A 471,012-nucleotide genomic window follows, 5' to 3' on the forward strand; every position below is an offset into this window, starting at 1 on the left:
TCTCCCTCCTTCCTTCCCTTCCTCCCTTCCTCCCTCCCTCCCTCCCTCCCTTCCTTCCTTCCTTCCTTCCTTCCTTCCTTCCTTCCTTCCTTCCTTCTCTGTGCTCAGGATTCACTCCTGGCAGTGCCGAGGATGCATATGTGATGCTGGGCATAGAGAGATTGAACCCAGGCCTGCCACATGCAAGGCAAGTGCCTGTCCCCTGTCCCATCTCTCTGAGCCGCTGACCATCTTTTTTTTTTATCAGCTTCTCTCCAGCAGTGCTTCAGGAAGGGAACCAACTCCTAGCACTGCTCGGCCTGGCAATGAAACCCAGCAGCTTCCTGCTCAGATCCTGTGGTGCCTTATTGACAGAGATGGGGTGGGGGGGGGGGGGGGCGTTGGGGAGAGAAAGAGGGTCCAGGGGGTTGGGGGGGCGGAGGTGGACATGCCTCAAGCATCTCTCATGCAAGGCGCTCCAGCCCTGGGCACTATCTCCCGGGCCCCGACGTTTACTTAGAGATAAATGTAGAGACAAGTGTGAACCACGTGGAACCCAGGTGCTCCCATCCAAGCGTCCACTTCACTCGCAACGGGTGTATCCACACAATCCTCATCACCATCTGTCTCCAGAGCCCCCTTAACACATCCACGCTCCACCTCGGCTCGTCCCTGCCCTGTCTCATCCATACCACTGCTCATAAGCAGAATCATAAGCACACGGTTCGCCCTGCAGAGAGACTCTTTGGATCCAGTGCTCCGAGGGACCAGAGGCTCGGGGACCCGGCGCTCATCTGTGCATCCATCCCGCATCGTGTCCTCCTGTGCCTCGAGCCCCAGCTGGCTGAGTGTGGTGTCACGCTCCTGGCTGAACCCCAGAGACCCCAGCCTGCCCAGCCCTGCCCCTCACACATGTCCCCATCCACTGGGTCACCCCCCGACCTTGGCACATGCCCAACCATGGTCCTTCACAGCCCAGGGAGCCTGCCCCTCCCCCCGAGTCCCCTCCCACGGCTTCCCTTGGCCACCGTTACCCTCTCCTGGGAAGCCCCTGTGGGTGCCCTGTCTCCAGAGAGACACGAGGAGATGCAGGCATCAGCAGTAGGTTTCTGGGAGCAGTCCAGGGAGCCCGCAGCACCCCACAGGTGGGGCCCAGCCTCTCACCAGCCCTGCACTGCCCCCCAGTCGGAAGGAACGAGGAGAGGACCCCAGGGGCTGGAGTCCTCACCCTCCTCTAACACCCAGGAAGTCCCTCTGGAGTCCCATCCCACCCGGCATGGCCCAGAGGTGGCCCAGCCACTGGCCAGTGCCCAGCACATGTAACAGCTGTGGCCACTACGCTGGGGCAGTGCTGAGGCCTGAGAGCAGAGGGGCCAGGAGCCTCACAGGGATGAGTGGGACGGGAGATGGGAGTAGCCTGGGGGTGGGGTCAGTGCCAGGGTTGCTCGCCCTGCACAAGCCTCCGTTCCCCAAAGCCAGCTGCTGCCGCTGCCGCTGCTCTGCCTCCGTGGGTGCCCCAGTGCAGCAGGAAGGTGCCTCTGTGGGGGCGTCACCAGCCAGGCCGCCCCTGTTTTGCGCTCTTTGCATTTGTCTTGGCTGGACTCAGAGGCACACGCCCAGCACCCAGCCAGACCCCAGAGCAGAGCGCAGGCCGCGCGTGACGCAGAAGGGAAGCGGTCTGGCCAGGCCTGAGCAGGCGGGCTCCTCCCTGCTGCGGGGCTCCTGAGGGCTCTTGCCCTTGCTGCCCGATGCATGGAACCACCCGCTGGCTTTATTTCCTTAAACTTGAATCGATTTGGAAGGATGACGTTTGAGGAAGCCTGATCGCGGCTCTTCCTGTCTGCACCTCCCACCGGCTCGCAGCTGGGCACTGAAGCGCTCCGAGAGCTGGACCGCCCAAGACCTGGTCCATAACGGGGCAGCAGTGGCCCGGCAGAGCCAAGGCGGAGCGTGGAGAGTGGGCCAGACCACGGCTTGGGGCAGCTCCCAGCATCCCACTCAGACCTCACAGATGCCCACGGCCACAGGAGACCCCAGGGCGCCTCTCTGCACCCTCGGTGACACCCAGGAAGGATGAGTCTGGAGGCTACCCCACTCCTGCGGCTGGGGGAAGGGAGGGGGCGTCTAACTGCAAATCTCTCCCTGGGAGGTTGGGGGACAGTCTTCAAGGTCAAGGGCTGGGGTGCCTAACTCAGCCCCAGGGCCCCTGCAGTGTGGAGACCCCCCTTTTCACCCTCATTTCCAGCCAGGAGAGAGCTGCTGGCAGATGCAGGCAGCCGACAAGGTGGCCCATGGGCACGTCCGCCCCCTTGTTTGGGACGCTCAAGAGGACTGCAGGGGTGGGGGCAGAAGAGATAGTACAGCGGGTAGGGCATTTGCCTTGCGCACGGCAGACCCGGGTTCGATGCCCAGCATCCCATATGGTCCCCAAGCACCTCCAGGAGTAATTCCTGAGTGCAGAGCCAGGAGGAACCCCTGAGCATCACTTGGCTGTGGGGAAGGAAGGAAGGAAGGAAGGGAGGGAGGGAGGGAGGGAGGGAGGGAAGGAAGGAAGGAAGGAAGGAAGGAAGGAAGGAAGGAAGGAGAGAGGACTGCAGGGGAAGGGGGGTCTCATATTGCCCCCCACCCCCACATCCACCCAGCTTCTGCTCCAAAAGCGGGAGAAGTCAAGGAGGGCGGTCCTGGGACCCGGAACGCGCCGCTGGTGGGGACGCAGCTCCGAGGACCAGAGGGTCTGTCCTTCGAGAAGCCCGTGTGTCCTCCCAGAGGGGCCTGCAAGCGAAAATCGATTCTGCTTGTTTGTTTAACGTAAGATGATTCACCCGGCTCGTGCTCGTGCAATGTGACACGTTTCTATTCCTGACCCACAATCGCTCCTTCACATTCCGGCCTCGTCTGCGTCAGCCGTGGGAGCCGCTGCAGCGGGGCGGAGAGGGGGCGCGGGGACTGGCCCGGGGGCCGCCTGGCCCGGCCTCCGCCCTACCGGCCAGCCCTGGGCGGTGCCACGGCCCGTCCCAGGGAGGTCACGGCCCACGGTCGGGCCCCGCTTACACAGAAGGGCCGGGCCGGGGAGGGGCCGGGGTCCGGCGACTGGAAGACCTGAGCCCGCGGCCGCGCGGAAGGGCCGGCTCGGCAGGGAGCGTCCTTGAGGAAGCAGCCCCCTCTACCGGCCACCCCAGAGAGTGCAGTCGGGAATTGCAGCCCTGCTCCTCCTTCGTCGGGGGTGTCAGGCCCAGAGCCATCATCGTCTTCCTCCTCCCCCTCCTCCCCCTCCCCCTCCTCCCCCCTCACCCTCCTCCTCCTCCTCCTCCTCGCAACCCTTGCTCCTCCTTAGTCGGGGGTGTCAGGCCCAGAGCCATCATCGTCTTCCTCCTCCCCTCCTCCCCCTCCCCCTCCTTCCCCCTCACCCTCCTCCTCCTCCTCCTCCTCCTCCTCCTCGCAACCCTTGCTCCTCCTTCGTCCGGGGGTGTCAGGCCCAGAGCCATCATCGTCTTCCTCCTCCCCCTCCTCCTCCTCCCCCTCCTCCCCCCTCCTCCTCCTCGCAACCCTTGCTCCTCCTTCGTCGGGGGTGTCAGGCCCAGAGCCATCATCGTCTTCCTCCTCCCCCTCCTCCTCCTCCCCCTCCTCCCCCTCCTCCTCCTCCTCCTCCTCCTCCTCGCAACCCTTGCTCCTCCTTAGTCCGGGGGTGTCAGGCTTAGAGCCATCATCATCATCTTCCTCCCCCTCCCCCTCCTCCCCCCTCCTCCTCCTCCTCCTCGCAACCTTGCTCCTCCTTAGTCCGGGGGGCGTCAGGCCCAGAGCCATCATCGTCATCTTCCTCCTCCCCCTCCTCCTCCTCCCCCTCCTCCCCCCTCCTCCTCCTCCTCCTCCTCCTCCTCGCAACCCTTGCTCCTCCTTCGTCCGGGGGTGTCAGGCCCAGAGCCATCATCGTCTTCCTCCTCCCCCTCCTCCTCCTCCCCCTCCTCCCCCTTCCTCCTCCTCCTCCTCCTCGCAACCCTTGCTCCTCCTTAGTCCGGGGGTGTCAGGCTTAGAGCCATCATCATCATCTTCCTCCCCCTCCCCCTCCTCCCCCCCTCCTCCTCCTCCTCCTCCTCGCAACCCTTGCTCCTCCTTCGTCCGGGGGTGTCAGGCTTAGAGCCATCATCATCATCTTCCTCCTCCTCCTCCTCCTCCTCCTCCTCCTTCTTCCTCCTCCTTCTTCCACCACCATCTCCTTCTCCTATTTTTGGGGTCATACCCTGCGGCTCTCAGGGCTTACTCCTAACTGCACTCAGGGATCACTCAGTGAACCATATGTGATACACTGGGGATTGAATCTAGATCAGCCGCATGCGAGGCACATACCCTGCCCACTGTACTATCTCTCTAGTCCTTGGACCCACCTTCTTTATTTTCCTATCTTTTTTTTAAATTAAAGCACTGTGATTTACAAAGTTATTCATAGTTGAGTTTTAGACATACAGTATTGCAGCACCGATCCTAACACCAGTGTCCGACCCATTTCTTTAAGGAATAATGTAGCTGATTAGCCAAGAGAATCACTATTGGGGCCACAAGATTCCCTGAGCATCACTTGGGAGGCCCCTAAAAAATAAATAAAGTAAATGTGACCAAGAGAGCTAGCTCAAAGGCCTAGAGCAAATTGTTCGCATAAGGAAAGCCCAGATTAGATCCATGGCACCAGAGGGTCCCCCAGGAATGAGCCTGGAGCACTGAGCTGGGGGTAGCCATAGGGCGTGACTCTCTAAACCAAATATATGATAATAATAGTAATAGAAAAGCAAATACAAGAGCCCCTATAGTCCTGCCTTTGATGTAGGAGGGGTCAGGAAAGGAAAGAGAGAGACATGTCTCAGTTCTAGTGCGCAGGAGACAGACGAGCCTAAAATGAGTGAGGTCGGCTCTCTGCGGGCAGGGGTGACCACAGAGCCCCTGACCTTCAGATTCACGTTCATGTCACCTTTCCTGAAAACAGTGTCAAACCGGCAGGATGGGAGGAAAGTCAACAAGGAAGAAAACGAGAAAGAAATGAGGAAATGAATATTCACAACTGAATCCCAGCCTTTCGTGGAACTAGAGGGAGGGAACAGCTACACTAAGACACTCTGGGAAACAGTTTTAATTTTTTAATTTTATAAAGTAGTTCACAATATTTGATTCCATTTAATATTCAAGCACCAATCCCACCATCATTACACCTTCCCACCACCATATTTCGGGTGTTTTCATCCTGAACCCCAATCCCTGCCCCAACGCAGAACTGAAATAACACACTTCCCTCTAAGATTCAGTTGCCTCCTACTTTGAATCCATCAAATGTGGTGAGGAACTCTTGGAATATGGCTAGGGCGTGTCCTATGAAGCCTTGCGTGGAAGCATTTGCAAGAAAATGTTCACTCATGGGTCAGGCTCGGCTCGAGAGAGAGCGGCCGTGAGCATGGCGGCGGTTGAGTTCTGGAGGTTTTCGGCTGCCAGGACTGGGTCCCTTGGGGCAGAGAGGGACCTCTCGTCCACCCCGCTCCTGGGCGCCCCGAGTGAAACAGCCTGGCGTGGGGTCCAGTGGCATGGCTATGGCAAGCGCCGTGTTGCTCCCTTCTGTGAAAGAAGAACATACGATCTGGATGGTGGCCGGTGACGAGATTCAGCCTCTAAGGCCCCGCACACAGGCTGGTCAGTTCACCAACCTTTGCAAACTGCGGGTCTTTCCCGCAGGCCCTGGGAGAGCAATTCTGAAACTACTGTGAGGAACTCCTTGATCAAGGCAAATGATGATGTGACCAAGTTAGCCCAAACTGGAGAGCAGATTTTCGAATGAAGGATGGGAGAAGCTAGACAGGACCTGTGGTGTGGGGTTGGGCTGGAGGCACCCCTGAACCCACAACAGCCAGACCAGGCCACCCACACAACCCAGCATGTCCCGCTCTGTTGGCTGAGCAGGCCTGGGAGCACTGAGCCACCAGCACCCACCTCTTGGTTTCACTGAGTTAGCCTTCATGCATAAAGTACCCAGGCCTACTTTTGAGAAATGGCTCAAGGCTGGGAGGCTAGAACACCTGGAATTAACCTGAGAGTCTGAGAACAGATGGATGGATAAAGAAACTATGGCCCATCTACAGGACAGAATACTATGCAGCAGTTAGGAAAAATGCAGTCGTGAAATTTGCCTATAAATGGATGAACACGGAGAGTAGCATGCTGAATAAAAGGAGTCAGAAGGAGAGGAGACACAGAATGGCCGCATTCATTTGTGGTATATAAAAATATAGAATAGAAGACTAATATCCAAGGCCAGGGAAAACAAGGGCTGGGAAGACTGGTCAATGGTTGGAATGAAACACAAGTGTGTGGGGGACTGAGGGTAGGAGTAGGGGTTGATGGGAGGGAAACAGGGACCCTGGTGCTGGGAAATGCACACTGATGGAGGGGTGGGTGTTGGAACAGTGTAGAACTAAAACCTAATCATAAAAGCTTTGAGAGGGTCTGTCTCGCAGTGATTCAATAATTTTTTAAAGAGGGAGGCTAAGGGCTGGAGCAATAGCACAGTGGGTAGGACACGTGGCTCACCTAGGTTCGATTCCCAGTATCCCATATGGTCCCCCAAGCACTACCAGGAATGATTCCTGAGTACAGAGCCAGGAATAACCCCTGAGCATCTCCAGGTGTGACCCAAAAAGCAAAAAAAAAAAAAAAAAAAAAGAAAAGGGAGGCTAGAACATCCTGTAATGTAGCCAGGGTGAGCTCCCCCAAAGACAAGAACTTGTCAAGGTCTTCGGAGGCAGTGAAGTGCCCCCTGGCCAAGCCGGGGTGACCAGAACAGCCAAACACATCACCACTGTCATGGAGAAACTCGAATGAGAGTCTAGGAGTTCACATGACAGAAATGGGTCAGTAATAAAGACCTAGACATGGAGGTAAGAAGTGCTACTCCCAGTAGTGTGCAGGCATTAACCTGTAGGGGAGAATGGTGGGGAGGAGGTGGGGGGTTCTCGAACACATGCATCTAGGGCACACGTCCTAGTGGCACTTGGCCACGTTGGCCAGATGTTCAACGCAAGAGTCTGAGGATGAACTGCTGTTCAGCCCTGAGTGCCAGGGGCTACTCAAGCAACCTTGGCGAGGCTTAGGAAGCCTTGTGGAGCCGGGGTTCAGATCCATATATATGGAACTCACGGCTGCGTCTCCTGGAAGGGAATATAACATGAGGCCTCCATAACCATGCCACCGGACTCTGCTCCAGGCTGTTTTTGTTTGGGGCACCCCAGAGGGGGGTGGGTGAGAGCCCTCCCCACCTCAAGGGACCCAGCCCTGGCCGCCAAACTCCACTGCCCAACCACTGCCACGCTCCAGGCCACTTTCCACATGCTCGGGCTGAGCCTCACGCATGAGTCAAGTTCCACAGAACCGAGGTATTGCAGAACTTTGTGACCTTGGACTCTGGATTCAACGGGACCCGGGAGCAGAGATCCTCTACCTGCTTCCTCCAGTCTCCGGCAACCCAGGGGTCACACTCATAAGCCACCTCCTGCCAGCGCCAGAAAATCTCCTCATTGGCTACCCTCCAGAACTCATGGCTGCTTCTCCCAGAAAGGAGCATAAAATGAGGCCCCCATAACCATGCCACTGAACTCTGCCCCAAGCTGTTTTCACTCAGGGCGCCCCAAGGGACCCTGCCCCAGCAGCCAACCTCCACTACCCAACCGCTGCCATGCTCCAGACCGCTTTCTACATGCTCGGACTGAGCCTCACATATGAGTGAACATATTCCTAGACACATCATAAGACACTCCCTACTCATTTTCCATAATTACCACACCATATTTGACGGGGTTCAGACAGTAGGCAACAAATCATAGAGGTAAATATATATATATATATATATATATATACACACACATATATATATACACATATATGAGCCTGGCAAGCTACTGAGAGTATCCCGCCCACATGGCAGAGCCTGGCAAGCTACCCTAGGTGTCCTCAATATGCCATAAACAGTAACAACAAGAGGTCTCATTCCCCTGACACCGATAGAGCCTCCAATATGACAGCACTGGGAAAGACAAGTAAGGAGAGGCTGCTAAAAATCACAGGGCTGGGACGAATGGAGATTTAACTGGCGCCCACTCGAGTAAATCAATGAACAATGGGATGACAGTGATGCAGTGATACATGGATAAAGCAGCACTGCACTGTATCACTGTCCTCCCGTTGTTCATTGATTTGCTCAAGTGGGCCCAGTAACGTCTCCATCGTGAGACTTGTTGTTACTGTGTTTGGCGTATCGAATACGTCACGGGGAGCTTGCCAGGCTTTGCTGTGCAGGTGAGATACTCTCGGTAGCTTGCCGGGCTCTTCGAGAGGGTGGAGGAATCAAACTCGGGTTGGCCGGGTCAGCCGTGTGAAAGGCAAACGCCCACCCGCTGTGCTATCACTCCAGCCCATGGATAAAGGTAAGAGTCAGGAATGGATCCAGTCCAAAGGGAACAAGCAAATTGACAGGATGAAAATAAGAAGTGGGGGTCACTCCATGGCGCTGTAAGCGTGCTGAGCTCCCCACTTTAGTGATTAGTCTGGAGACTCAGGATGAAGAAAGGTTGGAAATATAAGCATTTGCAGCTTTTCTGTATCTGGAATTGTTCTAACATGGGAAAGCTCAAAAGAGAGAAAGTGGAGGCCTCTGAATTACTTCCTCTGCCCCTCTGACACCTCTTCCTCAGGGCTGAACCCCTGGTGCCCCCACCCTCCACCCACATAAAGCTGCAGGGAGAGCTTGTGGCTACCAAGGAGGACAGAAGCAGGACGTCAGAGTGAGGGGCACAGACAATGAACAAGACCACGCTCTCCCTCCACCCTTCCCTCACCGCCCTTCCTTCCTCTTCCTCCTTTCTCTCCCTCTCCTTCTCTTTCTCAGTCTCTCCCTTCTCTCCCCCACACCCCTCACCACACACACACACACACACACACACACACACACACAAACACTCTGAGGCCAGTGATAAATGCAGAATCAACTGCAGTGAGGTCCTGCCTTTGGGGGACCAGATAAGGGATGATAAGGGATCAAAATTAATCTGAGTGATGCCAAATAGGAAGCCATGGTCCTTCCCTGCTTCCCTGCATTTGCACTGAGAAACGATGAAAGGTAGCAGGTGTCTGCAAGGCACAGAAAGAGGGACTCCCTATGGGACCAGCTCAGAGTTAGAACAGGGACAAGCAGGAGCCGGGAGATTCAGGTCACTCGGGGACCCAACGTCTGCTCACTCCATCAGGTGGATCCCCAGGGCCGGTGTGACTGGCTTGTTTTTCACCCTTCTCATGCATCATTTCTTTTTTCTTGTCACCCAATGTGGTGTTCGAGTGGGATAGTGGGGCTGGATAAGAAACGTTGGATGGTGAAGAGAAGAATCCGTAATGGATATACCCAGCCTTAGAAATGAACTCTCACAAAGCATGTCTTCTTTCCCCAGTCTGCAGCTTGACCATTGCAGGTGGCTCCCAAGAGCTCATCTTGTGCTGTGCCGGGCTCTTCCTAGGTGAGCGCAAACACAGCTGAGTCCAAGGAGAAGGGCTGACTCTCTCATCCCTGGACCTTCCTCCCTGAGGTCCAGACCACACACTTGGTTTCTTCAGGAAAGCGCTTCAGAGGCTCAGGTGTCTCAAATGCGGCATCGGGGCGCCACCTGGTGGTCAACGTGCATATTACAGATTACCATTCCACATACACCATCTGCCAGTGTGTGTGTGTGTGTGTGTGTGTGTGTGTGTGAGAGAGAGAGAGAGAGAGAGAGAGAGAGAGAGAGAGAGAGAGACAGAGAGAGACAGAGAGACAGAGAGAGACAGAGAGACAGAGAGAGAGAGCCCACAACACAAGGGGAGGATAATTCAGAGTAGTTTGGGAAAGAGCAGATTTTTCTTTCTTTTTATATTTATTTTTTCGGTAGTGTAGGTTGGACCTCAACCAGGTGGGGGTTGGACCTCATCCATCATTGTTCAGGGGTTACTCCTGGCTCTGCACTCAGGAATTGCTCCTGACAGTTACTCAGGGGACCATACGGAGATTCCAGGGATTGAACCTGGGTTGGCCACGTGCAGGTCAAACCCCCTACCCTGTTACTATCGCCCGGGCCAGGAGCAGATTTTACTGTCAAATCCAAGCGCTGGATGCGGAGGCTATCGGAAGGGCTGGAGCACATGCTTTGCAAGCTGGAGCTCATGCAAGCTGGTGTTTCATCCCTGGCACCAAATGGTCCCCAAGCACCGTTGGGATCCACCCCCAAGCACTGAACCAATAGCATGGTACTCGAGTACTACCAGGGATGGCCCCAAACATCAAACCCCAATTCTACTATTTACATCGTCAATGATCTTTAGCAAGTCGCTTCAATGCAACGAGCTTGTCACTTCATCAGGAAAGTGGGAGGAATATTCTCCCACCCCGTGTAGGACAGCTGAATAACAGGTACCTGTGGAGTCCAGGAGGCTGGGACCCTTGGTTCTGTGATGCTTGGTGAGCAGAAAAACATCGCACATGCCAGAAGCACCCTTCCACAAGCCAGCAGCAGTGCTGGTGCTGCCAAGAGGAATTCCCGAGGGCTCAGGGCCCCGTGAGTGTCTGCTCAGGGGTCAGCCCACACCCATGTGCCTCCTGAGCTGGGTCTGGTGTTTCCTTTGTTCTTTTTTCGGAGGGAGGGGGCGACAGAACTTGGTAAAGTCACACCCAATATGCTCAGAGGTTATTCCTGGCTCTGTACTCAGGAGTTACTCCTCGAAGTGTTCGAGGGACCATATGGGATGCCAGGGATCCAACCCAGATCGGTCACATGCAAGGCAAACACACTAACCACTATCCTATCTCTCTGGCCCCTGCCAATACACCAGGAATAAGAACAGGAAACAGTCCCCGCTGCTTTAGGAAGAGTCAGACTTGGGGTCTTATCTGTATGCAGCCTCATTTCCTCACCTGAGGCGGATGCATTTGTCTTTATTTGTATTCGTCCCTTTGACGAATCACATATGTGGCTGTGGTATTGAGGCCACTGGTGTCTGTGCTATGTGGCCGCACGCTCCAGAATCATGCTCTGCATGTGGGGAGGCGCCAGGGATCAAACTCAAGGCCTCGTGCCGGCCAGGCTGGCCAGCTCTACCCCGAGCCCTGCTCGGACCCCAACCCCAGTTTCTCATCCTCAGAACTGAAATCTAAGGAAGTCCTCAAGCATTTTGTTGTTGGAGTTTCTTTTGGGTAGATTTGTTTGCTTGTTTTGCTTTTGCATTTGGGCTTGGGGCCACACTAGCTGTGCTTGGGCCTTACTCCAGCTCTATGCTCAGGAATCACTCCTAGCGGTACTCGAGGAACAAAATATGGTGTCAGGGATCAAACCTGGGGTGACCGTGTGCAAGAGCCTTAGAGATCAGTGGAGTGTTGGGGCGGGGGAAGGGAACAACAACAACAAAATGACAAAGGCTTTAGCCCCTATACTAAATCTCTGGTCCCACCCTGGATTGGGGGCCATACCTGGCAGTGCTCAGGGCTTACTCCTGCCTGACTCTGCGCTCAGGAATCGCTCCAGGACGAAGACTCGGGGGACCAAATGGGATGCCGGGGATAAAACTCAGGCTGGCTGCATGCGAGGCAAGCACCCCCGCCCACTGTGCTATCACCCCTGCCCCATTGGCTGCTTTTTTGTTGTTGTCGTTGTTAATTTTTTCCCTTTGAATTTTCAAGTTTCTTTTTTATATTTTTTTTTTCTTTTTGGGTCACACTCGGTGATGCACAGGGGTTGCTCCTGGCTCTGAACTCAGGAATTACTCCTGGCGGTGCTCAGGGGACCACATGGGATGCTGGGAATCAAACCGGGGTCGGCCACATGCAAGGCAAACGCCCTACAGGCTCTGCTATCGCTCCAGTCCCCTGGCTGCTTTTTTAAGTGACCATGCCACAAATGGAGGTGTGTCATTCATTTGGTCCTTGAGTCACTTGTCTTGCATATGGCTGGCCCACCAGCATCAATTCCCAGCACCCCATCTGGTCCCTGGAGCCCTGCAAGGAGTGAATCCTGAATGCAGGAGTGATTGAGGTTGCTCCCAACCTGGAATGTTCCCTTCGACAGGCACCATGGGCCGGTGTGTGCAGTTCCAGGTCACTGCAACAACAGGTGATGGTGGGGCCAGTGTGTGCAGTTCTATGTTGCTGCAACAACAGGCGAGGGTTGGAGCAGGGACAAAGGGGTGGGGAGACAGCTCAGAGTTAGGGCCTGTGTCTGAAGCGCATAAGGTCCCGATGCTGGCCCGGAATCCCAGGTCCCAGCACCTCTGTGTCCTCGGGCCCAGGCACAGAACCCACAGGTCTGCAAAGACAGACCAGGTAGAGCTAGGGGTGGCCCCAGTGCCCCTGAGCACAGCTTGGAAGCCTCCCACCCCCAAATAATCCAAATTCAAGAACAGTAAGTTTTAAAAAAAATCTACTAAATCAATTTCTAAATCAAATGGAGCCTGGAACATAGGATGAGCTCAAGGTTGGCAAACACTTGGGGGTACACAAGGGTCAATGCAGAGCCTGACCCCAGCTGCAGCCACCCCTATTGGCTCCCCTGCACACAGCCTCTTCTTTCCACACTCTCTGGGTTCAGGTCATTTGTCGGTCTGTGTCCCTGGGTCCCCTGAGCATTGCTGGCCCGAGCATACCAGGTAGGGTCCCCCTCACATTCATGGCAATAAAGTAACTGCATCTTGGGCTGAAGGTGGACATCTGGGGTGGAACAGAGATCTTGGATATGTAAGCTTCACATACAGGGGCAAATGGTGTTTTGGGGGAGGTCACACCCAGTGATACTCAGGGGTTACTCCTGACTCTGAGCTCAGGAATTACTCCTGGTGGTGCTTGGGGGACCATATGAGATGCCGGGGATTGAACCCGGGTCGGCTACGTGCAAGGCAAATGCCCTATCTGCTGTAACTACCGCTCTGTTAAATGATTTTTTTTTTTTTGACAGAAGCGGTGAAATCACTCCGGAAAGGCAAAATCTTTCCAAGGAAGGGGGCAGAAATCAGAACATGGCTCACAGAGAAAGAGCCTGTCCCTTCCCTCACTCTCCAGACCTCTTGGGGGTCTTTCCTAGCATGGATGATGCAGTCTCCTGGTGGCAGGGGAGGAGGGCGCTGGAAAACTTGGTGTGTGTGTGTGCTGGCGAGGGGCGGTAGTAGTGGCCTCGTATGCAATTGAGGACCCTTTTGATTTCGTTTGGGGAGCCGTAACCAATGTTGCTCAGGACTTACTCCTGGCTCTGCACTCAGGAATTACTCCTGGCAGTGCTCAGGGGACCATATGGGGTGCTGGGGGTAGAACCTGAGTCGGCCGCCTGCAAGACAAATGCACTGCCTGCTCTACTATCACTCCAGCCCCTGGGGACCCTTTCTGTTTGTTCGCTTCTAGAAGGTAGATTTTCAGGGGTGCTGAATGATCTTTTTCTCTGAAAAGTGACAGTAGGTCAAGTATATTTGGGGACCACTGCAAATGAACAGAACAGGGTCACAGCTCAGCAGTAGGGCACTGGCCTTATTTGCGTGTGGTCCTGAGTTCTAGCCCTGGCATCACAAAAGCAAAAGCAACAACTAAATAACCCAAACAGATAAAGATCAGAACATAAGAAGCAAAATTCTTCGAGTAGGACATGTAGAAAAGCTCCGTAATATAGGACTTGGCACTAACTTCTTGAATCTGACACTAAAAAGTATAGGCAACAAAATTAAAAGGGGCTAATTGGACTAAAAACAAAGAAAGAAATTGGGCTTACAGAAAATTATTTTAATTTTGTTCATTGAAAGATAACATAAACGCAGAGAAAAAAATTACCTCAAGGATGGGAGAAGATATTTGTAAACCTTGTATTTGATAAGGAATTAATATATATTAGATTAGATAGACATTAGTAGCACTGCACTGCCCTCCCATTGTTCACCGATTTGCTCGAGCGGGCACCAGTAACATCTCCATTGTGAGACTTGCTGTTACTGTTGTTGTCATATTGAATACGTCACGGGTGGCTTGCCAGGCTTTGCCGTGCAGGCAAAATACTCTCGGTAGCTTGACAGGCTCTCTGAGAGGGGTGGATAGACATTAGTACCCTAGATTAATATCTATATAGAAGATTCCTAAAGCTTATCACTACCACCAACAAAATGACCCAGCCCAAAATTGTGCTCCAACATTGAGATAGACTCTCTCCAAAGATACATCATCCAAAACCCAGGAGAGCAAGTTTAATTTCACCCGTCATACAGAAAGGCAAACCAAAACTATAATGAGGGACTGGAGCAATAGTGCCGCGGGTAGGTCACTTGCTTTGCACACAGCTGACCCAGGTTCCATCCCCGGCACCCCATAGGGTCCCCCCCAGCCCCAGAAACAATCCCTGAGCACAAAGCCAGAGTAAGCCCTGAGCCCCCCAAACCAAAATAGATAAATAGATAAAATAAGGTCAGTGAGAAATCAAGAGAAAGAATATTCTGGTACACACAGGCCATGATACAGATGAGGCTTGAGAATGAGTTGAGTGAAACCAGCAGGTGACAGAGAAGCGCAAGACTCTGTACCCACCCCAAGACAGGAAGCCCTGGGGGTCCCAGGGGCGGTGGGAGGCGGGGCTCGCTGACTGAAATTTTCCTTTACCGCAGGAAGAGCGGGAGGGAGGGGGTCAGGGTGGCGATGGTGGTTGGCACCAGACACAGGTTTCTGTTCTGTCTGTTTGATCACAGCCAAGGGCGAAGGGCCAGGGAAGCCTGGGGGTCTCGTGAGCGCTGAAGGGGAGAGCCCTTGCTCTGGGGCCTGGCGCCTGTTCCCTGAGTCTCCCCTGCAGCATGACCCAGGTTCCATCCTGGCCGTGCAGCATGACCCAGGCTCCCTCCTGGCTCTCTCGTCGCCTGTCCTCGCCTCACCTTGATTGGGCCCACATAGGGGAGGAGCAAGGAAGAGCACATTTGGAGCGCCCCTCTGGGCCAGGCCCAGGTGGGAGGCTCTCATGACCTCCTTGCTGCAGACCCTCCTCTGGACCCATTCTCTGCCCTCAGCCCCTCACCACCAGGGACGGGAAGGAAGTGATGCGGCCTGGGTCGAAACATGGGTCCACAGCCCATCCTGAGTCCCGGTTGCCAAGGCCGCCTTCCCAGAGCCCAGGCCTCTGCTTGCCCACCCAGCCCAGTAGGACACTTTTTTTTTTCAAGCACAACAGATTTTATTTGGAGAATTTTAGGAAGGGAAGGGGAGAGAAAGAGAGAAACAGAGACAGCGACAGAAACAGAGAGACAGAGAGATAGAGACAGAGGCAGAGAAAGAGAGCGGGGAGGAGAGAAGAGGAGAGGGGAGGGGAGGAGAGGGAAGGAGAGGAGAGGGGAGGAGAGGAGAGGAGAGGGGAAGAGAGGAGAGGAGAGGAGAGGAGAGGGGAGGGGAGGGGAGGGGAGGGGAAGGGAGGGGAGGGGAGGATAGAGGAGGAGAAGAGAGGATAGGGGAGGAGAGGGAAGGAGAGGAGAGGGGACGGGAGGGGAGGGAAGGAGCAGGGAGGGGAGGGAGGGGAGGAGAGGGGAAGAGAGGGGAGCACTCAAGAGAGAACCGGGCTTCTCAAAGGGTGGCAAGAACCCCTACACACATCCCACCATTAGAGAGGAAAGTACACACCCCAAGAAGGGAGATGCAAGTGACACATGTGTTCGGGGGCCACATGTGTTCAGCCACCTGGGCACAAGCAGCACAAGGGCTTGGGCAGCATATGCACGCCTTGGTTTGGTTTTGAGTCATATCTGGCAGTGCTCAGGGCTAACTCTGGCTATACGCTCAGGGATCACTGTGATGGGCTTGCAAGACTCTATGGGATGCCGGGGATCAAACTCAGGCCGGCTGCTTGCAAGGCACGTGCCCCACCCGCTGTATTATCTCTGCAGCCCCCAAATCAAAAGGCTCTTTGATGGCTTTATCTAGAGGCCAGGGCACCCGCTCAGAGGGCTGGAAGTCTATTGCTTGCTTTGGCTGCAGATGGCCCTGGCTTGGGTACCCAGCACCACGGGAGCACTGCCAGGAGGGACTCCCAAGCACCAAACAGGCAGACAGGCATCGACTGAGCCACCACCAGGTATGACCCCCCCAAGCCCAAAAATAAAATCAATAATACACCTCTCCAGAGGCCAGAGACATAGCCTTGCTAGGGGTGGCCTGGAGCTTGGTCCCCAGCATGGCTGAGTGGCCGCCGAGTGTGGCACAGAGCAGTCCTGGTGTCCCCAGCAGCACCAGGCTAAGCAGGACTACACCTTGGGGCTGGATAGCACCAGGAATGGTCCCCTGGCCCCCTGCCCCGCTGAGCACTGCTGGGGAGGCTGAAAGAGAAGAGAAAGAAGTGCCCATCGGATGGATGGCTCAAGGGGCGGGAGCACGAGCTTATAGGAGGGTGTCCCAGGTCCTCCCCCTGGCACTGCAGGGTTTTCCCAAGCACGCCCTGGGGGACCCCTGCCCACCATGGGAGTGGCCTTCAGCATAGCCTGTGTATGACCCCCAAAACAAACAAAACTGAAAGTGTTGCTTTGCTGGCATTGTCAAACATAAAAATGTCTGTCTCACCATTTACATAGGATCCCATGGACTTCAATCACAGTTCATTGGAGGACAGTGGGGGATGGGGTTTCCCTTTCACAGACCCCTCCCCACGTCCTCCGTGTCCCTCCCTCCTCTGTTCCCCAGCAGGGAGGGCGACTGTGGTGGATGTGATGTCTATTAGGAAGCAGATTGTGGAGGTCTTGGTGGGAGCTACCCACCAAGCATTCAGGCCAATTATTTTTCACTCTGAAATTTTTCACATAGTTCAGATCCACACACCCGGTTTGTTTTGGTTTCTTTACTCCAAAGCTGGGGTGGGCTGGCATCCAATTCTTTGCTTTTTGTCTGTATTGACCAATCAGCTGCATCTGACTTTTTTTTTATAGTCCAGAAGTTTCTTTATTTTTAAACAACACTTCTCGTGCCATGAATTCATAAGGAATGGGCTCCAGCAGCTCAGGTTCCTTTCCATTGGTTCTTCCAAAGTGTGCTTCTCTGGGTGGAGCAGGCTGGCGCTTCAGTTGAACCCAAGTTCCTTTCTCTTTGGCTTCCTTCTTTTTCTGATCATTTTCCTTCACCCGTTTCAGGAAGCTGCCTCGACTTTTAGAGTGCTTAATATGCTCAATGCGGACATTGATTCTCTTGGCAAGAATCTTGCCCTGGACTTGTTTGTTCACAACAATGCCAACGTCATGCTGGGTAACATTGTAGACTCTTCCAGTTTTGCCATGATAACATTTGTGGGGCATTCCTTTTTGGACAGTGCCCATTCCCTTTATGTCTACGATATCACCTTTCTTGTATATACGCATGTACGTGGCCAAAGGAACAACGCCATGTTTTCTGAAAGGTCTGGAGAACATATAGCGGGTGCCCCTCCGCTTTCCCTTTGTGTTGGTCATTTTTGCGATTTACTTTACTGAACGCTGGCGGTTCCGGCCGAAAGGGTGGCTGCATCTGACTTAATGTCACATTACCTTATAGGCAGCTCACTCAGATTCCATCCCCGGCACCCCTCAGGGTTCCCTGAACACTGTCAGGAGTGATCCCTAAGCACAGAGCAAGGAGTAAGCTCTGAGCATCACTGGATGTGACCCTCCAAACCAAAATAAATAGTTAAAATAAGATAAATGAGAATCAAGAGAATGAATATTCTGCTACACACAGGCCACAATATATGTGATTTTCTTGATCTTGATAGATTTGACAGGCTCACATGCACACGTGTGTGTAGGTATATGTGTGCAAGTGTGAATATATATGTGTTGTGTGCACATTTGGGTTGTTTGTGTGTATGTGTGTATACATGTGGGTGTATGTGTACTGAGCGTGAATGTGTGTGCAACACGTGTGTGCATGTGCATGCATATGTGTGGGCACGTGCATATGTGCATATGTGTATGTATTGTGTATCTGGATGTGTATGTATGTGCCTGTGTAGGTAATTGTGTGAATGTGTGTAGGTGTATCTATTATATGTCTCTGAATGTGTGCATGTGCATGTGCATGTTGTGTGTGTCTAAGTGTGTGTGTGTGTGTGTGTGTGTGTGTGTGTGTGTTCTCCCCAGCAGAGGACCAAGGGCCAATCCAGTGCCACTCTGGCTATTGATGCACAGTCAGTGATCCAGTGCTGCCGGGTGCGGTGTGTGTGGTGCTGTGGACGGGGAGGGAAACAGTCCTGGGGACCCAACTGGGCCATCACAAGTGCAAGACTTGCTCTGCACTGCACGCCCCTTTGCGCGGTCTCCCTGGATGCCATCTTTCAAGGGGCTGTGAGCTGAAAGGTCTTGATGTCCTCAATTTTGCAGAGCCTGGTTAGCAGACACACAAGACAGCAGGAGGCCAGCGCCCCTGCTCCCTGTGTCCTCCGAGAGATACTTTCTAAGACCGTTTTAAAGAATTAAGCGTTTGGGACCAGGAGACGAAACCCTTGCTGCTAGAGCGAGAGCCAGGACTTGCCATGAGGGCCCTTGTTAGGGTAGGGCCGGCCACCGCGGAGTCCAGACTGATCTGCCTCTGCTGAACGAATAGTGAAGGTCTCACCCTTCATCGAGACCCTGGGCCAGTTGCCTCTGAGAGGGACCCGGGAGAGAAGGGCTGGACCAAGTCTGCTTTCGCACTGACTCCGATTCAAGAGGCCTTTTCAGATGCTCTTGACATTGGCCCTCAGCCCCGACCATGCAGGTCAGAACTGCGCCACGAGGTGGCGCTGCGGAACTAGGAACCGAGGAGTTTCGGGTGGGGTTTACCCAGAGGCTGAAGCATCCCTCCTCAGAGGGGGCCCGCGAGGGGGACTTGTGACGGGGAGACAGGCTGGCAGAAGGCGGCAGGCAGGAGAGGGTTGAGTGAGTACTGGTGTCAGCTTAGAAAGATGAAGAGTTCCACTGACAGTGCGAAATGGACTTGGTGCCACTGAGCCTGGGGGCAGACAGTGAACTTCGGGGTCCCTATATTTGCCCCCTTGGCATGCTCTGAGTGCCTCTGGATGGTCTCTATGGAAACCTGCCCAGCGCCACAGAGCCTCCGGGCCTTCTTGCTTCTTCCGCAGGGGTCACTGGTTGGCATGCGATGGAGGATGGCATGAGTGAGGCAAAGTCTCCTAAGCGCCTGCACCTTCTCTCATCCCCACCACTTTTTTTGGTCACACTCAGCATTGCACAGCAGTTACTCCTGGCTCTGCACTCAGGAATTACTCCTGGCGGTAATTCGGGGACCATATGGGATGCTGGGAATCGAACTCAGGTCGGCCGCGTGCAAGGCAAACACCTTACTCGCTGTACTATCACTCCAGCCCCCTACCACTTATTAGAGGAACAGAAGATGGCTTTGGCGTTGGATTAGAACCTGGTTTAAAAAATTTTTTTAAATAGAATCACTATGAGATATACCTTTACCTAGTTATTCATGATTAGGTTTCGGTCATACAGTGTTCCAGCCAACATCCATTCCCCCACCAGTGTACATTTCCCAGCACTAGTATGTAATAGAAGACTAATATCCAAAACCAGGGAAAATAGGGTCTAGGAGGACTAGTTGATGGTTGGAACCAACCACAAGTGTGTGAGGGGAGGAGGGTAGGTAAGATAGAAAAGAGACCAGTAGGACAATAATAGCAGGGAATGATCACACTGGACAAGATCTGAGTGTTAAAATTAGGTAGAGGAATGTTCCTGATGGCCTTCCAGTATTTGTACTGCAAATCACAATGTCCAAAAGGGGGGGGGGAGAGAGAGAGAGAGAGAGAGAGAGAATAAAAGTGCCTGCCATAGAGGCAGGAGGGGGTAGGATGGGAGGTGATGAGAGGTAAACTGAGGACACTGGTGTTGGGAAAAAAGAATCTGGCTCCTTTTAGGAGGTTGGAGTGATAGTAACGTGGTTAAGGCACTTGTCTTGCATGTGGCCAACTTGCGTTTAATCCTTGGCATCCCACATGGGCCCCCCGAGCACCGCCAGGGGAGTGATTCCTGAGTGCAGAGCCAGGAGTTATCCCTGAGTAACCATGGGTGTGGTCTCTCCACCCCCCACCCCCCAAAAAAAGAAAAGAATCTGGCTCTTTAGAATTCAGGATTCACTGCTGGCATTTGGATAATGTGATTTAGTTTGTCTTTTTGTTTTGTTTTGTTTTGTTTTAGGGGGGTACACCCAGCAATACTTAGGGACCACTCCCTACTCAGTACTCTGAGGTGACTCCCAGCTTATTAAGCTCAAGACACTGAGTGATACTAGAGATGGAACTCAGGACTTCCTCCTGCATGTACATGCCCACTAAGCTGAACCACCACCCAGGGACTATGAGGGAGGTCCCTCATTGGATGTGGGAAGACAGCATCCTTGTCCCCTATTCATGAGATGCCACTAACTTCCTTCCTCTGAGTGAGCTAGCCGAAAACATCCCCCAGGGCTGAGAAGATTGCCCAAAGAGGCAGAATACATGTCTGCCATGCACTCACCCCAATTTTGCACAAACTTCCTGGACCCTCAGGCCCAAGCACCCAAATATCAGGTCTGCCCCACTGGGTCAAGAATCTCTGGGAGAGAGAGAGGAAGGGATATGGAGAGGGAAGAAGAAGAAGAAGAAGAAGAAGAAGAAGAAGAAGAAGAAGAAGAAGAAGAAGAAGAAGAAGAAGAAGAAGAAGAAGAAGAAGAGAAAGAAGAAGAAGAAAAAGAAGAGAAGGAGGAGGAGGAGGAGGACAAGGTGGGAGGAGGATGAGGACAAGGTGGGAGGAGGATGAGGACAAGGTGGGGAGGAGGACGAGGAGGATGAGGATGACAAAGAGGAGGAGAACAAGGAGGAGAGAAGAAGAAGAAGAAGAAGAAGAAGAAGAAGAAGAAGAAGAAGAAGAAGAAGAAGAAGAAGAAGAAGAAGAGGAGGAGGAGGAGGAGGACAAGGTGGGAGGAGGACGAGGAGGAGGAGGACGACAAAGAGGAAGAGAACAAGAGGAGAGAAGAAGAAGAAGAAGAAGAAGAAGAAGAAGAAGAAGAAGAAGAAGAAGAAGAAGAAGAAGAAGAAGAGGAGGAGGAGGAGGAGGAGGAGAAGGAGGAGGAGGAGGAGGAGGAGGAGGAGGAGGAGGAGGAGGAGGGAGAAAGAGAAGAAGACCTGCCATGGAGGCTAAGCTGGAGGGGCCGGAGGGGGGTCAAGCTAGGGGTTGGTGGTAGGGAAACTGTGGACGTTGGACTAAGAACTGTACACTGGTGGACGGATGGACGTTGGAACGCTGTATGATTGAAACTCAATCATGAATAGGGTTTTTAATGATCTATCTCACAGTGATTCAAAAAATAAATTTAAAAAAAGAATCTCTGGGCATGGTGCCCAGGGAGAGGGGTGGGGAGTGGCCCCTATTTAAAAAACAGAAAGGAAAAGAAGGAAAGGAAGGAAGGAAAAGTCTCCAGATACTGCCCATTTTCTCGGGTCGGGATGGGACACAGGCGCTTGGACCGAGCAACGGTCTCGGTGTGACGGCCAGCCTGAGCGGGAAGACAGCGCCGGCTTCCGAGGGACAGAAGAGGCCGGCAGAGGGGAGAGCTCTCAGTTATTCAGGGAATTCAGCATTTCCAGACCTGAACACTGTTTGGCATTTGGATGACGTGATTCTTTTAGTTCGTTTTGTTTGTTTTGTTTTGTTTTGTTTTGTTTTAGGGGGGCCACACCCAGCAACGCTCAGGGGTTACTCCCCACTCAATCCTCTGCAGTCAGTGAGATAGCACCCTGCCCCCTCGAATTAACTGCTTAGTCAAAACGCGTCCTCGTCCCCTGTCCCCTGTCAAGACCCTGGGCAGGACACATCTGGGGGAGTGAAAGGGGACTGTACCCATCCAGCAGTGCTCAGGAGTCACTATGAGTCAGGAAAGCACATGCCCCAGTCATTGGGCCATTCTCTGGGCACCCCCAAGGTGTTTAATGGGCAGTGGGCAGGATGTGAAGGGCCTATCACAAGGGCAGACGCTGCCTGGGGCTGGGGGATGAGGACAGCAGCTGTTATGGACCCACTTCGAGGGCTGGGTCCAGACCTGACTTACTTGGGGCCAGGTGGCCTGCCCCTGCTGGTGTGACCTTCCAGGGGAAAAGGCACCAACCCCGGGGGCACCAGACAGAGTCCCCTGAGTTTCTACTCCAACCCGCCCATCACAGATCTGCCCCCCCCCCCCCCGTCCTCTCTGTCTCTGCCCCAGGGAGAAATGGCTCACGAGCACCCACCCCAAATTCCCAGGCGCCCACTTTCTGCAGGTGGGGCTGTAACCGTCAGAGGGTCACTGCGGAGAGTGTGACCAGACCCCCCACCCAGGCCTGCTCCACTTCAGGTGCGTGAGGGACGGCTCCTTCCTCGCCTAACAATTCACAGAGTAATGACCTAACATTGTTCCTCTGGGAACAGGTCCTAAGAAATATATTTTTGCTGGTAACGGCAACTGAGAGCCAACTCGGCAGCGGCGAGGACAGAATAAATCTCTGTGTCCTGGGAGAGCGCAAACGCCTTGACACAAGCCACGTCTAAGCGCCAGGCTGAGTCCGAGGGGGTCCGGAGGAGGAATGGGATTCACAGCCACCTTCGAGAGTCCGGAGGAACACAAAGGAACAGAAACCTCCCCACAGCTACCTCAGAACGGCAGAAGGGTCCCTTTCATGGGTCTAAGCCCTGACTGAAGGTGGGGGTCTCTGAAACAGCAGACCCCTGTGATGTGCGTGGGAACTGGGGCGGGCAGCAGAGGAAGCTCCAACGTCACTGGCAACAAACAAACTCCTCTTCATCCCTCAAAACCTGCACCTGCTCCTCCCAGCCTCCCTGAGCCTGGCCTTCCCTGTTCACAAGGGTCTGTCCCAATTCTCCTTTGGCTTCAGGAAGGGGAAAGATGCCTTCCTGACAATGAGCAAACCGCCCTGGCCGAGGCCTGGCAGGACCTCTCTGCCTGAGTATTTCTGAGGATGCTGTCAGTCTTTACGTGTCCAGCCCAGGCACCAACACCACTACCACCCTGCCACACGGTCCCGGAGACATCCTTCAAACAATTTTTTTTATTTAATTTTAATTTCTTTTCTTTGAATCACAGTGAGATACACCATTACAAGGTTGTTCATGATTGGGTTAGTCAGAATGTATCCCCAGTCGCCTGCTGGGACTTAAGACAGCAAGAGCCCAGGCAGAACAGATCTGGGGGAATGAAGGGGGCCGAGCCCATCAAGGGGTCACTCTGTCCCTTCATCAGTGCACATTTCCCACCAGCAATGTTCTCAGTTTCTCTTCCACACCCCACCTCCACCCCCACTTGTCTCTGTGGCAGGCACTTTTCTTCTCTCTCTCTCTCTCTGTTGTTGTTCGTTATTATTATTATTATTATTATTATTATTATTATTATTATTATTGGGCTGGAGCAATAGCCCAGCGGGTAGGGGCAATTGCCTTGCACACGGCTGGCTCGAATTTGGTTCCTCAGCCTCTCTCGGAGAGCCCGGCAAGCTACCGAGAGGATCTCGCCCGCACGGCAGGGCCTGGCAAGCTCCCCGTGACGTATTCGATATGCCAGGCACAGTAACAACAAAGTCTCCAATGGAGACGTTACTGGGCCCCGCTCGAGCAAATCGACGATTAACGGGAGGACAGTGCTACAGTGCGGTGCTATTATTATTATTATTATTTCACAGTCACAGGCCTCTGGGGTGCCTCCAAAGATGACTGGGGCCAGAAATCAACTTTCCCAGAAGGGTTTGCGTGTGGCAGAAAGAAAGGGCGATGCAGACTGGAGCAGCTTCCTTTGGGCAGGGCTTCCTCTGCTCGGGGGCTGGAGGGGGTGGTGGGCAGTCTCTGCAGCACCCCAGGTTGCTTGGGGACCTGGTCCGCTGCCCTGTGCCCCGGGCTCAGCCCCCCCACACCATTTGGGAGCCCCCACCCGGCCCTGGCCTTTTCTCTCCCCACCAGCTGCTCTCGCCCCTCCTAGGCCTCAGTTCTGCTTCTCAACCTGGTCTGTAGCGTCTCCTCAGAAGCAAAGTCTTCCAGGACTGACAAGCGCTTCCGGTGGGAGACACGCAGGGAGGCTGAGCTCTCGCGGGAGAACGTTTCCAGTCAGAAGCACACGTCCTCTCTGGGACTTGGATGTGTCTTGGGTTTGGCTGGCTTTGGGGTTTTCAGTTTTGTTTTGTTGTGGTGCCAGGGTTGGAAGCCCAGGGCCTCACACGTGCCCTGCTACTGAGCCACATCCTGGCCCACTTTTATGTGCTTTGGCCCCAAACAAAGAACAGTCTTTTCCCCATTATGACTCAGCAGCTGCCGGGGGTTAAAATGAGGACCTTACTGTGGGAGCCTCTAGGGCTGTAAAGATGGGGGGGCGGGGCGGGCGAGGGCAGACATGCTTCCAAGGGGAGCCCAGGTCCCTCCTTGGAAGAAAAGTGCTGTTATTGCAGACCGGGCAGGGCGCAGGCTCTTGTATTCAAGCAGTCAAGATGGAAAAACAAGGGACTGGAGAGCAAGAGGCCAAATTCAGAAAAGACTCGATTAAAGAGAAGGGAAAGGAAGGAGAAAGAAAGCCAGACACAGGGCTGGAGTGATAGTACAATGGAGAGGGCTTTTACCTTGCACGTGGCTGACCTAGGTTCAATTCCCAGCATCCCATAGGGTCCCCCAAGTAGTGTCAGGAGTAGTTCCTGAGTGCAGAACCAGGAGTAACCCCTGAGCATCACTGACTGTGATCCAAAAATCAAGAAAGAAAGAAAGAAAGAAAGAAAGAAAGAAAGAAAGAAAGAAAGAAAGAAAGAAAGGAAGGAAGGAAGGAGAGAGGGAGGGAGGAAGGGAGGGAGGGACGGAGGGAGGCAGAAGAAAGAAAGAAAGAAAGAAAGAAAGAAAGAAAGAAAGAAAGAAAGAAAGAAGCTCCAAGATTATGAGTAGGGACTCCTAAAGTAGAATTCGAGAAAGGCCTCGCCTTTTTCACAAGGGATGGTGAGCATCTCTTTGTTGTGTCCCAAGAATGTGAGCATGATGGACAAACCTCATCCATGAGTGAATCTGCTGAAAAACCCAGGTATGCGAAACTTGTAACTGAAATCTTCAGGCTCGTACGGAGTTGGGAATGAGTGACCTTCCCCCTTCTCCCTGTGCTTCAGATAGCCTGGCAGTCATGCCCACGAACTGCCTCTGGCCCATACAAGCTTATTAATGGCCCTAATCCAGAGAGTCACAAATAAATCTCTCAGAAGAGAGCAACATGACAATGCCACAGAGACACCTCCAGTACCTCAAAGTCAACAACCAGTTAAAAAAAATTAAATTAACCCCAGTTGTACTACCGTATTTAAAATTTTAGAATTTCTGGAGCACACACGACACCTTGTACTCTACGCCAGTCTTGTACCAAGACAAGGGCTTAATGGATCCAGGGTGAAATACAACAATTTTCACCCACCTTCCTCTAAGGAAACTCTCATGGATCATTTTTAGGAGATTATTTATAATAAGCAACACAAAATAAATTATTTAGGACTTGCTTTGGAGGAAAGAGTTTAGAAGTCAGGGTAGAAATATTCAAAATATGGTGATGGGAAGGTGTAATCGTGGTGGGATTGGTGTTGGAATATTAAATGTAATAAATTATCATGAACAACTTTATAAAAATGAAATTAAATTTAAGCAAAAAAGAATGTGAGCATGAAAACAGGAGAGAGGATGCTGAAATGGTTCTTTCCTGGGGTCCGGATGTCCAGATTACTGGGTGGGGATGAGGTCAGACAGGTTATCAGGCCCACCAGGCCCACCTTGTGACGGTCCAGCCAGGAATTCCCTACTCTTAGGCCATACTCCTCCCCTTGTCCTGCCTGTACCCCTTTTGTTCCTATCAGTGCTGTTCCTGTAGGCCAGTCTCTCTGCCCAGCACCGGAGACAGGACCAGAAAGGCCCCCTGGCTGTTTGCCAGATTCCTTTCCCAGCCTGTGGATACCTCACTCATGTCCGCCTCTCCGCCCCCTGCCCCCCCCCCCCCCCCCCCCCCCCCCGGAGGCAAGGACTGTATCTCCAGTCATGACTGGGGAATCGAAGGAAAAGAGAAACTGAGGACGCGTACAAGCTCCCAGGTAGGCCGCGGCTGGGATGTGGACCCCTCTCTGCGGCCTGTTCCCTGGGAGAGCGTGGTCAGGTCTCTCTCAATGCAGTCCAATTTCCCAGGACAGCCAGGCCATGGTTCAGACAACAGGAACGTGGGGCTTCCTTCTCACTGGGCCACTCAGAAAACCTCTTCATCACCAGAGTCTCTTGCCGAAGGGTGAACCCCACAAACACATATTGTGTCCCCACTTCTGGTTCTGCTATGTGCCAGGTCAGGTTCCAGGTGGGCAGGGAAGGGGGGTGGGAAGTAGGGGAGTGGGACAGAAACCCACCTTCTTAGAAGGAGTTATTTCACCCGTGGGATCCACCACCTGCCATGCTGCAGGATGACAAAGACCCCAATTTCTCCTGCATTCTGGGGCCCAGAGTGCTGACCCCCAGGATGGTATGGCCTAGCCGAAGGGAGGGGGCTCAAGGATCCCCAGGCATTTGGAGTTCAGACATCCCAAGAGGTTTGAATGCCAAGGCGCTGAGTGATGAGAGAAAGGTGAGAGGGTCCGATGAGAGCGCTTCCACCCTGCCCCTCCCCCAGATGTGGACGTGGAATTCAGAACCTCCAGAAGGCAGTTTCCTTAGCTAACAGAGGCCAAACACCATCCTGCAGACAGCTCCCAGCCTGAATAGTGAAGCATGTGCAGGAAATAGCTCTCTGGGTGACATCAGCTGAATCAGCTTGGGGTCAGCAGTGGAGCATGCATGGTGCAAAGGGACCCCACTGCTTCAGACCCTGCTCCTGACTCATCACCTCTGTCTCTTCTCACCTACACCAGGGCCCTCAGACTGCTGGGGGCTGGCCCTCACCTGCCCTCCTTCCCCCAGCACACCCCACTGTCAAAACCCTGCCCCAGGAACCAGTTAGAATTCTCCAGACTGGAAAGCTGGTAGTTCACTGCCCAAGTCTGCCAGACCCAGGGTTGCCACCCGCCTTGGTCCTCTCCCGCCCCCTGCCGGTGGTCCTCGGGCGGGGGACACAGCGAAGATCTTCTCATCTCCCACAGCAAGCCCTGCTACTTTGCTCTGGCAGGAAACTTAGGTAGTTTTCCTCTACCCATGAGGTTACTTCCAAATGGGGGGATCCAGTCCCACACTGTGAGCCTCACTTCGACTTTGCTGGGGACAGTTTCCCATCAATCTGTACTTGTCTAATGGATCTGCAGCCTGAAGGCCAGCCTAGGTCAGTGGACAGCACGCAGCCATTATTCTCTTTGGGTTTCGCTTTCGTCTGTGAGGCCGCACCCAGTAGTGCTGGCTCTGCACTCAGGGATCACTCTTGGGGCTCAGGGCATCAAACCAGGGACAGCTATGTGCAAAGCAAGTGGCTAATCCCCTGTCCTATCATGCACTGTCAGTAATGATTTTAGGATGATGATTTTAGGATGATGTCAGTAATGATTTTAGGATGGATGACCAATGGACAGATTTGGGATGCTGAAGAAAAATGAGACCCCAAAGTTACTCCCTTGGGTGGAGGACTTTGTGGCAGCCTCCCCTCTGGGTACCTCCCCTGCCACCTCCTTTCATCCAGTTGGGGATTAACATGCACATTCCTGAGGCACCTGCTACTTCCAAAGCCGTGGGAATGACAAAACAGAACCAAAGAGCAAATTGGAAGCCCTGTGGGCCCATCAGCAAGACAAAGCATTCTTTTACCCAGTGCTAAAGGCCAGGGCTGCTCTTCTGCTCCCCAGATGTCACCCCCTCCGCAAGGCTTCCTGGATCCTGGAGGATGGAAAGTCCCAGTAGCAAGAAGGCCTCGGGAAGGCCAGTAGGATAGTACAGCAGGTAGGCCACTTGTCTTGCACACTGACAACTCTGGGTCAGATCCCCAGCACCCTAAATGGTCCCCCGAACCTTGCCAGGAGTGAGCACAAAGGCAGGAGTAAGCCCTAAGAATTGCCAAGTTTGGGGAAAGAAAGAAAGAAACAAAGAAACAAAGAAAGAAGGAAGGAAGGAAGGAAGGAAGGAAGGAAGGAAGGAAGGAAGGAAGGAAGGGGAAAGGGAGGGATGAAGGGAGGAAGGTAGGGTGAGAGAAAGAAAGAAGGAGAGAAAGAAAGAGAGAGAAAAAAAGAAAAAGATGGAGCTGGAGAGTTCAGTACAAAGGATAGGGCACCTTGCATGCAACTGACCTGGGTTCAATCCCGGCATCCCATATCGTGCCCTGAGCCCTACCAGGAGTGATTCCTGAGCATAGAGTCAGAAGTAAGCTCTGAGCACTATCTGGTGTAGCCTAAAAAATCATAAAAGAGAGATTAAAAAAAAGAGAGAAAGGAGAAGGAGGAGAAAGGAAGGGAGAAAGGGAAGAAGGGAGGGAGGGAGGGAGGGAAGCAGGAAGGAAGGAAGGAAGGAAGGAAGGAAGGAAGGAAGGAAGGAAGGAAGGAAGGAAGAATGGAAGGAAGAAGGGAGGGAGGTGGAAGGGAGGGAAGGAGGGCGGAAGGATGGAAGGAAGGAAGGAAGGAAGGAAGGAAGGAAGGAGGGAAGGAGGGCGGAAGGATGGAAGGAAGGAAGGAAGGAAGGAAGGAAGGAAGGAAAGAAAGAAAGAAAGAAAGAAAGAAAGAAAGAAAGAAAGAAAGAAAGAAGAAAGAAGGGAGGGAGGGAGGGAGGGAGGGAGGGAGGGAGGGAGGGAGGAAGGAAGGAAGGAAGGAAGGAAGGAAGGAAGGAAGGAAGGAAGGAAGGAAGGAAGGAAGGAAGACAGGACAAATTTGGTCCCCGCAATAGTTTCAGCACCACCTTTTCTCACTGTGTCCTGCACTGCCTCCCCAAGCTCTGGCCCAGACCAGTCTAGCTAAAGGTATGTCCATGGCCTCCCCCTAGGACTGAGAAAAGTTTTCTCCTCCCTGACAGCTGTGAGCAGAGCTCAGCTCACCTTCATTTCCCATCCAGATGCTTCACATGACTTGGGACTTGCAGGAAGCAGCAGTGCTTCTGCAGTGGCTTCTGAGAACACCCCAGATACGTGAGCCTCAGCAAACGGCTCCTGTTTCGAGGGGACAGGCCATGGGGCCAGTCTCCAAGCTAGGCACTTTTGGAGGGCTCCCTGTCAAAGTTTTCTGCACCGTCACCCTTTTCTTTTATCTCCCTGAAAACTCTGCAGGGTTTGGAAACACCGAAACAGGACTTGAACCCCATATTTAGAAGGGGAGGAGAAGTCACTCATTATATTTTCTTTGCTTCAGATTAAGGCAGAACCTTTACACATGTTTTTGTTTGTTTGTTTGTTTGTTTTATTTTTATTAGTGAGACATCATGAGGTACAGTTGTAGACTTACAAATTTTTGTGCTTGGATTTCAGTTATACAATGATCAAATACCCATCCCTCCATCAGTGCCCATTTCCTACCACCACGGATCCCAGTATCCCTCCCACCCCCATCCCCCCATCCCACCCTGCCTCTGTGGCAGGGCATTCCCTTTTGTTCTCTCTCTCTTTTTGGGTGTTGTGGTTTGCAAAAGAGGCAATGGGTGACAATCATGTTTGGTCTATAGTCTACTTTCCGCATGCTTCTCCCATTCTGGGAGGATCCTCCCAACACCTTTATTTGGTGTTCCCCTCTTTATCTGAACTCCCTTTTCCCCTAGCATGTGTGGTTGGCCTCCAAGCCATGGAGTAAAATTCCTGGTACTAATCTCGGCCATTCTTGGGTGTTAGTCTCCCATTTTGTTACTTTATGTTCCCCAGATGAATGCAATCTTTCTATGTCTGTCCCTCTCTTTCTGACTCATTTCGCTTAGCATGACACTTTCCATGTAGTACCACTTGTATGTAAATTTCATAGCTTCATCTTTTCTAACCGTTACATAGTACTCCATTGTGTAGATGTGCCAAAGTTTCTTTAACCAGTCGTCTGTTCTCGGACACTCAGGTTTTTTCCAGATTCTGGCTATTGTAAAGAGCTTTAGCACACGTTTGCTCTGAGTCCCACGGCACCCACCAGGGGACACAGTGGACATCCTTCCCAGCCTCCACTTCCTTTCCTCCACGTTGTCCGCCAGTGACATTTCTCTGCCCTTCCCTATGCACATGACATTTGCGCTGTGTGTTCCTCACGTGTGCATGTTTGCCATCTTCCCTCATGAATACATACAAGCTTCCCTGTAAACTATGAGAATATGTATGAGCTGTTACATCGCCCGTCTCCACTGGGCATGAAACCAGAGGCCATCTCCCTCCCTTAGACACCGTTCTCCAGCTTCTGTTGGTGAACATCCTTCCTAGCTGAAGAAGTTACATTGACAATAAAACCCTCTTTTTGAGGCCAAATAGTACAGCGGGTGGGGCACTCACTTTGCATGCAAACAGGGCTTCGATCTCCAGCATCATATATGGTCCTGAAAACACCAGAAATGATCCTTGAGTCCAGAGCCAGGAGTAAGCCTTGGACACAGCTAGGTGTGGCCCCCAAACACAAAATCAACAACAAAAAGCCCCTCTTTTTTTGCGGTAGGTCCTATGCTTTTTCAGACAATATCTCTTGTACTCTTAATCTTTTGGCAAGGGGTGCTATGATCCTACCGGTGAAGAAACTAAAACACAACAAGATATTGCCAAGAGAAGGCTAAACTCAATTATTTTTTTTTCTTTTTTGGTCACACCCGGCGATGCACAGGGGTTACTCCTGGCTCTGCACTCAAGAATTACTCCTGGTGGTGCTCGGGGAACCATATGGGATGCTGGGAATCAAACCCAGGTTGGCTGCATGCAAACACCCTACCTGCTGTGCTATCGCTCCAGCCTTAAACTTACTTTTTTAAAATTTTGTTTTCTTTTTCAATCCCCTAAGAGGAAGATATCAGCCAGTATAGTTATGTTCTGATGCTGAGCATCTAGAACTCGTGTGGGCATCACCATGGACAGCCAGTTCAGTATTTATTCTGAAAAGTCTGGGTCAAAGAGAGAATACTAGCATAAGGAACTTGCCTTGATTTGGTATCTGGCATCACATACAATCTGTCCCCCAAGAAGCTCCAGAAATAAGTCCTGAGCACTGCAGGGTAGAGCAACAAATAAACAAAATTGGGGGAAAATAAGTCGCTCAGGGAGATAGTCTTCGTACCGTCCTCATCTCTCAGTGGCTTGGTGGACATGAATGCTTTCACGCCCCACCCCAGACTCACGGCCTCTGTGACTCCAGCAGTGTGACTGAGCTTAAATGTAAGAACTATTGACAGTACTCAGTGTCCTGAGCATCACCCCTAATAAGAGTTGTGTGACAGGAGCACATGTGTCAGCCCCACAACCAAGTGTGTGAAACCTGCAACTATGGGTCTGTGTGGCCCCTGATCATCAAAACAATACCCAGGGGGACAAAAAGTGCTAGTGACTCAAGGCCCTTATCTAAGTTCCCATGAGATGTCCCAAAGCTCGGTGGTTCCTCTGATCACTCTGGAGGAGCCCCGGACTTCCCACACTGGGTATGGGCAGCAGTGGGGTCAAGAAAGTGCCTCCAGGCCTTGTGGAAATAATATGGCTGGCCTGGGTCGGGCAGGCCCAGAAGACCAACATGGTGATGAATGAAAGAGAATGCACGTATGTTGGAGAACTACCAACTATGACCCTGTCAGTGCTTGGAAAGATGCAGAACCACAGTTACTGCCTGACTGTGGGGAGCAGGTGATGGAGCAGATATCCACAGGGAGGGGCTCCAACATGGAGGCAGGACTCTCAGGACAAGAAAAGTCTTGACTGGGATGGAGAGCTAGAACAGCAAGTAGGGTGTTTGTTTTGCACACGGCAGACCTGGGTTTGGTTCTCTGAGTTCCTCCAGGAGTGATTTCTAAATGCAGAGCCAAGAGTAAGCCCTGAGCACATCTGGGTATGGCTCCCAAGCAAAAACAAGACAATAAAAAGAAGCCTTGAGCTGAACCTGGATGGACAAAGAGGGTAGGACAGGGGCTTCTGAATAGGGTGGGCACCCTGCTGGGAGCCTGGGTCAACAGAGAGGGCCAGAGCATTTGCCCAGGCTACAGGAGAGTGTTTTTGTGTCAATAAACTGGGCCTGGACCAGTCCAGTGTGGGGTAGGGGAAGGCATCAGAATGGGGGATGGCCCTGGGCCATGTTGGAGGAAGAGGGTGAAGGAAGGGAATTAACTGGATATGTTACAGGAAGGAAGGAAGAAGGAAGGATGGAAAGACTGAAGGAAAGAAAGAAGGAAGTAGGGAGGGAGGGAGGGAGGGAGGGAGGGAAGGAGGGAAGGAAGGAAGGAAGGAAGGAAGGAAGGAAGGAAGGAAGGAAGGAGGGAGGGAGGGAGGGAGGGAGGGAGGGAAGGAAGGAAGGAAGGAAGGAAGGAAGGAAGGAAGGAAGGAAAAAGGAAGGGAGGAGGGAAGGAAGGAGGGAAGGAAGGAAGGAAGGGAGGGAGGGAGGGAGGGAGGGAGGGAGGGGGGGGAGAAAAAAGGGAGGGAGGAGGAAAGGAGGAAGGACAGTAGGATAACTCCTGAATTCACCACCCATTCCATGTGTCCACTTACTGAACTCTGGCATTCTAGACTCTGAATGCCACACTGATTTCTAGTGTTGGAAACATCCAGAACTCTAAAGGGCTCAATATGTGGCCAGGACCAGAACAGTGTGAAGAAAACACACTGTTATACTGAAATTCCCTGCTTCTGAGGGGTTGGACGGAGTGTTGGTGGGGAAGCTAATAGCAGTGTCAACTCTCAATATTATCTCAACTAGGTCCCACAATATCCCCAGGGGATTCTAAAGGCCACACAATTTGAAAGAGAAAGGTACACGCAGATGATCAAAATGTTATGTACCAGGTACATCTGATACATTCACACCTAACACATATAATAACATGGAAACGTGCTGGTTGGTTGCCTGGTCCATTCTCCGTCACTTGATGGAGAGCCATGAAAGGAGGCTTCCTAGAGGAAGTAAGACTGGTTAGTTATGCAGCTTTCTGCCTAGGCCATCAAGGGGTGTGACCTGGTGGGCACTGGACCACACTGAGATGGAGAATGCTCTAAAATGGGTAGGTTCTGGGGATAGAAAGGTCAAGTTCAGTCTGGGACAAATCTGAGGTTCTGGCACAGATCCATTGAGCGGTGTCCACTTGGATAGGACAGCCAGCATCAAGGCGTGGACTGGTTTAGTAGCCTATGGATATGACGCTGCAGCTGGGCAACAGCAAACTTAAGCTACAAACCCAAGCCAAGGGGTGCCGAAGATTGAGCTGCTATTTCATGGCCCCTGAGGGGCCAACACTCCACCAAGGGCTTGCTGGCCTAATTAGCTCTGCACCATCCAGTCCAAAAAGGCCTTTCGGAGCGTCTCTGAAAATGATCCACAGAAGAGGGAGGATTTAATTGATACGAAGCAGAGGGCGAAACATGAGCTCACAGTCTTGTCTGATTTCCTTCCAATGATGAGATAAAACGGGAAAGTGGCAGACTTTCAAGTTACACCCAAACCACCAGGAATCCTTCCCAGTCTCTAGCACCCACAGGCTATTCGAGATCAGCTTCTGCCTATTTGCCCCCAGCCAGCCTTTACCCCCCACATTGTCTCTCCACCAGCCTCCTTCAAGTATTCCCTGCAGGGATCTCCCCTGCCCCACCCTCCGACTTGAAGCAGCAGGAGCTCAGAGAAAAGCCTGAGAGGCTCGTCCCAGCCCGCAGTTCCCAGTGGCAATGAGGAAGCTTCTCGCATCCTGCCTGGTGACATACAGTCTCTGTAAAGAGAGGGAAGTAGCTCGCGTTCTGGGAACTTCATGCCTTGCTCCTAGTTCTTGCTATTTCTCAGGCCTTCCCTCCCCAACCTGGACAGACAAACACAGGCCAGCTGATGAGGACTCAGGGACCAGGATGCAGGATGAGGGAGGCCCAGCAAGTTGCAGTCCATGAGTTCAATCACCACCACCACCATATGGTCCCGCCAGCACTGAGGGAGGTGATTCCTGACCCCTACGCACCGCTGGTGTGTCCCTTATTTAAAAAAATGAAAGCAAAGATGAACTATTATGGACTACTCCATTAATGATCCTCTAGCTCTCCCAGATTAGCAGGGCATTAAAAAAACTTTTTAAATTAAAGAACTCTGATTTATAAAGTTATTGATAGTTGAGTTTTAGGCATATAATATTTCAACACTAATCCCACCACTCATGTCAACTTCCCTCCACCTGTGTTCCATGTTCCCTCCCTGCAATCACCCCACACTCCCATCCCCACCTGTCAACTTGACAGGCATATTACAGAGTTTCAGTGGTTGTAGCTTAGATATCATATTTTCAGTTTTGTTGAGTCTGCGTTTGGGATATATGGCCATACCATTCACCCTTATCAGAAGTATAGCCCAAGACTTAACGCCTGTTCACAATTACTTCCCGTTCTCTTTTCCCCCTTGATTTCTTTCCTTTTGGTCCATCTTCCTTTCTTAACACTGGGGTAAAGGGTGATCTAGGCATCCCCTTTTAAAAGCCGCACTACGTTTCCTCATCCGGTATTCTATATACCACAGATAAGTGAGATCATCCTTCATCCTGTGCTTGTCTTTCTTCTACAAGCTTACTTCACGCAACATCATGTATCTTCCAGTTCCAATCATGTTGCAGCAAATTGTGTGATTTCATCCCTCCTTGCAGCTGCATAGTATTCCATATATATATATGTGTATATATATATATATATATATATATATAAAACACATCTTCACAATCCGTTAATCTGTCATTGGATACCCAGGTTGATTTAATTTCTTAGCTATTGTACTGAAAGCAGCAGTGAATAATGGAGTGCATATGTCCTTTTGAGAGTGTTTTTATGCCCTGCGGATAGATGCCCCAAAGTGGAAGTAACTGTTAGGTCACACAGCAGTTCAATTCTAAGTTTACTGAAAACTCTCCATACTGTTTTCCCTAGGGGATTCACCAGACAACACTGCCACCAGAGTGGATGAGAGCTCCTTTTATGACACATCTCTGCCAACACAGATTGTTCCTACTATTTTTGATATGTGCCATTCTCATGAGATGTCATCTTGATTTGATCTTGATCTCATTGTCATCTTGATTTGGATTTTTCTTATGATAAGTGACGTTGAGAATTTTTTTTGTGCCTACTGTCTTCTTCGCCTGTCTTCTTCTGAGAAGTGTCAATTCATTTCCTCGCCCCATTTTTACAAAAGAGGTTTTGAATTTTTTTAGTTGATCTTTGCATGTACTTTATATATCCTGGATAGCAAACCTTCATCTGGTGTGTTGAATGCAAATAAATTTTTCCATTCAGTTAACTGTCCTTTAATTTTAGTTCGTGGGTTTTTTTTTTTTTTTGGTCATACAGTAGCTCTTTAATTTTATGTAGTCCCATTTATTTATTTTTTTATTATGTTGCCTTTGCCAGTCATATCAGATCACTGAAGACAACTTTGAGATCCAAATCTTGAAGTGCTCTGCCTGTATTTTCCTCAGTGTACTTTAGGTTCTGGTCAGATCTCAAGATCTTTGATCCACTTTGAATTGACTTTTGTGTGGCGTGTAAGATCAAGCTTCTTACACATAATTATCCAGTTTTCCCCACACCATTTGTTGAAGAGGCTATCTTTACTCCATTTCATTTTCTCAGTTCCTTTTATTGAAAAATTAACTGTCCACATATTTGGGATTTTGCTGTAGGGCATTCAATTTTGACCCCTCGATCAAAGGTCTATCACTACTCCAGTATCATGCAGTTTTTACCACTATAGTTTTATAATACAGTTCAAATTAAATATTGAAATACCTCCCAATTTCTCATTTTTCAGTATGATTTTGGTTATTTGTGGTCTTTTCTGGGCTGGAGCGATAGCACAGCGGTAGGGCGTTTGCCTTGCACGCAGCCAACATGGCCGATCCAAGTTCGATTCCTCCGCCCCTCTCGGAGAGCCCAGCAAGCTACCGAGAGTATTCGATATGCCAGACACAGTAACAACAAAGTCTCCAATGGAGACGTTACTGGGCCCGCTCGAGCAAATCGATGATCAACGGGAGGGCCTTTACTTACTGATTCTATATAACCTTTATTATTTGCTTTTCTGGAAGAACAGTGTCAAAATTTGGATGGGAGTTGCGTTGAATTTATTTAATAACTTAAGTAGGACAGTAATTTTAATAATATTGATTCTTCCAATCATGAACATGGAATATTTTCCATTTCCTAAAGTTTTCTATCTCTTAAATGATTTAAAGTTATCATGGTATAGATCTCCCAAATCTTTTGTTACACTGATTACTAGATAACCTGATGTTTTGGAGTACTATTTTAAATGAGATAGACTTCTTGACTATTTTTTCCTCTGATTCATTTTTTAAATGTAGGAGTACTGCTATTTATTCAGTCATTGATGATTCATTATTGGTATATAAGAATGAGATCAATATTTGTGTATTGTCTTTGTAATTGGCCACAATGTTGTATTGGTTTATTGTTCTAGGAGCTTTTTTTGTGATACGCTCTCAGGTCTACTTTGTATATCATGTCATCTGCAAATAACATGGCATTTTAACCAAGATCAGATCGTTCTTTTTCCCATGAAGGTAACATTTTCCTCCTCCATTTTTGCCAGTGCTTTGTGTTATTAAACATAACTCTCTGGGTCTTTTAGGCCTCATGTTAGGTGCTCATGTTTAATTTTCACAGCCCAAGGTTGGTTTTTTTTGCAGGAAACTTGTGGAAGCACTGGTTCTCATAGTGGAACACTACCAATCCCTAGTTCGGCCCCTGTGAGGATCCTGAGGTACCAAGTTCTCTCCATTAACTGGGAGACAGGGCTGTTGAGGCGGGTAGAAAATGGTTCACGATGTGGGAACTCCACCCCATAACCTCTACCTATTGACACCCAGTACCACCCTAAGCACTCACAAGTTCAAATTAGAGGTTGCGCAGGGACCTATGGATCTGCTTTGACCCTCAAGTCTCTGGCTTGCTTGAATATGCTCCCACAAAATATCCACCAGCCCACCCTCCTTTTCCAGAGGCCCTGAGCCTGATTTCCTGGCCCTGAGACCAATGAAGTTCCAAAGGCAAACACTCTAGTTGAGGGGAAAAATACTCTGGTGGGGGAAAGTATTTATTTTTCCAAGATGCCTTAATCACGCCACTGTCTGGAGTGCTTAAACCTCAGAGATGACTCGGGATGCCCAATGTAGGTCAAGGTGCTGGCAGGAGCGACTACCTTTGCAAGGGAGCTTCAGAGCTCAGCTGGTTGCCTATGACACCCCAGGGCTTGGACAAGCTTGCCCTGGGCTCTCCCTATGAGCACATCTGTCCCAATCCTTAAAGACTCCGGCTGCTGCACCAGCACCCACTCCAAGAACCTCATCATAACTTGCCCCGTTTGCAGCAACATTTTTCAAGTAAGGCCACATTCTGAGAGATGGGAGTTAGGACTTCTATATACCGTAATGAAATATACCTGACCTTCTGACAGGGGCAAAGAGTGTGATCGGGAAGAGACAAAGTGTACCACAGTGGACAGTAGGACTTCCACAGGGCATTCTGGGAAGAGGGTGAAGTCTGAAGGCTGAGGGCATCGGATCTTTAGCACCAGCTCCCATTGGCCATGGTGGAGGCTTCTCCCAGGAGCTTATTCCCTAGGGGGTTCCATCTGATGTTCTTGCAGTTAAAGGTGAGGCCAGAGGACAAGCAGGGTACCATCATGACACCCCTGGGCCTGGCCCAACTCCCCAAATTCCCTGATGGACAGAGTCCCCAACCCCTCCGCATGCTGACTCATCACCGTGGGATGAGGGACAATGGGTCTGCCTGTCTTCACCAACCTTGTCCAAACCTTGTCACTTGCTATGGAACCTACCGCTGTTTTGGGGGCCATCTGCATCCACAGAGCAGTGAGCAGAGGACAGCCCAGATGGAAGAGTGATCCCTCAAAGATGCCCCCGCCTAATCCCCTCCACCAGCCACTACAAGAATGACATGGGCAAATATTAACAGGTAAGAGTAAGCTAAGAAGTGTGAGGTGGGGAGATGATGCTGTATTGTGGGGTAAGGGTCGGTTCAACCTAACCACAGGAGTGCTTAAATGTAGTAGCAGAGGGCTGGGGAGCGTGGGGGGTGCATGGCTCAGTGGCAAAAGCATCTGCTTCAAATGTAAGACTGAAAGTTTGGTCGCCTTACATTGGTGCAGCCCACTTTCTGGGGCGTTGAGACTTTACTAGAGAGAGGATGAGCGGACAGAATCAAGGGTGAAGGCGGCTCACGCTGTCGGGCCTCTCCTTGCAGGTCAGCCCGACTGTGATGCTTCCCCAGATCCCCACACACCAGCCATGCTCTTGACTGAGCCTACAGGCTTCTTCAGATAAAGAGGCATTGTGCATGGTAGGGGCTCCTATGTCCCGTCTTCCAGACAGGGTCTCCGGCATGGATCCTGGGCTCCACACTAGGAGGAGGGTGAGGGAACTGAGGCAGCACTCTGAGGGGTCAGCCGGCCCCACCCATTCCTTCTAAACACAGACACTAGAGTCCGGGACAAAGAGAGAAAAGCTCCCACCCATCCTCACGATGACTTTGCGGCAGTTTGTATTCAGGCTGGGCTATTTACAACCACAGTTAAGATTTATTGAACCAGCACTGGTAAGACACCAGACATCGGCACATTAAATTCTGTTAGAAACTTTCTGATTTTATGAGCATCACCTTCCCTCAGAGGGATGCCCTAGGTACAAACCTCTGCCAGGACAAAGGGGGAAACTGAGGCTCAGAGATGTGCTTGTCCAAGTTCTCGGAAATCCTGGGGCATTTTTTTCCTCTGAGGACGGGCTCAAGCTCCCCAATGGGTCATCCCAGGATGTACAGCTCTGGCAGGGTGGGGAGCCCCAAAACATGCAGGCCTCCCACATTCCTCCTTGGCTCAGGCCCAGTGGCAGGAAGAGACAGGGAGCACATGGGGGCCTGTCTGCTCAGGCAGGAGACTGTCGGCCACGCATCAGCAGCTCCAGGTGCTCAGGACCCCGAGCGCCACCTCACGGAGGGCCTCCTCACCTATGAAGGCAGGGTTCTATGTTCTTTATTATTACTGTAGCACTGTAGCACCGTCCTGTAGCACTGTCCTCCCGTTGTTCATCGATTTGCTTGGCGGGCCCCAGTAACATCTCCACTGTGAGACTTGTTGTTACTGTGTTTGGCATATCGAATACGTCACGGGGAGCTTGCCAGGCTCTGCCGTGCAGGCGGGATACTCTCGGTAGCTTGCCGGGCTCTCCAAGAGGGACGGAGGAATCGAACCCGGTCGACCGCGTGCAAAGCAAATGCCCTACCCACAGTGCAATCGTTTCAGCCCAATTATTACTGATTTACCTAATTTTTAAAGATTTATCTAATTTTTAAAAAATGAATTTTGGGCCATACTCGGCGGAGCTTGAGCGTCACTCCTGGCGGTACTCAGGGAACTAGATGTGGTGACAGGGATGGAGTTGGCCACACCTCATCTGCTGTACTGTCTCTCCAGCTTCCTTCAGTTTTTATTTATTTGTTTCTCTACTTATTTATTCTTGGTCAATTGGGCTCCCAGTTCAGAACAAGAGCTTAAGGGGATATTGTTGCTTGGGCCCTGTGGTGCTGGAGATTACCTGGGCCGGTCCAGGGGTCCTCGGGGGCCCTCCTGGATCACAGCTCAGGTGCTTGTGGGTCCTTGTGATGTGGATGATCAACATTCACCCTAACCCTTGTAAAGACTCTCTCCCTCACCAGTTCTTTGTGGTTGCTGGAGCGCGACTCCTGCTTCTTGCTGGCTGTAAACGGAAAGCAGTTTCTCCTGTGCCTTTTCTGTATCTTCAAAGCCATCCCCCACAGCGGTGTCTTGTGGGTGCCCCTCCTGGCCTCCTCTGCTTCTTATAAAAAGGCCTATTCCTTGTGATGCTATTGGTGCGAGGACCAGAGCCGCTTGTGTACTGGTGATGGTGCCCACCGGGCGGCGCTGTTGTGTACGCACACGTGCACTCTCTCCTGGCCGGCAGGGGGGAGAGGGGGTTGGGGGAGGGGGTCGCTTGCACCTTCAGTAGAGGCACTTGCACATCCCTGGCCATAGTGCTCTGAAGAGCACAGATTCTCTCTCTCTCTCTCTCTCTCTCTCTCTCTCTCTCTCTCTCTCTCTCTCTCTGCACAGTGGACCAAACTTTCAGTTTAACACTCGGAGAAGGTGTTTTTGCCACTGAGACACGCTTACCCCACGCACCCCAGCCCTCTGTTACTACATTTAAGCATTCCGGTGATTAGGTCGAACCTACCCCCACCCCATTATTCAGCGTCATCCCCCCATCTCACGCTTCTTAGCTTACTCTTACCTGCAAAGTGTCTGTCTTTTTCCATGTCGTTCTCATGGTGGGAAGTGCAGGGGATTAGGCGGGGGCATCTTTGAGGGACCACTCTTCCATCTGGGCTGGCCTCTGCTCACTTTCAGGAGCACCAGTGATGGGGTCAAAGGGCAACCTCCCAAAGCAGCTTTGCACAGCTGCAGAGATGGGGGCGCTCAGCTCTTACAGTCTTTAACCAGCCCTCTTCTCCCCCAGCCCCCACTGGCCTGCTCACCTAGGGTCCAGTATCCATCAAACTGGGTCCTGGCAGCTGGGAGGAAGGGGTGCAAGCATTGAAGAAAGTTGGAAAATACCAAAAATTGGGGTTCAAAGAAAAAAGTTCAGGTTCCTGATAATCTCCTGTAGTGTAGTGGGAAATCACTTGCGGTGGCAGGGTCACGACAGCAGAGCTGCCAAATTGTCCTGGGCACACGTGGGACATCAGGGATTTGAACTCATAATCACATGCTTGCAAGGTAGGTTCTTTAAGTCTGTGCACTATTTCTCCAGGTCTCAAGGTTGCTTTTTAAAACATGGTTTTTGTTTTATTATAATGTAAAGTATTTCCATACATTAAAACTTGTTTAAAAACTCAGTACAAAGATAATGATCATGTAGCACTGTAGCACTGTCCTCCTGTTGTTCAGCAAGTTGCTCGAGCGGTCCCAGTAATGTCTCCATTGTGAGACTTGTTGTTGCTGTGTTTGGCATATCAAATACGTTACAGGGAGCTTGCCAGGCTTTGCCATGCAGGTGAGATACTCTCGGTAGCTTGCTGGGCTCTCCGAGAGGAGCAGAGGAATCGAACCCGGCTCAGCCGAGCCAATTATGCACAAAGTAAACGCCCTACTGCCGTGCTATTGCTCCAATAACCAAATTGCTAGAGAGATAGTATATCAACTAATGGGTTTGTCTTACATGTGCCCAATATCAGTTTAATTCCTGGCACTGCATATGGTCGCCCAAGCACTTACAGAATTGAACCCTGAGTGCAGAGCCAGGAGTGGTCCTTGAATATCACTGGGTGTAGCTCCAACATCTCCAATAATAATAATAATAAAATAATAATAATAATAGTAAAACCCATAATATAACCAAAGAAATCTTAGTTCCTTGCCCCTCCCCTCTCTCTTATTTCCCCGGGGTAGATAACTTTAAAACATTCTGTTTACTTAAAAACAGAAACAAATCTTATATACATGCTGTGGGCACACAGTTGCAACACATTCATTTTAAGGTAGACAATGATATACCACTTCATTCGGCCCCACCACTTCTTCTATCTAATAATAAAAATAACAGCTTAAGAAACCATCCTCAATGGTTCAACATTCGGAAATCAATCAACATAATCCATCATATCAACAAAAGAAAAGATAAAAATCATATGATCATATCAATAGATGCAGAGAAAGCATGTGACAAGATCCAGCACCCATTCATGATGAAAACCCTTGCCAAAATGGGGATAGAGGGAACTTTCCTCAATATAGTTAAAGCCATCTACCACAAACCTACAGCAAACATCATCCTCAATGGGGAAAAACTGAGAGCCTTCCCCCTAAGGTCAGGGACGAGACAAGGATGCCCACTCTCTCCACTGCTGTTCAATATAGTACTGGAAGTACTTGCAATAGCGATTAGGCAAGAAAAAGACATTAAGGGCATCCAGATAGGGAAAGAAGAAATTAAGCTCTCACTATTCGCAGATGACATGATACTATACTTAGAGAACCCTAAAACCTCTACCAAGAAACTCCTAGAAACAATAGGCTTGTATAGTAAAGTGGCAGGCTATAAAATCAATACCCAAAAATCCATGGCTTTCCTATATGCAAATAGTGAAAGAGAAGAAAGTGACATGAAGAAAACAATTCCATTCACAATTGTGCCCCAGACAATCAAGTACATAGGAATCACCTTAACTAAGGAAGTAAAGGATCTGTACAAAGAAAACTACAAAACGCTACTTCGGGAAATAAAAGAGGACACGAGGAAATGGAAAAATATCCCCTGTTCATGGATGGGGAGAATCAACATTGTCAAAAGGGCAATACTTCCCAAGGCACTGTACAAATTCAATGCAATCCCTATAAGGATACCCACAACATTCTTCAAGGAAATGGAGCAAACACTCCTGAAATTTATATGGAACAATAAGCCCCCAAGAATAGCTAAAGCAATTCTTGGGAAAAAGAAAATGGGAGGAATCAACCTCCCTAACTTCAAACTCTACTACAAGGCAGTAATAATTAAAACAGCATGGTACTTGAACAAAAGCAGAGCTGCAGACCAATGGAACAGAGTTGAATATACTGACATCTCCTCCCAAACATATAATCATCTAATCTTCGATAAGGGGGTAAGAAAAGTGAAATGGAGCAGGGAAAGCTTCTTTAATAAATTGTGCTGGCAAAACTGGACAGCTACATGCAAAAAAGTGGGCTCAGATCTCTGCCTAACGCCATGCACAAAAGTAAGATCGAAATGGATTTATGACCTGAACATCAGACCGGAATCCATAATGTTTATTGAAGACAAAGTTGGCAAAACTCTCCACGATATTGAAGTTAGTGGTATCTTCAAAGATGCCACGCCACTGGCCGAGCAAGTGAAAACAGAGATAGACAAATGGGACTATCTTAAACTAAGAAGCTTCTGCACCTCAAAAGAAACAGTGACCAAAATACAAAGACAGCCTACAGAATGGGAAAGAATATTCACCAAATACACATCTGACAAGGGGTTGATATCAAGGGTATACAAGGTACTGGTTAAACTACACAAGAAGGAATCACCCAACCCCATCAAAAAATGGGGCGAGGAGATGAACAGAAACTTTCGCAAAGAAGAAATCCGAATGGCAAAAAGGCACATGAGAAAATGCTCTACATCACTAATCATCAGAGAGATGCAGATCAAAACAACAATGAGATATCATTTCACACCACAGAGACTGGCCCACATCCACAAGAACAAAAGCAACAGGTGCTGGCGCGGATGTGGCGAGAAAGGGACCCTCCTTCACTGCTGGTGGGAATGCCGGCTGGTCCAACCCTTTTGGAAAACAGTATGGACGATTCTCAAAAAATTAGAATTCGATCTCCCATTTGACCCAGCTATAGCAGTCCTGGGAATATATCCCAGAGAGGCAAAAATGTATAGTTGAAGTGACATCTGCAATTGTTTGTTCATTGCAGCACTCTTTACAATAGCCAGAATCTGGAAAAAACCTGAGTGCCCGAGAACAGATGACTGGTTAAAGAAACTTTGGTACATTTACACAATGGAGTACTATGTAGCTGTTAGAAAAGATGAAGTTATGAAATTTACATACAAGTGGTACTACATGGAAAGTATCATGTTAAGCGAAATGAGTCAGAAAGAGCGGGATAGACACAGAAAGATTGCTTTCATCTGGGGAACATAAAGCAACAAAACGGGAGACTAACACCCAGGAATGGCTCAGATTAGTACCAGGAATTTTGCTCCATGACTTGAAGGCCAGCCACATGTGCTAGGTGAAAAGGAAGCTCAGATAGAGAAGAGAGCACCAAATAAAGGGTGTTGTGAAGACCCTCCCAGGGTGGGAGAGACATGCTAAAAGTAGTCTATAGACCAAACATGATTGCCACTCAATGCCTCTCTGGCAAAACACAGTACCCAAAAGAAGAGAGAGAGAACAAGGGGGAATGCCCTGCCACAGCGGCAGGGTGGGACCAGGGGTTGGGGTGGGGGTGGGAGGGATGCGAGGACCCGTGGTGGGGGAGGATGGGCACTGGTGGAGGGATGGGTACTTGATCATTGTATAACTGAAACCCAAGCACAAAAATTTATAAGTCTATAAATGAACTTCATGGTGTTTCACTAATAAAAAAAATGATAATAAATAAATAAATAAGAAAAAAAAAAACCATCCTCAATTCTTTTTGTAGCTGCATGATACTTCACGTGCGATCTATCCACCCTGTCATTGCATAAAGATGCTTCCAGTCTTCTGGGATTGCCTGGAAATGTGGTGGTAGGTAAACGCATGTATGATTTTGTAGATATTTTAATTTCCTTTCATCACTGTGCTGTACATTTCCACCAGAAGAGAAGGAGAGTGACTGTTTCTCCACAACAAGAAAAGTATTGTCATGCTCTGGGTTTTTGATAGTTCGTGAGGTGAAAAATGGCATCTTGGCCTAGTTTTAATTTCTAATTATGTCACTACAAAGGCACATTGAGGGACTGGTTCTGTAGCTTAGTGGTAGGATGTGTGCCTGGCTACTGTGAGACCTTAGGTTCCATGCCTAACATGCCCCAACCACACATAAATATAATAAAGTTAAAAGCACGTATCTCACTCACACACTCATGATGCCATCTTAATCAGAACTGAAATTGCATGAGGGGACCCCAGGATTGATTCTCAGCACTGCATAAGCTCTGAAACAGTCTGGGGACAGAGAGCCAGAAGCAGCCTCTGAGCACCCCCAGGCGTGACCCCAAAACAAAAACAGACAACTCCAAAACTTCCATACACAGTTAATTCTTTTTCTGAATATTATTTTCCATTCTATCGTTTTCATTTATTCCTCAATACCAAATTGCTTTAGTTACAGAGACTTTATATATGTTTTAAGGTCTGATAGGACAGTCCGTTTTCCAGCTCCACCACACAATTGATTTTCTTTAGGGTTTTTTTTTTTTTGAGGTGGAGGGCTCACACCACCTGGAGATATTCAAGGGTTACTCCTGGCTCTGCACTAGGAACTACCCCTTGGGGGTGCTTGGGAGACCATATGGGATGTCTGGAATTGAACTGGGTCTGCCATGTGCAAGGCAAACACCCCACCACTCTCTATACAGTTGCTCTGGCCCCTTCTTTAGCTTTCCAAAACTGTTCTTGTTTCATTTCTTCTAATGAGTTTTATAATTGCTAGCTTATCTAATCTTGCTTCCCTCACACCCCAAATAAAAGAGAATATTTTTATGTGGATTGCAAAAACATACACGTTTATGTAAGGTGTACTCACCCCATTTTATGATATTGGAGAGCTTCTTAACTAATACATTTTCCATTTGTTCGAATGTATTTTCATGTTTTACTGTGTATGCGTGTGTGTGTGTGTGTGTGTGGTTTGTCTCTGTGTGTGTGTGTGTGTGTGTGTTCTTGCAGATTTTGGCTATTTCTTTTTTACATTTAAGCCTAATTAGTTTCGACTTCCTCTTTTCTTGAACCTCTGCTATTTTTCCATTGATCTTTCCAGGGGTGGGGTTTTGGGTTTTGCTTATTTAAATGCAAACTCTGGATTTGCAATGTTAGTTTTTGTGGGGAGGGAAGACTTGTAGGGAGCAGAACACACCAGGGCGCTAATCTAGCCTAGTGACCTAGAGACCTTAGCCTCAGCTGCCGACCAGCCTTAGTCTTCCTGGCCAACTGCCAGCTTCTCCTCCACGGATCTCCTCCCTCAGTCCTGATGTGGGCGCTTCCAAATCATCACGCTCCTTCTAGCATCCAGCCTTGCTGTTTGGGTTCAGGGCTGTTAAAGTTGTTTGGAGGCCTCCAGGACTACACCTGGCAGTGTTGGGGATTGAACTAGGGTCCCTATACATGCAAGGCATACACCCCGAGCCCTCGAGTTATCTACCTTGGCCCTACCCTCTTGAAATTTTAAGTAGACAATATCCTATATATTTTTCATTAATTCCATTTTATAGAACTAGAATTTAATGTGGTGCCTACCTGAGAAGGAGTCAAGTAGGGAATATACATATACATCAAGGCTGTGCATATCTTGACAATACACATTGGATAAAATCTAGTGAACAGAATTGTAATATGTTTTCATGAGCTAATTGCTAGTGATGATTTAGAATTTTTTTATTTAAATAGTACACAATATTTTATTGTTAAATCTGAACAATCTGTTCTAGAGCAGTTCTCTGAAACTTACTCCTCTCATACAAGGAGTATATATATATATATATAAAAGCATAATGTTATGGCTATTGAACAACTCCTGGCATCCCTCTCCTCAATCCCTGTTATCCACAGTGTCCTGTCCACTTGTAGACCTCTATTTCTGATGCGTGAGTGTTTAGCCTCCAATGACAGACTTCACTTAACCTGATTTCTTCCAAGTGGACCTGTATCACTGTAAATGGTAGGATTTCCTTCTTTTTTATTTGTTTTGGAGGCCCTACCTGGTGGTTCGCAGGGTTTACTCCTGGCTCTGTACTCAGAGGTCACTCCTGGAGCTCCTTGAGGAACCTATGCAGAGTTGGGGGTCAAACGAGGGTCAGTCACATTCTATGACAAGCACATTAGTCTCTGTACTATCTCTCTGCCTGCCTTCCTTTTAAGGCTGAATAATGTTAGGTTATAGGTATGTATCTTATTTTCCTTGTCTCTTCATCTGCCAACAAACTTTTGGGCGATGACACATTCGGGAAGAGTGAAAAAGGCTGCAAGGAGCATGGGAATGCAGATTGTGATGCTCCAGATCGTGATTTCAATTGTTTAGGATATAAACCCAGAAGTGAGATCATACCCTGTATTTTGAGGAATCTCCAGACTGTTTTCCACAACGTCTTACATTCCCACCAACAGTACACAAAGCTGTCAATTTCTCCACCACTTTGCCAACACTTGTCATCTTTCTTTGAGAGTAGTTGCCTGGACATATCTGAGGCGTTGTAGCTCATTCTGCTATTTATTTGTGTTTCCTCAACAATTTAGGTAGGGAGAACTTTTTTTTTCGTATCACTGTTGGACATTTCCATATCTTCTTGGGAGAAATATTTAGTCAAGTCCTTTGCTCATTTTATACTGGGTCGTGTGTGTGTGTGTGTGTGTGTGTGTGTGCGCGCGCGCAAATGATTGTGTTTTAGGAGGTCCTTTCATATCTTAGAAGTTAACCCCTTGTTAGATACATGGTTTGAAATATTTTCTCCTGTTTCATGGGATACTTTTCCCAATCTGTTGATAGTTTAGATTGCTTTGCAGAAGCTGTTTTATTCAATGTAGTTCCAGCGATTTCCCTTTTGCTTTTTGTTGTCCTTCATTTCTTCTTTTTACCACTGAAAACATCATGTCCTCAGGAAAGTTTTCCCTATGCTGTCCCTGTGCCCCCACAGACCATAAGCTCTTAGAGCACTTTGTAATTTTTCTTTGCTTAATTTGTGATTATATATTTACTTGTGGTCATTATTGTAGCATTAAACTCTTTGGAGGGGTTAAAGAGATAGTACAGGGATTAAGAAGACTGCCTTGCATGTGGTCAGCCCTGGCTCGATTCCTAGTACTACATGGTCCCTGAGCACTGACAGGAGTGACCCCCAACACCCTCCCAACACCAATGGGTGTGACTCCAAACCTGCCCTCCCCCAAATAAACACTATGAGGGTGTGAAGTTTTGTTTTGCTTACTGTGAAATCACTTAAGTCATGCCACTAAGCGGAGCTCCTGATAGGCAGCAAGCTGCTGACTGAATGAACTAGGACAAACCCAGGGTTCAACATTTACCACCACATCTGGGATCAAACCCTGGTGTCCCAGAACCAAGATGAAGTCTTTCTCTGCTGTTTCAGTTTGCCTCTGCTCTAAACCCTGTTGATTTTCCACGCCCAAACTTCTGGCCATCTAGAGATTAAGGCACTATGTCTCCAGACTCCCCTCAAACTCAGAAACATTCCATCTTCATCTCAACAGCCATCTTCTTGCCAAAACAAGCCGGGGAAAGTCATGGGAGTGCCTGAATTCCAGCAGCAACTGAGCTGGTCTGAGCAGAAAAACAGAGAAAAGGGAAATATCCCCAAATGTTGATTTGTTTAAACTTCTTCACAAACTTAACAACACAAGGAAACCAACAGAGACGAGCTTGTAATGAAGTAATCAGTTGACGCTGCGAATATCCAGTAACATGAAATGATTCCCCGCATTTCAAGGAGTAGATATGAATAGGGTCATTAAAATATGGCCAAGGAGGGGAGGGAGAGTTTACTTTTTCTGTCTCCTTCAAGTCTGTGTTCTGGAAGCTCAGCAGGAATTTAAACAAATAGCAGGGAGGGATGGTGAATCTGATCATATTTAAAGAAAAAGCCCCTTTCAAACCTCTCTTGCCCTTTAATAAATACATTGGCTTTGCTCTTTACAACTCTGCAGGTTTCCATTCCTCTCTCTCTCTCTCTCTCTCTCTCTCTCTCTCTCTCTCTCTCTCTGGTGAGCCAATTTGAGAAAAATAAAATTAGCATCAAGTCGTTCTAATATTGTTGTGTATATTTTTTCCCCTTGAGGCCAGGGAGGAATTGTTGGTTCTTGTATGAATGAATGTAAGGAGAACTGAGGAAGGGAGGTGATAAGAATGGGGTGAATGTTCCCTCTGGGAATAAAAAGTGAAGAATAAAGGGAGTTGGGTTTAGAGCCCTCTAGAGAGTGTTACTGAAAAAAAAAAAAGTCCAGTAAACAGATCAGGAAGGATAACCAACTCTAGGTAGTACTGGGTCTCTGAGCCCTTGAGGGAAAAGATGCGCTATAGGAGGCAAAGGAAGAGGGTCTGCAGCTTGAGAAGCTTCCCCAAGCAGTCCCAAGGGCTATTTAGTGGAATGAACGGTTCATCCAGAGTGCTGAGGAGGGTCAGAGGTACAGGGTTCCCACCCAGGATAAATTCATTTAAGTCTCAGGCTTCTCAGCTACATAGTGGGCGCAGAAGAAACTTAAGGAGATTGTGTGTGTGTGTGTGTGTGTGTGTGTGTGTGTGTGTTTTCTGGAGGTGAGGCATGTATGGAAGAGGAGTTTGGCTCATACCCAGCAGTGCTCAGGGATTATTCCTGAATCAGTGCTCAGAAGTGACCCCTGGCAGTGTCAGGGAATCAGAAGTAGTGATCTAACCAGGTTGACTGCCTGCAAGGCAACTCTGTACCATCTCTCTGTTCACAGCCCTTCTCTTTTTGCTACTTCTGGTGGTGCCCAGACAACCGCCAGGATCTAGGGATCAAACTGGGGCTCCCCTGTTCCAGTCCTTTTAACTATCTCTCTGGCCCCAAATTTATGGAGATTTGAAGGTTAAATTATATCAAGTAGAGCTAATGTGCCACCTGTCCCATCATAAGTGCTACGCAAACATAGGAACAATTTTCTTTTCCTTGAATGGGGCAGTGTTTGGGTAAGGCCCCTATGGCCTGGAAAGAGTGGCAGTTCTCAGGGTCGCAGGTCCTTGAGCCAGTTTTAGGTCCCCGTGCTTCTCCAAACCAGGCTGCTCCGTTTGGGACGGTGGTGTGGCTGCAAAGGCCTAGGGCCCATCCCTGAGGTTTGTTTAAGCGAGCGCGTTCAATCCCCCCCCCCCCCCCCCATCCACATTCAGTGAGGGTTTTTCTTCCTCCTTCCTCTGTTGTTGTTGGGTTCTGATTACTTCCATCTGGCTGCGGCAGCTCGAGTGGAGTCTCTAAAAAAAGCAAAACAAAACAAAAACCCTCCCTACCAAACACACACGCACCCAACCTAGAAGAAGCATGCGCTCCGATGGGGCCTTGTGCGGGCCGCGGTGGGTGTGTGTGTGTGGGGGGGGGGTCTGCCCAGGACATCCCCTCTTCCCCGGCACCTGCGCGCGCTCTCCACGGGGGGTGGGAGGGAAGAGGGGCCCAGCCCCGCCGGGCTCAGGCCGCCCTCCCTCCTCCCCGGCTTCCGCCCGGGCGCCCCAAGAAGCGGGCGCCCAGCGAGATCAGCGACCCGGGCATCTCCCCGCGGAGGGGAGGAAGGAGGTGGCTGGGGAGGGCGGGGGATTTCAGAGATTGGAAACAGAGCCGTCCCCGCGCCTCCGTTCTGCAGCTCATCTGGCTTGAGTTAGCGACCCCTCACCCAGCCCTTAAAAAACTATAATAATAAAGTGTTGGGGACGAGCACGGCGCTCAGAGGTCCGCTGCAACTCTCTGGCAGCGCAGTGCTCCGCCTCCCTCCGGGCCGGCCGAGGGAGTCCGAGGCCGCCCCCACCCCCTCGCAGCCCGGGCCGCCCGGGCGCCCCCCGAGGCGGGGGCGCGCGGCGGGCGGCGCGGGCGGGCGTGCCCTGGCCGTGCGCGCGGGGGCGCTGCGCCGTCCCGGCGGCGCTGACGGGTTGCAGGAGCGCCGGGGCTGGCCAGCCGAGGCAGCGCGGCTCCGAGCAGGACTTTTTTTCCAAGTCCCATCGATGCGACTCCGAGGAGGAGCGGGCGGCGGCGGCGGCGGCGGACGCGGAGGCAGGCGAGGAGGAGCCGGGGAAGCCGGAGGAAGCGGCGGCGGCAGCGCGGGCCGCGCGGCGCGCCCGGACCTCGGGGAGCTGCCTTCCAGCGGGCGGTAGGAGCGGCTGCCCGGCCGGCCACCGCCGCCAGCACCCCCGGCCCCTCCAGCTCCCTCGCTCCGTGGCCGGCCCCGCCCCGGCCGGCCGGCCCCTCGGACACACGGCAGCCCGCGGCCGCTCGCTGCGCCGGTCGGGTTGGGATGGGGGCCCGCAGACAGCGCCCGGAGCCCGAGAGCCCACCTGCGTGCTAGGAGCAAACTTTTGTCTTCCTCGGTAAAGTCGCGTTGGCCTTTCTCCGGCTCGCTTCGCGCCGCGCAGTATCCCCTCTCCCCGGGGCAGGCGGGGATGCTGCGCCGTCTCCCGAGGGTCCCTCGGCCGGGCGTCCGCTCCAGGGCGCGGGGATTCGGAGCGCCGGGCTTCGGGGCCCTCGAGGGGCTAGGATTGGGGCGGGGGCGGGGGGAGGGCATCCCGCGTCGGACTCTGGCTCGGCAAGGTGGGGACATAAAGAAGGGTAGGGACTGGAAACCCGTGGCCGGTGTGTGTGTGTGTGTGGCGATTCTGCACCCCTTCTTCCCTTTCCTACCTGGGGGAAGCCTCCGGGTCGGCCCCCTCCCATCTCCCACTTGCCCCAGCCTGCGCTGTTTTCTTCTCAATGTTCTTTGAAATTTTTAAATTCTTCTTTAATTTTCGGGGGGTGGCACGGGAGCCTGGGATGCTGCGAGGCTCCGGGAGGAAGGAGGCCGGCGGGAGCGAGCCCGAGGAGGGACGGGCACTGCGCAAGGAGAGGCTGGCTGCCGCCGGCCACTTGTGGACTTCGGCAACTGCTGCGCGTCCCGAGCCGAGCCGCAGCCTTTCTTTCTTCCCCGCTCCGGCTTCCTCGCGTCCGGCCCGTCGCCCCCTCCCCCTCGGTCAGGCTCTCTAGCCTCCCCGCGTGCTCCCCCACCCCACCCCTCCCCTCCTCCGCCCCCACCTCCTCGTCAGCCCTCTGCCCCGAGATCCGCTTGACTTCCCGAAGGGATCCTCGCGTAATCCCTCGCCCCGGCCTTGCAGGGCCCCCCACCCCACACCCTTCACTTTTCCTCCCCGCCCCCTACTCATCCCCCCCACTCCACCACTACTTACCTACCCACCCCCAGGGGCAATCTCTCAACAAGTATATTTGCTGAGGAATTTGAAAAATCCACTACTGCAACTTGATCTGTGTGTGATGGATGGGGAGAGGCGCGGGGAGAGTTGGGCGCCAATCCTATTAAGGGTTTAGAGTGGGGAGCGTTTCCCCTGCGCTGGGGTGGGGTGGGGGTGGTGGTGTGCAGGGGTGGGGGGTGCAGAGAGAGAGGAGCGGGGAGCGTTTTTTCCCTGCGCTGGGGCGGAGTGGGGGAGTGTTGGTGTGCAGGGGTGGGGGGTGCAGGGAGAGGGAGGAGGAGGAGGAGGCGGAGGCAGGGAACGCGTGCTTGTGTGTGCTAGGGTGAGCGCTCCCGCCGCGCCGGGGAGCTGCAAGTCCACCCAGCTCGGCGCCTTTTCAGCCCCGTGGTAATTGCTGTCATTTCCTAGGAAACCCGACTTTTTTTTTTTCTTTCTTTCTTTCTTTCTTTTTTTTTTTTTGTTACAGCGCGGGGAACTGGAGCCCGCGCGCCTCACCCGGGTTGACCGGCACTGGAGGCGCTCGCGGGCCTGGCGCGCGCGCGCTCGCCCCCCACGCTACCCCAGCCGCTCCGTGCCTCCTCTCCTCCTCCTCCTCCTCCTCCTCCTCCTCCTCCTCCTCCTCCTCCTCCTCCTCCTCCTCCTCCTCCTCCTCCTCCTCCTCCTCCTTCTCCTCCTCCTCCTCCTCCTGCTCCTGCTTTTGTATTAATTTGTTCCTCCCTGCGGATCTCAGAGTTGGATGCGACTGGAAGCAACTTCTTTCGAGTCTGGTGCTGGGCCCTTGAGGTGGGGGGTGGGGGTGGTCTTTGATGCGCTCCGATGCTCTCGGGCCGGGACAGGGTGCTCGGTACGCGGGGGCTTTGTAGCGCGCGGGCCACGGGGCCGAGCCCCTCGCCCCCCCCCCCTCCGCCCCCTCCACCCTCGCCGGGCGTGTGAAGGTTTAATCCCGACAGCTTCAGATAAAGGGAGCAGTTGTAAACCGCTCCTATGCTGTTTGCAGACGAGGCTCTGGGGGATGTTGGAGAATTTGAAAGTAAACCTTTCCCTCGCAAGCGGCATAAAATAGTGTTTAAACAAATATTGTATTGGCATGCTCAGGGGACCCAGTGCCAAAAAGTAAAGTAAATAAACTGTGAAATCCAAAATATACAGCGGTGAAAAGCGGCGGGAATAGGCGGGCTGGTCACACATCTCCCCTATGGGATCTGTTTATTCTAGTCACCTCAATACAAGCCCCCTCCTGTCCGTTTCCTTACCTGGGCTGGGTGTTGCTTTTTCCCAGGCCGTGGGGGCTTCCTTGGAAGTGGGGATGGGCCTTCCCCCCTTGCCCCCTACCCAGCCTGGGAGCACTTTTGCAGTGGCTTGGTGGGAAATTCACTGTGTGGCCTCCCCCTGGGCAGGTCTCCCTGGGACTCCAAGGAACCCGGATTGAGCTTTGATGCTCCCATAAGCTTTTCCCAGCCTCTGGGGAGCCCTGGGCATGACTTTAGAGCCCGATGTCTTTGCCTCCTGCCGACTCCGCCCTCCTTCATCTTCCCTGCTTCCGTTTTCCCAGGCACTCCCAGTCTCCCACCCTCCAGACACAGAGTCACAGGAAGTTGACAAGGTGTTCTCTGCCAGGTTCACATTCCTGGATCGACAGATGGAAGGTGGTCGCTTAGCAGAGACGCCTAGTTCGGGTTTTCTAGTGTTCCAGGCAGCTTTGGAAGATGCTAGTCTTTTTGGGGCGGTGGGGTGAGAGTGAGATGCTCAGAGGTTACTCCTGGCTCTGCACTCAGGAATCACTCCTGGTGGTGCTTGGGGGACCATATGGGGTCCCAGGATATTGAACCTGGTTGGTCTCCCTACCTGCTGTACTATCTCTGCATCTCTGATGGCGCTAGTTTTTTGGGGTTATTGAATGATGCTGGGTGGAGGGGGGTGTGCGGTGTTTCACTGGGATTCCCCCATCTAGGGGAGGGCTCTGCTTGTTTAGGGGATCCCGCAACTCCGCATCTGTTTCAAAGATGCTTCTTGAGGGATACTGAGGCAGGCAGTCAGGCAGGGAATCAGGTGGAGCTGTACTGTTTTTGTCATTTGGGGGGAGCTCACACAGGGTCACACTCCTGCTCCACGGCTTCCCGACCCTGACCGTGGCCTTGCAACTCTCCGCTTGGCCCACCTAACGGTGCTGTAGTTTGACGAGGTCCTTCTGGTCAGGCGTCCTTGGAATGAAGGACCACTCTACTTCCTCAGGGGCGCTTCAGCCCTCTTATGTGGAGAGCCCCACGCAGAGAGGAAATCCTTTGAGTGGCCTTCTCAGAAAGAGTGAGGGGGGTGGGTTTCCAGGGTAGCTTGGTCAGCAGCTCATTGCCTGGCTGCGGGGGTCTTGGGGGCTGTGTACTGTGGCCAGCTTGTTTGCACTGCAGATGGAAAACTACACAAATACTTCACGCTTTTTGTACTTCCACAAGTGCCCTGTACACAGTGCAGCCCCGCGGGCTGGATTAGCAAACCCGGGGATTCAACAGGCCGGCAGACAAAATTGAGTATTTGTCTAATAAACACCCTCTTCCGTGGCGGGTGGAGGGAAGGGACGTAGCCACCCCACCCCATGCCAGTGATTCTTTACATGAAACCAGTAGGTTGGTGTATGCACTTTGTAAGCATGTTCGACCCCTCTCCTCCCTCTTGACTTGTTAAAGGCCCACGCGGCCAGAACCCGGTCGTCAGTCCGTCCTTGTGTGCTCCAGGGGCAGAGAGTGAATGCTCAGCAGCGCCTTTCATCCCAGTGCCTGCCTGCTTAGGGTGCCAGCTTGCGGGAGGTGGAGCCACCAGCCTTGCTGCTTTAGGGTGTGTGTGTGTGTGTGTGTGTGTGTTCCTATCTGTGCCAGGGTCTGTTTCTTGGTGCGTGGAGGGACAGCCAGGCCCAGCCTGGTAGACCTCCTTGGGGACAGCTGCAGCTGTTCCCGCTGGGCCTGGGCCCTTTGAAAAGGAGCCCCGGGGGAAGCCAGCCCCCCTCGCCTCCCCCCTTCTTTTCACTAAGTGTCAGAGGCATGGATAAATGAAACACGTGAAGAATGCCAAAGAGAGAAACTGTATTCTCGGATTCCAGAAAATTCAGAGGGGCCCAAAGAGGAGGAGGAGGAGGGGATTGCACAGGCGGCAACCCGAACAGGCTGCATTTTCCGTGAGCAGGGTTCCCGTTTTCTAAAGCTGGCGGGACGGCAAGGCTGCTGCCCTGGAATCGTTGTTGTTTTTTCCCCCAGGCAGGCGTGGGGCTTGGATATGTGGGGCGAGTCTCTTGGTCGAGAACAACAGCCGTGTGGTTTGCAAGTCAACACGGAGCACCAGCGCAATGCTCCTCATTTTCTCCAAAATTAATAATGAGAGTTTGCTGCGGAATATAGAGGTTTTGAAAGCAAACAAAATCATGGGTCGTTGTTTTTCGATTTTGAGATTTTTTTTGAAAGGTGACAAAGACACCCTTCACCAACATGAAACTCAGTTTCAAGCTCCCCCCACCCCCCAACTCCCCCCCTTTCTCCCCGCCTCGGGAAGTACTCTAAAAAGTGCTTCATTCTTTCTGTGGGTTTCGTATCTTCTTTATCATAGTCAGGACTCCTGTGTGTTTTTTTTTCTGAAAAAGCATACGCATGGGGGCAAGTAGCTCACTTCAGATGTGTGACCAGAGAGCACCTATTAAACAATTTTTTGAGATTGGGGTTTCAATTGAGTGAGCGGATGTGCTTTTTGTGTGCGCTCTGCATGTGTGTGCTTAGGAAGATCCCAGGTTGCTGCAAAGTGTGTTTTTTAACTGCAAGTGCCTGGTTTCATGCATTAGCATAAGAAAAAAAGTTTTACGGGGCATTTACTATTGTTTTGAATGGAGAGTTTCAGCAAAGGAAGGGAGGCCCCACCAGGGCGACGGTCCATTGAGATTCTTCAGTGACCGCGTGGTCATCCACTGATCAGATATCATTTCTGTCTCCCTGTTCATTCTTGGGCTTTTCTTTTTCACCCGTTCACTTTGTCAGGGTTGTAGATTATATTTTCCTTTTCAAATCTGTGGAAAGTTTAATGAACCCAAAGCAGCAGTGCAATACAGGGAACTTTTTAAAATTATTATTATTATTCATTAGTTAGGGATTGATTCCCCCCTTTCTTGCCCAGGGCCCCTGGCCTCTTGCAAGAAGGGGGTGGAGGTAGGTGGAGGCGGGAACTCTGGGGGAGGAGGGAGGGTGGCTCAGCCCTGCCTGAGATTGGCCTCCCGCGCTCTGGCCTCACTGCTGACCACCAAGGACTCCTCTGGGACTCTTGTCCCCACTGGATACTAGAAGCACATCTGTCGTGGCTGTGGCAGACGTGTGTCTCCCTCACTGCAGGACCCTGTTCCCACCCCATCTTGGAGGAAAATGGCTCAGTTGTGGTTATGGGGTACGCTCTGTGTGTGCCTGTGTGTGTAGGTGGGGGAATATTCATGTTCCCCAACTTTTACAAACCATTCTAAGTGCCCGGGCCTTCCCAGGGACACAGTAAGTATCTCCCAGCTCTCAAACCTGTAATTAAAGCAGAGCCCCTGGTGTGATTACGCATTGCTGACTCGGCGGGGTTTGCCCCGATGCTCCGTTCTATGAAATAGGGTGAACTCTTGATCTTTCCAGAAGCTTCCTGGCAGTCTTGGGTTTGTATCTATCGTACGTAGGTCTATCTAGCAGTCCGCCTCCTCCACTCTTTTTTCCCCCTCCTCCTTTCACCTCTCTCTTTGTCTCCCTTTCTTGCCTTCCTTTCTCCCTCACCCCCTTTCTGCCCCGCATCCTCTTCTCTTTCCCGTTCTCTGTTCTCTCCTGTAGCTGCCTTCTCCCCGTTCTCTCCTCTCTCCAGTCCTCCTGTCCAAGTTCTTCTCCTGCTCCCCTCTCTCCTTCCTCTCTTACCCACCTCTCCTTTATTTTCTGTCCTTTGGGAGAACTGGCCTTGGAGACGTCCAGGAAGCGGTGCATCCAGGCTGAGGGAACTCTGTGTCTTGGAACATTCTGTGCTGCAAGTGGCCAGGCCAGCCGCACCACCACCTGCCCAGTGGCCTGGTTTGCGGCCCCCGAATAATTGTCTTGACTGTGCCACCCCCTGCCTCTGATGGGTGGGGACCATTGGGACCCAGCTCGTGGTGAGCTGGGAAGGAAGCCAGCAGGCAGATTCCGATTGGATTTATGTCTCCTCCTTTGTGGCCTGGGTGTAGGGCCCCCCCCCCCCCGGGGGGCTGGCAGGATACTGTCGGCACCCAGAGGGCACCCACCTGGGAGAGACAGCAGCTGTGCCCCAGGGTGCCCCGGCCTGAGCCTATGCTGGCAGTTTCGGGCTTCCTTCCACTGCTGATGGCCCTCCTCCTTCCAGGAGCAGGGGTTTGAGTATGCTCTGCACTTAGCAGCCGGAGCGAAGAGCATTTCACCAGGCCTAGGAGGGAGAGGTGCCACATTGCAAAACTTTGAGAGGCTGCAGAAACTTTTTTCCATAAGGCATCTGTGGGACAGACTGCAGCCACTGAAGGCCCAGCTGTGTGGCCCGCACAAAGGCAGGAAAGGAAGGGTGGTCGCTCAGAATAGTAGCCCCCTCCCTCCCATTTGTCTTGACCTGTAGGGATTGAAGCCCTCTTAGCGCTCAGAAAAAAAAAAAAAAGAAGGATCTTTGACTGCTTAGGATGTTAAGAGCATCCGTCCCCGGGTCCCGGCAATGCTGCTTTGTGTGGCGGACAATGCAATAAGTCAGCCGGACTTTTGAGCCACGTTTATAAGGAACTGTAAGGGCCGCTCAAGTACACTTGTGCTAAGTAGAATTGATTGAAATTTAATGGTGGTTAGTGGCGATGAATGGTAATGATTTTGCAGCGTATCTTTGGCATTCTTGACATTAATAACCAGAGTGTGTGTGTACACGCACCCAGAGCCGCCACGCGTGCGAGGCGGCGGCATTACTCATTTTCAGAGATGCCGGTCCTTTGCCGCCTTCCTCTCTTCAAATCCTTTTCCTTCCCACCATAATTCAGTTGTTTGGATGATTTAAAAAAAAAGGAAAGAGGGAAAGAGAAAAATCTTTCTCCATTGAGCATGTACATCCTGTCAACATAATTTTGAGCTCATGATTTTTTTTCAATTCGTACATAAATCAGCTTCTAATATACAGAATGTGATGAATTTGTTTTAGCTGCCATCATGAATTAATGTTATGCAAATGGAAGCTTTGCAGGTGAAATGATTTACTTAATAATTTCAACTTCTAATATTTAAGCTCATTCATTATGTTGGGAGCAAAAAAAAAAGAAGTCTATATTTTTAAACCTGTAAGATAGTTATGCAAGTCTTTGTGGTGGCGGAGACCTGGATGGCCAGAAAATAGCTCTTCATTTGTTGATTCTTTCTCTGAGACTCTGCAGTTCATCACGTCGTGGCTTAAGAAGCAGGGGATGGACACGAGAGACCATCCAGTGGGTACGGTGCTTTCTTTCTGTGTGGCCATCTCAGGGTAGACCCCTGGCACCCCATATTGTCCTGAGAACCACCAGGAGTGAGCCCTGAGTACTGCTGGGTGTGCCCCCAAAACAAAAAAGAAGCAAGCACATTTTAAGGTAGTTTGGTTATTGTAGTTTGCATCTCATATTCACAGTGCAGTTGGCCCTGTGCAACATATATATATATATATATATATATATATATATGTATATGTAGCAATGCACTGTAGCACTGTCCTCCCGTTGTTCGTCGATTTGCTTGAGCGGGTACCAGTAATGTCTCCATTGTGAGACTTGTTGTTACTGTGTTTGGCGTATCTAATACATCACGGATAGCTTGACAGGCTTTGCCATGGGGGCGAGATACTCTCAGTAGCTTGCTGGCTCTCCAAGAGGGGCAGAGGAATTGAACCTGGGCTGACCGGGTCGCCCGTGTGCAAGGCAAATGCCCTACCGCTGTGCTGTCGCTCCAGCTCATAAATGTATCTGTGTGTGTGTGTGTGCGCGTGCGTGCGCATGTGTGTGTGTATATATATATACACACACACACATACACACACACACACACACACACACATATATTTACCAGCTAGCTACACTGCTGAGGTTCTAAGGTACCTGCTCCCTGCTCCCTCCTGTCCTTCTCTTTTTACTTCAGCCTGTCCTGTTTCTGGAGTTTTCCAAAAGCTCAGATGGGAAGGCAGTAGGGGTACTGAGTCTGAGGGGGGTGTGGGGAGGGGGGTCATTGCCATTGATTTGACTTCTGCAGAAATTTGCACAAGGCGCATCTGGAGGAATGTGTCATCTTGCTAGTAACGGTTGTGGTGGAAGGTACATGGAAGGATTTTGGAGGAAGGGGGAAGTACTCAGCCTGTAACCACTGTTTGAGATTTTCCTGAAGTACAATGGACAGTGGATATGTGTGTGTGTGTGTGTGTGTGTGTGCATGTGTGTGTGTGTGTGTGTGTGTGTGTGTCTGGGCGATGGTGAGGGAGGGGGCTGACACAGAAATATGTCTTGGATCTGAAGGATAAGAAAGGAGTTTTGACTTGACATCTCCAAAAATTGAGGTCATTGCGACCTGCTGGCAGGCTGAAGGCCCATCACTCAGACGTTCTGCAGATTGGTGGTGGCCAGACAGTGACAGCTGTTTCCGGCTGGCCCTTGCAGTAGGCCAGGATCAAGGTGAGGGGTTGTTTCTGGTGTCTGTGGACTAGATGAGAGCGTGCCTGCATTACTATGTGGGGAAGGAAGCAATCAGAGTCAGCAGTTGCTCAGCCAGGAAGGTTCTGGTCCATGAGCCAGGAGTCGGAGCAAGAGGGCAAGGTTCACATGTGAGACAGCATTTTCTTCCATAGAAGATGTGGCACATTATTATAATAAATAATATGTTCCTTAATGGTAGCGTGGTGCATTCTTCTTCATGCAAAGTGTGAATGTGGGATGTGTGATACGTGTATTTGTCCTGGGACAGTATACAGTAGACTGCGGCAGCACAGCAGTCTGGACTGTTGGTCCATTTCTGAAGGCGTTTTCCTCCTCCCCATAAAACCAAAAATTTTCTCTTCCTGAATGAGTTTATTTTTCTTTTTTCTTTTTGTTTTTGGGCCACTCCTGGGGGTGCTCAGGGCTTATTCCTGGCTCTGCACTCAGGGATCACTCCTGGCATAGCTTGGGACCAAATGAGGTACTGGGGATCCAACTCGATGGGCTCTGTGCAGAGCAAGTGCTGTATTATCTGCTGTACTATTGCTCCAGCCCCTTTAACAAGTTTCTTGATAACATTTTCTCCTCCAGCTTACTTTAGTGCGAGAAAACATATATAACACATACCTTGTAGAAAATGTGTGTTAATTGTTGTAATAATAAGGCTTCAGGTCAGTAATTAGCCAGGTTTGGGGCGAGGTGGAAGTTAAACATGGATTAATAGTTGTGAGGGTATGCACCCTCTTGGCCTGCTGTTCCAGCTCTCTGTAAATCAGAAAATAATATTTTCTAACAACAACAACAACAAAAAGAACTCACACAACTTGAACTGGAATGGGTTAGCAGTGGTCAATCTGAGAGTAAGTTCTCAAGTAGCTCTAAATGGGGGTCCTGAGGCTCCTGAATTTCCAAATTCAGATGCAAAGCATTTTTTTTTCAGGGAGGTACTGCTTAAGGGTTACTCCTGGCTCTGTACTCAGGGGTCACTCCTGGTGGTACTCTGAGAACCATATGGGATGCTGGAGATTGAACCCGGATTCGCTGCATGAAAGGCAAACACCCTCCCCACTGTATTATCATTCCTGTTCAGATATGGCGCTTTTTTAAACTATGTAGAGTCTCAGGCTCGGAGAGCTTGCCTGCCTTCCTTCCTTCCTTCCTTCCTTCCTTCCTTCCTTCCTTCCTTCTTTCTTTTTCTTTTTTTTCATCACACCCAGTGATTCTGAGGGGTTCCTCCTGAATCACTGAGGAATTACTCCTGGGGGACCATATGGGATGCTGGGAATCGAACCTAGGTTGGCCTTGTGTAAGGCAAATGCCCTACCTGCTCTGCCATCGCTCCAGCCCAGAGCTTTCTTGAGTGGGAATTCCTGCAGAGTGGAGCCCCGAGACCTGCCAATGCAGCCCTGAGACCACAGCTATGGATGGACCACCAGCAAGGCTGCCGGGGCTGCCTTGGATCCACTCCAGGTGGGCACTACGAGCCATCAACTGGGGGGGGGGGTGACTTTTGTGACTCAGTCCACACAGCCTCTTCCCACCTTGATCTCTCACACCAGGGTGGAAATCTTCAGCCTCCTTCTCTGTGTCTTGACAGTGACACAGTGTGGCAGTTGCCACCGAGAGCAAGTCCTTGTGCAGTCATCAGTTAGTCATGTAGGCCTGGGGCATCTGTGTGGTGCCTGCCACTTACCCCACTTGCTGCTCTAGGACCCTCCTTACTTGCTCCGTGAGAGCCAATGGTCTCTGATGCCCAGCGTCTTCTCCAGTTTTCATTCACCTTCCTCTCCCAGCAGAGAGATGACTTTAGGATAAAGTCACAGAATAGCCAGTGTGACCTCAAAGATAACAAACAATGGAAAGTTGGCTGGGAGGAGCAAGAGTCACTTCCAGTGGTCACTGGAGAGGACCGGGATGTGACGGTATTTCTGAACCTGGCCTGTTCAAGGTCCTGTGTCACAGTGAACTCTGTGACAGACCCTTTGTCCATCTGTAATAGAGAACATGGTACCTGCTTCTGGTCTGTTCCTGACCTGCTCTCTGAAGAGTATTCCCCTCTGGTCACTCCATGGGCCTGTTGGAAGGATTTTTGGTCAAATGGGGAAGAGAGGATAAACCTGGTTCCATCTGTCCAACCAAACACTGTCCATCTACCCATCATGCATCCATTTATCCATTATCCACTCATCTATCCATCCACCCATCACCCTTCCATTCATCCACCCTACCTCTACCAATCATCCATCCTTCAACCATCATTTGTCCATCATTCATCAATTCATAAGTCCATCCATCCACCCATTCATCTCTTTCCATCCATCCATCCATCCATCCATCCATCCATCCATCCACCCACCTATCCATCATCCATTCATTCATCCACACACAATTCTATTCATTAATCATCAATCTTTCATCTATCCTTTGTCCATCCATTTGTCTGTCATTTATCTATTTTTCTGCCCATCCATCCATCCACCCACCCATCCCTCCATCCATTGAAGAAATTTCAAAACCCTTTGCAGTCGGTCCCTGGTACATCCTTCTGTTTATGAAGCCAGTATAGCAAGTGTCACCTCTTCCGTGGAGATTTTTTTAAAATCTCAGACTGAGGCTCTCACTTGTCTCTGCTGTTTTCCTTGCTCACCACCCTTATCAGTATTATCTTGCCATTGACGATTAATTTCTGCTTAGTAAATATTTGTTGGTTAGTTCTGCAAGGTTTTCAATAGGGAGAAATGGGATTTAATCATACTCCTCTGACAATTCTCTTTAAAAATGAGTTAAATTAGCAGTCTCTGAACTGACCTACTTGATCTGAGCAAGCAAGAGCAATTGTTTATGAAATGACTCAGCAACCTCATAGTTTTACTTCATAGAAGCTTGTGTTATTGTTCACTTGGTACCATGAACAATAATCTCTGGTACAATACTTTTATATCCACTGTGAGTTATTTTTTTCCTAGGAGGGAAATGGTGGTTTGGTGGATGTGTCATTGGAAAAGTTCTGAGGTAGCTGTGGTTCTTGCCTGGCTCTGCATGGACATTGGTAAGAACCCTGGACAGGCCTCAGTTCCTCTCAGCGTGTTCCTTTCCCAGCTCTTCCTTGTCTTTCAGATGAGAATGTTGGATTGAACTCATCCCAGTACATGAAGCCTTGTCATTGGTGCCTGGGAAGCTGGTTTCTGTACCTTAGTCATGTGAGGGTTGCGTTTGAGGGATGTCAGACACATGAGTGGTCAACATCGCCGATTTGAGTAAGGAAGCTGTCCTTGACCTCGGTTGGCCTTCATGTAGGAAGTCTCTAGACTCAAGCCTCTGGACGGAAGGGCCTTGGTAGCCTTGCAGGGACATAACACTGTGGGCTTCCGCATGCAGGACAGCAGCTCCGTGTGCCAGTTCACAGTTACCATGGAGACTTTCTGCCTGAGTAAACTCCCACCATCTCCAGACTTGAACAGTTGGGGTCACAGCTGCCCTCCTGTCTCTAGGGCTGGTTTCCCTTTGCCATAGCCTCTGGGGGTGGGCAGCAGAGAGGCTGCCTGCTGGGCAGCCCCAGCCTTGCTGCCCTGACGGTGGGGACTGTCATCTCTCTCCACCTGCCGCTCAGTCTCCACCTCTGCCCCAAGACGAAGGCCACCCTTCTGTTCCTTGTGCAGTGCCAGCTCTCCAGGAGGGGGCTGTCCGCATCTTCCAGGGGTCAATATTCCATGCTTACTCTCACTCTCCCCTTTGGAGGCCAAGTTCGGGCCCTCCGTGGTACACCAGATTTAGGGGAATTTCATGGCGCTCTGGCTGACTTCCAGAAGTGCTGCTCCTGCTGAGGCATAGCAGTGGGGAAGGGGCCAGCGGGCAGCCTTTAAATTCGGAAGGCTCCATGGAGCCAGGGTTTGACTCAGCATGGGAGACCGAGAGCATATCATAAAGTGGCTCCATTTGCTGGGGTACAGGGAGGGTGAAAGTCCCCATTTGTCGCGCTCCCGGTACATAATGAACAATATGTCTTTCCTCACTCCTCCCTTTTGGCTGTTGTGGTGATGACCGGGGGGTCACTGTGACTGTCTGTGATGCTCGCCAGGGGCCGTGCCTTAGATTGCAGTGCTTTGACCTCGGTGCTCACGGAGCTGTGGTACTTGCTTGTGTGTTGTTCCGGGGGCTCGTGCGCGTTTGGGCTTGCTGTGGTGCTCCTAGGGATTGCACCCACCCCTGAGGTGCTCAGCAGTTGTGGGTCTGAGCTACCGTGCTTGCACAAATAAGTGCCAGGCTCTGTGATGGAGAGCTTATGGTGGGGACGGGGGCCCTGGACAGCAGAGCTGCCTGCACTGTGCTCGGAGCATGTAGGTGACCCTTGGAGTCAAACTCATGACCTCACATTTGCAAGGCAGGTGCTTTTAGCCCCGGAACCACCACCACGGTTCCAGCAATCAGTATATTTTGGTTATGACTGAATGAGGCAGTTTGAGTGGGTACAACCTGTTTGGCAGCCACACCACAGAGCTGGAAGGGTATCGCGTCACTGCTCGGCGCTGCTCACGCAGGGCCTCTCCAAAGCAGGTCCCTGGCTCGACGCATCTAGAAGCCAGGATGGTGACCATGCTGTCCAGCTAGTGAAGCTGCTTCAAGCTGAGCTGATTGCCCATCGCAGACGAGACACTTGTCTTCATGAGCCTGTGCTATGTGACTCCCATCAGCCAGCCCTACAGGGCTGCCCTGGAGCATCCTCTTGCCCCCTGAGTGGGGAGCGAGGCCTCCAGAATCAAATGTGACCTCATCCCAACCTCACCCCAACTTAGGGGTCAGGATGGCCCATGTATCAACAAATTTGTCCTGGATTTAAGAAAAAAATACGCTTTGAGGCCAGAGTGATAGTACAGTGGGTAGGACACTTGCCTTGCATGCAGCCGACATGGGTTAAATCCCCAGTTACCCCTTGGTCCCTTGAGCACCACCCAGAGTGATTCCTGGGTGCAGAGCTAGGAGTAACCCTTGAGCATCTCCAGGTGTGGCCCCCAAACATACATGTGTTTTGTTTGGGGGTTACTTTGTTCTTCCTCATTTTTCTGTTAATATTCAGCCCAGTCCCCCCATCTTTTACAGATTCAAGGCTGCGTGGTTTATAATTTTGTATCCCGTAATTCTCCCTTAATAATTTTGGAGAAGCATTTGCAGCAGGTTCTGTCAAAATGTGTTTGTTGATTTCTCTATTTTGGAAAGAAAAGTAGTTTTTTTCCCCATCATAATAAGCCATTTTCTAAAAACAGCTTTGTACATAAATGCTCCAAGATGATTAGTGTAGCAACTATCTCTTTTTAAAAAGCAGAAAGAGATCATTTGTAAAATAATTATGAAAACACGCTGTACAAAGAAGACAGTGGAACTAGAGAGATAGTACAGGAGGCAAGGTACTGGCCTAGCACGTGGCTGCTTTGGTCACTGTCCAGTTTTGCTCTTCAGGACCCCCATATGTTCCCCTGAACCCTGCTGGGGGTGATCCCTGAGCACAGAACCAGGAAGAACCCTTGAGCACTACTTGGCTTGGCCCAACTCCCTTCCTCCCAAAATAAAATTAAACGGTAAAAGCCACCTACAGCCCTGTCCTGTATGGGCTCCTCTCGGTACCTTGGCGATATCCCTGGGACCTTTTCTTGTTACTGTTCCCTCCTGTTTTCCACACTCGTGGAATCACATCACAGCACTGTTGGGTTTCTCTTTCCTGCATCTCCACTGTTAAAAAAAAAATGGAGTTAGGGCTGGAGTGATAGTACAGTGGGTAAGGTACTTGCCTTGCACAGGACTGACCTGGGTTCGATCCCTTGCACCCCAATATGGTTCTCTCAGGCAGTCTACCAGGAGAGAGCCAGGAGTTAGCCCTGAGCACCATCGGGTGTGGCCCAAACACCAAAAAGAAAAAACAAGGGAGTTAACATTATGTTTGTACCACCGGGTACATTTCAGGGTCCAGTTCACACACCCGTACCCTCCTCCCACCAGAGATGACTAACTATCCCTGAGGCAGGTACCCATGAGGTCAGTTTGTTGTTGTTTTTATTATTTTCATACAAACATAAATCATATCAAGAAGGTTAAACCTTCAGTAATGTGTAATGAGGGGTGAGGAGTTTTACCCTAAGTCTTTCTCCATGGAGTTACGCATCACTAGTGCCTCGTGGCTTTGCTCTTGCTTTCTGTGCCATTGACTTGGGTCCAATATCAGCTGGGCATTAACACCAACCAGGATCTTCCTTGTAATTTTTCTGAGAATGGGATCAGACCGCTACTAGTGTTTTGTAAGTTCCTTTCTCAGTATTCGTTTAGCTTTATATCTTGGATTGTTGTTCTCCCCTTTCCTTCCTTGTCATCGTCATTGTTGGCCATGGTTGGGATCACACATGTGCCCCTCTGTGGTGCTCGCATGTATTAATGACTGTGGTGGTTTCTGGGTTACATCCTCACCTGGCTCTGGTGCAGCCAGAAAATCACTTAGGGTACTGGGAACCAGTTCTGCACGAATAGCAGAACATGGGTTTTATGGATATACTTTTTTGTTTGTTTGGGGGGACCATACCTGACAGTGCTCAGTCTCTGTGCTTGAGGATCACTTCTGGCCATGCTAGGCACCCTGTGGGGGCTCAGGATTGGGTCTGGGTTCAGCTGTGTGTGAGGCAAGCACCTAATGTCCTGGGTGATCTCTTGGGACTAAGGAGCACCTGAGTGTTGAACTTGTGGTCCGCTCAACCCAAGCTTCTTAAACTGCGTCCTGTGACTCCATATGAGATTTCATAACCACATGTGGAGGTCAGGAGACATTTGGCAGCAGTAAAGGGTTTCTGGAAGTGCAGAACCAAAAAGTTAAGATGAATCATGTAAGAATGTGAGGTGTTTTTGGCACCTCTTCTATGTGTTGTGTTTCTTGGGTGAAAAGGGGTTGCGACTGGAAATGGTCAAGCACGTCTGTAAGCCACTTCGTGTTGCCTGGCCCCAGTCTTGGCATTCTTTTTATATCTGCCATATATCTCCACCATACTCTCTCTCTCTTTTTAATTTTTTTTCCGCCACAGCAGGTAGAGCGTTTGCCTTGCATGTGGCCTATCTGGGTTCTATTCCTCCATCCCTCTCGGAGAGCCCAGCAAGCTACCGAGAGTAGCCCGCCCGCATGGCAGAGCCTGGCATGCTCCCCGCGGTGTATTCGATATGCCTAAAACAGTAACAAGTCTCGCAATGGTGACATTGCTGGTACCCACTTGAGCATATCGATGAACAACGGGAGGACAGTGCTGCAGTGCTAACTTTTATTGCCATATTTATTTTCACAATAGTAGTATATCTAAAAGACTCATCATCCCAAAAGACACAAAAGGTGACACATACAGAAATATAGTCTTCCTCGCACCCCTATTAGTTCTGTAGACCGAAACCTGCGTGGTTTTCCCAGAGCATAATGTTAGTGTGTTTGTGTATCTTTCCAAAAGTGTTTTATGCAGGTAGCAAAAAGAATGAATGTATAAACTTTTCCTTTACTGTTTATGCTAATGACAGCATCATAGATGACTTATATTATGACTTGGCTTTTATTTTTTTTGTAAGGAGGTTGGGGAAATTCTTTGGGCCAAACTAGCAGTGCTCAAGACTTACTCCTGATTCTGTGCTCAGGGATCATTCCTGGTGGTTCCAGGGATTGAATCAGGGTTGGTTGCTTGCAAAGCCAACTCTGCTATATTTCTGGCTTCATAACTTGCCTTTTTGTTCACAATTCCATTTGATTACCTAAAGAGCTTTTCATTCTCTACATCTGGAAGACACCCCATTGTGAGATTACACTTGAGTTTTTTTTTAGATACTTGCTACTCTATAAACAGTATTGTGTTGAATGACAGTATTTATTTTTTATTTTATGGATATGATCATATCCTTGTAGATACATTTTTAGAGATAAAATTTCTGTGTGGGCACAAATGTAGACATTGAAATTTTTTTTGAATTAATATTTCCTGATCACTTTTTAAAAATAACATTTTAAAATCACAGGCGCCATGATTTATAATACTGTTCATGATAGAACTTCACGTACACAATATTCCAACACCTCACTCTCCACCAGGCTGTTCACTTCCTTCTACAAGTGTCCGAATGACCCTCCTCCCACATGCTTTCCTGCCAGATTATTTTTGATAGAAATGGCATTCTTTGCATATCTGCCATATACTTCAACAGTACTTATTTTTTAATTCTTCCACCAGCAACTTCTGGGAGTGCTGATTTTCCATATCCAGGCCAATAGAGTGTTATCAGAGCATTTGATCTTTGCCAATCTGAGAGTTGGAAGAAAAACTCTTTGTCACAGGGTATTTTCTTTCATCTAAAGTCTGATGGAGTTTGACTTCTGTCTGAAAATCACCACTATGATCAAGATAGGGAGCAAGACCATTTCCCCCAGAAGTCTCCTTTTTCTTCCTGCCCCTTCCAAATTTGCCCCTCCCCCCTCCCTATACCTCAAGCTACCACTCACTCACTTTCTGTAACGATAGATCAGCTTGCATTTTCTGCAGCTAAATGAAACTATACCAATTGTATGTTGGGGCAACAATGTTTTGATTCATCCTAAGACCCATTCCTTTCTGTTGCTGCATAGTATTCCACCTTAAGGATATACCATCATTTGTTTTTCTAGATGCCTATTGATAAGAATTTATATTATTTCCAGTATTAGGGTTCACTATGATAGGTGACATTTAAAAATTCAGTCTGCTAATGTGTAGGGGGAAAAAACCCTGATTTTTGTATATATTCTTAGAGCTTGTTTTCTAGAATGCTGTTAGATTTTGTACCAAAATCATTACATCTCCTGAGAATAAATCAAGTCTCACTTCTTTCTGGACCAATTGAATCCCTTTTGTTGATGTATTTTGCTTCATTTTTCCGACTGTGGAATCTCCGTATGGTGGGGGCTGAATGTGATGAGGCTGGTAGTCTTGTCTTCTTAATCCTGGATGGGATAATGTGGTAAACTTTGTATTAGTTTCTAAATGTTTTCTTTCAGCTTTTTGGTCCTGTGTTTTGAAACTGTGTCATTAGGTGCTTGAGCATTTAGAATTGTTTCAGTCTCCCAATGAACTCATGTTTATGAGGTCACTTTCTGGTTCCAGGTAATATTCTTTCTTCTGGCTGCCTTGAAGACTTTCTGTGCCTTTGTAGTTTTATCCAATTTGCAACATTTTAGCTTTTCCTTCAAATACTTATTCCCATCCTAGTACCTTCATTTTGCTTTTGGGCTCTCAATTACACTTTTGACTCTCGTGGGTCCCGTTATCTTTTAGATCCCCCATACAATTTCCTTTGGCTATTTTTTTGAATTCAAAAATATGTTTTGTCTGTTGCCTTTAATCTTACTGCAGACGTTGGTTATTATATAGATGTCTCCCAGTGGTGCCCGGGTGCTGGGTCAGAGAGTGGATTCCACTCCCAGCATTGCTTAGCCTAGCAGCGTGGGCCTGATGGGTTGATGCTTAAACCACCCGATGCAGCGGATGCCCAGGTCCCATAGTGCTGTGGGGCTATGTTGGTACCAGGGATCAGGCCTGGGGCCTCCACAGGGAAAGTGCTCCATACATTTAAGCTATCTATCCTTCTGACGCTCTGAGGTTGTGAGGTGTGGTTTTTTTTTAAGTGTTCCAAGTCTTAACTTTTGAATATACTGTCAGCACTGTCCTCCTGTTGTTCATCGATTTGCTCGAGCGGGCACCAGTAGGGTCTCCATTGTGAGACCTACTGCTACTGTTTTTGGCCCATTGAATACATCACAATGTCACAGGGAGCCTGCCAGGCCCTGCTGTGCGGGCGGGATACTCTCGGTAGCTTGCTGGCCTCTCCGAGAGGGTTGGAGGAAATCGAACCCGGCAAACGCCCTACATGCTGTGCTATCGCTCCAGTCCAACTTTTGGATATATGGAATATAACTGTAATCATCTTAAATTCTTATCTCTTGATCCTAAAGCTCTTAATTCATTTTTTGTTTGTTTGCTTTTGGTTTGGGGGCTATACCTGGCTGTGCTCAGGGCTTACTCATGGTAGAACTCAGAGAACTATATTGGGGTGCTAGAGAATCGAATCCGGGATGGCTGTGTACACGTCAAACAGCCCCAACCTGCTGTGTTATTCCCTGGCTCCTCTGACTCAATTTTGACTGTTGGTTTGTTTTCTCATTATAGGCTTTGCTGTCTTTCTTCCTTTCTCTCTCTCTCTCTCTCTCTCTCTCTTTCTTTCTTTCTTTTCTCCTTCCTTCCTTCCTTCCTTCCTTTCTTCCTCCCTCCCTTTCTTTCTCCCTTCCCTTCTCTCTCTCTTTCTTTCTTTCTTTCTTTCTTTCTTTCTTTCCTTTCATTCTTTCTTTCTTTTTTTCTTCCCCTCCCTCCCTCCCTCCCTCCCTCCCTCCCTCCCTCCCTCCCTCCCTTCCTTCCTTCCTTCCTTCCTTCCTTCCTTCCTCTCTCCCTTTCTTTCTCCCTTCCCTTCTCTCTCTCTCTCTCTCTTTCTTTCTTTCTTTCTTTCTTTCCTTCCTTCCTTCCTTCCTTTCATTCTTTGTGTGTGTGTGTGTGTGTGTGTGTGTGTGTGTGTGTTTGGGCCATACCCAGGGATGCTTACTCCTGACACTGTGCTCAGGAAATCACTCCTGGTGGTGCTTGGGAGACTGTATGTGGCCACAGGAATCGAACCCAGGTTGGCCACGTGTGAGACAAGTGCCTAACCCGCTGCATTATCTCTCTGGCTCCATGCCTTCTACTCCTTTTCATTTCTTTACTTTTCTGCACTCCAAGTAATCTTTGATGAATGCTAGACATGATAGCTTTTATCTAGTCGAGTGTTGAGTGTTTTGTTTTCCTTTAAATATTCTTGAACTCTTTCTGGGACATAGCTGATTCACTTGGAAAGTTTAATCTTGCTCTGTAGAGTAATTAGATGGGCTCTGAGCAGGGGCTCATTATTCCTGCTATTGAGCACAAACCTTGTGCATTCTCTCCTGCTGCTGCCCGGGGACTGCTGAGGCTCTAGGGGGGCTGGCCGGTGGGCTGGCGCTGGCACTGGTGCCGTGTGCGTTGGGCACTGCTCCCTTACCCCTCAACCACCACTAGCTGCTGCTTGCCCTGATTCTGGGGAGTTCCAGGCCGTGCTGGGGACTGATTGCCGTGTTCAGGGGGAGCCACCCCCCACTCCCTCCTGCTCTTCAAGGGTGCTCTCTCTTCTGCATTCGTTGTCTGGATGTTGCCAGGCCCCCTTCCAGGCTGCCTCAGTTTCCCTGGTTTTGACTCCACCTCAGCAGGGCAGGAGTCCGGAGGCCTGGGGCATTGCAGGGCGGAGTACTTCAGTAGTTCCCAGCCTGGAGAATCTTGCTCCTTCTGTTGACCATGTCTTGAAAACCACTGTTTCAAAGGTATTTGTCTGGGTCGGTGGTTTCCAGTGGGAAGCTTGATTTCATTCTGTTATTATTCGATCTTGGCTGGAAACAGAAAGCTTAATCTGCTTTCTTCCCCCCTCCCCCCTTCGAAAGCACCTCTCCCCCTCCTGAACGTGGAGAATTCTGTCCTTACAGCAGACAGTTCTGTCTCTGAGTATATTCCTGATCCAGAGAATCAGGCTGGCCCAGAAGGGCTGTGGGGCAAGCGTGTGTGTGTGTGTGTGTGTGTGTGTGTGTCTATGTGTGTATGTGTGTGTGTGTGTGTCTATGTGTGTATGTGTGTGTGTGTGTATGTGTGTCTATGTGTGTATGTGTGTGTGTGTGTGTGTGGGCTGCAGGTTTGGACTGGGTTTTCGCCTTCCCCTCGGCGTGTTCAGGGGCGGTGTGCACGACTGAGCATGGGAGCCGTGGCAGGGCAGAAAGCCCCTGAGTGGTTGGGCTTGCCAGCAAAGGCCCCGTTCAACATGTTGTCATGGGGAGTAGGGGAAGCGGAAGTGGGAGGGGCCTGGTGTGAATCACGCTGCTGCAGCAGTGAGCCCTGGGGCCCCCACCCCCGGCTGGCCTCTGGGGCCTGGGCCTCCGCCCCCGTGATGGAGAGCTGCTTCCCAGGCACAGATGTTTGGCTTGGTCTCCGCTCTGCTGCGTACTCTGGACAAACCGGATGGAAGTGGAGAGCTAGGGAGAGAGGCCTGGAGCCTGTCTCCAGGGCTGCCTCTGATGCTGATCTCAGCTGTCCTGGGGCCACTCTCTGAGGGGCCTGAACCTTTGAGAAGTGGAGGGGGGGGGGCCTGGGAGAAGTTGAACATCAGCCAACAGGGCCTGGAGTGAGAGTCCACTGTGTAGGGCGCTTGCTCTGCATGGGGTTGATCTGGGTTCAGTCTTAGACATCCCATATGGTCCCCTATGCCCGGTCAGGAATAATTCCCAAGTGCCTGAGCACTGTAGGGTGTGGCCCCCAAATGAAAAAAAAACAAACAAGCAAGAAAATCAGGCGACAGCCACTGTCCTTCGTGATCTGGGGAGAGGCCTATTGACTGGCCCTTGGGATTTCCCTTCCCCCCATCCCCCTGCACCTAGTGCAAAGGCCAGGCCAGCCACTGCTCTTCTGGGGAGCAGAAAGCCCACGGGGGAGGCAGTGTGAGACTCGGGGCAGTGTGAGACTCGGGGCAGTGTGAGACTCGGGGGGTTCTTAAGTCCTGCCATTCTGCTCCTCTCCGAGAGAAAGGAAGTCAAGTCTGGCTGGAGCAGATGTCAGGTCCAGGCCTGAGTGCCTGAGCGCTGTTGCCTTCACTGATCTGGAAAAAGGGAACAGAAAGAGGCTGACAGCATGGGGGTGGGCCCCCTCTGTACCTCCTCTCGTGGCATGCATGGGACTCTTCCTGTAGCCCACATGGGTTGTATTTTTTTTTCTTTTTGGGTCACACCCAGTGATGCACAAGGGTTACTCCTGGCTCATGCACTCAGGAATTACTCCTGGAGGTGCTCGGGGGACCATGTGGGATACTGGGAATCGAACCCAGGTCGGCCGCATGCAGGGCAAATGCCCTACCTGCTGTACTATCGCTCCAGTCCCCAACATGGGTTGTTTCTGTCTCTGCTGCTGGAGGTGCTGGTGGGCGTGTGAGATCATCTGGAGACCCCAGAAGGACTACGCTGTCCAGGCAGCACACTTTGTGGGGACGGGCACTCTGTGGCGGGGGTGGGGGGTGCCCCTGGACAGGCTAGGGCTCTTTGTCTTCAGGGCTGTGTCCCTCAGGCTGTGGCTTCCTCTCTGGATAGCAGAGTCACCCTCTAGCACTGTGTGACTTTTCTAGCGTCTCTGCCTCTCTGGGCCTTGCTCTCTCATCTGTCTGTAGAGAGTATAGGCCAGGCCCTCCTGGAGCTCACCCTGGGATTTGGATCCATCTTGGGGTGCCGAATGAGGGGAGTGGGGCTGGAGTCGGGTTGGGGAGCTTCCAGAGGGTGTTTTGTATGGTGCCTCTGCAGAAATCCTTCCTGGACAATTCCTGGGGCCTGGGGGCCTCTGGGAGGTTGTGTGAGGAATTTGGAAGACTTTTGTCCTTTTATTTTTTTTGCTTTGTATGGGGAGGCCAGATGTTGGGCTATTCTGGGGTATAGTTGTGGATGTTTGGTTTGGTGTGGGGGCTATACCCAGCAGTGCTCAGGGCTTATTCCTGGCTCCGTGCTCAGGAGTCCCTCCTGTAAAGGACCATATGCAGGGCTGGGAATTTGAACCAGGGCTTGATCACCCCTGAGGCCCAGAGTGACTTGTTCCTGCAGGATGCTGATGACAGCTGTCTATCTTCTGTGGCTGGGCTGGGGTCAGCCCCTGCCCTGCTCTGGCCACTGGGTCAGGGTCAGTTTTTAGATCCCAGATCTCAGGCTCTTCGTCTCTGAAATTTCTTCTCTTTGCTCTGTTCTCCTCCCCGACTGTTCTGTGTTTTTGTGTTGCAGCCATAAATGCGTAAAATAAGCGGCACAGAATTGGCCTCCCCTTTGTAGGGCCTTCTGGAGTCCTGTCCCCATGCTTCTCTGTGCTTGGCTGACTGTGCCTCCCTTGGCCGAGTCCCAGAAGCCTGACCCCAAGTGCCCTGTTGTGCAACCCGTCCGTGGCCAGGAGGGCTGGGCAGTCGGGCCTTGCCCGAAGAGCATGGGGTGGGGGGGTGGGGATTTGGAGATTGGGGTGGGGAGGGGGTGGTGCCTGGATGGGCCGTTTCTAGTCATGGCTTTACCTGCTGCAGCCGGCCAACATCTTGCTGCTGTTTCCTTGATTTTCAGAAAGGAGGGGAAGGGGACAGTCGGAGCAGGGAGGTGGTTGAGGGAGAGCTCACTATTGTAGCAGCCTCCTCAGGATGAAGGGAGGGGTAGGGGCGGAGTAGGAGATTGGCCCAGGCAGTGTGTCGGGATCTTGGGCTGGTGGTGAGTCTGGTGGGAGGGAGGGAAAGTAGAATGTCCTCACGGTAGAAGCTGTAAGGCTGATTCTCTCTCTCTCTCTCTCTCTCTCTCTCTCTCTCTGTCTCTCTTCCTCTCCCTCCCCTCCTTCTCTATTTCTCTCTCTCCTCCCTCTCTCTATTTCTCTCCATTTCTCTCTCCCCCTGCTCTCTCCCCCGCCTCCCCTCTCACTCTCTTTCTCTCTCTCTCTCCTTCTCTCGCTCTCCCTCTCCGTAGCTTCTGGTGGTTGCAGCAGGCATCCAAGGGTGGTGAGCTGAGGTCTGGGGCGGGAGTCCCCAGAGGAGTGTACCCTGCCTCCCTCACCCACCTGGGCCCTTCCTCACTCTTCATGCCTCTGTTTTTTCTGTTCTGTTCTGTTTTGTTTGGGCGCAATGCTCCCAATGCTCCCAACCCCCAGCGATGCTCGATGCTCGCTCTGCTCGCTCGGGCGCTCTGCACTCAGGAATTAACTCCTGGTGGTGCTGGGCGGGGGGCCCTATAGATGCCAGGGGCTAGAACCCGGGTCAGACACCCTGCCCTCTGGACTGTGGCTCCTGCCCCAGCGCTGGGCTTCTGGTTGCCTGCCAGAGCCTCTCTCCCCACGCCTTGCCTCCCCCTCATACCACCCAGGATGGAGAAACACGGGCGTTCGGAAAGCCTCCCCGGGCCCCACAGCTGGGAGGACAAGGTGGGGTTGGAGCTGACAGAGAGAGGAGGTATGGCAGAAGCCAAGACTGGGAAGGTTCTGGAGCCCAGCCCTGCTCCTTCCCTCACCTTTGGGCGCACTGCACGCTGGTGCCAGCCTGTAGCATGAACTGGGCTGGTCTTGGGTTCCAGGAGTCTCCATAGGCCCAGTTCGCCCTGATTCTGTGTGCCTCCCCCTGTGGGGCACACACCTCCTTGACCTTTAATTTATTTTATTTTAGTTTTTTTTTTTTTGCTTTTTGGGTCACACCCAGTGATGCTCAGGGGTTACTCCTGTCTCTGCACTCAGGAATTAACCCCTCACGGTGCTTGGGGCACCACATGGGATGCTGGGGATCAAACCCAGATCGGGCATGTGCAAGGCAAACGCCGTACCTGCTGTACTATCACTCTGGCTCCACTCTCTGATCTTTGAATCGATGGCACCTTAGCCTTCTGTGTCCCTTTCACCAGGCCTAGTACCAGCACCTGTTGGCTGGATCAATGAAGTGTGGAAAGAAAGAAGGAAGGGAGGGAGGGAGGGAGGAAGGAAGGAAGGAGGGGAGGGAGTGTGGAAGGGACACGTTTGCTGGGTTGGGACCGAAGGCCCAGGAGTGTCCCTGTGGCTGAGCACTGGGGGGGGGCGGGGGCATCTTTGTTGCAAAGGTGCAGACGGCTGGTGTTGAGAGGCGCTGGGGGTGATCACCGTGGCCATGAGTGGGCGCCCAGGGGTCCTGCAGTTTCCAGACCCCCTGGAGGAGATCTCTGGGGAAGAGCAGGGACAAGTCCTGTGCTGGGAAGGGGACCGCCTCCTAATTACCGCCTGCGCCGCTGCCGCGACACTCTTTCCCGGGGCCTGGCGTGTGCCATCTTGTCCCCAGAGGAAGCCAGGGACGACCTTCGGGTCCTCCTTCCCTGCTGAGCTGACCGTGGCATCGGCTGTCAGTGGGGTGGGGCCGGGAAAGGCAAGTCGGGGCCACCGCCATCCCAAATGGCTTTCAAGGACTTGTGTGTGTGTGTGTGTGTGTGTGTGTGTGTGTGTGGTGGGGGGGGGAAGCAGGTTGTGTTGTCGGTTCGGCTTTGTCAACAAGCGGCCCTTTCATGTTCCCGGCCAGGGCGTCGCAAAGCCCGGCTCCTCTGTGTGGGAAGACGATCAGGAAGCCCTGAGAACTTGCCCGGTGTTGTATGTATGGGAAGCTGCAGGCGGGCGGGCGATGGGGCCCCCACGGGTTTCTCCAGGCTCTGCAGAACGCTCTCTACTGGGAGCTGGTTCCCACCCCCTGGGGTTCAGGGATCTGAGAGAGGCGGGCAGGTTCGGGAAGGGGCGTGGAGGTGAGGTCCTGTGGCAGTGTGGCTGGGTGGAGCCACGGCCTGGGCTGCCGGGGACTCTCTTCTTCCCTGTGCCAGCCTCCTCCTCGGGACCATTTGGGGGTGTGCGGGCACAGAGGCAGAGGAGACCCCCCCCTCGGCTGCACCCCCGGAGCTCCCGTCTCACGTCCCACCCCCGTGAGGTGTGCGGGTGTGACGCCATCACTCCAGCCACAGGGCGGTGCTGGCCTTGGCTGTTGCTTCTCTCAGGCTGGGGTCTCCAGGTGGCCTCCTCACCTGAGGCACCCCCACTGCCGGTGGGAGTGAGCAGCTGCGTCCCATCAGGCTGCCGAGCGGGATTTACAACTCCAGGACCCAGTGCCCCTTCTCATCCCCCCCCCCCCCCCGCCTTGCTAGTTTTCTGCCCTTGCCCAGTGAGAGCCCTTCAAGTGAGCCCCTGTGGGTCAGGGCGGGGGGGGGGGGGGGGGAGAAGCAAGTCCCTGGCTTGGAGGCTCGCTGGGCCATCAGAGTGTGGGGTGCTGTATCGAGGCTTGGAGGAGGAGCCTTGCTCTGAACAGTGTGCGACATGCTTATGGAGTTTCTAGAGCACCCATTCACCTGGGAGTGGACGCCCAAGTGTGTTCAGGTGCTTTCCGGCCATCAGCGGCCTCTGAGCTGCTCCGCGTCTGGGGGTCTGCAGCACGGGAGAGCCGTGGGGTTTGCAGGCAGCCGAGGGCAGAGCTGCTTGGTCCCCCTCTGAATCTGCAGAGGCATATACAGCATGGTCCTCGGGAGAGAGGCCAGCACCAAGCCCCTTGCAGCTGCCGGGCTGCCGCCCCAGGGGGCTTCCTTGGTGCTGGCCTCTTGCCTGCCCACTGCTGTCTGTGGTCTGCAAGGGACTGTGTGAAGGCCAAGGGGAGGGCAGCGTGGGGTGGGGGAGCTGCCCTCAATCCTCATGGCCCTGACCGCCTGCTTCCCTGCCTGCCTCCCCCCCCCCCCCCCCCCGCCCTGGTGGTTCGTAAAGTGCCGTTTTTGTCCAGGCTGTGCCTCCCAGTGGGTCTTGTGCTTGGAGGATGTGGGGGGGTCTTGTCTTCCCAACAGATGGAGGCTTCTTGAAATAGAGGCTGGGGCATCTCAGCTGTGGGATCTATTGATCTGTTGCGCACAGGGGGCTGGGCAGTGACCACTGGAGCAGCAGGAAACAAGGGTGGGGGGGGAGAGAGAGAGAGACAGAGAGAGAGAGATAAAGAGGGGAGACAGGAGAGAGAAAGAAATGGGGAGAGAGAGACAGAGGACAGAGGGAAGACGGGAGAGAGACATACAGACAGACAGAGGCAGAGAGGGGAGACAAAGGGGAGAGAGACAGAGAGACGGAGAGGGGAGACAGGAGAGAGAGAGAGAGGAGAGAGAGAGGAGATGTGAGAGAGAGACAGAGACAGAGGGGAGACAGAGGAGGGAGACAGAGAGATAGGGAGAAGGGGAGAGAGACAGAGAGAGACAGAGATAGAGAGGGGAGACAGGAGAGAGAGAGAGGAGATGGGGAAGAGACAGAGAGACAGAGACAAAGGGGAGACAGGAGAGAGACAGAGACAGTTGGAGAGGAGGCGGAGAGAGACAGGAGAGAGAGAGAGAGAGAGAGAGAGAGAGAGAGAGAGAGAGAGAGCAGGACCTCCTGACTCACCTGGTCCTGGTCCTTCTGGGACTTCACCTCCTCTTGCACCCTGCCCCCCAGCTCAGTTAGGTGCCCCCTGCAGTGAGGTTCCAGCATGCGCCATGCTTCTCTCTGCTCCTCTCCCCCCACATGCTGTCTTGTCTTTCTGCCTTTCCATGAACGCTTCAAGGGCCTGGGGACAGGGTGTGTGTGTGCCCAGTCCCTGACGAGGAGCTGGAGAGGGAAGGAGGGCAGGGATGGCTGAAAGCAGTGCAGGCGGCTAGGGCAGTCCTGGGGCAGACAGAGGTGGCAGCCGCGATGGCGTGAGTCGGGGAGCAGGGAGGTGCTGGCGGGCCTTTTTCCGTGCGCGCAGGGGAGAGATGCGCCCGAACCTTGGCTCTCGCTTGTGCCGTCAGTGGGAGCTTGGCCCGGGTGTGCTCCCTCCGTGAGGGCCCCATCAGGGCTTGCCTGGGGCCGGCGGCAGGGAGACGGGCGTTTCCGCAGGACAAGAGCGTCCCGCGGGCTGGCAGAGCCCGGGCTCCATCAAAGCCGCGTGGGGGTGAGGCGGGTTCATTAGGTGTCTGAGCCCGCTGTCTCCTTTGTGTTTGCTCTGCGCTGCCTGATTCCTTTCGGCGAGCGCCAGCACGGGGCGGCGGGCGGAGCCAGGAGAGGAGCGAGGAGAAGCTGCGGCTGCTGCCCAGGGCGCACGGGGCTCCGAGCAGCAGCGGGACCCGCCAGCACCCCCGGAATCCAGACAGCATTTGTTACAGTGATAACGCCTGTTCTCCAAACAAAAGCCCCTGTGTGGACAGGGGATCGGGCGTCTGGCTCCGGCCGCTCCGCCTGGAGGCTGGATCGTGTTTCCTGGCCTCAGGACGCTGAGGGTTCAGAGGTTCACTCTGGCGAGGCCGACCGAGATGAGTTATTCCTGCTGCTCCTCGGCAGGACGGAGCCAGCTGACCCCGCCTGACCCCGGGGCCTTTGGTCCAGCTGGGGTGTCTCAGTCTGGACACAGCGTCTCTCCAGGAAGCGCAGGAGGCACGTCACGTCCCGCCATGCCCCGCCCCGCAAGAGGCACGCACACATGCTCACACACACACTCCCTCTCACTCATGCGCACACACTTGCACATACACACACTCACACATCTGCTCATACACACTCCCATTCACACACTCACACGTTCACTCACACGCTCATACATGCTCACATACACTCACACTCACATGCTCACACACACTTGCACATACACACACACTCACACATACTCAACACGCTCACTCACATTCACATGCTCATTCACACACACTTGCACATATACACAGACAGGCTCATACGTACACACAAACACAAGCGCCCACACACCCGCACATACACACACATACTTATACTTGCTGACACCCATTCACACATTTGCTCATGCTCATACATGCTCACACACACTCACGTGTTCACATACACTTGCACACACACTCACGCTCACACACACTCATGCTCACACTCATATGCACAAACTCATGCACACACCCACTTGCACATACACACACGCTCATACATGCTAACACATTCACACACTCACACATTCACACACGTTCATACGCACACACATTCACACACTCCCTTTCACTCACACACAGCTCACACATACTCTCATACATGCTCACACACACATTTACTCACTCATTTATACACATTCACACACTCACACATTTACTCATTCACATATACACATATTCACACAAACACTTGCTCACACATGTTCACTCACATACACATTCATTCATACACACACTCACACATTAACTCACGTACATCCACTCACACATTCATGTACACACATACACATTCACTCATACACTCACAGACTCACATGCACTCATAAGACATTCACACATACATACACAGATTCGTACACATATGCACAGTGTGAAAGGTGGACACACATGTGCAGTCACACACATTCACACGTACACTCATGCACAATATGAAGGGCAGCCAGGAGACTCAAACATACACTCATATCCTCATGAACTTACACATATACACACTCCCACACTCTCGCATGCTGTGTGAAAGGCAGCTGGTGGTCTCTCTTTCTCTCTCAGGCACACACACGCACACACACACACACACACACACTTATGCACTCACACACACTCGCACACGGTGTGAAGGGCAGCAGCAGGCCTTGGCAAACACGTCCCCCCTCACAGGGACGCACAGTCGTATCACAGGGCTCTTAGCCTCTGAGCCCACACGCCACCTGGGGAGGACAGTGCTTCCGAGAGAAGGTTCTGGCAGTCGCCCTGGGGTGGGTGGCCATAGAGCTGCCCCAAGTGGAAACGAAAAGATGGGATCAGAAGGGACCTGGTGCTGGGGAAGGAGAAGGTTGTGAGTGAGGGGACCCAGGGGTGGTGAGCTGGGGGAGGAGGGTCCAGGCCCCGCTCTCTCCGGCCTTCGTGCCTCTGTCTCTCCACGGTCAAGCCAGGTCATGGCAGTACCACCTGCGGGTTGACTTGTAGGAGGTCCTTAGGGAGTGAATGGGGCAGACTCTGCCCCTTATAAAACCTCTGGGCGTTCCCTTGGACAGAGCCTAAAGCCAAGTGACAAGATACTTTCTCACAAGAAGGCGCCAGGGGCTGGAGTAATAGCACAGCGGGTAGGGCGTTTGCCTTGCACGCGGCCCACCGGGGTTTCCCAGCATCCCATATGGTCTCTGGAGCACCACCAGGAGTGATTCCTGCATGCAAAGCCAGGAGTAACCCCTGAGCATCGCTGGTGTGACCCCAAAAGCAAAAAACAAACAAACAAAAAAAGAAGAAGGCCCAGCTGGGGGCTGTCCTGGGTCCTCCGTGTCCCACGGGGGCAGGGAGCCTTTCTAAGAGCTGGCAATGGAGACGGAAGGCCCTGTGCAAAGAACATGGTGGCAGATAGGGGCTCGCTGGGGCCGCGGGGCCCCAGGTTTTCAGACACCTCTCCTGCCGTCCTCTGGGGCTTGAGTAAACTGGACTCTCCCCTGTCCTCTCCTGTCTGTAGGGCGTTCTTGGCCTCCTGGGAACTGCTGGTCTCCTGTCTCTAGGGAGCCGATCTTGACACCCCCACTCTCAGCCTCGGCTGCCGTGGGGAGGCCCACTCAGAACTCTCCCAGCTAGAACAGGGGGGAAGGCCTCAGCTTCGCATGCCCTGACACGGGGTGCCTGGGGGTGAGCACGTTCAGTGGGGATATTCGTCTCCATCCCCCTGCCCCCCCCCCCGCCACCCCCGTGGAGCCCTCCCGCCTTTCTGTCTGCTTCTGGGGAGAAGCAGAAACAATTACAGGCCTCTTCGTTTCCAAGCCTACTGGGAAATTAAGTCACATCTCCATCCGAGGCCTGATTAGTCATTTTCACCAAGAAGTAATTGGAAAGAAACTTTTTAATACCCTTGCCAAATTGGCATGGGGGCACAGACACCATGGGGGCTTCTCCCGACCTCCCCACTGCCTGCCCACCCCTCCGTGCCGGCGTCTCCTCCACCTCCGGCCTCCGTCCCGCGGGCTGCTTGCCCCTCAGGTGCTTCTCCATTTGTGCTGCTCGTTTGTTTGGTTTTTTATTTTTTTCTTCAGGATCCCAACCAACGATGCTCAGAACTTTTTCCTCACTCAGTGCTCAGGGGCCACTCCCGGCAATGCTTAGGGGATACTCTGCAGGACCAGGGATGGGATGGGGGTCGGCTTTGTGCAAGGCGAGCACCTTAAGGCCTGTGCAGTCTCTGGCCTCTCCTTCTCTGTGGGGAGGAGCCATCAGGGGCTTTTCTCAGTGGATAGGAGGGGAGGTGGGCTGAGGATGGGCATGTCTAGATTGTGCTGGGTCTATGGCAGGCACTTCACAGGGCTCTGTGACAACTGTTCGATCCCTTCTAGCATAGATGCCCTCTTCCCCCTGGGGGCATAGGGTGGGCATCCAGACCCACCAGGTTTTTCTCTAAATAAAAGAAATAAATAAATTTTTGTTTTGTTTTGTTTTTGGGCCATACCTTCTGGTGCTCAGGGGTTACTCCTGGCTCTGCACTGAGCAATTTACTCCTTGTGGTGCTCAGGAGAGCATATGGGATGCTGAGGATTTTCTTTTCTTTTCTTTTTTTTTTGTTTTTTTTGGTCATTTTTAAAAAAATTTTTATTAGTGAAACACCATGAGGTACAGTTGTAGACTTACAAACTTTTGTGCTTGGGCTTCAGTCATACAATGATCGAATACCCATCCCTCCACCAGTGCCCATTCTCCACCACCACGGATCCCAGTATCCCTCCCACCCCCCATCCTCCCCATCCCACCCTGCCTCTGTGTCAGGGCATTCCCCTTTGTTCTCTCTCTCCTTTTGGGTACTGTGTTTTGCAAGAGAGGCATTGAGTGGCAATCATGTTCCATCTATAGTCTACTCTCGGGATGCTGAGGATTGAATGCCCTAGCTGCTGGTACTATCGCTGTGATCCCACTTTATTTATTTGTGTTTTTTAAAGTTATTTTCTTTTCATAAAGGTAGTTCACAGTAGTTCATTACAGATAATATTCAAACACCAATCCTACCACCGAGCAACTTCCCACCACAGTAAGAGGGAAGTGTGTGAGGGTTGTTGTATTTCATTCTGGAGCGGTTTAAGCCTGAGTATAAGAGAATACAAGCAAATATGTTAGAAACCAAAACCATGTGTGATACTTTTGATCAGTAAGTGAGGTATAGTATAAGAGGTCTCACAGCCGCTTCGGAGGTTCTGCGCTCTCTTCCGGAGCTTTAGTTTATAGTTTCTGGATCTTGGCCATTGATGAGGTTACATGGCGCCAGGGGCAGTTTGTGGGTGCGACTGCCAAGCTACTGGAGAACTGGGGAGCTGGGGGGAGGAGGCTCAGTCTGATCCGAGTGGGCTTGGAGGTCTCGGTCATGGTTTCCGCATACCTGGGCTTTCTGGCTGTCTGCCCTCCAGTGAGGTTCGTCCTGTCTCGGGTGAGGCCTGTCCCCTCTTGGGTGAGGTCATCCAAGTATGCGGAGAGTGGCCTTGAGCATGGCCTCAGTTGGGTTCTGGATGTTTTCGGCTGCCTGGGTTCTGCTTGGGGTGGGGAGAAAGACTCAGCTTGCCCTCCCCTCCAAGGTGCCCGGTAAAGACAACCTGGCAGGGGTGTGACCCCACTTTCAAGTTTTATTTTAGGTATTGTGATATACAATATTGATACGGGCAGGGCTTCGTGTATGAAACATTCCAGCACTGCTCCCTTCCCCAAGACCCAGGGTTCCCCCTCCTGTCCCCTCTACTCCCCTCTATAGTGATATGCTTCCTACTAAGGACCAGTTTTCAGCATCTGTTGCCTTGGAGCATTTGCTGCTCTTTTGCTGTTTCTTTATCTCCATCCTACGAGAGGTCGTCCTGTATCTCTCCCTCCTCCTGGGTGACTTCACTCAGTGTGATACTCTGCAGTCTGTCCATGGAGTGGTCAGCTGCCCGATCCCCTCTTTCCTCCTCATCAAGTGGTATTCCAGCATGAATATTGCAGACGGCAGCTTCTTGATCCAGTCATCTCTCAGTGTCGGACATTGGTTATTTCCATGTCCTGGTTGTTGTCCTGAGCACTGAACAGCTGTACATAAGCTAGTGTGGGGGACTTCTTTGCCGCTTTGTTTTGTTTTGGGGGTCACACCCAGCTGTACCCGGGGCATACTCCTGGCTCTGTGCTCGGGGATCACGTCCGGCGTGGCTCAGGGGAACTTACAGGATGCCAGAGATTGAACCCAGGTCGGCCTCCTGTGCAAGGCAAGTGTCCTTCCCTCCGTACTTTCACTCCAGCTTCTTAAACCCTTTCCTCGCACCCCCGCCCCTTGTCACCTGACAGATACAGCACGACCAACAGCACTGCCCGACACGCTTTGGCTTTGTCCCTGGGGTAAGTCTGACTTAGTTGTTGGTGGTTGTAAGTTCCGCGAGAGGATGCTGAGGTCCAGAGAGCATTTGAGCCGGGGCAGGGTGGTCCCCACAGCAGGGAGGAAAGAAAGCACAGGGGTCCTGCAGAGACGGGCTCCTCTCTCCCTCTGCCCCTCTGCCTGTGGCTGCATGAGCTCATCCCACAGGGACCCAGGACTCCTCCAGGGCTGTTAGGGCCTCAGGGTCTGGGTCTCCTCCAGGGAGCCCAGTCACCTCGGAAGGATGCCAAAGCCCCCACCTCCGGGAGGTCCACCCATCCTGCTCTGCCACTGTGTGTCAGCTCTGACACCGGCAGGGGGCTGCCTGGGAAGGTGGGCCGGGAACCCGAGCCGCATGGGGACTGAACCTGGGTAGCGGAGCAGCTCTCTCCAGTCTTTCCATGCTTTCCGTATTCAGTTAGGAAATTTGAGCGCTTCTCTGCTGGTGCCCTGCCCCTCACCTCCCCCACCTCAGTCTGCACCCCCACACCCAGCCCTTGGTGCTCACTGAGCCCCATGAGCTGCCTGTGGTTTGCAGTCCCTCCACACCTGGGCCTGACCCCCTCTTGATGCTGGAATGTGCTTCTGCCCCCGCTCCTTACCCCCGCCCCGCCCCTACCCCCGGGCACCAGTCCAGGACTAACTACCAGGACTAACTACTAACGGTTACCTGTCCTTCTTCCCGGGGGTGGGGGATGGGTGGGAGTGTTGGAACGTGGGGTCCTGGGACCAGCTCTGCATCCTCGGGGCTGTTGGTGGAGACCTCTGAAGCCCTGCCGGGGGGTGGGACATGAGTGACAGAGTGACCACATGCTGCCCACTACCTCCTGGACTGGTGGTCGGAGGAGCATGACCCAGGGTGACACCTGGACGCCCCCGCAGAGGGCCGGGTGCCCGGTGGGTATTCTCTCCCAGCATCGTCCTCCCTGAGCCCCACCCCTTATGCTGATATCTCCTGCCCAGGCCTGGGACTGGCTGGGAAGAGGCCTCCTCTGCCGGCACCGTGTCTGGCCACTCCCCTGACCGCCCCCACTTCCCCCCAACACTCGGGTGCCGGACAGAAGTCTGGGGGTCACACGCTGGGGATGACCACCATCTCTGCCCTCCTTACGCAGGCCCGCCGCCCACCAGGATCCTTCTATCTGCCGGGTGCCGTTGACCTTCCGGTAAGAGATCACAGAATGAGGGTTTGGGAAGGCATGGCGGACCGGGGCACCCCATCCTGGCTCGGTGTGGCCCTGCCCGAGCTTCCCAAGAGCTCTCTCTCCGTGCAGGGAGGAAGGCTGGCAGCCCGTCCACCCCCTGCAGGGAGCTAGCCTGCTTGCCTCGATGCCCTGCAACCCACTGGCCCATCCACCACAGGCTGCCGGCACCTCCTCTGTGGGCTCTGTGGTACTCTGGAGATGGCGCCTGGCCGGCCGCGCTGTGGAGGGCAGCACAGCGCCCTGTGTGGTGCCAACTTCCCAGCTCCCAGCTTTCTAATTGAGTCCAATGGAGTGGAGGGGGCGCATCCGGGGGCCTCTCCCCAGCTCAGCGCTGTGAGTGTGCAGCCTCCCAGGGAAGACCCGACCTGAGCCGGCAGGAGCCATGTGCTCTGGCTGAGCCGTTGGAGCCAGCGGGGCTCAGCTCAGGTGGGCAGGCCTTGAGTCACCAGGCAGGGGATGTGGCTTTCTGGGGCGGGGGGGTAACCTTGTGCTCATCTCCATGGTGGCAGGCTGCCTAGGGCAGACCCCCAGGCACTCTGGTGGCTTCCAGATGGGCTGCTGGGCTTACGACCCTGGATCTCCTCCGAGTGTGAAGATCCAGAGTGCCGGACGGCCCTGGCTTGGGGAGCGGATGCTGTCCGTCCGCATCTTCGTCCCAGGGAGCGTCTTCACCTGCCGGCTTATCTTATCTTTCATGGCGGCGGCACTTGGATCTTTCTGGTTTGTTTGTTTTGTGTGGGGAGCCCATTACCCCCCCCCCCCCGGAGGTGCCCAGGGCTTCCTCTCCCTGCTTGGGGCTTGGCGGTCCCTCCTGGCAGAGCATGGCGGGGACCATGTGGTGCTTGGGATCTTACCCAGCCTCCCACACACAAGGCAGGCACTCCCGGAGCCATCCCCACAGCTTGGAGCTCTGGTTTGGCACCTGCCTCCTGTCTGGTCTCCTGCCGTCTGGCCGGCCGCTCTTGGTTAGGGTCCACACCGCCTCCCCTCATGCTGATGGAGGGTGGGATTAGGTCCAGTGCAGCACAGTGGGATTGACAGATGCTGTCCCGGGTTCTGCGTGAGGGGACCGCCAGGGTAGCTGGGAAGCAGTGTTTGAATGCTGAGTAGTGTCTGCCGTGGACCAGGCAAACCTTTCGACAGTATAAAATTCAAACTCTTAAAATAAAGGGTCTTATTATTAGTCAATTTGGAGACTGTAGAGGGATGGTAAAGCTGATAAGGTGTGTGTCTTTCATGCAGCAACTCTGGCATTAAAAAGGTGAAATTGTGTCTCTGGACCCTAAATAATTAGAACCTGAGGTGCTTTGTGCAAGATGAAATAAATAAGAAAATAAAGTACAATTATTAGATAGTTACACTTATATGTAGACTATGAATAGCCTAAGCAATACGTTGGAAAGAAAAAAAACTCCACAAAATGAACTGCTAGACTCAGTGAAAACTGTCTTGCTTACTGATGGGCAGGGAAAATGGTGGAATGTGTAGAAGGGATCCTTTGCTGGTGGCACGCACTGAAACTTTGGCGGGTATGGTGAGTGTCGCCCTTCTATAAAGGAATGAAGCTGTATCCCTGGAATTCTATATTATTGACAAACAATGGTGATACAATAAAACAGCATATCGCATAATTCTTGTGGTATTACTCATTGAAGAGGAAGCATCAAGTTCAAATTCTTGGGCTTTTTTTTGGGTCACACCCGGCAAAGCTCGGGGGTTATTCCTGGCTCTGCACTCAGAATCACTCCTGGTGGTGTATGGAATGTGTATGGAATGTGTATGCCGGGAATCGAACCGAGGTCAGCTGTGTGCAAGGCAAACGCCCGACCCGTTGTATTATCTCTTCAGCCCCTCAAGTTCAAATTCTTAGGAATGCCAGGGCTCCCTTCCATGGGAAATCTTCCCTCTCACCCCCAGCCCTTCCTTGGCCAGCGCCCAGACACGTCCTGCTTTGCAGTGAATTCTGGGCTCCTGTTTGTCCTTCATGATGTACATTGTGGTTTCCAAGGGAGCTCGTGTGGCGCCTAGCACCTGGGGTGCACTCAGTAAGAGACGGGGAGTGTTTTCCTTGGAAGAGTAAAATCCTGGGTTCCCCTTGAACAAGGGGTTGGCCAAGTCTAAGCTAATGCCAAGTGCCCCAAATCCAGGCTAGAGACTCCAGAGCCCCCAGCATTAGGTGCCTGATCTGTGGTGGGACAGGTGTGGAGACACGAGTAGCTTTGACTGTCGATACATTGTGGCAGTAGTTTGCAACCTGCTTACACCTTACCCAACAGTTAAAAACCCATGTGGTAGACCTGTAGTTGGCAGCCTTTTAATGCTTGCCCACTTGTACTGGTCCATGGACCTACAGCCTGATAGCACTGGGATAGAAGTTACTTTTTCTTTTTTTTAATTAGTGAACCACCATGAGATACAGTTGTAGACTTACAAACTTTCGTGCTTGGGTTTCAGTTATACAATGATCGAGTACCCATCCCTCCACCAGTGCCCATTCTCCACCACCTGGGATCATTAGAAGATACGTTTGAGGGCCTGGAGAACTAGTACAGCAGGGAAGGCACTTGACTGGCCCACATTCTCCCCGAGCACAGAGTCAGGAGTCAATTCGGAGCACTGCCGGGCATGGCCAAATAAAGAGATAAGCCATGCTCCAAGTATTCATGCGGAAGAAGGTTCAGCAAAGCAAAATTGAAGAAGGACAAAAAAGAAAAAAAAAGGGAAAAAAAACCCACAGAGAGCGGCCATGTTCTCCAGCATCGTGGTGGAGAAGAGACCGACTTCCGCAACCCCAGCTCCCTACTGCCCCTCCGGATGGTGGATGGCGTGGGAATTTCCCTGCTTGGCCTTCTGGATCTTTTTTTCCCCCTTGGCATTCTAACGCTCTTACTCAGTATGTCTGTCAATATTATTTTCAGCGAGTAATATTCCATCCTGTGAACCTGCTGCGATTTCTCAAGCAACCCCTTCTTTCTGGCCCCTGAGAGTTGTTTTTCTAGTCAGGTGTCCTGTGTTTCCCCGGGACAAACAACTCGGTAGGTGACAGCTGTTGAGGGATTGTCTCTGCCCAGTAGATTACTTGAAGTGGAACAAGTGTGTCAGAGTGGAAAGGCTGTTCGGGGCTGAAGCCAGTGTGTGGAGGGCAAGGAGAGGTAGGAGGTGTAGACAGGGCGAAGTTGCTTGCGAAGCCAGCATCCATCTGCAGGCGCCGAGTGGTGAGTGAGCATCTGAGAAGCTGCTTTTCTGGAAAGGCAGGGCAGTGCCTTCGGTGTGGCCGGCATCTCACGCTCTGTGGGGACAGCTTCGGCGACCAGGAGTGCTGTGTGTCTGATGGAGCAGCATCGCTAAATCTTATCACGGCCACCTAGCCCGTCACCAACACCGAGTGCTCAGCCAGGCCGGTCCCCACTGCTGTGTGCACTGCACTCACCCCAGCGAGGGTGCCCCTGTGCCAGGCAGGGTGTGGGTTATGCTGCATCGAAATGGCAGGCACCAGGGCTGGAGCGATAGCACAGTGGGTAGGACGTTTGCCTTGTATGCAGCAGACCCGGGTTCGATTCCCAGCATCCCCTATGGTCCTCCAAGCATTGGCAGGAGTAATTCATGAGTGCAGAGCAAGGGGTAACCCCTGAGCATCGCCGAGTGTGACCCAAAAAGCAAAAAAGAAAAGAAAAAAAAGAAATGGCGGGCACTACTCAGTACTCTGTAGCTTCTGAATTGTTGGCAAGGGGTGGACGGGTTGGCCACACATCGGGGGCAGACAGGCCTCTTGGAGAGGGGGTTCTGCCTTTTTGGAGGAGGGGGCAGGACTGGGAATTGGAGGACTCATGGGCTTGCCAAGACTGGGCAGCTTGCCATCTCCCGCTGGGCACCCTGAACGTAGGAACACCCCAGTTCTGAGGTGGGGTGCCGCCTCTGGGCTGCCATCTGTTCTTTGAGTTGGTGCAGTGAGGACAGGTGTGGTTAGAGGCACCCCAAAAGCTCCTGTTCCTGGACCACCCTTTCTCAGGACAGTGCTGAGAGGCCTGGAAGGTGCTGGGATGGGGAATTCCTGGGTGCTGTTGGGTGTGCTTGGTAATGAACTAACTCCCTTTCCTATCTGCTGTAACCTGCTTTATGGAGAGATACTCCACATACTCTAAACACCCACCCATTTAAACAAAGCACTCCAGCTCATGAGAACTAGCATGATTGTAAAAAAGAGGGGACCTGATCTCTAGTAAGAAAATTATTATTATTATTTTGGGTTTTTTTGCGCCACACCTGAACGATGCTCAGGGGTAAGTCCTGGCTCTGCACTCAGAATTTTTCCTGCAAGTGTTTGGGGGACAAGTTGGGGTGCCGGGGATCAGACCTGGGTTAGCTGCATAACAGGCCAGCACCTTACCCATTATACGATTGCTCTATGGAAGTTGCTTTTAAAAGTACATCAGTGCCACTTATTTATTTATTTGGGGATTGAATTGGAGTTGACTGCATGCAAAGCAAGCATCTTGCTTTCTGTTGTATCTCTCTGGCTCCAATAACACTATTTAACACGGTAGCACTGTCCTCCTATTGTTCATCCATTTGCTGGGGCGGGCACCAGTTATGTCTCCATTGTGAGACCTGTTGTTACTCTTTTTGGCATATGGAATACGCCATGGGGAGCTTGCCAGGCTCTGCCATCTGGGTGGGATACTCTCGGTAACTTTCCGGGCTCTCCGAGAGGGACGAAGGAATCAAACCCGGGTCGGCCTCGTGCAAGGCAAACACCCGACCTGCTATGCTATTGCTCCAGCCCAACACTATTTAATAAGTCTTAAATGCCACTAATGTAAATACTTATCTGTTTCCTTTATTTTTACTCTAATAAGGTTTATTTGAATTATTTTTAACATACAAAATTCAAAGACGATGTTGGCTTAAATAAAAGGAGTAATTTGATGGTTTTAGGATAGCCACATAGCCGTAGAATGGTCAGTGCCATCTCATTCTGGAGCACATGCATACTCAGAAAAGAGGCTCCAGGGGCTGGAGCGATAGCACAGCGGATAGGGTGTTTGCCTTGCATGAAGCCGACCCGGGTTTGATTCCCAGCATCCCATATGGTCTCCCGAGCACTGCCAGGAGAAATTCCTGAGTGCATGAGCCAAGAATAATACCTGTGCATCGCAGGGTGTGTTCCAAAAAAGAAAAAAAAAGAGGCTCCAGAAATTGATGTTATCGGATACTAGTATTGCCACCCCAGCTTTTTTGAGGGAGGTGGAGGGATGGGTACTTGATCATTGTATAACTGAAACCCAAGCACAAAAATTTGTAAGTCTACAACTGTACCTCATGGTGTTTCACTAATAAAACTTTAAGGGGGAAAAATAAAAAAGAAAAGAGGTTCCAGAGCTCCTTCCCCAGCCAACAGTGAAGCCTTTGCCCCCCAAAGCAGCTTCTGATCGTCTTTCCAGGAGCACACGTGTTGGTGGGATTTGTCTGCAGAAAGGTCTCGGTAAAATGTCTGAAATGAATCAGATTAGGTCTGCCCTGTCTTTCATTTATTTCTTGCGTTTCTGGGCCTTGAACCCAGCGCCTCGGGCGTACCCGGCTCAACTTTGCTTTGAAACACAGGAAACATGCAGTAAAGCTGCAGGTCAGTCTCCTGAGAGGCAGGCGAGCTGGCCTGCTCCTGCAGGGGCAGAGCTGGCCAGAGCTGAGCAGCGCCACCTGTTTCCCTCGGTGCCCTCTGTGTGCCTCGGTTTTCCCTCTGTTTTCCCTTCTCTGTTGCCTCGAGGCTGGCCTGCTCCCGGGAGTCCCTGCAGGCCTGGCCTTGGGCAGCTCTACATCCCCGGTGGCTTCTGTTTCTACCAAGGACGATTTGAATGTTTATAACATCATTTGCAGGGGCTAGAGCGATAGTATAATGGGTCGGGTTGCTTGCCTTGCATGCAGCTGACCGGCTTCAATCCCCGATACAGAGCCATGAGTAACCCCCGAGCATTGTCGGGTGTGTGGCCTCCAAACAAACAAACAAACAAACAAGCAAAAAACTCAAAATTTGCTGGTCTTTTTATACAGGCAGGCAGGCAGGCAGGCAGGCCACGGGCTGAGAGGCCTAGAAGCACCAGGACCAGACCCCATTCTGCAGGGCCTATGTGGCCCCTGGACTGGACAGTGTCCACCCCTGTTCCTGGGCATGATGCTTTTGACAACTGATTCCTTCCCTTATGCCCCCCCTTCCCCTCGCCCCACCCTGTTCTGGTGGGTGCCACTCCCTGCCCAGAGCCTGACGCCGTGAGAGCTCACCCCACTTATCTCAGGCTTCCCATCGCTTTTCCCAAGGGGGGTTGAGTCTGTGTGGGGTGGCTGGGACCCACGTGTATCTCCAGCTGTAGGCCTGGAAACTGGGAGCCACTCACTAGACGCTGGGCGTGGGGTGGGGTGGGTGGGGACGCCAGCAGGTGGGTGTTCCGGGACCCCGCTGCTGTCCTGCCTGCTCCCCGCGCCCCCTCTCGGAGCAGCCGTTCCACGCCACACTAATTCAGGCTTTGTAGAGACAGCCGCCCGTGCTGCCTCTCGCGCTGCTTAGCCTGCTGTGATGAAGCTGTGGCAATTAAATTCTAATTGAGATGCACGCTGCTTAAGCAGACACAAGACAGCTACAGCGCTGGCTAATTAATTTTCTTCCGAAATGACAACATTTAATAATACGCACCGTGACGCCCGTGTTATTTATATACCTGACTCTCGCGGTGCCGCTCAGAGGATCCTGGAGGATCCTGGAGGATTCTGGAGGATTCTGCCCGAGATGGCTGGTCCACGCTCACCACCATCCCCTGTGTGGATCGTACAGGGCTGTGCTTGCTGGGGCATGCCGCTGGCCGCCTCTGGGAATCAAGGCACCCCCGGACCCGTTCAGCAGGGCGTAGGCAGTGCCTAGGCTCCTGTCAGTGAGGCGGAGACCCTCGGCCTGTGAGAGAAAGGTGGATCTGGGTGCTGGGGTGCAGGGACTGTAGTTCTAATACCCCACCCCCCAAAAAACACCAGAGCAGCACTGAGTGGCAGGAGGTGGCCTCGGTGCAGAGGTGGTAGTGGCATGGATGCCTACAGAGCATTAACCCTGATACTTAGTCACACGCTTCTTGTTCCTGTGTCAGTTTTTTATCTCAGACCCATTTTCCAGATGGGGAGATGGAGGCTCAGACAGGTTGGGTTACAGAAGTTGGCAAGAGGTTCCTTTAACTGTAAAATCTCGTTTGATTCCAAGCCCGAGTCCTTCCACTCCTCCAGTTTGTAAGGGGAGGCCTGGTGGACATCAGGGAGGCCTGCAGACCCCTCCTTCTGAGGGAGGACATGAGGGGTATGAAGCAAGGACCCCTTGTGGATGCGAAAGTCTGTGGGGGTTCTGGAACTCAGAGCTCTAGCCAGTGTGGCAGTGGGTCATGGAGAGGCTTGTGAGGCTGGGTGCCACCACTGGGACATAGCCTGGGCAGGGCTGTGTTCAGGAGTGTGTGCAGGACCGTGTTCAGATGTGTGTCCAGGAGTGTGTGCAGGGCTGTGTGCAGGGCCATGTGCAGGAGTGTGTGCAGGGCTGTGTGCAGGACAGTGTGTGCAGGGCCATGTGCAGGACCCTGTGCAAACCTGTGTGTAGGCCCGTGTGCAGGACTGTATGCAGGGCTATGTTCAGGAGTGTGTGCAGGGTCGTGTGCAGGAGTGTGTGCAGCGCTGTGCAGCTGGCTGCCAGCCCAGGTCTCCTTAGACTGCTGCTCTGCGAGAGTGCCTGCCATGCTCCTTGCTTCTTTCTGGAGCGGGAGCGGGCCCAGAGCGCCTGGGCTGTGTCCTGTGGCTCCCGTGTCGCAGACGGGATGGTGGAGGTGGGGATGCAGGGCAGGTGCGGCACGCAGGTCCCAGGGTGCACCTTCCTCCTTTCCCAGCATCCTCCTGTGTCCTGAGCCCTGGGAGTGCTGTGCAGGGGACTGGGCGCTGGGAACGAAGGCGGCTTCTGCTCTCATCTTCCCTCTCTGGACCTCACGTGTCAGACGAGGGCTGGGGCGGAGACTCCACAGAGCCCCTTGGTTGGCAGACACCAGGCATTGGGCTGCATGTGTGAGGCTGAAGAATCGAGGAGATGCGGGGCCAGAGGAAGGGGGCGTCATGAGTAGAGGTGTGTTCCAGAGGTGGGACCCATGGGTGCTCAGCCCGGAGAAATTCTGGAGCAGCCTCTGGCATGTGTAAACAGACGGGGATGGGGACGGGGACGGGGAGGGGGGTGTGCTGGGCGGGGGCTTAGAGGTGACCGTGGTGTGTGTTCTGGTGTGTGATCCCTGGAGGCCTGCTGGCGGTTCCCGTGGGCATGTTGTCGAGATGGGGAGAGCCCTGCCTGCCCGCTCACCCTGGCTTTCATGATGGTTGGAATGGGGATGGTTATTTCCCCTGAACCACCTCAGACCTGGCTGGGTCCCCACCCCGTGCCCTGCACTGCTGTTTAGGGTGGGAAGCTGGCTGGGATCAGGAACACCATGTTATCTGGGGCTAGAGCGATAGGAGAGCGGGGAGAGCATTTATTTGTCTTGCAAGTGGCTGACCCAGGTTCTATTCCCTGGCATCCCGTATGGTCCCTCCAGCAGTAATTCCTGAGTGCAGAGCCAGGAGTAACCACTGAGCATCTTTGTGTGCGACCCAAAAAAGCCAAAAACATTAATAAAATAGGTAGGAGCACCACATCAGTGTTAGGTGCAAAGTGGTCTCTGAGTCCTGGAACTGGGGAGGGTGGGATGATGCAGAAGATCCAAACCCCAGACTTCCCCTGGACTCTGATACCCGTACGGCAGCCTCTGTGGGGCTGTTGCCTGAGGAAGTAGCTGGGGAGAAGTCCCTTGCCAGCCTTTTCCCTTAAAGGGGTGCCAGGAATGCACCAGCTGGGCCGCCGTGTGTGAGTGGGCCAGGGCCTTCGGGAATGCATGAAGAGTCCAAGCAAGAGCCTCTCCTCAGTGCCCCAGGCCTAAAAACTCCCCTCATAATCCGTAAGATTCTTGCTCCAGAGAGACCTCTGCCTGCTTTCCAGGCCCTGAGCAGAAGCCGCTTGGCAGGGAGGGGCTGGGGTATCTTGATGGTGAGAGGGGGTTGCTGTGCCATCCGTGACCTGTGAGTGTGCATGTGTGTGAGTGGGAGTGCTCCAAATGTGAAGCCGTGAGCAGGATCTGAGTCTGTGTGAGCGAGCAAGAGCCTGGGGCAGTGTCAGCAGGCAGGTGTGCGTGTGTGTCTGTGTGGGGTGAGACGTGTGAGGGAAGAGCCAAGGCCTTTATGCAAGCCCTAGGTCCCCATGTGCTCTGCCCCAGCCCTAGCCCCTGGCATGGGTGCGGGACTGCTGGGTGGAGCCCGGGTTTGAACTGAGTTTGAGTTGGGTTTGAGCTAGGTTTGAGCTGAGTTTGAGCAGGGTCAGAGCCATGTGGCCCTCAGGGCCCTGATGTCATGTACCTGCTGACCTGTGTCCTGTCCAGTCTGGGAGGAAAACACGGGAGAGCCATTTGCTGTTGGTCATAGCTCCTGGGGGTCTCAGCAGGAATCCCCCCAAGTGCAGTCCTGTTTGTGAGCAGAGCAGATGTATCTGGGCTGTAGATTGGGGCATCTGAGTCACTGTCACTGTCACTGTCCTCCCGTTGTTCATCGATTTGCTTGAGTGGGCCCAGTAACGTCTCCGTTTTGAGACTTGTTGTTACTGTGTTTAGCATATCGAATACGTCATGGGTAGCTTGCCAGGCTTTGTGGTACGGGAAAGATACTCTAGGTAACTTTCTGGGCTCTCCAAGAGGGGCGGAGGAATCAATGGGGCATCTGAGTGTATCGTGTATGTGTGTGTGTCTGTCTCTGTGTGTCTGTGTGTGTGGCTGTGTGTGCATATCTGTGTGTCTGTGTGTATCTGTGTTTGTGTGTGTCTGTGTATGTGTCTCTGTGTCCCTGTCTTGTGTGTCAGTGTGTGTCTGTGTCTCTGTGTCTCTTTGTCTTGTGTGTCAGTGTGTGTCTGTGTGTCTGTGTGTTTGGGTCTGTGTCTGTGTGTTTGGGTCTGTATCTGTGTGTCTATGTCTGTGTGTCTGTGTGTGTCTGCCTGTGAGTCTGTGTGTGTCTGTGTGTGTATCTGTGTATGTCTATGTGTGTGTCTGTGTGTGTGTCTGTGTGTCTGTGTCTCTGTGTGTGTCTGTGTGTCTGTGTGGAGGGGGGAGGTACAGGGCAGGGTGTATGCAGCTCCCACCTTGCAGGGCCCAGGCTTGGCGAGCTGTGATCAGGGGTTCTGGACCATCGTGAGTGCACAGTGGGTGGGGAGGCTTTGAGGTTTCAGAGGGGAAAGGTATTGAATTTCCTGTGGCAGACGGAGCCCACCCCAGTTGAGAGACTCACCCTTCCCGTGGCCCTCGGCCTGGCAGTGCTTTGGGATTACTCCGTCTTCAGCATCCCAGTCTCTCAGATTCAGGGCACATCCTCATTGCCACCAATCCACCTCTCTGAGGACCCGAAGAGCTCCCCCATGCCATCCAATCAGCACCTATTGCCCACACAGCCATGATCAGGGGTGCCACGGACCAGCATTCCAGGGCAGGTGGACTGTGGCTGGCTTCTGGGCAGGGGGAGCCCATGTGGGCCTAGGTGCTCTGCCTGGCTTGCGAGTGTCTCAGAGACTGGTTGGTGGGAGACTGATTTGACCTGGGGTTGTTGGAGTGTCTGCAGTCTCAGTGGCAAGCCAGGGGGTCCTCACTGTAAGCTGGGGGCTCCTATCCCCAGCATGGGCAGCATGGGAAAGCAGTGACGTGTGTGCTGACTCTCTCTGCACGTGCAGGAGTGAACCAGCAGAGGGGCTCCGCCCTGCCTCTCACTGGCACTGGATTGGGGCTGAGGGGCCTCCAACTCTGCCCAGGAAATGGGCTGGGGGGAGCTACAGGGCAGTAGAGGGCGAAGCATCACGAGGCAGTGCAGGTGCCACCTGGGCAATGGGTGCTCGTGAGCCCAGGCCCCGCCCTGGAGGAGGGACCGGGCTGGGCCAGCCTGGACCATAGTCTGCAGGGCTTGGGGCTGTTGTATCTTCCCTTATCTCCTGGCCAGCAAGAGGCAGCAGGTTCCCCTGGATCAAGAGCAGCCGTGGCTGACGGTCATGGAGATACTCTCGGGCCAGGTATTCTGGACCTGGTGCTGTCCGACCTGTGGACCAACACAGTCTGAGCTGTTTCCTGCCTGTCCAGGAAAGGTTATTGCCTCCAAAGGTGCCCTGTGTTGATGGGAGTGTGGACCTGACCCCAGGTTGAGAACGACAGTTGTGCCAGCTCCTCCTGTGCGTTTTGTGGTTTATTTGATTGTTGGGGTCACACCTGACAGTGCCGGGAGTGTGGGTGGGTGATGCTGGGGATTGAACCCAGGACTTGTACATGCAAGGTGCCTTCTGTGCCTCTTCCCCATTATGGGGGAGCTGAGTTCATTTTGCAGGAGTCCACAGGGAGGCCTCAGGCTGGCTCCCCACTACTGTGCCGAGCTGCCCCCATCCCCTCCCCCCAGTAGGGACTGGCTGCTCCTGCCCTGCCCTTCCAGGGTGTAGTTCTGGGTTGCCTCAGGGTGTGTGTGTGAGATAAAGAGAGAGAGACAGACAGAGAGACAGAGACAGAGTCTATGTTGTGTGTGTGTGTGTGTGTGTGTGTGTGTGTGTGTGTGTGTGAGATAAAGAGAGAGACAGACAGAGAGACAGAGACAGAGTCTATGTTGTGTGTGTGTGTGTGTGAGAGAGAGAGATAAAGAGAGAGAGACAGACAGAGAGACAGAGACAGAGTCTATGTTGTGTGTGTGTGTGTGTGTGTGTGTGTGTAGGCAGATGGGGCAGGAAAACAACACAGGCATCCTTTAGGGGCTCCGTAGACATCACTGCATGGTGAAGGAATGTGCATTCCACAAAAGTTTGTGTCCTCGTGGTCTGTAAATACCTCAGATTTCTCAGGTCTCAGAGAAGCAACTGTTACGCAGGTCTCAATGGTTATCTCTGGAAAGGGAAGCCCATGTGGATGCACCTACATAGAGGCACACAAAATGTACACGGGTACACACTCACACACTCATGCCCACATATTCACCCTTTAGCAGCCAGGACTTGACTGCCCTTGAGTTCTTATGAGGCAGATGTTTGAGACGTAATCTAATTGCCGAGCTCCTGCTAGGAGTTGGGAAGCCCCGGACAGTACCACATTAGTCCTTAGAGCCATCTCTCAGGACTGGCACAGCTGTGGCTGGCTGGCTGGCTGGCTCAGGGCTGGATGTGCCAGAAGGAAGGGAGGGAAGGTTTGAAAGAGCGAGAGAGTAGGGTGGAGGGGAGGAGGGGGCGCAGCAGCCAGCAGCCTTGGTGGGAGTCTCTGGTTCCTGGTTCCCCTTCACTCCCCTCTAGGTCGGGGTTTGTCAGTTGTAGACAGGAAGCCGTGACATGGGCATGGTGAAGTTCCCTGCTGGTATGTGGCAACACCCAGCCTGGAAGCCAGGCTGTCTCCTCCATTTAGGGGGACCCTGTCCCCTTGCTCCAAGTCCCCATAGCCCTCTCTGAGGACCCCTCTTGGATGGGCCTCTTCTGTAGTTCTGTAGGGGGAGCCTCCAGCACTTCAGTCTAGGGCGCCCTTTCCTCTCTCAGCAGGAGTCCTGTTGAAAGGATTCGGCGATTGGGGTCATGAGGGGCTCTCTGGAGTGTGTCTTTTGTTTGCAAAGTGCCCAGGAGTGACATATATTGTCATATATGTGCCTGGTCGTGGTGCTGTGCATTCACTGTGGCACTCACAGGGGGGTGCCCAGCAGGCGGTGGTGTTCACTCACTGGCTGTGGTGCTCCCGTGGATGCTCATTATGTGTGCTGTTTGCACACATTTGGTCAGTGATGCCTGGGATCGCCACCATAGCTGCACGCACACGTGCTTGTGGTGGGGGCTCTTGTTTCCCATCTGTGCCTCCCTGAGTCATACTCTCACACCTGCCTGTGGTGAGCTGGGAGTCATTTGTGGCATTGGGGTGTCTCATCAGCCAGGCTGTGGGGACCACACTTAGTGCCACTGGGAGTGAAGCCAGCTTACAGGACGGATACTCTGAGTCCCGGAGCTGTTCCCTTCGTCACCATCAAAGTGTTTTTTTTGTTACGAAGTCACAGAGATAGCACAGGGGTTAAGGCACTCGCCTTGTCTGCAGCTGACCAGGGTTTGATCCCAGGCACTGCATATGGCCCCCCTCAGCCCCACCAGGTGGGATCTGTGAGCACAGAGCCAGAAGTGGGCCCTGCGCTCTGCTGGGGATGGTCCAAAAGACAGCAGCAGCAAGAAGCCAAACACTATGTTTTTGTTTAATTTGGTTCTCCCCAAGACTTGGAGCCAGTCTGGGGTAGTTCTTGGGGTTGCAGCCTACTCAGAAAGCGTTCCTGAAGTTTCTTAGCTTCCAACAGGAAATCATCACTCAGGACAGGGGTGGATGGGTGGGTGGGGAGGCAGGGATCCTGATGGGCACGGGGTTCCAGTGGGACACGGAAAGTGGTCAGACCTCTGGGCTGTATCTCCTCAACCTCACGCCTCTGTCCTGGCGTCTCCTCTGTGATGATGACAGAGCTGGTGACTTGTCAGAAGCCTGCTCTTGTGGGTTGCAATGGCTGGGAGAGTTGCCCATTGCTTTGCTGGGTTGGAAGCAGCAACCCCTATCCCAGAGGATCCTGAAGGACTGGCCAAGGACACAGCTCCCCTTTCTGGAAGTTCTCCTATCTTCTCTTCTTCTGGGGGTCAAAAGCCAGGCTGGATCTGTAGTCTCTGCTCGTTAAAAGTTACACTTGTGTCCCATCACAGGCACTCATTTGCCCATCCCACCAGGACATTGGACATTTCACTCAACTCCATGGTCTTTGCCCATCGCCGTTCAAGAGACCCCCCCACCTCAGCCGGTGTGCTCTCCACTCCCATCCAGTGACCGTGACTTGCCGTCAAAGAGTTTGTTTGCATGTTGTTTCATTCCTTCATTTCTTTAGCTTCTTTCTCTACTACAGGAGTGAACTACCGGGTTTGTCATTCTCCTGCTGGCTTATTTCACTGAGCACCATTCAGTGATAGCACAGCCGTAGGGCGTTTGCCTTGCGCGCATCCGGCCCGACTGAGTCAGGTTCGATTCCTCTGCCCCTCTCAGAGAGTCTGGCAAGCTACCGAGAGTTATCTCGCCCGCACTGCAAAGCCTGGCAAGCTACCCGTGACGTATTCAGTATGCCAAACACAGTAACAAGAAGTCTCACAATGGAGACGTTACTGGGCCTGCTCGAGCAAATCGATGAACAACGGGAGGACCGTGACTGTGTCCGTTCATCTAAGTCCAGCTGTTGTACGGTGCAAACGGGCAGATTTCTTCCTTCCCAGACACGTCTAGCTGAAGTAGTGTTGCACTGTGTCAAAGAACAGCACTTCAGTGGGAAAAGCAGCTTCCGCTTTACATGAAAGAAACTTGCTGGGGGCTGGAGCAATAGCACAGGGGGTTGGGCGTTTACCTTGCACGCGGCCAACCCAGGTTCGATTCCCAGCATCCCATCTGGTCCCCTGAGCACCTCCAGGGGTGATTCCTGAGTTCAGAGCCAGGAGTAACCCCTGTGCATCTCCGGGTGTGACCCAAAAAGAAAAAAAACAACCTTGCCAAGCCCAGCATGAACTCGAATCCCATCTTCCTACACGAGTGTCTCCTATGGTAGATAGATAGTCTTCCCCTAGCCATGGGCTTTTCTCTGAGATGCAGTTTCACTGTGCATGCCATTCAGCCAGATAGCCACCTACCATCGGGTCTTCAACATTCTTGTATTTCTGTGTCTTTTTTTTTTCCTTTTGAGTCATAGCCAGCATTGCACATGGGTTACTCCTGGCTCATGCACTCAGGAATTACACCTTGCAGTGCTCAGGGATGCTGAGAATCGAACCCAGGTTGACTGCATGCAAGGCAAACTCCTACTTGCTGTGTTACTGCTCCAGCCTCCTATTTCTGCATCTTTGTATCAACAGCCTAACAGCTAGAGTTGCAATGGGATTCCACTGTGTTGCTCTCCTCTTCCAGTTAGAAATGACTCCCCTCCTCCATAAAGCGGGGGCTGCTGTGGGATTTGGGGGATGTCTCTCCTGTCCTTTCTTGCGAGACAGGCCCGGCTCTCAGATGTTTTCCTGTAGGCAGTGAGCTTCCAGCCGTCACCAGGATCACTGCAGTTCTGATCTCTGGCACCTTCTAAAATTGGATGCCACTGAACAGAATTTTTTGGGTATCAGGACTCCTGGCAGCGAGTGTACAGTAGCCAAGATGCTGCTGGACGAGAGAGGTTCACTGATGGGGGAGTCATCTGTCACATTGAGTTCCCGCTCCAGGCCTGGGGCTGTGGCTCAGAGGGCTGGATCACAGGCTTGGTGTGCAGGAGTTGGGATCTACCCTCCAGCACTGCAAGACCCCCTGAGCATTCCTGGCAGTGCCCCCAATCCATCTTATAATAGGAGACTCTGAGGGGAGGGCGTGTGGGGCCATGTGTCCCCACTTCCCAGCAAGAGGGTGTCCAGACTTCCGGCTGCCTCTTTCCACAGCTCTGTTCTGGGAGTACCCAAGCCGAGGTTGGCGAATGAAGTGTCTAGATCAGGGTGACTCAGCCTGGGCACTGGGTATTTGGGCTGAAGCATGCTGGGTTGTGGGGGTTGTGCTGGTCACTGTAGGTTTTCCAGCAGTGTCCAGCAGTGTCTTGGCTTCTGGATACTTGCTGCCAGGGGCAGAGTTTGGAAACAAACAAACAAACAAAAGACATTAGAAGTTGCCAAATGTCCCCTGGGGGGCAAATTTGTCTCCAGTTGCTTTAGAAAAGGATTTCTGGGTAGGAAAGGAGGGATCTGGAGCTCTTGTGTCTGGGGGATTCCCACGAGGTACTCCCCTGGTGGGACCCCTGAGCTGGACTGTGCCCAGCTGGCTCTGAGTGTCCCATTGGAGGTGGAGGCTTGATGCCAGGGGGATGCGTGCAGGGGAAGGTTTGGAGAGACAGGCCTGGGTGGAGTGTGTCTCCTGGGTGCAGACCCGAGGTGGAGCCACAAAGACCCACACCCTCAGGTGTGCCCAGGACCTTGGTATATGGACTTGGCTTCCGGTCCCTAGAGCGGATTCCCGGTTTACACCAGCAAGGGGGAACTCGTCGAGGTCAGTGAACTGCTGTGTGTCACCCTGCCTCATACACGGGCTGGGGACGTCCCTGTGATGTCTTCCCAGGGCCAGCCCTGGCAAGGAGGCCCAGAAGCCGAGCCCACCTGTGTGAGCCCTCCCTAAACTCAGACTTCTTCAGGGCCCGCCTGCCCGCCCGCGTGGGAGCTGGCAGGGGGACCGGGCTGTCCGTGAATGCTCTCATTTCCTCTCCGGAAGCCTTCCAAAGGCCCAGGGAACAAAAGGGCTTGATTGAGTGGGCCTTGGAGAGCTTCATCGAAAGGCGAGGGGGAAAGAACAAGCCGCACACACTACAAAGCCACTTCATTTTGCATATGGGGCTGTGCCAGGAAACACAGCAACAGGCCGAGAGAGACATGCTCCTTTTTATCAGGAGGGTGTGGCTGCCAGTCAGAGCAGAGACAGCCGTCAGCAAAACGGTGGTGGCGGCAGACGGTGCAGGGCTTTCTGCATCCTATGCCCACAGCCCCCCCCCCGCACCCCTCTTCCCCACCCTCCTCTCCCTACTCCCTCTGCCTCCGCGCAGAGAAAGGAACCTGTTAGCCAGACCCTCACCCAGGTCGCACTTCACCCAGGGGTCGCTTTTTCCAATGCCAGGGAGGGTACCCAGGGCTTTATACATCATGCACGGCAAGTGTGCTAGCCCTGAGCTATGCCCTAAGCCCCAGGAAGTTGAAGTTTTTCCAACTGGCTGTTCTTAAAAGCTAGAAAGAGTCGAAGAAGTGAGGCTTTGATGGTAAACTTTTCAAGTGGTGATATAGACCGATTTATCAGGTTTTTCTTTTTTAAGTTTGTGAGTTTTGTCTGTCTCCTCCTCAGATAGGAACATAAGTCTTCCTATCCCCATACCCTTTGAGGTCCTCTGCAGATGTGTCGCCTGCATTGTGGCAGTGTTTAGGGGCTGTGAGCTGGGGGAACGGGTCAGGAGACTGATCCTCCAGAACCAGGTTCGTGCTGATGCTCGTGCTCACCATGTGTTTCTGGGACCCTGACTGTCTGCCTGTGGTGTGTCCTTGGTGGGTGGGGAAGACCCCAAGGCCTACCCACCCAGGGATGCAGTGTTTGAGGGTAGGGTGAAAGGGGGAAAGAGTGCTGGGCCAGCAAGGCCCAGGCTAGTGCAGAGACACAGGTGGGGGGATGAGGGGCCCTGCCAGCCTGGTTTGGGAGCTGGCTCAGGTGTCCATTAGGCAGAGTTGGCGGGAATTAGTGTTTGAAAGGGCAACCTTTTATGATATGCAAAGTGTAGCACTGTAGCACTGTCCTCCCGTTGTTCATCGATTTGCTCGAGTGGGCACCAGTAATGTCTCCATTGTGAGACTTGTTGTTACTGTTTTTGGCATGTCAAATACACACCATGCGGAGCTTGCCAGACTTTGCCCTGCGGATGAGATACTCTTGGTAGCTTGCCAGGCTCTCCGAGAGGGGTGGAGGAATCGAACGCAGATCGACTGCATGCAATGCAAATGCCCGACCCGCTGTGCTCCAGCCCTATGCAAAGTGAGCAATGGAAAATAAATGATCTAGCGCCTGCCCCTGGAAGACAGGTTTGAGTGGTGGTTGGAAAATTCAAGCAAAATATAATGCCCCAAAGTAGAGAGAGAGTAAAGGGGAAATTGTCTGCCATAGAGGCAGGGTAAGGTCTGGGATGGAAGTGTGTGTGTTGGGGGAGATAATGGGAACGTTGTTGGTGGAAAGTTTGCACTGGTTGAGGGATGGGTAAGCGATCATTGTGTGGCTGAATCTCAAACATAAAAGTTTTGTAACTGTATCTCATGGTGGCTTGATAAAAAATATAAAAAATAGCACTGTAGCACTGTCCTCCCATTGTTCATCGATTTGCTCAAGCGGGCACCAGTAACATCTCACAATAAATTGTGAGACTTGTTACTGTTTTTGGCATATTGAATACGTCACGGGGAGCTTGCCAGGCTTTACTGTGAGATACTCTTGGTAGCTTAGAAAAATAAATAAAATAATCACTGTCACTGTCACTGGCCTCCCATTGTTCATCGATTTGCTCGAGCGGGCCCAGTAGCGTCTCCATTGGAGACTTTGTTGTTACTGTGTTTGGCATATCGAGTACGTCACGGGGAGCTTGCCAGGCTCTGCCGTGTGGGCGAGATACTCTCGGTAGCTTGCCGGGCTCTCCGAGAGGGGCGGAGGAATCGAACTCGGGTCGGCCATGTTGGCTGCGTGCAAAGCAAATGCCCTACTGCTGTGCTATTGCTCCGGCCCAAAATAAAATAAAATAAAAAAAGAAAGAAAGGGTATATGGAGGCAAAAAGTCCTGATGGCCAGCGGGAGGTGGAAACAGGCCAGATGCGTCAGAGTTGGTGTGAGTAAGGCTGAGTGGGCAGGGAAGGACCCAAGCTTTGGGATCTGCAGTGGTACCTGTGGGGTGGGGACCACCAGGGTTCAGGCTGTCCTTTCACTCTCCTTGCCTCCTGCTTGCTTACTGTGGGCACCATCCTCCGTCGACTGTGCTTCCCTCTGCTTTAGCAGACCACTCTGGACTTTGACCTCACTCCTCCATTGAAAGTGCTCATCTGTGTACCTCTACCTCCAGAAAGCCCTCCCTGACCTCCCGTGCCAAGGTCCCTGCAGCCCTCCCCACTTTTCCCTCTGTTAAGAAGCATAGCCCTGACTATCTCTGCCTGTTTTCCTTAACGACTGCTTTGCATCTTGGGCTGGGAGCTGTGGGCACACAGGACTGTCCACTCCCCTCTGTGGCCACAGCCCCTGGCTTGACGCCCGTGAGGCCTGCAGGGAGCAGGTACCACCCTAGTGATGAGTCCCTAACTTGTCTGAGTCCGGGGGGCCTGAGAACTCTAGGCTGGGGTATGTAGGCACCTGGGCTCCCGAGCATGCAGAGGGAGGCTGGCAGCAGGCAGGGCTGAGGCTCACCCAGACGGAGCTAGCTGAGCAGGTGGGTCTCGGGTGCCTCCTTGCACCACGTGCACAAAGATGCCAGTGGAGAGGAGGGCGCGCCCATTGGCTTTGTTTGCGGAGGCGGGCGAGTCGGCCGTTGGATGCTGGGGAGAGCCGGTGGCTGGGCCTGGCAGAGGCACAGACAGAAGAACTGGGTGCGGGCACCGCCTGGGAGGTTGGCAAGTTGGAGCAGGGTTCTTACTGCACAAACCGAACCAGGAGGTGCCAGGCCACCCACCGGCCTGTTTCTCTGCAGAGTTTAGAAGGGCAGAGCTGATGGCCCTCCCTGCCCTGACCCACCGGCTCCTCCAGACCCAGAATCACCCCCCCCCCGGAAGAAGAGAGCTCCCCCACATCTTGGAGATCGGTGCTTGGAAATTGGTTCCTGGACATGGGTGGCCTGGGTGTGTCCCCTGGGATCCTGTCTGTGCCCCCCCCCCCACCCATGCTGGAATTCCTATCCCCACCCTCTTGTGGCATGATCCAGTTCTCCCTGGGTCCAGCCTACCCATTCACAGGTGGGGAGCCGAGGGATGGAGAGGGGGCTCTGACCCAGCTTTGCAGTGAGTTGGGTGCAGATGGGACTGGGGGAGTGAGGTGGAAGTTGAGACTTTCTGCCTGTGCAGGGTGTGGCCTTGGGGACAGGAAGGGGCCACTCTGTGTCTGGGCAGCCTGGGAAGCGGCTGAATGAGATGCCCTTAGTTGCAGCAGTTGGCATCAGAAGACGAGAAGACCAAGAGGTCTGGGGTGACTCCTTACATCCCCCTGTGAGGTGTATCCCCTTAGCCTCGGAGTTGCACCAGGGCTGACACAGGAAAATCAAACTCAGCCCTCCCCAGTCCTGGCCACCTCCGAATGGCCCACAGCTGCCCCGATTCCCGAGAGCAGCTGCCTTTGAACGAGCCAGAACAGCCAGCCCAGTGCCTCTCCACAACCTGGCGGACACCAGGGCTGCCCAGGCCCCCTTCTCTAGACCACTGGTCTGGGTGTCCCTTGTGCCAGATGTTTACTCGGTGAGACAAGCTCTCCGTCCCCTGCTCCTTTGGAACTTTGTTTTTTTTCCCCCTTGTTTGTTTGGTTTTTGTTTAGGGGGCACATCTGGTGGTGCTCAGGGTTTGCTTCTGCCTCTGCTCAGGGCTCACTCCTAATGAGCTGTGGGAACTATATGGGGTCGACCGCATGCAAGGCAAACAAATACCTTTCCTGCTGTACTATTGCTCCTTGCTTTTTTTTTTTTGATCTTTCTTTTTCCTTTTTGGGTCACACCTGGCGATGCACAGGGGTTCCTCCTGGCTCTGCACTCAGGAATGACTCCTGGCCGTGCTCAGGGAACCATATGGGATGCTGGGAATCGAACTTGGGTTGGCCGCATGCAAGGCAAACGCCCTACGCGCTGTGCTGTTACTCCAGCCCCACTCCTTGCTTCTTGAGCCAGGGACTGCCACCCACATGCTGGGCAATAGATTTCTTAAAAGTTCAGGAAATGAGACTTTCGGAGTTTCTTTTGTTGTGCTTGCCTGGACTGCATTTCCCGGGTGGCAGTGGGCAATGAGGGGAAGATGTGGACGTGGAAGACGCACGGCGTTAGCAGGCGGAGTCTGGGTGACCTTTGGAAACTTTACAGGAAAGGCCCCAGGCACCATACCTCTGTCCCCAGGTGCGACTGCCCTGGGAGAGAGCAGCCCCATGGCTCACAGGAGCCCTCTTTTGGGTGGCAGCAGGGGGTCTCCCAAGCAGATTCACAGCCTGCCCATCAATGCGAGGGCCTGCAGACTCGGTGCTGGGAATTACCCAGACCACCACTTTGGTGCTCGTGGGGTGGGGCGGGGTGGGAAGGGGGATCCGGAGCCGCACCCATAGCAGTTCTCCTGGGCTTCATGCAGTGCTGCGAGTCCAGCTGGTGCCAGCCGCGTGTTCGGCAAAAGAACTGTGCCTTCACAGTGGAGAACACCGTGCTCTCTCTCCAGCCCAACCAGCACCGTGTGAGCATCAAGTCCTCGGTTTCTCAGTTATCTTGCCAGTGGTGTGGCCGTCTTCCGTCTGGGTGCAGTACTGAGAAAGCTGGAAAGGCTGCACCACACACAGCTTGTCTTTGAGCTAGGGTCTGGGTGTGGGAGGGAAGGCGTGTGTGCAGGAAGTGGTCCCGCGTGGTCCAGCCATGCCCTACAGGGGTGAGGCTCTGGTGTCTGCTTCTCCCACCTCCTGCGTACCCCACCATCGCCTCTTCCACCACCAGCAGTGCCAGAGCACTTTCCCCTGAGGCCGTCTTTGATCTAAATGCTGAGCTGATCCCAGCCTCTCCACCCACCTCACTGGCCCTAGTCCTAGAGTGCCTCCCCCTCCACCAACCCCCTCACTACAACCTGGAGAATTCGGAGCCCCACGGAGAAGAGGAGAGGTTCTATTTTTTTTTGCTAGAAATTCTTTCTTTCTTTTATATATATTTTGTTTTCATAAAAGTAGTTCACAGTAGTTCATTACAGATGTTATTCAAACACCAATCCCACCACCGAGCACCTTCCCACCACAATAAGAGGGAAGAGTGTGAAGGTTGTTGTGTTTTGATGCTGGAAATTCTTTAAGACAAGTTTTAAAATGAATATAGGCACTGTGGTTTATAACAGGGCTGGAGCAATTGCACGGCGGGTAGGGCATTTCCCTTGCATGTGGCCAACCTGGGTTTGATTCCTCCACCCCTCTCAGAGAGCCCCGCAAGCTACCAAGAGTATCCCGCCCACACGGCAGAGCCTGGCAAGCTCCCCGCAGTGTATTCAGTATGCCAAAAACAGTAACAACAAGTCTCACAATGGAGTTGTTACTGGTGCCCGCTCGAGCAAATTGATAAACAACGGGAGGGCAGTGCCACAGTGGTTTATAATACTGTTGTTACTGATCAGGGTTTCCTGCATAACACATTCCAGCACCACACCCACCCTATGGGTGTCCACTTCCCTCCACCAATGTCCCAGTGTCCCCTTCCCCATTCTCTCCCCTCTTTTTTCCCCCGTGGTAAGCTTCTGCTGATGTCCAGTTGTCAGCTTCTGCTGTCTTTGGGTATTTGTTATTCCTCTATGATGGCTCTTTATGTCTCACATATGAGAGGTCATTTTGTGTCTGTCCCTCTCCCTCTGACTAACTTCACTCAGTCTAATATTCGAGGAGAGGGTTCTTGGGGGCGTTTAGGCTCCGAGTTGCTCATTAAAGCGGGGCTGAGCCTGGGACTGGGGCAGGCACAGCGGGACAAATACTCCCCCTCCCCCGCCAGACAGACATTGCGGGAGCTGGCCAGAGCAGGTGGATGAAGACTGGGCTTGTGGGGTCGCTGGGGAAGCAGCCTCATCTCAGGTGGAGGGAGCAGTGTGCAGAGCCAGGACTGTGCTAGGCAGGAACAGTATGTTAGAATGCTCAAGTGGCACGTGGGGCCCCGGTGGCCCCCTGGGAATTGGGGGCATTATCCTGTTTGTCCCTCCAGACCCTCCTGTCTTGCAGCCCTTTCTTTATCCCCTTGGAGTTGCCTTCAGGGAATCCCTTCACGTGCCCTCCTCAGTTGTTTTTTTTTTCTTTTTGGGTCTCACCCAGCGATGCTCAGGAGTTACCCCTGGCTCTGCACTCAGGAATTACTCCTGGCGGTGCTCGGGGAACCATATGGGATGCTGGGAATCGAACCCGGGTTGGCCGCGTGCAAGGCAAACGCTCTACTCGCTGTGCTTTTGCTCCAGCCCCCCCGCCCCGAGTCTTGACGAAGGGGGCGCCCTTGAGGGGTGACTGTGCCAGTGCACCGGCCCTGCTGTCCGGCCGTTCAGAGGCCAGCCTCGGTATGGCCTGCCCAGGGAGTCTGTGTTGGCTTCCTGGCACAGAGATGAAGCTCGTGTTCCCGCTGCAGAGACAACGGTGCAGCTGTTAAAATATCGGGGGCCGCCTGGGACTTTGGGTTAACACCGGCATCACATCGCAGTGTGATGCGGATACCCTGACCTCACCTCCTGGCCTGCACTTGGCACTGGGAACCGTGGCGTAGCCCGCTGTCTTCTGCTCGGGAGACACCCCAGCATTAGGTGGTGGTGATGGGGGGGTCTGTTGATTCTGGGGCTCTCCACGGAGGAGGAGCATGGCAGACTTTTGGAAAGGAGTAGGATGGCACATGGGAAGTGGAGTGGTCCAGCTGCCTCGTCCCACACAGGGCAGTGGGCAGTCTCTTTACTGTGCTGCAGGGGCAGGGAGGCCGCACGTTGTTGGAGGGAGACCCTCCTGCGCGCCAGGCTCTGTGCTTCTGCTCCTCATGCCGAGTTAGGTGCTGCCTTCATGCCCAGTTTGCAGATGAGGAAAGTGAGGTGAAGCTGGTTCTTGCCAAGCTGTAGATGGAGCTCAGATTCCAAGCTGGGCTTCCTTTCTCCTGAGTACCACCTACATGGAGGTTCTCCTTTGGTACCAACTGTCTCTGGTCGCACTAGACACGACTAGTATCTGGGGCACAGCACAGGGAGGTAGGCGGGAAGGGCATGAGCAGAGTGAGCAGCCAGGATTTTTTAAATTATTATTATTTATTTGCTCGAGCGGGCCCAGTAACGTCTCCATTGGAGACTTTGTTGTTACTGTGTCTGGCATATCGAATACTCTCGGTAGCTTGCCGGGCTCTCCGAGAGGGGCGGAGGAATCGAACTCGGGTCAGGAGCGATAGCACAGCGGGTAGGGCGTTCGCCTTACAAGCGGCCAACATGGCCGACCCGAGTTCGATTCCTCCGCCCCTCTCGGAGAGCCCGGCAAGCGACCGAGAGTATTCGATATGCCAGACACAGTAACAACAAAGTCTCCAATGGAGACGTTACTGGGCCCGCTCGAGCAAATCGAGCAAAATTATTATTTATTTAAAAAGTTTATTTTCTAAAGCTCCCAGAAGAGAACGAGACAGAGTTTCCTGGAGCGTGTGGCTGCAGATGACCGCTTACATGCTGTCTCACTTGACTTATCGAAAGTCGCACATATTTGTTTGCTTTTAACATATTTGCTTGTAATTCTCTTATATTTGGGCTTAAATGGCTTCAGAATGAAAAACAACAACCTTCACACACTTCCCTCTTACTGTGGTGGGAAAGTGCTCGGTGCTGGGATTGGTGTTTGAATATTTTCTGTAATGAACTAATGTGAACTACTTTTATGAAAATAGCACTCTAGCACTGTCCTCCCGTTGTTCATCGATTTGCTCGAGCGGACACCAGTAACATCTCCATTGTGAGACTTGTTGTTACTGTGATTTTGGCCTATCGAATACGCCACGGGGAGCTTGCCAGGCTTTGCTGTGTGGGCGGGATACTCTCAGTAGCTTGCCAGGCTCTCCGAGAGGGACGGAGGAATCGAACCTGGGTCGACCACTTGCAAGGCAAATACCCTACCCGCTGTGCTATTGCTCCGACCCATCTGAAAATAAAATATGTAAGGAAGAAAAAAATATATTTTTATGAAAATAAGAGACATCTTATCTTGTTTTTCCTTTGGCTACGGAAAGTATCCTGCCCGCACGGCAGAGTCTGGCAAACTTCCCGTGTCGTGCTCAATATGCCAAATACCAGTAACAATGATGGGTCTCATTCTCCTAACCCTGAGAGAGCATTGAATATGGCTCTTTTAAAATCTCAGGGCTAGGAAGAAGGAGACGTTACTGGTGCCTGCTCGAGGCAGTCGATGAACAACAGGATGATTGTGATCGTGATGAAAATATATAAGTATATAAAATGTACTTATATATTTTTATGAAATATAAATATACTTATATATTTTATGAAAATACATAAGTATAAAAAAGCATATAAAAAATTAAAAAGTTAATTTTCATTTTGGAAGTCATAATGTTATTAACGTGTCTGGCATTGGTATACAAACTTATTACAAGCCCCTACTCCTGACCACCAAAATGACCCTCCTCCACTGCCCTTCCTGTTTTTCTTGTCTGATCTCTGTCCACCTGGCATGGTGATGGGGTTCTGTGTTCCAGAGTTAAGGGTCTATCACTGTTCATGCTCTCGGCTTCTGAGGGTTTAAAGCATGGCTTGCTTGGTTGGAGCAAAGAGGAAAGACTATTCTGGAATCTTCTTTAGCACAGGGATACCAAGAAAGGGGGCATGGAGCTCGGCGGGGATGTCTGGGGAATAAACCCGTGTGAAAACAAACAAAATAGCGATAGCATCTGAAATGTTAATCACGAAGTAGATCCTACCCATGCCCTCTCGGGAAACAAAAATACCCAGTTCCAGCCCCGGTGATACCCATCTCCCCTTATCAGGCCGCTGCTGCAGGAGGGACCCGCAGCGCTTCCCACTGGGGGCCTCCTTGGCTGCCGTTCCGGCCGGGCAAGTCCGTGAATTAGGGTTAATTATCTGTTTTCCTGCACAACAGCCAGCCCAGGGCCAGGGCCAGGGCCAATGAGGGGTGGGGGGGCTTCAGTACTCTGAAAAAATTCAGTCAGGGAGCAGTAAAGAAACAGGTGCACCTGCTAGCAGAGTGGACTGTGGCGGTGAGTGGACAGCCACAGAGGATGGAGGCTCAGCCTCATCCTCCATTTCCCCAGGGGCAGCTGGCCTCAGGGGAGCCAGGCCGGCCAGGTTGTCCTTGCAGAAGCCCGTCCCATGCTGGGGGGGAGGAGGGCCTGCTCTCCTCCTCCTGTCTCCAGGCTGCTGCCCTCCCCAGGCCCTGCCGGCTCCCAGGCCTTCCCTTTATCCCGGCTCATCTCCGCCTTGGCTGCCCTGTGGGAACACTCTCCGCTCATTTTCTCTCCGGAAGGAGCCAGGAGCCGGGCCTACTTCCTTCCCTCTCTCTCAGCAGGCCCTGCCCCAGGCTCTTTCTTCTTCTTCTTTTTGTTTTCCCTTAAAGTTTTATTAGTGAGACACCATGAGGTACAGTTGTAGACTTACAAATTACTGTGCTTGGGTTTCAGTTATACAGTGATCAAATACCCATCCCTCCACCAGTGCCCATTTCCCACCACCACGGATCCCAGTATCCCTCCCACCTCCCATCCCCCCCCCCCCCGCATCCCACCCTGCCTCTGTGGCAGGGCATTCCCTTTTGTTCTCTCTCTCCTATTGGGTGTTGTGGTTTGCAAAAGAGGCAATGGGTGACAATCATGTTTGGTCTGTAGTCTACTTTCAGCATGCTTCTCCCATCCTGGGAGGATCCTCCCAACACCTTTATTTGGTGCTCCCTTCTCTATCTGAGCTCCCTTTTCCCCTAGCATGTGTGGCTGGCCTCCAAGTCATGGAGCAAAACTCCTGGTACTAATCTCGGCCACTCTTGGGTGTTAGTCTCCTATTTTGTTACTTTATGTTCCCCAGATGAATGCAATCTATCCCTTTCTTTCTGAGTCATTTCGCTTAACATGATACTTTCCATGTAGTACCACTTGTATGTAAGTGGTACTACATGGTACTACATGACTTCATCTTTTCTAACAGCTACATAGTACTCCACTGTGTAGATATACCAAAGTTTCTTTAACCAGTCATCCGTTCTCGAGCACTCAGGTTTTTTTCAGATTCTGGCTATTGTAAACAGTGCTGCAGTGAACAAACAAGTGCAGATGTCACTTCGACTATACTTTCTTCTTGCCTTAGAGCCACCATCGTGCAGGCGCCATGGTTACCTGGAACCCCCCCCCCCACCTGAACCTCCCCACTTGTGTCATCTCCCCCCACTCCCGGCCCTAAAGTCCTTGCTACTGGCCTGGCAGTTTTCATATGCTGCCTTAGCTTTTCTCTTTCTACTCTTGTTCTTTGGGCTGCAGCCATAGCACAGCGGGTAGGGCATTTGCCCTGCACGCGGCCAACCCGGGTTCGATTTCTCTGTTCCTCTTGGAGAGCCCGGAAGCTACCCCGAGAGTATCCCACCCACATGGCAGAGCCCTGCAAGCTCCCTGTGGTATATTCGATATGCCAAACACAGTAATAACAAGTCTCACAATGGAGACGTTACTGGTGCCCGCTCAAGCAAATCGATGAACAATGGGAGGACAGTGCTACAGTGCTAATTTTTTTTAGCTTTATTCTTTTTTTTTTTTTACCGGATAAAAAAAGGTAAAGGTAAAGGGCTGGAGCGATAGCACAGCGGGTAGGGCGTTTGCCTTGCATGCAGCCAACATGGCCCACCCGAGTTCGATTCCTCCGCCCCTCTCGGAGAGCCCGGCAAGCTACCGAGAGTATTCGATATGCCAGACACAGTAACAACAAAGTCTCCAATGGAGACGTTACTGGGCCTGCTCGAGCAAATCGAGCAAATTCTTTTTTTTTAACTTTTTTAAAAAAATTTTTATTAGACACCATGAGGTCCAGTTGTAGACTTACAAGTTTTGTGCTTGGGTTTCATTGCAGCACTCTTTACAATAGCCAGGATCTGGAAAAAACCTGAGTGCCCGAGAACAGGTGACTGATTAAAGAAACTTTGGTACATTTACACAACGGAGTACTATGTAGCTGTTAGAAAAGATGAAGTCATGAAATTTACATGCAAGTGTTACTACATGGAAAGTGTCATGTTAAGCGAAATGAGTCAGAAAGAGCGGGATAGACACAGAAAGATTGCATTCATCTGGGGAACATAAAGCAACAAAACGGGAGACTAACACCCAGGAATGGCTCAGATTAGTACCAGGAATTTTGCTACAGTGCTACTTTTGTTCTACCTTTTGACACGTTTGTTGTATCCGTGCCCATGGCGGGTGTCCACGGATTCCAAGGATGGGGTGATGGAGAAAGAAGAAGATGCGTATTTTTTAAATATAAATTTCGGAATCCAGTGGGCATTGATCTTGCCCTCCGCACTCCCACACCCCTGGTGCTGTGTGGCTTTGGGCAGGGTGCTTGTCCGCTCTGGACCTTCTCTTTCCCTGTAATTCGGAGATCAAGGTCTGGATCTCACAGGGGTCACCACAGCGAGGCATCTGGGAGCGCTGGCCTGGTGTGGAGTGGACACCTGTCGCTTCTGCTCTTTTCTCCCTCTTTGATAAAGGGACTTTTCAGTGCTGGGGGCTCCCCGGGGTAGAGGAGAGGGGAGTCCAAAGCACATGGGGCAGTTTGAGGGCGTGTTGGCGTTGGAGCCACGCAGAACAGGGGTGTCCTCGTGGGGCGTGAGGGTTTAGGGGCCACGTCTCCCATCGCCGTCCTCGCTGCCCCTGGGATGAGACTGGTTCACAGCAACTGAGGTTCCCAGACACCCCAAGAAGGTGTGCCGGGACAGAGAGGTTGCTCCATAGCTGGAAGCCTGCCTGGTGAGCGAAGGGGAGAAGGCAGCTGGAATGGAGAAGGGATCACTAAGAAAATGATGGCCGGAGGAATCGGTCGGGATGGGAGATGTGTGCTGAAAGTAGACAATGGACCAAACATGATGACATCTCAGTGTCTGTATTACAAACCATAATGCCCGAAAGTAGAGAGAGACTATGGGGAATATTGTCTGCCATGGAGGCAGGGGGAGGGTGAGAAAGGGGGGGGTATACTGGAGATATTGGTGGTGGGGAATGTGCACTGGCGGAGGGATGGGTGTTTGATCATTGTGTGACTGTAACCCAAACAGGAAAGCTTGTAACTATCTCACGGTGATTCAATAAAATTAATTTAAAAAAAAGCTGTGTGCCCCCTTCATGGTCTGTGCAGCTGGGGGATAGCTGGGACCTTGAGGACTGTCCTCTCCCCCATAACTGGTCAGTCTAGGGTGCCCTATGCCTGTTCTGTGATCCCCTCCCCAAGGGTCTCTACCCAGGGCCACTGGCCAGGATGGTGTGGCAGGTCCACTGGAGGTCCGGACTGTGAGCTTCCTGCTCAGTGTCTGGTCATGAAAGAGGGAGCCCCGGGGGTCAGTGCGAAGACACGGTGTCCCCTTTCTCTGAGAGTGAGAGCTTCACCAGGACCTCCCCAAGCCCCGCCTGACCTCACACCTGGAGCTGCCGTCCGTTCCCAGCATGCCTTTCCTCACAAGGAGCAACTGTGCTTCTTGTCCTTGATGGTGGTGTGGCTGCTGTGTGCAGGACCAGAGCCTGAAGGCAGGAATGGGGAGGGATACAGCTGCCAGGAACGGACTCACAGCGCGAGGAAAGTGCTCTCTGTTGCCCCCGTGGTCCCCAGTCAGGCCAGTGAGGCCCATGTTTGTGGAAGGGCTGCGGTGATTGGGCGTCACTGAGAAGGCTGATTGTCTTCTCCACCCCTGCCTGGGGAGGCTTGGGGACAAGGTCAGAGGTCCAGCTGGCATGCACGTGTCCCTGGCATTCATTTCCCGAGAAGCAAATGGGCATTCTTGAAAGTCGGATCTTTCATCTCCTGACTGAGAATGACCAGTCATGTGACCCCTTGCTCTGAGCAGCCCTGGGGTGGGGGTCAGGGGTTTGACCCACACCTCCCCACTTCCCTTTCTTCTTCAAGGTGCAGAAGAGGGGACTGTCCACTCTTTAGATCCAGGCGGGGCTGTGGGGACCTTGCCCACGTGCCCACTGGACTTCTGTCTGAGTGCCTCCGACATAGAAGCCCCTTTGCTGCCCTTCTTGGTGGTGTGCCCATGTCCTCCATGTCCTTCAGATCAAGACCCCTGCTGCACCCCAGTTCCCACATATCAACACTGAAGGGCAGCTGGGAGGGGCGATCAGCCACGCTGTTTGGATCTGCTCGAGCCCTCGGGACCTTGGCCGTGGGTCTGCGGCTCTCTCTTCGGTTATAATGAGCTTGTAATTATCGTAACCTTTAATCTGGGCTGCATTGGCAATGTGTTTTTCACTCCAGGAACTTTCTCGTGTTTTATCTCATTTGATCTTAAAAATAAGTCTGGGATCAAGGTGGGGCAGGCGCCTGTTATCTCCAGCCTGTTTGTTTGTCCCCCCACACACCCCCCCCCAGCCCTGCGACTCTGTCTGTTCACATGTGTGTGCCCTGGTGAGAGTGTGTGTGTGTGTGTGTGTGTGTGTGTGTGTGTGTGTGCGTCCTGGGATGTGCATGCTCCTTGTACCAGGAACACATAAGTGGCGTGTCAGCACATTGTCTGCTCAGGCCGTGATCCTAGACGTGGATATATGCGTGATAGCACACGGTCGCGAGCACATGTGTGGCTGCGGCAGCACATGGGTCCAGTGGGTGCAGGCGTGTGTGCAGCTCCGTGTGTGGCGTCGCTGTGTGTTGTGTGTGATGGGGGGGGGGGTGAAGCCCGTGCGTGCCCGTGCGTGTGGCGCCCGGGCACACATGCCATGTGGCTGAGATCAGAGAGGTGGGAAGCTGCGGACCCACGGTGGCTGCGGTTGCTGGGAGGCGAGGCTTCAGCTCTGTGCTGGAGATTGATTTTGCCCGGGGAAGCCGCTCTAATTCCTGTGACTCACTCGTTAGAGGAGTTCAAAGCAGCTAGGTGGTGGGGAGGGTTGGGGCGGAGGGGGGGATGTCTTGGGGTGCAGCTTTCAGAGTGATTGGCTCATTCCACTCTGATTATTAATTTATTCTTCGAGCCAATCTTTTCACTCCGAGCTCTTAACCTTCTGCGTGCCACTGAGTCTTCATCAGACTGAGGCTGGAAATATAAACCGAGCATGCCGGCTGCTGCCAAAAACCTCATGAGCCCCAGGCCCCTTGTTGGTGCTGCAGTCGCGGCCTGGCTCGTGTGTTGCTGACCCAAGGGGCGAGGCCAGTGGGGTATCCATGCCGTGATGAGATCAGGTGGCCGGCTTGGGCACAGACTCACGGGGGAACTGTGGCTTGTGGCCTACAACGTTCCTGCCTCAGGTCGATGCCAACTTCCACTTCTGAATGAAAGAAGATTGAAAATAATATAAAGAAAGGGTCTGTGGGGCTGGAGAGGTAGCACAGGGGTTAAGGTGCTGTTCTTGCATGCAACGGACCTGGGTTCCATCTCCCGCACTGCATATGGTCTCCTGAACCCTGCCAGGAGTGACCCCTAAGCACCAGCAGGTGTGGCTTCTCCAAATGAAGGAATTTCCCCATTCCGGCAATGTAGCCTTCCTGCTGTAGCTGGGACTTCCACATGAAGCTGGATGTGCATTCAGGAAGCCCTGGGCTCCCCCTTCCCTCCCCCAAACCCCATGCGCGCAGAACACCCATGAGACTTTGCAGTAAATGCAGCTCATTCAGGCCTCTCCTGGTCAGCTGCAGGTGCCACAGGGGTTTGGTGCTGCTGGTGGCTGCCTCCAGCGGGAAGGGTCTCTGAGGTGCGGGATCCTGTGTGTGATCTTCCACTGAGAAGTGGGCTTTCCCTTTTTGGGGCTCAGAGCACGCCCCCGCCCTCGAGCAGGGGTACTTCTCTTCTTGTGCCAGCTTGCTCTGGTTGCCTAGGTCAAATGGGGGATGCGAGTGCCCCCCACTCCTGGGTGAGTGCTGTGCCCTGACTGTTCTGTTTCTGGTTAGTTCACGGAGCCTCTGGGGAGTGTCCCAACCCGGGGGGTGGAGCGGCATTCTGGGGGTCTTTAGAGGCTGAGAAGCTGTGGGGAGTGAAAGTAACTGCCTGGGACCCCGGGGTCTGGTGTTTACCCAGAAATGGTGCTAATCCTGCTAATTCTTATGCTTTGCAACACCTCTCTGTTGTCTGTGCCCATCTGCGGGGGGTGGGGGATGGCATGGCCAGGGCACCCTCCCCGCTTACTGCCCCCAGCCCTGGGCAGCTTTCCACAGGTGTTCTGGGTCTCCAGGGCCTGCCGTGGGCTCCTTTCTCCCCAGGCTGAGGTGGTGGGCAGGAACAGAAGTGCCCCATTCCCATGCCCTCCTCGCCTAGTCCTGGGGAGGCTGTAGCCCAGGCTGAGAGTGGGTATTCAGGCCAGATGACCCAGCCCCGGTCCTGCCCGATCTCCCCCTGAGGTTGGCAGACTTCTGCAGCTCACACCCTTCTCTGAGAATCGGGAGGCTGAGGTGGGGAGAGGACCTGAGCCCCATGTTTAATCCCCAGCCCAGCCCAGCTCCCTGAGCACTGCCAGGTGTGGCCCTGTGGGTTCTGAGGGGGGCTCCCCAGACGGGGAAGGTGATTCTCTGATGCCATCTGATGCCACAGCAGAGCGGGATGCAGGTATAAGGAGGGCGGCAGCTGCGGTGTCCCAGGCGGACCCACACCTTCTCTCTCCCTGCCAGTCTCATGATCATCTCAGGTCCTCTTTGATGCTCTTTGTTTCTTGGCACCCCGATCCTGAAGTCTGAGGGCCTGCAGGACCTGCCTCAGTTTCCCCATTGTATTCCCAGACACTTCCCAAGACCCCACCTGCTCCTTGCCCAGGCAGCAGCTGACATCACGTACTTGTGCCTACTCCTTTGGGCACCTTAATTTCTCTCCTGGTTTCTGGCCTGCCAAGCCCCCAGATGCCAGCCTGGTTCCCTGTGCCCACCTTCTGCCACCACTCAGGGGCTATGCCCGGGAGGAGAGCACCCTTCTACATCACAGAGCTGACTTCCAGCCTCCAAGGTCCCCGTTTTCCATGGCCTGAGTGGTTGGTTGCCTTGAGCCAGCTTTTTCAGGGGTGCTCCTGCCTCGGAAGGAATGTGGACTTCAATAGGGGACTTGATGGCTGAGGGACCCAGAAGGGGGCATGGCTGTGACCCCTCAGGAAAGGGGCTTCCTGGAAGAGGCGATGTCTGAGTGTCCTCTTGAAGGAAGTGCAGGAATTGTCCGTCGCAGAAGGATGGAAGGGCTGAGTTTCTGCTGTCAGGGCTGGCCGGAAGCTTGAGTCAGGCAGAGGCCTGGTGGTGATGTGTATATGTGTGTGTGGGGGGGGAGCATAGGTGTGGGGGCCCCAGGCTGGGTATAGAGGGGCAGTGGGGAGGGCAGGTTCAGGGAGATACAGGAAGATTCGACCTAGAGGCCAGAGGGTGCAGCCAGGCTTGCTCATAGGAGGGAAGAGGGGGAGACAGGGGTGTGGAGAAGGCGCCTGTATGTCAGGTAAGAGCAATACAGGCTGCCTGGCCCGTGGAAAAGGCGCTTTGGGGGTGAAGAGATGGTCAGCACAGCCGCTCAGATGTCAGTGAGCAAGGGCGAGGAGGAGGGTCACAGGGGTGCTGATTGCGTAGTTTTCCAGCAGAAGGGATGTGTGGGGGGCAGTGTAGGAGAATCCCGCAGAGCAGATTATACAAACAGGCTTATCAGCTCAGGCAGTGATCCTGAATCTCCAGACTGGGGGAAAAAACCCAACAAACTCATAACGCACCCAAATCCGCAGGACGCCTGCTTTCCCCAGTTGCCTTGGATGTTGGGAATGGGGAGTTTGGAAGAGAGTAGACACCAGACAGGCTGGTATGTGCTGGCACCGCCAAGAGCTGCAGGACTTAGCAAGCCGTGCCATCTCTCTCTGTGCTCTGGTCTCCTCTCCTTTCTGCTGAGAGCCAAGGGAAGTGGTGCGGGTTCAAAATGATGGAACTGCGGGGCCTGCCAGCATCTGTTTGAGCCTCAGAGCCCCAGGGGAAATGGAGCTGATCACTGACTTTGGTTTCCACCACACCACCAGACCGAAATGTTCCTTCTCATGCCATTTGGGTCCTTGACTCTGCAGTTGTTACTCCAATTTCCGCTGCTTTGATAGCAAGACTTGGTAACTGAATGTCCCCAGCTCCATCCTCTCTCTCTCTCTCTCTCTCTCTCTCTCTCTCTCTCTCTCTCTCTCTCTCCCCCCCCCCCTCCCCTCTCTTCCTGCTCGTTCCCAGACCCAGCCTGGGTCTTCCAGATCCCCCTGGGGCTGCCCCTTCCTCTGTTCAGCTCCCAGGCTGAGAACCCTGCTGGGGACCCCCACCTTCCCCACTAAAATTAGTTCCCTGAGTGTGTGTTGGAGTGAATGATGAACATGCATGGAATGAATGAATGAATGAATGAATGAACTCACCCATGAAACAGTGATTCTGGTGAGCATGGAGGAGATGAGAAAAGGTGGGTTTGCCTTGGAGAGGGCCGAACAGTGGCCATCACTCTCTCGGTTTCTACCCTCCTGTCTTTCTGGGGTTGTGTCTCAGGATGGTGGGAACCTGCAGATTTTTTAAAATCAGGGTTGACAGATGATGAGAAAGTCCTGACACTTGTCCAGGAGGTCCTTCCCCAGACCAGATTTTCTTTTTTTTTTTTTGCTTTCTGAGTCACACCTTGCGATGCACAGCGGTTACTCCTGGCTCATTCACTCAGTAATTACTCCTGACCGTGTTCGGGGGACAATGTGGGATGCTGGGAATCGAACCCAGGTCAGCTGTATGCAAGGCAAACGCTGTGCTTCCGCTCCAGCCCCCAGACCAGATAATTCTAAATTCTCACCGGGAGTTCAAGCCTCTTTCCCAACTGGAAGAGAATGGAGCACACTGCCATCAAGACGCAAGAGGGGGCTGGTGGGGGGAGGGGAAGGAAGGAGGGTTCAAATCTGGCTTGTGGGTGTATGTGGGGGGGCGCATACTCTCTTGGGTCTGGGTCTGGGAGCCACGTGCCTCATGGTCTTTGTCTTTCCTCCCCAGGGTCGTCCCTCAGGACTATGCGAGGCTAGAATGGAGATGTCCGCCCCAGCCCCCGCCACGGAGAAGAAAGAAGCCAAGGGCGGGATCCTGGAGGCTGCCGCCTTCCCCGACCCGGGCAGGAAGGCCTCGGCCCTCGCGGTAGCCACGGCAGCAGCGGCAGCAGCAGCCGTGGCGGCCCAAGGAGGTACTTTGTGTTTTGCACACTTGGCGGGCAGCAGGGGGGTGTTTTTCATTAGCCCATTAGGATTTAATGAGACTGCTGGCCCATGTCATCGGGCAGGCATGCGGCGTTTATGGGAGCGAAAGGAGGGCGCCCCCGCCCCCAGGGATCCCGACCGACCAGCGGACCGGACGCCTGCTGGTTTTCTAGGAGGTCTGCGCGCCCCCCACCCCCACCCCCAGCTCAGCTCAGCAGGCTGGGACTGTGTCAGGCCAGGGAGCGGGCAGGGGCAAGAGCCCCCAGGGTGCGTTCTGTTGGCCCGTTCGCTGGGTGCCACAGACGGGGCTCTGGCCTCTCGCCTGCCTGCCAAAGACTATTTTAGAAAGTAATTGTCTCCCGATCCCTCCTGCCTGTAATTAGAGGGTCAGGTAGGGAATGGAGTATCCTTAGGTGAATTTCTGGCCAACCTAATTACAGCAGACGGACTCCAGGAGCCACAGCCTCTCATTTCACAGCCCCGAAGAGCAAGCGTCTAGGGTTTCCACGGGCCCGTGCCAGCGCCCCGTTGGGAAAGTTTGGCGGGAAGGCGAGACCTCCCCGTGCGTCTCTGCAGCCCATCTGGAGGCCACAAAACTATTTCTGTCTCCGAGGAAAGGAGAGGCAGAGATTTCTTTTCTTTCCCTTCTCATTCAAGAGCATTTAGTCATGCCCTGCTGCTCACTGTGGAAGCTCCGCTCAGGGGAACCGTGGGGTGGGGGGTGGGGGGGCGTCTGTCCTCACGGAGGAGCCACGTCACAGGTGGCTTGTCAGCATACACACCCTCCCTGCGGTGGCTCAGCAGCGCTCAGGCTGAGCTGTGTGTGTGTGTGTGTGTGTGTGTGTGTCCATGCACTGGCCAGGCTAGGGGCAGCAAGTGGGGCCAGTGGGGGCACACTCGGGACTGGGGAGTCAACGAGCCATGTCGAAGCAGGAGGGTCCAGATAGACTCTAACTCTGTCCCCCACCTGCGGGCCAGGAGATCGGGGTGCCGGTCTGGGCTTGGAAACCACAGCCTTGAGCCACCAGAGCTTTTTCAAGGGTTGACCAGAGCCATGTGCCCTGTGGCCCGGCAGCTGAGAGCCACTGCGGGTGTGATTGTTCCTGTCGTTTTCTCTGTGTCCCCCCCACCTCCGCCGCCCCCCAACCCACTGCCTTGATTCTCAGCTGAAGGTCACTGAGGACGGGGTATCCAGGCCAAACTCGGTGCTTGGTGCTTGGGTGGTGGTTTCAGCTCCCTGGAGTTGGGTGATCCCTCTTGGATGTGTGGACGGGCCATAAGGCAGTGGAGGAAGAGCTCGCACCTGGTTTGGAGGGGGCGGGGGGTGGGGGGTGGGGTCACCAAGGCTTCATGGAAGCCCCCAGGTAGGGAGCCTGGAGGTGAGGATCACGTGAGCGTCCAGCTGGGTCCAGGCAGCCTGGGCTGGGCTCAGTGGCCCTAGGCTTGCCTGGGCCTTTCTTGGGGTCAGGACTGGTCCTTCTGGAGAAAACCTGTCTTTAGCTCCGGTCCTGGACCCTGGAGCCAGGAAAGGGTCCCCACACCGGTCCTCTGCATGATCGAGTGGCTATAATGGGGCAGTAGTTAGGACATTGGTCATTTGGGCAGTGCTGGGCCCACTGCAGCATGGAGCATGGCAGTGGGAGGGGCCCACTGGTCCACGCCCACCTGTACCCCAGGAGGCTGTTCACACCCCTTCTGCAGCCCCCCTACCCCATCCTCATGTTGCCCAGCCTCCAGGAAGAGGCCGCAGTGGATTCACCCTGTCGCCGCAGTTATGCGAGGGCAGGTTCCGCCAGGCCCGGGGCTGCTGTCAGCCTCTGCCCTGTCCTGTTGTCCCCGATGCCCAGCAGCTTCCTACCAGGACTCCCTTGGAATGTGTGTTCTGCTGGGGAGAGCAGGGACCCTGCTGGGGCCCCTCCCAGTGCAAAGACCTGGCCTGGGCTTCTGCTCTGTGTCCTAGACCATCCTGCAGATGCTTCAGCTCCTCAGGGAAGTTCCCTCCATCCCGCTGAGGGCAGCAAAGGCCCAGCGAGCCAGTGAGCAAGATGCCTCCCTTACTCCACATTCTGGAGTTTCAGAACTTTCTGAAGAACCTGGGAGGAGGTGTGCCTGCCCTCCCCCCAGGTTAGAGGAAGGCCCAGAAGGAGGTGCCTGGAGGCAGGAGGTGGATCTTGCGACTCACTGACCCCAAAGGGATGGGGGTGCTCTTGAGCTCAGTTCTGGATTCTTGGGGGTGCAAACTGGGCCTGCCAGAGGGTGTCCCGTGGCCCAGAGTGATGTTGGCCCTCAACTTCAGGAGGAGCTGGGCTGGGGAGAGGGTCTGGGGGCAGCCCCCAGGAGAGGGGCATGCAGAGGGCCTTGTTGGTTTGCAATAGCGCCCCCTGCAGTCACTGTCGGGAATCTGGGCCTCCAGATGTATAAGAGGGCTGGTGTGACGGGGCTCTTGCCCTGCTCCTGGGCTGAAGTGCACCAGCCTCTTACCGGAATTGCCCAGCCCTGGCCCTGGCCACAGACAGCTGCTCGGGGGCCTGTGCATGCACCCAGGTGTGACTAAGTGGGCAATCATTCTTATTTAAGTGATTTGCAGGATGGCTATGGATGGCTGCCCGCTCTAGGAGGCTGGAGGAAGTTTTTTTTGGTGGTGGTGGGGGGGAATCCCCACCCCTGAGTTGTTTCTGGAAAAGACCATAACCATTATGTGTGGAAGGACATGCCTAGGGTCTCCATGCTGGGGCTGGTGTTGGGGGAGTGGGATGTCCCCGTACAGGTGACTGCTCAGACCCCTGACATCCCCATTCCCCGTGAGCCCTTTGCAACCCGCAAGCTTGTCCTGTGTCCACCGCGCCATCCCTAGCACTCTCAGGAGGTGAGTCATGTCTGAGGGTGACCAAAGGACTCAGTCCCACAACTGCCAGGGCTGGGACCACCTGTCTGTATCCAGACTATGGGGCATCCTGGTTTTCCAGGTCAGTTTGTCTCTCCTCATCCCACCCTCCTACCCCCCCAACATTGCTGCCAATTTCATGTACTTCCTGATTCAAATTGTGTGATCTGAGGGAAGCTTTTATTTCCATAAACCGTGAACAGCTGGAAACAGCAGAGCCTTTGGGGGCAGGCCTGGACTCATGAAACTGGGGCCCATCCCGTGAGTAGATGTTGCATAGTCACTGGAAATGCCTGCTAAAGCTTTGTTCTTGGGGGAAGGAGTGCTTATGTTTCGCTATTGTGTGAGTGAGAGGCAGGATGCAGAGATCTCTGGGGGTCCCTAGTGCACAGAGAGAGTGAAAGTGTTCAGAAAGAGAGAGTGACAGCGTTCGATGGGCGGTGAGCAGGATGCTGGGGCACTGGGTGATGTATACTGTGCAGGGAAACTCCTATCTTGACTGCTTGGGTCTTCTCGGATCCTGTTAAAGTACAAACGCTCCTGAGATGCCAGGGAGTGCTGGAGCCAGCTTGTGCCAGGCCGTGTCTGCCGGGTGTATCTCTCAGCTACCTCGCCCTGTGGGCTTGTGGCATGCCAGCCATGGAGGGGGTCTTTTCACCCTGGAATTGACCAGCACCACAGTTCAGCCGGTCTCCACCCGCCAGCAGGAGCGTATGGTGCCAGTGGTTTGTTTGACTGACCCGCTCCCCCTGCTCCCTTCCTCAAGGGAATGACAGAAGGAGGGAGGCATTGTCCTGGCTGAGGAGGTAGGATGCAAAGGCAGGAGGAGCCCCCAGGATTGAGGCTGGAGGGGCACATGGCATCCATTGGCTCTTTCCTGGATTGCGGGAGCCTGTCCATTATGCTGACCACATTAGATGTTTCCACCTCATTACCCCAGAGAAATGTTTAGGTGACCTCGGATCTATCAGTATATAAATTAGGAATACATATCAAACATTTACGGATAATACATTATTATTATAGAGGTTTTTTTTTTGCTTTTTGGTCACACCCAGTGATGCACAGGGGTTACTCCTGGCTCATGCATGCAGGAATCACTCCTGGCAGTGCTCGGGGGACCATATGGGATGCTGGGAATCGAACTCAGGTTGCAAGGCTTTACCTGCTGTGTTATCACTCGAGCCCCTGGAGATTTATTTTAAAACAATAATTGGGGGGTGGGGATGGGGATTTGGGGCCATGCTTGGTGGTGCTCAGGTCTTACTTCTGGCTTGGTGCTCAGGGATCACTCCTGTCAGGGTTTGGGGTGTTGGGGTTGAAGCAGATCGTCTGTGTGCGAGACAAACTCCTTACTCCTTTCCTATGTCTCCGGTCCTCTTTCACAGCCTCTTTAGCTGTTGTGCTAATGCTTGGGAGTCCGTAAATCTTTCAGGACATGCGCTGGCCCAGGATTGGGTCATTCTTCACACCCCACCCCCCACTTAATTATTAACACGGCATGATTTCAAAGGCCGTTTGATTTAGATGTTTCTCATTGCTTTACACGGAAACTGCCCCTGACTGTGGTATTTTTCTCCATTAGCAGCGGGGTTTCTTTCCAAAAATATTTCTGAACATCTCTGTGCTCCTCAGCCGAGTGCCAGGATCCTACCGCTCCAAGCCTCTGGGCTGGGATGCTTGGAAAGGCCGGAGCTGTGAAATTTGGAGTTGGCGAATCCCAGAAGCTGGGCAGCCAGACAGCCCTTCGTCATCTGTGATGTGCCAGCGACGGCCAACACCCATCTCTGAACTCATGCCTGCTCTCTGCTAGCCAGGCTCTCCCCGTGTGGTCCTCCTTCCCCATGGCCACATCTGTATGTCTCCCTGGGAATGCTGAAAATGGGAATTCTTCAGTCAGTGGATAGCTCAGCAGATTGGAGTGCATGCTTTGAGTACCGGTTCAGTCCCTGGGACTGCTGCTGGGTCCCTCTGAGCATTGCTAAGAGCAACCCCCAACCTGCAAACCAGGAGGTGTACCTTTAGTACCTACCAAATATGACCCCAAAACCAAAATATGTGAATTTTGGGGCTGTACCCCAGAAGCAGACCTTTGGGGAGGAAGTTCTGGCAAGCAAGCAGGGGAGTGGGTGGGCTGTATAATGTCCTTGTTTTTTCTATTAATGGACTCACACCTCGATGTGCTGGGGCAGGATGGAGGCCCTCAGGTGTGTTCCAGAAAAACAGTGGGGGGGCTGGCAGTGTGGTGTTTGGGGGCTACTCATCCCCGCCCCCCCCACCAGTCGCCCAAGCCATCCTCCGGGATCATGATGCTCTGTAGATTGAACTCAGGGCCTGGCTTTTGCTAGGCATGTGTGCTGGAGGGACCCCCAGCCTTCTGCCTCATGCACCGTAGGGTGAGACAGAGCAGAGGGTGGAGATGCTGGCGGAGTCTCAGAATCCAACCTCATGGGGCTGGAGCAATAGCACAGCAGGTAGGGCATTTGCCTTGCACGCGGCCGACCCGGGTTCGATTCCCAGCATCCCATATGGTCCCCCGAGCACTGCCAGGAGTAATTCCTGAGTGCATGAGCCAGGATAACCCCTGTGCATCGCCGGGTGTCATCCAAGAAGAAAAAATAAATAAATAAAAATAAAATTGATCTTAGAATCCAACCTCAGGAGGGTACCTGAGGATGTAATAAATGCACACCTGCTTCTGCCCTGGTTTACGGCTCCTCCCAATTAGATTTGTGGTTTTCATACACAGGACTCATGCCGGCCCACAGACATCTTCTGCTGATCTGTGGTGGAAAATGCCTGCCACCTTGCCATACATGGCCTGGAGCAGGTGGGGGCTCTGTTATAAATATTGACATATAAATAAGGATACATAAGTTCCTTTCTAGGCAGGACTGGGTACTGAACCCAGGGCTTAGCACATGCAAAGCCAGCAAGCGCTTGAAAGTTTTTGTTACGAATAATCTTTTTTCAGGTTGGCCTTTGTGGTCCATGAAACATTTCTCCTTTTTCCACTGGGTGTGCAGGTGTAGAGAAGGTGGGAAATGCTGAGCTAGATCCCTGGGGTGTGGGGTGTGTGTGCGTGTGTGTGTGTTTGTGTTGGTGGTGGTGGTGGTGGTTTAGAGGGTGGTTGGTGATCTCGCCACATGGCAGGATTGGGGTCTGCTGGGCTCTCAGCACAATACTCCGACCCCCTGCCCCCAAGGCCCCAAATTATGAACAGCCCACTTGGAATCTTTGAAAGCTGTTTCTAGACATAGTTTTGCTCAGCGGTGAGACCTTCACATGAGTTCAGAACAGCGTGCAAGTACCAGCATATGGCAGAGGTCTGGTGAGGGGCCCTGGACAGGAAGGTCCTCAGACCCTGTGGACATCTCCCCTGGTTAGTCTCTGATCTGACTCCCTGGCGTCTCTGTCCTCTGTGACCCCCTGCAAGTGGGACTGGGCCTTGTTGGTTGGCCACAGCGCCCCCTGCAGTCAGTGTCGGGAATCTGGGCATCCCGGTGGGCTGGCTTGGCCAGCCCTTGGCCTGCTCCTGGCCTACAAGCACCAGAAGCTTACCTGAGCTGCTCAGCCCCGGCCCTGGCCACAGACAGCTGCCTGGGGCCTATGCGTGCACCCAGGTGTGACTAAGTGGGTGATTATTCTTGTTTAAGTGATTTGCTGGATGGCTGTAGATGCCACTTGCTCTAAGGCCTGTTCTAATGGCCCCGTCAAGTGGAACAGCTGCTCCCGTCAAACTTCTCCCCCATTTCCCTTAGAGTGGACCGTATCAGACTGGCCCATGGGGGGGCAGTCCCCACACCCCTCCCCCCTCCAACACCCCATCCCTGGGTGTCTGTTTGTGGGGGAAGGCAGGTGTCCTAAAGGACTTTTGTTAATACCTTGGCATGATCTTGTGCCAGCCCTCAAGGGCCAGGACGGATGGAGAGGACCGGAGGGACCAGGAAGTTGAGTGCCCCCTTGTCAGCCGTAGGGGGCAGCTTCTCTGCGCCAGCCACTGCTCTGGCCACAGCAGGAACATGGCTTGTGGTCTGGGAGGCAGAGCATCTGGTGGAGGCCATGTAAGTGTTGGCAGCCTCCTTCCCACCGTGCACTCTTCTGGTGAAGCGAACACTGCTCAGGGCCCCCCCTAAATCAGGCAGGACACCCATTTACCCCAGGCAGTGCCACTCCCCGCCCCTGTCGCATTCAAGACCCAGCTGAGGGTCTGTGTTCTAGAACCTTCTGCCACTTGGAATCCTGTTGTTGTGCCTTCTGGCTGGAGGCCCTGGGGGCTGAGAGCATCCCAGGATCGCATCTCAGCCTTGCTTGGGGTCTTAAGGTCTCCAAGTCGCTTCCACTGATAGAGCTGGAAAGTGCTTGCACGATCCTCTGCTTCAAATCTGCTCGTTTTACAGATGTGGAAACTGAGGTCCAGAGGGATTGAGTGAGTCACCTTCGGAACCAGAGACTGAGCCCCCCCTCTCCTCATGGAGCTGCCCCCTCTCAGAATTGCCCCTTTCGGGACCCCCAGTGCTTACTTTGGAAGCTTTTTTTTCTTTCCTCATGTTTGGTGCTGTCAAAACTAATTTTAGCATTTCTAAAGCTTGGTAAAAATACAGCCTCATTACTTTGATGTCAGCGCATAGTTTACTATTAGTATATCCTGGGGTTTATCATTTTAGTCATGTTTAACACGGCTGCACCAAACACGCTGTATTAAATCTGGCTTATTTTACATTCCTGTCCGGAATTATTTATTTGTAACAATTTCCTCTCTATCAAAAGACACAGCTAATGCTGTGTTTTAATGTGTTATTTACACACAAAATAACCTATTTACAACTCAGCATGTGCCGGAGGGAGAATGGATGGGCCCCAGTTCCCTGCGTTCTGTTCTATCGGAGTTTAACAATCTGGTTCGCTAATAGAACCATTTATCACCGGGGTGGGGGGGGGGATCATTTATTTTATGTTTGTGGCCAGGTCGTATCGCCTCTGATCTGGGGAACGTTCGGAGGATCGTGAAGTCAGGCCGGGTGTTTGGGAAGGAGCGTGGGACTCCTGGAGGAGGGGTGGCCCTGCTTTGTGGCAGTGACCTGGGAGTCTCTGGCTTTACCACGGGATGTGCTTCCCAGAGATGGTTCTGGAACACCCATGGATCCTGCCTCCGCCCTCTCAGATCCCCAGGCGGAGGCATGAGGAGGGGAGGAGAGAGTGCTATGGGGACTGGGATACATCCCATTCATGGAGAGATGGGGTCAGAGCCATGGTCTTAAGGCAGGCGCTCCCCAGATGGGATGAGGTTCAGGGAGGAGGCATTAGGGAGATGAGGAGTAGGCCGGCAGCTACTTACAGATGCAGGGGCTTCTGAGCTGGCCTCTGGGGCTCCAAAATGGGGTGTGCTGGAGGACCCTGAACCAGGGGGCACTTTGGCCTCTGTGGTAGGAGACCCTACCCACTCCTGTTTCCCGAGGCACAAAGAAACCAGCCAGGGTCTCAGGTAGACACCGTATCAAATCTGAGGCTTCATCAGCAGTGGACGGGGAGGGGGTGTGGTGGCGGCTGGGGCCGAAAGGCTGGAGGCAGGGAATTCATGGGGAGGCCCCGACACAGCGCCGGGGCACAGCCAGGATGGACATTGGCCTCCAGGGGGGTGGAGGCCAGGCAACAGAGACCCGATGGCCTCATGGTGTTCTAGCATGTCACCAAGCTGGTGACAGGCAGTGACCCCTCTGGGCCACTGCTGTTTTGGCACACGCTGGGGCAGGAGGGCAAAGCTGTGCCCGGGAAGGAAGCGGCTGCCCAGGGCTAGTAGGGTGGGGTGTGGGGAGGCGGTCGGCAAGTGGGAGCAGTTGTGGCCGCAAGCCAGGCACACTAGAGGTGCTGATGGGACCCGATGCCTAAGAGGGTCAGGGAGACTGCAGGGAAGGAGCAGGGTCTGAAACAGGCTCTGGAGGCCCAGGAGGACCCTGGGAGGCCACTGTCCACAGCTCTGCATCTCTGACCGTGGGGTCCTTGCAGGGAAGAGTGGCCTCTTCAGATGCACCATGCCAGGAGGCTACCAGGCAGTGCTTTCATTCATCATTATAATTATTCTATTGTTTGTTATTGGGTTAGAGCGATAGCACAGCGGTAGGGCGTTTGCCTTGCGCGCAGCCGACCTAGCCGAGCCTGGTTTGATTCCTCTGCCCCTCTCGGAGAGCCCGGCAAGCTACCAAGAGTATCTCGCCCGCACGGCAAAGCCTGGCAAGCTCCCCGTGACGTATTCAATATGCCAAACACAGTAACAACAAGTCTCATGATGGGGACGTTACTGGGCCCACTTGAGCAAATTGATGCACAACGGGAGGACAGTGATATCAGTGATATTTATTATTCTGTGGTGGAGATTTTTGAATCTATTTTTTATATAAAAATAATTGGGGTGATGGTGGTTTGGGGCCCTACCTGGTGGTACTCAGGGGTTACTCCTGACTCTGCACTCATGGATCACTCCTTGAGGGCTCAGGGAATTGGGATGCTGGAGATGGAATCCGGGTCAGCCATGTGCAAGGCAAACGCCCTGCCCACTGGACTGTCACTCCGTCCCCCTAGTGGGGCCTTTTAGATGTGGGAATGAGACAACCCCTGGATCTTGGAGGGTCTCAGGCTTAGAGCCTGCTTCCCAGGTTGGTATCCTCTGCTGAAAGGAGCTCTGGTGGCCTTGTCTTAAAAACGGCTCTCGCACTCATCTCTGAAGGCCAGGCTCATGGACACTCACTTCCGGGGGCTTAGAAAGTACCTGGTGTGCAGTGCGGTCTCTCTCCAGATGCTCTGCTGCTCCTGGCACTGTTATTGCTGTCATGAGGGTGAGTTCTGGGATTGTTGCCGAGGGCTTCTCCCAGAGAAGGTTTCTTCTCCCAGAGAACCAGTGAGTGCCTGTATGCTGAGTAACCTGAACTTCGTGTGCACAGGAGATAGCTGTTTGCCCGTGGAAGAGGTTCTGGCTCGAGGAGTCGCATGGGCAAAGGGCCTGCGGTCTGGGAATGGCTCAGCTCCTTGGGGCAGGGCTGGGAATCCCTGTGACGCTGTGTCCAGAGGTCCCTGTTGGCTCTCATGTGGATGCTACAGCTAGGCCCAACCCCAGGGTATGCAGGACTTCTTTGGAAAATCACTCAGGTTCCGTCCTCCTCTCCTGCTCTGCTGCTGGGTAGGCGGGCCAGGAGGGAGGGGTTGGGGGACTCAGACCAGGGAAACCAGCTGCCCTGGGCTCTTCTGCATGTGTCTGTGTCTGCTGTAAGCCACGACCCCAAGCAGGTCTCTGGGAGGAGGCCAGGCCTCTCGGCTTTTTCATCCTGCTTTGCAAGCCTTTAGGGGTGTGCCATGGTTGTGGGGTCACACTCACCCCACATGGGCTTCAGGAAACCTGCCTCGGTTTCTGCCTTCTCCAGAATGAAGGAATTTCCTTGGATGCTTCTTGGGAAGCAGAAGAGCGTGGGGACTGCATGGCACTGTGGGGGTTGGAGCAGGGAAGCTTTCTCCACCTCCGAGTGCCCGAGTTTGACCCTCTGGCTGTCGCCTGGGTCTGTGCAGAAGCTCCTGTTATCTTTCTTTCTTTCTTTCTTTCTTTCTTTCTTTCTTTCTTTCTTTCTATCTTTCTTTCCCTCCCTCCCTCCCTCCCTCCTTTCCTTCCTTCCTTTCTTTCTTTGTCACACCTGGTGATACACAGGGGTTCCTCCTGGCTCTGCACTCAGGAATTACTCCTGGCAGTGCTCAGGGGACCATATGGGATGCTGGGAATCGAACCCGGGTGGGCCACGTGCAAGGCAAACACCCTCCCCGCTGTGCTATTGCTCCTGTTATCTTTCACCCCTCCCTGTGATCTGGTGGCCACTGCCAAAGCTAGCCTACGGCACTGTGATGCCTGGGGCTGGGGAAGCACTGACTTGGAAGGGTCAGACTCATTCCAAAGATGGATTTTTCTGTGTGTGTGTGTGTGTGTGTGTGTGTGTGTGTGTGTGTGTGTGTGTTTCCTTAGCTGTGGGACATCTCCCCAGCAGTGTACGCAGGGACTTGGATGCCACTCTTGGAGGTACTCACCTGGTAGTGTGGGCCCTATAACAGTGCTTAGTCTGGTGAGATGGTGTTGGTTGGACTTGGTGCTCCTGGAGGCCTCAGGGCCACCTGGCACCGGCTGGGTGGGTTTTTGCAGTGCGGGGATGTAACTCGGATGCACGGCATGTGCTCGGCATGTGCTCCAGCCTTCTGTACTGTCCCGGGTCCCCCTGTGAGGCTGTGCGTCGCTGAGGTGCTTCTTTTCCCAGACACTCAGCTCTGGACCCTGGTGTCATCTTGCCACGGAAACGTTATGGATGCCTGTGTGAAAGGCAGCAAGCATGTGCTTAGATATGAGCTGGGGTGTGTGCACTCAGGTACGTGAAATGAGGTCCCAGACTCACCTAGCCTCTGTGAGGGACTGAGGGGCTGCTCCATGGGCCCGGGGCTTTTTCTTCTTTTTTTCCTCTTCGGAGAGTGGCCTTTCTACCCGAAAGGCTCCAAGGAGCTCTCTGTGTCCCAGGGAGCAGAGCAGTATGGAACTCTCCAGCCCGCGGCTGCTGGCTGCCAGCTCTTCTGCTTCTAGTTCCCAGGGAATGGAAAATCTGCTCTTACAAATATGTGTGTACAAATGTTTATAGCAGCATTATTCATACGCGCCCCCTAACAAAGGAAATAACCCAGATGGTTAGTAATGAATGCACGGGACCACAGACCATGGTCTAGCCACATCGTGGTTTGTCACGTGGCCATCAGCAGGGCGGAGACACGGAGAGCCTGTGAACCTGGAGCGCATGCTCAGTGGACGGAACCAGACCCAGAAGTGCTTCCTTTTGCATGAGCTGTTCTGAAGAGGCAAATCCATAGACAGAAAACAGATTCTTGCTTGCCAGGGCCTGGGCATTGCGGGTCGGGGGAAGGAATGGGGAGTGACTGCTAATGAGCCTGGAGTTTCTTTTTGGGGTGATGAAGTGTTTCTGTAATGAGGTGGTTGCACAACCCTGTCACTGCATGGAAACCCACTCAACTGTGTACTTTAAAAGTATGGAGTTGGTGGCATGTGTATTACCGTATTTCACTGCATGATTGTCACACCCCATTTTCCCAAGGATGCAGGCACAATTAAAAAAAATTCTGTGTCATGGCACTGTCCTACTATTTTGGCAAAAATAGTTGACATAAGGGACCGGAACGATAGCACGGCGGGTAGGGTGTTTGCCTTGCACACGGCCAGCCTGGGTTCGATTCCCAGCATCTCATATGGTCTCCTGAGCAATGCCAGGAGTGATTCCTGAGTGCTAAGCGGGGAGTAACCCCTGAGCATTTTTTTTTGGCCGGGTGTGACCAAAAAAAAAATATTTGACATAAAATGAATGATGATGATGTGGTAAAATACGGTAACTCTCAGCAGTTTTCTTTGTTTTTTAATGGAGGGGGAAAAAAGAGTCCTAAGGGAAGGAGGGAGGTGGGAGGAAGTTAGGGAGAGCCTGGGCCCCCAGCACACATCTGGCCTGGAACATCTGGGCTTGGCCCCCTCACTCCCTGAAACCCCAGCACGAGGCCCCCCTTTCCCCGAGCATCGCTGCCTCTCCGGGTGACCCTAGCCAATGAGCAGCCTCCGCGGCCAATTCTATAGGCTGCAGAAGCTCTAAAAATAACTGGAGTGGAAGGAGGGTGTTTAATGACAGAGTAAATAATTACATTAAGGGTGCGAGTTAGGAGGGGAGCTGAGTAAATCACTTTATCAGCCTCCAGCTAACTTCTAGGCCTTGATCACCAGATTACGTCCTCCTCGAAACTCCAAATAATGGATGGTGGCCGGCCGGGGCTGCGGGCACGGCTGAGAGCGGGCCCGCCAGCCTGCCAGGCTCGCCCCCAGCCCCCACCTGCTCGCTGCCCCAGGAGGGTGAGTCAGGGTCAGGAGGCTCTACTGTTGGCCCAGAAATCAGCTGCACTGCTGCAAGGGACCAGGATCCCCTTGGTTGGAGCGTCACTTTTTTTTTTTTTTTGCTTTTTGTGTCATACCCAACGTTGCACAGGGGTTACTCCTGGTTTATGTACTCAGGAATTACTCCTGGGGGTAATCAGGGGACCATATGGGATGCTGAGAGTCGAACCCGGGTCGGCCGCGTACAAGGCAAATGCCCTACCTGCTGTGCTATTGCTCCAGCCCCCTGAGGTTGGATTCTGAGACTCCACCAGCATCTCCACCCTCTGCTCTGTCTCACCCTATGGTGCATGAGGCAGAAGGCTGGGGGTCCCTCTAGCACACATGCCTAGCAAAAGCCAGGTCCTGATTGGAGCATCTTGAGTGGGACGGGTGTCAGGGACCGCTGAAGCCTCAGACGGGAGATGACCGACCACAGCCATCCCGGTACCTACAATGGAGCCGGGTCAGGAGCAGATGTGGGGCTCCCCAGAGGGGATCGTGTCTCTGCCTCGAGGTGGCCTCCCACGCTGGGGGAGTCAAGGCTCTCTGCAAAATATACCCAGGCCCTCATGGAAGCATTGTGCATGCAGCGAAGTGCCAGGGAGGTGCCCCCCTGGGAAGCAGTTGGGCACCTCGGCTGGCACGGTGAGGCTGCAGTTGATGTGTCTGTCTGGCACACACCATCCTGCCATGTAGCCTGGTCCGGTCCTTCCCCCTCCCCGCATGCCCTGTCCCTTCACTGCCCTCCCTCGCTGTGTCCTGTGCCCCAGCCATGGCTGCAGGAGCCCTACCCTCCCCCATCTCACACACACACACACACACACACACACACACTCTCTCTCTCTCTCTCTCCTCTCTCTTCTCTCCTCTCTCTCTCTCTCTCTCTCTCTCTCTCTCTCTCTCTCTCTCTCTCTTCCCCCGCCTCTGCCTGGCCCTCACCTGTCCCAGGATGGTTCTCAGTCTGCACCTGGGAGCATCTGGCCAGGGAGGTCCCCCAGGCCTAATGCTGTTTCCTGGAAGAGTGGGAGGTGCCAGGGAGGACCAGGAAGGGGGTAACCCCTTTCCTGGAAGGGAACCACCACTAGGATCCAAGTCTGGCTGCAGTGGCGGAAGCCCGTGGCTTCTGAGTGGCCCTTCCTGTGTCAGGTGCTGGAAGTCGCTGGCTGTGGGGGTCAGGGCTGTCCCTGCTGCCATCTCCTGCTCTCCCTGCCTCCTGGGGACCTTGGACGGGGGGGCTTTTCTGCCCCCCACCCATGGTGGTGAGTAGAGCTGTGATGGAGAAGCGGGTCCTTCCAGGTGGCTTCCGTCGGTATGGGGGAGCCATCTCGCCTTCTTCTCTTTGGCTGTGCTTCGTAGTTCTGCACCCCCAAGTCAGTCCCTGGGATCAGGCCCGTGGCTGATCAGCCCCGCATGGCTCCTGTGGATGCGGTGGGCTGTCTCCCTGTCCTGCAGGTCTCTGGCTTGGTGGGCAGGGTCCTCTGGTGTTAGACACTCAGCCGTCTTGGGTGGAGGACAGGGAGGGCCCGAGCTGAACCCGTCACAGCTGCTGGGCTCAGCACAGGCTCCTCAGGAGGCCCCAAGGGGCAGTCGCCCTGGGTTGTGGGGCAGTTTCTGGGGCAAGACCCCGCCAGAGAGAGGCCTGTGGTCATGCCTGAGGGAGGCCATGCTGCAGGGGCTCCTCACGAGGGCTCGTGGTGGGCCGTGTGCAGTGCCCAGGCCCGGTGTCTGGGGTCAGCACCTCCTTAGGGGGGTCTCTGGGACATTTCTCCCTGCCAGCCTGGGCAGATGCTTGACCAAAGTCTGGGCCCCTCCCAGACTGTGCTCTCTGTCCTCTTACCTGCAGACCCCGGGGCTCACTCCTCTTCTGGAACCTACCCTCCTGGGCTGACCATTCTGCTCTCTGCCTCCATGTGTCTGCCCTCTACGCCAGCATGATGCTGAGATGCAGAAGCAGGCTGAGACCCAGGCCCGACAGAGGTCTGGGGCCACGCTGGGGGGCCCCCCAGCTGCCTCTGTGGGCCTCATTGAGTGGAGGTGGGTGGAGGTGGCTACATTCAGAGCGGGGACAGGAGTCCTTGTTCCATGGTGGTGACGCTGCCTCAGGAGCACCATGAGGTCCCAGGAGGTCTTTGCTGTATTTTGAGATGTCACAGGCAAGTTCTCTTTTCATGGAGGGGGGAGGGACACTTCCGGAAGTACTCAGGGCTTTCTCCTGGCTCTGTGCTCAGAGATCACTCCTTCTGGGGCTTGGGGGACCATCCAAGGTGCCAGTGATTGAACCCCGGGTCAGCTGCATTCCAGGCAAGCGCCCTGTGCTATCTCTCCGCTCCATTGGGCAGGTTCTGAGGACTCATTGGGGCCACCTTGGGTGTTGGGCACTCCCTGAAGTACCTGGCACAACACAGGCAGGAACAGAACCTGCCAACCAGGCCGTGGGTGGTCGGGCAGGTTTTCTGTGCCCGTGTCCCCAAGGAGGAGTGGCAAGGTTCTGGGAACTTAAAAAATAAACAAAAACAAAAATCAAGAAAATAAAAAAAACCACCATCGTGTCCTAAGTGTGATTCCAGGACCTTTGCATCCTGGGGGCTGGAGGGAGGAGGATGACCTTTGGTCATTTGTCCTAAAAGAGAGGGACGTGAAATGGTTCTCAGTTCCCACTGCCTTGCTCCTTGTCACCCAGAAAAGCCCAGTGGTATAGAGGGAGTAGCCTGAGTCCCTCCACCCCTGGGGTGTGTGTGTGGGAAGGGGAGAACTGAGCAGAGGGTCAGACGGAGATCCTGGAGTCCCTGTGCAAGAACGTCCCAGCTGGGGAGCAGACAGACAGTATAGGAGTGAAGAAGCAGCTTGCACATAGCCCACCCAGTGCGACCTCACCACAGGGCCCTCTGAGCACTGCCAGGAGTCAGCCCTGAGCACCACTGGATATGTGCCACATCTTTATCCCAAAGAAACCTACCAGCTGTGTGTTAGACAAGTGGACACTACCCTGCCTCTGGCCAGCTCTTGTATACACAGTGACCTCTGCCCTCAGACTGCCCTCCACCCTCAGTCGCCCACTGCCTCTCACCCCTGCCAAGTGCTGACTGACCTCCACTAGATCCCCAAGCCCCGTCAACCCTGGGAGCCTGCAAATAGATCTCACGCCTCACCATCCTGGGTTGGTCGCGGGAGCTGCAGCCTGAGTCTGCCTAGCGGTGACGTGCTCCCAAGGCACCAGGAAGGTGAGGACCGGCAGCATGTTGCTTGTTTGGAAAAGTGAGGAGGGCTTGGGTAAGGTGGGAGCCTGGGATTCAGGGCAGCCAGTCAACAACCCCTGAGAGCTGTTGACATTTCATCTTTTGGGGAGACACTCGGACCCCTTGCTCTTCCTAGCCGAGCTCCCAGCTCCTGCTTGTGTGAGTCTTCTGACCGAGCTGGCCCTTTTGGCCTCTTTCTTACACAGGCCAGGGAGCTTTGGAGGCCCAGGAAGTCTGGAACAGTGAACCCCAGTGGCTAATGATCATGGCATGGATGGGGGTTGCGGGTGCTAAAGCGGTCAGGGCATGGGCGTGAGTGAAAGGGGATGGTCTGGGCTGGGCAGGGAGGAGGGGACAAAAGGGGACTTAGAAAACCTTTTCTGAGATGAACTCATGAAATTTACATACAAGTGGTACTACATGAAAAGTATCATGCTAAGTGAAATGAGTCAGAAAGAGAAAGAGAGGGACGGACATAGAAAGATTGCATTTATCTGGGGAACATAAAGTAACAAAATAGGAGACTAACACCCAAGGATAGCTGAGATTAGTACCAGGAGGTTCGCTCCATGGCTTGGAGACCAGCCACACATGCTAGGGGAAAAGGCAGCTCAGATAGAGAAGGGAGCACCAAATAAAGGGTGTTGGGAGGATCCTCCTAGGATGGGAGATGCGTGCTGAGAGTAGACTATAGACCGAACATGATTGCCACTCAGTGCCTCTTTTGCAAACCACAGGACCCAAAAGGAGAGAGAGAACAAAAGGGAGTGCCCTGCCACAGAGGCAGGGGGGGGGGGGGGAGGATGGGGGTTGGGAGGGATACTGGGATTCGTGATGGTAAGAAATGGGCACTGGTGGAGGGATGGGTATTTGATCATTGTATAATTGAAACCCAAGCACAAAAATTTGTAAGTCTACAACTGTACCTCATGGTGTTTCACTAATAAAAATTAAAAAAAAAAACTTTTCTGAATCCCCTCAGTGATTTCACCCTGAAGGATCAGTTCTGATGCTCAGGAATATGAGGGCGTGGTGCAGTGTGTGTTGGGGGGCTCTCCCCAGAAAGGCCCACCCCATGGCTGTGGTCAGATGTCGGAGGCTTAGTGAGAATGAGCTGGCCGGAGTCTGTGGGCATAGCAGGGCTGGATGTGGTGGACACCGAGAACGGCCTGAGAGCCCCAGAGATCTCTCTGAGACTCAAAGATGGGGACATGCGCATTTCTCTCAGCTGGAATGGAGGAGACAACCCACCCCCCACCCCACCCCAATCCCGTGCCCCAGGGATGAGTCTGATTGATCACTGGTCACTAAAAATATACACAGCGAAATGAAGGGCGCAGCCTCATGATGGACGCTGTAAAGATAAGTAACGGCCATTATCCGGCCACTTAAACCCTTACCTTTGGGGTAGAAAGGGGTCTGCGCCGACACTAAGTCTTTATCAAGAAGTGTTTACTCATAAAAATCGCCCATGAAATCCAGGGGAGCGGCGTCCGGCTGTGCGCCCCCCTCTGCCTTTATAGTGCCACAGTCCCTCTGGTGACAGCACCCACAAATCACTGTGACTGAAAGTTGGGGACGGGTGGGGAGTTCACCCAGATGTGAGAGTGTGCGGTGGTGGACATGAGGAGAGGGTGAGTGTGGACAGACCACGGCTCCGTCACTCTGCAGATGCCGCCCCATGGAGCACTGAGCACCTCCCCACCCCAGGCTGCCCCCGAGTCACCCCACTTGCCGCTGGTTCAGCCACAGCCCAGGAGCTCTGGGAAATGCAGGTGCCACACCTGTCCAAAACATCCTCCAGCCCCTTCCGGGTCTCCCCCGAGGCTCACCTGCTCTCCCTGCTGCACGGTCTCTGCCATGGCGTCTTCATTGCTGGGTGTAGAGGCTCCTGGGCTGTGACCAGTCATGGCTCTGCCTTCCCTGGGGGTTGCAGCTCGCCCTGTGTGTCTTCACTCTTTCCACTCCCCCTGAGCTCCCCCACATCCCAGACCTTCCTTCCCCATGTTCTTCTGCCCCCCCCATCTCCTTGACCTGAGGTCCCCGCTTGTCCCCAGTCCTTGGGACAGCCTCCCCAGCACCCCTCTGTCCACACTCTGCCTGCCTCTCACTATCCCAGACCCCTTCACCCCCATGGACCCAGAGCCCCTGCAGCCTGGGATGGATGCCTGTTCTCTCGACCCCCTCACCCTCTCACCCTGGGTGCCCTGGGGCCTCTTCAGAAGGGACATCTCCCACCCTCTCAAGCGGCACCAAAACTTTGGGGACCAGGACTCCCAATGGTGCCATTCAGGTGCCATGACCCTACCATGGATGCACCTCCCTAAAACCTGAAGCCCATGACTTGCCCCCGGGGGACCAAACTCAACACCCCCTCTCTGTCCCCTCCAGGCTCCCTGCTCTGCTCTTGGCCCCAGGCCTGCACATAGTGGAAGTTAGAGGTCAGAGGTCGATGGCAGAGTTTGGCCACAGTGCTAGAACACTGCAGAGAGCTCCACCTCCATCCTCCTAGAGGGGGCAGGGAGGGCAGCGCCTCCATTTCTGGGGTGGCGTCTGAGAACCCAGACTTAAGTCTGAGATCAGGACTGCTGACTGCTGCTTTTTTGGGAGGGGAGAGGGCGGTTTGTCATTCAATGGGAAGAAATCCCAAGGAGGACGAGAACTATGCCTCCCTATCCAGCCCGCTGGCAGGAGTCCCTGGGAGTCAGGGAGGAATCCAGCCTTTGCCAGGGCCAGTACCTGGTCAGGATCCTCAATGGACGTGGAATCTTTGGCAGTTAGTGTGGATGAAGCCCAGAGTCAGGTGGCTCCTAGCCTCAGCCCTCATGGGACAGTACCAAGGGGAGTCTCTCCCTGCACCTGAGGAGTCTCCTTCTGTCAAACTGACGGGGAGGCAGAGAGCTCAGCTCAACAAAGCACAGGCTTCGTGTGCAGGGGACCCGGACTCCATGCTGACACCCCAGGTCCCCCAGCACCACCCTGAGCAACCTGGGAGCACTGAGCAGGAGTAAACCCCTAGCTACAGCCAAGCTGTGCTCACCAAAATCAAAGGCCAACAGGGGTGCTGTCTCCCTCCACCCCCTGCCCTTTCCCCGTCTGGCAGACTCAGGGCCAGCTCCTCGGAGCCTCCTGATTTTGTCTCTGCTCCCAGCACGCCTCTGCCAGGGCCCATCTCCTACCGCCCCTTGTCTCCCTCTCCAATCCCAAGGCTCCCTTGGAGCCAGATTCAATTAGTCAATTCTGTTTAATTCAAAAAGCATTTGGATGTTTATGCAGGCCTACTGGTTAGCGCGTTGCCAAGGCCACCCGGCTATGGAGTGGCTTCTCCAGGACTTGAACTTGCATCTGTCTGAGTTCCCCGATCAGGCTCTTCCTTCCTGTGCTGCTGTCTGCTCCCTGCTCCTGTTGATCGCCTGTGGATCAGGAGCAGCCCCAAGGCCCTGCCCGGGGTCTCCCATCCCCATGCCCAGTCTGTGTGCTGGGAGAGTATCTCCCATGGGAGAGAACTATTTCTCAGTCAAAACTCCCCGGGTTCTTGCATGAACTTCGGGGCTTTCCTGAGGGTGACTTATCTGTCTCAGATGCCTGTGGTGGAGGTTGAAGGGCTCAGGGACTTCTTGTCTCTTCCTGGGCTTCTGGCACCTTTGGGGGAGAGTGTCCCCGAGCCCTGCATGACCTCCAAATGCATGAGAAAGGTGTGACCCTTTGAAAGCTCTCTGGAAGGGCCGAAACAGTAGTGCAGTGGGTAGGGCTCTTGGCCTTGAACGCAGCTAACTGGAGTTCGATCCTCGGTACCCCATGAGTGCAGAGCCAGGAGTAAGCCCTGAGCATCACTAGGCGTGGCCCCCCAAACAAACAAATATATATATATATATATATATATATATATATATATATCACTGTATCACACTGTATCACTGTCATCCCGTTGTTCGTCGATTTACTCGAGCGGACACCAGTAACATCTCTATTCCTCCTAGCCCTGAGATTTTAGCAGCCTCTCCTTACTTGTCTTTCCCAACGATTGGAGGCTCTTTCAGGGTCAGGGGAATGAGACCCGTTATTGTTACTGTTTTTGGCATATTGAATACGCGACGGGGAGCTTGCCAGGCTCTGCCCGTGTGGGCAGGATACTCTCGTTAGCTTGCTGGGCTTTCCGAGAGGCATATATATATATATAGTATATAATTATATATATATATATATAATTTGTTGCCTACTGTCTGAACCCCATCAAATATGGTGTGGTAATTATGGAAAATGGGTAGGAAGTGTCTTATAATGTGTCGCGTGGTCCAGAAAGCAGCCTGGAGTGTGGTGGCAGTTGGGTAGTGGAGGTTGGCTGCCGGGGCTGGGTCCCTTGGGGCGGGGAGGGCTCTCACCTGCCCCCCTCTGGGGCGCATTGAGTGAAAACAGTCTGGCGCGGAGTCCGGTGACATGGTTATGGGGATCTCATTTTATGCTCCCTTCTGGGCAAAACACCGATGAGTTCTGGAGGGTGACTGATGAGGAGATTATCTGGTGCCGGCAAGGAGTGGCTTATGGGTGTGACCCTGGGTCACTGGATACTGGGGGAAGCAGGCAGAGGATCTCTGCTCCCGGGTCCTGTTGAGCCCAGAGTCTGAGAACTGGGGTGGGGGTGGAGAGAGAGAATGTTTTTTCCTAGAGCCTGCTCCCAGTCTTTCTCCTTACCCTTGTTTGTTACCTCATCTTTCTACCAGCAGTCAAACCCTGCTGAGCTCTCCCAGCCTTGTCTCATGACTTGGAGAGAACTTTGCCTCAGACATTCTCTTCACCTATAGTTTCCTGTCTTTGTGCCCACTACTGTATGAGACCCAACCCTCCAGGCCCCCAGGGAGCTCACTCCTGAGGAGGAGAAGGGCCTGACAAACACAGAATGAGTGATTTGGTGTGGGGTGAACTTCGCTAGAAGGCAGTTTCCAAAGGTTTCTGCCTAGCCCTGGAGGTGGAGCAGCAGGAAAGGCTTCCTGGAGGAGGTGTGCTTATGCTGGGTCTTGAGGGATGAATAGGAGGTTGCTTGGGTAAAGAGTGGGACCTAGAGAGTGGAACATGAGCCCAGGCAGAGGAAGAGGGGCAGCGTAAATCTGGGTGCTGTTGACCACTGTGCTGGAAGAGACCCTTGAAGCATCTCCTAGAAAGATGGGGCAGGTGAAAGGCTAAAGCCGGCCCTTTTGTCTGGTTTTTTGAACTGAGTCTGTTTTTTTTTTCCCCTTCGCTCATGTAGAATCAGGACAGTGGAATGAGGCTGGGTTTTGGGAAGTATGTCTCTTCCCCACTACATTCTGGGGGCCTCTCTCTCTCTCCCCCTCTCTCTCGCTCCCCCCTCTCTCTCTCCCTCTCTCTCTCTCCCTCTCTCTCTCTCCCTCTCTCTCTTTCTCCCTCTCTCTCTCTCCCTCTCTCTCCCTCTCTCTCTCTCCCTCTCTCTCTCTCCCTCTCTCTCTCTCTCTCTCCCTCTCTCTCTCTCCCTCTCTCTCTCTCCCTCTCTCTCTCCCTCTCTCCCTCTCTCTCTCTCTGTCTCTCTGTCTCTCTCTCCCTCTCTCTCTCTCTCCCTCTCTCTCTCCCTCTCTCTCTCTCTCTCTCTCTCTGTCTCTCTCTCTGTCTCTGTCTCTCTCTCTCTCTCTCTCTTCCTCCTCCAAACTCTCAGCTGTTACCCTCCTTGCAGAGACTCAGCTCTGGGGGCCCCCCATGAGGGGGACTATGGGCTCGCATCCCGGTTGGACGCCCAGAAAGCCTGAGAGGGTTAAAGCACCAGGCCAGCTGGTGAGCATTAGTCCCTCTCCAGCGATAACGTCAGCAGCAGAGGCAGGAGGAAGGGAAGCCGGTGGCTGGCTGGCGGGAGAAGGCGGAGGTCTGCCTGGAGGCGCTCCCCGGGGCGGGCTCCTGTACGGGGTCCCTGCTCCGCCACCCCCCTCCCCAGGTAGGCTGCTGTGTCACAGAGAGAGGCGGTGAGGGGGTCTGCCTGTGTGTGTGTGTGTGTGTGTGTGTGTGTGTGTGTGTGTGTGCCTGTGGGAGGGGGAAGATGTGTTTCTGTGCTCCTGTGTGAGTTTGCCTTTCCCCCCACCGGAGAGGCAGAACTTCAGTGGGAAAGTAGAGGGGACTTTCTCTTGGCGAGGGGGCTGTTTTGTTATTGTTGTTGTTGTTGTTGGTGGTGGTGGTGGTGGTGGTGGTAGTAGGAGAGCAGACTGGGAGGGTGGGCTGTCCTGGCGTGTCAGGGGGCTCCCCGGCCTCCAGTTAGTTCCACGTGGTCCCAACAGCGATTCGCTGAGGTGGCTTGCAGTGCTTGTTTTCTCAATCTGTGTGGGACTGGGAGGCCTTGCAGAGGGGCTGCCATGTGCCGACTCAGGACTAGTGTGTGGCCTCCCCATGTGGTTTCAGACGCCCGGCCAAGACCCCGGGGCCTCCCTCCCTCCTTCCCTCCCTTCCTCCCGGGGAATGGGGAAGAGTGTGTGCGCAGGGGCCCACGACGCCAGGCCCGGCCGCTGTCCTCCTCCCAGCCTGACCAGCCGAGCTGCCACCATAGCCAAGTTGGGCAGTGAATGCTGCTGCTACTTGGGGGGGGCGGGGGGGCGGTGTCCATGGGGGAAAGCCTGGCTGGGGTGTCGTAGCCTCTCACTGGCTCCAAGATCTCGTGGATGGAATCTGCTGGGACGAGCAGAGGCCTCGTAGGTGAGGTATTTTGCTGTTTTGACGGGATGTCGGGAGAACAAATGTCCAAATTAGGGGTGCTGGCTATGGGGGTCAGCCTGGTTGGGGTGAGGAACGGCAGGCCGACCCGGGAGGATCTCAGCCTGCTCTTGGGACTTGCACATGGCGCCTGATGGGCTTGGAAACTCAGTGTCAGATGGCTCATACCGTGGAACCCCACCAAGCATCTGGTGCCGGGGTTGCTGGGGGTCCCCAAAGGGATGGGATATATGGGCTGGCACCTGGCTCTTCCCCACCCCCTGGGTACTCCTCCATCTAGCAACGGAGGTCACACACAGAAACGAATGTCTCCTGCAAAATCTCTTTGTTCGGCCCTGCTGGAACCAACAAGTGGGCATCCATGGGCACCCCCCCGAGAGATGGGTGTGACCCCTCTGACAGTTGGTAAAGCTGAGGATGTGGTGCAGGTGAGCCTCCCAGAGTGGTCTGGCTGCACAACAGTGAGGCTGCGTCAGGCCCAGGACCCTCCCCCCGCCCCCTCCGATCCCAGCCTGTATTCCCCTGGTTATGGTGGGAGTGTCGGGCTTCTCTCTGCACAGGGCTGGGGAGAGAGCGGCCCCGTGGAAGCGTGCTGCAGCCATCCTTGCCATGTCCTAGGCTGCCAACTTGGGAGCTAAGGGCCTGCTTCGTGCCTGTTCCTGCTGCTCTTTTTTTTCTCTCTCATTTTGGGTCACACTCAGTGATGCACAGGGCTCATGCACTCAGGAATTACTCCTGGCGGTGCTCAGGGGACCATATGGGATGCTGGGAATCGAACCTGGGTCAGCCACGTGCAAGGCAAACACCCTGCCCACTGTGCTATCACTCCAGCCCCTGTTTCTGCTGCTCTGCCTGCTCAGCTGCGCAGGACCCGGCTGGGGCCAGTGAGCTCTGAAGCCTCTTAGGGACCTGAGTCCCAGCTGCAAAGTCACATCTGTCATTCTGGGTACACGGTTTATTGCAGGGGCTCAGAGAGCTTCGGGCAGAGCACTTAGAAGCGTGGTGGGTGGACTGTGCTCCATGCCCAGGATGCCAGCATATCGTAGGTGCTCAGGGTGGGCTACAGGCAGGGTGCGTGGACAGAGGGCCCAGTGGGAGCATGCCAGCAAGCAACCGGGTGGGAGTCTTCAGGGCCAGCTTCAGAACCTTTGAGTCACCGCCACGAAGGAACTCCTGGTAGAAATGGTATAGAAGTCAGGCTCGTTGCCTTACATATGGCCAACTTGGCTCAGTCCCTGCTACCAGAGATGGTCCCCTGAGCCCAGCCAGGAGCGATGCCTGAGCACAGAGCCAGGAGTAAGCCCTGAGCACAGCTCAATGTGGCCCCCAGCCTTCCTCTCCCCGCAAAAAAGAAAAAAAAAGGGACTCTTCATTCCCTCTTGTAGTAATGGACACTCATGCTCCTTCACTCCCACCCTTGGTACAGGCTGAAGGTTCTGGACAGCAAACACGGAGACCTCTGCAAATCACACATCGAGCCATTTCCTAATTACTCAAGCAATCTGAAAATTCGATTTCGCGCAGAGAAGCCCCACGCACAGGCTCTTCCCATCATTCACATGTTGGTGTGTTTCTCTCTCCAGCTCTTCTCTCTCTGCGCAGTCATTTTTTTTCAATGTTGGGCTCAATTAAGGAAATTAAAATAAATTCCCAAGCTCCTTGGGCTTTTCAGGATTTAAAGCTTCAGAGGGAAGGGTCCTAATGCAAACAAAATGGCCAAGTCCCCATCTGATTTTGTTTTATTCTCCCCCTTTCCTTCCCTTTGTTGTTTTAGCAGTGGCGGGCCGGGGGTGGGGAGGTGGCACACACACTGGGTGACAGTGCCACACATTTGGCCCCATGCTTGGGAGGGGGCGGGGGTCCATACATATTTGAGTTGCCGTGTTCACGCTGGTCATCCGCAAGGTAGGTCGTACTCTGGTTGCGGTTCTGGCACCCATCTGGTGCTGACAGTGGCCGACTCTCTGGCAAGCGCCACAGGAGCCAAATGGCAGAGCGATGGGGACCTTGCCTGGCACATGCGGACGGCACCAGGGATCCAGCTCTTGGCTTGGTTTGGCGTTTTGCAAGGCAGCTGCTTTGGTCACGGAGCCGTTCCCAGCACCCTGACTTCATTTCATTTGATCTTATTTCCTTCCCATTTTAATGGAGGTGCCGTGTTGCACTGTTCATGAGAATTTCACGGGCACATCGCTCCAACGCCGCCCCCACCAGAGTGTCCGCTTCCTTCCCCATGTCCCTGCGCCCACCCGCTGCAGTTCCCGCCTCTGGAGTTCAGATCTGTGCGCCTGCTCTCCTGTTCAGATGTCTTTGGGCATTTGCTGCTCCCTTACAATGTCTCTTTCCCTCTCTGTCTCTGTCTCGCTCCCTCTCTCTCTCCCTCCCTCCCCCTCTCTCCTTCTCTCCCCTCTCTCCCTCTCTCACACCCTTCCCCCTCCCTTGCTCTCATTCTCTCCATCCCTTTCCGCTCTCCCTCGCTTCCGCTCCCTTCCTTTCCCTCTCCTTCTCTCCTTCTTTCCCTCCCTTTCCTGCTCTTTCTTCCTCTCCCTCTCTCTCCCTTCCTCTCCATCTCGCTATCTCTCTCCCTCTCCCTCTCTCTTCCTCTCCCTCTCTCCCTCTCTCTCCCACTCCCTTTCTCTTCCTCTTTCTCTCTGACTCTCTTCCTCTCTCCGCCCTCTTTCTTTCTCTTCCTCTCGCTCCCTCTCCCTCTCTCTTTTTCCTTTCCCTCTCTCCTCCCTCTCTCTCCCTTTCCCTCTCTCTCGCACTCTCTCTTCCTTTCCCTCTTGCTCCCTCTTTCCCTCTCTATCGCTTCCTCTCCCTCTCTTCCTCTTTCTGACTCTCCCTCTCCCTCTTCTTCTCCCCTCCTTGCTGCTCTTCCTCTCTCATTCTCTCCCTCCCTCTCTCCCTCTCTTCCTCTCCTCCCTCTCTCTGTTTCCCTCTCTCTAACTCTCTCTCTCTCCGTCTCCCTCTCTCTCCTCCCCTCTCCTTTTGCACATCGTGGTTTGCAGCACAGATACTGAAAGGTTATCGTGTCTACTGAGTTTCTGTCTCGAGTGATCATTTCCAACTAGTATTGCTTGACTTCATTTTAAGTATACTAAAACCCGGCAGCTGTCTTCGATGCAGCATCTTCCGCAGGTTCTTATGCCCCTCTCATGGCATGCCCATTGAGAGGTCTCAGGGAGCAGCCCGAAGGGCGTGTCCGCTTGGCAGCTGGACCCGTGTCCGAGGCGAGAGGCATGGGAAGGGCAGGGTCACCTCCTGAGAGGCCCCACGATGGTTCCCAGGGAGGCAGCATTGGTGGCGCCCGGGCCACTGCCATCTTTGGTGTGCCCCTTGGTGCCCGCATGTAATGAGTTCTGCAGGGACGCACGGCTGCCGCCAAAGATCATTTACCTGAATTGCTTCTTAATTTCTGTCGTGGGAAGCGGCCCCTGGTGTAGTATAATTGCGTTATAATTTACAGCCATCCCAAATCTATGAATTTAGCTGTCTGGGTGGGTGGAGGAAGGGACTGGAGCTGTGCGGGGGGGTGGGGAGTGGTGGGGTGGTTAGGGCCGGAGGGAGAGAAGAACCCTTCCCTAACGAGGTATGAATTGACGGACTTTGCTGCAGTGGAGCCTGGATGTTGACCAGCGGGTTCTGGGCCCTGGAGGTTGAAACTGGCCTTAACTGCCTGCAGCCCTGGCCTTGAGCTGGCTTCTGGGAATGGACTCGGGTGGGATTCAATAATTCGTCTCCTTAACGTCCTGGCAAAGAATGGCTGCGGGTACTTGGGGATGTGGATTGCGAAGAAGGAAGACGGGAATGAGGGCCAGGGCATGAGGCTCCCTGAGGTCCGGTGGGGAGGCACCTGTGAGCGAGTGGGGGGTGGGTGCCTATCAGTTCTTGCAGGATGGCTCTGGGTGGGGGTTCCTCCCAGCAGCAGCCTAGTCCTGTGTGGCCTCAGGAAGCCCCCTTCCGGGCCTGCCCTCTGAGTGTGTACAGACGCGGGGTTCCCTGTGGGGAAGCGGGCTCTGTCCACTCACCCTTTCCTGAGTCCCACGGGCTCGGTCAGGTGCCTCCGGCTCTCTCAGCAGAATGGTGCCAGGGGGGTCTTGGAGATCTCAGGCCACCCCAGGGACGCTGCGGCAGCCTGTGCCCCTGACCACAGCAGCACCCTAGGGCCCCGATGCACTGTGGCCTCTTGCTGCCCCCACACGCAGCTCACAATGGGTTGTCGGGCTGGGGGAATTGAAGCCCCAGCTCCTGAGTCGCTTTTGCAGGAAGCTGCTCCTCACTCAGGTGTGGAAACAGAGCCGGTCCATCAAGCCCCAGGCCCAGCCCTGCCCCACTGCAGCTGCTCCCCACACGCCTCCACCCCTCACCCCGCATCTCTCATTCCTCCGTTCTCTCACCCCCATCGCTCTCCCCTCCCCTCCTCATCCCTCCATACCCCACCCCTCTACCCCTCATCCTTCCGTCCTCACCTTTCCCCCTTCCACCCATCACCCCTCCACCACTCTCCCTTCCATTTTCCACCTCTTCATCCCCAACCCTCCACATCTCGCCCCTCCACCCCTCATCCCCAGCCCTTCCGTCTTCTGCTCCTCCATGTCTTGCCTCCACCCCCACCTCTCCATCCTCTGCCCCTCCACTACTCTCCCCTCCATCTCTGCCCCTTCATTGCTCTCCCCTCCACTCCTCATCCCTCAGTGCCCCACCCATCCACCCCTCACTCTTTCATCCCTACCTTTCCCCCTTCCACCTATCATCCCTCCACCACTCTCCCATTCATTTTCCACTCTTTAATTCCCAACCCTCTACACCTCATCCCTCTATCACTTGTCCCTCCATCCCTGGCCTATCCATCTCCTCCTCCTCCACATTCTTGCTTCCATCCCCACCTCTTCATCCCCTGCCCCCTCCACTACTCTCCCCTCCATCTCTGCCCCTCCATTGCTCTCCCCTCCACTCCTCATCCCTCCATGCCCCACCCCTCCACCCTCACTCTTTCATCCCCACCTTTCCCCCTTCCACCCATCACCCCTCCACCACTCTCCCTTCCGTTTTCCACCTCTTCATCCCCAACCCTCCACACCTCACCCCTCCACCTCTCATCCCCAGCCCTTCCGTCTCCTGCTCCTCCATGTCTTGCCTCCTTCCCCACCTCCCCATCCTCTGTCCCTCCACTACTCTCCTCTCCATTTCTGCCCCTCCATCACTCTCCCCTTCCCTTTCTTGCCCCACCCCTCCACCCTTACTCTTCTATCCTCACCTTTCCCCTTTCTACCCATCACCCCTCCACCACTCTCCCATTCATTTTCCACTCCTCCATTCCCAACCCTTCACACCTCACCCCTCCATCACTCATCCCTCCATCCCGGCCCTTCCGTCTCCTGCTCCTCCACACTCTTGCCTCCATCCCCACCTCTCCATCCCTGCCCCTCCACTGCTCAGCCCTCCGTCGTTGCCCCTCCGTCACTCACCCCTCCGTCTCCTGCTCTGTATCTCTCCCTCCACACCCCAGCAAGCTTCCCTGATGACCACCCTCTCTCCCAGTACTCTGCCCTGCATTCTCCCTGTGTGTCTTCTTTCTGACACTGTTTCCCCGCATCAGCCTGCGCCCAGCTGGATAGAACCTGGCCTACGTGTGTGTGCAGGGCCTAGCCAGAAGCTGGCTGGGAGCTGTTGATGGACTTCATGGAGGATCCCGAAGACACCTCCTTCCCGTGTCTGCTGGTTCACAGATGTCCCCCCGGCACGCGTCTCGTCTCGGTGCCACGGAGCTCTGGGCTCCAGCTGTGGCCCAGCAAGGGACAGGATGCTGGGCCAAGCCCCCCAGAGGCCCTTGATGCTGGGCACGGAGCACGGCGGCGGCGTGGTGACGGCCTCCTTTGTTCTGACAGTGGAGCCGCTTTGGGCCGGGGCCAGGCTCCGTCCACAGACAGCTGCTCGGCCTCACAGCCAACCCAGTGGGGCGGGGCGGGAGAGAGTCGTGGCCGGCCTGCACCTGCATGCAGCCAGGGAGGCAGCGAGCGGGCGGGACTGGGATGGATGGACAGAGGGAGCTGGGCTTGCGGGCTGCGCAAACTGCCTGTAGCCTGTTCCCTTCCTGCTGGCATGCAGAACAGACACCCACTGGTTTCCGCCAGGGTGAGTCCCTCCCGCCTCTGGCATCGAGAGCTGTTGCGCCCAACACGCGCACGCCAGCCCCCGCTATTGTCTATGTGGAGCTTCCCACTGGCCTCTGAGCCCAGCCAGCGCCTTTGATCCCAGGGATATGGGTGGGGCTGAGCATCCGGCCTCACACGCAAGGATGTTCTAGGCTATTGGAGATTTGTATCTTCTTTTTCTTCCTCCTCCTCCTCCTCCTCCTCCTCCTCCTCCTCCTCCTCCTCCTTCTCCTTCTCCTTCTTCCCTTCTTTTTCCTCCTCTTCCTTCTTCCTCCTCCTCCTCTTCCTTCTTCCCTTCTTCCTCCTCTTCCTCTTTTTCCTCCTCCTCCTCTTCTTCCCCCTCCTTTTCTTCCCCCTCTTCCTCTTCCTCCTCGTCTTCCTCCTCCTCCTCCTTCTTCCTCTTCTTCCTCAAGTCTACAGATTCTTCTTGCTAAGTAGCAAACCCAGCTCACTGGGCCAGGCGGGGCCTCTGGATTCTGAGCCGGGGATGAGTTGGCATGAGGGTTGATACTCACTGGAGCAGCCACTCTCAGGTAAACAAACACCAACCATCACAAGCGCTGTGAAGGATCTGGAGGCGCTGGAAAGCTTGACGATTCGGACTGTTAGAGGACAAAGATGCTTTGGAAAATAATATGGTGATTCTTGGAAAAATTCACCATGGAATTGCCATGCCCTGCCACAAGTTCTCCTTTGGGTGCGCGTTGTATGAAATGGAGAGCAGGAACTTGAGCAGATAGCAGCAGAGCTCTTAGGAGCACTGTTCCCAGAGGAGCAGAAGAGTCCAGCATGCAGCGAGCCAATAATGACAGTGCAGTGGAGTCATACCGCGGGACATTAGGATGAGAGTATCAGGCTCTCACGGCTGAGGGGTGTCAGCCAGGAGAGGGACAGAAACAGGATGATCTCTCTCACATGTGGGATATAAAGAAATGCAGTAGGGGCCACAGAGATAGTACCATGCAAGAGCACTCGCCTTGCACCCAGCCAACCCTCATTTGATCCTCGGCACCCCAGATGGTCTCTAGACCCTCCCAGAAATGATTCCTGAGTACAGAACCAGGAGTGAGCCCTGAACAGCACCAGGTGTGGCCCCCAAACAAAATAAGATTAAAAAGAAATAGAATAAGGAAATAACAGCAGTTGATGACAGGACAGGGCCTGAGATCTGGTCCACAGGATTGAGTTTACCAAGGTCAGAGCACTGGGACCGTGGTGGAGAGAGGCGGATACTCTGGTGTAGGGTGTGGTGTGGGAATGTTGTCTGCATGAAACCCATCTTGAACGGTGGTGTAGATCACGGTTCCTCGAATAGAGAAAGAAAATATGAGACAAAAGTAAACTAATAAATGATGGGAATCATTTATTTACTGAACAAATCCCCTCCCACAATAATAAATAAATAAATAAATAAATAAAGAAAGAAAGAAAGAAAGAAAGAGAAAAGGGACCTGAGAGATAGGACTGTGGGTTGGGTCTTTGCCTTGCACTCAAACTGACCATGATCCAATCCCTGTCATCCTTTATGGTCCATGAGCACTGCCAGTGTACTTCCTGAGTGCAAAGTAAGGAATATTCCCTGAGCATTGCCAGGTATTGCTCCCAAAACCAAAAGTAACAAAAATTTAAAAAAAACACAAAACAAAGAGAAAGAAAATTCTGATACCAGCTGCAGCCTGGAGGTCCTTTAAGTAATTTGGCTGAGGGAAATAAGCTCATGCCAGGAGGATAAATACTGTATAGTTCCACGAATGTGAGGTGCCCAGAGCTGTCAGATTCCTGAGACAGGAGTAGTGTGGTGGCTGCTGAACCCGGAACGCCATCCACAGCATGGAGGGTGGTGTGGCTGTGGCGTTCACCCTCCACACTTGCCCACTTGACAAAGGGAAACTCATTGTCATGGAGTTCTCACCACAATTTCAGGCGTTAAATATTCTATCCAGAACACAGTCTTTGGGAGCAGATCCTGAGACCTGTGAGTTCTTTCTTTCTTTTTTTTTTTTTAAGATTTCAAATGTCTTTATTATTAATATTTTTTTAATTAGTGAAACACCATGAGGTACAGTTGTAGACTTACAAACTTTCGTGCTTGGGTTTCAGTTATACAATGATCGAGTGCCCATCCTTCCACCAGTACCCATTCTCCACCACCAATGATCCCAGTAGCCCTCCCACCCCCCACCCCATCCCCCCCACCCCACCCTTCCTCTGTGGCAGGGCATTCCCATTTGCTCTCTATTTCCTTTAGGGTGTTGTAGTTTGCAGTAGAGTATTGAGTAGCATTGTGTTCAGTCTATAGTCTACTTTCAGCACACATCTCGCATCCCAAGCGAGTCCTCCAAACATCCTTTACTTGGTGTTCTCTATCTGAGCTGCCTTCTCCCCCAGCATGTGCTGTTGGCTTCCATGCCGTGGAGCAGACCTCCTGGTACTTAACTATTTTTGGGTGTTCGACTCCCATCCTGTTCCTTTATATTCCCCAGATGAGTGCAATCTTTCTATGTCTGTCCCCCTCTTTCTGGCTCATTTCTCTAGCATGGTACTTTCCATGTAGAACCACTTGTATGTGAATTTCATGACTTCATCTTTTCTAACAGCCTTTTTTTTAAGCTGCAGGTGACTTTGGGGTCAGAGTCTGACCTGCTTGCTTTCACCTCTGAGGGGTGCCTGCTGACCCTGGTCCAGTTTCTCTGAGGGTGTAATCTCGTCCCTGACATCCCTGAGGCTCGTGTCCAGTCTGTGCCCCTTGCCTGGCCCTTTTCTGACATGGTCACCCCCTAGCCCCGGTGAAAGCAGACCCCGTGGAAATCTGTTGGCCTGAGACATGTAAATCTGTTGAGTATCCCCCCTCCCCCTTCTCTGTGAAAAGAATGAAAATTCCGCCTGAGCTTATTACAGGCCGGTGGGGGATATTTTGGGAAGTAGCAATTAAAGGTTTTATACTTTTCCTCTCCCTTTTGCCCTTGCAGCCTGCACAGGTCTGGGAAACTATTAAGCCTTCGGCAGCCTCCAGCTCAGAAGGACTCAGCCCTGCCCCTGTCTCCTCCAGCTTGCTGCCTTGGGAAAGAAAAGAACGTTCCATTCATATTAATTACAGCCAAATCCGCTCCGTAAGCACTTGCTGAATGCTCTCAGAGATGAGGTCTAAAGCTCTCCTCCAAACAAAACGGCAAAATGAAAGGAATAATTTATTTGGTCAGACACTATAATTTGACACGTCATTCTACTTCTGTTGTTACTAAAATGGATTCTCTGCTGAGGCCGTGACTTCCAGACTCTAGAAAACCTTATTGTCCGCAGTCCCTGCTACTTCCAGCCTCCCGGGGAGCTTGGCCTCACTCCACCACCTGAACCCAGGGTGCACAGCACCCGCTCCTCACAGACATGTGCACAGACATTCCTCACAGAGCTTCCCAGGCACATGGGCTCACAGACACTGGCATGTATGTCCATGGTAGAAAGAGCACTGCTTTGGGGGCAGCTAGAAGTTCAAGAAGCTATGTTGATTCTTTGAACTGTGCTGGAGTTCGGGGTGCAAAGTAGTGGTGGAAAGAGCACTGCTTTGGGGCAACTGGAAGGTCAAGAAGCTCTGTTTATTGCTTGAGCTGTGCTCGAGTTCAGGCTGCTAAACAGCCCCCCTCTGCCTTTGAGAATTTATGCAGAGTTCTTCACCCCTGCCCAATCCTAGCCGCCGCTGACAAGTGGCCTTAATGATGACATAGGCAATTGATTCACACACAGACACATATTTTGCTTGTTTGTTTGTTAGTTCGGGGGGTCAAACCCAATAGTGCTGGGGAGTGACTCCTGGGTAGGAATTCGTGAGACTTTTCTAACGGTGCTTGGGTGAGCTATGGGGTGCTGGGGTACAAGCCTGGGGCTCTCACAAGCAAAGCAAAGCCTGCACTCAGCCGTTGGCACTATCCTCTTGGCCCCACACACATTTTGTACATTATGGGTATCATATACTGTCTTTTTTTTTCTTTTTGGGTCACACCTGGCATTGCACAGGGGTTACTTGTGGCTCATACACTCGGGAATTACTCCTGGCGGTGCTCGGGGGACCAAATGGGATGCTGGAAATCGAACCCAGGTCAGCCCCGTGCAAGGCAAACGCCCTTCCCACTGTGCTATCGTTTCAGCCCAATATGCTGTCTTCTTAAGAGAAGCTAGAGAAAAAATATAGCTGTCATGAGGAAGAGAATATCTGTGTCCCCGCACTATGTTCATTGCTATTGTACATTTCTGTCCTCGGCTGACAGTTTCTTCGTGCAGCTCCACGCAGGCTGTACACACGTCGGCTGAGTTGCCTTCCACCTTCTTTCAGAGCGGTGCCTGGTGGGAGTGTGCTTGCATTTCTGACCTTAGTGTTTCTGAGGCCCTTTCCCTCAAAGTGAGTTCGGTGACTCAGCTTGGGAGTAACATCAGCCCTCGGGACAGGACAGCAGGGTCCACCTGAGTTCTAACTCAGGAACATAACCAGCAGTGTGGGGCTTAGCCACTGCTGCCTCAGTTTCCCATGCCCTTACTTAGTCCATGTTTCTCTGGAATTCTCTGTCTCCTGCTTTCCCAGTCACTCGCCTGTCCCTCCCCCTGTCTACACACTGGTGCCTGCCCTGCCCTCTTTAAATTCTCTCCAGAACTTTCAGTTCCAGCCCTTGGTAATTGTCCTCATGGGGCACCCAGCTGGTCCTCCAGGGGAAGTTCCCTACAGGTGTAACCACCTCCTGTGGGATGGGGACAGATGCTTGCTGGGCATGACAAGGGTGACAGTGGTGCCTGCTGGGCCAGGGAAGCAGTGACTTTCCTGGAAGACTCAGGGTGATAAGTCGCCAGCCGGATGTGGTCACACTCACTCACACCGGAAGTGAAGGCTTGGTGGAGGGAATTTGATTTCTTGTTCTCCGGGAGAGCCAGAAATAGTAGTTTCCCTTCTGAGAGTAAATGCGGTCTTTGGTGCCCAGGAAAAGAGCTTTGCTTCCTTTGCCCCTGACGGCTCACGGCCCATTTGAGACTGGCAGCCAGAGGGAGGGTGGGGCAGGGACTGTGGTGGAATCCCATGCCCTTGGCGGGTTTCTGCACCATCCTTCGTATATGTGGGTTGTAGGGGGATGAAGTGAGATTATCGAGGGGCTGGTGGGACCCAGCCCGGGCTGGTCCGAGTTTGCTGCAGCATCTGGATGGCTGAGAACCCACAGTGAGTTCTTGGTCAGTTCTGTCAATCCATGGGAAGCAACCTGGATGGTAATGAGGAGTTTCCTTTTTTCCAAAGGAGTCTGTATGGAGTGGGGGCCCTGGTACATGCCCCCCCCCCAGAATGGGCCAACTAGTCCCACAAAGGGCCCAGGGCTCCATGGGTTTCCTCCTGTGTGTGACCAGGCTTGCAGGAAGGCAGGGACCACAGAGAACTGCAACCTTCTGGGACAGGCTGTGCAACCTTCTGGGACAGGCTGTGGTGGTGGTGATTTGTCCACCTGTCCACCTCGATTTGAGAAGGTTGCCCTCTGCCACCGCCCAGCCCTGCTGCTCCTGGCTGGGTCTCACTGAGAGTGTGTGGGCAGTTGGACGTGCTGCTTCCATGGGAGTCCGTCTGAATGCAGCAATGTGGCTGCCATCTGTTGGACCTGGGCAGTGCTTTCCTGAGCCTCAGGAGACCCTGGGACCATGGTAGGACCAGAGGAGGAGCTGGCAGCAGGCGGGCTGGGGCTGTGGTCTGCTTGTCCCTCTGTTCCCTAGGGAACCTTCCTTGGTATACTGTGTGCCCCTCATGCAGGGTCCCGTGAATAGCTCTCCTTGTCATCCACTTGCTGGATGCAATTGCTCTCTCCAAGGACATGTTGCTGATGTACTGGTGGACTGTGGTCGCCCTTTTAGGCTGGGTGCCTGAGTTGACACCCTCACATCTGTTCCTTAGCTTGGAGACCTCAGGAAGGTGTCTGGGTCTTGGGGCTACCTGATTCCTACCTTAGGACCGTGAGAGTCAGGTCACCCTGTAGGGTCACAGTTTGTCCCCCACGTGTTCCCTCCTTGCAGGGACTGAACCCCTTGTGTGCCCTTCCAGTCTTGCACTCTGTGGATGCTGGAGCTTGGGTGTCATGAGTCCCTCCCCCAGTGGTAGTTTCCACAATGGCACCAATTCCCTACCCCAATGCCTATATACTGGTATCTGCCGGCGGCCAAGGGCTAAGCTGGATGTATCGTCTGCCACCCAGCTGCCTCACTGTCCTCCACCCCACCCCTCCACCCAGAACCACACGGACCATTTGGGACACTGGGATTTTTGCTTGATGTTCTCTTTGAGCAGACGCCACGGACCGAGGTCTGGATTTATTTGGGCCTCAGGCGTCACAATGCACCATCGCCATGCTGTGTTCTCAGATGACTTGGCTGGCTTGGCTGAAGTCAGAAGGGGCCTGGGCAACCTGTGAACGCCACTGCCCAGCTCTGGGATGCTCATCTCTCACCCGCCATTCCCTGAATCCTCTGCAGGATGGACGGACATGGATGCTGTATGATGGAGGTTAAATCCCGCAGGGCATTTAGATTTATTTAGACCAGAAGATTGTCACTCAAAAGAGACTTAGTTTCCAGGAGAAGTTAACCCATAATCCCCCCAAAGGGACCACATTGGAAAACGCCCCAGGATGGACCAGAAACAGAAAGGAAGGTGATGCAGGGGTCTAGCCTGGCTCATAGTTTCTGCAGGAAGTGTGGGCAAGGCAAGGGAGGCAGTGTACACTGTCTGGTTGAGTTGGTAGAGAATAGTGGAGGTCTCCGATAGTCTGATTTCAGTCCTGCAGCCTTAGGGCAGAGGGTCCTGTGGTAAGGGCCAGGCAGAGCAGGTGGTTTGGGTATAGGCTCTGTATCGGCTGGTTTGCATGGAAGGGACCCACTCCTCTTCTGGTCCTTTGCTCCAAGAGTCTGTTATCCCTGGAGGGGGCTGTCTCTCCCCAGACAGCAAGTGCCCCCGTGTCAGAGCATCAAGAGTCTAGAGAGATCATTCAGTGGGCTGAGTGCACACTTTTCATAAGTAGGCCCGGGTTTGATCCCCGGAGATGCACAGTCCCTGAGCACTGCTAGAAGTGACCTACCAGCACTAGAATAGCCCCCAAACACTGCTGGGTGTGGCCCAGAAACAAGAAGCCCAAACAAGAAGAAAGCAGAATGATTGAATTCGAGGATCAGGAGTGGTGAGATAATGTCTAGGTCCCTGCAGACCTGTCCCTGGCTTTTTTCCTTTGCTATTTCTGGTGACTGTCCGTCACCCTGGGGTCATGACTGCCAGCTTTGCAAGTGCTCACCAGTTTCCTGTAGGTTTGTGCATCAGGCACTCTGCTGGCTCTGTCCTGGGCTCTGGGGAAGGGAGGTCTTGGCTGTGCAGGCCTTCCCTGCTTGCCCAGTTTACTTTGGCAAATCCACAGGGGGGTTTTCAGCTGGTTTCCCATGGGTGGCAGGGGCCCTCGGGTGTAGTTGTGGCCAAGCGGACTCTTAGGGAACAAGCGTGCTTTTTTGGAGTAAACATCATCCTTTGGATTTAGGGACTGTGGTTTTTGAAAAACATGCCACAGCAACAAGAAGCAACACTCTGCAGAGGAGAAGGTGATCATTAGAGGGGAGTGGCCAGGATTGGAGATGGGTGTGGGGGCCATGGTACGAGTTGCAGGGATGTTGGTCTTTTTGCTGCAGGGAGCTATGAAGAGCACAGGTGTCCTGCCGGGATGTAGGATCAGAAATCTGGGTCTACGGCAACTGTGAGCTGTGATGTGTTTGCTGGGGGGCCCTGGGGAAATGACTCATGGCCTTAATTTCCTTACGTGTAATTATGAGACTCACCCAGCCTTTAGGATAGCAGGGCTGTAAGGGCTAGAGGAGCTTGGGAATGAGCCTGGTTGCAGAGGGTCTGTCTAGCTGGGTCCACTGTTAGTGGCTTTCCCGAGGGGCAGGAAGGCACAGCTCCATGGCCAGTGGCAGTCTCACTGACTCAGTCATGGATGGTATCCATTCAGTCCAGGCTCTGAGATGGGGATTGTGTCCTTGTACCCATTTGACTGGAAGGGGAGTGGGTGGCAGAGTCTTCCAGAGCTGCTTCAGAACTGGTACCCACCAACACGGGGCACTGGTGGGAGTCCTCACCAGTTGCGTCGACTTGAAATGCTTCTCAAGCTGCTTGGGCTTCTCCTGCTGGCCTCTCCTCCAGGGTCAGCCAAGACTACATGGATGCCAGCCTGCCTGTCCTGGTCTCACCCAGGATGGGGCTCTGAAGAGCTTATCTGGGCTTGTCCACTCTTTGAAGAAGACATGGTACATGGGCATTTATGTCGCATATATCTGTACACATATGTAGAGTTAATAAGCATGCTGTCTAACCGAGTATATTGAAATACTCTTTCAACATGGACTCAAGATTTTAAAAAATGAGTATTTGATGCTCATTGTTCATCTACATTAGGCTTCGAAATCTAGTGTGTTGGTTATACTTGGGCTGGAGCCATAGCACAGGGGGTAGGGCATTTGCCTTGCACGAGCCTACATGGCCGACCCAAGTTCGATTCCTCTGCCCCTCTCGGAGAGCCTGACAAGCTCCTGAGAGTATCTTGCCTGCATAGCAAAGAGTATCTTGCCTCCTGGCAAGCTACCCATGACGTATTTGATATGCCAAACAAAGTAACAAGTCTCACAATGTTACTGGGCCTGCTTGAGCAAATCAGTGAACAACAGGAGGACAGTGACAGTGACAGTGACAGTGGTTATACTTGGAGCCTCTCTTGGTCTGAACGAACAATCCAGATGCTGAGTGGTGGTCCTGTTTTGGATCGTGAATGCAGATTTAGAGCCTCCCATGTGTGAAGTGAAGTTTGGGGAAGGACCTCCTTCTACTGTTCCTGACTTGTAAGAGAATAATTCTGATGTGTTGTTCTAAGAATATTGTGCAGTGACTGTTGGTAAAGGTCTTATATTAGGATTAAGATTTTCTTTTTTTTATTCCTCTTTTGTTAAGGCTCCTTAATTCTGAATGGATGTTTAATTTTATCAAAGTGTTCCTGAAAATAATGAGTCATAAAATTTCTTTTTATCTTCTTATTGGGTTGACTTGGAGTTATATATTCTTATTTTTGCAGCATCACTGGTTCTGGATATTGTTCTGCCTGAATTTACAGGGTTGGATTTAATTGCTAATATTTTTTACTAAGATATTTGAATTCACAGTCAACAGTGAGAAGAGCCAGTAAAGTGATTTTCCTTCTGAGTAGAATGACCCACTAAATTAGCCTCAAAACATGTGAATTAGAAATTCTTTTTTGGGTCTGGAGAGAGAGTGTTGCTGGTAAGGCATTTATTTGTCTTGCATGTAGCTGACCCAAGTTTGGTCCTCAGCACTGCATATGGTCCCTGGAAGTCCATCGGTGATTTCTGAAGGCAGAGCCAGCAGTAAACCAGGTAGCACCTACAAATGTGACCGAAAAATAAACCAAAAACAAAAAAAAATGCCTAAGTCTTTCTTATTTCTTCAGCATTGGCAGTTAAGAGCTAGTTTCAACTATTTCATATGTTAACCAACTTGTGTATGTCAGTCTACGTTAAAGATCATCTGCAAATTTGTGTGCATTAAAGATTGTCCTTCCCTCAGAGTTTGGAAAAACCCAGGCCGTCTCAGCTAGGTTTTGTCTGAGTTCTTTTTTTTACTTTCCAATCCGACTTCCTCATCAGGCGTAATTCTGGTTTATGGGTTCTTTTTGATTCAGCTTTCATTAGATTAGTCTCTTTTCAGAAACAGAGTCCATTCCTCCTGTTGTTAAATGGAACGGCAGTATTTGAGGCTGTGTCTGTCTTCTTGTCCCTGAGGGGCATCCAGCCTCTGACCCACAGCTGCTCCCTGCTCTCTCTCACAACTCACTTCTCATCTCTCGGGGCATCCAGGTCACCAACCTTTCCTTTCACACACCTTCAGGTAGGACCCCTGGGTGACAGAGATGTCTTCTTTCTCCTGGCCTCCCTGCTTTAGATGCCCCTTCGGCTTCTGCAGAATGGGTGCGGTTGGATGCTTATCTTTTTTTGCCAGCTCAGATCTATGTCTATGTAGATGCTCATGACATTCCTTGAGCTGCAGCGCCTTTTTGCTTACCTTGTCAAGTCACGATGCAGTGGTTTTTTTGGTATGGAAAATGAAAGTGAGAACATGAGGTCGAAGGAGCAAGAAACCCATATTTTGCAAAAGAACTGTAATTATTATCCACTCAAGGCCAGAGACCCGTGAAGTGGCTGGGTACAGAGGAGGAAATCCTTGGCGTCTGCCTTCCTCCCAGGTCCCCTGGCGAAATCCTCACTGCCTAAGCCCTCTTGGAAAGGGACCAGATCTCTTCCACATCACACCAAATGATGAGGCCCCGCGTGTTCAGAAATACCCATGCCATCTCTTCTCCACCTCGTGCTTAGCGCTTTCTCCTTGGGTGCTCCGAGGGCGGGTTCCCTGATACTGAATTTGGGGCATCCTTTGAGGAAGCTGACTTCTCAGTACTCCTAAATTTCTGACTTTCCTCATTCAAAACTATTTATGAGGTTTCTGCTGTGTGCCTGGGGCTGGTGCCTGCTCTTTTCAAACCTCTCTTCATTGCCTTTGATTTGCCTGTGACTGGCGGCCCCAAGAAGCTATGGACTTACCTCCCGGCCTGCCCAGGCTGTGTTGGGAGAGAGTGGGTGGGAGAGAGCGGAGGACAGCCAATGGGCTACCTTTGGCAGGGCCTGGAAAGATGAATGCTGCGTCCTGTTGTTAAATGGAAAGGCAGTATTTGAGGCTGCGTGTGTCTTCTTGTCCCTGAGGGTCATCCAGCCTCTGACCAGTTCTTGTTCCCCTCTGATCAGAGACGGTTGGAGGGTCTTGACTTTTTGATTTACTTCATTATTTTATATGGTCTTGAGTTTTACAGTTCAAGATCTGTTAAGAAAAAGAGCGTCTGGTCACACAACTCGCTATCTTTCTGCCTATATTCCAGCCAGCCCACAGCTTCTGCTCCCCAGAGGTCACCCACTATGCCAGGTTCTCACAGATCCTTTGCTAGGTAGTCTCAGTGTGCACAGGTAAATGATACCTATCGGTGTGGATATTTATATAGGTATGCATCTATAAATTTGCACACACATGCATCCATCTATAGGGTTTTAATGCAACTGTCGCCATCTTGCTATTTTAGCTTGACAATGTATCTTGAAAATTGGTCCATATTAGGCCTGCAGCGTGTCTTCATTTGTTTTTATGTCTGTTTGGTATTCCGTTATAGGGGTGGGTTGTAATTTATTTAACAAGCTCCCTCTGATGGATATTTAGATTTCTAATCTTCTGCTTTTTCCCCAGCAATGCTGCTAGGAGTCGCCTTGTGTCCGAGCTATTTCACACATTGAAGAGCGTGTTGGCAGGAATGCAGCATATGGGGAGTTTCTGATATTCTGTAATAACCAAACTAATAACCAAAGTTCCAGGTCAGTCCACCCAGCGTGGGAGTAGGTGAGCCCGAGGTTTCCTGACCTCCTAAGTGCTGAGGCTGCAGGAATTATAGGAGTTTTTCTAAGACTTTCATCTACCAATGTGCAATGCATAGTTCCAGATGAATGAATGATTCTTTTCTTTGTTGTCATTTTGGGGTGGGGTACACTGGCTGCTCCTAGCAGTGCTTGGAAGATCATGTGATGCTGGAATTAAACCCTGGGCTCCGGCATGCAGAGTGTGGGCTCCAGCCCTTCAAGCTCTCTCTCCTCTCTCTCTCTCTCTCTCTCTCTCTCTCTCTCTCTCTCTCTCTCTCTCCCTCTTTCTCTCTCTCTCTCATGCCAATAATTTATCCTTCATGAAATGATCATTAGCAGAAGATGTAGGAAGTATGCTTGACAATTTTTATGTGAGACTTCTGGTGACCCCAGTAAATAGCAGGTTGACAAATCATTCATTGTGTTGTGAAAGCCAGCTCACCAAATTTAAAAAGACATACATAAAGTGGCATTAAAATGATGTTTCACATTTGCTAGAAACTTCTTTTTTTCCCTCAGTAAGGGCCAAACCCTCCGGTACTTTGAAAGGTTCCTATGGTGTTGGGTATCTAACTTGAGGCCTTTCCACATGGTAGTCTTATATTCTACCACCTGCACTTTTTTCTGGGCTTGAAACTTCAGTTTTGGACCTACTGCCAGACTTGTCTTTTTTCTTTTTTCTTTTTTTGCTTTGGAGCTGCACCTGACAGTTTTCAGGGCTTACTCCTACTAGCTCTTCTCTCAGAGATCACTTCCATCATACTTGGGAGACCCTATATGGGATGCTGGGGATCAAATCCTGATTGGCCGTGTGCAAGGCAAATTCCCTACCACTGTAATATCTCTCTAATGCCCCATACTAGACTTTTTCCATCCTAAATGGTAGTGTGTGCTGAACCATTCCTTTCCAAAAGCCTCACTTACCTTCTTATATTGCAGGAGTCAGCAACATGGCCTAATTGCAGTTTTGGGGGTGAAGGACGTCCCAAGTAGTGCTCAGAGGTCCACTGAGGGTTCCACCCGTGATTCTTAGACAGCAAGACTGACAGGTCAATGAAAAGAGGCTGAGAATGCAATGCTGCTCAGGCCCTCCAGTGCTGTTCGGAGCCTCCAGGGCTGCACTTGCCACACTCAGGGGACCATGTGGTGCTGGGAACCAAAGCCAGGGCAGGGGTGCATGCTGGACACATGCCTAACCACTCTCCTATCCATCAGCCCCCTGGTGGCACCTCTAGAACTTGTGCATTGGGCCAGCTGTTTTCCTTTTCACCTTTACTGAGATGCTGTCGTTCAGTTCACCGACAACCCCATTGTCAGTCCCACTTCATAAATGCCTGTGGCTCAAGGGAGGGTAACCTGCCACAAAATCCCCACATCTGGGACTTGCACACAGGCTTCCAGCGAACCAGGCGGTGCTGCAGAGTGCCAAGCTCTAGCCCTGGGGAGTCCTGGGCAGCAAGACCCACCTGAGATGTCAGGTCACAGGTTTTGGTGGGTCTGTATGTATTTACCACCAGGCCCACACTCCATGTAGTTGTCGGTGCAAATCATTCCAGCAGAGCAGGGATTCGGTCCCCTGTTTCTTCTGGCCAAATGTTTTGAGGAGGCAAATGAATATTCTCATTCCATTTGGGATCTGCGCAGTGATACAGGATGAGAGTTCTGGCTCTGTGGTCTTTTAGTTTGTGGTTTTGGGATGTTAGAGGTGCTTCAGAGCATCTTCAGGGCTCCGCTGGAGTCAGAGGTTTGTCTTGGCTGAGCCTGCCTCTCCATCTGTTCCCTAGGGCTGGGGACCTTGCCCGTATCACATTGAAGCCCCAATATCCCCTCGTCGAGTGTACTTGATATTCCCCCAGCTCTGAACCAGCGCTCAGCACACGTGTTAAGAACCACTTGATAATGGCCAGAGAGGGAGCGCAGAGGTGAAGGCTTTTGCCTTGCACCCACACAAACAGCCAAAACCAATTCAATCCCTGACGACAAAGTAGGGTCTTCTAAGCCCTGCCAGCAGTGATCCAGGAGCACAGAACCATTCTGAGTACCACCAGGTACGCTCCAAATACAAAACATCCAAAAGAACCACCTGGTTCATATTTGAGTCTTTGGGGGGGAAAAAAACCATCTTACAACTAGAGTAAGTTCTCACCTCATTGATCAGAGATATGGGAGAGAAAGTGTAAGCAGAGCAAGATGTCATAAAAACACTGGTGGCTCAGGATTGGCCTGAATCCCCCCCCCGAGAATGCTTGAATGAAATGCGGACGTCCTCTGCTGTCTTGACTAACCGCTGCAGAGGAGTACGAGCAGCTGGTGCTGTTACTGGTCTTTGCTCCTCAGGCTGTAGTTTGCTCAGCTCAATGGTGACTTACCAGTGACCTTGGTTCTGCACACAGCTGGGAATTCAGCCCCTGGTGGTCAGTCCAAGCCCTTGTGTTTTTGTGTTTCTGTGTTTTGGTGGTGGATGTGGGAGCATGTTGAAGGGTTTCTACCTGCCTCCCAAGATGCTTTACATCCACAAGCAAAAAGATAAGTAAAATATAAATAAAAAGCATAAAGCTACCTGCTTCACTTCCTGGTGCAGTGGGAAGTACTGAACGAGAAGTTAGAACATCCCCCACTCACTGACCTGGCACATCCTTTGTGGCCCCGAGCCTCTCTTTCCCCAGCTAGGAAATGGGAATCAGGCTTCTCCAAGATTTCTCCGGCCTCCCAGATGTTCTGATTGGGGTGGGAAAGAAAATGAATGTTCTCTTCCCCGAAGCTCGTTTGTGTCTTTGGGCATCAGGGCAAGGTAGAGGAGGCAATTTTATGTTGTGATCTAGTCCCCCAAGAAGCACTTACCCATGTTAGCAGCCCCCCCTAAACCTTCAGAAGTCCATTGGAAAGGGAAAAGCTTTTGATGCCTCCTTGACGGCTAGTGAAATTCCTGTGAGATTCTGGTGTTGGAATTGCTCCCAGTAGAGCGGCAGAGCTGGCAAAGAAGGAGACCCCTAAGAAAAAAATGTGGGAAGCAGATGCTTGGGAAGTGTAGATACTAGGTAGCACTGTAGCACGGTCCTCCCCTTGTTCATCGATTTGCTTGAGCGGGCACCAGGAACGGCTCTATTGTGAGACTTGTTGTTACTTTGTTACTGTTTTTGGCATATTGAATACACCATGGGGAGCTTGCCAGGCTCTGCCATGTGGTCGGGATACTCTCGGTAGCTTGCTGGGCTCTCAGAGAGGGATGGAGGAATCGAACCTGGGTCAGCAGCTCAGCAGCATGCAAGGCAAACACGTGCTGTGCTATTGCTCCAGCCCAGATACTAGGTGGCTTTTTTTTTAAACACTGTTATCTCTCTGACTTCTGCCATCTCAGGCAGACCTGCCAGGTGCAGGGGAAGCCTCCTCCACACAGACCCAGCCTCCACCTCTGCTCAGGGCTGGGGCTGCCAGTTGGCCAGGGCCGCTGCCTGCTGTCTGCTTCTCAGACACCCCACCCAGCCTTGGGTGGCCTGGGGACTGGAGCTGTGCTCCTTAGGACAGCTGGGGAGGAAATGGCACAGCGCTTGGAGCTCCCCTTGTTTCTTTGTGCTGATGTGGCTCATTCTTCCACCGTGACCTCAGGCATGGTCTTCCCTGGGAGCTTTAGGGTCTGAGTCCTACTAGTGGCGGGGTGATGCCCTGGGGGATATGCCAGGGTTAATCCTCCACTTATGTGGTAAACGCTCTTCAGCTTTGTGGTGCCATGCCCTGTGCTGGGATTTCTCGAGCGCCATGATGGATAGCGTTGCAATTGGTTCTCTTTAGAGAACCTTTAGGCAGAGCACCAGGCTGTGAACGCTGATGGACTCATGAGTTGCTCACAGTAATCCCACTTTACAGAGGGGAATACCAGGGCTCAGGGACCTTTCCTCAACTCTGACTGGTCAGAGCCAGAGCCCGGCTGGGCCTGGCTGATCCCAGTGCACGACATTGGCTGCCTCTGCATCTCTATTCCTTGGTCAGCTGGGGTCCTCTCTGGGTGGCCTGTAGCCCAGCCCTGCCTTGCCTTGCCTGGGTGGGTAATTCCAGGGTGGGCACGGAAATACAGTGCCCAGACTGTCTCAGGACCACCTCAGCCCCAGGCAGACCAGGTCCGAGCTCTTCCTACCAGGCGTATATGTGCCACGAGGAGCTGGAGAGCTCAGCAGAACCTGCCAGGCCCAAGGCCAGGGCTCAGGAGTACCAGCTCTGGGCATGGCTATACACCAGGTCCGCTGGTCTCGGCACACACAGAAACTGGGAGATGAATTTCTTTTCTAGGTGAAAAATGTGCAGCTCTTGGGGCTGGAGCGATAGCACAGCAGGTAGGGAGTTTACCTTGCACCCAGCCGACCCGGGTTCGATTCCCAGCATCCCATATGATCCCCCGAGCACTGCCAGGAGTAATTCCTGAGTGCAGAGCCAGGAGTAACCCCTGAGCACCACTGGTTGTGACACAAATAAATAAATAAATAAAAGTGCCACTCTGAGAGGAGACTTAGCCTGCCTCCATTCATTAGACCCAAGCCCAGGAGGGCCTGGCCTCCAGTCTGGTCTCTAGCTTTCCCAGAACCAAATACTCCATGGCAAACAGCATTGGTGCTCTGCCCACTTCACAGCATGGTGGGGTGGGGGATAGCAGTCTGGCAGCAGTGTTGACAAGAGCAAAGATCCACCAGGCCCCTGGAGGCTGGAGCTCAGGGGAGAGAAGTGTGGAAAGAACTGTGCCATGCAGCCCTGCACAACCCCAGATATTAAAGCCCTGGGCACTCAGGTGGGCAAGGTCAGGGTTGACTCTTCTGAGGCACGTGGAGACCAGGCAAGCGCTCACCGTGCTTTAGGGAACTTTGGGAAAAGGTGTTTGTTTCTTATGTTTCTTTCTTATCTATCTATCTGTCTATCTATCTATCTATTTATTTATTTTTGTTTCGCGTCATACCTGGTAATGCACAGGGGTTACTCCTGGCTTTGCACTCAGGAATTACTCCTGGTGGTGCTTGGGGGCCCATATGGGACGTTGGGAATCGAACCCAGGTTAGCCGTGTGTAAGGCAAACGCCCTATCCGCTGTGCTATTGCTCCAGTCCCCCCTTATGTTTTGTTAATAAGTAAGTAAGGCCCTCCCGTTGATCATCGATTTGCTCAAGTGGGCCCAGTAATGTCTCCATTGGAGACTTTGTTGTTACTGTGTCTGGCATATCGAATACTCTCGGTAGCTGGCCGGGCTCTCCGAGAGGGGCGGAGGAATCGAACTTGGGTCGGCCATGTTGGCTGCGTGCAAGGCAGACGCTCTACCCGCTGTGCAAGCCTGGCTTACTTATATTCATTTTTTAAATTTCCCCCAGTCTGTTCCTCTGTGGATATGGTGTTTGTGTCTGGGGAGGTCACACACGTACTCAGTGGTGGGGCTCACTGGGGGCACCTACCTTTAGCGGCACTGATCACATGTCTCTGACTGACGCGTGGCCAGAAGTGTTTTGCGGTGCCACAAGTCACAGAGGGCAGAGCCACTGGGATTGTGCTGGGCATATGCTATGGCACCAGATCTTGAAACTTACACCCTCACATTGGCAAGAGTCTCTGGCCATTGAGCCACTTCCTGTCCTCTGAAGTAGAACTTTAGAGTGCTTTTTGGAATAAGGATCTCCTGAGATCGACGCATACAGCCCACCCACCATGGGGAACCTGTGGCTTTCTGGTCTTTTTGAGGATCAAGAGGAAGAGAAGATGGTCCAGAAGAAGCGGAACGCCTGGGAGAGGACCTGTCCTAGGAGAAGGGGAAGAGGTTGAATAGCCACTATCCCCCCTCCCCAACAGTCACATTCCCTGGTGGGAAGGACGGGGTGCCTTGGGGCTGAATCTGCCCCACAACTTGGCCTGGGGGGTTAAATGTCAGGGCGGCATGACTGGAGACCGATGCCTGGCCTCCCGTGGTGAGCCGGAAGACTCCAGGTCCTTGGCCCCGCTCCTGCCCGCGCTGTGTGGGGGGGCCGGCTGGGGGGTTCCTGCTTGGAGCCAGGCAGTTGATTTAATCCAGCTGAGGCCAGGATCCAGCACGCAGCCCCGGGATGGAGCTGGGGTCCCGCCAGCCGCCCTCCTGCTGCCACATGTGGCTCCAGAGCCCAGGAAGGGGCGAGCCCCACGGGGGTACAGCTCATTCTTGCTTATTCTTTATTAATGGCAGGCGCTTAGGCGGGGGCCGTGCTCCGAGCAGCCTTGGCGAGGGGCTGTGGTGGCGGCCTGCCTTAGAAGCCGGGTAAGAAGGCAAAGGCATGAATAATGCAGGCTGCATCTTGAAGGAGCTTGTCGGGCAGGGCAGTGCACACCTGAGCAAGCTTCTAGACCAGGGCGGGGGGAGGGAAGCCAGGAGAATCTGGGAACAGCTCACCCATCCACCAAGCCACCAGGTGGAACTGTCTTAGAAAAGGGGGTGGGGAAGGGGGGAAGGAGAGGGCAGAGCCCGGACTGTGATTTCTACCAGCCGGGATGTGGGACTCTGCATTGAGAGTCCAGCCTTGCCTTGTGGTGTCTCACTAGGTGTCCAGCACCCGGACAGCCACGCTGGGCAGAGCTAGCCCCTGACTCTGGTCTCCCCCCGCCCCCCTCTTTTCCCTCTGACTCTGGGAAAGCAGCGTTCTTGGGGCAGTATGGAGAAGTGAGGTCTGTTTCTCATTGTTCCTCCTATTCTTGGCCCTGATGGGAGCGGCACATCAGGGCAGGAAAAGTCGCAGGAGAAAGCTGTCTCCTTGGCTCCTTCGCCTCCTTTGCTAAAAATGGCAGCTCCACTAAAAATAGCAAGGTCTGTGTCAGGGCCACCCACACCGAGGACGGGGGGCTGGGGAAGGAGAGATGTGGGTTGAGCGCTCCGGCCGTTCCCAGATGGACACGTGTCCAGTGAGTGAGAGGGCAGGAAGCTAGGGCCGAGAGGCCAGGGGCCATCTCTGCAGCTCCATGTTACACAGGGCCAGGGCCAGGAAAGGAGGGCACTCTCTGCTCGTAGGGAACACATGGTCCCCACGTGCCACAGAGTGTGATCAGCTTGAGAAGGGCAGGAATTCTGATATGTGCTACGGTGCGGGTGCTGCTTGAAGACATTATGCTAAGCGAAGTTTGCTGGCTGTGAAGGGGTGGGGGCCTCAGACTGAACCTTGCCATGCAGTCCGACCCATGTGAGGATTCATGCTGTTGTTTACAACTCCCAGGTCTCCTGACTCCGTTGTGAATGGTGTCCATGGTTGATCTGGCAGGCCAAGAAAGCCTGCTAATAGGTGCACTGCCGGGAGACCGTGGGACAGAGGCAGTCCCAGAAGAAGCGATAAGCCAGATGTTAAGACAGAGCAACAGTACAGCGGGGAGGGCGTTTGCCTTGCAGCCGGCTGACCTGAGTTCTAATCCCAGGCATCCCATATGGTCCCCCAAGCACCGCCAGGAATAATTCCTGAGTGCCAAGCTAGGAGTAACCCCTGAGCATCGCTGGCTGTAACCCAAAAAGCAAAGCAAAACAAAACAAAACAAAAACCCAAAAAACAAAGAAACATCTTAAGAAGAGAGGGCCTGTGGGGCCAGAATCAAGCCCTCTCCTGAGTATTCTCAGGGAGGTGGCGAGGATATAACATCCGTAGAGCTGGAACAGTCTGCTCTGAATGAGGACCACTTGGAAATTCCTCGCCACCACCCACCCACAGCACGTTCGAACCAAAAGATGCTGGTGGAGCTGAAAACGAACTATCCAAAGGGCTAAGAAGGTGACTCATGGAGAGATCTGGGAAGGAGAACAAAGAGGCGGAGGCAAAGAGTAAGAGGAGAAGAAGTTGAGAAAGCCCAAATAGCAAGGCAGGCGACCGAACATGTATACAGCCGAGAAGTTCCAAAAAGTGAAACAGAAAACAGGTGAGTGAAAATGACAAAAGAACTCACTCATGAGAAATGTCCAAATTTGAACAAAAATTCCTGACACTCACATAATCTCCGATTTGCCTAGGACCTTTAAAAGAAAGTATGCCCCAGTGAGGTGTATTTGGGAAATTCGATGTTTTTGAAATTCTCCAGAGAGTGAGAGAGCGAACACAAGAGCCTGGTGGGCCCCTGAGGAACTGGGATTCGACGGCCCCACCTGCAAGCTGGGTGCAGACCCAGGGACTTGGCCCAGAAGTACAAGAACAAACGGAAGTACCCTGTTCCTCAGGGGCAAGGACTGTTTTCATTTGTATCTTATTATCTTCGGGTTTGGGGGTGTCCTACCACATCTGGCATGGTTTAGGGGTTCTTCTGGCCCAGTTCTTTGGGGGGAGGTTGATCCCTGTAGGACTTGGAGGGCCGCATGGTGCCAGAGACTGGAACCCAGGGCTTCCATGTGCCAAATTGAGGAACTGTGCCCCCGATTGAGGGACGTTTGCTCAGGAAGGACTCAGAACCTATCTCCTAATGTGTCGCTTAGCTTCGTAAGGGTTGTGTGATGCAAAGATGGGGCAAATAAAGGGAAGGAGGATGTGGGATCCCAGTGGGAAAACTCCTGGTGAAGATAAATAGCAAGATCCAAACAGTGCAGGCACCTTATACCAGTGCAGGCACACTGGGGGCCAGGAGTATGTGACCGTGGGGACCCCAGGAGCAGGGAGAGACATCCGCGGAGCCCTGACACCCAGAGGTCCCAGGAGGGGCTGCAAGTCACATTGTCACTGCCCCGAGGAAGGGGCGGCCTGATCCACAATCCTGAAGGTGGCAGGGCAAGAGGAGCCCACGAATTGCATTATCCTCCTTCTCAATCTCTGATAAATCAGAAACATCACACAGCCAGGACGAAAGCAGCGAAAACATGGTGTTTTAATATATTCCGTCTATAGATCAGATAGCTCGCTGCCAGCAGAATTAAGAGTAGAAAAGATCTTAAAAGTTAAAAGTGGCTGCCCCAGAGCACAGGGGAGGGGGGCACCGTTGCTTTTCATTATACGCCCTTTTGTGCTATTTGATTTTTTTTAATCATGTGCAGAAATTGCTTAGAATTAAAAGGGGGGGGGGACCCAACCACAGAAAGAATCCTGAACAATCAAATGAAACCAGAACCGGTTTGCCATGGGAGCGTGTTGAGGCAGAGTTGGGGAGCCCAGAGCTGTATCCTGAGCCTATACCCCAGGTCCCTAACCTAGAAGAGGGGCCTCTTGGCCCCTTGAGGTGCCTGGGAGGGGAACCGTGGGCTTTGGACTTTTTGAGCAAGTCCTTGAAATCTGGGCTGGGATCCTGCTGGCAGGACCATAAGAGAGGAATTTTCATTTCTGTTCCTCTTCTTTCCCTGGGGTAACTTTGGCGGGGGCGGGGGTGGGGGAGACAAACAAGAAACGAGGCAAGGGTCCGAGTGAGTCCAGCACCAAGTGCTTGGGGGTGGACTTGCCGGTACTGCCTCTCAGTCGAGGCCCAGTTCCCTCTGCCCTGATCTGGTCTTGGGAGCCTTATTTTGATTATTTTTTTTTGCGGGGGTTGTCAAACCTGGAAATGCACAGGGGTTACTCCTGGCTTTGCACTCAGGAATTACTCCTGGCAGTGCTCAGGGGACCATATGAGATGCTGAGAATCGAACCCGGGCCAGCCGTGTGCAAGGCTGCTGTGCTATCACTCCAGCTGTGCTATCACTCCAGCCCCAGGATCCTTATTTTGAGACTGTGTGGACAGACTAGGAGATCTCTCGTCCAGGTCAGCCGCTTCCCTGGGTGCTTGGCTTATGCTGATCTCGATGTGCTCACCCTGAGTGCGAGAGATTCCCGGGAAGTGTGCGTGAAGCCCCTGGGGGAGTCAGCTGGAGACTGGGGTGGCCTTGGCAGTGGGCAGCCCTGCTCCCAAGGACCCCTGCTCTGACTGGTGGGGTGGGTGGCAGGGTGGATCCATCCTCTGCAGTCCGCACCCAGGAGACTTAGAGCTCAGTGAGAGGTAGAAGAGACAGAGGCAGCAGCTCCCTTGTGGTGTTTCTGAGCAAGACTTCTCTGCCTGCACCTCCCTTCCTTTCCAGGAACCCGTCCACGGGACCCTGAAGCCTGGAACGGCAGCATCACAGGCGTGGTCCTTTGGCTTGGATTCATGAGATTCTAGCAGGAAGGGGACTCTGAGCCGGCACCTGTGCTGTGCTGTGGTGACCCCGGCAGGTTGTGGGGCTCTGGTGGTGTGTGCGGTGGGCAGCTGGCAGCTCTCTCGGGACCTGCCTGCCTTGGTCTGTGCTCATGCAGTGCAGAGCAGACCATACTGTCCTCTGAGCTCTGGGGGCTGGGCTGGGGGATGTGAGAGGGTGATGGATGAAGGGCAGAGGGGTTAGGAGCATGGTGAGACAGAGCGTGCGAGGCTGAGGGTCTCTGTTCCCCTCCCTGACAACTCAGGCTGCTTGGAGCTCCTCTGCACTTCCCATGATGTGGGGTCGTTCTGAAGGCAGGTAGCGGGCACCTTCCATGCCAGGTGCTTGAAAACTCGCCCTGAGCTGGCTGGGTAGCATCTGACATTGGCTGTACTGTCACCCTCTGGAGAGGGATTTGGGTCAATCTCAGGTGGTCTTAAGGGGGTGGAGGAGTGAAGAAGGGTCAGGGTATGGAGACGGGGTGCTTCCAGAATCGGGATTCTTGAAACAGGAGAGAAATCTGAGGTCGGGTTCAGAAATCTCTGGAGTGGGAGCCTGGGCAGTGAGGTGAGGAGGCCCAAGAGAGGTGAGGGGCCATGGACAGAGTGATGGGGTTCATGCAGGAGATGCTTTGTGACTCAGTTTCCCCCAGGACTAGGCAGAACATTCCCGAGAAGCTGGCTCAGAAGGGCTGGGCGGCCCGTTTCCTGCGGGAGCTGTGGGCCACCCGCTGTGCTGAGCTCCTGGCCTCTGACCTCTGGCCTCTGGCCTCCTCCTGGTACACGGAGTCTCTCAGTCTTTGTTAGTAGGAGCAGAGTGTGGAGCAGTCACGGTTTTTCCTACATTTTCCACTAAAAGTTTGCTTCTCCCATGTCTGTGGCTGACATAGGAGCTGGAAGGAGGGTGAGGAATAGATTTCCTGCCCACATGTTGTAGGACCTTCTCTGCACAGCTACAGGCGACAGGGCAACCCTAATCCCTTCTGTCTCTGTGACTCTCCCCTCCTGGCACCTTTGCGGGATGTGGGAGACCCTAGTACCAGGTGTGACTGGTGCAGGTGAATCTGAGGGCTGAATTTGCATGGTGGGGGTATGGTGTGGCCCTGCCAAATGGGACAGCCCTTTCATGACTGCCCAGCTGCCTGTGTGCCCCATGGCTTTCTCTGAGCCCAGCATAGATGATTTCGTTCGAACCCAGAGCCCACCATGTTCACAAACTCACTGGGTCTTGTGGCTCACAGCTGGGTGGGGGACCCTACAGGAAGAAGTTGGGTTGGATTTTTTTTTCAAGGCAATTGGAACAGGGAAGAATATTGGGACCATACCGGATGGTGGTGCTCAGGGCTCGCTTTTGACTCTGTGCCCAGAAATCACTCCTGGTGGTGCTCGGGGACCATATGCAGTATGGAGGATGTAACCAGAGTTGACCATATGCCAGGCCAGTGTCTCCCCTGCTGGACTCTCTCTCCAGTCCCAGCAGTTGTGTGGACATGTTCTTGCAAGAAAGCAGGTCCCTGGGAGATCGAGCTGGGGTTGTAGCTGTTGGCGGACTGAGGGTCTCTGCTCCCCTCCCTGGCAACTTGGAGCTCCTCTGTACTTCTCGTGATGTGGGGTCATTCCAAAGGCAGGTAACGGGCACCTCCTTCTGTGCCAGGTGCTTGAGGACTGCCCTGAGCTGGCTGACAGGGCTGGGTAGCAGCTGACATTGGCTGTACTGTCACCCTCTGGAGAGGGACATGGGTCAATCCCAGGTGGTTTTAGGGTGTGGGGGAATGAGAAAGGGCCAGGGTATGAAGACATGGTGCTTGCAGAACCAGGATGTCTGGCGGTGCATCTCCCTCAGCCTGCCCGCCTGGGCCTGCTCTTCTCCTCAGACTCATTGTCAAAGTCAGTGAGGATGCAGTCATTCTGTGTCTGTCCTGCTTTTTCTGACTCATTTCACTTATCATGATACTCTCCATGTTGATCCACTTATATGCAAATTTCATGGTTTCGTCTTTTCTAACAGCTGCATAGTATTCCATTGTGTAGATATACCAAAGTTTCTTTAACCAGTCATCTGTTCTCGGGCACTCGGATTTTTTTTCCCAGATTCTGGCTATTGCAAATAGAGCTGCAGTAAACATACAAGTGCAGATGTCATTTCTACTGTGCTTTTCTGCATATCCGAGATAAATTCCCGGAAGTGGTATTGCTGGGTCAATTGGGAGCTCAATTTCTAGTTTTTTGAGAAACACCCATATTGTTTTCCAAAAAGGATGGACTGTGCGACTTTCCCACCAGCATGAACTGTATCTTAAGGTGATTCATTAAAATAAAAAAAATAATAAATAAAACCACAACAATGGGGGCAGAAGGAAAAAAAAGTCAGTGAGGAGGCCACTCAGTCCTTGCTCACAGCCACGGGCCGCACTGGATGTAAGTGGTCTGTTCTGCTGGGTCGTCCTGCAGTACCAGGCCCGCATCTCCAGTGCTGGTCTCTCTGAAGCTGAATTGGGGAGCCCCCTGAAAGTGCCACTCTTTCCCCATCACTGAGGATAGTCTCAAGTTGGAAACCAGCCCCGATGTGTGATGTTCTCCCTGGATCATGGAGCATCCCGAGCAGACTGAGATATAAAATTAATATGAGCAGGGCCTGAGAACGCACAGGGGCCCAGGCACACGCTAGCAGTGCCGGGTACCACATGGTCCTCCCAGTGGGTGACTCTGGATGTCCCCTAGCCTGCAGGGCCCGCAGTGCATCCTCAGGCCCTGGAGCTGAACTGATGTCCTGGTTGACTGAGACTGACTGATGGGGCCCGCAGAACTCCTGGACACCACCTGAGAGGACTTCCCTCTCTCCCATCCCTCCCAAACCCTGAGAGCTAACATTCTTTTGGGTTTGAGCATGGTTCTGTTTTCACGAACCTCCTCCTCCTCCTCCTAGCACCCCTGGAAAACAGTCTTCTGATCCTTCTGATGACTGGTTGAAAAAGCAGATAGGGGCAGGGGAGGGGCTGCCATGGGGCAGGGGGATGGTGTGGGGTCCCACAGCTAGGGAGAGGGGGAGCACACAGGACTGGATATGTGGGACCAGCCTTTGCTTCTCCCTCAGCCACCCTCACCTGCTGTGTCTGTTTTGTTCAGCACAGCCACACGTGGTGGGAAGCCATCCCAGCGGCCCACCCATCACCCCGCTCTGCCTTGCCTTATCCTGCTTCCTAAGCCCACTCATATGTTATCAGCCAGTACTATGGCTTGGTCCCTGTTCCCGGAGGTGGGGGTGGTGGGTGGGAGGTGTTGAGGACTGGGGAGTTGGGTCTTTGCAGCGCACAGAATCCCTTAAACTCAAACTGGGCTCTGTGTGCAGGTGTGTGATCCATCCTGCCCGCAGAGGAGCACCATGAACATCCCATGGGCTCTTTTGCTCCCTTTGCTTTCTTGGGCTCCCACCTAGGGTGCTGTCCAGATGTGTCAGAATGTGTCCAAGGCAGCACCTTTCTACTCTTTTTCACCCCTGTGGAGCCACTGAAATAGGAGAATGATTTTGCAGACTGTTAAGGCAGAAATAAAAAGTCTCTTATTCATGATGGCCATAGTGGTGATTCGGGGTCAGATCAGTGTGGCCACAGGACCCAGGCAGTAACGATGCCACGTGTGGGCAGCTCAGACACAGACTGGCAGGAAGTTTTCGCTGTCTGTGGCCCAGAGATGGGATTGTGATATGGAAGGAACTTCAACCCCTTTGGAAGTCAGAGTCCCGACAGCCTCCCAGTTCACCCCCGAGGCCGGCATCTTCCAGCACCTCTTCTGGGGACAGCTGTTGCCACGTGGCCGTCTCAGAAGGCTGTTTCCTCTCCAAAACTTCCTTTCCTATGGGGAGTATGGCAGGCAGGGAGGAATTCACACATTCAGGGCTTCATTCCAAAATCGTCCTACCTGCCCCTAACCAGGGTTCTGCTCTCTTTCACTGGGGGCTCTGGCTTGAGGTGACTGTAGTGTGAAGGATCATTCCCAGCCCTCACATGACACCCCCATGGCCCCAAGAACCCCTCAGACTGTCCAGGTACCAAGTCCTGCAGCTGACTCTGTCCCATGCACCCACCTGAGCCCACTCAACCCACTGACCTCTCTCTCTCTGCTGACCCTCACTCTCCCTGCCACCCTTCACTCTCCCTGCTGACCCCTCTCTCCCTACCTAACCCCTCTCTCTCCACTGCCCCTCTCCTCTCTCACTCCAGGCCAGGGTTTTTCTGGCTGCCTGTTGGCTTCCTCGGCACATTCCTCAGGGGCGCCTGAAGAAGCTCCGTGGCTGGAACGGGATGAGAACCCAGACAGATAGGCCCTTCTGGGGAACTTGGACCGTTGCTAGCTGGCGCATTTTCAGGCCCAGAGGGAGTAGGCTCTCTTTGAGTTGAACTGGGCCCAGGGGCCCTTTGATTTATATTGAGGTGGGAGCTGCCGGGGCAGGCAGAGGTAATAAGGTGTGGGGCGGGGCCCTGCACGAGACGGGGTTGGGGGGGGGGGCGGAGGCTGAGAGCCCGTGTCTTCCTATCTTTTGACTGCCCTCCTCTGACCAGGGAAGATGGGGTAATAGACTCTTAAAATGTGGGGGACTGTGAACCTCCGTCTTTGAAGTCGTACCCATCCTCTGTGGTTACTTTCAGAAGATCAGGCAGATGTGGGCTAACGTGGCTGGAGAGGGCGGAGAGAGAGGTGTGAGCTCAGGCTGGGAGGTAGGGATGGAGAGAAAAGGCCCTGACTGGAACTTACAGCCCAGCCACCCACCCTGCTTTGTACGTCTGTCTGTCTGCACATCCACTCATCCCTTTGTCCACCTACCTGCCCACTCATCATTTACCCTGTGTCCATTTGTATATCATCACCCCATTCATTTATCCATTCATTCACCCATCGACCTATCTCCAGCTCCTCCGTCCACTCCTGCATCTGTCCATCCATTCACCCTGCATCTATCCCTCCATCCACCCATTCATCCATCTACATTGCATCTGTCCCTGCATCCATCCATTCATCTGTATACCCTGCATCTGTCCTATATCCACCCTGCATCTGTTCATTCATCCAGCTTGTATCTATCTCTCCATCCATCCGTGTACACTGCATCTGTCCATCCAACCATCCATCTATCCATCCATCCTTCCTGCTTCTGTCCATCTACCTACTCCTCCATCCACCTGCATCTATCCATCCATCATTTTATCCACATATCCATCTGTTTTACCTATGTGTCTCTCCACCTGTCCACTTATCCATCCACCCTGCATCCACTCGTCTATCCCTCAGTCCATCCACACTTCTTATCTAACATATCCCTTATTGATTCCAACCATTTTTGCCCAGGTCCCTCCTTCTCAATGAAGCCCCAGTGGACAGCTTCCCCATCTCTCATTGGCTCCCAACCTGATCATGACCTTGAGGTCATGCCTGCCCTCCTAACCATGCCCATATAATCCTGCCTGCTTCTCTGCGCCCTGTTCAGTCTGCAGGTCCCTGACTCAATCAGGAACAGAGCTGCTGCTTTCCTCCTCCCCCTCCTCCTCCTCCTCCTCCTCCTTCCTTTTCCCCTCCCCCCTCCTCCTCCTCCTCTTCCTATCATCTCCTCTTCCCTCCTCCCTTCTCCATCTTCCTCCTCACCTCCTGGGTGGTTTGATGGAAAGATTCTGTAGACATGGGAAGAAGGTTTGAGGCCAACTTCCCTGGAGTGTCTAGAGGGGTGGGGTGAGAAGGGAGCGCCTTGTTTGGGGCCCCCTGTGGTGCTGGGGGTGGGGTGAGGATGGCAGAGTGCAGATCAGGGTGCTGTAGAAAGGGGCCATTCATTGGGAGTGGGCCGGGGGGCATTGGTTTCTAGGGCTGATGGCCTTGGACGAGCCACTAGATGTCCCTGAGACCCAATGTCCTTATTTGTCAAGAACCATGATATTAAATCTGTGTGATTGCAAGTGTGTGTCGGAACTCAAGATACCCGGTGTGTGGCGGATGAGGCATGCCCTTGCCTCCCGAGAGTGCAGTCATCATGGGCCACCAAACAAAGGGCAGTCACGGGCGGCCTGTCACACCTGCCCACTGCCCCGGGCTACCTCTCAACCCGGTCTCGTCATACTCTGCTGCCTTCCTGTGGGTACCCGCATTCCTGGGTGTGATGAGAGGAGCCTGGCCGCTGGGTTGCCAGTGGGCAGGATGGCTCGCACCCGGCCTGCTGCCTGGATGGAGGTCTTCCATGCCAACAGGCTGGCCCCAGTCCTTGGGAAGTGGCAAAAATGAGCTGGGCATGAGAACCTTAGGAGGTGGGGGGACAGGAGCTTCTTCGAGGGGGTAGGGGTTTTCAGTGCTGGGGGCTACAAACATTTAATCCATGGAATTCCCTCTGCCCCCCTCCCCGGCTGCATTTATTACCTATTAAATAATTATCTCATTTGGAAAGTGTTTCTTAACGCAGGCAGACTCCACCCTGGGGGTGGTTTTGCAATGTATCGTCGTCGCCTTCCAGACTCGGGCAGGACGGAGCGTTCTTGCCCTGTCTGGGCCTCCGCTCGAGGCTCGGGCTGGAGCCAGGCCTTGCCAGGGCACAGCAGAGCGGGGCGTCACCTCCCCACGCCCCAAGATGTCCTGGCTAATAGCTTCATTACGAGGGTGTTCTTCATCAGTCTTCTAAAGAAGGTTGCCTGCGGCTGGGCCTCCCAAGTTACGGGCTTTTTTTTCTTTTCTTTTTGTTTTTGTTTTTCTGGGACCCTGCCCCTGATCCCCCAAACATCTGACAGTGTGACTGGGGGATGGACTTTTCTCCTTCCCCCTCTTCCCCAACTTTTGGCAGGTGAGGCCACTCAGGCCCAGAGGGGGCAGGGGTTACCTTCAGCTCCAGATTTCATGCCCAGAGCAGAAGCCAGGCCTCCTGCCCGCCCACCAGTCCAGCGTGCTCTCCGCCTCTCCCCTCCTTCCTCCCCTGGAATGCCATTGGCACCAAAGCGTGGCCCCTTCTATTTTCCTAGGAAGGGGCTGCTTCCTGAAACAAGAGTAGAGAAGCTGGGTGGGATGAATAAGAGCGTGATGAATGAAGGCAGTTAAGCTCACTACAATCCAATAGATTATCCCCCTTTTTTTGTTATTAAAAAGTTACACGTACTTCCTAGAACATGTGCAAACAGTTCTGAAGAGCACGCAGCAATGCAAGACCCGTCATCCCCCACCCCCACCCCCCCGCACGCTCCCAAGGGTCACCGTGATGGCAAGGTGAGCACAGCCCACGGCCCCGCAGAAGCAAGTGGAGAGTGGACGGAAGGAAGGGTCCAGAGAGGGGTGGGATTATTATTATTTTTTTCTTTTTGGGTCACACCTGGTGATACTCAGGGGTTCATCTTAGCTCTGCACTCAGGAATCACTCCTGGTGGTGCTCGGGGGACCAAATGGGATGCTGGGGATAATAAACCCAGGTCAGGCACAAGCAAGGCAAATACCTTACCTGTGGTACTATCGCTCCAGCCCTATTTATTATTACTTAATTTATTACCTATTTATTTAGGTAAATAAAGCACCTGGGGTGGATCATTGTTATCATTTCCTATTTGAGAAGTCCTCAAGCTGTACAGGAACCTCAGGCGCCGTCCCTAGGGATTGGCTCTCAGCTGGCTGGGATGGATGTTTCAGTTACTTGGGCCCTGGGGTACTCGAGTGATCCGTGCAGTGTCGGGAGGGAACCCCACACGTGCAAACTTCAACTGCTTTGTGTTCTCTCTTGTTCTCTCTCTCTCTCTCTCTCTCTCTCTTTCTCTCTCTCTGTCTCTCTCTATCTGTCTCTCTCTTTGTCTCTCTCTGTCTCTGTCTGTCTCTCTGTCTCTGTCTCTGTCTCTCTCTCTCTCTCTCTCTCTCTCTCTCTCTCTCTCTCTCTCTCTCCCCCTCTGTTTGACTGGTAGGGGGAAGTTATTCTCCCCTCTGCCCTGAACCCCGGAGGCAGTGGTTCCAAGTTCGGGAGGTGCCAGGCAAGTCTCCTGATTGACCTGGAAATGAGGCTCACCAGGAACCTGTCCCTGTCAGTACGACAGGGTGACTCCAGGTGAGTCTTGGGTCCCAGCACTGCAGGCTCCCAGTGACACCAGCATGGGGCACCCCAGCTTGCTCAGCCCCGGTTCCTTTGTGGGCGTGAGACAGTGCGTCTGACCTTCAGCCCAGCTCTGAGATGCGCTCGAGCTCCGCCGAGCCAGGCCCCTGTAGCTGGCTCAGCTCACACGGGTCCCTTAGTGTCTTTCACGGAAACTCCGAGGACGGGCTGGGAGCAGCCGCTGACCCAGCCTGAAGAGGCCACCAGGCCACCGCTTACTGGAGGGATGTCCCTGTCCTGGCCATTCTCTGTGATGTCTCCATCACCGAGATGGACCTTTTGGCCGGGCTACTGTTGTGGGGGAGTCAAAGATGAGTGAGGTAGCGCTGGCTTGGGTGTGACCCGTGGGTCTCGGGACAAGTGGTATGTCCAGTAGAACAGTGGGCGTCTCCTGGGGGCAGAGGAAGACGTGCACAGGTGCTGGATACTGGTGGAGACAGACAGGCTCCGTCACAGGGTCCCCGAGGTCCTAGACGAACCCTCACCCTCAGTCCTGCAGGGGGGCATGAGCAGTGATAGTGACCAACGTGAATGATGGTGACAGGGAGGCTGGAGCTGGGCCATGAGGCCCTTCATGTCTCCATGCCTTAATACCTGGGTCCCCATAACACTGACTGTTGGTTGGGCAGGGACAGGGTGCTGAATTAAGGCAGTCTTCTCTGGTCAGATGCTTCGGCACCCACTGTATAACTGAGGAGCGAGGCTTCCTGGGGTCTCTGAGGCTACATGCCTGGGAGTGATGGTGTGTGTGTTGTCTCCCATCCTGCGTGGTTTGTCCAGGGCAGCTCCTATCTGGCAGAGCACTCACTCGAGCTGCGTGCTGTGTGGTTTGTATGTGGTTTGTATGCGCTATGTGTGCTGTGTGTGTGTCTGCTGTGTATTGTGTGTGCTGTGTGCTGTGTGTGCTATATGCGCTATGTGCTGTGTGGTTTCTGTGTGCTGTGTGTGCTGTATATTGTATTTGTTGTGTATTGTGTGTGCTGTGTGCTGTATGCCATGTATGCCATGTATTGTGTGCTATGTGTGTTGTGTGTGCTGTATATTGTATGTGTTGTGTATTGTGTGTGCTTTGTGCTATGTGCCATGTATGCCATGTATTGTGTGCTTTGTGTGTTGTGTGTGCTGTGTATTAAGTATGCTGTATGGTTTGTGCTGTATGCTGTGTGCTGTGTATTGTGTGCTGTATACTGTGTTCTAGTATTGTTTGTGCTGTGTATTAAGTGTGCTGTGTGCTACAAGTGTTGTGGGGTTTGTGTGTGGTTTGTGTGTTGTATGTTTCATGTGTGCTTTGCTTTCTGTGTTGTGTGGTTTGTGTATGTGCCATGCTGTGTGTTGTTTATTGTGTGGTTTGTGTGTTGCATGTGCCATGCTGTGTGTTGTGTTTTTCGTGTGTGTGCCATGCTGTGTTGTGTGCTGTGTGTGCCATGCGGTGTGTTCTATGCTATGTGTGCAGTGCTGTGCCATGTGCCGTGTGTGTGCTGAGTGCTGTACTCCCCTGTGCCGTGTGAGCTGTGGGTGTTCTGTGCGTGCCATGCACTGTGTGGTTTGTGTGGACGGAGTTGAAAGCGGTCAACGCCAGCAGACCAGGAGGATTCAGGGCAGACTCTTGGGGTTGCCCAGAGACCTTCCCTCTTTCCCGGGGCTGGCTGCCCTGGGATTCAGCTCTCACTGGAAGACGCTGGGGCGGGGCTTCGGGTGGCAGGTCCCTGGCAAGGGACCCACCTCCTTGTAGCCTTCTGGGCTCCTGCCAAGTCCTTTCACTGCCTTGCTTGCTTTGCAGGATTAGAAAGGCAGCCCCATGGTTCAGTCTCACGCCTGGCTGGGTCTCGGGGCTCCTGGGACCCCAGGCTGGTGGATTCCTAATGCCGAGGCAGGATTAGTTCCCTGCAGCCCGTTGATATCCTCCTGCCTCTTTGTCCTGGCAAGAGGGAAAATGGGGCCTCCATGGCTGAGCCCCTTTGTTGATCCAGATGAAAAGGGCATGAAGCCTCCGTCCGTCTGAGGGCTGCCCGCCCTGGAGAGGTGACTTCCCGCCGGCCAGGGGCAAGTCCCGAGACGCCCTTGCACCAGCCTGTCCACACTGAGCCCCCACCACGCTCCTTCCCGCGGGCCTGCGGAGGAATTGCAGAGCCCGGGTGGCAGCCAGGGACTGTGTCTGCGGGCTCTGGCAGTCAGCACACTGGATTTCAATCAGATGATCGCTTGTCATTTTTTATTGATGAGCGAGTGCCTGATTCATTATACATCTGAGGGGTGAGCCACCCCAGATGGGGAGGAGGGACACAGAGAGGGTGCAGCCGCCACAGAAGGGCTGACGTGGCCCCGTGTGCAGGGGCGTTTTCTTTCTCTTTCTTCCCAGAGGAAATGTGAATGCCTGAGAACGGGTGTTGGCAGGCTGGCGGGGTGCAGGCCTGCAGCCTCGTGCAAAAGAGGAGGTGGTTCCCTTAGCCCAGGGACAGTGCGGCCTGGCCTGCGGGGAAACTGGCCGCTTCTCCCTGGCCTCCCCCACGCGTCCCCACCCCTTTCTTCTTCTTTGGCTGTGTTCAAAGCTTCCCTGCTTACCTGCATCTTGGGGAGAGCGTGGAGGAAGCGTGGGGAGCCTCCCGGTGCAGACAGTAGGTGCAGAGGAATCGGGGCGAGAGATCAGAAGTGTGCAGGAATCCCAGAGGAGACTAGGAATGAACTTCAGGTGAGCTGGGGGCCCCAAAGGCATTTCCTCAGTGTTTGTAGAAGGAGCAGATCTCCACCTCACTTGCCTCCTCCCAAGCCCTGTAATTTACCAGCCACTCTGCCACGGCTCCACTCTGTGCCAGGGGCGGCCCTATGGGCAGCCTCTTCTCTCTGGGTGCTCCCAGGAGCTCCGGGCTGTCCCTGTCTCCGCCACCCCTGTTTATTTATCTCTACTTCTTTTGCGGGGGTGGCTCTTGCCGTCGGGACTCTCCACCCCGGGGCATTGGCAAGTGCTTTGGTGCCAAGAGCCCCTGGCAGCCGCTGCTGGCTGAGTCCACCGTGAGAGACTCCGTGGGCGCAGGTGGGGCCAGCAGGGCCCGAGCTCTTGCCTTCTCATATCTCTGCCGAGCAGCACAATATTTTATTCATCATTGCTTCACCGGGACCAAGGCAGCCCAGGATTCTGGGCGAAGGAGGATGCTTTTAACAACCCAGCTGAAAACGTGAGGCTAACGCCTTGTGTATGGTGATTGCGTTTTCCAGAAGCAGGAAGGAAGGCGTTGCCTCACTTCCCCCATGATCCAGCTGCCCCCTGCCCTGCCCCTCAAGAGCAGAGGCTCTCCCGTGCCCACCGTGGCCTGCAGGGAAGGAGTGAGAAAGGATGTCCCGAGGCCGCCAGAAGGCAAGGTGCTTGGCTCTGCCACTTGCTAGCCATGAGCTCTTAAACCCTGGGTTTTCACTCGGGTTAAAAATATCTGTTTCCTCGAGTTACAGGTTGATGAGAGACCTATAAATCAGACTTAGACTGCTCACAGCTTGGCCTTATTAAAGAGCAGGGTCTTTGGGTACCAGGACGGTGGGCCTGCGGGATTGCTGGGAGCCCATGGGCTGCTCTGAATCCATCCCTGGAAAGGTCAGGAAAGGTCACAAATGCTCTAGCCTACTGTTCCCTTGCCCCTCTCCACCCTCAGCCCATTCCACCTTGGCTGGAGCAGGCACCCACGTTGCCACAGCCCATGCATACCGTCTGACCCTCCGTGCTACTCTCCTCTCCACCCCCTGGGATGGCACATCCCCAGCTGCAGAATCCAGCCCCGCCTCCAGCTCCTTTTCGAGTGAGTGTCTGCTTTGCTTCTGGCGCTGCAGTGCCCTAGGAATAGCACCCCGGGCCTTTCTTCTGTGTTCATCAAATGCTTAATGGCTTCCAGTCTGTTTAATTACTAGGACTGTGTTTTAAAAATAGAGGTTTTCAACTTTAGATGGAGGCGGGTGACCCACAAACTGCCGTGGGCTAACCTGGAAAACCCAACCACGTCATCTCCTCTCGAAGGGGAAAATGCACCAGAGTTTCAAATCCTTGATTCCCCCCACGGTGCCGAACTTGGAGAACGTGACTCCGTTGTCCATGGAAACGGGACTGTATTAGGAAGGAAATAAGAGAGTCCGCTGGGTCTTCATACTCAGATGCTCAAGTTCATGGAGCCCCTTGAAGGGCCCGGCTAAGACACCCCCAGGGCACCCCCTTGGGCAGTCTCACGCACTGAGGCAGGAGGTTGGAAGGACCTCAGAGGGGTCTGTGAGGCTCTGTTGACTTGTTGATGTCCAGGAAAGGGCCATATGGTGACCAGACATCTTTATGTGGGGGCAACCAGAGGGGAGACAGATAAGGGTGTCATTTAACAGATTCTACTGTGTAGACAAGTGCAGAGTATAGACAAGTAGCCACTAGATCTGAGGGTGTAGACAAAGTAGACACATTTGAGCTTGTCGGTGGAGGCTTGGAGGGGGGCGCCTGGGGATGGGGACCCTACTAGGGAGCCCTGCGGACTGTCTGCCACAGGGCTGGGGGGGCTGCTTTGCATTCAGGAGGCCCTGGCTTTGCCAAGTGAGCAGGGTCTCTGGGGTCTTGTGCGCCTGCGTTTGCCCCACCTGTCACCACTGGGGTGGGTCTCCCCAGAGCCAGAACCTCTCAAAACAGGCTTCTGGTCTCGTGTCCTGTCCTGTCAGACTGGGGTGTCTGCATGTCTGAGAGGTTAGCAGGGGCTTCCTAGAGGCGCCCTTGCCCTTTCCCACCCAAGACAGGCAGGGCACAGTGTGGCTTGATGCTCTTCCTGCGGTTCCCCCTAAGCCCGGCCAGGAAGAATGAGCTCAGAGTCGAGGGTACGAGTGAGGGAATGGAGCGATAGCACAGCAGGTGGGGCGTTTGCCTTGCACACAGCTGACCCGGGTTTGATTCTCAGCATCCCATATGGTCCCCCGAACATCACCAGGAGTAATTCCTGAGTGCATGAGCCAGGAGTAACCCCTGTGCGTTGCCAGGTATGACCAAAAAAAAAAAAAAAAAGAAAGAAAAAAACCCAAACAAACAACAACAAAAAAAGGGTGTGAGTGAGTAGGAGCAGACTTCTGGGAAAGGGGTGGCCCTGGGAAGGTGTGTGGGTGCAGAGAAAATCTCTTTCGGCCAGGCGTTACGATGGGGTCGGGCATGTGCAGGCTCTTTCCCGAGGCCACCCTTAACCTCCTCTGTGGGTTCACGGAAACCACCATGGAGACCCAGTCTGGAAATCACATCATTTCTGTTCTTCTCGAGGATGTTGAGGGAGAGGCTGTGACCCGTGGGCCTGCTGTACTCACTCCTGCCCATCCTCCTGGGAAACAGGCGCCCAGGAGGTGAATATGTGCTGGGCATCAGTCCTGGAGTGGTGCTAGGGCTAGGTGGGGCTGGGAAAAGTGGGTGGGAGCAGCTTGGGGCTGGGGGAAACAGGCTGGGGCTGGGGGAAGCAGCCTGGGACGGGGGGTGGGGGGTGGGGGGAGGCAGGCTAGGGCCGGAGGGCGGAGTTGGGAATAGGCTGGGCCTAGTGGAGGCAGCCTGGCCTTCTAGAACTCTAGAGAGGTGTCTGCTTCCCTGGCAATGGGCAGCTGCCCTCTGTGCAGAGAGGCTCAGAGATACCCTCACGAGTGACAGAGCCCCAGCTCCTGTGACCCCCCCTTTCCAGCCATGCAGCTGGTGGGAGGACGGGGATTCAGGCCTGAAGGGGTCCTGAGTGCTCAGGGGCACTGGGAGAGATATCTGTTCTGGGGCAGGATTTCATGGGGACACTCCCTCCTCCCACTCCCACCCCCTCCCAGGCCCCGGGGCTCCCCGGAGACCAGGAGTGGAGGTTCACTTCCCTGCCTGCTCCCTGCATGCTCGGCCCCGTGCCCTCTGTGGCAGTGCCACCCACGAAGGGGCCTGCTGTTCCCTCCCACTGACCCAGGAGGTCGAGGGAGGAGCCTGTGCGGAATCCAGCGAGACCAACCTCTGACCCCTCTGAGCGTCTGGTTTGGCCATTTCCTCCCCGCCCCCACTCCCCTGAGGAGCCAAGGGCTGCCTGGGCGTCCTCAGGGCCTTCCAGTTGGAAGCGGGAGAAGTGGGAGAGGCCAGAACAGTGCCAGCCTGGCTCCCGCTGCCTGCTGCCTGCTGTCCACTGGCTAGCAGCAGGTCCCAGCATCTCTCCGGACTTGTTAGCCATCCTCTGAAGGAGGGACAGAGTGATGGGCAGGTGGGCCAAGTGCCGGAAGCAGAGTAGGCTCGTGCTGTTGGAGCCTGTTTGCTTCTCAGACTGAACGTACACAACTTCCAGGATCTGAGGGCCCCCCAGAAGCCTTGGTGTTTGTGTGTGGTGTGTGTTTGTGTGTGGGGTGTGTGTGTGTGTGTGAGAGAGAGAGAGAGAGAGAGAGAGAGAGAGAGAGAGAGAGCGATAGCACAGCAGCAGGTAGGGCATCTGCCTTGCATGTGGCTGACCCGGGTTCGATTCCTCCACCCCTCTCGGAGAGCCCGGCAAGCTACCGAGAGTATCCCGCCCGCACGGCAGAGCCTGGCAAGTTCCCCGTGACGTATTTGATATGCCAAAAGCAGTAACAAGTCTCACGATGGAGACATTACTGGTGCCCCCTTAAGCAAATCCATGAACAACAGAGAGGGCAGTGCAGTGCTAGTGTGTATGTTGAAGTTTCTCGTGGGCTCTGCCTACCCTGTGGGACTCTGGGGGCCTCAAGGAGAGGTCCTGAGTGTGAGGAGGGATGGGGGGCTCAGGACAGGGCTGGACTCTGGTTCTGCTCAGAGGATCTTAGAGGGTGAAAGATGGGTGCCCGTTCCAATCCTCCCCTTCCTACCCTCCCTCTCTCCTTCCTTCCCTCCCTCTCCCATTCCTGGAGGTGGGGACAGACACGCACAACTTGTCCTGCTGGGAGTCCCCTTACTTAAGGCAGGATCTCCCTTTGGGGACAGAAGGTCTGTGGCTCCTCGCCTCAGTGCCTTGAGGTGGGATGAGAAAGAGGCTGTATGATGTTATCAGCGTGGGAAGGAGGAGGGGCCGGATGTGGCTCAGAGGCAGAGCACTCGCCTTGCACGTGTGAGGCCTTGGATTTGATGAGGGGGGGGGGGAGAGAATATTATATGCCTTTTTCCTCCTTGCCTCGCTCGCCACTCACCCCCAGCAGAAAATACACCGACCTTTCACCTGCCTCAGCACCCAGCTGAGGGGACAGAGGCAGGATGGACGTGATAGTTCTGGCCGACCTCACCTGTAGAAATGGGAAGGCTGCAACCTTCTGCTATTTGGAGCTCCTGTCCCAAAGTCCAGGCTGCGTTTGTCCTTTCAGAGCAAAGTGAAGGGCAATGGAGGAACAAAATCCTGCAAAGGACAAGGACAGAAATTCCACTAGTGCTGTTCTAGTAGCTTGTTCCTCCTGTGGGTCTCCCTTGGGCCTCCCTGCCTGTGGGGGGCCCCCGCTCCCCTGCTCTCCGCCCTCCATGCCGGTGAGTTTAGGGTGCCAGAGAATCATGTCAAGGAGGTTGCTCCAGTTCATCCCCCTTCCCAGGCCAGTGGCATCTTTTCCCTCTTCCTGGACTTCATTTCCCCCCTTTTAAAACACTGGCCTCACCTAGAGGTGCTGGGGGTGGGGAGGGAGAAGCACGTGTGATGCCTGGGATCAAACTCGGGGCCTGCGACCACTTGAGCACTTGCCCAGACTCAGTTTTCCTCCTCCTCTTCCTTTTCCTCTTTCTCCTCCTCCTCCTCCTCCTCTTCTTCCTTCTTCTTCTCCTTTCCCTTCTCTTTCTCCTTCTCCTCCTTCCCGTCCTCCTCCTCCTCCTCCTCTTCCTCCTCCTCCTTCCCTTCCTCCTCCTCCTCCTCCTCTTCCTCCTCCTCCTCTTCCTCTTCCTCATTCTCCTCCTTATCCTCCTCCTCTTCTTCCTCCTTTTCCTCCTTCTCCTTCTCCTCTTCCTCTTCCTCCTTTTCCTTCTCCCTTTTCTCCTCCTTATCCTCCTCCTCCTTCTCCTCCTTCTCCTCCTTCTCCTCCTTCCTCTTCCTCCTCCTTCTCCTTTTCCTTCTCTTTCTTCTCCTTCTCTTCCTCCTTCTCCTCTTCTTCTTCCTCCTTCTCCTCCTCCTCCTCCTCCTCCTTCTCCTTCTCCTCCATTTTTGGATCACTGTTCTGAGAAGTCATTTCTAGATGGGCTCGGGAGACCATCTTCCATGCCGGGATTGAACCCTGGTCTGCTTGTGCACACAATAAACACCTTGACCCCTGAACTGTCTCTGGGGCTTCTTCGTTCTTTCATCTTGTTCAACAAGCTATGTTTGAAACAGCCCCTAAGATTTCCCCTAACCTCTGCACCCTCTCCCTATTTGGGGTTGTAGAGCTGTGAGTTCATGCTCCCTGCCCCCAGCTTCACACCCTGGCCCAGGAACAACACTTGGTCCTGCAAGACTAGGAAGGGTCCAGGCGCCTTCAACAGGGGCCAGCTCTGGCAGGAGCACATGGCCCCCTGGCCCAGCCAGCACCCCCTGGTCAGGTCAGCCTTTCCCTTAGCTGTGTCCTCAACCCTCCCAAGGGCTAGGGATGATTCATGGGGCCCAGCCTCCCTCCCGCTGGTCAGTTGCTCTCCTCCTCCTCTGCTCCTTCCAGCACGCTAGGCCAGGCTGAGCCCCCCTGCACCATCGCCCCTGCAGGCGGATCCTGAGTCCTTCAGACCAGATGAGTACGGTTGAGGTCAGAAGAGACAGTCAGCCTTTCCAGCACCGCCTCCGGTGGACGCCAGGCAGTGGCTCTGGTTTGCACTGCTCTTATCTGCAGCTTCTCCACCAGGAAGGTCCCATCTTCAGGAAGGTTTGAAGCGGGAGGAATAAGACAGAAAAGTAGGGGACTCATGTAGGGAGGAGAGGAGGGAGAAGAAAGAGGAGGGCAGCAGGGGCTTTGGAGAAAGGACAGAACACAAACCACGTGGGGAGGACCCCTGGCCTGCGATGTCAGGACAGCTTGTCAGGACAGGTTGTGGAAAATGTACTTTGTCAGCGGGAGGATTTCTTCTCCGACTCCCCACTCCTGATAGATGCATTCCTCACCCCTCAAACTCTCAGGGTGCCAGCGAGAACTTTGAACCTAGAGTTTCGTCGGAGAGCCGGCAGAGCTGAGCTTCTGAGAGCTCTGTCTTCACTACTTCAATTCCCCGGTGGTCCCGGCAGCAAGGAGGCCTCGCAGACAAGAATCTTTATTGTCTGCAGAGCTTCGCCTCCTCCGAGTTGCCTCCAAAACCGTGCGTGTATTAAAGTGGAGCTTCCCTAGGGAAGAGGCTGTTTTCACATGAGGAATGAAGTTGGGGGCGAAAGTTGGGTTGAGGAGAGAAGGCAACGAAATCAGACTCAGAAGATTGTTCTTGCAGAATCTGGAAGGTGCTTTCTTTCATCCTCTATGGTTTTCTTTTTCACATCCTTGGGAGTTTGTTCCTTCTTTGGGCTTCCTTAAAATAAATAAATAAAATCCTTACCTGGCCCAGCCTTCAGGGCTGCAGGAAAGGGGCTTTGAAAGACCCTGGGGTTCCAAAAGTGAGGTGTGTGTGGGGGGGGGGGGGTTCTGAGGGGGCTGGATGCTGCCCTCAACACCTTCTTTGTTTGGGAGCCACCTGGCAGTGTTCAGGGCTTACTCCTGGCTCTGTGCTCAGGGATCACTGCTGTCAAGACTTGGGATCATAGAGGGTGCTGGGGATTGAACTGATGCATGTCAAACACCCTACCCACTGTGCTATCACTCCAGCCCCAGTAGGCCAACATTCGAACCAGGCTTTCATCTGCAGCCATGTAACAGGTAAGCGCCTTAATCTTTGCACTATGTCTGGCCTTCCCTAATGTCTGGTGAACTGCTTGCTGGTGCAGAGTAAGTACCATCTTCAGGGAAGGGCTAGGCAGGGAGGGAGGGCTGCCCTCAGCCTCTGATCTTGCTGGGAACTGGGCTGACATGGGTGTTTCCCTGGGACCAGCAGAACCCATGTCAGTAAAGAGGTGGTACCTCCCTAGTGATTGCTTGTGTGGAGAAATGGTGACAGTGGGCACTGGCCAAGTCTGCATGTGGGTGTGCTCAGAGGGGAAGGGTTTGGCACTCAGAGGGTTGGCGCTGGGGAACAGCAAAGTGGCCAGATAGAAAGATCTGTCTCCCACAGACAGGGGACACCCATGTTCATAGAGGGAGCTGCTTGCGGAACAGAGGAAGGTGCAGGGGAGGACTGGGGGGAGCATCATGTCACAGAGCAGGAGTGTTGGGGACCCCAGTCCTCAGGGTAGCAGGAGGATGTGAGTGAGTGGGATGAGACGGGATTGGAAGGTCATGGGGGAGGGCTGGGACAGGGCACCAAAGCCATGCGAGGGGGCTAGTGGAGGGGGGGTCTTAGGCAGGGGAAGGGTGTACCTCCCTCCTGAGATTCAGGGTCGGGCAGCTGTGTCAGCCACTCCACTGACCCCCCTGGGATCATCCTGCCTGAACGTTTGAGTACAAAGTGCCATTTGGTGAAATGGACACAGCTCCATCCGTCTGGGCCATCTGTGGTTTTTAAACAAATCATGCTCCTTACCTTCCAAACAATTTAGGTGGGTTTTTTCCCCCCTAGCCAGCCCCATCACAAACTTTTGAAGCATGAAATGAATTTTGCTGGCCCCCGCCAATAGGATCCCTTCCCGTGATAATGGATTTTATGAAATGGCTATAATCCTCCCAGGTAATGAGCGAAAGCTACATTCTCCAGTTGGAGCCAGCATTCCTCTTCCTGATTTATGATATATTGGTTAAAATAGTAAACTGATAGCAGGTACAGAAGTGTCATCCATCACCAGTGCTGCTTTGACTACAGAGAGGTTTCCAAAAGGGAGAGGTGGGAGCCCATGAAGGAACGGTTTTGGCAGTCCCAAAGGCATAAAGTGCCAGTGCAATCTAATCTGTGTCTGGACTTTGAAGTCAGAGGCCTGGAGTGGTCAAGGAAGGGACGGAAAGGCCAGAAGCCTCAAAGGTCAAAGCACAGCCCTGGAGACTTTCCAGGGTATGGGGGAGAGCCAGACTCTGCTGGGTTGAGTATTTCGTTTTCCTTTTCAGACAGTTTCAGGAAATTGTCCTTTTTTAAAAAAAAAATACATATGCTTATGTCAGCTAATGTCTTAAGTATTAAGTTTTAATTTGTTTTTGTATTTGGGGCCACACCTGGAGGTACTCAGGGCTTACTCCTTGCCCTGTGCTCAGGGAATACTGCTGGAGGGCTCTGGGGACTATATGGGGGTGCCCAGGATTGAACCCTGGTCAGATGCATGCAAGGCAAGCACCCTACCTACTGTACTATTGCTCTGGCCCCTTAATTTTTATAATAAAGTTGTTCTAAAGTCTAGTGGTGTCTGTGTTTCAGCTGGATTTGGAGTCCAGAGCCACTGGGGATTGGCTGGTGCTGCAGGGATGAAGGTCCTGAGGGAGGAATGTAGGCTGGCTGCACTGTTTTTATAGGGGAGCCTCTATCTTGTTGCTTTACTTCACAATGGCTATTACTTTTGTATCTGCAAGAGGACACTCTTTCCTTCACCAAAGGAATGAAAGGTGGAAAACTACAATGATCAGTGAGACAGAGAGATAGTACAGAGGGGAAGATGCTTGCCTTGCACAAAGCTGAGCCCTAGCACTGCATCCAAGGCCCCGAGCACTGCCACAAGTGACCCTGGGCACCACCTGGTTTGGCTCAACCTCTGTCCTCCCCCAAAGAAAAAAAGACAAAAACAGAATAGTCATGTGTAGCATCTAGTCTCTAGCTGCTTCAGCTGTGGGTTGCTAAGAGTAACTGAACATGGGGGTCATGACAGACCTTAGCATTTTGTTTGAGTTCTATACCTATTTTAGGTACCAATGGCCATTGTAAAAATTCCTCCAGCATAAAGGAAATGGGAAAAGTGAGTGAGAGCTTAGTTAGGCAGCTCTGCCATTTGCTAGGTAAGGGAGGGGTCCCCATGGGGCCCAGTTCCCATCAGGCCATGGGGAAGAACAGTTGGCATGGTGCAAGGAGCCCTGGCATCTGTCACAGACCTTGAACAGCCCGCATGGACTCACCACCATGCCAGCTCAGTGCCAGCCCGGAACTGGGGGCAGTTACAGGGTCTGCAATCCTTAATATCCACAGTGAGGTTTATGGGTGCTCTGCCCCTTGATGCTGCTGAGGAAGCTTGCTTATGCTTGATTCCTCGAAGCACCTGTCTCCCTTGCAGCCCCGCTCCTGCCAGAGGCCCCTGGCTCCCAGGCCAAGTCCCCAAGTCCTCAGAGGCTCTTCCATCGAGGCCCTCATCCACGTACTATTTCCCATGACAGCAGGCTTGCAGTGAGGTAACCCCAGATCCATGTGCAGCTGTCGGACACCAACTCTGGGCTCTACCCTCTGCTGGCAGGAGATATTTGCCAAGGCAGGGACCACTGAAGATCTCAGCTCCCTTCTACGCAGCCAGGACTCCCCAATCCCAGGACAGGGAAAAACAAACAGGAAAGAAGGACTCGTGGCCACAAGCAGAACAAGCCCCATGTGGGCTTCGTCTGGGTGGCAGCGGCAGCCCTGGAAGCTGTGCCCAGGTACCTCAGCCCAGGTGCCCTGTGCCCTCTTACCTCTCCCACGGTAAGACCTTTCTTCCCGAAGACAGAGCCCCCCTGGGTGCCTGCAGGCTGCTTGGACAGAGACTTCCGCTCTGGCCTTGCTAGTCTGGAGAGATGGTCTGGTGTGGGAGCCCCCTGCCTGCCAAGGCTTACCCCCGAGTCTCCCCTCCTGATTACCACCCTGTCCTCACACCTGGCCAGCCACATCTGCCCCGACAGAAACTTCTCTCTCCTTCGGCACACCTGGGCTGTCAGGGGGCAGCTGCTAATCAGGGGCCGATCTGTGCTCTCCGAGGTGCGGGTTTGCAAAGGACGTCTTTTGTTCTTGTTAGAGTAGCTAACCTCTAAATCTATTTAATACCCCTTCCCTGGTTGTCCATCATTATGACACATGATTTTCCAAAGGATTTACTATTAGTTAGCAGCACCGGGCTTTCTCCCTGGGGTAGCAGCTACTTGCAGTGAAGAAAATGCATGTTCAATGTAGCAATTTGTCTTTTTTTATATATTTATTATAAGAGTAAATGAGTTATTGTTGGAGACTTCAATATTATTGCAAATTAGGTGCTGCACACGGAGCCGGGTCCATTTATTATGTTTCTCAACTCCCACGGCAAGCAACACCGTTCAGAAATCAGCCAAGAGTCCCGGCCCATCCCAGGGTGTGCATGGGTGGTGGGGCTGGGGTGGGGGGGAAACGCCTGGGGTCTGGCTATGTCCCCACACAGGGTCACAGCTGAGGGAGACAGGGAGAATGCAGTGGGGCCGGCGGCCTGGCCCGCTGGAGAGATGGTGACGCGAGACAGGGGTGATGCCTGCGAGGTGCTCCCAGCCCCAGGACCGTGGTCAAGGTGTGGAGATGGGCAGATGGACCTCTGCATTCAGAGCAGCTCCTCAGACCTCATGCCAGGCAGTCCTGACCGACTGCGGAAGCTGGGGTGATACCCTCAAGGGAAGCTGCGATGACTCCCTCAAGGAAGAAATGGTGGAAGAAGCTAACCAGGTTCCCATGGCCTCATCTGACCAAGGCCTGCCGAGGCCATCCCTGAGCCAGGAGCTGGGCCCACAGGGAAGGAGACTGAACTCCATGGTCCCAGGCTCCTGGCGACAGCCTCTCTTGGAGTCTTGTGGCATCACCACTGTGTCTGTGACTATCAGAAGCTGCTCAGGGGGGCTGGAGTGATAGAACAGTGGGTAGAGCATTTGCCTTGCATGTGGCCAACCTGGGTTCAATCCCCGACATCCCATATGCTCCCCTGAGCACTTCCAGGAGTAACCCCTGAGTGTAGAGCCAGGAATAACCTCTAAGCATTGCTGGGTATGACCAAAAAAGAGCAAAAAAAAATAGAATAAAAAAGAAGCTGCTCAGTCCTGTTTCAATGCCACTTTCTCTTCTGCACCAGGAGTCTGGTCCTCCTGAAAGAGCTGGGATTAAGTTCGAGCCCCGCCACGCAGGCCCTGCCCAGTGTCGGGACTCAGAAGGGCTGACTCATTGGTTTGTTGCTCAGAAGGTGTTTCCAAGCAGCAGAAGCTGAGCTGCGTTAGGTTGCAGAACTCACTAAGGTAAGGGACTGACTCAAAGGCATCAGCCCACATGCTTCCGCCAGAAGGGACTGGGGGTCCCGGGGCTGTGTGGACTCTGTGCTTGTGGTCTCCTGGGTCAGACAGGACACAAACCCTGTCTGTTTGTGGAGACTTCAATATTATTATTTTTTAACAAAATCGGATTTATTGCCTGTGCTGCCCGCCCGCGTTCCCCACCTGCTTAAATGCTTACTTGTCACGCCCATTCTTCTGTGGTCACAGTTTGCAAACTTTTGGGTCTTGGGCTCCTTTTACTTGCTCTCTGTTCTTTCTCTCACTCTCTTCATTATTCATTTATGGGTTTGGGGGTCCTGTTCAGCAGTGCTGTGTCTTACTCCTGTCTCTGCACTCAGGCGTTATTCCTGGTGGGTTCTGGCATCCAACGTGGTGCCAGGGATCAAAGCCTGGTGAGCCACCTGTTGGCACCCTACCTGCTGTGCTCTCTCCCCAGCCTTATTTATCCATCTCTTTTTTAACACTCTTAAAAATAATTGAGGGGCTGGAATGATAATACAACAGGTAGGGTGTTTACCTTGTACACATCTGGCCTGGGTTCGATCCCCAGCATCCTATATGGTCCCCTGAGTACTGCCAGGGGACAGAGCTGAGTGCAGAGCCAGTAATGAACCCTGAGTACTGTGCAGAGTAATCCAAAAAGTAAAAAAAAAATCATAATTGGCCCAAAAAGCCAAAAAATATCATAATTGACCCAAAGAGCCAAAAAAAAATCATGAAAGAACACTTTTGCAATCTGTGTGTATGTGCGTGTGCATGTGTGTGTGTGTGTGTGTGTGTGTGTGTGTGTGTATCAATGACTATTGATGTTAACCATTTTGGAAATAAGTGAGAAACTTAAAATATAGTTTAAACTCATTTAGCAAACCAGTAACAAATCCACTTCCTGCTACTGAAGATTATCCACTTTTATGGAAAACACTGTCCAAAGCAGCAGTGAGGAGAGGAGTGGCATGTGGGTATTGTTTTCTATTTTTGTTTGATTGTTTGGTTGTTGCTCTATTTTCGGGAGAGTCTTGCTTGGGCCACACCCATCAGTGTCTGGAGGCTACTCGGGTTGGTTCTTGGGGTGGTGTCTGGGATTGAGCAACACAAGAGCCCGCTATACTGTTTTTCAGGTCCCATCTTTGGTTTTGCTTTTTGGTTTGGGAGCTGGAGGTTACACTCAGTGGCACTTGGGGGCTGCTCCCAGCTCAGTGCTCGAGAGACTGCAGTGATGGAGATCAAACCCAGACTTCAGCCGGCGGCCTTTTGAGCTCCCTCCCTGGCTCCCATTCTTCCGTTTTACCCACTTCTTGTTGTCTGGCCAAACCCAAGGCAGCAAGCTTGTCTGTGTTCTAACTTTGATCTGTTTTCGTGGCAGCCTCTGGAAACCACAGCTGTCTGTTCACAGATGAGCAAGAGGGGGGCATGCAAGTAGCACCTTAGTAGGAAGATAAGTGCAGACTTTGTGGGCCTCCTGAACGCAGTTTGGGGGTCCTTGAAGGGGTGAAGACTACATTTGGGCCCCCCTCTTTAAAACCTTCCCTCCTGAGCCCGAACCTTAAATGACTCTTTTTTTTTTTATTAATTTTATTGAATCACTGTGAGATAGTTACAAGCTTTCATGTTTGGGTTACAATCACACAATGATCAAATACCCATCCCTCCACCAGTTCACATTCCCCACCACCAATAGAGCGCATGGCTGCCTGTCACAGTGAGCTGGGACCACATCAGGTCCGGGCTGTGTGCAGAATAACATGAGGACCATCGTCCTGTGTGCACTTCAGCCTTTGGGGTGCTCCATCCGGTTCCACAGTCAGCCAGCCTGGCTCACATCATGCAGGCCTCTCTCTATGGAAGGCTCCGCTCCCGACCAGAGCCCTAGGGATGTTGCCCATCCTGTAGTCTACTACCTGCAGGGCCTGACCCCAGGGAAGCTCTTTGCTCCTGCCTGTCCTTGCTCACCGCACAGTGCTCCCTGCTGCAGGTCCCGTCCCCGGCTGGGAGTGACAGCATTGAAGCACCCCAACTTCCCTCTCAGAACCAACTCTCGGACCAGAAGATCCCAATTTGTTAGTGGTAACCTGAGTCTGGGTGGGACCCCGTATCGGCATGGGCTTTGGCTTCATCTCCCTTTGGACCATCCAACCCTTTCCAAAACTGGTTTTGAAACTTTTTTTTCCCAGAGAAGAATGACTGGACACACAGCCAAGGGAAAACAAGGTGTGGTCAGGAAAAGGACGGAGTGGAGCAGGGAGGCTTGGAGCTCCCCAGGGCCTGGGAGAAGAGAGCCCCTTGCTTGTCGGGAGAAGGATGCATGCTGGGGGGTGGTGAGGAGCGTGGGCGGGGAGCGCCCGGGCCCCCCTCCCCGTGCCTTCCCTCTGTGTCAGCGTTTGGGCGAGACGGGTGCGCCCGAGCTCAGGCCTCACCCCTGGCTGTGTCAGCAAGGCCCGTGCGGAGCGTCTGCAGGTGGAATCTATCATCCATGACCTGTAGCGTTTGTACTTGTTGTTTATGGTCTCGGGGCCGGCATTGTTTTCTCAGGGCTGAAATATAGCTCGCTAATGAGGAATCTCTTCACTCAGGAGGACGCAGGCGGCGTGGCAAGATGCCCCGGTAACAAGCCGACTAGTTTGTCAATAGCCGTGCATGGTGGCAGCTGCTGTCCCAGCAAAGATAAAAAAAAATAAAAAAATAATAGCGGGACAGCCTGGCAGAGGCTGCTCGGGGAGCAGAGGGTGAGAGGCTGGGGTGCTGGGAGCTGCACGTGACTTTGTCACTGGGGGCATTTACTTCTGGGACTGCAGATTTAGGGTTCTCAGCCCTAAGGGGGCCATGACTCCTGGGTACCAGGTGGGTCTGTGCTTGCCACCCAGTTTTCTCATTTTCTACTAAAGCTCTAGAATGAGTTTCCTCATCCATCAAGGGGGGGTGTGGAGGGGATGAACCCTGTGGTGGTAGGTACTCTGGTACCCTACGGTGTCAGTGGGGCTGTGTCAGGACCCCTGTGTCAAGGAGGAGGGTAACGGTAGCCATGCACAGGGCCTGACTCAATGCATGCAGTCTGCCTGCTTTGCAGGGACCCAGAGCAGGGGTATAGCACCAGCTGGCATCTGGGGTTCAAGTAGGGGGGGAGGAAGGGTCTCAGTGGGCTGTGCGCACATGGTTAACTCAGAAGTCTGGAGGAATAGACCAGGAAGAGGGAAGGGCCAAAAATGACCTTAGATCGGGCAGCTCTGTCCCAGGACAAGTGTTCAGAGTGTCAGAGGGTCCGGCATGCCACCCAGTTGGAGGGAGGGCATGAGGTACAGGCATAGAACCTAGAGGGACACAATTCTTCTTATAGGGAAATGGCCCAGGCAGGGAAGGGAGTTCTTTTGGAAAGAACTCGAAAATAGTTTTCAAGGGAGAATATTTCCTAGGTCTAGAAGAAGCAGACTCAGTGCGACTACTGTGGGCAAATCCCTCTCCGCATGCAGTGAGGGACACAATGATAATCCGGACTGGTCTTCACTGACCACTCACCACATACACCATCCTGTATGTTTTCACCCATAAATGTTCTGCAGTCAGCATCCTCTAGTCCCATGAGGGTTCTAATGGACTCTTCCAAGCAGACAAATGCACGTGGAAGAAGAAAAACATCCCAAAGAACTTGCAGAGGAAGATGTGATGGGGCTGGACCAGATATGAAATACCAGATTTTGTATCTGGCCTGCCAGATATGAAACCATCTGATCAAGTTGCTGTGAGCTGGAGAGAGAGTACAGAAGTTAAGGCACTATTCTTATGTGGAACTGATCTTCGTTTGATCCCCACCACCTCATATGTCCCCCCTACCACCCCAAGCACTGCCAAGAGTGATACCTAAGTATAGAGCCAAGAGTAAGCCCTAAGCACTACCGGTGTGGCACAAACCTCTCCCCCAACAAAGTGAAAGTTGTGAGTATGGTAGAACATAGGATCAGAATGGAGGATCTAGAAATACACTGGAGTGCAATGGAAATTCAGGGATTTAAGGGGCAAGTTCCACTGTTCAAATCGTTACAGTCCAAGAGGTAGTATTCAGACAGTCAGTTAAAGAGAAGGAAAATTGAATCCTTGCTTCAGACTCCTTACGAAAATAAATCGAGGGATTGGAGTGGTTGTGTAGCATGTAGAATATTTGTCTTGCACGTAGCCAACCTGGCTTTGATCTTCAGCATCCCATATGGTCCCCCAGACCTCTAGGCATGATCCTTGAGCACAGAGCTAGGGGTAAACCCTGAGCATAGCCAGGTGTGGCCCCAGAACAAAATTAAATAAAAATAAGTTGAATTTACATTCAAGAAATTTTTTTTTTGCTTTTTGGGTCACACCCCGTGATGCTTAGGGGTTACTGCTGGCTCTGTACTCAGGAATTACTCCTGGTGGTGCTCAGGGGGGACCATGTGAGATGCCGGAGATTGAACCCAGTTCGACTGTGTGCAAGGCAAACACCCTACCCGCTGTCCTATTGCTAGGCCCCAAGAAACAAATTTTCTAAAGGCAACTTGGGACATGGACTCCTTCACTCACCCAGCATCAGGCTGCTGTGGGGGGCCCACACAAGGTGTGAAATGCAAATCATAAAGGGTGCGCTACTTTTGACACTAGCACAACTGCACACTGCTTTCTGACCCCTTTATTCAGAGGTTTTCTCCCATAGTCAGCAGAGCTGGAAGACCTTTTGCATCCAAATCCTCACCAGGACTCTGCCTCACTCATTTCCATCCACCTACCTGTGCCTCATGGGTTCCTCTCCTGTATCCAGTTTGGTGCCTCTCGGTTCGGTGCTGACAGTAGATTGCAGCTGTCAGCGACGTGGTGAACTTTGGGGTTTTCAAAAGATGCCATTGGAGTTGAGAGAGTGACAGGCTGAGAGGAGAGATGTAGAAGTAGAAAATCTGTGGAAGAGGCATTGTGATGCACATCTGTGATGCACCATTAGGGGTGCTTTGCAGCAGAGTCTAGTCTACCTGTTCATTCTGACACGGGATGTTCGTCAAGAAATACTGTCAGTGCTCCGATGTGGCTGAGTGGTAGAACTCATGCCTTCCCTGTGTAGGTCCCGGAGTTTAATCTCCAACACGGCCTGGCTCCCTAGTACCACTGAGTATGGCTCCCTCAACAACAGTGAGAAAAGAATAAGACATTTAGTACCACACGGGGAAAATGTTTGCCAGGGAGAGCAGAGAAACCTCTGGAAAATAGTCCGCATTTATTAGGCCCTTGTTCTTCCATTCTCTTTGTGCTGATTAGTTCTAGTCCTCAGAACAAGTCTGTGTGATGACAACTCCTTCCATTTCTCAAGCACAGAAAGTGCAGTCGGGCTTACCAGTATCCCTTTGGAACACGACCTGACCCCAAAGTTGACTCTTTCTGCTTCACCATCTCTTTGCCCAGACATGAGAAATAGTTTCTATCAGCAGTTCACATAGGGATTGTGGGGGGGGGGCATTATAACTCCCACGCCATCCCCTGCTTTGGACACTGCGTTTCATTCAAACCCTATGGAAGATCATACAGGTATGGGTTGGGCAAGCCACGGGTGGGGGTTGGGGGTGGTGGTGCAGAGGAATGTCATGCCTCAGAAGACATTGTGCAGAGGTGCACCTGATTTGGGGTTGACCAGGATCCCAGGACCCTGGACTCTGTCTTTGTCTGTCTGTCTGTCTGTCTGTCTGTCTGTCTGTCTGTCTGTCTCTCTCTCTCTCTCTCTCTCTCTCTCTCTCTCTCTCTGCACGAGGAGCCATTCACCTGCAGAAGTGGTCTCAGAAACCCTCTTCCCACTGCCCTGTTGGGCCTTCTCAGGGCCTAATGGGCACCAGACTGCACCAAGTATACATCCAAGTTCCTCTCTACCTTGAGCTCCCCAGGACACCCCCACTCCAGAGAGCTGACCAGACCTGATTGGTGAGGACACTGAGAAATCACTTGGGATGGAGAAAGAAGCTAAGTGTGGGGGTGGTGACAGGCTGGAGGGGCCTTGTCTCTGCAGATTGATAGCAACAGGTGGGCAGTGGAGTGAAGGAAGGAGGAGGGATGCCACGGGCATGTGCATGGGGCTCAGGTGCCATATGGCAGGCCAGCAGGGTAGAGCCAAGTTCTGGTGACCTCACTTCTGGTGGGAATCGTACTGTGTTGCTTGCACATTCTTTTTTTTTTAAAATTGAATCACTGTGAGATACATTTACAAGCTTCCATGTTTGAGTTTCAGTCATAAAATGACCAGACACCCATCCCTCCACCAGTGCACATTCTGCACCACAGTGTCCCCAGTTTCCCCCCTGCTTTCTAACCCTCTCCCTGCCTCCATGGCAGACAGTATTCCGCATACCCTCTTTCTGCTTTGGGGCATTATGGTTTGCAATAGATACTAAGAGGTTATCTTGTTTGGTCCTTTATCTACTTTCAGCACACATCTCCCGTCCCAACCGATTTCTCCAGCCATCATATTCTTGGTGATCCTTTCTCTATTCCAGCTGCCTTCTTCCCCAGCTCATGAGACAGGTTTCCAACTAGGGCACATTATTCCTGGCTCTTGCGTCTACTGTCCTCGGGTGTCAGTCTCATATTATGTTATTTTATATTCCACAAATGAGTGCAGTCCTTCTATGTCTGTCCTCTTTCTGATTCATTTTGCTTAGCATGATACTCTCCATGCCCATCCACTTCTAAACAAATTTCATGACTTCATCTCTCCTAACAGTTGCATAGTATTCCATTGTGTAGATGTGCCGAAGTTTCTTGAACCAGTCATCTGTTCTCAGGCACTCGGGTTGTTTTCAGATTCTGGCTACTGTGAATCATGCTGGCTTGCACATTCTTATACCACCTTGGGGAACACAGGTGTGCGTTTCTGCTGGGCTAGCCATAGGGCAGGGTGAAGCTCCAGGGTCTTAGGTCTCAACTCTGCCAGACACCCGAGGACTGTGGGGCAGGTAAGCATTAGGGACAGGCACAAAGGGTCCAGCCAAGTGGACACTCACTCAGTTGTGGTGCCAGCTTCAGGGCCTGTTTGCCTGCCCCCGCCCCCTGCTCCAATGTGGTCTAAGCCTCCGTAGTAGAATCATTCATTGTTGATCTTTCTCTTAAAGAGACTCCCCTCCCCCCACTGCTCATGCTTCACACCCTGAGGAACGTGGACTTGTCACTCATGTAGTGGGTGGTTGTGTGTTGGAGGGTGAGGTCTGGAAGGCTGGGGAAGGGGTACCTGGGTGTGCAGGCGAAGCCTTTTCCCACAACTGGGCCCAGCCCCCGGCCAACCTCAGGTCCCACTTGCTCAGTCTTTGCTGTTCCTTGAGCTGGAGGCCAGCTCCTCCATTGGCCCTCACCCCTCGTCATTCTCAACCTGCAGGCGGGTTGACAGCTCCATGGCACTTGTTGGTTTCTTCCCATCTTGGCACACTGACACTCGAGAATGGCTTCAAATAAGCCCTTTCCGTGAGGTTTCAAGATGACACATGCCCTTCCCAGAAAGCTTCAGACTAACGTGCAGTGCTGTGCACACGTGGTCCGTGGCAGCTCGGTGGAGTTTGCGCATTTGCACTCACCTAGCCAGGAAAAAGACTGTGGCCTGAACCCCTGAGTCCCCCCAAATCACCCCCTGCCTCCACCTCCATGGCATGTTCCCTGCTGGCGTCTGTTGGCATCCCCTGGTCCCACTGGCTTCTGTGTTCTGTGTAAAGGGGGGTGATGTAGCCTGTACACCTCTCCATTTGGATTTGGGGGCTTGGGGGTGGGGAGTGTTGGATTCCTTCATTTGACTGCATGGAGCTGGGTGCCCATCTCCACACGGAATAAAAGTTCTTCCTTTTTGCAACTGTGATGATTTATTTTAGTGCCAGTGGACAGTGGGAAGCTTCCAGTGGGGATCTTTGTCTGTCGCTTGCATGTTCTTGTACCACCTCGGGGAACACAGGTGTGCGTTTCTGCTGGGACAGGAACAGGGCAGGATGAAACTTAGGCCTCAACCCACAAAAAATTGTCCACGTCATTGGACTATTTAGTCATTGGACTAAAGTCACTGGACTGATGGCTTCAAGCTTTGAAGCTGGAGTTTGCCATTTAGAGGCTAAATGTTGTTTTTTAGAGAACCTTCTGTTTTCTCGTCCAGGAAACGTTGTAATGGTGGAGATGCTTATGTTAAAGCGTTGGCTGAGTCTGGCTCCCTGATGGGAAGTTAAAGGCTCATAACTTCTGAAAAGCAGACCAGGGAGGATATTCACTTACATACCAACTCCCCCACTCACCTGCTTGCTCTTTCTTTAACCACAAATATTCGTGGTGGTTTTCTCCCTCCCTGCGGCCAGGCAAGAAGGAAAGGAGGCAGAACCCATACCCTTAAATACTGTCATGTGTCCTGGTTACTCCTTGTGGCCAGTAATGGCACTGACGAAGCCTGTCTCTACACAAACAATTAGGTCCAAGAAGAAGCTGCCTCAGCAGATCCCTGGGTCTACACTAAAGTCACTGTACTGTGTTTAGACTTGGAAGAGGAGCTGGAGGGATCGCTCAAAGGGTTGGAGCCCCAGCTTTGCTTGCAGGAGCCCCAGCTTTGATCCCTTACACCACATAGTCTCTTGAGCACCACCGAGAGTGATCTCTGCTGTGAGACTGGGAATAGCCCGAGCACAGCAGGATGTGGCTCAAATAACCAGAATAAATAACTACATAAAGACTTAACTGAATAAAGAGTTTACATACACTGGAGGAAACTTTTAAAACTCATATCCTATAGCAAAAAGTGAAAAAGCCATCTTGATTTAATTTTTCTGGGTTTAATCTGCTGGAAGCCTTATGAGATCCACTTCCAGCCCTCTCAGCGTCCACAGAAATCTGGGGCAGCCCAGGCAGGGTGCTGTGTGTGTGTGTGTGTCTGTGTGTCTGTCTGTCTGTCTGTCCAGCTGTACATTGTAGGAACCTGACTGCCTGAGTCAATTCCCAACCTGGACAGAGACTTCCTGTCCTGGGGTGCTGATGTTCCCCTGTGACTGCCTCACGCCAGGTGGTATTGGTTGGGGGAGAGGGCATTAACTTGGCCTGCCCGGCCTGAAATATTTCTTGGGAAGTAGAAGGGTTGGAAAGGGGTTTCTTAGCAGAAAGGACCAAGTGACAGGACGACCTAGAGACCTGATACAGTGGGGTATGCAGGGGCCATGGACCCGGCTTCCAAGCTTGGACTTTGTTCTGCAAATGGTTGTGTGTGTGTGTGTGTGTGTGTGTGTGTGTGGTGTGTGGTGTATATGTGCAGTGCATGTGTGATGTGTGTGGCACTTGTATGTGGATGTGGTAGATGCAATATGAATGTGTGTGGTGTGTATGAGTGGTATGCATGGTGTATGGTGTATATATGTGAATGTGTGTGGTTTGTGTAGTGTATATATGCGAATGTGTCTGTGACATATGTAATGTGTGTATGTGGTATATGTGTGTGTGGTACATATATGTGAATGTGGGGTGTGTGTGTATGTGTGTGTGTTGTATACTAGAATCCTCGCTGGGCTGGAGAGGACAGGGTACTGGGCAAAAGTTCAGCTTGAGTCCTGGCTCTCAGCAATGTGTGTGTGTGTGTGTGTGTGTGTGTGTGTGTGTGTGTGTATGTGTGTGTGCGGCTTGCATGCACATGCAGGGGGGAGGGGGGCGCAGCGGAGTGCAGGGGTGTGGGAAGCCCACCAACCAGGCCACCCTTTCTGGATGTCCATGTCCACTGCCGCAGGCTGGCTGCCTGGGAAATTCCCAGGCTGCAGTCACTTGCCATCTGGCGGGAGCTCGCCCCCTGCAGCCACCCACAATTACTACTTAGGAGCAAAACCCAATTCCGGGTGCTGAACCGTGGGTGCAGCTCCTGCCATGCCGTGGGGCTTCCCACGCCCTGCCACGTGACGGAGCCTAAGGGATAGCCCCATCATTGGCTCCCACCTGCAGCTCCTGGGACTGGCCATGCCAACCGACCCGGCCACACAGAGTGGTATGCATGCGTTTGCCTGCGTCTGCGGGTCTCAGTGGGGACCAGGAGCTGGATGACAAGCCTGGCTTCCCAGTTTCACCACCTTTGTGGGGCTGGGGCCGGGGAGGAGCTGGGTCTGTGGCGAAGAGCAAAGTCTTTTCCTTCAGTGCCAGGATGGAAAAGCACGCCTGTTTCTCTCTGCACACAGGCGGTGCCTGAGTCCACCCACACCCACGGTTTCCATGTTTGACGTGAATTTCTAGCTCCTAGTCCTTGGGGTTTTGCGTCTGGGGAACTTGAGAGACTCAGGCAGACAGAACTGTTTTCCACTCAGGGTCAAAGCAGGGAGGGCGACCCACTTGTTTTGGTTCATCTCTTCCAGCCTTGGCGGGGACCACTGTCTCTGTGGTGTTAGCCTCTTGCTCTCGAATCTTCTTCCCAGCCTCCCCCACCCAGGGGCCCCCTGGCCTCCCTCTCTACTGCCAGGGGGTGTGGCTCTTGCCCTCAGGAGGGAAAATCAGGTCAGTTCTGTGGTCACTAGCAAACACAAACCCTTTTACCTCATAAAGAGGCAGAGTTGATGGGTTTGGGGTTTTGGTCCACGTTCTGGAATATCCAGACAGGGGAAGAGAGTGGCTGGGGAAGGGGAGAGGGGGTGGGAGAAGGGGGCAGGGGGAGAGGAAGGGAGGGGGAAGAAGGGGAGGGAGGGAGGGAGAGGAAAGGAAAAAAGTGAGGAGGGGTTGAGGGAGAGGGAGAGAGGAGAGGAGGGGTGAAGAAGGGAGGGAGATGGGAAAAGGGAGGAAGAGAAAAGGGAAAAGGAAGGGGGAAGGGTGGGAAGGGGAGAGAGAAGGGGAAGGGAAGGAGAGAGAAGGGGAAGGGAAGGAGAGAGAAGGGGAGAGGGGGAGGAGGCAGGGAAAGGGGAGGGGGAGGGGGAGAGGGACAGGAAAGGGGGGAGAAGGGGAGGGAGGGAGGGAAAGGGGAGGGGTGGGGAGGGAGGGGGAAAGGGAAGAGGGAAGGGAGAGCAAGAGAGAGGAAAGTTGGGCCAGGACAGCTACGCGGTGTCATGGGATAGATGATGAAGGATGAGCTGAGCCATGTTCAAGCAGAGGTTGATTGGTGCCAGCTGGAACAAAGCTTGAGGCAGCTCCCAAGGGCTAAGAGGGGAGAGTCGGACTCTTGGAGGATCCCAGGACTCCTCCAAGAGGTTCTCTCCTGGGTCGGACCTGATCTGCCCTTTAACAGACATCTGCTTCCTCCTGCTCTGCTCTCAGGCCGTGTCTCACTTCAGATCTTTCCCCTTGCTGTGTGTCAGCTTCCTAAGGCATCCTTTACACCCAGGAAACTGTCCCTGACGCTTCTTACCTGTTAACTGGCGTCTACACACCTGTGTGATCGCCATGCAGTGGACACACGCCCCCAAACACGTGTCCTGTCTCTGTGTGGGCCCCCTGCCTGCACCCTTGCCTCCTGCCAGCCCATCACGTTCTCTTGCACCTGCAGTCGCACCTTTTCCAGAGTCTCCTAAAATTGATGTTCCAAAGTGGATTCTGTGAGCACTCGAGGGGGCAGAAGCAGTCCCCTTCCTTTCCCTGTTGGTACCAGGTAGAGCGTTTGCCTTGCATGTGGCCGACCCAGGTTTGATTCCTCTGTCCTTATCCGAGAGCCTGGCAAGCTATCGAGAGTATTCTACCCGCACAGCAGAGCCTGGCAAGCTCCCCATGGTGTATTCAATATGCAAAAAACAGTAACAACAAAGTCTCACAGTGGAGACATTACTGATGCCCGCTTGAGCAAATCGATGAACAGTGGGAGGACAGGGCTACAGTGCTATAGTGCTACCTGCATTGCTGCGAAAGGCCTGGAAGGCAACCTCCACCCCCACCCCGCTGCTGTGAGGTTTAAATGCTTACTCGGGCTTTGCTCCCTGTGCTGGAACATGCCCACAGTGTCGGGAGGGTCGGTAAGTCTCACGGACCCTCATGGAGCCGGGCTTGGGGCTCTGTGGCATTCCCTGGTCTCCTGGCTGAGCTGTTTCTGTGCTGGCGTTGGTTCTGTGTGCGCCACTGAACTGAGCCTTCGACAGCCATTCTTAACTAGAAACCCCTAAGGGTCTGGCTCTAGGGAGTGGCCAGGCACAGATGAGTTAGAGACGGGGGTCGGGAACCTTTGAAAAAGGAAACCCTGAGACCTGGAACCATGTCTCTGATACTTGTCTCTGGGGTGCCCATTCCTGATCTCCTACTTTGTGTGTGTGTGTGTGTGTGTGTGTGTGTGTGTGTGTGTGTGTGTTTTAAATGAATCACCGTGACATACAGTTTCAGATTTACAAACTTTTGTGATTACGTTTCAGTCATACAATGATCAAGTTCCCATCCATCTACTAATGCCCATTCTTCACCACCAATGTTCCCAGTGTCCTTCCTGCTACCCTGCATTCCCACTCCCCCGCCGCCACCACCTGGCCTCTGTGGCAGGCACATTCCCTTTTGATCTCTCTCTCCTTTTGGTTGTTATGGTTCACAATATGAATATTAAGTGGCCGTTCGTGTCTATAGTCTACTTTCAGCACGCATCTCCCATCCTAAGCGAGCATCCTTTACTTGGTGGTCCCTTCTCTATCTCATCTGCCTTTTCCCCCAGCGCGTGAGGCCGGCTTCCAAGCCATGGAGCGAGCTTTTACTTTACTTTAATCCCAAGTCAAATTATTAGTGCAATGGACGGGCCCTCCCGAGGATGTGTGTGGGGTGAAGAAGCACCGTTTCCAGAAACAGGGATTTTGCACCCTTTTTTGCAAACCGCCTCTGTGTGTGGTGCCCTCCAGTTGCAAAGCCCCGAGAATTGAGGGCAGCCTGGGCCTGGACACCTAGCCTGGCGGTGCAGACTTTCCTGTCTGGGAGGTCACTGCACCCCGTTACCCTGCCCAACCCTCTTTCCCTTCCATGCCAGGGTGGCGGGACTGACAGAAAGGCCACCGGAGGCCGGGTAAGGGGAGGGCTCAGGGGAAGGGCACCCGTGCAGTCCTGGCATCAAGCACCACTCAACCTTATGGGTAATGGGTTTTTCATCCCCTGGGTAATAGGAGACACCAAAAAATGAGGACATTACTTAGTGAGTCCCTCACCTCCCTGGCCCTACTCAGCCGACTCGGAGGAAGGACATTGCCCAGCATTGAGTCGTGTGTGGATTTAATGGGGTTTCCAGCTAAACCTTCCATCAAATTTATGGCCGCGCCTGTCTCCTGACCTTCCCCCTCGCTCACATTCTTTTTGGAAATGAAGCTGTGTGCAGGCCGTGAGGCGTCACTACCCTCACATGCTGGAGATATACAGCTGCAGGCCCCAGGTGGGGATGGGGGATTTAAGCAGGTCTGTCCCCCAGCCGCTCACTCCCCCACCCGCCCACCCACCTGCCCTCCACCCTGTGACATGAGAACCATCATCTGGGCTCACCTGGATTGGGCTGCCACAGGCCCAAACCTGCTCCCCCACCTCCCTCTTGGGGCATTGCCCATTGTCCACTCACCATGTCAGGACAGGAGGAGGGGTGCCAGTGTGGCATTTGCCCCTCACTCCCCCATCTTCCCACCCAACTTGCTTGTTGCGGCTATTGGTGAGGAATCCAGAGCCACCTCACACCACTCCAGACACCAGAGGAGAGTCCCCCTCCCTCCCTGTCCTCTGCCCAGGCCACACTCTCCTGGAGGCCAGAGCATTCCCCTGGTGCCCCCTTTGACTTCTCTGCCCACCCACATGTGGCTATCTATCCTTCAAGGTCCAGCTTAAAATGTCAGCACCTTCAGGGAGTCTTCTCTGGTTCCTTCCACTCCTGCCCCCTGCCCCCCACCCAGCTGAAAGATTCCCTTCCAAGAATTTTATGAGGCAGCAGTAGTAAAAGCCACAGGCGTTTCTCCTGAAGCCTCCTGCCTGTGAGAGTTGGCCAGCCAGGGGTTCTGTCTGGAAGCTTCCACATCACAGGGGGTGTAGACAGCTCAAAGCCCGAAGGCCCCCAAGCCCTGCAGCATGCTGACCAAGGTTCCTCTCTCGCATCAGTAGGTGACTGGACCTGAGTCGATGCCCACGCACTTCAGCCAGAGCATCTTACTCGTGATTCCCCCCCCCCCCCCCGCAGGGCTCTTTCTGGGCTGGGGTGGGTTTTCCAGGGACTGGAATCAACTTTGTGCATACCCCATGCAGTCCTGCCCAGAGCTGGCCCGGGAAGGCCACTGTTTGAGGATAGCCTTGGGACCCTTTCAAAGGAGGCGGTGCACACACCCATCGCTGAGGCTGACCAGAAGATTGGGTATTCAGCGGGCTGTAGACACAGCAGCTGTTGTGGCCCCGGCCTTTCTGTCCCCGTCCCTGAGTCCATTATTCCCAAGCCAGGCAAACTGTTTGCCTGGCTGTGTCTGGGCCCCTGTGTGCATTCACTTGATGGATAGCCGGGGTCGGGGGTCTTCTCCTGGGGAAACAGTGAAGTGACTGCTGAGCAAACCCTTCAGTGGAAGGGGCGCTGCCAATATGGGTGTTTGCATAGGTCCTTGAGCCGGCCGCTGAGTGCGAGTGCGGTGTAGATCACCGTGACAGGCGGCCAGAGGCACGGCCCAGGCAGACACGGCCCCAGGCAGGCCTAGGCAGGCAGAGGCGGTGCTGAGGGGCTCAGGTGCAACAGCAGGACCTGACCTTCAGGTATTGGCCCAGGACAGGGGCCTGAGGCGTGGGTCAGCCTTGCTAGGATGATTGGGCATGGGTGAACTTCTTTCTGCACATTCCTGCAGGGCCCCCCACAGACCCTGACCTGCCCCTCCCCCAACCTTTCTTCTGTCTCGCTGTGGCTGAAAAGAAGCATCCAGAAGGAGAACGGCGTGGAGGGGGCAAGGGGGGGGGGGTCAGGAGTTTGTCCCGCAGGAAGTGGGGAGAAGGGAAAACACCCCCCAATTATTTGGGAAAACGCTTTTAGTTGTCACCAGGCCCCAGAATGCAGCGTGGTTCAGCTTTGGGGTTAGGTAGAATTGGTTGGGGGTTTGTTTGGATGTTTTTCTGAGACCACCTAGTGACTTGTGATGGGATACGGTGGTGCCTGAGCATCTAAAACAGATTCTCAGATGTGTCTCCCCCCCGCTCCCCCCCCCCCCCCCCGTTAGAGGCGGCCCTGTCTTCTTTATCTTATTTCTCCTGGGTATCTTTTCCCTCTTGGGATAGAATGGACTGGACTGACTCTGCGCCGTGAGACTCTGAAAGGGAGAGAGGCAGGTAGAGACATACAAAGCACAGGATCATGGCCCCCAGAAGTACACACCTGCAGTGGAAGCAGAGGAGATGGTCCATACATGTTGGATTCTGTTCTCTCAGAAGCCTCTGGGTAAAGACAGTTGCCAGTGAGGCCAGTTTTTCTCAGGTGAGCCCCCTTTGCAGAGTTGTTCCATGTTGGGGCCCGTCTGGAGACAAGAATTGTTGTAGAGCCTGGGTCCCCTGAGAAACACTTAGACTGGTCCACACAGGCTGTGTTGGCCGAGACCTCAGTAGCACTGTAGCACTGTCGCCCATTGTTCATCGATTTTCTCGAGCAGGCACCGGTAGTGTCTCCATTGTGAGACTTGTTACTGTTTTTGGCATATCAAATACATCATGAGGAGCTTGCCAGGCTCACCCGTGTGGGCGGGATACTCTTGTAGCTTGCTGGGCTCTCCGAGAGGGACTGAGGAATCAAAACTGGGTCAGTCGCGTGCAAGGCAAACGCTCTACACGCTGTGCTATCACTCCAGCCCGAGAGACCTCAGTAGCAAGTCTTTTATCCACAAGCACCCCACAGTGTGCAGGATCATCATTGAGCCCCTGACCTGGGCCAATACCTCATGTTCCTGCTCTTTGCTGCTTTACACGGGACAGTGATACAGCAGATAGGGTCCTTGCTTTGCAAGTGGTTTGATTTCCGGCACCCGGTTTGGTCCCCTGAGCATCACTGGGAATGATCCCTGGGTGCAGAGCCAGGAATAACCCCTAAGCACCTCTGGTGTGACCTCAAAACAAAACCAGCAAGTAGATGGGGGCTGTGGAGGTGCCCCCACCCATCCCTGGAGGAGACCATCTCCCTGCTACCCAGGACAGGGCCGAGGTCCCCACTAGAAAATTGTGTGGATTTGATCCAGAAAAGGGACACTTTTTTCTACGGGCTGAGAAAGTTGGGTGCCAGGGCACTCAGGGGCTTATCATGAAAATGGATTTTATACATGGTGCTCATGAGAAGGAAAATCGGGATGAAGATGGGATGTGTAGAAATAAAGACTCCTCTAAGCCTCTTCTATTTCAGCTCTTTCCTGAAAGTTCTTATTCCCATCACCCCCCCCAAAAGCAGCTGTGAAAGGTTCAATGGGCATGGGATCTGTTTTAACCCGAGATGTTCTGGAAGTTTAAGTGGCTCTCTCTTTGCATCTTGCCTGTCCTCCCGATGTGGAAGGCCCCTTGAACAGGAATCAGAGGTGGAGAAGAGTACTCAGTTTAGCTGGTGAAGGTGGAGAATAAATTCTTCCTCAGAGAGTGAAAGTTCCCTCATTCGAGAAAGGAATGAGAAAGCAAAATGCAATCTGAATGTACACAACATTACATGACGAAAGTTTTAGAAAGAAGTCATCAGGGTCCAGGGCCAGCCACTGGATTCTCAGATTCTCAGACACCAAAAGGATGAGCCATAAAAGGAATTAAGATTGATGGAACCTCCCCCAACCGTGAGACTGCACACTTTAAAAGAATGAAAGACAAACTGCAGACGGGGGTAAAAAATATTTGCAAACCATGCACCTAACAAGAGTACAAAAATATAAATATAAATAGCTCTCAGAACTCAACAGTAAGGAAACAGACAGCCCAATGAGAAAATAGGCCAAAGACATGATGAGATATTTCACCAAAGGGGGCATATAGAGAGGGCCAGGGAGATGGCTCAGAGGACTGAATTCCCGAATCCTGGGTTCTGGATTCGAGCCCTGGCACCTGAGGGTGTGTGAAAAACGAGTTCCTTCCTAAATGAGCAAGTCATGCTTTTTCACAAGGGATAAGACTTCCTTTCAAACATGAGTGTTCAAAGGAGTAAGGTTTGCTCCAGAGTCAGATGGAGTTCCCAGGGATTGGGATTCCTGAAGCGGTCACCAGGTAGAGGGAGGAGCAGAGAGGTGCTTTCTGGTACCTGAGTCTCAGGGATGGCTTTTTGGAAGAATGACCATTTTTTTTTTGCTTTTGGGTCGCACCCAGTGATGCACAGGGGTTACTGTGATAGCACAGTGGGTAGGGCATTTGCCTTGCATGCGACCGACCCAGGTTCAATTCCTCCATCCCTCTTGGAGAGCCTGGCAGGCTCCTGAGAGTATCCCGCCTACACAGCAGAGCCTGGCAAGCTCCCTGTGGCATATTCAGTATGCCAAAAACAGTAACAACAAGTCTTACAATGAAGATGTTACTGGTGCCTGCTTGAGAAAATCGATGAACAATGGGAGGACAGTGCTACAGTGCTATGACCGTCTGTTCATGTGTGATTTAATTCATTTGTTAACAGAGATGCTGGAAGGTTCCTCCACTCCAAGCACTAGGCATGGAATCCCAAGGGATAAAAAGCGAGGCTTGATGGAGGTGACGGCTCTGGGGGAACCCGCGGGAAAGCACAGATGGAATGATAAAATCAGGGTGCATGAAGCCCAGAATGGGGTGCAGGGGTGAGACTGAGATGGGGAACGAGGCAAGATGATCGTCCCCATCTCCCTGTTTCTCGGGACAGCAGAGAAGGCCAGGGGAGGCTCACTCTCTCTGCTTGTTACAGACTGGCCTCTCTCTAGCTTAACCCCCAGGGAGGGTTTCAGGGACCCCTGGGGGGGGCTATGTCACAGAGGGGTTTCTGCAGGTGGTGAGCTAGGACAACACCCCCTTACACAGTCTGTACTGGGGGTGGCGAGGAATGAGAGGCAGGATGGGCAGCCTCATGCTCCTTTCTGTTTGCATTTTGCTGGACAAGGACTCCGGGAGGCCTGGCGAGATTCTGAGTGGACACAGGCTTCTGCGTACAGCTCAGAAAAAAAAGGTGTATAAAACCTGCTCGCCACCTCACAGCTAGTCAGGGGCTGCAGGGAGAGTTCCGGGATTGCTGGGCTGCTTGGTACTTCACTTAATCACTTAACTTCCCGTTAGTCGTCGATTTGCTCGAGCGGGCGCCAGTAACGTCTCCATTTGTCCCTGTCGCGTGCTAGTGTAGCCCAATGGCATCTGTTCGCTCTGGGAACATGAAGAGCCTCAAACCGATTGTTCATGATCTTGACGAAGAAGTCTGACCATCTGGTAGGTGGGCGGCCACGCGGTCTTTTGACACCCCGTGGAATCCAGTCGGTAACAGCTCTAGTCCAGCGGTCGTCTTTAAATCTCATTATGTGACCAGCCCATCTGATTTTCGACACCTTGGCAAATGAGACAGCGTCCCTGATTCTTGATTGTCGACGGATGTCAGAACTCCGGATTCGTTCTCTCATTTGAGTGAAACGTGATATTCCAAGCATAGCTCTTTCAATTCTTCTTTGGGAGACCTGAATAGCGTTCTCATCCTATTTGCGTAGGGCCCAGGTCTCTGAGGCATATGTTAATGCAGGAAGAACAGTGGAATCAAAGAGATGTGCCCGGAGCCGGAGGTTCTTCGTCCTCTTAGCTATTTCTTCGACGTTCTTGAAGGCGTTCCAAGCCGCTTTCTTCCTCCTGTGCATCTCGGGTGCCAGGTCATTTGTCATGTTGACCTCTCAACCTAGGTACACATAGCTGTTGCATTCGGAGATGGTCGTTCCATTGAGAGCGAATGGGGCGTCAGGAATGAGGCTGTTTCTCATAAACATTGTCTTCGTAAGATTCAGCTGTAGTCCTACCTTTCCACACTCACGGTCAAAGTCGGCCAGCATTTGTGCCGCTTGGCTGATGTTTGGTGTTATTAAAACAATGTCATCAGCAAAGCGGAGGTGGTGTAGTTGCCGACCATCTATCTTCACTCCCTTTCCTTCCCATTCCAGTCGTCGCATGATGTTCTCGAGGGTGGTACTTAGTATGCCCCATTCTTGCTGCCCCATCCCTCCATCCTTTGGGGAGGTCCTGGTACCTGCATGTGTGGGCCTGAGGCTTTCTCCAGCTGTCCTGATGGCAGCTGAGGTGCCAAGAAGTTAGCGCCCCTGATCCACACACTTGATGGGCAAAAAAGCAGAGTGTTGACTCCACACCCCAAATCCCTCACCCCTGAGTTGCCTCCCCTTTGCTCCTGGAGCATGCCGGTAATGGTCAGGGTGAAATGCAGCTCCCTGCTTAGCCCCTGTCCCTTCTCTGCCCCTGCTGCCTTCCAGGTGTCACCTGCAGCATAAATCACTCTGCTCACATCCTTGTCTCCAGGTCTGCTTCTGGCCTCCCACACCAGATTGGGTTGATGCCACTTTTCTGGACGACACTCTGGATTTGGTTTGGGGGTGGAGGGAGCAGAGAAGCACCCACAGAAGGTGGCGGGCATCTGTGTCCCCTGTCCTGGTCTCCTCGTGAATAAAATAGAGGTGATGGCCCCTGCCTAGCAGAGTTCCGGACACCCTCAGCATTGCTGGTTTTGTGACTCAGATGTCTTCTGGGGAGACCTTCTTGACTATCTCAGGGGCCCAGGTTGTCCCCCACTAGTTGGGGAGGAAGGCCGGGGTTGCCCTGTAGAGCTCAGGTTTCCATTTCCTGTCTCTGAGGTTTTGTTCCTGCTGTTAGACAAAGTCTGGGGAGAAGGAGGGACTCTAGGTGAATAAACCCAACCCAGTTCCCCAAGAAAAGAGAAAGTCTTTTCACAATCTGGGGGCCCTCCCTTGTGGCAGGATGTGTGTGGTACCCGGACAATTAGGATTCTTGCTGGGCACTTACTGCCCCCACCGCTGCTGAGCCCGTCTTGAAGGATCTTCTGAGAACTGGGTCCTTTCTGGGGCGTTTGTAAGAGATTTCTCATGGCTCAGTTCCCCTATAGAAAAGTGGGAATTGTAAGTCTTACGTAGCTCAGTAGCTCAAGAAAGAAAGTGGAAGGGGGTGAGTTGGAGCCAGACGAGAATAAGTTAACAGTATTCATGGCACTGTCTTAGGGGGAGGAATTTTAAAAAAAAAACCCAAAGAAGAAAAGCAAAGCACAAAACCAGCCTAAGAGAAACAAGAAAAACTTGCAGCAGCCAAAGGGAAGATGGACAGGAGACCCTCAAGCTCCTGGCCAAGCAGTCAGACAAGGGGGCAGGGCCTGGGTCTCCGGGTGCCCTCTGTCCCCCCTTTCCCCTAGCCCAGACCTTGGACGGAGGCAGAGCTGGGGAATAGTTGGCGAGGCTGTTTGTTTTACACAGACCCTTGTAATAACCTACTGGGGCAGGGGAGGGATTGTTTGGGGCTGACAGGGGTGTGGTTTAATGACGGACCACCTCACCCTGTGCCCCCGGCTGCCCAGCAGAATCAGGGGACGTTTCTCCCTCACCCCCTGCATGTGACTCACCTGGGCACTGTCCTGGGGAGCCCGGTGGCAGGGACAGACATTTGAAGATGGGCGGCAGGCGTCCTCCTGGGGCTTTGGAGCAGCTAGAGCTAAGTGTGGGGACCCCACCCTCCCTAAACCTTTCTCCTGAAGGCGTGTCTCAAACCCCAGCCTGCTGGAAAAGTTGCGATCTTGTTCTTGAGCTCAGATTGCTTTGCTGCTTTTGCCCAGGGCTTGCCCGCACACTTTCTCTTTTTACTTTTTTCAAATGTAGGAGTATTGCTATTTATGCAGCCATTGATTAGGCTGATAGAATTGGGCATGAACTCCACCTTACTTTTTTTTATATAAATTTATTTATTGTTTGTGGGCAGAGACTCAGGGTCTTGTTGAGGCGGAGAGGAAAGGGCCAGCTCCACCCCCATCCCGTGAGGCCCCGAGTGTCTCGTCACTGTGGGCCAAACCTGACTGTCCAGTGGCCTCTGGAGGATGGCGGCCACCCGGCTGCCAGGGGCCTGCACACTTTCTGAATGCAGTACAGTTCGTTTACTGATGTGTGAATGCAGTTTTGATGGCAGATGCCCATCAGCTTGGACAAGGGAACTTCCCAAGATCTCTGGGCAGGCCCGTGACACCCAAACTAGGCTGTCCCTGTGTCCCAGCGAACCTTTTCCCCTTTTTCCTATAGTTCTCAGAAGTGCATGCTCTGTTCCCTCTTTTGCATTCTGTTCCTTGCTATAACAAGAGCACCAGATTTTTTTTTTTAGAGAGGAGGGAAGCCTTAATTGCTAGAGCAGGGGAACTCATATTTTATTTCCACGTTGATTTAATTTCTAATGTATGTTCTGGGGAGGATCGGAAGGAGAAGAAATTTCAGCGTTTCCAAGAGAATTATGAAGAAGTTGATGGGATAGGAAGGACAGAGGTTTCAGAACAACACACGGATATTCCGCACACCCCCATCTAGCCCCCATCCCAGAGAATAAATCTCATTTTCCTGCTTTCCAGTGCCTTGATGGACCCCGGAACATGGTTGTCAGTTTGGGGAGGGCCCTGCGACTCCCTCTGCAGCCAAGCCAACAAGTCTCTCCTCCTGGGAAACCTTTCCAGGAAGAACAGAAAATGAAAGTGTGGACTTGGAGCAAATGTGTAGTCTTGGGTTTGGCACAATGAATTCATAAGAGGATCCATCCTGTGTTCAGAAAACGGGGGGGAGGGGAGAGTTAGGCACTGTCTTTTTAGAATTGGGGTGAAAGTTTGGGCCATAATAAATACTTGTTTTGGGGCTGGAGCGATAGCACAGCGGGTAGGGCGTTTGCCTTGCATGCGGCCAACCCAGGTTCGATTCCCAGCATCCCATATAGTCCCCCGAGCACCGCCAGGAGTAATTCCTGAGTGCAGAGCCAGGAGTAACCCCTGAGCATTGCCGGATGTGACCAAAAAAGCAAAAATAAAATTTAAATTAAATTTAAAAAATAAATAAATAAGTACTTGTTTCTCAGCAAGCATCTGAGAGAGATTGGGTCTTGGGGAACCTAGTCCGGTCTGGGAGACCTTCTTTTTTTGATGCCTAGTATTTGTCCCCCAAATACCATCAGGCATGCTTTCCTTTCCTGTTTTTATTTGGTTTGGTTTGGGGACCACAGGTTGCAGTGTTGGGGGCCCTTCCTGGCAGTGTTCAAGATACCACGCAGTATGGGGAATCAAACCTGGGGCTCCCACATTGCAGAGAATGCACTTGACCCTTTGAGCCATCTCTCCAAGTCTCTCTCTTAAGGATGCCTATATGGGAATCTGTCGGCCTGTCAGAATTGAGCGAGCAGTGACTCCCAGTGCTGTTGGCTTACCTTTAGTTGCCCTCGGCAGCCTCCGCACGCATGCTTTCTTTCTTTTTTTCTTTTTTTTTTTTTGTGCTATTAAAACATCTCAATTTTATTTTATTTATTTTTTTAATTTTTTAATTTTTATTAGTGAGACACCATGAGGTACAGTTGTAGACTTACAAATTTTTGTGCTTGGGTTTCAATTATACAATGATCAAATGCATGCTTTCTTTAGGGTCAGTCATGAGAGGAGAGTGGCGTGAAAAGAAAGTGGAGTGAGGGAGCAAGTCATCACCTGAAAACCAAGTCAGAGTGAGAGCTGGTGCCTTTTAGGATCAGGAGAAAATATCCCCCTCTTTCTTCCCTGGTGGCTCTGTGAGCTAGAAGGAGGTCAGAGAGGTGAAGTGAGTTGGGCCCTGAAAGCACTGGTTGCATGACTCTTTCTTATTAGGTTACCCCCAAATGCCAGTTCGCTCTCCCCAAACACTCATCTCACTGATATTGTCACATATCTCAGTCGCAAACCCAGACTTACTGCCCTGGCTGACGTCAGAGAAGGCTGACTCTCACCAGAAATAACGCTCCCGGGTGCCCGTGACAGATTTCCTTCCCAACCTGAAGCTGTGTGAGGGTCCCTCTGCTGCCCCATCGGCCTTGGTCCTCACATGTTGACCTGCTCCTCTCATGTTGAGTGACTCCTGCCCTCTCCAACGTCATCTTCCACCCCGAGGCCCTGGAGGCCCGCATTTCCTAATAAAGGTGAAATCATACACTTCGCCACTCTTTGGATGGAATCAGAGGTCTCATGCTGAGTGAGGTCAGTGGGAAGGAGAGGGACAGATACCGAATGATCTCTCACAGGTGGGGTGTAAAGACACACAATAGGGAGCAACAGTGGTCCAAGGGCAACAGAATCTGAGAACCAATCTACACAACTGAGCTTACTATGGCAGGGAGATGGTGTGGGGTAGGTGGGGAAGTTTTGTGGTGGGATCAGGGGATGGGTGGGGACCCTAAGAGTGGTGGCAGGCAGTAGTCACCATGATGGAGAGCATGCTGTTGAAACATTGTGTGCATGAACCCTCATCATTAATATTGTCAATCATGGTACCTCAGTGAAAATGGTGGTGGGGCGGGAGGGACAGTACAGTGGGTAGGACGCTTGCCTTGCACGCCGCTGGCCTAGATTTGATTCCCGGCACCCAATGTGGTCTCCTGAGCACCACCAAGAGTGATCCCTGAGCACAGAGCCAGGAAGAGCCCTGAGCACCACCATGTGTGTCCCCAGAACCAAAAAGAAAGAAAGGGGGAAGGAAATGAAGACAACAAATCAGCAACTTCTATGAGGAGGGCCTCCAACCGTGGGCCTGGTGTCCAGTCTGGATTTCTGTGACCCTCCCCGAGCCCGCTGTTGCCTCCCCTGTCTGCAGACACATTCCCAGGCAGCTGGGACTTCCCTGTGGCTCCTAACAAAGCCCTTCCTATTCCACAGCTTGGGACCTTCACACATCTCACAACTCTGCTTTGGAAACAGACAGACAAAACAAAGGGAATTGGCTACTGTGATCTTTTTGCCATTCACCTGGTGCTGTCAGGGAGGTGGACGCTTCTGTTCCCCCGCCTCAGAACCAGGCGTGGGTCTGACAAGCTGATGTCCTCGGTTGACAAGGGTATCTTTGATCCTGCGCATCGGTAATCAGAGTCTCTCTTTGGGACCCCCCCAAAAAAAAACTCCACGAGCTTCTTCTCCCCCCGGTTTCTTGAAATCATACCAGAATTGCCTCTCGAGATGGATGTTTTATGATTCACCTGATGTCATTGTTGTGTCTGATTCGGTGGCTCTGGTACTGACCCTGGGGAGTGCCACTTGCCAGCTTCCAACCCTGCAGAGTCATAAATGCCATTTGATTTTCCCAGTGAAAGATGGTGTCTTTCCTTATGACTGATACGTGATGCGGTTCCCATCCACTCCCCTGCTTCTCAATGAAAATGAGAAAGCAGGAGCAGGCGGCAACGGCTGGAGTAGATTTTTTTTTTTTAAAAAAGCAAACCAAATGCTTGTCATAAAGAAAATCACTCCAGTCCTGTGAGTTTGGGAGTCTATTTTCCTGAGACATTTGCTGTGTTTACAGAGGACAATAAATATCTCTGTAAACATCTGTTTACAGTGAAAAATAAATATCAAGCCTCTAAAGTGGCAGTACCCGAAGAAGAAGCAAATGCAGATGGACGTTTAAGGAAGGACTTTCGTAATTGGGGTGATGGGTGTGGGGATGGTGCGTCCCCCCTCTTTGCTCTTAACAGGGCTGTGTTTCTCTCTGTTCCCCAGCGTGGAATGCAGAGCCTGGCTTCAGGGAGGGAAGATGAACATTTATGAGGCTTCCACTGTGGGCTGCCCGCTTTCCACCGAGAGCCTCATTTTATTACCTCCCCCCAACTCTGGGTGGTAAGAGCCTTTGCTGCCGGGTTTTAGATGAGCACTCTGCAGCAAGTCGTTTCCCCAGCCCGAATCCAGGACCCCCATGCAAGCACGCAAAGCCAGTGCTGTGCTTTTCTAAGTCAGAATCCGCGTCTGGAAAAACTGGGGGCACAGTGCAGTGGTCAGCACCTGGATCCTCTGGACATGGGCAGAATAGAAGCAACTGTGATATAAGACCTCCTCTCTTCACTTCCTCGGGCTGGGATGCCCAGCGAAAGACTTTCCACTTCTCCACCAAACCTGGGGGCTCTAGCTGAGCACCGCCTTCCAGACAGCCTGTTGCTGGGACTCCTGGTGTGCCAATCCCCCACTGAGCCTAATTGGTGCACTTGAGCTCCACAGGCGTGCATCTCTGTGGGTGATGGGTTTCCAGAGCCTTTTTGGAAGCAAATTCCCCAGGATAGGCGGGAGAATGCATTTTCACTTGAGAGCTTTGCACAAGTTTCCTTTTTTGGAAGTGTGTTCTCCCCCTCTCTCTTTCTCTCTCTCTCTCCCTCCCTCTCTCTTTCTCTCTCTCTCTCTCTCTCTCTCTCTCTCACACACACACACACACACAAACTGGCATGCATCTCCCTATTCCTCAGACTCCAGTGATAGATGCTGAGTCCCAGAGGCTTGGTCTTGTTGTGGAGCCTGCTCTGGGCTGGACCAGCCTAGGACCCTCACCCTGCCAGGAGTCTGGATGGCTCTGCTGGCCGTTGTGGGTGCAGTGGGCCTGAAACTGAAGGCAATTGTGTGAGCCTTGGCTGGGCATTTGCTACCCAGGGCTCGCTTTCTGCTCAGGTCTGGCTTGGCCTTGGTTTCCCAGCTGCTGAATCAGAATGCTGGGGCCAGTCTCTCTCTCTCTCTCTCTCTCTCTCTCTCTCTCTCTCTCTCTCTCTCTCTCTCTCTCTCTCTCTCTCTCTCTCCCCCCTCCCTCTCTCTCCCTCACTCCCTCACTCTCTTTCTCCCTCCCTCCCTCTCTCCTTCCCCCACCTCTCTCTCTCTCTCTTTCTCTCCTCTCTCTACTGTGAGAGTTCAACTGAGGTCCAGATGAAAATACGCTTTAGAAATGGGGTTTGCACAGTGCGTACAAATGCAGGCTGTTTTTCTTCTTCTTGTCCAACTCAGGTGTGGGCTCACAGTAAAATGTAAATGGTTTCTGTGAGGGGACAGTGGCCCTTTGTGGGAGAGTACACCTCCTTCTCAGGAGCCTTGGTGAACAGATGGCTGGACTCTCCCCTGCTCCTGATGCCCAGATCTCTATGGGGAGGTGTTGGGGGGGGGGGGGGCAAGGGGAGAGTGCCCAAGCTGTGAGCCCAGGGGCCACATAAAAATATGTCAGTTAGAAGTTGGTTTTGGGGGCTGGAGGATAGCACAGCAGGTAGGGCATTTGCTTTGCATGCAACCAACCCGGGTTCGATTCCCAGCATCCCATATGGTCCCCTGAGCACAGCCAGGAGTAATTCCTGAGTGCAGAACCAGGGAGTAACCCCTGTGTATCGCCGGATGTGACCCACAAAGCAGAAAAAAAAAGTTGGTTTCGAGTGAGTCTGGCAAGGCAGGTTCTTCAGGGCAACAATAAGGGCTCCCCACTTCTGGGCTTATCCCTGCTCCATGTGGGTTCACGTGGGTTCCCAGCAGCTGCTGCTCTGCCATTTCTGCCTCTTTCCACATCTCTGACAACCTTACATTCATGACCCCAGCACTTCACAGACTTCGTGTGCAAGATCGTCACCCCAGTTCCTTGCCAGAGCTCAGAAGCCGTCCAAGGTGGGACCCATGTCCCGTGTTTAGCATGTGGATGTCAGTGCGTCCCACCAGTGGTTCACTCATGGAGGTGGCTTTACCAACACAGATTGCAGGGCCTGAAATGAGCCTTGTGATACTAAGGTTGGCGCTATTCTCGGAGGAGCAAGGTCCGAGATGGGCGCCTGCTAGGCATAAACGTCACTTCTAGGGGCTGGAGCAATAGTACAGCAGGGAGGGTATTTGCTTTGCACATGGCTGACTTGGGTTCCATTCCCAGCATCCCATATGGTCTCCCTTGCACTGCCAGGAGTAATTTCTGAGTGCAGACCCAGGAATAACCTTTGAGCATTTCCAAGTGTGACCCCAAAAGCAAAACCGTAGCACTGTAGCACTGTCCTCCTGTTGTTCATTGATTTGCTCGAGCGGGCACCAGTAACATCTCCATTGTGAGACTTGTTGTTACTATTTTTGGCATATTGAATATGCCATGGGGAGCTTGCTAGGCTTTGCCGTGCAGGTGGGATACTCTTGGTAGCTTGCCGGGCTCTCCAAGAGGGAGGGAGGAATCAAACCTGGGGCAGCATTAGCGACCTCAGTTTCCCTTCATGAACCTGGCTCCATGAGGGCTGGGCATATTAAACAAAAGAAGGGGCAGTGTCTAGTTTCTTGGAGGGTCTGGGCATATATTTGTTGTCCTGCCTCTAATTGTCTTTGACAACTCATAGCCCCTGGAATCAACACACAGGGAATGCATGGTGATAGCTTTTGGAGCACGGAAGTGGAAGTTGGTGCTCAGTCTGATGGAGGAGGCCCGAGGGTGACCCCCACATCTGCCGAGGCCCAGATACAGCTTCTGCCTCATGCTTGGGATTACCCATCCCGAGCATCTCTCAAATCACTTGTGCGCCTTTGACCTTTTTGAGAATTTGGGATCACTTGTGCTTTTCTTTTTCTCCCAGCAAAGAAGAAGACAGAGCCCTGTTGTCTGATGGCTATAAATCTTAGCTTGGGGGTTTGTCCCGACAGACATTCTTTCCCACACACCCACACACCCACTCACCTTCACCCCCTCCCGCATCTGTAAACATTTTCATCGTGTGTATTTTCTTTCCAAATACAGCCTCTTACGCCTCCCGCAAATGAACCGCTGACATGAAAATCACATTTGGAGAGCCTTCGTCATCTGTGCTTTCCTGAGTGTGGGCTCTAGCAAATGAAGGGACGTCACTGTGGGTAGTGCCCCCCCTCCCCGGTCCCCAAATGCTTATGGAAGTAGAACTGCTCCATGGAAAAAAGATAAATTATGACCGGATGTAAAGAGGCATCATTTAAAAAGTGTCAAGATACAATTGGCTTCTTAAAAACCATGCAGAGCTGCTAAATTCACGTGAAAATGGAGCAGCACAGGCTTGCCCGGGGTGACAGCGTCCTTGGCATTGATTTATCCCATCTGTTGGGCCGACCCATTACTTCAGGCCTCTGGTGGAGACCAGCATCCCAGAGCCCTGAAGCCCAGCCCCCAGCTAGACCTCTGGGAAGCAGATGGAGAGCCGAGGGTCTGCAGTGACCCCTGCGAGCACCGTCACACACAGAGACCCCACCTTCCTTCCCTGATTATTTATGACCAAGTCCTTGCAGAATCTTCTTGAAGGCTGAATTTAGACTTCCTATAATTCCTTCCCTCTGGTGGATCTTGTGGATTGCCTCCTGTCGTGGGTTGCTTTAAATTCCGCTGTGATCTAGACCTCTGTGCCAGTGCTTTGTACTGCTTAGGTTTCTACCTTGCAAGGTGACTACTGGGCTGGGCTGGCTCGTGATTGAAGTGGTAGAGCACCAAGCCTTGTAATTGTGAAGCCCTGGGTTTGATCCCTTGCACCCCATGGCCCCTGTATACTGCCACATATAGCCCCATTGACCTCCAAGCACCCCTGGGTGTGGCCCCCACAATAATGTTTAAAATGTGATTCTTGAGCCCAGTAGGTCTGTGAGAGCGCTAGTGCTCAGGTATTGGTAACGGTAATTGAGCAGCATTGGGTACTCTCATTAAATAACAGACCTTATTAATTAATTTTTTAGATCGAAAATGGCATTTAATTTGCAAGAAATTCAAGTGTTTTTCATCTTATCCCTTGACTGGTTGGGGGCAGGGGAAGGGGGAAGAGGGGCAGTGTAGGAGTTTGGGCACACCTAGTGATGCTCAGGACTTACTTTATACTCAGGGATCACTCCTGGCAGTGCTTGGGAACCATTCGTGGTGCTTAAAGGGGATGACCATGAGCCCAACAAGCGCCTTACCTCCTGTACTATCTCCCCAGACCCTCATCTTGTCTTTTTTATTCTTTCTGGGTCGCACCCGGTGTTGCATGGGGGTTACTCCTAGCTCCTCTGTACTCAGCAGTTACTCCTGCTGGTGCTCAGGGGACCATATGGGATGCTGGGAATCGAACCGGGTCGCCTGCGTGCAAGGCAAATGCCCTACCCGCTGTGCTGTCCCTCTAGCCCCTCAGATTGTCTTTTTAAAGAAACAAAATCTTGTTTGTGGGAGCATTGGGGAGTATGACGTCCCATTTGGTAGATGTCTCCATAGAGCCCACTCGTGCTCCGTGACCTCTCACTGGTCTGTCTCTCCCTCATCACTTACACTGTGGAAACTGGCAACTGCTGCTTGTCAGCGTGCCTGCCCCACCCCGCCCCCAAGAGTTGGCAGTCAGTTAACATTTACCCAGCTCCCCACAGCAAGCCCTGGTTATAGCGGGCTTGCTGGGAAAACGCACAGGAATAAGAAGAGCCTTCCACCTTCTCATTGGACAAGTAGTCCTGTGCCGCTGTGACCCACACCCTGTGCTGGGGCATCTCTGTGTGGGAGCCAGCTCTGTGTGGCGCCTTCAGGCTGGAGGAAGGTTTTGAGGAAGCAGGAGCACTGAGGGCAGCTGGCTGAGTGCCCTGGCAGCATGCAGGGGGGACAGAGGAGGAGTGGAGGCTGGGAGGAGCCCTGTGTTCACTTCTTGTCATAGGTGACAGGGGAAATGAAAACCTCCCCGCGCGTGTCAGCCCCGGGGAGGACATTAACCAGAGCCCTTCGGGGTCTGCTCCCCCCTTCCTCGTGGGGTTGGGCTGCGGTGGGGGGGGCTGCCTACCCCTCCATCCCCCCACATCTGGTTCTGATCACCAGGGAGCTGCCGCTGGCCCTCACCAGCTCCAGAGCACATGCATTTCAAAGGAAACGCTTAATTGGTCCCCATGCTGGGCTGCTGCTTTGCTTTTTTTGTTTCCTTTGAGGAGGCGGAGAATGGGTTCTGTGGCCTTGATGGATTGGGGGAGGACAGGTGGGGCTTGGGAGTGTGTTTGAAAGTTGCAGAAGAAGTTGCAGAAGTTGTGCTGTTTTGAGGCTCTGTGTGTCGGGAATGGTACAGGCCCCGGGCAGGGAAGTCAGATTTGAGCAGAGGAATGGCGCAGGAAGGGTTTGTGGGAGGCCAGAGGCAGAATCTGGGGTCAGACAAGCGAGGAGGGGAATCAGGGGTTTTGTCTTGTGGTTTTGGGGTTGGTTTAATCAGGCCATACCCATACAGAGGTTTTTTTTAAATTAAACTGCCTATCAACCTTGGGGGGGGGGGCGTGAAGGGGGGGCTTGCTGGTCCTGACCACCTTTCCTCACAGCCTCTGTGAGAGCTGGTAGACGGCCCCCAGAAACCCTACCCTGTATTCTGACCGTACCCGAGAAGCTGCTGAGAGAGAATGTAGGAGAAAATTCAGTCTTGGCTCTCACCAGGTCTTGCCAGCCCTTCATTTCATGTTTCTGGTCCTGTGTCTTCATGTGCCCACGGTGCCCCGGGCCATGGCTGAGGGTCTCACAGGGGCTCATGGAGACAGCTGTGTGATGGGGGAGGTCACGAGGGCCCTAGAAGGCTGGGACACTGTGTGTGAGTAGGGGCCATGGAGGTGAGGTTAGGGAGGGACAGGAGGGTTCCTGGAGAATCCGGGTGAGGTACAGTGCGACCCAGGCCCAGGTGGGGAGAATGCCATCCTCCTCAGCTCTCCTCCGTCCCCAGGAGCCTGGAAGTCATGGGCAGGGGACATAATTCTAGGGCTGCCAGGACTGACCAGAAGGATCATGGATCCCTGCCTCTCTTGAGTTCTGTATCGTACTACTAGAACCTTCTGGAAAAAGAGCCTTTGGAGAAAGACTTAAGCATAATCCATATCTATGAGACACTGAGATGGTTGAATGAGGTACCTGTCTGGAGAAGTCACTCATTCATTCATTCATTCTTTGACTCACTCATCTCTCCACTCACTCATCCAAACATCCATTACTGTGTCCATCATGGCTCTTCCACGTGGTACAGGCACTGCATGCATACGGGTTCCTGGTTCTTGGCGTGACCGCGTGACCTCCGAGTTTGGGTATGCTTCCCCCTCCGATGCAGAACATTTTGTATGAGATGCGGTGAAAATCATGAGCAATGGCATGGCCAATGGCAAGAGGAGGATGACCCAGGATGCTTCGGGGGGCGAGAAGTCCAGGTTTTCTCAGTGGCACAGGGCCTGGGGGCCCCTCGGGAGCCCACCACCCTGAGGTGGTCTCTGCCAACAGAATGGGGACATGGGGATGATGTTTTCAATCTCTGCTCTTTCAAATATACTGCCAGGGCCCACACTCCCCAGAGGTTGAGAATGGGGCGGGGGGGGGGGCGATGGGCACGCTGGCAGGTGAATGACCCCCACGCTGACCCCCTCCCCCACCCTCTGCGGGGGCCTCGCTGCCCTGTGAGAGAAGCAGGGTGTCGGGAGCAGGGAGGCAGAAGGACAGAGGCGAGCCGGAGCTGCAGGCTTTTCCTCGGCCATTAAAGTTTATCGTTGCCACGGACAGTGATTGAAAAAGGCTCTTTGCAGCACTGAAATGTGAGCAATGAAACTCGCCAGTTGATACCGACACAGGGCACTTATCTCATAAAAATATCCTCCGTGTCAAAAGGTTCCAGTAAATGTGCCGGGGAGTATTAGCAGTCATTGCCGCCGGCCTCCAGCTCCCGTGGGCCTGCATGAGGGACTGTAAAAAGGGGGAGGGAGTGGTCTTGGTCCCTGCAGAGGAAGTGGGGGGAGGGCGAGAGGGGACAGGGCAGAAAAGGTAAGACCCGACCTGCTGGTGGGGGACAGCAGGGCCCCACCCCATGGCGCCCTTTCCCAGTTTAAGCAGCTTGGTCTGCCCCCTGTCTGTCCCCCCCTCGTGGCCTGCCTTGTGGGGAACAGAGGGCACCCACTGAGGGCCTCTCTGTGTTACTCCCTGCCCCTGCCAGGGAAGGACGTCACATCGGAGGAGTCCGGGGTTTGAAAGGTTCAGTGACATGCCCAAGTTCTCACAGCTACCAAGCGTCAGAAGCAGGATTATGCAGCCAGGGCTTCCTTTCTCTCAGGATTCCAGAGCTGTCAGAGCTCTCTCCCTCTCTCTGGGATCTGGGGTGCTACTGGAGGCTGGCCCGGCTCTCAGTCTGCACCTCCAGCCAGAACCTGGGTTAGCTAGGTGGGCCCAGGCCCCCCTGCTCCCTTTATTTCCCTGGAGACCCAACAACACCAAGCCAGGTGCAGTTACGTGCTGTGTCCCTGAGCCTGGCCTGACTCTGTGGGGTAGACTGAATCAGCTCCTGCCTGCTGTTGGTTCCAGTTCCCAGCCAGCGGCTCCGTCCACCTGACACTGCCAGTCCCCTGGCCTGTTGCGGGGCTATGGGGGGTGGGGCGGACAGGTCCTGCTCACTGGTCTAGAGGGAGGCCTGTGGCCAGGGAGACCCAGCACTTCTCTCACTCACTCAGTCAGTCCTTGAGGGCCATCTGCCTACTCGGCCTCTAGCTGGGGCGCCCACTGGGTGTCCAGGCTGGGATCCTGGCTCTGTAGGATGCTGGAATGGGCAAGTGCTGGGCATGGTGTCCCATAGGAAGTTGAGGACTCAGGCATGCATGGGGCTCCTGGACTCTGACCCCGGGGGCTTGGGAGGTACAAGGCCTTCACATCTCCTCTCCGTGCGGTCTCCTGCCCGTACAGCAGACCACATAGCCCCGTGGGCAGATAGAGGGGAGCTGTGGTTGGGTGCAGAGGCAGGTTGACCTTGCTATGGTCCAGGATGCCTGAAGCCAGAGCAGAGCGCTCGCTTAGCCTGACCATGCTAGCCAGGCCAGCAGCAAGTATGAAGCGACCTTTGCGTAAAGCCCCAGCACCACACGAGCCCGTTCCCTGGCTTCTGACCACCCTGACCTTCACACATCTGCCTTGTCCAGCAGATTCTCACTCAGGGTTCCAGCCGCCACCCCAAGTCTCCCGGATCACGGTTTCCCCTAGAGCCCCCAGCGCTGACCTTTGTTTTCCCACAGCTGTTCCGTAGATGGGACCCCTTCCCCCCCCGGCCCGGGGTCTCCCCAGGCATCTCAGGTGCTGTGGGTCAGGGACTCATCCCCCACGGTGTGGCCCAGAATGTACCCCTCGCAGGTAGTCACAGTACAGCCCTCTGCTGCTCTGTTCTCGTCTGTGCTCAGCCTCAAGGTGGCCGTCGGGGTGGGAGCATCACTCCTGGCCCAGGGAAGAAGATGGGAAGAGGCCCCGCCCCGAACCCCCCAGGATCATGGGCAGCAATCGGCACATCTTCCAAGCAGAGACATGTCGGGGAAGGCTTCAGGGCAGTGCCAGGGCCTCCCCACCTCAGCCTGACGGTGGGTCTGCCCCTACGGGGGAAACAGGCCTTGGTAACCTCCGTGGCTTGTGCTCTGGAGCTGTGTGATGCTGGGATCCCTCAGCTCACTCCCCAGAGGCCACATACTCAAGATGCCTGTCACCATCCTTTCTGCTTTGCAGTCATGGACCCTCACTGTTTGGCTACATTGTTTTTGTTTGGCTGGGTTTTTTGTTTATTTATCGAATCATCATGAGATACAGTTACAAAGCTTTCATATTTGAGTTTCAGTCATACAATGATCGAACCTCCACCTCTCCATCAGTGCATATTCTCCATCACCAATGTCCCCGGTATACCCCCCGCCTTCCCCACCCTCCTCTGCCTCCATGGCAGACAATTTCCCTTAGACTCTCTCTACTTTGGGGCATGATGGTTTGCAATACAGATACGAGAGGTTATCATGTTTGGTCCTTTATCTGCTTTCGGGCTGCATTGTTGATGACCACCCCACAGGGAAACCACCGAGAGGTGCCTCCCAGCTCTGCGGGTCCCTTCCACCACCATCAGCCGTCTGAGCTCTACCCCCCAGCTACCCTTCCTGTGGCCCCTGTCTGAGCAGCCAGTCTGGTCCCCATGACCCCATCCTGCATGCATGACCCTGTTTCTTCTTCATCCTTGTGAAGAGTCACGGGAGGGAAGGGGTGTGAAATGCACCTGGGGTTGGGATGACCCCAGGCCTGAGAACTGAACCTTCACTCTGAGACAGTGCGCTTTTAAGTTCATTCTTCCCAGGGACCCCCACTCATCCCAGGCCACCAGTGGGTCCCTGCAGGTAGCTGAGCCTGGTGAAATAGTAGAGCACAGGGATGGATGAGGAGAGCCCCTGCATCTCCAGGTCAGCCTGGCTGCAGTGTGTGCCAGGAGTCATCGTCCTATTGTTGGGGGGGCGGGGCTGTCCACCCTGTGTCCTTCTGGGTCCCCATGGGGACCAGTGACTGCACCCATAGTCACCTCCTTCTGCCTGATCCTTTTGAACCCTTTGAACCGTGGCATCTCTGCCCATCCTCAAAACTTGCAGTTCTGGGGCTGGAGCAGTAGCATAACAGTTAGGGCATTTGCCTTGCATGCGGCCGACCCGGGTTTGATTCCCAACATCCCATATGGTCCCCTGAGCACCGGCAGGAGTAATTCCTGAGTGCAGAGCCAGGAGTAACCCCTGTGCATCACTGGGTGTGACCCAAAAGGGAGGAAAAAAAAAAACTTGCAGCTCTCACAAGCAATTTGAGGGTGTCTCCACAGCCCACAGTCAAGAGTGGGGGTGATCGCAAGCCACTGGGCAGCTCGTCATCTTCACAGCTGTGTTTCCAGGTATGCAGAAGAGGACAGGACGGTGGCAGCCAGTCACAGGCATCCATCACCTTATTTCTCAGCACCAGGCATTTGTCGGCAGGGCCTCAAAGATAATCCACATTTTTTGTTTAAGGCAATTACTGAATCTTGACAAACTCGGGCTTTGAGCTGGCCTATTAGTGCGGCCCGCCATTAATCAGCGCCAGACCAGGTGGGTGCTGCTTACTGAGTGCGATTGCTCTCGGGGACCTGGAGCGGGCCCTTGGCCATTCCTCTCGCCCTCAGCACACGGGCAGCATGCTAACAACCAGCCCCCCACACGTGCCAAGGGCCGCCCAGCCATGGGGAGGAAAGGGCCTGTGTTTAACCCAAGCAGCACAGTTTCCAGTCTGGCAGGATGATCCATAGGGGTTATTAGCAGGCCCCTGGGGCACAGCTGGAAGAAACTGATAACCCCTCCCAGGAGGCCTCCCCTGCCTGCCTCTGACGGTGGCAGGTTGGGGGAGTGTAGGACCCCTTCTGTCGGGGAGTCACGTTTGCAAAGGCCAGTGCAGCCTTGGGTCTCCCTGGGTCACTGCCTCCATTCAGTTCTGAGGGCGTCTCCATCACCCTCTTCCCTTACCCCAGCCACTGTCAGGAGGATTCCATACCCAGGAGGAGACTCAGGCCTCCTGTTTTATCTTCTTGGTCCTAGAAGAGCCCTCACCTTACTGCCTTACTGCCTATAAGAATGTGTCTTAGAATGTCCAGGCTTGATTGAGGGGCCTGGCTATGTCACCAGGGAGTGGTGTGACTGACTGGATTTCTTCAGGTCTTTGTTTGCTCATCTGTCAAATGGGTCGATAGCATTTCTAAGATGTTTCTCATTTGACAGCAGTCAGGGTGAATCAGCAGATGCCACCTGCTCGGGAAGGCTCCAGTACGTGGAAGCTTGACGCCTCTGTTTTCTGTTCCTATGAGGAGGCCCAGGCAATGGGATGGATGCTTTCTGTACCCCTCCGTGTGCTGCTGTTAGGTCCAAACTCTTTGTGTGCTATGTCTGTCAGATACTCCTCTCACGATTGCTCCAACTCTGATTCTCCTCTCTTTCCTTCTGCTCCTGCTCAAATACCTTCACTACCACTACTCCTGCTCTACTTTCTATACCACCGCTCCTGCTCAAATATCTTCCTCACTGCTGCTGCCCCTTCTCAAATATCCCTACTACCACTGCTCCTTTTCAAATACCCCTCACTATTGATGCTCCTGCTCACGTATTCCTCTCTACCTCTGCTCCAGCTCCAATACCCCTCACTGCCACTGCTCCTGCTCAGATACTCTTCTCTACCTCAGCTCCTGGAGTGATAGCACAGTGGTAGGGCGTTTGCCTTGCGCTAAGCCGGCCGAGCTGGGTTCGATTCCTCCGCCCCTCTCCGAGAGCCCGGCAAGCTACCGAGAGTATCTCGCCCACACAGCAAAGCCTGGCAAGCGACCCGTGATGTATTCGATATGTCAAACACAGTAACAGCAAGTCTGACGATGGAGATGATGCTGGGCCCACTCGAGCAAATCGATGAACAACAGGAGGACAGTGCAATGCACCTCTGCTCCTGCTGTGATACCCCTCACTGCTGCTGCTCTTGCTCTGATGCTCCTTTATTATACCTGTCCCAGCTCTAGTACACCTCATCACTACTGCTCCTACAATAATACTCCATAACTACTTTACTCCCCACTACCCCTGTTCCTACTCAGATACTCCCCACTACACCTGCCTCTGCTCTGATCCGTTTCACTACTACTGTTCCTACTACAGTACTACTCCACTACTCTCTGCTGTCATCCTCCTCTCTCTACCACTGCTTCTGCTCTAATACTCCTCACTGTGCCTGTTCCTGCTTTAGTACTCCTCACCTACTCCTGCTCTAATACTTCTCACGATGCCTGCTGCTGTTATGACATTTCTCACCACCATGCTCCTGCTCTAATAGTACTCTCAGTTTACTGCCCCATTCTAATACCCTCACTCTACCTGTTCCTGCTTTTATACCCTTCACCACGGCCCCTGCTCTCACTCTCACTCCTTGCTACCACTGCCCCTGCTTTAATGTTCCCCTCTTTACTGCTTCTGCTCCAGTACTCCTCTGCTTAGTATGGCTCTGCTCTAATACTGTGTTACTACTGCTCTCGTGTTTCCCTCTTCTCTGCTCCTCCTCCTGCCCTCCTTCACCGCTACTTTTTGCAGGATGACTCTCCCCTGGGTTCTCCAGTAACTTCTGCACACTTCCGACTGTGAGCCAGCCTCCTCATCCTCGCCCTCTGCTCTGACAGTGACAAGAGTCAGCACATGTTTGAGGCTCTCACCCTACCAGCCGCTGGGGTGTTTGGGAAACGATCGGGCAGAAGAAGAAAGCATGCTGGGGAGGGCCCATGTGTGTAGCAGGCTGTGTGGGCAGGGGGAGCCCGAGGGGGTGGCAGAGTTGGATGTGGTGGGGAAGGCTGGAGAGGGGAGCAGCAGGCCTCCTGGGGGCTGGTCCTGAGTCAGGAGAGAGCTGGGCTGGCCTGGGCTTTGCATGTGATTCCTCAGACCATGGCAGTTCCTGGTGTCACCTGTCATACAGCCAGATCCCTCCCCTGGGTCCCCCACATTGGGGTGGCCTGGCCCAGAGAGCAGGGACAGGCCCCTGGACACCTTAGCTGGGAGGGCAGCTCAGTTTTCCCAGCCCCCAGCACACTGTGGGGGCGGGGTGGGGTGGGTTTTCTCCTAGGTTTTAAACCCTGTTTATTTTCAAGGAAATAGACTCCGTCTGCTTTTAATTCATACACTTAGCTCATCAAAATATTGTTTTGCAAGAGGTTTTTTTGATGTCCAGGAAGCCTCCCCTTGCTTTTACCCCTCCTTGTACAGTGTTATTCTAGGAAACATAATTCTGGGCACTGCCTGGGGTTGGGGGGGGAATGGTGAGGGGGGCAGCTCAGAAGTGGTGAATATGTGCCTCAGTTTCTCCACAAATAAAATAGACTTTGCTGGAGATACTAGTAGACCTGTAGGGTTCCAAGTAAAGGGAAATGTTGCTCCCCTGGTGTTTGCTGGGGCCATCATTCTGTCAGCGGGGTACAGAACTACATGAGGTGCTTCAGGGGAGCTAGGTTCTAGAAATACTATGGGGCTGGGCATGGGAGTCTCGGCAGTCTCATGTCCCCTTGGGACCCTTTGGTTCACTTTGATTCAGCAGGTCCTGGGAGTCCAAGCACCTGCTGCCCTGCCCTACCACCCCAAGCCTCCTGGGTAAGGTGATGGGCCACAGTCAGAAGCAGAAGAAAGGGGTCACTACCCTGATGGAGAGGATCAAGGGTGTGAAGGAGGTGGAGTCGATGTTTAACCCGGAAGTGCTCCCCTGGGAAAGTCATATCCATAAATAACTGCCCCAAAGGAGCACCAAAAAGGAGGGGAAGAAGCAGCATGATTCAAGCCCATTTAAGTGACCCGAGTGTCTACTAGCCCCAGATTCAGAAGCGAGAAAAGACTAGGTTCGGGGGAGAACACTCATCACTACAAGTGTTGATGGGACTTTTATTAACCTAGATGAGAATTCCCTAAACAGTCAAAGTTCTATCATGATAATAAGGCAGCTGCCGGCTGCGTGTGGCTGTCAAGCCCTTGAAATGTAGCTTGTCCCCGCTGACGTTCATTTCAGTGAACACTTCACAACTGACTTGGAAGACTTAGCACAAATAAGAGACTATAAAATATCATGTTAATCATTTTTATATTGGTTGGATGTTAGCGTGATACTATTTTTGATATACTGGGTCAGTGAAGTGGTATTATTAACGTCATTACCTGCCACTTTCCTGTTTGTTTCACGTGGCTTCTTGAGAGTTAAGTTTGGAAGGACACGTAAGGACCGCCGTGGACGTGTCTTGTTCAGAGGGGTATTTGAGGAATGGGCACCTGGACAACAGTTTGTAGGTGGAGGGTGCCTTGAAGACGAAAGTCCCCATGGGTAATCCTACACTCCTGGGGAAAGCCTGACATGGGGCTCTGAGAAGTGTCCTTCAGAGACCCTCTTCCCAGAGTGAGTGAGAAACTCTTGAGAATCAGCCATGGATCCTGGAGGTGCTTGATGACTCTTTGTTCTCTGGTCACCAGACCCGGGACTTGGTGGCTGTTTCAGACCCTGCCCAAAGGACCCCCCAAGAGGCACACAGGGAGGGAGAAGCTAAGCACGGTCTGGGGAAACGTTTGATTAGAGGTGCCGGTGGCATCTGTCCCGTGTCGAGTGACTCCTTGGGGGCCTCTGGGACTGGGCAGAGGAAGGGCACAGCCCTGCTCCCTCCTGGCAAGGGTGCATGCACCTTGGGGCTGGTGGGTTCTGCAGACAGGGGCAGATCACAGAGCAGGTTGCTGGTGCCAGCCAGAAGGTGGGCCTGCAAGAGCCCACCAGGGAACCAGAAGACACTGCGAGTGGTGGAATGTGCCCAGCGTGTGCCCAGTCGGGAGTCTCAGCCCTGGTGCTACATACGCCTGTCCAGAGCATCACTGCTTGTAAGCTTGGTAGTCTGTGAGCACTTCCAGGTGCTGTTCTGCCCCCGCACTAACCCCAGGCCTGAGGAGCCCTGGGAAGCGGCCCTGCGGCCCTCAGCACCCCTGGGGATTGTCCACCCTCAGCACCCTTGGGGATTGTCCACCCTCCCCTCTCCACTCCCCTCCCAACCCCTGCCTACTCTCTACCTCTCTCCTCTACCTTCTCCTCTCCCCTCTCTCCCCGCCTTGCTTCTCCTTCCCCTTCCTCTCCTCTCTTATTTTCTCCCAGACTTTCTCTTCCCCTCCCCTCCTCTCCCCTTCTCTCTCCTCTTCCATCCTCTCCCTTCCTCTCTTCTCTCCTCTCCCTTGCCCCTCTTTTCTCCCCTCCCCTTACCTTCCAGTCCCTCCCCTCCCCTCCCCTCCCCTCCCCTCCCCTCTCCTCTCCTCTCCTCTCCTCTCCTCTCCTCTCCTCTCCTCTCCTCTCCTCTCCCCTCCTCTCCTCTGCTCTCCCTCCCCTCTCCCTCTCCCCCCTCCCCTCCCCTCCCCTCCCCTCCTCTCTCTTCCCATCTCCCTTCCTCTCTTGCTCTTCCCTTCCCCTCTCTCTGCCTCCCTATTTTGTCATATTTTGTCTAACAAGGCCATCTTGGAAGGCGCGCCCCATCACTGGGGTGGGCAGCGTGCCCTGGCGGTCCCTGCAGAGGCCCCTGGTCGTGCCAAGCTCTGTGTGGGAGCAGGTCTCGGTGGAGCAGCCTGGGCCTCAGTCCGAGGACCGCAGCCAGCTTGTGCTGGTGGAATTTCCTGTCTGATTCCCATTCCCCCCTCCCCTCTGCCCCAGTGAGACAGAAATGCTTTCTAAATTGCACGCTGTGGAGTGAGCGCCATTCAGGATATTATTATTCTTATTAAGTACTTCCTGCGGGGTGGTGCCTGGGCATCAGGAGGGGCGGCTTTTTGTCGGGAGTAATAGTGCCAAGCGCCAGGCCTGTTTGCTTGTTTGTTTATTTGGGGCACGGTAATTCCAGCGCTACTAATAGTCACTGTTTCAAACACTGAAACAGTGTTTCACCCCCCACCACCCACCAGCGAGGGTGTCAGCGCCCCTCCCTCTGCCACAGGCAAGCTCAATCCCCTCAGCAGCTCTGCAGGAGGACTCTCAGGGTCTGGGATTTGGGGCCATTTTCAGTCCCTGCCTGCTTCTTTCTCCCCCACGGAAGTGAGACCCTTCTGTCCCTCTCCTTCTGATTCTTCTCGCTCCCCACAGTGCCCTTGAGTTCCCTCCACACAGAAGCAGGATTCCACCTTTTCTTCTAGCCAGCAGTTTTCCGTGATGTCTCTTCTCCCGAGTTGCTTGTCCAGTCATTACTTTTTGGACACTCAGGCTTTTCCCAGATCTTGACTGCTGTGAATCTGCTGCCATGAACACAGGAGCACAAATACCTTTTTTGAAACATTGTTTCTGGATACCAAGAAGTGGGATTGCTAGGCCCTGTGGAAGCTAAGTTAACTTTTTTTTTCTTTTTGGGTCATACCCGGCAATGCTCAGGGGTTACTCCTGACTCTGCACTCAGGAATTACTCTTGGCGGTGCTCTGGGACCATATGGGATGTTGGGAATCTAACCCAGGTCGGCTGCATGCCAGACAAACTCCCTGCCCTCTGTGCTATCGCTCCAGCCCCCAAAAGCCGAGTTAACTTTTGTTGTTTTTTTTTTATTAGTGAAGCACCATGAGGTACAGTTATAGATTTACAAATCTTTGTGCTTGAGTTTCGGTCATACAATGATCAAACACCCATCCCTCCACCAGTGCCCATTTCCCCCCACCCCCCCTCCCACCCTGCCTCTGTGGCAGGGCATTCCCCTTTGTTCTCTCTCTCCTTTTGGGTGTTGTGGTCTGCAAAAGAGGCATTGAGTGGCAATCATGTTCAGTCCATAGTCTACTTTCAACATGCATTTCCCCCCCTGGGAGGATCCTCCAAACACCCTTTATTTGGTGTTCCCCTCTCTATCTGAACTGCCCCCTCCCCCAGAATATCCGGCTGGCCTCCAAGCTATGGAGTAATCCTCCTGGTGTTGATCTCAGCTATTCTTAGGTATTGATCTCATATTTTGTTGCTTTATATCCCCCAGATGAATGCAATTTTTCTATGTCTATCCCTCTCTTTCTGACTCATTTCGATTAGCATGATACTTTCCATATTGTACCACTTGTATGTAAATTTCATGACTTCATCTTTTCTAAGAGCTACATAGTACTCCATTGTGTAGGTGTACCAAAGTTTCTTTAACCAGTCATCTGTTCTTGGGCATTCAGGTTTCTTCCAGTTTCTGGCTATTGTAAAGAGGGCTGCAATGAACAAACAAGTGCAGATGTCACTTCGACTACACATTTTTGCCTCTCTGGGGTATATTCCCAGGAGTGGTATCGCTGGGTCAAATGGGAGCTCAATTTCTAATTTTTTGAGAATCGTCCATACTGTTTTCCAGAAGGGCTGAACCAGTCGACATTCCCAGCAACAGTGAAGGAGTGTCCCTTTCTCGCCACAATCGCGCCAGCACTGGTTGCTTTTGTTCTTGTGGATGTGGGCCAGTCTCTCTCTTTGAGAAAGATTCTGTTCATTTCATTGCCCCATTTTTGGATGGGGTTGGATGTTTTCTTCTTGTGGAGTTTAACCAGTATTTTGTATATCCTGGATATCAACCCCTTGTCAGATGTGTATTCGGTGAATATCCTTTCCCATTCTGTAGACTCTCTTTGTATTTTGGTCACTGTTTCTTTGGAGGTGCAGAAGCTTCTTAGTTTAAGATAGTCCCATTTATCTATCTCTGTTTTCACTTGCTCGGCCAGTGGCGTGGCATCTTTGAAGATACCATTAGCTTCAATGTCATGGAGGGTTTTGCCAACTTTATCTTCAATGTACCTTATGGTGTCTGGTCTGATGTTGAGGTCTTTAATCCATTTTGATCTTATTTTTGTACATGGTGTTAGGCAGAGTTCTGAGCCCATTTTTTTGAATGTAGTCGTCCAGTGATGCCACCACAATTTGTTAAAGAGGCGAGTTAACTTTTGGACCAGCCTCCAGACGTGGCTGTGTCTTTTTTGTTTGGGCTTACTCCTGGCTCAGGGCTTACTCCTGGCTCTGGACTCAGGGATTCCTCCTGGCAGGGCTTGGAAGACTGTGTGGATTGAACCAGGGTGGGCTATATGCAAGGCAAGTACCATATCCAGTGTACTCTCTCGCCAGCCCCTCTGTACTATTTTCCATAGGAACTGAACCTGTTTTCACTGAGAGGATCCTTAAAGCACGTTTTAAATTTCTTGCTTGTATGGAGCCATCACGGCAGACCCTGGCAAGCTCCCCGTGGCGTATTCGATATGCCAAAAACGGTAACAATAATGGGTCTCATTCCCCTGACCCTGAAAGAACCTCCAGTTCGGCACCGTTGGGAAGGACGAGTAAGGAGAGGCTGATAAAATCTCAGGGCTGGGACGGAGACATAACTGGCGCCCACTTGAGCAAATCAATGAACAACAGGATGATAGTGATACAGTGATGGAACCACACCCAGCAGTGCTTGGTAGCTGCTCCTAGCAGTGTTGAGGGGACCATACGGTGCCAGAGCTTAAACCCACAACCCCTATATGCAAAATTCATGCACCAGCCTTTGTGTGTGTGGGGGGGGGAAGGGCGGGGCTTTTTCTGACCTTTGACCCTTCATTTCCTCTTGCTTCCTTGCTTCCAGTGGATGAGGATGTGGCCGTCTGAGTTCATGTGTCTCTGAAAATGCACGTTTCCCAGGCCAGGGGCAGCCTGCACCTGTGACAGCCAGGCTTCTCCCAGCCCTGGTGTCCACCTTCCTGCTCATGGGAGGGGCATGCTCGAGTCCCCACAGGCTCTTCACAGTGCTCCCCTGTGGTGTTTGCAGCTGGCTCACAGGAGCCCTGGTGATGGAGTGAGTAGGGCAGACAGTGGTCACTGCGGCTCGAGTGTCACTCACAGGGCTGCCTCAGCAGCCACTGTCCAGAGCCCTCCTTGCTTACTCCTGAGGCAGTGGGAGCATTCATGGGTACTCAGGCAGGTGAGTCAGGACTCCCCACAGTTTCAGAGAGACAGACAGAGAAACAGACAGAGAGAGAAACAGACAGGGAAACAGAGAGACAGAGAGAAACAGAGAGAGAGACAGGGAGAGAAACAGAGAGACAGACAGAAAGAGACAGAGACACACAGAAACAGAGACAAAGAGAAACAGAAACAGAAACACAGACTGAGACACAAAGAGAAAGAGAGGAAGGAGAGAGAGAGAGAGAGAGAGAGAGAGAGAGAGAGAGAGAGAGAGAGGGAAAGTACCTGCCATAGAGCCATAGAGGCAGGCTGGGGGAGGGGGTGTGTGGCGGAAGGGAAACTGGAGTCATTGGTGGTGGGAAATGAACACTGATGGAGATGTGGGTGCTGAATCATGGTCCGACTGAAACCTGATCATGAACAGCTTTGCATCTATCTATCCCACCGTTGTTACTCAATTTAAAAAATACAATTTCCAGGCCTCCCCGCCCCGCCCCGCTTGCTGAGTACTATGGGTGAGGGGTCCACCCCAAAGACTCTCCTGGCCCCGAGCTGCTTCTCGGGTGTATGAAGCTCAGATGTCCATGTCCCGGCGGGCTCTTGCCCAGCATCATTGCTAGCTCCCTGGGAGGACCCGACAGGGGCTCTCCGTGTACGTAGGAAGGGAGGTTTAGGCTAGACCCACACTCAGCCCAGTTCAGTTGCTGGGCTCAGTCCACACTGCCTCGGAGCCCCGAAAAATCTTCCTTGCCTCTGGCCCTCCCAACTCCTGCACCTCCAAGGCCCTGCCCCAAATCTCTCTTTATGGGAACCTTCCTGGATAGCTGCCCTCAGACCCCCAGAAAGCACTTCGTCCTTACTCTGAGGCCTCCAGCCCCCTGTGCCCCCGGGGCCTACTGAGTGCCATCAGCTCCCCTCTCCTCATCTTTGTAGGGACCCCGACAGAGCTTCCCAGTTGGCTCCCCAGGCAGGAATTGCATTGTTTGTTGTTGTCCCAGCCGGGTCCCCCTACGCAGCCTGGAGGAGGGGTCTGTGAACATGTAGGGCTCCCAGGAGCCAGAGCCGGTGGGCCGTCTCCCGTGCAGGCCATGGTTGTGTGGGACCTGGATCCCGTCCCTGACCATGAAGTCGGGGGAGGGAGCTCCAGGCTCTTCTTTGGAACAGGGTCTCCTGTGGGGCCCTGAGCCGCAGCTTCCCCGAGCTGAAGCCAGGCCTGGAGTTTGCCTAGGATGGATAGGCACCAGAGTGTAGGAGGCAGGTAGGAGTGCAAGCTGGCCAAGAAGGCTGCATACAAGCCATAGCCAGGCACCCACAGAGCCACAACCAAGGGCGCTGGCCCAACCCCTGCCCCAGCACTGTCCAGCATGCACCATGTACTCCCATCCCAGCCTCCAATGGACACAGGGCCTCCCTAGCCCCATCGGGCTTCCAGGACAGAATCAGGAGCAGCAGCCGCTCTGTGTGTGTGTGTGTGTGTGTGTGTGTGTGTGTGTGTGTTCTGTCTGTCTGCTTGTCTGTCTGTCTTCCTGTCTGTCTCCCCTCTGTCCCTCTGTCCATCTCTGTCCTTCTCTGGCTCCGTTCTCTTTCTTTGCCCCTGCCTCTGTCTCTCTGGACTTCTGTCCCGCATCTCTCTCCTTGTCTGTCTCTTTCTGTCTTCTCCATTTCTTTCTTTCTTTGTTTGTTTTGCTTTTTGGGTCACACCTGGCAATGCTCAGGGGTTACTCCTGGCTCTGCACTCAGGACTTACTCCTGGCAGTCCTTGGGGGCACCATATAGGAAGTCGGGGATCGAACCCGGGTCGGCTGTGTGCAAGGCAAATGCCCTACCCTCTGTGCTATTACTCCAGCCCCTGTCTTCTCCATTTCTCTCTTGTCTCTGTCTCTCTTCCCGTCTGTGTCCGTCTGTCCTTCGCTCCATTTTTCTATCTGACTCTTGTCTCTGTCCCCATCTCTCTCTCTCAGGATAGGCAAGTGACCGGCATCCCAGAAGCCGGTGGCACTGGCCTAGAGTTGACCCTGATTTTGCCTGCCACAGGTCTGACCTGCGCTGTGGGATGGCAAATATGGAGGTGGACATCCCTCTCCCCTCCCCACCCTGTGCCCATGTAGATGGCACCTCTGCCCTGGAGCAGATGTCTACAGCCTGAACAGAGTCTGTGGCCTCACTCTGCTGTCCTTTGCGTTCCTTCCAGGCCCTGGTTTCCGGGAGGGGAGAGCCGAGTTTGGTTTCAGGAAATTGGATTCTCAGAAGGTCCCAGATTCTGCAGGATGTGGTCACTGCCCAGGGACATCCCATACCCTTGGTCTTCTTGGACTCCTTAGGCCACTGCCTTCCCTCCAGCTGAGTTGTGTCTACACCGGGATGAGGCTGAAGGCCGGGAAGAGGACAGGAGATTTTACTTTCTAAAAGACTCCTTTTCAACCAAATTTTCACCAGAACTGCCAGGCCACCTCCTACAGGTCCTCTCACCTGTTTGTTTTGCTCTGGCCAGCACCGGCCACAAACCCAAGGGGTGAGACAGTGGGAAATACTGGTGTCAGAGTAGTGGGCCTAGGTGGGACTCTGCCTGTAGACGACCTTTCCTGCAAAGCTGAAAGCTCGTGACCCCTGGGCCCTGCCAGTCATCACTCTGACCAGGTGGGTCGCCCCTCTGAGCCTGCCACGATGCATTTCTTGCTCCTTTCTCTCGGGGAGAGTCTGATACTGTTATCATCTTTTGGGGAGTCTCAGCCAAAGGGACTCAGCTGTTTACTAAGTGTCCGCAGGCGTGATGACCAATGAGGACCCTGACATACAGAGCCCCAAGTTTGTCATGGAACCTTAGCTTAAGGCTGCAAAGGGAGGTGGTTCAGATCCTGATATCGAATATATAGTCCCCAGAACACTGACAATAAACAAAACTCCCTTGGTTTAAATCTAGTGCTGCCTGGTGCTGGGATATCCAGCCACATACTGCAGATTGTGTGATGCCTGGAACTGAACCCAGGTCAGTCATATACATGCAAGGCAGGGCATACACCTGGCCTCTATACCGTCCCCTCTGGCTCTGATTAATGGGGCCTTAACTCGAGTCAGGCTCTCAAGATGGTCCTCCGCCACCCCTCCCACAACTGTATTCTATTACAGGCACTGTGGTCATATTCTGTTACCTCCCCTTGGGACGACCTTCCAAGCAGCCCTGCCTGGCATTTGCACCTTAGTGGGGAGTGCTCCCTTCTGCAGTCACCCACATCCCAGCTCAGAATGTGAGTGCTCCTCCTCTGTTCTCCCCACCAACACCACCAACACCACCATCCACCACCCTCTCTGTCTCTCAAAATTTAATCAATAAACTGCCTCAGTGGAATCAGATTCCAGGGTTTTAGTTTGAACAGCCTCATGCTTCCTTCCCGGTCCAGCTCTTCTGACTTCTCCGTGCAGGATCAAAAACAAATGTGCGTTTATTTTGGGGGTTGGGGGAGGGTAGTGATCCCTAAAAAATCCCCGTCTTCAAGTTTCTTCCTCGGGAACTTAAAAAGAGAGTCATTTCTTTGAAAATGGCATATGGAGATTGTGGATGTCATTCCCCCCACACTCCGGAAGCACATGATTTAGAGTGGATTTTGGTGGTTTTTTTTCTTAAAAAAAAAAAAACTTGAAGAAAAGAACCCACAATGAAAACAATGTGTGGAAGGATCTCGAGCATTCTGCCCCTGGAAGGAGGCTCTCATTCTTGATGTTTCTTTCCCTGTCTCTGCAGGGGGGAGGAGGGGAGTTAGAGAGAAGGCCTCCTCCTAGGGGCCCACTCTTGGGGGCTCTGAGCAGAAACATCCACCCCCCCCCAAAGTCTCCGGCAGAGGTGTATGGCGAGCACAGTCCCGGCTGCTCAGAAAGGGTCCTGAGACTCCACATGCATATGCGCCAGGGGACAGTCTGCATGTCTCAGTTTACTGTGGTGAAAGGTTGATCCCAGGAGCAAAATTTGTGGAGGGAGTTCTACAGGTGTGTTCAGGGGCCTGGGATGGGACATGGCAAGGAGTAGTGGGCTGAGTGGAGGAGGGAGGAATAGGGGGAGGAGTAGGACTCAATAGGTCAGTGAATTATACTGACCAGGCCATCATCCTGCTGTGACCTGTAGGGGGTGGGTGTGGAGGTTGGGGTGGGGGGCTTATATGCACTCTGGGCTGTGCTCTGGGCAGCCACAGGGCTCAGTGGGCAGAGGGCAGGGATGTGCTGGTCACAGGGTGCGGCTGACTGGGATGTGCGTGATTTGTGCCCCAGGGAGCAGGCAGTCATTACCAACAGCAGGTTGTGGTGGGGCGTGGAAGTTAGAGCTCACTAAAATCCCCCTTGTACCCACAGATAATGGGAGAGACTCGGGGAGGGGACCTCACTCCGCGTGGCCCATCTGGAGTCTCTGCTAGCATCATGTTACCTTCTGAATAGTCTAAAGGTCTCCCCGGAGTACATGCTGGATGCCGGTTGTGGTACCCACGAGGGGCTTCCCAAATCACCCCCTCACACACTCACACATCTGAGATCCCTCCCACGCCACCTGGTCTTAGGGGACCCATTTCTCCAACTCTCCCCAGCCCGCTGGGGCAGCTTTAGAGCTTTAGCCTCAACGCTGAGATCTCCAACTTCTTCCCTGCACCCACTCTACCCCTGGCCTGGGGCACCTTCTTCTCCAAAGAGATGTGACTCATTCCTGCAAGTCATCCGTATGCCCTGGCCCAGCTCACTTTCCTTCTTAGCTTCCTTCCTTCTGACGTTGTTTGAATGTTTTGGGGTTTGGGGCAGATATTTTAGGAGTGTGGGAAGGTTGTACCTGACAGTGCTCAGGGCATACTCCTGGCTCTGTGCTCAGGAATCACTCCTGTTGGGGCTCGGAGGACCATATGGGGTCCAGGAGATTGAACCTGGGTCAGCTATGTACATGACAGGTGTCTTAACCCCTGTACTGTTGTCTCGGGTTTCACTGTTGGAAATGTTCTTGCTGGTTTGTTTACCGTATATCTCCACTTAAGTGGCAGGGGCAGGGCTCTGTGTGAAGGCAGTGTGGTTGCTGCTCTTTATCCCCACACTGCTCTCAGGGCAAGTCCTTGAGACAGGTGAAGAAGTGAATGAGTGAGGGAGTGAATGAGAGTGAGTGTGTGAAAGAGTGACCGATTCAGTAAATAAATGAGGGAATGAATGTGCAAGCAATTGAGTAAATGAGTGTGAGAGTGAGTGAATGGATGAGTGAGTGACCAAGTGAGAGTGAACGTGTGAATGATGGGAGTGAGTGCGTGAATGAGCAAGTGAATAAGTGCGAGAACGAGTGAGTGAATTGACTGAGTGAGTGAATGAGTGAGAGTGAGTGTGTGAGTGAGTGAATCAGTGAGTAAATGAGTGACTGGGTGAATGCATAAGTGACTCAGTGAGTAAATGAGTGAGAGGGAGTGTGTGAGAGTGAATGAATGAGCAAGTGAATGAGTGAGAGTGTATGAATGAGTGTGAGAGAGAATGAATGAGAATGAGAAAGTGAATGAATGAGAATGAGTGAGTGAATGAGTGAGTAAATGAATAAGTAATTGAGTGAATCATTGAGTGAGTGAATGAATTCCTATCCCAGAACCCTGTACCCAGACTCCATCTCCGTGAGGCAACAGAGTTGGGTGACCCCTCAGACTGGAAAGGGGCTCAGGACCCTCGGTCCCCCTTGCTCCTTTGATGGCACATCCTCCATTCTGGAGAATGGAATACCCTATGGGATACCGGGGGTTGAACCCGGGTCAGCTGCATGCAGCGCAGTTGCTTTACCCACTGTACTATCTCTTCAGCCCTGCGTTCTTTTTTCCTAAAGGTCCTGCCCTGCCCATTTGGATCCCTGAATCCTGTTTTTCCCTGCAGGGCTAGAGAGCCACTTTGTGGCGTGCCCAGCATCTGTGATGAGCAGGATGCAGTTTGCCCCAGATCCCACAGAAGACAAACCTCCTGTCCCTAGTTTGATGGGGCTCCACATATTAGTGGTCACCATCATCTTCTGGACACCCTGAGTGCTTCTGTGTACAGGCACTGGGCTGAGCTCTCGCCTGCAGGAACATCTTGCGTTCACAGCCCCGGTGGCTCACGGTACCTTTGTAGTGACACAAACTGATTCCCAGCTGAGGAGCTGCCTCAGTCATCCTGTGGTTTTGGAGAGCAGCTTTGCTCTGGGGCCCCAGTCATGGGCCACAGGGGAGAGGCGTGAGGCCTGTGCTGGACCAAGGTACAATGTATCTGAGTTTAAGTAAGGGATTGAATGGAGGTGAGAAGATGAGTTTTGTGTATTCCCAGTCTCCAAGGAAGATGTCCATATTGGGGAATGATGAAGATGAAATTGAATACATAAATAAAACATGAATTTGAGAAGAAAAAACCATGACCTTTTATTGAGAAGTCGCTGCGTTCATGGACAAAACACACAGTACAAAGGTGCCGGTGCTTGCCTTGCAGACGGCCAACCCTGGTTGATCCCTGGCACCGCATAAGGGTTCCCAAGCTCTGCCAGGAGTGACCGTGGTGAGCAGAGCCAGGAGTCAGCCCTGAGGGCCACCAGGTGCAGCCCAACACTGCACCCCACCCCGCCAAAGAAAGTCATTGCATTCAACCCATTGACAAAGTAGCTGACCAGCCCACACAACAGGTTATAGCCATCAATGGGATGTGATTGGGCCTTCAGATAGAAAATGTTGACTCACGCCACAGTGGCTGAACCTTGAGGGCCTCATGCTTGAAAAATAAACCAGTCACAGGAGGCCAAGGTAGCCTCTGAATGGAGACTTCAAGAGACTCCAAGAGCAGAATGGTGGTGGCAGGGGCTGGGGAGGGCGAGGGCTAGTGTTCCCTGGACAGAGGCAGTGTAGGAGGAGATGGGGGAGAGTTCTGGAGATGGATTGGGGTGAGCCCCAGGGTGATTGCCAGTCCCCCTGAGCTGTTAACTTGTACGAGGTTACAATGGATATCGTTCCGTTCCACCATTCACAAAAAGGCGCTCAGGGTGTTCGCACTACTGCCGGCCACTGTTGTGACAAATGCACAGAAACAGCCTCGTTTTCTGTCGTGTCCTGTGTCCTCGGGCACTATGATCGGCTGGCGGGCAGCCGGCCTCTCCGCCTTCCTCAGAATCAGCAGCAAAGTCGGACTCAGCACGATTGCTGCTGGCCCTTGGCCTTCAGCCTGAGTGAGAGTTGACAGAGAAATCTCCACTTTTGAGCTCTTTTCCCAGTTTAACTGCTTTTTAAAGAGCCTTGTTTTCCTTAGGCCTATAATTATGTTTGCCTCCAGGGTACCCAGGAATTTTTTTTTTAATAAGAAAAGAGCATCCTACAATTATCAGGATGATTTGTGGAGGGGCAGGGCGAGTGCCACCAGGAGCTGACTCACCTCTGGAAATGATGATGGTGTGCTGGTTTGGGGCCCCTTGGAGGGCGGCCCGGCCATGCGCTCTGGGGGTCAGGGCCGGAGAGAGGATGGTGCCCATAATGCAGACGCTGCAGCCACCCTTGCAGGATGGGGCGAACAGGGGGTCCCGGGGACCCTGTCTTCGCAAATGAATCTGGGTCAATATTTCCAGCCCCTGTGCCTGCGGTGTGGCGGTGCCTTCACCCCTGGCGGCTGAAGCCACCCGCATGCAGCCCCCCAAGGCTCTGTCAACCCTGATTTTCAGGGCCGAGCCCCCCCCCCCCCCCCCCCCCCGCCCCGTAATCTCCCCAAGTTCAAAGAGCGCTTAGCTGCTTGTCTTTGTCGAGAGCACGGTTGGAGATCTTTTATGTGAGAGATGTAGGATTCTCCACTGACTTTGATTATTTATTCATCCTGCTTTGTGGGTGTGGGATAGCCTGAGCTCTGTGGAACCCGCCCCCGCCCCCGGTCCTGCTGCTGTACTCTGAGATTCATGGAGCTTTCAGATGCCTTTGAAAATTGCTTTACCAGCGTGGGGGCAAGTTGCTGAAGTTCTGTCTCTCCCTCCCTCTCTGCAGTGCCGCAGCACCTTCTACCGCCCTTCCACGCGCCCTTGCCAATTGACATGCGACATCAGGAGGGAAGGTACCATTACGAGCCCCACTCGGTCCACGCCATGCCCGGGTAAGTCCCACTCACTGCCCAGTGTGCCATCCCTGCGGCCACCTCTCCTGCCTCTCTCTTTTCTTCCCAAGCCCTGGAATTCTGCAGCACGCCCATGAATACGTGGACGCTGGACCCCATGTGTACGTGTGGGTGACTGTGAATGCCCAGCTGCCCCCTGGGATGTGGTCCTTCACCATGCCCAGGCTGTCTCTCTATGTCCATATGGACTTGAAGCTCTTTCTGGGTCTTGGGGACCCCCTTTACGACAAAAATCGCAAATGGTCCAATTTGACAGTGAAAAGAAATCTTCAATGATAGTGTCATTTTCTTGATGTGGCTGTTTGTTGAAGACTTATATGGTCCCTTCCCCTTGTGTGTCCTACCTCAGTGCTTACTCCTGGGCCCCCTTAATCTCCAGGGGTGCTAAATTAATCTGCCTTTACAGCTGATGGAGGCCTCTGGCAGATAGACTCCATGCAAACCGAAATACTCCTGAGTTGTTGACACCACAGTGTTGGTTCCAAACATTTTTGACCTTTTGTGGCACTAAGTTCTAAGGAGAGAAATTGAAAACATTTTCATTTTCCTGTGTGTGTTATCAAATAATGTTCTGAGTGCTCTATCCCATTTTAGCTCGCCCTTTCAGTTTTTGTTAATCTACCATAGCCGTAGAATTCTGTCCTTTTAATATTAGAAATGAAAGTTAAACAAAACCTTAGTTAGGGGGCTGGAGTGATAACATAGCGGGTAGGGCGTTTACTTTGCACCCAGCCCACCCAGGTTCAATTCCCAGCATCCCATATGGTCCCCCCAGCACCTCCTGGAGAAATTCCTGAGTGCATGAGCCAGGAGTAACCTTTGTGCATCGCCAGGTGTGATGCAAAACAAACAAACGAAAGAACCTTAGTTAGATGTTGTCCCAGCAGAGCCTACAGAGAATCCCTCCCAGGGGTCCACTTTGGACACTGAATGGGAGTCACTCTGTCAGTAAAGACAGGTTCTAAGTTACTCATCAGGGCCTCCATCCTGCACCCACCCCCGAGACCCCCAGATCAGAGGGGTGTGTCACCTGGCTGGTTTCCCTGTCCTTTACTCTCTCCTTCATTTTGGCTAGGGCCTCAGAGCTGATACATAGTCCATGTCACTTGCTGGTGTCATGGTAACTCCAGGCTGGGTTGCCTCATCCTTTCTGCTTCCAAAAGTGTTGCCGGCTTTAAGTGCTTCCCAACATCTCTGCTGCTGACTGCACCTGTCTTGGGCGCCCCCAGTCCTCAGCCATGTCCAGCAGTCCTGTGTGGCTCCAGTCCACCACCTGCCTCTGTCCTTGTGTGGCTGGGCCCCTCCCAGCTCAGAAGCCAGGTCCTCTGTGGAGCTCCAGGGTCTATACGCTCCACAAGGGCCTGCCCGGGATTCTCCTTACCCTGCACTACAACACACATACACACACACACACACACACACACACACACACACACACACCCTGCAGGCGCTGACCTCACACTTATGCTTCCTTAGTGCCTCACAAGTCTGGTGCATTGGCAGCCTGTCAAGAGGCCTCTCCCCAGGGTCCCCTCTGAATCAGACACTGCTGAGTACTGGCTGGATGCAGATAACCTGCCCCATTGGGAGGCAGATGGTATCCCAGCCTCAGGAGGCTTCTAGCTCTGGGCACCCATGGGCACCCCAAGACTAAATCTGTAACTTTTATCTTCTTAAAAAAATATATTTCTTTCCAGGGACAGAGCTCTAGTACAGCGGGTAAGATGCTAGCTTTGCACATGGGCAGCCTTGGTTTGATCCTGGCATTCTTTATGGCCCCCTGAGCACTGCCAGAGTGATTCCTGAGTGCAGGAGTAAGCCCTGAGTATCGCCTTATGTGGTTAAAAAATAAGCAAAGAAACAAGAGATCTTTTTCCCAGAGGTGGGAAGTTGTACAGCTGTTACAGCATATGCCTGGCAGCTGTCCTGCCTAGGTTGAACTCTCAACACCACATGGTCCCTCATGCATAGCCGGGTGCCACCCTGGAGGCCTCAGTCCTGCTGAGACTACCTTGGTGTTGCAGCACCTCATCCTTGGGCCCTTGCATTGAACAAATGACTTCATTGGTTCAGAACCACCAATGTGCCCCCACAACCTCCTCCTCTCCTTCTCCCCCTCCTCCTTCTCCTCTTCCTTCTTCCTTCTTCCTCCTTCTCCTCTTCTTCCTCTTATTCTTTCTTCTTCTTCCTTATTCTCCTTCCTCCTCCTCCTCTTCTTCTTTCTCCTCTCTCTCTCTCTCTCTCTCTCTCTCTCTCACACACACACACACACACACGATCCTTTGATTCTTTACAAAAATCCCTCTTCTTGTCCCATTTTTCACCCACTAACTTTGACATCCATCAGTGGTTCCTGCCACAAAGAGTATGTTTTCCTTCATCACTTACACCACATGAATGTACGGATGGGCTGGAGAGATACGACAGACGGTTAAGGCACTTGCATGCAGCTGCCCCAGATTGTATTCCTGACATCCCATATGGTCCCCTAAGCCCTGCCAAGAGTGATCCCCGAGCACAGAGTCAGGAGTAAGTCCTGAGCACTGCCAGATATGGCCAAAAAAATTAACCAAAAAAATCTGCAGAGCTCATTTCCCAGAGAAACTGCAGCTCACAGGTCTCAGAGATTAGGATAGGGACAGCTCTGAGGGTGATTATTCTGCTCATGGGTCTCATCAAACCCTAGAGATGAGTGTGGGGTTTGTACCCAGCAGAAGACATAAGGGGTGTTCAACTCTGCCGGCCTGTGGTGGGCCGCAGAAGGCAGTCAATGGTGGGTATACTGCAGTCTGTCCTACTTACAGGCCATGTTGGAATCACCCAGCTGGGAGACAGTGGACCCGGTGTCATGCTCTCTGTAAACTCACTTAAAGAAGGTATTTGTGGAGGGGGATAATGAGTGCTTTTTCTTTTTTTCTTTTTTCTTTTTTTTCCCTTTTCTGTCACACCTAGCAATGCACAGGGGTTAATCCTGGTTCTGTTTTCAGGAATCACTCCTGGCAGTGCTCAGGGGACCATATGGGATGCTGGGAATCGAACCCGGGTCAGCCACGTGCAAGGCAAAAGCCTATCTGCTGTGCTATTGCTTCAGCCCCATGAGTGCTTTTTCTTGAAAGGTGGCAAGTAGATCAGATCTGTACGGGAGCCTATGTCCTCTCCCACTTGCCCCCCAGATGGACTGTTTCTCGCGCCCATAGGGAACTAGAAAGGTGTGCCCACAGCTCATGTCGGCCCTGCTGGGAAGGCATGCAGACTTCTGCTGGAAGCCAAGGCTCCGACGCGGCTTCCTCTGGTCAACATCCGTTGTAGGCACTCTGTTCCCAGGGCCCCATGTTCTGCTGGACTGGATTCCCAGAGGCTCCCCTTTATTCACAGGATGGCCAGTCCGCTCTGGGATCATGGAAGGAGGGGCACCAGGAGGGTTGAGAGCTAGTGGAGTTCTGGAAAGCCCGACTCTCCACGCCCACTCCCCACCTCCAGCACCCTAGGTGGGGCCCGGGACAAAGCCTCCGAGAAAAATGAGCGGGCTTGTGTGATGAATGGGATGGGGTCCTCATGGAGCGCCTGATCCATCAAGGCCCCGTCGCCGTCGCCGCAGCCCCGCTCCCTCTCGCTGGCGCCAAACGCGTCTAATTACACAAACATTGCGCAGCTAATGAGGTGCGGTGTCATCTCTTGTCAGCCGAGCTGCAGCGCAGCACACAGGACCCCTGCCCAGGGCGCTCTCTCTCTCTCTCTCTCTCTCTCTCTCTCTCTCTCTCTCTCTCTCTGTGTGTGTGTGTGTGTGTGTGTGTGTGTGTGTGTGTGTGTGAGACCGGGGCTCCTCACACAATTACCTGCCATCCCTCCTCATCCTCACCCTGGATCCCGCAGGACAGAGCTGCCTCGACTGGAGTGTGAATCGTGGCACTGAATCCGCCACCGTTGTACCAGTCGGGAGCCTTTGAATTCATAAACCTCCCTTTCTCATTCAGAAAACCTCCTCATGCCTGACCCCATCCACTGTGCTGTTTTGAGAAGCTACTGGGGTGGTGTGCGTTCATTTCCGAGTTGAGCAAGTTGCAAATATTCGTGGCTGCCGTGAAGAATCATGGCTAGTGTTTGCCTAATACCGAAGGGGCTTTCCCTGACCTGTGATGCAGAGGCGGCCTTGGCCCATGCCTGGGAGAGGACGCTCTTTTGTGGCCATGCCCCAGAAGGTGGAAAAGGGGCAGAAGAAGTGCCACTGGAGATGAAGAGGGCTTGTAGCTTTCACCCCCACATACTGGTGGAAGAATCTGGATTTATCCCAGGAGCAAATGGGAGTGGTCAGATTGGGGGACAGTAACGGTAGAGTGAGAAGATGGGCAGAGCAAATGGGAACCGTGGAGATTAGCCTAGTCCGACAGCCATAGTGGACACAGAGGGGAGCAAGGCAGGATGCACCCCCACACGGCCAGTTCAGCAAGTCTACACCCAGGGCAGCACCCTCCACAGAGACACCCCCCCACACACACACAGCCACCTGGAGCAGCGGCCATGGGACTTGACTCTCTGACAGTGCTCTGAAAGCTCCACAGGAGTGGATGACTGGGACATGGGTGCCCCAGGTGCACACAGGGAATGAGGACACGGCTTTGGCGGAGGCGGAGGGGGGTAGTGGGGGAGCTCTTGCTGGCCACATGGGGTTCTCCTATGTGCCTCCCCTGGTGCTGCTGGCTCCTGGCCCTCTGTGAGTCTGTTCTCAGGGGTAAGGCGGGATATCCGGGGTCTCACACCTTCGTGCCTGCTGGTGGGAAAAAACAACGCTGCTCCCATCTAGGAAACCAGCTAATCGTGAGCTCCCAGGCTCCGAGCCTGAGGGATTTCACAGTTCCCAGCTGGAAACCTGCTTCCTGGGGGCCTCCTGGAACCAGGCTGAACTCAGGTCAGGGCGAGGAAGGCTGAGGTTCTGGATGGGAGCATCCAGAGTTGGGGACCTGCCTTGGACACCCTAAAGGGGCTTATGGGGGTGCTTCTCCCCCCGGCCCAGGGCTCACAGACATGAATAGTTCTCCCTGCTAACTGCAGAGCTAGGAACAGGGTGTGTCTTTTTTTAAAATTAGTATTATTATATATCATACTATTTATTTGGGATGCCAGGGATCAAACCTAGGTTGGCCACATGCAAACAAAGTGCCCTACCTGTTGTACTATTGCTGTACTCTTGCTCCAACTTATGCAATAACATGGCGGGTAGAGCATTTGCCTTGCATGTGACCTATCCGGCAGACCCGGGTTCTATTCCTCTGCCCCTCTCGGAGAGCCCAGCAAGCTACCGAGAGCATCTCGCCTGCACGGCAAAGCCTGGCAAGCTACCCGTGATGTATTCGATATGCCAAACACAGTAACAAGTCTCACAATGGAGACGTTACTGGGCCCGCTCGAGCAAATCGATGAACAACAGGAGGACAGTGACAGTGACAGTGACTATTTATTTGCTCTTAAAGGGAAACTAAGAGTAGGCTGATTATTTTATTTTATTGAATCCCCATGAGATATAATTACAATGTTTCATGTTTGAGTTACCATCACACAATGATCAAGCACCCATCCCTCCATCAGTGCACATTCCCCACCACCAATATCCCCAGTACACCCCCCTTTCCAACCTTCTCCCTGCCTCCATGGCAGACAATATTCCCCATACTCTCTACTTTTGTTTGTTTTTTTAAATTTTTTATTAGTGAGACACCATGAGGTACAGTTGTAGACTTACAAATTTTGTGCTTGGGTTTCAATTGTACAATGATCAAATACCCATCCCTCCACTAGTGCCCATTTTCCTCCACCATGGATCCCAGTATCCCTCCCACGCCCCCATCCTGCCTCTATGGCAGGGCAGTCCCCTCTGTTCTCTCTCTCCTTTTGGGTGTTGTGATTTGCACCCGAGAACAGATGACTGGTTAAAGAAACTTTGGTACATTTACACAATGGAGTACTATGTAGCGGTTAGAAAAGATGAAGTCATGAAATTTACATACAAGTGGTACTACATGGAAAGTATCATGTTAAGCGAAATGAGTCAGAAAGAGAGGGAGAGGGATAGACATACTCTCTACTTTTGGGCATTATGGTTTGCAGTGCAGATACTGAGAGGCTATCACGTTTGGTCCTTTATCAACTTTCAGCACACATCTCCCATCCCGAACGATTCCTCCAACCATCGTTTTCTTAGTGATCCCTTCTCTATTCCAGCTGCCTTCTCCTTCCCCTCTCCCCAACCCCTTGGTTCATGAGGCAGGCCTCCAACTATGGAGCAGTCTTCCTGGCCCTTATATCTGCTGGTGTCAGTCTCATGTTATGTTATTTTATACTCTACAAATGAGTGCAGTCCTTTTGTATCTGTCACGAGGGTGTGTTTTTTTTTAATTTTTTTTTATTAGTGAAACACTATGAGGTACAGTTGTAGATTTACAATTTTTTGTGCTTGGGTTTCGATTATACAATGATCAGATACCCATCCCTCCACCAGTGCCCATTTTCTACCACCATGGATAATATCCCCCCACCCCCATCCCTCCATCCCCCGCTGCCTCTGTGGCAGGGCAATCCCCTGTGTTCTCTCTCTCCTTTTGGGTGTTGTGGTCTGCAAAAGAGGCATTGAGTGGCAAACATGTTCAGTCCATAGAGGGTGTGTTTTAATAGAGGCTCATTCCCAGCCCCGGAAGTTGGGGCTCTTTCGGGAGAAGGGGAAGGCTGAATATCTGCTTGTCTAGAGGCACCCATGTGTGGGGTCTCCTGCAGCCACCCCAGTTTATTTCACACCCGGGAAGGTGTTCCAGAGCTACGTATCAGCTCCCTAGTGTCCAGGAAGGAGGAGGTGGGTGGGTGGATCTTTTCTCTCTGAGAACTCTAATATGTGGGAAGTGGGCTGGTGTGTGACTCAGTTGCGGACAGCATGCTTCACGTGTGGACGACCTCCCTTAGACAGTGTAACCAAAAATTGGGGTGTTGAAATGTCCTGCTTTCTTATCCATTGGGGGAGGTGGTGGTGCTCAGTGCTTTCTCCTGGCTCTGCTCAGGGGTCACTCTTGGTGGTGCTTGGGGAATGAGTATGTGGTGCCAGGGATCGAATCAGGTTTGATTCCATGCCAGGCGGATGCCTTACCCTTCTGTGTCTCTCCAAACCCCCCTGATTCCTTATCATCCCTCATCACAGACTTGGGCTCCCGAGCTAACTGCAATCTGTTCCTAACTGCAGCTTGCGGAAAGGGGTGAGCATACAAGGGTGGTTAGGTATGGGGAGAGGAGATAGCTTAGCGTCTCGGCCGACAGGAGTAGGGGCTGGCCAGGGATGTGGCTAAACAGTCAAGCTCTTGCTTGCTGAAGCGTGAGACCCTAGCTTCCACCCCGGTGCTGCAGAATAACAACACATTGTCTGTGTGTGAGAGGAGAAGCACATCTGATCTCCCTCCTGTCTCCAGACTTCACCTCTGATTCCCATGAAGTCCAGCCTGGCCTGATGGGTCTGTCCATACCACCCTGAAGATCACTGACCCAGCACTGAAGATGGACATAGCTGGGATGTGCTTCTCCACCATCTGGAGAGAACGGCAGGGGCCCTGCTTGGGGCTGATGACTCTGCAGTGTCCCACACTGGCTCCAGGCCTCAAGGAGCCAGGGAAGGGGGTGCGGGCCTCCTCCTGCCCCTCAGTGTGCGTGTGTGTGTGTGTGTGTGTGTGTGTGTGCGTGCATGTGCATGCATGTGTGTTGGTGTGTGGGTGTATGTGTGGGTGTGTTTCACTTGAGAAAGTCATTTCTCTGCTGCTGCTGGCTCCGCTCAGGAGCTTTCCATCTGGTGGCGACCGCAAGATGGCTTTTTCCAAGGTCAGTGTTCCAGAAAGACGGCCCGGCTCCCCACGAGATGGGTAAACACGGCAGCTCTGGCTGCACCGCACCTGCGTGGTGCTGGCCCCCTCCGTGCAGTCCTCAGCCCGTCCCTGAGGGAGGGGTGCAGAAAGATGTGGGGGGGTTGCTCCTCCATTCTTGGCAGAGCACGCAGGGTTCACGGTTCACAGAGGGCTTCTTGTTTGTGTTTCGCAAACGCGTGCTCCTCCCTCGGCAAACGTGCACATTTTTTTACAGAGGCTTTGGGAAAGTGGGGGGAGTGGGGACTTCTGCAGGGAGGGTGTGGCTGCTGGACTAACTGGCTGGTGGTGGGGGCAGGGATGCCTTTTGGGGGTCTGGTGTTTCTTCCCGCTCTTGGACCTGGGCTGCCCTTTCAGAAAAGTACTTCTTAAAACTTGCTGTTACAGAGCTGGAATGATAGTACAGCGGGGAGGCCATTTGCCTTGCATGTGGCTCACCCGGGTTTGATTCCCAGCATCCCATATGGTCCCCTGAGAACTGCCAGAAGTAATTCCTGAGAGCAGAGCCAGGAGTAACCCCTGAGCATTGGTGGATGTGACCCAAAAAGAAAAAAAAAATCTTGCTGTCACTGGGTCAAAGAAACAGCTCCCATGGGCTGGCTGTGTGCTCTGCATGCAGGGGACCAGGGTTCAGTCTCCAGCACTGCACTGAGCCCCTGAGCATCACTGAGTGTGGTCCCCAAACAAACACACACAGCTTCAGAGCTGCCCAATGGCAGGTAGAGAAAAGCACAGGGAACCCCAGTACCAGGCGGTTCACTGGGTAGCCCCTTCCTCCGACTTCCTCCCTCTGAGTGGTAGGTCCACATGGAGCCATGTGCAGAGTCCCCATCGGGCAGGGCCACAGGATACTGGACTTGGACTGGCTGAGGGATGATCAGAGGCTCGGGGTCAGCTCCTTGGATCCTGCCATCTAACCCTCCTCAGCACCCTCTATGAGAAATGGCAGTGCATCCCCCAAGCCCGCTTGAGAGTGGGGAAACCAAGGCACAGTGCTTTCGCCAGTGGCTGTTCCTGAGTGGTCAGTTAATCCCGAGGTGCCCTCCTTCAGTACCCTGTGTCCTCTCCGCACAAGACTCTCCCACCCGGAGAGCTTTAGATGCCCAGGGTTGGGAGCGCGCTGTACAGGGCGGGATAGATGGCTCATTTATAACGGAGTCGGCTGGGAAAGATTTAATGAGGAGGTGTCTGATAAGGCAGCCTGCACTTTGATCTTGGCAGAACCTGCCCTGCAGCAGCTGCCCTGCTCTGGGCTTCAGGGAGCGCCGGTGTGGTCAGCCAAGGGTGGGATGAAGTGAATCCAAGGGTGCACACACAATGGGGTGTCTGCTTCCATGGGTCGGCTGAGTGGAGCATCAGGGCAAGGGGGTGGCCCACTGGAAGGGCATGTCCACCCCCACCCCTGAGAGGTTGGCAGGACAAATGGGTCTGGGAATCACAAGGAAGTGGGTAAAATTGTACAGGGCTGGAGCAATAGTACAGTGGGTAAGGTGCTTGCCTTGTATGCAGCCGACCGGGTTCAATCCCCAGCATCCTATAGAGTCCACCGATTACCCACTAGGAGTGATCCCTGAGCACGGAGCCAGGAGTAAGTCTTGAGTTCCACTCAAAAGTAAAAAATCGGGCAATTACGGGGGTGCTGGCGGGAAGCCCAGAACCAAGGGGAAGCGGGAGTGGAAAGGGTTAACAGCAATAAGGTGACCTCCCCACTCCCACCCCACAACCCATGCCTCTGGGGTGGCCCCTGTTCCAGTGAGGGGGTTCCAGGCCCCGCAGACACTGATACCAGTTTCCAGAAGGCTCTCTCTCGCTCTCGCTCTCTCTCTCTCTCTCTCTCTCTCTCTCTCTCTCTCTCTCTCTCTCTCTCAAACCAATGGCTTCAAAAGCTTGCTAAAACTCCACAGCACCCCACCTCTAAGAACACTTTTATCTAAACTATTCCGGAGCATGCATCTCGCCTTGACAGCCATCCAGGAAAGGAAATTCCACACGCGGCTCCAGCAGGCCAGGCCAGGCGCCAGTCTCAGCGTTTCTCACCCACCACGGAGCAGTGGCCTGCTTGGAACCTGCCCTCCACTCAGGCCTCAGCCCCGTGCCTGAAAACCAGACCCCTCCTGAAGCGCAGCGGGAACCCCCCTTCCATAGAAATCCATCCCCCGTCACCCCAGAATGCAGCTCTGCTTTCTGCCCTTCTAGCCCGTGAAATGCCAGTTCCCATGACTCTGTGGTTTTCTGGAAGATTCAGCTCAGCCAGAGGTAGCTCCTCTCACCAGGGTCACCCCCACATACTTCATGACACCTGAAGAGGGGTCCCTCACCCCATGACTCGGATCCCTGGGACCCAGCTGTGTTTCCAGCCTTGCTCCCCACCAGAATCCACTCCGAGGCCTCCTAGTGGCCCCAACTCTGCACAAGCCATCCCTGTATTAGAAGCAAAGTCTCCTTGATGCTTCTCTCTTGGTCGTAATGCTTTCCAGGTTCTCAAGTTTGACTTCTTAACTTCTTAAACATGCTAAGTAAGGAGCGGGTGACTGAGATAGCCCCCATGGCCTGGGTGGCTAGCTCTTAACCTGCTCGGCCTGGACAGGCCCCTTCATCAGTGCAACTTTATGGCCTTATTTCCCTACTCAAACATCAGTGTTGACTTGCCCAGAAATCTGTGCTTTGTCAACAACAGCGATTACTTTATTATGGCTCTGTCTACGGAGGGACCATTGAAAGGGGCGCTCGGTTCTGTCTGCTGGGGTATGCGGTCTGTTGGATTCAGCAAGATGAGAACCAAATGGGTCACCTGTGTGGACAGAGGTGTGTGGGATGCAGAGTCCAGCTAGAGCTGGCCAAGAGAGCCATGGAGAACTGTTGGATGGAACAGCTGCGCAGAGCACCCCTAGGTGACGAGGAGAGTCTATGCACCGAACATGCAAATGTGCCCCAGCAGGTGACACCAGTCCCTGAAGACCCCTCGTGTCCCCGTTCACTCAGCCAATCCCACGCACACCACCCACCACTCAACTAATTCTAAACAGATTTCAACCTCCACCCAGCTATCTTTTATGGAAGCAAATAACTAAATCTGGGTCCAGGGCAATTGTCCAATGGGTTTGCCCTGCAGTTGACCAACCCAGGTTCCATCCCTGGCATCCCAGCACCTGGTCCCCCCAGCACCACCAGGAGTAATTCCTGAGTGCAGAGCCAGGAGTAAGCCCTGAGCATTGCCAGGTGTGGCCATAAAACAACAATAAACACCAAAAAATAGGTCTTATTAAATGTTGAAGACAAAAGAGTTACAGAAACACGGCTAAGAGATGGAGTAAGCATGGCCCAGAATGACCCATCCTCCTGCCTGGCCTGAGGACTGGGGTGTTCCAGGCCTTGAGGTGCTCCTGGGTGCCCCTCCCCTGTCCCTGTTGGTGCTCCCCGGTTTCAGGCTCTGGAGTTTATCGGTGGAGTTGAGCATCTGATCACTTCTCCCATTTGTCCAACTTCCCGCTCCCACCAAACTCCTCGCTGTTTCATTTTGCCTTGTGCGCCGGATGTGGATGGAATCTTCACAGGCGTGTTTCTCTGAAGCCTGCTTCTACGCCTGATGCTGTTTCCCAAGATGCCCTCGTGAATGTGTGAGGCTTCCTTCACCCTCAGTGCTCACAGCCACCCGTCCTGACAGGCATTTGGGTGGTGCCCAGGCTGTGCTCATTGGCACTCCACTGCCACGAAGGCTCTGGTCTGCTCAGGGGGCGCGGATGGCGATGCGTCAGAATGAGCGTGTGACTGGGCATGGAGTTGTATGTCACTGACGTTCACCAGACAAGGGTCCCAGATGCTGCCTGGGCAGTTGCCCTCCCCCTCCCCCCACGCCCCTGCTTCCACTTGTAGATTTAAGGACTCAGCTTTTTCCCCATCTTTTGTTACCAGAGTGATGTCATCAGCATTCAGTGTTTTGCCAAAATGTGATTCTAATTCTGTTTCCTGGATGACGAAGCTGATTGCATCCTTTCCCTTGTGTTCCGGTCCACCAAGGCCCCCTCCCTGGAAATGCCTGCGTGGCTCTTTCACTCAATGTCCTGTGGAGCTTGCTTTTTCTTATGGCTTTGGAGGCAATTCACGCAGGAAGGGTATTTGCCCTGGGGTTGGTTATGTGTGCTACAGATGTCTTCTCCCTGTCAGAGCCTGGTCTCCTCTCTCACTTGGCCCAGATCTGGATGAAGAAGAGTTTCTGCTGCAAGGGGGGGGGGAGTGTCCTTCATGCTTCCTCTGGATCTTCCTGTCTATGCTTCTCCCCCACTCCACTCTCTCATCCAACCTCAGCTTCTGGAACCCCCGCCCCCACCCCGGCTTTTCCTAATAAGATTTCGTTTGACTCTTCTCTGCTCATGCCTACACTATGCACCACCTCTCTTCCATTCCCCCATAAAAGCCTAGCTCAGATGTCACTGTCTACAGGAAGTCTTCTCTGATTGTCCCGGTCTTCTCTCCCTCTGTGACTTGCGGTCCCGGCATGATTTGGGTTAAGACACTGATGTGATCTGCGGTTTGGTGGCTCCAGGATTTCCTGAGCTCACGGCTGGGTCTGGGGCACCTCATCCCGTCGCATCCCCCTACTCACCCTGGCCTGGTGAGATTGTGTAGACGTGGCTCTGAGTCATTTGGGGATGATGACACACAGGTTGACTGTCACCTGTCCCACTTCCTGAGTGGGTGGTCCTAGCTGGGTCTTCCTCAGATCCCCAGCTCCCCACTCAGTGCTACAAGACACCCACTCTCTTGGAATAGTGACAAGTGGGGAGCACAATGCATATAACAGGGTGCTCAGGTTCCAGCCCCTGTTTCGGGTTACTTTTCCTCGGCTTTGTAGGGTATGCCCAGTCTCAGTGCAGCTCTGCTGGGAAAATGAACAGGGAAGCTCATCGAGGCCTTTCTCTAGAGAATCCATGGTGCCTGCCTTTCCCCCAACCTTCTTCATCTGCTGTTGAAAAGGACTTGATTTCTAGGACTTTCAGAATGAAAGTATGGGAAAGGGGGTGAGTAGGCACCCCCTGTTCAGTGTCAGAGCACACCCAGCCCCCACAAAACCCCAGGAAACCAAAGGCCTTGGTGAGGAGGTTTAGCCCCACGCATGGAGTGGGCTGGAGGGAACGCTGGTGTCTTGTTTGCGGTTTGCAGGGTCTTGGGAATGGGAGCCGATGTCACTAAGCAGGGCTGGGCTAGCACAAACAGACACAGTGGCCCTGTCCACCAGGCCCTACTGTGCCAAGCTCCAGAGTCTGGAGAAGGTGGGGGCAGAAAGGCCAAGGTCAGGGAACCAGCCCCTTTTTAACTGAAAGCAGACCCGGGTTGGCCAACCCGAGTGTTCTTGCAATAACAGTACTGTTCCTGCAATAACAGTACCTGTGGATGCTTGGCCGTGGTGCTGAGTCACCATTGCTCAGGTCTGATCCCCTGACCGCCCCCTCCCACTCCGCAGCACCCTGTGATCCCAGTGGGTGGCACATTCCAGCGCCCAGCCCAAAGGCAGGCCGAGCACTCATGCACCAGCATCCCCGGGGGTGGGAGACTCTAGCGTGTCAGGGCTGCATGCAGGGCTCAAGGGAGCCACTGACCCTGTAATCCAGGCCGCCTGCTGGAAGGCACCCAGGGAACCTCAGAGCCCAGAGACTGCCATGCTGTACCACCCCTTCCCTGCCAGCCTGCTCCTCCGAGAGAGAACACACAAGGACCACTCTTGGACCCCTGCAAGGCACACACCTGCCACAGCAATTCCTCCCCAAGTGTCTGCACTCAGGGGCTGTAACGTCAGAAGCAGGTTCTCTGGTATTTCTGACACTTGGGACTAGAATCAGGGCTGCTGGGCTGACCTGGGCAGGACCCTGCTCTTTGACTCTAATGTAATGGTTCTGCCAGCTGCCAGCTTTGCTTGGCTTGTGGCCGCATCCCTATGCACCGCGGGTAGGCTTCTTCTTCCTGTCCTGAGCCAGTCTCCCCCATCGCCTCTAGAAGGCACCAGTGCTGGGGTTCCAGACTCACCCAGGACAGCCAGCCAGCCTGGCTCCGGCCTCTCCCCTACCTCCTGTGACACACAGTGAGTCCAGGTGAGTCGGCACCTTTCAGCTCTGCATTTTTCTGCCTCTCCAGATAGCCCCAGACCCTGCTGCTCCTTCCTCTCCTCCTGGCGCTTGAAGGAGCACGTCGGTTCCTGTCCTGGCCCCTGCATGCAGGCTGGATGCAAGGTCATTTGCCCTCCCAACTCATCCCATACATCCATCTTACTCCTCCCTCCAGCCCAGCAGAGGCTGCATGCCCACCCTCGGGAACTTGACCCCATTGCCAAGTGTCTGCGCACGTTCACTCTGGCCCGGCCAGCATGGGGCTAAGTGGCACAGAGTTGCGTCTCACTCTGAACACCTGGTGCAGCCTGCGGAGACTGTGGGGAGATGTGGTCAGCCGCCCCCCCCCCCCCCGCCTGCAGGTCTGTGAAATAAAAGGAAAAGAGTTGATGGGTACTAGTTTGAGAACCTTCCAGGTACCCATGCCATGCCAGGCTCTTCCCCATCTCATAGCTGCCCTTCCAGAATATGCTGCTGTCCCATCTGTCTGCAGGCCAAGGCACCAACATCCAGGACCAGTGTATGTGGAAGAACCAAGACCCAGATCCACATGAGTGTGGCTCGAAGTCTCGGCTCCCCCCAGCTGCACCGCCTCTCCTAGGGTTGTCTCAAGGCTCCACCGAGGGCGTGTCTTGCCGGGGCCCACCCAGCCGAGCTTCTCTGGGTCAGACATCTGGGGAGGGGGTTTGCCTCTCAGTGGGAGGAGATGCGGTAGCTTGTAGCATCGAAGCTTCCATATTAACTCTGCCTTGTGCAGCTCCCACCACCCCTGCCTCTCAAAGGCTGCTGCCTCCGGTTCCTTTTCTTTAAAAGAGAAATAAGGGCCAAGCGTGTGCTTTGCAGGCGAGCATGTCGTGCCTGGCAAGTGAGACCCTGGGCGTATCCCTGGCACCCGAAAAGGGTGAAATAAAGCAGAAGGGGAGCAAACATGTGTTGCAGTGGCGTGGCTGACGGCTGTGTGCAGTGGCTGGTGGCCGTGTGCAGTCGGCGTTCAGATGTCGGCATCCTCAGCAGCCGTGGCTCTCCTGTGGCTGGAGCCACTTCAGGGTCGGCTTACTGGCCACTCCCCCTTCCTCCTGTTCCCCCTCACTCCCCTGCCACCTCCCTGGCTCAGGTGCCAGGCCCTGAAGCCTTATGTGGGGCTGAGGGGCAGAGCAGGGAAGGAGGGAGGGCAAAGGCCCTGCCAGGATCTTCCTGGAGACCTTCCCTCTGCCCCCTACCGTAGGGAGGAGGATGCAGGTGGACCAGCAGGCCAGGCTGATATTGGGAGGAAGAGCAGAAGCTCCACCATCAGTTATTACCATGACACACGCACATGCACGCATACATACACTTATACCACATACACACATGTATACTCATACATATTCACGCACCACGTAGATGTGTGCACACACATACCATTTGTACACATGCACATATACACATGTACCTGCATATACAGCATCTCACATATGTATATGTGTGTGCACAAAGGTGCATTTATGATAACACATATGCACATGCACACAGGCATGCAGCCGCACACATACACCCGACAGGTGCGCATACACAACATATGCATGTGTGCACATATGCATGCACGTGTGCACACACACGCGTGAGGGTCAGGAGCAATTAGCATCCCTCTCATCCAGAGTGCCCTGTTTGTGGCTGGTACTCAAGCAGGAGAGGGCTGGCACAGCTCGGCCTACAGCCTCCGCAGTTGTGGGCGGGAGTCCAGGGCTCTCTCCTTCCGTCGTCCTGCAGGTGGGAGGCTGGACCGGGCCTGGGAACGACAACGATGTCTCCCTCTGCCTTTCAGGATGAGTCTGGGTCAGGGGAGACTGTGTTTGTCCAGGCTTGCCTGGACCGGTATGGACAGTTGCCTAAGACCAGCACACCCAGCTCAAACTGGTTTCAGCAAACAAGCAAACACGTGGGTTGGCTCACAGGACTGAAAAGACCCTGAGTCCCAACTCTGGTGAGGCGGGATGCATAGTCAGGGGCTTAACTCAGCAAACGGGTTCTGGCTCGCTCTGCTCTGATGTCCAAGGCATCACCATTGTGCCCGGCCTCTCCCCTCACAGCCCCCAGCCCCTCAGAGCTTGCCTTCGCCTCCCTCCACAACCACAGACGGCACTTCTGGCCCAAGCCTCTCTGGGGGGCACAAGCCATCTTTGCATTATTTATGATACGCTGGGTATAGGGAATGCATTGCTCCACTGGACTCAGATCACGTGGTCCACCACCACCCCAGCAGAGCAAGGCACCACCTGGGACCATGGCTAGGGCAAACAGGAGTTAGGAGGACTGGCCATTGCCTGGAACTAACCATAAAAGTGAGTGGGGGACTGAGAAGAGAAGAGACCAGTATGACAGTAATAGCTGGGAATGATCATGCTGGATAAGATGTGAGGGAAAAAAAGCGGAAGGTAAGAGTAAGGGATATTCTTAAGAACCTTTTAGTATCAACATTGCAAACCACAATGCCCAGAAGGAGAGAGAGGGAGGGGGGGAGAGGGAGGGGGAGAGAGGGAGGGGGAGAGAGAGAGAGAGAGAGAGAGAAGTGACTGCCATAGAGGCAAGCAGGGGGTAGGGGCTGGCGGGAGGGAACCTGGGACACTGGTGCTGGGAAATGTCCACTGGTGGAGGGATGGGTGTTGGAACACTGTATGATGGAAATCTGATCATAAACGACTTTGTAATAGTCTATCCCACAGTGATTCAGTAAAAAAAAAATTTTTTTAAAAAAAGGAAGAAAAGGTACCTGGGACCAATGATGACCCAGCTCTCAGCAGTCTGCGCTCTGCCCCCCAACCAACCAAGGCATAACCTTCACACTCCGCACGCACGCCTTCCACTCTAGCCTTTGTACATGCTACTTCCTTGGTTTGAATGCACTTCCTCTTGAACTCCTCTTATCCTACAGAACCCAGCATAAGGGTTGCCTCCTCTGCAAAGTCTTCCCTCACACTTTTAAGGGCATTTGTTCCTCTGCCGGCACCTTTACCTACCTGCCTGGTTTGTGGGTCTGCTTCTCTCCCGGGGGCTCTGAGCTCCCCATCGGCTCTTGGCACAGAGCAAGTGCTTGAGAGAAATTTTTGATATGAGCAAATGTAGGAAGAAACAACTAGTAGGATTGGGCTTGGATGTGCTCAGAGTTGAACTGAGAGGGAAAAGATAGTGCCTACGGTCAGTGTCCAGACCAAGTAGCTTGCGGGAGGCTGGCTTCCCCAGACCAGTCGGTTGATGCTTTAAAGAGTTTGGTGCTTATGTGGGTCTCTACAACGTAGGAGGTGGAAATCGTCTTTAAAATGAGCCCCTGGGGCCGGGGGAAATAAAACAGCGGGCAAGGGGCTTGCCTGGCAAACAGTTGGCATGGATTTGATCCCAGTCACCCCGTATGGTCTCCAAGCTTGCCAGGAGTGATCCCTGAGAACTGAGCCAGGAGTAAGCCCTGATCACCACTGGATGTGACCCCCAAACAAACAAACAAACAAACGTCTTTTTGAATAACAATGAGCTCACACTGGGATTAAAGCACTGCTAGCATTGCATGGGAGTCAGCCCCAGTTCAAACTTGGCACCCCACCCGGAGTGACCCCGGAGCATAGAGCCAGGGTGACTCCTGAGCACTTTTGCATGTAACCCAAACCTTCCCATCCATCCACCAAAACTTGGCTCACGCAGCTGGGCCTTCCACCTTAAGAATGGGCCCGCCTTTCTTAACAGATAAATGGGCATGTGGGAAGGGATTTAAGAAGGGACTGCATTCCTTGCCCCGTGTTGTCTGGCCCCCAGTTAGTCAGTCCTGTGGGAGGAGGTGCCAGCTAAGGACACAGCCTAGGGGTGCTGTGCAGAGGAAACATCTGAGGCAGCTTCCTGGAGGAGGTGTCTTGACCATCATCTGTGACCTTATTGACTGATGGATCTGTTGTCCTGGCTACAGGTGGCCAGGTCAGCAGAAGCTTCACAGCCCAAGTGACATGTCACGGAGAAGGGAAAGGAAGAGAGGGAAAGGACAGGCAGCCCACAGGAGCAGGGTTCTACTCCCCCCACCCCCGTATTTCCAGGCACGAGCCTCACCTGAAAGCATGCAGTTCCCCTGTGCAGATCCTTGCATTCAACTCCAGCTCCGCAGGGACTTGCTCCCAGCCTAGGAGCGGAGCTCCATGGCGGCCAAGCCAGGGCTTGCCCTGTGCACCCGTGAGGCAGCCCTGTGGTATGCTGGCCAGTGCATTCCGCCCCTGTTGACCCAGGCTGATCCTGGGATGGTGCAGTGACTCCTGAGCTTCCTGCCCAGTGTCACCAAGGCCAGTCCTGGAGGAGGCACGGGTCATGGACAGAGGCCACCTGATCCTGGCTGTGCCCCTAATGACACCCCTTCCCTCCAGTCTCCTGCTAGGAGGGACTCAGCTGCCCCTTAGTATGGGGATCCCTCAGGCGGTTCCACCCTGCAGGCCCTCAGAACCCATCAGGCCCTCATGGCTGGGGCAGGACCAAGGGATCATCTCAGGAAGCATCTCATCTGCCCTCCAGGCCAGCTCACCACCCTGCTTTACACTGGACCACTTTCAGCCTTGCAGAACCTTCCACCTCAGATCTCTCCCCAGGAATCCTACCACCAGTGCTAGCTCCCCCTGTCCCCTGGGCAATCCCTCTGCCCATTTGTATTTTTTCTTACAGTTTTCTAGAAAATATTTTTAATTGAATCACCATGAGATACAGTTTCAAAGTTGTTCATGATTGGGTTTCAGTCATACAATGTTCCGATACCCATCCTTTCACCAGTGTACGTTTCTTCCCGCCAATGTCCCAGTTTCCCTCCCACTGCCACTCCCACCCCCACCCCCACCCCCACCTGCCTCTATGGCAGACACCTCTCTTCTCTCTTTTTTCCTTTTTCCCTTTTAGGCACTGTGGTTTGCATTGTTGTTACTGAAAAGATATCATGTATACCCCTTTACCTCCTTTCAGCACTCAGTTCTTGTTCAGAATGAACATTTCCAACTGTCATTGTCATAGTGGTCCCGTCTCTATCCTAACTGCGCTCCCCCACCCAGTTGTGGCAGTCTTCCTACCATGGACCCGTCCTTTTAGCTCTCACTTCTACTGTCTTTGGGGTATATTCTTATACCGTGTGTGTTTGTGTATGTGTGTGTTTCTGCAAAAGAGTGCGGTCATTTTTTATATAGCCCTTCTCTCTTATTTATATATTGGTTCGGGGGCTACACCCAGCAATGTTCAGGGTTTGCTTCTAACTCTGAGCTCAGGAATCACTCCTAGAGTTGCTCGGGGGACCATGTGGGGATGGGATCCGGGTCGAGTGCGTGCAAGGCAGGTGCCCTACCCACTGTAATATAGCTCCAGTCCCATAAGTGTGATCATTCCATGTCTGTCCCTCTCCTTCTGACTCCTTCTGCCCATTCTTGTTCTCCTAAAACCCCTGTCCTACGTGGACAGTGAGAGTATCCCCCTGCCATGACATGCCCAGGGCCAGCAGGACCCATCACCACCCCTCCCTCAGAGAATAAATCATTCTGATTGAAATTCTCCTGCCTCTGACAGGACAGCCCTGGCCCAGTGCCCTCTCTCTCGGGGGACTGGCTGCCTGAGAACGGCCTGGGGACGTGGCTCTGTGACTTCGCCTGACAGCCTCCTTTGCTGGGCTCAGGGCTGAGCCCGTCACTGATATGAGAGACCTGGAATGTGTGGGGTGAGCAGGCATGGGGGTTCAGACCTCCCCCTCCTTAAGCCAGAAGCTCTGTGGGCACAGCCGAGAGCCTGTGCCAGGAGAAGGGCCTCTGGGAAGCATCACTCCCAAGGGGGTACGCTCCTGCAGCTTACAGGGGAGAGAGGATCTTTGCGCAGTAAGTGAGAGGGTGAAGGAAGGCACCAAAGGCAGCCATTGGCATGGGAGCACACAGCAGCGTGCAGGTGGCCTGGCCCGTCCCCGGGTCTGCACGGCCATTGCCATCACATCTGCAAAAGCTCGAAAATAAGGATGCGGAATGTGTCTGTTCAGCCAAGGGGAACCACCTCCAAGTTTGGGGCATTTGGGAAAGCCAGATGTGAAGACATCTGGCTGTCACCTGTTGGGGTCCAGGTGTGTTTCCCACGCACTGTTGAGCATCATTGGTACTCAGCTCCGTTCTACACCCGCTGGGGGGCAGCTTTTTCCCTCTGCGGAGCAGCCTGTGCCTCCCAGATCTGTCACACGCTGTCACAGAATGAGCAAGGATCCCTGAGGCACACTTTGGGTTCACTCTCCTAGTCTGATTCCCTGGCATCAAACTGGCATTTTCTGAGCCATGCCTGTGACTCAGACACCCTTTGGGGGGGGGGGGGGGCTTTTCTTCCTCATGGCAGCCCTATGAAATAAACACTTAGCCCCATTTTATGGATGAGGAAACTGGGGCTTGGACCCATTAAGCTGCTCACTCAGTGGGTCAGAGCTGATCCAGGCAGGGGTTGTGCTCTGGGATGGTTGATTTCAGCACTTCCATCCAGTCACAGATAACTCCTATTTTCTGAGAGATGTAAACGCATGTCTTGGTCCATATCCTTCCCCATGGCTATGTGGCTTCATCATGAAGGTCTGATGTGTCTTTAGTGTATGAGTTTGGGGCTTACATGACCTCTACAACATCCCCGAAGCTGCTCAGAGACCTCAAAGAAGCAGCAAAGGTGCCTTCTTGGTTTGAGGTGGGTGACCAACCCCTCTGCAGACAGACCAGGGTGCCCAGCTCACACAGAAGGACCACGCCCACTGGCAGGCAGGGAAAAGGGAGATGGTGGTCCTAGCTGTTCCAAAATTATAGCAATGACCCCTCCATCCCAAACCCACCCCTGTACCCAGGCCAGTCCTCCAGAGCTTAGCTCGTCACTGAACCCTTCGCATCTGGCACTGGACCCTTAAAGCCTCAAGTCTCCACTCTCGGGCCTTCACTGGTTACCCTTTCCTCGGTTTTAGTTAGAAACAGGCACTCTCTGCCCCTTTATTTGGGAATTGGCATTTTCTTCTTCTGTTTTCTGCACATATGGGTCCAATGCTGGTATTGTTTCCCTTACACCAGAACTGATTTGGCGCTGCCATGTGGCAGAGAAGGGATGACAATCTGCCCATAAGCACAGCCCTCTGTGGCATGTTTAGCAGAGCCGGTCCCAGGCAGAGAGAATCCCGTCACTGCACAGCCAGCCGGTGGACAGCTGTGCTCAAAGCCTGCTTGGATGAGAACTCAGTCTGGGTGGCATTTTTTTTCCTCAAAAAAAAAAGATATTGCTGCCCCTTCCTTAGGGTACTGGAAGGATGATGAGTCTGGGAGTAGCTTTGGAGGAAGTAGATTTCCAGAAGGATGCCCAGTAACTATTTTTTTTGAAAAGGGGGTGGCAGGCCAAATCACTCTGGCTACCTCTGCTCTCCATGAAAGAGGTCCAGGGCTGTTGACTGGTAAAACAAAGAGTAGAGACCAGAGACAGTGGGTTGGGTGCTTCCTTGGCATGCACCCAGACTGGGTTCTATCTCAGCATCCCATACGGTCCCCCAAGCCCACCAGGAATGACCCCTGAGCGCAAGCCCTGAACACCACCAGGTGTGGCCCCAAAACAAAAACAAAAATGGAGTAAAGGTTGTTTCTCGGAGGGGTGACCTCCACGTACTTCTTCAGCCGGTCACACCTTCTAGAATGTTCCTCTTTGTCTCTGCAGGCCTCCTGCCCTGAGCGGCAGCCCCGTCATCTCCGACATCTCATTGATCCGGCTTTCCCCACACCCTGCCGGCCCCGGGGAGTCCCCCTTCAGTGCCCACCACCCGTACGTGAGCCCCCACATGGAGCATTACCTCCGTGCCATGCACAGCAGCCCCACGCTCCCCACCATCTCGGCGGCCAGGGGGCTCAGCCCTGCTGAAGGTGAGTAGGGCCTGGGTGGAGGTTGGGGGTTGGGGGGGATACGCGCTAACTAACACTGTTGCTTCCCCAGTCCCTGGGCAGTGAGCAGCTCATGTGCCTTTGCACCATGTTCAACAACGGCTTCTGTGGGGCCAGAGCCATTGTACAGGCCAGAGGGTGCTTGCCCTGCACACAGACAACCCAGGTTTGATTGACAGCAGCACATAGGATTTCCTTAACCATGCCAGGACTGATTTTTGAGCAGAGCCAGGAATAAGCCCCGAGCATCCCCAGATGTGGCCTTCCAAACCAAAAAACAATGACTTTTTTTTTTTTTTTGCACCTTGCAGCTGGAGTGATAGCACGGGTGTTTCAAGCTGCTGGCCTGGCTGAGCCAGGTTCAATTCCTCTGCCCCTCTGGCAAGAGAGCCTGGCAAGCTACCGAAAGTATTTTGCACGCACGGCAAAGCCTGGCAAGCTCCCCGTGACGTATTCGATATGCCAAACACAGTAACAACAAGTCTCACAATAGAGACATTACTGGGCCCGCTCGAGCAAATCGATGAACAGGAGGACAGGACAGGACAGACAGTGCACCTTGCGGGGAGCTCAGAGCCTGGGGGTGAGGGTCAACTCTGCCCTGGTGATGTAGCTCAGAACCTCACGCTTGCCCTGGGTGAGGTTGCCTCAGCCCACCTTATCACTCCATCCTCTCAGGGGCAAGGGGCCTCCCAGCTGTTGGCTGTGACCTAGAGCTAAGGGACAGGGGGTAGTGGGGCACAGCCAGGCTGGAGTTTGGCCTCCAAGTGGATGCGGAAGGACACACTGAAGCCCTGGGCTCCCCCTTCCGGCCATGTGAGCTGTGCCTGGCCTGCTCTTTGCTAAGGGAAACTAACCAAGGTGAAGGACATCAGCCCCGGGGCCTGAGAAGGGCGAGCCTGGAAGGTAGCCCTTCAAACGCATCCTGTTTCCCAAACCTGTGGATGTCACTGCATTTAAAGAAGGAGCTTGTCTGGTGGGGGAATTCTGGAATGTGATGATTGTGCTGGATTTGCTGCATGGGTTTCATACCCAAAGCCAAGGGTCTTTCTAAGAGACACAAGACAAGAAGACGCACAGAGATGTGCTGCAAGCCAAGGAAATCAGAATTGCCCTGCCCTACCAGAAGCCGGAAGAAGCAAGAATGAGATTCTCCCCTAGAACCTCTGTACAGAGCGTGGCCTGATGATGACATGTCCGTGTCCAGCTTCTGCTCTCCAGACCTACAGGAGAAAAAGATGCTGCTTTTTAATAGCTTTCAACACCAAAGTGATGCTCATAGACTTCCAGGAAATTTACACACAAGCTAAGGAGGTTGGTGGAGAAGAGTGAAGGCGGAAACTCTATGGGGGCCTAGGACAGAGCAGAGAGAGAGACAGAGACAGAGACACAGAGAGAAAGAGACAGAAAGAGGGAGGGAGTAAGGGAGAGATCTGCTGGGGAATAAGGAAGAAGAAAGAGTGAGCTCACGATGCAGAGACACCACCGGCATAGCAAACAGGAGGGGCACACATGCCACCGATGAACTAAGTGGTGGGACAGGACTTCCTGTCGGGAGGATTTTGAATCAGTGAGCACTGATCATAGGCCTGATTTCCTTGTAAACAAGGACATGGTTCCCAACACGTCCCCTGAGCCCAGGCCGCCCCAACCAGATGGGAGCCTGGGCTTGGCACCCACCGAGGGGGGCCTAGCTCATTTGCACAGCCCGGACCCTGCACAGGCTGCACCAGTTCCTCTGAGGCTGCCCTGGCCCTGGCCCAGGCTTCTGGTGCCAAGTGACTGGACCTGGCATGTCACCCTGAGACAGCTGCTTCTGCCAGCTGGTCAGCCCCAGCTTCCTCCCAGTCACTCCCATCGCCACGTTCCGCGGATGGGAAAGGGAGCCAGCTCCGAGATGCGTGTGGCACGCCTGTAGAAGGAATCACACTCTTCTCCAACAGGCCAGCGCTCCTGGGCCCCGGAGGCTCACCTGAACTCTCATCCTACCTGCGGTGCACTGAGCCTGGGCCAGGTTGGGGTGTGGGGAGCTGTTGCTCTGGAACTGGACTGTGGGACAGGGAGCAGGCGGGTAGGTGGCGGCAGGTGGGCATTGTCCTCTCCCTGCAGTGACCAACCTTTTTGGCTTCTTGTCTGCACGTTCTTGCTCATTTGAAGTCTGCCCCAGAGCCTTTGGGCCAGATCTCCCGTAGGGACCTTGCAGGGGCTGGAAAGGCTGTTTATGACCAGCCTGGTCTGTTCAGTGTCCAGTGTCCAGGGGGAGGCAGCAGCGCCCCCCCCACCCCCCGCCCGGGGAAGAGCATCTCCTCTGCTGTGTCCAGGTGGGTGTCTCTGGCCTTTCCCGCCAGACTCTGATGCTTCTTCCTCTCTCCCTCCTGTGCTCCCAGTGGCCCACGAGCATCTGAAGGAGAGAGGGCTGTTCGGCCTCCCAGCTGCGGGCACCAACCCCTCGGACTATTACCACCAGATGACGCTCATGGCCAGCCATCCTGCGCCATACGGGGACCTGCTGATGCAGAGCGGCGGAGCTGCGGGCACCCCCCACCTCCACGACTACCTCAACCCAGTGGATGGTGAGTGGTGGGGCTGGGGCCCCTGGGCTGAGGTGGGTGGGCAGGGGGTGGGGATGGGGGCTCCTGTCCCTCCGGAAGGACGGGCCCTCAGAGGCAGGGCCATCTCCATCCCGCCACCCCCGCTTCCCTCTGACTCCATTCCCACAGGCTGGGAGTGTTTCACACTTCACACTTCACAGGCCACCAAGCGCATGCATGGGATTTCTTTTTTTTTTTTTTTTATTAGTGAAACACCATGAGGTACAGTTGTAGACTTATAAATTTTTGTGCTTGGGTTTCAGTTATACAATGATCAAGTACCCATCCCTCCACCAGTGCCCATTTGCCATCATTTATATTTTTTTAAAAAATTTTTATTAGTGAAACACCATGAGGTACAGTTGTAGATTTACAAATTTTTGTGCTTGGGTTTCAGCTATACAATGATCAAATGCCCATCCCTCCACCAGTGCCCATCCTCCACCACCACGGATCCCAGTATTCCTCCCATCCCCCACCCCCCATCCCACCCTGCCTCTGTGGCAGGGCATTCCCTTTCGTTCTCTCTCTCTTATCGGGTGTTGTGGTTTGCAAAAGAGGCAATGGGTGACAATCATGTTTGGTCTGTAGTCTACTTTCAGCATGCTTCTCCCATCCTGGGAGGATCCTCCCAACACCCTTTATTTGGTGCTCCCTTCTCTATCTGAGCTGCCCTCGGATTTAGCATGCAGTGCAAGGGATGAGGCCAAGACTAGGGCTGAGAGCCCAGGTGCAGCAGGATGCTGAGCTAGAATGTGGAGGTGCAGAAATCCTTACCACAAAGGTGGCAGTGGAGCGAAGAAGTGAGAAGTGAGCCAAGCTGAAAAAAAAGCTGAAGTATCATTCTGGCAAGAGGAAACAGCAAGTGCAAAGGGCCTGGGGTAGCAGCAGTATGACGCCAAAGAAAGACGTGGCCCATGGGCCAGTATGGTGGGAGGGTTGGGTGGGATGGGCTCACACTCTGAGTGGTGTGGGGCCCCTGGAGGGGCCAGGCATGAGAGTGAGGAGATCTGAGTTATTCCTATTGCTCTCTTTTCTTGGGGGTCTCTCAAGCAGTGTTGCCCTCCCAGCAACTGAGCCAGTGATTCAATATCAGGCCCAAGGATGTGGTGCTGCCAGGTCCTTACAAAGCCAGAAATCACCCTGGCCACCCCAGCACAGCTCAGGGGCTCTCAGATCTGTGCCCAACAGCCAGGGGGACCTGCCCCCCAGGAACCCTGGTTCCTCCTAGACTGTGCCATTTGCCACTGGTTGGGAGTGAGTGCAGGCAGTGTGGCGGGGGGGAGGGAATAAAGGGGGTAGACCTTGACCCCTTCAGCCCTTCCAGTCCCCTCTGTGCCCCTCACTTCCCTGCAGCCTGCTTCAGAACCCCCTCCTCTAGGAAGCCCTCCAGATGAACCAGGCAGGCTGATGGTAGTAGCTTGATCCCCCAACTCTTCCTCCATTCCCCCACACCTCCAGCTCTCACTTCTCCACCCAGCTCACCTCACACTCACCCTGTGTTTCCTGTTCCCCGTGGGGGGGACCTAATGATACCCCTAAATTAATGTTCTTCCTCAATTGGGGGAGATTGCTACCTGTCTCCCAGCACCAGTTCTCTTGGGACTAGCCTCAGTCCTCTGGGCCTGCCCCTCCCCCCACCCCAACCATGGGAGCCAGGCACAGGAATGCCATCACTCAGACCCCTGGGCCAGCCCTCCTGGGGCCGTGTTTAGTCCAGGATGGGGCACACTGGGCATGGTGGACACTGCTGCCCCAAGCCCTCTACACACACACACACACACACACACACACACACACACACACACAACGCATCTACTCCCGCAGCAGGGGCATGAGGGGCTCAGGAGACAGGACTTTGCACACGCTGGGACTTCTCCAGGCCAGAACAGGGTTTGGGGGCTGCAGGACCCCAGTGAGCTAGAATGTGGAGATGCAGAAATCCTTACCACGAAGATGGCAATGGAGCCAAGAAGTGAGAATTGAGCCAGGCTGAAAGAAGCCAAAAGATCATTCTGGCAAGAGGAAACAGCAAGTGCAAAGGGCCTGGGGCAGCAGTAGTTTGATGTCTGGCACATGTGAAGCCCTGAGTCTCACCCCCAGCACCAAGTACCACCAAAGGGATTCCTGGAAGGCCTTAGCACTGCCACCTGTGGCACTGATCAAAGGTGATAAAAAGCAGAGAGACGGTGTATGGGTGCAGGCACTCAGGGCCCATCCCAGTCAGCCCCTGAGCATCGCCAAGAACAACCCCCAAACATAGAGCCGGCGCCTGAGTACCTCTGGGGGTGTCCCAGACCCCCACCACGACTAACCCCCAGTGGAAGAGAAGAGGCAGCAGAGACAATCTCAGGTGTCCAGCAGAAATAGCCTCTAAGTGCCAGGCATCCCTTGGGGCTCTCCCCACGCCTCCCAGGGAATGTCCCGGCCAGCTGGATGATGGGCAGATGCATGGGAACCTTGACCACGGAGGTCTTTAAGGGGCAGAGCAGCATACTGCCCTGATAACAGAAGACCCCCTAACTCTCAGACACGGACTCGCCTGTCCTCTGCACCTTCAGGCGTCTTCCCCCATGTTCCACCCCTCCGTCACCTTCAGACGCTGCGTGCTTCAAAACAGATCTGGGTTCCCCACCTTGAGCGGCTTACCCTGGCCTGGCTCAGGTTCCACACCCTGCCTCATCACCACAGGCACCTCATCCCCACCACCCTAGAGGGGGGCACCTGCCTTCCCCCTCGACCTTGATGAGTAGGGGCACGTCCAGGTCAGCCAGCACCTGGCTGGGGTCGTGGGGTTGAGGCGCTGTGTAGACAGAACTGCTGGCTTCCCATAGCTCAGACACACTGCGAAAGCACCGGGGCAAGGGCTGGGCTCAGAGCTTCCCAGTCACAGCTGGCCCCTGCCTGTGTCCACCAGGACCCTCTCCCACTTCTCCAGTCTGTCCTTTCATGTGGGCGGAGGGATAGCACAGCGGGTAGGCAGGCATTTGCCTTGCACACAGCCGAACCGGGTTCGACTCCTTCGTCCCTCTTGGAGAGCCTGCCAAGCTGCCGAGAGTATCCCGCCCGCACGGCAGAGCCTGGCAGGCTCCCCGTGGCATATGTGATATGCCAAAAACAGTAACAAGTCTCACAATGGAGGCGTTACTGGTGCCTGCTCGATCAAATTGACGAACAACGGGAGGACAGTGCTACAGTCCTTCCATGTGGGGCTTTGTCTCTCGCATGCAGGCACGCCTGTCCTTGCCCCTACCCCACCATTGTCACCCCAAGACCCACCAAGCCCAAGACCACCACCACACACACACACACACACACACACACACACACTCCCTTCCTTCCTCTCAGCTCAGGCTCTTGGCTTCGCTGCTGTCTTGCGTTAATAATATATATCCCATCTGCCATTCTGCAGTTGGGACGGTGGCTCCATCACCTTCAGGATAAAACCCAGACGTTGATTCGGCTGGAACAGACGTCCCCTCCAGCCTCCTCCTTACTTCCTCTTTGCACAGGAAGCCCCACCCCTGCCTCTCCAGGCACAGCTCCCTGAGCTCTGGCTATCTGCAGCGCCATGCCTGAGGCCCACCTGGCTCCATCCTACGCCTCGTCCTGGGGTTCAGGTCTCAGGGTACCTCCCAAATCTGGCTGGTTCCCCTGGAAGGCTCCTGCATGTATCTAACCTGCCGGCCAGAAGTGTTTCCCTGTAACAGGCTGCTCCTTCCGGGAAGCTCGGCGGGGGGCAGGAGCATGGCCACCAGTCTCCTGCTCGGAGGGACGCATAAGTGAGTGGCAGCCACAAAGGAACCTGGGAGAGAAAGATGCGAACTCATTAGGAAAGAAACTGCTCAGGGCAAGCAGCCGTCAGCTTGCAGCCAGCCTGGAAGGGGGCGCTGGGAACAAGGCAGCTTTGTTCTCAGGGGTGCTGGGCATTTGGCAGCTTCTGGGGGCGCTGAGACGGGCAAAGCAAAGAGGTGAGCTCAGAGGTGGGCGTGAGAGCGCCCGATCAGGTCAGCTGCCGCTGATGAACTCATCACGCCTACCCAGACGTGGCATGCAGACGGAAGCAGACGGAAGCCCGGGGACCTGGGCAGGCCTGTCTCCTTCCTGGAGTGGGGCGGGGGGAGGGCGCTTCTGAACCTGATGGATTCAGGAGCCCAAGATGTCTTGTGCACTGTACCCAATCTGCAACCATGCCCGGGAAATCGGAGTCGTGGGCACAGCCCGCTGTGTTGGCTGTGACTTGATCCTGCTGTGGTTTCTGCAAAGCACATCCATCCAGATCTCAGTCTCTGCTTTTCATGTTTTAGGCATTTCCGCTCCGCTCTGCAGACCTGTGCACGGGCTGCTTTCCCGTCTCTTTAACAGATTCCGTAGCCTAGCCTGCTTCCAGGCTACCCCTGGTCCCCACCCTCCTTGGACCCATCAATGTCCACTTTAGTCGAGGGTTAGAACCACCCCCTCTTGGAGGTCCAGAACACCCAGCCAAGGTGTGAATCCCTCTTCCCACCAGTATTCTTACCCCAGGGGCCCCTCTCAGTGTCTGAGGGCCTATGTGGGCAGGATGTGGCTGTATTCTGAACAGAGAACTGGGCCTGGCACATAGTAGCTGCTTACTGAACATGCAGAGTCATGTTCAAGGGAGGGAGCACGAGTAACGATGACCCTCACACAGAAGCTGCACAGAGCTTCCGAGTGCCTGCAACATTTGGGATTTGCAACCTTCTCTGGTCCTCTCTTGCTCTCCTGTGTTCTGTGCATGTTTAGTAAGCACCTACTATGCGCCAGGCCCAGTTCTTTCTGCTCAGGACACAGCCGTATCCTGCCCACTTGGTGCTCACACCCTAGTTGACTGCCACTAAGTAAGCTCCTTGGCCGGACAAGGGAGGCCAGTCCTCGGGTGCCCTCCTCACTCCTGTATCAGCACCGTCCTGCTCCCACAGAGGAGGCAGAACTGTGGGAGAGAACTTTTACCAGAGGCTTTACAGGTTGAGTTGCACCTGGGTTGTCTAGGAAGACAGGCCCCCACAACACCATTTTTCCCTTCTTGGTTGAGTAGTCTCGGCACCATCATTCACTTGGACTATATTTATATTGGTTTGGGAACCACACCGAATGGTGCTCAGGGATTACTCTGGGCAGTGCTCAGGCAGCCATATATGGTGATGAGGGATTGAACCTGGCTCGGCCATATGCAGTGCAAGTTCCTCACCCACTGTACTATCTCTCCAGTCATAGCAAAGCATAGTATTGCCTCTAGGGGTTAAGTATGTGGCTCACGGATCCCCCACACACCACCACCAACACACACACACACATACATGCACACACACACACCTCATCCCATCAAAGGAATCAGTGACAAACCTGGTGGGTCTGACTCTGTCCTGACTCTCTCTTGCTATGAATCAACCTTGCAAGTTGCCACAGTGTTTAAATGGAGACACCAAGCCATTAGGCTGGGGAGGGGCCTCAAGAGGCAGAACATGTGTCTAGCTTGATGGAGGCGGAGAATGCCACAAGCCCTGGCACCCCAGTCATCAGGCCACACATTCTAGCCACCCCACCCCCACCCCTGCACTGCTAGGCTCCTACAAAAACCAAAAAAAAAAAAAAAAGCAGAAAGTGTAGTTCATCTTTGATTAACAAGGTCGTAACTCTCGTTAAACCCCTTTGAGATCATAAATGGATGTAGGTTGAACCAGAACGATGGCACACTTGGTTGATAAAGCACTGGCCAGCACTGGTTCATTCCCCTGCCTATGGTCCCTCAGGAACCTCTAGGAGTGATCCCTCAGCACAGGTCCAAGAGTAAACCCTGAGCACCACAAAGGATGATCCTAACCCTCCACCACCACCACCACCACCCAATGGATATATGTTGAAAGGGAAAGAGGTAATGGAACGTAAGTGTTGCCCCTGTTGTGGAAGCGCTGGTCAGCTCGGCAGTCCATCCCGTCTTTGTCTCAGTCGAGCCTAGTCTCCTTTAGGAGGTGTATACCCATACCCCATGGGAAAACAGTGATGGTAGAGGAGAGCCAGAAGCCAGAGGTCTCCCATGGGGCTCACCCAGCATTGAGTCCTGCCGGGCTCGAGGTCCCAAGCACAGGACACAGGGCCTTCCGGGGCAGCCCCGAGTGTTGCTTGCCAGAGCCGAGGTGGTCCCTGGAGGCCCATTGCCTCTTCAAGGAGACTGAGTGATGGCAGGAAGAGGGAGAAGTGATGCTTCCTTAGGAGGTAATAGATACCCAAGCAGGAAATCCAAGGTTATCCTTCTGCCAAGCCGTTCTCCAGAGACCAGGGAATTCACCGCTTGTCACGGGGGCCCTAAAATGGGATTTTCTCCCGTTACGCTGTCGAATATCGGTGATTTACCAGCAGGAAGACAGCAGCCGCCAGCCCCCTCCCACTCCCACCGCATTGGGAAGATTGAAATGTTTCCGATTGAAATGTTGTCTGTTTACAGCTCATATTTCCTCCGAGCTGTATATTTTATTGTCATATTGACACTAATTTGACTCGGGTGTCACTTCCGTTCTGACGCCCGTTCTTTATGCTGCCTGCGGGTCCAGGGGGGTTTTCAGAAACCAATTACATTGATCACACCACAGAGAGGCAGGCAGGGCGGGTGGAGGGGCTGCCACGGGCCTGAGCCAGGCACACTTACTGCCTGCAGAGAGGAGGGGAGACTGAGGCACAGGAGGGTCTGGAAGCCCAGAGGTGCTGGGGGCCAGCACATGCTCAAGGGCTGATGAATCATCTGGGGCACCCGCACAGACACCCCAAGTGCCTGACGTTAGAAAAACCCCCTCCCAGGAAAAACCTGGAGCCCTCTCCCTAAGCAGAACTTGAAAAGGAACCTTCCATTCTAAACCTTTGCTCCCCCCAAAGCCTCAGCCTTTGCTACTCATCCCTGTAAGACAGATAAGGGGGAGGTCACATGAGCTGGATTCTATTCCCCCCTCCCATCCCACCCTCTTTGGGAAAGCCATACTAAGCAGTGCTTAGAGCTTACTCCTGGCTCTGTGCTCAGGGATCACTCCTGGTGGGACTAGGGGACCATATGGGGTGCCGGGGATTGAACCCAGGTTAGCCACATGTGAGGCAAATGCTCTATCCACTGTACTATCTTTCCAGCCCCAGTGAACTGAATTCTTTTTAAAGCCATAATTGGAAACAGCTGGCCATGGACCCAGCTAAAAAAATCATGGGGTATGTCCCTGGGTCAGGTTAGGGCTGCCCTCGGCCCGTCTGCCTTTCCCTTGTAGACAAGGCTAACGACTAATGCAATAAATATCCTATGGCCTTTGGCATAAATGAGACCCCATCCACACCCCTGCTTCTAAGCATGTCCACAGGACCAGGAAAGATATGAGCAAGGAGTCCCCAGCTGTGTGGGACTGCTACCCAGCCAGTAAATGCTCCTCCGTGCCCCTCTGCCCTGCCCAGGAAGGCTGGCCTTGGCATCATGCTGAGGACTGTGCTCCCAGCACACAGCCATGCCTGGCTGGTCCCACTGCCCCAGTCACCTTTCTCCCAGGTTCCTGGGCCCTTGGGACCTTAAGGAACTGCAGGCTCACTCGGCAGGACGCCCTCCCAGAGCACCTGATGATCCACTGTGGGTCACTAGCCCTCCCCACTGTCCCCAGGAGGAACTGGTTCAGAGCCATTCAGTCATTTGCCAGAGTCACACAGATCAGATCTAGGAATCAGGGTGGGGTCCTGGGCATATCTACCAGTTGCCCTTGGGAGAGCCACAGTCCCCCTGAGGTGTCCGGCATCCAGAGGTGTATCCCTGAGGTGGGACCTAGTGATCCTGCCTGGGGCTCGGGCACCATGGTCATGGCCTCTGGACAGTGAGCAGCAGGAGGGCAGATCCTTGCTGACCGTGCCCACGATGGCCGGTCCACACCTGGCCTGCTGTCCCATGGTACAGGAGTGAGCGAGCAGACGCAGGATTGAAGAGACGAGTGGCTGCACTGGGTCCAGATGCCAGGGCCGCATGGCACGGGCATCCCCGGGTCCCCGCCCAGGGAGAGCCGGCTGCTCACCTGGCAGCTGACGGACACCAGCCCCGCACGTCCACAGATGAGCAGACACAGCGACTGCGCGGGGCCCCGGTCATAAATCACAGGAGAAACCACGGGAAACGAGTGCAGGCTCTTCTTTCTATTTAGTAATTTATCAAGGGAAGAGGCACATTAATAAACATATTTCCCTCGAGGGGTGGGGATAACAGAGATGAATATCACTGTCAGATTTGGCCTGTTTCCTCTTGTTAGGGGCGCCCGAGAGGGTGGGGATCCAAATGTTCACAGCAAGTCCTTTCTAAAGCAGCGCATCGCAGACATGTACTGCTTCCCACAGACAGTATTTGATCATCCCCGCCTCCCGGGCGTCTCCCCATTTGCTGCTCGGCCCCTAAGTAATAGGTGTCATGGAAGATGCGCTCCGGCATCTTCCGCCGAGTCCAGCTTTCAAGTGAGGATTGACAGGGAGTGAACCAGGTGAACACCCAGAAGCTTGGCAGGCGCCCCAGCACGTGGGGATGCGTGTGTGTGCGTGTGCGTGCGTGCGTGCGCGCGCGCGTGTGTGTGTGTGTGTGTGTGTGTGTGTGTGTGTGTGTGTTTCAGAGCATATTCCTTGGCTGTGTGGCCGGCCACCCTCTCTAGACTGTCTGGCTCATGACCCTGAGAGGCGGTAGGTCCATCCCCCACCCCCACCCCCCTATTCTGTTTGCAACCGACGGGTCATATGAACGTTCTAACTGCCAGGTGCTCTGTGGCGCACAGGCTATCTCTGCCTGACACCCTCTTGAAGAGTCTGGGTCCCCTGGACGTGCCCCAAAGTCATGCACCTCAGCTCGGCCTACCCAGCAGGCACCTGCAGCTCCCAGTCCCAGCCACTGGCCTTGCCCCTCCACACAGAGAAGCAGAATCCCCAGAACCTCCTCCGGTAGGACTCTGAGGCCACCCCATCTCCAGTCTGAACCACGAGACACTCCTGGTAGCCCCATAGTAAACAGAGCTCCGGGCACCAAGAACCAAGGAAGGTGTAAGTAGGGTCCCCTCGGAGGAGCCCAGAATGTAAAACTGTGGATATTCACCTCCTGAGCATCCTGTCGACGGAGTTGTAGAGATTTCATGGGCCACCACCCAACTCCATGCAACTGAAGAAATCACCTCAGACACTTGTACTTATGGCCAGGAGAGCAAGCCGCCTGCCCAAAGGAGGCAACCTGTGGGCTCTGGGCTGGTTTAAGGTGCCTGAGGAAGGAAGGCAAGAGAGTGCCCAGAAGCAAGGTTCGGTAGCAAAGGGAGTGTTGAGCGGCCATCAGAGTTGCTCAGGATGGACACACACACACACACACACACACACACACACACACACACACACACACACACACACACTCATACACCATAGCCCAGAGGGATACTGGAGAAGGAGTCAGGGGTACAGCACAATACACACCATCCTTAACAGGCAGCGCCCATAGAAGGAGAGAGGGAGGGAGTAATGGAAGGGAGGGAGAGAGGGAGGGAGGAAAGGAAGGAAGGAAGGAAGGAAGGAAGGAAGGAAGGAAGGAAGGAAGGAGGGAGGGAGGGAGGGAGGGAGGGAGGGAGGGAAGGAAGGAGGGAAGGATGGAGATAGGGAGGAAGGAAGGAGGGAGATAGGGAGGAAAGAAGGAAGGAGATAAGGAAGGAAGGAAGGAAGGAGGGATGGAAGAAGGAAGGAGGATGGAAGAAGGGAGGGAGGGAGTTAGGGAGGGAGGGCAGATGCTAGGAGTCTGGGGCCAGCCACCTGGGCCTCTGCTTGGACAGAGCCCTTTCACAGGGGCAGTTCAGGCCATCCCAGCTGCAGTTGCAGCCATGACCTTGCAAGACTCCACTGCTTCCGCTCTTCTCCGCATGCATGAGCCACCCAGCAGCACCCACAGCAACTGAAAAAAGACGGGCTGCCTCACGCCTGTCCTGGACAAGGCAGGTCACAGAGCCTTGCTCCTGAGCCAGGGAAGCCTGGTGAGGATGAGCATTTGTCATTCCACCTCGTGACTCCGCAACACTCACCTGGGCATTCAAAGCTGGGTACCAGTTGTCCTTGGGTGGGTGTGGCAGGGCCAGAGGAACTGTGGTTGCCGGCTACTCAGGACAGTGTGTATCGTGATAGGTCCCGAGTCATGTACTTTGCTGCAGTGTACTTGATGATTCTATCTCTGGTCTCTGCGGACCCAATGATGTGGACACTGGCATGCCTTCAGAGTTCCATAAACCACAGCCCTTGGCTTTTTGTGTGGGCTCACCCTGCCACGTGTGGCCCGTTCCCATTTTATGGATGTGCAAACCAGGACCAAAAGAGGCTACATCTCGTGGCCCAGAGCCCATCATGCATTCTCATCAGGTCCACCCACCACCCTCCCGAGCACTACCTGTCCACCACATGCCAGTTCTCCTGCCTCCTCCCCCTCGAGAAACGTGTGATGCTGACCCACCCTCCTTGTCCCGACAGTGTCCCGGTTCTCCAGCCCACGGGTGACACCACGCCTGAGTCGCAAGCGGGCTCTGTCCATCTCTCCGCTCTCGGATGCCAGCCTGGACCTGCAGCGCATGATCCGGACCTCGCCCAACTCACTGGTAGCCTATATCAACAACTCCCGCAGCAGCTCAGCGGCCAGCGGCTCCTATGGACACCTGTCAGCAGGCGCCCTCAGGTGAGTGAGCCCAACTGCAGAGGCTCAGGACCTGGAACCCAGGGTGCAGCTGAGGTAGAGAGACGGGGCTGATGGCATGTGTGGATCGATGTGTGTAGAAGTGTCTCCGGACTTCCAGGCCCTTGCCGGCCAAGTGAGCTGACATCGGAGAGTGTGGCCAACTCTTACTGCTTCAACCTTGCTTAGATTCTGGTGTGAACGGTGACACTGACAGTGAGTGAGTCCATCATTCAGGAAAAGGTGACTTCTCTAGCCTTTTGGCTTGGCCATCAACAGACCTGAGGACTGTGATGACACACAGGAGTTGTGACACTGACTCAGGTCAGACATGTCCCTCACAGCCCTGTACTGTGGCCGCAGCATGACACACCCAAGACTCCTGGGCACCAGTTGTTCTTGCCTGCTCCCTGGAGCCCTGGACTGTGGTTCAAGGATGCCATCCCAGCCACTTGGCTGAGACTCATTCCTTCCCCTGCTCCTTCTGAGCAGGGTGAGGCGGGTAAGATGTCAGGAGGGCTCCCCCCACCCAGGACAGAACGCAGAAGGACACGTGTAGCAAGGGTGAGATCTCTTTAACTGTCCAGCAGATGACCCCAAGAGGGAGCCATAGAGGACAGTCAGCGTCTGTTACTGCTACTGCTCCTCCTGACGGTCAGGAGTGTGAGACAGGCTGGGCTCCAGGAAGCCACGGCCAGAATGTCAGGCAGGGCTGAGGCCTCCTGGACACTTGCTTGGGCCTGGGAGCTTGACCTAAGACTGTGAGTATAGGCGGGAGAGTGACTTTTCTCCTGGTACAGCACCTGCCGTGGGTTACTGGAGCTCGTGTGCAGAGTAACGGTCTGCCCCCTCCCTGCTGCTGCCTGCCAGGTGCTCCCGGAGAGACCGCGGAGGAGATGGCATGGGGAGGGATTCCCCTCCGCGACGCCCACGGAGCCCTCAGTGTCCTGGAGCAAAGCACAGTGGCTCATTCACAAAGACTAATTTTTTTCTTTTTGAGTCACTCCCGGCGATGCATAGGGGTTACTTCTGAATTTGCACTCAGGAATTACACCTGGTGGTGCTCAGGGGACCATATGGGATGCTGGGAATCGAACCTTGCCTTGCTGCGTGCGAGGCAAATGCCCTATCCACTGTGTACTATCGCTGCAGCCCCACACAAAGACTCTCTAGAGCTCAGACGTTGATGGAGAGTGAGGACGGCCTGAGCTGCCAGGCTCTGTCTGGGTGCCCCTCCTAGACGGGGTGCCCTGGAACCCACAGTAAGGGGTGCATGAAGGGTCCTGTCACCAGGGAGCACTGATGTCGGGGGTGAATGTCAGGCATCAGGGAAGTGGGGGCTAGATGGAGGGGGCTGCAGAGGGGCCTGGCCAGAGGCAAAGGTCGCATCAGGGGCAGCGGGCAATGGGGAGGAGAGCAAGTGAAAGAGAGTCATAGTGTCGGCCAGGGCCACGTGCCTATCCTGAGCTGTGGAAGGACCAATTCTGCATGGGAAGTGTCCACCTAATAGCGCGTCCACCTTCTCTGCCCCACAACCTGTGCCCTTGTCTGCTCTTCTTCACAGTCCAGCCTTCACCTTCCCCCACCCCATCAACCCAGTGGCCTACCAGCAGATCCTGAGCCAGCAGAGAAGCCTGGGGTCCGCCTTTGGACACACCCCGCCGCTGATCCAGCCCTCGCCCACGTTCCTGGCCCAGCAGCCCATGGCCCTGGCCCCCATCAACACCACGCCCACCCAACTCAGCAGCACCAACTGTCTGGGTGACGCCAGCCAGGTCAGTGGGAGTCAGGAGCAGGGGCTGGGCAACCGGGTCCTCATCTAGAGCCCAGGAGGACTGGTCACCTTCCTCTAGTGCTGGGAACCAAAGATACGTGGTTGGGGTGACCCCTCCCTGCAGTGACCACATGCTGGACAGAACGAGCCTGGGGCGAGAGGCCTCTCTGGCCCCTCACTCCTCGTGGGCAAGCACCTCACCTCCTTTCTGCAGGCTCCTGTCCAGCCAACATGAGAGATAGGTAGGAAACCTGCATCCTGGCATGGTTTGGGCATCCCACACAGTATGGGCATCTCCATGTAGCACTCAGCATTGGCAGAGTGCTTATAAATAATGATATGGTGCAGGACTGGAGATTTAGCATGGGGTTAAGGCACTCACCTTATATATGTCTGACCCCAGTTCCCTCCCCAGCACCACATATGGTCCCCCAAGCACAGATATAAGTGATCCCTGTGTGCAGAGCCAGGAGTGAGTCCTGAGCACAGCTAGATGGCTCCAAATCACATACAGTGAGGTGGCTCACCTAGCACTGACATACAGCAGTGTTAGTGCTTGGGGAATGAATGAAATCCTGTTTTGCAGGTGGGTAAATCCTCACAGAGACTGTGGACCATGGAAAGGGCACAGAGGCTTTGCGTCACGCCTGGTTACGGGCCTGACTGGCTTTCATGGAGCAGCAAGTCTCTTTAGCTCTTCTCTTTTATGTGTTTTGTAGTTCTTTAGTTTGGAGGCCATGCCCAGCAGTGCTCAGAACTTACTCCTAGCTTCTGCACTCAAGGGTCGCTCCTGATGGAACTCGGAGGACCATGGTGGGTACCAGGGCTTGAACCCAGGTGGACCACATACAAGGCAGGAGCCAGCCTCTAGCTCCTCTATCTTTTAGGATCTACTGCCATGGTGGGGCCAGTGCAAGAGCCCAGGAGACCCCAAAAAGGGATCACGATGGTTATAATCACGAAGATTATTCTTTGCAGGGGACCAAGCCCGGTAGTGCTCCTGGGCTACTCCTAGCTCTGTGCTTAGGGATCACTTGCAGCAATGCTCAAGGGACCAGGTGGTGATGGACACTGAATCTGGGCTTCCCTACACACAGGGCATGTGCTCAGCCCACTGAGCATCTCTCCCGCCCCCAGTGACGACCCTTGGCATGAAGCAGCTGCCCTAACCAGTTGTGACCATATACTGGGAGAAAGGCATTCTGGGAGGACCCTCTGCCCCTCAAGGCTCCATGTTACCACTTAGGACCCCCCTTCTCAGACATGAACTGAGGCCATGGCCCAAACCCAGCGGTGCCCACACTCTGAGGGCCTGAGAGGCCCAAGCTGTCGGGACAGGAGCTGGGGTGCCCAGTAGGTCCTAAAGAGGTGGAGGTGGGTGGTACTAGCAGGGATAGACTGTTGGGGCTGTCCACATGGTAGCCCCTGGACAAAGGGACAAGCTGGGGGCCCTCGGCTCCTGAATCTTCCAGCAGGAGCCTGGCCCAGATGCTCCATGCAGGGAAGATTCCGGGGCTTAGAGCCCAGACACTCTGAGGTGTCCCCACTCTGCTGCCTGTCACCAGCTCCCTGGACTCATTCCTTCCCCACCCCTTCCTCTGCCCAGAGCAAGCAGAGCAGCGAGTCAGCGGTGAGCAGCACGGTCAACCCCATCGTCATACACAAGCGCAGTAAGGTCAAGACTGAAGTGGACAGCCTGCGGCCAACTTCCCCGCTGACTCTGACGCAGGTAAGCGCCAGCTGGTCCTCACCACCGACAGTTCGTCTGGCTTTCCTGAGGTGGGGCCGTGACCTGGCTGGAGAAGGGCATAGTGGAGTGCTGCTGAATGGACAAGGCCATAAGCATACATGTGCTCATCAGACAGATGCAGAGTCAAGAAGTGGTTGAGGGGCTGGAGTGATAGCACAGCGAGTAGGGCATTTGCCTTGCACGTGGCCGACCTGGGTTTGTTCCCAGCATCCTATAATGTCCCCCAAGCATCTCCAGGAGTAATTCCTGAGTGCAAAATCAGGAGTAACCCCTGAGCATCACCAGGTGTGACCCAAAAAGCAAAAAAAAAATTGGTTGAATGAGTGGCCTCTGGAGTGATAATGTAGGATGTAGGGTGTTTGCCTTACACGTTGCTGAGCCAGGTTCGATTCCCAGCATCCCACAGGTTCCCGAAGCACCACCAGGAGCCATTTCTGAGTGTGCAACCAGAAGCAACCCCTGAGCATTGCTGGCTCTGCCTCCCAAAAAAAAAAAACAACAAAGGAGTGAATGAAGGAGTGTAGGGGCTGTTGTCGTCTTGCCCCCTCAGGAGGCACACACTTTAGCATACTCATTTACACCCCTGAATGGCCCTAGTCCCAGCTCCACACCCTCCACACCCCTCTTACCTGTCACCACCAAGTCAACCTCTCCTGATCCTCCTGGGTGGGCAGACTCCCCTTCACCTCAGTGTCCTCAGGTCCAGCTCACTCCCACTCGCTGCCTCTGCCCCAGGGCTGCACTTTGGTAAGGAGCACTTTGGGGCAAAGTGCCAATTTGGGCTCCACATCACCAGGCTTTGCACAGGAGCTGTGAAGTTCTGTTTTCTGGTGACTTCCCACTCATGGGAAACAGAGAAGACGGTTCATGGTAGGAGTGAGAGCGAATGAGAGAGAGAGAGAGAGCCCTTTGGATATCTGCAGCGCCACATCTCACTGGGGGCCAGCAGGCATGCAGGGAGTCCCTCGGGTTGCTGAGGCTGAGTGGGAAGGCACCACGTGAGCACAGCTGCCAGGCTCCATCCCCAAGTCTCTCGCGCTAACCCGAGCTCATCCATAATACAGAATCACCAGCTCTGACATCAGGATGCTCCGGGCTTCCTCCTCTTTCCCCTCCCTCTGCCGGCTGTGCTTTATCAAAACTGTAAGCCACGGGGCAGGCTCCGGGCACTTCATTTTTATGAAATACTGGGTCCTGTTGTTGTCAGGAAAACAGAGGGCCCGGTGACAAATCCTTCTTCGCATGATACATGGTTTCCACAAGGCTGGCCATCCTGGGGGGCAGTGGAAATTAATGAGGATGGCCTGGATCCAGGGGAGACGCATGTCAGAGCTATGACAAGGACAGGTGGGAGGTGTCCCCAGCCCATCTCCTCCACCTGCAGTTGTGGAGGGTGGGGCTGTTGGGGGAGGGCAGGGGCTGCCCCAGGCCTTCCTCCCTTCCTAGCTTGACTTCTCCTTGGAATGAGTGGAAGGACCATTTGTCACCAGGAGGTTGTCACGCTGTCACTGGGCGTCCTGATTCAGTGACCTGACTCACTTTCCAGGTGAAGGGCTTTGCTTTGCCTGAACATAATGAAGCCCCACCCTCGACCCCACTCTGCCTAAACACCCCAGATCGTGGACCAGTAGGATGCCCAGCCCAGGCCCACCCCTGTGCCAGCCTCTGGCAGCTGCTTCAAATTGCCTTTGAAATAAGTCAGGCAGGCAGCTGAGAGCACCAGAAGTCTGTTTCCAGCTTTTCTGAAAGCAGAGAAATGGGTTTTGGAGGACCAGCCTGCACAGATCTGCCCCCCAGGGCTAAAGATTTAGGTCCCAGACATTCTGCTTCTCCCTTGTAATGAGTCCCCAGCATTCTCCGGGGCCTTGCCATGCAAGTGCCTCTGACTTACTGCAGAGCACTCATGCTCAGTGAACGTTTCTCTGAGAAATGACCAGGAGGCTCTCTTGACTGGAGGCTTGGAGCTCCAGTGGGAGACTATGGTCGTTTTCCACATGCATGATGGACTCTATATTGGACATGAAGCTAACATGGGAGCCTTGGTTGGGGCTGGTGGGGTGCTGGGAGGTGGTAGCCCTTAGTCTGAACTATCCGCGTTCTCCCAGGGGTTTTATTGCAGGGTGGAACATACTAGCCATGGGTAGATACCTGGAGACAGAAAGGGTTTGTCAGACTAGAGTGATAGCACAGCAGGTAAGGCATTTGCCTTGCATGCAACCGACCTGGGTTCGATTCCCAGCATCCCATATGGTCCCCTGAGCAATGTTGGGAGTAATTCCTGAGTGCATGAGCCAGGAGTAACCCCTGAGCATTGCAGAGTGTGACGCCCCCCCCCCCCCGAAAGAAAGAAAGAAAGAGAGAAAGAAAGAAAGAAAGAAAGAAAGAAAGAAAGAAAGGGTTTGTCTAACATCTGCCTCTTTGCTTGGCTTTGCTCCAAGCCTATCCAGCCAGTCTGTGGAATATTGGGGAACTCCTGACACCCTCTGTGTGGTCCTTCCTCGGACCTGCCTCTGACCCTGGTGCATTTGTGCCTCTCCCTTCCCCCCAGCCCCTCTCAGCCTGCCTGCCCCCCCCCCCCCAGACCTGCCCCTGCCATCTCTGTTGGCATTCACATTCAGTATCCTCCTGGGTGGGGAGTAGGTTTGTCATCCCCAAAAGTGACCTTACCACCTGGTGATTCAGAGGAAACTCATCTCAGACCCTTTGGTCGCCACCTTGAAATAGATACGCCGGAGACCCTGGCATCACTGAGGTTTCATCCAGATCCAGAGTGCCGTATCCTCACTGCACATGTTGGGGAGCCCAAGGCCGTGAGGTGGAGTCTCCCTGAACCTTGACTTTCCCAGCTCTGTCACTAGGCTGCAGATACCTCGCCCATGTCAGGGACGGGGCAGGCTACAGCAGGGCACCTGTGGGTGCCCCTTATCTACTGAGCACAGAACAGTTTGGGGTGGGGGAGGGGATGGCAGAGGGGGGTGTTCTGAAGGGCCAGGCCAGGTGTGTGCTGGTTTGTTTTTCTAGTCTCCGGGTTAGGGCATACCCCAGGCACAGTTTTTGCCTAACCCAAGTCCCCAGAGCCACTCAACGCCCCCTGCATAGAAGCCAAGCCAATGAGCATACATCACTGGCTGTATCAGTTGACCCAAGATGTGATGGGACATCTGGTGGGTAACAAGCCGCTGGCTGGGGCTGGAGCAATAGTACAGCAGGTAGGGCTTGCATGAGCTGACCCGAGTTTGATTCCCAACATTAGATTTGGTCCCCGAGCACTGCCAGTAATAATTCCTGAGTGCATGAGCCAGGAGTAACCCCTGTGCATCTCTGGGTGTGACCCAAAAAGGGAAAAAAAAAGCCGCTGTCCTTAGGAAGGAGGTTGGAGCCACCATGGCTGTGGGTGAGAGCTAAGTGTCGCCCCTCCAGTGTCCACTACTGTCCTTGGCACAGATTGCTGGGAGCTCCCAACTGCACTTCCCCAGACCAGGTGACAGCTCCTGACTCAAGTGGGTGTACTCTGCCCCTCTCCCCCCACCCCTACCCCAGGAGCAGCTGGCTGACCTTAAGGAAGACCTGGACAGGGATGACTGTAAGCAGGAGGCTGAGGTGGTCATCTATGAGACCAACTGCCACTGGGAGGACTGCACCAAGGAGTACGACACCCAGGAGCAGCTGGTGCACGTGAGTCTCCAGGACGGGCCCCGCAGGGTCTGATGCCAGCTACATTCGGTGTTGGGAGGGAGAGGCAGGGAGAGGCGGCTCCAGAGAGGTGTGTTCCTATGTGTGGCTCTACCCAGAAGGAGCCATAGAAACACATCCGTCGTACCAGTGTTTAAAGAAGACTAATATAAAGTAACAGAATGGGAAACTTAACACCCAAGAAAAGTAGAGCTAAGCACCAAGAGGATTGCTCCACGGCTTGAAAGCTGGCCTCACACACTGGGGGAAAAGACAGTTCAGATAGATAAGGGACCACCAAGTAAAGGGTGCTTGCCGGGCCTGCTCAGGATGGGAGATGCATTCTGAAAGTAGACTATAGACTGAACACAGTGGCCACTCAGTACCTCTGTTGTAAACCACAACACCCAAAATGAGAGAGAGAGCAAAAGGGAATGCCCTGTCACAGAAGTGGGGCAGGGTGGGGGGATGAGGTGGGCGGGTGAGCGGGAGGGGGAGGCGCACTGGGATCACTGGTGTTGGAGAATGGGCACTGGTGGAGGGGTGGGTACTGAGCATTGTATGACTGAAATGTAACCACAAAAGTTTTTAAGTCTGTAACTGCACCTCGTGGGAATCCATTACCAAAAAAAAATTAAATTAAAAAAAAAAGATTTATAAAATGAAGTTGAAAAAAGTGAAAAAATATAAGTATAAAATCACAATCAATCAATAAATAATAAAGATGACAAGGTAAACCAGAAAACTGGTGGGAAAAAGAATAATGAGCTAACACAGGAATAAAGTTGGTATTTCAAACCAAATGCCCTGAGCTGGAATCCATAGACGAAAAAAATTTTTTTCTCTTTTCAAGTTTTCTCATAGCTGATGCAAAGAGAAGAAACAGACTAGCTAAACCAACCAGCACCCACAAGATAATCACAAGCTTGACTTTTAAACCTGAAAGCAACCACTCCCATGAAGAAAGGCGTTGGTCGTTCCATGTGGGAGGCCATTCACAGGGACGCAGGGAAGACAGGGATGAATGGCTGTTTGCGCCCACGTTGGAACGAGCTGCCTCAGAATCCCGGGGCCTGATAGGTCCAGAGATCAGAAAAGGCCCTGAGAGCCGGAAGGGCACTTCACCAGAAGAGCCTCTCGCCCCTCTGTCCGCACAGCACCCACACAGTGGCACCCAGGGGCTCTGTGCAGTGGGAGCTGTAGGAACAGGAACTCGGCATGGGAGACGCCTGACTTGAAACCCAGCCGTTTTGTTCTGAGCAGATGAGTTCCTCTGAACCTCAGGTCTTGGCCTGTGGAGGGAGGCAAAGTCCTCCCCACCTGGGGATAAAGGGACCAGAGTGACAGTCCAGCAGGCAGGACAGTGTTGCCTTGCATGCAGCTGACCCAGGCTCGATCCCCGCATCCCATAGGTCCCCCCGAGCACTGCCAGGGGTGATCCCTGAGTTCAGAGCCAGCATAAGCCCTCAATACCACTGAGTGTGGAAGAAAATTGGCAAGTTAGAACCACGTGGAAGTGAAGATCGAGCACAATACCAAAAAAAAAACACTTATTGGGGGCCGGGCCGGAGAGAGAGGGCTCAGCTGGCTGACCTGCAGTTGCTTTGCGTGCAGGAAGCCTGAGTTCAATCCCCAGGGATCAGCAGAGAACCAGAAGTAGCTCAAAAATCAAAAGAAAGAAAAAAGGAAAACTACTTTCCATACATGGTACCCCCTCCTCAACTTCCTCCTCCCTCCTTCCCTTCTTCTCCCCCTTCCTCTCTTCTTCCTCCCTCCTCCGCTCCACATCCTCCTCCAGCTCCCCCTCCTCCCCTCCCCACTCCGTACTCTTCCTCCCCCTCCCCACTCCCAGCCCTGAGTGCTTCTCTTCTCCATCAGAAAAGCACTTGAATTGAAGATTTAGATCAGACGCACACACAGCAGCGCTGAAACTCAGCCCGTACCATTTCCTGCCCCCCTGTGACATCATTCCCAGCACTCTGGGTTTCTTTCACGGGTGGGTGTTTCTCCTCAGACTCTCACTCGAGCCACTGGCACAGTCCAGCAAACTGATCTGTACCTGACAGAGACGCTGTGAAGCAAGTCTTATCTCATAGCTGCTGCTGGAATTCAGACTCATTTGAATGAGTCTTTCCAGAAACAAGTCCCTTCCTACAGGGGGAATGGGGCGGGTGGGTGGTGATCTGTGGGTTGCAGGACAGATAAGATTAGATTAAAGGAGCGAGGAGCCAGCCTCCGGGGCCAGGAGAGCGCCCAGGCGAAAGGGTGCCAACGAGGATGTGCTCAGAGATGGGGCATCGGCCACACGAGTAAAGAGGGGATTCTGCTGATAAAGGCAGAGCCATGGGAAGGAAGCTTTCAGCTGCAGGCTCTCGCCCGAGCCCAGGGCTGGCCTTGTAGCATGGGGACCATCGCCCCAGGGTCCCAGAGAGAAGTTTTGTGTGTGCGTTCCCAACCCTCCTCCCAGCCTTCTTTCCGCTCTCCAGGAAGACAGACAGCAGTGGGCACCCCAGCGAGCTAAAGCCCCCAGTCAATTATTAACAATCTCTGGCTAAGTAAACCAATAAGGGGAAAAAATGAAAGACATTGTCGGGAAGCATTTTTATCAGGCGAATGGCTTTAAAAATGGAAAGTGAGGCTAATATGATAAGATTTCCCTGGAAGTTCAAAGCACAGGCGGTTTTACTTGATCCAGTGCAGGCATCTGTATTCATGAGAGCAGGTCCTGTTGCTTGCTCTCCGGCACGATGGAAAAAAATCTAGGGCCGTCAAGAACGAGCACAGCAAGGAAAGACCATCAGCCACAGATGCCAGGCTCATGCCCTGGACAGGAACACATTTCAGGGTGTATGAACCAGGCGAGGTTAATTTCAGCAATACGATCCATTTACCCCTGTAGACGTAAAAGATCGTTTCAGCATGTAGTCAGAGTAAGACAAAATTGAGATGCGTATCCTCTACCCTGTTTCAGATTTGAAGCCAGTAGATACTCTGCACACCCAGCCAGTGAGTTGGGGCAGCCCCAGGTTAAAGATTCAAGAGCTGCATGTATGGGGTCTGGTGGCTGCTACATTCCTAAGTCATTATTTCCCAAAGTGGGTGATACTGTATCCTCCCAACAGGATGGACCCTGGAATAATCAGGGGGAGGGGGGGCAGTAATAGACACGGGTACGATTTGCTGTGCTTTCTTTTGATTTGCTTTAGAAAGCTCGATTCAGGAGTGGCTTTGAGCAACTTGTTTCAGCAAAGGGGACAGTGGGACAGATAAGTTTGGGACCCTCTGGCCTCTAGGTAGTGAAAGGGGCAGTAGAGGGAGCTGAGAACAGAGGAGAAGGCGGGTAGGACTGCCAGGGTGAGGGAACACCCCTCTGTGACTCAAGTATGCTGTCCCCCCATTCTTCATGGGGAGGTCAGCAGAACCAGCCCAGGGCCAGGACACAAGGGTGCTGCAGAGACCCAAAGTGTGTGTGGGACTAGTACCCCTTCCACACCCCACTCAGATACGCAACCCAAAAGATTAAGGACGTAGAGGTTCTGGAGTTCCCCACAGACCTCACTGCTGAGCTCGGAGGTTGTAACCCCCCACCCAACCTGCCTGGGCTTGCCCCCACCCCAGTACTCAAAGTCTGCACACAGGTAGAGTATGCTACACTGACTCAGAGGACCGTGCAGTCCACTTACCACTTCAGACCTCCTGCCACAAGGCAGCCCCACATTGCCAGGGCCTCTGGACAAGAAAGACCAGGATACATTTATATTGATTAGCAAGTCCCTGGAACTAGATGCGACCTCAGGAGAAGCTGATCGTGCACCCCACCCCAACCCGGGAGTGTCTGCCCTGCTGCAGTTAATCAGTGCCTACTGTTTGCAGCCTGAGAGCATGTGTCTTACCCAAGAGTGCCCCATAGGCCAGAGCCTGATAGGGAAGGGGGGTTCAGGCAGGACACCTGAAAACCAGTGAACATCTCTCATTCGGATGACTAATTGGAAAAAGCCATCTAGATAAATAGCATGCAGTAGAGTTTCATTTCCTGTCAGCTAATAATTCCTGAGCATGTGAGGGCTGGCCTTATACATGGTGATAGGGGTGTGTATGTGGCAGGTGGGGTCTGTGGGTGACAGGTCAGCTCAGTACATCACAGGTGTGGTCCTTAGAAAGGGATGGATGAGGAGTTGGGGCGATCTGTGGATCTATGGGGCCTTCATTCTATGGATCTATCATCTCCATGGATCTATGGGGCTTTCAGGGATGACCGACTGAACCTATTTCCCCTCCTGGTTCTGTTCCTGTAGCATATCAACAACGAGCACATCCACGGGGAGAAGAAGGAGTTCGTGTGCCGCTGGCAGGCCTGCACGCGGGAGCAGAAGCCCTTCAAGGCCCAGTACATGCTGGTGGTGCACATGCGCCGGCACACGGGCGAGAAGCCCCACAAGTGCACGGTGAGTGCCCATGCGTGACCCGCCCTCGCAGCAGCCTTGGAAATACCGGTCCACTGGCCACGCGACGTGGTTGGCATGGCTTATGGCTGACCCCGGTCAAACCTATGTGTTGTCCTAGCCACGGGAGGGGCCTTCCAGGCTTGCCTTCCATCCTGCAGATCCTATCTGCCTGCAGCTCAGGTCGTCCCAAATGATGCTCTCATGGTTTATGTACCTGTTGGTAACTTTGTGACTGGGATCCTCAGAGCCCAGGTCTACCCCCATAGTTTGCTTGTAACTGGGTGATCCCAGCAGAGCAGTAGGCTGGCTACATAGGCCCCTGCAGACTGTCACCTCACCTGTACAGAGATAAGTTGACAGGTGACGCAACCATGGATTAGAGCAATCACCTTGGAAGGAAGGGAGGGAGGGAGGGAGGGAGGGAGGAAGGAAGGAAGGAAGGAAGGAAGGAAGGTGGGAGGGAGGAGATGGAAGGAGGGAGGGAAGGAAGGAAGGAAGGAGGGAGGGAGGGAAGGAATGAGGGAAGGAAGGAAGGAAGGAAGGAAGGAGGGAGGGAGGGAAGGAATGAGGGAAGGAAGGAGGGAGGGAGGGAAGGAAGGAAGGGAAGGGAGGGAGGGAGGGAGGGAGGGAGGGAGGGAGGAAGGAAGGAAGGAAGGAAGGAAGGAAGGAAGGAAGGAAGATAGGTAATAGCGGGAAGGGCATTTGCCTTACACATGTTCAACCTGGCTCGATCCCCAGCATCCCTTATGGTCCCCCAGATTCTGTCAGGCGTCATTCCTGACTGTGATCCAAAGAGACAAAACAAAAATATATATATTATTATTGCTTTTTGGGTCACACCCGGCAATGACCAGGGGTCACTCCTGGCTCTGCACTCAGGAATTACTCCTGGCTGTGCTCGGGGGACCATATGGGATGCTAGAAATTGAACCCGTGTGGACCACATGCAAGGCAAATGCCCTACCCACTGTGCTCTCTCTCCAGCCCCACAAAAAATTTTTTTTAATTGAAAACAAAGGTAGGACCTTTCTCCAGTCTCGTCCAAAGAAGCATGATGTATGGCCATAACTGGAGAGGTCTTGCTTTCATGCACTGACATCGCTGTCTTTGGAAGGGAAGAAGGTCCATGACAGCCAGTGTCCTGCAGCTGCTTCTTGTGAACATTTCTTTTCATGAATAAGGCCCACAGCATTGTAGGAATCATTCCTGGGTTATCCTGGACCCACCTATTAGTAGGTGTATATTTGCATTGTTTTCACCTTGAGGTTATTAAAGGGTTCCTAGCATGCAAATATTTGAGTAGGAGTTTCTGTATGAATATGGGTTTTGGTTGTTTTTTTCTTTTCTGGTTGGGAGGAGGGAGCATATTTTGGGAGAGACCACACCCAGCAGTGCTCAGGGCTGATGCCTGGCTCTAAACTCAGGGCTCATTCCTGATGGGCTCAGGGGACTATATGGGGTTGCTGAGGATCAAACCTGGTTCAGCTGCATGCAGGGCAAGCGCCCTACCTGCTATACTGTTGCTCCGGCCCTGAATGTGGTTTTGACTCTCTCTTATACTCTTAGAGGGGGAATTGATGGGTCAAATGGTTTACTTTGTTTTAATTTTATTTTCATATAGTTGTTCACAGTAATGGATTACGTTCAATATTTCAACACCAATCCCACTACCATTACACCTTCCAACCACCATTATTTCAAATTTTCCCACCACCACTCAAGCCTGCCCCACAGGCAGATGCTAGATAATTTATTTTGTATTGCTTGTTATGAATAGCATAGGTGTTGCACAGCCACTTTTGTGTTCGTGAGCTCCTCAAATTCTAAAATTTTAAATAGGGTCTAGAGGCATCTCTGCAGTGAGCTGCTCAGGTCTGAGATTCATTTGTGAGTCTCCGGATCATGGCCGTTAATGCGCTTAAGTGACACCCGGATTCAGTCCGTGGGCGTGGCAGCCAGGACCCCCAAGGGTGGGAGATGGGAGAGTCAAATAGTTTAACTTGACATTTCACTTTCTGAGAGTCTTCCTAGCTGTTGTCTAGATAGCTGTACCATTTCACGTTCCCAGCAGCTCTCGATGAGGGTTGAGATTCCTCCACTTCCTGCCAGTCTGTGCAGTTCTTTTCTTTTGATTCCAGTCGTCCTCGTGGGCTTGGAGCGGTGTCTCCTCATTAGCTTGGCTTTGCGTTTCCTGAGTGACAGATTGTGTGCATCTCCTCACATGCTGACTGGTCAACTGTAGATCTTTGGGGAAAAGTCTACCCAAATATTTAGCCTGTTTTAACTTGAGTTATTTATCTACTTTTCTCTTTTGGTTTTTGGGCCTGCCTCTCCAGCCCTTTGAGCTATTTTCCTAATCTCTTCTTTTTATTGAGGTAATACTATTTATGAGCTTATTTGCTTTTCTTTTGGGTTTTGGAGTCACACCCAGCAATGCTTTGTAGCTACCATTGGCTCTATCAGCTGGTGGATCACTCCCAGCAATGCTCAGAGAACCACCTTGGTGCTGGGGATCAAACCAAGAAGACTATGTTTGAAGGGCAGAATTTCACATGTTACCACACTGCCCACCACCAAAGTCCCAATATTTCATCATCTTCTATTGTTGCATCACAGATGATCTCCTAGATCCTTGTGTGACTTACAATATTTTTTTCCAATTCTGTGGACTTTCTTTCTTTTCCTTAAGTTTGCTTTCAAGCACAAGAGTTTTTCACTTTGAAGTCCAGTGTTTGATTGCTTGTGATTCTGGTGTTGTGTCTAATCGCCTACCCCAAGTTCTGTAGCACTGTCCTCCCGTTGTTCATCGATTTGCTCGACCGGGCACCAGTAACATCACCATTGTGAGACTTGTTACTGTTTTTGGCATATTGAATATGCCACTGGGAGCTTGCCAAGCTCTGCCGGACTCTCTGAGAGGGACGAGAGGGACAAGAGGGATGGAGGAATCGAACCTGGGTGGGCTGCATGCAAAGCAAACGCCCTACTTGCTGTGCTATCACTCCAGCCCCAACCCAAACACAACAAACCTAAGTTCACAAAGACTTATATCTGTGCTTCATTCTTAAAGGTTTTCAGTTTATAAGTGTATAGGGGTTTGTTTGTTGTGTTTGGTTTTGGGGTTTCCGTTCGCTCTGGCAACCACACCCAACGCAGCTTAAGGGCTGCATCTGGCTGTGCTCAAGTGTTGCTTCTGGTGGTTTTCAGAGACCATGCAGTGCCGAGGGTGGATCTGGGCCTCCCACATGCAAAGTCTGTCCTTAGACTCCTGATCCCTCTCTCCAGCTTCTTTTTCTTTCAGTTTTTGGGTCACACCCAGCCGTGCTCCTAGCTTGGTGCTGGCGGGAGGGGGGGGGAAGGGCATGGTATCTGGAACAGGTATGAGACTCCTCCCTGCTTCCTTCTTCCCACCGTCCTCCCTCCCTTGCTCGCTGCCTTTCTCCCTGTTCTTTCCTTCCTTCCTCCCTTCCTCTACAGAAATGCTTCTTTGGTCAAGTAGGAACATCGGCGCTGATGAGACCTAGCAGATAAGCCCTCTCGGGGAGCTGGTACCCTCGTGGGAAGGCCAGAGAACAAAATGATCAAGCTCATTATAAACTGTGTCAGGGAGCGTGCGGGGGGAGAGAAGGGTAGAACAGGATGATTAAGAATATCAGAGACAGGCTCTCAGAGGAGATGACCTAAAAGATGGCAGGGTAGGGAGCCAGGCCAGGGTGCGGGAAGGTAAAAGCCGGAGAGACAGCCTGGGCCAAGCTCCACCCCAGGAAGAAGTTGGTGGCCTCACTGAGTGGCCAGAACGAAGCAAGGGTGACCTCTGGGCTTTATCTGTGGCAAATTTTAGTGCACGGGAAAGTCCCTGTGAGGTAGTAGCCTTGGGAAACAGTTGAAATTACTATTTTCAAAAGAGCCTTTCATGATGCAGGGAGATTCTCGGGTATGCTGCTGGTTCTTATGTGCAGAGCATGGAAAAGAATCTTGATGTAGTCTCAGTTTTTTATTTAAGACATATGCAGAGCTGAACTGCAAAGCTCTCAAAAGGAGACAGTGCAGGCAGGGTACCTTCCTTGCATGTAAGGGACCCCAGTTTAAACCAGAAGCTCAATGCAACCCAACATCACCAGGTGCAGCCCTGGAAGCTTCCAAGTACCTTCAGGGGGTCTCTGTGGTTCCTGACACTGCCACCTGCCTGCCCTTCATCCCTGGGCTCTTACATTGAACTTCTGGCCTGGGTAACAGAGTCTCCATGAGGGCCCTGAACCTCCTGAGATCCTCTTGGGAGACCTCCCCCAGCTCAAAATTGGTTTTTCTTTTTTTTTGGGGGGGGGGGAGTGGTTTGTGGAGTGATAGCACAGTGAGGAGAACGCTTGCCTTGCATGTGGCCAACCCAGGTTGGATCCCCGGCATCCTATACGGTCCTCCAAGCACCGCTAGGAGTAATTCCTGAGTCTGAGATAGGAGTAATCTCTTGAGCACCTCTGGGTCTGACCCAAAATCAAAACAAAATTGTTTTTTGGTTTTGGAGCCACACCCAGCAGAGCTTAGGGCTTACTCCTGGCTCTGAACTCTGGGATCTCTCCTGGCAGTGCTCAGGGGACCATATGGGGTGCAAGAAATTGAGCCCGGGTTAGCCCCATGTAACCAAGTACCTACCCACTCTCACCTGGAGGGTGGGTGGCTCTCCCTGGTCAGAACAAAGGTTTGCCTTTTCCTCTTTGATCTAGTGCTTCCCCCCTCATCCCCCCCGCCACCATTCTCCCATGGCCACAGGCTGTTGGTATAACCTGAAAGGAAGGGTCATACCAAGGGTTATACCGTTTTTGTTCCCATCCATTCTCCTGGTCAACGCAGAATGGAAGGGATGTGGGGCATGGGAGGAGACAGCAGCTGGGCCTCTTCCGCTGGGCCAAGGTGCCCACACTGACCTAACCTGCCCGTCCACAGTTTGAGGGCTGCTCGAAGGCCTACTCCCGCCTGGAGAACCTGAAGACACACCTGCGGTCCCACACTGGGGAAAAGCCATACGTGTGCGAGCACGAGGGTTGCAACAAGGCCTTCTCCAACGCATCGGACCGCGCCAAGCACCAGAACCGCACCCACTCCAACGAGGTACCAGCCATGGCCGAGGCGTGCATGGGGCCCCTGATACAGCTGCTCGAGAGCACTGTAGGCATGTAGGCATTGGGGGCCAAGGGCCCCACGCTTTGGAGCTCAGCACACATAGGTCTGTCCCCGCCACCTGGGTTCCAGCGCTGCTGCTTCTGCTGTGCAGTCTGGACTTGCTATAGCCCTAGGTTGCCCCCAGCAGCCTCCCCACAGAGAACCAGTGCTCCTGGCCAGGCAGATGAGTCCAGGGAGGCCATGGAGGGAGGAGCCTGTGGTGTCTGCCACATCTCCTCAATTCCTGTCATGCAGGTAGACAACAAAAGAATGTTTTGAAAAACTAAGTTACGTTTTGCCGCACACTGAAGCATTTCGCTTCAATCCTTGTAAGAAGTTAGAGGTATTCTCAAAGGCATCTGACCTCTCCAATTCCTGGGAGACAGCCAGCCTTGGATTGAGATGTGGGAATGGGTGTGAGTGTGTACAAGAATTGTGTATGTCCGTGCATGGATGTGTGTATGTATGTGGGCATGCACCTGACTGTGTGTGTAGGGATGTGTCTGTACGTGGACATACAGGTATAGTATCTGCGTGCATCTGAGCATAATCATGTATGAGGTATAGGAGTATGGGTGGATGCAGGGTCTACATGTTTTGCATATTTTGTTTACAAAAATGTATAGGTATGTAGACGGGAGCAGGGTGTATGTGTATTGTATGTGTGTTTACAAGAATGTGTATGCAAGTGCATGGGTTTTTATATGTGTAGACACATGGCTGTATGTGTGTAAGATGTGTATGGACATGTGTGTATACCATGTGTGCGCATTTGAGTGTATAGGGGCATGTGTGGACAGGGTACGTGTGTGTGTTTGTGTGTGTGTGTGTGTGTGTGTGTGTTGAGAGAGAGAGAGAGAGAGAGAGAGAGAGAGAGGTTGAGCCTGAGTTTTCAATCCAGTCCTGGGAAACTTGGAGCCAGCTGCTTGGCCATCTCTGAGCCTGCATTTCCCCTGCAGAGATGGAGGCACTCATGTTTTCTCTCACAGATCTGGAAAAAGAGATACATGAGCAACCAGGATCAAAATCCCCAGCGCCTTGTCACAGGGCAGGTGCAGAGTGACCACAGTGGGCCTTATGTGGGCCGTGCCCTCCAGAACCTCAGATCTGTGTCCCCAGCTTAGGGCAAGCACTCCCTCCCTTAGCCATGAGCTTACCTGCCTGCAGAGGTGGCAGGCGAGGCCGCGCTGTAGCAAGACGGGGGCTGACATGCTCTTCTCCTTGCAAAGAGCACAGATGGGTTAAGCACCTTCCCGTGGGCCAGCCGGGCTCTGTCCAACAAGAGCGCTTCTGCCGGAGTCTCTCTTCGTGCTCACAGCTCTGGCCTGGTTCTCCCCGCAGAAACCCTACATCTGCAAGATCCCGGGCTGCACCAAGCGCTACACGGACCCCAGCTCTCTCCGGAAGCACGTGAAGACGGTCCACGGCCCGGACGCTCACGTCACCAAGAAGCAGCGCAATGACGTCCACCTCCGCACGCCACTGCTTAAGGAGAACGGGGACAGCGAGGCGAGTGCCGAGCCGGGCGGCCGGGGCTCTGAGGAGAGCACTGAGGCCAGCAGCAGCGGCCAGGCCATGGAGGACTGCCTACACGTGAAAGCCATCAAGACCGAGAGCGCCGGGGTAAGCAGAGCTGGGCTGCAGAGCCCAAGGCCACGCTCCAGGGGCTCCAGCCGGGACCCAGAGCCCAGTTATGGCTGTAGGCCATGGTTCAGGGCTTCCCCCGCCACACACACACACACACACACACACACACACACACACACACACACAGTGATGCTCCTCTCACCCGTTCCACTTCCCTCCCTGTATCCCCTTTGGCCACACTAAAGCCTGGCTTGTACCACATCCCACTGTATGGGTCTGGGTCACGGTCCCGGGGATACCTGCCTGTCACTTCCGCTAGCCCCTGCGGGGTCAGTCGTCCTGGAGAGGGTATGACTCCTGGCATCTGCCTCCCACCCCCCACTGACACCGAGAATTGCCAGGCTCCTTCCCTTCCTCTGTTCCGTCTCTGCCACCTGCCGCCTCTCGTTCTAACCACCTGTTCTTTGTCTCCACCTCTTTCTCCCGACTGTACCTCCCCTAAGGATAGACGGTACTGAGGTGAGCAGAGAGGCCGCTGGGGGGAGGGGTGGCATGAGTGAGGGGGCACCGGGACTCCTGTCCAGGGATACTGCTGGGGAGGGCCTGGCCTTTCTATTCGTTCCCTTGTGGACCCAGGAGGGAGGGTTGGCTCCACAGATGGTGGGTGCTTGGTAGTGGTGGTGGGGGGGGCGTAGGCACAGGCATCAAGCCACCAGGTGCCAGAGCGCACGCGGGCACCTACATTGCCTGGGGCAGCAGGCAGGGCCTGAGGACCCACCTGGACAGGGAGTGAGAGTCACTGTGAGAAACTTGTGTGGGAGCAGAGGAAACTTCTGGAACGGTGTGGAGGTGTGGGGCAATTCCACTTGGGAAAGAGGGAGAGTTGAGCCTTGCTGGGCTCCCACGGCAGGAGAGAGCCCAGCTTCTGAGTTGTTCTGAGTGCTCAGACCCAGAGGGCGGGCTGGCTGGCCCCTGTGCTCTTTGTCCTGGCCCTCATGTCAGGGCTGGGGAGGGATGTCTGCGCTTTCTGGGCAGTGTTAACTGCTCCTCCCGCCAGATGGGGCAGGACAGCTTAGAAGCATAAGTCAGGGGAGTGAACAGTGTCCGGGGCCCTCTGCCTGTCCACACTGTCTCACCCCGCGCCCTGGCGCAGATCAGATCCAGCTGATAGACAGGCATGCTGCAGAAAAGTGGTACTCCCAAAGCATGGGGGTTTGCCCCCTGTGCTGGGCGGGTGGGGGTACCGTGTTGGGTTGTGCAGGGTTGGGGGCAGGGCCAGGCGGGTGCCTGCACCTTTTGAATATCCTCCCTGTCGCCTGCTCCCGCACAGCTGTGTCAGTCCAGCCCCGGGGCGCAGTCATCCTGCAGCAGTGAACCCTCTCCGCTGGGCGGTGCCCCCAACAACGACAGCGGCGTGGAGATGCCGGGGACGGGGCCCGGGAGCCTGGGAGACCTGAGTGCTCTGGATGACACCCCGCCAGGGACTGATGCCGCCTCCGCCGTGGGCGGCCTGCAGCTGCGCAAACACATGACGGCCATGCACCGCTTCGAGCAGCTCAAGAAGGAGAAGCTCAAATCGCTCAAGGATTCCTGCTCATGGACCGGGCCGGCCCCACACGCCCGGAGCACCAAGCTGCCGCCCCTCCCGGGCAGTGGTAAGTGCGAGCTCTGGGGAAGGTCAGGGAGACAGAGAGACAACCTGTCTAGCATAGCCTCGCATAGCCCCAACCCCATGTGCCAGGCGCCCTCTCATCAGATGCCCAGGATGTCAGATTTCCCTCTACCTAGCCCGTTTCACTCTGCCACGGGCCTGACTGGGATCAGCGCAGAGCCTGGACTTAACCCATGCCTGTGTGGCTTCAAAGCCCTTTGCTCTTTCAATGCCTACAAGGTGCATCTCCATCACCTTCAAAGACAGGCAGGATCTGCTCACCTCAGACTTCCCTGTAGGTCCTTCAGTCATTAGTCAGACACTTTCCAGGACAGCAGTAGGAACGCTGCCTCGGAATGAGCAGCAATCAGTGCAGTCAGGAGGCACCTGACTGTCCAGGGGACCAGGGACAGAGCTCCAGGTGGACAGGGTTATGGAGGATGGAGAAAGAGTTTATTTATTTATTTTTTTAATTTTTATTAGTGAAACACCATGAGGTACAGTTGTAGACTTACAGATTTCTGTGCTTGGGTTTCAGTTATACAATGATCCAGTACCCATCCCTCCACCAGTGCCCATTCTCCATCATTTACATTTTTGTTTTTTTTAAATTTTGTTAGTGAAACACCATGAGGTACAGTTGTAGATTTACAAATTTTGTGCTTGGGTTTCAATTGTACAATGATAAAACACCCGTCCCTCCACCAGTGCCCATTTTCCACCACCACGGGTCCCAGTATCCCTCCCACCCCCCATCTGGAGAAAGCTTTTTAGCAGGTGAAGCGCACAGGGAACTTCATAGAGCAAGCAGCCGTGTGGTCCTTTTCCAGAAGTGCTGACCAGGCTTGGGAATCTTGAATCAGGCATTCACCCAGGGCCAGTTCAGTGCTGGACACCAGACACACAGCTGTGCCCTCCGCCCCCAGGCTGCCTCCCACACAGGACCTGAGGTCCCAGCATGGTTAGTACTGAGCCGCACCAGCCACCTCTCCTGGAGGAGGGTCTGTGCCCCAGCCTTAGAGGAACACTCGGCCCCAGAACCTTCAACCCTCAACTTCCTGCAGAGATGGTCTAGACTAGAAAACAGCAAAGGTCACCTACAAAGTCACCCCACCTTATTGGTAGGGATGGGGAAGACACCATGGTTGATACTTAGAGGGGTATGAAGAGCCTTCGACCTGGGTCAGCACTAAAGGGCGTGAGAGATCAGTCAGGACAGCTTAGTCAATTCCATCCAGGGGCACACTGACTGACAGAAAGCAGGAAGGCTGTGAGCCAGGTCCTCCTCAGCATCTCTGCATCACCCAGCTAGGGAGAGGGACATTTTGTCTATGAGCTGGGTGGGGAACGGACACCCAGACATGGACATCCAGACATGGCCACTGCCGCACTGGGTGGGTGCCCCAGACTCCTACATTATTTGTCAAGCTCCTTGGTTTCTTCTTCCATACCTTTTTTTTTGTATTTTTATGTGTTTAATTTCTTTCCATAAAGTGGTTCACAATAATGGATTCCATTCAATATTTCAACCCCAGTCCCACCACCAGTACACCTTCCCACCACCATTATTTTGAATTTTCCCGCCACCACTCAATCCTGCTGAAAAGGCAGATGCTAGATAATTTATTTTGTATTGCCTGTTATGAATAGCACGAGATGCCACGTGCTCCTGGAATTCTAAAATTTTAGATAATTATTAGAGTCTGGAGAAATCTCTGCAGCAAACTGTTCAGTTCCAAGATTCTTTTGTGTGTCTCTGGATCACGGCCATTAAAAAGCTTAAATCGCTGGAGGCAGTCCCTGGGCATGACCTTCAGGGTCCCATAGGGAGGGGGCCGGGTGGATGAGAAGGACCGGCCCATCCCCTATCCTTTGAGGCCTGGAGTCCGTCATCACTAAACCCGTCGACTTACTTCTCACTGTGTTCTGCACGTTGGCGGCTGCAGGGGTTCTTAGGTGGCAGGTGGATGGATGACGCCTCCCACCTGTCTGAGGTACCCTGGTGAAATCGGCCTCTCTTCCACGCCTTTCATTCCAAAATTGAGTGAATAAAATTCACTCCAAAGTTTTATTGCAAAATTCCTCTGGGTCAGGCCCTCTTGGGGGACCCTCGGCCTCCCCGTGGTAGGCGTGCACCGAGCAGGCAGCATCCTGGCACCCCCATGCTCCCTCCACTGGCACTGACACCTCTCCTTTTCTCCCCTGCCCCGCAGGCTCCGTCCTGGATAACTTCGGCGGGGGCGGCGGGCCGGCGGGGCTGCTGCCCAGCGCGCGGCTGGCCGAGCTGTCGGCGGGCGAGGTGACCGTGCTGAGCCAGCTGCAGGAGCGCCGCGACAGCTCCACCAGCACCGTCAGCTCGGCCTACACGGTGAGCCGCCGCTCCTCGGGCATCTCCCCGTACTGCTCCAGCAGCCGCCGTTCCAGCGAAGCGTCGCCGCTGGGCGCCGGGCGCGCGCACAACGCCAGCTCGGCCGACTCGTACGACCCCATCTCCACCGACGCGTCGCGGCGCTCGAGCGAGGCCAGCCAGTGCAGCGGCTCGGGGCTGCTGCATCTCACACCGGCGCAGCAGTACAGCCTGCGGGCCAAGTACGCGGCGGCCACGGGCGGCCCGCCGCCCACCCCGCTGCCCGGCCTGGAGCGCATGAGCCTGCGGACGCGCCTGGCGCTGCTGGACGCGCCCGAGCGCGCGCTGCCCGCTGCCGCCGCTGCCTGCCCGCGCCCGCTGGGGCCACGACGGGGCAGCGACGGGCCGGCCTATGGGCACGCGGGCCCGGCGCCCGCCTTTCCCCACCAGGTGCCCGGCGGCGGCGGTGCGCGCAGGGCCAGCGACCCGGTGCGGCGGCCCGATGCCCTGGCACCCCCGCGCGTGCAGCGCTTCCACAGCGCCCACAACGTGAGCCCCTCGGCCGTCGCCGCCGCCGCCTCCTCTTCCTCCTCCTCCTCGTCCTCCGCGCTGCCGCCCTGCGCCGCTGACCGCCGGGCTCTCCGCCTGCACGGCCACGACGGCGGCGGCGGCGGCAGTGTCCTGGCACGGGGCGCCTACTCGCCGCGGCCTCCCAGCATCAGCGAGAACGTGGTGATGGAGGCCATGGCCGCGGGGGTGGACGGCGCGGGCCCCGAGGTCAACCTCCTGCTGCCGGACGATGACCTGGTGCTGCCCGACGACGTGGTGCAGTACATCAGGACCCAGGCCGCCGGCGCCGCCCTGGAGGAGAGCGCCGCGCCCCTCTATGCCCCCGAAAGCACCTGCTACTCGGAGAACCCCAAAATGCCCAGCCCGGGCTTGCATGGCCAGCGCAGGATGGTGGCTGCAGACTCCAACATGGGGCCCTCGGCCCCGGGAATGGCAGGAGGCTGCCAGCAGCTGGGCTACGGGACCCCCTCCGGCCTGAACAAAAGCAACATGCCCGTGCAATGGAATGAGGTGAGCTCCGGCACCATGGACACCATGCCCAGCCAGGCGAAGCCCCCACCCTTTTCGCAGGGCAACCTGGCCGTGGTGCCGCACAAGGCGGCTCTGGGCCAGTACCCAGGCTACGGCGCCCACTCCGGAGCTCTGAACAGCACACAGCCCCACCTGGCGCCCTGTAGCGGCACCCCGACCAGGGGCAATTATTTGCAGCCCCTGCGGCAGGCAGGGGCTCCTAATCAGTGTCCCAACCTGACCTCCACTGTGAGCCCCCACACCACCTATGGGGGTCAAGCTCACCCCCAGCTGAGCCCCAGTACAGTGGCCGGGGCCTTGAACCAGTTCCCAGCTTCCTGCAGCAATATGGCAGGCAAGTCAGGCCCCCTAGGGCTCCCCCAGCAAATGGAAGTTGCTCCGGATCCCACCATGATGGGCAGCAGCTGTCGGGAACTTGGGGTCCCCAACTCCACGCTGGCTGGGCTACCCCCAACTCACCCAGCCCAGAGCTACCCCCAGCAGAGCCATCACCTGGCAGGCCCCATGAACCAGGAGAGTTACCACCCCAGCCCCAGCCTTCTGCCCGCTCAGCAGCCTGGCTTCATGGAGTCCCACCAGGTCGCCCTAGGGCAGGCTGGACCAGGCTTTGGCTTGGTGCAACCCCGGCCACCCCCAGAGCCCAGCCCAGCTGGCCGACACCGTGGGATGCGTGCTGGGCAGCAGTTGGCCTATGCCAGGGCCACTGGCCATGGCATGGCAGCTGTGTCAGCAAACCAGGAGTTGGCAGAGTCTGTTCCCAAGGGAACAGTGGGCCCCATGGCATCCCTGCCCGCTCAGCTACCCCAGCAGGACACAAGCGGGGCCCAGGACCACAGCATGCTCTATTACTATGGCCAGATCCATATGTATGAACAGAATGGGAGCCTGGAGAACCAGGCCGGCTGCCAGGTCATGCGGCCCCAGCCACCTCAGGCCTGCCCAGACAGTGTCCAGCCCCAGCCCTTGCCTTCACCTGGGGTCAACCAGGTGTCCAGCACTGTCGACTCCCAGCTCCTGGAGGCCCCTCAGATCGATTTTGATGCCATCATGGACGATGGAGACCACTCCAGCTTGCTCTCGGGCGCCCTGAGCCCCAGCCTCGTCCACAGCCTCTCCCAGAACTCGTCCCGTCTCACCACCCCTCGGAACTCCCTGACCCTGCCGTCCATCCCCACGGGCATCAGCAACATGGCCGTCGGGGACATGAGCTCCATGCTCACCAGCCTGGCCGAGGAGAGCAAGTTCTTGAATCTGATGACTTAAGCCGCCGCCCTGCACACAGTGGACCCTGGGGAAAGCGGCATTGCCCAACGCCATTTTCCCCACATGAGTATTCACTGCGTCTAAGGGAGTTTTGCTAACGACTGGTTCAGAGCACAGATGTGTTCAGAGAAGCTTTATGTGCAGCCTGTCCAGTTGTCTCTTTGGTTTTTTTTTTAATTTTTATTTTTATGTTGAACATTGAAAGAAGTTCAAGAGAGGCAAGGGCAGGAATGAAAACAAAAAACAAAAACTCGTTTACATGGTGAGACCCAGCCTTTGGTGTTTATGGGACCACTCGGTTCTGGCTTCTTCGACTCTGTCATTTGCCTAATGACGGATTACCATGGCCACGGGCTTTTCAAGTCCAGGAGGAAAGAGGGTAGAGGAAACCACATTGGGGTTGGAATCTGAAAGCCATACTGAATATTCCCATCCAGGAAGATAAGCCTCTAGTTCGCACGAGGAAAAGGCACTCCCTGGCCCACCCGAATTCTATGACACGTCATTTATTCTTGAGGCTGTGGATGTCCCTTGCTACAAAGGGAAAAATGTATGTGTTTTGCCTGGGTCATGATTCAGGAACACACCTTGATTCCAGGGTTTGGTAGAGCTGGCATCTCTACCCCCACACAGCTGTGTTTGCAGACTAGCCACCTGCATAGGAATGAATTGAGGTGGCAGCGTTGCCTGAAAAAGGGAAGGAGAAAAAAAAAGGCAGCATGCTACATACGGGCAAGCCCCGAGACCTCCTGCCCTCTGCAGACCATGTTTACAGTGTTTGTGCATGTAGAATGTAGTCCTCCCAGAAAAGAACACTTATTTCTAAATACCTCGGGCTGCTGGAGTTGCCATGGGCTGAAGATGGATGGAGGTGAGGAGGCTTGGGAAAGAGAGGATTCCCCAGGGCCCCACCTCAGGCAGCCCTGGAGGTCTCCCTGTAGGAAGAGGAAGTCGCATGTTTACCCATTCTTGTTTCCTCAGTGCACTCTCCGCCCACCTTACCGCCCCCCCACCACCAACGCCCTCAGCTGACAGCAGTAGCCCCTGGAGGTCATGCTCTCTGCTCCCCGGCAGCCCAGGGTTCCCCTCTGCCCCTTTGATTCCTAGAACTAGGGTGTGCATGGGGCTGGGAAAGTGAAGGGGTGAATCTTGGGACTCTGAAGGACTGTCACTGAATCGTCCTGTTCAGTGTGACCAAGCTCTCCCTGCCCGGAAATGGAATTCGGAGCTGGCATTGGAAGAATATGGATGCCTGAAAGCACCCTCTCATCACACACGTATGCACACACACACATACACACACACTCACACACACACACGCCGAATCTTTCCATGTTGAATTTGTGGAAGCCTTGCCAAAGCCAACTGTGCCCCTATCAGCTTGATTCTTCTGACCGTCACTTCCTGGCATTGGCCAGGACCGGGCAGTACCTGACCTAATCCCTCTTCATCCCAGAGCTTTGTTGGGCTCCAAAGTCAAGGCCCAAACCAGATCACATGCCCTGCACACCTTTCCCAAGGCTCTGTGCTCTACGATGGTGTGTCCCCCACCCCACCCCCGCCTCTGCCGCCCCCCTAAACCGAGCACTCGCTTGCCTTCCCCCATTTGTATATATAGTCTGTACAGAGCCATCAGCCCTGAAAATACTGTAGGTGAATCATCCAGCCAAATTTATATCTCCAAAACATTTTTAGCTTTTTTCTACATGCTATGAATTGAGATGTCATGCTCAACTTGTAAATAAGTCTTTTTGTACATTTAAAAAAAAAGTAATTTTTTCATAATTTATTTTGTCTATTTGCTTCTTGCTTGACAGTAGTTAATGAGAACCCGGGCAGTAAATTTGGTGCATTTGAGCAGAAATTAGGCTGTATTTTCACTCAACGGTGTCAAAATTGATGATCCCGCCTTCAGCGAGAAATGTTTAATGCCGGGCCTTTTACTGGCTGCGTCAGGGTGGGGCGACGGGGTTTGACAAGCAGGAACAGCTGCTGTTCTTCCAGTCGCTGCTCTGAGCATCCTCACTGTTTGCTGAAGCCTGTACAAACGGGTCTGCGGGTGGAACTAGATTCTCCTCAATTCAGGATTCCCTTTGACCAGGATGAGTACACTGGGGTGGGGGGCGGGTCAGGGAACCAGGGGACGGAGACAAATAGAACCTGGACTGTGATCCAGGTCAGGAAAACAGGCAGGGGGAGGGGCTCTGGGTGGTGGCATCCACAGTAACCTCTGGTAAAGGGTGCAACCCCAAGCAGGGGGTTTCAGCCTGAGCATCAGCCAAAGCCCTTACACAAAAAGGGCCATCAGACCCACACACACAATGAATTTCAGGGCATCCATGACCTCCTTTAGCATCAGTTCTGGATTGTAGGGTTAGCAAATGGGGAGAAGAGGGGGGGGGAACTGAAGTGAGGAGAAGGCGCTTCTGTGACATTGGACCCCCATCTGACACCCTCATCTTCCTATGCCCCTCCCAGAGGAAATTCTTGGCATTCAGCTCACAAGGTGTGGAAGCCAAAGCCACATAGATGTCACTGGGTGCCAGATCAGGGTGCTCTGGTAAAAACCGCAGGGGAAGGCACCCCCACTCCTAAACATTTGCACAAAGTGGCTCCCTGTCTGCTGGGCACCCAACCTTCTTCATGGTAAGACCGAGGCTTTGTGACTTCTGGCTCATATTTCAGGTGGAAAGAGTGGCAAGTCATCCTCGTGTCTCAGTCTGCCCTTGGGGATGTCCCCGGCCACCTGCACTAGCTGTTAACGTTTTTGGCTCGTCCCTTCTCAGTCTCTTTCAAAGCCCACCTCAGGCTCACACCTCCTCTGTTTCACCATACAGGAAGTCTCTGGAAGCTGCTCTGCCTGCTTTGGGGGTGAGAAGAGGCCAAAAGTTGTTTGGTGCTCCTGAGATTGGACCAGTCACAAGACTCCAAAGTCCGTATGGCCTTCGACTCTCTGGCTACTCACAGCCACAGGCCATGGTCCACCCCGTAGCACTAGCTCATGGCTCTGGGTCAGTTGAAGGGGCTAATTAGGGCTGACCAGGTAGCAGGGCATCTTGGAGGCCAAGTCATATGCACAGCTCAGCTCACAGCAGCCAGGAAAGCTCCACTGACCTTCACATTTGTCCTAGGACCAGGATGCTGGCTTGGGCACTGCCTCCTGAGGCCAGGGCAGAGCAACAGAGAACAAGCTGGAAGAATGAAGGTCTAAAGGCAACATTTCTGCTCAAAAGCTTCACACCATAATTTCACTTCCTTTTTTCTTTCTTTCTTTCTTTCTTTCTTTCTTTCTTTCTTTCTTTTCTTTCTTTCTTTCTTTCTTTCTTTCCTTCTTTCTTTCTTTCTTTCTTTCTTTCTTTCTTTTTCTTCCTTCCTTCCTTCCTTTTCTTTCTTTCATTCTTTCTTTTTCTTCTTTCTCTCCCTTCCCTTCTTCCTTCCTTCCTTCCTTCCATCCTTCCTTCCTTCCTTCCTTCCTTCCTCTCTCTTTCACTCTTTCTTTTCTCCATTTTAATTTTTAAACGGAAGGAAAGCAAGAAAGAATATTTTTCCACCATAATACACAGAGATCATGATTTACATCCTTCTCACATGCAGAATACATTTATCCAAGACCCACAAAACCTGCCCAGGCATTGGAATCATCATTGAGGATCTTGTAGTCTACATGTTTTACTTTTTTGATGATTAGACTCTAGGCAAGATGGTAACAGCAGTGTTCTCATTTATGAGAACAAATGTGCAAAGTTGTTGCACCCCATCACCACTGAAATACTTCTCCTCTATTGTCTCTCATCCCATCTCCGTTCTCCCTTCCCTCTCCCTCCACTACTTGGTAACCAATTTCATAATCCAAGAGCTTGTCATTGTGTACGACTATCTATTTGTGCCTCTTCTTGACCCAGAATTAAAAAAAAATAAAAAGTCTCCAGGGGCCCACGGAGATAACTCAAGTGGTAGAGCACATGAGTGTGGTGGAACACATGCGTGGTGTGAGCACGACCTTGCCTGGCCCCTGAGTACCACCCAGTGTGACCCCAGCACTGCCAGGCCTGAGCACAGAACTGTCAGCCCTGCACCTCTTGTCCAAGCACTGCCTGGAATGACCGCACCCACATTCCCGACATCAGAGTGGGGGACAGAGCTAGAGTCGCCCAACTCCCACTCCCTCTCCGGTTCTGAGGGGCATATGCTGCCAGTTGCCCCTCCTCTGGGTGGAATGCTCCTGGAGCAGTGCTCCCAGGCCTGGCTCCCTACAGCTTGGGCTTCCCTCTCAGCGTTCTTCCTGCCTCCTGGCTCTTCCATCTCTTCCTCTGAGCAGAGCAGGCCCTGAACTGCTGGTCTCTGCCCCTCCAGCCAATCTCAGTGTAAAAATCTTTTAGTGGCTAGAGGAAGCTGATACAATTTCTTTTTTTTTTTAACTTTATTGGAACATTGTGGTTTATAAAGTTGTTCATAATACAGGTGTTTTAATTTTTTTGCCATTCAATGTTCCAACACCAATTCTACCATCAGTGTGAACTTCCCTCCCCTATTGTCCCCAGTTTCCCACTCACACCCCCCCCCCCACCACCACAAACCTGTTACCTTGGCAGACACAAAATAATTTATTTTATATTGCTTAATAACAATAGCACTGTAGCACTGTCCTCCCGTTCATCGATTTGCTCAAGCGGGTACCAGTAACGTCTCCATTGTGAGATTTGTTGTTACTGTTTTTGGCATATCGAATACACCACGGGGAGCTTGCCAGGCTTTGCCATGTGGGTGGGATACTCTCAGTAGCTTGCCAGGCTCTCTGAGAGGGACGGAGGAATCGAACCTGGGTTGGCCGCATGCAAGGCAAACGCCCTACCCACTGTGCTATCGCTCTGCCCATAATAACTATATTTTTATATTACTATAACAAAATAGCACAGCGGTAGGGCGTTTGCCTTGCACGCAGCCAGACCGGCCGAGCCATGTTCGATTCCTCCACCCCTCTTGGAGAGCCTGGCAAGCTACCGAGAGTATTCAATATGCCAAACACAGTCTCACAATGGAGACGTTACTGGGCCCACTCGAGCAATCGATGAACAAAATGGTAAGTGGAATTATCAAAAACTAGTCCTATTTTCATTTGCTAAATTCTTGGGTTTTGTTGTTGTTATTGTGTTTGGTAGGTCACAGCCGGTGGTTACTTGGTGGCTATTTCTGGTTCGGTGCTTGAGTATCTCTCCCACTAGCTCTCAGGGGACCACGATGGGCCCGGGCTCATACTGGAATTCCAGCACTGGAATCATGAGCTACAGCCCTTTGAGGTCTCTCCTGGCCCTCTAAATTCTGCTTTAAACTGCCTGGATGGAAGGCCCAATATCTTTCTTATTGCAGAGCTGACTTAGAGGGCCAGTAGGGCTAGGTTATCTCTGACTTCAGCTCTTACTAGTAAACCTTATCACTGACAGCTCCAAGAAGCTCAAGTTTACAATATTCTACCTGGAAACCCGCCTGCCCAATTCCATAGATTCATAGGTGCATTTCCCCACTCCCAAATTACCATAGGCAATAATCAATCTTACCAAAGATTTATTCATCTCATAGCTCAGGTCACCATTTTTCCTGCCATTTTTTTCCCCAGCCTCCTCTAAATTTCCTCAAGGCCCAGTTTCCACCCCTATACTAAATCTCTAGGACTTTACTATGGAAGCCACTCATTTCAAGTGGCAGTTTCTGATTAAGTCAAGGATGGTCCACGAGTGCTTTCGAATAAACCCGCGAAGCCCAGAAGCATCCTAGAAGTGTTTATTTTGCCGTGGTGTTTACAAGTGGCCTGAGGAGGTAGCTGAGGGTCTACCCCTGTGTCTCCTCCACCCCCCTACCCCCAACAGAACACCCCTGGGACAGTTCACAGTGAAGGCACAAGTACGTAACAACCAGAAAAAGCACAGGAGACTCACTGGTACTAGCCTTGAGACAGGAAGCCAATCTTTGAACTGAACCACAAATCACTAGAAGAAGGAAATGTGCTTCTCCTGTACAATTAGAGCAGGCAGAAACCAGAATGGTAGCCCAACCCTCACCTACCATGCCCTCTGGTCCAACTTTTCAGTAAGAATAATGCTGGAGGTGCTGGAGAGATAGCACAGCGGGTAGGGTGTTTGCCTTGCACGCGGCTGACCCGGGTTTGATTCCCAGCATCCCATATGGTCCCCTGAGCACTGCCAGGAGTAACTCCTGAGTGCAGAGCCAGGAGTAACCCCTGTGCATCGCCAGGTGTGACCCAAAAAAGCAAAAATAAAGGAATAATGCTGGAACCCCCATCTGTCTCCTGAGTGTGTATCTCAGTCAATTCTGAACCACCAAGGGGGAGACAATGGGATCATAAACGGCTACCCTGTGGCCAGTTCTGTACCAAAGCGGGCCCCTTTATAAAGCGAGCCGCCTACTGTATATCTCTCTTCCCAGTCCTGTGTCCCGATGATTATATAAAACTGGCTGCAGTGTTGTAGCTTGGAAATATGCAAGTACTACTTGCATATTCAGCCTCCAGAGAACTGGTTGCTAAACATTTGCCAGCATTCCCGATAACATATTTCAGTGTGATAAGATGTCAACAGCCTGATACAGGTAGATGTCTTTCCGAGTCTGTGGGTTCCCAAATGCATCTTGTAGAGATCCATGAGCCCAGGGTGTCAGGGCCATGGAGGCCTCAGTCAGGTCCTAAAGTCTCTCACATTAAAGTCACAGAACCTTTTCTTCATATGAATTGGTCATCTAAACTGAGGGACGCCACTGAAAGTTAGCTTTGCCTAGCTAAAATTGGGAGCAGGAGACGCAGAACCCACACACGCCACATAGACCTCCCCTCCCTCTCCAGGCTACCCCTGCACCTAGTCAAGAGCATCACGGACCCCTGTCAACAGTATGAATCCCAAAACAGGACAACTAGTTCAGCCAAATGAATTCAGGGCCCAATGTGTTGTGAGCAAGTCATGAAAGAATTTGAACCCTGGTTTCTGGAGTAGCAGCGTGAGCTGGCTCTTTGACGCTCACTGACACTGACCACTGCCCCTTTGGACCATGCAGTTCCTGCCTTCTCTCTGCACCTGCTCCTCTAGGAGTTTCCAGTACCCTCCCACACAGCACCTGAGGACCCCAGGGTGGTTTTCCTCAATGCTGCTGAGTTTGTGCCCCGATCAAGTGATACTAGACTTCTTCATGGAGGAGGGGAAGTGAGTCAACCTTTGAGATGAGGAGAAATGAGATCTTGAGAGTGGCCCTTTCAGAATGTATTTGAATATGAGGCCACGTCCATAGATGCATGGGGAGAACTCTGAGTTGTAGAAACTCTAAGAATATTGTTAAGATATATTGGGTTTGTGTGTTTACTGGAGCTGGGCGGAAAGAATGGGGAGCAGAAGAGAAAGGCAGTGAGTGACCTGGTAAGGCTGGCAACTGAGCAGAGACCCAAGGTCTTGATGTGTGGTTTCATGGTAGAAACCACCGCCCCTTTGTCCCTGTGAGCTGAATGTCTGATGGGTCCTTCAAACTCCCAAAGCACACCAGCAGCCTGCCTTCATTCCAGAACATTTGCCAATGAGGCATGTTTTCTTTGGGTGCAAGAATTGGCATCCACTGAAAAGATGCTGATGTTATCCAAGCTCTTCAAATATAAATGAAAGAAGGTGTTCATGGCAACGTTATAAACCCTCAATTTTTTTTTCTTGAATTTGACTATTTCCTGTAACTTGATAGGCATGGAGGACCCAATATATGGTTGCACATTGCCTCTCTTCCACATATGGGAACCACATTTCCAATTATTGTAACTGCAGAAACAAGCATTGAACTCAGGGCTATTCTGAGGATCCCAAAAGGTGATCTTCTTTCAGCTTTTTCTTAATCTCCTCCTTCCCCTTCCCCTTCCCCTTCCCCTGCCTCTGTCTCTCTCTCTCTCTCTCTCTCTCTCTCTCTCTCTCTCTCTCTCTCTCTCTCTCTCTCCCTCCCTCCCTCTCTCTCTCTCCATTTCCCTTTCTCTCTCTCTCCCTCCCCCTCCCTCCATGCCCTCCCCCTTTCTCTTGAAAAATAACAAAAATAAAAGAGTCCAACATCAGGTTAAATCACTGCAGCATCTTGATGCCCAGTGACACTATGGGTCGGAAGGAGGGAACTGCTTTGGGGGAAGATGACACACACAAGATCCGCACAGGGCCGGAGATCTCTCAGGTGCTGAGCACATGCTTCGCCTGCAAGATTCCATTCCCAGTACTACATGGTCTAGTTGGGAGCACCTAAGCACTAGTGGGAGTGACCTCAACCTCGGAACTCGGAGTAGCCCCTGAACACTTTATGGTGTAGCCACAAAACAGCAACAACAAACCATAACAGTTTGATTAAGAAAGAAAACCTAGTCCAGTTTGTTTTCTTGTTTGTTTTTATTTGTTTGTTTGGAGGGGGGGGCATACCCTGAGGTGCTCAGGGCTGACTCCCGGCTCTGCACTCAAAGATCACTCCTAGTGGGGCCTGAGGGAACATATGCAGTATCAGGGATTGAACCTGGGTTGGCTGCTTGCCAGTGGCCTGCCTGCTGTCCATCACTTGGGCCTGAAGCCAGGTTTTGAAGATGAACAGGAGGTTGTGAGAAGGGCTTAGAGGTTTCTTATCAGAGACTATGGAGTGTTTCAGGGATAGTGCAGCGGGTAGGGTACTTGCCTTGCACACAGACAACACGGGTTTGATCCCTAGCATCCCATATGGTCCCCCCAGCCTGCTAGGAATTCAGAGCCAGGAGTAAACACTGAGCACCGCAGGCTGTGGTCCACAGGCAAAAGAAAAGAAAAAACTATGGAGGCAAGAGGCCAGTAGAATATTTTAAAAGTGCTGCAAGGAAAGAATCACCAATCCAAGCTCTAAATGCATTCTTTGAGTAAGACGGATACACTTGGAAAAATGGATAGGTTCAGATAAAGGAAAGCAAAGTGAGTTTGTTGCAGCAAGTCTGCTCTAAAGGGAGAAGGGAAATATTACCAGAAGGAAGGTTGGTGTGTGAGCAGTGATGGAAAAGCATTGTCAGGAAAATATGGTAGATGGCTATTCCCTCCCAGGCCCTTTAAAATTATTTTGTTTGACACGGAAGAGGAGAGAGTGGGTCCTCTCTGAGAGACTCTCAATGTAGGTAGCTGTCACAGTACAAGCAGAACTTGGGGGAGATATTAGCGGGGAGGGGGGGAAGAGGGATGCGGGGGGGTGGGGGGGTGCCCTCCAGGAAGTTGATTGGTTTCTGTAGCACTGTCCTCCCATTGTTCATCGATTTGCTTGAGTGGGCACCAGTAACGTCTCACAACAAATTCTGAGACTTGTTACAGTGTTTGGCATATAGAATACATCACGGGGAGCTTGCCCGGCTTTGCCATGTGGGCGAGATACTCTCGGTAGCTTGCTGGGCTCTCCGAGAGGGGAGGAGGAATCGAACCTGGATCAGCCATGCCAGCCGCATGCAAGGCAAACACCTTACCCTCTGTGCTATGATTTTCTAAGGAGGAAAAAAACATTCAGTTGATAGGACAAAGTGCTGAGCTGAGTGACTGCAGAAAGGTCAGCTAATGCAGTCAGCAAACAGACTGTGCCCAGGGATGTTGGCCAAAACCTCATGGAGAAATGGAAGAAATGGAAATAAGACTCTAAAATGATGTTCAAATAACCCATTGGGAGGCAGGAGAAGGAAAATAAAAAGGAGAAAACAAAGATTAGGATGTAAAGTCCAAACTTATCAATAATTACGTAAAGTAAAAACAGTCTAAAAGCACCAATTAAGAGAAGAATAAAGTTGGAGCACTCAGCCTAGCAGATTTAGGAGTTCCTATAAAGCTGCCATTGTTGAGACAGGATGGTTTGTTAACTGGGAAGACACAGATCAATGAAAAGACCCAGGGTTCAGGGCAGGGGGAGGGGGGTGTCGGGGAGGAACTGGTGGGCACCGAAGACCCAAAGACCAAATCTGGCCTGTGGTCTACTTTTGTATGACCCATGAGATAAGAATAGGGTTAACATTTTTAAAGGGTTATTCTTCAAAGGAAGACTATGAAACAGAGACTCTGTGGCTCTGTGGCTCAAAGATCCAAAATATTAACTATTTCACCTTTTATAGAAAACCTCTGCCAATTCCTGAAATAGAGAGTTGGAAAGTAGAGTCACACAAATAAGGGCCATTGATTTTCATCAAAAGTGCAAAGATGATTCATTGGAGAAATCACAGTCTTCAACCACATTCAGAGACAAAAACGGGAGGGAAGAAGGCAGGAAATGAAGAAGGAAGAAAGCAAGAAAGGAAGCAAGGAAGGAAGGAAGGAAGGAAGGAAATGAAGGAAAGGAGAGAGAAGGGAGGGACAGAAGGAAAGGAGAGAGAAAGGGAGGGACGGAGAAAGAGGGAAGGAGGGAGGGAAGGAGTTCAGAGCTCTGATCTGTCCCTGTGGCTTTTCCACTTAGCTCATACCCTGTGCCCTCTCCATGGCCTGTGGACTCAGTACTCACTGTCTCAACCCAGGCCTCTACTCTGTGTTCCCTAGGCTCCTCACTCAGCCTCAGGTCCCTTGCACAGACAGGTTCCATTTCATGAAAGTGTCTTCCCCATGACTTCCATATCACCTCCTTCAGCCTTTGTTTCCTGGCGACTTGTTAAATTTGTTTGAAATCCACTCCCATCTTTTGACTGGATGCATCCCCCTTCCCTCCACCCACCCAGGAGTCTCAAGCTCTCTGTGTAGGGAACAGTGAGTGCAGGCGGGGTTGGTGGTGTGAAGGGCACAGAAGGAGGGCTGAGTCGAGCAAGGCGAGCAGGAGTGGAAGCAGGAAGGCGGCAAGACCCCTCATTCAAGCAACCTGGCAGCCAAGACGTAGTAACTGGGAGAACAGGAGCTGGAGAGTGTTTGCTGGGGATCTTTGTTTCAAAAATGGAAAAGGCTCGACTCTTTTCAAGAGCTGCCCAGGGACAGCCATTGAGAGGAAAAGGCCCCTACATTCTAGGGGTCTGGGAAAAGGCAGATGCCATAGTGCTTGGAGGTGACAATGGGGGAGGGGTTGGGGGAGGGAGGGTGGCACAGACATCAAGGGGGCAGTGCCCCGGTGGGTGTAGAGGGAGAGAGGAGACAGGTGGATGACCATGAGATGGGGTTAGCATTGTGGTCCTGGATTGGAAAGGTAATTCTCCTTCGCTTGGCACAACGGGAGAGCAGGTGTACTGAGAGATGGGGGTCACCCGCTCAAGAAGGAGATAGTTGGGAATAACTGGGGAGTATTTGTTCCTAAGGATCCTGTGAGGAAACCCCCTCATTACCCAGATTCCTGTCCCGAAAGGTCTGTATTGACTGGAACCTGGGACAGTCGGGGAGGGCTTAGCCTGGTCCCCTTCCCCCACCCCCGCCCCATGTGGACAGGACTGGGGCTGTAGAAAGTGGAGGCAGGAGCAGCAACCCCCATCCCCCACTGTGACGACTCCAGGGAACCTCAGGGGTCACTTTTCCACTTACTGGGGTGTCTGGGATTGCGAACAGAGACCCGGGGACTGTGGTTCTTTCAGGCAGGGCCTTCTCTCTGAAAATAATGGCCTCCGGACGAGGGAGGCATTGCTCCCGACTATAAGGCTTTACAAGGTGTGGGCAGGGGGGCCATTAGACCGCTGCACGGTCCTGCAGAGCGGCTGCCGCACGCAGTGACTCCCCGGGGGCCTTTACTGCCCACGCTCAGTGGGCGCGACACCCGGCCGGCTTTATGAGCTGGCAGCGCCAGGGCTGTGAGCGCCCTGCTGTCAATAAGGGCTGTGTTTTATATTAAGGGCAAGACAATTTATGGGCTCGGCAGACAGCCATTTGGCCAGGGAGGAAAATGACCTAACACTTAAGAAATTTGGAAACCAGAAAACTCTGTGTGTGTGTGTCTGTGTGTGTGTGTGTGCGCGCGCGCGCGCACGCGTGCTCAACTTTGTCCACCTGACTTACCAAGTATTGGAAAACAGAAACAGCTCTGTTAAACATGTGGGCTATAAAAATGAAAATAAGGTCTTTGCATCACACAGTGCCAACAGGTTTAGGGGAATGAGGTAAGTGATCAGAGGGGGGTCAGTTTCTGCCAAAGCAACCTGGATTCCTCTCTCCCTAGATGGGTCTGACTTTTAGCAGGGCACGGTCAAGTGTCCCATTAGAGAATTGGCCAGATTCTGCTGAAGCAGCTGCCTTAGGCCCATCTTTTCACTAGACTATTAGCTCCTTGGAATAGAGACCTGTCTCATCTGCGTTTTGCATTCTTGGTTCTTTTCATGGAACCTGACACTGCAGCAGGGGATCAATTAATAGGCATCAAATGAATGCTTGAATCCCCCAGAGAGGCACTATGTGGCCTGCCAAGCACCAGTCACCAATGAACAGTGAGAGGCATCAGTTCACTCTTAGCGAGAAGCACCAGTTTTCCACTGAAGAGCGAGACCACCAGTCCACCATGAGACAGTGAGAAGCACCAGTTGACTATTGGACAGTGGGACACTTTCAGGCAGGCGCTCTGTCTTGGTGTGCATAGAACCTGATCCAGGAGGCAGCAAATAAGATCAGACTCTGACCAATGGACCAAAGCAGTGAATCCTGATTCATGGCTATCTGATTACATTGATTTGCAACTGATTGACTGCCATCTCAGACAGCGTTTAAAATCAGGGGTAGAGCCAGGGATATGGCTCAAATGGCAAGCACAAGACTAGCATGTATAAAGTCCTTAGTTGTTTGATGCCTAAGACCACTGTTTTCCACCCCAGTATCACTGGGTATGGCTCTGGTGGTCCCCGAGTATGCCAGGCCCTAGTACTGCTGGGAGAGGTCTTTATAAATAAGACCCAAAAAAGAAGGCTGATGAAATTGTACAGTGAGTATGGCACTTGCCTTGCACATGGCTGACCCAGGTTCCATCCACAGAGCCCTTCCAGATGTGACTCCTGAGTGCAGAAACAGGAGTAAACTCTGAGCACAGTCAGGTATGAGGAAGGAAGGAAGGAAGGAAAGAAGGAAGGAAGGAAGGAAGGAAGGGAGGGAGGGAGGGAGGGAGGGAGGGAGAGAGGGAGGGAGGGAGGGAGAGTTAAATACTATAAACTTTGTTCTGACACGTCCTACTAGGCGCACATTTCGTTGCAATCCTGTCTCAGTAGCAGTGCTCTCAGGGAATCACATTCTTAATAGTGGGAAGGAAGGAAGGAAGGAAGGAAGGAAGGAAGGAAGGAAGGAAGGAAGGAAGGAAGGACCATTTCTCTTGCTGCTATCCTCATCCTACTGGGCTTTTAGTGGTGGAGGTTCCCAGGCTCAGTATTCAACCCCCAGTTTTAGTCAAGAGATTCATTTATACCCTTTCAATGCTTTAAATATCACCTATGTGTCATCAACTCATAGATACATACCTCATCCATTAATTCTAGACTTTGTTTTGCTGACTCATTACTGAGGTAGTCGGGTTTAAGGCAAGTGACAGAGGGGCTGGAGAAATAGTACAGCAGGTAGAGCATTTGCCTTGTGCACTGCTGACAGGGTTCAATCCCCGGCATCTCTGGATACTGCCAGGAGTGATCTCTGAGTGAAGAGCCAAGAGTAACCCCTGAGCATGTGGCCCAGAATCAACCCAAAATAAATAAATAAATAAAAATAAAGCAAGGGACAGAAATCCTGCTATCCCTTAGTATTTGGGGGTGGGGGATTGGTCTCATATCCATCAGTATTTAGGGCCTACTCCCAACTCAGTGAGTCAGGATCACTCCTGGAAGTGCTCAGGGGACCGTATGTGCAGGGATTGAATCAGAGGCAGCTACATGCAGGGCAAGCACCTTACCTGCTGTATTATCTCTTCAACACAACTGTAGACTGCTATTCAACACTCTGTTTGACATTCCCTGTTCTCACAGGAACCTCCAATTTACTTCTTGATCCTCAAACTTTCTTCTCCTCTAGTCCTTCTGATCTCAGTAAATGGCACAACTCATTACCAGTAGAGGAAAACAAGAAATATTCTGAAATGTCTTTGGTGGTGCCTCTGGATGAGATAAAAACTCGACAAATGGGTCAAGTACATTATTTTTTCCAGATGATGGCCTACAACTTTTAATTCAGGCCTACAATCTGTTGAAGGCCTGAATTTTTAAAAAAAAATTTTTTAAGGACAGAGTAAGGCTGAATTTCTGCCCCTATCTGTCTTCAAGTTGGGTCAGGAGTTTGTCTTTGTTCTGCCCAACTCCAAGAGTCTTTATAGGGCTGAGGTGGCTTCCTGGGTTATGTTTGCCAAAAACATGTATAAGAGTAAGTATTAAACGGAAACATGGGGCAAGGGACAACAGCTGGGATAAACAATAGTCAGACCACAAATCCTAGGAAGGAAGTGGTTGATAAAGGAGAACTATGAGAAATCATGACTTAAAAGCTCCCACATATTGCAGAGTCCCAAGAAGATCACATGAATGAATGGGGCGTGCCCTAAATTTTTCACTTCCAATCCCCCTTTAGGCTCCACATAGGCAGAAAGTGGCATCTAAGACAGATTGGTAAACGGTTTTGCTAAGTGTTGAGCAAGAACTCCCAGCTCACAGCCAATCTTCCAAGACTGGGAGAACAGCTATTTTTCTCCATTTTTTTAAATCGCAGACATTAAAAAAAAAATCTATCAAAACATTACTTGACCACGAAGTTAATAGAAACCAAACTTTAGTGGTCACACAAGACAAAGAATAGGCACTATAAAAATAACTTAGAAAAGTCACATAATAAGCATATAACAATGGCGTCAACAGCAAGAAGTCCTCAGGAGGAAGGAAGAATCTGTCAGAGCTGCCAACAAATGTCCAGTTTCCAACAACGACAACAAAATCACAAGAAGTACTTAAAAACTCCAAATGAAAGGACTTGAAACTGTCCATCAAAAGCCCAGGTATTGAACTTACTGGGCAAAAAAACAATTTTTTTTATGTAGGAGTACTGCTATTTATTCAGCCACTGATTAGCTGATTGAATTGTGCATGAACTCCACCTTACTTTTTTTTTTTTCATTTTTTATCATTTTATTGATTGAATCACCGTGAGAGCAGTTACAAAGCTTTCAGGTCTAAGTCTCGGTCATACAATGAAACACCCGTACCTTCACCAGTGCCCATTCTCCACCACCAAAAACCCCAGTATACCCCCATCCCACACCCTCCCCCTACCTGTGGGGCAGATGATTTCCACAATACTCTTCCACTTTGATCACATTCAATATTTTGACAACAGACCCACCATTATTATTTGAGATTTTACCCCAATACTCACATCTGCTGAAAAGGCAACAGTAGACAATTTGTGTTCTATTGCTGATTATGAACAACATATGATGTTGCGTGGCTGCAGTAGGGCCATGTAATTTTGAAATTCCGAAATTTTAACACTTAAATCTGGAGGGATTTCTGCCAAAATCCACTGGGTTTCAAGATTTGCTCCTGAGTCTCTGGGATCATGGCCGTTGAGCAGCTTGATCAGGAGCCAGAGAGGCCGTTCGTGTGCGATGACTTGGGGTCTCGTTGGGACAGGGAGACCAGGACTGGCTCCACCCCCATCCTGTGAGGTCCAATAAGTTTCATCACTGCAGGCCCAGACCTGACTGTCCAATGACCTCTGGAGGATGACGGCCACAGAGCCGCCAGGGGGACGCAGGCGAAGGGACAGCACCCTTTCCCCCTTAAAGTGGCCTGGCGACAGTAATCTACTGTGTGGTTCGGACGCATTTCTGCCAAAAGCCACTGGGTTTCGAGATTTGTTTCTGAGTCTCTGGGATCAAGGCCGTTAAGCAACCTGATCAGGAGCCAGAGAGGGTGGGTGATGTTCGTGGGTGATGACTTGGGGTCTTGTTGGGGTGGGGAGGACAGGCCCGGCTCCACCCCCTTCCCGTGAGGCCCTGCGTGTCTCGTCACTGGGGGCCCAAACCTGACTGACCCCTGAAGAATGGCGGCCACTGCGCTGCCAGGGGGAACAGGCCAAGGCATGAGACCTATCCCCACCTGGGTTGGCCCAGCACCGGTAACCTACTGCAGGGACTGGACGCATTTCTGCCAAAAGCCGCTGGCTTTCGTGATTTGTTTCTGAGTCTTTGGGATCATAGCCATTAAGCAGTTCAATCAGGAACCAGAGAGGCCATGCCTCCAATTATATAGCTGAGCCGGAGGTGGTTTGTGGGTGTGTTTCCCACATACCTAACTTTTGGCCGTTTGCTTTCTTGGTAAACTTTGTCCCAAGTTTTTGGGGTCTGGCCAAAGGCACAGCAGTAATTTTGGGGTATCTGGAAGTCTGAAGGCACCATCAGGCTGCTGATGCACTCGTCTCACAGGTACAGATTGACCTGCTGGCGGCACCATACCCCCATGGGCAAAATTTTTTAATCAATTATCTTAAATATGTTCAAAGAGCTAAAGTAAAACATGAATACAGAAAGAAAGAAAATATTAATAAGAGCTCACTAAAGAAAAAAATAAAGATATGTAAATAATAACTAGAGCTAATAGGAATTCAGGAACCATAAATTGCAATAGTTAAAATGAAAGATTCATAAGAGGGGTTCAAATTCAGAAATAAAAAAAAAGAATAAGTGAATTTAAAGATAGGTTATTTGGGAGATTAAAATGACCCATTTTGAGGTGTAGAGAGGAAAAATGATAAACAGAAATGAACAGAGATTAAAAGGCTTGCATGGCCTTACTAACACATGTATTCAAACGTTTCTCCAAAGGACAGGAAAAAGAGTTAAGAAGAAAGAGTATTTGAATAGGTAATGTCCCCAGGCCTCCCAAACCTTATAAAAGGCATGAATCTACAAACCTGAGAAGCTCTCCATATAGTGTTTCCATGTATATGTGTATTTGTCTTAGGCACAATTATAGTATATAAATATATAAATCATGCATGCTGCAATTGTGAGTTTTAACTTCTATTTAAAAAGCAAATGCATAAAGATTGGGAGAGATAGTACAATTCCTTCCAAAGCAGTGGACCCTGGTTTGATGCTTAGTGCCACATAATGGTCCCCCAATCACCACCAATGCTCACTCCTGAGCACAGATCCAGGAGTCGACACAGAGTATCACTGAGTATCACTGGGTATGGCCCAAATCTCCCCACTCCAAAAGATAAATGCATGAAACAATTATAAATCTGTGTTAACATGTATGCAATGTATAAATATAAATTAGAGTTATAAAGGATCACAGTATGTATATACTATTGAAACTAAGTTGGTATTAATTAGAATGAATTCCTAATCTGCTGAAACCATATATTAGGAGAGAAAATCAATAAATAACTAAAGAAGATAGTAATGGAAGAATTGAGGAACCAAAAAAAGGCTATAAGATACATGGAAAACAAAGGGCAAAGGGGCAGGAGTAAGTCCTCCCTTAGAGGTGGTTACTTCAAATAATGCCTACACTCGCTAAATATGTTTCAGTTAAGTTAGCACTGTTTCACTACTTTCAATTTTGAATATGGTTAATAACCACTTAAAATACAAATGGATGGGGCTGGAGCCATAATACAGTGGGTAGTGTGCTTACCTTGCATGTCGGCAGCCTAGGTTCTATCCCTGGCATTTCATATGTTCCTGCATGCACTGCCAAGAGTAATTCCTGAGTGTAGAGTCAGGAATATCTCCAAAGCATCACTGGGTGTGACCCAAAAACAACAACAACACAACAACAACAACAACAACAACAACAAAATAGAAATGGATCAAACACTCCAATGAAAAAGTACAAATGGGAAAAGTGGATAAAAATAGGATTCAGCTATGTGCTGAGTACAAGAAACTCACTTTAGATACAAAAATACAATTGAGTGGAAAATGGAAGGGTACAAAAATTATCCCAGGCAAATGATGACCAAATGAGATCTGGGTGGTTACACTAGTATCAAAAAATACCCCCCCCCAAAAAAATAGATGACAAAAAAAGGTTAGACACCAAAAAGTTCATTAAATGTTTTAAAAAAACTAATTGCTCTATTCCTTTTGTGCTTCCTAGGCACCCCCTTTCAGGTATTCCTCATCTTCCCCAGAGGCTCCTAACTACCTCAAAAGTGACTTCTCTTGCCAGATGGTGTGTTTTCATAGGAACAAACTTCTCTCGACAGCGCACCTGCCATGGGCCCTGGGCCCAACCTCTCAGTGTGTTATTCCATTTAAGCCTGGCCACAGACTTCAGAGTGTGATATTACCATCTCTTACAGCTGAGAAAACTGAGGACCAGAAGGGACCAATATTTACCCAGTCACCTGGGCAGAGGGTGAAGAAATGAGGCCTGTCTTACATCTCCACATCCCTACTAGCCTATGTTCCTGTTCATCTCACACGCCAACCAGCTTGGAATTGAATGCTCACTGCCCATTCTTAGGGGGCTAGTCTCCGTTTCCAGGCAGGGTCACTGAGGCACGGAAAGCCCCTTGGTTTGCCCGAGGCCACACAGCGAGCCAAGCAAAAGTGCCAGTCATGTCGTTCTGGCTCTAGATGATGTGCAGGCACAGCTGATACAGTTTAACCCTCCTCTGTACAAACAACCAAAGGGTAACAGGAGAGATTAGCTACCCCAAAAGGAAAACTGATCAGAAAATTGTTCTTCCGAACTTCACACAAATACACATTCACATATCCCTTCAGGAAAATAAAATTAAGAAAATATTTTAAAGAAAAAAACTCAAATATTATAGAATCAAAGGGAAAATCTGAATTGTGTCTTCAATGCTTTTGATGTCTACCTAGTAGGTTGAACGTTGCTGCTTTGGTTTTAGAATGGAGGACAAGAGACACTTGTAAGATGCTCCCCTTGCGTTCCGCAAACTAGAGTTTGATCCCCAGCATTCCGTATGGTTCCCCGAGTCCCACCAGAAATGATTCCTGAACTCAGAGTCAGAAGTAAGTCCTGATATTGCTGAGTTTGGGCCCAACACCCCACCCCAAAAAAAGCAGACTGGGGCTGGCGTAAAAATATTTTGTGTAAATGACACTGTATAAATAAAATATTATGTAAATAAAACGCAATTTATGTCTTGTAACTGGTAAGTGATTTAATAAAACAGAACCATCTGCAAAGGGTACAGTTTACGCAATTACTGAGTCATGCGGTGATGTAATGTTTTATTTTCTTGATTTATTATTTTGTTCTAAAATAACCAAGAAATGTTGAAAAAATACACATTTAGATTTTAAAGATGCAATTCAAATTCTGCCAAATATTTTTTTAATTTATTTATTTATTGAATCACTGTGGGAAAGGTTACAAAGCTTTCAGGTTTAGGTCTCAGTCATGCAAATATCAAACACATTTCCCTTTACCAATACTTATTTTTTACCATGAAGAGCCCCAATAAAACCCCACCCCCCGCCCCTCCCAGTCCCTGTGAGGCAGATGAATTCTAGTTAACACTCTATCTGCTTTGATTTATTGTTTCAATAAAAGATTCGCCACTATTATTTAGAGTTTACCCCCCCCCCCAAATCAGACATGCTGAAAAAGCATTGTGAAGTGATTTGCTTTATACAGCTGGGTTCAAGAATTAAATGTTGGTTTTGGATTTCTGCTATTTTACTTATTGACCCTGGAAGTATTTCTACTGAAAGTCAGATAGTTAAGAAATTGGTTTCTGTGCTCTGGAGACGTGGCCGTGCTGGAGAGCCGCTAGTGGGGGGCAACTGGTGGCCTCGGTAGGGCGTGAAGGGCGGACCGAAACGCCCCCCTTCCCATGAGGTTTTAGCCGCCCCCAGTCCCCCGGCTCATACCTGCTGTCCACAAGGCTCCCATGCGGCCGCCACCTTTCTTTCCAGAGAGGAGAAGGCGACTGGGGCAACACACTTTCCCCTCTGGACAGACCTGATGGCCTGGATTAACGCATAGTCCATTCACTTTTCTGCTCCAAGCTGCCGGGTTCTGCATTAAGTCCTTGTGCTTCTGGGGCTGTGGCCGTGCTGGAGAGCCGCTCGCGGGGGGGCAACTGGTGACCTCGGTAGGGCGTGAAGGACGGACCGGAACACCCCCCTTCCCATGAGGTTTTAGTCGCCCCCACACCCCAGGCTCATACCTGCTGTCCACAAGGCTCCCATGTGGCCGCCATCTTTCTTTCCAGAGGGAGGAGGGCGGAAGGGAGCAACACCCTTTCCCCTCCGGGCAGACATGATGGCCTGGATTAACGCATAGTCCTTTCACTTTTCTGCTCCAAGCTGCTGGGTTCTGCATTAAGTCCTTGTGTTTCTGGGGCTGTGGCTGTGCTCCAAACTTAACTCTGATTTTCAGGGAGAAATGTTGGGTGGTTTACTTCCCATTGATCACTTTGTATATAGAGAGATGTCGTGCGGCCGCATAAGCAGCCGCGCGGTTTTGAGGAAAAGTCCTAGTTCCCGCATACTCGAGCTGTGCTTGTAGAGGTTTCTGGTCACCGGGGTTCCATCTGGGGGAGGCGGGATGCGGTACCTACCCCATCTAGGACTTCCCGATGATCTCGGCTCTTTTTGGAACCTTTTTTTTTTCTCCAGGAGCTGTGGAAACCGCCCTCCATGTGGCCCTTCTCTTCGGCTGTATCTGCCAAATATTTTACGTATGAACTGAAACCTGCACTTGGCTGAATGAAAACATTCCACTCCCAGTGTGCACTGCTCCCCCGTTTCCAAGTCTGATTCCTAATTAGCACCTTCAATCCTGAGAGTCTGCCTTTACAAGCACTCGCCTGAGCAGTTTATTCCATCAGCAGCTGGAAACACAGGCTGCACTCGAATGATTCCAAACCATGTTGACTTACTCCTCCAACGCATGAGGCTGACTCTGTGTGTGCCAGGGGCTGCTTGCCTAATGGGGCGTTCGCAAATCAACTTCTACGTATGAGCCAATGTTTACGAAAGGATAAGTAACAAGTGTGTGCTCACTAGAATCCTATTAAACTCCTATACAGCAGTGCTTAAAACTATTTTTGAAAAGGAAAAGTTTACCTCTGATCTGATATTAAATTGCTGGTCTAGAGTGGCCAAAAAAAGCAGAACCACTTGAAGATTGTCCAATTATTATTTCTATATTTTCCATATAGAGACTAGGAGAGTCTCCTGCCCCCGCACCTAGCTGTCCTCACCAGGGCCCCTTGGAGGGAGGCAGGTTGAGTTTCCCTCCCCCCCACCCCCCGAGCAGAGCTCCAGCAGCTGAAGACCTCCAGAACCAGCCACAGCCACACTGAGACCACTCTTCACATGTCCAGACAAGCCTCATGCATGAAGGAATTGGCAGAGGAACCCAGGTATGCGGGTCCCAGAGCTGAGATCTCCAAGCCTGCTCGGATTGAGACTGGGCCTTCTCCACCCAGATCCCCCATCTTCCAGTAGGTAGGCTTCACACCCACCAGCTGCTGCCAGCACCAGGTTGGTCCCATCAATGGCCAAGACGCAGAGACTATAAAACCCAGCTCCCAGAAGTGCACGGCCGCAAATGCGGCCGCACAACATCTTATCTCATTTTTTTCTTTGGAGAACCCAGCAGGCTACCAAAAGTATCCTGCCCACATGGCAGAATCTGGCAAACTTCCCGTGTCGTACTCAATATGCCAAATACCAGTAACAATGATAGGTCTCATTCTCCTGTCCCTGAAAGAGCACTGGATATGGCTCTTTTAAAATCTCAGGGCTAGGAAGAAGGAGACGTTACTGGTGCCTGCTTGAGGCAATCAGCGAACAACAGGATGATCGTGATCGTGATGTTTTCCATAGACCACCCCCCAACCACTTGGGCCCAGAGAGTGGATCCCTCCATCTTCCTATCTTGGTCCTGAGGAGGCCTTACTTCATGTCTGAGCATCTACCACCAAGGGGTATAATGCCACACACTGGTTTGGTTGTGATTTGTCTTCACAGGGGCCATCCCTAGTGGTGCTCTGCCTGGTAGTGTGGACCTGGCAATTCAGTGCTCAGGCCTGACAGTGCTCAGGGACCACGAGGGCCACTCACAAAAGAGGAAATGAAGAAGAATCCCTTCCTAGCCTAGAAACTCCAAGTCATTCTCAGAACCCTGAGTTCTCAACCTCATGAAGTCCCTTTCCTGGTAGTTTCATTAGGTTTGGCTTTTAGAGCCACACCTAACAGGCTCAGGGCTTACTCCTGGCTCTGTGCTCAGGGATCACTCTTGGTGGGACTCAGGGAATCACATGCAGTGCAGGAGGGCCAAGTCAGGGTCAGATGTGTACAAGGTAAGCATCTTAACCCTGGTACCATCTCTCTAGACCTCTTCCCTGTTTATTTAAGACCCAGTTCAAACATCCCCATTTCCTGCAATCCACTTGACTGGTATTGTAATGTGGGTGCTGTGAGGCTCCTGGGTTCCACGAGGGTCCTTGCTTGCCCAGTACTGAGTTGCTCTAAGGAGCTTCTTAAGAGATTATGGGGAGGGGGAGAGAATGGCTTGGTGGCTGTGAGTAGGGTCTCATGCACTGAGTGTGATCCTGATCCTGGTAGCCCTGCTCTTTGTGTCCAGTAGCTCTGCCATCTGTGATGCCATGTGTGATTGCCACACTACAGCCAGGTGTGTTGAGCACATGACAGAAGGTGCACCTCCCGCGCCTCCAGAGAGCCTGGGCAGCAATGCAGTGCCAGCACAGCAGCCAAGAGTGTGACACTGGCGAGCCCGGATGTGAGCCTCACAGCAGCCCCTGAGAGCACTACAACCAGGAGGTGTGAGAGCACTGCAGCTAGAGGATGGTGACCCGGCAAGCACTGTGGCCCAGGGTGTGAGCACCACCATGAGTTCAACCCCCAGAGAGGCCTGAAACTAAACTGTGTGAGCAGCACAAGCCAGACTGTGTGGGAGCCCCAGTCCTTGCAACACCAAACAGAGGGGAAACTAGGGGAGTGGGAGAGCATAAAGGATGATGCAAGGGGCTGGAGAGGGAGTAGAGCAGCTTTGACTATCGCCTTGAATGGGGCCAACCAGGGTTTAATTCCCAGCACCCCATATGGTCCCAGAGTTATCTGTGAGCACAGAGCCAGAAGTAATCCCTGAACACCACCATGTGTGGCCCCAAAACGAGAAAGGAGGGGAAGGGGAGGGGAGGAAGGGAAGGGAAGGGAAGGGAAGGGAAGGGAAGGGAAGGGAAGGGAAGGGAAGGGAAGGGAAGGGAAGGGAAGAGGAAAGGAGGAGAGGAGAGGGGAGGGGAGGGGAGGAGAGGAGAAGGGGGGGAGGGAAGGCACTAGCCTTGCATGCTGTGCCTCTTCAAAGATGACCCCGATTCTGTCACTAGCACTGCACAGAGTTCCCCAAAGGCCGTCAGGAGTGATCCCTGAGCACAGAACCAGGAGTAAGCCCTGAGTTCCACCAGGTGTGGCCCCAAAATAGACAAACAGAAAGTCCTCAAATAATCAAATGCATGACCACCTTCCTGGAAGCTACCTGTGGTGGTTCACTGTGAAGAGGGAAGCCCAAGTACTGATATGAAGGTCTACTGGAAGAGGCTTCTGTGACCCAAGCCCAGATCACAGTCCTGACAGGGTCCCCGGAAGACAGAGGCAGCTGGTGATGCCCTGGCCTCGCTGGCTGACTGCGGGAGATATACTGCCTTCTGCTAAGACTTAATAAGCTCGTTGAAGCCGTCAAGGGAAACCCCGGAGGCATAAATATCAACTCTGGTAAAATACCTGCAGTGGGATTTTACTTCTGCTGGGCATGATTATGGATATTGATTTCAGTATCTGAAAATTCAATAAAACAGATTAAACCTCCCAAGGAATGAGCACAAACCTTCAACTCAGTGTTGCCATGGGGTGGGAAGGCTCGGTGGGTGGGAGGGGGGCTCTAGGGCTGATTCAAGGCCCACCCTGCAGGGCTAGTTTTGAGATTCCAGCTGGGGAGGGGGAGGGCGGAAAGGACCCTACTCAGAGGAGGGTTTATGGGGGAAGGGGCTGCCTACAAGCTGACTGCTCCCTTCCTCAGCCCCAAGCACAGAGGGGACCAGAACTCCGTCCCTCCATTCAGGCTAAGAGGCCTGGTTCTGCAGGCTGCTCTTAAACCCTGCACCCAGGAAGGGAGTTTTCAGGGGGTTATTTTACAATGAGTCATAGAGTCATTCTCTCCTCCAGGATGATTATTCTCATCCTCATAACTAAATTGCATGCCTTATAGTTTGTTTGACCTCAAACAAATAGGCAGCTGATTATGTCCCCCAGCAAAATGAGCATAATTCAGAAAGAACAACAAAAGACAATGAGAGAGTGTGGCATCTTGGGGCTAGGAAGGGCGGTGGAGGAGCAGCACTTCAGGTGGAAGATGAAGCACCTTCCGGTTGAACGCTAGCATGTGTGGATGGCTCACGCGTGAGAGCTCTCTCAGCTTCCCCACCTCCTTTAGATAAGTTTTCATGTTTTTAGAAAGACTGCATTCATCTGGGGAACATAAAGTAACAAAATAGGAGACTAACACCCAAGAACGGCCGAGATTAGTACCAGGAATTTTACTCCATGGCTTGGAGGCCAGCCACACATGCTAGGGGAAAAGGGAGCTCAGATAGAGAAGGGAGCACCAAATAAATGGTGTTGGGAGGATCCTCCCAGGATGGGAGAAGCATGCTGAAAGTAGACTATGGACTGAACATGATTGTCGCCCATTGCCTCTTTTGCAAATCACAACACCCAATAAGAGAAAGAGAGAGAACAAAAGGGAATGCCCTGCCACAGAGGCAGGGTGGGGTGTTGGAGATGGGGGGTGGGAGGGATACTGGGATCCGTGGTGGTGGGAAATGGGCACTGGTGGAGGGATGGGTATTTGATCACTGTATAACTGAAACCCAAGCACAGTAATTTGTAAGTCTACAACTGTACCTCATGATGTCTCACTAATAAAAATTTTTTTAAAAAGTTTTCATGTTTGGTCTAATAATAGACCAAACATGATTGCCACTCAATGCCTCTCTTGCAAACCATAACACCCAAAAGGAGAGAGAGAACAAAAGGGAATGCCCTGCCACAGAGGCAGGGTGGGATGGTGGATGGGAGGGATACTGGGACCCATAGTGGTGGAAAATGGGCAGTGGTGGAGGGATGGGTGTTTGATCATTGTATAATTGAAACCCAAGCACAAAAAATTGTAAATCTACGACTGTACCTCATGTTGTTTCACTAATAAAAATTTTAAAATAAATAAATAAATAAGTTTTCATTCATTTACACATATTTCACTGAGGATCTAGAGTGATGGAGGCACCAGCTCTGCCTCAGCTTTTATTTCTTGTTCTTTTTGGGGGGTTTTGTTGGGGGACCATAGCATGCCCCTGTCTCTTTCATGAAGCCACAGAGGTATTCCTGGGCAGAGAGTGGGTCTTGGCCGAGCTGACCAGCCTTCTGCAGTTTGATAGATAAAACGACTTTTTCCTTCTTGAGTTCTTTGATTTGTTGCTTTGGAGTGGACTAGTTGACTAATAATCTCCCTGATGATCTCCAGAGGACATGCAGTGGCAGTCTTTCCCTTGCATATTTATTAGAAGCCATCTTTCTGTTATCTTCAGCCCAGCCAGGTGATCTGTATAGAAAGTCTCACTCTGGCAACCTTCAAAATCACTCACTCATGACTGGCTTCATTATCCTCTGGCCCCTGGAGCAACAGAAGGGAGCTCTGAGGCTTGCCTGATTCTTGTTCCTGGAGAAGAACGCTTTCATTTTTCTGCTCAGTGACTTAAGGGTTTATTCATTTGTTTTTGCATAATGTAATTCCAAAAGTTTTTTGTAATGTATGAGTAGAAATATTATTTTTTTTCTTTTGAATGATCCTTTTAAATCCACATACAGTGCATAAGTAGCAATCAAACACATGGGGAGAAACATTTGACTGCTACTTATACACTTAAGCTTTTAAAAAATGACCCGAGGACCTGTGTTACAGTCACTGGGAATACAGAAGTGAAGTAGATAAAATTTCTGGGATTTTTACAGATTAGGAAGAGAAACAGACAAGTGAAATCAATAAACAAGAGCTGCAGACTTCAGAGATCTAGATCATCATAAACAAAATGAGGGGTGGAGAAAGCAGTGGGCAGGGAAGGTCTTAGATAGGGAAGGGACTCCCAGAAGCTCTTCCCTGCTGTTCTAGTTCATAATGCAATTGCATCTGTTATCTGCCCTCAATATGTAGCATGTTCATTTTTTTGCATTTGCCTCTATATTTCTTTTAGCATCTGAGAGACCTTTTCTATGTTACCCCTTTATGCCATTAGCTCCAGGTGCCGCATGCCTTATGCTCCTTAATCTCTGGTGAGTACCATGTCATGAGTGTTTGTTTGTTCTCTCTAGAGATTCCCAAATTCATTTGGCCTACTGACTGCTCTTTTTTCTTTTGATGACCAAAATCAAATCTTTATTTTTGTGACTGTATAAATGTGATCCAATTCTGCAAACCACTAATTTTTCCAAAAGAAACAAGTTATAAATAAGCAAACAACATCTTCTCACCGATGTATATGGAGTCTTTAGATCTCACTGGATTGAATACAAACTACTCACAGCAACACCGTTTTAGAGAAAATGTATCATGATGTTGTTACTTTTTAAAAAATTATTTATGATGTTAAGTTAACATACATGTTGCACATCTGGCTAATGATGCACAACAATATTCATCATTATACTATTAAGCTGGGCTACACCAACCCCTTTAAATGACATCAGTATCAATGTTTTCATCCTCCTTGTCAGACTTCACAGCTTCGACTTTTGGTACACAGATAAGAATGTTACCTCAGTATTCTTATCGCCACCATTCTTCCTCATCACCAGATGTTACGTCTTCCACTTCTTCCAACCATTTTATTAATGATTGTGCCTTGATTCAAATCTCTTTGGCAAGGTCTTTCGAGACATATTTTTGAGACCTTTTTTAGACATGCTGACGATGATATCATCTTCCAAAATATCAGCATCATGCATCTCCTACAAGATAAGTGGCATCACCATGCTCATGGTTGCTCTCCACAAGCTTGAACCAGCCTCACCCATGAGTGAATATATTCCTGGATTCATACATCTCATACTTAACACCACTAATATACCAAGTGTAGCACACCACATTTGGTGGTATTTAAAGTAGAAGGCAACCAATCTTAGGGGAAATATATTTATAAAGATATATATTTATACAGATATATATGTATAAAAGCACACAAGGCCGAATCTTTAGCAACAAGTTACTAATCTCTTATAGAAGGGCTTAAGGGCTCCTGAGTGAAATACAACGATCTTCACATATCTTCCTCTAAGAAACCTTTCTTGGATCATTTTTAGTGAATTATTCATAACAAGTAATATAAAATGAATTTTTTCGGTTCTGCTCTGGGGGCAGGGTTTGGGGTTTGGGGTAGAAACATCCAAAATATGGTGGTGAAAAGGTGTAATGATGGTGGGATTGGTGTTTGAATATTAAATGTAATCAAATATTGTGAACAACTTTATAAAATTTAAAAAAAGATAAGTGGCATCATGTGGAGGTTAGCTTGATGCATCACTCTCACATACTTCAACCCATGAAGATACTGTTGAGCATTTTTGTTCCTATGGCAAAATTGTAAGAAACAGTGCCTGTATTTTTTTACTTGTCCTTTGATCTTTTCATTAAGAATGCCAGTCAAGCCAAAAGGTCCGAGATTTTACATCCAGTCTTTCTCCTCAACAATGGGTATTTGTCAGTGAAGTCAATAATATTTTCTTCTTCGTTTTCTTAACAAAATCCAACAGGATATTGACCCACTTTTTCAACAGTCCTTTTCAGATCATCACTGTCAGAACTTTTGCATGATCACAGATTTCATCCGTTCTGCATGTTTATGCGTCCTTGGTAGTATTCCCCTCCCCCCAATCCTTCTCCTCCTCTTCTTCCATAGCATTTAAGTGATGGCAGCAAAGGTGTCTCACTGCAGGACTTAGAAAAATTTTCTTAGTCTTTAGCCTTTCCCTTTTCCTTTTCTTTATTTCCTTCCTATGCCAATTGTCACTATTCTCAGATGGTTTTTTGAAAACAAGCATGCAGAGTTTATGCTGCAAGAATGCCTCAATAGCCACAGGCTTTACCAGAAATATGAATTGTTTGTTTCTTTGACTTGCTGATCTATTTAAGGATTCTCACACTCAAGATCGAGAACACATTCTTAAAATAAATTCATTCAACATATTCACCTCATGAAATCTATTGACAACGGAATGACCATTCTTAACATCAATCTGGTCTGTGTTCCCATCTCCCAGGTAAAATATTTGGTGGGAAATGTTGGAGGCTGATTAGGCACCTTTACAACATCAACCATGTTAACTATAACTATCTTGTTTCCATTTCCTTGACCCTCAACCTTGGCAATCAGACAAATTATCTTGTAGCAATAGATTTGATCTCCCACACCAGAGTTGACATTAACAGGCATTTTGGCTTCTAAGTGACCTTATCAATAAGATGAAGAAATCTTTGATTATAACTTTTTGGTAGCTTCTGTCTGGAGAAGAAGAGATGATATAAATGACAGCAAGTGTTTTTGCACTCTGACATGAAAAAATTGTCACCACTGAGATTCTTACTTGTATGAGATGTTTCCCCAATTTAGGTACTGGCCACTCCACAAAAGCTCATGTTCATCAAATAAAGTTTACAGCTGGGACTGGATTGAAATGAGGTGTTAGTGGACTCTAGTCCAAGGATGGGTGGAGAAGGTATCAGAGGTAGCTTAGTGGCAGCATCCAGGCCAGGCTCCACAGAGCAGCAAGGATGAGCTGTACCAGCAGTACCAGCAGCACTGTCCAGGGTCCACACTGTTCAGTGCCTGGAGCCTGGAGATCTCTGGAATGCTGATGCTCTAACCCATCTAACTCTCTTTAAAAAAAAAAAAAGGAAAGAAAATCTCTCAGCATAACCTTGGACATCTTCCTTCATTCTTTTTCCCCCCAGATTTATTTATTTATTTATTATTTTGCTTTTTGGGTCACACCAGGCAATGCACAGGGGTTACTCCTGGCTCTACACTCAGGAATTACCCCTGGAGGTGCTCAGGGGACCATATGGGATGCTGGGAATCAAACTCGGGTCAGCCGCGTGCAAGTCAAATGCCCTACACGCTGTGCTATTACTCCAGCCCCATCTTCCTTCATTCTTTAAGCAAACAGAAAGTGCCCTGCCCCATTGCACCTGAGGCAACAACCTTCCCCCTGAATACTTGCGCTTTGCTGGGGTGGTGTCCCACACTGAGAAATGCCAGTTCCTTCCATCCTTGCCTCCCTCTTCCATCCTATCTCCATAACCTTCAACGACCTTTGTCCAGTCTTTTCCTGCCTCCAGGTTCCCTGCTTTTATTGGAGTGTGTGTGTGTGTGTGTGTCTATATGTGTGTCTATATGTGTGTGTATATATAGGGTTCCTATGTCCCTTTGTATCTTCCTGATGCACGTTCGTGACAGCATAATCATTTTGGTGAGATTTCATCGTGATTCTTGCCATGACCAATTTTCAGGAGTCCTTTTCTTCTGAGTTGTCAAAGTAATTTTAGCTTTCTCTAATTTCTCACACTCTTTTCCCACAGAGTTGGCTTCTCTCTGCTCTGGATGAAGCCTCCTACAATGATGACCAGTGGGCAGGATGGAAGTATTGTCCTCACCTCTGTGTGGCCACGGAGCTCTAGGACCTGGTCTCCCTGGGGATGACAGGCTGGTGTCTCCCCGGGGTACCAGGGCTGGTCTGTGTGTGTGGCATCATCCCTTCGTCCCTCCCTTCGGCAGCCATGCCAAACAGATAGAGCCACACAGACATTCAATGGCCAGAAGGTCCTGACACCCTGGTTCTATCCTGCCTTGCCCCTTGTCCAACACTTGACTGGTGGGAGAAAATTTGGAGGGACAGATAATTTCACATAACCACAGACTGTTCTGCCTTGAAGTTTCTCTTCTCAGGGGCCCCAGACACCCCACAGCTGGAGAGGTTATTTATGTTAACCTCCTATTTAGAAATTACACTCCGATTTAGAAATTAAGGATTGTAATTTAGCATTAACCCAGATGTCAAGATGTAATGAGACACTCCGTGGGGGAAATTGAATTCCATATTGCCAAAGACCCATTTTATTTATAATAACCAGCCACTCACATCATGCCAATATTGATGGATCATATGTTTAAAATTTTGATAGCTCATTCATTTCTATAATTACATTTATTTCAAATTAAATAAGTCTTGCACACCCTTGATATACAAAGAGACAAAATTAATTTGTGGATCAGAATTAACCTGCCATTCAACCCCCTGCAACTGTCCTTTCGGGAAGCCCTTGGAGGGGGACACTCTGCCATTTGGCAGAAGATGATTTGCATATGAACCACTTTTGACCTGGAAAGGGCTTCACCCTTCAATGAAGAGGGAAGTGTCATTGCAAAGAACTGCGGAGGAGTGAACTTGCTCACCTAGAGACTGCAATACCGTTTGCTAGCAGAGTTAATGTCCCCAGAAAAGCAGCAAAAGCATGAAGCAGGGGCATCGTCCTGGTGTTGCATGGGTGGGAGTGGACACTGGCACTTGTCCCAATCCACTAATTCCTGCTGAGCGTCCTTGTGCAAGATTCACCCAACTGCCTTACTGAGCAGGTGGGGAATGTGAGGCCCTCTAACTCCCTGCCTGCCCATTCCCCTACTCCCCTTGCTGGAGCCAAAACAATCTTGACTAAGAGTGGAGTCAGGATCAATTGCTGTGTGTTAAAAGTAGGTAAAGGGTTATACATGACAACCTTTCAGTAACTGTATTGCAAACCAGAATGCCCAAAAGGAGAGACAGAGAGACAGAGACAGAGAGAGACAGAAAGGAGAAGGAGAAGGAGAAGGAGAAGGAGAAGAAGAAGAAGAAGAAGAAGAAGAAGAAGAAGAAGAAGAAGAAGAAGAAGAAGAAGAAGAAGAAGAAGAAAAGTGACTGCCATAGAGGCAGGCTGGGTGTGGGGTATGGGGGTGACAGGAGGGAGAGAAAAATTTGGGACACTGGTGCTGGGAAATGTACACTGGTAGAGGGATGGATGTTGGAACACTATATGACTGAAACATAATCATGAACAATTTCGTAAGGGTCTATCTCACAATGATTCAATTAGAAAGAACAAAATAAAAGAAAGAGAGAAAGAAGGGAGGAAGGAAGGAAGGAAGGAAGGAAGGAAGGAAGGAAGGAAGGAGAAAGGAAGAAAGAAAGAGAAAGAAAGAACAAAAGAGAGAGAGAGAGACAGAAAAGAAGGAAGGAAAGAAAGAAAGAAAGAAAGAAAGAAAGAAAGAAAGAAAGAAAGAAAGAAAGAAAGAAAGAAAGAAAGGTGGAGTCAGGGCAAATGTGACCAATCAGATGGGCCCAGAGACCCGAAATGGTTAGTCTCTGTGCATGATGCTGAGGGATTTGAATAGCATTTTAGCCAAGGTTAACGGGTGCCTGCTGGGGAAAGCCAGTCCCCAGAGAAAGACAGTCCATTCACACCTTGAGGAGTCAGGAAGAGGAAAGAGAGAAAAGGAATGTTTCCCAAAACCACTTTGTACCAACTGTTCTCTGGTTCCGGTCCTTGATGAACCCAGCTCAGCTACGCAGTTGCTGAAATCCCTTTTGCAAAGCCCAGAGACTGGGATAAGCAACTGCACTGCACCAAGCTCAGACTGAGGGCCACATTTGTGCTCCCATGAACTCAGGATCTGGTGCAAAGCTCATAATGATTGCTGCTCCCAGACTAGGGCCCAAGAACCAACACTTATCTGCTTGGAGACTTCATCGCCTTTCTGAGCTCCAGTAGCAACATCCCCTAATGCAGACCACAGACATGTTTTCAAAGTTTAATTGTTGTTCTTTGGGTCCTGTGCTTACAGAAGTGTTGGCTCTAGTGGTCTACAGTTGTATGCAAATACCTCTCCTCTACACCCCAGGTGAGTCCCAGGCCCATGAACCTTGTCTTAGTTACCTCCAGACCACCTCTTCTTAAAGAAGATGAGCCTAATAACTAAACTATCCTCCAATTTTACAAAGACAACCCCAATTCAGGGAGAAGAATTAACCTACCCAAGTTCATATAGTGAAGAGGCAACAGAGTCAAACTGAAATCCCAACCCTTATTGCCTATCTTAACATTCTAGTCCTCATTACATAACCTTTTTACTCTAAAAGGAACCCTTTCAGAAACTCAATTGTTAGAATATTTTCGTTGTGTTTTGTAAACTTCAGAGAGAATTATGTGCCTGAATCAGCTCAGAGAAAGCCTCAACTTGCCTCGTGCAAATGATGGATAACTTGGGTATATTTTTCTAACATCTTCAATCCCACTTTCTTGGCCTTTTCTCCCCACAAGTTTCGTTTCCTTGGCATCATATAAATATTTCAGAATTCTGGGGCCTACAGAAGGAGGAGGAAATGCAAGTCCTTGGGATGGAACGCTGGGGATTTCTCTCCTGTACACATTGCCAGCAGAGAACAGCTCAGCCAACAATTGATCGGCGCCAGTCTCATTCTCCTGTCTCCTGGGATGGTTCAGAGAAAACAGGTACACAGTCCATCAGGACAGAACTATGTGGGCTTAGTTCCCTGCTGAAGTGCTTTGTGGCTGTTACCTTGAAAGGTCGTTAAAAATTCCCTGCTCTGCTCATGACAGGGTGGAGACAGTGGGACAGTGGTGGACGGAAGCGGACACTCTGGTGGAGGGTGTGGTGCAGGAATGTTTTATGCATAAAACCCTGTCATTAAGAGTATTGTAAATCATGGTGCCTAAAATAACGTTTAAAGCACTGTAGCACTGTTTTACCCTTGTTCATTGATTTGCTCGAGTGGGCCCAGTAACGTCTCCATTGTGAGACTTGTTGTTACTGTGTTTGGCATATCGAATACGTCATGGGGAGCTTGCCAGGCTTTGCCGTGTGGGTGAGATACTCTCGGTAGCTTGCTGGGCTCTCCAAGAGGGGCGGAGGAACCAAACTCGGGTCAGCCGGATTGGCCTTGTGCAAGCAAAATGCCCTACCCGCTGTTCTATCTCTCCAGCCCAACGTTTAAAGATTAAATTAAAATTTTAAATCAAATAAAATTCCATGTTCACAGAGGGCTCTGCCCACCACGGTGGCTTTGAATAATGCTGAATAAAGGCTCTGAATAAATGCTGCTTCTGAGTTAAGGAAGTGACAACGTGGTAGAATCCAGGACCCAGGAAGGACCCCAGGGTCACTGGTTCTGGCCCTGACCTCCTTCCTCACCACCCACTTCTGCAAAATAGGGACCCTAGATTGGAATAAGTGGGTAAAAAAATGAATGAATAAGTACACAAACAAATATTAGAAGTCCTTGGGGTCTTTATTTATAAGTCTCCTTCCCAGAGTGGGTGATACTACCTCCAGGGAGTGCTGGACAATGAAGGACACTTAGCTGCAATTGCTGGACACTTACTGACTGTTAAAGGTAGATTTTCGAGGCTGGGGAGAATGTTAAAGGTTGAGGTGCATGACCCTTATTTGATCTCTAGTACTATAAGCTCCCCGCCCCCCACGCCACTGTCCCCCCACTCCAATATCACTGGATATGGCCAGGAGTGGCCCTGGCGGTCTTCATCACTGCTGGGCCCTCACCACATCACATTCTTGGATCTCTTCATTGAACCTCACCCCCACCCCATCACGATAGAAATCTATCTTGCAGGACCCAGCAGGGAGGTGAGTGGTTTACTTTCTGAAAGGGAACAGTTGACTAAATAAGTATGGAAACCTCTACAGAAATTTGGTGATACTTTGTTATCAGAAATATGCCATAGGATCTTAAAACCTACAGTAAAATTGGTTTCATTGTGCATCATTAAATATTTGTATATGTGAGTGCTATATTATTACCTGCTATACGTGATTAAATACATCATCTCTCTCAAAGGCAGTTTCCAAATTCCAAGAACCAATGGACTACAAGGGGTTCACAGAGGATGGAATGAGAGTTCTGTTGACCCTTCCCCACTTTACATTTTCCAGGAAGTGCCCCACACCTCTGTGGGTGGACTAATGCTTCAGACACACAGAATTTGTCATGAAGGGGTTGGCACATGCCCTTTGCGTTTGGCACTTTCTCCAGTAATGGTACTTGGAAAGCGTCCATCAGATCCTTGAGACTGTTAGGCTGTAATGGATTGGGACGCTCCATTCACTGCAGAGGGCAGCGGTGACAAATGGTCATAGACATGGTTGACTTCAAAATGAGAGAGTCATTCTCTTACCCACTGTGGAGGTGAGATGTGTGCAGTGAAGACGTCAGTCGGGCCATGCTCCTGCTTCATTCTGAGTCAAATCCTCTGTCACTCACAGCTGCCGAGGTCCTTGTAGGCCTGGCTGCCTTCTGCCCAGTGTTCCTGCACATTCCCTGTGTCTGATCTTGCCTCGAAGTCCTGAGCAATAGTGGGTGTAAGCCCTCACTCACCTAGTGTGACCTACTAACAGCCAATGACAGCCAATTTCCTACCGCATTTGGAGGTTCTGGGTGGATAGGAATGGGGGGATCACGTGCTCACATTCCAGGTACCTGCTGTTCCAGATGTGACAGATCTCACTTACATACGGATATAGAGTCTTGTTTGGCATTCAGGTTTCTTTGCCAACTATGTGCAGGGCTTCCCAGACATCCTACCTGAACCCTTCACTTTGTGTTGTGTTTGTGAGCCTCTGACCACCAGTGCCCCATGCCACTGCATAGAATTGGAGGTGCAGCAGGCAACGGGACCTCCGTCTTCGTGCTCTGTGTGGTTTATGTTGAATTGATGAGAAAAAGCCATCATGGACATGTCACTTAATAACACATTGACTCCAGTGCTGCAATTTGTGTTAAACTGTGTAACCCACCATGCCACGTACTGTCATGAAAGTTATTAAAGTGGCCCTTTCCAAACACCAGTGGATAATATCACTGCAGGCATTCAGAGACGGTCCTTTGCTTCTAGTTTAGAATGTGCAGCATCCCTCAAAAGAAACAATGACCAAAATACAAAGACAGTCTACAGAATGGGAAGGGATATTCGCCCAATACACTTCTGACAAAGGGCTGATATCAAGAATATATAAAGTACTGGTTGAACTCCACAAGAAGAAAACATCCAACCCCATCAAAAAATGGGGCGATGAAATGAACAGAAACTTTCTCAAAGAAGAAATCCGAATGGCAAAAAGGCACACGAGAAAATGCTCCACGTCATTAATCATCAGGGAGATGCAGATTAAAACCACAATGAGATATCACCTCACACCACAGAAACTGGTCCACATCCAAAAGAAGAAAAGCAACCAGTGCTGGCACGGATGTGGTGAGAAAGGGACCCTCCTTCACTGCTGGTGGGAATGCCGACTGGTTCAGCCCTTTTGGAAAACAGTATGGACGATTCTCAAAAAATTAGAAATTGAGCTCCCATTTGACCCAGCAATACCACTCCTGGGAATATATCCCAGAGAGGCAAAAAGTATAGTCGAAGTGACATCTGCACTTGTTTGTTCATTGCAGCACTCTTTACAATAGCCAGAATCTGGAAAAAACCTGAGTGCCCGAAAACAGATGACTGGTTAAAGAAACTTTAGTACATCTACACAATGGAGTACTTGTAGCTGTTAGAAAAGATGAAGTCATGAAATTTACATACAAGTTGTACTACATGGAAAGTATCATGCTAAGCAAAATGAGTCAGAAAGATGGTGGTGGAAAATGGGCACTGGTGGAGGGATGGGTATCTGATCATTGTATAATCAAACCCAAGCACAAAAAATTGTAAATCTACGCTGGAGCGATAGCACAGCGGGTAGGGCGTTCGCCTTACAAGCGACCAACATGGCCGACCCGAGTTCGATTCCTCCGCCCCTCTCGGAGAGCCTGGCAAGCTACTGAGAGTATTCGATATGCCAGACACAGTAACAACAAAGTCTCCAATGGAGACGTTACTGGGCCCGCTCGAGCAAATCGACGATCAACGGGAGGGCCTTTACAACTGTACCTCATGGTGTTTCACTAATAAAAAAAAATTAAAAATAAATAAATAAATAAAAATGAGTCAGAAAGAGAGGGGCAGACATAGAAAGATTGCATTCATCTGGGGAACATAAAGTAACAAAATAGGAGACTAACACCCAAGAATAGCCAAGATAAGTACCAGGAGGTTTACTCCATTGCTTGGAGGCCAGCCACACATGCTAGGGGAAATGGCAGTTCAGATAGAGAAGGGAGCACCAAATAAAGGGTGTTGGGAGGATCCTCCCAGAATGGGAGAAGCATGCTGAAAGTAGACTATAGACCAAACATGATTGCCACTCAATGCCTCTTTTGCAAACCACAACACCCAAAAGGAGAGAGAGAACAAAAGGGAATGCCCTGCCACAGAGGCAGGGTGGGATGGGGGGATGGGGGTTGGGAGGGACACTGGGATCTGTGGTGGTAGAAAATGGGCACTGGTGGAGGGATGGGCACTTGATCATTGTATAATTGAAACCCAAGCACAAAAATTTGTAAATCTACATACAACTGTACCTCATGGTGTTTCACTAATAAAAATTAAAAGAAAAAAGATGGTGAATTGCTTCCTAGGAGCATGTAGGTTGAGTAAAAAAACAAAACAAAAAAAAAAGTGCAGCATCCTTACTTCTGGTGACTTCTATGTTATGTTTCTGAGCTCCTCTGTGGAAGCTTCCTGTAGGACCTTACCTGAAATCATATCCTGTCTTGAGCCCCTAATTATTCTCGCCTAGGAACACTTCTTTTCTTTTTCTTTTTGGGCCACACCTGGTAATGCACAGGGGTTACTCCTGGCTCTGCACTCAGGAATTACCACCTGGCGGTGTTCAGGGAACCATATGGGATGCTGGGAATTGAACTTGGGTCGGTCTCATGCAAGGCAAATGCCCTACCCGCTGTGCTATCAATCTAGCCCCAGAACACTTCTTTAAAGAGGTCCTTGAACCACCTCTGCAGATGAAGAGAAAACACAGTTAATAATAATAATATTAGCAACTGGGCCGGAGAGAAAGTGCAGCAGGTAAGACAATCTCCAGCACCACATATGAACACGTAAGCATTGCCAGATGTGATCTTGTGCACAGAGCCAGGAGTAAGCTCTAAGGTGTGACCTGAAAACCAAAATATAATAATAATAATAATAATAGGGTCTGGAGCAATAGCACAGCAGGTAGGGCATTTGCTTTGCAAATGGCTGGTCCAGGTTTGATTCCCAGCATCCCATATGGTCCCCCGAGCACCATCAGGAGTGATTCCTGAGTGCATGAACCAGGAGTAACTCCTGTGCATTGCCGGGTGTGACCCAAAAAAGAAAAAAAAAACCAACTTTAAAAAAATTTTAAAAAATAATAATAGCTGTGATTAACCACATGTAAAATGAAACCCAGTTAAATTTTTGTGCAGCAATAAATCATTTTTAGTTCAAATTTAGTTGAACATCCTGGATTTGACCACCTTCGTGTGAGAATCTAGTTTAAGATAAACTTTACTCCAGTAAGTCTTGTTCTTGAACCGAATCATGGGATCAAGAGGACTAGGGAAGCAAGAATCTGCTCAGACCAATCAGGACACAACCCTGGATTGAAAAAGAGTTTGGGGGGTGAGGGGTCATGGGAAGTGGCTAAGTCCTGGTTCATCCAGACTCTAGGGCTGGTTGTCCACATGGGGGATGAGTCAAGAAGGCAGACACAATGTTTACCACTAAAAACACCTGACCAGAATCAGTTCTTATTGTTCAAGCTAATTATATTCTCTACTATTGAGCAAACATTAACTATTGAACTATGAACCTTTGCTCTGATGAGAAATACAGGATTAGGTGTCTGTGAGCCTCTGGTCAGAACACTTTTGGCCATCAATCAATACATAACCTTGCTTTATGAATGTTTCTGCTTAAATACATCTTCCTTAATATATATGTGAATTCATTAGCATTCAGTTCATGGCCTGTGGTACAAATAATTCATGACTAAATGCAACTTATCTAGTACATCTATTTTCTCATAAGAAATCAACCTTCTTGAACATAGGAACACTAGGCAGTTAAATCACCACCACCACCACCAACGAAACAAACAAAAAAGTATGGAGAAAAAAACAGCCTTAAATAGGCCATGAAGAGGACATGGGTCCACAGTGCAAGAGTTGAAAGCAGGAGAACTCCCAGGTGTTCTCCTAAAGGGTTCCTATTTTTTCCACGCTTCGCATGTCTCCAAATGACCACCAAAGTACTATGAGGATTGATCAGGGGAGGAGGGCACTGTTTGCAGATAAATTTTAGCTGCTTATTCAATTCACAAATATGTAAATCACAAATAATGAAGATGAACTATAGCCACAGAAATGCACAAACGACCATGTTTGTAGAGCTCCCATACTGGTTTATAGAGACTCACATTCGAGTGACATTTCAGAGAGCCCCTGACTATGAGCATAGAGGGGCCTGCTTGGTAAATGCTTGGACAAATAGCCTCTCACAAGAAAGTCTGTTTGCCTAGCTATCAACGCTCAGTCTTTACTGGCTATGGAAACACAGCAGCGCGCCTTGTGTCTACAGTGTGAAAGCAAATACTGAGGACAACTTTGTATTTGCTTGGCTATTTGGTACCTGTGTGATGTGAGATTCCTGAATGCAACCCCACGGCCATGCTAATCTGTAAATAAAACTTCTGGCTTTCTCAAGCAAGGGGAAAGCCAGACAGCAGCTTGACCAGATGCTGCTGCTGTTTACATAGCCCTCTGCTATCAGCTCTTCTCACACAGCCAAGGCCCTGGCAGCACTGTTTAACCAAGGGTCATTATTTTCAGTGTTCGGAAGGGATCATCCACCAAAGCCTTTATTTATCTGTTGAAAAGCTCTTTCTTTCAGAGAGACTGTTGGCCTGAAACAATCAAAACATCAAAAAGTTTTTCTTGGCTAGCAAAGGCTTCTTCACCGTGGAGCCTTGGTGAACTGTCCTCTCTCTCCCTAGAGCGCACCAAAGGCTCCAGAAGGCTCCAGGCAGGGGCCTATGGTGTGGGAGTGGTCAGCAGCTTGATATGATCTGAAGTTGTCACAATAGACCTTCCAACTTTATGATGTTCATAATGTATCCCTTGTCACCATTTAAACTTTTAACTAACCTTATAGCTTAAAAACTTAATTTGGGGGGCTGGAGCAATAGCACAGCGGGTAGGGCATTTGCCTTGCACGCGGCTGACCTGGGTTCGATTCCCAGCATCCCATATGGTCCCCGAAGCACCACCAGGAGTGATTCCTGAGTGCAAAACCAGGAGTAACCCCTGAGCATCGGCTGGGTGTGACCCAAAAAGCAAAAAAAAAAAAAAAACAAAACTTAATCTGGGGGACTTTAGAAATAGAAAAGGGGTTAAGGAGTTTATCTTACATGTATCTGACTCTAGTTAAATCCCTGGCACTGCAAAGGGACCTCTAGACCCCACTAGGAGTGATCCCTGAGCAGAGCCAAGAGTAAGTCCTGAGCACCACCAGGTATAGCAAAAAAAAAAACAGCAAAAAAGATTTATTCATTATCTTTAATACACACACACAGTTTTTTGCTCAGCTGTCATTAATAGGTTTATAATAGGAGCCTGTTCAAATGCACCCCCACCTTCCCCCCAACACACTCTCTCAAGACAGTAGCTTCTGGTTTCGGGGTTTCGTTTTTTTTTTCTTTTGGTGTTGGAGCCACACCTGGTGGTGTCCAGGGGAGACTCCATTGGGCTTCCTTTTGAAGGTGCTTGGAGGGACTATAAGGTGCCAATGATTGAACCTAGATCCCGGGAAGCAAAGCATGTGCTTTGGCCTGTTAAGTCAGCTCTCTGGCCCAATAATTTATTCTTAGCTATTTCTCCAGGCACTAACTGCCTTGTTGTTAATAATAAATGCTCCTGTCTAATTTCTGGACCTGGATAACTTGTTGATTTTCTATCAGGAGAGTAAAGATTTTAGTTGTCTTCCACCTACATTGCAAATCATCTGCCCATATTCTTACTATAATTACATTATGATTCCTAATAAGTCAATCATATTTATTTTGCATCCATACAATCATATAAATATTGTTTGCTGATGAGCAATGATTAGATTTCTTTTCTTGAACATTTTCAATTCTTTTAATAATACATGTTTTTTTCTCAAGTAGAAGCTATAAAAGACTCTAAAGATGGTGATAAGAAGGCTTTTTCCCCATGACAACATCCAGATTAACATTTATGTATGCAGAGAACTCCAGGCCAAGACAATTTGGAGAAATTGCATGTAATTCTCCCAAAAGCCATCGTTTGCTCTTTCCAGTCTGGAGAAGTGAATGTGCTTTCTCTCTCTCTCTCTCTCTCTCTCTCTCTCTCTCTCTCTCTCTCTCTCTCTCTCTCCCCCCTCACATTTCTCATTTCTCAGTGAATATCTTTAAATAAAACTATTTTACTTCACTAAAATTTTTTTCCATTGGCTAAATTTTCCATGGGTTATTGCTGTTTTCTTTTTCCCAAATGCTCCATAAGCCTGTCATATGCCTATAAATACATTGCTTTTCAAATTTTAAGCCCAACTCCACTGGTGTTTTTCACCTGGACTCAACTTTTAGGTATTCCTTCTGCTGTCATCCAGGGCCACCACCATCTTCATGCTTTGTTTTGTGGAAGCTATACCTCCTCATTCCTAAATGCACCTTTTGCTATCCTTCTTCACATTGGGATGGCCATTTTCAGTAGGTAGGAAATATACCTCCTTCAGAATGCTAAGGGTGGGGCCAGAGCAATAGTACAGTGGGTAGGGCATTTGACTTGCACGGTGGCCGACCCGGTTGGATTCCTGGCATCTCATATGGTCCCCCAAGCACTGCCAGGAGTAATTCCTGAGTGCAAACCCAGGAGTAACGTCTAAGCATTGCTGAGTGTGACCCAAAAGGCAAAACACAAAAACAAACAAACAAACAAACAAACAAAATGTTAAGGGCTTTGCTCCATTTTCTTCCAGCATTCAGCACTGCATGCAATGCTGATACCATCACAATGGTCACTTCCGGCACGTGGTATGGTGGTTTAAGTATAGAAATTCCGAGAATCTCTCTTGTCCTTAAGAATCATAAACTCCTTGGATCCGGAGCGATAGTACAGCGTGTAGGGCATGTGTCTTGCACGCGACCGACCCGGGTTCGATCCCTGGCATCCCATATGGCCCCCCAAGCGCTGCCAGGAGTAATTCCTGAGTGAAGAGCCAGGAGTAATCCCTGAGTATCGCTGAGTGTGCCCCCCTCAAAAAAAGTATTTAAATCATAGTGCCTCAAATTTAAAAAAAAATTAAAAAAAAATAAAAGAATCATAAACTCCTTGCCCTGATGCAGAACCTAGTCCAGAGAGGAAGGTGCTAGAATGAATGGGATCTTCCTTCCCACTTGAATTCTGGCCCAACCTGACCATCCCTGGCTTGGTCTTAACTGTCACATTTTGCAAAACAGGCATCACCACTGGGAGCAAAGTGTCACTGTTCTGGGGGCTGTTTTATGGGACATAAAGTTAGGTCACTAGGCACATGGCAAATGAGCTACGGTAGCAGCAAGAAGAGACAGGTACTGTGCCAGGTGGCGTCTGAAAACTGGCTGCTCTAAACATGCTCTGTGCCTTGTTAGCATGGCTAGGATAGATTACAGTCCCCAAACGCTAGCATCCTTCCTTTACATTGAATCACAAAAATAATGTCTCTAAATATGGGAGCATACATACTCCTGTTCCCAGTTGTTCTTTCACATACTAATCTAGGAAAGAATTCTGCAGATGCAATTTAAGTCTCAAGACAGTAGATGTTAAATTAATCAAGGGGGAGCTTTTCCTGGAGAGGCCTGACCTAATCAGTTAAGACTCCTTCCAGAAGACTTAGCTGTCCTCTGAGCCAGAGACCCCTCTAAACCACAGTGGGGTGGGGTCTGTAATTTCTCTTCTTTCCCCTGCTCCTCTCTTTCGATGGCTGCTGGGGCCACTCCAGCCTACCCTTCTCCACCCTGACTGCCTGTCTATCTGAGTCTTTGAGCAGCTTAGCCAGCCTCCACAACTGAGTAAGTGCTTGTAATAAAAGTCCCGTGATATATAAACACAATTCCTGCTTCAAAAGCCGATGGATCCATCTTGTTCTAGGGTTACTGCCGCGCTCCTGACTCCATTATCTAGCTGGTTCTCAGAATCATCAGGTCAACAGAAACCCCCTCTCCCCTCCTTCCTTCCTTGGCTAATGTCTTCACTGGCTCCTTGGTCACCTCCTCTCTTCATTGCTGTTTGTGAGGACAGCACCAAAGGACCCCAGGCGTCTTTGGTGGAACGTCCCCAGAAGTGAGCCCAGAAGGGCATGGTGCTGGTGGAGGACATGCTCCCAGGAGAAGCCACTGAAGTTGCTGCTGAGAAGATCCAGGGAGGATGAATGAAGTGCTTGAGATGGCACACAGTCTGGGCTGGGTGTCACTGGTAGAATAGCACTGGTCCTTCAATAGCCAAGTTCTCCTCGTGAGTTCCCCTCAAAGAGATCCCTAAACTAGAGAAGTGTCTTGAAAACTGCAAAGGAAAAACTATTTCTCTCCCCCTTTTTCTCTGCCAGTGTAAGCAGAAGGAAAAAAGCAGGAACAAACCAGTCCTGGGCTTCCGTCACCTCCTGTGGAGACAACTGAAACCTGTCTCCCCATTGCGGTGCCAACAGGCCCCTGGTGGCTGGTGGGTGGGGACAGGGCCCCGAGGTCCGTCATCCTCCCTGCTGTTGCCTGGGAAGGTACTGCTGCTCTTTGGTGGGAGAGGGCTTGGCAGGCCCTTCTCCAAGGAGAGGCTGGAAAAAGCCAGATGGAAAATCCTGACTTGACCAATTAATACGAGCAGCAGGAAAAATCCCTAAATTGGTTCCATAACAACCGATCTCTGTTCCCAGGTCCACGGGAAGGCAGGAAAAAAAATGTATCCCACGTGAAGGAAAATTGAAGTGTGCCCAAAAGTTCATCAATACTTTTCTGTCTTCCCACGCCAGGTTCTCTGCTAAAGTTGTTAGAACATGCCTCCCTGCTTAAGCGCCGTAATTCGATCTGGGCAATAATTATCATAAATATTCATGGTTTTTGCCTTAACGTTAGGATAACATCTGTTTCCAAACATCTGCAATCTGTTTTCAATGCTTCAGTAAAATGTAAATTAGCTATAACTAATACAATAAAGCACTAATGGGGATAATGATAATGAAAGACGCCCATTAGGGCTTGAGTCCAGCCCCTTCTCCCAAGGCCAGTTGTCCGGAGTTCTACAGAACTTTGATTTCTGCCCTCTCCAACTACCCTCAAAAGAAAGGGACTTTGAAAAGCTGCTGCTGGCCTCCTGCCTTGCTGTCTAAACCAGAGAGTGTTTTGCCAGCCAGACCACCTTCTCGAGATACAAGTGGTCTTTCTAGATATACTGGTCAGCCAAGCATAGAATTCATTGCTTCCTGCAGGTCGCATGAGTGCTCCTGGCCCTTCCCCGACAGTTCCACTTGCCCCAGCATGCCCACTACTCTCAGCTTCTCAAAGGTCTCCAAACATTGCTTCCCTCTTCTGTCCTTTACCCCTTGGTCCCTCACACTATACATAGATTTATCCAAGATACAGTCAGGATAAGACAACGGGACCGATTGTAAAATGCAGTGGGATTAGGAATGAGATGTTCACAGAAGAGATATTAAAGCCCTCAAATTTCACTCTCACCAGTCACAACTGAAAACAAGGTAATGAAAAGCAGTAGGCAATATTGGGATTTTAATGTTTTAGGCCAAATGGCTAAGTCATTTTTAAACTTGTGTGAGATGACATAGATAGACATGTAGATAGATAGATAGATAGATAGATACATACATACATACATACATACATACATACATACATACATCTTTGGAAAATTTCTCGGGAAAAATAGGTGTGAATGCATCTTAAGAGATGATACTCTAACCCAAATTTAGTTTCCTTTGAAACACAGGATGGGAGGATTTGTTTTGGTTTTGTAATTTGCATTCATTACAAGGTAAATGCACTGTATTGTATTTTATAAGGATTAACATTAACTATATTATGGACAGAGCTGGAGCAAACTATCTTAATCAAATTATCAAGTGAATATCCTATATGCAATTTTTCCTTCTTCCTTCCTTTCTTTCTTTCTTTCTTTCTTTCTTTCTTTCTTTCTTTCTTTCTTTCTTTTGTGCTCAGGGATCACTCCTGGCAGTCAGTGCTTGAGGACTATATGCAGTACAAGCTCATATAGACTTAGCCTTTAGCACAGAGTCAGGAGTAAGCCCTGAGTACCACCAGGTGTGGCACAAAAACCAAAATAAATAAAAGTAGACCTAAGAGACAGAATTCAGGAAAATAGATTTCAATCTCCTTTAATAGACCTCTGTGCGGGGTAGTGGTGGTGGGCGGTGCCACGGGGGTATTGCTGAAGTCTAAGTGAAATACACAGATTAGATAATAATATTCTACTCATTAATTTTCTAATTTTGACGCTACTATGATTATACAAAAAGACCTCTGTTATTTTGGGGAATGCCCATGATGTATTTAGTTGACGAGTATCTTTGCCATGGCACTGGGATGAGGAGTCTATGAAAACAACCAGCTTGCAAGGTGCACAATGACCCCGCAAAATCAGACTGGAATTTTCTTTCCCGGGGAAAGTCTGAGTGAGAGGGAGAAGAAGGAGCCGAAAAGGGAAGAGGCATGGTCGGATGACAGGAAGTATTGGCACTAAAAAAGGAGCCAGGAAAGGAGGGTTCCGCTTCATGGCCTAGGAGTTCTAGGACAGACTTGTAGAGCCCCCAAAGCCAGACATCAGAGCTTTAGGACCAGAGAGATAGAAGAGGCATTACTTGTATGTGGCCAATTTCAGTTCTGTCCCTGGTGCCGCATATGGTTCCCTGAGCATTGTCAGGAGTGATCCCTGAGCACAGAACTAGAAATAAGCCCTGAGCACTGCCAGGTGTGATCCCAAAACCAAACCAAAATCAAAACCAAACCAAGAAAATAAAAAGCCAAGATATTGAAGATTAAAAGCACTGTAGCCCAGTAGTCAGAGAAGTCACTGGGAAAGCACAAGCGAGCACCCAGATGGAGGAAGTGACACCCCTGTCTCAGGCAGAGTCTAGTAGTATCTGACCCTCCTCAGCAAGGCAAGTCCTCCCTGGGCATGACTGTGGCCCAGAAGGTGACCAGAGCAAGAGAAAACAGAGTCCCCTGACTCGCAAACACCATTTCTACACAGGCCAGAGCAGAAGAGGAGGCTGGGGCAGCCGAAGGTGAAGGGGCCCCCACGTCTGGTCTGAAGGAAACAGCTGCTCTTGTGGTTGGAATGTTCAGGAATCAGAACAGTCTGTGGCACTGTCTCCCAGAAACCCCCTTTTCATTTCCTTCTCTCCTGTGAATAGAGGCAGTCACCTTCTCCCCTCCCTGCTCTCATGGAAGGCCCTATCGAGACCCCTGAGCTGGGGTCCCAGCCTGACCCTGCAGGAGCAGAGAAGCTTCTCTCTCTCATGTCTGTTATTGGGGGCACCCATATACAGGATGGGACAGGACCACATGTACCCAGGCCACTGTGGATGGGCTGAAACTACTTAGGGGAATGCCCCCTCTCCTTTTAAATTCCCCTTCCCTTCCATTTTTGTGACTAATGTGCTCGCACGTGCCCAATGCTCACTCATTGCTCGCATGCATGTTCAGTGGCCAGGCTCACAGGACACCCTGCACTTATGGTGCTGGGGATCCCCAGTCCTGACACCAGAATCCCCCCTTGGTGCATAGGGGCGGTCCGGGGGTTCAGCTGCAGCCTCACTCAGGCAAGGCGGGCAGTTTGCCAAAGAACTATCCACGGGGGCCCCCCTCTTGTTATTTGTGGCATCTCTTTTGCAGCCTGGCTGCTGTCCAGGAAATATTCCCACCCCATAAATATTCGGTTACACTTCAGAGGAAAACGTCACCCAGAAAGTCTTTTCTTTACCCCCATGCTGCCTCCACGGATCTGGAAATCAACCTTTGAACAACGGGCAATTGAATAAAACTAGTGATATCTGGTCAACCACATAACAGCGCTGTTAGGAGGTCACGATTCAAAAGTTTGTGACGACCCTCAGTCTCAGAGCGCCTGGGTCATCTGCTCGTCTGGGTGGGGGCTGAGGCTGGGCTTGGGGCTCACTCTTCTGACCCCACAAGTAAAGGCCGAGATGATTCCCCAGGTCTGACTGCCCACGTATGGGGTGGGACGAGGGGAGCAGTTTCTCCATCAACCCCACTCCCCACGCCACCCAGCCCCCGGATCTGACATTTCCTTTCCACAACTGAGAGGGGTAGGAGTAGGGGTCCCAGGCAGTCATGGGTACAGGCTAGCCTCCCTTTCTTGCAGGAGAAGAATAAGGCCATTAGGAGCCCTTTGAAGTAGGGAGCAGGGCTTGCCCTCCAGCATCTGTCATTGTTCCGTGCGGGTGGAGGCAGGACTCAGGATCCCTTAGAAGAGAATTTATTATTTTGGGGGGCAGGTGGGGGCTACCCCCAGCAGTGCTCAGGGCTTACCCTTCACACTGTGCTCAGGGATCACTCCTGAAAGGGCTCTGGGGGCCATACGTGGTGCTGGGGATTTGATCGGGGATTAACCACGTGCAAGGTAAGCAAGTACCTTATCTCCCATACTATCTCTCTGGCCTGTACATGGTAGCCTGAGAACAACTGTGTTGAGCCCACAGTCCACCCTGGTCCAGCTTTTGCCACTGGGATGTCACTGTGGAGGTAGCTTCTCAGCTTCAGAAATTTCTCTCCCTAGCAAGGGCTAAGCAAGCTCGAGATTGGGTCCCTTGGACTCTCATTCTTCAATTTTTGCCCATGAGTTTTCTGACGTCTCTGCGACAATACCAAGGCCATTTCTTGACACTCCTGGCTCTGGGAAGCCTTCAGCGGGAAGCTCTTTGGAGTGGAAGCAGGGAGGTGGAGTGGGGGGGGGGGGGGTGGTTGGGTTGGCTACGGCAGAGACAGCTGGGTGGAGTCTTGGCTTTGGCCCAGCAGCTTAGTGACAAGTATTCAGTTCCTGGACCTCTTGGCTTCCCGTTCCTCAGTCTCTCACACAATGGAAGGTTTCCTGTGCTCAGCACAGTCTCCAGCACATTCTAGAAGTTCCACCACCCTTTGTCACACCTCCCTTTCTGGTGCCCCAAGGTCAGTCAAGATGAAGTAGGAAGACAACACTTTTCTTCCATGTCAGTATTATGTAAAAATATGTTTGCATTTTTGTCAAACATTTTGTTTTCATTTTAAGTCACTTAAGTGATAGCTAAAATTTGTCATCATTCAGGATAGTTGTTTGTTTAGGCGCCATGATTTCCATAACAGGTTTTCGTCCAAACAATGCTTCAATACCACATCCTTCCCCTGAGTGCCCACTGCCCCCACCACTGTCTCGCCACACACCCTCTCACCCCCCCAACACTAGAGTAAGCTCAGTTCTGGGGACCAGTTCTCAGGTTCTGTTGCTCGGACTTTTGTTGTTCCCTTACCATATTTCTTTATATCCCACATATAAGAGAGATCATTCTGTATCTGTGCCTTTCCTTCTGGCTGACTTCCTACAGTGTGATACTCCCCAAATCCATCCATGTAGCAGCAAATTGCATGATTTTGTCTTTTCTTATAGCCTATATTATTCCATTCTGTCTTTACACCATATTTCCTTTATCCAGTCTTCTGTTCTTGGACACGAGTTGTTCCTAGATCTTGGCTTTTGTGAATAGTGCTACAATGAGCATAGGAGTGCAAAAGTATTTTCAGGGTAGAGTTTTTCGGCCCTTGTGGTAGATTCCTAGAAGTGGAATTGCTGGGCTATATGGAAGATACTAAGGATAGTTTTTAAAGTTGCAGAAAGAAATGGCCCAGTGATTGTCCCCTATAGGAATGGCCAGCATGTCACAAAAGCCTATAGACCTAAGATATGTCACCTGAATGTTCCAGAAAGCCTGCCAGTTTCCAGTGAGCTGTGGTATAAAGGAAATGCACTATGCTGGAAATGAACTTGAGTGTGGCTTTCAGCTGACCCTAGCAGGCTTGGAAGTCCGACCCTTACTCCCTAGTGGTATGAATTGAAACTTAGTGCATTCAGAATCTCTTTCCTGAGGAATACAGTGTCACTAGTGTCCCCTCTGGCATTGGAAGGATGTCTTGAGTCTGCCCAGTTGGTTTGCTACCTTCCCAGCTCTTGGAAACCCCCCTGCTCCTCTCTGCCACTGGGAAAGGTGGCAGGTCCTTGAACCTTTGAGCATTCATGCCAACAATTGGTCCAGGCAACCCCCTTTAAAAAGTTCCTTTCCTGGAGTCTTGTAACATTCCTGGATCTCTGTCTGGAAATGACAGCGCTAGTGGTTATTAGCTCCAATCAACAAATGTTCCATGATCTCCTTCCAGGCACAGGATAGGGCTGTGTTTTTCTCCCATGTGAAGCAATGAAAAAAGAGAAATGACAAGTGGCCCCACCTAGTAGAAGTTTAAGGATCCAGGTTGAAGCTTCCTACTGTGGAGCTTCTCTTCTCTGCTGTGGAGAAAAATTAAAAGTGATGCTTCAGATGCTGGTGGTTCTGTGGACCTGGAGCCTAGAGTGAGGAACAGGGAGCTGCCTCCCTAAATACATGTGGCTTGACAGTGAGAAATGAACCTTCATTTGTTGAGTGAAGAAACTGCGAGGTTGTTTGTAACTGCAACAATATCTAGTGACTGACACAGACACCAAATTATTCTGCTCTTTTTGTTCTGTTTACATTTGGGGCTACACTTGGTGGTGCTCAGGGCTTACTAAGGGATCACTCCTGGCTGGCTCAAGGTGGAAATAGGGGAGGGAGCATATGGGGTTCCAGGAATCTAACCTGGGTTGGCCACGTGCAAGGTAAACGCCCTACCCACTGTAGTATCACTCCAACCCAAAATTATTCTGCTCTTGACCTTCCAAATCCATGCGGTAGTCTCACATGCACTGTTCCTTAGCCAAAACTTGTAGGGTGGAAGCCCTTCCTCGGGATTTCTGGGGATCCTGCCTCCTCAGCTTCAGAGAGAGCTGTTCTTTAGTGGAATTCCACATTTTAGTTTCCCTCTGATCTCTCGCTAAACCCCTCCTGAAATGTATAAAGCAAGAAATGATTCCATATTCTTCACTCTCCTTCTCTGAGCAATATATGCATACTGCATGAGGGAAAGGAAGAGGAAGGGGAAAAGGAAGCCCAGAAGTAGCACTGGAATGGAATGTGGGGAGTGAATGATCTGGAATGAGAATTGAGAACGTGGGGACTGAATAATGCCCCACCCAACATACTGTTCTATGAAACCCATGAATCTGTTGAGTTAGAACTAAGGAATTTTGTTGGACATGATTAAGTTAAGGATTTCCAAGCAACAAGATCCTTATGGATCATTTGGGCAGGCCTGTTGTAATCACTTGGGCCTGATATGGGAGGAAGATATAGGAGGAAGTAGGAGGTTCATCTGTGAGGGAGAACTGCTGACAGGAGCAAAGGGTGTAGTAGGGATGGGCTGGGAGATTGGAGGGGACCACCAACTGAGGAATGTCAGTGGCGGTTGGGAACTGGGAGAGATGAGGAAACCTCCTCCAGGCCTTTAGTAGGAACCCAGCCCTTCCCACCTCTGACCCAGTGAAATCCATCTTGTACTTGGAACCTACAGAACTGTGAGGTCATACATTTGAGTTGTTTAAGCTGTCTAGCTTGTGGGAATTTTTTGTAACAGCAATAGGAAATTAATACTTTGGGTTTCTAGTGGAAATACTTGCAGGACAGTTGGATCACCAGAATCCTTTGTTCCTTCTTGCTCTTGACTTTATACAAGCCTGACTGCGGTTTGCCAAAAGACACAGCTCCCAAAAGGTCACTCAACACCATTTCTTTTTCTGATCCTACTCCCCGGCAGCCCACCTTCTAGGCAGCCATGTATTATTTAGTCTGAAGACTTACTCACTTGGGTTTTTTTTCTATTGTTCTTTTGTTTTGTTTTCTTTTATTTTGTGGGGGAATCCATGCCTGGCAGTACTGGCTCTCTTGAGAGTGCTCAGGGGACCAGGTGGTGCTGGGATAGGATGACTTCATGCAAGACAAGTACCCACTGTCCTATCTTTCTGACTTTTAAACCTAGGTGACACACTTTGGCTTCTACTTTTCTGCCTAGGAAACACTTTAGTCTCTGCTCTCTCCTTCAGGTCTTACATATGGACCACTCCAGAGAGAGAGACCTCAAGAAAGTTTCCCCCTGCCTGCCCTCTTGCTATTTCTACTGATGTGCCTATCCAGCTGCCATATTCCCCACCAGATCCAACCTTCTGCAGAGCTAAGAAGATAGGTTTTCTGAGTCTGATCTTTCTAGATACCTTGAAGATTATCTTGGCCAATATGGATGCCACTACCCCCGATGTGGCTATGTACACTAATGAGGTACCAAAACTCAGTACCAAAGGACTGTAGAGATTGTTACAACAGGCAGGGTGCTTGCCTTGCACACAGCCAACACAGGTTCAATCCCAGGTATCCCATATGGTGCCTGGAGTAGTTTCTGAGTGCAGTCAGGAGTAAGCCCTGAGCATCACCAGGTGTGCCCCCCACAAAAAGAAGAAGGAGGAGGAGGAGGAGGAGGAGGAGGAGGAGGAGGAGGAGGAGGACAACAACAACAACAACAAATTCAAAAGGGCAGTACCCAGTCATACTGGACACATTTCAAGTGCTCCATAGGCCCACTGGCCCCAGGTTCTTTACTCAACAGCACTGAGGGCAAAGGCTTCCTGGGACATCTCAGCCCTGAGACATTCCTCTTTCCCTTTAACGCCTTTAAAACCCTCCCAGCTCAGACAAAGAGTTCCTCCTTCCATTTTCATCTGAAAGTAAGGAAACTTTAGTACTTCTTCCTCTTTTCTTGAAATATTTGCATTGTCTACCTCCTCTCTTTTTAAATATGAGCATTGCTGGCCCCTAGGAAAGAAATTCCAATGGCTGTGATATTCGGACTTGAGCATCCTTCTCACTCCCTCTAGAGTCCTTTCCCCTCTTGCAAAGGTTTGAAAATATAATATGCACTTCCCAGACTCCCTTGCAGTTAGCAACTTAGATTTAAAATAGCCCCTTCTAAGCAGATGCTTTGAAGATGGAGGGAGATGCAGATTGTCTTCCTAAAGAAAGGAGCTATTCCCTTTCAGTGAAAGAGAAAACCAGGCACCAACCGGCAGCATAGCAGAACATCTGGCCATAGCAGCAGCTGGACCAGCAGTGCTATGTCAGCCACCAACACCTGGGCATGTGGCAGTTGTCTTGTGACCAGAAGCAGGAGCAGCGTAGTCCCCAAATTTCTTTGTCCTTGCATTGGTGTATTCACTTCCTATTCCATGGTGTTCTGGTAGTGATTTGGGGCACCCAGAAGACCCAGGATGAAACTTGTCCCTGTCCTCCTTCAAATAACTTTGTAACTCTTTAATTCCCTTGTATTAAATTCCCTTCCCTTCAAAATACCTAGCATGGTTCCAGAGACATAGTACTATTGATTAAGGTGCTTGCCTTGCATGCAATCATCCCGGGTTCAAATTTGGGCACTCCATATGGTTCTCTGAGCACTGCCATGACTAATATTTGAGTTTAGGGTCAGGAGTAAGCTCTAAGCATTGCCAGATATGGCCTAAAATTCAAACAAACAAAAAATAACATGGTTTGGGTCTCTTGCCTTCAACTCTACTTTGATAAGGAAAAGAAACAAACAAAAGGCAGAATAGATGAATTCTAAATCATGGTAGCCATTTTGGTATCTCTAAATTATTTGCTGCTAACCACAGCACCTAAAAGGAGAGAGAGAACAAAAGGGAGTGCCCTGCCACAGAGGCAAAGTGGGATGGCGGAATGGGGAATGGTGGGGGGGGAGGGATACTGGGACTGGTGGGGGTGGAGATTGGACACTGGTGGAGGGATGGGTACTTGATCATTGTATAACTGAAACCCAAGCACAAAAATTTGTAAGTCTACAAATGTACCTCATGGTGTTTCACTAATAAAAAAATATATATATTAAAAAAAATTATTTGTTGCCGATGGATCAACTGATTTATATTAGAAGTAGTCGTTCCTGCTCTCAGTAACCATTCTCTGCAAAGCCAGAACCAACCCACATTTTCATTTTATGAGTGTAGTATAACCCCAACTCTTCAAAATTCTGCAACCCCAGAATAAAAGATTCAAAATTCCTCGACAACTTCAAACTGGCTGGGGCAACAGTTATCTTTTTTTAAATTAAGATGGCGTCCAAAGCTGTGAAGTTATAAGATCGAACGTCACATCTAAAATATGATTGATCTGTCAAACAGGCATGCTGCCAGTTGCATAAAACCAAGGGGGAAAAAATGACGGTTCCCCTTCTCCACTAAGATGGAAAAACACCTAAACTGTGAGAGCCAGGCTGTCTCCGCATTGCCTCCTATGACATCCTGGCCCTGTCCATACCAGCTCCTTTGCTCACACTTGTGGAGCTCTGCCCCTTTGATTCTGATGTGCTTTATTCCCCATCCATGACTCAATAATTCCAGCACAGTAAATTGCAGATTCTTCCCAAGGAACTGCAATTATTTGAAAATCATGTCCCAATGAGTTCCTTTTAATCTCCTTGGCAATCTCCTAGCACAGATTGCCAAGAACCTCTGCCCTTTTGTCTCTCGTTCACCAAATATGTTATTGGGTACTGCGGTGCCCCCCCCCAAGATATATAGTCTCCCTTACAAAAGCAGGTTGAAGTCTGAACCCCCATCACCTCAGAATATGACCTTATTTGGAAATAGTGGGTTGTGGATGTCGTTCGTTGAGGTCCCCCAGCTTTCAAATAGGGCCATAATCCAAGATGGCTGTTTTCTTTGCAAGGAGAAGGTCATGTAAAGACACACACACACACACACACACACACACACACACACACACACACGGAGAACGGCCTGGAAGACAAAGACAGTGTGGGTGGTGATGCAGCTGCATGTCAAGGAAATCCAAGATCCTGGCAAACACCAGAAGTGAGCAAGAGGCGAGAGAGGATTCCCTGGTTTCTGAGCAAGTCACCTTGACTCAAGCCTCCAGGATTGTGAGACAATAAATTCCTGTTTAAAGCCATTGAGTGGGGCTGGAGCAATAGCACAGCGGGTAGGGCATTTGCCTTGTACTCAGCCGACCCAGGTTCGATTTCCAGCATCCTATATGGTCCCCTGAGCGCCACCAGGGGTAATTCTTGAGTGCAGAGCCAGGAGTAACCCCTGTGCATTGCCAGGTGTGCCCCCCCCCAAAAAAAAAGAAAGGCTGTTGAGTGTACATGATCCTTTATCACCATGGCTCAGGTAAATGGATATGGCACCACCTATGCTCCAAACAATCATTCAGACCCAGGGTTGCAGTAAGAAGGAAGCATCAGCCGCTCTGTCACCCAGTGGCTCAAGCTTCCCCATCCCTCAGGGATCCTTCCTCCCGTCTTCCCACCACCGTATTTTTATTTATTTTTCTTTTTTTTTAAATGTAGGCATTCTGCTATTTATCTAGCCATTGATTAAGCTGATTCAATTAGGCATGAACTCCACATTACTTTTTAAAAATTTCTTTAATTGAATATGAGTGAGATAGACCATTATAAAGCTGTTCAAAATTGGGTTTCAGTCATACAATGATGCAGTACCCATCCCTCCACCAGTGCACACTTCCCACCACCACTGTCCCCAGTTTCTCTCCCACCATCCCCCAACACCCCACTCCCCCACCCCTAGTCTCTCTCTATAGGAGGCACTTTCCTTCTTGCTCTCTCTCCTTTTCCTTTTGTGCATTTTGGTTTGCAATACAGGTGCTAAGAGGTCATGGTGTTTGTTTTGGGCATTCGGTATTTTTATCAGGCTGGAGTAGCTTTTCAATTGGGTGGGAGTTTTGGGTAACTGCTAGAACTTTCGGAAGTACAGGGAGGTACGGAGAGGTAGCCCACCCCAACCCAAGAAAGTCTGATTTCAGTCCACAAAACCCACATGCCAGAATTTCCAGCAGATTATGTCTCGATGCCCGCATGGCAAAGCCTGGCAAGCTACCTGTGAAGTATTCAATATGCTAAACACAGTAACAAGTCTCACAATGTTACTGGGCCCACTCAAGTAAATCGATGAACAATGGGAGAACAGTGACAGAGACAACCACCATGTTTTTAAATTTTCTTTTTGAGCCACACCTAGCAGTGCTTAGGGTTTACTCCTGGCTCTGCACTCAGGCATCACTCATGGCAGGGCTCAGGGGACCATGTTTCGTGTTAAAGATCCAATTAGAATAAACCACTTGCAAAGCAAGTGCCTTGACTCCACCCCCACTCCAAATTATCTCCCTGGCCCACGCAGAACCTCATTTGTGAATCCCTTTGGAAGAAGTTTGAATAGTGGTGTTCAAGTGAAGAGACCAACGAGAAAATCATGGCCTATTGTCACTGGTGATTTACACTGTAGACACCTGGTCCTTTTGTTTTTGTTGCTGTTGTTTGTGTTTTGGGTTCACACTCAGCATTTCTCAGGGCATACTCCTGGTTCTTTGCTCAGGGGTCACTCCTGGTGGTGCTTAGGGGACCTTAGGCAGTGCTTGGAATCAAACCACATGGGATGTTTGTAATCAAACCTGGGTTGGCCACATGCAAGGCAATCACCTCATCCATATACTTACCAGCTCTCAAGACCCTGGTTTTTAAATCATGAGCCATATTTCAGTTGCATTCTGATTCTAATTACACCATTTAAAATTACTGAGCTGGAGCCATAGCACAGCAGTAGGGCGTTTGCCTTGCATGCAGCCAACATGGCTGACCCGAGTTCAATTCCTCCGCCCCTCTCGGAGAGCCCGGCAAGCTACCGAGAGTATCTCGCCCGCACGGCAGAGCCTGGCAAGCTACCCGTGATGTATTCAATACGCTAAAACACAGTAACAACAAGTCTCACGATGGAGACATTATTGGGCCCGCCCGAGCAAATTGATGAACAACGGGAGAACCGTGACCGTGACTAATTTTATATGTGAGAATAAAACAAAAATAACCACCGGCACCCCCAGCAGTGCTTGGGGTCCCAGGCCACTCTCAGAGGTTCTCAGCTGTGACCAAGATTATATCCAGTGGTGTTTGGGGGGGGGGTCACATGGTGCAGGGATCAAACCCAGGGTCTTACATATGCAAGACATATGCCTTACCATATCTGGAGGTACCCCCTTTCAGGGCAGTGTCTCTCCTGTGTCTCCGCCTTCTTGCCATGCCCCCTTCCAGGATCTGTTGGACTAGCAGCCACTCTAAAGTCTGGGACTTCTATGGACTAGATTTGTCCCCGCTGAGCTCCTCAGTCCTGCCTAGAACTCCTAGAATAGAAGTACAGCTGTGGGTTGGGAGCCAGGGGGGAACCGGGGGCGGAAGGGGGTGGGCCTTAGCTGGGGATCCTGGGTCAGCGAAAATACATGAGTGTGACACTGCTGATGCAGCACAGTCAGTGTGGACATGTGCATCCCGTCCTTCAGCACCTCCTCCAGGCTTGTGTGGGATTTAAGGTCCTCGTGAAAACGATCACTCCTCCTGCATAAAAAAAAAAAAGGTGACATTCAGAAGCACACAGAAAAACTTTGCAAAACCACTTCTCAGGGGGGTGGTCACCCACCAACTCCTGTGTCCGTAGAAGTCCCTTGGATCTGGGTTAAGAGCCCAGGCTAAACGAACACAAGCGCCTTAGCACAGATGAATGCATGCCATAAAGACAGATGTGTTAACTTCGAAAATGTTTGATAGATACAGGCCCAGCCTCAAAGGGCTGGAGAATGTGGGCTGGCGTGCTTAGGGTGGGTTTGGTCCCCAGCACCATGTGTGGTCTCCAAAGTACTGTGAGGAGAGTTCTGATGGTCCCCAAGAGTACTGCGGAGTTCTACACACACACACACACACACACACACACACACACACACAGATAAGTAAAAGCAAAATGTGTGGCGGGAATGCTATAGCTTTTCTGATGCATTCAGACTCAGTGGAAAACATCTGTGAGGATAGTGAGTGGGGCGGAGAGAGCCCTAAAGGGGCTGGAGATACAGTACAGTGGGTAGGGCTGGAGGTATCATACCAGGGTACCCCATATGGTACCTCATATGGTCCACCAGGAATGATCCCTGAGTGCAGAGTCAGAAGTAAGCCCTGAGCGCTTCCAGGCATGACTCCTGTAAAAAGAGAGCAGAGAGTAATTTTAGAAGGGGCAGGTGGGGGGGGGAGGCGGGGGGAAGGAGTTGCACTGGAGAGATAGTATAGTTGGTAAGAAACCTGCCTTGCACACAGCTGACCCAAGTTCAATTCCATGTGCCTCCCACACCAAAAAGCAAACTAAACAACAAAAAGAGAATCTGAGGAGTTGCATGCATCTGTGTCAAAATTCCATGTTGCCAACTAAGAACGTGGTTTAGTGGTAGAACATTTGCCTTGCAAGTGAGGGTCAAAGTTTAGTTCCTGACACTGCCAAATTAAAATTTAAAAAAAATCCCATGTTGCCACTAGGCTCACTGAGTGACATTAGGAATGTGCAGTGGCCTCTCTGAGCCTCAGTTTCCTTGCATGAAAAATGTATGTGAAATGATTTTTAAGGCCTAGTTAAAAAAGATAACCGTCTGCTTAAAAAGTCACCCAAACATCCATTCTGGAGTGGATGGATCCCCTTTCAATCTCGCTCCTTCTGCATCTCTATGTAATATGTCACATCTGTCTTAACAGATATCACCCAGATGTTAGCCAGTGCCGGAACCCAGGTAGCACTATGGATGATGGAAGGTGTGTTTCTGGGCGCACGGAGGAACATTTATTCTTGGAGTATGCAAAAGACAATATCAGCATTGTTATTTTTTCAAATTAAGTGCCTAATACAGTGCTTGTCAGAAAGTAGATGGCCAATAAATAATACATGATTACATTTATGCATCACATGAAATATGTATCCATATCATATAAGGTTTATTATTACCGAATCGATGGTGTTCATTCATTCATAAAGCATTTGTGAGGCACCTGTGACATGCACACAGGCTTTGTCCTGGCCCCAGGGGAGAAGGTGGGTGCAGAAAAGAAGAAACTGGGCCCCTACTCTCCAGAGGCTTACAGGATAGGAGGGGGTGAGGATGAGACAGAGCTGCCAAATCAAACAAACCCAGATATGCACCATCATACCCAAGCTCCTGGGAAAGAGGGCATAGTTTACAGATAAGAACACTAGTGTTCAGGTGGATTCTGATCCCTAGGGTCACGGTGGCTGGAGCAATAGCACAGTGGGTAGGGCGTTTGCCTTGCACACAGCTGCCCTGGGTTCAATTCCTCCGTCCCTCTCGGAGAGCTCGGCAAGTTACTGAGCGTATCCCACCCGCACGGCAGAGCCTGGCAAGCTCCCCATGGCATATTTGATATGCCAAAAACAGTAACAACAAGTCTCACAATGGAGACGTTACTGGTGCCCACTCAAGCAAATCGATGGACATTGGGAGGACAGTGCTACAGTGCTACAGGGTCACGGAACAGAGCACTGAGCCTGGGGTCTTTATAAAGAGCAGTCAAGGGATTCCAGGATGTTCACTGGGACAAGGGGGACATAGCTCAGGGCAGGTATCAAGGCCAGGTAGGGGGCCAAGGTGATAATATAGCAGGTAGAGCATTTGCATTTGCATACACCTAGTTTGCATTTGCATGCAACCAACCCGGGTTTGGTCCTTTGAGCACGGGAAATTCCTGAGTGCAGAGCCAGGAGTAACCCCTGAGCATCACAGGTATGACCCAAAAGCAAACAAACAACAAATACCCAGGTAAGAAATGCTCTTGGCCATGAGCCAAAGAGATAGGATAGCAGGTAGGGCACTTGCCTTGAACACTACCCAATCCCCAGCACCAAATATGAACCCTGAGCCCTGCAGGAGTGATCCCTGAGCACAGATCTAGGAGTAAGTCCTGAGCACTCTCAGGTGTGGCCCCAAATTCCCCTCCCCAAAGTAAAGAGTTCTTTCCATAGGGCCCAGATGTGTAGACAAGGTCCTCCCAGGCAAGCACTAGACAGAGAGATGGGGCCTCTGCACACCTGTGGATGTATCTGCTCTATGCCAGCTGCCGGCAAGAAAGGCACAGACAGAAGGAGGTCACAGCCTTTGGACTTCCAATCAGGACTGAGAAGATCATGCTCCAGACGCAATCCCCCAGTCTCCATGGTTTCAAATATCAGTGTCTATAGAGTTGGAGAATTAGTAGATCAAGAACTTGTCTTGCACACAGATGACCTGGGGTTGATCCACAGCACCCCCTATTGGTCCCCTGAACACAGAATCAAGAGTAAGTCTGGGTGTGACACCAAAGCCAATAAACAAATACCAAGGTAAACTTCTTCCTGCACGCTGATCCTGGGCCCTTGCTCTGGACATGTCATTTGGGAATTCAAGTTTATAGATAGCTCCTGTCTCTTGGTGTCTACCATGGAGAGAGGTAACAGAGGGAGAGGGAGAGCTCGGGTAGATATGGCGAGGGCTCTCAGGTGTAAAGGACAGGAGCATGTGCTCTGCACGTAGGAGACCTGCCTTTGGTCCCCACCCTGCATGTCCCCCTTACACCACCACCATGAGTGGCCCCTGAGTGCTGCCAGGTGTGGCCCAAAATTGAAAACAGTGACTCAAAGAAATGTTTCAGCCTCAAAAAATAGACTCCACTCCCAGTCCAAATTCCAGAGGACCCTCCTAAACACAAGAGGAGAAACTGGCTGAGCCAACAGTCATTCGATAAAGGTCTAAACATGGCATTCTAGAGAGATCTAGAAGCTTCCAAAATGGCGTCCGCTAAAGTGAGCATCACAGCTGTATAAGTACAGTGCTACACACCTCACTCCTAAGCTACCTGCTCCCTGAACCCTTCAGGAAGCTGCCCTCAGGCCATTTCTGTGCAGGGACCCATCTTTAGGCTGGCTAAAGAATGCAGAGAATGGGGCCAGAGCTATAATACAGAGGGTAGGGCATTTGCCTTGCACACAGCCAACCCAGGTTTGACCTCTGGCATCCCATATGGTCCCCTGAGCACCGCCAGGAATAATTCCTGGGTGCTGAGCCAGGAGTAGCCCCTGAACATTGCCCAGTGTGACCCAAAAAGGAAAAAAAGAATGTAGAGATTTTTGTCCCCCAAAGATCCCTCTCTCCCTTTGTGGGGCTTAGCACCCCACTCCCAGCTCTGCATCCAAGAACATGGGAAACACACAGCCATACAAAACACACACACATGAAAGTACACACAACTTTAACCACGGTCTCCAAAAAGGAGGAATCTGCTCAACTGTCCATTAACTCTAGCCACAGAATGGAACAGTCTTCGGCTGTAAAGAGATTGAAGCCTTGATACACTCCGCAGTGGGTACGGATCTTGACATATTAGGCTAAACGAAATATGCCGCGAAGGGCCACATGCTGTTCATCCCACTCACTTCAACATCCATGAAAAGGGAAGCTAGAGAGAGAGAGGTTGTGAGAGGGTGGGGAGCAGGGCACTTGGGGGGTTAGGGGAATAACAGCTAAAGGGGACAGGGCTTCTTTGGAGGTGATGAACTATTGCAACATTGCTGGTGGGTTGGTGGTACATATCTGTGGTACATGCATACATATGTGTTAAAAATGTTGCATTGAAACTTCCATTTTATTTTAATTCATGGGCCAGGGAGGTAGTTGAGTCACTCCTGATGGTGTTTAGGGCTTATTCTGGCTCTGAGTTCATGGGTCACTCCTGATGGTCCTTGAGGGACCATAGGCAGTACCAGAGATCAAACTGGGGTTGACTTCATACAAGGCAAGCACCATCCCTGTATCATTCTGCTCCTGAAACATAGATTTTTTTTTCTTTTTGGGTCACACCCAGCAATTCTCAGGGGTTCCTCCTGGCTCTGCACTCAGAAATTACTCCTGGCATTGCTTAGGGGACCATATGGGATGCCGGGGATTGAAAATCTGGGTCAGCCTCATGTAAGGAAAATGCCCTACCTGCTGGACTATTGCTCCAGCCCCTGAAACACAGATTTTTAATTGGAGAAACTATAAGCAATGTGACTCTCAAGAAAGCTTTCTTCCTATCCCAGAAGAGGAAGCACTGTAGACAGGCCACTTTTAGACCTTCAACGAGTGACTTGTCTAAAAGTGGCATTCTAGAGAGATCTAGATGCAATCTGATCTAGAAGCTCCCTGGCCCTTCCTGAGAGGTGCAGCAGGAAGCCCAGGAGGTGGGGCAGGAGGGCGTGGAGGGATGGACAGGACCTCACGGGCAGGAGACCAAGGCAGCCACAGACTCTCAAGCTTCTAGGTCCAGATGGAGCCTATAGCAGGCCACGTTTCCAAAGATATTTTGGGGCAGAATTGCCTACCCAAGACCTGCCCCCACCTGCCTCTAGGCAGGCTCCGAGTGCCCGCCATTACTCATCTGTCCAGATGCCCACTGATGTGCACAGTTCTCTCACTTGGCCTCATCCACCAGCTCTATACTCAGTGCTGGCAAGAGTTCCAACACTCATTGTCCACATTGTCATCTTGGTGAGTCCATCCCTTCATTTCACAGACATTTAGCCGGTGCCTACTCTGTACCCAGGACTGGGGCCATAGAGACTGTTCAGACCAAGCCCTTTCGCTAATAACAGACAGGCTTTAAACAAAATAAATAAACAAATAAAAACAAACAAACCAATAAATAAATAAATAAGCCACTTTGGAGCCCAACGCCCAAAACTCTGGAGTACCTGCTTCCAAGCGAGAGGCTCCATCCTCAGCACTGCATGGCTCCCCAAGTACCCCTGGGAGTCACCCTAGAGCACTGTTCAGGAGTAGTCTCCAAGTAGCACCAGGTATGACCCCCAAAAAATCAATAGCTCCCAAACAATTTATTTTAACAATTAAAACCATTTTAACAGGGGCTGGAGTGATAGCATAGCGGGTAGGGCGTTTGCCTTGCACACGGCTGACCTGGGTTCGATTCCCAGCATCCCATATGGTCCCCTGTGCACTGCCAGGAGTAATTCCTGAGTGCAGAGCCAGGAATAACCCCTGAGCACCGCCAGGTGTGACCCAAAAAGCAAAAAAAAAAAAAAAAAAAAACCATTTCAACAATGGGCTGGAGCGATAGCACAGCGGGTAGGGCGTTCGCCTTACAAGCGGCCAACATGGCCGACCCGAGTTCGATTCCTCCGCCCCTCTCGGAGAGCCCGGCAAGCTACCGAGAGTATTCGATATGCCAGACACAGTAACAACAAAGTCTCCAATGGAGACGTTACTGGGCCCGCTCGAGCAAATCGACGATCAACGGGAGGGCCTTTACCTTTACCTTTATTTCAACAATTAAAATGTTAACAATTAAAACAATTTAAAAAATTAAAAATTTTTAAATTAAAACAAACAGTTTTTAAAAAGGCAACTCTAGAGTCTTACATTATACTCACTGTGATTTTTTCATTAACAGAGGCATGTGAAACTAGGGCTAGGTTTCTTCCGCTCATAGGTCTTCTGGAAATACAGGTGCCAAGGCGGACCAGGACGGCAGAACCTGTAGCGATGCCGTGGCTCCCTCTACACGTCACTTCCGGCTTGTGGAGTGAGTGTGAAGTTGGTCCTCCTTCCTGTCCCTCCTCCGTGGCCCTATCCCTTCCCGCTCTGTGATGTCATCCTGGGAGGGGGCTTTGAACGGCTGGGCTCCCGGGGCTGCCTCTGCTGGAGAAAGGAGCTGGGGGCAGATACAGGGCAGAGGAGACAAGGCAGGTGCAGGACAGCAGGTGGGTCTGAGCCCACTGAGTGGGACTGGTGGAGGAGAAGAGACTGAGGCAGGGGACTGGAGCAATAGCACAGTGGGTAGGGCGTTTGCCTTGCACACGGCTGACCCGGGTTCGATTCCCAGCATCCCATATGGTCCCCTGAGCACCACCAGGGGTAGTTCCTGAGTGCAGAGCCAGTAGTGACCCCTGTGCATTGCTGGGTGTGACCTAAGAAGAAGGAGAGAGAGAGAGAGAGAGAGAGAGAGAGAGAGAGAGAGAGAGAGAGAGAGACTGAGGCAGAGGCCGGGCCCTGAGAGGCTGAGGGCCTGACCCCAGGAGCATGGCCACTATCCTATAGGCGAGAGTGACTTTCTGAAATCTTGCCACCATAGTTCCATGGGGAGGGATTGCACTGGCCACCTTGGGAAGGTGGGTGGGAAAGGGGGCAGGAATGAGGTTTGTGCCTCTGGGGGGTGCTAGCCTGGGAGGTCCTGGACACCAGGCTCAGCCCAGAAGCCAAGGCTGGGGTACCTAAAGAGGTGTCCAGGGCAGCCAAGACCTCGGCTTGGACAGGAGGGCCAAAAGGAGAGACTTTGGGGAATGTAAAGGTGACCCTGATAGAAAAGGACATGAAATGTCTAGTGTCCCTCAAAGTGAGGCAAGAGCACCTTGGAGGGTTGACTTCCCCGAGGACACTGGGGGCCGGACAGGCAGCTCTGGGGGGTGAACACTGGCCCCTGAGCCTGGAGCAGTCAGTCCTGACACTTGCTTTGCTTCTTTAGCAAGGAGCTCAGGCTGAGGGCGGCCCCCAGCATCAGGGCGGGGCTGGGGCCCGGAGGAAACAGATTGCCCACCTTCCCAGGCCCGTTCCTCATGCCCGTGTCACCATCAATTGCCTGGAGCAGCGCCCACTCTCCCCCAGCCGCTGATTTGCAGTCGGGGCATATCAGTCATGATAAGACATTACTTAAAGCAGCGGTGACAGGGCCTAATCAGTCTTGTGAAATATAGACTTCTCCCCACCCTGCGGGCAGGGCCGACATTAATACACATTTATGCAAAGCAAGAGCTGTAGCTGTCGGGGGCTAATCTTTACAAGTATGATAAATGATGTTTATTTTCCGTGATGGAACGAAACACCCCAGCCGACAGTAATTGTAATAAAAAGGACAGATCAACTTCTATAAAGTGATTGAATTACCCTTCGATTGCATTAATGTCCACACTCCGTGCTGTCCCCGGTTTCCTCGGGGTTCTAAGGACAGGGAGCAGGACAATGTCCCCTTTGGATCTACGTCCGTCCTTCACCCATGCTGAGGGTCTGAGGGGCCTTCCCGCTGACAGCAATGTGTGTGTGGCGGGGGGGGGGGGGGTGTTGAGTTGGGGGTGTGCTGTCCCCTCCAGCCTGGACCAGACATTTATCTCCCTGTATGACCAGACCCTCCTCTGGGGTGAGATTCCTGACTAATGTCAGTCCAGGAAGTGGGTCAGGAAGAAGGTGGGAGGGGGCTGGTCCAGCATGGCCAGCCTTCTGCAACGAAGGTATGATATCTATCTATTGGCGAGGGGTATTTCTCTTTGGGGGGAAAGAAGGTTGGGGCACATCCGGCAGTGCTCAGGGCTGACTCCTGGCTCAGCACTCAGGGATCACTCCCAGGAGTGCTCAGGGGACCCCTGTGGTGTAGTGGGGCTAGAACCAGGGATGACTTCAGGCAAGGCAAGTGCCTTCATGGCTGTACGATCTCTTCTGCCTGAAACTTCTATTCTTTGCAGGCCACGGAGTAAAGGCTCAAAAAGGGTAGGAGACTTGTCCAAGGTCACACAGTCAGTGTGTGACAAAGAAGGGATTTGCATGCAGTGCAGTGGTGCTTGACAAGTGAAGTGCTGAGCGGACCCCTGGCTCCCAGCGCTGTCCCTGATGTGCCCACCCAGCTTCTCAGACACCCAGAGAACTGGAGTGTTAATCTGTTCTACTTGTGAGGCTATTTGGGCCTTGGGAGGCCAGAGCGGAGGGACTGGGTGCCATGTCCCTGTCACTACCCAGGGCAGTCAGAGGCGAGTGCACTTGCCCCCCCACACACACCTCAGTCTTCCTGTAGGTGAAGTGGGGACAAGGATGGATAAAGCTCAAACCCCTTTCCCAATCCTAAACCAATGTGACACACGGAGAATGGGGTCTCACGAGGGTCTTGGCTGGGTCCTACCCAGACTCAGACATTTCTTGGAAGGTCCAGTGACCCCACTGAGAGGGCTAAAGAGCCCAAAGATCAAGGAACGATATGTCTGAATTGTGTTCTCCATGAAAGTCAAGGGGATCTTTCGGCCAAGTTAGCTGGCCGGTATTACTGCCCTGCCTGCATCCTTCCCCAGCCTGAGTGAAGTCGGAATAAAGGCTCCTTCCCCACATACTTGTCTTGTGCATGTTCAACTCTGGTCAAGCTGCAGAAGTGGCCAATTCCTAGGGGTCTAACAACGGCATTTTTTCCCCATGCAATCTTTTTCCAAGTCTTCATTCGTTAGTCCTGACACAGAGCTCAATGGCAAGACTGAGGGTTAGAGAGAGAAAGAGAGCGAGAGAGAGAGAGAGAGAGAGAGAGAGAGGTGGGGAGGGCTCCTGGGGCTAGTTAGCAACAGAACTGGCATCTCCCTGCTGCCACCCCCACCCCACCCCCGGCTTGGGGGCACAGAGCGAGTCTGACCAGGGAGAACAGTTCCAAAGCATTGCTTTTAAGCTACACTTAAAACCAATCCTAACCCTCTGCAAATGTTTTCCCTAGGAATGCTGATGCTGATTTGGGCTCTCTAACTAGCAGCACCTTGAGTGGACTCTGTGGGTGCTGATTCTGTGGGATGAAGAAGGTGACAGGAGCCCCAGCAGGGGCCTTGCCTTGACGGAGCCATGATGATGCCTGTGTGGTAAAACTCAGGCCAAAGTATGCACGGGACCCTGAATTGTTTCCTGTCACCACCTGGCCCCCTGATGGCCCAGCACTGGCCCTGGTCTTTATACTGCAGCACTGGGGGTGGCGTCATTTCAAAAGCAAAAAAGAAAAAGGCACAGATTGGGGTAGGGGGAGAGCTCAAAGGACTAGTGTCCATGGTTTAATCCCCAGCACTGTATGGTCCCTGAGCATAGAGAGGGAGCCCCAAGCACAGAGCTGGGAGTAGGTGTGCCCTAAAACTAAAGCAAACGAAAAATAGGTAAAGGAACAAACATGATCACCTCTCGGTACCTGTATTGCAAACCATAATACCCAAAAGGAGAGAGAGAGACAGACAGACAGAGACAGAGAGGCAGAGACAGAGACAGAGAGACAGAGACAGAGAGACAGAGAGAAACAGAGACAGAGGCAGAGTGCCTGCCATAGAGGCAGGATTGGGGAGGGTGATAGGAGGGAATCTTGGGACATTAGTGGTGGGAAATGTACACTTCTGGAGGGATGGGTGTTGGAACACTATATAACTGAAACCCTACCATGAACAGCTTTGTAACTGTATATCTCACAGTGATTCAAAATTATAAAATAAAGTGAACCAAACACACACACACACACACACACACACACACACACACACACACACACACACACACATAAACCCTGCTGCAGAGCTTGAAGTGGCTCAGCCATACAGCGGAGTAATGCCCCAGCCCATAGCATGCTCACGCTCCACCCAGGTGGACATGGGCTGCTTCGGGGGAGAAGCCCGCCCCTCACAGCCCTGCACAGCCTTGCACTGTAGGTTCCCATGTAGATAAATGTCTGGGGCCAGCCAATCCACGAAGGCAGAAAATTGCTTCACGGGGATGGAGAAACTGGGGCTAAACTATCCTAAGGGATAGGTCCTTTTGCAAGTGAGAAAAGCCATTTTGGAACTCCAGACAAGTGGATGTTCACAGAATGAGCATGGAAGTGTACAATTCTAAAACTGTTCATTTTGAGGGCTGGAGAGATAGTACAGAGGCTAAGGCACTTCTTTCCTGGCATGTGACCAACCTGGGTTCGATCCCTGACATCCTATATGGTCTCTCTGGCACCACCAGGAATACTTCCTGAGTGCAGAGTCAGGAGTAACCCCTGAGCATCAATGGGTACAGACCAAAACACGAACAAACAAAAAACTTCATGTTTTACGCTAGCGGAGGGAAGTTGACACCAGAGGTGGGATTGATTGTTAGGACATCGTGTGTCTAAAACTCAACTGTCAATAATTTTTTTAATTGTTCCATTTAATAAATAATAATTTTTAAAAATAGCTGTTCATTTACTTGGGCTGGAGAGATAATATAGCAGCACATAGGGTAATTGCAGACAGACCAGGCTCAATCCCTGGAACCCCACAGGGTCCCCTGAGTCCAGCCAGGAGTGATCCCTGAGCACAAAACCCGGAGGAAGCCCTGCACACCCCTGGTTGTGTCCAATAATAATACTAATGATCAGCAGAGTTCTGCTGGCTGTCAGGCTCTGCCCCAGAGGCTTCCCAGACACTATACCCTTGCCCAGCCCTACCCGTCTCTCCCAGGAAAGGGTCACAGCTGAGCTGGTCCCTCCTCTTCCTGCAACCACACCCCCTACTCAAGGCCCCCAACCCAAGTAACCTACACAGCCTTGAGCTGGAACGTCAGGACCCAATCCCTTTTCCTGACACGAGTCCAGGCCAGGCCCAAAGGGAACTTTCCTATAACTGACACTTCCCTTTCCTTGTATGTATGCTGAAATGTGTGTGTGTTTGTGTGTGCAATTATTATGAAAAAATATATTTTTTATTACTGCTGCGAGGCAAGGAGTTCAGGACCACCAGAGCCACCCCAGGCTATGCTGGAGATTCCAGTAGTGCTGGGGACTGCCACAGGGCCATATACTCAGGCCACCCCCTACCCTCTCCGTGCTGTGTCGCCCAGGGTGTAGCTCTCTTTCCCTTGCTCAGGAAGCTGTGCTGCTTTACTCTGCCTCTGGTGTCCCGCCCAGGCTAGTGCTCAAACAGATCCGCATCACTAGTCGCAGAACCTTCTTTCCCTCACCTGGGAGGACAGGTACTCCATTGTGGAATGAGGGTGAGTGCTTTCTGTTCTGGAGGTTTTGCTCCATGGGGCTGCCAGTACATTTCTCCCGCCCTCAGAACGACGAGAAACCAGCACCCACAGAGAAAACATCCTTGGCATTCAGGAAGACACTAGCACCCACCAGGCAAACATCCTCAGCATTCAGGAGCCAGGTGGGCGAGCCCTGGCATTCCGGAGAGCCCGGCACACTGCCTATCTGGCAGGGGGGACGCTCCTGATGCCCCTCCAACCCAACCACCCAGACCGGCTTTCCAACACAGCGTTCTGGGGTCTGCACCCAGACCCAACACCCCACCCCCACCCCCACCACACCGGCCTGGGCCTCTTGTGCCACAAAAAGGGGGGGGGAGGTGCAGGGGAAGCTCCCTGCCAACTGTGGGGAGCTCTGACCCCATCCCTCCACTTGGCACCAGCCCACAAACCCACAGATGGGTTTGGAAGATCACGCACCCACGGAGTCTCTGCCCCTCACCCACTCGGTGCTCCCCGGAGCCCAGACTGTGGCTGCCACGTGACTGACCCTGGACTATGGCCACCCTGGGCCAGTGCTCAGCCCTTTGGCAGAAAAACTGTGCCTGGGTCGGACCTGGCTGGTGCCTGCTGATGGGAGGCGCCAAGCGGAGGAGATGTGAGGTGGTGGGAAGGCAGGAACTTGTCCACGCCCCGTTTATTCCCGACATTCCTTCCCCGGGCGTCCTCCCCCGCGGATTCACCCAGCAAACCTGAGATTGCAAGAGAGAGAGAGAGAGAGAGAGAGAGAGAGAGAGAGAGAGAGAGAGAGAGAGAGAGAGAGAGAGAGAGAGCGCTCCACGTTCCCTGCCCTGGTACCCCAGAGGGGCTGGTCCTGCACCCCCAGGGAAGGATGCTCAGATCTGAGTCTTGGGGACCAGGAGCCCGGGATGGGGTGAAGGCGGAGCGGAGGGGAGAGCAGCGCTGGAGGAGCCGGCCGGTTGTTCAAGCCACCTCCCGCGTCCTTGAACTCCCAGGACCGGCAGCAGATGGTCGTTAGCGGGTCAGGGGAGCTGGGAGGGGAGCAGCCACGGGCCGTTTGCCAGAACAGCGCGCTCCGGATCAATCTGGGTCGGCGCTGCACGGGCCCCGCGCCCCTGGTCCTGAGCCAGGGTGGACAGGCTGGAGCAGGGCTGGGCAGGCGCCTCGAGGCACTAGCCGAACAGGCTGTTGGTAATTATTATTATTACTCTTTATTAGGAGCGCGGCTGCCCGGACCATAAGGCCACGTGTGGGCCCCCCTCTCTCTGCTGGAGCATCATTAGGGGAACACATTTGGATGAGACTAATGAGGTTGGCTTCGGTTCCGATCGGAAATAAACCGGGCACCCCCGGGGGGCTGCAGGGGGAGGGTTCAGGCCACACTTTGATTTGGAGGCAGCACGTTGCTGCTGGCTGAGGTGCTCGTTAATGGACCCCAGCCGCCTCTGGGCGTTGGGTTCTGAGATGCTACAATTTATTCTGATTATCGGGGCCTTGACACGGAGAGGCGGGCTGGAATTTCCACCCTGATAATGAGGAAGGCGGACAGTGCCGCTCTTAGGGTCATTTTCTTTTCAACCCGAGCAGGAGGAATTTGATCTTGGCCTCTGGGACTCTCCTTGGATGTCCCACGTGCAATGCAAGGGAACCCACTTGGGCCCAGCTCCCGCGGTGTACAGCCTGGCTGGTTTATTCTCTCTTCATCATGCAACTGAGCCCTGAGCCTAAATCCAAACAAGGTGCCACCCCAGCCGGGGACACCCTCTCTGGAGGGAGCATAGAATTGTCCAGAAGACGAACACAAGTCTCTGTAAAATAAAACTATCTTCACTTGAAAATCCTGGGCTGGCATTGTGAGGATGGTGGTGGGGGTGAGTGCTGGTAGGTTGGGGGGCTCTGGTGGAGGTGTTGTTGAAACATTCATTCATTGTATGCATGATGCCCCAGCATTTAACAGTGCTATAAATCATGGTGCCTAAAATTTAAAAAAAATGATTAAAGAAAAAAAAATCCTTGGCTGAAGAGACAGTACAATGATTTAGGTACTTGCTTTGCAGGTGACTGACTGTGGTTTGATCCCTGACCCTGCATATGGTCCCCCAAGCACTGCCAGGAGTGATCCCTGAGCACAGATTGGGGACTAAGTTCTGGGTGTCACCAGGTGTAAGAGGAAAAAAAGGAAGGAAGGAAGGAAGGAAGGAAGGAAGGAAGGGAGGGAGGGAGGGAGGGAGAGAGGATGGGAGGGAAGGAGGGAGGAACCAGGGTTGACCATGGGACTTTCTGCAGCACTGGGCTCCAGCTTCCCATGGCCCCCCTGCCCTGCTCTGCCGTGTGGGGTCTCATGCCCAAACCTTCTTTATGGGGATCCCAAGTATGGGCGTTCTTACGGCAGAACCATGAAGCCAGGCTGATTCTGAGGGCTTTGGCCAGAGGGGCACTTCACATTAGTTAGGCCTCTCAGCCAGACGCCCCTCCAACCTGCACACGTCTCTCCTTGGGGGCTCCTGACCCTCTGAGACATGGGTCTGGGATGGCTCTCCGGTTGCTGCTGGTCCTGGTGCCTCCCTTTGCCCTGCGGCGTCATCAGCCCTGCAACAAACCCCAGTGATCCATGTAGACAGGGAGCAAGAAACAGGAGAGACTAAAGAGCGGTCAGTGGCATTGAACTTTGGGCTCCATGGGGCCCAAGCACTGCAACCATTACTAAAGCAAGTGTAGAACAAGCGTGTTGAGTGTTCTTTCACCCAGGATTCATCCAGGAGCCCCACAGGTTGCAGAAAATGGGAATTGGGGCTTATCCTGGAAGATTCAGTGGGAGCAGAGGAAAGAGACATCAGAGTTGCTTTATTTTCCTTTGGGGGTGGGGAGAGGGGTGGTGGGGCAAATGTTTGGTGAAGAATGTGCGGAAGGGGAAACCAAGGCAGCTGAGTGCTGTCCTGACGCTGGCTGAGCACTGAGCACGCAGAGAGACACCCAGGTTTCCATCCCAAAGCACCCGGGTCCACATCCCCCTCAGCCTGACCCCGCAGGCCTTTCTCCGACGCCTGATAGTGCTACCTGATAACGTAGCCAATGAGGTGGAGATTCACGGGTTGAACATCCAGCAGGGAGGTTTGCAAGGAGGGGGACGCTGGGCCCCTTCCCCTCCATTTGCCCCCTGTCCTCACCTCAACTTCCCTCCTTGTGCCTACTCCATTGCCCAGAAGCCACCCAGCTCCCTTCCTCCTCCTGTGGCTTAACAGTTCTCTCCCTTACCTCCATCCTTGGTGCCAAGCCACCCCCTGTCCCTGCCAGTAATCTCTGCTTTCCTCGCTAAGCCGCCATCTCGCTTCTTACTCCCTGCTCCCCACCTGGAGGAAATGCTGAGATCCTGGGATGGAGGGACGGGTCTGAGAGCTCACCTTTGCTCCCTGAAGCTGGAGTCTGAGCCTCTCAGGGGCTGAGCAGCTGGCACAGGTATAAGAGAGTCCGAGACAGCGCCTCCCTGGGGTATGCCCACTTCCGGTCTCCTGGTTGTCTCCAGCTGGGTGTGTTCTATGCCTTGGTGGCCACCTGCCCTCCCTCTCCCAGGATAATCTTTCAGAGAGGGGATGGGCCTGGACACTTCCCTGCCTGCCCTTCAGATCTCCTTCACCCCTAAGTGTTGAAGTACCTTGGCTCAGTCTCTGCACTTGTCACTCTCATCTGTCTCCTGGTGATGCCTGTATCACATCCCGCGTATGACCTTGCCTGGGTGTCCTCACAGTGACCAGACCTGCGCTTCTGGCTGATCTCCCCCCCCCCCCCCCGTACTCTAATCCCTTCATCTGAGGCATCACCTCCCTTCACTGAGGTATCAGCCTTTCCAACAAGACTCCCCGTAGGATGGACCCAGACCCACCTCTGACCTGGGTCCTTGTGGCCATTCTCATCTGTCTGCCTGCGCTGCCCCTTTGCAGACCTTTGTACGCAGAGAACGAGGCAGTGCTGCACACCCTTTACCCTGCAGGCTGACAGCAGAGGGTGCTCTAGGCAGTGCTGTTACCTTCTAGACTGGCAGCAGAGGGCGCTCTAAAGCAGTGCTCTGTGCCCATTGCCCCTGGGCTCTGCCAACAGGGGAGGAAAACCAGTTCGGCGGCACTAGCTTTCAAGTGGAGCAGGGAGCACAATGCGCAGCCTTATGCCCCACACCACAGGCTCCTTCTGTGAACTTGCCTGGACCACCTCCCTGGGGCCGCCTTTCCTGGGACCCCCTCACTCATAATGTGTCAGCCAAAGTAGCCTTCTTTTAAGTGTCAGCTCCCCCCCCCCAGCCTCTTGATCTTTCTTTTCTTTCAAGAATGTCTGTCTCCAGGGTGTGCAGCCTGAGCTTGCAGCAAGCCAACAGGGATGCACATGCAGGGACAGAGAGAGGACTTGCGCAAGGACAGTTTGGGGAGGAAGGACCTACCACCACGTGGGTCTTTCCCAGCCTCTGAGCCATCAGTGCTGGGGTGACCCACGGGAGACCCAGCGCCTCCTCCTTGGGGCTTGAGCACACACCTTTCCTGGGGGTCTGGAAGCCTGGAGGGACTCAGAACCAAACTCACCCCTTGGAGGTCAGCAGCACCCAGGGGGGCCTCCGCTAAATGGGGAGGGGGTGCTGTTCCCTTCTAAGTCCCTGTCTCGCTTAGCTGGCATGGAAGCTCCGGCTCTAACCCCAGCTCTGCAGTTGGGCTGAACTGAAGCGACGAACACAGGTCCCCGCTACACCCACACTGGGAAAGCCAAGAGGCCAGCCCACCCTTTTAGACTCAGCCCTTGGGGAAGTGCAGGCAGGCCCCCCTCCGGAGACCAGGGGGAGCCTGTGGCTTGGCTCCTAGCTAGCTCTGGAAGCCTGGAGGGGAGGCTGGCGGGCGAGGGCTGCAGACAGCCCCAGCCAGCTCCAAGGCTTTTTCATTTCTGGGCAGTGAAGGGAGTTAAGGCGAGGAGCAGACGAAGAGACCTGTGCCCATTCCTACCTGCAAAACGGGCTTAGCTGGCAGTTGCAGCTTCACTAAACACTGCACCACCGCCACCTCCCTTCCGGGGTGGGCTGCTTCCAAAAATGCACGGACTTCTGCTTGGCTCCGCCAAGAAGCTGAGACTCCCCGTCTTTGCAGCGCTCACGGCCCATTGGAACCCGGGTGGGTGGGTGCATGGCGGGGGCGGGACTATCGACTCATCCCCCCCCCCACACACACACCCTACCCCACCCCACCCCAGCCCACCCCATCCCCCCGCGGCTCCACCCCGCCAGCGCGCGCTGCTGCCAGCGGCGTGATTTATAAGAAAGGGGGCCGTGATTAATCAGCCAGTCGGCACGGGCTGCACCCATCTTCTTTCATTTACCTGCCCCCTGACCCCCAGCGCAGTCCCAGGCAGCGCCGGGCAAGTGTATTAATCATGCACTTTAAAAATATTTAAAGGAGGCGCGGGCCCCGAGCGCGGGCTCCTTAATGGACTGCGTTTCCGCGCGGGGGAAGTATGCTAATGGGGAGATAAAACAAACGGGCCGTTTGAAATGCAGATGAGCCCCTCGCCCCTCCCGCCGCCGCCCCGGGCCGGCCCGGCCTCCCTCCTCCTCCCCGCCCGTCTCGCGCGGCCGCCGCTTAACCGAAGCCGATAGCGCCCGGCGGCCAAAGAGAGAGGCGCCGCGGTCTGGCTTTCTCCCCGTCCTCTGCAATTAAAAAAAAAACCCAAAAACGGAAGCGAAGACTCACACAGGCCATGTGTTTGCAGAACCCCGCGCCAGCAGGAGCACCCGCACACCCGCCCCGGGTTCTCACCTGGTGCATCCCGCCTCGGCCCCTCCCCCCGCCTTCTCCGCCTGGTGCGGGTCTGCTGCAGGGCTAAACCCTGGGGCAGGATCCAGAGCCCCGGGACAGACAGACAGCTCTGAGTCTTCCCCGGCTTCTCGGTCACCTCCTCCCCCCACCCGCACCAAGCCGCATCCCCGCCTCCCGGGGTCCTCCACGCGCTCCCCCCGCCCCGCTCGCATGGACGGGACCTGTCCTGCTGTCCCAGCCTGCTCCCCCGCTCCTCCTCACCCTCCGGATTCCCGATGCAGGGGGAGTCTCCGAGATCTACCAGCCGCCTGGCACGGTCCCAGGCGTGTTCGCATTGACCACCGACATTCGGTCAATCACAGTGCGGAACAGGGCTGACGACCCACAGGTCCACGGGCTGCCAGTTCTGGTCCCAGGTCCCGGGTCCGGCAGCGAAGGCCTCCGGCGCAAAGGGATCGCTAAGGAAGCCGGGAGGTGACTTGGGCTAGGACATCCCTCCCTTGCACCTGCAGAAGGAGGACTCCAGGCGCACCCGCCGTGGGGGGCGGCACCCACCCTGCCTGCACCCCGGCTGCTTTTTCCAAACGGCCAACTGCGGGTGGCCCGCTCTGCCTCTTGGGGGGACTTGGTAAGGATCTCCACCCACCTACCCCCAGCCCTGGCCAGCCCCATCGGGAGTGATCCCTCACTCAGCACTGCTGGGTGTGCCACCCTCCACCTCAAAAATTGTTTCTCAACATTCCTAAGTCCCAGATGCTCCAAGTCTGCTCTCTTTCTTCCCTGGACCTCGCTGAATGGGTCCCTCCTCCATCCCCAAATTAATGTCTTAGACTCTTCTTTGGGTCTGGAATGCTAGTACAGTGGGGTAGGGCATTTGCCTAGCACCTTGCTGACTGGAGTTCGATCCCTGGCATCATCCGATATGATCCCCAGAGCATCACCAGGAGTAATTCCTGAGTGTAAAGCCAGGAGTGAGTCCTGAGCATCATTGGGTGTGGTCCAAAACCACTGTAGCACTGTAGCACTGTCCTCCCGTTGTTCATCGATTTGTTCGAGCAGGAACCAGTAACGTCTCCATTGTGAAACTTGTTACTGTGTTTGGCATATCGAATATGTCACGGTTAGCTTGCCAGGCTTTGCCGTGCTGGGGCGATACTTTCGGTAGCTTGCCGGGCTCTCTGAGAGGGGCAGACGAATCGAACTGGGGTCGGCCTGGGTCAGTTGTGTGCAAGGCAAGCGCCCTACCCACTGTGCAGGTCCAAAACCAAACAAAAATTGAATTAAACAGATAAAGAGACCTCCTTCAACTACTCCAATTTTCTCCCTGGCTTGGTCACTTCACGGGCATCCCCAGATTCCACGCAATTCTTCATCAAACTGAGCCTCAGGTTACCTTATGGGAGGCAGATTCTGAGGAGACCGTAGGGTGAAAGGGGTCTTGAAGGATGCTCAAGGGAGAACCTGGTGGATAGAACCCCCCAGAACCTGCACGGCCAGCAGAGAGCGCTGGAGCTAAAGGTCTAGGCCGAGAAACCTCGGTATGGTGCTGCGAGATCGGTCATGGACCCGCGCGTCCAGCAGAGGACGCGGGAGCACGGCGAGCAGGTCGCAGGAGCCAGGAGGAGGGAGACAGCAGGGCAGGGGTGTGGTACTGCGAGCTCAAGAAAAGAGTGAGCCCGGATCCCAAGCTGGCGAAGCTCGCAGCTGAAGGCTTCCCGCAAGAAACGCTGTTCACGGGCAGACCGCAGCGATAGCACAGCAGCACCTTGGGTGTTTGCCTTGCATACGGGCGACCCATCCCAGGCATCTCAAAGGGTCCCTTGAGCCCCACCAGGAGTGACCCCTGAGCACCGAGACCGGGGTCACCCTGAAAATCGCTGGGCATGGCACAAATGCAAAAACGAACGAACAAAAAAGCAAAAATAATATGCCGCTCACAGGTGGGCAGCAATCCCCTGCCCAGGGGCCCCGGGTGAGCCCTTGACTGCCCTGGGCAGAGCCCCGTTGCAGTTGGTGTGAGGAGCGGGAAGATTGCTGGAGAGAGGAAGAGCAAAGTCCAGAGATGCTGACTGGGTTGGTCACCCCGTGGTGGCTGACCTCTTGCAGAGTCCCACCCACCCACCCACCTGCGCGATGCATCGCCCACATGCTCTTGCCCCCACCCGAAGGAGAAGCCACAAGAGGCTACACGTTTCTCAGTCTGCCAGGACTGGGGACAAACATTTAGGAGCAGTTGGGGGCTGACCTCCATGGAGAGTCGTGGGCTGGGCGAGCCCTTCTGAGGAAAAGAGTGAGAAGTGTTTGGATTGAACCTTTAAAACTGCTCCTTGATTGCCACTCAATGCCTCTTCTGCAAACCACAGCACCCAAAAGGAGAGAGAGAACAAAAGGGAGTGCCCTGCCACAGAGGCAGGGTGGGATGGGGGGATGGGGGGTGGGAGGGATACTGGGATCTGTGGTGGTGGAGAACGGGCACTGGTGGAGGGATGGGTACTTGATCATTGTATAACTGAAACCCAAGCACAAAAATTTGTAAGTCTACAACTGTACTTCATGGCGTTTCACTAATAAAAATTTTAAAAAAACTTACTCACTGAAATAAAATTGATTTACAAAGGTTTTTGAAACCTCTCCAAGAATAAAAAAGTAAAAATACAAAACTGCTGGGTGGGGGACTGGAGTAATGGCACAGCAGGTAGGGTGCCTGCCTTGCACGGGGCCAACTTTGCCTCAATCCCCAGCATCCTATAGGGCCCCCCGAGGCACTGCCAGGTGTGTTTCCTGAGACAGAGCCAGGAGTAACCCCTGAGCTTCACAGGGTGTGAGGCCAAAAAACCAAACCAGCAAACACAAAGCTGTTCCTAGTTCAGACAGGGGGAAGAACCAGACAAGCCAACAGAAGGAGCAGCAGGTTCTCGTGCTGGGGCACAGAGAGAAGGGGCTGCCTGGCTGTGTGTCTGTTCTACCAGCAAGGGAGGCAGAGGGGCTGGCCACGGCAGGAAACCCGCCCTCGCGTACCCATCATTTGCTCTTTTCTCTCTCAAATCAATTACAAAGCTGTTGGCAGAGAGTTGGGCGAAAGAGGAAGTTATTGAGGGCTGAAGAGAACGTGAAGCTGAGAGGGAGTACCCCAGCACAGAGGGTGGGACTGTGATGACTTGCTCTGTCACTCTGAGTGTGTGTGTGTGTGTGTGTGTGTACTTCTATCTGCATACACATCTGTGTCTCCCAAGGTTTTGCACTCCTGGCCGCTTCCAGAATATTAATTTCTGCATCTGGATAAGGAACTGGGGTTGAAGGGTTATTCCCAAGTGGGCATCAGGGTGCAGGTAGAGTATTATTGTGAGGCTCAGGGGTACAGTTTCATTCTATGATGTCTTTCCTGGCCGTGCTCCTACTTTATAGAGGTCACATTTACCTCTTTTTTGAGGGGAGGAGGTGCACCCAAGTAGTACTCAGAACTTACTCCTGCCTCTGTCCAGGAATGACTCCTGGTGAGGCTTTTGGAACACTATGTCTTGCAGGTGCAAGGATGGGGGATGCAAATCAGGTTTGTCTGCATGCAAGGCAAGTGTTTGAACCCTTGAGAGCAATCTCCCAGGTTCACCTCTGAAGACCTCAGTTTCCTTGCTGGTAGGAAGCAGGTGGTGGGCGAGTCTGATTCTACCTGGACACATCCAGGTAATGATGCCCTCAGTGTCAGATTTCAGAGCTCCTGGGCTTTGCAGCTTTGACCACAAAGCACCGAAGACTCCCCACCACTGAGCAGCCGCCAAGGAAAAGCAGAACACTGGGACCAAGAGATAATTCAGGGGTGAAGGGGCCAGCCAGCCCCCCCCCCCCCCCGTTTAATCCCCACCACTGCGTGAGCATCGCTGGGAGCACCCCTCACTGGGCGTGGTCCAAGAACCGAAAACAATAAAGAACCCAAAACAGAACAACAGCTCTTGTCAGGGCTTAAGAGGTTGTGAGCTTCATCTCGGACTGGCAGGACAGTCCCTGGAAAAGCGGGTCGTGACTCTCAATTCCCCGCTGAGGAGCAGGGAGACCCCAGCAGATCAGCTAAAAGCTCCCTGTGCAAAGAGGAAGCCAGGCACAACCCAGTTCACTTGATTCTCTGTGTCTGTCTGATGGGCAAAGGTGACCTCAGCCTTCAGCTTGCCTCCCGGCCCCAACTACCTTCCATTCTGGGGGGATGGTCTCTAGGTACTGGTGCAGATGGGGGTTCCGGCTCCCGTGGGCTGAGCAGCCGAGTGGGGTCCCTCCCCAAGTGGTGACTCCTGGGTGCCCCCGTGTTGTCTCTCTCCACAGGAGGACCCTTCACAGAGGTCTCTTCTCCTCTACACCCGTCCTTGCAGGCACCTGCAGCCCGGGCTTCTGATGAATGGCCCGGCCCCGAGGCAGGAGGAGGGGCGCCCCCAGTCGTTGCGGGGAGCTGTGTTGGGCCATGTTCTGCCTGACACCTTTATTAATCGCTTGGCCAGGAAGATAAACAGCTTGTTAATTAAATTTGCAGATGGGGCGAAGTTGGGAGCTGTTGTGATTATTCCATCCTGGGAAGATAGAACGGGCCCACGTGGGCCTTCGGAGGGGGTCAACCTGGGCTGGGGCCTGGACGTTGGCGCTGAGGCTGTGTGAGGCTCAGAACCACAGCGAGGCCACTGGCCGTGGGGGGTTTCTCTGTGTGGTGCTGGAGTCTGACCTGGCTTCCAGCCTCTCAGGTGCAGGGCCCAGAGCCCCCCTTGTGGCTTCCTCAGCCTTGGTTTCCCTCCTCTTTGCCAAGAGGGAGCCTACCAGCAGGGCCAGACGTGAGCCTGTGTTCTCACTCACAAGTGCAGGGAAAGGCTGCTTCTGGGTCAGGGGGCAGTGACCACTGCACCCACATCAGGCTCCTGCGGAGTCTCTTGGTGGGAGCGGAGTGTGTATGTGGGTGTGGGGGGGGGGGCATTCAGGAGACCTGGGTCTCCGCAGAGGAACATGGCATGTCTGGAAGAGCTGGACAGGCTACAGACCAGATATATAGCGGCTTGCAAGGGTGTTGAGGACTGGATACCAGGGGCCTCTAGAGACTGAGGGATCAGGATTGACCATTCTCAGAAAGCTGGGTTTGGAGCCAGAACCATAGCGCAGTGGGTAAGGCATTTGCCTCCTATGCAGCAGACTGAGTTTGATCCCGGGCATCCTGAATAGGCCCCTGTGCACCGCCAGGAGTAAACCCTGAGCATCTCGGGGTGTGGTCCAAAAACAGAGATGGGGAGAGAGAGAGAGAGAGAGAGAGAGAGAGACCAAGGCTCCAAGAGTCCAGATGTTCTCAAGGTGAGGGCCAGTTTGTAGGCGGGTGCATACTTGTGGGGGGTCTAAGGGGAATTAGAGGGGTCTGCGGGGTGTATGGAGGTTGAGGGGAAATAGAACGTTCCGAAGCCTTAGTCTGAAAATGAGGGGATAAAGCTCCTGGAATGGTGTCAAAAGATTTGGGATCTAGTGTCTAAAACGTGATGCTGGGCCCTGGGGAGACAGGGATCCTGGGAGATGGGACCCTGGGGTGTCTGAAAGTTGGGGAGGCTTCCTGTTTAGGGGATAGTCTTGGGACTTTAGGACAGCTGAGACCGGAGGTCTGCAGGTCGGGGTTGCAGAAACGCAAAGGTGGCGTTGGCAGCCGAACGCGGCTCAAAGTTGCCACCTACCGGGCATTCCTCCACATTACAGGCAGGAGGTGGGCAGCCTTTCCAGCGGGTCCTGCCGTCTCCGGGCACTCCCAGGACCCAGGCAGCAGCATCCTCAAGCGCCGGGCAGGGCGGGCAGAGAGATCACCAGGCTGGGACTGCAGGAGCAGCGGGGGAACTGTCGGCTCCCGGGGAGGCTGTTCCGGAGCAAACACTTTAAGAAGGGGCCATGCCTGGGGGGGGGGGGGGAGGGGATCTCTGGACTCAGGAAATGGGGGGGGGGTGTCGCTGAGGATGGGGGACAGGGATTCTGGGGGGCAGAGTCTGCGGGTTGTGGCCCCGGACATGACACACTGCTTCCTCGGATAGCGTCCTGGTTTCCAGGTGGACACTTTCATGAGTGCAGGTAGCCGCAGAGGTGGCCGAGAGCTCGTTAGCGGCTCCAGCAATGCTATTGATAATTAATAGTCACTTAATCACTTAACTTCCCGTTAGTCGTCGATTTGCTCGAGCGGGCGCCAGTAACGTCTCCATTTGTCCCTGTCGCGTGCTAGTGTAGCCCAATGGCATCTGTTCGCTCCGGGAACATGAAGGGCCTCAGACCGATGGTTCATGATCTTGACGAAGAAATCTGACCATCTGGTAGGTGGGCGGCCACGTGATCTTTTGACATCCCGTGGAATCCAGTCAGTAACAGCTCTGGTCCAACGGTCGTCTTTAAATCTCATTACGTGACCAGCCCATCTGATTTTCGACACCTTGGCAAATGAGACAGCGTCCCTGATCCTTGATCGTCGACGGATGTCAGAACTCCGGATTCTTTCTCTCATTTGAGTGAAACGTGATATTCCAAGCATAGCTCTTTCTATTCTTCTTTGGGAGACCTGAATTCAGGTCTCCCAAAGAATTAATAGTATTCATGAAAAAGGATATTCATGCTTGTGTGGGACATTATCAATATGTTTCTTCATTGAACCTATAATTAAAATTAATTAATGCTTTCGCTATTAATCATGACGATGACAATGACGGGGTAATTACGGTGTTCGGTGGATTAGCTCGCTGAGTGCTTTTCTCAACTGAAAAACAAGTCCCCTGAAGCCATCCAACTCCCAAACAGCGTTCAGCCTGGACCCCTAACCCCGAAGATATCATGGTTAAGCGGGAGAAACCTTTGGTGGGGGGATCCTAGTGCTGAACTATGGCCCACTCCTCTTTTCCTGCTCCTCTCCCCTCTTCCCTCCCTCCTTCCCTTCCCTCCTTCACTTCCCTTCTTCCTTCTCCTCCTCTTCCCTTTTTCCTCCCCTCCCTTCCCCTTTCCTTCCCTCCTTCCTTCTCTCCTTCCCTTCCCTCCTTCTCTCCCCACCTTTCCTCTCCTCCTCTTCCCTTTCTTCCTCCCCTCCCTCTCCCCCTTCATTCCCTCCTTCCCTTCTCTGACACCCAGGCTCACCCCTCAGACTGAGTGCAGATATGCATGCAGTTGGGTCACTTTCAGGGGGGCTCTCTGTTTTCTTTTTTGTTTGTTTTATTTTTGGGGTCACACCTGGCGATGCACAGAGGCTACTCCTGGCTCTGCACTCAGGAATTACTCCTGGCGGTGCTCAGGGGACCATATGGGATGCTGGGAATCGAACCCGGTACGGCCATGTGCAAGGCAAACACTCTACCCCCTCTGCTATTGCTCCAGCCCCAAACATGCTCTTTTTTTACATAAAGATGTAATATCCCAGGTTTGTATCAGCTCAAGCGGTAGAAAGACTGGAGTAATAGTGCAGTGGGTAGGGCGTTTGCCTTGCAATGGCCAACCTGGGTTAAATGATTCCCAGTATCATAGGCTCCCCTGAGCACTGCCAGGAGTAATTTCTGGGTGCAGAGCTGAGAGTGGCATTGTCTGAGCATCATCGAGTGTGGCAACAGCAACAACAACAACAAAAAGAAGAGGTGGGATGCACGCCTGGCTCCATTCCTGGCTTGGCAGGCTGGGTTGTTCCCAGGTTGTTCTGGGTTCCCTGAGCACGGCTGGGCATGACCCAATGAAGAACAACTAAAGATGAGGCTGTAGAGGTGGTCCAAGGGTGAAGTTGCTTCCTGTACACATTGCATCCCCAGCACTGAGTGTAAAGCACCGCTGGGAGTGACCCTGCTGTTCCCAACACCCCCAGACATCTGTACGCCCCTAGGAGGAAGTAAAAGCTGAAACTCTGCCCCAAGCCTCTCCCAGGTGCCTCTACTCTTGGCACGTGCTGTCCTGGGGCGGGGGTGGGTGAGGTTGGGGTGGAAGGGAAGGGGAACCCCTCAGCCCAGGGAACCCAGGGTCTCACCAGCCTCTTTCGCAGGGTGAAAGGGCTTGGTGGGTGGGAGGGTGTGTTCCACAGCGATGAGGGGAGGGTGGGTGGGGCTTGAGGCATAAAGCCCAGAGCCATGTGTGATTTGCGTGAGGCCTGTCAAGCCCTGCACACACCCCATTCCAAGCCACCACATGAGTCTGACCCTTTGGAGTGGCAGAGACCAGAGAGTCTCCACAGTCCTGGCACTGACTGAGGCCCAACACCCAAGGATTGTCTGTGCGTGCCCCACCACGTCCTCTGAGGCTGCTGGGATTTACATCTGGCTGCAGGCTTTGCCTTGAGCCGCCTGTGTCTTCTCTGAAGGGGCTCACTGCTTCCCCCAGGACTTGCAGTTCTCCTGAGCCCTGTCCTGCCACCGCTTGGATCTCAGTCCTTGTAGCCGCAGAGTATCCTCTGCTGGACACGAGGCCCTGGGACTCTGTCATCCTGTAGCTTGTGCTGAGTCAGCAAGAGGTGGAGATGGGGGTTCAGTCTGCCTTGCCAGGGCTTCTTTCATGCTCAGTGATGTCAAAGAGCCCAGTTGCAGGCAGCTCCGGGCCACTGGGAAGCGGGTGGGAAGTGGTTCACTGAAGTCCTGGAGACACGAGTGTCCCCAAAGGCCTGTCCCTCCCTCCACTTGCTCTGCGATTTTCAGAGTATCAGGCTGATGCTGGAGCTCCGGCCAGCCTCTCCCTCTCCAACAATACCACAGGTATCTGGCCAACCACCTTCAGAAATGTAGGAGCTGGGGGTGTGGTGCGGCCTGTACAGGTCAACCTGTATCCGTGGGGCGAGTGCATCAGCAAACCTGATGGTGCCTACAGGCTTCCTGATACCCCAAAATTACCACTGTGCCTCTGGCTGGCCAGACCCCAACAACTCGGACCAAGTTTGCCGAGAAATTAAACAGCCAAAAGTTATGTATGTGGGAGCCACACCCACAAAACACCTCCAGCTCAGCTATAAAGACTCATTTATTGACCTTGCTTCAGAGACCCATTAATAAATCTCAAAAGAGATCAAAAGTCGCAGTTAATCTCGAAAGACTGAACAGACCAGGGTAAATTGGAGGGGGCAAGACAGCTTGATGCCTGCCCAAGCAGAGCCCGTGGCAGTTACTTGCTTCCACAGTCCAACATTGTCACCATACCCCTGGCTGGACCTCACTGAGATATAATCTGTTGAAAATTGGGGCATGCAGGTTTTGAGACTGAAATCTCCAGGCTTTCTCGGGATCAGGATGGGCTACCTCCTCTGACCTCCCTGTACTTCCAGAAGTCTTGCAGTCATGTTCACACCTCAAAGCTGCCATCCAGTTAAAAAGCTACTCCAGCTTTACTGCACCAATAAAAATACTGAATGTCCTAAACAAATACGATGACCTCTTAGTACTGGTATTGTAAACCATAATGCACAAAAGGAAAAGGAGAGAGAGAGTGAGAGAGAGAGAAAGAGAGAGAGAAAGAGCGCAAGAAGGAAAGTTCCTCTTGTAGAGGGATTCTGGGGTGGGGGTGAGGGGTCGGGGGTGGTGGGAAATGTACACTGGTGGAGGGATGGGTGTTCTATGACTGAAACCTAATTATGAGAAGTTTAGTAAAGGTCTCTCTCACAGATAAAGTAAAGGCCCTCCTGTTGATCATCGATTTGCTCAAGCAGGCTCAGTAACGTCTCCATTGGAGACTTTGTTGTTACTGTGTCTGGCATATCGAATACATCACGGGTGGCTTGCCAGGCTCTGCCGTGCGGGCGACATACTCCCGGTAGCTTGCCGGGCTCTCCGAGAGGGGTGGAGGAATCGAACTCGGGTCGGCCATGTTGGCTGCATGCAAGGCAGACGCCCTACCCGTAAAGCAGTGTGGTTTTAATATGGATAAGATTGTGACCAACTCATTCAATCATAAAGGTAAGGTAAAGGTAAAGGCCCTCCCATTGATCGTCGATTTGCTCGAGCGGGCCCAGTAACGTCTCCATTGGAGACTTTGTTGTCACTGTGTCTGGCATATCGAATACTCTCGGTAGCTTGCCGGGCTCTCCGAGAGGGGTGGAGGAATCGAACTCGGGTCGGCCATGTTGGCCGCGTGTAAGGCGAACGCCTTACCCGCTGTGCTATCGCTTCGACATCTCTCACAGATATTCGATAAAAAATATTTTTTAATGTAATGTGGAGTTCATCTCCGCTTCAATCAGCATAATCAGTGCCTGAATAAATAGCAGTACCCCTACATTTTAAAAAAGAAAGAAAGAAATGTGGGAACTCGGGTTGATCATCACCTGCTGGTGGTGAGCTGGTGCCAGTTAATGTGCAGCGTTTGCTCTGGCTGTGTTTCCAGGGGCCCTGATCCAATCCATTCCAGGTAGAATCCAAGTTGTCCACAATTTGTCTCTGAATGGAATGCTAACAGCCTCCTTTGCACTTTTCAGACCCGTTGAATGTCATCTTTTTCCTCAATGTGTTTTATTCTGGTGAAAAGTACACGACATAAAACCATCTTCATGACTTTATCAGCTATTATTCTATTAGCAATTATCTATCTTATTGACCATTAACTAACTGATGAATCAATTCCAGCAATGCTTTAAAAGAAACCATGGAGAAGTCTTAAGCACTGTCCTCCCATTGTTCATCAATTTGCTCGAGGGGGCCCAGTAACGTCTCCATTGTGAGACTCGTTGTTACTGTGTTTGGCATATCGAATACGTCATGGGTAGCTTGCCAGGTTTTGTCATGCCAGTGAGATACTCTCAGTAGTTTGCCGGGCTCTCTGAGAGGGGCAGAGGAATCGCGGAGGAATCAAATGCGGTTCGACCGGTTGGCTAGCCGGCTGTGTGCAAGGCAAATACCCTACCGCTGTGCTATCGCTTCAGCCCAAAAGAAACCATGATCACATGAAATTTGGTCATGGTTTCTTTTAATAATACGTTATTCTTTTCATAATTCTTTTATTAATTCTTTAATTATTCTTTTAACAATTCTTTAAATAATTCCTTTTAAAAATCCCATGTGGGCATACACCATGACCAAATAAAATTTCTCCCAGGCATATGAATGATTCAAGATATACATTCACGATCACGACCATCCTGTTATTCGTCGATTGCCTCGAGCAGGCCCCAGTAACGTCTCCTTCGTCCTAGCCCTGAGATTTTTTTAAAAAGTGCCATATTCAAGTCTCTTTCAGAGTTAGGAGAATGAGACCCATCATCGTTGCTGGTATTTGGCATATTGGGTACGTCACGGGGAGTTCGCCAGACTCTGCCATGTGGGCAGGTTACATTCCGTAGCCTACCAGTTTGTCCAAAGTAGGAATGAGATAATAAGATGTCACGCGGCCGTTAATGCGGCCACGTGCTTCTGGGAGCTGGGTTTTATAGTCTCTGAGTCTTGGCCTTTGATGGGATTACACCATGGCGCCAGGGGGCCAGTTGGTGGGTGTGACCCCCGCCTACTGGAGTTTGGAGGATCTGGATGGAGGATGCTCAGCCCCGATCCGAGTAGGCTTGGAGATCTCAGTCCCGGGACCCGCATGCCTTTGTTCCTCTGCCAGTACCTTCATGTGTGCGGAGAGTGGTCTCAGCATGGTGGTCAAGATATACATATCACACAATTGTATCAATACACCATAAACATTGTTTATTTGGGGGGCCACACTTGGCAGTATGCAGGGCTGACTCCTGATTCTGCTCAGGGATCCTTCCCGGAGGGGCTCAGGGCGGACCATAAATGGTGCTGGGGATTGTACCTGGGTCAGCCTTGTCCAAGGCAAGCTCCCTACCCCCTGTATTATCGCTCCGGTCCTTGAGATGGTTTGATGGCGGTCTTCACACAGCACAAATTGGTGAGGAAGGAGGATTAGGGTGCTGGCCCAGTGCTGGGAAGACAGTAGAAGTCAAGGTGGGGAGTGAACGTTAACAAACGCCTGGCGAGTCCACTACCTACCTGCCATACCGCTGCAGACCAGCAGGTGGCAGTGCAGGGTGGGAAATGAGCCTTGTGGGTTCAAGGGATCCTTTCAAGAGAGACCTCTGTGCTCATTTTATCCCAGGACCCACAGTTAGATGTGGGCACAAAACCCATATTATTCTGAGAAGTCTGTTGGTGGAGGGGCATGATGTGGCTCCTGTGTGCCTTGGGGGCAGAGTCGTTCCGCGGATGAAAAATTTTAAGGGATTACACAAGCTGTTTTCCTTGATTGTTCTTAACATGTCTTATACTTCAGGCTATGTGCTTACAATCTATCAATGAGCTATACTGTGGACATTCTCGGTCAGTTCCCTCACGTCCCTGCCGCGGGAGCGCCCAAGACCACCCCTGCCCTGCTCTGTGTCACCTCCACTGGGGTCAGTATGTTTTATGACCTTCGGGGGACTGCACGCTCTAGAAGTGGGGAAGCTGGTGGAGGTGGGGCCGGGGAAGCGTGAACTGGAAACGCTCCAAGGAAGCTGAGGCTGCCGACCTCCACGCTCAGGTCTGTGCACGGGGGCAAGGTGGGGCTCTGCATTCTCTCTGGGGCTGGTTCATCCTCTTTGCCTGACTCTGAGCTGACCATTCAGCTGCCTTGACTGGATGAATCAGTGCAGCCCTCTAGCCTGAAGCCATGCACCTCAAACACATCTTCTTGAGGGGATCTCTGGATGTCTGTTATTTTTTTTTCTTTCTTGCCTTGCACGCTGGGTTTAATCCTTGGCACCAAATAAGGTCCCCTAAGCACCATCAGGGATAATTCCTGAGCACAGAGCCAGGAGCAAGCCCTGAGCACAAGTGGGTGTGGTCCCCACTCCACACCAAACCACCAAGCAAACAAAAAGCCTTCCTATCCCGGGAGGGCAAGCCCACCTTCCAGGAACTTCCAGGAAAAGACCCGGGAAGGGAATTGGGGTGCTTGGCAAGATCCCAGGTGATTCTCACTGCCAGGGAAGCCGGCTTCCTTCCACTACCTCAAGGGTTAAGAAGTATAGCTGGGGGTACCCAAGCTCTCTGGGCCCCCAGGAGGAAGAAACCTAAGAGAGAGCCCAGGAAAGAGGATGAGTGGGGAGGGGAGGCATCAGTGCCATCACTAAGGCTCTTCCCATGGTGGGGAGCAGAGCAGGTGGGGCATAACCAGGGAAGGTACCTTTCCCTTTAATTTCCCCGTTTCATAGCAATTAACACCCAATGGTCCTGGTGTGTTGGGGGCAGGGGTATGACACCCATCCTGGCCTGGGGTCCTGATGGATCCAGGGATACCAGGGGTCCCTGGTGGTGGGGACGACAGGGCTATACCTGGCCGTGTTTGGGGGCCATGCAGAGGCAGGGATTGAACCCAGGGCTTTGCAGATGCTGGGCATATGCTCTACCACCTGAGCCATGTCCCCAGCCTGATTTTACCCTTTTCTTACAGGGTGGGCTGGGGGGGAGGGGTTGGGGGGACACGAGCAGAGGGACCCCTGGGCAAGTTCAAGGTGGGGAAGGTGCCACTAGACAGGGCAGGTGACCGACGTGCCAACCACGCCCGAAGCAGGTGTCTCCTGATCGGAGCAGCGTCCTGGGGAAGAGCCTGCTTTGCCCGTGACCTGGCAGGGGCCACTTTCCCAGCGGACGTCCAGCCAAGTGTCGCAGTACCCGGAGCCCTTTGTCCTCATGATAGAATCCCACGGGGTCAGGCCCGTCCCGGTGCTTCCTGAATCATTCCTGGGCGGAATGGGCTTAGGAAGAACATTTAGCCCTGGTTTCCGGAGGAGGTGTGTGCAGGGCGGCAGGTCTGAGCCCGCCGCACCCAGGCGCCCAGAAACTCCCGCATCTGAGCCAAGGAACGTGAGCGCGCGCACCTGGGAACGGCGGACGCGGCTCCGCGCGCCCTCTGCTGGCCATGGATGGAAGGAGCCTGCCACAGGGTGCGCTCCCTGGGCTTCAACCCATTTAAAATTTTAGAATTCCCACTAAGTGAATGATGCTTGGAGGGCTCGCTCGGGATGGGAGACGCGCGCTGAAAGTAGATGACAGCCCAAACATGTTGGCCATTTACTACCTGCATTGCAAACCATAACACCCAAAAGGAGAGAGAGAGAGAGAGAGAGAGAGAGAGAGAGAGAGAGAGAGAGAGAGAGAGAGAGAGAGAGAGAGAGAGGAGGCAGGTAGGGGGGATGGAGTGCGGGTGAGGGTGGTGGAAGGAATACTGGGAACATTGGTGGTGGAAAATGTGCATTGGTGAAGGGATGGGTACGCGATCATTTTATGATCGAAATGTAATCATGAAAGTTTGTAAGTCTGTAACTGCACATCATGGTGATTCATTAAAAAATTTTAAAACTTTTTAAAAAAGAAAATAAATAAAATATCGACAATCAACAGACAAAAAAGAAAAAAGAAACTCAATAAACTCCAAGAAAACTCAAAGAAATTTTAGAATTCCTGCAGCAACATCTCATACTCTATCCCACTGAAGTGCCAAATGTAACACACCACATCTGGTGGGGTGTAAAGCAGAAGCGACCTATGAAGATTTGTAAGATATAACAATCTTCACACACTTTTCTCTAAGGAAACTTCTTTGGATAATTTTTAGCGGATTATTCATAATAAGCAATACAAAATGACTTTCTCTAATTAGAACTTGCTTTGGGGGCAGATTTGGGTGGGGGGTGGGAAAATTCAAAATAATGACGATGGGATGGTGTAATGGTGTCAGGGTGGGTGCTGGAATATTGGATGTAATAAATGATTGTGAACAACTTTAAAAAAGTAAAAATCACTTGATCACTTGATCCCACGTTATTCATCGATTTACTCGAGCGGGCGCCAGTAACGTCTCCATTCATCCCTGTTGCGTGCTAGCGTAGCCCAATGGCATCTGTTCGTTCTAGGAACATGCAGAGCCTCAAACCGATCATTCAGGCTCTTGATGAAGAAGTCTGACCATCTTGTAGGTGGGCGTCCACGCGATCTTTTGATGTCCCGTGGAATCCAGTCAGTAATGGCTCTAGTCCAGCGGTTGTCTGTAATTTTTTTTCCAGTAAAAAAGTAAAATAATTTTTAAAAATAAAGGTTTAGACGCACCTGCTGCTCTCCTAGACCAGGGGTCCTTCCCTCTCCTTGGAGTCACCCCTCAATCTCCCTTCACCTGTCTTCACATTTACTCTGTGCAATTCCTAGCAGCTGTCTGGATTGCAGAAATATGCATTCCAGGAGCTGGGTGTGTGGCCTGCTGTTAGGGGTGCCTCTCTCTCCAATCACAGAGTCCAACGCGAGTCAGCTGGCTAGGGTTCTGCTCTCTGCAGCGGCTCCTGTTTACAGAAGTTAAGGCGCTTACATGCTGGGGACCCAGTTGGATCTTTGGCACTGCACCTCCAGGGGTCAACCCTGAGCACAGAGCCAGGAATAGCCTCTGAACGCTTTCAGGGTGAAACCTCGCTAACTAAATAAATATCTAATCGCTAGGGCCAGAACATTCCGCTCCGAAGCCAAGCAATTTCTGACTGGCATGCAAATGAACCATTTGTGGGGCATAGAAGCTCCTGGAAGGTTGGTCTGGGGCCTCTGCTGCTGGGCATCCTGGCCGGGCTCGACCTAACCTTTCCCAGCAGTGAGAAGTAGGATGGCTGGGCCTCTTCCCTGTGACCAGAAATTTCGAACAAGGATTTATAGAGATCTAACGGTGTGCTGTCACCTTCCCCTATATGGGTGTTGCTTTCCACAGCATCCACAGTTGTATTTCACAGATGAGTAAACACAGCTCAGAAAGGTTGACTCTATGCCCCACGTTGCTCCAGTCTGGTCCAAGCCCAGGACACCTCCCAAGCCATGGAAATTTTCCGTTTCCCTGCCAGCGGCTGCTTCTCTCACCACCATCCTAGGTCTGGAGCACACACTGCCCCATGTCCACACCTGCACATTCTCCCTTTCTCTCGTCCCTCCTTTGTTTGTTCCCAGACCCATTCCGTGACCCTAGTTCTCTCTCTCTCTCTCTCTCTCTCTCTCTCTCTCTCTCTCGCAGACAACAAACTTTATTTAAAATTAAACTGCACTAATGTAGGGAGAGAGGAACTGCTAACAAGTGGAGGACAGGGATAGGATGGGAAACAATGCCGCGGGAAGCACAAAGGAGGAGTTGAACACAGCGGAGTTTAACATACACGGAGAATCGTGAGTATCCCTGGGGAGTGATGAGCTGCGTCTGCACTAGAATAGGTAACAAGTAACTCAAAGAACATAATCTCCTAGCAAGGAAGAAAAATAGACCCACAGCCAAGCAGAACTGCTCATAATAGAGGGGCACTGGTTACACACAGCAATTACAAATTATGGGTGGACAGCGACCCTTCTGAGACTGTCCAGTCATGGCTCCTGTTCTTGCACTGTGAGACTCCCTGATGGACAGCTGTGGTTGACGTTCTCCTAGCCAGACTGTCCTTCCCGCTCTGCTGGCCTCACCCCGCGACCCCCTTCTCCAAGTCTTGGACCTCTCATTGGTCAGAGGATGCATAAATCTGCACCTTGGGAGACAGTCACCAGATTGGTGAGCTTGAAGGCTCCTGTCTGCTAATGCACATAGCAGGTGCTCAGTAAACACAGTGTCCTTACCAAAGAGTCAAGCCACAGCCAGTGAGGACAAGGGCCCGGACACAGGCTGTGATGAGCTGCTGCCAATGCTCATTAGGTGTCAAGTGGGCACATTTGTGTGGGGTGTGAGTTTAGAGGTATGGTGTTTGTGTGTGTGTGTGTGTGTGTGTGTGTGTGTGTGTGTGTGTGTGTCTGCAGAGCCCTGAGCTGCCACTCACCTTGGGTGTTTGAGACCTTAGAAACGTGTCCCGGGTCCAGAGTGATAGTACAATGGGTAGGGCATTTGCTTTGCACGTTGCTGACCCGGGTTCGAGTCCCAGCATCCCATTGGTCCCCTGAGCACTGCCAGAAGTAATTCCTCAGTGTAAAGCCAGGAGTAACCCCTGTGCATCACTGGGTGTGACCCAAAAAGCAAATAAATAAATAAATGAAAAGAAAAACAGAAACTTATCCAGGTTACCTCCCCAGTCATATGCAAAGGAGGCAGGTCCCATGGAGAGGTCTGGAGAGTGCAAGAGATGTTTCTCTGGTCCCAGCAGAGCTAGGGAGGTGAAGACCTTAAATGTTTATGCTTAAGCCAGGGAGGTGACTCAGGCTGGAGCATGTGGGAGCCCTGGGTTTGATTCCCAGGTACAGTATGGTCCCCTAGTACTTCCCGGTATGCCTTTCCCCCCACCCCATGCTTGAAAAAAACAAAACTCCATGCTTCAAGCTGGGATGTAGCACATATGTGTGAATTGATGCCAGTAGAAGAGCTTATATGGTGGCACTAGAGTTTACCTAGTAATCCTTGCACCATAATATATATGTATATATATATGTATATGAAAGGCAATAAGCTCTGTGCTTAGTCTCGGAGCTGATTGGAAGCATGGATTTTCTGACACATCATAGCTCAGACATGCTCCTTCTCTCGTGCTCATCCCTCCCCTTCCCAGCATCCTCCACTTCTGCGAGTCGTAAAGCAATATACTGGATCACAGCCTCTGGGTGCAGCCGAGCCCCTGCAGCATTCTTACTCCGCCCCCTGCTTTTCTGGGCGAGAGCACTGGCATAGACCCCCATAGTGACAGCAATCATAACTGACCCAGCAAAATGCAGGACAGATGCTTTTCAAGGATATGCTAATGCAACGCCAACATTCTGCTTACTGGGATTTTGGTCTGTCCCGGCATTTCTGAGCTCAGTGCTTCTGGCCACGCAGCTGGGATGTGTCCTGACAGTGACCGACAGGAGTGCTCTGGGGAAGGAAGAGGCTCCAGGGACTGGCAGGGGTGAGGAGCTGAGAGGAGAGGCCAGTCTCAGCCCTGCCCCACACTGTGTCTGCCTGGGCCTTCATTTTCTTTTTCTTTTCTCTTCTTTCTTCTGTTGTCTCTAATTTCTCTAACCTTTCCCTCAGTGGCTCAGAGCAAGGCTTCAAACCATTTCAGAATGTTCTTGCAAGCCCTATAGGAAGGCACAGAGTCACCCCAGACCCAAGCACGCTGGAGGCTTGCAAACGGCTCTCACTTTCTTTCTACATTTTGGCTTTCCAGGGCATCAAGTTTGGCCTTAAAGTTTTATCTTAAAGGTTTCTGCCTGCTTTAAAATTCAGTGATTTGAGAATTCACTGAAAAATAGAGAAAAGTCTGATCAGAATTACTGGGGCTGGAATGATAACACAGTGCTTAGGGCGTTTGCCTTGCACGAGGCTGACCCAAGTTCAATTTCTAGCATCCCATATGGTCCCCTGAGCACTTCCAGGAATAATTCCTGAGTGCAGAGCCAGGAGTAACCCCTATATATCTCCGGATGTGACCCAAAAAACAAAAACAAGAAAAAAAAAAGAATTACCTGCGGACTGGGGGCAGAGAGATAGGACAATGGGTAAGGCACTTGCTTTGCATGTGGCAAACCTGGGTTTAACCTCCAGCACCACATCTGGTTCCCTGAGCACCTCCAGGTGTGATCCCTGAACACAGAATCAGGAGTAAACCCTGAGTACCATTGGGTGGGGTCCACCAAAAAAAATTATTCATGGACTACATCCAATGCAATAGGGATCGCACATCAGGGAGGCACCACCCCAATTCAGTTGTTCCAGCTTCAGAAATTCAGACCTCAGACAACCAGGACCTCTGGGCATTCCTTGGGCCATGCCACAGAATCTAAAGTAAGAGGCCTCTCCAACATGCAACTCACCCCCCACCCTTGAGGCAAGGGGTTGGTTTATCAGTGGAGCAGCCCTGTGAGACCTCTGGTGGGAGCCCACTGCCCCCAAAGTAGATGGTTGAGGGGCAGGGCTGAATGAGAAGGGTGTACAGAGTAGAGCTTGGGGATGCAGGGCAAGGTCTGCACAGGGCCAGAAGCACCCGCCCTCTGAGGACCTCAGGAAACCTTTGGACAACAGAGTCCTCTGCCTTCAGTAGGAAGAAAGGTATGGTTGGTCAGGGTACAATCTGGCATCTCAATTTTTGAAAAAAGGGACCACACCCAGAGTATCTGGGGGCATTAGGCGCCAGAAATTCAAGTCAGAGCCTCTCACATGTTGAGATGTGTCCACCACTCAGGTCATCGCCCCCATCACCCAATACTATTGGAAAGCTCTGGATTTGTTCAAGGCTAATAACCTCTTTGACTCTGACTGCTAATTATCCCCCAACCCCTGCCCCAGGTTGCCTGTCCACTGCAAGCCACACACAGACACATAGGTGAAATTCTTCCTTGTTGGCTCTTCTAAATGACTGCATGCCTGCAATCTTCTTTCTACCTCAATTCCCAAGTGATCAAACTAGATGTGGGAAATTTATTTATTTCTTTACCAGGTGAGTGAGTCAGTCAATTGTCCATGTGGGTTCAAAGTGCTTGCAAAGGGAGTCCAGAAGACTAGACTTTGGCAGTAATCAGGTATAAGCAGCAAAAAATCCGAAACACTGGCGTCTTTCCTTGCTGTCTTCTTTTTGCAAAAGTCATAACTATAAGATGGAGGGGTGGGGAAAGGGGGCATCAGTGTTGGTAAATGCGCACTGGTGAAGGGAGGGTTATTGGAGCATTATCTGACTGAAGCCCAACCATGAACAGCCTTGTGACTGCGTATATCATAGTGACTCAATTGAAATGTCGATTAATTAAAAACTAACTGTGAGATGAGACCAGCTCGCAGCAGCCTCAGTGGGTGTATCTTTCTTTGTCGTGTGTGTGTGGTGTTGTATGTGAGTGGTGGCAGGCTGGTGCGTGTGTGGATGTGTTTAAATGCCATCCTGATTCTAGTCATGGACCATTAACGATGTCTGACTGCAAAATGAAGGAGCCACTAAATATTATACTATTTATAAGTAATCGACTGCCCAAGGCATTGAGCTACTTAATGAAGCTTTGAATTAATGTGTAACCTAAGAAATAGATCATTCTACGAATATAGGTTACCAGAAGCATAATTTAAGCCGTTCTGTTTGCTTCAACACTGAGGTGGGACAAAGAGATGGACTAATGAGTAAAATAAATAACAAAAATAATAAGAGACAGAATATATTGAGCTGGGTATTACCCAAATGCATGTATGTGCAAGATCTCCTTTGGTTGTCACAGCAACCTTAAAAGAGACACAGCTTGGGGCGTGGGCAGGAATGGAGCTCTGTGGTAGAGCACTAGCCTTGCCTGTGTCGTGTCATGAGTTTGATCCCAAACATTGCAAATACAAATATCTATATCTATCCACCTATGTAATAACACACTGCTGTACTTCCATTTACAAATGTAGAAACTGAGGCTTATACAGGCATATTAGCTATTCCAAGGTCAGCTAGTGGGATTCAAATCCAGGTGCGTGGCTCTTGCAACTGCTTGTTATTACATCTCCAGAGGAGAAGGAATGAGAGAGAGGGGGCATGTGCTAGGATGTCCATTGATTCACCCCTGTGCAAGAGTGGAGTGTGTTGCTTAAAGGATGGTGAGGGCTGGCTGGAGACTGTGCAGGGATGTGATGAAACCGGGAGCCACACCGCACTGCTCTCCTCATTCCTGGTGTGTGATTATTTCCCACCTGCTGACCAGGATATTGTCCACTATCCTTGGATGTCCCGAGGCTCAGAGCTGACTCTAGTGACCCCCCAAAACAGATGCATTCCAGTCTGGGAAGGTTGAACTCCGCACTCATTTTTGGATTCCGCAGCCTGGAGCTTCTGGTGATGCTGGGATTCTAGACATAGAGTCTAGCGGGAGGAAGGAAGTTCCTTCGAAAGAGGCCAGTTCCCCAGATGGGGGCCTCACTCCCCATTTCTGAAGCTAAGAAACCAGTTCCCTGGGAACTGTCCAGCAAATGGCCTGCTGAAGCAAACCTCACTAAGCTGCAGGTCCTCAGCTGGAGGTGGTGGTGGGGGTGCTGGCGGGGCAGGGAGCTGCTCCCCAGCTCTGAGGGTGACCCTGTAAGCCTTTGCATTCCTCACTACTGGGTAATTCAAACTTAGCCCAGGGGTGGATGGAGGCCCCTGATGCAGGGGAACTTCCACTGCAGACTTTGAGTTTCAGAGTAGAGTGATAGAAAAGGGAAGGATTGTGCAAGCACCTTCTATTGTCATGTGACCTGGGAGATTCCGAAGGAGATAGAGACTTCTGAACTCAAAAGCTGGTGAAGAGAGTGGCCAGGGGCAAGGTCTTATCCTTAAGTTGCCCATTCTCTGCTGACACAGTTAGTGTATTTTTAGAGCCAAATTGTTTTACCACCAGCTGCTAGTTTTTCTGGTTCTTTATCTCATTTAAATGACATCGTTAGTATTTACTGTCTGCCCATGCCTGTCTTTAGAGCCTTGGGATGATTTTCTAGGAGCCGGAGAGACAGTGCAGTGAGCAGGACACCTGCCTTGCACACAGTCACTCAGGTTTAGTCCTTGGCATCTCAAGTAGTTTCCTGATCTCTACCAGGAGTGATGCCTGAGCGCAGAACTAGAACACAACCAGACCTGGCACAAAAACAAAACAAACAAAAGAATTGTTACAAAACACATTTTATTTATGTTTCACAACCCCAACATTCAGTCATGTCATTCCATAAGGGGTCACACCCATCAGGGAAGCATTGGGGTCATTAGGGGAGGAAAGGGGGTACACTGGTGAGGGATGTAGTGATGGGATTTGTTCATAGGCAATCCTCATTATCACTATTGTAAATCACAGTACCTCAATCAATTTTCAAAAAGCCTTCAAAAGAACTTTAGGAACTTCCATGTTGGAAAGACCATTGGGAGAACCTCTGACAGTTGATTCGTCAGAAACACTGATGATAATCTAAGCTTGTGGTGGGCACTTGACATCTTAAAAGGCAGATGGAGAAGTACTGATTTGTACAGGTCGGTCAGAAGCACAGGCAACTGCATCTGATGGAATGGGAGTCTGGGAGATGTGGTGTTTCTGCCTGGAGCCTGCCCCATCTCCAGGCAGACAGTGCCTGGCATCTAAGAATGTCTTGCTGTGGGAAAGACCGCCGCCCCCCCTCCCCCGCCTGCCAACTTCCCACTGCATCTGTGCTCACCGGGTGACTAATGGGTCTCTGCCTGAACCATCTTTTTCAAACTAATTGAAGTTGATTTTTTAAAAACTTTTTTTTTTGCTTTTTGAGTCACACCCAGTGATGCTCAGGGATTACTCCTGGCTCTGTACTCAGGAATTACTCCTGGCGGTGCTCGGGGACCATGTGGGATGCTGGGAATCGAACCCAGGTTGGCCGCATGCAAGGCAAACGCCCTACCCACTGTGCTATTGCTCCAGCCCCACAAATGTTTTTAAAGGCCTGAGAAATTGGTACAGGGGTTAAAGCATTATGTGCCTTGAACATGGCCGGCCCAGATTCAAATCCTGGCACTGCATTTGATTACTCTAGTACTGTAAGGAGTGATCCCTGAGTATAGAGTCAGGACAGAAAGCCCTGAGCACTGCTGGGTATAGCCCCAAAACCTGAATTAAAATGATAAAACTCACAGGGCCAGAGAGGTAGTAAACCTGACTTGCACACAGTCAACTTGGGTTCTCTCCCTGGTACCACGTATGGGCCCCTGAACCTCTCAGGATTGATCCCTGAGTACAGAGTCAGAATGGGCCATTAAAACCAAACAACAACAACAATGACCAAAAAATGCAATTCACACAATTCCAGGACCCCTAGAGTCCTGCACCTCGTGTGCCCAGAGCAGACATTATTCAGGGAGCAAGGGTGGAAGGCAGCTTTCCTTTCCCTTTCCTCCTTTTTCTTTTGAGTTCTTAAAAATCACCTCCATTTACCCTTTTTTTATATAAAAGAGGCAAAATCCATGTACACATAAATAAGTCAAGGCTCATTAACCTGAGAAAAGGTTGGGCAAGGAGCGAAAAAGACAACCCACAGCTGAGTCAATATGAGTGGCCAGTGGCCCTGGCAAAATGGTGATGGGAGCATGAAAATCACACAGCACCGGGGCTTAACTGGCAAAAGGAAAAGTCCTGGCACCGTGCGGTGTTGACAGGGCGTGGGGAACTGGGCTCCCTCACAATGAGAGGGGAGTGGTAATGGGTTTAGTCTTTCAATAGAGCAATTTATTGGTGTTTATCCACATATAAAATGCAAATCTCCTTTGACAGGGCACATTCACTCCAACATCCTCAATAGATAAAAATAATCTCCTAGAAAGTTTTAAAAAAAAGTCATTCATGAGGTATATGTAGTATAGCTTTGGGTGGACAATTAGAAATAACTTAAATATCTGTAAACAAGGGAAAGGATTGATTACTATGTGTAAAGAGTGGCACTGTCGCACTGTCGCACTGTCCTCCCGTTGTTCATCGATTTGCTCGAGCGGGCCACTAACGTCTCCATGGTGAGACTTATTGTTACTATGTTTGGCATATCGAATACATCACAGGAAGCTTGCCAAGGCTCTGCCGAGTGTGCGGGATACTCTCGGTAACTTGCCGGGCTCTCCTAGAGGGACAGAGGAATCGATCCCGGGTCGGCCAACTACTCTGCGTTGTATAGAGTATCCTGAAAAAGTAGTCTGTGTCCAAGCTGGCTTAAGATACGGCAAGAGAATACTGTATTGTTTTTCCTTTTGATGTTTGAGCCACACTTATCTGTGCTCAAGACTCATTTCTAGCTCAGTGCTCAGGAGATCGAAGCCAGGTGAACTGCATGCAAGGCAGGAGCCTTACCTGTGGCACTATCTCTCCAGCTGCTACCATATTATTATGAGAGAAGCCAGTTGTGATAACCTAAGCAGGACCCAACCCAGCCATAGATGTATGTCTGTGCAAATGGACAGATGCCCTCTGCCCGAATCCCTGCTCCATTGCAGAGCCTCTACAAACTTTATCTCCAATTTCATTACTGCTTTTGGGTGATGCTGGGGGTCCCAGAGCTCACACAGACACGGTAGACCTCCACCATGAAGTCCCCTGCCCCGGCCCTGCAGTGCTTCTCACACACCTGGCTCCAGAAGTCCGCCACTCTGGGAACTGCAGAGCTGTGGGGGTCAACCAGCAATGCCGCCAGGGTCAAGCTGGGCACATGTGTTGCCACCAGGGGCCAAACTCTCACTACCTTTCCCTTGTGAGGCAGATCTGCAGGGCCATGGGCCTCTCCCCTTCCCTTCATTCCCAAAGAAACTTTAAGAGAATGACTGAAGAGGGGACACAGGTGTCCACTCAAATGGGCAGCTCCAAATTGGCCAACCATGTAGGGCAGATACTCCCACGTCTGTATTAGCTGCAGGTTGTTCCCTAGACGGTTCAGGTCTGCCTGCACCTCGTCACGAGATGTCAGTTCCTGGAAAGCTGCCCCTGGACCCTGCCTGCCGCCCCCACAAACGTGCTCCACATCCAGGAGGCCCTGTGCACTTCCCACCCTATTCTCTCCTCCCTTGCCCCAGGTTGTTGGGGAACTCTTGGAGGCCAGCCTCTGAGAGCCCACTTCCCTCCCACTAGCCACTGCCCCCTGTGCTGGATCCAAGTGCTCTTCTGAGTCTTCCTCCCACTTCTCTGGGGGATGCCACTATTCCAACCCAAGGGTGTTGGGTAGGGAACAGAAGAGTTGAAGAGTGCCATGGGCCCTAAGTGACAGGTCCAAGCTCTGATCTCCCAAGACCTGAGAAAGCCACCTTGTCTGGAAATAGGCCTATGCAGAAGGGATGAAGGTAAGAGACCCTGAGAGGGTCTGGAGTCATAGCACAGCGGGTAGGGCATTTGCCTTGCATGCGGCCGACCTGGGTTTAATTCCCAGCATCCCATGTGGTCCCCTGAGCACTGCCAGGAGTAATTCCTGAGTGCAGAGCCAGGAGTAACGCCTGTGCATAGCCAGGTATGAACCCCCCTCCAAAAAAAAAAAAAGAGGCCTCACAGGGTCTGTAGTCATAGCACAGCGGTTAGGGCGTTTGCCTTGCATGCGGCCGACCCAGGTTCAATTCCCAGCATCCCATATGGTCCCCTGAGCACCGCCAGGGCTAATTCCTGAGTGCAGAGCCAGGAGTGACCCCTGTGCATTGCCGGGTGTGACCCAAAAAGCAAAAGCAAAAAAAAAAAGAGGCCCCAAGAGATGTCTGAGTTTAGGGGGGTTCTCTCCTTTAGAGGGAGGTGTGACGCCAAGATACAGGAGGAGTGACGGGGGGAGGGCCACGAGAGGACAGGCTGAGAGATAGGTGGGGAGCCTACCTGGGGTTTAGGGAAGAGGGGTGGGATTCCCCTCAGCACTCCCAGAAGGAATCAGTCCTGCCAGCTCCCTGATTTGGGATTCTGGCCTCTGGAACTCTGAGAAGAGCTTTCAGTTGCGTTGGGCCAGGACTTATTAATCATTTTCCACTCACAATCCTTTTCACCCGAGAACTATTTACACAACCTCGGGGATGTTGATTTATCAAACAAGCCTACCAATCAAACATTTACTGATAATAGATCAGAAAGAAAATTATCTAAAAATGACCCCCACATTCAGTAACGTGACCCCCATATCACAGTGTCAGAAGCTGGGATAGGCACCAATAGATTGTTCTATTGATTCCATAAAACACCTACTGGGATGTCCGTATGTGCATCATAAAAGAAAAGAACAGTAGGGCCTGGATTGACAGTCCAGCAGGTGGAGCACTTGTCTGGCATGTGGCCCACCCAGGTTTGATCCCCAGCGCCTTACATGATGCCCTAAGGACCTCCAGGAGTGACCCCTGAGCACTGCCAGGAATGGCCTCATAAGCAAAACTAACTAAATAAACAATGGGCCGCAGCACATAGGGTCATCATGCCACACTTTCTCGCTGTCCACGGTCACCTGCAGTGAATCCGATCTGCTGTGACATTGGCCCTCATCCCCCCTCTCCCTAGCTGCCCAGTTCTGATTTCTGGCTTTGCTCTTCAGATCGCTCCCGGGCAGCTGTTTTCTGCTTGCTCCCTGGGTACCAGCTTGAGCATCTCCTTAGCCCTTTACTGCAGGAGGCAGACCCAGCCAATGCTGTCTGAGGCCACAGTGGGCCTGGTCCATGAGGTTCCCACGGGAGTGTGGGTGGGAGAATGGCGAAATGAGTGTCTACCTCCCTGCTAGCTCTCTGCCAGCCTGTGGTCACTGCTAGTATCCGATGTTCTTTTTGGTTGCCTGCTGGCCAGATACCTAGGCCTCCCCACACTTGCTGACCCCTTAGACCTGCTGGCATCTCTACCCAAGGTTCATTGTGAAGGTCTCTGCATAGTTAAACCCAGGAGGACCCCTGCAGCCCTGGCCATGAGTTGAGGGTCTGTCCCTAGTTTTGGGGATATCAACACTGCCCCCCTAACCCCCATTCCTAAGCTGGTACCCTAAAGGTTCACTTTTACTGGAGAAATTGAAAAGTAGCTGGTTTGGAGAAACCTCCCACCCAAACCAGTACTGCAGTGGAGAAAAACAGATCTAAGTTGGAATCCTGTGTGATTTGGAGAAAAGTCCTTTAAATATTCTGAATTTGGGTTTTCACCTTTGGAATTGAGGTTATATGTACCATCTTCTTAGGTGGCTTTGATGATTAAATGATTAACTCTGTGCCTGTCGAGTGCTAGGAACAGAGCTCAGGGTTAGCATCTCCCTGATCCCCTCACAAGTGCCCACGGGAGAGGACAGATGTCCCTGTCCCCATTTTACAGAGAAATGGGACCTAGAGACATCTCTGCAGACATCAGGACCTGAAAAGGACAATACCTTGGGTCTGTTCGCAGGCCAGGGGCTCTGGGACATCCTCTGCCAGGCCCATCCTGACTTCTGGTATTTGAGGGTAAAAAGACAGAACGTCTGGATTTAAAATGCTCCCGCAAAACCCCAAAGAGTTGGTGGGCAGAAGGCAAGCTCAGCGAAGTCCGGTGTAAAGAAGTGCCAATGCCAATGGCCCTTACCACTCTCCTGACCTTTGGGTGCATTTGGATGATCTGTGATAAGAAATTTCCTTTGATAAGAAATTTCATTTATAAAATCCAGATCCCGGACGAGAGCAGTGCAGTCTCTGCCCCCGCGCTTCGGTGTTCCTTCCCGGAGTCCCTTGGAGGGGAGCGGGTTGAGCTTTCCTCCCCGCCCCGGCCAGGGCTACGGCAGCCGGAGACCTCCAGGACCAGCCACCACCATGCTGAGACCACTCTCCGCACACCTGAAGGTACTGGCAGAGGGACAAAGCCACGCGGGTTCCGGGGCCGAGACCTCCAAGCCTACTCGAATTGGAGTCGAGCATCTTCCACCCAGATCCTCCAAATTCCAGTAGGCGGGGGTCACACCCACCACCTGGCCCCCTGGCGCCGTGTAATCCCATCAGCGGCCAAGACTCAGAGACTATAAAATCCAGATCCCGGACGAGAGCAGTGCAGTCTCTGCCCCCGCGCTTCGGTGTTCCTTCCCAGAGTCCCTTGGAGGGGAGCGGGTTGAGCTTTCCTCCCCGCCCCGGCCAGGGCTACGGCAGCCGGAGACCTCCAGGACCAGCCACCACCATGCTGAGACCACTCTCCGCACACCTGAAGGTACTGGCAGAGGGACAAAGCCACGCGGGTTCCGGGGCCGAGACCTCCAAGCCTACTCGAATTGGAGTCGAGCATCTTCCACCCAGATCCTCCAAATTCCAGTAGGCGGGGGTCACACCCACCACCTGGCCCCCTGGCGCCGTGTAATCCCATCAGCGGCCAAGACTCAGAGACTATAAAATCCAGATCCCGGACGAGAGCAGTGCAGTCTCTGCCCCCGCGCTTCGGTGTTCCTTCCCGGAGTCCCTTGGAGGGGAGCGGGTTGAGCTTTCCTCCCCGCCCCGGCCAGGGCTACGGCAGCCGGAGACCTCCAGGACCAGCCACCACCATGCTGAGACCACTCTCCGCACACCTGAAGGTACTGGCAGAGGGACAAAGCCACGCGGGTTCCGGGGCCGAGACCTCCAAGCCTACTCGAATTGGAGTCGAGCATCTTCCACCCAGATCCTCCAAATTCCAGTAGGCGGGGGTCACACCCACCACCTGGCCCCCTGGCGCCGTGTAATCCCATCAGCGGCCAAGACTCAGAGACTATAAAATCCAGATCCCGGACGAGAGCAGTGCAGTCTCTGCCCCCGCGCTTCGGTGTTCCTTCCCGGAGTCCCTTGGAGGGGAGCGGGTTGAGCTTTCCTCCCCGCCCCGGCCAGGGCTACGGCAGCCGGAGACCTCCAGGACCAGCCACCACCATGCTGAGACCACTCTCCGCACACCTGAAGGTACTGGCAGAGGGACAAAGCCACGCGGGTTCCGGGGCCGAGACCTCCAAGCCTACTCGAATTGGAGTCGAGCATCTTCCACCCAGATCCTCCAAATTCCAGTAGGCGGGGGTCACACCCACCACCTGGCCCCCTGGCGCCGTGTAATCCCATCAGCGGCCAAGACTCAGAGACTATAAAATCCAGATCCCGGACGAGAGCAGTGCAGTCTCTGCCCCCGCGCTTCGGTGTTCCTTCCCGGAGTCCCTTGGAGGGGAGCGGGTTGAGCTTTCCTCCCCGCCCCGGCCAGGGCTACGGCAGCCGGAGACCTCCAGGACCAGCCACCACCATGCTGAGACCACTCTCCGCACACCTGGAGGTACTGGCAGAGGGACAAAGCCACGCGGGTTCCGGGGCCGAGACCTCCAAGCCTACTCGAATTGGAGTCGAGCATCTTCCACCCAGATCCTCCAAATTCCAGTAGGCGGGGGTCACACCCACCACCTGGCCCCCTGGCGCCGTGTAATCCCATCAGCGGCCAAGACTCAGAGACTATAAAATCCAGATCCCGGACGAGAGCAGTGCAGTCTCTGCCCCCGCGCTTCGGTGTTCCTTCCCGGAGTCCCTTGGAGGGGAGCGGGTTGAGCTTTCCTCCCCGCCCCGGCCAGGGCTACGGCAGCCGGAGACCTCCAGGACCAGCCACCACCATGCTGAGACCACTCTCCGCACACCTGGAGGTACTGGCAGAGGGACAAAGCCACGCGGGTTCCGGGGCCGAGACCTCCAAGCCTACTCGAATTGGAGTCGAGCATCTTCCACCCAGATCCTCCAAATTCCAGTAGGCGGGGGTCACACCCACCACCTGGCCCCCTGGCGCCGTGTAATCCCATCAGCGGCCAAGACTCAGAGACTATACAATCCAGATCCCGGACGAGAGCAGTGCAGTCTCTGCCCCCGCGCTTCGGTGTTCCTTCCCGGAGTCCCTTGGAGGGGAGCGGGTTGAGCTTTCCTCCCCGCCCCGGCCAGGGCTACGGCAGCCGGAGACCTCCAGGACCAGCCACCACCATGCTGAGACCACTCTCCGCACACCTGGAGGTACTGGCAGAGGGACAAAGCCACGCGGGTTCCGGGGCCGAGACCTCCAAGCCTACTCGAATTGGAGTCGAGCATCTTCCACCCAGATCCTCCAAATTCCAGTAGGCGGGGGTCACACCCACCACCTGGCCCCCTGGCGCCGTGTAATCCCATCAGCGGCCAAGACTCAGAGACTATAAAATCCAGATCCCGGACGAGAGCAGTGCAGTCTCTGCCCCCGCGCTTCGGTGTTCCTTCCCGGAGTCCCTTGGAGGGGAGCGGGTTGAGCTTTCCTCCCCGCCCCGGCCAGGGCTACGGCAGCCGGAGACCTCCAGGACCAGCCACCACCATGCTGAGACCACTCTCCGCACACCTGGAGGTACTGGCAGAGGGACAAAGCCACGCGGGTTCCGGGGCCGAGACCTCCAAGCCTACTCGAATTGGAGTCGAGCATCTTCCACCCAGATCCTCCAAATTCCAGTAGGCGGGGGTCACACCCACCACCTGGCCCCCTGGCGCCGTGTAATCCCATCAGCGGCCAAGACTCAGAGACTATAAAATCCAGATCCCGGACGAGAGCAGTGCAGTCTCTGCCCCCGCGCTTCGGTGTTCCTTCCCGGAGTCCCTTGGAGGGGAGCGGGTTGAGCTTTCCTCCCCGCCCCGGCCAGGGCTACGGCAGCCGGAGACCTCCAGGACCAGCCACCACCATGCTGAGACCACTCTCCGCACACCTGAAGGTACTGGCAGAGGGACAAAGCCACGCGGGTTCCGGGGCCGAGACCTCCAAGCCTACTCGAATTGGAGTCGAGCATCTTCCACCCAGATCCTCCAAATTCCAGTAGGCGGGGGTCACACCCACCACCTGGCCCCCTGGCGCCGTGTAATCCCATCAGCGGCCAAGACTCAGAGACTATAAAATCCAGATCCCGGACGAGAGCAGTGCAGTCTGCCCCCGCGCTTCGGTGTTCCTTCCCGGAGTCCCTTGGAGGGGAGCGGGTTGAGCTTTCCTCCCCGCCCCGGCCAGGGCTACGGCAGCCGGAGACCTCCAGGACCAGCCACCACCATGCTGAGACCACTCTCCGCACACCTGAAGGTACTGGCAGAGGGACAAAGCCACGCGGGTTCCGGGGCCGAGACCTCCAAGCCTACTCGAATTGGAGTCGAGCATCTTCCACCCAGATCCTCCAAATTCCAGTAGGCGGGGGTCACACCCACCACCTGGCCCCCTGGCGCCGTGTAATCCCATCAGCGGCCAAGACTCAGAGACTATAAAATCCAGATCCCGGACGAGAGCAGTGCAGTCTCTGCCCCCGCGCTTCGGTGTTCCTTCCCGGAGTCCCTTGGAGGGGAGCGGGTTGAGCTTTCCTCCCCGCCCCGGCCAGGGCTACGGCAGCCGGAGACCTCCAGGACCAGCCACCACCATGCTGAGACCACTCTCCGCACACCTGAAGGTACTGGCAGAGGGACAAAGCCACGCGGGTTCCGGGGCCGAGACCTCCAAGCCTACTCGAATTGGAGTCGAGCATCTTCCACCCAGATCCTCCAAATTCCAGTAGGCGGGGGTCACACCCACCACCTGGCCCCCTGGCGCCGTGTAATCCCATCAGCGGCCAAGACTCAGAGACTATAAAATCCAGATCCCGGACGAGAGCAGTGCAGTCTCTGCCCCCGCGCTTCGGTGTTCCTTCCCGGAGTCCCTTGGAGGGGAGCGGGTTGAGCTTTCCTCCCCATCCCGGCCAGGGCTACGGCAGCCGGAGACCTCCAGGACCAGCCACCACCATGCTGAGACAACTCTCCGCACACCTGGAGGTACTGGCAGAGGGACAAAGCCACGCGGGTTCCGGGGCCGAGACCTCCAAGCCTACTCGAATTGGAGTCGAGCATCTTCCACCCAGATCCTCCAAATTCCAGTAGGCGGGGGTCACACCCACCACCTGGCCCCCTGGCGCCGTGTAATCCCATCAACGGCCAAGACTCAGAGACTATAAAATCCAGATCCCGGACGAGAGCAGTGCAGTCTCTGCCCCCGCGCTTCGGTGTTCCTTCCCGGAGTCCCTTGGAGGGGAGCGGGTTGAGCTTTCCTCCCCGCCCCGGCCAGGGCTACGGCAGCCGGAGACCTCCAGGACCAGCCACCACCATGCTGAGACCACTCTCCGCACACCTGGAGGTACTGGCAGAGGGACAAAGCCACGCGGGTTCCGGGGCCGAGACCTCCAAGCCTACTCGAATTGGAGTCGAGCATCTTCCACCCAGATCCTCCAAATTCCAGTAGGCGGGGGTCACACCCACCACCTGGCCCCCTGGCGCCGTGTAATCCCATCAGCGGCCAAGACTCAGAGACTATAAAATCCAGATCCCGGACGAGAGCAGTGCAGTCTCTGCCCCCGCGCTTCGGTGTTCCTTCCCGGAGTCCCTTGGAGGGGAGCGGGTTGAGCTTTCCTCCCCGCCCCGGCCAGGGCTACGGCAGCCGGAGACCTCCAGGACCAGCCACCACCATGCTGAGACCACTCTCCGCACACCTGGAGGTACTGGCAGAGGGACAAAGCCACGCGGGTTCCGGGGCCGAGACCTCCAAGCCTACTCGAATTGGAGTCGAGCATCTTCCACCCAGATCCTCCAAATTCCAGTAGGCGGGGGTCACACCCACCACCTGGCCCCCTGGCGCCGTGTAATCCCATCAGCGGCCAAGACTCAGAGACTATACAATCCAGATCCCGGACGAGAGCAGTGCAGTCTCTGCCCCCGCGCTTCGGTGTTCCTTCCCGGAGTCCCTTGGAGGGGAGCGGGTTGAGCTTTCCTCCCCGCCCCGGCCAGGGCTACGGCAGCCGGAGACCTCCAGGACCAGCCACCACCATGCTGAGACCACTCTCCGCACACCTGGAGGTACTGGCAGAGGGACAAAGCCACGCGGGTTCCGGGGCCGAGACCTCCAAGCCTACTCGAATTGGAGTCGAGCATCTTCCACCCAGATCCTCCAAATTCCAGTAGGCGGGGGTCACACCCACCACCTGGCCCCCTGGCGCCGTGTAATCCCATCAGCGGCCAAGACTCAGAGACTATAAAATCCAGATCCCGGACGAGAGCAGTGCAGTCTCTGCCCCCGCGCTTCGGTGTTCCTTCCCGGAGTCCCTTGGAGGGGAGCGGGTTGAGCTTTCCTCCCCGCCCCGGCCAGGGCTACGGCAGCCGGAGACCTCCAGGACCAGCCACCACCATGCTGAGACCACTCTCCGCACACCTGGAGGTACTGGCAGAGGGACAAAGCCACGCGGGTTCCGGGGCCGAGACCTCCAAGCCTACTCGAATTGGAGTCGAGCATCTTCCACCCAGATCCTCCAAATTCCAGTAGGCGGGGGTCACACCCACCACCTGGCCCCCTGGCGCCGTGTAATCCCATCAGCGGCCAAGACTCAGAGACTATAAAATCCAGATCCCGGACGAGAGCAGTGCAGTCTCTGCCCCCGCGCTTCGGTGTTCCTTCCCGGAGTCCCTTGGAGGGGAGCGGGTTGAGCTTTCCTCCCCGCCCCGGCCAGGGCTACGGCAGCCGGAGACCTCCAGGACCAGCCACCACCATGCTGAGACCACTCTCCGCACACCTGAAGGTACTGGCAGAGGGACAAAGCCACGCGGGTTCCGGGGCCGAGACCTCCAAGCCTACTCGAATTGGAGTCGAGCATCTTCCACCCAGATCCTCCAAATTCCAGTAGGCGGGGGTCACACCCACCACCTGGCCCCCTGGCGCCGTGTAATCCCATCAGCGGCCAAGACTCAGAGACTATAAAATCCAGATCCCGGACGAGAGCAGTGCAGTCTGCCCCCGCGCTTCGGTGTTCCTTCCCGGAGTCCCTTGGAGGGGAGCGGGTTGAGCTTTCCTCCCCGCCCCGGCCAGGGCTACGGCAGCCGGAGACCTCCAGGACCAGCCACCACCATGCTGAGACCACTCTCCGCACACCTGAAGGTACTGGCAGAGGGACAAAGCCACGCGGGTTCCGGGGCCGAGACCTCCAAGCCTACTCGAATTGGAGTCGAGCATCTTCCACCCAGATCCTCCAAATTCCAGTAGGCGGGGGTCACACCCACCACCTGGCCCCCTGGCGCCGTGTAATCCCATCAGCGGCCAAGACTCAGAGACTATAAAATCCAGATCCCGGACGAGAGCAGTGCAGTCTCTGCCCCCGCGCTTCGGTGTTCCTTCCCGGAGTCCCTTGGAGGGGAGCGGGTTGAGCTTTCCTCCCCGCCCCGGCCAGGGCTACGGCAGCCGGAGACCTCCAGGACCAGCCACCACCATGCTGAGACCACTCTCCGCACACCTGAAGGTACTGGCAGAGGGACAAAGCCACGCGGGTTCCGGGGCCGAGACCTCCAAGCCTACTCGAATTGGAGTCGAGCATCTTCCACCCAGATCCTCCAAATTCCAGTAGGCGGGGGTCACACACACCACCTGGCCCCCTGGCGCCGTGTAATCCCATCAGCGGCCAAGACTCAGAGACTATAAAATCCAGATCCCGGACGAGAGCAGTGCAGTCTCTGCCCCCGCGCTTCGGTGTTCCTTCCCGGAGTCCCTTGGAGGGGAGCGGGTTGAGCTTTCCTCCCCATCCCGGCCAGGGCTACGGCAGCCGGAGACCTCCAGGACCAGCCACCACCATGCTGAGACAACTCTCCGCACACCTGGAGGTACTGGCAGAGGGACAAAGCCACGCGGGTTCCGGGGCCGAGACCTCCAAGCCTACTCGAATTGGAGTCGAGCATCTTCCACCCAGATCCTCCAAATTCCAGTAGGCGGGGGTCACACCCACCACCTGGCCCCCTGGCGCCGTGTAATCCCATCAACGGCCAAGACTCAGAGACTATAAAATCCAGATCCCGGACGAGAGCAGTGCAGTCTCTGCCCCCGCGCTTCGGTGTTCCTTCCCGGAGTCCCTTGGAGGGGAGCGGGTTGAGCTTTCCTCCCCGCCCCGGCCAGGGCTACGGCAGCCGGAGACCTCCAGGACCAGCCACCACCATGCTGAGACCACTCTCCGCACACCTGGAGGTACTGGCAGAGGGACAAAGCCACGCGGGTTCCGGGGCCGAGACCTCCAAGCCTACTCGAATTGGAGTCGAGCATCTTCCACCCAGATCCTCCAAATTCCAGTAGGCGGGGGTCACACCCACCACCTGGCCCCCTGGCGCCGTGTAATCCCATCAGCGGCCAAGACTCAGAGACTATAAAATCCAGATCCCGGAACCGCGCGGCCGCGAATTATCTCATTCCTACTTTGGACAAACTTGCAGGCTGTCGAATGTAGCCTGCCCACAGGGCAGAGTCTGGCAAACTCCCCGTGGCCTACCAAATATGCCAAATACCAGTAACAATGATGGGTCTCATTCTCCTAAAGAGCCCTGAATATAATCTCAGGGCTAGGATGAAAGAGACGTTACTGGGGCCTGCTCGAGGCAATCGACGATTAACAGGATGATGAAATGAATGAAATGAAGAAATTTCATCCATGACTGATGAAACCCCTCATGATAAAATCGTGTGAATGGCAAGGTGCAGAACTGCATTTGTGTGGCAATCCAGGCTGTATGTGTGTGCATGTACATGTGTACATGTGCATGTGTGTGCACGTGCACACGTGGTATGTGTGTGCATGCACGTGTGTGTGTGTGCGTGTGCATACACCCCCAATCACGATCACTATCATCCTGTTGTTTGTCGGTTTCCTCGAGCAGGCACCAGTAACGTCTCCTTCTTCCTAGCCCTGAGATTTTAAAAGAGCCATATTCAATGCTCTTTCAGGGTTAAGAGAATGAGACCCATCATTGTTACTGGTATTTGGCATATTGAGTACAACACGGGAAGTTTTCCAGACTCTGCCGTGCAGGCAGGATACTTTTGGTAGCCTGCCAGGTTCTCCAAAGGAAAAATAAGATAATAAGATGTCATGCGGTGCACACCCACCCAGGTGAGAGAAATGGGGCATGTTGATTCAACCATGTTCATCTTTGGTCAAGGACTGATTATCTTTGCTTCTTCTCTTTATGTCCCAAAGTTTCTAAAATGAGCATGTATTAGGTATGTAATCAGCAAGGTAGTCATATTAAAATCAACATGGAAGGGCTGGGAGATAGAGCAGCAGTCAGGGTGCATGCCTAACTTTGTCCCAGGTTTGATCCTGGCATCACATGTCCCCTACCCCCCACCACCCCATGCATCACTGGAACTGCCCTGGAGGTCCCCGACAGCATCGGAGTGGCCCAGTGAACTCCAAACACCACAAGGCGAGCAACATTGCATCCTTGAGCCCTTGAGTCTGAACCACTCACCCAGTGAGCTGAAAATCAATTGGTGGGGCCCCCAGCCCTTCTGAGACCCCCCCCAGAGGGGGATTCATTTGGGAGATTTCCTGCACACACACCCTAACTGACATAATATCCTACCTTTGCTACACCATGGGGCTGCGAGGGTCCGAGTCCTGGGGAGCACTGGGCAGGGACGGATGCTGAGTCCAGGATCCCAGATGGAGCCTGGCAGAGTCTGGCCCTGGCAGGATGGGGATGGGCAGAGAAGCAGGTGCCTGGAGCTGAGCAAAAGTGTGTGCCACCATGGTGGGGCACCGCTGGGTCTGTCTGCTTCCTCTCCCACTCTGGGTGTCAGTCCTGGGCGTTCTGGCCCATGTGTGTCACTGGGCTGGTCCTGCCTGGCTGCCTTGGCCGTGCCTCAGGGCTGAGAGCACGGGAGGGTGAGCCAGGTGTCAGGCCCGGAGGCACAGTGGGGCAGGGTGAAGGTGAGGCACCTTGTCTGGCACTGGGATCTGGTTTCCTCACCTGAGTCAGCCCTGGAGGGCTCTGGGGCAGGAGACAGTGGCAGGAAGAGCTGTCTAGGCTGGGCCAGTGTGGCACTGCCCCTGACCTGGCCATGACTGAGACCTGTGGACACCCCAGCCCCTGAAGAAACAGAGCACCTGGCCCATCTGACAGATGGGTAAGTCATGGCTAAGAGCGCCACCCTGGTAGCTGCATGGCTCCAGCCGAAATAGTCGTTCATTTTTATTTATTTTTTTTTATTTTTTCCCCTTTTTGGGTCACATCCACTGATGCACAGGGGTTACTCCTGGCTCTTCACTCAGGAATTACCCCAGGCGGTGCTCAGAGGACCATGTGAGATGCTGTGAATTGAACTCGGGTTGGCCGCGTGCAAGGCAAATGCCCAATCTGCTGTTCTTTTTTTTTTTTAATTTTATTGACTCACCGTGAGATAGTTATAAGCTTTCATGTTTGAGCTACAATCACACAATGATCAAACACCCACCCCTCCACTGTGCACATTCCCCAACCACCAATATCTCGGGTATATCCCCCCTTTCCCACCCTCCGTCTGTCTCCAGGGAAGACATTATTCCCCATAATCTCTCTCTACATTCATTTTTGAGATGAGGAAGGAGCCCAATTCCCTGTCAGGTCCACCGCTAGTAGTGCTCAGCACTTACTTCTGGCTCTGTGCTGTGGCATCCCTCCGGGCAGGGCTCAGGAGGCCATCTGATTGAACCCAAACCAGCTGCATGCCTTACTCCTGCCCTTCAACAGTCATTTATCGAAATCCCAGGGAAGGTCGGAGTCATGTTTACATTCCTGTTTGAGTAGTGCAAAAGCTCAGAGAAGTAAAGCAGTCTCTCCCATGTCACACAGCAGGCTGACACCAGAGTGAGGACCAGACATCCGCCATGTAGACTCTTCCTACAGCTAAACCCAGCTCTGCACACTAAATTTAAAGATAAATTCAGTGAGCAGGTTTTGAGTAAGGCTCTTAAAAGTGTGAGTTCCATCACATTCACCACAGAGCGGGCAACACCTTGATTCCCGTACTGAGATTTACAGATTGAAAATGGAATTGTCTTTTGGAAATGACCCAAAACATATAAAGCCTCATTTGGTAAATGACATGGACTATTCATCAGGGCATGCTGTTTGTTTTTATCTTGTTCTCATTGTTAATGGATTGGAGACCAGGTCTTTCTTTAAAAGGATTGAGAACAAGAAAACAGAAAGTAAGAAAGGCCAAAAGAGGACATTTATGTTTAAACTAAAAATAGGGCAACATCCGTACATTGCAAGGATGCACTGACTTGGGCAACACATGTGATGCTGATGCAAACCAAAGAGGGAAAATAGTCAGATTCCATATGTTCAGATTTCACAAGACGTAAACAAGCACGGCTGGAGCGATAGCACAGCGGATAGAGCATTTGCCTTGCAAGCGGCCAACCCAGGTTCGATTCCTCCGTCCCTCTTGGAGAGCCCGGCAAGCTACTGAGAGTATCCCGCCTGCATGGCAGAGCCTGGCAAGTTCCCTGTTTCCATAAAAATAAGTACATAAATAAAATACAACTTAAAAGAATAAAATAAAATGGCATTCTTGGCCAAGATTAGTACCAGGAATTTTGCGTCATGGCTTGGAGGTCAGCCACACATGCTAGGGGAAAAGGGAGCTCAGATAGAGAAGGGAGCACCAAATAAAGGGTGTTGGGAGGATCCTCCCAGGATGGGAGAAGCATGCTGAAAGTAGACTATAGACCAAACATGATTGCCACCCATTGCCTCTTTTGCAAACCACAACACCCAAAAGGAGAGAGAGAACAAGAGGCAGGATGGGATGGGGGGAATGGGGGGTGGGAGGGATATTGGGATCCATGGTGGTGGGAAATGGGCACTGGTGGAAGAATGGGTATTTGATCATTGTATAATTGAAAAATAAAAATAATTAAAAATATCATAATAAAAAAAATAATAAAATGGCATTCTTGGCCAGAGAGAGAGACAGGGGTAAAGAGAGAACACCGACATTCAGGCTGACTCTGGTTGGATCCTCGGTACCACAGATGGTCCCCGAGCAAGCGCTGCCAGGATTGGCCCCTGAGTGCAGAGCCAGGAGTAAGCCCAGCACACCACTGGGTGTGGCCCAACTCCCGCCCCCATCAAAAGTAAAAATAAAGAAAATAGCCTTATCACCACATCAAAATGTAATTCAGTAAACTCCTGTCCAGGGGTGGTCGGTCTGGACCGTACTGGTTAGTCAGGAACAAGGAGTGTGATTAAGGCTCAGAGACGAGGAAATTGATTTCCAAGAAAACTGGGCAGCTGGCTTGGAAGAGGAGCGTGACCCAGGCGGCAGGAGGCAGTGTGGTCCTGCCCATGGAGGATGAACCTGGAGGAAGGGCCGTTGCATTTGGAGAAAAAGTTCCATCATGCTGGGCGGAGGGTGGGTGCAGGGGGCCTGGGGGGTGTTGTGTTTTTTTGAAGTTTTAATTTATGAAGCTGCATCTTGAATCTTGTGTCTGAGTAACAGCCTGTCATGGTTGCTGACCCTGAGAAACGTTGGGCTGAAGTGGTGACTCACCTTCAGGGCTGGGTGTCAGCAGACCGGGACATGAACCCCAACTCTGCGGCTCTGTGGCTTGGCAACCTTACCTGGCCGTTTTGAACCTGAGTCTCTTCCTTTGCAGAGTGCACCTCTCTGTCAAAAATTCTTGTTCTGCAGAGAGAGAGAGAAAAGGAGAGAGAGAGAGAGAGAGAGAGAGAGAGAGAGAGAGAGAGAGAGAGAGAGAACAGGAGATAGCTGGCCCAGCATGGGTGCCAAGGGAGAGGAGTTTTCAGGGTGAATATTGAGGGAAGAAGTCTCTCCCTTCTCCTACCCCAAGCTCAATCCTCCATCCACCCACCTCTGCCTGGCACCTGGCACCAACACCCCCAATAGCCTTTCAGGCCTGTAGGGCTTCTGGGCACAGTTGGGGTCTGCCTTCAGGAGGAAGGAGCCTGGGGAGGAATTTTAATGGGAGTTTATTAGCATTTTTCTCCCACTTCTTATGACTTGCTTTGAGAGTTGGGAGGAAGGTCATCTCTGATTAGATAAAAGTAGGCCTCCCCACCCTACCCCTAATCCAAGAAGAACCGCAGCCCCTGCACCTGAAGGATCCCCTTGAAAATGCTATTTGCATGCACATCTCTGACCGGTCCATGCGCCTCTATTTCTGATGCTTCTCAAGATGTTGGGGACGGTGATTCAGAGCCACCAGGATCTGTCCTCCGGCGGTCTGTCTGGGGTTGCAGTGCTGAATCTGTTTGCAGACACGCCTGGAGCCATATGCCTTTGCTCGACTTCTGATGTCCCTGCTGGTAGCCAACCTGCTGGGGCAGTCTTGGGCCCCTTCTGAAGACTCACGGCGCTGTAAAGTCCACATTCCCATCTCTCGGAGTCGACAGATGGTCTGCACGAGGCTGCCTGCAGCCTGGGGCTCAGGCCCACTCCCACAGCCTTCTGTGCTGGTCCTGGGCTCCTGCCTGGCCCTGGTGTCTGTGAGCTTGTGTGGGTGTTGTGTGTCTGTATCTATGTGTATCCGTGTGTCTGTGGGTACATTCCCTTAGGCACTGCCTCAAGCGCTGGAGCTGCCCCTTACTCCTTTCTCGGCCCCATCCCAAAGCTCGGCCCTCTCCATCGCTCATGTACAGAGTTGTGCAAGTCAATTTGGGCACTCACCAGCCCACTCGCTATTTTATCCAATGAAAGGAGGCCAGAGTAGAACTCCAAGCCCCGGGTTGAGGAGCTAGCTCAAATAGTAGAGTGCCTGGCGCGCACATGACTCTGAGATTCCCCTTTTGGCTTGTCCCTGGCCCCAACCCCAGCACCACCAGCCTGAGCCCTCCCAGGCTGAGTTGGGCTGAACGGTGCTCGGAATGTCCCCATCTAAAAGTGCATCCAACTCCTCAGTGGTGCAGGCTGCATCTCCAGGGCCCTGCATCTGGGCCACCCTATGGAATAGTGCTGGTGTGGACGCTTTCATTGTTGTACAAAGTTCTGGAGGGCAGCACTAGCTGGAGTGCTAGGTCTCCCCACTTTGTTTTTATTAGAGCATGTAGAGGGACAGTGGGCTTGAGTCCCAAGATGCTGTGGATAGGTGCCTCATACAACCAGGACAGTCACACTTGCGCCAGGCAGCCTCTGTCTTCCTGTCCTGAGCCAGCAACCACACACACGCCCCCCGCCCCCCCTCCCCCGCCAACCCTGTGCTCACCATCCGCCCCTCAGAGGGCAGGGCTGCATAGCTGCTTCCAACCACACAAGGTCAGCAGTTTTCAGCCAGGTGAGGCTCAGGGGGGCTTCATGCTGGCAGAGCTCAGGGGCTCCTGTTGCGCTGTGGTTGGGGACCTCCACCCCCAGAGGCAGCCGGATACTCAAACTTCTCTGCTTTGACTCATTTGCCCATCTGGGCTTCTCCCAGTTCCCAGTGGGAGAAGAACCACTAGTTCACTGGGTCTATCTAAGAGTCAGCATGTGCCTGAGTGAGAGGCCCACAGGCCTTCTGCCTTCAGGAACAGGGAGCAGCTGGGGAAGGTCTCATGGCTAGGCTGTCACGGTTCCTTCCTGCATGCCTAGGACAGGACTTGTGGTACTTGCCTTGTATGAAGCCAATCTGGGTTGGCTCTCTGGCACCATATATGGTCCCCAAGCCCTGCAAAATCTCTGAGCACAGAGTATGTTAAAAGCTCTGAGCATCGCCCCATGTGGTCCCCAAACCAAAAAACAAACAAACAAACAAACAGGGGGAGGAGAGCGATTCAATCCCTGGCATCCCATATGGTCCCCAGAGTCCTGCCAGAAGTAATTCCTGAGTGCAAAATCAGGAGTAAACCCCTAAGCTTGCCAGGTATGACCCCAAAAAAGCCAAAAAAAAAAACCCCAAACAGCAAAAAAGACTTGAATAAACCATTAAACAAACAAACAAACAAACCCCACTTGTTCATGGGCCAGAGAGATAGCAGAAGAGCCATGGCCTTTACCTTGCATACAGCTGACTCACGTTCAATCCCGGCACCCCATATGGTCCCCCAAGCCCTGCCAGGAGTGATCCCTGAGTGTAAAGCCAGAAGTAAGCCCTGAGCATCGAAGGACTGTGGCTCCCAACCCAAAAAAGTTTCCTGCCTCGGGGGCCTTAGATGGGGGGATTCAATCTCCTGGGGCACCTGAGGGAGCTGCACCCCCACAGTTGATCATGCCTTGGGGAGAGTCCTTAGCAGAGACCCCAAGAGAAGGAGCCACAAGTGGAGAGCCTCGAAGAAGAAAACCGGAGAGAAAAGTGGAAGACGCCATGGTGGGGGGCCTGACCCCCTCAGTGGGGCCCCCAGGACACGGCCTGTGCCTCCAACTCAGACTCACTGAGGGCACGGGCAGGCCTGCTGGCTGGCAGACAGCTGTGCACCCTGAGTTCATTTTCAGATTATTATGATTTAAACACGGAAAAATGGAGAGAGACAAAAGAAGTTTGTTTTGGCAACTTGACTTTCAGCTTCAGGAAAGTCGTGGCCCAGGTTTCCCCCAGCGCTTTGTTCCCCTGGGTCCTGGGCATGTGGGGGAGGGGGCAGGGACAGTGGGTGCCAGGGTTGAAGTCACACAGACACTTGTTTTTTGCCCCCAGGACACCCAATGACAGACGGGGCTGGCTGATGTTTTTCAGTTTCCACGGCACAAACCGGGAAGCTGAGATTTGCTTCGGGATTATTTTCATGGCTCTTTTAGCTGGCAGAAACCCTTGGTGTAAGAGCACAGCTTCCGCCCAGCAGGATCAAAGGGTGCTGAGGCCCAGATGCTGTTCTCACCCTCTCGTCTATAAGGTGCCTCACCTCAGGGGGTCCTGTAGGACCCTGGGCTGTCTGTGGGGACCCCAGCCCAGGTTCAGGGCACCCTTAGACCTCTCATCAGGGGGTGCTCTCTCTAGTATGTCCTGTCCAATCTTCTCACTTTTAAGTCCCATGAAACGTTTCCCAAGACTTCATCCCAGTTCCACCTTCCTCAGAATGCTGGACTGGGGCCCTCTGGCTGCTGGCCATCCTTGAATTCTCCTGCCTGGCTCCATGCTTGTCAACCTGCAGAAAAGGGTATGAGCCCTGAACCCGGCTCTCACCTTCCCCAGCTCTCAGGCAGGTCTTTTGCTTTTAAGAAGGCAACTAGGCCTTATGGGTGCCGTCATCACTGATCTGGGAGACAAGGTCACCATCTAGCAGCTTCCTGTTGAGCAGGACCAGAGCAGGCCACCGGGACAGAGAGAGGCAGGCGAGGGACACTGCTTATAGTGACATTTAACGCTGAGGGTGTGCAGAGCTGTAGATTCCTCGCACCCTGCATTGTGATGCCCATGCCCCAGTCCTCAGGTGAAGGCTGCCTCAGCCTACAGCTGGGTGCATCTCACCCCCAGCGGCCAATAGATGAAGCAAGATGAACACGACGGGCTCATTTTTAGGTCAAGAAATTATTTCAGGGCCAGGGTTGGAGCAATAGCACAGTGGGTAGGACATTTGCCTTGCATGTGGCTGAGCCGGGTTCGATTCCCATCCCATATGGTCCCCTGAGCACTGCCCAGGGTAATTCCTGAGTGCAGAGCCAGGAGTAACCCCTGTGCATGTACATCATGGGTGTGACCCACAAAGCAAAAAAAAAATTATTTCAGGGCCAGAGAGATAGTACTGGAGTCAAGGTGCCTGCCTTGCGTGTAACCAATCCTGGTTTAATGCCCAGCACCACCCCCCATCCAAGGCATACCAGGAGTGATTCCTGAGCAGAGCTAGGAGTAAGACCTGAGGGTAATCAGATGTGGTTCCAAAAACAAAACAAAGAAAAAAAGAGAGAAGAAGGAGGAGGAAGAGGAAAAGGAGGAGGAGGAGGAGGAGGAGGAGGGAGAAAGAGAAATGATTTCTTTTGTAATAAAAGCAATTGTTAATTGCATAGAAGAGAGGCTGAATCCAGCCCACAAAGCTCTCTTGAGCCACTGATGTGGTCGCCATTGCTTCCAAGATGCCAGAGAAGAAGGAATGGTATGGGATACTCATGAAAAAAAATTACATCAAGAAATCATATCAAAAAGGGAGGGAGAAAGGAGACACATATCAAGAGAGAGTGTGAATGTCTCTAAAAGGGAGAGTGAACCCAGGAAGTAAAAGAGAGGATGGATGCACCGCATGTAGTAGGGATGTGGAACCCCAGCATTGGAGCATGCCCGGTGTGGAGCTTTACAGTAACAGCACACACTGCAGTGGCCGCTTGAGTGAGTGCTAGCTCTGACTGTGCTCGCACTGGGGCAGACAATCCAGAGAAGAGCGCACAGCCCTGCCTCTGAGAAGTGGATCATCTCCTCTGGCCTGGTCTCCAAAGTCAGATCTTCTGGCTTCTGCATTAGCTTTCAGTCTGAGCAGAAAAACAGTATTTTTTTTTTGGGATGCGGAAATCCCAACTTTTATTTTTCTTTGAAAAACAAAACCCTATGTGCATTATTCATCACTTCTATTGCCCACCCATCTCCTGTCTCTGGCAGCTGCCATGTTAATACCTCAAAAGGTACTCCTGAGCCAAGTCTACATTCCCGACAGACAGCAAGAGCAAGATGGGTTTGCTTGGTTCCAGAAGTCTCACATAATCCAGCTGCTAACCTCTCATTGGGAAGAACGTGGTCTGTGTCTCCATCTACCTGCTGAGGAGTCTGGGAGATGTGGACTTTCATTTAAGTGTTGGAGTCTTCGTCTACAAAAGAGGTATGAGAACACCCACTTTAATACCTGTTGAGGGTGTTGAAGTGAGGCAAATAATATCCTAGCAATAGTAATAATAACAGACCTGTAATGATAGTGTTTTAGTACTGGGGAAACTAAGCACTTGCCACGCATTATAAAACTTAACTCCTTGAGGGGCTGGAGAGATAGCACAGTGGGTAGGGCATTTGCCTTGCACGCGGCCCACCCGGGTTCGATTCCCAGCATCCCATATGGTCCCTGAGCACCGCCAGGAGTGACTCCTGGGTACAGAGCCAGGAGTGACCCCTGTGCATCGCCAGGTGTGACCCAAAAAGCAAAATAAATAAATAATTAAAAAAACTTAACTCCTTGAGAGAAAGAAAAAAGTGGGGCAGGGAGTGTGTGAGGGGGGAGGTGGAGGAACTGGGGACATTGGTGATGGGAAAGGTACACTGGTAAAGGGATGGGTGTTAGAATATTGTATGACTGAAACCCAATCATGAGCAAGTTTGCAGCTGCATATCTCACGGTGATTCAGTTTAAAAAATTTTTTTAAATATCAAAAATCAATTCTTTCAGCCACCCCATTTTAACTCCTTTGTTTTTTTCCTATGAGAAAGATGAAAACTAAAGAGTTAATAAGTAATCGAGTTAAGGTTTAAACCTGTGGTTTGACGCCAAGACCCTGTTTGCAATCCACATTTCATTATTTCCTGTAATAACTGGGAACTACCAATGTACGATGAAAAGAACTGCACAGTATACACCTAGTTAGAATGGCTAAAAATGAAACGCGCTAGTGCAAGGGTTCAGAGAAATGAGGATGCTCTTACATTACTGGTGCAAAAACAACACAGAACAGCTACCAAGGAAAACTGGGTGGTTTCTTTAAAAGTTACACATATGTTTTCTACATGACCGTGTATTCTTGGGCATTCTCCCCTAAAGAAATAAAAACAAAGTTTAACCATACACCTGCACAAAATATGTCTCTAATGTGTCTCTTAGAATCTCCAAATCATGGAAATAATCCCAGCTCTTTCAGCAGATAAGTGACCAAACATGGAAAAAGCCATTTGTGTAGTATGCCACAATCAGAAGGAACAAATCCTTCATTAATGCAAAGGTAAGGACGAATTCTCACTTTTTATCTTTTTTTACACTGAAAGAAGAAACATGAAAGAAGACAAAATAAAAGGAGATATGGTGACTCCTACATGTAAATGATGACACTCTGGAAAAGGCAAAATAAGACCATAAATGAGATGGGTTATTAGGAGGCGGGGTTAGGGTAAGGGTTTGACTACAGAGGGTCCTAAGGAGATGTTTGGGAGTGATGAAAATAGTCTGTATCTTGGCTGTAGTAGTAACTATACTATAGTAATTACATAAATGGGCTTAACGTATTTAATTAAACAAAACATAAAGTTGCACATGAAAAAAGGCATGTTGGGGGGTGTTTTTTCTTTTATTTAAGCATCATGATTTTGTAATAATACATGATTTGGGGTGTTTCAGGCCCTCAGTGTTCCAACATCAGAGTCACTGCCAGAGCGGCTGTGTTCCTCCGTTAGTATCCTCAGGGGTCCTCCTGTTCCTCCCACCCATCCCCAGCAAACTCCGTTCTGTAGAACGACTCTTAGAGGCCATTGCCTGCCACTGGCCATTGTTGCCACCTTACTAGATTTCTCATGTTCCTCAAATGAGAGAGATCCTCTGTATCTACCTTTCTGGGGCTGGAGGAAGGCACTTGCCTGGCATGCAGTCACCCCTGGTTCGATCTCCAGCACCCCTGTATACAGTCGCCTGAGCACTGCCAGAAATGATCTTGAACATGACCTGGTGTCACCCCAAAACAAAAAACAAAACATTCTGTATCTGTTCTTTTCCTTGTGACTAACTTCACTCAGTATGATGCCCTCTAGTTTCGTCCACATAGCAATGAGTCATATGATTTCATCTTTTCTGATCACTGCTTGGTATTCCATGTGCATCTATGCCACAGTTCATCCACTCATCTGTTCTTAGAAACTTGGGTTGTTTTCAGATACTGACTTCTGTGAGTGGGACTGCAATGAATATAAGCATGCAATTACCTTTCCAAAACACTGGGGGCTTTGGGAGCAGATGCCAAGAAGTGGAATCACTGGGTCCTATGGAAGCTCAATTCTAAAATTTTTGAGAAGACAGATGTTGGATCCTCTGCATGTGAGCTTCTGTTGGACATCTGGGCAGACAAACTCAGCAACTGCAGTTGGCGATGGGAGGTGCTTGAGGAAGAGAAAACAGGGTGGGATGAAAAATATGGGTCCACCAAAAAGAGAGAGAATAAAAGGGAATGCCTTGCCACTGAGGCGAGGTGGGGTCATGGGGGAGGGGTGGGGGTAGTGGGAAGGATGTTGGGAACATTGGTTGGGGAGAATGCACACTGGTGGAGGGATGGGTAAATGATCATTGTATGACTGTAATGCAAACATGAAAGTTCGTAAGTTTGTAACTGTACCTCACGGTGATTCACTAATTTAAAAAAAGTTTCTACTCCATACACTTGGATTCCTAATTCATCATCCTTTTGAATCTGAATTATTACTATCATGTCAATAAGGTTTACTATCTACCTTATGTCTTCTAAGGATTGTCACTGTCACTGCCCTCCGTTGTTCATCAATTTGCTCAAGTGGGTCCAGTAACATTGTGAGACTTGTTACTGTGTTTGGCATATCAAATACACAGGTAGCTTGCCAGGCTTTGCTGTGCGGGTGAGATACTCTCGGTAGCTTGCTGGGCTCTCCAAGAGGGGCCAAGGAATCAAACTCGGGTTGGCCGTGTTGGCTGCATGCAAGGCAAATGCCCTACCCGCTGTGCTATCGCTCCAGCCCCTTCTAAGGATTAATTACTTAATATTGTTTATATTTTTGAACATATTCATTTAACATGCATATTATCTACTTTCTCTTATGAATATTTAAACACAGGAATCTTGGAATGCTATGCAGCTACTTTTCAAGAACAATACCTTGTATATAGTATTCAATTAATATTTGTGGAGTATGTTAGTGTTTTTAAGATTAAACAAAACTCTTCCCAAGGTGGGGGGAGGAATATGGATCCAGTGCCTTTGAAATCTGCAGGGAAGCTGTTACTTGGCTTCTGTGTTAGCAATCCAGGGTGTTTGGGGTAATGGGTACTCAGTTCTGGTCCAGAACTCCTAGGTAGAAAGCACTGGTGAATGATCTTGAGGTACAGAGGGATGATAAAGGAGGACAGTGACTAGCTTGTCCTACTGAAGCCAAGGACTACTGGCCACCAGGGTCACAAGAGAGCTGGAACTCAAAGACAGTGAACACAAAGCATGGTGAAGCTTAGGACACCTGCACATGGTCATTCATGCTGGACCAAGGGTTCTGCTCTCAACGCTTTCCTGTGCTCAGCAAGTAAAGTGCAAACAGCTATGGTAGGGCTTGGAGGGAAGGGAATTAGGAGTTCAGAGACCAGAGGACACTCTAAGGACACTCTAAGGTCTCAGCTGGACCACCCTCCAGCAGGAAGAAGGAGCCTGGGCAGTCAGCTGCCCCAGTCACAGCCATCATTAATAGATGACAGGCAAACAGGTAGATGAATAAGATTGGTGATGGGTGCAGGTGTGCACAGATGCATGTCTAGATGATGAACTGGATGGTAATAAGAAAACAAACATCACCTTAAAATATAACTCTTAGGTAGAATTGTAGACTTCATCAAGCTTCTCTGTGTTTTCCAGATTATCCCCTACTATATTTCTTCATATTTCACATATGAGAGAGGTCATTCTGTATCTGCCCCCTTCTAACTTCACTCAGCTTTATACTGTTCAGATGCCTCCACCTACTCACAAAATACATGATTTTGTTTTTTCTTATAGCCAAGTAGTATTTCTTTATGTATACATATTATCGTTTCTTTATCCACTCATCTGTTCTTGGACACTTGCACTGTTTCCATATTTGGGCTATTGGTTCCTGAACAAATTTGCCAATGTGGAACTCAGAGATAGCACAGATTAAGGCCCATGCATTGTGTGAGGCTGAATGAGGTTTTCTGAGAATCAGGGGGAGTCCCACCCCCACCCCAACCTCCCAAACACTGCTTTGGAGATCCCTCAGAACACCAACTTAACACCTACTCCAGATGGAATCCCAGTGACCAAGAGCTTCCACAAGCAAGGCCCAGGTATGCAGGCTCCACAACTAAAATCTCCAAGCCTCATGGGGACAGAGGCGCCGGGTTGCCCCTCCCCGGCTCTCTGCCTGCTCCGTGTGGCCTGGTTTTCATGCCCACAAGCTTCCTCTGGGCGCCCCGGGAGCCCTGATCCAGAGATTTCCGTTTGAATCCCCAAATGGATTAATGCCCTATAGAGATGTCTCTGGAACCTAACCATTTACAAGTAGGATCCCAGAAGTGTGCGACCACAAAATGAAAAATAAATGATCTAGCATCTACCCCTGGTAGGCAGGCTTAAATGGTAGTGGGAAAATTCAGGCAAAGCAGAATACCCCAAAGTAGAGAGAGAGTACTGGGGAAATTGTCTGCCATAGAGGCAGGGTAAAGACTGGGATGGAGAGGCAGGGGGTGGGTGGATACTGGGACATTGGTGGTGGAAAATGTGCACTGGTGGAGGATGGGTGTTCAATCATTTTATGGCTGAATCTCAAACATGAGAGCTTTGTAGCTGCATCTCATGGTGATTCAATAAAAAATTTAAAAAAACAAAACCAAACAAAAACAACCACCAACTTAACAAAGGAACCCTTGAAACAACCTCAAACCCTCAGTAGATAACACAACTCCCTCTCTCCACTCGTGACCTCCAGTTGTTTATTTCTCTTATTCCGTGTCTAAACTGGTTGCTTGTTCTCTTCAGCTTCTGAAAGGAGCATTTTCTCTTGTGAAAATTGGTGTCACTGAGAGGCCGGAGCGATAGTACAGCGGGTAGGGTGTTTGCCTTGCACGTGGCTTACGTGGATTTGATCCCTGGCATCTCACATGGTCCCCCAAGCACCTCCAGAAGTGATTCCTGAGTGCAGATCCAGAAGTAACCGCTGAACATTGCCGTATGTGACCCAAAAAAACCAAAAAAAAAAAAAAAAAAAAAAAAAAGAGCAAGCAAGCAAGCAAGCTGGTCTCACTGAGCCTCGAGAGACAAAGGGACAGCATGTTTGCCCAGCAATTCGATCAAACAAAAATGTGGTAGGCCTTGGCCTCTGAGCTGCTGTGCCCAGTCCGGCTCTCTGACTCCCCTAATCAGAGCCAAGCAGAAAGGAGACACAGCTGACCTCTTGCTCACTCTTCCTCAGAAATACGTTTCCTTTCCTCTTGAATAGAGTTCAGCTGCCCCGTTCCTGTCTCTTCACGGGAATCCCCAAGTTAATCAACAGCCCTGAACAACTATGCCAAGAAATCACTGCAAGTTTTCTTTTGTTTTGATTTAAGACCAGAGAGCGAGCTGGAGTGATAGCACAGCGGGTAGGGCGTTCGCCTTACAAGCGGCCAACATGGCCGACCCGAGTTCGATTCCTCCGCCCCTCTCGGAGAGCCCGGCAAGCTACCGAGAGTATTTGATATGCCAGACACAGTAACAACAAAATCTCCAATGGAGACGTTACTGGGCCCGCTCGAGCAAATCGACGATCAACGGGAGGGCCTTTATTATTATTATTATTAAGACCAGAGAGAAAAGGGACAAAGAGTAAGTGGTTTGAAGGTCCAAGACCTTCAAACTCCGGGGCCGGAGTGATAGTATAGTGGGTAGGTCATTTGCCTTGTATAGTATAGTATCACTCTGGGGCCGGAGTGATAGTATAGTGGGTAGGTCATTTGCCTTGCACGTGGCCTACCAGGGTTCAATTCCCAGCATCCCATATGGTCCCCCAAGCAATGCCAGGAGTAATTCCTGAGTACAGGGCTAGGAGTAACCCCTAAGCATCTTTAAGTGTGACCCAAAAACAAAAACAAAACAAAGAAAAAAGGTTACCCATGGGGGAGAAATTAAACAAAGTGAAGGAGATGGACATATGTTTCCACTCTGGAAAAGCCTGTGTTCTCTCTTGAACACACTTTTCCCTTTCTCTCCCCTTATATCTTTCTGAGTTTTAATTTAAAAAAAACTATCCTGTTTTGCAAAAAGCTAACTAAATAAAATTTAATAATTGGACATATCTTTCAGTGTAAATAACCTAAAGATGGAAAGAAATACTTCAAAGGATCTTGAATATTGCTGGAGAGATAGTACAGAGGTTAAGGTGCTTTCCTTGCATGTGGCTGAGCTGGTTTAAATCCCCAATACCACATATGGTCCCCAAGCACCGCCAGGGGTTATTCTTAACCACAGAGTCAGGAATAGACGCTGAACACTGCCAAGGTATGGTCCAAAACCAAGTTCTCAGATAAAAGTGGAACCAGATCAGTGACTTCCTAAAGTGATTATCAGAGACTTTTTCTAAGTAGACTCTCCCTCAGTTTACAGAAAGGGGATGGAAATGTATTCGAGAGCCCAGATCCACATGGAAGAGAACTAAGTTTGCTTTGCTACTTATCTGCAAAGGCTGGAGTGATAGCACAGTGGGTAGAGTGTTTGCCTTGCATGTCGCCGACCCGAGTTCAATTCCTCCGCCCCTCTCGGAGAGCCCAACCATCTACTGAGAGTATCCCGCCTGCTCAGCAAAGCCTGGAAAAATACCCATGACGTATTCAATGTGCCCAAAACAGTAACAACAAGTCTCACAATGGAGACGTTACTGGTGCCCGCTCGAGCAAATCGATGAACAATGGGAGGACAGTGCTACAGTGCTATTTATCCACAAACCCTGATAGTGCTGCCTCCTGACTCCCCAGGAAACCTAGGGCGCATGAAGATGTGAGCCGTCCCCTGTCCTGAGCATGAACTACATCCACATGAGCACTAAGAGAAGGATGATTTCCTCACATTGAAGATCTGACCAATTCTGGGTTTCCCCACTTGACAGAGGAAACCCCTGCAGAGAGGAACTGCGGTATCTGAATCCAAAGGCCAGGCTGCTGCCCACCCCAAGGCTACAACCTTCTGTGTCCTGGCTGAGGATTCATCTGTCCCCTGTGGTGGGCCTCCATTCACTTTCCCCTCTTGGTCCTGATACTTGCTGCTGATGTTTTCTTTTTAAAATTTTTAAAAAAATTTTTATTGAATCACCGTGAGATGGGCTGGAGCGATAGCACAGCAGGTAGGGTGTTTGCCTTGTATGTGGCCCTATCTGAGTTCAATTCTTCCATCCCTCTCGGAGAGCCCAGCAAGCTACCGAGGGTATCCCACCCGCATGGCAGAGCCTGGCAAGCTCCCCGTGCTGTATTCTATATGCCAAAAACAGTAACAATAAGTCTCACAATGGAGATATTACTGATGCCCGCTCGAGCAAATCGAACAACGGGAGGACAGTGCCACAGTGTCACAGTGCCACTGTGAGATACAGTTACAAAGCTTTCATATTTGAGTTATGAAATGACTCATACAATGATCAAACACCCATCTCTCCACCAGTGCACATTTCCCATCACCAATGTCCCCCATCCCACCCCTTCCCTGTCTATGGCAGACAATTTCCCCCATACTCTCTCTCTACTTTTGGGCATTATGGTTTGCAATGTAGATACTGAGAGGCTATCACGTTTGGTCCATTATCTACTTTCACGACACATCTCCCATCCCGAACAATCCCTCCAATCATCATTTTCTTAGTGATCCATTCTCTATTCCAGCTACTTTTTCCCCCAGTTCATGAGGCAGGCTTCTAACTATGAAGCAATATTCCTGGACCTTGTGTCTACTATCCGTGGGTGTCATGGCCCTTGTGCCTACTATCCTTGGGTGTCAGTCTCATTTTGTTATTTTATATTCCACAAATGAGTGCAGTCCTTCTATGTCTGTCCTTCTCTTTCTGACTCATTTCACTTAGCATGATACTCTCATGACCTTCCACTTATATACTGCTGATCTTTTCACTAGCACTCAGAGCCTCTGTCAAACCCTTTCAATGAACACCCAGTTAGTGGTTGATCTCAGCCTGGCCCAGGGACCCTGAAACCTGATGAGAGGCAGAACAGGAGCAGAGCAAGACCCAGTCACACCCCTCCTCAGAACCCTCAGGCTGCTGTTTCCAAAGGGTCTGTCTCATTCCAGAGCTTACTCTGCCAGCTTCTCAGCTCCAGAAACTCTGGGCTCCACCCCATCCCCCATGGGTGCTCAGTCCCCCCGCCACCTCCCAGATCAGAGCCAGTAGAATATCAAGGGCTCAGTACCACATGGGGGAGAGCTATGGCTATAATGTACTTTACCAAAGAAGGACATCCCCCCCGCCCCGCCAAAAAGACATGTTCTTAAGTGCTTACATATCTTGAAGTGCTTGACATATGAGTATAGGGGAAACAGTTCCTGGCATGTTGGTTTTAGTCCTTTATTGGGAAGCCAAACCTAATCTGGGGCCTCTATATAGGTCCCAGACTAGAAGAGCACCCAGAGAGAGAGATGGACTGACTTAATCTAACCTCGTCTGCACTGCCCTCCCCACAGGCTATGGTGAAATTGCACCAGCCTGGGATCTTTCTAAATATTCCCCATTACAGTGTTTAGATTGAAAATGCAGAAACTCAAAGAAGGAACAATAATTTACTTCTGAGAACTTACCGCCTCATTGGCATTGAACTAAGCCCTTTACATGAATACTTTGTTTGCTTTTTTTCTCTTCAATTTGCTTTTCCTAGCAACCTGGTTAGTAGGTATTATTATTAGCTCTCATTTTATAGACGGAAAACTGCTCTTCTTTAAGTGGTTAGGTCAATTGCCCAAGGGCACCTTTTGCACAAAAAGTCAGGCTGGCATCCCAAGCTCCAGTTCTGACTCCAGAGAAGAAATGTTCATGATTTTTAAACTAAGTTCCCAAGGTCCCCAGGGGTTCCCAGACTGGACAAAGTAGGGAAAGGCAGTGTGGCAGAGCTCTGGGCCCAGCCCTGCTTTGTTCCAGGTAATCCTACTTATCGAATTATTTGCCTTTCATTGGGGTTTCACCTGAAGTGATGTCTCCTTCTTAAATCTTTTGAGCTAATCCAACCTAACCCTCTATGTGACCCAGGAAGGGAAGGGGCCGTGTTTGTGGACACACTTTCACAGGGCCCAAGCTCTGTTCCTAGCTAGATCTTCTTTCAGTGACTTTTCCAAGAGATCTTGGGGAGGATGGGAAAAACGCCCCGTTTATTCCCTGAGCTCCCAGGACCTTATAGAATATACCTGATACCAAATACATAGTGGAGGAAAGAGGCGGGGAGTAAGTCTCCAAATATAAACTCAGGTCCTGGAGGTGTGGCAGGCAATTCTCAGCCTTTTGTGGGCTCAGTGGTCAGATTGGAAGGAATTCTCTCTGAATGAGGAGAGCATTGGGCACCTGCCACCTAGAACTTCTTCCTCAATGAATTTCTAGCACTGAGCATTGTGTCCATAGAAGGCAGTTTCCCTGCAACTGTTAGCTGAATTTCTCTGAAGTGTGCTCACTCTTCTTAAATCCCTACCTTGCACTGGACCTGGGCTAGGGCCCTTGACCTGTGGGTCATGCTAACCTACAGCCCGAGTTACAGAGTGTTATGTGGTCATCACTGTGGCCCCTTTCAGTCCAGTGTTAAGAGACCACACGAGAGGCACTGGGAGCAGGCAATGACAGAGGCATGACAGGTAGTGGTCATTGTCACTGTCACTGTCATTCCGTTGTCCATCGAGTTACTTGAGTGGGTGCCAGTAATGTCTCTATTCATCCCAGCCCTGAGATTTTATCAGCCTCTTCTTACTCATCTTTTCCCAACGATTGGAGGCTCTTTCAGGGTCAGGGAAATGAGACCTGTTGTCGTTACTGTGTTTGGCATATCAAATATGCCACGGGGAGCTTGCCAGGCTCTGGTTGGGTGGGTGGATACTCTCGGTAGCTTGCCGGGCTCTCTGAGAGGCATATATTTATATATTTCTCTCTATGATCTGTTGCCTATTGTCTGAACCTCATCAAATATTGTGTGATAATTATGAAAAATGGGTAGGAAGTGTCTTATAATGTGTCCAGAAAGCAGCCTGGAGCCTGGCAGTGGTTGGGTAGTAGAGGTTGGCTGCCAGGGCTGGGTCCTTTGGGGCAGGAGGACTCTCACTCGTCCCCCTATTGGGCACCCCGAGTGAAAACAGCCTGGCGCAGAGTCCAGTGGCTTGGTTCTGGGGGCCTCATTTTATACTACCGTCTGGGAGGAGCAGCCATGTGTTCTGAAGGGTGGACGATGAGGAGATTATCTGGTGCTGCCAGGGTGTGGTTTATGTAGGGGTGTGACCCCTGGGTCACTGGAGACTGGGGGAAGCTGGCAGAGGATATCTGTGTCTGGGTCCCATTGAGTCCAGAGTCCAAGGTCACAAAGTTTTGCATTATCTGGGTTCTTTGGGACTTCATTCGTGCGTGAGGCTCGGCCCGAGCATTCAAAAGGTGGCCTGGAGTGTGGTGGTGGTTGGATAGCGGAGAGGTCGGCTGCCGGGGCTGCATCCCTTGGGGCGGGGAAGGCTCTCACCTGCCCCCGCTCTGGGGCACCCCAAGTGAAAACAGCCTGGCTTGGAGTCCCAGGTAGTGGTCAAAGATGGAAAATACAATAATGGAAGCACGGCTGAAGTTTGCCAAATTACGCTTTCAGCAGACGGGCAATGAGCTAAATTCCCTCTCACCGGACTGTGGCAAACCCCCTCCTAACACTTGAGAGTCCCTGTTGTACAATGGCTTGGTACAGAGAAGAATTTGTCACCAATGAGACCACAAGCACTGGCAATTCAGAGGGATCAATTCAAAACAATAAGCATTGTTGAGTGCTTACCCAACGACGGGTGCAAGTTTCTGCAGAGATGCTGTCTGTGCCAAAAAAAAAAAAAAAAAAAAAACAAGAAGTCAATGTGCTAAATAAGCTAGTTCTAAGGAGCAATAGATGCAGTGATCAGAGAACAGAATGACATGGGGAGACCAGCATGCTCGCAGTGGAAGGCAATCACTGAAGGCGAAGGAAACACAAGGGCAAAAGCACGGGAGGAAAGATGAGGTTGGCAAGAAAATCAGGGTGACTGCAATAGATAAGGGAGAGAGAGCAGGCACATGTCTCACCACTATTATTCTACATAGTATTAGAAATCAATATTATCTCAATAAAAATCACTGTATCACTGTCACTGTCATACCATTGTTCATTGATTTACTCGAGAGGGCACCAGTAACGTCTCCATTTGTCCCAGCCTTGAGATTTTTGCAGCCTCTCCTTACTCGTCTTTCTCAACATATTGGAGGTTCTTTCAGGGTCAAGGGAATGAGACCCGTTGAATATAAAAATATTTGAAATATTTTAATTTAGCTTCCCACCTGACCACTGCTCTCTTTGCCCAGCTCCACATCTCCTGGACCATGGCAGCTCTGCTCATCACACCTCACACTGCTCACACTAAACACTTCCTGTAACTGGGTGAAGAGAGGCAGGGAAGGACAAGAGCAACTTCCAGCTTAATCCCTCTGAGACCCCCAAGTGGGTCACAAAGGTGCCTTCTCAGCACAGCGGGATCACAGCAGACACAATCTGAAGACAAGCAGAAATTCACCAAGCTCCACGAGTGAAATTAATAACACAGAAAGCCCTGCCGGAACCAACTGGTCCTGTAAACTTTTCAGAGAGTGATTTTAGTGACACCCTGTTGAGGGTGTTTAAGGAGCTTAAAGAAATGACAACATAGGGAGTCAGCAAAGTGCAAGAAAGTATGAGAGCAGAAATGATAAAACTGTAATCAGAAATGAAGTGTATGGTAGGCGATTTAAAACACCCAGTGAAAGGACTGAGCTGCAGGATAACAGCAGTTAAAAAAAAAAATTCGAAGAGCGCCAAGATGAGATACAGGAAACTGTAGAAAACAGCAGAAGATGGGTGGGGAAAAGAAGCCAATAGCTCACCAGAGAACTATGGGATGATTAAAGAGAAACAACGTAAGAATCACCAGAGTCCCCTGAATAACAGCAAGGCAAAATTGTTGAAGAACGACTAAAGAAATAATAGATACGCAACAGAAAAAAAAAGAGAGGAGGAAAAGGATAAAATTAAAAAAAGAAAAAAGAACTAATGGATAAGAATTTCCCAGAGTTGAGAAGTACAGGCACCAAAATCCAAGAGTTCCAAAGAGTCCCAGCAAAAATAGATTCTATAGGAAGCCAGACACACTATAATCAGAATGACAACATCCAAAGACAGAGGCAGAATACTGAAAGTAAACAAGGTTGGAAAAGGTACTAGCATACAAAGGACAACCTGTAAGATTCACAGCAGATCTATCAGGCGAGTCTCTAAGATTCAGAAGAGAATGGTGGGGTATAGTTAAAAACAAAACAAAACAAACAACAATAACAAAAATGGATAGCTCTCTAAGAGTACTGTACCCACTAGATTATCATTATGACTTATAGGAATGATGCAGAGCTTCAGGGACAGGAAACAGCTTAGAGAATTCATAGCCTTGAAGCCAAGTTTACAAGAAGCATTAAAGAAGTTTCTTTAAAAGACAAAACAAACATCTCAGCACTTTAACTCTGAGTATAACATATACTCGTGGCATTTATGGGTGCCCTCTGCAAGATTAAGAAAGGTCTATTTAGTCCTAACTTGCTATGATAGATAATAGATATGTCTGTCTCTCTCTCTCTCTATCTATCTATCTATCTATCTATCCATCCATCCATCCATATTTAGTTTGAGGGTCACAACTGTTGGTAGTCAGGTGTTACTCCTGGCTCTGCACTCAGGAATTACTCCTGACAGTGCTTGGGAGACCATATAGGAAGTTGGAGATTGAACCCAGGTCAGCTGCAGGCAAGAAAACACCCTGCCTGCTGTACTATCACTCCTGCACCTTTTATACTTCTTCAGTAGTGAACTAATGTTTCATTTACATTGAATGTTCCATATCTGTTCAAGTAGTTATTTTTGCAGTCATAGAACTTTTATTAAAAATATTTTACTTATTAATGCAGCTACTTAAACATTATCTATAATATAATATTTTCTAACATAAAGCCAATATTCCCCTTTTTGGATGAAATACACTTTTATACATTTAAATAGACCTGTTTATATTTTACCCTTTAAATTTTCTTGGTTCTCCTCTTACTAAATTGTATGTTTCTAGGATTGATCTATTTCATGTAAATTTTTAACTGTATTATCATCTAATTATTCATCTACTAATTTTTAAATTTACATACCTGTAAAAAATTTTCACAGTTTTTGCAAAACATTTTTATCGACTTATCATTTATTTACCTTTTTTGGAACTTTAGAAGTTAGTTTTATTTATATTCTATATTTATGCAGTTGTCACCAACTTCACAGTAAATAAATTTTAAAATCTCTCCTATATGTGGGATATAAAGAAACATATTAATGGGGGCTGGAGCGATAGCACAGCGGGTAGGCATTTGCCTTGCATGCAGCCAACATGGCCGACCCAGGTTCGATTCCCAGCATTTCATATGGTCCCCCGAGCACCGCCAGGAGTGATTCCTGAATGCATGAGCCAAGAGTAACCCCTGAGCATTGCTGGGTGTGACCCAAAAAGCAAAAAAAAAAAAAAAGAAAGAAAGAAAGAAAGAAACATATTAAGAGAACAACAAATGGCCAAAGTCATTGAGCTTTGGTGAGGTGTGTGGTGGCTAGAGGCATCCCTGGACACTGGTGGAAGGAAGCAGCGCTAAGATGGTGGATGTGGTGTTGGAATTCTGTAGGCATGCAAAATATAATGAACAGTATTGTAAATCCTAGTACCTCAATAAAAATGGTAAAAAATATTAAATTACAAAGAAAAAATATTTTCACAGGAACAATAACAAAACAAGAAGGGACTTGGATTTGCTTTGCATATGTGAGAGTCTGCATAGGAGGGAGGGAAGGAAGGAAGGAAGGAAGGAAGGAAGGAAGGAAGGGAGGGAGGGAGGGAGGGAGGGAGGGAAGGAAGGAAGGAAGGAAGGAAGGAAGGAAGGAAGGGAGGGAGGGAGGGAGGAAGGAAGGAAGGGAGGAAGGAAGGAAGGGAGGAAGGAAGGAAGGAAAGAAGGAAAGAAAAGCAATAGAACCCCCCATGACACTACCAGGAGTCACGTCTGAGCTCAGAGCCAGTGACAGCACCTGAGCACAGCAGGGTGTGGCCCTTAAGCCACTCCACCAATATGAAAGAGGAAAGCTATAGAGGGGCTGGGACAGAGAATATGTCAATGGATGCCGGAGAGTGAGGTGGGCATTCGGACATGATGCACCTGGAAAGGTGGGCGCCTGGAGCAAGTCCCAAGCCTGGGTCACTCACAGGGCCACAGAGAGCAGTCGGAAGGAATCAGGGACTGGGCAATACTACAAAGTCTCTGTCAGTCCAAGTAAACTCTAACCTTGAACATTCCTTGTCTGGCTGTGCATGTAGAGCACTTTCTGTTGTAGCACTGTTCTCCCCTTGTTCATCAATTTGCTGGAGTGGGCACCAGTAACATCTCCATTGTGAGACTTGTTGTTACTGTTTTTGGCATATTGAATACGCCACAGGGAGCTTGCCAGGCTCTGCTGAGTGGGCGGGATACTCTCAGTAGCTTGCTGGGCTCCCTGAGAGAGACGGAGGAATCGAACCTGGATCAGTCGTGTGCAAGGCAAAGGCCCTACCTGCTGTGCTATCGGAACTAATACGTGCATTTAGAGATAATAATTTATAACTCTATATGTGAGCTAATTTATAACATGTATTATTTAAATGTATATATCACTGCATCACTGTATCACTGTCATCCCATTGTTCATTGATTTCCTCGAGCAGGCACAAGCAATGTCTCCATTCGTCCTAGCCCCGAGACTTTAGTTAGTGCCACACTGGAGGCTCTTTCAGGGTCAGGGGAATGAGACCCATCATTGTTACTGGGTTTTGGCATATTGAATACGCCATGGGGAACTTGCCAGACTCTGCCGTGTGGGCAGGCTACTCTCGGTAGCCTGCTGGGTTCTCTGAGAGAAAGAACTAGGCAATAAAACCAAGCTTCCGGGAGCTTGGTTTTATAGTCTCTGGATCTTGGCCGTTGAAGGGATTACATGGTGGCTCCAGGGGCAGTTTGTGGGTGTATCTGTCTGTCTAGCTACTGGAAGATGGTGCATCTGGGTGGAGGAGGCACAGTCCCGATCTGAGGAGGCTTGCTGGTTTCTTCATGCGTGAAGCTCGTCCGAGCGTGTGGAGCAGCTTTGAGTATGGCTGTGGCTGGGTTCTGGAGGTCTTCAGCTGCCGGGGCTCTGCTGGGGGCGGGAAGGGAAATTTAACCTGACCCCCCTCCAAGGGGCCTTGGTGAGGACAGCCAGGAGCGGGGGCAGGAGACTCTCAAATGTATATCAACCACGATCTTGATCACGACCATCCTGTTGTTCATCGATTGCCTCGAGCAGGCCTCAGTAACACCTCCTTCATCATAGCCCTGAGATTTTTTTAAAAAGTGCCACATTCAAGGCTCTTTCAGGGTTAGGAGAATGAGACCCATCATTGTTACTGGTATTTGGCATATTGGGTACACCACGGGGAGTTTGCCAGACTCTGCCGTGTGGGCAGGTTACATTTAGTAGCCTGCCAGTTTGTCCAAAGTAAGAATGAGATAATAAGATAATAAGATAATAAGAATGAGATAATAAGCTGCAAATGCGGCTGCGTGTACTTCCGGGAGCTGGGTTTTAGAGTCTCTGGGTCTTGGCCGTTGATGGGATTACACGGCACCAGGGGGCCAGATGGTGGGTGTGACCCCTGCCTACTGGAAGATGGAGGATCTGGGTGGAGGATGCTCAGCCCCGATCCGACCAGGCTTTTCCAAGATCTCAGCCCCAGGACCTGCATGCCTTTTTTCCTCTGCTGGTACTTCATGCGTGTGGAGAGTGGTCTCAGCATGGTGGTTCTGGAGGTCTTCGGCTGCTGGAGCCTTGGTCGGGGTGGGGAGGGAAACTCAACCCGCTCTCCTCCAAGGGGCCCCGGCGAGGACAGCCAGGCGCGGGGGCAGGAAACTCTGCAAATGTATATAAAAAAAACTTATATAAAATTCTGGGACATGCAAAACAGATATCTGTTTTTTCTGGAGATAGAGATGAGCAGGGAGTGGGGGTAGGGGGAGGAGATTATGGGAAACTGGGGGGATGGTGGAGGGTGTGTTTATTGTCCTCATTGGGGGTAGTGATGTCATGGGCAGCTCTGCGGGTACAGTTTATCAAGGGCAGACCAGCTGTGTGCACCAATTAAACTTCAATAAACAAGTTATAAAAGCAGGAAAGTCTTTTCACCTGGAAAGGGAGGAGCTTATGATGATACCTGGGAGCTTCTGGGGTGTAAAGAAGTTCTAGTCCTCAGCTTCAGTGGGGGTGATACAGAAATGGCCCTTGTAATAACTCGTTAATATCACATTTTTTAAATGTCTGCTCTAGGTGTGTGTGTGTGTGTGTGTGTGTGTGTGAAAGAGAGAGAGAGAGAGAGAGAGAGAGAGAGAGAATAAAAGCACCTTCCATAGAGGCAGGCTGGGGGTGGGGGGTGGGGGGGGAATGGGAGGGAAACTGGGGACACTGGTGCTGGGAAATGTACACTGGTGGAGTGTTGGGTGTTGGAATACTGTATGACTGAAATCTAATCATGAACAGCTTTATAAAGGTCTATCTCACAGTGATTCAATAAAAAAATTAAAATAAATGCATACAACATTAAAAATGTATGCTCCATTTTTCTATGATTGCTATATTTCTCTTGGGTGGAAGTGGGGTCACACAGGATACGATCAGGGCTTACTCCTGATTCTGTGCTCAGGGATGATTCCTGGCAATGCTCAGGGGACCATATGGGGTGTCAGGGATTTAAACTGGATCAGCCAAATGCAAGACAAGCCCCTGCCTCTACTATCACTCTACTATCACTCTACTATCTGTCCAGCCTTATATTTTAACAGCCTTGAGATATAATTCATGCACCATGCCATCCACCCACTTGAAGTATAGTCTCCAGTGTCTTTTAGAAAATTCTTAGGTATCTGGATTTATCACCACAGTCATTTTTAAATCATTTTTATCAGATCAGAGGAAATCTTGAGAGACTCATTGAGATGCCTTCAGACCCCATGCCAGGCTGAACCTCATATCTGGTACCATATAAGCTCCTTAACCGGCCATGATTCAAAGACTTGCAAATAAATCTCGGAAGAGATCAACAAGCTGCAGAGGTGCCTCAGACCCCAAAGTCACCATCCAGTTAAAAACCTAACTCCAGCTGTATCACCTTATTTAAAATTTTACGGGCTGGAGCAATAGCACAGCGGGTAGGGCGTTTGCCTTGCACGTGGCCAACCCGGGTTCGATTCCCAGCATCCCATATGGTCCCCTGAGCACTGCCAGGGGTAATTCCTAAGTGCAGAGCCAGGAGGAACCCCTGTGCATTGCCGGGTGTGACCCAAAAAGCAAAAATAAAATAAAATTTTAGAATTCCTGGAGCATGCAGCTGCATTCAAGGATACCTGATATCTCATACTCTATACCACTGATGTACCAAGAGTAGCACACATTGGATAGGACGTAAAGTAGAAGGCAATCAATCTCAGTTTAAAAAATATTAGCACACCAGATTCAACCTGTAACAGCATGTTAGTAATCTCTTATGCAAGGGCTCAATAGCTCCAGGGTGAGATACAACAAACTTCACATACTTTCTTCTAAGGAAAACTTTTTTGATAATTTTTAGAGGATTATTTGTAACAAGCAAAACAAAATAAATTACTTAGGACCTGCTAGTGGTGTAGGCTTGGATGGTGGTTGGGAAAACTCAAAATAATAGTGGTGGATAAGGTGTAATGGTGGTGGGATTGGTGTTGGAATATTGAATGTAGTAACTTGTTGTGAACAATCTTAAAAACAAAGAAGAAAATCTTGTATTCTTTTATTTTATGTGGATGTGAAGAAAACCTCTCCACAGTGTTCAGGAGCAGTGGAGCAGTCTGATGGCTCAGCGGTCAGGTCCAGCAGTGCTCAGGGACACCCAACCATTGAAGGGGGCTGTACAGTACCAGGATCCCATTAGGGACTTTCATGCCTAAGTCCTGCATTTCAGTCCTTTTATCTTTCCCCTGGCTGGAACTTTCTACTCTTCAGAGATCCACCCCACCGCCTAGCCACACACTCCCAGCCCTAGGCAACCTCTGTGATACTTAGATTTTTTTCTATTCTGTGCATTTACTGTAAATAGAATTGTTTGATGCTTGATATTTGGGACTGGCCTCTTTTACAAGCATAGTGTTTCAAGGTTAATCTCTATTGTAGCACATATGCATTTTCATTCCTTCTCACTAATATTCAGCTTATGGATATAGGACATTTTGTTTATGTGCTCACTGGTGGATGAACTTTTGAGGAATTTTTTCCCCCGACCAGCTTTATGGCCTATTTCTGAGTCAAGGTTTTGGGGATATGGGTGAAGTTAATGATGAGCTTCTCTCTGAGGGGAGTCTTGACTCTCTCCGCTGATTGCTCTACGGATGCACCAACCTGGGATTCTCTTAGTTTTCTTCTCAGCAGAGAAAACTTTTGCTCCTAAATGGTTGCTCATAAACTCTACCTCATAAACTAGAATGCAGGACATGGAAATCAAGTGAATACTGTCAAAAAGTCATCTGTCTTATTAAACTATCAATTTCCTGGCTCCTTTGTGAAAGAGAACAGATATTAAAATTTTTAATATAGCTAAATATTACTTAGATATTAAACATTTTGTTACAATGCTTAATACCTGTTCTTGGCATTATGGGTCCTGCCTCTGACATCACCAAGATCAGGATATGATAGGCAAAGGAACATTAAGTCCCAAGAGCTTCTCATGATCATCCCTTGGATCCCAAAGTCCCTCATCAACCTGCCTTGTTCTTTCTACATTCTTAGGTCAAAGTCTTCTCAGGGTAATTTCATGTTTAATGCCCCGGGCTTTTAACTGTGCTAACTAGAATATTCTACATGTAGGACAGCATCTTTCATGTTACATCCTAGCCATGCTATGTAACTTAATGCTCTCCACTCCCCTTCCCTGCCTGCATTTGGACACAATCCTTGCCTCATTAATTCTCAGAGAAGTTAGGGAGAAGACAATGGCAGAAAGGATTAATTTTTAGTATGTTTTTAAATTTGCTTTTGTTTTGGAGCCACACCTGCGGTGCTTAGGGCTTACTGCTGTCAGTGAACTCAGGGTTCACTCCTGGTGGGCTCAGGGGAACTGAAATGGATGCTGGAGATCAAAGCCAGATCAACCCTTTCCTTAACAATGATTAGGGTTTTATAGTCATTTTAAAGGAAACAAATGGTACTTATACCAAACACTTTAGTCTTTCAGTGTCACCAAATCTCCTGGGAGAAAATGACCACCAGCTCCAGGTGCACAGTGACTCCAGGACATGGTTTTGATTGCCTCAAGATTTATTGGCCTGGGCTGGAGAGATAGTACAGGAGTAAGATACCGGCCTTGCATGCAGCTAAGGCTCAATCCCCAGTACCACATGCCCAGTCCCCTGAGCAGAAATGATCTCTGAACACAGGGCCAGGGAATAAATCCCAAACTTCCCCAAGTGGGATCCCAAGGACAAACAAATAAATAATTAACTAAAACCAAAAGGTTCATTGACCAGGGGGCTAGAGAAATAGTAGAGGGACGAAGGTACAGTCCTTGCATGTGGTTGAATCCCATTTTGATCCTTGGTATTGTGTGGTCTCCAGAGCCTTTCTGGGTGCACCCCTAGAGGCCTCTGAGCACTGTCCAGGGAGTCCCCAGCACTGTAAGTCCTGAGCAGCACTGCATCCTCAGGCCCTTGCATGGCCTTTTTGGTCAAGAATCACCAGTAGGGATCTCCTGGATTCCTCCTCTCTATTTGGGAAGCCTCTTACAAGAATATTTCACCGGCCAGCTCCCATTTGTTCCAGGCCACAAATTTGAACAGCGTCAATCTGCTCAAGGTGGCAGGGATCTATTAGTGTAATAATTTTGTTTTTGTTTTTGTTTTTAGGCCAGGTTACTCCTGGCTCTGTAATGAGGAATCACTCCTAGCGAGTGCAAGAAACTATATGAGATGCCAGAGATCAAACCAGGGTCAGCAGCATGTAAGGCCAGTTCCTTACTATCTCTCTGGGCTCATAGTATAGCAAGTTTTTGAAAGAAATAATGAAGAGACTTTCTTCTGCCAAATCTTTGGCTGAGTAGGTAGAGATAGGTCAAGGTCGGTCTTCAGACTGTTTGGCGTGAGAAGCCGTGCTGTCTTTGATGAGAATGTTTCCAGCTCACCTTTGGAACTCCAGTTGGTCCTGTTGGGCAATCTGCAGAGGTAGGACCTTGAGGTCGGCTCAGCTCCTGCTCAACGCCCCATCCCTTGTCTAGACTTGCCTTAGTCTGAAGGAGGTGGGGTTCACTTTGGCCCCTTATGACTCGGCTGTAAAGCTTTACTCAGTCACTTACTAGTTAATATGACTTTGGTTACAGTCCCTAAACAATAAACCTCTGTTACTTCCTCTATAAAATTGAAATGGGAACTAACTTATAGTTATTGTAAGTTAAATTAGAATTGGCATGTGTGGTCCCAGTATGTAATTTCCATTTGATACACTTCAGCTATTATTATAGTTAAAGAACTCCAGTATAAACAAATGGTCTCCAGAGTAAATATTTTAGATAGTGTGTGTGCGTGTCCTTTTACACACACACATATGTGTTTTTTTAATTTGGGAGGGGGTACTTGAAGTACATGTTGCATACAGTTATTAACTTCAGTCAGCTCAATTTCTCAATCAGTTCTTGACTCCCCTGCCCCCTCCCTAAAACCTGGAACCAGCCAATTTATTGACAAAGTTATATTGTCCTTAATTTTTCCACATTACATACTTAAGATGCTTAAAATTTCCTATGCCAAAGGAACATTCTAACCTCACAGCTCACAGTCAAGCATGGAGACAGAGGCATGTTAAAAGGATTTCTTGAGCTAAGAGTAAGCATGAATGGAGTATAGTTCTTAGCTAATTGTGGATTAAAGGTGTCCCCCTCCTCCTAGGATCAGCATACAAACAAAAGAGCCCTTTGTCTTTATGATTACGTTAGCATCACTTTTTCCATTCACTTTTCTTAGGTGAACTGTGAGATTCCTGGGAGCAACTCTTCAGACTAAACAGTTAATCTGAGTTTGATGTTTTTAGTACTTGGATTCATTGCCACTTGGTCTTGATAAGACTAAATCATTCAAGCATAGCCATAAATCCCAGAATGACAAGTAAATTTAATCTCTTGTGTCATTTCTCATTGATTTGGAATGTCTGCTGGAGAAGTTTACTGAGGCCAGTCCCGTCTGTGAAAAAGAGCTGTAATTGATTAGCTTATCCCAATGGACTGGGTAAAGCAGGTCCCTTGCCTACTGGGTGTCGCCATCCCCAATAAGCCAGAGCCAGTGCAACTCTTCTGCCCAAGACTAAACAATGAAGTAAAGGCTTCAGGCTTGTGAGCTAATTACAGTCTTTGTCATATATCCAGCTACCTTCTCTTACTCCTCTTTTCCCCTTTATTTAAAGAATCACTGATAGGGTTAGAAATATAGTACAGTGGGTTGGGTGCTTGTCAATGCATACAGTTGACCCAGGATCTATCCCTGGCACCCGGTATGAACCCCCAAGCTCTGTCTGAGTGCAGACCCAGGAGTAAGCCCTGAGCACTGCCAGGTGTGGCCTCAAAACAAAACAAAAGGAATAATTTGAAAAGGTGAAAAAATAAACGGAAAAGGCTCTGTTGCTCCCATCAGAAAAAACTCCTGCTTAAGGAACCATGGGCCATGAGTTCTACTCCCTCTACTGTCCAATATCTTGAGTGAGGCCTCAGCATCTCTGCTGTTGGGCTCTCTGAAGCTACCACAGAGTGAGTGATCTTCCATACACTGTGGCCCAGTGTGTGACCCCCAGCAAGTGCAACAACTAAAACTGTGCATGAATTTGACCCTTCCAGGAACACATGTGTGGGCACCACAGCTGAGAGGGTGACTCCCCATTTGCAAGCACATGTGTATCCCAAAACTAGAAGATGCAGCCCACATATGAGAAGGGTGCAACCCAGCAGGCACTATGACCTCTGTATCACAACTAAGTGATCTGTCCTCATGCAACAACACCAAGGGGAATTGGAAAAGGAAAATTAAAACAATAGAAACTTGGGGTTGGAACGATAGCACAGCGGGGAGGGCGTTTGCCTTACATGCAGCCAATCTGGGTTCGATTCCCAGCATCCCATATGGTCCCCCGAGCACCGCCAGGAGTAATTCCTGAGTGCACAGCCAGGAGTAACCCCTGTGCATTGCCGGGCGTGACCTAAAAAGCAAAACAACAACAATAACAACAAAACAAAACACAATAGAAACTTCTTTTATCCATTTAAAGTGAGTCTTGGAAGGGAGCAGAGAGCACCAGAGTTAGCAAAGCAAAGCATGTGCCCAATCCCAGTTTGATCCCCAGCATCCTTTGGCTTCTGAGTCCCACCAGCTGTGGCCCTGATGGTCCCCGTCACCTCAGATCTTAGCACTGAGCTGCCCATCATGGTTGGCCAAAGTTCCTGCACACCAAGTGGCCTACAGCCCCCTGGAACACAACTTGGGAAACCCTCAACAAAGCAATTAAAAAAAACATAAAAATTAAGTGGAGGTGATAGTAAAGTGGCTAGAGTGCTTGCCTTATCTATGGCTGACCCCAAGTTGATCCCCAGCACCCCATATGGTCCCCCAAGCCTGCCAGGTGTGACCCCTGAGTGCCGAGCCAGGAGTAAGACCTGAGCATTGCTGGGTGTAACCCAGACCTCCCTCACAAAAACTATTAAAAAGTTTTAAAGTTAATATTAATGAGAAAAAAACAATTGAATATGGAGTAAGTCTTAAAGATAATGTAGCTCACACACCAATACCATGCAGAGACCCTTCTCATTTCTACACTGTCTATGCCAGCTTGAACCTTATAGAAGCAAAACTGAGAGGTTGAGATAGGGACCACATGGTGCTTAAGCCTTAGATATTTATGGTTGGATCATTTAAAAGAATTGTTGATGACGATAATACCTAAAATGAGAGAGAAAAAAGAGAGAGAAAGTGAGAGTGCGTGTGTGTGTGTGTGTGTGTGTGTGTGAGAGAGAGAGAGAGAGCAGAGGTGCCTGCCACAGAGGCAGGTGGGGGGAGCGGGTTTATGGGGTAAGAGAGAAACTGGGTGACATTGGTGCTAGACAATTACACTGGTAGAGAGATGACTGTTGGAACGTTGTATGACGAAAACCCAATCATGAACAGCTTTGTGATGCTCTATCTCACGAGGACTTAATGAAATTAAAAATTGAAAAAATAAAAAAGAATTGCTGATTTCTAGTCTTGATTACAATAATTTGACAAGTTTTAAAATCTAGTAAGATTTTGGAGTATTGCCATTTTGACGATGTTAGTTCTTCCTATCCATGAGCAGGGAATGCTTCCATTTCCTTGTGTCCTCTTTTCATGGAGCAGCGTTTTGTAGTTTTTATTATACAGGTCCTTTACCTCTTTAGTTAGGTTGATTCAGAGGTATTTGATTTTCTGGGGCACAATTGTGAACGGGATTTTTTTTTCATGTCACTTTTCTCTCTCTCATTATTTGCATATAGGAAGGCTACGGATTTTGGGGCATTGATTTTATAGCCTGCGACTTTACTGTACAAGTCTAGGAGTTTCTTGGTAGAGGATTTAGGATTCTCGAGATATAGTATCATATCATTTGCGAATAGTGAGAGCTTGATTTCTTCCTTTCCTATGTGGATGCCTTTAATGTCTTTTTCTTGCCTAATCGCTATTGCAAGTACTTCCAGCACTATGTTAAACAGAAGTAATGATAGTAGGCATCCTTGTCTTGTCCCTGATCTTAGAGGAAAGGCCCTTAGCTTTTCCCCATTGAGGATAATGCTTGCTATGGGTTTGTCGTAGATGGCTTTGACTATCTTGAGGAAAGTTCCTTCAAAACCCATTTTGGTCAGAGTTTTCATCATAAACGGGTGCTGGATCTTGTCAAAATCTTTCTCTGCGTCTATTGATATGATCATATGGTTTTATCTTTACTTTTGTTGATATGATGGTTATGTTGATTGATTTCCGAATGTTAAACCATCCTTGCATCCCCAGGATGAATCCCACTTGGTCGTGGTTTATGATCTTTTTGATTACTTGTTGGATTCTATTTGCTAATATTTTGTTGAGGATCTTCGCATCCATGTTCATCAGGGATATTGGCCTATAGATTCATTTGTTGGTGGTGTCTTTGTTTGCTTTTGATGTTAGGGAGATATGTGCCTCATAGAAGCTATTTGGGAGAGTTCATGTGTTTTCAATTTCCTGGAGAAGCTTGAGGAGAACTGGCAAAAGGTCTTCTTTAAATGTTTGGAAGAATTCACTAGTGAATCCGTCTGGTCCTGGCCTCTTGTTTTTGGGAAGACTTTTGATTACTGCTTCAATTTCCTTGATATGAATGGGTAATTCAGATATCCCAAGTCTTCCTGGTTCAATCTTGGGAGATTCTTCAAAGAAATAGATTAAGCACTCCTAAAACTCATATAGAACAACAAACACCCACGAATTGCTAAAGCAATTCTTGGGAAAAGGCATCACCCTCCCAACTTCAAACTCTACTACAAAGCAGCAATAATTAAAACAGCATGGTACTGGAACAAAGGTAGGGCTTCAGATCAATGGAACAGGGTGAATATTCGTACACACAACCCCAAATGTATGAGCATCTAATCTTTGATAAGGGAGCAAGAAATGTGAAGCGGAGTAAGGAAATCCTCTTCAACAAATGGTACTGGCATAACTGGACAACCACATGCAAAAAAAATGGTCTTAAACCTCGACTTACACCATGCACAAAAGTCAGATCATAATGGATTACAGATCTCAACATCAGGCTAACATCCATAAGGTACACTGAAGACAAGGTCGGCAAAACCCTCCACGATATTGAAGCTAATGGTATCTTCAAAGACGACACTCCACTGACCAACCAAGTAGAAACAGAGATAAACAAATGGGACTATCTTAAATTAAGAAGCTTCTTCACCTCAAAAGATGCAATAACAAAAATACAAAGACAATCTACAGAGTTGGAAAGGATATTTATCCAATACCCATCTGATAAAGGATTGATATCAAGGATATACAAAGCACTGGTTGAACTCTATAAGAAGAAAACAAAAAATGGGGTGATGAAATGAACAGAAACTTTCCCAAAGAAGAAATCTGAATGGCTAAAAGGCATATGAGAAAATGCTCTATATCACTAATCATCAGGGAGATGCAGATCAAAACAACAATTAGATATCATCTCACACCACAGAGACTGGCCCACATCTAAAAGAACAAAAGCACCTGGTGTTGGCGTGGATGTGGCGAGAAAGGGATTCTCCTTCACTGCTGGTGGGAATGCCGACTGGTTCAACCCTTTTGGAAAACAGTATAGACAATTCTCAAAAAATTAGAAATTGAGCTCCTATTTGACCCAGCAATACCACTCCTGGGAATACATCCCGGAGAGGCAAAAAAGTACAGTCAAAATGACATCTGCACTTCTATGTTCACTGCTGCACTATTCACAATAGCCAAAATCAGGAAAAAACCCGGCTGCCTGAGAACAGATGACTGGTTAAAGAAACTTTGGTAATTCTACACAATGGAGTACTATGCAGCTGTTAGAAAAGATGAAGTCATGAAATTTACATACAAGTGGTACTATATGGAAAGTATCATGCTATGTGAAATGTGTCAGAAAGAGAGGGACAGACAGAAAGATTCCATTCATCTGGGGAATATAAAGTAACAAAATGGGAGACTAACACCCAAGAATAGCCGAGACAAGTACCAGGAGGTTCATTCTGTGGCTTGGAGGCCAGCCGCACATGCTGAGGGAGAAGGCAGCTCAGATAGAGGGGAGCATCAAGTAAAGGGGTAAAGGGTGTTGGGAGGATCCTCCCAGCATGGGAGATGCATGATAAAAGTAGACTATTGACCGAACATGAATGCCACTCAATGCTTCTTTTGCAAACCACAGCACCCAAAAGGAGAGAGAGAACAAAAGGGAATGCCCTGCCACAGGGGTGGGGTGGGATAGGGGGGAGGGGGGTGGGAGGGATGCTGGGAGCATTGGAGGTGGGGAAATGGGCACTGGTGGAGGGATGGGTACTCAATCATTGTATAACTGAAACCCAAGCACAGTAATTTGTAAGTCTACAACTGTACCTCATGGTGCTTCACTAATAAAAATAAATAAATAAATAAAATCTAGTAAGATTTGTACTCCAACTTTATCTTTAAGTTTCAAAAAATTTGCTGTTCTGGAGCCTTTGAATTTATATGTGGATTTTAGGATAACTTTCTTGATTTTTTTAAAGCACTTGTCAGTGCTTAAACTAAGAGTCTATTGACACCATAGATCAATTTGGGGGATAATCGGCATCTTGAGTTTTCCAACCCAAATGCAACTTGTATAGCTGTATGTAGTTTTTTGAATTGCTCTTGAAAATATTTTGTAGTCCAGTCTACAGACTTGGTTCATCTTTTTCACTAATTAGGCTGTTACTCCCTCCCCTTACCTCCTTTCGCTGTTGTGAATGGTGCTGTGGTGAGTGGGGCTGCACATGTCCTCACTGTGTTACTGGTACATCAGGCTCTGCATCTTTTTCCAGTTGCTGTTCGTTTCAGGATGATCAGAAAAATAGTAGATTTGTGCATATCGGTCTTACAATCTTACTTAAGCTTGTTAGTCATAACAAGTCTTTCATAAATTTTATCAATCTGCCACCTTGGATTCATCGTGGAGGTAGTTTTGAATTCGGTTCTGGTTGTTTCACGGGCTGGAGAAATAGTGCAGCAGGCAGGGAATTTGCATTGCACCCAGCAGACCCAGATTCGATTCCCCGTGCTCTGTTCCAGATTTGGCCCCCTGAGCACTCCAGGAGTGATCTCCGAGCGCAGAATCAGGAATAAGCTTTGATCATCACTGGGTATGCCCCTCCCCCTTCGAAAAAAGTTGTGGTCTTGCATGTTTGGAAACATTTTACTGTTGTCAAATTTATCATGAATGCCACATTCAGTTATGTGACTCCACATGGGGTCACAACCCACAGATTAAGAAGCTAGTTTTTAGACGGGGTATTCTATTTTTCCCTCCTTCTCTATTTTCTGATATTCCCATTATTCTACTATTTCCTCTCTCATGGAGTCTGATAGTTCTTGAAGGGTATCTTCATTTTTACCTTGAATCTCCCCCCACCCTCTCCTCTTCTATTTGAGTAATTTCTAGAATTTTGTCTTCAGTTTCACTTAATTTTTTATTTTGAGGGAGGGGAAATGTCCCAGACAAAGTTTAGGGGACTTGGGGTCAGTTGCACTGCAGCATAGTCAGTCAGGTTGGGCAAAACTGCTGTGCAATGCTGCTGTCCTGTGGTACTGCTCAGGACAAAGGATGCTGGGGGCCAACAGGGCCACACCTGATGTAGTTTGGGGAGCCACACGGTACTGATCTAGAACTCGGGTTCTTTCACATTCTTACATGTGTCTCTGACTCCTGAATCAATCTTCCCCAGCCCCTCACTTATTCTTCTATCTGCAAGGGTGAGCCTATTAGGTGTGAGGTTTTTTATTTGATTCATTGTTTTGCACACTCTCTGTCTCTGTAAGTTATTTATTTATGATTTGGGCGGCACACCCTGCTATGCTCAGGGATTACTCCTGGCTCTGTGCTCAGGAATCACTCTGATGGTACTTGGTGGGACTATACACGGTGCCACAGATTGAGGCAGGTCAGCTGTGCACCAAGCAAGAGTCTTAGCTGCTGTACTATCTCTCCAGCCATGGAATTTTTATTAATAACTTTAGTCCCTGCTATTTTTCAATTATTTTATGGCTAGGAAGTCCCTCTGCTCTTGCATTCGCTGTACTGTCTCATTAGTATTTTATATGGTGCTTATGTGGGCTGGAGTGATAGCACAGTGGTAGGGCATTTGCCTTGTGTGCAGCCAGCCCGGCCAAGCTGGGTTCGATTCCTCCGCCCCTCTCGGAGAGCCTGGCAAGCTACCGAGAGTATCTCGCCCACACGGCAAAGCCTGGCAAGCTACCCATGATGTATTCGATATGCCAAACACAGTGACAAGAAGAAGTCTCAAATTGGAGACGTTACTGGGCCTGCTTGAGCAAAATTGATGAACAATGGGAGGACAGTGTTTTGTTTTATGGTGCTTATGTGCATTTGATGTATTTCATTGATTTTCTTTATAATAGTCCTTTTAGTACATGGTCTGTTAGACTCCCATTTCTACCACACTCTGATGAAACATCAAAAGATTTAGTTCTTATTCATTTTGTCAGTGACTTTGACCATTTTTGGCATTTGTTCTCTTCTTCCACCAAGAAGCAATGTAGCTCTTGGTTTGAAATTCTGCTTTATTTTACAGGACCTTGGGTAAATGGGGGAGGGGGTCAACCTCTAGGGCTTTTCCTTCAGTTGTTGCCTTGAGTAGGAAGGGCCAGTCTGGATATGAAATCCCCTGCTCGTCCCTCTCTTCTTATGATCAGATCCATCCAGATTCCATATGAATATTCACCCAACCCTTCTCATTGCAGTCTGCTGATGGCATTCTCTGGTAGCACCTAGGTTCAAGTCTATTCATATCTTTAATATTGCTAACATCTTGAGCATAATGAACATCCTTCTATGCTGATTCTAGCTTTTGTGTCATTTTTAGGTTGATTTCAGTTGACTGAGCTTTCTCTTGATTATGGGTTGCGTTTTCCTACTCCTTTAAATGTCTACTGATCTTTGATGAGGTGCTAGATACTATTAATTTTGTTTTATTGGGTATTGATGTGTTCATATTCCTGAAACTATTTTTGTGATTTGTTGTGAGGTATAACTTCAGTACCTGAAAACAGATTGATCCTTTCAAGTCTTGTTTTCAGGAGCTGGAACAATAGTATAGTTGGTAGGGTGCTTATCCCAAAAGGTCTCCCATGCACCACCAGGAGTAATTCAGCAAATTACTTTTATGCACCACCATGCACCACCAGGAGTAATTCAGCAAATTACTCCTGGTGGTGCATGGGAGACCTTTTGGGATGCCAGAGATTGAACCTGGGTCAGTTGCAAGCCAGATAAGCACCCTACCAACTATAAATAAATGAGGAAACGACACCAGTCAGAAAAGAGTGAGGGACTTCCCTAAGGGAATATATACTTTTTAAAGTAACCCTTGAGCACTGCTGGCTATGGCCCAAAAGAAGTGAAAAACAAACCAAAAAACCAAGTTTTCACTCATGATTTTTACAAGTTTTTAAACTCTTCTTTACTAACAGGGCAGGTACCTTCTGAGTACTGTACCCAGCATGATGGGACCTGCTTATTCCAGACCCTGTATATGTTCCCTTAGGGAAGTCCCTCACTCTTTTCTGACTGGTGTCGTTCCCTCATGAGAGTCTAGCGCTTTATGAAAGCTCAGGCAGACCCTCTGTCTATGATTCTGTGCAGCTCTCTCCTCTGCCCTGTGAACTTGATATGCCTCAGTCTCTCTGCATTCTCAGTTCCACCTCAACCCACAGAGTCTTCCAGAGGTCACTGTATCGTGGACTGGAAACTCTCTTCAGAGTAATAGGTACCAGTGTGGAGATTACTTCCATTGTCTCCCATTTATCAGAAATCACTGATCTTTCATGCCCTATGTCTGATATCTTTAAAACCATTGTTTCAAATATTTTATCTGATTTTTTAGGTGATTTGATAAGTCTGGTTACTGTTTCTTCATCTGAGCTATGAACAAAAGTGCCATAAATTTTTCTTCACCAGAAGAATTTCACAATAAGTGCAATTAGTGAAAAATGTCCAGCTGATGACCCTGTGTCATATAGCAAAAAATAAGTAAATAAATAAATTAAAAAATTTTAAAAAGCCAAATAGGAACTCCTTTTGGAGTTTCCAGGAACATACAATTTTGATGTTTTAAAAATCACTCTACCCTTACTTATGTCCTCCCACTGCACTTCTGAAGAAGTAAATTCCAAGAAACTGTGGGTAAATGCTCAAGGATTGTGGTATCTGTCTTCTCTAGCCTTGGGCCCTTAGTTTCAGTGGAATTTGTCATGGGCAACAAGGTCTTATGTCTTCCCCTAAAGGAGGCCCTTGTTTATGAGGAAAGCCCCAGTCCTTCAATCTTCACGGCAGACTCCACTGTCACTTTCACCAAGAAGCTGTCTCAGGGGCTGGAGACGGCTTGAGAACTGCAGCACATGCTCTGCATGGAAGAAGCCCAGCATCATATGCTCTCTGAGCACCACTGGAGTGACACCCCCTCCCACCGTTGCCCCACGAACACATAGCTGGGAGTGACCCTGAGCACAGTTGGATGCGGTATAAGGAACAAGCAAAGGAAGCCCTATCAGACCTAACGCTCCAAGGGTGCTTCCCTCCTCTGCCTCCATAGTTCCTCAGCCGGCCTCCATCACAATACATATTGTGCTGTATAAGCTATGGACATATCTGGGTCTCCAGTCAGATAGAGAACCCTGGAACAGTACTGCTCAACTCCTCGCCATTTCCATGCCTAGCACATGCAACAGCCCAGAAGCAGCACCATAAAAGATTTACTAGATAACCGTTGATGAAAGGAATGGAGAAATAAATGAGGGGGGCCGGCATCGGGGTCTCCTGTTTGGTCCTCTACCTCCAGTCAGCTTCCTGTGGCTCTGGATTACATACCTCTCTTATCTAAGGGCCGGCCACCGCCTTCAGAAGGTAGAAGATAAAACCAAACAGCCCCTCATTTCAGGAAGATAGCTGAGTCCAGGCCTGACTTTCTCCCCAGATAAAGTCCTCCTGGAAAGATTGGGGACCAAGCACCCTGGCTGTCAGGCTTCTGTGAGGCTGACTCTGCTCTTCTCCCTGTGAGTCTGCAGGATTCAGGAGAGGGGGTCAGGCAGGACGTGCCTTTGATTTGCTGCCGGGTGGGCTGCGGGCAAGGAATGGCTTCGGAAGGTATAGGCTTGTGTCTTCCGACTTGTTGTTCCCTGGCCCGTGGTTCCCTCTGCATGAGCCGGTGATTAAGCAGGAATGAGGAACTACAGCACACACCAGTTGGTGGACTTGCCCACGGCCATGTAGGTGCTCAGGGAAGGATGCCACTAGAATTTTCAGATCTCATATTCCTGGTATGTGGGGTGGGGCAGTCTAAGTGGATATCCCATAGGGACTACCTCATAAGCGCCCCTCCGCACCCCACCTCCCCACCCCTGCTCCTCTGTGTAAAGGGCACTCAGAGGGCACGTGACCTATGAATCCCAATTTGCTCTAAGAAAGATCTTTATTTGAAACAAATAAGGTCAACTTGGACAACCTCTTCCATTACTGGCTTCATTCCTTTTTCCATTCTATTTTTTTTCCCTTTTGTACAGGAACTTCAGTGAGTTATGTTAGACTACTTAAATTTGTCCCCTCAACTCCTGATGTTCTTCTTTGGGGGAAAAAGAAATACTGGGCTGGAGTTATAAGGCAGAGGGTAGAGTGCTTGCAGAGCTCATGGTCAATGTGGGTTCGATTCCTGGTATTCTATATGGTTCCCCACAAGCACTGCTGTGAGGCTGAAGTGGAGCCATGACAAGCTCCACTTTAAGACCGAAACTCAGCAGGCCTAAGTTCCAGTTTCCCCTATCAGAAGGTCCTGACTTCTCAGAAAACAATATTACCCTGGGCAGATAAACCACCCTGTGGCAACAGCCTATCAGAGTAGGAGGCATGGGCAGTGACGCCCAGCCAGGCAGAGAGGGCCTAGGGTGTAGAGCCATGGGACCAGACAGGATCCAAGAACTGGAAACATAACGCTGGTCCCTAAAGTCACAAGACTGAACAAGGACAGGAATTGGAAACACTGCCAGTTCCTAGAAAAAAATGCTGTTAGGTAACCAAACCCCATATAAACTGCTTAGAATTCGGAGTTGGGGTCCTTATTAAGACTCCACTGTGTTGGATGAGACTTGGACACTAGCTCAAGCTAGCAATAAAGGGGCCTTGCATTTGCAGCCTTGTGTCTGGTCTGGTCAATGTGACAGTGAAACTCCCTTCCCGGGGCATAACACTGCCAGGGATGATTCCTTAGCACAGAACCAGAAGCAAGCCAGAAGTGAACACTGCTGGATGTAGTCCCAAAACTAAAACAAAAATGAATGAATAATCCATCGGCTATGTTTTATTTCACTCTATAACATTTTCTATTAAGGGAATTGGAAAGAGTACAGTGGGGTAAGATGCTTGCCTCACACACAGTCAACCCAGGGTTCGATCCCCAGCACCTTATATGGTCTCCGGCGAGCCCAGCCAGGAGTGATCTCTAAGCACAGAGCCAGGAGTACGCCCTGAGCACTGCTGGGTGTGGCCCCCAAACCAAAACAAAGATAGAATATATTCTATCAATTCAGGTCCAGTTGCTACCACGATTCTTAACATTTTGTGATGGGAAGGGAGGCGCCACCTGCTCAACAAGACTGAAAGCTTCTGGGCTGGAAATGTGAGTGAGGCTGAGCCTCGGGGCTCACTGGCCAGCTTGCTTCCATTGTGTCTGCAGAATGCCGAACTGATGGGGGGGAGGGGTGCATGCGGTAGGAGCACAGGGGCATAAGGAAGGGAGCAGCCACCCATCCCCGAAGGGTTAGGCAGACTCTGCCAACGTGCATCCCATGTTCCCCTAGGAGCCCGCCACAACTGGCTCAGCTGCTCCCTCTGCCCTGCCTGTTCATGCATCAGGAAAACCACAGACTTGACTCCTTTCCACCTTCTGGTGGTTCGGGGGCCCGCGCCAAGAGCCTATTCTTCCAGTTCCCTCAGCCCACCAGGCTGGGCTGAGCTCCCAGGGGCTGTCAGGATGCAACCACCCTTGCTACTCAGGGTTTCCCTGCCAAGAGTCATGACCCTGCTCCAGGAGGTGAATGGTCAAAGGTGAATTAAACCCAGACCCTGGTGACCATCCAAAGATTGTTCAGGAAGAACACGAAGCCTTGGCACCATGCCCTTCCCTGATCCAGGGCCCCCGAGGCACCAGGACATGCAGCAAGGCTGTGAGGAAAGAGGGCAGGGATCTCTCTGCGTCCTCCCTGTGCTGTGCCGGGTGAACCCATTTTACCTCTGCGAAACTCTGGCTCTGCAGAATGGAGGTAAAAATAAGACCTATTTAGCAGGCCTTGGGAAGGAGCGAAGAGAAACATGTCCCGTGATGGATCTCTGCCTGCTCCAGCCGGCCTCGGAGCTGGTATCTGTCCCTGCCTTCCTTCGCTCAGCTCTTGCTGTCTGTGTCCTGGTGTTCACACTCCCCACTGTCCTGTCATTAAGAGAGAAGGAAGAGGAGGAGGAGGAGGAGGAGGAGGAGGAGGAGGAGGAGGAGGAGGAGGAGGTAAGTAGAGGTTGGGAAATGAAGCCCCTGGGCATGCTTCCCTCATGTATAATTGTCTCATGATGAACAGGGATGGACATGGGAGAGATAAAGGTCAAGGGGCAGGTGTGTGTTGGGGGGGGACAAGAAGAGGGAATGGTGAGCATCAGCCCAAGCCCACCTCACCAGGTGGCATTCCAGCATGGGATGTGGGGTGTGTGAGCTGTGACCGACCCTACATTTCCGGTATTATGATGGTCTGAGTAACCCCAGACTGGCCGGAGCACAGGCTGCTCCCTGGGGGCTGGGCCATCTCCGGGGTCAGACTGATGCCTAGGACACCCTGATGGAACCCAGAGAACTCCCCCAAAGGGAGGTTGTTCAGGGCCCTCGGGCCACCCTGCTCATTCCTACCTCAACACCCTCACAGTGGCTCTTCTATCGACCACCCACTCAGTCCTTCCAGTTCTTTTCCTGGGCTTTCTTACATGTTCTCAGCTTAAATGCCACCTCCTCAGAGACACCCTCCTGGGCCCTCCGCACCGAACCTTCCCTCTCTCCTCAAAGTGCCCCCTTCCTTCCCTTCGTGGGTCCCACAGAGGGGTAGTTAGGGGTGAGGTGACACTTACTGCTGGGACAGTTACTGAAGGCCTGTGAGAAATGAGCCCTGGGAAGGTGTCTGGGAGGACCCAGAGCTCTGCTTCCTGGGGGAGCTGGGGTGAGCACAGTGCCAGGGGGGTGGGCTCTGGACAGATTACTGGGTTTTGGCATATCGAATATGCCACGGGGAGCTTGCCAGACTCTGCTGTGCAGGCAGTATACTCTTGGTAGCCTGCCGGATTCTCTGAGAGCGAGAACTAGACAATAAGAGGTTGCACGGCCACGAATGCTTGGTTTTATAATCTCTGGATCTTGGCCGTTGATGGAATTACACGGCGCCAGTGCATCTTTTTTATGACATCTTATTATCTCATTCCTACTTTGGACAAACTTGCAGGCTATCGAATGTAGCCTGCCCACAGGGCAGAGTCTGGCAAACTCCCCGTGGCGTACCTAATATGCCAAATACCAGTAACAATGACGGGTCTCATTCTCCTAAAGAGTCTTGAATATAATCTCGGGCTAGGATGAAAGAGACGTTACTGGGGCCTGCTCGAGGCAATCGACGAATAACAGGATGATGAAATGAAATGAAAAAAGTGAAGTTGGTGGGTGTAACTGTCTAGCTTTTGGAAGATGGGGGATCTGGGTGGAGGAGACCCAGTCCCAATCCAAGGAGCCTTGTTGATCTCAGCCCCGGGTTCTGCATACCTGGGTTCCTCTGCCGCTTCCTTCATGCGTGAGGCTCATATGAGCATGTGTAGAGTGGTCTTGAGCATAGCTGGGGCTGGGTTCCAGAGGTCTCCAGCTGCTGGGGCTCTGCTCAGGGTGGGGAGGGAAACTCAACCCGCCCTGCTCCAAGGGGCCCCGGTGAAGACAGGCAGGTGCGGGAGGAAGAGACTGTATTGTTATCTTTCAGGAACTTGGTTTTACAGAGAAGAAAGAAAGAAAAAAGAAAGAGAGCTCCAAATGAACTGAGCGTCATCTCCCAGTGAAGTGAAGTCCCCAGGTAAAAGTGAACGTGAATTATGGACAATGCACGTTATCGTTCACATCCCTGGACTGGAGGAATGGGAATTTCCCCATCGCATTCCCTTACTCGGCTGGACTCTGCATTCTGAGCTTGAGTTCTAACAAGGTGTTTCCTTCACAACAAGCAGTTCCAGGAGCTAACACTGCAACTGGCACATGGTCTGCACTTAACAAATCTTTGGGGGTGGGGTGGGGGTGTGTGGCTGGCTGATGAACAGCTATGGGTTCAAGACTCCGCAAGCCCATCCCAAGCCTGACTCCATGTCCCAGAAGACAGGTGTCCCTTCCCTCAGAATCTGGGTCCTGCATGCCCAGACCCCCTTCCAGACCTGTTTTCTGGGAATTGGCGTGGAATCTGGTCCCAGCTGCAGAGCCCAAGGCCTCTGAGGAACGATGGGGGGACGAGGGGGTGGGGGACACAGAATTGGTCTCTGCTTGGCAGTTACTTACAACAGACTGAGCCTGTCAGGACAGGAGGCCCAGGCCAAACCAGAGGATGTGTCAGGAGAAATCCTGGAGGTGGGGGGCATGGAGAGAGCCCCTGGGAGTAGGCCTGAGCTCCCTGTCTCCAGGTCTGCCTGTGCTATCCATGCAGGCAAGAGCAACTGTTGGGGGAGGGAAGTGGCGGGAGTTGAGGTGGGCTCCAATGCAGTCTTAGAAATGAGCAAATTGGTCCTCTGAGCAACCAGCCCACAAGAGGCTAGATGGTGGGCTTACCTGTGTGAGGCTAGCCAGCCCTGGAGGCGTCCAAATTTGGTCTCTGAACCTCCACCATCAGTCCTCTGTCTTGTGAGACTGGGGCCTGGGGCACTGCCAAGTTTCTGCCTTGCCAGCTGACCCTAGATGAGGGTCTTCCAGCTACTGAGAGGCAGCAGGGTCAGCCAGTAGGAGGCACTGTTGGGAGACTGCAGGAAGGGTCAAGGAGCACACAACATACTCTTGCTTGCGGGCTGACTTTCCAGTTTTGGGATCATCCCTCCAGCCATGCTTTGCCCCAGCCATACCAGTGTCTTCATACAAAAGTTTTCAAACTGCCCCATGATTCCTTGATACTCTCTTCATTTTTTATTCTTTTTTTCCGCCTTTGGATGCTTTTCTGCATCCAGATTCATTTCTCTGCTTTTGTCATTCTGTTTATCTCCTCTGTTGTGCTTTGTTTTAGGGCCACACACACCTATGCTCAGGGGTTACTCCTGGCTCTCTACTCTGGAACCAATTGTGGAGCTGCCAGGGATCGAACCCTTGTCAGGTGCATGCAGAGCAAGTGTCCACCCCACTGTACCAGCTCTTTGACCGCTCCATTGTGTTTTTTAAAGTTCTCCTGCTATACTCTTTCCTATTGAAGCTTTCTCATGTGTCTTCTTTCCTTGTTGAAACTGTTCTCTAGTGTTTTCTTCAAATCAGTGGACAGTCTAATCACTGTGACTGTTAAATCATCAGAGAGATTAGAGAGGTCTTTTGTGCTTGGATCTTCCAAGTCTGTTATTCTCATTCATGAGTGCACATGAGCTTTTCTACTTCTTCATTATGTCTGATGCTATCTCAGAGCTGGCATAAAGGTGGAACCCAGAAATCTCTCTTTTGTTAAGATATGGTACATATACATAATGGAATACTATATAGCTGTTAGAAAAAAGGAAGTCATAAAACTCACTTATAAATGGATGGACATGGAGAGTATCATGATAAGCAAAATAAGTCAGAAGCAGAAGGACAGACATAGAATGACTGGCTTATTTGTGGGATACAAAAAAAGAAAACATAGTATGAGACTAACACCCAAGGACAGTAGAAACGAGGGTCAGGATGAATGGTCCACAGTCAGAAGTCTACCTCAAGGTCTGGTGGAGAAGACGTTGGGATAGAGAAGGTACTGTTATGACAATGATGTTTGGAAAAGATCGCTCTGGATGAGAGATGTGCGCTGAAAGGGGCAAAAGACCAAACATGATGGCCTCTCAGTATCTGTATTGTAAACCATAATGCCCAAAATGAGAGAGAGAGAGAGAGAGAGAGAGAGAGAGAGAGAGAGAGAGAGAGAAGAAAAGTGCCTGCCATAGAGGCAGGCTTGGGACTGTGTGTGTGTGTATGGGGGAGGGGGTGGTAGCAGGAAGGATACAGGGAATATTGATGCTGGGAAGTGTACACTGGTGACGGGATGGGTGTTGGAACATGTATGACTGAAGCTGGATCATAAAAGCTTTGTAACTATCTCATGGTGATTCAATTTAAAAAGAAAAAAAAATAAATCTCTCACTCTTCTCTTTCAAGCACGGGAAGATGAGAAAGGAGATCCTCATGGGTCTACCTTGGCAGGGGTACGCAAGTGCTGCACTCATTTTTTCCCTTAGAGTCTTGCACCATCCCCAGATATTAACTGAAATCACATTCTTCTCATCACTTTATTTGGGGACCACACCCATACCCTTTGCTCTTTCCATCTATATTCTGTTATCAATCCATGTTTTTACTGATTATCATAGAAAGAAATCTTAGCTGAATGATGCAACACTCCCACCCTCCAAGCCCACAGAATGGAATTAGGGCTGGAACAACAGTACAGTGTGCAGAGCACTTGCCTTGCACATGGTCAATGCAGGTTTGATCCCTGGCATCCCACATGATGGCCCAAGCCCCGCCAGGAATAATCCGTGAGTTCATAACCAGGGATAAGCCCTGAGCATATATGGGTGTGGCTCAAACACAAAAATAAAATAGGAAGGAAGAGACTACCACTGAGTCTCTTATGTCTACAGAAACGAAGGAAGAAAAGAAGGAAGGATGGAAGGAAGGAAGGAAGGAAGGAAGGAAGGAAGGAAGGAAGGAAATAGAATTCTTGGAAAATGAACTCTTTCCAATTGTCCCATATAAGTAGAACAAATTGGCAAAATTGAAGCAAATAGTCCTTATTGAAGGAAATTTAAAGAAATGTAAGGAAAGAGAAACAGGAGAAGGGTCAGTGTTCAAGAGAGAATAGTGAGAATTCAAGAGAGAATAGTCCAGAGAGGAAAAAGCAGAGAATACTTTTGACAGAAGGTGATATACAATTACAATAACTCCAAATAGCCTTGACCTCGAGTTGTCTGCATAAATGTTAACTTGGTGTTGTCACAGGTAAAGTCTTGGACTCTTTCTTTGGGGGGGGGGGGTAGGTTGGAGGGATCACACTCAGGACTTACTCCTGGCTCAGCACTCAAGAATCACTCCTTGCAGTGTTCAGGGGAGCATTTGGGACAGCAGGAATCAAACTAGAGTTGACTGTATGCAAGCAAGCACCCTACCCACCGTTCTAGCACCCCAGCCCAGGCCTTGGACTCTTGATGGTCCTTTCACATTCTTATCAGAACCTTTAGCTTTCCCTGTAACCTATCCTTTTCTGAGGGAATCCACCCTTCTCTGAATTGTGCCTCAGTTTCTGCATCTGGGTGGTGCCTCATTTAGATCGGCAAAACCAAATATTCATAGACAACATCTATAACAAAACTAGGTGATAAAGGCTTACCAAGAATCACCTAATAGGACTGGATGAGAACAACTACAAATTGCACAGCATCAACACATGCTGAAGAAGGCATTTGGGAGACAGTTGGTCTTCTGGTGACCATAAGGACAAAGAGCCTGCATTCGTAGTGGGAACCGACCAGCGGACACACTGGGTCAATCTAGAAGATCAATCAAAGCTGGGAAGGTTTTGAAGGGTCCCTTATGTAGCTGAATGTGATGGAACTGTGATGTGGTAGAGTTGATAGTGCTGGTTTGATCTGGGCCCTATAAATATGAATTTTAACAAAGAAAGTATTTTACAATCAAAGATTCTCATTGAGAAGATACAAATAGGAATGAAATTAAAATTGAACAGGACCACCTACTCCAGATGGAATCCCAGTGACCAAGAGCTTCCACAAGCAAGGCCCAGGTATGCAGGTCCCAGGACTAAATCTCCAGGCCACAAGGTGGCAGAGGACCTGGGTTGTCCCTCCCCCAAATCCCCACCTGCTCAGCAGCCTGGTTGTCACAATCTGCCTCCAGGCGCCATCTTAGCACACCATCAGCCCTGGTCCAGAGACTCACAATTGAACCCCAAAATGGATCAGTGCCATACAGAGATGTCTCTGGAACCCAATCATTTACAATCTAGAATTCCAGAAGTGAGTTTTCATGATATTCAAAATGAGCAATGGAAAATAAATTATCTAGTGTCTCTCCCTAGAAGGTAGGCTTGAATGGTGGTGGGAAAATTCGAGCAAAACATAATGCCCCAAAGTAGAGAGAGAGAGAGTACTGGGAAAATTGTCTGCCATAGAGGCAGGGGGAGGACTGGGATGGGGGAGGGGGGATACTGGGGACATTGGTGGTGGAAAATGTGCACTGGTGGAGGGATGGGTAGTCAATCATTGTATGGCTGAATCTGAAACATGAAAGCTTTGTAACTATCTCATAGTGATTCAATAAAATAAAAAAGGGGGGCAAATTGAACAGGACAAGAATAATGACTGCAAGGGAAGAGAAGTTCCAGAGGAAGGCAGAGGAGGGACAGAGGCAACTCCAGGTTTTCAAATCACCTTATGGGAAAAAAGCATCGAGGGGGATCAAGAAGGTAACATTTAAAAAGATTTTCTAGCACACCTTTCCACATTTAAGACCAAAAAAATGTGTTGCAGATAAAATGTGAATAGCAAAGAAGTAGCCAAATTCTATCAGAAACTCATTATTCTGAGAAAATAAAAGCATTATGATAGTTATAGAATAGGTATAATACAATGTAAATAGCAGAAAATAAATACCACAACAAGTAAATACCAGAAAAATGTATGATAGAGATATAAATTATAATCAAATGTTAGAAATAAGCCAAATGTATTATTAAAATAACTAAAAATTCTAGAAATAAATTAGCGTTGGAAAGATATATGAAGTTAATAAGGAAAACAGAAATATTTGAAAAGAGAAGTGGCAGAAGTCAGATTATAATTAGAAAAGTAAAGTAAAAGTAAAGGCCCTCCCGTTGATCGTCGATTTGCTCGAGCGGGCCCAGTAACGTCTCCATTGGAGACTTTGTTGTTACTGTGTCTGGCATATCGAATACTCTCGGTAGCTTGCCGGGCTCTCCGAGAGGGGCGGAGGAATCGAACTCGGGTCGGCCATGTTGGCTGCGTGCAAGGCAGACGAGTGCCACAGAAGAAACACAATAATTAACAAACACAAAAAATGCCTTCAGATAAACAGGCGAAAGGTAAGACTTATTTCAAACCAATTTAAAAGAGAGAAAGGGATTAAAAGAAAAATGGTATTAGGGGCCAGAGTGATAGTACAATGGGTAGACCATTTGCCTTGCATGCACCTGACCTGGGTTCGATCTCTGGCATCCCATATAGTCCCCTGAGAACCTCAGGAAAAATTCCTAAAAGCACAGGCAGGAGTAAGCCCTGAGCATCGCCAGGTATTAGACAAGCAGAGACTCACATATTCATAATAAAGGACTTCTCAAGGGAATATTGAGCCATTGGAAAAGAACAAAAACAAAACTGTATAATTTATAAAAGATTTCCTGTAATTAAAAAAAAGTATGACAATATAGTGAATGCTTGTACGGTACATATACCGTAAGTGTTGGGACAGTAAACAAGAAGGCCAGTATCAAGATATATTCTACTGAAATCACTGAACCTCATGAAAAAAAATAAAACCTATTTCTTTCTCTTCTAGTTCATTATTTGCATATTAGGAATGTGACAGGTTTTGGGGTCTTTATGTCCATTTAATAGATGCGAACACCAAGGCTCATGGCCATGCAATAACTGCTCAGTGCCTGTTTCCTCAGTGGCGGGGAGGGGCTAGAGTTTACCTCAGGTCTGTTTGACAGTCGTGACCACCAGCCCCCTGGCCCCAGCCCCACACACAGCCAACCCCATGACCTGGGGGTGACACCGGAGTAAAATAGCCTTCTTGTCAGTTTGTGGGGAGCAGTCCCGTGGGGAGATTATTTGCTCACCTGGAACAGTTGGTGTCATGCAAAGACAAACGCGTATTGAGTACAAACAACAAGACACCCAGCTCCGGCTGCCAAGGAGCTCGGGACTGCTGGAAAGGAAGAAGGAGCTCGGGGAAGGGAAGGAGGTGAGGGGAGTAGGGAACAAAGGTCTGGGTAATCCCCACCCCCAGGGCCACCAGACCAATGACGCAGAGGACAGCAGTAGGGTGCTCCTCTCTCCCTTCAAATGCTGTCACCTCTGCTGAAACCAGTGTGTCCTTCTGGCCAAGCCTGGCTCCTCCATCTTCCAGGAGCTGACACAGGAATCTTTGTCCCCTCCTGGGGTGAGTGGCACATCTACCAATCACACACTCAAGGAAGAAGTTGATAGATATGCTGGGCACCCCCTTCCACACCCCCTCAGAAAATACCCCAGAAGTGCTTAAGAGCTAAATGAAGGGACTGGAGCCATTGCACTGTGGCTAGGGAGTTTGCCTTGCACACAGCCAACTCGGGTTCGATTCCCAGCATCCCATATGGTCCCCTGAGTACCGCCAGGAGTAATTCCTGTGCATCGCCGGGTGAGATCCAAAAAGAAAATAAAAAAATAAAAAAGAAAGAAAAAACTAAATGAAGGAGAAAAAAAGAAAGCGGAATCATTGTCCTGGGATCTCCCATTCTGGAGGAGTGGCCCGTGATGAAGACTGGAAGAGAGAGAGCTGCCTGCAGCAGGTGGGATCCATGTCAGACATGAGGTAGAGAAAGAAGTTGGGGTTGGCACCGGAACGATAGCCAACCGGTAGGGCACTTGCCTTGCATGCAGCCGACTCGGGGTTGATCCCTGGTGTGCCATAGGATCCCCTAGCACCACCAGGAGTGATGCCTGAGCGCAGAGCCAGGAGTAACCCTGAGCATCGCCAGTTGTACCCCCCGCCCTGCCCCACCACTCAATCCAAAGAAGGTGGCATCTGCTCTGACTGTGATGCTTGGCCTGATTCCCCCACCCCCTCAGCGCTATTACCCCCAGAGTCTGGATCGCTCCTTCAACAGAACAGAGCAGAGAACGCAACCCCTACACCTGCCCAGCTGCATTGCAGAGGAGGAAACTAGAGCTGGGACAGAGGACATGCCGGGTACCGGGGCCCCTGGGGTTGCCCACACTTCCTGGCCTGGCACTGCGGCTCTTCCGGGCTGAAGCAACCACAGAAGCACTGTGAGGCTGCTGGTGCTCTCCCCAGGAGGTTGTGCCCGCCCTGCCCACCCTCGGACACGGTGGTGCCCCCTGAGGAGTGGAGCAGCCAGGTTTCAAGGTCAGCCAGGTTTCAAGGACCAGAGCTAGCTCTGGGCTCTGCCCAGATCCGTCCCAGTCACCCTGCTGAGTTGTGACATGGGGCGGGGGTGCTGGGGGGTGGAGCCCTTTGGGGATCAGATCCCATTAAGCCTGTCTGTCCACAGGCTGTGAGCCCACACCTAGCCAGGAGTGCAGGCACACTGCTCGGCAAGAACAATGGGTATTGATTACTCTGGCAGCTGCTGCAGGCTGGCCTGGACAGAGTCTTGGTCCAGGACTTTGGGGTGGGTTTTATTTGGAAGCCGCAGAGCAGTTCCTCGTTTTTTTGTGTTGCCCAAATGCCCGTGCTCCTGAAGGAGCTGGTGGGAACAGTTTCCCACACTGGGCTGTCCCAGCAGACCCCTTTCTTTATGGAGCGGCTGTATGACTGACCCATCTGGACTGGGCCTGGCCTGCTTTCCCCTGTGGGCTGGGACACGGGTCTGGACCTCCCATCCTTCTTTGTCCTGGAACAAGCACACTGAGAACTTTCTAGAGAAGACTGGTTCCATGCTCTGTTTCTTGGCCAGCAACTTGTCATTCCAAATGCATGCATGTATAAGCTTGTTTACTCTCTCTCTCTCTCTCTCTCTCTCTCTCTCTTTCGTCTTTAACACACGCGCACATACACACACACTTGCATGCTCACACACACACATACATGCATGCATGTATGAACATGTTCTCATTCTCCCCCTCCCTCCATCATAACCCCCCACCCCCACTCCTGACAGTCCCCTCAGTGGTCTGGGAGCTAGGTGAACGGTGACCTTGAGGGCATCCTTGGGTTCCATTCAATCACCAAGGCATGCTTCCCCCACCCGCACTCCTCTCTAAGCCTCAGTCTCCCCCAACGCTAGGAGAAGTACATTGGATGTGTCAACCACTCAGCATAAACTCAGACCTTCTGGGTCTCAGCAGCCCCCTCTAGCTGCCTCTGCTGCTCTGTGCCCAACTCAGCGTTCTTGCCCTTTGGGAACCTACTTCCCAGCAGCTACAGCCTGAAAGGGTTTCGGGATGGCTGCAAGAGCACAGGGATCACTCTCTCCCATGCCCCCCCTTCTTATGAGTTTGGGCAGCCTTATAGGGTCTGCCATCAATCACAGCCATCTCTGTCCCTCCTTCTTGCACCTGTCCTTTGTTCCATCTCCCTGTGGGGTGTGGTGGGGGTGAGAAGAGATAGTACAGGTCTTGCATTGGATGCAACTGACCCAGGTTTAATCTCTGGCATCTCATATACCTGGCATCCTTGAGAACTGCCAGGAGTAATCCCTGATCATCACCGGGTGTGGCCCCAAAATGAAAATAATCAAAAGATCTGAGGGCTGGAGAGATAGCACAGGGTAAGATTCTTGCCTTGCGGGTGACTGACCCAGACTTGATCGCCGACACCCCACATAGTCCCCTGATCCACCACCAGGAGAGATCCCTGAGCTTAGAGTCAGAAGTAAGCCCTGAACACTGCCGGGTGAGGCCCCAAACCAAGTCATAATCATTAATAAATATAAAGATCTCAAAGGGAGGCTTCATAACCATGGGCTTTGTTTGAGCTAAAGTGGGCTAAGAGAGTGGGTTTGGGGAAGGATATTTTCTTAAGGGGCAAAAAAAGAATGCAGAGATGTGGATTCCCCTCTCCATACCCACCTCCCATCCATCCCCCATCCTCCCCCCTTCCTTGCTTCCTGTGCTCTTTCGCTGGTGCTGGCTACCTTTGGCTACCTCACTGACCCTTCCAGCTTCCTTCCTCAGTAAAAGGAAGCTGAAAGCACTCAGCTGCCCCAATGGTGCCATGAAACAACACTAGACCCAGCAGATGCTCAATAACATAAAAACCGGCAAAGACAGCTCTCGATATGACCCGTATGCACAGCCAGGCTGGCTCAGGAACACCCTTGGGGAGTTCCCAGTTCCCAGTCCTCAAGTATGCACAGCAGGCTGGCCATGACTCTACTAGATGGCCCCATATCCAACCAGGAGGGTCCTGTGTGCACCCTGACCTCCCTCCCTCCCTCACTGGCCCCAAATATGCCTTCACCGTCTGCATAATGTGCGCTGGGGAGCGAGCCCAGAACCAGGGCCAAGATTCCGGCAGACACTCAAGATCAACAAGCTTCAGGTTTCCTGGTGGAGGTCATGCACGTACAGCATGTTCCCTCTCCCCAGAAGCGGGGGGAGCAGCCCCCGGACCCAACCCTCACACTTGTCTGTCACTGTGAACCTCTGCTGTCCCTCTGCCCTCGGTTTCCCCTCAGTTTCTGCCGTGGCCCATTCCCCTGAGCAAATGGAACACAGCCCGCAGGCGTTTCTCGGTGCGGTGGGTCCCAGAAGAGCTGTGGGATCCCCTCTGTGCCCATGGCTGATAAGACCGCTGACAGAGGTCAAAGAGAGAGAGAGACCAGGGGCTCTCAGGCCTGCTCTACCAGAGGTCAGTGGGCACCTTGATTTGCTGCACCAACTAGCACTGTTTCCCAACCTTTTGGCCAAAGATGTGAGCCACCAATTCACCCTGATAGAGCTGTGTAGTTGCAGGCAGTGCCCGAAAGAGCCACAGATCAGCTCAGCAGCGCTTGCCCCCATCCCCACCCAGCAAGTCTCTCCCTCCCTCCAGGCTCTCCTCAAGTGGTTTCTGTGAGAATTTGAAATCGCTGCTGCTGTTTCCCATAATCCCAATATCACCCTCCTCTTGGTGACTTGGTTTTTCTCCAGAAACCACAAGTCTCCCAAACTCGTCCACCTCTACCAAGAGATAGTTCCCAGAAGGTAACTTACATCTGTTTAATCCTTTGTTCAAAGTCCTTTTTTGTGGCTTGCCAGGCTTTACGAATGAGGTGATCTGAGTTCTCTTTTCTTCCCAGCACCCCGTTTCTCTTCCCTCTTGCCCTCGCTCCCCAGAGGACACTTCTGTTCTCCCCACACACCTTGGTTTGCTTCTCTCTGGGACTCGCTTCTCTTTTTCATTGCAGATAATCACCGACTCATCTTTAGAGACTCAGCGGGAAATCTTGTGTGTTTCCAGGCTGGGCTGGGTTGCTTCCTCTCATCCCATGGTTGGTCTCCTTTCTTTTATAGCTATCATCTCTTTGGTGTTATGATTCCATCTGTTGGCTGAGTTCCTTGAAGACAGTCTCAATGTTTCCTTTATCCCCTGTAGTTCAACAAAGCTGCAGAATAAGTAGACCACAAAAAGTGGATGGATGGGTGGATAAATGGATAGATAGATGGATGGGTGGATGTAAGGATGAATGAATAGATGATGGAAAGATGGATGATGGAGGAGTGTAAGGATGGATGGATGATGAAAAGATGGATGAATGGATGGAAGGATGAATGTATGGGTAGATACATGGACAGACAGAGGAGTATATTGATAGATGAGAGGACAGATGAATTAATGAATTACTTATTGGTAGCACAAATGTCCTAAATTTCTTTGCAATCTCTACAATCAATAAAAACATTAAAAATAATAAGATTAAATGAATTGAAATGTTTCCACCAGACTGTTGCCCTTGAGATACTGACCTAATTCCCTTTATTCATATAGTCAGCAAGCCTTTATTAAGTTTATTTTTTATTGAAGTAACATTGGTTTACAAGACTGTAAATGTTTATATTTTAGGGATTTACAAGAGTGCAAATGTTTATGTTTTAGGGTACAATGTTCCGATGCCACGCCTGCCGCCAAGTGCCAACACCCCTCTGGCATGTTCCATCGGACCCTGTCGGCTCACTCCCTACCCCCTTGGTAATACCAAGGAGTATTTTTTGGTCATGATCTAAGGGTTTGTTTTCTTTGGATGTTGTCTGTTCCCCTGCTTTGTTTTTTTAATCATATCTCATGTGTAAGTGAGATCATCAGTATTTGTCTTTCTCCTTCTCACTTATTTGACTTAGCATAACTCGCTCCATTTCTAAGTGGTAGCAAATTCCAAGGTTTCACATCTTCTTAGAGCTAAAAAACTATTCCATTGTGTGTGCATACACCACAACATCTTTCCCCACTCATCCGTCCTCTGACACTTGGGTTGCTTCCCAGGTCTTGACTATTGTCAATAATTCTCAGAGTGCTTTTTTTTTCATCCTCCTAAGTCTCCTGAGTGCCCCAAAGGAGGAAGAATGGCCAGTCAGTGAGAGGTCAGGGTTCTGCACACAGGAAGTTGATGCAACCACCTTAGCACGTGAGACCCTTCTGGGAATCACAAACAAATGCCCACTGGCCCTCTAGTGAGTGCAGCCAGGAGGTGGCAAGGAAAGGGGAGAGCTGGGACAGAGGGTCCCCTCAGAGTTTCTCTCTGGTGACCCTCAAATTCTTCCAAAGTCTGACTCAAGCTTCCACATCCAATAGCTGAGCAAGAACATGACACAGAACTTCGCAGTTAACCCTCTGGCCCCAGCATGCATGGATCTGCATTTCAGCCTTACCCTTAAGAAGTACTAAATCTGGCCCTGACTAAACCTGGGCCCTTAGTGGATCAGATAAGAACCCATAGAGAGCAACCCCTGGATGACAGTTGCCACACTAAACCTGGAGACTCTCCCCAAGTAAAGGGAAGAAAGATAGTCAGAGGCCCACTGCAGCCCTGATCACAGCCTCACAGTCTGCCAAAGTGGGTACAGGAGCAACACGGCTCTTCAGCTCTGGGCCTCCCACACACCCGGGAGCAGACCAGGTGCCTAGGAGCCAAAGAGGAACACTGGACTCTGGCCCGTGGCCATCTCCTCCCCGGCTAAGCCTGCCTGTCCCTCCCTGTACCAGGCCCATGCTGGGCTCTGAGAGAACCACAGGACAATCTTGCACCCCAGGACCAGCTCTTCTGAAGGTGAAGTTCATTCCCTCATTCATTCCACACTGACCATGCATCAGCTACAGGTCCAAAGCTCCCAAGGGAAGTCCAAGGCTTTGAAACTCTGATCTGGGGACACATGATATTGCATCTCTAAGAATGGCTGATGCACAGTTTCTAAGAATCAGTCCTGAGTGTAACGGAGGCCAGTCTTGGCCCATGATTGGTCCCTTCTCCCTTAAGCCAGATCTTCATTAGAAAACCAGCAGCCACTGAGGGCTGAGAGGTAAGGTGCTTGCCTTGCACATGGTAAATCCAGGTTTGATTTCCAGCATCCCATATGGTCCTCTGAGTCCTGTCAGAAGTAATTTCTGAGTGCAGAGCCAGGAGTAACCCCTGAGCATCACTGGATGCGGACAAGAAAGAAAGGAAGGGAAGGTGGGAGGAAGGGAAAGACAGAAAAGAGAGAAAGAGAAAAGAGAAAGGGAGGAATGGAGGAAGGAATGGAGGGTAGGAGGGAGGGAGGGAGGGAGGGAGGGAGGAAAGAAGGAAGGAAGGAAGGAAGGAAGGAAGGAAGGAAGGAAGGAAGGAAGGAAGGAAATCTGCAACCATATGTGGGCTGTTTAGAGAACATGTCTCTGGAACAGAGAACCCTGGATAAACTTAGCTGTGCTACCTATAAGTTCTGGAATCAGAATATGCTTGGACTAAAAAACTTGCCTCTCCTGAGCAACAGCTATGGGTGCTGCTCACATCTGCCTCTGTGCCTCTGATAGACACAATCCTTCTTTAGATGTAGTAGCAGACAGGAATATATCTGTTTCGAATCACTGAGAGTGTTTCTTTTCTATTCACTGACTCATGCAACTAAAAAGGCTGCTGTCCCTCTGTACTTCACAGCAACATTCCAGGGGAAGGGCCAGGGGCCCAAATTGAAAACATCTGCCCTCCCTTGGGACTTAATATTCCTTTTACACCCAGGGACTTTCTAGATACAATCTCTGGGGACAGCCTATGTACCAGTGTCCAGGTCTATATCACTCTTACTCTCAAGGAACTGGAGAGCCTGAACTCACTGAGTAGTTTTGTTTTCTGGTCTCTAATGGAAGAAGGTGTGGAGAAATGATAGTGGCTGGAAGCGGAGCCAACAGCCTGGGGAGTCATGGACAAGTTGTGATTCTCCCTCAGGGAAGAGCAGGAGCTGACCGTGCAGGGTGCTGTGTCCCCTGGAAACCGCCATGCTCTCCTCTCTGGCCAATGCCATCACCTCCCGGCTTTGTCTGTGTAGAAGGGCACCTCTCCAGGGACCCCAGACACTGAAAACTCCTTCTCTGTGCAGGTGTCTGCCTCGGTGCTGGGGACTACCAGGTTCTCTGGATCACAGGCGCTGCCCCCTCGGCCACTTCCAGTGGGAGTCAGAGCTGTAGTACAGAGGGAAGGACTCTTGCCTTGTGTGATGTTGGCCCAGTTAGATCCCTGAAATATTCTATTGTTCCCCCAAGCTCACCAGCAGTGATCCCTGAGTGCAGAACCAGGAGTAAGTCCTGAGCACCATCGAGTGGGGCCCCAAACAAAAGAACAAAACCGTCGAAAGTGGACTATGGACTGAACATGTTTGCCACTCAATGCCTCTTTTGCAGACCACAACACCCAAAAGGAGAGAGAGAACACAGGGGATTGCCCTGCCACAGAGGCAGGGGGGGATGGGGAGATGGGGGTGGGGGGGATATTATCCATGGTGGTGGAAAATGGGCACTGGTGGAGGGATGGGTATCTGGTCATTGTATAATCAAACCCAAGCACAAAAAATTGTAAATCTACAACTGTACCTCATGGTGTTTCACTAATAAAAAAAAATTAAAAAAAAATAAAAAGATAAGCAAAAAAAAAAAAAAAGAACAAAACCCAGAACTGCTTCCAAGTCAGTCTAAAGACAGGTGCTGTGGTCCCATGCCACATTTGCTCTCTCCTGTGGTGGCTCCACTTGTCCTGCGCACGTGTACCTGCCTCCCCATGGCCACCTCAGGCAGAAGTCCTCCAGGATTGCCCATCTTCTGCACCAAAGCCCCTTCCACCGCCCAGTCAAAGCCTCAGCCCACCTCACCCAAGGCCCTGCTGGAGCCCCTCTCTCAGAGACCACCTGTGTCTCTGTGTGTGGGAGGGGCAGAATTCCAGGCTTCACAGTGATCCTGTTCCTTCCCTGTCATCTGCAGGACTAGTAGATGTCTCCTTTGACATCTGCCAAGGCTCAGGAGGCACTGATCCTACTTCCTGGTATCTGTCTGAGACTCAGAGCCCCCCAGCTCCCCGGTCCCTCTGCAGAACCCTCAGTGCAGGGGTCTGGAGCCCACCGCTAGCCTGGCTGCAGACCCTAAGAGGCCAGGAGGTAGGCCCAGTGCTGGCTTTTTCTCCTCTCTTCCTCCACCCTCCCACGAGGGAGAAATGCCCGCCAAGCCTTGTGTCCATACCGAGCCCAGGGACATGGGGAGAAATGCTCAGAACGGACACAATGCCTGGAGAAGCAGAGAGGAGGGAGGATGGACATGGCAACCCCGAATCACAGAGGGTTGTGGCAGGAACAGCAGCTCCTGGGAATCCAGAGGGCCTTGTCACAACCGCCCCGTTTCCCTTCCATGGTAAATTGTCACTGTGCTCTCATTGCACCCCACACAAGTCGTCCAGTGACCCTCTGTGCCCAGCGATGCCAGGGCCCAGGGCCACTCCTCTCCCGTGCTGCTCTGTGATGCTTTGCCTCTGCCCCTGCAACCCCTCCCTTCCCTCATTGGAGGCCTCAGACCCATGTTCTCAGAGGACAGCGGCAATTCCCAAACTGCTGCCCATGGCCAACCGGAAAACATAGTGAAGAGCCTCCATACCCAGGGAAGGCTCAGGGCAAAGTGCCTGTGTTGTTGCAAGCGTGAGACCTGTGGTTCAATCCTAGCACCAATCTACCATACTAAGTGAGACCCCTGAGGCACTGCCCTGTGGGATTTCCATCCCACGACAGTGTGGAAGCTACTAGCCACCCCCCGGGCGAATACATATGTAAGAATCACACCAGGGTGGAAGGAACACAACTGTGTGTGATCCTGAGATTAAAAATATATATATATCTAGATCACACGGCTACTTCTCGTGGAAGGGAGCATAACATGAGGCCCCCATAGCCATGCCACTGACTCCATGACAGGTTGTTTCACATGGGGTGCCCCAGAGGGGTGTAGGTGAGAGCCCTCCTTGCCCCCAAGGGACCCAGGTCTGGCTGTCGAGCACCTCCAGAACCCAACCACCACCAGGCTGCAGGCTGCTCCCCATACGCTCGAGCCAAGCCTCATATATGAGTAAACATATTCCTGGACACATCATAAGACACTCCCTACCCATTCTCCATAATTATCACACTACATTTGAGGGGGTTCAGATAACAGGCAACAAATCATAGAGGGAAATATGTGGCTGGAGCGATAGCACAGCAGGTAGGGCGTTCGCCTTACAAGCGGCCAACATGGCCGACCCGAGTTCGATTCCTCCGTCCCTCTCGGAGAGCCCGGCAAGCTACCGAGAGTATTCGATATGCCAGACACAGTAACAACAAAGTCTCCAATGGAGATGTTACTGGGCCCGCTCGAGCAAAATATATATGTTTATATATGCATATATACATATTTTCCTGGCTATGCACCCAGACATTATTCCTGGCGGTTATTGGGGTACCATAAAAGATGCCAGGGATCGAACCCTGGTGGACCACATGGAAAGCAAGTGCCCTATCCTCTGTACTATCTCCAGCCCCTGTTTTTTAATTTTTCATTTTGATCTCCTTCATGGTGCCTGGGGACCACTCTGAGCAATGATCTGCAGGTTGTGCCAGCTGATAGCTCAGTGTTGGGGCCCTGTAATGCTATTATGCTTAGTCCCTGGGAGATTGGGGGCCACCGGGACAACCCTTA

The 471,012-nt window shown here is 51.8% G+C and overlaps 2 protein-coding genes and 1 non-coding gene across 3 annotated transcripts; 1 reads left to right on the forward strand and 2 right to left on the reverse strand.

Moving 5' to 3' along the window:
• Nucleotides 1-16,959: 16,959 nt before the first annotated feature.
• On the reverse strand, nucleotides 16,960-17,491 carry LOC130019783 (60S ribosomal protein L21-like; the record flags this gene model as incomplete). The annotated part of the gene is made up of 1 exon (XM_056110427.1): nucleotides 16,960-17,491. A coding segment is annotated over exon 1 (501 nt), but the record flags the coding sequence as incomplete, so codon positions are not given.
• A 33,361-nt stretch (nucleotides 17,492-50,852) lies between these two features.
• Nucleotides 50,853-303,370, forward strand: GLI2 (GLI family zinc finger 2). Its single transcript, XM_056110240.1, has 14 exons — nucleotides 50,853-50,960; nucleotides 119,211-119,394; nucleotides 243,277-243,382; nucleotides 265,083-265,285; nucleotides 267,691-267,876; nucleotides 278,398-278,599; nucleotides 280,161-280,371; nucleotides 281,977-282,099; nucleotides 285,661-285,795; nucleotides 290,088-290,237; nucleotides 295,179-295,343; nucleotides 296,736-297,017; nucleotides 298,312-298,636; nucleotides 300,846-303,370. The coding sequence occupies exons 2-14, from the start codon at nucleotides 119,241-119,243 to the stop codon at nucleotides 303,341-303,343; spliced, it is 4,740 nt and encodes a 1,579-aa protein (XP_055966215.1). The 5' UTR covers nucleotides 50,853-50,960; nucleotides 119,211-119,240; the 3' UTR covers nucleotides 303,344-303,370.
• Nucleotides 303,371-393,898: 90,528 nt separating this feature from the next.
• LOC130019834 (small nucleolar RNA SNORA9) lies at nucleotides 393,899-394,030 on the reverse strand. The gene has a single exon (XR_008791902.1). It is a non-coding gene; the product is annotated as a small nucleolar RNA SNORA9 (small nucleolar RNA).
• Between the last annotated feature and the right edge of the window lie 76,982 nt (nucleotides 394,031-471,012).

Source organism: Sorex fumeus, unplaced genomic scaffold (assembly GCF_029834395.1).
Source record: "Sorex fumeus unplaced genomic scaffold, SorFum_2.1 ptg000009l, whole genome shotgun sequence".
In the NCBI taxonomy this organism is placed as follows: Eukaryota; Metazoa; Chordata; class Mammalia; order Eulipotyphla; family Soricidae; genus Sorex; species Sorex fumeus.

What these genes read in the sequence shown, in the direction of transcription:
- GLI2 (XM_056110240.1), top strand. Translation starts at nt 119,241, where the DNA reads ATGGAGATGTCCGCCCCAGCCCCCGCCACGGAGAAGAAAGAAGCCAAG. An exon ending in AGCCGTGGCGGCCCAAGGAG is followed by an intron (nt 119,395 to 243,276) that starts GTACTTTGTGTT and finishes CCCTCTCTGCAG; the next exon opens with TGCCGCAGCACCTTCTACCG. An exon ending in TCAAGACCGAGAGCGCCGGG is followed by an intron (nt 297,018 to 298,311) that starts GTAAGCAGAGCT and finishes GCTCCCGCACAG; the next exon opens with CTGTGTCAGTCCAGCCCCGG.